Source organism: Coregonus clupeaformis, chromosome 17 (assembly GCF_020615455.1).
Source record: "Coregonus clupeaformis isolate EN_2021a chromosome 17, ASM2061545v1, whole genome shotgun sequence".
Lineage (NCBI taxonomy): Eukaryota > Metazoa > Chordata > Actinopteri > Salmoniformes > Salmonidae > Coregonus > Coregonus clupeaformis.
In genome coordinates, this window is record NC_059208.1 from 72789525 (window position 1) to 73312115 (window position 522591).

At 43.8% G+C, this 522591-nt stretch overlaps 5 protein-coding genes, 1 long non-coding RNA gene and 2 pseudogenes across 29 annotated transcripts in view; 3 read left to right on the plus strand and 5 right to left on the minus strand.

Moving 5' to 3' along the window:
• LOC123492940 overlaps nucleotides 1-10196 on the minus strand; it is an 11257-nt gene extending 1061 nt beyond the window's left edge. Inside the window, exons 1-2 of the long non-coding RNA XR_006661938.1 lie at nucleotides 10184-10196; nucleotides 6608-6691 (exon numbers count right to left, since the gene is read on the minus strand). This is a non-coding gene — a long non-coding RNA (uncharacterized LOC123492940). The remainder of the gene's footprint in view (nucleotides 1-6607; nucleotides 6692-10183) is intronic.
• Nucleotides 10197-80593: 70397 nt separating this feature from the next.
• LOC121532940 (receptor-type tyrosine-protein phosphatase S) lies at nucleotides 80594-306089 on the plus strand. 23 transcript variants are annotated; one of them, XM_045226526.1, is made up of 38 exons: nucleotides 80594-80687; nucleotides 153760-153945; nucleotides 170578-170723; nucleotides 175905-176046; nucleotides 206782-206970; nucleotides 209008-209016; nucleotides 213662-213679; nucleotides 222291-222401; nucleotides 224681-224692; nucleotides 232573-232842; nucleotides 233012-233593; nucleotides 233758-233894; nucleotides 234093-234237; nucleotides 241507-241836; nucleotides 242801-242994; nucleotides 244295-244321; nucleotides 245579-245696; nucleotides 253968-254561; nucleotides 255610-255704; nucleotides 256053-256303; nucleotides 257018-257105; nucleotides 258240-258452; nucleotides 258759-258925; nucleotides 259893-259907; nucleotides 260192-260307; nucleotides 265791-265838; nucleotides 270400-270497; nucleotides 273110-273233; nucleotides 275973-276148; nucleotides 278487-278612; nucleotides 281300-281454; nucleotides 285419-285704; nucleotides 290980-291158; nucleotides 291305-291431; nucleotides 291890-292015; nucleotides 296338-296492; nucleotides 301203-301338; nucleotides 301969-306089. In XM_045226526.1, exons 2-38 carry the CDS (start codon nucleotides 153849-153851, stop codon nucleotides 302035-302037), a joined length of 5871 nt encoding a protein of 1956 aa, XP_045082461.1. In that variant the 5' UTR covers nucleotides 80594-80687; nucleotides 153760-153848; the 3' UTR covers nucleotides 302038-306089. The 23 variants fall into 23 exon arrangements, with proteins under 23 accessions (XP_045082461.1, XP_045082460.1, XP_045082463.1 ...); XM_045226525.1 differs by lacking the exon at nucleotides 80594-80687 and adding an exon at nucleotides 101511-101960; XM_045226528.1 differs by lacking the exon at nucleotides 80594-80687 and adding an exon at nucleotides 101511-101960 and having other exon boundaries at nucleotides 278487-278606.
• A 22244-nt stretch (nucleotides 306090-328333) lies between these two features.
• LOC121532778 (thromboxane A2 receptor-like) lies at nucleotides 328334-364120 on the plus strand. Its single transcript, XM_041838574.1, has 3 exons — nucleotides 328334-328386; nucleotides 349092-349975; nucleotides 363795-364120. Exons 2-3 carry the CDS (start codon nucleotides 349187-349189, stop codon nucleotides 363954-363956), a joined length of 951 nt encoding a protein of 316 aa, XP_041694508.1. The 5' UTR covers nucleotides 328334-328386; nucleotides 349092-349186; the 3' UTR covers nucleotides 363957-364120.
• Nucleotides 364121-370578: 6458 nt separating this feature from the next.
• Nucleotides 370579-420203, minus strand: LOC121532941 (annotated as a pseudogene).
• Nucleotides 420204-447639: 27436 nt separating this feature from the next.
• si:zfos-943e10.1 (GRAM domain-containing protein 2B) lies at nucleotides 447640-465485 on the plus strand. The gene is made up of 12 exons (XM_041839979.2): nucleotides 447640-447830; nucleotides 456664-456810; nucleotides 457100-457160; nucleotides 457298-457370; nucleotides 457675-457778; nucleotides 458429-458527; nucleotides 458797-458937; nucleotides 459115-459211; nucleotides 459769-459849; nucleotides 460085-460184; nucleotides 462607-462714; nucleotides 463243-465485. Exons 1-12 carry the CDS (start codon nucleotides 447760-447762, stop codon nucleotides 463256-463258), a joined length of 1098 nt encoding a protein of 365 aa, XP_041695913.1. The 5' UTR covers nucleotides 447640-447759; the 3' UTR covers nucleotides 463259-465485.
• A 356-nt stretch (nucleotides 465486-465841) lies between these two features.
• Nucleotides 465842-473498, minus strand: LOC121532779 (lens fiber membrane intrinsic protein-like). The gene is made up of 5 exons (XM_041838575.1): nucleotides 473429-473498; nucleotides 471895-472117; nucleotides 469623-469763; nucleotides 469065-469199; nucleotides 465842-466067 (listed from the first exon to the last, which is right to left on the minus strand). The coding sequence occupies exons 2-5, from the start codon at nucleotides 472070-472072 to the stop codon at nucleotides 465997-465999; spliced, it is 525 nt and encodes a 174-aa protein (XP_041694509.1). The 5' UTR covers nucleotides 472073-472117; nucleotides 473429-473498; the 3' UTR covers nucleotides 465842-465996.
• Nucleotides 473499-482171: 8673 nt separating this feature from the next.
• LOC121532943 lies at nucleotides 482172-499447 on the minus strand (annotated as a pseudogene).
• A 568-nt stretch (nucleotides 499448-500015) lies between these two features.
• On the minus strand, nucleotides 500016-507983 carry LOC121532780 (phospholipase A and acyltransferase 1-like). Of its 2 annotated transcripts, none has more exons than XM_041838576.1 (5): nucleotides 507765-507983; nucleotides 506717-506766; nucleotides 501416-501554; nucleotides 500859-501127; nucleotides 500016-500401 (listed from the first exon to the last, which is right to left on the minus strand). In XM_041838576.1, exons 2-5 carry the CDS (start codon nucleotides 506741-506743, stop codon nucleotides 500309-500311), a joined length of 528 nt encoding a protein of 175 aa, XP_041694510.1. In that variant the 5' UTR covers nucleotides 506744-506766; nucleotides 507765-507983; the 3' UTR covers nucleotides 500016-500308. The 2 variants fall into 2 exon arrangements, with proteins under 2 accessions (XP_041694510.1, XP_041694511.1); XM_041838577.1 differs by lacking the exon at nucleotides 507765-507983 and adding an exon at nucleotides 507092-507169.
• Nucleotides 507984-522591: the final 14608 nt, after the last annotated feature.

Sequence of the window (522591 nt, forward strand, 5' to 3'; positions counted from 1 at the left end):
GATCGTCGGGTGCCAGTCGCGCCTGGATCCAGTATCTCAGAAACGGGTATATCAGCCTCCTGGGCTTTTCACACACGACAGTGTCCAGGAGTTTACAGACAATGGTGCAACAAACAAAATAAAACATCCAGTCAGCAGCAGTCCTGTGGGCGAACACAGCTGGTTGATGACAGGTTGAAGGAAATGGTGCAAGCTGAGAGGTGGACCACAAACAGGCAGGTAGCTTAGTGGCTAAGAGCGTTGTGCCAGAAACCGAAAGGTCGCTGGTTCTAATCCCGAGCCGACTAGGTGAAAAATCTGTCGACGTGCCCTTGAGCAAGGCACTTAACCCTAATTGCTCCTGTAAGTCGCTCTGGATAAGAGCGTCTGCTAAATGACTAAAAAATAAATAAATAAATAAAAAATAATAATAACAGCACAGTACAACAGGGGTGTGGCAGAACGGCATCTCAGACCGCACAACTGGTCGATCCTTGTCACGGACGGGCTATTGCAGCAGACGACCACACCGGGGTTCCACTCCTATCAGCTAAAAACAAGAAGAAGCAGCTCCAGTGGGCACGACATCACCAACACTGGACAACTGAGGAGTGGAAAAACATGTCCTGGTCCGATGAATCCCGGTTCCTGTTGGGTCAGAGTCAGGATCTGGCGTAAGCAGCATGAGTCCATGGCCCCATCCTGCCTGGTGGCTGTGGTGGAATGGGCTGGGGAATCTGGCGTAAGCAGCATGAGTCCATGGGCCCCATCCTGCCTGGTGGCTGTGGTGGAATGGGCTGGGGGATCTGGCGTAAGCAGCATGAGTCCATGGGCCCCATCCTGCCTGGTGGCTGTGGTGGAATGGGCTGGGGAATCTGGCGTAAGCAGCATGAGTCCATGGGCCCCATCCTGCCTGGTGGCTGTGGTGGAATGGGCTGGGGAATCTGGCGTAAGCAGCATGAGTCCATGGGCCCCATCCTGCCTGGTGGCTGTGGTGGAATGGGCTGGGGAATCTGGCGTAAGCAGCATGAGAGTCCATGGGCCCCATCCTGCCTGGTGGCTGTGGTGGAATGGGCTGGGAATCTGGTGTAAGCAGCATGAGTCCATGGGCCCCATCCTGCCTGGTGGCTGTGGTGGAATGGGCTGGGGAATCTGGCGTAAGCAGCATGAGTCCATGGGCCCCATCCTGCCTGGTGGCTGTGGTGGAATGGGCTGGGGAATCTGGCGCGAAGCAGCATGAGTTCATGGCCCCATCCTGCCTGGGTGGCTGTGGTGGAATGGGCTGGGAATCTGGCGAAGCAGCATGAGTCCATGGGCCCCATCCTGCCTGGTGGCTGTGGTGGAATGGGCTGGGGAATCTGGCGTAAGCAGCATGAGTCCATGGGCCCCATCCTGCCTGGTGGCTGTGGTGGAATGGGCTGGGGGATCTGGCGTAAGCAGCATGAGTCCATGGGCCCCATCCTGCCTGGTGGCTGTGGTGGAATGGGCTGGGGAATCTGGCGTAAGCAGCATGAGTCCATGGGCCCATCCTGCCTGGTGGCTGTGGTGGAATGGGCTGGGGAATCTGGCGTAAGCAGCATGAGTCCATGGGCCCCATCCTGCCTGGTGGCTGTGGTGGAATGGGCTGGGGAATCTGGCGTAAGCAGCATGAGTCCATGGGCCCCATCCTGCCTGGTGGCTGTGGTGGAATGGGCTGGGGAATCTGGCGTAAGCAGCATGAGTCCATGGGCCCCATCCTGCCTGGTGGCTGTGGTGGAATGGGCTGGGAATCTGGCGTAAGCAGCATGAGTCCATGGGCCCCATCCTGCCTGGTGGCTGTGGTGGAATGGGCTGGGAATCTGGCGTAAGCAGCATGAGTCCATGGGCCCCATCCTGCCTGGTGGCTGTGGTGGAATGGGCTGGGAATCTGGTGTAAGCAGCATGAGTCCATGGGCCCCATCCTGCCTGGTGGCTGTGGTGGAATGGGCTGGGGAATCTGGCGTAAGCAGCATGAGTCCATGGGCCCCATCCTGCCTGGTGGCTGTGGTGGAATGGGCTGGGGAATCTGGCGTAAGCAGCATGAGTTCATGGCCCCATCCTGCCTGGTGGCTGTGGTGGAATGGGCTGGGGAATCTGGCGTAAGCAGCATGAGTCCATGGGCCCCATCCTGCCTGGTGGCTGTGGTGGAATGGGCTGGGGAATCTGGCGTAAGCAGCATGAGTCCATGGGCCCCATCCTGCCTGGTGGCTGTGGTGGAATGGGCTGGGGAATCTGGCGTAAGCAGCATGAGTCCATGGGCCCCATCCTGCCTGGTGGCTGTGGTGGAATGGGCTGGGGGATCTGGCGTAAGCAGCATGAGTCCATGGGCCCCATCCTGCCTGGTGGCTGTGGTGGAATGGGCTGGGGAATCTGGCGTAAGCAGCATGAGTCCATGGCCCCATCCTGCCTGGTGGCTGTGGTGGGAATGGGCTGGGGAATCTGGCGTTAGGAGCATGAGTCCATGGGCCCATCCTGCCTGGTGGCTGTGGTGGAATGGGCTGGGGAATCTGGCGTAAGCAGCATGAGTCCATGGGCCCATCCTGCCTGGTGGCTGTGGTGGAATGGGCTGGGGAATCTGGCGTAAGCAGCATGAGTCCATGGGCCCCATCCTGCCTGGTGGCTGTGGTGGAATGGGCTGGGGAATCTGGCGTAAGCAGCATGAGTCCATGGGCCCCATCCTGCCTGGTGGCTGTGGTGGAATGGGCTGGGGAATCTGGCGAAGCAGCATGAGTCCATGGGCCCCATCCTGCCTGGTGGCTGTGGTGGAATGGGCTGGGGAATCTGGCGTAAGCAGCATGAGTCCATGGGCCCCATCCTGCCTGGTGGCTGTGGTGGAATGGGCTGGGGAATCTGGCGTAAGCAGCATGAGTCCATGGGCCCCATCCTGCCTGGTGGCTGTGGTGGAATGGGCTGGGGAATCTGGTGTTAGGAGCAGCATGAGTCCATGGGCCCATCCTGCCTGGTGGCTGTGGTGGAATGGGCTGGGGAATCTGGCGAAGCAGCATGAGTCCATGGGCCCCATCCTGCCTGGTGGCTGTGGTGGAATGGGCTGGGGAATCTGGCGTAAGCAGCATGGAGTCCATGGGCCCCATCCTGCCTGGTGGCTGTGGTGGAATGGGCTGGGGAATCTGGCGTAAGCAGCATGAGTCCATGGGCCCCATCCTGCCTGGTGGCTGTGGTGGAATGGGCTGGGGAATCTGGCGTAAGCAGCATGAGTCCATGGGCCCCATCCTGCCTGGTGGCTGTGGTGGAATGGGCTGGGGAATCTGGCGTAAGCAGCATGAGTCCATGGGCCCATCCTGCCTGGTGGCTGTGGTGGAATGGGCTGGGGAATCTGGTGTAAGCAGCATGAGTCCATGGCCCCATCCTGCCTGGTGGCTGTGGTGGAATGGGCTGGGGAATCTGGCGTAAGCAGCATGAGTCCATGGGCCCCATCCTGCCTGGTGGCTGTGGTGGAAATGGGCTGGGGAATCTGGCGTAAGCAGCATGAGTCCATGGGCCCCATCCTGCCTGGTGGCTGTGGTGGAATGGGCTGGGGAATCTGGCGTAGCAGCATGAGTCCATGGGCCCCATCCTGCCTGGTGGCTGTGGTGGAATGGGCTGGGGAATCTGGCGTAAGCAGCATGAGTCCATGGGCCCCATCCTGCCTGGTGGCTGTGGTGGAATGGGCTGGGGAATCTGGCGTAAGCAGCATGAGTCCATGGGCCCCATCCTGCCTGGTGGCTGTGGTGGAATGGGCTGGGAATGGGTCTATTGAGATGCACCCTTTAGACCAGTGTTAAAAAGGAGTGCATGTGTTTTTGACCTAGCACTACATAACCTGATTCCACCAATCAAAGGTTTGATTATAGATGAATAATGGAATCGGGTGTGTCGTGTCAAACAAAACTGTGCACCCCTTGATTAAAGCCCCACCCAAGCCCCGTAGCACCTCACGTATCATCTGATTTACTTAACAACAGGCTGCAGTCCAGGGAGGACATGGCTTCCTCTGTTGTTCTCTACTGTTCCTCAAGCAAGGGGGAGGCCGATGACATCACAGGGAGGCCGATGACATCACAACGCACCCATCAGACCCAATTCCTTCAATCACAAGCTCCTCCAATCTCACAATTGTGTCAACAACAAAACAAAATGTGCTAATAAAAAGGAAATGTTTACCCTTAAGTGTGTACTTTACTGTATTTATACTTGGATATTGTTTTTTTTCAAGGGGAAAACTTCCAAACTAGCCGGAGTACTTCTATAGTTAAGATGTGCGGCAGGTAGCTTAGTGGTTAAGAGCGTTGTGCCAGTAACCGAAAGGTCGCTGGTTCTAATCCCCCGAGCCGACTAGGTGAAAAATCTTTCGATGTGCCCTTGAGCAAGGCACTTAACCCTAATTGCTCCTGTAAGTCGCTCTGGATAAGAGTGTCTGCTAAATGACTAAAAAATTTAAAACATGTAAAAGAGACACAGCTTGAGCCTAAACCATAAGAGATATTGAGATGCTCCATACATATGCAGGCTGGGTTACACACTGTCCAACTAGGTTGAGTACATCATCCAGGTTTACAAGACAATTATGCACTTTACACTAAATCTTCATCAGTGCCAATTGAGAATGCATTGAGCAGAAACGTCCTGTTGGGCAACAGTGATCAGCCCTCAAGATAACCTTTATAACAATATTGTGACGTAACGTGCAACCCGTGACTAAATATCTGCGTTACCTGTACAGTGGAGTTGAGTGTAGAGTTAGATATACAGTGAGGGAAAAAAAGTATTTGATCCCTGCAGATTTTGTACGTTTGCCCACTGACAAAGACATGATCAGTCTATAATTTTTAATGGTAGGTTTATTTGAACAGTGTAACAACAAAAAAAATCCAGAAAAAAGCATGTCAAAAATGTTAGAAATTGATTTGCAGTTTAATGAGGGAAATAAGTATTTGACCCCCCTCTGCAAAACATGACTTAGTACTTGGTGGCAAAACCCTTGTTGGCAATCACAGAGGTCAGACGTTTCTTGTAGTTGGCCACCAGGTTTGCATACATCTCAGGAGGGATTTTGTTCCACTCCTCTTTGCAGATCTTTTCCAAGTCATTAAGGTTTCAAGGCTGACGTTTGGCAACTCAAAACTTCAGCTCCCTCCACAGATTTTCTATGGGATTAAGGTCTGGAGACTGGCTAGGCCACTCCAGGACCTTCATGTGCTTCTTCTTGAGCCACTCCTTTGTTGCCCTTGGCCGTGTGTTTTGGGTCATTGTCATGCTGGAATACCCATCCACAACCCATTTTCAATGCCCTGGCTGAGGGAGGGAGGTTCTCACCCAAGATTTGATGGTACATGGCCCCGTCCATCGTCCCTTTGATGCGGTGAAGTTGTCCTGTCCCCTTAGCAGAAAAACACCCCCAAAACGTGAATGATTCCACCTCCATGTTTGACGGTGGGGCTGGTGTTCTTGGGGTCGTAGGCAGCATTCCTCCTCCTCCAAACACGCGAGTTGAGTTGATGCCAAAGAACTCGATTTTGGTCTCATCTGACCACAACACTTTCACCCAGTTCTCCTCTGAATCATTCAGATGTTCATTGGCAAACTTTCAGACGGGCATGTATATGTGCTTTCTTGAGCAGGGGGACCTTGCGGGCGCTGCAGGATTTCAGTCCTTCACGGCGTAGTGTGTTACCAATTGTTTTCTTGGTGACTATGGTCCCAGCTGCCTTGAGATCATTGACAAGATCCTTCCTGTGTAGTTCTGGGCTGATTCCTCACCGTTCTCATGATCATTGCAACTCCACGAGGTGAGATCTTGCATGGAGCCCCAGGCCGAGGGGAGATTGACAGTTATTTTGTGTTTCTTCCATTTGCAAATAATCGCACCAACTGTTGTCACCTTCTCACCAAGCTGCTTGGCGATGGTCTTGTAGCCCATTCCAGCCTTGTGTAGGTCTACAATCTTGTTCCTGACATCCTTGGAGAGCTCTTTGGTCTTGGCCATGGCGGGGAGTTTGGAATCTGATTGATTGATTGCTTCTGTGGACAGGTGTCTTTTATACAGGTAACAAACTGAGATTAGAGCACTCCCTTTAAGAGTGTGCTCCTAATCTCAGCTATCGCCCTGTATAAAAGACACCTGGGAGCCAGAAATCTTTCTGATTGAGAGGGTCAAATACTGATTTCCCTCATTAAAATGCAAATCAATTTATAACATTTTTGACATGCGTTTTTTCTGGATTTTTTTGTTGTTATTCTGTCTCTCACTGTTCAAATAAACCTCCCATTAAAATTATAGACTGATCATTTCTTTGTCAGTGGGCAAACGTACAAAATCAGCAGGGGATCAAATACTTTTTTCCCTCACTGTAGATACCTGTCCAGTGGAGTTGAGTTAGATATAGATACCTGTCCAGTGGAGTTGAGTTAGATATAGATACCTGTCCAGGGAGTTGAGTTAGATATAGATACCTGTCCAGTGGAGTTGAGGTTAGATATAGATACCTGTCCAGGGGAGTTGAGTTAGATATAGATACCTGTCCAGTGGAGTTGAGTTAGATATAGATACCTGTCCAGGGAGTTGAGTTAGATATAGATACCTGTCCAGTGGAGTTGAGTTAGATATAGATACCTGTCCAGTGGAGTTGAGTGTAGAGTTAGATGAACTGCTGTCTCCTTCACTGTTCTCTCTCTGAGCCCTGGCTTTGCTACTGCCCTGGAGACACACAACACACACAGGTTAACACACACACGTTAAGACACACACAGACACAGGTTAACACACACACAGACACACGTTAAGACACACACAGACACAGGTTAACACACACACAGACACACGTTAAGACACACACAGACACAGGTTAACACACACACAGACACACGTTAAGACACACACAGACACAGGTTAAGACACACACAGACACACGTTAAGACACACACAGACACAGGTTAACACACACACAGACACACGTTAAGACACACACAGACACAGGTTAACACACACACACAGACACACGTTAAGACACACACAGACACAGGTTAACACACACACAGACACAGGTTAAGACACACACAGACACAGGTTAACAGACACACGTTAAGACACACACAGACACAGGTTAACACACACACACACAGACACACGTTAAGACACACACAGACACAGGTTAACACACACACAGACACACGTTAAGCACACACAGACACAGGTTAACACACACACAGACACACGTTAAGACACACACAGACACAGGTTAACACACACACATACACACGTTAAGACACAGGTTAACACACACACAGACACACGTTAAGACACACACAGACACAGGTTAACACACACAAGACACACGTTAGACACACACAGACACAGGTTAAGACACACACAGACACACGTTAAGACACACACAGACACAGGTTAACACACACACAGACACACGTTAAGACACACACAGACACAGGTTAACACACACACAGACACACGTTAAGACAGACACACACACGTTAACAGACACACAGACACACGTTAAGACACACACAGCACACAGGTTAACACACACACAGACACACGTTAAGACAGACAGACACAGGTTAACAGACACAGGTTAACACACACACAGACACACATTAAGACACAGGTTAACAGACACACAGACACACGTTAGACACAGGTTAACACACACACAGACACAGGTTAACACACACACACAGACACACGTTAAGGCACACACAGACACAGGTTAACACACACACAGACACACACAGACACAGGTTAACACACACACACAGACACACGTTAAGACAGACAGACACAGGTTAACAGACACACAGACACACGTTAAGACACCCACAGACACAGGTTAACACACACACAGACACACGTTAAGACACACACAGACACAGATTAACACACACACAGACACACGTTAAGAACACACACACACACAGGTTAACACACACACAGACACACGTTAAGACACAGGTTAACAGACACACAGACACACGTTAAGACACAGGTTAACAGACACAGGTTAACACACACACACAGACACACGTTAAGACAGACACACACAGAGTTAACACACACACACGTTAAGACACACACAGACACAGGTTAACACACACACAGACACACGTTAAGACAGACACACACAGGTTAACACACACACAGACACACGTTAAGACACACACAGACACAGGTTAACACACACACAGACACAGGTTAACACACACACAGACACACGTTAAGACAGACACACACAGGTTAACACACACACACGTTAAGACACACACAGACACAGGTTAACACACACACAGACACACGTTAAGACACACACAGACCCATGTTAAGACACACAGACCCATGTTAAGACACACACAGACACAGGTTAAGACACACACAGACACAGGTTAAGACACACAGACACAGGTTAACACACACACAGACACACGTTAAGACACACACAGACACAGGTTAACACACACAGACACACGTTAAGACACACACAGACACAGGTTACCACACACAGACACACGTTAAGCACACACAGACACACGTCAACACACACAGACACACGTTAAGACACACACAGACACAGGTTAACACACACAGACACACGTTAAGACACACACAGACACACGTTAACACACACAGACACACGTTAAGACACACACAGACACAGGTTAACACACACACACAGACACAGGTTAACACACACACAGACACACGTTAAGACAGACAGACACAGGTTAACAGACACAGGTTAACACACACACAGACACACGTTAAGACACACACAGACACAGGTTAACAGACACACATACACAAGTTAACAGACACCGGTTAACACACACACAGACACGGGTTAACAGACACATACACAAGTTAACAGACACACAGACACAGGTTAACAGACACATACACAAGTTAACAGACACATACACAAGTTAACAGACACACAGACACAAGTTAACAGACACACAGACACAGGTTAACAGACACAGGTTAACACACACACAGACACGGGTTAACAGACACATACACAAGTTAACAGACACACAGACACAGGTTAACAGACACATACACAAGTTAACAGACACACAGACACAGGTTAACAGACACATACACAAGTTAACAGACACACAGACACAAGTTAACAGACACACAGACACAAGTTAACAGACACAGGTTAACAGACACATACACAAGTTAACAGACACACAGACACAAGTTAACAGACACATAGACACAGGTTAACAGACACAGACATAAGCAACAATAGAAGTCGATTAACTGGACAAAACAGTAAATAAATATAGCTTTTTTTAGGGGGACTCAATCAGGGTCTCAACTTACTATTGAGAGTTAGAATAGTAGAATACACAAGTTGCAATTTAGAAATGTGGTTTTGCAACAGCAGTTTTTTTCTCTTGTTATGTCAGTCACTGAATTAGCCATGTCAGCTAGACATGTTTAGATTGGTAGTTAGTCTAGCCAGCTATCATGGCGATACCGACCCGGGCTCCCAGGGCACGTGCCCAGGGGCCCTGACCTCAGGGGCCCTGACCTCCAGGGGGCCCTGACCTCAGGGGCTCTGACCTCCAGGGGCTCTGACCTCAGGGGCCCTGACCTCAGGGGGCTCCTGACCTCCAGGGGCTCTGACCTCCAGGGGCCCTGACCTCCAGGGGCTCCCTGACTCAGGGCCCTGACCTCCAGGGGGCCCCCTGACCTCCAGGGGGCCCCTGACCTCCAGGGGCCCTGACCTCCAGGGGCCCTGACCTCCAGGGGGCTCCTGACCTCCAGGGGGCTCTGACCTCAGGGCCCTGACCTCCAGGGGCTCCTGACCTCCCAGGGCTCTGACCTCCAGGGGCTCCTGACCTCCAGGGGGCTCCCTGACCTCAGGGGCCCTGACCTCCAGGGGGCTCCTGACCTCCAGGGGGCTCTGACCTCCAGGGGGCCCTGACCTCAGGGGCTCTGACCTCCAGGGGGGCCCTGACCTCCAGAGGGCCTGACCTCCAGGGGCTCTGACCTCCGGGGGGAGGGCTATAAATGATTTGCCATGAGGTGGGGAAGCCCACCAAACAAATCTCTCTTAGGACCCTGAAAATACTAGAGCCACGCCCTGCACACACAAACGTTAACACACCTACATTAACACACACACACGTTAAAACAGACGTTAAGACGCACACACTTCCCCCCTACCTTCCAGATGCCCCCAGTGACTCTGTGAGGAGGAGCGTTTAGCTCTGGTTTTAAACTGCTCTAATCTCTGTCTACTACTGGACTGGACCTCTACTGGGGCTGGGGAGGGGGCCTCTGGTACCTAGAGAGAGAGGGGGAGGGGAGAGAGGAGAGGGGGAGGAGGGGAGAGAGAGAGGGGAGGGAAGAGAGAGGTGGGAGGGAGAGAGGCGCGGGGAGAGAGAGGGGGTGAGAGAGAGGTGGGGAGAGAGAGAGAGAAGAAGAGAGGAAGAGAGAGAGGAGAGGGGGAGGGGGAGGGAGAGAGAGAGGTGGGGAGAGAGCGGGGAGGAAGAAAGAGATAGAGAGAGGGGGAGTTCAACGTAAAACACAAAATAATACATGCAGAGCAGAATTAGGGCCCATACCCGCTAATTATCAAAATCCAGAAAATAGCCTTTAAATTCTACAACCACCTAAAAAAGGAAGCGATTCCCAAACCTTCCATAACAAAGCCATCACGTACAGAGAGATGAACCTGGAGAAGAGTCCTCTAAGTAAGCTGGTCCTGGGGCTCTGTTCACAAACACAAACAGACCCCACAGAGCCCCAGGACAGCACACAATTAGGTGACCCAAAGAAAATTTTGGAAAGAATTTACAAAAACAGAGCAAACCAGAATGCTATTTAGCCCTAAACAGAGAGTACACAGTGGCAGAATACCTGACCACTGTGACTGACCGAAACTTAAGGAAAGCTTTGACTATGTACAGACTCAGTGAGCATAGCCTTGCTATTGAGAAAGGCCGCCCAAGGCAGACCTGGCTCTCAAGAGAAGACAGGCTATGTGCACACTGCCCACAAAATGAGGTGGAAACTGAGCTGCACTTCCTAACCTCCTGCCAAATGTATGACCATATTAGAGACACATATTTCCTCAGATTACACAGGACCCACAAAGAATTCGAAAACAAATCCAATTTTGATAAACTCCCTTATCTACTGGGTGAAATACCTGATGTGCAATCACAGCTGCAAGATTTGGTGACCTGTTGCTTACAAGAAAAGGGCACATGAAGAACCAATAGTCACACCACTTGCAACATCCCACAACCCATATATGTTCATTTATTTTCCCATTTGTACTTGCTAACTGAATTGCACATTGTTACAACACTGTATATAGACATAAAATGACATTTTAAATGTCTTTATTCATTTCCGGAAACTTCTAGTGTAATGTTTACTGTTAATATTTTTATAGTTTATTATCTACTTCACTTGCTTTGGTAATGTTAACATATGTTTCCCATGCCAATAAAGCCTATTGAATTGAGAGAGAGAGAGAGAGAGAGAGAGAGAGAGAGAGAGAGAGAGAGAGAGAGGAGAGAGAGAGAGAGAGAGAGAGAGAGAGAGAGAGAGAGAGAGAGGGAGAGAGGAGAGAGAGGAGAGAGAGAGTGTAGAGAGGGGAGAGAGAGAGGAGAGAGAGGGGGGAGAGGTAGAGAGAGAAGAGAGAGAGGAGAATAGAGAGGTAGAGAGAGAGAGAGAGAGAGAGAGGGGCGGAGAGGTAGAGAGAGAGAGGGAGAGAGAGAGAGAGAGAGAGGGGAGAGAGGTAGAGAGAGAGAGGGAGAGAGATGGTAGAGAGGGTAGGAGGTAGAGAGAGAGGGGTAGAGAGAGAGAGAGAGAGAGAGAGAGAGAGAGAGGAGAGAGGTGGAGAGAGAGGAAAGAGCGGTGAGAGAGGGAGAGAGAGAGAGAGAGAGAGAGAGGGAGAGAGAGAGAAGGGGAGAGAGAGGCGGGAGAGAGAGAGGGAGAGGGATGGGTGGATGGGGTGGGTAAAGAGAGTGATGACAGAGTGAAAGGGGTTAGGGGTCCAGATAGTTATAGTTATTGTGTGTGCCGGTCTGTAGTTCTGTGTGTGTTGATGAGTCTTCTGTCTCCTCTTCCTTACAGACTCCTCAAAGACTCCATCACCAGTTCATTCTCCTCCTGATCACTCTTAGGACTGGCCCTAAACACACACACACACACACACACACACACACACACACACACACACACACACACACACACAACACACAACACACAACACACATATAAAACACACAGAAAAAAAGTAGAAGCCCCAATAGATTTTCCCATGTGTCCAGTTCAGCCACATGTCCAGCAGGTGGAGTCTAATTCTGAGTAAGACTGCAACAGGCTTCTAACTGTCGAAATAAAGAGGGAATGTCCACTATCGCTTTGACCACAAATAGTCTTCATTGTGGAGCTAGTGTCACAGCTAAAGCAGTGGAATTCCCCAGACGTGGGATTGAATCAATATTGAAATGTAATTGTCAGGGGACATGATATTGGTTGTATGTCAAAGGAGATAAAAACTGTATGAGGCTATAGGTTGGTTTTGTTCATAGCATACAGTAACTGTCATAAAGCTCACTTTATTCAGTTTGAGATCGATTTTTTGGGGCAATTGTCAATGGTAGATAATAATGGAGAGAAGACTCCTTCTTATTACAATTAATCTTATCAATCGTAGTTTCTTCAATATCTCTTTATGTGTCCCCCCCCCCACCCCCCCTTTAGACAGTTTAATTTATCAAATTAAGAGAGATTATTAACAGCTACGGAGACACAGTGAGACACTAATTGTTATTGTAAGGATTTCCTTCTCAGAGATATCCCGCGGGCCATATCCTAAAAAAATAATTTATAATCCTCCGCAACATGACATTTGTTACAACCTTAATTAAACAGTCCCACGCAGGCATACCTTTACAGCAAATGATTGTCATTCTCTGAGTGTCGTTGGAGCATGGCGCCGGGTTGTGTATCTTCCTGAAACATCTGTTTGACATGGTACAATGCTAAATAAAAGAACAGAGAAGCCAGGAATAGACAGGTTTGACAAAGACGTTGTTTCGAGACAATGCACTATTTGTTCCGCTGTGATGGTGGTTCAGAAACCCCCTCTCACACCTACACTGCATAGCTTGATCTTTTGGTGGTTGTTGTTACTCATCTAGAAGCTTGTTTAAACATCAAAGCTCACTTGAACATGGCTATTGATGTTGAGAAGCATGCTTGAGTAAACCTTAAAAAGCAACAGGAACTCGATGCAGGCGCGTTGAGGGATTTCTTTGGCAAACACCAAATGTTATGGTACCCTTGTGCCTTCCTGATTGATGATGTGCGTCAGTATGACCTTACTTTACCTTACCAAGCAAGCAAAACTGTTTATTTATGGTATTGCAGACTGTATAGATACTGTAAGTTGTACCTTAATCATATGACCTCCACCGTTAAAGCAACCCTATTCACTCAGTCGATAGTGGAAATAAATAGGAGCAAAAACACCTCTCAGCAACCCACCTGGAAGCCTGTTGCACTTAAAAGAAACTTGTGAGTAATTCTTTAGTTTCCTCGCCCAAGGACATTCCATGCAACGAGTAAATTATGAAAGAAATAGACCAGCTAATTAGCATTTTATACATTAAATCAACATATTTGTGTTGTTATTGTTAACAATTATATCCTGCTTCCTCTGTCAATTGTCAGCAGAATCTTTTTCCCCATTCTTTTCATTCCTCATCATCCTCATTTCTCATCCTCAGCATCTAAGAACAGGGTTAGTGCACGGGGGAGGGGGGTTGCAGGTGCCAATCAACCAAGAATTTTAACAATATTCTAGGTATTTATCATAAAGATTGTATTTAACTTCATTCGTCAATGAAAGTGGTATGTCAAACCTTATGATAGCCTTTTGTTGGCGCGACAACCTTCTCGTTGTTGCCTCACATTTTACTGCCTAGAATTTAAAGCTCTTTCATCTTCATACAAGTCTTTATACTCTTTCGTCTTTATACAATTCAATACAATTTCAATACAAATACAAGTGGGTGTACATTGCTAAGTGGTAGGAAATTACTGTAAAGTGGAATAGCAGAAGAAATGGGCCCTTTTATCTTTGGGTCCGTTTCCGACATTGGAAATTAAGACTTCTTTCGTACGCCTTTCCGACACACGTCTCAGTAGTTGGTATTCAGACTTACCTTTTGATTTTCTCGTGGAGTTTTCATTCAACAGGGTTTTCAGTACATTTACCTTAAGCCATCCCTTTAAATACAATGTACCTTTAATTAGAATTTTGTCGACAGACTAGAATACATTGACAGAGAATGGGTTCAGAAAAGTGGGATCAATGAAAGAAAGCCATCTATGCATCTTCATCTCCGTTTTAGCACCAATTAGTAGATTATTTAGGCACATTTTGGGGTTAGGAAAGTATGTAAAAAAAAAACATTTTGGCGAGTCTTTATGCACAATATACAGTATATTGATGAATACAAAAATACAGTGGTTTGATTCATCCTGAAAGTTGTCAAATTCAAGTTCAACCCATTAAATATTGGAAGGTGGAAAAAAGTGTACAATAAGGGTTGAACAATACCCTAATTCTCACTAATCGTGGAACTGTATGACAGCGGTCCAGTCGTTGTGAACCGTGCGCTAGGCTCCAGGTTTAACCTGCTACATGTGGTCTGAGTTTCATAATGATTCAAATAGGCTACGTTATTATTATGAGGGCTCACAATTACAATTCTGAATAACGGCACAGCTATTTATAGCCTATTTCACTGTGTAAAAGGGGCCGCAATACATGTCATGTTGATATGACGTTCAGTTTGCTTCCATATGGCTGGTTTCACATTAGTCTCCAGGCATCATAAGGAAAAATCATCTAAAACAATTGCTATGTGTAGTTACAATCCCCTTCTCCAAACGGATTAATAATTTACCTAGCTCTTATCAATAGCTCTTATCCATTTATAATTACAGTGCATGGAAAATTCTGAATGCAGAAAAAAAGAAAGTAGATGCTTTTTCCACTTGGAACCGGCAGGTTCGCTCGACCTTATTAATGGTTTCCTTGTATGTAAAGGCGGTGGAATTATGAGGAAATTAAGTCAAGGTCAGAATATCGTTTATCTGTAGACACACCTCCACCACACTTTCATTTCGTGGATCTCCACCCTGAACAAATAGTTGGTGAATAGCATGCTAATCTCATGCTTAAATTCAAGATCAGAATACACATAGAGAGAAAAGTGCATAAAAAGGGAATAACATTCCATTTACACGCGCTTAACTCGAGTCGGAATCGGGCCTTTGAAAGTAATGGAGGCGGCGAAAATAAGTCATGAATTTATATACGATTCAGAGGGAAGAATGGGGAGGGTTGGCAATACCAGGTTTACTGCATGGGAAAGACTTGGTGAGGTAATTTTATGAGTTCATCGAAAGCTAGTGAGGTGTAAAATAGAGTACGGTGATGGCCCAAACACACTCACAGCGAACTTGTGTCTCCACCTAAGCCTGAAATGATATTCAGGGATCACAATGGCAAGTGGAAACCCACATACACCCACTGTATAGAGAATGGTGGTGTGCTAAATAGTTGCTTTGCATTACAATTGACAATCTTTTCAAGGGCCAATTTAAAACCACCACCATGCTTTTCTTTCTTCAAAGCCTGATTGGTTGGTTGTGATCACCAAGTCTGAAGACACCAAGTGGAGATTGAAACACTTCTGAAAAATGAAAGTAACACCTTTAAAGGAATTCTACACTCAAAAACTATATTTTGGAAAATGCATCATCTAACAGTTTTTGTTCTGTACTGAAAGTGCTCTATCTTGAAAATAGCTGACAACAATGTGTATGAAAGTTACCATTACTATTAATATTAATTATTTAATTACCTCATGTTACCTCATGGTTTACACAGATAATGACTACACCTCTAATCAGGGGCGTCATTTAGGGGGCACAGAGGACCTGAGGTGCCAAAGGGATGGGAGGTGACCCCTTCGTAATTTGGAGCATTTTGCATATACTTGGGGTATATTTATTAGTGCACACCGTAGCAAAATGTTTTCCGGAGAGTTTCTATTGGACAAATTCAAGGCAGTTCCATGCCTATTTAGTTCTGTTTGGTGCCTGGTGAATGCACCCCTGTAAAAGCAGTTTCCTCCCATCTAGAGCCACAAACCTTATGCCTACTTTGACCCCGTCAACCTCCACCCCAGCCACCATATTGGATCCCATCCCTTACGAGACACACTACCACCCACTGGTTGCCCAACTTCACTTCCAGCTCCCTATCTCCTTTGCACCGCTGAATAAGAGCAGTATGATAATGCACCTTAGCGTCACCCAGGATAAAAGGCTTCATTGCAGGCGTTGACATCAGAGAGAGAGGCAGAGAAAATCTACCGACGTATCAGAAATGTGTAACTCTCAAAGAGAAAAGTCAAGTTGTTCTTTCCAGGATTTCCTTCTGTTGTTCTGAAGGTAATTCCTCGGTGGCGTCTCCTTCCTGGACATCATTTTAACTGCTTCCTGTCTACATGACCTTAACTTCCAGAGGCCATGTCACCTCTGACCCACCCTAGGTTTGGGGTTGGTAGTGCCGAGGAGGTCCAACTGTTGGTGGACCGTTTCAAAGCGAATTTCAATTATACCCTTAGGCTCATACCAACTCACAAAGACAATTCAGAGAAGTCAATGGGTAGAAAAACAAGCAAACAGTCCCACACATCCTCAGTTTTCTCACTTTCCAGAAAGCTACCCATCCTCTGTCTATCTCCACCAAATCCCTGAGGAACAAAACAAGTTGGGACTGCTCCACAATCACTGCAACACCAGCCTATAGCCCTGAAATCTTCGGAGAACACAGTCTTTTGATGTCAAATGTCCTGTGTGTACCTACTATGAGAGCTCGCCCATTTACTCTCTCTCCCACTCTCTGCTACTGAAATTTTAATCCATTTTCTTGTGATCTGAGTCCCAGCTACAACCCCATTTGTGTAGCAATTCTCTCTCTCTGCCATTGATTCCCAGAAGCGTCCCACCACCACCTGACCTATCTCCCAGGCAGGGAAGGAAGCCATCTCTCCTAATCCATTGATTTCCTGTTCATGGCAAATTAACTGTTCATGTTCTATATGAGAGTCCGGGGAACGAGGAACTGTGGGGGGCGGGGTTGAATGTAATGCACAGCACTTTTTAAATACCACACCAGGCAGGAAAAAATGGGCACCATTCACTTTCGTCTCCATGTGAGACGATCGAACTGACCACATCTTGAGGGGCAATAGATTTCTCTTCTCTTTGCAGTCTGGGTAACACGTTTCCCTTCATGCTTTGCGCCTGCTGCATACCCCTCTGGCATCTTGAATAAATGTTATCTTTGGATGAACCTCAGGGTCACGCTCACATGTTTTCATCTCTGCGGAGAGAGAGTATATATTTAGAGAACTTGGCACAGGATAAAGGATGGAGGAGTTGCTCTCTGTCAAACCTTCTAAATGGCGACCAAGCTTTGCATTAAAGGCTTTGGTCTAAAGCATGTTATATCATGATTATGTACTCCAATTATGTTGGACATAGATTATATAGACACTGTTCTCATGATATCAACCGTTTTTGGCATGGATACACTATATTATGACAGATTACATATCCTCTATAATGTTGAATCCACCTCCATCCACTATTTTGTAGTACTTACATAGCATTGAGATTTGATCAAATCTGTTTTCTGCTTATGATGCAAGACAGGCACCATTTGACCACAGCCGTCTGGTCAAGCAGACCTGTTCTCTCCGGACACATGCTGACTGACCTCACCACGGGGTGAGCCAGACATGCTCACACAGCTATCTCTCTCACACACCCAGGCTGAACCAGCCGCCAATTACCTCCTGTGATTAGGATTCTGTGACGAGCTCCGCTGCCACTTTCAATTGGCAGCAACATGGCAGCCGTGTAATAAGGTCTGCTGGATCAGTTTTGGGGACGCAGGCACAGATCCGTGTGTGTCTGTGTGTGTACTCTTCTGTACACCTGTTCTTTACGTCAGTGTGCCTGGTTGCAGTTTGTATGTGGATAATATGGATATATGGATATATGTGAGTGTGAGTGTGTAAATCTGTTGCCAAATGTCCCCAGGCATTTGTTGGTAAACTTGAGGCCTAGAGATACTGATGATGAGGAAACCCCAAGAGACAGAAAGAGATAGTGGAAAATATGTACAGACAGAGAGAGACAGAAAGAGATGGACAGATACAAAAAGAGGACAGAATCTGAAACAAAGCTTACTTCACATAAACATCCAACACTGTGGTTAATGGGCCTCTGAGGTACCTAGAATTTCCCTACAAACAACACGTAGCTCCTCAGGGGTGTGTGTGTTTGCTTGTGTGTGTGTGTGTGTGTGTGTGTGTGTGTGTGTGTGTGTGTGTGTGTGTGCATGCCTACGTACAGTACGTGTCAGTGTCTAACTCTTGTGTGAGTGTGACAGGGAGAGGGTGTGTAAACTAACTTTCCATTCTAAATTCCCTGGGTTTTAGAGCTTATTATGCCCCACCTCATGAGATTCACAAACAGACCAACAGCAAACCCATTACCAATTACGTATTGACATTTAATCAGTATGTTCACTTGTAGGGGACATACAGTAGGAGAGTATTTTCTCCCTGGGAGTAAATACCCAACCGTCTCTAGATATTATCGTCAACCTAGTCCCAGTGAGAGGCTGACATATCAGCATACTCCAGTCTCTCTCTATCACAAGCTGCAAGGCATAACACACAGACACACATACACATACATACCACCAGCAGCAGTCTGTTTTCAGTCCCTAAAAAGAGCATGTCTACCCCCCTCACTTATCATCTAACCTTAGTCCTACGCTGAGTGCACAACACATTAGGAACACCTTCCTAATACTGAGTTGCACGCCCTTTTGCCCTCAGAACAGCCTCAATTCATCGGGGCATGGACTCTACAAGGTGTCGAAAGCATTCCACAGGGATGCTGGCCTATGTTGACTCCAATGCTTTCCACAGTTGTGTCAAGTTGGATGGATGTCCTTTGGGTGGTTGACCATTCTTGATACACACACTGATACACACACTGTTGAGTGTGAAAAACCCAGTAGCGTTGCAGTTCTTGACACACTCAAACCGGTGCGCCTGGCACCTACTACTTTTGTCTTGCCCATTCACCCTCTGAATGGCACACATACACAATCCATGTCTCAGTTGTCTCATGGCTTAAAAATCCTTCTTTAACCTGTCTTCTTCCCTTCATCTACACTGATTGAAGTGTAGTATTATTGTCATCAATAAAGAATCATAGCTTTTACCTGGTCAGTATATGTCATGGAAAGAGCAGGTGTTCCTAATGTTTGTACACTCAGTGTAACCTTTCAGCACAAGACAGTGGTCCTCTCTAGCTCAATTGAGGGCCAGGTTGTCAGGATGGGTAATGTACTGTACACATTGATTACAAGTACTCCTAAAGATGCACTTAATTTTAACTAGCTAAATCCTGTGTAACAACTAGTAATTACATTGTACTTGGCTAACATTACATGTACTATGCTTTGAAATAGTGTCTTATTCTTGAAATAGTGTCTTATGCTTGTAACGCCAGGGTAGTGGGTTCGATCCCCGGGACAACCCATACGTAAAAATGTATGCGCACATGACTGTAAGTCGCTTTGGATAAAAGTGTCTGCTAAATGGCTTATTATTATTAACTGACCTGTCTCATTGTGAAGCTAGAGCTACCGCTGACTGATGCTCCCCACTCTGTAGACACTGTATCTCTTTTTTGTCATGGAATAGGTATGGTTGTTATCGACTGCACACTTTTACCAAATCTCAATCTGTATACTTTATGTTTGTTGTATCTGCTATCAGTGTTTACTTTGGTTGGAATTTGGTTGAACACTACCCGGGTATTCTCTCTCTAAAGTTCTTCTTATGACATGTTGTTTCTGGTTTCTGTATGGGTCTCATTACGTGGCTCATCATTGGGTGCTATATTCGGCTCGCTGCCCTCGGGGTGGGCAAGGTAGCACGGAGATGTCAATCACCAATAAGAACGAAGGAAAGAAATGGGAGGGAAACTGAGAGAGAGGTAGAGAGGGAGGAAAACAAACATCATGAAACATTGAGAAAGTAAAATACCTCAGTGAGAGCAGCTTCGGCCCAACAGTAATAAAATAAACAGGGCAGGGAGCTAGCTAGTAGCTACACGCAAGCAAGGACAGTGCCTTATCCTTTGGTTATTTCTCCCTAGGAGAGGTGATGTTTTGCTGTAGTGACAGGGTGGTGTTATTGTTGGAGGTGCTCTACCTCACCAAGGTTATAGTCAAATTGGATCACACCACTACGGTGAGAGGAGCGTAGCTACAGTACCTGGGTGGTGGTGGTGGGAAAGAGGGCAAGCAAAGGTTGAGGTAAAATGGGTTGATGATGTCATTTATGTTTTTTCTTCTCTCCCTTTAGTGTTCAAACACTGGCATACACTCACATAAGTGTCTAAAGCAGTCGTTCCATAACTCACACATAGAAACAAAACCAGTTGGCTTTGTTTCTTACCTGGTCCCAGTATTAAGTCAGCAACCCACCATTTGGGATTTGTTTCTGTTTGTCCTATTAATTATCTTGCAGTAGAAAATGGATGGTTCCTAAATACGCACCATACAAACTAGTGTCTCCAGTAATCTAGTGTTTGCAATATTAATGAAAAGGCATTGTTCGATCCATTCAGAAATACTAGTTTGCTTATAAGCAGTTACTCTTAGACTGTAGAGACCAAGCAAGTATAAATCATCTTCTATTTCTCTAAGGGGCTTTTTAGCACCTTCGCCCACCTGAAATGTCATGTCAGGCTGTTGCTATAGATATTCTCCTCACAGAACAGGAACGGTAGGTGGAGAGAAGAAATAGAAGGAGAGAAAGAAAGGGAGGAAAGAAAATTGACTCATGGAATGGAATTATATTAAAAGAGAGAGCTTTTGTCTATCAGTGAGAGAGAAGGAGAGATAGAAAAAAATAGGGATTATAATAAAGAGAACTAGCCTCCACCTGTCAGCCTATCAAAAGTGTTGTTGTGTCATAGAGCACTCATCTCTGTGAACTCCTTAACCTAATGAGCCAGATGCTTCTCAATGGCTTCTTCTTACACCAGCAGCATTGTACCACAGCTGCTATGGGCCATTTGTCACCAGTACAGCACAGTACTTCTCCCACACTCAACGCTAGCTAGAGTATAGCTCCCCTTCATCATTTCGAGTTGCTCCAGTGTCTTTGCCCTTGTTGCTTTTCTCTCCTAATCAAGCACACTCAGACTACATCAGTAGCGGTGCATGGGTCAAATCACTGAGGAAGTCAAGCCAAGCCAGTAAAAAAGCCATATTACAACCTATGTTGTGATAATTGCTTTGTTTGCTCTATAACCCATTCGTTCGTACGCCACCGTATATATACAATAAGGCCGTGACAACAAAAAGACAATAGTCACATAGTGGCAGGATAAATTTAACTACACATACATTTGTTTCATCACAAAACTGGAGAGCAACATCTGTCCGGTGAAGTCCACAAAATAAATATTGCATGTAACAAACCATTATATCACCTGCAGCATGTTCAAGCAAGTTAATGTTTTCAACAGTTTACTAAACAACTACTGATTTAGAACCACAGAGTTAGCGCAAGTCAGCACAAATAAAACAGGAGCACTGCCTCCGCTATTCCTGCATCATTTCAACTTAAACATTGAAACATCATCAAATCAACAAGGCTATATATGATTAGTTTAATGCACTGAAAACAAAGATACCAAAAACAATTTAGTCCAATCAATGTTGCTAAATATCATGTGGCTGTCAATGGTACTGATTTCTCTGTGAGTGCGTGGGCAAGTAAAACATTTTATTTTTACTCACCCTACTTATAGACTATTTGAACCCCAATGCCATCCTCCTCTCTTTCATGTTGGCAAAATGGTCTATGGCTCTGTCATACAGTACACTTTTAGTTTTTGTTGTCATAGGCTACCTAGTTAAAACGCTTGCTAGCCTAACTTCCTCGCATTGGTAACAATGAACCACAGAACCAGCTAGCTAGCTAGCTAACGTGAGCCTACTAGGCTACATTTTGAACATAAATGGTCTCAGGCCAGTGGCACAACATATTAATTTATGGTTAGATCATAATCATTGGCCTGTACAGAGAATTAAGTCAAAACCACAAGTCCAAATCCACATCTCCATCCATGACTTAGGAAAGGGCTGATTTAGCAAGCTAGCAACTTGCTAAATCAGGGGCGGCAGGTAGCTTAGTCGGTAAGAGCGTTGTGCCAGTAACCGAAAGGTCGCTGGTTCTAATCCCCAAGCCGACTAGGTGAAAAATCTGTCGATGTGCCCTTAAGCAAGGCACTTAACCCTAATTGCTCCTGTAAGTCGCTCTGGATAAGAGCGTCTGCTAAATGACTAAAATGTAAATGTAATGCATGACATCAACACAAGCAGGAAGTGATTGCTTAGGAAGTTAGTAAGTGATTTGATTGGTCTGATGCCAAATCCAAACTGGCCTACCTTGGAAGGCGTTTTGCTGCACCAGGACAACCTACAGTTGAGCTCAGCTTAATGATGATTGGCTAATTATTTCATATTTTTTTTATCAAGGGAGGACAACTATTTGCTGGCATCAATCAATAAATGCTACGGCAGCAACATGTTTAACTCTTTTGATCCAGACAGCGTCAGATACATGGGCTACACATACTGAGAAAGAGGGGCGCTGTTTCCCTCATTCGGATGATTTCTCCGGTGAGATTCAGCCACTTGCGAGTTGACAGAACATTATGAAAACACAGAGAGAGAAGAGACATTATTTTATAATTATATTTTTTTATTGGTCAGATATTTGGGGAAGCCTGGCTTCCCTTGGCATCCAAGACTGCACTCCACTGGACTACCTGTACCCAAAACAGGCTTGATTTGCTCAGTGATTCAGAATGTGATTCAGACACCATTCTGTGTGTCTTGATGGTGTCGATTTGTTGTGACTGGCTCATTAATTCACATGTAATTGTCTAGCTTTAACTAGCATGATGAAAGACGCGATGCTCGTGGATTTCCTTTGAGAAACTGCGGGTTACGAAAAACAACCGTTATCATCGCAGTGCAATCACCAAATCTAATGCTTTCAATCTGTAATCTCACCCAAAGAGCCAGTCTCTTAATTCTTTAATAGAAAGACTCTATGGTTGTGTCCCAAATGGTACTGTATTCCCTAAATAGTGCACTACTTTTGACCAGAGCCCTATAGGCCCTGGTCAAAAGTAATGCACTATAAAGGGAATAGGGTGCCATTTGGGACAAATATAGATTAGATCATTCAGTTGCTTCTGTTAACCCTTTGAAACAAAGATGATAAAATATTGAAGATTCAGCTGCTTCTGCCCAGTGGGAATCTTGGGAAGACAAATTAAATCTCCAAATATCTCAAATGGATCTAGTATCCCACATTCATTTCTCCCCATCTGAGAATCCTTCATTGTTTACATAATCTGTTTCACATCAAATCCTCAAAGAAAGTGTTTGCACGACAGAGCCATAAGGATGATGGATAATTCTCTTGAAACCGGTTGAAAATATGTTTGGTCTCATTACATCTTCTGTCATTCCCTGGCCAATTATTATTCAGTAATGCATAGATTTCCTGTGTGTGTTTCAATGTATTATTTTGGATGGTGTGAATGATGATAGTATAGTAGCTAATTCCTCTGAAGTTGGGATATTCATTTTGATTCTGAAGTCTAATGAGTTTCATTGTACAGCTTTATTAATGATGTACCTTTGATTGTAACTGTAGTCGATTAAATAGATCAGTGAGTGGTAATGAATGACAGTTTACACATCATTGGATTGACTTCCTTCATCTATCACCAATCTCAGGAACTCATTTGTACATTAGCCATTTTTTTGTTAGGAGTCATTATAAAATGCTTCATTGTTGTAGCCGGGAAGTGAATTGAAATATATGAATTGATTTGAAGCTAACCATGCCCCACTACCATCAAAAATGTCCTTATTATTGTATCTATCATTCATGTGAAAGCCAACCCTTATTGTGTGCTTATGTAACGTGGTAATGTGATTCAGAACCACACTCGTGATGACTGACTTTGTCTGAGACCTAGGCTGAAGCTCAGAGGGCTAACACAGTCTTGTGGTGCACAGGAAAACCCCAGTTGGTTTCACTAACACCCTGTGGAACTACACATAAACATGACAGTCTGGCTAGATAGGACATTTGATGGCTATCTCGTCTGAGCAACTCCATATTAAGGCTGTGCTAACATCCCAATCAAAGCATGTAATCTTGTTAAGGCGAGATTACACTTTGCGATGGCCAATCAGGGCCTGTCCAGGTCTCCCTGCCTTCTGTCAACCCTGATTGACAGCGCTGCACTCCCATTCGCTGAGAGGTGAAACATTCCTTCCCTCCACTAATTAAAGCTCTCATCTGTCCGTGGCCCCCCTGATTGACACTTGCTACTTCCCACACACTAGTGGTGTAAAAGCAAGATGGAGAGAGGGGTCAGGGCAAGGTTAGAAGCCAGGAATAGAAGGGTGCGTCTGGAGGGCAGGAGGGAAAGAAGAGTAGAGGAGAGGGGAGGAGGGTGCTGGTCTTCTAGGCTGAGCCCCAGCCTCATCAGTGGGCAGATGAGATGATCACACCTCTATAGCTCTGATGGTGAGAGAGCATTGCAGTAGGCTTAATGAAGGCTCATACCACTTCAGTCTTAACCTCACACTTCTCACTCTCATAATGGAGAGTAGTGCAATTAAAAAGGGATTGTGGAGAAAGGGGATGCACTGGACTTATATACTCTGACTGGATTGAAGTACTCATCTCTGTCAGTGTCCAACTGGGTTTGAACTCAAGTCTCTAGGGTGCCACGTGATTGTTAGCCCGCTGAACTAAAGCTTACACATTAGCTTGGGGAACTACTGCATGTCTTAAGGTAAGGCAAGGTTTCGCAATGCCTGCAACAAGCTCTCACACTCTCACTGCAGAATTAGACGTTTTTGCACTTTTCTCCAAACGTCAAATTTCTAAGTTGCTACAAGCATCAAATTCAGAAGTTAAGGGTTAAGGATGGAGGTTTTGGATAGGGTTAAAACATTAAGTTTAAGCACTCATTCTGAATGGTGCCGCTAAGGGTTAAGGTTTGGGATAGGCTAAAACACGCATCCGGAGTCAAGGTATTATGGTAATAGCGCTCACTGTTGCCCCTAGTGGCCGGTTTTGAAGGCATTTCCCAACGTCATCAGGACATGGAGAGACATCCAATTTTGAAGTCAATCTTGAGCCTGTTCTCATGATGCAAGCATGATTCACCAAACATCCTTCATTGGCATCACAATATGATTCACAACAATGGCTTTGAGGTCTAGGCCCTGCTACATTGGCCCTTACATAGAATATTTTGTAGCCGACATGACAAATTATGGTTGGCCAGGTGTCAGTTTGAAAGATGGGGGAGATTTCACATGTGAAATGGCTGTTTTCACATGTTGAGCTTAAATTTCATGTGAAACTATCTTTTCACATGTATTAAATGTCCCGCACAGTCATCCTATTTCCCAAGTAAAAACTGCTTTTGAATTACCCCAAAATCACCCATAATATTTGTACGCTATTAAAATGCTCAGAAGTGAAGAAATTTTACTTTTTCTCTCATCTCTAACTATCAGGAAGCCTGAAAGAACAGGACGAGTGGGCGGGGAGCTTATGTTCATGAGCTCGCCTTGACTGACAGCTCTTTGAAACGCTTGTGGTCGTTGCCAGGTAACAAGGTAAACAATGGGCCACATGTCATTCCGAGCCTAAATAGTATGCCTCAACCCATTTTCTCTGCAAAATGCTCTCATGGTCAACAAAGCTGATCATGGACTGTTGAACATCATACGAACAGCAGCAATACACAATTGCATTTCTATTGTTTTGTAACTAATTACAGAATAAACTTCACAAGAATTAGTCAAGCCTGAGTCACCTTAGAAAAGTAATAACACATAATAATAAATACACAATGAGTAATGATAACTTGGCTATATACACAGGGTACCAGGACCGAGTCGATGTGCAGGGGTATGAGGTAGTTGATGTAGATATGTACATATAGCTAGGAATAAAGTGACTTGGCAACAGGATAGATAATAAACGGTAGCAGCAGCATATGTGATCAGTCAAAAAAGTGAGTGCAAAAAGGGTCAATGAAGATGGTCCGGGTAGCTATTTGGTTAACTATTTAACTAACTATTTAGCAGTCTTGGGGGTAGAAGCTTTTCAGGGTCCTGTTAGTTCCAGACTTGGTGAATTGATACCGCTTGCCGTGCGGTAGCAGAGAGAACAGTCTATGACTTGGGTGGCTGAAGTCTTTGACAATTTTTAGGGCCTTTCTTTGACACTGCCTGGTATAGAGGTTCTGGATGGCAGGGAGCTCAGACCCAGGGATGTACTGGGCCATACCCTCTGTAGCGCCTTGAGGTCAGATGCCAAGCAGTTGCCATATCAAGTGGTGATGTAGCCAGTCAAGATGTTAAACTTTTTGATGATCTGAGGGCCCATGCCAAATCTTTTCAGCCTCCTGAGGGGGAATAGGCATTGTCGTGCCCTCTTCACGACTGTGTTGGTGTGTTTGGACCATGATAGATCCTTTGTGATGTGGACACTGAGGAACTTGAAGCTCTCGACCTGCTCCACTACAGCCCTGTCGATGTGAATGGGGGCGTGCTCGACTCCCCGTTTCCTGTAGTCCATGATCAGCTCCTTTGTCTTGCTGATGTTGAGGGAGAGGTTGTTGTCCTGGCACCACACTGCCAGGTCTCTGACCTCCTCCCTATAGGCTGTCTCATCGTCGTCGGTGATCAGGCCTACCACCGTTGTGCCGTCAGCAAACTTAACAATGGTGTTGGAGTCGTGCATGGCCACATAGTCGTGGGTGAACAGGGAGTACAGGAGGGGACTAAGCACACACCCCTGAGGGGCCCCCGTGTTGAGGGTCAGTGTGGCAGATGTGTTGTTGCCTACTCTCACCATCTGGGGGTGGCCCGTTAGGAAGTCCAGGATCCAGTTGCAGAGGGAGGTGTTCAGTCATGGTTAGTACATGAAAACAGCGTATTGATCAGATATTTATTTTTATATTTTACAACAGGCCAGCATAGCCTAAATATTGATCAACATGAACACTCATGAGAAATAAAGGTGAGAAATAATGGTGAGACATCATTTGACATTTAAAAAAATATTAGAGCCATCAGCCCAATATAGACAGTGTGCAGGACCCATTGATTCGTACAATTTGTAACACTCATCTCCTGTCTGAATGCTTGAAAGAAATATTACAAAGTAATGACATGTGATATCAGATCACGTAAACGTGAATTACTTAGGCTTTAAGACATGCAACCAACTACAGAGATTGATGGGGAGGGGAGCGGGAAAGGTGGGGGACGCATGTACCCCGCTTCAAATCAAGCAGGCTTCAGTCACCCCCAAGATTGAAGTGGGAGACAAATCCAGCTATGGCCTCTTCCTTGTCAGGCCTCTCACACTGGGCAGACAGAGGTCATGGGATGGACAGCTCATACAGCTTCCCCACATATGGCGATCAGTCCAGGGTGACCTCGTTGTAGAGGATATCCATATTTTTGAAAAGATAAATGTTATAAATGGGTAGTGAATTGAATTTCCTTTTATTTACTGTTCTGAGTTATGATGCTATCAATTCATTGATCTTTACTAGTGTTTTTGAAGTACTCAATTTGAAATATGCAATATTTGGTTGTGCACTTTTTTGTAGAACTTGTGCCTGTAATGCTCAATTGATGCAGATTTGAAATGAATAACTATGACTTACAGTATGTTGGGTCTGTTTTCACAGGCTTCACAGCATAACTCAGAACACCGCAGCAGGAATGGTGTGATACAAAATCAGCATTCCCAAGGCAAAGAAGGGGGGCTTCTTTGCCTTGGGAAAGCTGATTTTGTATCACACCATTCCCGCTGTGGTGGTTGCCTGGGAAGCTGTGCAGTAGATGTGGAGAGTTTGGAATAATAAACGACACCTGGGAGCCAGAAATCTTTCTGATTGAGAGGGGGTTAAATACTTATTTCCCTCATTAAAATGCAAATGAATTTATAACATTTTTGACATGCGTTTTTCTGGATTATTTTGTTGTTATTCTGTCTCTCACTGTTCAAATAAACCTACCATTAAAATTATAGACTGATCATTTCTTTGTCAGTGGGCAAACGTACAAAATCAGCAGGGGATCAAATACTTTTTTCCCTCACTGTATATCCCCCCCCAATCAACATGATTAGCCCCAATGACACAATCAACTGTAAGACAACAACCCACACAATGGAATGGCAAAATATGATTTTCAGGGGTAAATTACAAGTACTATACACACACCGCAACTCCTTTTGTTGACAACATTCCTTTTTGCCAGCTGTGTGCTAGCAGTTCTAATACTCAATGGCGATGGAAGAACAAAAAACATATAGTGACTATTGGGTGTGTTACAGCTGTGTTCACAAAGCAGCCACAGTGACATTTGCATTATGTAACGTTAGCCCCCGATCCCTCCCAAATTTTGGCTACTGTGTCAGACTCAACAAACTCTGATACATACATTATGGTCAGCGCTTGCAAGATCCACTGTCATTGATGGTACAGCATCCGTCTTCAGGATTAGCTTCCTGGCAAGACCCATCGAATGTTCTCCCCAATTGATAAATCAACTTCATTCGAAATGTGCACTGCACATACGTGACATCATTAACATTTTTGGTGCAGCCTGTCCACCCAAAATCAAATCAAATCACATTTTATTGGTTGCATACACATACAGTGGGGAGAACAAGTATTTGATACAATGCCGATTTTGCAGGTTTTCCTACTTACAAAGCATGTAGAGGTCTGTAATTTTTATCATAGGTACACTTCAACTGTGAGAGACGGAATCTAAAACAAAAATCCAGAAAATCACATTGTATGATTTTTAAGTAATTAATTTGCATTTTATTGCATGACATAAGTATTTGATACATCAGAAAAGCAGAACTTCATATTTGCTACAGAATCCTTTGTTTGCAATTACAGAGATCATACGTTTCCTGTAGGTCTTGACCAGGTTTGCACACACTGCAGCAGGGATTTTGGCCCACTCCTCCATACAGACCTTATCCAGATCCTTCAGGTTTCGGGGCTGTCGCTGGGCAATACGGACTTTCAGCTCCCTCCAAAGATTTTATATTGGGTTCAGGTCTGGAGACTGGCTAGGTCACTCCAGGACCTTGAGATGCTTCTTATGGAGCCACTCCTTAGTTGCCCTGGCTGTGTGTTTCGGGTCGTTGTCATGCTGGAAGACCCAGCCACGACCCATCTTCAATGCTCTTACTGAGGGAAGGAGGTTGTTGGCCAAGATCTCGCGATACATGGCCCCATCCATCCTCCCCTCAATACGGTGCAGTCGTCCTGTCCCCTTTGCAGAAAAGCATCCCCAAAGAATGATGTTTCCACCTCCATGCTTCACGGTTGGGATAGTGTTATTGGGGTTGTACACATCCTTCTTCTTCCTCCAAACACGGCGAGTGGAGCTTAGACCAAAAAGCTCTATTTTTATCTCATCAGACCACATGACCTTCTCCCATTCCTCCTCTGGATCACCCAGATGGTCATTGGCAAACTTCAGACGGGCCTGGACATGCGCTGGCTTGAGCAGGGGGACCTTGCGTGCGCTGCAGGATTTTAATCCATGACGGCGGAATGTGTTACTAATGGTTTTCTTTGAGACTGTGGTCCCAGCTCTCTTCAGGTCATTGACCAGGTCCTGCCGTGTAGTTCTGGGCTGATCCCTCACCATCCTCATGATCATTGATGCCCCACGAGGTGAGATCTTGCATGGAGCCCCAGATCGAGGGTGATTGACCGTCATCTTGAACTTCTTCCATTTTCTAATAATTGCGCCAACAGTTGTTGCCTTCTCACCAAGCTGCTTGCCTATTGTCCTGTAGCCCATCCCAGCCTTGTGCAGGTCTACAATTTTATCCCTTATGTCCTTACACAGCTCTCTGGTCTTGGCCATTGTGGAGAGGTTGGAGTCTGTTTGATTGAGTGTGTGGACAGGTGTCTTTTATACAGGTAACGAGTTCAAACAGGTGCAGTTAATACAGGCAATGAGTGGAGAACAGGAGGGCTTCTTAAAGAAAAACTAACAGGTCTGTGAGAGCCGGAATTCTTACTGGTTGGTAGGTGATCAAATTCTTATGTCATGCAATAAAATGCAAATTAATTACTTAAAAATCATACAATGTGATTTTCTGGATTTTTAAAAAATTACAGACCTCTACATGCTTTGTAAGTAGGAAAACCTGCAAAATCAGCAGTGCATCAAATACTTGTTCTCCCCACTGTATTTAGCAGATGATATTGCGGGTGTAACGAAATGCTTCTGTAGCGAAATGAAAAGCAACCACTGCTGTCGGACGCCTTCATTCTTCAGAAAATGTTACACTATGACATCCAGTCAAAACACATTGTGCTTTTGCTGTCATGCTGGTAAGTAGCTTGCTAGCTAACAGTCACACCACAGATGATAGGTTACCAGTACATTTGGTTGTAAGTTCTGCTTGAGCAAGGCGTACGCACACATGCATTCTAGACTCAGGAGTAGACGTAACATTGTCACACCCTGATCTGTTTCACCTGTCTTTGTGATTGTCTCCACCCCCCTCCAGGTGTCGCCCATCTTCCCCATTATCCCCAGTGCATTTATACCTGTGTTCTCTGTTTGTTTGTTGCCAGTTCGTTTTGTTTCGTCAAGGCTACCAGCGGTTTTCCCCTTGCTCCTGTCTTTCTCAAGATCCTGGTTTTTAGTTTTCCTGGTTTTGACCATTCTGCCTGCCCTGACCCTGAGCCTGCCTGTCGTTCTGTACCTTGTCACACCACCCTAGATTATTGACCTCTGCCTGCCCTGACCCTGAGACTGCCTGCCATTCTGTACCTTTTTGGACTCTGATCTGGATTACTGACCTCTGCCTGCCATTGACTTGTCGTTTGCCTGCCCCCTGTTTTTGTAATAAACTTTTGTTACTTCGACACTGCCTGCATCTGGGTCTTCTACTGAAATGTGATAAACATAGTAAATGGAAATCCGGGACACTGTATTAATTTGTGGATTATGTTTCGTATGATATGTTATGAATTACAGTTAGTATAATATGTTACGAATGCAATTCGTACAATATGTTATGAATTTTTTAATCTCATGATACTGTATGTTACGAATTCCAATTTGTTGTGGTTAGCATTAGCTAGGTGGTTAGGTGGCTAACGCTAACATTAGCTAGGTGGCTAACGTTAGCTAGGTTAGCAGTTAGGGTTAGGGGTTAAGGTTAGGGTTAAGGTTAAGGTTAGGAGTTAGGTTAAAGGGTTAGGGTTAGGGTTAGCTAACATGCTAAGTAGTTACAAAGTAGCTAAAAAGTAGTAAGTAGTTACAAATGTTGTCCATGATGAGATTTGAAAACGCATTTGAACTCCTTTGCTGCTAAAACAGCCTCAACTCTTCTGGGAAGGCTTTCCACTAGATGTTGGAGCATTGCTGCTGGGACTTGCTTCCATTCGGCCACAAGAGCATTAGTGAGGTTGGGCACTGATGTTGGGTGATTAGGCCTGGCTTGCAGTCTGCGTTCCAATACATCCCAAATGTGTTCAATGGGGTTGGGGTCAGGGCTCTGTGCAGGCCAGTCAAGTTCTTCCACACCGATGTCGACAAACCATTTCTGTATGGACCTAGCTTTGAGCACGGGGGCATTGTCATGCTGTAACAGGAAAGGGCCTTCCGCAAACTGTTGCCACAAAGTTGGAAGCACAGAATCGTCTAGAATGTCCTTATATGCTGTAGCATTTAGATTCCCATTCAATGGAACTAAGAGGCCTAGCATGAACCATGAAAAACAGCCCCAGACCATTATTCTTGTGTGGCCTACCACTGTTGTTGCTCCTAGACGTTTCCACTTCACAATAACAGTTTCCACTTCACAATAACAGCACTTACAGTTGACTGGTGAAGCTCTAGCAGGGCAGACATTTTACAAACTGACTTGTTAGAAAGGTCGCATCCTATGACCTTTCCATGTTGTAAGTCACTGAGCTCTTCAGTAAGGCCATTCGACTGCCAACGTTTCTCTATGGAGATTGCATGGCTGTGTGCTCGATTTTATACACCTGTCAGCAATGGGTGTGGCTGAAATAGCCGAATCCACTAATTTGAAGAGGTGTCCACATACTTGTGTATTTATATACAGTACCAGTCAAAGGTTTGGACACACAATAACTCATTCAAGGGTTTTTCTTTTTGGTTCCAACCGCTGTGTCTTTGTGAGATGCAGAGTAGGTGAACGGATGATCTCCGCATGTGTGGTTCCCACAGTGAAGCATGGAGGAGGAGGTGTGATGGTGTGGGGGTGCTTTGCTGGTGACACTGTCAGTGATTTATTTAGAATTCAAGGCACACTTCACCAGCATGGCTACCACAGCATTCTGCAGCGATACGCCATCCCATCTGGTTTGCGCTTAGTGGGACTATCATTTGTTTCAACAGGACAATGACCCAAAACACAACTCCAGGCTGTGTAAGGGCTATTTGACCAAGGAGAGTGATGGAGTGCTGCATCAGATGACCTGGCCTCCACAATCACCCGACCTCAACCCAATTGAGATGGTTTGGGATGAATTGGACCGCAGAGTGAAGGAAAAGCAGCCAACAAGTGCTCAGCATATGTGATAACTCCTTCAAGACTGTTGAAAAAGTATTCCTCATGAACCTGGTGGAGAGAATGCCAAGAGTGTGCAAAGCTGTCATCAAGGCAAAGGGTGGCTACTTTGAAGAATCTCAATTATAAAATATATTTTGATTTGTTTAACACTTTTTTGGTTACTACATGATTCCTTGTGTGTTATTTCATAGTTTTGATGTCTTCACTATTATTGTACAATGTAGAAAATAGTAAAAATAAACAAAACCCTTGAATGAGTACGTGTTCAAACTTTTGACTGGTACTGTATACTCAATCATTCCATAACGACAAAGCGAAAACAGGTTTTGGAAATGTTATAAAAACATATTTTTAAAAATAACTTATTTACATAAGTATTCAGACCCTTTGCTATGAGACTCGAAATTGAGCTGAGGTGCATCCATGGTGGTGGCAGCATCATGCTGTGGGGATGTTTTTCAGCGGCAGATACTGGGAGACTAGTCAGGGTCGAGGGAAAGATGAACGGAGCAAAGTACAGAGAGATCCTTCATGAAAACTTGCTCCAGAGCGCTCAGGACCTCAGACTGGTGCGAAGGTTGACCTTCCAACAGGATAACGACCCTAAGCACACAGTTAAGACGATGCAGGAGTGGCTTCGGGACAAGTCTCTGAATATCCTTGAGAGGCCCAGCCAGAGCCCGGACTTGAGTCCGATCGAACATCTCTGGAGAGACCTGAAAATAGCTGTGCAGCAACGCTCCCCATCCAACCTGACAGAGCTTGAGAGGATCTGCAGAGAAGAATGGGAGAAACTCCCCAAATACAGGTGTGCCAAGCTTGTAGCGTCAAACTCAAGAAGACTCGAGGCTGTAATCACTGCCAAAGGTGCTTCAACAAAGTACTGAGTAAAGGGTCTGAATACTTATGTAAATGTGATGTTTCCGGGGTTATTGTTTTTTACATTTGCAAAACTTTCTAAAAACCTGTTTTGCTTTTTCATTATTCGGTATTGTGTATAGATTGATGAGGGGAAAAAACAATTTTATCAATTTCAGAATAAATGCTGTAAAGTAACAACATGTGGAATAAGTCAAGGGGTCTGAATACTTTCCGAATGCATTATTTATATACATGTTTTTTTTACTCCTAATTCAAATTCATACATACCAACAATTTACAGTCGCCAACAAACAACTACTACATCTCATTTGCCAAGTCTCGCATGCTCCCACCCCCATTCCTAGTGCCAGCATTATTGTTTGTCACTTGGCCTTAAATTGTACCAATTTGTTTTTCTTAGTCGCTCATGCTATTTCAATATCTAAATAATAAATAATTAGTTTTTTCCATTGTGTTAGTAATGTTGGATTGATTGATTTCCACGTTTTTAGTATAAGTTTTTTCAAGATGAGTGATGAGAAGAGACTCGTCCAGCCCATTGGGTATCTCACTACACCACCATTGGCCATGTCTTGAAATATGCAGACAAACTGAATAAAAGTACATTTACATTGTAATACTTCTGACAGCCAACTTTCTAGCTCCATCCATAACTTTTGGACTTATTGCGTAATTATTAGTTTTACACTTAAGTCATAACTCTGCCATTATGCTGTAGAATTTGTGAATTTTGTCTCTTGTATAATACATTCTATATGCCTACATTAGTTTAAACTGGATTAAGGGTACATTTTCGTTAACTGTAATTTCTTTAGTTATGCTCCAACTTTCCCTCCATCTTGTTCAAACATTAGTTATTTTTAAGTCTTCGTTCCAATAGTTTATATTTTGTTTCTAGGAAATGGTCAGTTGGATATGCTCTCTGCAAGGTTTTGTATGTCTTCCTTATCATATGAACATAATTTTCTGACTCAAATAACATTCCCTCAAGGTTGCTCTGATGTCCAAAATATTTGAAAAATCGAAATTTTGTGATATGTAACCTTTAAGTTGCATGTATTTGAAACGATCTACATTGGTCAGTCCAAAGGTACTTTTTTATTCTGTCATGGAAGTAAATGTATTTCCTGTTACCAAGTCATCTACGGTTTCAATGCCTTTAGTTTTCCATGTGGACCAATTTATCTGTGAATTCTGAAAAGCTATCCAAGGATTGTTGCATAAGATTGTGTGTTTAGGGAGTGGTATTGGTTCTTGTAGAATACGTTTCATTTTCGATTACGGTTTTAAGGCGGTACATATTTCAATTAGTTAAGATGATAAGACTCTAACATCTGTGTTTTAAATGTCCTGCTTTATGTGATGTTGTAGAAAGCCAGAAGTAAATCCTTGGTAATGCCTGAATCGAAGTGTTTGACACGGGGGAAGTGGACCAATGACTTTATGATAAAACTTTATCAATGTACCAGCTGTTCATTTTTCATACTTGGGTCACCCTGCTTTGAACTGGTTTCATCCAAATATCATCCAATTTGATGAAAAATGTCATTTTCACTGTGCAGGTCCTTTATATTTAGTGTTCACATGTTAACCTTTTCTCATGTGATGAAAATAGCATGTTTTCACCTCACATGTGAATTGCAGTTTCACATGTGAAATTGCAAGTTCACATTTGAAAAACTTTAATGTGTTCACATGTATTTATTCTGGTGGTGTCCGTTTTTAGTGATGTTACTCATGTGCCATCTTTGCTGTTGATGGTTATGTTTGGTTACGTTTTCTAAATCTAAATGTATTTCAAAGCCCTTTCTACATCCGCAGATGTCACAAAGTGCTATACAGAAACCCAGCCTAAAACCCCAAACAGCAAGCAATGCAAGAAATGTTTAACTAAACTGTGTTGAGTTTTCTGGTCATTTTGATGTATGATTTAATTGTTTTGACCGAATGAAAAACAAGTGAGATTTTTCTATTTACATAACATTTACATTTTACATTTTAGTCATTTAGCGACTTACAGTTAGTCAGTGCATACATTATTTTAATTTTATTTTTCATACTGGCCATGAGTGTAGCCAAGCTAAGAAGCTAACTCACTTTTGTATGAGTGTATTTACATTTGTACATATAAACCACGCACATTTTTTGTTATGTATTTTAGGTTACTTTTTATTTTTACTAGCTAGCTATTTTTAGCTTCTGTTATTGTTAGCTGTCCATTGTTTTTTGTTACATTTAATACACAGGCCTAAAATGGATTTTAATATTTTATTTTTATTTTTATGGAATATGTTTGCTACTGGAATTAATCTAAACATATACTTTTCTAGAAATAGATGATTTTTATATAATCAGTTAACTTACAGTGAGGGAAAAAAGTGTTTGATCCCCTGCTGATTTTGTACGTTTGCCCACTGACAAAGAAATGATCAGTCTATAATTTTAATGGTAGGTTTATTTGAACAGTGAGAGACAGAATAACAACAACAACAAAATCAGAAAAACGCCTGTAAAAATGTTATAAATTGATTTACATTTTAATGAGGGAAATAAGTATTTGACCCCTCTGCAAAACATGACTTGGTGGCAAAACCCTTGTTGGCAATCACAGAGGTCAGACGTTTCTTGTAGTTGGCCACCAGGTTTGCACACATCTCAGGAGGGATTTTGTCCTACTCCTCTTTGCAGATCTTCTCCAAGTCATTAAGGTTTCGATGCTGACGTTTGGCAACTCGAACCTTCAGCTCCCTCCACAGATTTTCTATGGGATTAAGGTCTGGAGACTGGCTAGGCCACTCCAGGACCTTAATGTGCTTCTTCTTGAGCCACTCCTTTGTTGCCTTGGCCGTGTGTTTTGGGTCATTGTCATGCTGGAACACCCATCCACGACCCATCTTCAATGCCCTAGCTGAGGGAAGGAGGTTCTCACCCAAGATTTGACGGTACATGGCCCCGTCCATCGTCCCTTTGATGCGGTGAAGTTGTCCTGTCCCCTTAGCAGAACCCCCCAAAGCGTAATGTTTCCACCTCCATGTTTGACAGTGGGGATGGTGTTCTTGGGGTCATAGGCAGCATTCCTCTTCCTCCAAACACGGCAAGTTGAGTTGATGCCAAAGAGCTCGATTTTGGTCTCATCTGACCACAACACTTTCACCCAGTTCTCCTCTGAATCATTCAAATGTTCATTGGCAAACTTCAGACAGGCCTGTATATGTGCTTTCTTGAGCAGGGGGACCTTGCGGGCGCTGCAGGATTTCAGTCCTTCACGGCGTAGTGTGTTACCAATTGTTTTCTTGGTGACTATGGTCCCAGCTGCCTTGAGATCATTGACAAGATCCTCCCGTGTAGTTCTGGGCTGATTCCTCACCGTTCTCATGATCATTGCAACTCCACGAGGTGAGATCTTGGAGCCCCAGGCCGAGGGAGATTTACAGTTATTTTTTGTTTCTTCCATTTGCGAATAATCGCACCAACTGTTGTCACCTTCTCACCAAGCAGCTTGGCGATGGTCTTGTAGCCCATTCCAGCCTTGTGTAGGTCTACAATCTTGTCCCTGACATCCTTGGAGAGCTCTTTGGTCTTGGCCATGGTGGAGAGTTTGGAATCTGATTGATTGATTGCTTCTGTGGACAGGTGTCTTTTTTACAGTTAACAAGCTGAGATTAGGAGCACTCCCTTTAAGAGTGTGCTCCTAATCTCAGCTCATTACCTGTATAAAAGACACCTGGGAGCCAGAAATCTTTCTGATTGAGAGGGGGTCAAATACTTATTTCCCTCATTAAAATGCAAATCAATTTATACAATTTTTGACATGCGTTTTTCTGGATTTTTGTTGTTGTTATTCTGTCTCTCACTGTTCAAATAAACCTACCATTAAAATTATAGACTGATCATTTCTTTGTCAGTGAGCAAACGTACAAAATCAGCAGGGGATCTTTTTTCCCTCACTGTAAATTAACATTTTGTGATTTTAGTGCACATTTTTCAAAATATTGATTAATCACATGGTCTAAAAGGATTCAAAATAGACTGAAAACATCCTAAATACATAATTTGACATTGAGGTTAAAGAAAGTGTGCTTTATCAATTTACTTGATTTTGCTAACCATTACTTTGGAGAAAATCTAAACTTCAATATTCTTGTAGGCTAATGTTTTTTATATAAAAAGTCTTAAATTACAGCTCAATTTCAGCAAATTCTAAAATGTGTGATTAATCATGATTAATAACAGCAAATCCTGCGATTAAATCGATAAACATTTTAAGCATTTGACAGCCCTTTTTTAAATTGAACAGTCAATATTCGACCAGGGTTCTAATCCCAGCTGGTTACAAAAGTACACATGTGAAATTTAGAATATCACATGTGAAATGTTGTGAATCCACATGTCTGAGTCATGTGAAAAATAAACATGTGAAAAATTTACGTGAAAAATCTGTGAAACTTCACATCTGAAACCATGTCTGACTCATCTGTCTGACTCATTTGACATTTTTCACATGTGATTAGTTCAAATGTGTATGTTCATTGTTTTCAAAAAAAATTGTAAGGGACTGTTCAGGGAAGAAAAAAGGTATGAATACTTTATCCTACCCCTTATAACTCATTTATCCCGTCTATATTTTTCAGGAGTATGCACTTTTCCTTTAAACCACACTAGCTGCATGATCATGAGGGGAGGTAGCCTTCAAATCCTCCCCCACGCATTGGCCTGTTTTATGCCACCTTTTCTTCCATCTAATCCCGGGAAAGGAGGCTGCGGATGCTACTGGACAGCACCGCTAGCAAGGCGTGCGCAACGCCATGACTTCATCACGTTAAGTGGAGGCAAAGGAAGGTGGTGAAAAGAGCGCACGGGATGGGAGGAGAAAGGAGGAGGAGAGCTGCGAGTAGAGGGGTGGGCGAAAAGGGAGGGGGGCGAGAGAGAAGAAGTAGGGGGGCGCTATGACATCACCCTCCAGCCAAACGCATAGAGCTGTGGTTTATCCAATGCGCGGTTGAGGGAACAGTCCTGCGATTCCACATGCGTCCGAGCAACCTACGCTATCGGGGGGATTTTAAACACTACTCACCGCTAGAACCTGAACCGCTTCTCTGGATCTGCCGCAGGACGCTCGCATACGGGATTATTGTTTATTTGTTTATTTGAACAAAATGTGAGTTTTTTTGTGTATGCACAATAAGAAAGAGAGGAACTCCATCACTGATAAAGGTAGGAACAGTTGTCTTTTTTCTAACGGAGTTGTATCCGCATGCTTGGAGGTGCTTGAAAGGAGAAAATATTTAGGCTATTTCAACTGGTTCGCCACTGTGGAATGCGCAACGGGCAGTCTGCGCCCGATAGTGCCTGTCTGTGTGCATACTTGTAAATGCAGCTGATTCAGTAGCCTAGGAGGGGGGTGCAGGCTGGTAGTGGTACCCAAAAAGCAGCTCTCAAGAATACTGCAAGAAGCGTACCACTGCCGCGGAACTCGGCGGGGTAGAGCTGACGCTGATAGGCTACCGCAAAGGTTAGGTGATGCTGTAGCCCTACTCTGTAGCCAAAATGTGCCCGATGCCATCCTCTCCTATTCTTGTACATACTGGTGGCGGAAAACGTTATAGCTGTCTCCAAAAGAGCTGTTATAAAGAATACAGCGTTGGGTATGTCACCCTCGTTTTAACGGGATTTGGTCATTACAAGTTTATTCACTCTATCTTATTTAAACCACACCAGGAAGAATTTACAATAGCCTAACTGGGCATATATTTTACGCAACCATTTGTTACATTATAAAGCCTGTAAACTTCAGACGTAGCTAGTCTTAATAACGCACGTCTTAATCATCTTCAATGGGGGAGTGAGGAAGGCTGCGGCAGGTAGAGGCGGCAGGTAGCCTAGTGGTTAGATTCCTTAGCCGACTAGGTGAAAAATCTGTCGATGTGTCCTTGAGCAAGGAACTTAACCCTAATTGCTCATGCTAAATGACTAACATGTAAATTAATGCTCACTGTAGCAGGTGCATATCTCCACCGGTTAATGAAGCCAACCATGAGATGCGAATGCGTTGCAGTTGAGTTCACTGATATGAATGTAGCCTATCGATATCACTTTATGCAATCGTATTGATCATACATGGCACGCTACCCGTTTCGAGAGTTCAACGGTATCAGACAAGTAACATCAACTTGATCTCTTGTTGGGGTAGCCTAATGCAGATTTTGAACATGCATTGACATTTGTCTGTATCGTCGGAATCTGACTCTGATCCATGTTTGCGCATTCAATAGCGGGGTTATTTTTCTTGCCAATGATTTGGGTTTTTAGTTGTGGTGCGTTTTTTTAAGGTGCGCTCCCAAACCCATTCATTTAAAGGTGGAGTCAGGATCAGTGTGATGGCTGGTGATTGTCTGAGTTTTAGAGTGCAGGTGACACCCTTGTTTAATGTCATTATCCTATTTCAACCGCCTTGACTGCTGGAGAGATTTTGCTTGTAGAGGGACAGTTAAGCTACTCTCTATTTTAGGGTGACTTATTTTTTAGCCTTTTATGTATACTCTACATAATTACTTCTTTAGCCTTTTGTAATGGCGTTTAGGATTCTATTCGTTAGTTCCCTATATGGAGAATAGCCTAAACATTATTTATCCTGAAGAATATGGTGTTTTACTATTGGCACCATTTACGCACACACTGCAATCGACTTCACAGACGCATTGCCTGTATGTGGACTTGTCCCCAAAGGACGGATATTTTAAGTGCTTTGCTTGGTTACCAATGCATGCACACATCACAAAGAACCTTGCAAAAAGTGTTATTACAAAACATATTTCCATATTGCCCAAATAGGATAATAAAATGTTCAATTGTTATAGCCTCACACAATTTCCCTCAATTAAACACTTTCAGGAAGAGGAAGAGGAAAACACGAAATCTAAAAAAGAACATTTTCAAACTGATCCAATTTAATGTGGTTGTGATTAATAAATCATTATAGGCTAATGCTTTTCTTTTATGAAGTTGCGCATCTTGCCTTGTAGACGACATCTCCTGGCTTGATCGGAATAGGTGTGCGTTATAAGCTTTGCGAGGTACATCATAAAAGCTCGCGAGGAACAGTATATTGCCAGGGCCAAGGCTGTTAAAAGAAAATGGGTTTAGTAGTTTTTTTCCTCTGTCCTAACCGGGTAACGTAGTTATAGCTTTTTTTATGATCCGTAGGAAATGGCTTACGGGTTTGCAATGTAATGTAATCAAATGTGTATGATGTTGCTGTGTATTAAAATTCTCCATTACGCGTCATCACGTGAGACATTTGGAACGACTCCTCTCTCCTGGATGCCTGTAAGCATCTGAGACGTGCAGGTGGCATCTCACCTAAGATTTCCACAGAAAGCACGACCACGCCCCTTACTCAAACTCAAACACTGAAAATAACCCACTCTGTTTGAGTCGCAGTAGTCTGAATGAGGGCTACTCAAACATTTTAACCTGTATTGGTTTGGAACTATTTTAAATTAACTGAACGAAAATGTTTCATTCGAATATGTGTGGGTATAATTGGGAGCTTGCCCATTGGGAAAAGGCTATATAATTCTCAGCATCTCATGTTTCAGAATCGTCCCTCCATCCCTTTCCTCTTCTCCCTCTCCTCCTGCCCCCTCCTTCCCTATTCCCCTTCTTTCCTCCTTCCTCATCTTCTTCAAATAACAGTTAAGACATCCGGTTGTAATATAATATTAGCCAAACGTTTTGTTCTATATTCTGTTGTGTAAATGCCAGTCAAACACTGAAAACCAACACACCATCAATTATGTAATCTCTAATATAGGTCTAGACCGCACCCCATTCTTTATTATGTAATATTACATGGAGCTACATGGAAATAATGCATGACTTCCTATGTTTCTCCTTCCAGGTCTAATGATGGCCCCAATATATATTATATCTCCCTCCCTCCACCAGTGCCACCAGGCATTTCTGAGAGGTGAATGTCTATTAGTTTATTTTAGCTCAAAGATTTGAGAAATTCTTGCTCCTTATTCTTATTCAGTGTTTCATCTCTTCTATACAGACGTTGTCTTACCATGTGAGGACTAAACAGGAGTCTCCTCCACATTGTTTTTGTCAGGCCTGTCACAGGACAGCCCTATTAAGGGGGACTTCCCCCGGAGTTAATGGCCTATACATGGTTTATGAAGCGTCCACTCATAAAACATGTGTTGTTCACACACAATCAAATATCTGTGTTGCCGGATACGTGCTGTAACACACCTAGAGCGGATCAGCACTCTACTGTTCCACTGGAGATGTACCATGTTTGGTTAGGGGCCTATGGTCAGACCAAAGGCTTTAGGGTGGCAGGTAGCCTAGTGGTTAAGAGCTTTGGGCCAGCAACCGAACTGTCACTGGTTCGAATATCTGTACCAACTAGGTGAAAAATCTGTCATTGTGCCCTTGAGCAAGGCACAACCCTAATTGCTCTGGATAAGAGCATCTGTTAATGACTAAAAGGTAACACCTCTCATCAAGCAGACCTGTATGTAGGAGAGGGTTCATGGTGGTTGGGCAGCTTTCATTTACTGTGTGAGACCTTCACTTCAATCATGTTCCCTGTCGTAAGAGGGCTGTTGCCAGATGGGAGGTATACTGCTGCTGGTTGGTTTATACACGTGTGTGCACACACACGCATTAATGTGCATCAACATGCATGTGATCACATACACACACACACCGGTTCCAATCCACAGTTACTGAGATGAGTCACATTCTGCAGTCTCATTACTTCACCACCATACAGTACATGAGCGTGGCCGCTGCGTCGTTAATGCAGTCCAAATGGAAATGGATGCAGCTGGCAAGGCTTTTAAAGCACCATAAAGGTGTGGCGCATAGCAAGAAATATATAGTAATGTCAAGCGTTATCAACAGCTTTGTCGCACACACATACACTCGGCGGCGGCCATCTAATTATCCGGCGAGAGCTTGTTAGTTGTCACCTCAAGATAAACAGTTAGGTAATTTTTTGGTGGGTCATGTTTTCCTGCTGCCAGCGGAATTAGAAATTCTAAGTAGGAAAATGTAAATGTCGAAATATCTCTCCTACATCCACAGACTCTACACCCCGAGCCCCCTCGTAACTCGCCGTGAATGAATAATTAAGACGGGTCAGAAGTCAGAGAATGCGAGAGAAACCCACGACTGGTGCCGCTAGTTCTCTGCTGCTGCAAAATGGTGGTACATACAGTAATCCTTATCAGGAAGCATATGGTCCTCAAATGTATATGCAAATGCATTCCTAGAATACTCAGGGAAGGTGACAAAAATCCCTCGCTTTTAACTGCACAGATCTAGTGGTCCACAATCATCACTGAAGACTTGCTAGACCCTTTATGATATACATTGCCGCTAGAACGAAAGCGAGTGTAGAAAATAATTATTCACCACTAAGTTTCCATCCATGAACATTCTGGCCTCATTTTGCTCTGCTATGAAGCTTGACACTTTAATGGGTTTGATGTGTATGCACTTCCTGAACAAGTGGGGATTTCGGGAAAAAGCAAGATGAGAACAGGGGTGCACTGCATGCAGAAAGCCAGGGACGTCTCCTCGGATCTGGGAAGAGAGATCAAGCTCACTCTCCTCTCCTCTTCTCTGAGGCTTCTGGGAGAAACACCTGGGGGCTTCTCCCGTGTCAACCAAATGGAAGGGGAATACGCAGAGTGATCCGTTGTCAACGTTGTCTCAACTTTGTCTCTCGGTTAAAGCAATAGGGTCTTGCTCCAGCAGATACTTTCTAACACCATAGACGCTGTGAGACATACGAGATGAGACAGGATGGCGAATGGTGCCAGAGAGGCTGGTGCGTTATCGCCACCAACAGCACGGGTGGTGAAATTACATTTAGAATTAGAAGCTAGGTAGCTAGTGTGTACTAGCTAGCTGCAGAAGCAACAGTGGTTAACATAACGCTCTGCACCAGAGCTAGTGCGACAACTGATATGTGCGTAGCACACTGACTCCCTGGAACAAAGCTACTGACTCACGCGATACACAAGACCAATAAACGTCTACAGGTTGCGCTCGCACATACCATTTGAGACGCAAAAATATCATCTGATACTCACACGCATGTGCTTTGAGGTTCTACTGTGAATGCTGAAGAAATCATCAAGAGCTGATTTCCTTTGTATTTTCTGAGCTACAGGCTCAGGCTCTGATTGGAGGTTAGGGTGTGCCGCTTCCACATATCCACCAAGTAATAGATAGATATAGCCTAAGTTACAGGTGTTGTGTACTATACTTTTTCTCTCTTACTGTGTTACCCATTAGTGTACATCCTACTGTTGAATTCAAATCTACTCACATGTATTCAGTTTGCTAAAGTATAATTAAGTATATTTACCGAAGTGTATACTAAATTTAGGTAATTTCTCACCATGTTACCATCTTAGTAATGCTTTGTTGCTTAAACACAACAGTGTAATACTGTAACTACTCATAGACACAGATATACAGTAATTATAGATTTAGGAATTTTGCTAATAGAGGGAAATCAAATTACATGGCATAGAAGACACACTTGTAAATATTTGTTTGGAAACATATAATAGAAGTAATCAAGGCCTAACTTCAGTGGTGGTGAGACAGCATCACGTGTGCACCAAATACTGGCTATCCACTGCTTTTCCCTGGAAATAGGCCTTTTACACACAAGCATTAGTGATGTGTGATTTTGAAGTCAAAGAGTATGATGGACAAGCTGAAAACAAGTGAATGGATTTCTATTTTTATCATGTTTTATCCTTTCGTGTCGGTGTGCACTCAACAAACCTGTTTGAGCCAACATGATTGATGGCATGCTTATAGACATTCAAATGAGAGTAGAATTCTTAATTGTCCTTTAGGGACTTTCTCTTGGATGTTTAGTCTTTGAAGCACTGTCAGTTTGCAACACAAGGTACAGATGACTGTATATGAATGGACAAAGCCATCGATCATGTGACAACATTCATTCCTATGTGAAGATTTAACAGCATTTGAAGCCAAGGAAGTCGGAACATGCACAGTTTGAGCTAGTCCAAGAAGTGACATTGCAGGCTAGCTCAGTGCTGCCCCCTTTCATTGAGTATCCCCAGAAAACCAAAAGTGGTTCTGTGAAAGTTCCCAGAACATTCGTTAGTTCGCGGCAAATGTTCTCATAACACAAAAGCTGTCCAGTCGTGCTGATGATTATACAATGTTTGTATAAAACATTTGCCTGATGTTGCAAGAATGTTCCTAGAACACATTTAGTCTGTTCTTTAAAGGATCCCAGAATGTTTCATTAGGTTGTGGGAACACCCTGGTGAGAACATTGTGGGGACATCACAGATGATATGTTCCTAAAACACTAAAACTATCCAGTTGTGCGGATGATTCTACAATGATTATTTTAGGGTGCAAAAAACATTAATCTGATGTTACAAGAACGTTCCCAGAACACAGAATGCTTCTTTAGGTAGTGTGAACAATGTGGGTATATGACAAGAGACACACTAAAACTGTCCAGTTGTGCTGACATTCAGATTATGTTTGTATCAGGGTGCACAAAACATTTATTTGATGTTGCAAGAATGTTGACAGAACAGCCTTTCTGAGTTCCTTAAAGGTTCCCAGAACATTTCGTTAAGTTATGAGAGTTGTCTGGGATGTTGCAAGAATATTCTTGTGATATTCACATAGGTTGCGCAGAACATTCCCACAATGTTGCACAATGTTGCACAATTTCCAAATAAGTCAGTTTTTATATGATGTTCATTGCATATTTGTTTTAGGTTTAACATAATATTCCATTGATGATCACGCAATATACATTTTACCTTGTCTTGGAGTTCCTCGGAACCTTTCAAGAACATTTAGAAAATGTTATATTTAAGTTTTACCATAACATTCCCAGCAGGCAAATTTGTAGCTCTTTAAAGCATAAGAAATCTGTTGGAATACATCCCTATTATCATAAAATACAGTGTTACAAGTACAGAAATTGTCCCGATTGACCATTATTTGACTGAAAAACCCCTGCAAGGCCACAGCTATCCCCTGGTGGTGCAGAGGGTTAATGATCTAGTTGCAGATCTGAAGATTGCAGGGTTCTTGAACCATGTTTCTTTTGAAGGGAAAAAAATGGTGAAAGTGAGGCTCAGATACACTCTACTTACAGAGAAGTCTTTATTTCATCCAGATGTATATATCCAGTCAGAAATGCAGAATTTAGTAACTGTAAAAGATCAGCACTCATAGTCTTGTATACCTTGTAAATATGGTGGCAGAAATATGCAGCATATAAAGAGGATGGGTGAAGTGATGGTGAATAACCCAGTTACCAGTATTTATCTGTGTTAGTTAGCAGAGGTTAAAAGATCTGTCTTGGAAACCAACCATTGTAGGGTCAAACCCCACATGTGCAGATTGTCAACGTGTAAAAAATATGGTTGTGTTTGTATGATTAAACGCTGTTCAAATGTCCTATTAATAAAATGTTGTGTGTCTATATCACCTTTTAGTGGGCCTACAATACAGTTCTGAAATGCGAATTGCCACTAAATCTGGAGTGAAACATAATGGGGATGTGTTCCAATCTTGTTTAAGGAGCTACAAATGTAGGTAAAACTTAAATATTACATTTTCTAAATGTTCTTGAAATGTTCTGAGGACATCCAAGACAATATAAAATGTATAGTGCGTGAACATCAAAGGAGTATTATGTTAAACCTAAAACAAATATGCTATGAACGTCACAACTTATTTGGAAATTGTGGAACATTATGCTACATTTTGGGAATGTTCTGTGCAACCTTCGTGAATATAACAAGAATATTCTTGCAACATTAAGGGAATGTCCTGTGCAACCTGACTTAAACATTGTATGAATGTCATCACAACTGAGCATATTTTGTGTTTTGGGAACCTATCTCTTGTAATGTATCCACACTGTTCCTACAACCAAATTAAATGTTCTGGGAACCTTTACAGAATTCAGAAAGGCTGTTCGGTCAACATTCTTACAACATCAAAGGAAACATTTTTGCACCCTGACACAACATTATCTGAATGTCAGAACAACTGGACAGTTTTAGTGTTTTTGGAAAATATATTTTGTGATGTCGCCACAATGTTCCCCCCAGACTGTTCCCACAACCTAATGAAACATTGTGGGAACCTTTAAAGAACAGATTAAATGTGTTCTGGGAATGTTCTTGTAACATCAGATAAATGTTTTTTACACCCTAAAAGAAACATTGTATAATCATCCGCACAACTGGACAGTTTTTTTGTGTTTTGGGAACATATCTTTTGTGATATCTTTTGTAAAGAACAGACAAAATGTGTTCTGGAATGTTCTTGCAATGTCAGGCGAATGCTTTATACAAACATTGTATAATTATTAGCACGACTGGACAGTTTTTGTGTTATGAGAACATTTGCCGCAACCTAACGAATGTTATCGGAACTTTCACAGAACCAATTTTGGTTTGCTGGGAAAACATTACTGGTACATTGTATTATAACATTACCTGGAAACCTAATGAGAACTTATTGGGAATGTCCTGCTATGGCTGTTACAGATGTTGTGCAAAACATTTTAGTGTATGTTAGGAGAGCATTCCAAGGATATTTCATATCATATGTATATCATATGTATTATCTTTCTTTGAATGATTTTGGGATGTTATCATCCTAATGTTAGATTAAACCCTAAATAGAAGTTAATGGGAATCTTAGCTGATATTTTGGGAATGTTCCCGGTTTGCTGGGTCAAGTTGAAGGCTGCGGTGTACTGCAGACTGCCATTAGCAATTGTGTGCAATTTGAAAATAAACGGTTCAATGGCATATATCTGGTGTAATAGAAGCAATTATTTGTACCATGATTGTCTTAGTTTTTTTTTTTTTTTACAGGAAGATTGCAATTTTCCCATTCACTATAATGGGGGACCTGTTTTCTGCAAACAATGCCGGCAGTACCGTGGTCAGTCTTGAACTTTGTGGCTTCAATGAGAGGGGGAAGTCGTTCTTCCCTGACATATACACAGAACATGCGACACAATGTAGTACACAAAACATTTAATTGGATAAACATGAAACAACAGTCAGAAAGTGAAAGTCAAGACCCTATATGACGCCCTATACATAGATTAAGAATGGTGGTGGATGAGAAACCATGCTGTGATTGATCCCCCATCCTCCCACCACGGGCAAGTTCCCTCATCTCCAATCATCTCCATACAGATTGGATAACAAACTCCCCCTGGCAGGACACCTTTCTTCAGGAGCATAGACAATTGAGAGCTCTATCATTGGCCGAGGCATCGAGGAAGAAGTCTCTCTCGGGGTTATGCTGTTAACGAGGCTAGCGCCACATGGCCCCTCCAGTCGTTACCTCTTGAAAAGTCACCTTGACATTTCACCTGCTCCTCGACGCTTCTTTGCCATGACAACCCAGTCGCTGGTCGCTGCGGACGACGTCTGTGTGGTGTATGTGTTGTGGTTCAAGGGAGGACCAAGGCTAGGGCAGCAGAATTAAGACTGGGGGGATCTGTGGCCCTGTACATTTCACCTGCAGGTACAATAAAATCCTCATAGCCCCCGCATTGATCTCTCCAAGAATAAACCACTTACTCTGCTGTGGGCCTCGTAAATTATTTAGCTGAGAGTGCTGTGCAAGCTTCCGTTTGAATGCAACAATGGGCCCGGGAAACTGAGAGTGAGGGACAGAGAAAGGGAGAGATAGATAAAAAGAGAGAGAGAGAGAGAGAGAGCGAGACAGAGAGAGAGAGAGAGAGAGAGAGAGAGAGAGAGAGAGAGAGAGAGAGAGAGAGAGAGGAGAGAGGGGGGACCGGGCCTTTGTAAGAGGCATCAACGATTATTGATCAATGTGGAAATATGTCTGCCATTGTACCTGGTTGAAACATGTCCAGCCTACCTTGCTGGATTTCTATATCTTCCGTCCCTGGTGAAGAACTACCTACAACAGCATACACATTATATTATTCAATGCTAGTGCCATTGACTCCCCTCTGTTGTCTCAGTCTATATATTCTCCTATTACCGGCTCAAACAAAGCCTCATGAATCCAAATGGATTTGTCTACCTGATTCCCATGCCATTTATTAGACTCACCCTCCTGGAGATGTAATTCCAAGTGTCCTATTAGGCTTCGTTCCATGCATGCGGGTGAATCCAAATTCTGGATCCAACCGTGGAGGAATTGGAATTTCAGCTCTCTGGGTTGCATCTAAGAGAATGAACAGACTAGCCTATTTGTGTGTGTCACAAACTACAAACACCAGTGCAAAGGATAGGCTTAGGCGACACACCTAACTGTTGCTTCAGTAGGCATGTTCGTTTTTGTCAGCCATTTTGTGTGTGAATTTGGGCCTATATCTCCGCCCGGCCTTGTAGGGTCTCACAAACCCAATCTGATTGGCTAAATAAAAATTTGGTCATTTAGCAGACGCTCTTATCCAGAGCGACTTACAGGAGCAATTAGGATTAAGTGCCTTGCTCAAGGGCACATCGACAGGTTTTTCACCTAGTCGGCCCGGGGATTAGAACCAGCAACCTTTCGGTTACTGGCACAACGCTCTTAACCACTAAGCTACCTGCCGCCATAGCCAAATGGCAAGGTGGTGTAGTTATTAGTACATGATAGCCTATCAGGAGTATTGCGTTTAATTAGAGTTGAACAATTTCCCCCTCGCCACACTTTGCCGAAGCCACGCAGGATTTATTGTTTGTCCAGTGCCATTGATTAAAGGATTCTCGTAATTGTTTTGCCTGCGCTTTCTCCAGCCAACAAGTTCAATAGCCGCTTTGACTGCTAGTGTTGGCTTCTCCATAGATAGTAATATTGAGTAAAACAGAGTGGAGAAGAGGCTCAGTTGGTAGAGCATGGTACTTGCAATGCCAGGGTTGTGGGTTAGATTCCCACGGGGGACAAATATACTGTAAGTCGCTCTGGATAAGAGTGTCTGCTAAATTACATAACTGTAAGAAGAAGCTGCCTTTTGCTTGTTTACTAATTTCCAAAGCGAGGATAGAGTTTCATGAGGAGATGGGTGCCAAGGTTCACTAGCTTAGCTAACAGTGTTTAGTGAATGGTTCAAAATGGCCGCCTCTTATCTATGTATATATGGGTGGGCTACTGGGCCTCAGATACAAGAGCAAGAAGCTATGAATGTGCAGTGTGCTTGTCCTCTGCTGTGGATGGATGAGTCTGTACAATTTATGGAATGTGCCTTGTTGTTTTTTACTTCCATAATCTTGGAGAAAGAAGGGGAGAAGGGAGGGAGGATTCCCAGGTGCAGTTTGCGGAGAAGGAACAGGAGGAGAGATGATTGAGCAGCCAGAGGTCCCGACATGTTTTCAGACGCAGGGAGCTTAGCATTTTTGAGCCCAATGATAACTCCAAGAGAGTTTCGGGCCCTCTTTCCCACACATAAGCTGCACTCATCAAACCTCTCTCTCCATATCTAGCATCTTACTTCTGCCTCTTGCCTATGTGTTCAAGCTTTATGATTAGCTGTGCCATCTTACTTCTGCTTCCTGCCTCCATGTTCAAAATGTTCATAGTTATTTTAGCTGCGGTTTGTTTGCTTGTTTGCTTGTTTTCGGTCAGTTGCTTGTCGGTTAGCCACCTCCAACCAGCGGTAGGATATAGACGGAAGGCAGGAAGGATGCTCGGTAGAGGGATGAAGTCTACTTAAAGGTAATTTATTTCTGCTGTCGCTTTGTTGGGGCGAGGGAGAAAGTGACAAAGCGCTGGTTGTTTATGACCCCCATCTAAGTGCTGTCGGGCGGCTTTCCAGCAGGAAGTTGCTGTTGCTTCTCTGTTTAATTCATGTCATTGGAGGTGCATGTTACTGTGGCAGTGAGGTAGTCGAGTTAACCAGGGGGGAGTTTCACAGAGCTTAAAAATAGAGAAGAAATGCACAAACACTCCCAATTCCCCCTCTATCGCCAATGCTTTGGTATGTAACAGATCTCCCCCTTCAAATTAATCACGAAGACCTTTGACAAACCAAATCGGACTGTCAATTTCTCAACGGCACACTGTTCATCATTTTCACAGAGATGGGCTGGGGAGATATGGGGTATGGTTTGACTTTTTGCTAGCTCGCTTATTACTGTACAGTCCTGGAGCTCTGAGAGAACTCGGCTTGGCTGCTTTTTCAGAATGTTTCAATGTTTTAAGAGGGGGCGATGAGAGGAGGAGAACACCTCATGTCTTGGTCCAGCTGCATCCTCTTGATGACTCAGCAGTGCCACCACTGCAGGGAGGGAGAGCGAGTGAGAGCAGGGAGTTCACCCCCCTCCCCTACCCCCAACCTCTGTATACCTCTGTGAAGTCAGCAAGTGACTTTTTAATTGACAGGAGAAGAAAGGCCTCATTATCCACTCGAGAGCCGCCATTGCTGGGCCTGTTTCATGTCATTTCAAGTGAATTCTCTCCTCTGTTTCTCATTTTCCTCTCTCTCACATTCTCTCTCTCTCTCTCTCTCTCTCTCTCTCTCTCTCTCTCTCTCTCTCTCTCTCTCTCTCTCTCTCTCTCTCTCTCTCTCTCTCTCTCTCTCTCTCATTCTCTCTCTCTCTCTCTCGCTCTCTGTCTCTCATTCTCTCTCATTCTCTCCTCAGCTGCTCAACTCCCTTCCATTCCCCACTGATTCCTCCGCTCTCTCCCTTTCTTCTCTCTAAGTCTCTCTCTTTCCCTTCATCTATTTGCATTTCCCTCTTGAATTCTCTCCTGGCTCGCCTCTCCGCTTGTCATCTCTTCCGCTCGACTTCTAAAGCATTCTGGAGTTTCTTTTTAAACAGGGAAATGCAGACAGATAGGGACTGAGGTCAGGTGTTGTTTAGAGACTTTCCTAGGCAGTTGGCTCTGGAATATATATAGGTAAATCTGCAGAAATTAGCCAGTACCGTTATACGTTTTGAAATTAAACTGATGTTGAAATCCTTATTGTCTCATAATTGGAGATTTGTTACCCATAGTCTAACTTAATGAAACCAAAGCGAAGGTTAGTAGTTCTTACTTATAGTGAAATTTACTTCAGCCCACAGGATGGTTTTTAAATTAGTCATGATACCCTTTTGATGGAAAACAATGTATGCCATGTCATAGATGTATCCTAGCCGCCGGTTTGAGAAACTCTCTCAATTGTGCTTCCCACTGCATGTTCACTTTGGGAGTTTCAGAGTTAGACTAGAAGTGTGCGTATATCATATGACTATATAAAATGCCAACCCCAGCTAATGTGGATTGTCACCTGCTATGTATTTTTCATGTCCCTCGTGTCCTACTCTGAGTGGCCCTCGTCTCCACTAGTTCCTACTAAGTCTTGGGATTTTAACCTCTCGGTATAGTGCTTTAATGGCCATCTTTGTTTTTATCTTTTGTTATTCAAAGCAATTATCAACATCAGACAGCCTGTTTAATATTTATCAGGACCGACTCTGCTTTCATTGCCTTCACAGGAATGACATAGATGTGCAAAGTGTATTCTCTGGTATCACACAAGTATGTGTGTGGAGGGAGTATTGGGGTGCGCGTGTGTGTGTGTGTGTGTGTCAGTTACTTTTTGACAATCGTTAGAACAGACTCGTCACTAGAAACCCACTGCGATTTCGTACGTTTGAAAAGGTCCCGAGAACGTCGATATATGCCTTTCTCGGCACTCAACAAAACAATTGCCCAGCACTGAGAGCAATGCTCGGAGCCAGAGAGCGCTGCTTAGACCACTGCGCTATGGCAGTTCACAGCAGGCTATAGCAAGCCACGAGAATACTGAAGATACCTGATGGTAATAGTGTGTCGTTTTTAATTATTTTGTTATAAGCCTTCCCCAAACCATAGCACCAACCTTAATCACTCAGAATGAATACCTAAACTTAACCCTTTGAGTTGTTTCTGTTTTAACCCTGTAACCACGCAGAATGAATGCATCAAAAATAGACGTTCATCCAAAATACATTGAATTTCGAAGGGAAACTATGAGATCTTGTTGGTTAGATAGCTATATAGCCTAAAATGTATTCTTGCACTATGTGCACTGTATTCACTGACATGATGACATAATCTTTTTCTCTTCACTCTCTACACCACACTCAGGATTAGCATAAAGTATAACCTCCATTCCCATCAGTAAAATGATTGAAATGATGTCTCGCTGGGGAGTGTGATGAAAGGTCCTTTTTTATGTATAAGGTCTTGTGCCTATTAGTCGAGACACTAGGCTATTAGACAAACTGTCTCTCTCAAAGTCCTGAACATCAATAAAATAAATTGATATCTACCATAATGAATTGTTATCCTCTTTTCAAAAGGCTGACTTATCTTGTTTTGGTCCTATTGTTATTTCTGAATACTTTCATATTTATATTGTATTTTTGTCGAGCTCTCTGTCTTTTTTTGCCAGGAAATATATACCAGTAGATGATGGTCTGGGTAAAAGAGAACCTTTTCATTTCACATGTATACTAGGCCTACTTCAATTCAAGTGTACACTACACGTACGTAGGACTATGAACTAGTGAGTCAAGTAGCTACTCCTCTCCTCTCTCCTCTCATGAATGTATATAGCCTACTATCTGCATATTGTCAGGAACATATTCACCCCCAGCCCCAGCTGTATCCTGACAGTGTAATGGGTTTGATATTGTGATACAGTTTTATTTGTCGCCTACCGAAGCCCTGACTTCACACTTACTCTGTCTCTTCTTTCTTTCCCTTTTGACAAATTTGCTCTAATTTATGGCTGTGTATAAAAGGCTGGAAGGCAATCCATTCTCTTCTCCTCCTCCTGATCAGATGCAAACACCATAAATCAGCCATGCTTGTGTGGGCCTTAACTATTTATAGCGGGATAATACTCGGCATAAGGAGATAGCCTACTGTATAATAGAAGTTGTTAATCATTCTGTAGCTACTGAATGTTATTGGTGACCAACTTGTAGCGCCTATTCATTGATTTTCTTCTCTTCTTGTACAGTGTCCTTGAAATGCAATGTAAGCCTGTATTCTCAAATGTTTTTTTACATTCAGTCATTTAGCAGACGCTCTTATCCAGAGCGACTTACAGTTAGTGAGTGCATACATTTTTCATACTGGCCCCACGTGGGAATCGAACCCACAACCCTGGCATTGCAAGCACCATGCTCTACCAACTGAGCTACAGGAGGGCTCAATCATTGTAATGTGCAATGACAGTGTCCTTCTAAAATTATTTCTTCATAAAAGTGTGGAGAGTGTGTAGCTACTGTACAGTACATACTGTATGAGGACTACTTCTTCAAGAATACTATAGAGTGTTGTAGAGTGATGCTCATTGTTGGACGTGGCTGCTTTAATGACCTCTTGGTTCTGGCTAAGACAGGGAAATGTGTAATGTGTCTTTACAGCCTAACCCATCCTCCTGCACTATGGCTGTTTCAGAGTTGGACTCTCTCTCTCTTTCTATCCTCTTGTCCTCCCTCTATCTTTGCCTAATGGCTGTTAATGAAGAGGGCATTTGAGAAGAGCTGACACATGCATGTCCTCCTTCTCTCTCCCCCACACACACACACATACACACACACACTTGGCATATGCAGATTGTCCTTCAGAATATCAGGGATGACTTTCTTTAAATTACTGTTGGTTCTTCCCAAGACTTTCAATCCATTAGAGAAATACCTATTTCTTGAGATGTGAGAGAGAGAGAGAGAGAGAGAGAGAGAGAGAGGTTGTTAGAGAGAAAAACAGAGTGTCAAGGAGAAAAAGGAAGGGATGATGTGAGTGATAATGGGGGTGAGCCTGTACAATAACAACATAGGCCTACACGCAGAGAGAAGGGAGAAAAGGATCGCTTCCCCTTTTAAGTACCCCTTTGTGGACAACGTTTCAGGTTACCTCACCAACCACCCCTCACCCACCCCCTGTCCCTCCTCCCACCCCCACCGCAAGGTCAGCAGGGACCTGGCGTTGCCGAGCGACACTCCAGCTCTGGCCCATCCTCTACAGTGAGATATAGTGCGTCTGACATCATTACCCTTGTTGTGACAGGTTTCATTTGTGCCCCCTGGAACCATGCATCAGGCTGACTGATGGGCAGGCCGGGCCAATAACGTCCACTGAGACTACAGCCAAGTGTCCTAACACAGTACTCACTGCTGTAGCCCAGTTTGGAGAAAGAATTGTACTTGTAATGATTTGGTCATTCATTCATTCATTTGTTTGTTCGTTCCTTCGGTCTTTCTTTCATTCTTTCTTCCTCACCTACTGTACTTGTGGCTATCAATGATTTTCCCAGCCTCTGTTTTGGACTTAGGGACTGTGAAGAGACCCCTGGTGGGATGTCTTGTGGGGTATGTATGCTCACAGTGGGTTTCCTACTAGGGCAAACAGTCTCAGTGCTAACAGTGCAATTCAGGTCCATAGGCAAAGGATTACTGCTGTATAGTTATATGTGTTGGTAGGGTGGGATATAGGAGTGGAACCCTTGTTTCAACCTATCCTATCATGTCAGATCTGGGATGAATTAGGTTAGACGGAAGGAATATGTTTTGAAATATATTTCAACAGGGTTCTGTAAAGGAACTCCATACTCCAACCATGCACATTTTCTGTGGGGGACTTTGGCAAGCTTGTGCCCCAGGTGAACATTTTTTGGGGAATAGAGTGAACTAGAGTCCCATCACCTTTTGATGAGAAGGTGGACAAAACCCTATCACACTGTGGACAAAAGTCATACATTTTTCGGTGACAGTCCCTCCACTCAAAATTCCCAATTGACCAGCTGTGATTACACCACATCAGTGATAATCATTAATCAATCATGTCTGATGCTACTGTTTTATATATTGGCTCCCTATTCAGAAAAACTCACAGGTCATAATCCCCCCTATGCACTTGTCAATTATCTTCTATTGTAGAGTCTTTTCAATGGATGACTGCCCTTCACTCCAACCTCTACACCCAAACCCCATCAACCCTGCCTCCACACTATTAATGCTTCTTAGCCACTCACTATACACTGCATTGATCTGTGGTCGTATAAGAGTGTGGGTTCTAAGAAAGGCCCCATTAACATCCTTTGTGGTGGTACCGACATTAATCCGCTTAAAGAGGATTCTTAAGACCCAACTGTTATACAGCCAATAATATGCAATACTGTTTGACTTTATCCATTATCAACTATCCAATGCCCCATCCTGCTAATCAGATAGACTGATAGACTGAGTGCATGACCATTAGGGCTTCATTCATTGAATGTGTGTTTGTGTGTGCGTGCGTGTGCGTGTGTGTGTGCGTGTTGCATTCATTGAAAGAGTTTGTATCGGATCATGGCCAGATGTCTGCTGAACTTGAATGATCAGCCTGGATCTCTGTCAAACATTCATGTAAACATTAGTAAGTAAGTAATGACTCAATACATTAAGAGACGGACCATATGCTGTAGTAGATAGTAGTGCTCCTGCAGATGCACAGCTGGATTGTTGGAATGTTGTTGGTTCTGTGGCTTGATGGTGAAATGATGATCTTTATGGAATTAGGCTGCAGGACAGCGTTTTGTATTCGAATATAGAATGTGTTGTCGTGTGTTTAATATGTGGTTTCCTAGTTTTGGACTATATTTTTGATTGCATAAAATGGGGTTCGTCTTTCATAAAATAATTTCAATTCTGTTATGAAGACTTTTATGGGCTTTTATATTAATACAATTGGATTATCAGATGGCATAGGCAATCATTGCAGTTTTTTGATAATTCAGAAGTTCCCTAAGCCAGATATATATGTTAGCAAAAATGCATGGGACAACTAAGTTTTTACAGTTACAACCTTGTCTAACATGTGTAATGGCAGGCTTATGGAGTTGTACAGGTGGCTCCATGGCTGAGCTTTAAAATGAAGTGTTGCTGTTCTTACTACAGTATAATACCCTCCATGTGTAGAGGTTAGCAGGGAAGACGTTGAGCCGGGCTATTTGTCTTTGCCACATTATAAGCTTACACAGTTCATAGCTTGTGGTGTGTGTGTGTGCGTGTGCGTGTGTGTGTCTGTGTGTGTGTGTGTGTGTGAGAGAGAGAGAGAGAGAGAGAGAGAGAGAGAGAGAGAGAGAGAGAGAGAGAGAGAGAGAGAGAGAGAGAGAGAGAGAGAGAGAGAGAGAGAGAGAGAGAGAGAGAGACTGACCAGGCTACAGAGGGACATAAATCATTCTGTTTTTCCCTCCGCCTCATGTTATGTGAGTTGAAGCCTGATGGATGGCTGCTCTCTGGCTACCCCTGGAATCCAGGAGACCAGGCCTGAGTATTGTCAAGCAAGGCCTCTGGGGAATCCCTCCCTATCACTCTCTACCTCTCTCCCTCTCCTGTTCACAACCATTCATCCATACATTTATCCAATGTAAAGTTCAGGCTTAGGCCTATAGGCCTGTATGTCTAGTTTGGTAGATGGTCCGTCATGTTTGAAAGGTTGCTTCATGAGACCGGTGCGTGTCCAACCATTGAGTGGGGTCGAGACCATTCCCACCCCATCCACCACCCTTCACACGTCTGTGTGATAGATGTGGGCCGTCTCATTTCGAGTGATGGAGGGGTAAAGGGTTAGATGGAACTTTCCAGCCCGACAGCCCAGTGTTGGTATTTAATCACTGACTGAACAAATAGAGATTGAAGTCGCGTTGGTGACTACGGTGTGTTTAAGTTCCACCCACCCTCTTTTTCTTTTTAGGATGACCCATGGCTGTTAGCTTTCCTCCTGTAGCAGTATATCATTAAAATCCAGGAGCTTATGTCAATTGATGCTATGTGAGACACCTACACGCCTCCAGACTTGTCCATACTTCTGACACATACAGTATTTACCGCTCGACTCTAATAGAACATCACGATTTCCTTCCCTTACAGAGAGTGCGGCTGCATCCCATATGGCAGCTCTGTATATTGCACTACTTGTGACCAGGGCCCATAGGGGGCTATTGCCGTTTGGGACTCAGCCTGCCTCGTAAAATATTTACCCCTGATTGACAGAACATCTCTGACAAACATGTCTTTCTAATACTCTGTATTCAACTCCCACACAGATACAATGTGACCGTGATGCAGCATCACACACTGCATTTTCTCTGCTATTAACGATTCAACTACACTACAGGATGTATATGTATTTTCCCAGTTTTCCCGATCAGTGCGTTTTGCTGCAGTTAGATGCCTGAGGTGCCTCCTCTCTCTCTCTCTCTCTCTCTCTCTCTCTCTCTCTCTCTCTCTCTCTCTCTCTCTCTCTCTCTCTCTCTCTCTCTCTGTCTCTCGCTCTCTCTGCTAGGCAGCCAAGGAAAAGGAGAGTGGAAGGATGGAAGGAAGGATGCAAGGAGCCAGGGTTTGGTTTCTGGCTACCCTGAGCTCCTGGTTTGACCTTCCGTCAGATCATTCCCAGAGATTCTGACTCCTTGTTGTCTGACGATTAATAATTCAGAGACAGCATTAGCTCTCCCCCTGTTCTTAGGAGAGAGATAGAGAGAGAAGTGTGTGTGTGTGTGTGTGTGTGTGTGTGTGTGTGTGTGTGTGTGTGTGTGTGTGTGTGTGTGTGTGTGTGTGTGTGTGTGTGTGTGTGTGTGTGTGTGTGTGTGTGTGTGTGTGTGTGTGTGTGTGTGAGAGAGAGAGAGACAGGGTCACAGAGTGGCAGAGAGAGGGAAAGAGAGAGACACTTCTGGAGTAAAGTCAACTCCTCCTCTTTTCTTCCCCTCTCCACCTCTCTCCGTCTAGCTACCAAGTAGCTGTCAGAGTTGTCATTCAAGTAACCTTGGTGGTAGATTGTAGGTTGTTCTTGGCATGGGAATGAAAATACCAAGTACATCCAGTCCTTTGATGATGATGCTGGGTAGGGTGATACAGCAGATATCTGTTGAAGGGGTATACTCATAACTTGGATCTTCCCAAGGACATGGTGGTATTGTGTGTGTGTGTGTGTGTGTTTGTGCGTGCGTGCGTGCGTGCAACTGTGACTGTGTGTGTGTGGGTGGTGTGTGTTTAGTTTAGTTTATGAAGATACACACATTGGCAGGTGTGTGTGTGTGTTCACGTGCATGTGCATGTTAAAGAAGTAAAAATAAAAGAGAGAACACACCTAGAGGGGGCTCTAGAGACATAATCTCCTTATTGAGAGTCAGGGCCACATTAGAGGAAGGCGTCATGGACCTTAGGCTAGTCATTATGCCACCATATTGACCCAACCTTTCATTTAATGTATTTACTACACTCCCACATTGTGGAGGTAAAGGGGACAGTGACAGATGGCTACTCATTACCGATGCATCACTCCATGATGAAACAGACTGACATGCTGATGTCCGATGCCTTGGGCCAGTGTGTCCTGAGACTAAAGACTAACTGTTCAATGTCCAGTCAGCAGACAGAGTATGGATCCAGCCATAGTATTCTCAGTGGAATAACAGCCCTGTCTTTCCACAGTCATCTGAACTGCTCAAATGCAAAGTCAGAGAAGTTTGCTATGCTAACGTATTGCGACAGATCAAGCATTTCGCTAACACTAACAATACGCTACAAAGAAAAGCTAGGTCCCCTTCATGTGTGGTCTGGCATTTTGCGATGCAGAGCAAGACCAAGGAGACCAACAAGACCATTTCGTATGCTTGATCAAAAGAAGGTACCGTGCTGCTGTAGCCCTCCATCCAAGGAGGTGTGCGCTGTTACCCACTTAGAGACCAGGTCTTTGAAGTGTTTTTTTTTCTTCAGTATTTGCAAGACTCTCCAGGGGTGAAATTGCTTGTCCTTTTCATTGATCTTTCTGTGTGTTTTTGTGGCTTTAACCAGATTGTCGGCCTAATTTGATTGAAATGCCGGAATGCGGGTTGGAAGTGGGGGCCAACGCAATCTGTGATTTATCTCTGGTATCCCACAGCAGGCATCGCCATAAGATCACAGAGCATATCCTATCTGATGTTAAAGAGCGAGCCCAATGCAAATGGTCAATGCTCGGCAGGACTACTTGTTCCTGCGGTGACTGGGAATCTAAATGGCCAGGTTCCCCAGAATTGGGACACGTGGTATGCTATTAACGCTAGTTACGCTATTAACACTAGAAAGGCCAGTAACACTACACCTGGCTCAAGGTCACTCCATCTTGCAATGGTCTGATAAAAACCCACCGCCGATGGCCATTGAGCGTGGTCTAATGCCGGGCGAGCACATTCAGCAGCCTGGCACTACACATCGTTATCTCGGGTTATTTACATTTGCTTTTTAAAGAAAGACGGGTTGTGCGGAATTTGCCTTATTTATAATATTGAGACTAATGGTTGAGTTCCCATGAATGGCACTCCACTGATTAATTCACTCTGAATGGCCATTTTATCTGTTGCTCCGTTTGATGTACGACATCTTTTTAAGGCACGGTCGAATGCAATCACAGGCTCTTTCATTGTGCAGGGCCTCAGACCACTCCAGATTGCCTGCATACATCCCCAGGGAGGCCATCCTTCAGAAAATATTGACATTGGACAGTGAGCGCTTGTGCGTGTGGGCGGGGGGGGGGGGGTTGTATGTGCATGAGCGAGCGAGAGATTGCCTGTGTGGATTGGTGTGTGATTGTATGTGTGGATTGGTGTGTGTGTGTCTTACTGTCTGAGCATATGTGTGTATTACTGCATAAGAGAGCATGAGATTGCCGGTGTGGATGCGCACAACCATATTCCGTGTGCGTGGCTGATAGAGAGAGAGAGCGAGGGAAACAGAGCCAAAGAGCCACCCAGAGGGCAGAGGTCACTGCCATGTAAAAAAGGCAGACAGGAAATTATATTTTCCCTTGGTACATTTCTTGGGCTGTATTTCCACTCGGCCTTATCTGTGTTTCTTTCTCTGTAGATCAGCAGCACTTACTCCCAGACACGAGTGGCCTGTCGAGGCTGCAAGGGTTACATCTCACCTACCATATGCTCGTTTTCAACATGGCTCCTTTCATCAGCCTTGGCTTTAACTTTTAGCATGCTTTATCACAAGCCACTAAATCTAATTTTTACACTTGTCAGGGCCAGGCCAGGACTCCTATTCACTATTCACCGTTGCCCAGTTATCCTGAGATGTGGGAGAGGAAAAAGCTATTTATTTTATGGGAAGTTTGCAGGAGAAGAAAAGGGGGGGGGGGGGCTCGGAGAACTGTTCCCAGACTTGAATGCTTTGGCAGTAAGTGCTGCGAGTTATGAAGGTCCTGAAAGCGTCCCCTCTGCCGTTGAATGGAGTGGAACGGCCCAGGCAGGTTAGCCCTGGGTGGCTGGTATTTTGCTCTATGGAGTGGCCCCTGTGGCAGCCCTCTTCACCGGCTGTTGTTACAGTGCCAGCGGGGGAATTTCCTGACTCCCCATGAAAGAGCTTTCTTCTACCCTGCTGCCAGGGCACAGCTGTGGAGACCTGTAGGGGTGTGTGTGTGCAGCTTGACACACACACACACATAAACACACACAAACACACACACACACACACACACTGTTCTGTGAGCTTACGGCTTGATTGACAGTCATTTTCTACATAAGAGCTCCTTATTGGTTGGTAACAAAGCAAGTGCTCCGCCCCAACTCTCCTGCACTTGGCAACTGAGTTAGGTGTATGGCATGTTTCATCATCATAATGAGTTGGCCAATGACATTGCTTCTTGAAAGTCCAATATCTTGAAAACTTAACTGCTGACATGCAAAACATTTTGGGAATGTATCAACAGTGGACTAATTAAAAAAATACCAAAAGGTAGTTTTTGAGTGAATTTTCAGTTTAAGGCACCTGGTTGGATATGAAATGCTGTTTACATGTTGCTTGTACTGCCACAATTAAAGAAACCAAAAAAAACACTTTCACTGGAATCTTTTTCAAGTTTTAATGTGTTTTTTTGTTGCAGCAGAGGTCAGAGGAAACTGACACGTTTTGGCCACAGGCTTTGTCAGCGTTTGGAGAACAAATGGCATTCACCCATATTTATAGATAATGTCACCTTGTAGAACTGCTTCTATCTTTTTTCACAATCATTATTTACAATCATTATTTACATTGATTGTTTACAATCATTATTTACATTCATTATTTACATTAATTATTTACATTCATTATGTACATTCATTATTTACATCCATTATTTACATTCATTATTTACATAAATTTTCTACTGTTTTCGACAAGAGCTTAATTATTATAATTTTTTTATAAAGAATAGTGCACCTGTTGCACACATGAAGCAACCTAACAGAAGTTATTCCTTTATGCCTCTAGGGCTCTCGATTTGTAAGGCATCGATATAATATGCCTCTCTTTGTCTATCAATTCTTTGGTGACTGTACAATTTCTATGCCCTGAAATCTGAGTTGGCACACATCATGTCCCGCCGTGTTAAAGTGTCTGACTACAGGGGACTTCTCGTCACCAGTTCGGATGTTGCTCTTGTGGTCTTTAATGCGTACTTTCAATTCTCTCTTAGACTTCCCAACAAAATAATAACCACATGGACACTTCAGTAAATAGACCACAAATTTTGTTTTACAAGATATTTTAACCTAGACATACATTTTCTTTCCCGTATGGGGGTAAGAAAGAAATCTCCCTTTATCATTGCATTACAGTTTACACAATTATGGCAGGGGCAGGTTTAGGGGTGAATAAGGTGTCTTGTGTAACATTACGTACTCTCAAAACACAATTATCCAACTATTTCTTATCATAACCCTTGGAGGAAAAGTGATCACACAAGGTGGTCGCTTGTTTTTCAAATTCATCGTCAGTATTACATATTCTTCTGACCCTCTTTATCTGGCTATAAGGTAGACTGTATCTAAGAGTAGATCGTTGGTAACTTGAATAATCCAGGAAATTGTCTCTGTCTGTCTTCTTGTGGTACACAGTGGTCTGAAGTCCATTGTCTCTGTGAACCACTATATTTCCTCACTGGATTCGAGAGTGAACTTAATAGTGGGGAACCTGGAATTAATGTACAGTCTGAACCCTTCCAATTGCTCATAGGTCCCACTCCAAATGGAAAAAAACATAATCAATATAACGGAACCAACATTTCAAGATGGGGCTAAACTAAAAAATCTTCTTCAAACATCTCCATGACACATTTGCATAATTCGGTGCGAACAGGGATCCCATTGCAGTGCCCTGTGACTGGATATAGTTTTGGGTTACTGGCACAATTAGCCTAAATGTCGTACACTTATGTTGCAAAAGAACCGTCGCTCATTTTCAGACATTGTAACAGAAATATCACCTCTTGGCAGCCGCCCACTGCTAAATCTATACATTATGGGGTATTGTGTGTAAATCAGTGACACAAAATCTCAATTTAATTAATTTTAAATTCAGACTGTAACACAACAAAATGTGGACTAAGTCAAGGGGTATGAATACTTTCTGAAGGCACTGTATATGAATAAAAGCACATCTTAAGGCCCATAGCACGAATCCTCTCCGCCATCTCAGCCAGATCCATTTCACACGAGAAAGACACACGAGAAGCCCTCCACGTGATGCACTCCCCTTACAGAGCCGTGTTAAAACACAGTCCGGGGGCTTGTGGATGTGAGGAGCAGCAAACTCAGAGTGTGAAGCAAGTTGGCCACGACCCTGATGCCTCCCCTGCCTTCCTCATGCCGTGTCACCAGCTTCCATTGCCGTCTATTACACTGTCACTGGTAGAGGCCGTGGAGGCTGAGGTCCTGCCCTTATAAACACTGTTTCTCTGCCCTGGCTAATACCCCCCTGGGGTACATAATAGTGGTATAATCCTCTTATCTGGGCCCTGTTGTGGCGCCTGTTCTGGGAGAGGAGGCGTCATGCCACCCCATTGGTCGGTGACGCAAGACTATTTCGGGCCGCTCCTCGGGGAGAGACAGGCACGATGTGCGAGAGAAAGATGGCCTCTCTTCACTAACACCTGACAGCAGCACAACACACAGGTGCTCAGGTCACATCAAGCTACCATAGCTAAAATACTTCATCAACACAGGATTTCTATGTATGCCTCTTCACACACTGTATACTACTGTATTCATCTTTGTAGATGGCCTTTCTTAGCCACAGCAAACCAAAATACATCTACACAAATGCAACAAAGGACATCAAACCAGGACAAACATACGTTACAGCCACAACAGCAACACACATGCGTAGCTCTAGAGGAGATTCTGGAAACTTTATTTTTCCTGCAGACACTGCTCTCTCTCTGCCTGTGAACTAACTGTGAGACAGAATTTATCTCTCCTTGCTCAAGCGTGTACGCCATGCATTCTTCCTCTCGTACAACGTGTGTTTATATTACCCCACTGTGATGATGTGATGATGGGTTGCAAGGCAAACTAACCCCAGTGTTTGACGGGTTGCAGGGAGAGCTAGCTAGCTCGGTGCCTCTGTGCGTACGTGGCTCTCTCCCTCTCTGAGCCTCAGAAGGACTCATTCTGTGTGCATATTACCTGTCCCAGTGCACCAACCACTGACAGGTGATAACTAGTTCTGTGGGGGCTGGGGAATGCAGCCCCTGCCCTGGATTCCTCTTCCCCATTGAGGACCATGCAGCTTTTCATTTTTTTCAAACAACTTTAAAATGCACCCTTCCTTCCTTACTTTCCTTAAGGAAATCACTGATCTAACACAGTAAGATTGGTGAGAACAATGGGGTAGAAAGAAACCATGTGATTATCTCAAGGAAGGGAGGAAGGAAGGATGCATTTGAAAGGTATTTGAACAGTGCCCTGTTCCTCACACAAAACTCTTTCCCACCGATGCCTCCTCCATATCTATTCACAGAACCAGTCTGGTTAATGTGCTCAGCTGTGTCGTGATATAATATCACATAGTACCATCTAATATTGGAGCCAGACAGCCAGAGAGAGATTTATTGGTTATTGGAGGAGGGGGAGGGAAGCCATTTGTCAAGGTGTTATCGGGTGACATCCCTGAATTTGTCACAAATGAGACGACGGCTGCACTGTAACGGACAAGCCGGTAACATATAGTGAAACTATATTTTTTCTTAAGGTGTCAATGATGAGCGGGGCCATATATTATAGCTTTTGACAGGGAGCGAATTTGAAGAGAGAAGTAGAATACAGAATAAGTGGGCTTGACTCGACGACAAAGCAGCATCGTTCAGTTAACAAATGATCCGAATTTCCCTTTTTTGGAAAGTTGTCGACTTCATTATGAATTTGCCGAGAAACGCTATAAGCTGCCTCCCCGCTCACTCCATAAAGTGTTTATTCCCTTTTTCTCTTCAGTTCTGTTTAAGTGCATTCAGATTGAACGCTGAGAGATACACGTCTTTCAATAGCACTGTGACATGACCATGGAGAAAAGCGAAGCTTGATGAGATTCCAGGATCGATAAACCGCAAGGGACTTCAGGCGATCAAAATGAGCCGCTCGCTCCATTTCTCTCCGGGGTTGCTTCCTTCTGTTTTCGCTCCGTCGTGCGCCATACCCCTGGAGTGTGCCTCTGTTTGTGCCTCGGTTTGTTGGTCCTAGTTGCATTTTCAATGTGCCTAGCGGCTCGTTCTAAACAACATAATGATTACTCTTAAAGAAAAGCACCTCTTGGGGATGGGAAGAGTTGGGCTGCGGTTGAAAAATGATGTTCCCCACACAATTAAGTGACCGTGGCGAGGCAGTATAGGGTTCCCCCTCGCTGCATCATCAAATCAATTTAGGGATAGGAAGAAAAGAGAGAGAAAAGAATGCTTGGAGTTTGGCCTCAAGCTGAGTGCTGTGATGTAGAAGTCATCAGGTGAGCCAAAGATCACTATATCCTATCAATGACCCTGTTACTGCAACACCAGCCTTTGACTATGCTCCATGTTCAACTGTATCACAACAGAACAGTCAGGGAGGCCTCTGTTCTCTCTCAACCCTCAGTATTTTTTCTCATGGATGGACACTTGTTTTTTCCTTCTTTTTCTCTTTCACCAAGCTTAGATATTGACGATTAGATGCATCAGCGTTTAAGGCAGACAGATGGAGAAGTAATTCCTTGCCATGTTTTATTTATGTGTTTATTCCACCACAGATTAAGGCTGTATATCTCATTTTCTCCCACCCGAAAAAAAATCCCTCGCTCTTGTCCCCTATCCCCTTCGACCATGTGGCACGGGGTAGCTTAAAAAGAAAGTACAGCGCTCCTTACTAACCAGGCGAACAGGGCATGGGAAAAGCTAATTTCCGCTAGTTTTGGGGCAATCGGCTCATCGCTCCTTTAAATCCCTGGTGAGAGGCTGGGATTGCCCTTAATGGTGTCTCATGCCCTGATGGTCAGTAATGTGAGGACACAACAAGCAAATCGAAATGCCCAGAGAGTTAGTGTGAGTAGGCTGGTGTAGGCCGGAGCTGGCAGAGTGTCATGTACTGTAAGCTGGGGTGGGCTGCAATGTACGACGGGATGAGTTTGCTGGATGTAAGTTTGGGGCTTCTACTGTATAGGGCTTGTGGCTGTCTGGCTGGTGCAGGCTATAATGGAGTGAGCAAGGCGGAAGTAGACTAGGCCAGGAGAAGTGTAGTATAGGCTGGGGCTGTATGGGTATATTTTGGGCCTGTCCACTTAGATTGGGGTTGAGACATCGACTGTCCTCCCTCAAGGCCCCTAACTATCATGACTGTTCTAGTTAGGACTGTCTAACTAGAACTGTCATTCTAGTTCAAGATCTTTGACAAAGAGTGGTGGTTATCGAGGCATTTCATCATGCTCCTACTCAGTTCCCTTCACTTCGAAAGCAAATTTCTCAGATAATAGTGGTTACGTCACATTGGTAGTAGCATTGCATTTATTCACACTTTATTTTAATCCTTCAATCTCACAAACTCACTTGTCTATTGTTTGTCAGTCACAGTAAACTATTCCTCGCTCGTCTGCATGGTAATTCATATTTGGGGTAGAAATCCCACTCCATCTCGGGCACTGACTTGGGGTAAACTGGGAACAGCTAATTCCCCTAGCCTCCCAGCCTTTTGGCAGTCGAGGAAATCCTAAAGGGTGTGGGAACCGTGTCTACCCATTGTCTCCCTGCTCTCCATCTCAATCCTCTTGCCCGGTGGAGTCGGTTTAAGAGGCCACCATCGCTGCCTTTGGTGTTTCAAGTCTGATTTATCTTTTGATTAGGTTAATCCAGCCAATGTTTCAGTAGAGAATAAAACGGAAGCCTCCCTCTAGAAACTCACCAGAGGACTTCTATCACAATCTCTCCGAGACTAAGGCAAGGGTTGTCTCCCTTCACTCTCATCCCCAGCCCCCCTCCCGCCCACACCTAGAGAGGTTCATTCTGGGAGTTGTAATCAGACACAGACACATGGTTATGTAACTATTCATCAGGGTTGGGATGAATCTCATTTCAATTCAGTCATTGAAGTGAATTGACTGAAAAAAAATGGAATTGACACTAACACTTTTATTTACTGCAATAGTTTTTCAGACCACTCTCCTATCTACAGTGGGGGGAAAAAATATTTAGTCAGTCACCAATTGTGCAAGTTCTCCCACTTAAAAAGATGAGAGAGGCCTGTAATTTTCATCATAGGTACACATCAACTATGACAGACAAAATGAGAATTTCTTTTCCAGAAAATCACATTGTAGGATTTTTAATGAATTTATTTGCAAATTATGGTAGAAAATAAGTATTTGGTCACCTACAAACAAGCAAGATTTCTGGCTCTCACAGACCTGTAACTTCTTCTTTAAGAGGCTCCTCTGTCCTCCACTCGTTACCTGTATTAATGGCACCTGTTTGAACTTGTTATCAGTATAAAAGACACCTGTCCACAACCTCAAACAGTCACACTCCAAACTCCACTATGGCCAAGACCAAAGAGCTGTCAAAGGACACCAGAAACAAAATTGTAGACCTGCACCAGGCTGGGAAGACTGAATCTGCAATAGGTAAGCAGCTTGGTTTGAAGAAATCAACTGTGGGAGCAATTATTAGGAAATGGAAGACATACAAGACCACTGATAATCTCCCTCGATCTGGGGCTCCACGCAAGATCTCACCCCGTGGGGTCAAAATGATCACAAGAACGGTGAGCAAAAATCCCAGAACCACACGGGGGGACCTAATGAATGACCTGCAGAGAGTTGGGACCAAAGTAACAAAGCCTACCATCAGTAACACACTACGCCGCCAGGGACTCAAATCCTGCAGTGCCAGACGTGTCCCCCTGCTTAAGCCAGTACATGTCCAGGCCCTTCTGAAGTTTGCTAGAGTGCATTTGGATGATCCAGAAGAGGATTGGGAGAATGTCATATGGTCAGATGAAACCAAAATAGAACTTTTTGGTAAAAACTCAACTCGTCGTGTTTGGAGGACAAAGAATGCTGAGTTGCATCCAAAGAACACCATACCTACTGTGAAGCATGGGGGTGGAAACATCATGCTTTGGGGCTGTTTTTCTGCAAAGGGACCAGGACGACTGATCTGTGTAAAGGAAAGAATGAATGGGGCCATGTATCGTAAGATTTTGAGTGAAAACCTCATTCCATCAGCAAGGGCATTGAAGATGAAACGTGGCTGGGTCTTTCAGCATGACAATGATCCCAAACACACCGCCCGGGCAACGAAGGAGTGGCTTCGTAAGAAGCATTTCAGATCTCAACCCCATAGAAAATCTTTGGAGGGAGTTGAAAGTCCGTGTTGCCCAGCGACAGCCCCAAAACATCACTGCTCTAGAGGAGATCTGCATGGAGGAATGGGCCAAAATACCAGCAACAGTGTGTGAAAACCTTGTGAAGACTTACAGAAAACGTTTGACCTGTGTCATTGCCAACAAAGGGTATATAACAAAGTATTGAGAAACTTTTGTTATTGACCAAATACTTATTTTCCACCATAATTTGCAAATAAATTGATTAAAAATCCTACAATGTGATTTTCTGGATTTTTTTTTCTCATTTTGTCTGTCATAGTTGACGTTTACCTATGATGAAAATTACAGGCCTCTCTCATGTTTTTAAGTGGGAGAACTTGCACAATTGGTGGCTGACTAAATCATTTTTTCCCCACTGTACATATTATTTTTGGGGGGGCCTCCACTACTATTGGATTCTAAAAGCACATTAACTGTACATTTTACTCTTCTGGGATAGACAAAAGCTAATAAAATGCAGGTCTATGGAGATGTTCCAACATGGCTGGGACAAAGCAACAATAGAAGGCATTCTTATTTATCGGTAGAGTAGAGAGGACAAATTGAACTTGTAATGAAAGTCAAGCTACAAAACACTTTCTCTGGGTTCATTGTCAGGTTGGCTCTATTAAACTCTTGCAACCCTCCCCATCTCATTTATTTAGAACACTGAGGTAATGAACGGAATAATTTTTTGTAATGAGTTCCAGATTAATTAGCTGTTTCTTTCTTCATCTGGGAACCATTACCAAAAATGAATTTGTTGCTGCAAACTTCCCGCAAGTTTGTGGTAAAGTTGCTGAAAACTAAATAGTGTGCCACAAAATGTTGCCAGAAGTTTGCAAATGTTTGCCAGTGGTGGTGAATTTGCGGCAAACCTTTGGAACAATAATATTTATTGCCATTGGTGGCAAACAGTTCACTAGAGTTTTTTTCTGGCAAATTATTATCTTGAGATTCTATTTGAATCGTATGTGGCAGGGTCTATAGACAATCACAGACTACAAAAGGAAAACCAGCCATGTCGCCGAAACCGACGTTTCGCTTCCAGACAAGCTAAACACCTTCTTCGCCCACATTGAGGATAACACAGTGCCACTGACGAGGCCCACTAGCAAGAACTGTGGCCTCTCCTTCTCCGTGGCCGACGTGATTAAGACATTTAAGCATGTTAACCCCCACAAGGCTGCCGGCCCAGACGGTATCCCTAGCCGCGTCCTCAGAGCATGCGCAGACCAGCTGGCTGGTGTGTTTATGGACATATTCAATCTCTCCCTTTCCCAGTCTGCTGTTCCCACATGCTTCAAGATGGCCACCATTGTTCCTGTACCCAAGAAAGCAAAGGTAACTGAACTAAATGACTATTGCCCTGTAGCACTCATCTCTGTCATCATGAAGTGCTTTGAGAGACTAGTCAAGGATCATAACACCTCTACCTTACCTTACCTGTCACTTCAATTTGCTTACCGCCCCAATAGATCCACAGAAGATGCAATCGCCATCACACTGCACACTGCCCTATCCTATCTGGACAAGAGGAATACCTATGTAAGAATGCTGTTCATTGACTATAGCTCAGCATTCAACACCATAGTACCCTCCAAGCTCATCATTAAGCTCGAGGCCCTGGGTCTGAACCCCACCCTGTGCAACTGGGTCCTGGACTTCCTGACGGGCCGCCCCCCAGGTGGTGAAGGTAGGAAACAACATCTCCACTTCGCTGATCCTCAACACTGGGGCCCCACAAGGATGCGTGCTCAGCCCCCTCCTGTACTCCCTGTTCACCCATGACTGCGTGGCCAAGCACGCCTCCAACTCAATCATCAAGTTTGCAGACGACACAACAGTAGTAGGCTTGATTACCAATAATGACGAGACCGCCTACAGGGAGGAGGTGAGGGCTCTGGGAGTGTGGTGCCAGGAAAATAACCTCTCACTCAACGTCAACAAAACAAAAGAGATGATCGTGGACTTCAGGAAACATCAGAGGGTGCACCCCCCTACCCACATCGACGGGATCGCAGTGGAGAAGGTGGAAAGCTTCAAGTTCCTTGGCGTACACATCACCGACAAACTGAAATGGTCCACCCCACTCAGACAGTGTGGTGAAGAAGGCGCAACAGAGCCTCTTCAATCTCAGGAGGCTGAAGAAATATGGCTTGGCACCTAAAACCTTCACAAACTTTTACAGATGCACAATTGAGAGCATCCTGTTGGGCTGTATCACCGCCTGGTATGGCAACTGCACCGCCCGCAACCACAGGGCTCTCCAGAGGGTGGTGCGGTCTGCCGAATGCATTACCGGGGGCAAACTACTCGCCCTCCAAGACACATACAGCACCCGATGTCACAGGAAGGCCAAAAAGATCATCAAGGACATCAACCACCCGAGCCACTGCCTGTTCACCCCGCTATCATCCAGAAGGCGAGGTCAGTACAGGTGCATCAAAGCTGGGACCGAGAGAATGAAAAACAGCTTCTATCTCAAGGCCATCAGACTGTTAAATAGCCATCACTAGCACATTAGATGCTGCTGCTGCCTATTGAAATCACTGGCCACTTTAAGAAATGGAACACTAGTCACTTTAATAATGTTTACATATCTTGCACTACTCATCTCATATGTATATACTGTATTCTATTCTATAATATTATACTGTATCTTAGTCCATGCCGCTCTGTCATTGCTTGTCCATATATGTATATATTCTTAAATTCCATTCCTTACTAGTTTTGTGTGTATTGGGTATATGTTGTGAAATTGTTAGATATTACTTGTTAGATATTACTGCACTGTCGGAACTAGAAGCACAAGCATTTCGCTACACCCGCTATAACATCTGGGTACAGAGCTGGGGTAGTCATTCAAATATCATGTTAACCACTATTATTGAACACAGAATGAGTCCATGCAACTTATTATGTAATTTGTTACGCACATTTTCACTCCTGAACTTATTTAGGCTTGCCATAACAAAGGGGTTGAATACTCAGTGGCTCAATACATTTCAACTATAAATGTTTTAGTAATTTTGAAAATGTTCTACAACAGAATTCCACATTGACATTATGCAGTATTGTGTGTGTATAGATCAGTGACACAAAATCTCAATTTAATACATTTTAAGTTCAGGCTGTAACACAACCAAATGTGGAAAAAAGTAAAGGGGTGTGAATACTTTCTGAATGCACTGTAACACACTTCAATGTTATGCACAAAGTAACCAAAAACTGGATCTAATTTGCATATTCATAATGAATTTGCAGCAAATTTACAGCAAACAGTAGAATGTTCGCCACAAGTTTCCCAGAATTGTTTGCCAGCAGATCACAAGTCGCAGCAAATTTGCCACAACAGTTTACCAGAAAACGAATTTGCATGTGAAAATATGAGCTTGCCGCAAATTTGCAGCAAATTGGCCAAAGATTTGCCTGTTTCTTCAGTAAGGGAAAGTGGTACATAGGCTGTGTGTTGCACCCATGCGTCAATCTAAGTAACATCATTTCAAAAATCCCCATCAAAATCTGTCAGTTTAAGCTAGTGATATCTGTCTTTTTGCATTGGCTCAATCCAACGCATCCGCTAATGTCGACCTTCCACATCTGCGGTGGAAGGTGGCCGAGCTACAGTGGTGTTTGTCAGAGCATGAGACATCGCGAAAATCGGTCTTCTCACGAAAAAGTCTGTAGCGTCCGACCGGTTTGGCAAACTAATATGACCACTATATTGAAAGATGAGACTCTCCGTTTTGCTCTATGACCCCATCAAGCCTCACGGGACTCATCTGAAAGTAACCGGTACTGGTAGAAAAAAATGAATGGAAGTATGGATGTAGTTTTGTGGCAACAAAAAAGTTCCTGCTCAGGAACTGAGATCACATCTTTGGAGGATAGCGTAGCTGTAATTTATCAAAACTCCCCGCTGTTGTTCACCCCAGGGCTTCACGTGTAGATTTGGCGGAGAGGAGAGGGCCCTTGGAAAGTCCAATATCTCTAATATAACATCCCAAAAAATGTTTTCTGTTACATGTTTTGGCCAATATAATACCTGCTCCTCTTATGGACCTTCCTACAGTTTTTATAGAAGGAAGCACATTTTAAGTGGGTAAAAATGAGAGTCAGATTGGCCTACTGCATACTTACCGCAAGCTCTCAACCCAATGGACCTAGATCTCTAAATCTCAACTTCTCTCCCCTTCCCATCTCTTAAAACAACTAATTTCCTGTGAGTACAGTGCAGTGCACTACTCACAGTAAACTTCCCTTGATCGACCAAACGTCCCTCCTCTTCCCCTTACAGAGTATTGTCACTCCAATCACTATAGTCCCTATTAATGCTGATGTGTGTGGGTGCTTTACTTACTGAGCCAGCAGTTGCACACATGCAATGGCCTGCAGTAAATTATAACATTTGCCATCAAAGCCGCCACTTATCCACAGTGGGGAGGCCGGTTGGAGGGTGGTGGTGCGCTATCATGCAGCTCATCCTTAATGAGTGCGGATTAAAGGGGATGATCCAGGCTTTGCAAACCCCTGGTCCAGGGCTGGGGAGGTCAAAGCTCTCAGAAGCTTCGGAATTCCATGGCACACAAATACGGCACCAGTAGATAATAGTAATAATAAACTAAATTACTTCACCGCGATTTGTTTATTCATTTAATTATTTGCCGATTCGTTGCATGTGAGAAGATGACAAATTATGTTTGGAAACCAGATTTTCCACTGGTTTTGCGTTAGAATTTGGTCTTAGAAAGAGCTTTTCTGGAATGTTCAACTAACTGTCAATATCTGCAAGCATCTATTAAATACGAGTGACTTATGTCGCAATTTAAACCACAGGGCAAGTTTACAGGCTTGTTTCTTGGTCCCCTCGATCCCATTTGATGGGTGCCATTGCTTTCACCAAACAGCTAATCTTGAGATTTATGGGCAGATGTAAAGATGTAATAGTGATATCTTGGCTTTCCTCAGAGAAATATGGGATACCTTTAACATAGGCTACAGTACAGCCATACAAAACGCCTTCCACAATATGAGAGAAGAGAGGAATGGAGAGAGAGAGATGACGTAAATGGAGAGAGATAGATGGAGATGGATAGATGGATAGAGAGAAAGCCGCAAGCTGGACTCAACAGTCTGAGCAGTCATAAACATGTGTGAGTAAGTACGTGCCTGTATGTGTGTGTGTGTGTGTGTGTGTGTGTGTGTGTGTGTGTGTGTGTGTGTGTGTGTGTGTGTGTGAGAGAGAGAGAAGAGAGAGAGAGGAGCGAGAGAGATGATTTATAGTAATTAATCCTCTGCTGTGTCCAGTCCCCCTGGCCGAGGGACACATCTGTGACCAAATAATGCTTCCAATCCAATGTCACCAGCCTCCCACTGAAGGGCATCAGCAGATTTACTAGACAGATCATTCCATATGATTTCAATCACTTTCTGACTGCACCACTTTTGATTTGAAAGAAACCTTCCATACATGTTTGCCCATGGTAGAAGTGGTCAGAAAGTTACTTTTTTGATAGAGGTGCTCAAAGTTGACCCATTTTGCATACCCCACCATGAGACATCCATGTCTTCATCACTGAAAAAGATAAACGGTTGAGTTTGATTACTTTTGAAAGCTTACAAACAGGGTTGTTAAACTGTTTATGATTTATACAACCCTAACCCCAGTTAACACAGTCATTCAGGGGAGCAGAGTCGGCCTAGGTAAGAGGCTACTTCGGGGATATTTTATCATTGTGAATACATCACCACCAATCGCCATAACCACGAACAGTTTCAATAACATTATTTTTTGTGATATTAGGAATATCTAACTCCAGTCTGTCTAGCATTGTGATTTAGTGAACAGGGGGAAAAGACTGGCGAGACTTTAGACGGGCAGGTGTTCTAATTGAAATGTCCCACCTCCCACCCCAATCCTACCCCCCAGAAGCTCCTACAGGAGAAGGGGAAATGCTGATGACAGCTATGGCAGACAGACAGAGACAGCAGTAATTATTATTTTGGGATTCGCTGAGAGCCAGCTAATATAATGGGCACTGTTGCACTTATCAGCGCAAAACAGGCCCCCTAATGAAACTTGAATCAGAGTGGCTGCCGTAGAGTTGCTCGTCAGTCTGTGGGAGATTTTCGACACAAACAAAAATACAGGGCTGTGTGATTGTTCAGGCCTTTTGATCTGTTGGTTAGAATGTGAGTCACTAGAAGGGCGATCTGTATATGAGGATATGTGTATGGAGTGGAGGCGGTGGGGTGGGGTGGAGGATTGTGTGTGTGTGTGTGTGTGTGTGTGTGTGTGTGTGTGTGTGTGTGTGTGGGGGGTGCTAGAGTGCTAGAGTATCATTTTGGACGTAGCCCCACATTTAAAGGATAAAAACAGACTTTTCCTTCTTTGTCAGCTGTAATATACAGTGCCCTCATACAAAATGTGTGTCAAAATTATTATTTTTTCCAATTCCCACTGGTCAGGAGAGTTATCAGGAGAGTTCAAGGCAACGCTGTTTTGGCTGCTGTTTGTGTTGCGTCACATACAAAAAAAAAAGTATTGTTGAAATGACATTGAACTGAACTGGACCCCAACAGATGGCCCAGCTATTTGTTTTAGTGCATGGATGCTGAATGGATCCTGAATCAGAGCTGCCCATTTGTTAAACAGGGGGAAAAAAACACAACTTTGAACAACAGGTGTCATTTCAGACGAAGCCATTGCATTATTGAAATAAGTCATGATGTAATTCAACATGTTCCTTCCTAACAGCCTTCCTAACTGTTTGCAAAACACCCATGAGTGTCTGAAAAATAATTTATGATAAACCTGTAAATGATAGTATGGTAATACTTTACAATAAGGGGACATCAACTAATGTTAATTAGTATAGCCTTATTGTAAAGTGTAACATAATACATGTTAATCACTTTTCGGACCTGTGTGACGGACGTGCTAGAGTGTCATTTTGGACATATCCTCATATTTAACAGACTTTTCATTCTTTGTCAGCTGTAGTATACAGTGCCTTCAGAAAGTATTCATACCCCTTGACTTATTCCACATTTTGTTGTGTTACAGCCTGAATTCAAAATGGATTACATTGATTTTTGTTCTCACACCCATCTACACACAATACCCCATAATGACAAAGTGGAAACAAATGAATACAGAAATATCTCATTTAAATAAGTATTCCCACCCCTGAGTCAATACATGTTAGAATCACCTTTGGCAGCGATTACTTTTTGGGTAACTCTCTAAAAGCTTTGCACACCTGGATTGCACAATATTTGCACATTATTATTTTAATTCTTTTTTATTATTCAAACTCTGTCAAATTGGTTGTTGATAATTGCTCAAAAGCAATTTTCACGTCTTGCCATAGATTTTCAAGCCGGTTTAAGTCAAAACTGTTACTAGGCCACTCACTAACATTCAATGACGTCTTGGTAAGCAACTCCAGTGTATATTTGGCCCTGTGTTTTAGGTTATTGTCCTGCTGAAAGGTGAATTTGTCTCCCAGTGTCTGTTGGAAAACAGACTGAACCAGGTTTTCCTCTAGGATTTTGCCTGTGCTTAGCTCTATTCCATTTATTTTTATCCCCCTAACAAACAACCTAGTCCTTTCTGATGACAAGCATACCCATAACATGATGCAGCCACCACCATGCTTGAAAATATGAAGAGTGGTACTCAGTGATGTGTTGTATTGGATTTATATTCAGGACATTAAGTTAATTTCTTAGCCATTTTTTTTTTTGCAGTTTTACTTAAGTGCCTTATTGCAAACAGGATGCATGTTTTGGAATATTTGTATTCTGTACAGATTCCTTCTTTTCACTCTGTCATTTAGGTTAGTATTGTGGAGTAACTACAATGTTGTTGATCCATCCTCAGTTTTCTCCTATCACAGCCATTAAACTCTGTAACTGTTTTAAAGTAACCATTGGCCTCATGGTGAAATCCCTGAGTGGTTTCCTTCCTCTCTGTCAACTGAGTAAGGAAGGACACCTGTATCTTTGTAGTGACTGGGTGTATTGATACACCAACCAAAGTGTAATTAATAACTTCACATGCTCAAAGGGATATTCATTGTCTGTTTTCTTTACCCATCTACCAATAGGTGTCCTTCTTTGCGAGGCATTGGAAAACCTGGTTTTTCTGGTTGAATCTGCATTTGAAATTCACTGCTCGACTGAGAGACCTTACAGATAATTGTGTGGGGTACAAAGATGAGGTAGTCATTCAAAAATCACGTTAAACATTATTATTGCACACAGAGTTAGTCCATGCAACTTATTATGTGACTTGTACATTTTGACTCAAGACATTTTTTGGTTTACTCAATACTTATTGACTCAATACATTTCAGCTGTTCATTTTTTATTAATTTGTACAAATTTCTAAAAACATAATTCCACTTTGACATTATGGGGTATTGTGTGTAGGCCAGTGACAGAAAATCTCAATGTAATCCATTTAACATTCAGGCTGTAACACAACAAAAGTTGGAAAAAGTAAAGTGGTGTGAATACTTTCTGAATGCACTGTAGTTCATCATCTCATGCCCAAGGGCCTTGGCGGACTCCTCAGCGCTTCATTCTTCCAATGTCATTGAATTATAATCTACAATCTGCATGAAATTGTGTTATTTTCATCTTGTTTTACTAAACATGATTATACCGCTCATGTCTCTCTTAAGCCATGTAACATTTACTGTTTGTATTCATAGGGTGTTATTTCTATTTATTTTCAATAATGTAATTTCACCTATGAGGGAAAAAAGGATTTGATCCCCTGCTGATTTTGTACGTTTGCCAACTGACAAAGAAATGATCAGTCTATAATTTTAATGGTAGGTTTATTTAAACAGCGAGAGACAGAATAACAACAACAAAATCCAGAAAAACATGTCAAAAATGTTATAAATTGATTTGCATTTTAATGAGGGAAATAAGTATTTGACCCCTCTGCAAAACATGACTTAGTACTTGTTGGCAAAACCTCCCTGGTTCTGTCTCTCACTGTTCAAATAAACCTATCATTAAAATTATAGACTGATAATGTCTTTGTCAGTGGACAAATGTACAAAATCAGCAGGGGATCAAATACTTTTTTCCCTCACTGTAGAAATAAAGACAGAAATGGGATGAGTGAGTGACTGACCTTCCGACCGCCCATAGACAGTGAACGACTGCCAAGAGCACAGATCCTCTATCTGTCCGATATATTAGAGGAGCTTAGGTGAGCTTCCCCCCCTCCTACCCCCTCCCCTAACCCCCGGCTCCGTGGCAGAGGCCCAGGTTTAATTGCTTTGGGTCACAACAATCACTTTATGCCCTCAGAACATTGAGGAAGGGAGCGGGGCGGAGAGGGGAGAAGAGGGGGAGGGGTGGGGGGACGACAAGGTCACACAAGGTGACAGGTGTGGTGAGACAGGGGGGTGGGGCCGAAGACTTTCGGTGTGTGTGTGTGTGTGTGTGTGTGTGTGTGTGTGTGTGTGTGTGTGTGTGTGTGTGTGTGTGTGTGTGTGTGTGTGTGTGTGTGTGTGTGTGTGTGTGTGTGTGTGTGTGTGCGTGTATGTTTGTGTGGAGGAATCTCATTTGGAGAGACAGGGGGCATACACTCACCCAAACACCAAATATAGTGCAGAATGCAGACACCGAGACTTAAGCAGGCGGTGGTATTTCTTTCGTCCAACATATTCAACCCTCTAGTAAAGATGGGATTTATTCTTTACAACACTTGTTGACAGAGACACGTTTCTTGAATAGGTCAGACATTTGTGGTGTTTGTATTTAAGCCTATGTGCTAAATATGATAATATACACTTAGTGTACATAACATTAAGGACACCTGCTCTTTCCATGACATAGACTGACCAGGTGAATCCAGGTGAAAGCTATGATCCCTTATTGATGTCACTTGTTAAATCCACTTAAATCAGTGTAGATGATTGTGAGGAGACAGGTAAAGAAGGATATTTAAGCCTTGAGACAATTGAGACATGGATTGTGTATGTGTGCCATTCAGAGGGTGAATGAGCAAGACAAAAGTGCCTTTGTGTCAAGAACTGCAACGCTGCTGGGGTTTTCACTCTCAACAGTTTCTCGTGTGTATCAAGAATGGTCCACCACCCAAAGGACATCCAGCCAACTTGACACAACTGTGGGAAGCATTGGAGTCAACATGGGCCAGCATCCCTGTGGAACGCTTTCGACACCTTGTAGAGTCCATGGCGCGACGAATTGAGGCTGTTCTGAGGGAAACTGAATATTAGGACCTTGTTCTTAATGTTTTGTACACTCATTGTATATAATAATATAATTATAATATATATGCCATTCAGCAGACACATTTTAGGTATGGGTGGTCCCGGGAATCGAACCCACTACACTGGCATTACAAGAGCCATGCTCTACCAACTGAGTTACAAAACAACTCAAAAGCATTTGCCTCATTACACCAATGCTGTCACAGTACTGGAGAAAGAACAATAAAAAACAGAGAGAGAAAAACAGGCTCTACCGAGATGTCTTTTCATCCGCGTTCCACCATCTCCCAATTTACTATGCACCATGATGCTCGGCCATCTGTCTCAGCGGTGACTTAACTTCATGCCAATATGTTGCAGGGTCATGAGAAAACAAACCGGAGAGCTCTTTCCTCATGAGTGGAGATACGGCCTCGCCCTTGATTCATACCAAAACATGTTTACTGCTCTCAATGCTAGCTTTCTCTGCAGTGACAGCTTGGCACACTTCTATGCTGTTATGATGTGAGGATACGGCACTGCTTTAGCCGTAACATTAGCCGTAGCGTTAGCCTAGCATTAGCCTCTGTGCATTGTTAGCCTGTAATGTAAGAGAGGGGGGAGCAGTAGTGCAACAGCGTGTGCAGAGAATAAATGCCATACATTAACCAAATTCCCTTTGCGCTCCTGTTGGCAGCAGAGTGGCTGCGAAGGGGAGGACACACTGCAGCCCAGATTGCCTTACCCCCTCCATGCACACATGTGTACACACACATATACATACATACATATATAGACACACAAACACTCATAAACAGATACTCTCTCATTCTCTCTCTCTCTGTCTGTCTCTCTCTCTCTTTATCTCACACACACATACATACACACACACAAACACACACACACACACACACACACACACACACACACACACACACACACACATACTGTACATCCCCCTCATCTCCTCCTCCTGCTCTCTGTGCCCCAGCCCAGCTCCACTGGGGACTAGGCACAACCCCTTTTAGCTGTTATGATTGGCCGAGCTGGAATTCAAGCGGCCCGTCAGGATGAGGAATCATGTCTCCCTGCTGGCTGGTTGTCGTGGTAACGATGGGGTTGCTGAGGGGCCTGTTTATGAACTGAGCTGAGAGAACAAGGAATGGAGAGAGAAAGGGAGGGAGAGAATGCGGGAGGGAGGGGGATAAAGGGAGGTTTAAGAGAAATAGAGGGAGGAGAAAGTCCTTTCCGCTCACTGTTGCTCAGTCATAATGCAACCGCGGCTGCCCTGGAACACACAAGGTGTCAGGATGGCATGTATAATACACACCTTTCATAATCATATTATTACAGTATTCATTGTAATGTCTTATAAAAGTTATCCTGTGGCCTCTTTTAATGATGAGATACTCTGACCTTTGGTAAAGATAACCCCTCTCCCCCCGGTGAGTGAAGCATCCACAACACACACAGACTGTGGTGCCTATCGCTCCAGACTTACTGAGAGTATTGACAGAATATTGAGTGTGTGTGTGTGTGTGACGTAGGAGAGAGAGAGACAAACTGGCCAAGCACACATGTGTAGACAAATGTACACACATGCTTGCACACATACAGGCTTACACACACACGCGTGCATTGGTGCACACACACAATGACACTTACACACACACGTATACACATACTCTGGCCAGGCCCTCATTATGGATGAGAAAAATATTTTTTTAAAGGCAAGTGGGATTTAATGCAGATTCATGCTCCAGCAATGTTCTCCAGCAATCAGCCTTGCCTCATTCGAGCCCCGCGATTCGCCACGCGGTCACCGAAGGGCAGAAAATAAGAGTGAAAATCATCTAGGCGCTAAGTTTCTCGAGGAGGCCGTTCATTTGGCAGTCCCTTTCATTAACATTTCTCTTTCATTTCTCCCTCTCTGGTTAAAGGTACACTTGAGCAAAAAGGAGAAGACAAAGCCACTGAAACAACTGAAGATATGAAGCTAAAGGGCTTTTGAAGACAAACGAGCGGTAAGTGGCTCTAAACTTTGCATGGCCCCGGCCTCCTCCATCTTGGAGGAAGGGGGAAGAAACGACAGATAGTGACCTAATTCTGTTCCAGCTCGAAGTGCTCTCGGCCCCATAAGAATCAATTGCATTTTCTTCCTCAAAAATATTGTGTAACACTCTCCAACTCTACAGCTGACATTCCTATTAGGCCTATGTCTACCACTATTACTGTACTTTTAAATGGTGCTGTTACTATAGTACTATATAATTAAAAATGCCAAAACCCCAACAATCATTACTTGTCAACCTACTATTAGCACTACTACATTTTAAAAGTATTTTAGTATTTGTAGTGATATTATTAGTAGATTAGTAGTAGTAGTAGTAGTAGTAGTAGTAGTAGTAGTAGTAGTAGTAGTAGTCGTAGTAGTAGTAGTACTAGCAGCAGTACTTGCAGTGGCACTAGTAGTAGTAACAACCTCTACTAGTCAACCATCAGTCTAATGATCTCCACACTATCAGATGTGTGTCTGTAGTAAGAGGTCAGAGTGCCACCACTCAGGTTGATTTATCCCCCATCTGCTCAGGCCATCCATCTGTATTGACAGCTGTGGCCAACAGAGAGAAAACCATCATCCAACTGTCAGAGCAGGTTAATGTTGAGGAGCGTTGTTTACCCTCTGTGGTCCAGTCTACCTGCTTGCACATTCCTCTCAGTGCTCAGTGTTTCATTTTCCTAGGTTGGAGGGCACTAACTCTTTAGTATAACTATTTTTCCCCGCTTCCTTTTGGGTATTATCTTAGCTACCTGTGTTTTTAAATACTGACAAATCTCATTGACATCAACTTTAACATATATCATATTTTATACACTGTATATTGATTGAAATTACATTTACGCACTAATCTTCCATTTAACATAGTTTTGGTGGATTTATTTGCATGTTACGCTTGCAAAACACAAATAAAAGGCTACTCTCTATGGGACACAGAAGAAAATGGACGTCCACACTCTGTAATGGATGTCAGCACTACTGTACAGTTAGCAGCTATGCAGACAGATGGTTTCTTGGCGTAACACTAGCAGGTCATTCTCCGACACTGTCTTAAGGCACACAAGCAGCATTATTAATAGCTTTATTCAGCATATTGAGGGAGATGATACTTAGGCCCTCAATGACCTGCTTCATTTAACTGTGAAAGTGGAGAACAGAGGAGTGCCACATCTGGATCCTCTGGAGCAGCAGCAGCACTCAATGTGGGAGAGACTGGGAGCAGAGGGAGGGAGGCAGTGGGTGAGGCCAGGGGGGAAGGGTGTGTGGTGGGGGGAAGAGAGGAGGAGTGTGTGTGTGGGGGGGTGAGATATCTGTGTGTGTGGGGGCTGGGTGAGTAAGCATGTGTGTGCGTGCGTGTGTGCGTGCATACAATAATGGGAATTATTTCAATACATTTTTGCAATGAAGGCAGTAGAAGACATTCAAAATAAAGATTAAGAATAACAACCATCCAAAAATGTCCTAACGTGTTGACTGTTCAAAGAATGTACAAGGACGCTTTACTTTTGCCTAAATTATTTTGGTATAATTTGTTTGTCTTCTTAACAAGATGTTGGGGCCTTCACAAGCTGTAGCATTGGCTAACTAGGTGTCATATTAGTGTGAATTTAATATTAGGGTTTAACTGCTTACTGCTTAGATTAGGCTCGAGTGGGCAATTCCTTAAGGGCTATGCACCTGAATGAACAAGGAGTACTACCTACCATTGGGTGGGCTTTAGTATGGATAGAAGTGAAAGAGCAATACTTGTGAGGGCTCTAGCGTGTTAGGTGCGCAATTAAACAAAGCCCTATTAATCTTTACTGCTAGCATTGGGTCTGTCGGCGGCGCTGTGTTTTAGCAGCAGCTAGCATGGCGGCCTTGTTTGATAGTCTGTTTAATGTGCCCGCCAGCTGCCCTGTGCGCTCTGGGCTTTGCACTCTGCTGCCGTGCACACTCTGCTCCCCTCACATGCACATCCCCCTGTCCCTGTAATACACATCATAAAGAAAAACCCTGGCAATAAACTACCATTATTCAATTATGAACGCTCCAATTATTTACAGCTGTATTTAAAGAAATGTAAATTAACCTCAAGTCTTGAGGTAATGAATTTGATTACGCCAGCGTATATAATTTCATGGTATTTGGGAATCAAAAGGCGTATTTTCTTTTTAGATGTTCCCCCCACCGGTAATGGAGACCCGGCCTAAGCAGTGTGTCGCATTTTAAAAGAGGATCATTTATATTGTTTGGGGAATATTTGTAATCATTCGAAGGCATTACATTAGTTTGTTTGTTTGTCTGTTCGTTAATGACTTTGTGTTGTGTGTATCCCATTTTGGAAACCAGCCAGGATTCATAACGGTTATTCAATTTAACCCAACCGTTAATTTCACCGATGACAACCATTTTGTACGGCTCCTAACCTCACATTGCATGAGTCATTGGATTTCACACCACCTCAAACTTTACCACTGCACAAAAAACTAACTACTTTCTCAGGCCACCGCAGTATAGTTTCATGCGTCTTTTCCTGAGTTGACAGACAAAACAAAGAGAACTGGTTAGCGATGGCGGGTATAGCCTATACCAGGGGTGTCAAACGTCCGGCCCGCGGGCCGGATCAGGCCCACAAACGGGTTTAATCCGGCCCGCGAGATGATTTTGAAAAAAAAATAAGAATTATTTTTTTTTTTTGTAAAGTATAAAAATGCGCTGCAATTTTTCTATAAAATAAACTGCTGTTCCAATTGCGTCCACTGGATGGCACAATAGCAATTGTGTTAAGCAAGCAAACTGTTTATACCTGGGCAGAGCAAGTAGGTCAAGCACGTGCAGCCAATGAGCTACTTTGTTTTGCCCGCGATATTTATTACGGCTTCTACTTTTAACATTATGTGCTTTGGCACCCTCATTGCCCCAATATGTCTCTGTCAAAAAAGAGAAAAGTGGACGCAGAGTGCAGAGTGTTCCAAGAAAAATGGTCATCCTATTTATTCACGGAATTGAATGGGAAAGCTGTATGTTTGGTGTGTTCAGAGCATGTTGCAGTGCTGAAAGAATATAACCTTCGTCGCCACTATGTGAGTCTTCATGCCGACAAATATGACAACTTTCAAGGACAGCGGAGATGAGAGAAGGTGAATGAACTGTTGGCGGGTCTGAAGAAACAGCAGTCTGTGTTTACTCACAGCCGAGACATCAGTGACGCTGCAGTGAAAGCTAGCTACCTCATTGCTAATGAAATCGCAGTGGCTTCAAAACCATTTAGTGAGGGGGGAATTTGTAAAAACATGCATGATGAAGGCAGCGGAGATTGTGTGCCCTGAAAAGCGGCAGGATTTTGCAAATATCAGCCTGACAAGAAACACAGTTGCAGACAGGATTTCCGATCTTTCAGTGGATTTGGACAGCCAGTTGAAGCAAAAAGTAAAGTCATTTATTGCGTTTTCGGTTGCAATTGATGAAAGCACGGACATTACAGATGTTGCACAACTGGCCATTTTCTTCCGCGGAGTTGATGACACATTGACCGTCACCGAGGAGTTCGTGGAGTTGGTGCCGATGACAGATACAACGACAGCAGCTGATATTTTTACCGCACTCGTCGGCGCGCTGGACAGGGTCGGAGTGGACTGGTCCCGCGCTGTCAGCCTGGCTACAGATGGTGCGCCCTCAATGATCGGGAAAAAAGCAGGCGTTGTGACAAAGTTCAGAGAGAAAGTGCAATCTGCAAATGGAGGACGTGATTTTTTGACTTTTCACTGTATTTTGCACCAGAAGGCTTTGTGTTGCAAGTCATTAAAGATGGATAACATCATGAAGGTGGTCATCCAAACTGTTAATTTCATCCGATCCAGAAGCCTGAATCACCGTCAGTTTGACAGCCTTCTCAGAGAGAAAGACCACATCTATGGCCTGCCATACCACACTGAGGTAAGATGGTTAAGCCGAGGTGCTGTGCTGAGGCGTTTCTTTGATTTACGAGAAGAAATTGAACAGTTCATGGAAGAAAAGGGCAAACCAGTGTTAGAATTTCATTCCGCAGAATGGATGCAGGACCTTGCATTTATGGTGGATGTTACAGAGCACCTGAATAACTTGAACAAACAGCTGCAAGGGCGCAACAAAGTTGTCACGCAGTATTATGACAGCATACGTTCTTTCAAGTTGAAGCTGTCATTGTGGGAGACGCAACTTGCCGGTGGTGATGCAGCTCACTTCCCCTGTCTGAATAATGTGTGCGCGACCCAACATGTGGCAGACATGAAGCGGTTCAAAGATAAAATAACGGGACTGTTACGGGAGTTTGAGCAACGCTTTCAGATTTATGTTTATATGTTTTTATGTTGATGTGCTATTGTTTTTAATTGATTTTATTTTATTTGTATATTTAACCTATTCTTGACTCTGTGGTTCTTGCACTTGTTTGGGGAACAGGATTTCATTATTTTTATCTACATTTCTGCCTGAGAAATGACACCCTGATATAGTTCTGTGATCTGTGAAACAGTTATGTTAATCACTGAGGCATTGTGTGTTTGTGTGTTCTTTTTCTTTAGAATTTTCAAATAAACTTGACGTGTTTTATGATTAATAGTGATGTTGTGCTTGTACTATTTTGGACACACTGTCCTCAGGCTCCAGCTTTATGTTGTATGTTGATCGTATTAAAACAAAGAAAACAATCTGAAGTTGTTGTTTTTAAGTTATATATACCATGATTTTTCCGGTCCGGCCCACTTGGGAATAGATTTTCCTCCATGTGGCCCCTGAGCTAAAATGAGTTTGACACCCCTGGCCTATACAGTAAAAGCTAGTTTGGAGATGCTATCATTTAGCGTTTTATTAACAAAACCAGACCAGTTGTGTGGTGCCCGAGGGCCCGGCCTACTAATCCTGAGACAGGCAGAGTGAATGGTCTGTGGCTCAGACTTGCCAGCCTCAATTAGCCCTGGTTGAGAGCACAGTGCTGTGTGGGCTGAATCCATTCTCTCCCTGGGTCAGGCCACAGTGTAAACACTGCACGGTAGAGGCAGCCATGTTGTTTTCATTGAGCCCCTTCCGTTGGTGTTGACTCCAGGCTCTAGCTACGTGCTTGTGTTGGTGTCGTACTTGTCTTGGTGTTTCGGGGCTCTCAGTGTGTCATTGTCAGAATGCATGTGCACGCTTAAACAGTGTATATTTACATTCAAACCTGTCTCATTCTCACATACCCACATTAAAAAAATACTATAGTATACTATGGTTAAATACTATAGTATTTACTGTTGTGTTTTTGCAGACTTTACTGTAGTATTTACTGTTGATTTGCGGACATGACTGTACTATACTGTAGTATTTACAGTTTACTACAGTATAAATACTGTAGTAAAAAAACGGTAATATATACTATAGTAATTACTGTAGCGTTTTTGCGGACTGTAGTATACTGTAGTATTTACTGTAGTGTTATTGCAGACATTACTGTAGTATTTACTATAGTGTTTTGTTCTATTAAGTACTGTAGTATTCTATAGTAAACTGTAGTATTTTTTCATGTGGGTACACAGTGCAAGCACCCGAACGGGCAGGTCTAGTCATGCACAGGCTGACCCCACTCTAGTCTGTCAGTGTGAGAGTAGAATCCCCCAGAATTCCTCAGTCAGTGTCAGTGGTGAGCAGGCTGTATTTGCTCTGCAGCAGCAGCGTTGTGCTGACCTCGTGAACCCGTGTGTAAACAGAGTGCCGCGGCTCCCTCAGTCCAATATTCCCCCTGCACCAAATAAGAAAGACGCAGCCAGTCAGTCAGCCAGCCAGCCAGCCAGCCAATTAGCCAAAGGTCTGGAGGGAAACAGCCCCTGGCTTCACTCATCACTCACAAAACAGTTCTCCTCTCCTCTACTCTCACAGAGGTGTGGAAAAGCTGACTGTTCACTCTCTCTCTCTCTCTCTCTCTCTCTCTCTCTCTCTCTCTCTCTCTCTCTCTCTCTCTCTCTCTCTCTCTCTCTCTCTCTCTCTTTCTCTGCCTCTCCCTCACTTACTCAAATTCCTCTTTCTCTCTCTCTCTTTCTCTCTTTCTTTCTCTAGCTCTTTCTCTCCACATTCGGATTTCTCAATGGTATTCACTCACTGGCAAATGGCAGTTGAGTTCAACAAAAGCTGAGGTGAAGAAAGGACTGAGAGAGACAGTGAGAAAGAGGATGAGTCATTGAGAGAGAAAAATTGAGAGACAGAGAGGGAGAGTGACAGAACAAAAAAGATAGATAGAGGGAAATGTGTTTGCTTACATTTTACATTTATGTCATTTAGCAGACGCTCTTATCCAGAGCGACTTACAGTTAGTGAGTGCATACATTTTTCATACTGGCCCCCCGTGGGAATCGAACCCAAAACCCTGGCGTTGCAAGCACCATGCTCTACCAACTGAGCTACAGGAGGCCTTACAGAAATGCACACAGTTAATAGCTCCTCTGTGCTGTCTAGTAATGTGTCTGTCGATTATTATCAATTACTCCTGGTGGGAGGGTCCCATTTCCTCTACATAGACCACACACCTTGTTCCACTGAGAAGTGTTAAAGAGTGTTAAAGTAGTGAGATGGGGGCTTTAAAGGACCAAGCCATGTACTATAGCGCACCCATGTATGTACTCTCAATTCACTGCTACCAGTGCAGAACACTGATAATATGTGGGGTCTCTCACACTAACACAGGGTTCTCCAACCCTGTTCCTGGAAAGCCACTCTCCTGTAGGTTTTTGCTCCAGTCCGAGTTGTAACTAAACTGATGCAGCTGATCAACCAGCTAATTATTAGAATCAGGTGCGCTAGATTAGGGTTGGAGTGAAAGACTACAGGACGGTAGCTCTCCAGGAACAGGGTTGGACAGCTCTGCACTAACACAAAGAGGTCAGAACTGATCTTGACTCACAATACACCCCTATCTCCAAATCATAAAGTGCCCGGTCACAGGCCCACAGTCAATATTAATAGCAAAGCTAGCACAAAGGACCCCCCTCCCTTCATCGCTCCACACCCCCACCCATTCCACTGCTTGTGTATCAAGGTAATGAATTCATAATCTCTAGCTAAGGCCTTTGTAGATCTCTATCGCCGTGGCGATAAGAGAAGCATCATTCTGCTCTAATAGCTGTCAGTCTGCCTCTCTTCCTGCTCCTGGCTCGGCCTCTCTCTCTCTCTCTCTCTCTCTCTCTCTCTCTCTCCCCTCTCTCTCTCTTTCTTTCTCTCTGTCAACCAAATGGGTGTTTGTGTTTGTGTGTATTGTGTGTGTGTGTGTGTGTGTGTGTGTGTGTGTGTGTGTGTGTGTGTGTGTGTGTGTGTGTGTGTGTGTGTGTGTGTGTGTGTGTATGTGTGTGCATCAGTGGAGGCTCCTCAGAGGAGGAAGGGGAGGGCCATCCTTCTCAGCGAATTTCTGAAAAATATAAATAGTAAACAATAAAAAACATATCCTTTTTAGATACAACTATGCTAAATATATTCACATCACCAAATAACTGATTAAATGAAGGTCTACAGTAGCCTTAACAGCACCCTCTAGGGTAGCACCATGGTGTAGCTGGAGGACAGCTATTTTCCGTCCTCCTCTGGGTACATTGACTTCAGTACAAAGCCTAGGAGGCTCATTGTTATCACCCCCTTCCATAGACTTACATCGTAATTATGACGACTTTCGGAGAACATCCTCCAACCTATCAGAGCTCTTGCAGTACGAACTAACATCATGTCCATCCAATCAAAGGATTAGAGAATGAATCTAATACTGAAAGCATAAGATACAGCTAGCTAGCACTGCAGTGCATAAAGTGTGGTGAATAGTTCACTCAAAAAGAGAGAAAGACAATTGTTGAACAGTTTTTAACAAATTAATTTCTTAAGAACTTAAGGAGAAGCAGCAGAGAGAAAGAGAGAGAGAGATAGCTATATTTATTTCGTTGTATATTTTTCTTCTTAGATTACCTTTCACTTACTTAGCAAATGCAGCTAATTTAGCCTACTCAACAACCTGACTCAAACAGAGAGGAATGCTATTTATGTTAGCTAGCTGGCTTAGGCTATCCAACACTGCAACTCTTCCAACTCAGGGTAAGCTTTCGGTTTTATTAATTTATTGCTACCGGGGCCCGCCGGTGTAATTGCTAAACTTCTTACTGTACACTGTACTGAGTGATTGTACACATGGATTGGATTGTGGGTTTACTAACGTGTTAGTTCCAGTTTGTTGACTATAATGTTAACATGGTGACAACGATGTAGGCTGTGTAGCGTTTCCCAAACTCGGTCCTTGGGACCCCAAGGTTTTTTTCCCCTAACACTACACAGCTGATTCAAATGATCAAAGCTTGATGATTAGTTTATTATTTGAATAACTGTGTAGTGCTAGGGCAAAAAACAAAACGTGTACCCCTTGGGGTCCTGAGGACCGGGTTTGGGAAACCCTGGGTTAGTGGTTATGGTATGAAGGTTTGGCTTGGAGAGGTTTTAGCACCTGGTCACAGACAGCTGTTATGTTGTGCACTAAAGTCCACAAGCGAAGGGAACAGGTAAGAGGAGGAGAGCGTGTAGATGCGAGAAGGAATTATACAATGAGCAAAGTGATGATGCTCTATGTAGCTGCTATGAAAATGAACTGTGTGTGGGTGATCAGGGGTGTATTCATTCTGCTGATTCGGTTGCAAAAGGTTTCTTAAATGGAAGCAAACAGAACGAAATGGGGAGGGACCTACCTGAATTTGTCCTTTCACGTTTTGCAACTGTTTGGACAAATGATTACACCCCAGATCAGCTTGATGCAGGCAAGAGTGTTCAAGGCAGTATTGAATGTGTCACTGTCTATCACCTTTGATTACTCCAATTTGTCTCTCGACCTGTGCACCTATGTTACAAACTTTCATTTGTAAGGTAAATTCATGCTCATTAAAAAAAATGTGCACCCTCCCTATTCTTGAATTGCACCGACCGCCAGTAGCATACATGTGTGTGTGTGCATGTGAAAACCATCAAGCCATCAGCAGCGGCCCCAGTACTGCTCCCCCACAAAGCTACTGTATAACAGAGAGCCAGACAGTTCTCAGCTCTCTGTGTGTCCATCCGCCAAGATGAAAGTTGTGCGAATTCCTCTAAAAAATATGATAATATATTTGAGTGTTAAGTGTCGAGGAGAGGGAGCCCCTAGGGGACGTCTAGCTGGAAATAAATGTGTTTTGTACCTGGGGCCTTCTTCTTCTTCTTCTCCTAGACCTACCTGACAAACAGTCCATCACAGGGGGAATAAACATGAGGAACTCTAAGTAACTAAAGTTGCCAGCCGCTGCTGCCACCCCTCTGGGTGACACAGAGAAACAGAGGTGGAGGGGGACTGTAGAGCATCTTTCATTTTCCTGCACATCTGTCGCCACCTGAAAACAGAACAGGAGAGAATCTGAGCTGCGTTCCCCATTGCAACAGATCTTCTCAGCCTTGGACCTTGAGTAACAAGTGGTGACTATTTTGGATTGGAATGTTACCCTGACCCCTTAAGCTTGAAAGCATATAGGGACTACATATTTATAGTATAATCCATATAGTGCCAATTTCCCAGACAGATTCCCAGAGAATCTCCTTGCATTTTAGTCCAAGACTAGGCTCAATCTGTGTCCGGGAAACTGACTCATGCTGTATGAAGTAACTTGTTAAAATATGATCGTTTTGGGATTATATCGTCTTCACAGGCTCTGTAGAAAAACTAAACAGAAAAACAATACTTAGTAACAAGAATAATATGGCAACTAATGTCTAATACTAAAAACAATGAAATAATAATAATAATAGTAAACTAAAACGTATATTAACAGCATAAAAAAGTTGGCGTACAACTACTAATAGGCCTACAACAAAAAAAACTGCTGCTACAACTACTAATACAACTAATAAAACAAAGTACCCATAATATATACATACATACAGTGCATTCGGAAAGTATTCAGACCCCTTGACTTTTTCCACATTTTGTTACGTTACAGCCTTATTCTAAAATGGATTAAAGAAATAAAAATCCCCATCAATCTACACATAATACCCCATAATGACAAAGTGAAAACAGGTTTTTAGAAATTTTTGCAAAGGTATTACATATAAAAAAACAGAAATACCTTATTTACATAAGTATACAGACCCTTTGCTATGAGATTCGAAATTGAGCTCATGTGCATCCTGTTTCCATTGAACATCCTTGAGCTGTTTCTGCAACTTGATTGGAGTCCACCTGTGGTAAATTCAATTCTTTGGACCTGATTTGGAAAGAAACACACCTGTCTATATAAGGTCCCACAGTTGACAGCGCATGTCAGTGAAAAAACCAAGCCATGAGGTTGAAGGAATTGTCTGTAGAGCTCCGAGACAGGATTGTGTCGAGGCACAGATCTGGGGAAGGGTACCAAAAAATGTCTGCAGCATTGAAGGTCCCCAAGAACACAGTGGCCTCCATCATTCTTAAATGGAAGAAGTTTGGAACCACCAAGACTTTTCCTAGAGCTGGCCGCCCGGCCAAGCTGAGCAATCAGGGGAGAAGGGCCTTGGTCAGGGAGGCGACCAAGAACCCGATGGTTACTCTGACAGAGCTGCAGGACAACCATCTCTGCAGCACTCCACCAATCAGTCCTTTATGGTAGAGTGGCCAGACGGAAGCCACTCCTCAGTAAAAGGCACATGTCAGCCCGCTTGGAGTTTGCCAAAAGGCACCTAAAGGACTCTCAGACCATGAGAAACAAGATTCTCTGATCTGATGAAACCAAGATTGAACTCTATGGCCTGAATGCCAAGCGTCACGTTTGGAGGAAACCTGGTGGGGATGTTTTTCAGCGGCAGGGAGTGGGAGACTAGTCAGGATCGAGGGAAAGATGAACGGAGCAAAGTACAGAGATATCCTTGATGAAAACCTTCTCCAGAGCGCTCAGAACCTCAGACTGGGGCGAAGGTTCACATTCCAACAGGACAGCAACCCTAAGCACACAGCCAAGACAACGGAGAAGTGGCTTCGGGACAAGTCTCTGAATGTCCTTGAGTGGCCCAGCCAGAGCCCGGACTTGAACCCGATCGAACATATCTGGAGAGACTTCAAAATAGCCGTGCAGCGACGCTCCCCAACCAACCTGACAGAGCTTGAGATGATCTACAGAGAAGAATGGGAGAATCTCCCCAAATACAGGTGTGCCAAGCTTGTAGCGTCATACCCAAGAAGACTCGAGGCTGTAATCACTGCCAATGGTGCTTCAACAAAGTACTGAGTAAAGGGTCTGAATACTTATGTAAATGTGATATTCCAGTTTTTATTTTTTATACATTTGGAAAAATGTCTAACAACCTGTTTTTGCTTCGTCATTATGGGGTATTGTGTGTAGATTGATGAGGGGGAAAAAACTATTTAACCTCTACGGGATCGGTGTCCCGTATATGGGACGGTTGAGCTAACTTGCGCTAATGTGATTAGCATGACTGTTGTAAGCAAACTTTCCAGGACATATACATGTCTTATATGGGCAGAAAGCTTAAATTATTGTTAATCTAACGGCACTGTCCAATTTACAGTAGCTATTACAGTGAATAATATCATGCCATTGTTTGAGGAGAGTGCACAACAACAAAAAATGTATCACGGCAACTGGTTTGATACATTCACCTCTGATGGTAAATAATGTACTTACATTCAGTAATCTTGCTCTGATTTGTCATCCTAAGGGTCCCAGAGATAAAATTTAGCATAGTTTTGTTTGATAAAATCAATTTTAATATTCAAATGTAGGAACTGGGTTATACAGTTTGAACCCCTGCTGTCTCTGGCTCCACACATACCCCGCCCGGCCATCTAGATGTGTGAAAGTTAGTGTATAAGCTAATGATCCATCATGTATGACATTCCTGGGAGTGTGTAAATTTACATTTTGTATTACCATATCATTTTTGTATGTTCTCTATAGTTATGTACTTGAAAATGTATAAATTGACCAATTCGGCACATTTGGGCAGACTTCATACAAATGACTTCATACAGTATTGCAATGCTTCACTGGATCAATTTAAAACTTTGCACACACACGGCTGCCATCTAGCGCATAAACTGCAATATTATATTGTGGCCTTTCTCTTGCATTTCAAAGATGATTGAAAAAAAATTAATAGAAAACACGTTTTTTTGTTTGTATTATCTTTTACCAGATCTAATGTGTTATATTCTCCTACATTAATTTCACATTTCCACAAACTTCAAAGTGTTTCCTTTCAAATGGTATCAAGAATATGCATATCCTTGCTTCAGGTCCTGAGCTACAGGCAGTTAGATTTGGGTATGTCATTTTAGGTGAAAATTGAAAAAAAGGGTCCAATCCTTAAGAGATTAATCCATTTTAGAATAAGGCTCTAACGTAACAAAATGTGGAAAAAGTCAAGGGGTGTGAATACTTTCTGAATGCACTGTATTTACAAATATCTTCACATGGTGATGTTTCTTTTAGTTAAAAATAGTTTGTTCTTAACATTTGAAAAAGGGCTGTTTGACGAACCATCAAACAGGCAAAGAGTCAATACAGGACTAAGATTGAATCGTACTACACTGGCTCTGACGCTCGTCGGATGTGGCAGGGCTTGAAAACTATTACAGACTACAAAGGGAAGCACAGCCGCGAGCTGCCCAGTGACACAAGCCTACCAGACGAGCTAAACCACTTCTATGCTCGCTTCGAGGCAAGCAACACTGAAGCATGCATGAGAGCACCAGCTGTTCCGGATGACTATGTGATCACGCTCTCCGTAGCCGATGTGAGTAAGACTTTTAAGCAGGTCAACATTCACAAGGCCGCAGGGCCAGACGGATTACCAGGACGTGTACTCCGAGCATGTGCTGACCAACTGGCAAGTGTCTTCACTGACATTTTCAACATGTCCCTGACTGAGTCTGTAATACCAACATGTTTCAAGCAGACCACCATAGTCCCCGTGCCCAAGGACTCTAAGATAACCTGCCTAAATGACTACCGACCCGTATCACTGACGTCTGTAGCCATGAAGTGCTTTGAAAGGCTGGTCAGGGCTCACATCAACAGCATTATCCCAGAAACCCTAGACCCACTCCAATTTGCATACCGCCCCAACAGATCCACAGATGATGCAATCTCTATTGCACTCCACACTGCCCTTTCCCACCTGGACAAGAGGAACACCTACGTGAGAATGCTATTCATTGACTACAGCTCAGCATTCAACACCATAGTGCCCTCTAAGCTCATCACTAAGCTAAGGATCCTGGGACTAAACACCTCCCTCTGCAACTGGATCCTGGACTTCCTGACGGGCCGCCCCCAGGTGGTAAGGGTAGGTAACAACACATCTGCCACACTGATCCTCAACACGGGGGGCCCCTCAGGGGTGCGTGCTCAGTCCCCCTCCTGTACTCTCTGTTCACCCATGACTGCATGGCCAGGCACGACTCCAACACCATCATTAAGTTTGCCGACGACACAACAGTGGTAGGCCTGATCACCGACAACGATGAGACAGCCTATAGGGAGGAGGTCAGAGACCTGGCCGTGTGGTGCCAGGACAACAACCTCTCCCTCAACGTGACCAAGACAAAGGAGATGATTGTGGACTACAGGAAAAAAAAGAGGACTGAGCACGCCCCCATTCTCATCGACGGGGCTGTAGTGGAACAGGTTGAGAGCTTCAAGTTCCTTGGTGTCCACATCACCAACAAACTATCATGGTCCAAACACACCAAGACAGTCGTGAAGAGGGCACGACAAAGCCTATTCCCCCTCAGGAGACTGAAAAGATTTGGCATGGGTCCTCAGATCCTCAAAAAATTCTACAGCTGCTCCATCGAGAGCATCTTGACTGGTTGCATCACCGCCTGGTATGGCAACTGCTTGGCCTCCGACCGCAAGGCACTACAGAGGGTAGTGCGTACGGCCCAGTACATCACTGGGGCCAAGCTTCCTGCCATCCAGGACCTCTATACCAGGCGGTGTCAGAGGAAGGCCCTCAAAATTGTCAAAGACTCCAGCCACCCTAGTCATAGACTGTTCTCTCTGCTACCGCACGGCAAGCGGTACCAGAGTGCCAAGTCTAGGTCCAAAAGACTTCTCAACAGCTTCTACCCCCAAGCCATAAGACTCCTGAACAGCTAATCATGGCTACCCGGACTATTTGCACTGCCCCCCACCCCATCCTTTTTACGCTGCTGCTACTCTGTTAATTATTTATGCATAGTCACTTTAACTCTACCCACATGTACATATTACCCCAACTACCTCAACTAGCCGGTGCCCCCGCACATTGACTCTGCAACGGTACCCCCCTGTATATATAGCCTCCCTACTGTTATTTTATTTTACTTCTGCTCTTTTTTTTTCTCAACACTTTTTTTGTTGTTGTTTTATTTTTACTTTTTTTGTTAAAAATAAATGCACTGTTGGTTAAGGGCTGTAAGTAAGCATTTCACTGTAATGTCTGCACCTGTTGTATTCGGCGCATGTGACCAATAAAATTTGATTTGATTTGATTTGATTTCTTAAATTCACTGTGTGGTTTTATTTCCCTGATTTCTATAGGTAAATTATTCCAGTCATGATGTACCCTTTGAATTTGTAATTGCTGCCGTTGTCGAAAGGAGTAGTGTGAGTCTTTTAAAGTTAGGTGTTCCTTAATATATACAGGGAAATGTAAGTAAAAATAAATTGCTACCAATGCAGTTGTCTTCTGTTTGGGAGTGACAGCCCATTTAGTGATTCATACAGTTTGCAATGATGTGTCTTATAATGACATCCAGGAATGGATTTTTTTTATAGATGATGTCACCATAGTCTAGGATAGGAAGCAGCTAATGGGTTACTAAGGTCTTTCTAATGGATACAGTAAAACAATTCTTAGATCGGTATAGTAACCCAAGCTTATAGTTAATTGTTTTTCTAATATAATCAATATGCTTTCCTAAAGATAATTCAGAATCTATGCTCAAACCCAGATATTTCAAACAATCAACACTTTAAAGCATTGTTCTATCACTTTCATGTGCATGACTTAGTAATGAGACACATCACATCCAAATTATATCTCTTCCACTTTCTCCAGTGCAGTTACACAGCTTTTGTGAACGCTCAACAAAAACAATAGGAGGGAGAGAGAGAGAGAGAGAGAGAGAGAGAGAGAGAGAGAGAGAGAGAGAGAGAGAGAGAGAGAGAGAGAGAGAGAGAGAGAGAGAGAGAGAGAGAGAGAGAGAGAGAGAGAGAGAGAGAGAGAGAGAGAGAGAGAGAGAGAGAGCGAGAGAGAGCACAGAAGATAAGAACTCCCAGTGTAGTCGACTCATTACTCTGTTATGGATTGCACATGTCAAGCAGTAAGTGCTCCTTTATCCTTCCACGCACTAACCCGTATTTCCCTAGCCTCAGTGAAATGTACCATGTTAAGCCCCACGCCACCAGGGGAAAAGTGGTGTGCAGTGCTCCAAGATTTATCGGAATGATTAAATTAGGCAACGGCTAATAAAGAGGATGGGGAGGGGAAAAAATCTACATAAAATCACTCCAAACTTTTTATTCAGTGTTCAAATTGATTATCCCCATTATACCTTGTATGGTGTTACATATCAAACTGGGTTTTAAACAAAGAGTAGTAGGGAGGGGAGGCTGCTCACATGGGTAGTTTGTCACAGAATGTTTGTCACTAGAGATGGACTAGAGATGGATCTTTTAAAGACTTTATCCATTATGATCTGAGCCACTTGAAAAGTTCACTGCACAAATACACCCTCAAATTGGAGAACTGTCCTTTTTAGTGCCTTGTCTCCCAAACTGGCATGCCAAGCCTACCCTGATTCTATTTTCTTGTGCAATCCATTGAGGATGGTAACATCCTCAAGACTAATAAACAGAAGTGTTGACATAGTTAGATTTGAAGGTGTTCATATCAAATATAATAGATTTGAACAGAGCCTAGGGCCAAACAATGGAGACCAACTTGTACTTGTACAGGATGAACCAGTCATGCATGCTAACTGAAATTCAGGCAGGGGATCTGTAACAGCTGATTTGAAAAGTGCAACTACAGCACTATTACATTACTATTGCGTTTTGGTCTTTAAACAACTTTGTTGTTAAAAACTCTCCCATTAAAGAGCCTTTAGGAAGCTGTCATTTATTGACAAACTCTCATTAAGATTAAACTTGTTTGATCTTTGGTTTTGAATTAGGCTAATGGTACTTATTTATGACTTTTGCACCTACAGTGAGTGAAAAAGTATTTGATCCCCTGCTGATTTTGTACATTTGCCCACTGACAAATAAATGATCAGTCTATAAATTTAATGGTAGGTTTATTTGAACAGTGAGAGACAGAATAACAACAAAAAAACCTAGAAAAACGCATGTCAAAAATGTTAGAAATTGATTTGTATTTTAATGAGGGAAATAAGTATTTGACCCCTCTGCAAAACATGACTTAGTACTTGGTGGCAAAACCCTTGTTGGCAATCAGAGGTCAGACGTTTCTTGTAGTTGGCCACCAGGTTTGCACACATCTCAGGAGGGATTTTGTCCCACTCCTCTTTGCAGATCTTCTCCAAGTCATTAAGGTTTCGAGGCTGACGTTTGGAAACTAGAACCTTCAGCTCCCTCCAGAGATTTTCTATGGGATTAAGGTCTGGAGACTGGTTAGGTGTCACGCTCTGGCTCCGGGACTTGGTATTTTGGGCCAGAGTGTGTTAATTTTTGTTGTGTTTGGGTATTGGTTGGGTGGTTATTGGTTGTTTCTGTGTTTGGTCGAGTGACTCCCAATCAGTGGTAACGAGTGTCAGCTGTCGGCTCGTTATCTCTGATTGGGAGCCATATTTAAACTGTCATTGTTCACTTTGGGGTTGTGGGTTTTTGTTCTATGGTTCAGTCAGTGTAACTGAGGACTTCACGGATCGTGTTTTGGTTTTGTAGTCTCGTGTGTTTCAACATTAAAGTCATCATGTTCACTCCCAACGCTGCGCTTTGGTCCTATTTCATAGGCGATCGTGACAGAAAAACCCACCACAACGAGACCAAGCAGCATTTCCAGGAGTTGGATGACGAGTGGTGGAGACCGAAGAGCGAAGGTTGGGCAAGGACTATAGAGGCCTGGTCCACGGGGAGGAGAGACCCCCAGAAATTTTTTAGGGGGGGGCTCACGACGTCGGGGCAGCAGGAGTACGGGATTGAGGAGTGCAGAAGGTTGGCAGAGGAGGCCGCCAGGTTAAGGGGGCCACTGGTCACGAAGGGGAAGGAAGGTGTGGAGGCAGGGCGAAAGGTACTGGGGTGTGTTACCAGTCCGGTCCGGCCCGTTCCTGATCCCCGTGGAGGGCCAGGGGTGTGTGTCCCCAGTGCGGTCCTGTCTGTTCCTGTTCCTCGCATGGAGCCTGTGGTGCGCGTCGCCAGCCCGACTCGGCCTGTTCCTGCTCCCCGCACCAAGTCTGTGGTGCGTTTCGTCAGCCCTGTCCGGCCCGTGCCTGCTCCCCGCACCAAGCCAGCGGTGCGCGTCGCCAGCCCAGCCCGGCCTGTTCCTGCTCCCCGCACCAAGTCTGTGGTGCGTTTCGTCAGCCCTGTCCGGCCCGTGCCTGCTCCCCGCACCAAGCCTACGGGGTGCGTCGCCGGCCCAACCCGGCCTGTTCCTGCTACTCGCACCAGGCTAAGGGTGCGAGTCGTCAACCTGGGTCAGCTCGTTCCGGCTACTCGCACCAAACCAAGGGGGCGAGTCGTCAACCGGGTTCAGCCTATTCCTGCTACGCGCACCAAGCCAGGGAGGCGAGTCGTCAGCCTGAGGAGGTCCGTTCCGGCTCCACGCACCAAGCCGAGGAGGCGAGTCGTCAGCCAGGTCCGGTCCGTTCCTGCCTCACGCGCCAAGCTAGGGGTGCGCGTCATCAGTACTGATCCAGCCAGCTGGTATGGATCGGACCGGGGCCATTACGGGGGGATTGATGTAGGGTGGTGGTCAAGCCCGGAGCCAGAGCCGGAGCCGCCTCCGAGGAGCAACACCCACCCAGCCCTCCCCTATTTGGGTTTTTTGAGGCGCGGTCGCAGTCCGCGCCTTTAGGGGGGGGTACTGTCACGCTCTGGCTCCGGGACTTGGTATTTTGGGCCAGAGTGTGTTAATTTTTGTTGTGTTTGGGTATTGGTTGGGTGGTTATTGGTTGTTTCTGTGTTTGGTCGAGTGACTCCCAATCAGTGGTAACGAGTGTCAGCTGTCGGCTCGTTATCTCTGATTGGGAGCCATATTTAAACTGTCATTGTTCACTTTGGGGTTGTGGGTTTTTGTTCTATGGTTCAGTCAGTGTAACTGAGGACTTCACGGATCGTGTTTTGGTTTTGTAGTCTCGTGTGTTTCAACATTAAAGTCATCATGTTCACTCCCAACGCTGCGCTTTGGTCCTATTTCATAGGCGATCGTGACATTAGGCCACTCCAGGACCTTAATGTGCTTCTTCTTAAGCCACTCATTTGTTGCCTTGGCCGTGTGTTTTGGGTCATTGTCATGCTGGAATACCCATCCACGACCCATTTTCAATGCCCTGGCTGAGGGAAGGAGGTTCTCACCCAAGATTTGACGGTACATGGCCCCATCCATCGTCCCTTTAATGCGGTGAAGTTGTCCTGTCCCCTTAGCAGAAAAACACCCCCAAAGCATAATGTTTCCACCTCCATGTTTGACGGTGGGGATGGTGTTCTTGGGGTCATAGGCAGCATTCCTCCTCCTCCAAACACGGCGAGTTGAGTTGATGCCAAAGAGCTCCATTTTGGTCTCATCTGACCACAACACTTTCACCCAGTTCTCCTCTGAATCATTCAGATGTTCATTGGCAAACTTCAGATGGGCCTGTATATGTGCTTTCTTGAGCAGGGGGACCTTGCGGGCGCTGCAGGATTTCAGTATTTCACGGTGTAGTGTGTTACCAATTGTTTTCTTGGTGACTATGGTCCCAGCTGCCTTGAGATCATTGACAAGATCCTCCCGTGTAGTTCTGGGCTGATTCCTCACCGTTCTCATGATCATTGCAACTCCACGAGGTGAGATCTTGCATGGAGCCCCAGGCCAAGGGAGATTGACAGTTATTTCGTGTTTCTTCCATTTGCAAATAATCGCACCAACTGTTGTCACCTTCTCACCAAGTTGCTTGGCGATGGACTTGTAGCCCATTCCAGCCTTGTGTAGGTCTACAATCTTGTCCCTGACATCATTGGAGAGCTCTTTGGTCTTGGCCATGGTGGAGAGTTTGGAATCTAATTGATTGATTGCTTCTGTAGACAGGTGTCTTTTATACAGGGAGACAGAAATCTTTCTGATTGAGAGGGGGTCAAATACTTATTTCCCTCATTAAAATGCAAATCAATTTATAACATTTTTGACATGCGTTTTTCTGGATTTTTTTGTTGTTATTCTGTCTCTCACTGTTCAAATAAACCTACCATTAAAATTATAGACTGATCATTTCTTTGTCAGTGGGCAAATGTACAAAATCAGCAGGGGATCAGATACTTTTTTCCCTCACTGTATATAGTGCCAATTATGTGTTATTTGGCTTGTAACCATAGCAGATCCCTTTTTGGTGCTATATATAACCTTTATTGGAAGGTTCTATAAAGAACCATGCTTATAATATTCCAAATTGAACCTTTAATGTGCTATGAAAAAACATGTTATAAGGTTCTATAAAGAACCATTAATAAAAGGTTCTATATAGCACCAGAATAGAACACTTTTTTCCTTGTTCTTCATAGAACCTTAATGGAGAATGGTTCTATAAAGAACCGTCTTCAATCTCGAGGGTTCTTTGTAGATCCTTTTGAAGAACCATACAGGTTTTTTTTCTTTTTTTTTCTGGTATGCCATATTATATAGTTTAATTTCCATAGATGTTATTATTGTGCTAATTGCCAAGTTGAATCAGATTTGCTAGCCCTGAAAGGGCTGGGGCTGCCTGAGGAGAAAATTGAGAACTGACTTAGACAACAGCTCTCAATTGACAGAAGGCCAAACGTGAGTCTTTTACAAGACACCATTAATGGCCATAGTCATATTCACAATGCAATGTCATAACACAAGATTATGTCAACTGGAATGACACTTTTACTCACTGTTGAAGAAAAAGAGCTTATGGGCAAACCACGCCCCAAAATATTCGAATGAGCCACCTACATTTTAATTATCACTAAAAGAGGGAAGAACCCTTTTCTAACCTGCAAAGAACACTTGACGAACCCTCTTTTCTTAATGTGTATCATATTAATTTCATGAACCTATGAATTATTAAGTCAGATTTCAATTGTGTAGGCCTATTGTCTAACAACAATATTGCCAACATTTACATTTAATTTATAACATTCAGTTATTTAACCACAAGCATGGTAGTTTGATAAATAAATGTTTGATCAAATGAATGTGTAAATAATTAATGTTTATTCTTTGCGGAACTCTGCTGTTCAGAATGAACGGAATGGACAGACGCACGCGCGCAAATTGCGCAAATCAGGTCCAAATGCAGCCTACTATCCTTGCTTATCTATCGTAGTGTAAAATACCATATCTGACTGTTTGAGAACAAATGTAAGAAAACTGGCTAATTTAAGATCACTATTTCTACGTTATACACATAAACCGCTACCACCCCTCCCTCTCTCCTGGCCCAGTTTTTCTCCAAGGGGTCGACCGTGGTTTCAAATAACGTTCGACCCCAAATCCTCATCTGTTTCCACTCTGTAATGTCATTCACAAGCGAGCGGTCACGTGAGTGTAGAGAGGAGGCAGTACGTTATTTTTTGCAGTTGTGGGGGTGGGGGGGTAAATCGACTATGGGGCACTCGACACCCGTCTTCCCACCCTCAGTCGAATGAGGTGGATTTAGGAATAATCCTAAACCTGGGACGTGGAGATAAACCACAGCAGCAAACAGATACGCATGGAAATCATCGCACGGCTCGCATTTGGGAACATATACTTTTGTTCTATTGTGGCGATCTATTTACTGTAAGCGAATGATATGAAAACGGAATACAGACTTGGAAGAAAGAGCATGATTGTTGCGGTGGTTTCCCCCGTATAAAAGTGACTCAACACTTTTACCCAATTGAAATGTATGATTATTATTCACTTCTTTATTTCATGGATGCAACATAAGCGTTTTTGCAGGGGAAAAGGAATTTTCAAGTGTCCCTCATCTGCCCCCCATAAACTAACTTCTCGGAGGGGGGCGGTTTAAAAAAAAGACTCTTCTAAAGTAAGTTCTTACTATTTACTTTCTGTCTTTCTGGCGTTTTTTAGAGAAATGAGAACGAAAAAATTGTTGTTTGATACAAAGTTACTATACATAGGCTGTGAACATTTTCCCACGTAGTCTTCAACGTACCATTACTCGCATCCCGCAGATGCCTTTGTTCAACTTTACAAAACGAAAACAATTTAAAAACACTTATTTCACACCAGTATGAAAAAGTTATATTATAACTGCATTATTACATCAAAACGTTATTTTTTGCTTAAGTAATTCATCTTTTCAACCATAACTAACAAAGTCATTAGTGTTTTCTTGTATTTTACTTACAGTCAGCAACACATTGGATAAATAAAGCTTCAATGTTGCAGTATATAGCCAAGCCTTTTAAATGTATTGATACAATGAAGTTGAATTCATTTATTACTAGTTTTTGTATAGAACCTAGTCTGTAATCTACAGTAACCTAGTTAAATGTGGTAACTTCACTATGTTTTCGTATTGCAAACGGCGCGGCAATTGGTGAAGGCTTGTGCCCCGGGGAAATGCGCTTTTCACTTCGTTCCCAAGGACGGCCTATCTCAAGACTGTAATTATGTTGATGATGTGTTCCTTTTGAGATGAGCTAAATTGTAGGAGTCTCTATTGAAGCGTGATTTGAGGGTGATTGTCATGAAATCATTGGGCATAAAATATCTAGGCCTATTCCAAATTATAGCTCAGAAAAATATTGAAGTTGAGCCATAGCTTCTGTTTTACTATTCTATAACATCAGTTCAATAAATCAGTGAAGAGGCGGTGAACTTCTGATGATGCATGCTGTGCTGGAAAGTTTTGGACACGGTTCAGTTGCCCACAGGCACTGCTGAATTATCCTATTTTATGTAGGACGAATCGAATTTGATTCACAATTGGTCTTGATTTAGCATCTAAGCACCTTTAAAATCTTTCCAGAGGGAACAGTTTGTTCCTTTTGAACAAACTCTCAGTTAATTTAAACCCAAATAAGGAAAGACAATGAATCAGTGTGATGGATACATAGAAATATAACAAAATAGAATAGCCTAGCCTATATTGAACAGCGGCCCCCCATGAAATGCTGTATGTTCGGACTATATTGTTGTCATAGAGATACACTCTATGACATTTAAACCACCACCCTCTAATGCAGCATGCATATATATATTTATATATATATATGTAATAGGTTCACAAAATACATATATTGAGGTCTATGTCAAATGAAAACATTGGAATTGGCCATTATTGTTTTCTTCCAGGCAATTTATATTGTGAAATCTACTATCATTATTGTAGTAAATATTACATCTTGTTGTTTGATAGAATAAATAAACTACTTTGTAATGATGAGATCCACATGTTGATTGTCAGAAGTGAGAAAAAGTGTAATCCTTCAGAGTAATTGGACAACACCTTGCATTCCAAGAGGCACATGACAACTGTGTCCAGTATCCTTAATGTCACTTTAATTGAACAATTTATCACCACTGATCACTGTCAGATGCTAGGAAATATAGAAGAGGAAAAGGCAGAGGAATGCTGCCAGGCAGGCAGAAGCAGTTAACTGTGACCAAAGGATGTCACAGACTCTGTATCTGCCACAAATCCACAAATCAATGCATTTATGACTGACAAGCCTGTAAGGAGCTGTAATGAATAGAAGTTCCTCAATGATGAAAACATTTAATCTGAAAACTCTGTTTATTGAGCAAACTTTTTATTTCCCCGAAGCATTGGGGGATTTTTTTTCTTACTTGGAAGAGAAAAAGTTAATTGAATTGTGCCCCGGATATGATTTTTGTAAAAAGGTCTTTGTAGGTGTCCTCCCTAGGGTTGTGAAATTCATTTCCTTGCAATTATTCATTTCCGAGCTGTTTTCTTATTTCCCCTCACTTATCAGTATGATGCTCTTTCCCCATTTTGAAAGGATCAAAGGAGGTGATTCCAGACTGTGGTCTTCAGGCCCACTGTCAGAGTAAATAGTAATTACACTGAGGGGCACAAAATTAAGTTTTCAGTTGTTTGACTTTCTGCCTCTCACTTTGAGGCCTGTTTAGGAGCTCACCCAAGGCAATGGTTCTTTATACTGTAGATTGCAGGACCTTCATGTCACTTGGCTTTGTCAAACCAAGTTCAAAATCATTGTATTGACCGTTTCATGTAGTACTAGGCCTAATTTTTTTTCTATTGGGTGAGTCTTACCACCCAGTGCCATGTTTATTGCATTTGAAATGAAATAAGAACAATTTTGGTAACATCAAGGGTTTTCCAATTAGCCGTGTTTCTTTTCAGCTATCGACGCCATGGCGACAGGCAGCATTAATAGCGGCTGCACCAGCGGACTCTATCGTGTTATCAGAGAGAGAGAGAGGGATAGAGAGATGTGTGTGCAGCACCTGGTGTCTTTACTCTGCCTACTAATTGTGTTTATTCCTCTTAATTTGTCCTGAGTGCTAAATCGGTGCACTTCAACTGGCGTTGGGTGCAATTTGTCTGGCGGTGAATGGAGGAGGTATTGTGTCTTTGAACAGTAGCCTTTTTCCTTTGATACCCGGACTAGTTCCAATCGTCACTAAGGGAGGAGACCTTTTACGTCAGTTAATGGAAAGGGTGGATCGTGACTTACGCTGTAGATGAGGGCTATGACTGGTTTGTGACTTAACCCTTCGTGAAGATCTTAGTGGTGAATCATAGACGCAGTTGCCTCCATTCAAACTGCCCAAAAGTAGGGTCGAAAAAAACAGACCATCTTCCGTCCAGGCTCCACTTACTGCTTGTATCTTTCCACCTCACACCTGCACTGTGGCCACAGGGGATAAGCGATTAGGGCTGTGGAATTATTGGCCGCTTTTCTCAGATGTGTTCACTGGAGTCCGAATCTGTAGATTGGCCTCAGCAACAAGCCCTTTTTGGAGGTGAGAAATTGCCCTAACCCTGAGAGTCCCCCCTGAGCGCGGTTGGCCCAAAACAAGCAGTGCTCGCTTTAGGGGTGCCGCGGGGTCGGAGCCCGGGACCAGATAAGACAGACAGTAATAGTGGCGGTGGACTCGACAGGATTGATCCATCTCACACTTGGTTGCACGCCTGAGCTAGGCCGGGAGGCTCAAGTCTCTTCTCTATCTCTTGCTGGCTTTTCCTAAACCTGCCAACAGACAGATAAAGCTAAAGCTCTGTCCCTGCTTTGCGCCAGAACTTCCTCTTGTCTATCAGGGGGCTCTAAAGGGACTTCATAGACACACTGCCAGGGCATACGCATCCCTTGTCCCCAGATACCGGGGTTTACACCAACGATTTGCTCCAGTTCCTTTGATGATGATGTGTTGATAATGCATTATTCACTTTTGGGAGGGGGCAAGGGTACCCCCTTGTTTGACTCCTATGCCGGCTATTCCCCACACATCCCTCCTGTTCCAATCCTCCGTCTTTATGGTTATGGAGTTAATGTGAACTGGTGTTTCATGCAGAGGTTGTAATTAACACCCTGTCTGGGATAAGCCAGGCGGTTGGGCTTTTTCTGTCTCTCATGCCTCCTCTGATTCCGCCACTGGGCCGCTCTCCAGCTTGTTAAGTATGATTACCAGCTGGCATTCCCAGATTGATGGAGCCTTCCCCTTGGGGCGTGCTCACAAACCAGGTTCTGTCAGGTAAAAGGCACCCCACCCAGAGTTATGACCCCTAGGAGGTTGTGGAGAGCCCGAGGGGGTCATGATGGCAGGTTGGGATTGGCACATTTATTCTCCACTTAGGGCCCACACTGGATGGCTGTCCCATTGAGCCATTGGCAGGGGGATTTGTGAAGTCTTAGTTCGTCTTATAAGGAATTGTCATAAATGTAGGCCTACATGAAATACATACTGATGTATAATAAGTCTTCCTCAGACCCACCAACACACTGTTAGAGTTGTGTGCTAGTGGGGTGTAGTATCGAAGGTGATCCCCATCCCCCAGTGCATTCTCAATCAATGCTGTTGATCACCCCAACATGTTGATGTAAAGGAATTCGAGGTAAATTGAGATAATTTTCTGAAACAGCAAAGGACACATGCAGGAGCAAGGACACACATATACATAGGCACACCTTTGTTTTCTGTCTTTCACGTTTCTCGCAGAGCAAAATAAATGTTGCTAAGACAACAGTTCTTTCTCCTCAGTCACAAACAAAAAGCACACACACTGTTAGCGCACAATGTGGCACTTGAATTATACGTTACACTTAACATTTTTATTAGCAATGTATGAGGTTTGCTAGAATGCCAACATGTGACATATGAAATTCATACCAAACAGAGTAAATCTTTGTTTTTCCTCGGCTTTAGCATTTCAGTGCTATAGAAAGTGGTAATGTTGCTGTGTTTACATACCCTGGAGAGCCACATTCTAGCATTCTTCTGGAGAGTGTGATGCTAATAGGGCTTCAGACTTGGGAGTGGGGCTACTACTATACGTAGACAGAAACTGACAACAGTAGTGGAAGCTTGGGTCAGGTAGTAGTAGCAGCCTGCCCAAGCTGGGGGAGGGGTGGTAAAGAAAGGGGCTAAAGGGGGGCATGTACGGGGGGGACATTTGAGCGTTGAGTCTTTAGAAGCTAAAAAAGCCTAGAGGGGAGAAGTGGTAGGGGAGAGAGATAGAGAGAAAGGGGAAGAAAAAGAGCGAGAGAGAGAGGGAGATGGGGGTTTTCATGTGCGAAAAGCTGTTAATCCTCTGGCTTTTGTGTCCGAACAGAAAGCCCAGGGCAAGATGGGTAGGTCCGGGATCATTCAAAAGCCCCTCTTTTGTTGTCGTTCTCCCCCAAACCGGCGGACATCTGGTAGGGGAAACGGAACGGCAATGGGGGAACTCTCAGCTGGTTGGAGCTTGGGGAGAAATGGGGGAAGGGGGATTGAGCGAGTGAGGGAAGGGGGTGTTGTTATAGTGAAAAGGAGGGAACAACCAATGGGAGTTGGCAGATAATTGATGGATGCAAGTAATTGTGTGTAGTGCAAGCATGAAAACACGGGCCTCTGGGAGAGCGGGGGCTAGGGAGCGGTGGAGGGGGGGATGGGGTGAGGACAGTCGTCCCGGCTGTTACGTCACATCACTAGTCTGGCTAGGGTTAAACAGGAGTAAGTACCTTTCTGTCAAGTAATTTGTTCATCTCAGTGCATTGGGGATATGGGGGATATTCGTCTGGTTATGACGAATAGCACAGCAGTCAGGGAGCCCCCTATGTCGGCCACAAATAAGTCCAAATGGGAGTACCCTGAAGGCGTACAGTCCTTCTGGTATCCTATCGAGCTTGACTCGATTTGTATGCAGATGCTGTTTTTTTGCAAATATAGTGGCTGTTGTTGTGTGCCTAAAACGCCTCCTCACGGTTCCTCGTAATTCTAATTTCCGTCTCTTTTCAGACTGACACACTGAAACCATTTATTTTGTATTAATAATTCCCCTTTCCCATCAAAGCTCCAATCACAAGACTCTGTAATTACAACTGGGAGATCGAGCTCCTTCTAATAGTGTGGCAGCGTGCGCCTGGTTTTCAAAAGGCTTGCACTCTAGTCTGGATGCACAAATTACACTGCACCAGTGGTGCGTATAAAAGAGTCGAGATGCATTTTGTTTCCCTCGCCTTTGTCGCGAATCACAAGCTTGTCTCTTGCCAACTAGAAGAAAGGAAAGTATTTGTCATGCGCATTGCTCTGGAAGCAAGTACACCTTTCGGAGGAGAACCGCCCACGCAGGCAGCTCGGGGATGACATTTCTATGTAAATACCGGGCGGCCCCTCTGTATTCAGGTGGACAGCTAACATACTGTTTTTCCCAGACATTTGTTGTGGTAAATGCTTGGCTGTTTGGATGCAACCTTTACCCTGTCAGGTGGGATGATGGCAAAGTTGAAGCTCTTATTTTCTTATTTAGAGCACTGCTGCTATCTGTGTGTGTGCCTTGGATTGTCCACAACCTCTGGCTACACACACATACACACACACACACGAAAGGTAGCAACATGTCCCCCTGATACACAGTGACACCAAGGCCCCTCACACACACCAACCTTTCCTCTTTCTATCTTTTGTCTCTCCTCCCTGTAACACAACACATTTCATTGCACCTATCTGGTGAATATAACAATAAAACAGTTTATTTTTTCTGACGCCACCCCCACATTTTGAACAGTAGCCAATCTCTGCAGCGGTAGCTAAACGTAATTGCAAAGGGAAGAATGATGGGGAAAATACATAAATTAACTCTTGTGTCTCAGTGTCAGTGGAGATAATCCTGATTAAAAGTTATAGAACCTCCGGAGAATGACAACCTAGCAATCAGAGAGATACGGCGCTTTGGAGATTATTGGGACCAGAGGGAGGGGTATCTATATAGCCTTCTTATTTATTTATTTTTATGCACGCTGGAATACATTTAGGGGGAAAAAATCGTTTTTTTTTTTGTTACAAAAGTGGGGATTTGTGGCAGCTAGTGTAGCTGATTGAGGACAACTGTCGCGCTCCCTCTTTTTTCCAGTGTCAAGATTAGAGAATAAGACGACTGATACCTCGCCGTATACCTGTAATTTGTGGGCTTCCGACGTTGCTAGAGTGTTACCTGAGCATTGTCTCAGCGTTCTGCGTTGACCTTGCCGTTTGCCATTGAGCAGCGGTGCTCTATGAAAGAAAGACTGCTGATTTAACTGCAGGGATGGGAATTGGATGAACAGGGGAGGGAGAACAGGAAGGGAAAGCTTACAAGGAAATAAATTGGGCTGTTATCTCACGCTGTCTATTTGCCGGTTGATGCGAGGCGATAGTGTCAACAAATAAAGGCCGTTCGGAGCAGTCATTGGTGGATTAAGGCCTGCGGTGTACCTTGGCGAGGCAGGGAGCTCTCACACTGAGCGCTGCATGGGGAGATGTAGAGGCCTTCTCATATACTGTACACTAGGAAAGAATATGGAGGCTAGATATGAGAGGTGTGTTAGGCAGGAAGAGGGAGTTTTGCAAGTGCTGTTACATGCATGCACGCACACACACACACACACACACACACACACACACACACACACACACACACACACACACACACACACACACACACACACACACACACCAGGCAGTTGGAACTTTATCGATAACCCGGTCTGAGAAATTGGCCGTTTCGGCAGGACGCCCTTCGTTACCGAACCCTCTTTGACTGAGCACATGGACTGGCACTCCCTCTCCATCCATGGTGGGGTACGGGGGGGGAGCGTATCCCCCCATGACATGTGTCGTCGCGCAGCCCCCAATATGTAGTCGCGATGGGGCGGAGGTGTAGAAGAAGAGGGAGAACAGGAGGGGAAACAAAAGCAGGTCTGAGGGGGGCAACAGGCGGAGCATGGGAGCTGCCCTGGGGTGAAGAGATGGATGGAGAGGGGGACAAAGATGGAGAAAGAGAGCGAGAGAGTGACAGCCAGCCAGAAAGACAGACAGAGAGCCTGGCGGTGAAGCAGAAGGGAGATGGAGAGACAGGCGAGGGGCTAGCTGTCATTAGCAATGAGATAAGGGTGGGCTAATGAATTTGAAAGCTGTCCATTCTTTCTAGGCGGTTCCATAAGGGCAAAGAGAGAGGTAAATAGAGAGAGAACAGGTTGGCTTCAGCTCCACCAACCAGAGCCAAACTCTGTCTCCACACGTCAGGATACTCTTAACCCCATTCTGCCCAAGATGGCCGCCCGCCGCTTCACTTGCCAACTGCTGTGGCAGAGCCCCTGCCAGGGCCATATTAGAGTGGCAATGCCAGAGGGGGAGTGCCTGAATACAACGGTACCCTCTGCCAAGCAGATTATTCATCTATCTGTCAATGTATCTCTGTGTGGTGAGTTATAGCTAGCATGCTAAGGGGTGTAGTTTGTAAAGTAAAGAGGGTATACAGTGGTAGACTTGAATTCATTTTCTTGTGTTTGTTTGTGTTTTCTCACCGCTGCCAACCTCTATCAGTGTTTCCCTTTGCTGCACGATGGAACTCTACAGTTGCCTGAAGCTTTGTTTTGACTAGCTACACTTGAGCTACACAACCATATATATCATTAGCATGTTGTTAGCTAGCATACACACACAGAGCCAGTGTATCTGCCTACCCTCCAGCCATAGCTGGAGATGATTGTGGACTACAGGAAAAAAAAGAGTACTGAGCACGCCCCCATTCTCATCGACGGGGCTGTAGTGGAACAGGTTGAGAGCTTCAAGTTCCTTGGTGTCCACATCACCAACAAACTATCATGGTCCAAACACACCAAGACAGTCGGGAAGAGGGCACGACAAAGCCTATTCCCCCTCAGGAGACTGAAAAGATTTGGCATGGGTCCTCAGGTCCTCAGATCCTCAGAAAGTTATACAGTTGCACCATCGAAAGCATCCTGACTGGTTGCATCACTGCCTGGTATGGCAACTGCTCGGCCTCCGACCGCAAGGTACTACAGAGGGTAGTGCGTACGGCCCAGTACCTCACTGGGACCAAGCTTTCTGCCATCCAGGACCTCTATACCAGGCAGTGTCAGAGGAAGGCCCTAAAAATTGTAAAAGACTCCAGCCACCCTAGTCATAGACTGTTCTCTCTGCTACCACACGGCAAGCGGTACCGGAGCGCCAAGTCTAAGTCCAAAAGACTTCTTAACAGCTTATACCCCCAAGCCATAAGACTCCTGAACAGCTAATCATGGCTACCCGGACTATTTGCATTGCCCCCCAAACCCCACCCCACCACAACCCCCTCTTTTATGCTGCTGCTACTCTGTTTGTTATTTATGCATAGTCACTTTAACTCTACCCACATGTACATATTACCTCAATTACCTCAACTAACCGGTGCCCCCGCACATTGACTCTGTTCCGGTACCCCCTACCTACTGTTATTTTATTTTACTGTTGCTCTTCAGCTATTTACTTTAATTTTTTAATTTTTACTTATCTATTTTTTCTTTAAAACTGCATTGTTGGTTAAGGGCTTGTAAGTAAGCATTTCACTGTAAGGTCTACACCTGTTGTATTCGGCGCATGTGGCAAATACAATTTGATTTGATTTGATTTGTGGTGGGAATAATCAGTCCTCAGGCACTTCTACCCGGAAACGAATAAAGAAGTGGGCCCCTCCATTGTAAATCACAGTAGGGTCTTGTTGGGCCGGCGGTTTAAAGTGAATGGCATAAAAACACGTTTGCTGCAGAGGAGCACCTGGTATTTTGCAGGCTGAGAGCTAATGGCTGTAAAAGTGATCAATCGCTGGCCTTTACTTTTGTTCATCACTAATGAATGCTAACTGAATATTAAAGAGAACAGAGGAGAGACGTGAGGTAGGATGGCCATTTAGGAATTCAGTTGACGGGGAGAATTAGAGAGTTTTATCTGTCTTCTGACATTGGCATTTTGGCCAAAATGAGACTTGAGGGAACGGTCAAACAGTTTTGCACCGGTTTGGTTTTAGCTACAGTCTGCGAGATAATGAGATTTGTTTGACCTATTTAAGCTCTCATGACAAATATTTTGGATGAATCATGGGCCTTCAATATGGTTTGCACTTTCAAATAATTAGTAGCAATAGGTCATTATAGCTGTCACATCTGTATTTATTCATCAAATCCCCTATATTGAGCTAAAAACCTCTCCTTGCACACACACCCTACAAAATATTTAAACAGATAGAAGATAGAAGGAACCTTGAGGAAACCTATGGCCTCTTTTGACGTCAGCTATTTTATCCCATTCAAGTGCGTCACTGACTTCAAAGAGGGAATTTCATGCAAACCCTATTGATTTTCTTTTTTTCCTATGTCCACAATCTGCAACACATAACCAATATATATAGCAGGCTGTACTGTATCTGTATTGGGAGCAGGGCTGTAACTCAAGGTGAAGTGTGTTTGTGTGTGTTTGATACTAGCTTTATTCGGATGAGAAATGTAATTGTAGATGCGTGTGCGTGGTGTACTGTTATGTAGGGATGTGACAAATGTACAAATGTTCTTAACATTTAAACTGCCATTTTTTCTTGTATAAACGACAAGAAGAAATCATACAATGAAGTGAATTCACAATTCAGATATGGTCCTGCGTATGACCGCTAGGGGGAAATGTAGTTTGATTCTACCGCAGTCCTGGCCACTCAGCAACAATGGTAGGTAATGCCCTTTTAGGTTCTCTGCTGTGTGCCTCTCCTCCATGTTCTCAGTTGTCAGTACATGGGACTTCATGTCCCGCTTTTCTTCAATGTGATGGCTCGTTTCAGTGATGTATGACAGCGTGTTCATAGACGGCCAACAATCTGTTGTTAACGCCACGTTTGAGATCGTGTTCTTTGTACTTGCAGAGCAATCATTGTAGAATTTCTCTATCCGGGCGGTCACCGTTTGTCGACATGGCATCTTGTAGTCTTGTTCTAGATATGCCATTAGGGCATTGAAGCCGACATTGTCTACCATGGCTGCATATCAATTGCAATCATTTCTGTAATCAGCGCTGTGATTTTCTCACGCACTGCTGCCAGCAACGGGTTGGGTCTTACGGTGCCTCCCTTTCAGCATTGCATCTGTACTGCCACTGAACGGTTTGCATTTCACCACCTTCTCATTTAACTTCTCAAAGTATTGCTATACTTCGCTGCTGTCTCTTTCCTGTCTCACTTTCTGCCTTTTTTCCAACTCTTAACGATGATGACGTGCAGAGCGCTTTATATCCGTGGCATTTGAAAGATGCATATCTCCTCCTATTAACGTTACAGCTAGCCCAAAGGGCGGCAGATGGCGATATTGAGTCTTTTCATCTTACCGCCCAAAGGCATTGTATGCAGCCGGCTATACACTCGTATCTCGGGAGGATGTCACGATCGTCGTATGAGTGAGTAGACCAAGGCGCAGCGTGAGAAACAAACATGACTTTAATTAGTTAAAGTTTCTAAATACAAACAAAACACGACTCGTGAAGTCCACGGTGACACTGACCGAACACGGAACAAAAACCCACAAACACAAGGTGAAACACAGACAGTTAAATATGGCTCCCAATCAGAGACAACCAGCCGACAGCTGACACTCGTTGCCTCTGATTGGGAGTCACACAGGCAAACATAGAAATAACCAACCTAGAACACCCAAACAAAGAAACAGAACACATAGAATAAACACACCCTGGCTCAACATATAGAGTCCCAGAGCCAGGGTGTGACAGAGGAGCTACATAAAACATTCTCCATTCAGACTGCAAAGGCGTCAATTTCCTCCTTAACTCGATTTAATGGCAAGAAGGTAGAAAAAAAACTGAAACACCATTTTCTACCATCATGCTAGAGTGGGTAATGCAACTTCCTGATGTTGCGCCCTGCGTTCAGCCAGGGGTAAACAACGGACTGCTGCAACTTGATTGTCTGAACACAATATGCAACATCTGGCACTAGCATTCCTAGGTATTAGTCACTCTAGCATGGTGGTGGAAATTTTGTTTCATAAAGAAAGTACCCATATTTTCCCAGTTTTCTTTTGCTTTCTCACCATTAAATCAAGTTAAGGAGGAATCAATGCCTTTGCAGCCTGAATGGAGAATGTTTTATATACGAACCGGTCCACGGGAGATACGAGTGTATAGCCGGCTGCATACAATGCCTTTGGGCGGTAAGATGAAACAACTCAATATCGCCTTTGGGCGACATTACAGCATTGTTACATTAGTTATTCGTAAAAATAATACAATAAAAATCCTTTATAATGATGATCGGGACCTGTTAGGAGTAGTTTTGTGTTAACTGCACTGTGATTTTAATTTTGTACAAAAATTATAATAAAAAAGGGTTTCGTTTAGGGATTTTTTGTAAACGTTACCGATCTCAAATCGAATCAGATTTTATTTGTCACATGCTTCGTAAACAACTGGTGTGGACTAACAATTAAATGCTTACTTATGGGCCCTTCCCAACAATGCAGAGAGAAAGAAAATAGATAAATAATAGAAAAATAAAACACGTAATAATAGATACACAATGAGTAACGATAACTTGGTTATATACAAGGGGTACCAGTACCGAGTCGATGTGCAGGGGTACAAGGTAATTGAGGTAGATATGTACATATAATCAGTAATAAAGTGACAGAAAGTAAACAGTAGCAGCAGCGTATGTGATGAGTCAGAAAAAGTAAAAAGGGTCAATGCTATGATAGAGCTTGGCTAGGGCTGCCTCCGCCAACAAGCTGGAATTCTGGAGGTACATTGCAGTGTGTGGAGTCATAGTTAAGTGGATTTGACCCCTGCGGTTTATGAGTAAAGTGGGGATTTGAGTGTGGTTGGTGTGTAGGGCCTCAGTTGTGGTTTGTGCCCATTGGCTTCTATGACTATGACTAGACTGCATGGGATTGGAGAAAGCTGGCGAACACAAGCCCTGTGGCCGCACCAGATCTGCCATCATCAAAGCCACATTCTCAGGCCATATTTATAAGAAGAAATATGTTGTAATTAACTTCAAAAGCACTAATGACTTCGATGTCAACGGGATTAAGAATTAAGAACAACTCTTTAAGTAAAATCTTTAATTCTGAGGAGAAACAAGTTATAAAACCCTTGCTTACTCCTGACCTTTGTGTAGTAGTGTAAGATTAGCCTGTTGATTGAAGCGCCAAGATGCTTGTCCAATCTAGTTCTAAAGATGCCATGATTGTGTGTGAGCTTGCATAACTATGTATCTGCCTGGACAGTGTGTCCTTTCATCTCAATACCAATACCACTGTGTGTGTGTTGGTGTGTGTGTGTTTCTCTGTGTGCATATGCTCCTGTGCATGCGGTGTGTGTATTCGCACAGAGTTACCCCCTTCTTTCCTGCTCTCCTCTACCCCACAGAACAGTGGAGCTGTGAACAATGGAGAATTGTGTCCTATTCATCTCTAGGGGTCAGGGAGTCAAGCCAGTGTTTGGGCTAGCTATCCATCAGCCCCCTCCAGCTTATAGCATGTGACAAGGCTGTCCGCACTGGTGGTCTACTCCGAAGGTGACATTGGCCCCCAGTAATGTCACCCTTACTTATTGATAATAGAAGTTGAAATTAGATCCGTAGTGTTAAATAATTTAGCCCCAAGAGACAGAAAAAGACCCATAGCACTGGGCCTTTGTAATATTCTCACTGTTTTATGCACAGTGAATCATATGTATCCTACATGTGTACATCAAGACACCCTGAATGATTGTTTCACAAGCTCACCACAAAGACCCAACCAGGACCCTTTGTTAAAACCAGTTTGTACTTCTTTTCCTTTGAATCGAGGCCAAAACCATGAGATATTTTTGCTCGGAGAGTGTGATCTCACTTGATCTCAGTTGGTGCAGGTCGTTAGCTGAAGCGATTGCGTGCACTTGACCTGTTCTGCCTGAGCTGTGTGGGCTCTACACACTGGGGGGTGCAGGAGGGAGGGAAGGATGGAGGAGGAGGGAGAGAAGGAACCAGGGATGTGCTGTGCAGTGTGCAGGCGGGTTCTTTTTCCACTTGCTCTGCGTGGAGCGAGGGATGGAGAGAAAGGAGGAGGAAGAGGAGGAGGAGGAGGGGGTGGAAGCACAGAATCCTCAGAGACTGAAGCTGCCAGCTCTGTCAAGGAGAAGTGGAGAGAGGGCATGAGAGAGGGGGAGTGAGAGAGGAGGAAGGAAACAGAGAGCGGCCATTAGAAAGAGAGAGACCGGTCGAGTGATTGAAGTAGAGAGAGAAGAGGTGGAGACAAAAGGAGCGTTAGAAGGAAGAGAGAGAGAAGGGGGAGAGCTAGACAGACTGTAGGGGTTGACCTCACCTTTGATGTGGTCCAATCAGATTTTAATGATGCTCCGCTTTGCCGGTGGGCACGGCACATATGGCTATTAGTAGCGAGCTTACTGAACAGGTAAATTGGAAGGACAATGGAGGATCCTCCACATAGCAGAAGGAGGGAGCCATTCCCTCAGCTTAACCATAGGCATTGAGGAAGGAAACAATGCAATGTAAAAAGGGAGCCTGTAATTGCTTCCATTGCATCGTTTAATGACAAAGTCTATCTCGCAACTCTCTGACCTAATTCATTCCAACTGCCTGCTGTGTGTGTGTTTTTCTCCTACGCTGCTTATTGCACGTTGATTGTGACTGCTGCCTTCTTATGTCTTGGCATGATCTCTGCTGAGGTTGTAGCCTATTCCTAGACGCTACCGGTGGGAATTACTGTGAGCGTTCTGATAAGAATGACAGGTGCTCCACAGTGTATTTTCAATGCAAGGTATTATTTGCTTCGGGGTTCAGGAGGGAATCCACCCGGTGTATTTCTGTTGTTGTCAATTCCTTAGTGCATACAAATGAATAACATCAGAAGCAATTGATGTTTAATGGGCATTACAGATAATGATGAAAGTCCAGAACCATTTTCATGTTTTAATGTTTTTCTATTTTCACATACGCAGTTACATTTTTCAAAGGACATAGACACAGCTCCTTATTGTGATATGTTTGATGCTTAAAAAACGCTGGTTGTTGCAATTGCATAGTTGGTGGTAGGCTACCAGGTTAACCCCACCATCCTCTTTCTCTCTTCAGCTGCTGTGCTTTTGTCTGAAGCAGAACCACCAACTCATCCACTCATCACTCTGTGAAACTCTCAACTTGGAGAAGTTGGATGATGCTTCCTGACATTAGCCTGACTTCCCCGCCAGTGATTTTGTCAGCCAAGCAATTTACTGCCACAGAGCCCCCCTCTTGAGCTGTCAAATCACTCCCAGCATTCATGGAAAAGCAAAGCATGTTGGGTAACGTAGTTTACTCATCCCTGTCATCCATATCAATACGGACTAGACATCCTGTTATATGGTACGGGCAGCAACTGTCACCAAACTCTGTCAGTTTTGTCCTTCATACGTCAACTCGCATTTCACGGAAGACGAATGTTCTGACCAACAGGAAACTTTGCTGTAAGCTGTCGAAGAAGCTAGGTCCTTCGGGGGAAAGTGATTTCAATTAGATCAGTTTGGTAACATCGGTATATAGGTTGCACGTGTCTTAGGCAAGATACTCCATTTTATAAGACATTGGGACAAACAGTCCTCAGTGGCAAGCCAAAGATTAAGCTAGGAATATTGAAAGCTTGACGGCATGCTAGCAATTTTCCGGAGTTAACCTCATTAGACTGTTAGTCTATCCAGTCAACACCCTTCCCCTTTCAGTTGGCCTCGAGCGGCAGCTTCTCAAAGTCTTGTGGAGCTCCACAGCATTCCACAAATGTTCCGGCATGCCATTCGCGAAACATTCCCCCCCTTCACCCCTCCACACCCCTTCATGTGGCTGTGTTGTTGTTTGTTCCCGTCGTCCAGCTGCTGTGTCAAGGTCTTACACCATTGTCCAATGTCGTGGTTTCTGATGGCCGTTGAGAAACAGGGACATTTGTGGTTACAAGTCTCTGTGATTCAGAGCTGGAGTATGTGACCGTAGACAGTACTTTTTCAATACTTGAAGATGGAAAACGGTTCGGTACTAGATCAAAAAAAAAAAAAAAATACTTCTGTCAAATGTGTCTCACGTCATCTACTGATTGAGTGACGATCTGTCTATCTGCGCGGCCGATGTCCCCTTATAGCGCGAGAGCACCGTGCCTGCTCTACTTACTCATTGCTAGCTCTAGCCTGCCATAAGGAACCACTGCACTCACTGGGAGTCTGGGCTGCATTGCCACTTATGCTGCACAGAAGTTAACACACAGAAGTTGATTAATGTAGAAATGTTGAAACTGCTACTTACTGTTCCCAAAACAATGTCCAGTACAGGCTAGAAAACTAAAATGCAAGAAGATACAGGTAGCTTCCAGGTTTGTAGGCTAACTTTCCTTGCTAGTTTACAGCTGAAGTCAACATCAATTTACTACCCTAGTACCTTGTTTGTGATAATATGCAAACCATAACGCAAACCAAAATATTGCTGATTACAAAGCTGATTGTCACCAAAAACTTTATTAATTCACTTCATCTCCCCACCTCACGTTGCTCCAGGTCAAGATCATATTTGCGGACTTTGTGTGTGAATTATGTCATGGGTTTTAAAGAGACAGCACCCAATTTGATAAAATAAGAGATTGCTTCTTCTATGCACATGTTGTTGATCAGTAAAATAAATGAAGTCCCAAAATGAAAGGTAAACAGAACGTTTTTCATCTGTAGCCTCATGAAATTAGCCAAAACAAGCTCAATAACTCAATGCATGCACACACTCCTATTGAATATGTATTCACCTGTATTGTGAATAGGCCTAGGCTACATCTTGATTTACCCAGTTTATCAATAGAGAGTTACCATTTAAATAAATTATTACGATTATGTTGTTATGTGGTTAGATTGGTAAAAAACTACGTCAAATTGATTGTATGATTTTGTAATTGATTCATTAATACATACATTCAAAATCAAGCATTTAAAATGTAATGATATTGAACTCAAAAGATCTGTCTGGATCAAGTGCCATTCTGTGACTTTGGCTAATACTCCTTCTTTTTTTTTGCTGTGGTATCATTTTGGTATCGTTTTGGTATCAAATATCGCAATGGTATCGAGTATCGTGATACTAAACCTGGTATCAGTGTCAAAGTCAAAATTCTGTTATCGTGACAACACTAGTAGACAGGCAGTGTAAATCAAGGAATCAGTGAGATGGCTTCAACAACTTTCTGAGTCTAGCCCTAGAGGGAAGTTTGAATGCAACAGAAGTTACTTGTTGTTGGATAGCCTCGGCGTACACAAACAGATACGTTTGTACAAGTGGTTTTGGTGCGCGTGTTAAAGTTATATTTTTTACTTCAAAGGTAAGAAATTGACAGTAGCATATTTCTGTGCATAACTGCGTCTGTGTAAATTATTATACGAACGACCAGTGGAATGTAAAATCTGACTAAAGCTGCCAACGATATAGGAAATGTGTTATTTGGCTTTGGTAGCTAAGGGTTAGAAGGGGGTATAAAGCTGTTTGTTGTGGTTCTTTTGTCACTGCTCATGCTGTCTTGTGCGTCCATAAACACAGGTGAAGGGTGTGACGACGGTGAATTCCAGATGGATTGTTTGGAGTTTTTGTCCCCCAGAGTAATTATCTTTTAATTTTCCTCGGCCCTGGAGTGGGAGGTAGCAAGAGCGAGCTGCGAATTTCCGTGGCTGCTGCTGCGTAAACAAAATACATTTAGCATAATTGCACCTTTCGTATAGACTTCTCTTCAAGGGAAGGTATTGATTTCCTCTCTCCCTTCTCTCCCTTCTTGTTTTTCTTCTTTTCAGCTCTTTATTTTCCTTCTGCATTCCTCCGCTGAGCTTTGCTCTTGCTCAATCCCTTTTCTGGCTCTCCTACTCCCCGGTTTCTTGGATGGCACTCAAGTAGAAAATAGTAACATGAGTGAAATTCAATTACAGTAACCAAAATAATGTTCATCTTAACGACAAGAAACCTGCCGCCATCAATGGATTTCCTTGTTCCCCTGAAAGTTAGAGCGTTTAAGGAGAAGTGCTTTTGCCTCTCGCAGGCTGGAAAAGCATACAGACATCAAGAAGCTGGGAAGTGTATGTTGATTTGCTAGCTAAGGCCTATGACCATCAATGGTCGGCAGGTAGCCTAGCGGTTAAGAGTGTTGGGCCAGTAACCGAAAAGTCGCTGGTTTGAATCCCTGAGCCGGCAAGGTGGAAAAATCTGCCATTCTGCCCTTGAGCTAGGCAGTTAACCCCCAACAACTGTGCTAGCGCCAAGCGAGCCTCTGTCTTTAGCGCAAGTGAAGTGAGTTCGGAACTGAATGTATGCATCTTAGAAGTAGTTTTCACATACAAACTTTATATGTCCGAACTCAGAATCAAATATGCTTCCCAAAAAATAACATGGTCATGTGGTAGAATTTATTTTGATTGCAGATTTTCTGCATTTATCAGAGTGCCATTAGGTAGCCTGATTTCAGATGTGTCCATGTAAACAGGATTATTAGAGAAATTGTTCTTCTTGTAAAGCATGTAAACATTTTAATCCAACTATTATATTAATCTGACTATCCACAATAATCTCATTATTGTGTGCCTGTAACTGTACTCAATGTGGACACAACCCCCTATCTGGTTCTTTCTAAAATCTGAGTACAGGTAAATCCTAATCTTCACACACGCACACACAAACACAAAAAGACACATCCAAAGCATTTTACAAATTCAATGTCCACAGTGCCCTGTGAAACTTTGTGATTCATTGCACGGCTCCCCGCGCCTCACTCACTCCGTATCTTATCATTCATCCTGAATAATCCAACACCTAGCCTGCTTAATTAACAGCAGTCGAAGAGTCTAGAACGTCATCTGTGTTTTTGTACTGATCAAAGGCAAGAGGCTCAGTAGCCATTACAATCGAGATCTCATCATCCGCTCTCTTTTTCTCTCTCGTTTGATACTCCTGGCTCTCTCTGCCTTGACTTTTTTGTCCTTGTTAGTGCTGTCGATTAATAACGGCGATGCTGCCATTTTGTCCTCTCTAAACTGATTAACGACAACTAAAAGGACGAGGAAGCCGGCAAGGACAAATTAAATCACTCTCCAGTCCAAGGACATTTGGAAATTTGAATATCGAAGGTCGTGGACTCTTAAGATTCCTAGTTAGTTTGGATGTGGTCCTTATTCAAATTCCGCACCGACAAGGTTAGGCCAAAGCAAACGAGGGCAGATTCCTAAGGTCGAACGGTCAATTTAAGGCACAGGGAGAAATGTTAATGACTGAAAGATGATGGACTGCAATCATCTTCTCCCCTGCAGGCCTGGTTTGGTTCTGAGTGGAGAATCTCTCTGCTCGTCTGCTTTTCATGCGGCCGCTTCCTCTTCACCTCAGATGTAAAGTGAGGTGGAATAGCTAGTGGCTTCATGTAAATAGCCAGCGAGCCCTTATGCATTTTTCATCCACACAGAAAGAGACAGAGAGAGGAGCCCTTACCAACTCTCTGTGTTTAGTTTGTGTGCCGAGGTGTCCTCTACTTGGTCTCTTGGCTGGCGCTCAGTCAAATCCTCCTGCTAGGATTAACCTTCAGACAATGTGGGGAAGAGGAGGCACCAGAGGAGGCAACACACACACACACATAAATAAGCACACACGCTAGACACACAAATAAACACATGCAAGACACACACACACATGCTAGACACACACACACTCAGCCAATTATTCACAACATATTACAATTAAGCACATCACTCCTCTGTGTCTGAGCAGTGACAGGCCGTGGCACGGAAACAAGGAGGGACGCACACATACATGTGCAGGCATACAGACACATGGGCTGGCAGGCAATATAGTAGTGCACACACAAACGCACGTGCGCAGCCATGCACACTCAGATAAATTGATACGCAAAGCACACTATGTGCTCATACACTGTATATGTACACACACTTCATACACTCACAGGATACACACAGACACTTATACACATGGACACACACACATACCTTACATAGGCTACAGCACATGCAGTGAAGTCTCTGTTCAGAGCCATCTCAGAGCAACCCCCTCCCCATACCGCAGAGTTGGTAGTACTGTACCTTAGCCAACTACACCCCTCCCCCACTCTATCAATACAACTCAACTAATAATAAACACACACACACACACACCTCTCTTCCAGGAAACCTGATGTTGGCCTGGTGCTCGTTTTCCACTCTTGTGTGTGTGTGTGTGTATGTGTGTATGTCAGTCAGCGAGTGTTAGACAGGAAGTCATTCAGGCCCCCTCGTCGTGTGGAGGAATGTGAGGGGGGATGAGGTAGTGGAGCGAGGGGTTAGTCTGGGGTGTTCTTACTACTGGCATGTATGGAAAGGTTTGATGGGGTATAGGGCTTCTGCAGGGAGTGGTGTCTACCATCTTAATATAATATATGCCATTAAGCAGACTATTTTATCCAAAATGCTTAAATATACTTTTTTGAATTCTCCTCTGTTTGTCTTTTTTGCTCTTGCTGTACACAAACAAATGCACTTACACTCTCACGCTATAGGACCCTCTTTCTTTCTCTCTTCTTCACTACCTCAGGTCTTTTGCTTTAACCTATGAGACCTCAGTTTACCACATGAACTGTCAAGACACAGTTTCCATCGATTTCCTATCTCTTAGGCATAGACCTGTAACAACTGTCGAAAAATTCCTAACATTTCAGGGGGGTTCTAAGGCTATCCAGACCTCTGTTTAATGTATCCAACAGGTCAAATGACTTTCTCTTTCATTGAGAAAACTCCTGAGAAAATAGTAACCAGGCCCAGGTCTTTATATTGATTCTGTTAATTTGTTTGTGCCGCCTCACTCATATTGACTCAGGGCTTTCTTAGTAACAACCCTGGCTTTTATCCCCAGTGATGGGACTGGGAGTGTGTTTTCCTAGGTGCTCGTTGCTTCTCTAGCTATTTTTAGGCTCGGGGGACAAGAGAAAGGGAAAACACAAGCAGCATCAGGAGGAACTGTCATTTGCTTTTTCCTCTCTTTTTCTTCACGCTCTTTCATCTGGCACCCCTCTGTCTGCCTATTGTCTTCATTATACCCCTCTAAACTGCTATGTTATGGGATTCCCAAAATAAGATTCCCCCCTCAGGACAAGTGAAGAAAGAGAGGTTTCCGCAACAACAACAAAATCACAGCACTATCCTCTGAACAACAACTTCCCTTTTCCAAGATGGTCGCCACTTCTGTTCGGGGATTTGCTGCCAATAGTTCTCTGTTCACCGTTGTTGTCTCTCGTCGTTGCCAGTGGCAATATGAGCCACCCACATCAAGAGCTGGGCATCAGTCGTGTTTTAAGATGCAGAGGATAATAACGTAAAGCGAATATTAGACAAACGTTGAACTGCCAACGTTAAGGTCTTCGTGGTTCGTTCAAGTCTCTCATGACACCCCCTCTTGTGCCCACCTATGCCCTATACCCATGTCTGCCTAGCCCAGCAACTTGTAACAGGCTGTAAGCCGCCCCCAGTTTGTGCCTATTCATTTAGCTTTTTATCAATCAGCTCAGACGTTATCTGCTCTGGGCTGTCTTCACTGAATGTGAAGTGGGGTACTTGACTTGCAAATGCAGGTTGGTGGTGGTGGTGGGGGGTGCGTGACTGTGGGTGGGTGTTTATGATTGTGTGTGTGTTTAGCAAATATTTCTGTGAGTGTGTGTGCGTGTTTTGCACATATCTCAGCGTGTGTGCTGCATGAGTTCATGTACTCTACACACGGGTGAGTGAATGCCAATGCGTTTGTCTACGCATGTGTTCCCCTACATGCGTTCAAAGCAAGATCTGTTCCTGCCCTCAGATGTATCACCGCACAGTTACACTCACACCACCAGCAGCTAGCTCACTCACCCCTATGACCCAAGTTAATAGTATACTGAACAAAAATATAAATGCAACATCCAACAAGTTACAGTTCATATAAGGAAATCAGTCAATTGAAATAAATTAATTAGGCCCTAATCGATGGATTTCACATGACTGGGCAGGGGCGCAGCCATGGGTGGGCCTGGGTAACCAGGCCCAGACAATCAGGCTTTATTACAGACATAAATACTGGTCTCAGACGATCCCACAGGTGAAGAAGCCAAATGTGGAGGTCCTGGGCTGGTGTGGTTACACGTGGTCTGCGGTTGTGAGACCGGTTGGACGTACTGCCAAATTATCTAAAATAACGTTGGAGGCGGCTTATGGTAGAGAAAAGAACAATCAATTTTCTGGCAACAACTCTAGTGGACATTCCTGGAGTCAGCATGCCAATTGCACTCTCCCTCAAAACTTGAGAAATCTGTTGCATTGTGTTGTGTGACAAAACTACACATTTTAAAGTGGCCTTTTATTGTCCCCAGCACAAGGTGCACCTGTGTAATGATCATGCTGTTTAATCAACTTCTTCTGTCAGGTGGATGGATTATCTTGGCAAAGGAGAAATGCTTACTAACAGGGATGTAAACAAATTTGTGTAGACAATTTGAGAGAAATAAGCTTTTTGTGTGTATGGAAAAATTGAGATATTTTATTTCAGCTCATGAAACATGGGACCAACACTTTACATGTTACGTTTATATTTTTGTCATCCTTTCAAGCATTGCATTCCAGTGCCTTCCAAGGGAGCCTTGAATAGCTTCCAATAGCACACTTCTTCCGGCTCACATCCCAATAAATCGCCACCAATGCAGCGTCATGCGTCCGGAGCCCAACGCCACCCAGAGTCAGCCACACTCACGAGTCTCTAATGGCGTCACAAATCTCCCCACTTTGTCACCCGCTATCTGCCCGCAATGAAGGGAAGAACCAGCTAGCATGGTCATAATAGATATTAGATGTTAGCAGTGTTGGGGGTAACACGTTACAAAATAAATGTGTTGTAAAGTAACGCGTTACTTTTGTTAAATGTAATGAGTAATATGTAATATATCACTTTTCCACATAACTAATCCCTACACTAGTTGATAGATGTTAGATGGCAGATAGCCTAGCGGTTAGAGCGTTGGGCCAGTAACTGAAAGGTTGCTGGTTCGCATACCCGAGCCGACTATGTGAAAATCGACAAAAGCATTTAAACCTAATTTGCTCTAGGAGTGCTGTACTTCTATGGCTGACCCTGTAAAACAACCCATTTCACTGCACCTATCTGGTGTATGTGACTATACAGTGCATTCGGAAAGTATTCAGACCCCTTGACTTTTTCCACATTTTGTTACATTACAGCCTTATTCTAAAATTGATTAAAAAAAATTTTCCCCTCATCAATCTACACATAATACCCCATAATCACAAAGCAAAAACTGGTTTTTAGAACATTTTTTGCACATTTATTACAAATACAAAACTGATGTAGCACATTTACATAAGTATTCAGACCCTTTACTCAGTACTTTGTTGAAGCACCTTTGGCAGCGATTACAGCCTCGAGTCTTCTTTTGGGTAGGATGCTATAAGCTTGGCACACCTGTATTTGGGGAGTTTCTCCCATTCTTCTCTGCAGATCCTCTCAAGTTCTGTCAGGTTGGATGGGGAGCGTCGCTTCACAGCTATTTTCAGGTCTCTCCAGAGATGTTCGATCGGGTTCAAGTCCGGGCTCTGGCTGGGCCACTCAAGGACATTCAGAGACTTGTCCCGAAGCCACTCCTACGTTGTCTTGGCTTTGTGCTTAGGGTCGTTGTCCTGTTGGAAGGTGAACGTTCGCCCCAGTCTGAGGTCCTGAGTGCTCTGGAGCAGGTATTCATCAAGGATCTCGCTGTACTTTGCTCCGTTCATCTTTCCCTCGATCCTGACTAGTCTCCCAGTCCCTGCCGCTGAAAAACATCCCACAGCATGATGCTGCCACCACCATGCTTCACCGTAGGGATGGTGCCAGGTTTCATCCAGATGTGACGCTTGGCATTCAGGCCAAAGAGTTCAATCTTGGTTCTCATTGTCTGAGAGTCCTTTAGGTGCCTTTTGGCAAACTCCAAGTGGACTGTCATGTGCCTTTTACTGAGGAGGTCTTCCGTCTGGCCACTCTACCATAAAGGCCAGATTGGTTGAGTGCTGCAGAGATGGTTGTCCTTCTGGAAGATTCTCCCATCTCCACAGAGGAACTCTGGAGCTCTGTCAGAGTGCCATCAGGCCCTTCTCCCCCGATTGCTCAGTTTAGCCGGGCTGCCAGCTCTAGGAAGAGTCTTGGTGGTTCCAAACTTCTTCCATTTATGCCACTGTGTTCTTGGGGATTTTCAATGCTGCAGACATTTTTTGGTACCCTTCCTCAGATCTGTGCCTCGACACTGTCAACTGTGGGACCTTATATAGACAGGTGTGGGCCTTTCCAAATCATGTACAATCAATTGAATTTACCACAAGTGGACTCCAATCATGTTGTAGAAACATCTCAAGGATGATCAATGGAAAGAAGATGCACCTGAGCTCAATTTCTAGTCTCATAGCAAAGGGTCTGAGTACTAATGTAAATAAGGTTTTTCTGTTTTTTATTTTTAATCCTTTTGCACAAATTCCTAAAAACCTGTTTTTGCTTTGTCATTAAGGAGTATTGTGTGTAAATTGATGAGGAAAACATTTAATTTCTATGTAAATAATGAATTTCTTTGCTGGTTATCTCTTTGTTAAGTTATTAAGATAAAACACAAATGATTCCTGTCGATTTTAAATATCCTATAAAGCCCTTGCGAAAATGTAAGAATTAAAACTTGTTTAGTTTGACCATGTTCTTTAAAGTAGTTATTTATTTAGATTGAACAAGCCTTGGTTTATATTCAATATCCGTGTCCTGGGGGAAATATGTGGTGAATTTGAATAGGGCTTTGCTACAAGTGATTGAAGGGGTTTAGGAACATTGATTTTGGTGCTCAACACATGCATACGCACACATAACGGACACATTTCGGCACACACCCATAAGCTGCCACACAAACACACTCACTTAAGCAGGGACACACACGTGCACACGTAAGCAGGCACACACACATTACACACAAACACACGTCTCTCTCTCTAGGAGGGAGGTTAATTGAAGGTTATAAATGGGCTTGTGGAGAACAAGAGCTTTAACAGTGTGTGGGTCTCTCTGTGTGTGTGTGCGTGCCTCCTCTCAGTGTTTCTCCTTGTCTGTGTGTCCTCCTCCGTGCTCCTCTTCCCCATTTCTAGGTACAGAGGAGAAATGGGGAGAGTCAAATGTGCAACCATGCAGATATATACGCTGTGTAATGAATTCACCCGTGGCTACAGTAAACGGCTCTCTCTCCTTACGTTTAAAAGGTTAATGTAAACACCTTCGCCAAGGTTAAGTAGCCGCCGCTAACTATGACAATCAATGACACCACTCCGTCTAGTCAGAGAAACTCTGCAGTGTGTGTATGCGTGTGTCAAATTTTTTAAAAATAAAAATCTGAATGTAAATGCGCCAAATACAACTTTACCGGGAAATGCTTACTTTTGAGCTATTTCCCAACAATGCAGATTTAAAAAGTCTGAAAAATTTGCTAAATAAAAAAAGGAAATAGTAATACAATAAAATAATGAGGCTATATACAAGAAGTACCGAGTCAATGCGCAGGGGTACGAGGTAGTTGAGGTAATTGAGGTAATATGTAGGTAGGTAGGGGTTAAAGTAACTAGGCAATCAGGATAGATAATAAACAGAATAGCAGCAGCGTAAGTGAAGAGTGTGAAAGACTGTGCATGTGTTTCTATGTATGAGTGTGTGGGTAGAGTCCAGTGAATGTGCATAGAGCCAGCGCAAGAGAGTCAGTGCCCCCCAAAAAAGGTGGTCAATGCAAATAGTCCGGGTAGCCAGTAGATTATTTTATGGCTTGGGAGTAGAAGCTGTTCACGAGCCTTTTGGTCCCAGACTTGGCGCTTTGGTACCGCTTGCCGTGCGGAAGCAGAGAGAACAGTTTATGACTTTGAGGGTTGTAGTCTTTGACCATTTTTAGGGCCTTCGTCTGACAACGCCTGGTATAGAGGTCCTGGATTGCAGGATGCTCAGCCCCAGTGATGTACTGGGCTGTACACACTACCCTCTGTAGCACCTTACGGCGGATGCCAAGCAGTTGCCATACGAAGCGGTGATGCAGCCAGTCAAGATGCTCTCAATGGTGCAGCTATATAACTTTTTGAGGTTCTGCGGGCACAGAATAACATCAAAAAAATCCAGAAAAAGTCATGTCAAAAATTTTATAAATTGATTTGCATTTTAATGAGGGAAATAAGTATTTGACCCCTTTGCAAAACAAGACTTAGTACTTGGTGGAAAAACCCTTGTTGGCAATCACAGAGATCAGACGTTTCTTGTAGTTGGCCACCAGGTTTGCACACATCTCAGGAGGGATTTTGTCCCACTCCTCTTTGCAGATCTTCTCCAAGTCATTAAGGTTTTGAGCCTGACTTTTGTCAACTCGAACCTTCAGCTCCCTCCACAGATTTTTTATGGGATTAAGGTCTGGAGACTGGCTAGGCCACTCCAGGACCTTAATGTGCTTCTTCTTGAGCCACTCCTTTGTTGCCTTGGCCGTGTGTTTTGGGTCATTGTCATGCTGGAATACCCATCCACGACCCATTGGCTGAGGGAAGGAGGTTCTCACCCAAGATTTGACAGTACATGGCGCCGTCCATCATCCCATTGATGCGGTGAAGTTGTCCTGTCCCCTTAGCAGAAAAACACCCCCAAAGCATAATGTTTCCACCTCCATGTTTGACGGTGAGGATGGTGTTCTTGGGGTCATAGGCAGCATTCCTCCTACTCCAAACAGGGCGAGATGAGTTGATGCCAAAGAGCTCGATTGTGGTCTCATCTCACCACAACACTTTCACCCAGTTCTCCTCTGAATCATTCAGATGTTCATTGGCAAAATTCAGACGGGCCTATATATATGCTTTCTTGAGCAGGGGGACCTTGCGGGCGCTGCAGGATTTCAGTCCTTCACGGCATAGTGTGTTACCAATTGTTTTATTGGTGACTATGGTCCCAGCTGCCTTGAGATCATTGACAAGATCCTCCCGTGTAGTTCTGGACTGATTCTTCACCGTTCTCATGATCATTGCAACTCCACGAGGTGAGATCTTGCATGGAGCCCCAGGCCGAGGGAGTTTGACAGTTCTTTTTTGTTTCTTCCATTTGCGAATAATCGCACCAACTGTTGTCACCTTCTCACCAAGCTGCTTGGCGATGGTCTTGTAGCCCATTCCAGCCTTGTGTAGGTCTACAATCTTTTCCCTGACATCCTTGGAGAGCTCTTTGGTCTTGGCCACGGTGGAGAGTTTGGAATCTGATTGATTGATTGCTTCTGTGGACAGGTGTCTTTTATACAGGTAACAAGCTGATATTAGGAGCACTCCCTTTAAGAGTGTGCTCCTAATCTCAGCTCGTTACCTGTATAAAAAACACCTGGGAGCCAGAAATCTTTCTGATTGAGAGGGGGTCAAATACTTATTTCCCTCATTAAAATGCAAATCAATTTATAACATTTTTGACATGCGTTTTTCTGGATTTTGTTGTTGTTATTCTGTCTCTCACTGTTCAAATAAACCTACCATTAAAATTATAGACTGATCATTTCTTTGTCAGTGGGCAAACGTACAAAATCAGCAGGGGATCAAATACTTTTTTCCCTCACTGTATGTTAGCAGTGTTATTGGTATAGCTTAGGTAGCTTAGCGTCGCCTTTAAATGTTGAATTGTCCCTGGGTAAAAAACTAGCCTGGCTTAACCAGTAAGTACAGTGGCGATGATGAGTAATTATGGGTAATGTAGTTATGTGGTACTTTGTCGTCGGCTGTCTTTTGTCAATGGCACGTCTGTAATATCCCTCTCCCACACACTGGCTTAACAGGGGTTTGTTGTTCCACCGTGGAGACTGTGTGTGTGTGTGTGTGTGGTGTGTGTGTGTGTGTGTGTGTGTGTGTGTGTGTGTGTGTGGACATTATATCCTCACCCTTTTAGTCCCACTGCCACACACACATGCATTAAAATGGCATCCTAAGCAGGGTCATTTATTCTGGCTATGGAATGCGGAGGGAGGGAGGGAGGGAGGGAGGGAGGGAAGGAGGGAGGGAGGGAGGGAGGGAGAGAGGGCTAGGGTAGGCAAGATGGAGGCCATATTGAGTTTTGGGACAACTGACAGGGCTGATGGAAAGAGTGAGGGTGGTATGTTTTCACTCACTGCGTGTGTGTATGTGCACGCGCCCGTATGTGTGCATGTGTGTGTGTGTGTGTGTGTGTGGCGACACGGTGTAGTGTAGCAATTATACACCTCAGAGATAAGATGTGAATTCCTGAGAAACAAAGCTATCCTCTGGTGTCATGTGCCTCAGTAGGGACTGTTACTTGTTCTCTCTCTCTCTCTCTCTCTCTCTCTCTCTCTCTCTCTCTCTCTCTCTCTCTCTCTCTCTCTCTCTCTCTCTCTATGAATAATTTAATTGGGATTAATTCATTAATTAATAATACACGTAAATGTCATGCTGGCATTTGGTCTTTACATACTCCCAATACGACCAAGGAAAACAATGACTACACTGTCATTTTCTCATTTGCGACAGGCGATTACCCGAAACACTATCACCTCGGTGCAATTGTGGAGTGCCACAAGGTTCTGTTGGCAGTCCTGTTTATTTTTCATGTGTGTGTGTCCATTTCAAGTTTGTTTGGGTGTGCGTCTGTGTGTGTGTTCGCCTGCCCAATACCGTTTGTGTGTGAGGGTGTGAGAGTTAGTCCTCTCACTGAGCTGCCCTTGTCTACTGCGCCTGATTGACAGGGGAGGGAGAGAGGGAGGAGGGGAATGAGAGTGAGAGATGGAGGGAGGGAGGGAGGTAGAGTGGAGGAGATAAGGGGAGAGAGAAAGAGAGAGAAAGCAAGGCATGAGAGAGAAAAAAACAGAGAGAGAAAGAAAGAAAGCAGGGTATGAGAGAGAGAGAGAGAGAGAGAGAGAGAGAGAGAGAGAGAGAGAGAGAGAGAGAGAGAGAGAGAGAGAGAGAGAGAGAGAGAGAGAGAGAGAGAGAGAGAGAAAGCAGGGTATGAGAGAGAGAGGGAGAGTGAGAGGGAGAGAGAAAGCAGGGTATGAGGAATGGGGCAGAGAGGGAGAATGTCAGAGGGGATGGAGCAGGGGTACAAAAGGCTCTGTGTTATCTCCTGGAGCAGATCGAGCCCCAGAATGGCACAGCTGGTTCACATTTCCACGGGAGAGAGACAGCAGCCAGCTGCACTCCAGCCTCCCTCCCTACCCCCGTCTGACACACACACGCAAATGCACACGCACGCACACACACACACACACACTCATATATGCACACACACACAAACACACACACACAACTCCCTCATTGACCCACCCCCGCCTTGGTGAACACACACTTCTACACTCACTCTGTATTCACTAGGGCTGACCCCATTTAGTCGACTGGTCGATTGTTTGGTCGATAGGCTGTTGCTCGACCGAGATGTCTTTAGTCGAGCAGTAGCAAAAAAAATAAATAATACAAATCATGGTGTACAAGACACCTGTCTGATTCGTGCCTGTCTGAGTGGACTAAGTGGGCATTGTGGAGACCTGAGTGGACATTGTGGAGGCCGTGAGGATGGCACAGTCCATCAGTCTAAGACATGTGCTACTGAAATTGTATATGAAATTGTAAATAGCCAACAAGTGCTCAGCATATGTGGGAACTCCTTCAAGACTGTTGGAAAAGCATTCCTCATGAAGCTGGTTGAGAGAATGCCAAGAGTGTGCAAAGCTGTCATCAAGGCAAAGGGTGGCTACTTTGAAGAATCTCAAATATAACATATATTTTGATTTGTTTAACACTTTTTTGGTTACTACATGATTCCATATGTGTTATTTCATAGTTTTGATGTCTTCACAATTATTCTACAATGTAGAAAATAGTAAAAATAAAGAAAAACCCTTGAATGAGTAGGTGTGTCCAAACTTTTGACTGATACTGTATGTTCTTTACACTGTTCCAAATTGTCAGAAAAATTATATTTATAATTATAATAAAACCCTAATTTTTCCTTGATCTCCTTCTTATTGTTAATATTAGTATTATTATTATTTTGATCATCATTATAATAATACAGTGGGGGAAAAAATAATTTAGTCAGCCACCATTGTGCAAGTTCTCCCACTTAAAAAGATGAGAGAGGCCTGTAATTTTCATCATAGGTACACGTCAACTATGACAGACAAAATGAGAAAAGAAAATCAAGAAAATCACATTGTAGGATTTTTAATGAATTTATTTGCAAATTATAGTGGAAAATAAGTATTTGGTCAATAACAAAAGTTTCTCAATACTTTGTTGTATACCCTTTGTTGGCAATGACACAGGTCAAACGTTTTCTGTAAGTCTTCACAAGGTTTTCACACACTGTTGCTGGTATTTTGGCCCATTCCTCCATGCAGATCTCCTCTAGAGCAGTGATGTTTTGGGGCTGTCGCTGTGCAACACGGACTTTCAACTCCCTCCAAAGATTTTCTATGGGGTTGAGATCTGGAGACTGGCTAGGCCACTCCAGGACCTTGAAATACTTCTTACGAAGCCACTCCTTCGTTGCCCGGGCGGTGTGTTTGGGATCATTGTCATGCTGAAAGACCCAGCCACGTTTCATCTTCGGCCTAAACTGTTCCATTTCGGAAATTGCATTCTCAAATGAATGTGACAGTTTTAGTCTTTGCTGTAATAAAGGCTTTAAAATTAAAAATTAAAAATAAACGTTTCAACAGACTCTCTGGTACGCTTATAATATATTTAGTGTTGTTTACGTTGTTCCAAATGGTCAGAAAAATTATATTGTAATCGACCAGCACCTGTTTGGCATACATAATATGCACGCAGCGCTTGCTCCATACCTTATTTTTCTTTATCTCCAGTATTTTCCACAACTAATCAAATTTATTCCAGACAGCTCACTTCCCCTTTACCCCCTACGCAAGCAGTAAAGATTCCCCCATTTCAAGTTTATTTGGCACGTCCTCTGCATCCATGTTATAACCAATTTATTGATGTGATTATAATATGCTATGCATGTGTCACGTAAAGAGAGCAAGGGTTGTGGGAATAGGGAATGTTTTTCCTAAACAAATGATGAATTTTGGTAACAGAACTTTTCAGTCAGAAATGGCTGTAATTATGTTGTAGCTTCAGCGACAGCATGATAAACACTGTTGATGTTCTGTGGTGGTCGCTGCAGCAGGGAGGAGAGAGAGACAACGGGTGCTAGGTACACAGTCCGTCACTTTCTTCTTTTTTTTTACACAGCGCAGAAAGTCTGAGCCAGGCCCGGCACAATGAAATCAATAGCGGTCGGACTCCCTCTAGTCGTTTGTTTGTCTTAATTATTTCATCAAACAGTTTGCTTAAAGCATCAGAAAAGATCAGTGCATATAGTTGATTTTTTTTTGTCGGGGACAGCCCTAATACTCACACACACAGGAATTATTCGGTAGCAGAGCAATTCATTAATAAAGGTTTGTGGTAGCTTTGTTAGCTCCTAGCACTTATTTCACTCTATCACTCTTTGGTTTTCCCTCTCTCTTTATAGTCGATGCACAGGCAAACACACACATACACTTGTTATCCTGCTGAATGTCAGGTGGGTATCGTTGTTAGTGTTAGTGTTTTCCATTCATCCATGAGAGATGGGAACGACCCATACTGAAATACCCAGTTGGTTTGGTTAGCCTCCCAGGACATTGTTATCGTACCCACACACTTCTGCTCTACTCATGCTCACTCATTACCCTTGCATACAGTTTTAATTAATGCACAGTGCTTGTAAAATGTAATTTGTGCTGCTTTTAGCCGAAATTTTAGCCGAAATTGTCAAATAATGCCAGAAGACAAAAGAGCTACATTAACCAAAATAGCTAGCTAGCCACATTAGCCCCCTAGTAATGGATTTAAGCTAGCTGTTAGCATGGAGGGCTCAAGTTTGTTGTTGCTGCCTCTCTCTTTCCGTCCCTCTCTCTTTCTCTCGCTCTGTTGTCTCTCTCTCTCTCTCTCTCTCTCTCTCTCTCTCTCTCTCTCACACACACACACACGCACACACACACACACACACACACACACACACACACACACACACACACACACACACACACACACACACACACACACACACACACACACACACACACACACACACACACACACACACACACACACACAAACATACACACATACAACTCCTCCCATCACACACACAGCTCCCAGCCCCTTGGGAGTAGAGAGGGTTTCTGGGAGGTGGTAGACACAGCCTGAGGGAAGAAAAACACAAGATTAGCTTCAGGAAGCTAACCTCTGTGTCACTAGGTGAAGGCCAACCCAGTTTTCTATGAAAGCCTGCTTGTTTACATCTTGTTTATTTGTCATCCTTCACCTTTGATGACATTTTAAGCTTGCCTTGATATTATGTATTTTCTCTGCCATATAGGCCTATAAGCAAGTAGGTCGGTTGAAGGCCTGTTCTCATAAAAATACATAAAGGGATATTTGGGGATTTTGGCAATGAGGCTCTTTATCTTCTTCCTCAGAGTCAAATGAACTTGTGGATACCATTTTTGTCTCTGCTTACAGTTTAAAGGAAGTTGCTTTCTAGCATTAGCATGCTAGCTGTTCCTGTAGACTTCTAGTCATTGCGCTAACACTAGTTAGCATTGGCTCACGAAAGTTCATCTGACTCTGGAGAAGTAGAGAAAGGCCTCATTGACAAAATAGTATAAGATTGTGAGGAGAGTCGAAATTAGGTAGGAGTGTACTGGACAAGGAATATGGCTGCATCCTCAACAATATGGAGGATTCAAAGACAACAGGACAGGAATACCCAGAGTGTGTATGAAATGGCACCCTATTCCCTATATAGTGCTCTACTTTTAATCAGAGCCTTATGGATCCTTGTCAAAAGGAGTGCACTATATACTGAATAGAGTGCCATTGCAGATGTAGCCCTAGTCTTCGTTCAGAATAATACATGATAATCATCCACAGCCATATCTCTCACACACATACCTAAATAGCTCTCTCTGGCTGGCTGGCAGGCTGTGTACTTGGTGGCTCGGCCCTCTGCTCTAGAAATAGGCAGGCCTGTAAAATTCCAGAGAGCCCGTTTTGCTTTTGGCAACGGCCACTTTCATTCTCATCTCCCCTTCTGTCGCCGCAGTGGTCACAGGCTGACACAAGCTAACACGGGGTAAGGAAATACCCCTTAAAGCTGCAATATGTAACTTATTTGGGCGACCTGACCAAATTCACAAAGAAATGTGAGTTATAGATCTGTCATTCGAAAGGAAGTCTAAGAAGCGGTAGATCTGTTCTATGTGCGCTATTTTTATGATTTATTATTTTACAGCGGTTGCAATGATTCTCTACATTATACTAGCTTGTTTTGTCACATAAACTGAAATTACACAAACTATTAGAATTTAAGCGCCCAGAAAATGGCAAAGCAATTTATGCATAGTGCATCTTTAATGCGTCCACATGCTTCCCATCAGAAACAGTTCGAAACAGTTTGTGCATGTATTATGACGACATTTTGTGACGTTTTTGTTAGTTTTGGTCTTTGACAAGGGTGTTTTCGGCTGTTCGTGCACACAATTTTGTTGTTGAGGCAAGTCGAAGTTTAGTAGCCGAAGTCTAAGTCCCTTTGTCGGTGATTGGTCAACAGTAGGGATTCTTCAATTAAGTGTTTGTTGTCATTCAACGAGACTCGTTTTCACGCAAATTTTTTCACTTGAGAATACTGCACCAAACATCGTCGAAATGAGTTACAGATTTCTTGAGTTATTTTAGATTAATTCAGACTATTTTGAAGAGGTGTATACTGGCTACATCATCTCAAGAGGGACAAGCAATACTATTGCCACTTTTTTCTAGTTTTTTTAGAGAAGGTATTTTAAGGGAGTTTACAAGGCACAGACGTTCACTTCGCCTAGCAGAGTTCTGCTAGGAGCAAACCTAATCTAGTATACCTTTAGCCCAACCAGGCCTCAGATATACTGGGCCCCAGGTCACGGCTGTCTTTTCAGACTACCTGTGCATGAATGCACACAATGTAACAAACACACAGAATAACACATACATACTCATACACACACACGCACGCACGCACACACACACACACATACACACACACACACACACACACACACACACACACACACACACACACACACACACACACACACACACACACACACACACACACACACACAGACTGTGTGTGTCTCTATAGATGGCAGGGCTGTGTGTGCCATATGGAGCTGCCTGCATCTTGCTGAGCTCGCTTGACGACAGCTGAACAGCTTGAGGCACACTGGAGGGGCAGGCCACACTCATTTAACCACACACACATGCCATTTATTTTTGCAAATGTACTTCCTCAAACAAAGAGGATGGGAAAGAATCGACACCATAGGACAGGGATCATCACCTACATTCAGATGCGGGACAATTTTTTTCTTGGTCGTGGGGCCGGAACATAATTACAAATAATTTGTAGACCGCAAATTGACCACAAGAAGGCCAAACAGTTATTATATTTTACTAAAACAATCATTTAAAACCTTACATTTGTATACGATCACGTATCTCTCTATCATACGTGGGAATACTTGGGAACAGAACCCCCCCTCTCTCTCTCTCTCTCTCTCTCTCTCTCTCTCTCTCTCTCTCTCTCGCTCTCTCACATGCACACACACACACAAACACTCCCACACACACTAGAAGAGAATCGTGACTGTAGTGCAGTGCAGGCCAAGTGTGATTAGGACTTGGAGTCTGACCTGCATGTATTTCAGACCCGGAGGTTTGGAAAGCGTTTTCTCTTTTTCCTTTAGTAAAACTGACAATGGGTAGCACCGGCTCTGCCTGAAAACAAGCATTCACCTCGAGCGCAACCTACCCTCCCTTTATGTCCCTTTGAAAGCAAGCTAACCGGCTGTCTCCCTCGTGCAGAAAACAAGAACGGCTGAATTCGTTAAACCCCCTTTCAAACATTGGAGCCCCCACTTTGTTTTTCAGCCCGGTGAATACCTTGTGTCAAACCTTCTACCTCCTGTACTCCAGGTGGTCCTACCTAACAACAGGCAACAGGTAAGACACCCCACTGAGTGCTTTTTAATTTAAGGGATTTAAATCCCCCTCCGAGTGATTGTCATTAAAGGCAGTCCACTCGTTTTGGTTCAAACTGGCTGGGTACTAACTAGTCAGAGGCAGGACTGAGGCAGTGGCAGCGCTGGCACAATTCGCTTTAGTGGAACAGACTTCACCAGATGAGGCGAGGTGCTTTCTTCTTTCTACCGCGTGGCCGGGCAAAGTCGTTTCTACCTCCGTGACCACAAACAGATACTGTACTCTGTACTTTGTCCACATCAAGTATTGGATCGTGGAGTATTGGACCATGCTTCTGAGCTATGTTCACAACAAGCTGTGTTTGCTTCTTGTTTATCAGCTGTGTAACCACTTCTTTACTACTAAAGTGTACCCATAAAACGAACGCCTTGAAATACTAGATCTTGAGCTAGTTCTTCATTATGCTTACTTAAAAGAATCCTGTTCTGATATTGCAGATAAATACAGATGCATTGCTAAATCATGGTCGCGGTGAGGCACTTTTGCCTCCATTATTAACTGTAGCCGATAGCAACTGGCATTCAGACCTTGGTCGGCAGGGCCAATGGTCACAATAATGAAAAATTGATCTGTCTGTAATAAGTCTAGCTTGTGCCCCCCAGCAAGACTGTGTGTGTGTTTGTGTGTGTGTGTGGCATCGATCCATCTGATTGACCTGGATGTGGTTACGCTGAGTGGCAGAGGGCAGAGGACAGATGTGGGCTACACCCCTCTCTCTTTTTCTCTCTTCTAATCTCTGTCTTTATCTCACCCCTCTTTCTTTCTCATCCGCTGCACTTTCTTTCTCTCTATTTTTCTCTCTTTTCTGCCTTTTTTCTCCCCCCTCTCTCTCTGTCTCTCTCGGTGTGAGTTCTGTGGGTTATTCCAGGAATATGAGGGAGGCAGGGTCAATTGAGCATGGCTGATAGAGAGGGATTAGAGTAATGCTCCTCCGGCACTTCCCTGTCTCTCTTACCTGGACACCTGCAGGGACGCACCTCATTTGTTTCACTACTACGGCCCCAAGGGCGCGTTTGGGCCTGGAGAGCTTTATGGCAATGGTTGTGTGTGAGAGGGAGAGAGTGTGTGTGTGTGCATGTGTGTCTGTGTGTGTGTGTGCGCACACACCCTGGCTAGGAAGACATGTCAGGTTGCCCTAGTGATGAGGAAGGGAGCTCTCTCTCTCTCTCTCTCTCTCTTTTATGTCCTTATTTTCCATCTCTCTATCTGTGTGTATTCTTTGTAATGTGCTTTAAGCCGGGTGTACACTACACAGCTTTCAAAATCCTAACATCGCTGATCATCTCACATTAAAACTGTATTTTCGGTCGTTTTTTTTCTCCTATTTGTCTTCTGTAGGCCTTGTCTGGGACACACTACAAGATTCTTCACCTGGTTGTGAGGATTCTTGATACCATGCTGTCTCACGAAAACAATGATGTGATGACATGATTACATTTAAAGTAACTACAACGAGCTGTGGCTCAAAGCAGCCTCAAACATTTTCAGTCAGACATTCACGCTTGCCATACAGAGTTGAAATATCTAGCCAACATTTTGATTTGAATAACATTGCTTGTGAACTTCAGAGCTGTAACGATTTGACACTTTGGCTTTGGTTAAAGGCAAGTACAAACGCATACTAGTAGTAGTCATCGCTCCTGCTCGAGAGTCTACACATTCTGGGTGATGCAAAACAACGTCGTCATCTCACTGGCTTCTTCTCTGGCGAGTGCTCATTGGCTATTGCTGATCACCGTCCTCAAAGCTTTTGTTGCACATCTCACACTACAAGAGCATTGCAGATTTTGTGCCGATAAAATCAAACAAGTTTGAAAATATCAGGACGTCTGGGTAGCCCTCACATTGCGTCTGACCCGCTCACATTAAATGAGCGTCAGTGGCGGCCGTTTCACCACATCATTGGATTAGGTTAAATGTTGGGTGAAAGAAAGACAACATTCCCATACGTTGATAACTTTTTAAAATCCAATACGTTTTCCACGTTGATTCAACGTTTGATGCAACCAGTTTTTGCCCAGTGGGTTGTGCTCTCTCCCTCTCTCTTTTTCTCTGCCCCTCTTTCTCTCCCTCTCTCTTTTTCTGTCCGTCTCTAACTATAGTCCTGTGCATTACAGCTCTCACCATGGCGCAGCGACAATCTCACTTTCCCAGCAGAAAGGCTGGCTATCGCAGCATGGGCAAAGTGGCAACGCCAGAGAGCTTGTTTACGAGCAAGGCATGGGGTTCCGAAATCTTTTTTCTAAAAGCAACATGCATATGCAAACCAAACACAAACAAACAAAGTGCTACACCGCACCTCACCTGTGTCTTCCGATATTGTCAACTAAATATTTTCCTACCCCCCAAAATAAGAATTTCCAAATCCAAACATCCTTGCAATATTTCCTTTCCAAGTGCTGTCCTTTAGGCCTAAACAAGGCTGGAATGGATTGTGTTGGCCCATGCTGTGAAGGAATGCTGTGTAGTATAAAAAATTACAATTTAAGAGCTTTACCAGCTGCTTGACCCCTCAACTCTGACCCCTCTCAGAAACCTCTCAGTTGGCGACAGAGAAACCAGGGAGTTTTGAGGCTGGGGGGAGGTTTGGGAAGGTGGAGGGGGGTCTCAGGGGAGAGGAGAATGAACTGTGACTTTGAGAGTCACAACGAGGGGTGATTGTGTGTGTGTGTGTGTGTGTGTGTGTGTGTGTGTGTGTGTGCCTACACTACTTGGTGTGTATGTGCGCGTATGCACGTGGGGTGTGTATGTATGTGTGTGTGTGCATGTTCATGCGTGCATGCTTTTATGACTTCACTACTGTGTGTGTGTATGTGTCCATGCGCATATGTGAGTATGCCCGTGTGTGTGTGCGCGTGTATTTGTGACAGCATTTGGTTTTTCGACCCTGGGCGGCTTTGTGGGGAACACTGGCGGTCTTCATGGCTCCTTACCCATGAGGCCCTGGGCTCCTACAATAACCTTGTGTCTGACTCTCCAGCCAGCCTCGGCACCACCGCCCTTTATGACAGAGGAGGAGGAACACTGGACAACATAGCCTGTGTTTCCCCACATCTCTTCCTCCCATGTTATGTAGGAATATATTAACCCGGGCCATGCCATGGCCACCCACCCCCTGAACCCCTCCCCGACCTCCCTGGCATTGCCACAAGCCAAGTCTCACTTGCTCTACCCTCTACCCACGCTAGTTAAGAATCAGAACTTTCCAGAAATCTCCCTACTTGTCTATTCAGATTTGTCTGCAGATGAGGGAGGCCCAGGCCAGTTGTTTTCCCGGGATGGGGGAAGGAAATAGAGGAGAAGAAGGTGACAGGCAGCCACCAGCCCAACCTGACCATCTGTCTCTGCTCTTTTATAGAGCCTCGCTGGAGGCAGGAGACACAAGGACTACCCCCCTCTAACTACCCTTCAGCTGACACCTCAAATTAGGCTGTGGGTGAGTCCCAAATGGCACCACATTCCTTATATAGTGCACTATTTTTAACCAGAGCCCTATGGGCCCTGGTCGAAAGGATTGCACTATATAGGGAACATTTTACCATTCCATTTGGGACGCAGTCTGTGTCGTCTGTCTGTATACAACTCTAAGCACTATTCATTGCCATAACAGTTGCTGCTGTTAATAGCCAATGCCTATTATCACGCTGTCTCCCCATCATGCTATTATCAAGCTATCTCAAGCCATTGCGTGCTAGCGCTAGAGAGATTTGAAACCAAGAGAATCAACAAACGATTCCTTCCTGGGAATAGCCTAACTAGTACTGAATAATATGTCACGCTCCTATTGACATTGGTTCAAGTCTTCCTCATGAGTGTTAAAGACATCCTCCAGTACATTGGCAAATAGTACGTGTTTTTTAAACCTTCTGCTTTTTGGCTGGATGTGTCAATGTGTAGTTCATAATGCATAGTCTATTACCAAAATGACTGTCTTACCTCAATTAGCCACGAAATCCCTAGTTTGAAAGTGACTGTTTTCTGGAAGCTGTGCGGTGCCATTTTCCCTACATTTACCCCCACTTGGGCCAGTCCCTTAGCAATTCGAGTTTCAGCCAATGAACTTCAGCCCCTTGCCATTTGAGTGACAGCTAGCAAGACACACACACAGTAGAGCGTGAGAGAGAGCAATGACATATCTGCACATTTGTGACGTACTACACCATTTTTGGGAACCACTTTTGGCTTGTGGGCGCAACTTTCAGAACTACCCTCTAAAAAGTATACAAACGTACCGGAGAATATCTTTAAGGGAAGTAATTGCATGTTTTGAGTCTCTCAGTTTCAAATCTCTCTGCCGCTAGCACGCACAGGCATTGAATGGATATGGGCAAGCGGCTTTTGTGCAATCCTATCATATTGATGCTGTAGAGTAGAGTATAATAGAATACAATAAAGTAATACAGTGTAGAGTAGGAACACTTTATTGTCCACACACAGATAGGAAATTGACCTTGGCCTTACCTCATAAGACATGAATGTAATTGTATTTTTATCCTAACACATATTTACTGTGTTACTCTAACATGGTCCTCTGTAGCTCAGCTGGTAGAGCACGGCGCTTGTAACGCCAAGGTAGTGGGTTCGATCCCCTGGACCACCCATACACAAAAATTTATGCATGCATGACTGTAAGTTGCTATGGATAAAAGCGTCTGCTGTGTAAAGGACCTCCTTGATAATCTCCCCTTAGCTGGGTTACTAAGTGGTGCTCAGGCAAATCGCTGATGATTTGACCCAAATTGATGGCAAATTAGCAGGATTTACTTCTTTCAATTAATTTCTCTGAAAAAGGGAGATTGAACTTCGAAGAGATGGATGTCCTTGATGAACTAGTATTTATCAAGAGAGCTGATCTGTGTGGTGTCACCCCCCACCCTCTCTCTCATATAACCCTGGCTCCATTCAGAAAAATAGAAAAAGGAAGGAGAAGATATAAAGGGTTTTTTGGATGTCAGAAATCTGCTGGGTAAAAGGTAACAATCTCAATTCAAGCCTTTAGTCGATTCAGTGGTGTACAAAGACAGACCTGGACTCAAATACTATTTTAACTCATTCCATCTGTGTTTGATTGAGCTTGCCTGACTTAATGGACCAATAGAATAGTCCCGTCACTGTAAATGCCCGCCCATCTGGCACTCCTGGCAGCCTGGAGAAAAAAAAGTACTTGAAAGATTTCAAATAGTATTTGAACCCACGTCTGTAAAAAGGGGAGGGGGAAATTGAAATCTTGAATTCTTCCTTTGAACAAATTCACGATGACTGTAGTAGTAATGACACATGCATCTGTATTCACTGATAGTCCGGACAATTCGCTATGTTATTGTCTTTCATCGGTTCTGCCTGTAAATAGATGGGGACGCCTGGACCAGACACATAATTCGATACGTCCTCACTCGGGTCAGGCCCGGCTGACACACTGCCATCCCAGGACCCAGTTACACCTAGCGGTGAATAAAGAGGGACAAAGCTGGGCCGGAATACTAATGAACCAGGAAAGCATGGATGCTGCTGTAACTGTCAGTTATAGTGACTGGCACTGTAATTGTGTCTCTGTGATAGGAGCAATCTCACACAAACACACACACACACGATCACATTCATAAACATGTATGCACACACACACACACACACACACAAACACACACATACCGACACATACTGTACATACACACGCACACGCACACCACACACACACACACACACACACACACACACACACACACACACACACACACATACAGACACATACGTACAGTGGCTTGCGAAAGTATTCACCCCCCTTGGCATTTTTCCTATTTTGTTGCCTTACAACCTGGAATTAAAATAGATGTTTTGGGTGTTTGTATCATTTGATTTACACAACATTTTTTACACAACCACTTTGAAGATGCAAAATATTTTTTATTGTGAAACAAACAAGAAATAAGACAAAAAAAATGAAAACATGAGCGTGCATAACTATTCACCCCCCCAAAGTCGATACTTTGTAGAGCCACCTTTTGCAGCAATTACAGCTGCACCATCGAGAGCATCCTGACTGGTTGCATCACCGCCTGGTATGGCAACTGCTCGGCCTCCGACCGCAAGGCACTACAGAGGGTAGTGCGTACGGCCCAGTACCTCACTGGGGCCAAGCTTCCTGCCATCCAGGACCTCTATACCAGGCGGTGTCAGAGGAAGGCCCTCAAAATTGTCAAAGACTCCAGCTAACACTAGTCATAGACTGTTCTCTCTGCTACCGCACGGCAAGCGGTACCGGAGCACCAAGTCTAGGTCCAAAAGGCTTCTCAACAGCTTCTACCCCCAAGCCATAAGAAAATGTATGCACTCACTAACTGTAAGTCGCTCTGGATAAGAGCGTCTGCTAAATGACTAAAATGTAAAAAATAAAACTCCTGAACAGCTAATCATTGCTACCCGGACTATTTGCACTGCCCCCCTCCCCCCCACCCCCACCCCCCTCTTTTACGCTGCTGTTACTCTGTCTATTATTTATGCATAGTCACTTTAACTCTACCCACAGGTACATATTACCTCAATTACCTCGACTAGCCGGTGCCCCCGCACATTGACTCTGCACTGGTACCTCCCTGTATATAGCCTCCCTACTGTTATTTTATTTTACTGCTGCTCTATAGTTATTTGCTTTTATTTTTTTTTACTTAACAAAAAAAAAAAAAAAACTTTAAAAAATGCATTGTTGGTTAAGGGCTTGTAAGTAAGCATTTCACTGTAATGTCTACACCTGTTGTATTCGGCGCATGTGGCAAATAACATTTGATTTGATTTGATTTGAAGTCTCTTGGGGTATGTCTCTATAAGCTTGGCACATCTAGCCACTGGGATTTTTGCCCATTCTTCAAGGCAAAACTGCTCCAGCTCCTTCAAGTTGGATGGGTTCCACTGGTGTACAGCAATCTTTAAGTCATACCACAGATTCTTAATTGGATTGAGGTCTGGGCTTTGACTAGGCCATTCCAAGACATTTAAACCACTTGAATGTTGCTTTAGCAGTATGCTTAGGGTCATTGTCCTGCTGGAAGGTGAACCTCCGTCCCAGTCTCAAATCTCTGGAAGACTGAAACAGGTTTCCCTCAAGAATTTCTCTGTATTTAGTGCCATCCATCATTCCTTCAATTCTGACCAGTGTCCCAGTCCCTGCCGATGAAAAACATCCCCACAGCATGATGCTGCCACCACCATGCTTCACTGTGGGGATGGTGTTCTCAGGGTGATGAGAGGTGTTGGCTTTGCGCCAGACATAGAGTCTCCCACATGCCTTTTGGCGAACACCAAACGTGTTTGCTTATTTTTTTCTTTAAGCAATGGCTTTTTTCTGGCCACTCTTCCGTAAAGCCCAGCTCTGTGGAGAGTATGGCTTAAAGTGGTCCTATTGAAAGATACTCCAATCTCCGCTGTGGAGCTTTGCAGCTCCTTCAGGGTTATCTTTGGTGTCATATTCTTTCAATTTTTTTTATAATGGATATAATGGTGCTCCGTGGGAATTTCAAAGTTTCAGATATTTTTTTATAACCCAAACCTGATCTGTACTTCTCCACAACTTTGTCCCTGACCTGTTTGGAAAGCTCCTTGGTCTTCATGGTGCCGCTTGCTTGGTGGTGCTCCTTGCTTAGTGGTGTTGCAGACTCTGGGGCCTTTCAGAACAGGTGTATATATACTGAGATCATGTGACAGATCATGTGACACTTAGATTGCACACAGGTGGACTTTATTTAACTAATAATTATGTGACTTCTGAAGGTAATTGGTTGCACCAGATCTTATTTAGGGGCTTCATAACAAAGGGGGTGAATACATATGCAAGCACCACTTTTTCGTTATTTATTTTGTAGATTTTTTTTTCACTTCACCAATTTGGACTATTTTGTGTATGTCCATTACATGAAATCCAAATAAAAATCTATTTAAATTACAGGTTGTAATGCAACAAAATAGGAAAAATTCCAAGGGGGATGAGTACTTTTGCAAGGCACTGTACACACACACACACACACACACACACACCATCCGTCCTGTAATGGTCCTGTCTTTCAGTATTTATTTATACATATCAACCAACCCCTATCCCCATACCATTATTTGGAGTATTCTAATTCAGGGGTTCCCAAAATGTTTCCTCAGGGCCCCCTTTTTTCACATTTGAAACCTGCTTGATTTTGTTTAACATGAGGGACCTAGGAAAATGTAGTTGTTTCGAAGCTAATTTCCTGCAATTCATCATTATTTAACAAAACTCATGACATCTTTTAGGTAGGCTATTTAATGATAATAATAATAATAATAATAATTATAAGGACCCGATTTCCCTCTACAAAAAGTGAATAGATCAATTGATAGCGACAGAGTCACACATTGTAAAAGATTACTTCCCAAGCAAAGTCCAATTTCTTTGACCTGTCGACTTTAGAAGGTCGTAGCTCAGCTTCTGAATGTCATAGAGACAAAGATATCCCCAAGTGCATCAGAGTAGTGTCTTCCTCAGACATTTTATTTTTACCCCTCAAATCAAGGAAGGTCCCGTGACCCAACCCCCACCCCCCTCCCCGGAAACTTTGGAGCACACCGATGGGGGGCGCAACCCCTGTGTGAGACTCTTTCTAATTTCTCTCTCAGGCCAATTTCCCCTCCGTCTCACCTGCTTATCATATTATCGTTCTGTCTTCCTTCTCTCCTTCCATCTCGTTCCCTCCATCTCCACCTCCATCCCTAACAGTCCCGTTGCCCTCTAAGTCCCACTGTCTCTCTGGGCGGCTATCACTTTGAGAGTCATTCTGATGCCTGTCTGTCTGTCTGTCAGGTTGCCAGTGCTGGACGTTTCCCCTTTTGTCAAGGACTAATGTGTCTCTGTACCCCCTTGCCTCCTGCCATGACCACTGCAGTGTGTTGTAATTAAATGCTACCCATCTATAATGTGTCCTTCCTCGTTCCGCTGCCCGCCCAGGTGATGCTTGTAAGAGCTGGCTGGCGACCTCTGCCCTTTGTGATGCTTGTAGGGTAGGGCGACTGGCGAGGAGAAAGCAGAACAGGCGAAGTAAGGATTTTCTCTTGGTGTCAGTGTCTCACCCGCTCTCTCTCTCTCTCTCTATTTTCTCTCCTCCCTCTCTCTGCTACCAAACCAGCCTGTCATAGCAGGGTCAGTCAGAGAGACAGATAGTGTGCCCTCTGCCATAGTCAAAGTGGGCTGTAATAATGCCTACATTTAGGGGTCAGCTCTGCCCAACTCCACGCTGTCACTCTCACAGACCTTGTGTGCTCAACCTCACTGAGGTTAAGTTAAGAGGGCAGCGAAAGCAGTTCTACCACTTTACTCAGGAATATAACAACTCTGTGTCATAAATACCTGCGTTTTTAGTCCTTTAAGCAAGCCTGTATGAAAGAAATGAGACTTATATCTACCTTTTGGCATATCAAAATGAAGGTTTAACCATTTGGAACTCCAGTTTCTTGCGAGACTCTGTATTTACGAGCAACTGTCAGCCATTTTGTGTCCTCCTTCACTCTGAGGGAAGTGTTTTTATAGTCTCAACAACAGTGAACCTCTTTCATCTGGCAGTGCCAACAGGCAAAATCAAAGCAGAAAAGCCCTAATTCCCGATGAAAGCCCAAGGCCCCAGGAGCTGCTTGGAGGTTTGCTCGGCGGTGGCGCTGAGGTGTCAACTAGCGCTCCCCGCCGTCTGAATGCCATCTCTTCGGAGAGACCTGACATAAGAGCAAAGGCTCATGGGAAAGCTCCTCTGAGAAAGAGGGTTGTTGTCAGGCCAGGTTATGAACACTGCACAGTGCACAGTACGAGGAAATAGTCAGTCAAAGATTATGGATGGATTATTCTTTGCTACAGAGAGCAGATGAGTTACGACAGGGTGAGAAAAAGAGAGGAGCAAGAGAGAGAGAAGAGCATTGACACCTGGAAGCAATAACCCACTGGGCACACACTGGTTGAATCTACGTTATTTCCACATAATTTCAATGAAATTATGTTGAACCAACGTGAAATAGACATTGAATTGACGTCTGTTATCAGTGGGAATGGTAGCATTTCTAGTCTTCAAAACAGATTTAGTCTGCGGCAGCCTCTAGCTTTACTACAGCTAAAGATGATCTATGCTATGGTCTCACACACACACACACTCTTGTACAGCTAACCTTGTGGGGACACACAATTCAGTCCCATTCAAAATCCTATTTTCCCTAACCCTAACCCATACTCTTACCCTAACCCTAACCTTAACCCTAACCTTAATCTTAACCTGAAAACCTTAACCCTAACCCTAAACCTAACCCTAGCTCTTAACCCTAACCTTAAAACTAACCCTAGCTCCTAATCCTAAACCTAATTCTAACCCTAACACTAATTCTAACCTTAACCCTAAACCCCCTAGAAATAGCATTTGACCTTGTGGGGACCAACAAAATGTCCCCAGTTGGTCAAATGTTTGTTTGTTTACTATTCTTGTGGGGACGTCTGGTCCCTACAAGTATAGTTAAACACTTCCACATACATACACACACACAAACACATTGAAAATATGTGAAATAACATTAATGAGAAAAAACAACATCTTTCTGCCCGAGGGGACATAAAAACATGCCTCTCCAAGATGAGCGGATCTTGCATCAGGTTACCGTGCACAGCACACACACACACACACACACACACACATACACACACACTCACACACACAGCCTTAACCACCGATAACCAACTCACGGTGAGATCAAACAGCTGCTTTTGAAGTGCACGGCTTTAAATAACACATTTCTTAGGCCTTTTGGCCTGAATAAAGTTCAATGTTGGTGCTAGTTTAGCTCCCCTGTGTATAATTTTGTTCCAGCGCAGCATCCATATCTATATATGATCCCCCCATGCGCAACAGGATGCTAGCTTAGCTGAGCTGGTTCAAAGCGTTTGTTCCGACGCCACCGCGTGATTATGAAACAGCACAGGGGCTGTTGATCCTCCAGGGACTACTGCAGACAAATTGGAGACAGGGGAACAGGGTGGGGTGTGGGTGTGTGTGGGTCTGCAGGACAACCACCCTTCTTAGACTTGCTGGGACACTGCAGGCAAAGATAAGGGTAGCAGAAAGAGGGAGAGAGAGAGAGAGAGAGAGAGAGAGAGAGAGAGAGAGAGAGAGAGAGAGAGAGAGAGAGAGAGAGAGAGAGAGAGAGAGAGAGAGAGAGAGAGAGAGAGAGAGAGAGAGAGAGAGAGAGAGAGAGAGAGAGAGAGAGAGAGAGAGAGAGAGAGAGAGAGAGAGAGAGAGAGAGAGAGAATTGGGTAAAAAAGAGTGTAGTGTGTGTATGTTGTTCACTTGAGCAGAAGATGGACCTGCCATGATGGGGACTCTGAGAGGCTCTGAGATGTGTCTACATCAGCAACTCACTCTGTGGAGGCCAAGATAATGCTAGTGTGTGTGTGTGTATGTTTGGTTGAGTGGTGGTGGTGGTGGTGGTGTTTTGGGTGAGTTTACTGTATGGTCAGGATGGGGGTAGTAGGAGACGCTGAGCAGTGTGTGTGGTCTGAGAAAAATACTTGACTGTGTGTGCAGACCCTTGAATGGGACAGAAAAAAGAGCTAGTAGGTCACTTGGAAAAAAGTAGGAAGTGGGCCTTAAGTGTTCAACCAATTGGGTCAAACAACATAGGAAATGGTGGCCAGTGCTACCACTTAGCTACAGGCTTTAATGCAGTGGATTTGACAGTGGTCTTTAATTAATGGCTCCACTGAGTGATAAATATCCGCCGTGCTTGAGTGCCACAGGTCTAAAGACACAATCCATTGTGTTTCAACTCATCCCGTTAATAAATCACTCCCATCTAAAGTGCTACCAGTTTGTCCCCTCTCTCTCTTTCTCTGTCTCTTCTCGGAAGAAGTCAGAGTCAAGACTAGACTACCTTATGAACGCCACTCTATCAAGGCAAACACAAGCATCCCGGATAGACAGCAACAGCTAATTTCCATCGTCTGCTAGAGAAAAGGACTATATAACCATTAAGTGAAGTGATGCAAATAAATGCAATGAGGCACGGAGGAAGACCTTGTTGATTGCACCAAAGGGGACGTAATGTGTGACCGGCCACTTAACAACAAAGTACCAAGAGCTGTATAGGCTAATCTAATCAGTGCATTCAATCCTGAACTTGGAACCTGGGAATGAATGAATAGCACAAACTGATGTCTGATTTTGTCTGATTAAAAGACAAAGAAGGTCTATTTAATGATTACAAAAACAGTTCCTAGACGCCTCGCAATAGTCTGGAGACAAAATAAACCAATTGAAACTGGATCTATGTTTTTTAAACTTCTCTGACCATATGGATAATTCTCAGCAAGTGTAACACTTCACTCTTTTTTTACAGCCTTCCCTAAAATCTAGTGTCCGCTTTGTTCTATTTATTTTAACAATGAAAAGGTGCCGTAAAGAGTGCCTACGACCTCTCACTCTAAATATTGCCTTTTGAGTGTGTGAGCTTCATGCTCCACTGCTTTTTCGCTAGCATTTACCTCAAGCAGTCTTTATTTGATTCATGCAGTGCCTATAACCAAGGACACACTGGCCTATTCATCGTAACACAAATATGAGTTTGTGTGTGTGTGCGTGTGTGTGTGTGTGTGTGTGTGTGTGCGTGCGTGTGTGTGTGTGCATCCCCATTTGTGTATGTGTGAGTAAACATGCTTCAGTGTATTTCCACGCTGTGCTTTGGCTCCTGCTCTCTTCCTGCCGGCTTTGCCTTGGTCCTCCCCTTCTTGTCTTTACCCATAATTCTCGGCTCCAGGCCGAGTCCAACATGTTAGCATCAATAATGCATGGTAAAGTGCTGGATTAAGAGGCTTTGCGTGTCAGAGAGAGCAGCCCTGATTGCTACTGACTGCTGCAGAAACCCCAGAAACACAGCGACCATCTTGGCTGTCCAAGGTGGTGTAAGGGAATGGGAGGCATTGAGAGACAGAGGAGGGAGAGTGAAACTTGGTCCAGTGGAGAAAGATACATATCTGATATATGTGGGGAGTAGTGGTCTGTATTGGTCACCTGTTGAGTGTGTGTGTTTCTGGATCTTACTATTACTGTATGTGATAGATTCCAGTCCATCAGTGTGAAAAACAGGGACAAGAGCCTTCTGCAGCAGGTTACAAAGCTCAATAATTCTTACAGGGATGAAGGACACTGGATCTCTTGCATTTTGCATTGCAACAGTTCTCAGACACCTGGCCATTTTGACTCTTTCTAAGTCAGAGTTAGGCTATTGTGTAGCCAGAGAAAACATATATATGACAATTGAAGTCAGTGTAATGTTAGTTAGCGATTAGCGCTCATCTTGTTATAGCCACAAGTGTGAGTCTGGCTAGTAGCCCAAATATGTCAAATAAGCTAGCAATTTGTGCTCCAATCCCAATAAAACATAATACAAGCATATATGTGACCGACCGGCTCGATTCAGTCTTATGTAGCAAAATTTGAAATTGTGTTTTTTTACATTGGATAAAAGTATAGACTCAGAGCTAGACAATTGTATATCATATACTACAGTTGTGGAACAATGGGAAAGTAATTATGCTTTGAAAGTTGATAAACTTATTCATATTCAACGGGTGTTCGTCAGTTATTCTGTGCTCAGAGCGAATTGACCAGCTACATCTATCGACAGTTGTTGCAGAGACATCATAAACATTCTATTGAAATAGTTACTTGCATAGTGGAGTCTTTTGTTTAGACATGTAGCTAGCTAGCTATCTAAACAATGAACCATAATCCCAACTCGTAACATTACTACCCTGCATGAATCTGCAGGTAGCTAACCAACCAGGTTCAATGTTAGCTAGCTAACATTAGGCTATAACTAGCAATGCAAATGGCTCTGAGATACGAAAAATAGATCATACATGTAACATTAGCTAGCTAGGTAACAGTACACTTTAACTTGAAATGAAAACGACTTTCTGACTAAATACAAAACGTGTAATATCTTAAAATCTAGCTAGCTAGACTCTCTTACCTATATACATGGATGGACGCTTCTCCCTCTCTGTCACAGATGCCATGGTTGCCCTTAGTTTGAAGATGTAATCCGGATACAGGTGTTTTACAACAGCCTTCTGTGTGTTCCCTTTTCGAATATTTGCAATCAAACGCCAGAATTTTCTCCATCTCCTTAGCTATCATACTCTAATTCCACTGATTTCAAAACTCAGTCCTCCAGAAAGTGGAGAGCAACACTTGACATCTTTCAAAAAAGCAGCATTAGAGAGGATTACCTACACATGCTGACCAGCTCATGACCAGCTCATATTATAGATTGAAGTGTGCTACATGGCAGACCAATCCGAACTCATCTCTCGGCATGTCCAGCCGAGAGATGTCATTATCTCAGCCAATCATGGCTACCAGGAAGGTTGCTGTCTTTTTCTGTGGCTAAACCAACTAGGCTCGTAATTTAACAATTTTATTCCTATTTACAGATGGCATACAAGTTTGTTATTAAAGGCAATGTTCCAGAAGGCATTTCTGCCAAAAAACATAAAAAATAAGTTACGTTCAAATGGCGACATACGCTTAGTTTCCTGAAACTAGTTACATATTGTGAAACGAGTTGCCAATACACAGTCCTAATACAAGAAAAACCTTCCTAGAGCTACTCAAGGACAAATCTGAAACAAAGTGAAATGTGAGCGTTAGCCGTTAGCTAGCAATTAACGGTTTCCCCTCCACCTGCGCTCGATGAAGCAGTTTGCGGAACGGTTTTATCAATTGATGGGTGTGAGCATCATTTGACTGTGAAGCACTGTTCATCTCTCCTCCATCTCCATGGGGAAACCGTGGCTACTTTTAGCAGAGCTCCTCTTCTCCTGACGAGTTGCTAATAGCCAGAGAAGTGCTGCGCTGCTGTGCTTCAACCACCCGACCGTGAGTGTGATTCTCGTGTCTCTATGGACGGCTACAAGTCTACACACATAGCTAGTCATTGTGGAATTGTGGAGTCTTGATTTCAAGGTATTGTCTGGGTAGAGTTTTTGAAATATTTTCGTTCTATCATCAGTCTTAGGTCATCAGTCTTAGGTCTTAGGATTTTATTTGAAGTGTGTGTGTGTCTGTTTGTGTGTGTGTGCGCACGTGTGTTGTCATGTGTGCACATGCGTTCTCGTGTGTGCACATGCGTTCTCGTGTGTGTGATCAGGTCGCTCAGGTGATAGTACTTCTCCACAACAATAGGTCGTTTTGCATTGTAACCTGAGCCTGGAGGCAGAGAGCCAGCTCAGGGGGGAGCGCGATAAATCACTACCCCACACAATGTCTACTTCCTATGGGCTTCAGACAGGCGAGGCCTCCTGCTGGAGAGATCCAGAAACACGGTGTGATTCCTCCACTTCCCCCCACCGTTTACATCCATAACAATAAGGCTGACACAGCAAACCATCCCCTCGACACTTCCATACCCCCCCCCCCCCCACATTATCTCTCCCCATCCCTTTCTCTAAATGACATCACCTGCCCTGAAGAAAAAAACAACAACACAAGACTGTTTCTCAACACAAATAAGAAAGAGAAGAGGGAGGGAGAGTGCTACAAGCGTGTACTGAGATTGTCTGTGTGTGTGTTGAGCGATGAGCGATGAGCTCAGGTTCTGATGGCCCCCAGTCTTTGGCGCGGAGAGCCACAAAAGGCCCATTGTTGGAGTTAAGGTGCTCTGCCCGCTCGACTCCTCCCCAGAGTGTGTGTGTGCTTACGTCGGTGTACGCGTGTGTATGAGTGCTCGTCTCGAAGTGTGTGTGTGTATGTGTGGGTATCTCTATATATGTGTGTGTATGTGTGGGTATCTCTATGTGTGTCTGTCTGTGTGTATGTGTGGGTATCTCTATGTGTGTGTGTATGTGTGTGTGTGTGTGTGTGTGTGTGTGTGTGTGTGTGTGTGTGGGTATCTCTATGTGTGTTTGTGTGTGTGTGTGTGTGTGGGTATCTATGTGTGTGTGTGTGTGGGTATCTCTATGTGTGTATGTGTGTGTGTGTGCGCGCACGTGTGTATGTGTGGAGGGATGGGCCCTGCGGCTAGGCGGGTGGAGACTTTGCAGGCGATGTGGCGTGGCGTGGCGTCTGGGGTGCCGGGTTACACTGCAAGTATAGCTGCGGCCTGCCTGACTGGAGGTGTGTGTTGCAAAACAATCCCCATTCTGTCTACCCAGCACAGCATCTCAGTGTATATACACACACGCACACACGCACACACATACACACACGCACACACACAAACACATACACACCAGGTATTCAGCCTCCTCTTCATTCATGTCATGGATCCTGAAAATCACTCATCTATCTCTCTCTCTCTCTCTCTCTCTCTCTCTCTCTCTCTCTCTCTCTTCCCCTCCGTGTTCTCTTTATTCCTCCTCTTTTAATTAAAGTGTGTAACTGCGCTCGGGCATTAAACGTGGCAGACATATCAACGAGGGCACACTCGCTGGGCGCCACCGCGGCGCACACACAGGGGATGCGTGCCAAATGGCATCCTATTACCTTTATAGTGCACTACTTTTGACAAGGGCCCATAAGGCTCCGGTTAAAAGTAGTGCACCACAAAGGGTTTAGGGTGCCCTTCGGGACACATGCAGGGATTAATGGCAATTTGACTAAAACAAAGACACGCTGTCTGAAATATCGGCGGGTACCCCCATAATTACACAATGTGGTGATAAGCAAATAATGACAAGATCGAGAGATAAAAGCCCCAACTAATTATGAGATGTGAAAAGCAGTTTATTAGGATAGGGGGAGAACAGCGGCGGAGAGAGTCCCAGCATGCCGCAGCACTGGAGATGGCTTCATGCTTCCTCGCCTCTCTCGGTCTATGTGACGGGGGTGTATGATTTGTTATAATTGATGTTCATGCATATGAGCCTTGTGTGGGCTAGCTATCACACAGCTAATAGGAAAATGTATGGTAATGTATGCTCAACAGTGTGCATTTACTGACACAATGGTGATCTTCAGTGAGGCAGTAGAGATTTTGAATTTATCCATTGTTGAACAAAGTCAAGATGAATGTGTTGTATGTGACCATGATGTGTGTGTTTGACTTCACCTCAGCCTTTGAAGCCGACTCACTTTTATAACGTTAGAATGCTCAATTGGCAATATCCTATCTCATCATCTCCTCTCTTCCTCTCCTCCTCCCTGCAGAGTGCCAAGAAGTCCTGTGTGAAGACCCCAGCCTCCTTCTTGTGGGGCCTCGGCTCTCCAGCCAGGTCAAAAGTCGCCCCCGGAACAAGATGGCCGCCGGCGGTCCACCCTGCCTCTCTCTGCCGGTCCTGCTGCCCCTCTGCGCTCTGTTGCTCTGTTTGCTGCTCACTGGCTCACATGCCCTATGTGAGTACAACTATAATATGTGTGTGTGTGTGTGTGTGTGTGGGAAAGGTATAGTTTGTGTGGGTGTGAGAGAACGTGTGTGTGTGTGTGTGTGTGTGTGTGTGTGTGTGTGTGTGTGTGTGTGTGTGTGTGTGTGTGTGTGTGTGTACTTGAGGGCTATTCACACTGCTGAGCCGAACCGAGCCATTCTAAACCATGCTGTACTGAGCCGGCCTGATTATGCATCCACCATAGTTGCTGGAACCGGGCTGAAAAGGACCATGTGAAAAGAAAATATGCGAAACAGCACAGTTTGGTTTTGGTCGGCACGATAGTATAAAAATCGTATGAATGTCACATTGTTTTTCAAATCAAATGCACTTTCAAGGTTTTACTGGGTATCACCTATGTTCTGAGTTTGAGTTTACTTTTTGACCTATTTAATATGTTATTCACTTTCATTAATTACATGTTGTATGTCAGATGACATGACATACACAGAGTTGTTGTATGTCTGTTTGCCTCTACACTTATCTATCTTGTTGGTCTATCTGTATGTCATCCCATCTATCACCATACAATGGCTTTGTTCCAAATGGCACCCTATTCACTATATTGTGCACAACTATTGACCAGAGCACCATGGGCCCTGGTCAAAAGTACTGGACTACATAGGGAATAAGGTGCCATTTGTGACATACCCCATCTCTCCTCCGATTTCGAACAACGTCAGCTCTCTTATCCCGAAACTCCCAGTTCGGATTTGTTCTGCACCATTTCTCCACTAAGATAGATTTAGAGACGCATTAGGAAAACAAAACAAAGGGAGTGCAGAGAGAAATAAAAGAGGGAGAGATGGAGGGAGAGAACGAGGGAGAAGAGAGAAGCTTCCTCGCTGTTCACAGTGTTTAAATCCAGTCGAGTCAGTGTACGGCTGAGGGGGTCTGTGGTGTGTGTGTGACTGCATGACAACGTGTCACATTCTGGTCCTCTTCCTCCCTCTCCTCTTCTTCCCTCCCTCCCTCTCCTCTTCTTCCCTCCCTCCCTCTCCTCTTCTTCCTTCCCTCCCTCTCCTCTTCTTCCCTCCCTCCCTCTCCTCTTCCTCCCTCCCTCCCACCCTCCCTCCCTCTCCTCTTCTTCCCTCCCTCCCTTCCCTCTCCTCCTCCTCCCTCCCTCTCCTCTTCTTCTCTCCTTCCCTCTCCTCCTCCTCCCTCCCTCCCTCCCTCTCCTTTTCTTCCCCCAATATTCTCCTCATCTCCTCTCTGTCTTTTTTTTTGGTTCATTTTGTGTGTGATTGCTTGTTTTGTGTGTATATGTTTGCGCATGCATGGTAACACGGTACATGATAGAATGCATACTGTCTCTACAGAGTAGAGAGAGTTGTCTGACTATCTGTTTACGATTGGTCCTTCGCTCTTGTGTCTGTTTTTGTTCTGTGACCAGTGTCTGGAGTGGAGACTGATGACACTCACTCACACCATAGGCTGATGTATATCTATCACTCATCTTGTCCGGAATCAGTCCCCATCTATCTACCTGTCTGTCCACACCTTTATCTCCTATTGCCTGTTTTCTTCTCCTTACTTCTTTCCCCCTCTCATTCACTCATTCACTTTGTTTAGTCTGTGCAGTTTAAATAACTGGGAGAGAGGCTCACACGCACACACAAACACACACACACACACACACACACACACACACACAAACGTCCCTCCATCTCTTTCTTTTCTCTATCTCTCTCCTCTTTGCAATTTGTCAGGATCGAGATTCTGCCCCCATTTCATCAGGTTCCGGCAGTAGATATGATAGCTCTTTTTGTCAATCTCTCTGTCTCTCTCAGCCTCCTCCTCCTCCATCACTCCATCACTTATGGAGCAGAGCTTTTGTATTCAACCCTCCTAATAATGCATGGCAGTCGCTTAGCAGGCAGCGCACGCACACACACACACACACACACACACACACACACACACACACACACACACACACACACACCACCTCCCTCAACCCCCAAGCTCTAATCATTCTCCCCACAAAGCCCGCAGCCAATGGGCTCACTGCCCCCCCTCGTGATCCTGTTAGCAGGCACACACGAACACACACACATACATACACACACACGCACATTCACATTCAGGTACACGCTTTCTCATACACATAAATATGCACACTGAGGTGGACAGAAAAAACTTAGACACACACAGTCCATCCATCTCGCTGTCTCTCTCCCTACTCTGAATGCTGGTGGAGATTGGATCCAACCACCACTCCTCTCCCACTGATTGACAGAGCTACCCCCCCTCTTTTTTGTTTTGTCTCATTCCTGTTTTTCTCCCCCCTGCCTTGTTTAAGCAATCGGTCTGTCGCTCCCTCCATCTCTCTCCTCCCAACCCTTTTTAGGTTCGATGCACCTGTGGGCTTTATGTGTGATAAAGCCTGACACATGCACGCACACAATCGCACACGCACGCACACACACACACACACACACACACACACACACACACACACACACACACACATGCATACGCGCTTACAGACACACACACCAGAGTGGCCCAGGGGTGCAGTCATCCAACCTTATTTTGTCCCACCTGCTCATCATGGGGGGACAAAGAGCCTCACATTAGTCTCTCCCCCCCCTCTCTCTATCTCTCTCTCTCTCTCTCTCTCTCCATCAACACCTCCCTTTCTCTCTTGTTCTCGCTCTCTTTCTCCATCAACACCTCCCTCTCCCCTCCCCCCTCTCTCTCTCTTTCTCTCTCTCTCTCTTTTTCCATCAACACCTCCCACTCTCTTGTTCTCTCTCTCTCACACGCGCAGAGCAAGTGGATGTCATCTCGTCGGAGAGGGCCTGTGTTAAAAGTATGATGTCATTCTCCCCCCTCCCTTTCCCTTTCTGTCTCCCTCTATCTTTCTCGCTACTCCTTTCACTCTCATAAATCACATCGAGGAGGAGACGTTTTTAATCAAAAAGGGAAAAAAGGCTGTTGAATAAATCTAGCTACCCCACGGTAATAAAGTGTTGGTTTGTATCACTGTGTGTGTGTGTGTGTGTGTGTAACCCCCTGTTGACAGCCTTGTTGTGAGAAAAGCATAGCGGTCCCTCATCTTCTAAATTGCCTGTGTACTAGAGGAAATTGGTAGGATTGTAGGGTCACCTAGCAAAACAAGGTGTCACTCCTCTCGATTGACCAATCACAAGCTCTGCTCCTTGTTTTCACCCTTCGAATTCAGAGAAATGGATGCATGTAAGTATTGGTCCTGTTTGGTCGATGTTTGTTTTTTGTTTTGTTTGTGTATGTTTGCGCATGTGTGTGCGTGTGTTTGTGTTTCCTCAGATCTGATCCCTGCAGGGTGAAAGAGCTAAGTCCCCATGGGGCTACCCACTTCCTTTCCAAAAGGGGCCAAATTTCGGCATCCTGATTCCCACATTTCTCGATTCCTACACACACACACACACACACACTATTTAAAGGCCCTGTCCTTCCGTCCATTCAGCCAGGGTGTGTCCGTGTGTCTAACCACAGCACCCAGGGCCACCATTATCCTCCCGTCTGTCTCGTCCAAAAACCGCCCGACCGCCAGACACCACGAGCGGCAGTGCCGTCGCCCAGAAATAGCCGACACCAAAACAACTGGCTGCACAGTCCTATTTGTTCTTCTGCGGTCAGTTACTCCGCCTCCCTCCGCCATATCTTGCATTACTCATCTCATATGTATATACTGTATTCTATAATATTCTACTGTATCTTAGTCCATGCCGCTCTGTCATTGCTTGTCCATATATGTATATATTCTTAAATTCCATTCCTTACTTAGATTTGTGTGTATTGGGTATATGTAGTGAAATTGTTCGATATTACTTGTTAGATATTACTGCACTGTCGGAGCTAGAAGCACAAGCATTTCGCTACACCCGCAATAACATCTGCTAAACACGTGTATATGACAAATAAAACTTGATTTGATTTGATAAAAAGCGCCTCTTTCCCTTCTACTCTGGGCGACTCGTCAATTCCCCAACGATATTGAGCAATAAATGAGGCCCTCTACTCCAACCAATGTTTATTGGAATGTATATATACAGTGGTATATGCATAAACATAGGGGTATAAGCACATTGTTACTGCTCCATGACCACCAACTTAACTAATGTGGTGAAAAATAATTTTTTACTCAGCATAACTCATTTTGGGATTGTACAAGTCCTTTTTTGTGTGCAACAAGCGAGGACAATTTAAAAACTGTGATGTTTATTTGCGACGGTTATTTATGCCCCCTGTCCTCTGTGCAATCTACTTAAGAGTGGCTGTCCTAGCCTAGTGTTCTGGCTGTACCGCCTAATTGTAATTGACTAGAGCCCAAAGTGATGAGGGGGATGGGGGAGCAATTTCAATGATTTATTTTCCTTTGAAGTTGCCAAGTGAAACATTTCAGGCCCCTTAGGGAGGAGAGAGTCGTTTTCTGGTTCTCTCACTCTCACTATCTCTCTTTCTATACCCTCCCTTTCTCACTTCTGGACTCTTCTTTTCTAGTTCTTCATTACCTGTTTTCAAGCCCCCCGCCTCCTATTCTCCCCGCTCTATCCTGCGACCACATTCATATGCACCATTGCATTGAACCGCCACTGTCCAATTAATTCCGTTTAATTAAGTATTACATATTCAGTGCTTTGTCACTCGCTCCAGAAAGCTCAGCTTTTTTGCTCTACTTCAATATCAACCCTATTCCTCATATAGTTTTTGAGTTAAATTGTTGTTTAACCATTCACAGGCCAGATACGTATACACTGTTAATAACTATCAGCATTTAGTGATTTTGACTTCTAATGTTATTATGTGGTACATGTATTGCAGAACACACATGTTCTTGTCAACACAGTGGGTGAAATTTCATTCTGTTGCACTGAAGCTTATTCTGCCCTTTTTCCAAGGCCGTGTCTAGACTTGACAGTTCATGCAGCTTTTGAATTCTGATCATGCAGTTCTGATCATAGAATTCAGAACACGTCATGTGTCTACACCTACATTTAAATGTGTCTGGCGTGTCCACATTGTGTCCGATTCCCTTGTCCAGCGCTATATTCTAACTACAACATTTACAGTGCATTCGGAAAGTATTCAGACCCCTTTACTTTTTCAACATTTTGTTACATTACAGCCTTATTCTGGAATGGATTCAATCGTTTTTTTCCCTCATCAATCTATGTAAAATACCCCATAATGACAAAGCAAAATATATAGGAAATATCACATTTACATAAGTATTCAGTCCTTTTACTCAGTACTTTGTTGAAGCACCTTTGGCAGCGATTACTGCCTCGAATCATCTTGGGTATGATGCTACAAGCTTGGCACACCTGTATTTGGGGAGTTTCTCCCATTCCTCTCTGCAGATCCTCTCAAGCTCTGTCAGGTTGGATGGTGACCGTCGCCGCACAGCTATTTTCACGTCTCTCCAGAGATGTTCGATCGGGTTCAAGTCCGGGATCTGGCTGGGCCACTCATGGACATTCAGAGACTTGTCCCGAAACCAAAAAAATTACCATTATTATCTTGCTTGGAACAGCGGTTGCTCAGTCTGGGACTCCTGAGCCTCCGTAGCTCCAACCCCTTGGCCCAGTTGGACTGGAGTGAGAAGAAGAAGATGGCCCGCTCTGATGTTTGGTCTGACAATCCAGTCAGCACACTCAGTTTGTGAATGACTGCATCCAAGATTACTCCATCCACCGCCTTGCCACGAGAGCAAATCCCAATTAACCTCTCTTCCCCTGCCTTAATTGAAAAAGCAATTGTTTAATTAAGTCGTTAGATTTGCCAGGCAAGGCGAGGATTACAGTATATCGGGTGGTGAGAGAGGCCAAATGAGCCCTCAGAAACTCCACTGCGTGGCACAGGATTTGCACGGGATGACAATAGTTTATTGATGGGACGAAAGCTATTTTCTGTTAAGAGCAAAGATCTAACATGAGACCTACACCAGTCAATGAGTGGAGGATCAAGAGCCATACGTCCTCCAGCATCGCTACAGCTAGCATGGGGAGCTGGGATATCCTCATACATCAAACCTCCGTCTTAGTGGTTCCCATGACAGTTTACACCACCGATGTAACTCCGCAGTGGGGTACCGGAGCAAGCGGTGAGTCTCATTAAAAAAACTATCCCCGGGAGGCCCAACCGACCACCTCTTTTTCCCATACATGCTCCTGCTTCTTTCGTTCTTCCACTTCCTGATTCAACCTCTTCTTCACAGCAGTCGATTAGCCCTAGCCAGGAGCAAGAGTTTGCTAAAGACAGCAAACCCAAGACAAAAGAGCAAGAGAGGAAGGGGTATAGAAACAGAGGCCAGTTTCCATAGCGATGGATCTTGCCTGGGCAGCCGGTGAAAATTGGTTCCTGATTGATGGGGGCTTGATGTGTTGAGGCCTGGAGGGTGTTGGGGGTTTGAGGGTGGAGGGGTGTTAAGCCAGGCCCTAGCCAGTCAGGGTTCTGTAACAAGTGGCTAGCATGCTGAGATCTGTGGATGTGGGCCTACCCCACACTGCTGAACCGCAAATGTTTAAGTAGGTTAGGAACGAGGTGCTGGTTCCTTGAAAACTCATATTTTTTCCCTACGACATTTCTTCTCCATTACTGACTAAATGTATTACCGTCCAGCAATGAAAAAGGATTGTGTCCTGTCAGAAAATGCTAACAGGGCTAATCCAATTTGTACACATCAGTAATTATGATGTGCATGTTTGGTTGTGTGCGTTGTAACGATAAAGCTTATGTGGCCCTCAAATATGGCAGTTTCTATTGTTCTCTAAGCCAGCAGCATTTACAAAAAATGTAACACAGAAATCCCTCTAATCTTCCTCCACTGTTATTGGCTTCTGGAGTATTAGATAGGCAGGTCAAATTAGGTTGTGAATAGCATCTCTAATATGTCCAAATGTTCCTTTCACCACCAAATATGCCTGTAAAAGGTGTTATCGTCTGTGAAAGGTGCCTATTTTGATCAAGATGAAAGACAAGTGGCTTCCACCCCTTTTCGCAAATCATTCAATGGTTAGATGAGGTACAATTTTGTCCTCTTCTTTCCTAAGCCACATCATAATGGGTCCTATTTATTCTCCAAAAGCTTCTCATCGATTACAGTATTAGTCATAAAACCAAACCCTACTATCGCCCGATTTACCTACTAAATGGCGACGTGAAAGTACTGCAAATGGTACACTCACATGGCGCGAAAGGCTATTTGAAAGGAGGCGGTGTCATTTCTCTTATCTGGGTGAGCAGAGCCTACCAGTCAGTAGGGGGATGCTACATTAGCAAAACAAGTGTCTGCTTTACACAGTATGGGTTAGCCTTCCCCGCTAGCAGCGGCAGTTGGCTCAGTAAAGATTCCATTCTATGTCCCTGTGAAGATAGCTCACTCCCCCCATTTCAGGTTATTTCTGCCCCGATGTCATCTCCTGCTTGGCAGATAAACTGGGTCCTGTTTGCTTTATCAGTGTAAAGCTGTACATTTCTCCATTTGAAAGAGGCCTGGGATAGAGGGAGATACTGAGGGACAGCTCGGCTACCGAGGACTATGTCCTCTAGATGCCGTCTCAGCTGAGGTAGAATGAGAAATAGGAGTAATGAAAGTCCCAATAGGATTAATCTAATGATACATCTTATTGAAACCAATAACCCACTTGTCAGTGATACACCAGTGTGTTATTGTGGACTTTTATGGACTTTTTCCAGGCATTGCAGTAAAATTGCCTAGATAACATCCAGGCTATACCTAGATGATAATGTGTTTGTATTTTGGTAGAATTTTCGATATCATATTGTTTAGTTTGCAGTGATTTTGCTTATCGTGGTGGAATGAGAAGGCAATTTATTTTCAATAGCCAATTTCTATCATGCAATTACTGCCTGCATGACAGTGGTGTTCAGATGCTAAATAAAGGGTCGAATTCAACAATAACCACCAGCGGTATGCCTGAGGCAGGAGGCAATTGAAAATGTTTAAAGGTTAATTATGCTGTTCTTGGTTGTCATGCATACACACACACATACACGCCATACACACACACGTATTGCGTTCCATTCAGAGACGTACAGACATGGGCATGCACCCATGGGCATGCATTTTCTCACACACGCACACACACACATGCACACACACACACACACACACACAGTCTTGCGCAGCTAACCTTGTGGGGACATACAATTCAGTCCCATTCAAAAAAAAAATTTCCCTAACCCCAAACCTAAACCGTACCCTTACCCTAACCTTAACCCTAACCCTAACCCAAAAACCTAACTTTAACCCTAAACCTAACGCTAGCTCCTAACCCTAACCCTAAAACTAACCCTATCTCCTAACCCTAAACCTAATTCTAACAATAATTCTAACCTTAAAACTAAACCCCCTAGAAATAGCATTTGACCTTGTGGGGACCAACAAGAAGTCCCCAGTTGGTCAACATTTTCTTGGTTTACTATTCTTGTGGGGACTTTTGGTGTGCATGTTTGGTTGTGTGCGTTAAACACGTCCACACACACATACACACACACACTACCTGCTCTCAACTTCTCATAACGGCCAGATCCTCTGTTCTCAGCTGGGTATAAAACAGTGCCTGAGGCCAGGAGTGACGGGTGTTAGAGCTTCACGTCTGCTCTGGTTGCTCACTGGACTCTGAAGGCTTCGCTGCCTTTTCCTGCTTTCCATTTCTACCTTTCCCATCCCTCTCTTCAATTTCTCTTCTCTCTCCATTGTTCTTCTTTTTTTCTCCTCCCTCTTCACCATCTCTTTTCAACTGTCACGATCGTTGAACGGAGTAGACCAAGGTGCAGCGTTGAAGGCAAACATACTTTATTATCCAAAGTGATAACACGAACAAAACAATAAACGAATAATGTGACGTCCTAGGTTAAACAACCAACACAGAACAAACCAAAAGGAACAAGATCCCACAACATCTGTGGGAAAACAGCCTGTTTAAATGTGGTTCCCAATCAGAGACAACCAGCAACAGCTGACACTCGTTGCCTCTGATTGAGAACCACACTGGCCAACATAGAAATGACACAACTAGAACTACCACACAGAACATAAACACATAGAATCTACACACCCTGGCTCAACATATAGAGTCCCCAGAGCCAGGGTGTGACAGTACCCCCCCCCAAAGGCGCGGACTGCGACCGCACCTCAACATAAACCAAACAGGGGAGGGCTGGGTGGGCATTCCTCCTCGGAGGCGGTTCTGGCTCCGGGCTTGCCCACCACCCTCCAATAATCCCCCCGTAGCGCCCCTGGTCCGGTCTGGCCCCGCTGGCTGGAGCTGGACTGGACATCGTAGGAGCGGATTGCTTAAGCTCCGGTGTGGAGCACCTGACCAGGCACCGGTGACCCAGGCACGGGTTGTGCCGGCTTGGTGCGTGGAGCAGGAACGGGCCGGACCGGGCTGACGATGCGCACCCCTGGCTTGGTGCGTGGAGCAGCAACGGGCCGGACCGGGCTGACGATGCGCACCCCTGGCTTGTTGCGTGGAGCAGCAACGGGCCGGACCGGGCTGACGATGCGCACCCTGGCTTGGTGCGTGGAGCAGGAACGGGCGGACCGGGCTGACGATGCGCACCCCTGGCTTGGTGCGTGGGCAGCAACGGGCGGACCGGGCTGACGATCGCACCCCTGGCTTGATCGTGGAGCAGCAACGGGCCGGACCGGGCTGACGATGCGCACCCCTGGCTTGGTGCGTGGAGCAGCAACGGGCCGGACCGGGCTGACGATGCGCACCCCTGGCTTGGTGCGTGGAGCAGGAACGGGCCTTACCGGGCTGACGACTCGCATCCCTGGCTTGGTGCGTGGAGCAGGAACGGGCCTTACCAGGCTGACGACTCGCACCCCTGGCTTGGTGCGAGTGGCAGGAACAGGCCGGGCCGGGCTGGCGACGCGCACCGTAGGCTTGGTGCGAGGGGCAGGAACAGGCCGGGCCGGGCTGGCGACGCACACCGTAGATTTGGTGCGAGTGGCAGGAACAGGCCGGGCCGGGCTGGCGACGCGCACCGTAGGCTTGGTGCGAGTGGCAGGCACAGGCCGGGCCGGGCTGGCGACGCGCACCGTAGGCTTGGTGCGAGTGGCAGGAACAGGCTGGGCCGGGCTGGCGACGCGCACCGTAGGCTTGGTGCGAGTGGCAGGAACAGGCCGGGCTGGGCTGGCGACGCGCACCGTAGGCTTGGTGCGAGGGGCAGGAACAGGCCGGGCTGGGCTGGCGACGCGCACCGTAGGCTTGGTGCGAGGAGCAGGCACAGGCCGGGCCGGGCTGTGGAGACGGATAGGAGGCCTGGAGTGAAGAGCTGCCACAACCCGTCCTGGCTGAATGCCTACCTTCACACACTCTGTGTGAGGCATCAGCACAGGACGTGCAGGGCTGTGTACCCGTACTGGCATAACAGCACGTGACACTGGCGCAGGATATCCGGGACCGAGGAGAGGCACTGGAGGCCACGAGCGCTGAGCCGGCACACTCCGTCCTGGCTGCATGCCCACCTTCGCACGACACGTGCGGGGTGCTCGCACAGGACGTACCGGACTATGCCGGACCACTCGTGGCACAGTACGCAGCTCCGCATACCCCGGAACCTGCCCAGTCTCATGCTGCCATGCCTGAGTACGGGGAGCCTCCCGGTGGCCTCCTCTCCTAAACTCCCAATACGCCCTGTGGCAGCCTCCTGCTGCCCCGTCGCCCATGCCGTGTGCCCCCCCCTAAAAAATTATTGGGGGTGCCTCTCGTCCGTCCGACGACGACACTGTTGACGCCGTTGCTCCTCTCTCGCTAGGGCGTTAACCTTAGCCCATGGCCCTTTTCCCCCGAGCATGTCCTCCCAGGACCACAATTGGCCCACCTGGGCCATCGCCAACCTTTCCAGCTTCTTACCCGGCGCTTCCTCCCATGTCCAGGCTGCCTGCTCCTGGACACGCTGCTTGGTCCTGGTATGGTGGGATCTTCTGTCACGATCGTTGAACGGAGTAGACCAAGGCGCAGTGTTGAAGGCAAACATACTTTATTATCCAAAGTGATAACACGAACAAAACAATAAACGAATAACGTGACGTCCTAGGTTAAACAACCAACACGGAACAAACCAAAAGGAACAAGATCCCACAACATCTGTGGGAAAACAGCCTGTTTAAATGTGGTTCCCAATCAGAGACAACCAGCAACAGCTGACACTCGTTGCCTCTGATTGAGAACCACACTGGCCAACATAGAAATGACACAACTAGAACTACCACACAGAACATAAACACATAGAATCTACACACCCTGGCTCAACATAAAGAGTCCCCAGAGCCAGGGTGTGACATCAACAGCTTTATTATTTCACTCTCTGAAAGCTTCTGCTATGGGTTTAACCTAGGAGAGAGTACCTTATGAGTACTTTGGCATTGTTAGATTCTGAACAAACAGAGTACGGACGACTAGTAAAAACTCAAACTACGTTTATTCAACCCACTGGGTGCCTCAGCTGCAAGCACATATTTATACCTTCCGACTAGGCGGAGTCACCCACTTGCATGTCTAAGAGAAACAATCCTTCTTTGTTGCTAGGCAGGAACTCAGTCTGTTCCTAAGTCCTCTGCCCCCCCACCCCCCCTCCTAGAGATTTTATTCTTCTTCTCTCTTCAACTGTTGACCTTATCTCGAGTTGAGTTCCACATCCCTCCTTGTCCTAGTTCTACAGCAACTGGCCTGCCTTATCAGGAACTGAGACTAGACTGTTACTCTTCGCCTCCTTCCTTAGAAATATTAATATTCTGCAATAACATGTTTGAACAGCTATGAACATTCCATACTTCCCCTTGTCCCACACAGTAACTTTCCATACACAAGGTTCCTATTTACCCTTCATTGACCCCTAACATATAAATTTCTTATACATGTAAAGTAATCAATGCGTTCTAATATGGTGACATGAATAAGTATATTTCAAGCCAGAATCCTACAGTATTATTTCATTGAGGAGATCAGGGGAATGCTCCTGATCGACCGGCTGGTCTAATGGGCACTGGGCCTGGGGACCCAACCGGAGCCGGCCAGTACAGAGGCTACTAACAGCTTGCCCATGTAAATATCTCAGTTACCCCCGTCTATATAATCTTATTTATTATGATTTAAAAGGCTAAAAAGCTGATCCTAGATCCTACTATTTTTTCATACGGGCCCAGGAGTCATAGTGGAGGAATGCTACACAAAATGCAGCTGCAAGCCACGCACCCGTCACTTTTGCTAACGGAAGATACAATCACTGAGAGCCAGTAAGATTCTGCAGTCAAAATATTTGTGTCTACTCATTCGACAGTTGAATTGCCAGAGCACAGGGATCAATTCGTCAACACGCCGACAAGATAGCCGTAAAAGGTGAATCCCCTCTGCTTCTTTTCGAAGGAAGAAATGTCACAATCTTATCTCTTGTTGCTTTCATCAGTGGACAGTATTACTGTACCATAGAAGAAGACTATGTGGCGTCGATGGCTGACTGCCACGGGTCATCAGCCTGCGCCGAGTCTCTCTTCATCTCTCTTCATCGCATCATTTGTCTTGTTTGTTGTTGAGCCGTAACGTACATCACGTAGAGAAGACACCTTGGCTGGCCTCCCATCGCTGGAGCTGCATCTTGAATGGTACCCTATTACATATTTAGTGCACTACTTTTGACCAGGGCCCATAGGGTTCTGGTCAAAAGTAGTGCACTATTTCAGGAACAGGGGGCCATTTGGGATGCGGCCTGGGAATACTGTAGGTAACCTTAAGAGGGACTGGTCGCCCCAAATCAAAGACCGATGTGGTCACGTTTTGCTTGGTGTCGATTGGACTCTTTCTGACTCATGTATAGGCCTGTGTGTAATGGCGCTGGAGGGGATGGCTGCTGTTTTACGGGCTCCTAACCAACTGTGCTATTTTGTAGTAAGTTATGGAGGTAAGGCAATAAATAGGCCATAGTGCAAAATAGTTACAATTTCGTATTAACACTGGAATGATAGATGTGCAAAAGATGATGTGCAAATAGAGATACTGGGGTGCAAATTAGGAAAATAAATAACAATATGGGGATGAGGTAGTTGGGTGGGCTAATTTCAGAAAGGCTGTGTACAGGTGCAGTGATCGGTAAGCTGCTCTGACAGTCTCCAGCTTAGGTGGTGTTGGCTTTGGGGATGACTTTGGGGATGACCAGTGAGATATACCTGCTGGAGCGCAGACTACGGGTGGGTGTTGCTATGGTGACCAGTGAGCTAAGATAAGACAGGGATTTGCCTAGCAGTGATTTATAGATGACCTGGAGCCAGTGGGTTTGGCGACGAATATGTAGTGAGGGCCAGCCAACAAGAGCGTACAGGTCACAATGGTGGGTAGTATATGGGGCTTTGGTGACAAAACGGATGGCACTGTGATAGACTACATCCAATTTGCTGAGTAGAGTGTTGGAGGCTATTTTGTAAATTACATCGCCGAAGTCAAAGATTGGTAGGATAGTCAGTTTTACGAGGGCATGTTTGGCAGCATTAGTGAAGGAGGGTTTGTTGCGAAATAGGAAGCCGATTATAGATCTAACTTTTGATTGGAGATGCTTAATGTGAGTCTGGAAGGAGATTTTACAGTCTAACCCGCCTCTACCATCCGTTCTATTGGCCAACGTGCAATCACTGGAGAATAAACTGGATGATCTCCATTTGAGACTATCCTACCAACGGGACAAAAACTGTAGTGGCTGAATGACGACACGGATAATATACAGTTGGCTGGGTTTTCCGTGCATCGGCAGGACAGAACAGCTACGTCTGGTAAGACGAGCGGTGGGGGTGTGTGCCTATTTGTCAATAACAGCTGGTGCACAATGTCTAATATTAAGGAAGTCTCAAGGTATTGCTCGCCTGAGGTAGAGTACCTCAGAGAAGCTGTAGACCACACTATCTACCAAGAGATGTTTCATCTATATTTTTCGTAGCCGTCTATTTACCACCACAAACCGATGCTGGCACTAAGAGCGCACTCATTAAGCTGTATAAGGCCATAAGCAAACAAGAAAATGCTCATCCAGAAGCAGCGCTCCTAGTGGCCTGGGACTTTAATGCAGCAAACTTAAATCCATTATACCTAATTTCTACCAGCATGTTACATGTTTAACCAGAGGAAAAAAACTCTAGACCACCTTTACACACACACAGAGTTGCATACAAAGCTCTCCCTCACCCTCCATTTGGCAAATCTGACCATAATTATATCCTCCTGGTTTTTACACTGCTGCTACTCTCTGTTTATTATCTATGCATAGTCACTTTACCACTACCTACATGTACAAATTACCTTGACTAACCTGTACCCCCGCACATTGACTCATTACCGGTACCCCCTGTATATAGCCTTGTTATTGTTATTTTATTGTGTTACATCTTACATCTTAACTCTATTTTTTGAACTGTATTGTTGGATAAGGGCTTGTAAGTAAGCATTTCACGGTAAGGTCTACACCTGTTGTATTCGGCGCGTGTGACAAATAACATTTGATTTGATTTGATTTGATGGGAGTGTGGGTGTGTGTATGGATGGATGTGCGTGTGTGGATGTGTGTGTGTGTGTGGATGTGTGTTGCAGGTGTGTAGATGTCTTGTGTGTGTGATAGAGATTGTTTTTGGAGTATGTTGAACTTTCTGTGCTACGCTTCTGCTATCCTCAGGCACTGTCTCGCTCTCTCTCTCACTCTCTCTCTCTCTCTCTCTCTCTCTCTCTCTCTCTCTCTCTCTCTCTCTCTCTGTTTCAATCTCTACATCTCTTTCAGTCCCTCCCTCAACCACCCTCTCTCGCTTTCTCCCTGTCCCTTTCTCTCTACACCCCATATTCCCTTTCTCTTTCTATCTCTCTGCCTCTACTTTCATTTTCTACCCCACCAACTCATCCACCTTTTATCTCTCCTTCTCCCTCCCAGCCATCCCCCACCCACTCCCTCCCTCCCCCTCTCTCCCTCCTCCCTGTCTCTCCAGCTCTCTCTCCTGTCCCTAATCAAATGCAGCAGAGCTCTCCTTTGTGTGTGTGTTTATAGGGGCCCAGGGAGAGGAGAGAGAGTAAAGAGAGAGGGGGCCTGCCTGCCCACGGCCCGTTAATTATTAATCCACATGTACGCGCTCCGCACGTTTGATCATCCCCACATATCCCTATGCCCCGGAGTTAACAAGTTCCCCCAGAGAGTTCCCTCTACCCAGCTTGTTGTTGTGAGAGCTGACCCCCAATCCACCAGAAAACGAGCTAAGACACTCAAACGTAGCACCGTCCTCCTAAGCAAGTCTGGTAATATCAGAGAATATTAGGAAGAAAGCGAACTTGTTATTATTGATTTTAGTTTTTCAGTCAAGATGAGGGATGTTAGGTAAAAAAAGCTTCAAAAACCTTGGAAGCAAGGTGTTAAGTTTAGTTGGAATGCAGAACAAATGAGTTCTCTGACTTCTTGTATCTTGCCTTAAACTCCCGTCAGCCCCCACACCCGATTGGAATGCCCAACAAGGAACGCACGGTTGGCAGGTTCATCATCCTATTATCCCCCGATCCCATTCTTCGGTTGGCGTTTGCGTATGTACGTCTGGCTCAACCAGTGAGGGACGTGTGTGGGTTTTGGATGGGCTCTCTATGAGTAGGGGGGGACGTGTGAACGTGTGTGTGGGTGCATTTATGTATGGGGTGGGGCATAAAATCAAGACAGAAGCTGCTCTGTGGGTGCTTTATTATTCATTGCTCCATTAAATTATTCATGTCGGCGTCAGTGTGTCAGGGTGTGCATTGTCTGTAGTGTAATTACCTCTGTGTTGATACACGGCCGCTCGCTTCCCTTCCTTCCACCCGCTCTCCATACATCCAAGCCCCATGATTCCCCTCACCTCTCCAGTTCTCCATAGGCTATCTCTCTCTGCAGCACAGGGAGTGGATGTGTCTAGCCATGACATACAGCGGATGAATGAGGAATTCCAAAAGGCCACTCAAGCCTTCATTACCTTCTCATACAATTAAAGTATATGGGGGGGGGGGGGTGCACACAAACTTTTCGAAGTGTAATTACCTTCATTTGCAGCTACAACTGTCCCCGTAATGAATTGGTTTAGCTGGAGCTTGCTGTTGAACATTTGAATACCTTAGCCTAAAAGCAAACCTTAGCCCATGGTTACCTTTTCTTAAGACTTTGCCACTGGACTAGCATAGTGATGTCCTGGCTCATATTTAGAAGATTTGCAGCAAAAAATATATACAGTACCAGTCAAAAGTTTGTACACACCTACTCCTTCAAGGGTTTTTCTTTATTTTTACTATTTTCTACATTGTAGAATAATAGTGAAGACATCGAAACTATGAAATAACACATATGGAATCATGTAGTATCCAAAAAAGGGTTAAACAAATCAAAATATATTTTATAATTGAGATTCTTCAAAGTAGCCACCCCTTTGCCTTGATGACAGCTTTGCACACTCTTGGCATTCTCTCAACCAGCTTCATCTGGAATGCTTTTCCAACAGTCTTGAAGGAGTTCCCACATATGCTGAGCACTTGTTGGCTGCTTTTCCTTCACTCTGCGGTCCAACTCATCCCAAACCATCTCAATCTGTCTCTGTCTCCAGCGCCACCAAGGTTCACTAAAGTTCCCGTCGACCAGATCGGTGTATCCGGTGGCGTGGTCTCGTTCGTGTGCCAGGCGACGGGAGACCCCAAGCCTCGGGTGAGCTGGAACAAGAAGGGGAAGAAGGTCAACTCCCAGCGCATTGAGGTGAGACATTAAAGCCTTGTAACCCTACACTGCCCCATACTGCTGTGGAGGTAGTATGGAATTATGAATACCCAACACCCCCTATTTTAACACACATAATATAAACCATTTAGCTGAAGTTTTTATCCAAAGCAACTTACAGTACAGTGAGTGCATACATTTTGGTATATGTGGCCCCAGCGGGAATTAAACCTTTAACCCTGGCATTGCGAGTGCTCTTACCAACTGAGTAACACATCTATTGATTAATTTGACACGGATGTATCACTTTTCTGTTTCACTAAGGTTAGCTCGGTAGATAATTTACTTCATATTTCCTTGAATTAGCACACAAAATACACCACAATTAGTTGTCATGACAGACAATGGTTTGCATTTAACCAGGCATCAATTATAAGACACCACCGCATGTTGAGTGACATGACTTTGCACAGTGCCAATACACTCTACTTGTCCTCTTGCACTTGAATGACTAGCTGAATGAAACGTTCGGTGCTAGTAGTGGCAGTTGCAGGTCTACTTTCCCCTATGCACGCTTTGCGTTATTCATGATGTTTGTTTGTTGTGTGTCTCTGCGTGAGCCCAGATGCCGGCTCTAAAGTTGTGATTGATGCTCAGTGTTTCCTTAATTAAAACTCGCTCCTCGCGCCGGCAATGTACACACACACATAAACATACACATACACACACTCTCTCAGCTAACACAACACACATACTCACATTAACAACGCTGCCAGCTCACTGGGAACGAGAGAAAAAGGTGAGAAGATGGAACCCTGGCATGAAGAGGAGCACGAAAAAATAGATAAATAAGCCAGTGAAATATCATGACGGAGGACAAAAACAGTCCAACCTGAGCAGTTTTGCATTTTGCGTTCTCCTTCCGCCGCATACTAAAGACAAACACAAACCCAAGGGTATTTAGCCAGCGATTGAACTCTGGGTCAAATTATTGCTATTTCCCCTCTTTTAAACAGTAATTTTACGAAGGAGGTTAGAAATCGTTACATTCCCCCTCAAGCAGCTTTTTGCTTTGATATTGATTGGGATGTGCACTCAGTCACAGTTACTGTTCCTCATTAGTGTTGTAGCCTTGAGATTTATCATGACTCGACGCTGAACCTTTCCTTTGGCTGACAAAAAGCACAGCAGCACGTCACTGCACACGGTCACCCATATTGATCCACGTGTTTGTTCTCTTCCTTATATAATGATGAAATCACATGTATAGTGCAACATATGAGTACAATATAGTGCAACATATGAGTACAATATAGTGCAATATATGAGTACGATATAGTGCAACATGAGAGTAATATATGAGCACACTGACGGTTATGTTCTGATTATTAGTAGAGATGGCTGAGAATGAGAGTTTATGTTTTAAAAAAGTACTTATACCTTATCATAATTGTCCTAATGTACGGCTTTGAACATTTGAATACCTTAGCCTAAAAGCAAACCTTAGCCCATTGTTACCTTTTCTTAAAACTTTACCACTGGACTAGCATAGTGATGTCCTGGCTCATATTTTGAAGCTTTGCAGCAAAAATAATATATACAGTACCAGTCAAACGTTTGTACACACCTACTCATTCAAGGGTTTTTCTTTATTTTTACTATTTTCTACATTGTAGAATAATAGTGAAGACATCAAAACTATGAAATAACACATATGGAATCATGTAGTAGCCAAAAAAGGGTTAAACAAATCAAAATATATTTTATAATTGAGATTCTTCAAAGGAGCCACCCTTTGCCTTGATGACAGCTTTGCACACTCTTGGCATTCTCTCAACCAGCTTCACCTGGAATGCTTTTCCAACAGTCTTGAAGGAGTTCCCACATATGCTGAGCACTTGTTGGCTGCTTTTCCTTCACTCTGCGGTCCAACTCATCCCAAACCATCTCAATTGGGTTGTGGTTGGGTGATTGTGGAGGCCAGGTCATCTGATGCAGCACTCCATCACTATCGTTCTTGGTAAAATAGCCCTTACACAGCCTGGAGGTGTGTTGGGTCATTGTCCTGTTGAAAAACCAATGATAGTCCCACTAAGCGCAAACTAGATGGGATGGCGTATCGCTGCAGAATGCTGTGGTAGCCATGCTGGTTAAGTGTGCCTTGAATTCTAAATAAATCACAGACAGTGTCACCAGCAAAGCACCCCCACACCATCACACCTCCTCCTCCATGCTTCACAGTGGGAATTACACATGCTGAGATCATCCGTTCACCTTCTCTGCGTCTCACAAAGACACGGCGGTTGGAACCAAAAATCTCACATTTGGACTCATCAGACCAAAGGACATATTTCCACCAGTCTAATGTCCATTGCTAGTGTTTCTTGGTCCAATCAAGTCTCTTCTTCTTATTGGTGTCCTTTAGTAGTGGTTTCTTTGCAGCAATTCGACCATGAAGGCCTGATTCATGATGTCTCCTCTAAACAGTTGATGTTGAGATGTGTCTATTACTTGAACTCTGTGAAGCATTTATTTGGGCTGCAATTTCTGAGGCTGGTAACTCTAATGAACTTATCCTCTGCAGCAGAGGTAACTCCGGGTCTTCCTTTCCTGTGGAGGTCCTCATGAGTGGCAGTTTCATCATAACACTTGACATTTTCTGGATTGACTGACCTTCATGTCTTAAAGTAAGGATGGACTGTCATTTCTCTTTGCTTATTGGAGCTGTTCTTGCCATAATATGGACTTGGTCTTTTACCAAATAGAGCTATTTTCTGTATACCACCCCTACCTTGTCACAAAACAACTGATTGGCTCAAACACAAAGAAATCACACAAATTAACTTTTAACAAGACACTCCTGTTAATTGAAATGCTTTCCAGGTGACTACCTCATGAAGCTGGTTGAGAGAATGCCAAGAGTGTGCAAAGCTGTCATCAAGACTGTCACATTGTATAATGATTACTCCACCCAACACAAACACGTACAGTGGGGGAAAAAAGTATTTAGTCAGCCACCAATTGTGCAAGTTCTCCCACTTAAAAAGATGAGAGAGGCCTGTAATTTTCATCATAGGTACACGTCAACTATGACAGACAAATTGAGGAAAAAAAATCCAGAAAATCACATTGTAGGATTTTTTATGAATTTATTTGCAAATTATGGTGGAAAATAAGTATTTGGTCACCTACAAACAAGCAAGATTTCTGGCTCTCACAGACCTGTAACTTCTTCTTTAAGAGGCTCCTCTGTCCTCCACTCGTTACCTGTATTAATGGCACCTGTTTGAACTTGTTATCAGTATAAAAGACACCTGTCCACAACCTCAAACAGTCACACTCCAAACTCCACTATGGCCAAGACCAAAGAGCTGTCAAATGACACCAGAAACAAAATTGTAGACCTGCACCAGGCTGGGAAGACTGAATCTGCAATAGGTAAGCAGCTTGGTTTGAAGAAATCAACTGTGGGAGCAATTATTAGGAAATGGAAGACATACAAGACCACTGATAATCTCCCTCGATCTGGGGCTCCACGCAAGATCTCACCCCGTGGGGTCAAAATGATCACAAAAACGGTGAGCAAAAATCCCAGAACCACACGGGGACCTAGTGAATGACCTGCAGAGAGCTAGGACCAAAGTAACAAAGCCTACCATCAGTAACACACTACGCCGCCAGGGACTCAAATCCTGCAGTGCCAGACGTGTCCCCCTGCTTAAGCCAGTACATGTCCAGGTCCGTCTGAAGTTTGCTAGAGTGCATTTGGATGATCCAGAAGAGGATTGGGAGAATGTCATATGGTCAGATGAAACCAAAATATAACTTTTTGGTAAAAACTCAACTCGTCGTGTTTGGAGGACAAAGAATGCTGAGTTGCATCCAAAGAACACCATACCTACTGTGAAGCATGGGGGGTGGAAACATCATGCTTTGGGGCTGTTTTTTCTGCAAAGGGACCAGGACGACTGATCCGTGTAAAGGAAAGAATGAATGGGGCCATGTATCGTGAGATTTTGAGTGAAAACCTCCTTCCATCAGCAAGGGCATTGAAGATGAAACGTGGCTGGGTCTTTCAGCATGACAATGATCCCAAACACACCGCCCGGGCAACGAAGGAGTGGCTTCGTAAGAAGCATTTCAAGGTCCTGGAGTGGCCTAGCCAGTCTCCAGATCTCAACCCCATAGAAAATCTTTGGAGGGAGTTGAAAGTCCGTGTTGCCCAGCGACAGCCCCAAAACATCACTGCTCTAGAGGAGATCTGCATGGAGGAATGGGCCAAAATACCAGCAACAGTGTGTGAAAACCTTGTGAAGACTTACAGAAAACGTTTGACCTGTGTCATTGCCAACAAAGGGTATATAACAAAGTATTGAGAAACTTTTGTTATTGACCAAATACTTATTTTCCACCATAATTTGCAAATAAATTCATAAAAAATCCTACAATGTGATTTTCTGGATATTTTTTTCTCATTTTGTCTGTCATAGTTGACGTGTACTTATGATGAAAATTACAGGCCTCTCTCATCTTTTTAAGTGGGAGAACTTGCACAATTGGTGGCTGACTAAATACTTTTTTTCCCCACTGTATATATATACAAAAGTGATGTAACCCAAACAAAGAGCGAGGTGTAACCTCTTCACAATACACGGGACGAGACCCGTAAACAACAAGAGCACTATACACTGTACTCACGAGACCAACGGACATGGGACAATAATCGACAAGGACAATGTGGAACAGAGGGCACATATATACACATACTAATCAGGGGGAATGAGAACCAGGTGTGCGTAATGAGACAAGACAGTCCGGGGTTGGTGGTAATGATCCATGTCAGTGACACCTAGAAAGCCGGTGACATAGACCTCCGGAACTGGTGAACGGAATGAGCAGCAGTAATGGGGGGATCCGAGACAAAGGCAAAGGGTGGCTACTTTGTTTAACACTTTTTTGGTTACTACATGATTCCATATGTGTTATTTCATAGTTTTGATGTCTTCACTATTATTCAACAATGTAGAAAATAGTAAAAATAAAGAAAAACCTTGGAATGAGTAGGTGTGTCCAAACTTTTGACTGGTACTGTATATGTGAAATGAAGGGGTCCTTAGGAGCTAGACCTGGAGTTGTTGAGCCTTATTCTAGAAGAATAGTTAGGTTGTCTTTAGAAACAGAAACAGATAGTTCTAACGTTACCATTTCTCTCTGACAAAGACTATAGAGTTCGATGAGGGCGCCGGAGCTGTGCTTCGGATCCAGCCTCTACGAGCGCCGCGGGATGAGAATATCTACGAGTGCGTGGCAGAAAACAGCGAGGGCGAGGTCAACGTCAATGCCAAGCTGTCCATCATCAGAGGTGAGTCACTCGGCGGCGACGAATGATGAGGTCATTGACCATGAACCAATGGGACCCATGGTCCAATAGTCTTATAATATTATCTTCCTGTTGCAATCGTGTTTGATAGCTCACTGCACCAATATTCTCAGATATCTTCCTGCATAGATAGTGTTAGCTTATTCCTTGTATCAATTATTTTGTAGCTCTTTAACCCTATATTGGACCCATAGCCTACATCCCTCACAGTCAGGAAGTGTTCATGTGTATGCTAACTGCTGGTCTGGGGTAAGGTTAAATGTTTTACCCATGTATGGCTAAAACCTACTAGGACATGAGGAAAGCTGATCCTACGTCAGTCATTAGGTGCACTTCCTGGTCTATTGTGGGTGATATCTATCAAGCGTCATTCCACATTGCAACTAATCAACTCTCCATTCAGAGAGGAATGTATAGCTTCTGTATCCCAATAGCAGCAGACGGGGCGCTAACAGGGATCATTGCCTGGAGAGAGGGTCTGAAGAAAGCCGTCTGATTGGTCTAGAGAGACGGCCTGAAGAAAGGCTTGTGATTGGTCACACGCAGGGACACACAGGGTCTTAGAGGGAAGTAGCAGACAGATGTGTGAGACTTGGGTTGTATCCCAAATGGCACCCAATTCCCTTTATAGTGCACTTATTTTGATGAGAGCCCTATGGGCCCTGGTCAAAAGTAGTACACTATAGAGAATAGATTGGTGTAAATAGCACACTCATGCTGCAGGAAGACCCTGAGACAAGTGTGTCAACTGACTAGCACAGTATTCTGTCCTTTTTCTCTCTCTCTCTGCTGTATACACTGATGAGAAGGGAGGGGAGTAAGAGGGGGAGGGATTGGTGATTGGTAAAGAAAACAGGGTCACATTTTATATAGGGGCGGCAGGTAGCTTAGTGGGTAAGAGCGTTGTGCCAGTAACCGAAAGGTCGCTGGTTCTAATCCCCGAGCCGACTAGGTGAAAAATCTGTCGATGTGCCCTTGAGCAAGTCACTTAACCCTAATTGCTCCTGTAAGTCGCTCTGGATAAGAGCGTCTGCTAAATGACTTTAAAAAAAAAAAAAAAAAAAGACAAAATAAAAAAAAAAAAGTGGTTGATAGTTCAAATTTTCCATCTGTAGATGTTCTACAGATGGTCATACTATCAACAAACTGTCTGTTGATAAGCAACTGCTTGCTAAGGTTATGGTTAGGGTTAGGTTTAGAATAAGGGTTAGAGTTAAGGGCTAGGGTTAGGGTTAGTAGATAGTTAATTGAATTGTTACTTATAATCTGTAGATGGTCTGTAGAGCATCTACAGATGGACTATCCAAATAAAGTCTTACCGAAAACAGGAACCGTGGTCCTTATATTGGCCCCAATCTGTGCCAAAAAACTGCTTATCAACCATATCTTCTTTCAAATGGAACTTGCACTTACGATTGGTGCAAAACAGTATGTAGTACAGCAGCGGTATGGATTTCTTTCAAGTCCCCTCCTCATTATAATTGAGTAGGTTGATGAATGTTGTAATGTAAGGTAATGTTGTTGGAGTAATACTCAGGCAGATATTAATGTCCCACACTCTTGTTGTCCCATCATGCTTTGCGGCCTCCCTGCCTCCCATGTTGTGGCTCATCCTGTTTGTCCTTTCTGGCACTACTGTATTGGCTTTACGTCACACTTGGACAGGGACAAGAGCTTTACTCTCTGCTCTCTCTCCATTCTCTCACTATTTCTCTCTCTCTCTTCTTCTCTCTCTCTCACATACACATGCACACAAGCATACACGCAGGCGAGCACAGACACACACACACACACACACACACACACACACACACACACATACACACTCCCTCACTCTCAATCACTCTCTCTCTCTTTCTCTCGCTGTCTCTCTCTTGTTCTCCCTCCGTCTCCCCCTCTCTCTCTCTCCTCCACTGCTGCCATCTGCCCCGGTTGTGGCTGTGACTGGGGCTTGGACTGAGCCGTAGAGCTGGCAGTACCTTGTGGTGGTGCAGTCGTGAAGCTCCTGTCCTGTGCTGACTGGACCAGGGCCCAGGATCCGGGGTTATTGTCGGCAGCCACAGTCTTACATGGAAATCCAGGCTTTGGGGCAGGGCCCAGGTGGCTGTGCACCGTCACACACCCACACAACACAGGCCCCTCAGGCAGGCAGAGACTCATGCAGGCAGGGCTCTCTCTCTCCAGGCCCAGGGCTGGAGGGGGGTGGGTGGGGTTGGAGGATGGAGACTGGGGTGGGTGGAGGAGAGTGTATAAGCCCCCCCTCTCTCCATCTGTGTCGAGGCATTGCCTCGTATAGGTTTATCAGCCTAGCAGGCTGGGACTGGGTGAGAGAGAGTGTACGGGGGGCGAGGGGCGAGGGAAGTGGAGGGTGGGAGACAAATGATAGAGGACAATAGTGGGACAAGGGGATTTTGGACAAAGGCTTAGGGGAGAGAGAGAATGGACAAGGTATAAGGGACAGGGGATAGAGTACACTGTATACTGTATAAGAGAAAAGGGGTAACAGTGAATAGGAGAGAGAGGACAGAAGATATAGGGGATAGTGTGTTATAGAGGTCAGGGGTCAGGGGATGTTGAAGAAAGACTTGAAGATGTAGGACATGAGGCAAGGGACATGGTGCTAGTAAACAAACACACACAAACACACCCTCCCTCCTCACATACACACACACATATCTACACTCCTCTTGTGCTCTTCTATTTCAACAAGATCTGATAGTTTCCCTTCGAAATTCGACATTGAACATCTATTTTTGACGTCCTTACAGGGTTAAACAATTTGAAGGTTAACAGTTTAGGCATTAATTCCGAGTGATTAAGGTTAGGGCTATGGTTTGGGGAAGGCTTAAAACAAAATAATAAAAAATGGCGTGCCATTACCATCAGGTATCATCAGTATTCTTACTATTCTCACGGCTTGCTAGAGCATTGTGAACTGCTATAGCACAGTGGTCTGACTAGCGTGCTTCGGCTCCGAGCATCACGAGTTCGCAGCCAGTGCTGGGCAGTCATATTTTTTTGTTGTTGGTGTGTCCGCAGAGGAAGGCATATATCTACGTTTTCAGGACCTTTTCAAACCAGGACCTTTTCAAAAATCGAAGTCTATTTCTAGTGATCAGGCTGCTCTATTTAGCATTAGTATTGAGAAGCGGTGCCCTGTCTCTAGCTGTGTTCCTGTGCTGTCCTGAGTCTGGTAGTGGTGCGTTTAGGCTTGTGACACCTCTTGGCCGCTGCCCTACAGTAGAACAGTCTACAGTAGAACAGTGAGCTGAATGCCTAAGATACAGGGCCATCTGCCATTTACACCCAGTCCTCTGGGAGTCCTTGGGAAGACTATAGACACCTGCAATTTCTTTCCTTTCTGTATCCCTCTCTCTGTTTCCTTTTTATTTATCTCTCTCTCTTCTTCTCCGTCTCCCCATCTGTGTTCTGTATTCCCCTCCTCCGTGGTTTGCTCACTGTTTCTCACCCTCTGTTGTGCCTCTGTATTTCTTTCTTTCTCTCTTTCTTATTTTCTTTTCTTTCTTGTCTCTCCTGTTTTTACTTACTGTGGACCTCTCTCTCTGCTCCCTCTCTCTCTCTCTGCTCCCTCTCTCTCTGCTCCCTCTCTCTCTCTCTCTCTCTCTCTCTCTCTCTCTCTGCTCCCTCTCTCTCTCTCTGCTCCCTCTCTCTCTCTATCTGCTCCCTCTCTCTCTCTGCTCCCTCCCTCTCTCTCTCTGCTCCCTCTCTCTCTCTGCTCCCTCTCTCTCTCTGCTCTCTCTCTGCTCCCTCTCTCTCTCTGCTCCCTCTCTCTCTCTGCTCCCTCTCTCTCTCTCTGCTCCCTCTCTCCCTCTCTCTCTCTCTCTCTCTCTCTCTCTCTCTCTCTCTCTCTCTCTCTCTCTCTCTCTCTCTCTCTCTCTCTCTCTCTCTCTCTCTCTCTATCTATCTATCTGCTCCCTCTCGTTCTATTATTCTTTCACGTTCCTTCTTTCTCTGAATGTTAACCCTCTGATACACACACACGAAGGAAGCATATGCACACACACACACACACACACACACGCACACACACACACACACACAAACACACACACACACAGACAGACACACACACAGAGGGAGAGACACACACACACTCTCTCTTTCTTTCTCTTTCTCTCTCTCTCTCTCTCTCTCCTCCTTCTCTTTCCTCTTTCCCATCTTTTTGATCCTCTTTGCCTCCCCAGGTGGAACTAATCCCAACCTCTCCTCCTGTAGTGTGCCTGGATAAACTCCACTGTAGCCCCGACCAAGGCCTCTCTTCTCTGCCATGCTCACTTTCTCCCTCTCTTTTCTGTCTCTCTCTCTTACTCTCTCCTGGCATAGGACAACTCAAACACAGGTGCTGGAATTTTGAAGCTATATAGAGTTGCCTATTTCCCAGGCTCCCAGTTTTTTTTTCGCTCTTCTGGATCCACTCTTCACTCTACCTCTCTCTTTCTGTCGTATTTCTCTCTCTGTTTCTTTCTCCCATCTGTCATTCATTTTAATTCCTCCTGTCCCCCCTCTCGCTCTCTCTCTCTCTCTCTGACCCTACTAGCTGAGAGAGCTCATTAGTGAGGAGAGCGGTGTAGTGCGGGCAGGGCGGGGCCACCAGGCTCGTTTGATCAGGCAGCCTGCTAATTGGCTACTTTCCTGGAGGAACAGGAAGTGGTGTTTGTTCTATAACTCACTAACGGGCTTCCTTTGCCTCCCTTCATAGTTTGAAACAAAAAAGCCTGAAATCCTAGCTACGTCCCAAACGGCACCCTATTCCCAATGTAATACACTATTTTTGATCAGGGCCCTAGTGCAGTACCTTTGACCAGAGCCCTACGGGGCACTACATAGGGAATAGGGTGCCATTTGGAATGCAGAGCCCTGCATCAGGCATAACCCCGCTCCCTCACTGCTGCCTTGGCCCGGTGTGCCATCCTATGAATCATCCCATGCTCTAAATCTTATCGCCACCACTCCATCCTCGCCTCTGATTTGGCCAAGAGTGGAGAGAGGAGTGGTGGAGAGAAGAATGTGGTTTCCAGACAAACCTCCAACCTCACCAATGGCAAGCCACTGTGGGCCACAAACAGGACCATATCAACCTCCCAGCTAGCTTCAGCCCCAAACGCTGCTGGGCACCAATTTCTCAGATAAAAAATCCCTGAAATAAAAGAGAGAGCGGAGAGGGAGGGAGGCTTTTGGCTCCAGGCCAAGCCTTAGGTCATCCTTCCGCATCTCGCCCTTCCTCTCTCTCCTTCTTCTCTTCTCTCCTTCTCTCCCCTCTATTTTTCTCCTTGTCTCTATATCTCTTTAGAGAGATCTCTCTCTCCACACCGGTCGAGGCAGTGCAGTAGCTGCAGTGGTTGACGGCCAGCCCCAGGGGTGGCAGGGTATTAGCGAGCGATGTGTTCTTAAAGCCGTGCCGTGAATGATTTGGAGTAACGGAGCGTGGCTGATGATCATTCCCGCTGTATTCCTCCGGAAAGCTAGAGTGCAGCTGGAAAGAAAAAGTGCATTATCATGCATTAGGAAGCCGGAGGGGCGCTTCACAACAAAGGCCTGAGAAATAGTGTGTGTGTATGGGGGGAGTGTGTGTGTGTTTTTGGTTTTCCTATCCTTTTGGGGATCAGAAGTCCACACAAGGATAGTAAAACAAGTACAATTTGGACAAGTGGGGACATTTCGCCGGTCCCCACCAGGATCAATGCTATTTTAGGCTCAGGTTTAGAGTTAAAACTAGGGTTAGGGTCAGAATTAGGGTTAGGGTTAGGAGTTAGGGTTAGGGGTTTAGGTTAGGGTTATATTTTAGGGGTTTAGGTTAGGGTTAGGTGTCACGCCCTGGCTCTGGGGACTATGTTATGTTGAGCCAGGGTGTGTAAGTCTATGTTTTGTATATCTATGTTGGCCTGAGTGACTCCCAATCAGAGGCAACGAGTGTCAGCTGGTTGTCTCTGATTGGGAGCCATATTTAACTATCGGTCTTTTCACTTTGTGTTGTGGTTTCTTGTTCCTTTTGGTTTGTGTGTATCGAAGGACTTCACGTTTCGTTCGTTGTTTTGATCGGGTGATCTGTTTAATAAATAATATGTACGCATTCAACGCTGCGCATTGGTCCTCCTCCTTAAGCGAACGTGACAGAAGAAACCACCAAGACAGGACCAAGCAGCGTGAAGAGGAGAGTGGATGGACCTGGGATCAGTGGAGTAGGAGTCTCAACTGGGCCCAGCCAAGCGAAGAGCAGAAAGGTTGGACTTTGAAGCAGTGGAGTGAGAGTCTGGCGAGAACTAGGGAGGCCTGGTCCACGGGGAGGAGAGAACCCCAGAAAAAATTTTTAGGGGGGCTCACGACGTGGACGACGGGGCAGCCGGAGGCCGCGATGGAGGCGGTCCAGCGGGTGTGCAGAGGAGGCCGCCAGGTTAAGGGGGCCACTGGTCACAGAGGAGAGGGAAAGTGTGGAGGCACGGCGAGAGGTACTGGGGTGTATTACCAGTCCGGTCCGGCCCGTTCCTGATCCCTGCATAGGGCCAGTGGCGTGTGTCCCCAGTACGTTTCGGCCTGTTCCTGCCTCTCGCACCGAGCCTGTGGTGCACGTCATCAGCCCTGTCCGGCCCGTTCCTGCTCTCCGTACCAAGTCGGTGGTGCGCGTCGCCAGCCCGGTCCGGCCCATTCCTGCTCTCCGCACCAAGTCTGTGGTGCGCGTCGCCAGCCCAGTCCGGCCCATCCAAGCTTCCCGCACCAAGCCAGTGGTGTGCGTGCGTCAGTCGGCACGGCCCGTTCCTGCTCTCCGCACCAAGTCTGTGGTGCGCGTCGCCAGCCCAGTCCGGCCCATCCAAGCTTCCCGCACAAAGCCAGTGGTGTGCGTCGTCAGTCCGGCACGCGTCCGTGCCTGCTCTCCGCACCAAGTCTATGGTGCGTTTCGTCAACCCTGTCCGGCCCGTTCCTGCTCTCTGCACCAAGTCTGTGGTGCGCGTCGCCAGCCCAGTCCGGCCCATCCAAGCTCCCGCACCAGGTCAGTGGTGCGCGTCGTCAGCCGGTCCGGCTCATTCCTGCTCCCCGCACCAAGTCAGGGTGCGCTTCCGTCAGCCGGTCCGGCCCGTTCCTCCTCCACGCATCAAGCCAGGGGTGTGCGTCGTCAGTCCAGCACAACCCGTGCCTGGGTCATGTCCGGGCCGGATCCGCCGCCGAGGCGGAGTGCCCACCCGGTCCCTCCCCTGTTGTGGTTGTTTGGCGCGGCCGAGTCCGCGCCTTTGGGGGTACTGTCACGCCCTGGCTCTGGGGACTATGTTATGTTGAGCCAGGGTGTGTAAGTCTATGTTTTGTATATCTATGTTGGCCTGAGTGACTCCCAATCAGAGGCAACGAGTGTCAGCTGGTTGTCTCTGATTGGGAGCCATATTTAACTATCGGTCTTTTCACTTTGTGTTGTGGTTTCTTGTTCCTTTTGGTTTGTGTGTATCGAAGGACTTCACGTTTCGTTCGTTGTTTTGATCGGGTGATCTGTTTAATAAATAATATGTACGCATTCAACGCTGCGCATTGGTCCTCCTCCTTAAGCGAACGTGACAGTTAGGTTAAGGGTTAGTTTTAGGTTTAGGGTTAGGGAAAATAGGATGTGAAAACCTTGTGAAGACTTACAGAAAACGTTTGACCTGTGTCATTGCCAACAAAGGGTATATAACAAAGTATTGAGAAACTTTTGTTATTGACCAAATACTTATTTTCCACCATAATTTGCAAATAAATTCATAAAAAATCCTACAATGTGATTTTCTGGGAAAAAAAATCTCAATTTGTCTGTCATAGTTGACGTGTACCTATGATGAAAATTACAGGCCTCTCTCATCTTTTTAAGTGGGAGAACTTGCACAATTGGTGGCTGACTAAATACTTTTTTCCCCCACTGTATATATATATATATATATATATATAGAGAGAGAGAGATAGAGATAGAGAGAGAGAGAGAGAGTGTGCATGTGATTGTATATAGCTGTGTGTGGGAAGGTGTCAGGGAGATGATAATGATGTGGCCAGGAAGGTGATAATGGGTGGGTTTAGGACAGGCAGGGAGGACACTAAGTGCTAGGGATACATATGAATGGATGAGTATTGACCTCCAGACCCCAACCACCCACCTTCCCACAGCATATTGGATACGTCCCAAATGACACCCAATTCCCAATATAGTGCACTACTTACATTTTACATTTACATTTTAGTCATTTAGCAGACTCTCTTATCCAGAGCGACTTACAGTTAGTGAATACATATTTTTTTATACTGGCCCCCCGTGGGAATCGAACCCACAACCCTGGTGTTGCAAACGCCATGCTCTATCAACAGAGCTACATCCCTGCCGGCCATTCCCTCCCCTACCCTGGACGACGCTGGGCCTATTGTGCGCCGCCCATGCTTGTGCACTATATAGGGAATAGGGTGCCATTTGGGAAGCAGTTTCACTATCTTTTTCCTGCTGTTCTCTTTTAGGTGTTACCTTGGAGTAGCCATAGAGACATAGAGAAGCAGGGTTAAATGGTGCTTTAAGTACAATCTGGTCTTTTCCTCAACCTCAAGTCCTTCTCTATTGGCCGGCTGAACACATGATCAATACCCTGGACACCCTCTTAATAGAGATCGCCGACAGGGACAGGGGATAGAAGTGAGAAATGGGGGATTGTGTGTGTGTGCGCGTGCGTGTGCATGCATGTGACCTTTCTCCTCTGCTAAATTCTCCTGCTCCTTCTCCCTGTCCATTGATCCCCTGTTCCTGTTCTCCTTCAGTAAACCCTCCATCTATAACTCTGAATGTACTAGTGTGTGTGTGTGTGTGTGTGTGTGTGTGTGTGTGTGTGTGTGTGTGTGTGTGTGTGTGTGTGTGTGTGTGTGTGTGTGTGTGTGTGTGTGTGTGTGTGTGTGTGTGTGTCTTGTGTGTGTGTGTGTGTGTGCATGTGTGTGCAGTATATTTGTGTGTGGCGCATGTGAGTTCATCCCTGTGTGTTACAACACGCGTGTGTGCAGTATATCTGTGTGGTGCATTTGAGTGCGTCCATGCGTGTCACAGTGTGTGTGTGTGTGTGTATGTGTATACAGTATGTGTGTTCATGCATGATGCATCTCTCCATTATCTTGGCTTTGCCGGCTCCTTGGCTGCTCTCCGACTCTGTCGTGCTTCTATGGCTCATGGGTAATTGTGTCGTGCTGGGCGGGGCAGAGGTCACCACACCCCAACAACAGACTGAATCAGGAGCCTAATTGGTCAGTTAAAGAAGGCCACAGTGAAAAGGAAACCCCCGATTGGCTGGGACAGATTTAACAATGAGACGAGTTTACAATTGGCCTCTCCTGAGAGGGGAGAGAGAGGAACTGAAGTTAGTGGAGTGGGGGAGTGAGGGAGGGAGGGATGGTGGGAGGGAAAGAGAGAGTGATCATATTTTTTATTAAATGTACAGGTCCCACTTTAATGATCTACACTTGTGTAGTTGTTATGAAGTTACTTGCGTGAAAAGCTCATTGTTTCAGTGATAGTCTTCATTTCATATCACTCTCATGCTTGTTAACACCTGTGAATCAAATGTGATGGAAAGCATTTCGTAAGAGTAGAGAGGTAGAGAAAGGAGGAGAAAGTGACATTCATTTTTTTTGTACGATTTTATTTGATATTTTATAAACAATACAAAACATACACATACAAACGACAACATCATATAAACATCAACTACATCACACCTGCTAACACACGCCCCCATCTCTAGCTCCTGCATCACTTTCCACCACATGGCCTGAAACTGCATTATTTTGTTTCTCTCCATAGATGGCGGATTGATTGATTTCCACATTTTTAGTATACATTTTTTGATGAGTGATGAGAAGAGAATCGTCCAACCCATTGGCATCTCACTACACCCACATATGCCGTGTCTTGAAATATGCAGACAGACGGATTAAAAGTATGTTTACATTGTAATGCTTCTGACAGCCAACTTTCTAGCTCCCCCCACAACTTCCGGACTTTATAGCATTCCCAGAAGGCATGGATTATTGAGTGATTATTAGTTTTACACTTAAGAAATGACTCTGCCGTTGTGGTGTAGAATTTGTGAATTATGTCTCTTGTATAATACATTCTATACATTAGTTTATACTGGATTAAGCGTACACTTTTGTTAACTGTAATTTCGTTAGTTATGATCCAACTTTCCCGCCATCTTGTGCCAACATCAGTTATTTTTAAGTCTTGGTTACAATAGTTTATATTTGTTTCTAAGAGATAGTCAGTTGGATATGCTCTCTGCAAGGTTTTATAGATCTTCAGTATCATATGAACATCCTTTTCTAACTCAAATAAGATTCCCTCAAGATTGCTCTGATTTCCAAAATATTTCAAATCGACATTTCGTGATATGTAACTTTTCAGTTGCATGTATTTGAAACTATCTACATTGGTCAGTCCAAAATTACTTTTTAATTCTATCATGGAAATAAATGTGTTTCCTGTTAACAAGTGACATATTCAGAAGGTATAGAAAGAGATAAAGGAGAGATGAAGATGAGTTGCAGAGATAAGAAAGATAAAGGGGGAGGTAAAGGAATAGAAATACAGAGGGTTCTAAAAGGAGAGGTGTGTGTGTATGCGTGTGTGCATGCAGGTCTTCGTGTGTGTGTGCGTGTGTGTGTGTGTGTGTGTGTGTGTGTGTGTGTGTGTGTGTGAGCACGTGTGCAGGTCTGTGTGTGTGCATGTGTTTGTGTGCGTGGAGCAGGTGGGCATTGAGTCCTAATAAGACATTGTCAAATATGGAGCAGATCTACCCCCTCCTCCTCCCCTCCTCCTCTTCTCCCTCTTCCTCTGATCCACCTGCTGATCTCACCTTAAGCTCTCCCCTAAGCCCACATACACTGAGCAGGGAGAGAGAGAGAGATGTAGAGGCGAGAGAGAGAAAATGAGGAGGAACAGACCATCAATAAATGGGCAGAGAGAGAGAGAATGAACAGAACAGAGATAATGCACAGAGAGTGATAAAGCATTCAAGATGAAAGAAAGATAGGGGAGAAAGATGTAGAGAAATCGACTAACAGAGAGATAAACAAGGCAAGAGGAGAGGGGGAAAAAAACAAAAAAATAACTGGAGAAAAGAGAGCGAAAAAATAAATAAAGAGACATAAGAAAGACGGAGAGAGAGAGGGGCCTCCATCTCAATGGACGCATCCCTAGCAGACCTCATTTGATTAAGTCTGCAGTGAGCCGGCATTAACACCCGCCCAACTGTATTTGCCCACTGTATTATCTCCAAGCCAATTCCCATTCCCACTGCCTCACCTCCCTCTCTCTCTCAGCTGCATAATAACATTTGTCTAGCACACTCTGCTGTGGGGCTTTGCCACGCGTGGCTATATTTGCACACACACCCCTAACAGCCAAGAGTGTTATCCAAACAGGAAATGGTATTTCCTTATGTTTACATCCCATTTGTGTTGTGAGAGAGCTATGTAATTTTGTTGTGCGTTTGGAGTGATAATGATAGGGTGAAAGTGGTTGTTTAGCAGGTGCTTGGTCATTTACATTTTAGTCATTTAGCAGACGCTCTTATCCAGAGCAACTTACAGTTAGTGAATACATATTTTTTTTATACTGGCCCCCTGTGGGAATTGAACCCACAACCCTGGCATTGCAAACGCCATGCTCTATCAACTGAGCTACATCCCTGCTGGCCATTCCCTCCCCTACCCTGGACAACGCTGGGCCAATTGTGCGCCGGCCATGAGTCTCCCGGTCGCGGCCGGCTGCGACAGAGCCTGGATTCGAACCAGGATCTCTAGTAGCATAGTTAGCACTGCGATGCAGTGCCTTAGACCACTGCGCCACTCAGGAGTACTGGTCATATTATACCTATCTATACTTTTAATGTTGTGTTGGTTTTATGAGGTTATTGGTAGTATTTTAAGTTTTAGTCTGCACCTTTTTACTGACGTCATATCTCACTGCTCAGCAGAGAAAACATCCCTCTGTCCATCCCTCTGTCCATCTCTCACCCACCCCATCCTCCCCCTCTCATCCTCCCTGTGTGCCTGGGCTGAATTTGTACGCCAAGCCCGACTCCCTCCAGCTCCAACTCTCTCCAGCCCCCATCAGAAAATGCCTGGGAGACTGGAATGTACCTTTATTTAACCAGGCAAGTCAATTAAGAATAAATTGTTATTTACAATTACAGCCTGGCAAGAGGCAAAAGGCCTCTCGTGGAGACGGGGGATAAAAAAACAAGGGGGATATGTGTATAAAACTCTGCTCAAGTAGGGCGACCTTGCCTCGGCCTCTTTTGGGCAGGGGAAGAGTAAAATACAGAGGGAGAGTAAAAGAGGAAGAGAGAGAGAAAAATATAGAGAAGGGTTTGGCCAACTAAGTGGACCTGATTGGTTTATTACTTGGTGGAAAGTTTGGCTAAATGGATCCTGTGTCGGCTGCAACTCGACGGTCCCGGCTAAATTGAAAGATCAGTGTCTCCGGGATTGGTATTACAAGGGGATAAGTGCTCAATTGTTTGATTGCCCCTGTGACTTTCTGAGTCGAGATCAGACCTTCTGTTGTTCTCTCTTCAGTTCAGTGCTCCCTTTTTTTACCCTTCTCAAGCTGAGTATCTCCATCTTTGCCCGTCATCTCACTTTTTCCAACCAAATCTGGAGGTGACCAAGCAAATAGACCGTACTGTTACACTAAACCTGCTCTGAAATGAAAAGGAAAAGGGTGGTTCCCGTGGAAACGGGGCTCAGTGACGGCCCCTCGGAGGACCCAGCTCTTTCATTTTTATTTTTATTTATTAGGATCCCCATTAGCTGCTGCCAAGACAGCCGCTACTCTTCCTGGGGTCCAAGCAGAAGCAAAACAACACATCACAACAAAACAATAGTCTACATCATAAATAAACAATACATCATACAAGACATTGTGCACTATACACATCTTCACTGCTTTTCATTGCAAATTTACAATATATAATATAACATTTTACAACAATACAATATTACAATATTCCAATGTGTGGGTGTGTGTAGAGTGTGTGTGTGTGTGTGTGTGTGTGTGTGTGTTAGTGTGTGTGTATGTGTGTGTGTGTGTGTGTGGTTAAAAGCATTGAGCTAGTAACCGAAAGGTTGCTGGTTCGAATCCCCAAGCCGACTAGGTGAAAAATCTGCCGTTGTGAACTTGAGCAAGGCACTTAACCTTATTGCTCCTGTACGTTTTTAATGCTATCTTGAGTTACCTGATGTGGAAGAGAGTTCTATGTGGTCATGGCTCTATGTAATACTGTGCGTTTCCCAGCCTCTGTTTTGGACTTAGGGACTGTAAAGAGACCCCTGGTGGCATGTCTTGTGGGGTATCTATGTTGTGTCTGAGCTGTGTGTTAGCTGTTTGAACAGACATTTCGGTGCTTTCAACACGTCAATACCTCTCACAAAGACAAGTAGACCCCTGTAGCTCAGTTGGTAGAGCATGGCGCTTGCAATGGCAGGGTTGTGAGTTTGTTTCCCTCGGGGGGCCAGTATGAAAAATGTATACACTAACTTTAAGTAGCTCTGGATAAGAACGTCTACTAAAATGTAAAATGATGGAGTCAATCTCTCCTCTACTTTGAGCCAGGAGAGATTAGCATGTGTCTTCTTGATATTAGCCCTCCGTGTACATTTAAGCAGCTGTGCTGCTCTGTTGTGGGACAACTGTAATTTGTCAATGTCCTTCTTTACACCACTTGACCATATAACTGGGCAGTAGTCCAGGTGTGATAAAACTAGGGCCTGTAGGACTTGTTTGGTTGATTTTGACATCAAGAAAGCAGAGCAGCGCTTTTTCACGGACAGACCTCTCCCCATCTTAATAACCAGTTTACAGTCTAGGGTTACACCATGAAGGTTAGTTTCCTCAATTTGCTCAATTGCCACAATATTCATTACTAGATTTAGATGAGGTTTAGGGTTTAGGAAATGATTTCTCCCAAATATAATGCTTTTAGTTTTTTATATATTTAGGAGTAGCTTATTACTAGCCACCCATTCTAAAACTGACCTCTTTCTTAAGGGTTGCAGTGATTCTTACTTGCTGTGGTTGCTGACGTGTATAATGTTGAGTCATCATCATACATAGACACACAGGCTTTACTCAAGGCTAGTGGTAGGTCATTAGTAAAAATAGAAAACAGTAAAGGACCAAGACAGTTGCCTTGAGGTATACCACACTCGACCAGGTTTATGTTAGAGAGGCTTCCATTAAATAAAACCCTCTGTGTTCTGTTAGATAGGTAGCTTTCAATCCACGATATGGCAAAGGATCAAAAGCCATAACGCGTACATTATTTTAGCAGCAGATTATGATCGATAATGTCAAAAACTGCACTGAAGTTTAACAAAACATCTCCCACAATCGTCTTATTATCAATTTCTTTCAGCCAATCATCAGTCATTTGTGTCAGTGCTGTACATGTTGAATGCCCTTCCCTACAAGCGTGCTGAAAGTCTGTTGTTAATTTGTTTACTGTGAAATATCATTATATCTGTTGGAATAATGGCGCCAGAGGGGATGGCTGCTGTTTTATGGACTCTTAACCAACCGTGCTATTTTGTGTGTTTTTTCGCATTGTTTGTAACTTATTTTGTACATAATGTTGCTGCTACCGTCTCTTATGACCGAAAAGAGCTTCTGGACATCAGAACAGCGATTACTCACCTTGAACTGGACAAATAATCTTTCTTTAATGAGTTGGACGAGAGGGATTTGCTCCAGACACCCGACAGGGCACTCATCCCCGTCATTCGCAGTAGAAAGAAAAGGAGATATCGCAGAAGGAGATCGGGGTGCTTGGTAAGGAGCCGGCGACGAGTGGCTAATCTGCCTTTGCCATCGATACTATTGGCCAACTTACAATCGCTTGATAATAAAGTGGATGAACTACAGGCACGTATATCCTACCAACGGGACATTAAAAACTGTAATATCTTATGTTTCACCAAGTTGTGGCTGAGCGAAGACATGAATAACATACAGCTGGCGGGTTATACACTGTATCGGCAGGATAGAACAGCAGCCTCTGGTAAAACATGGGGTGGCAGTCTATGTATATTTGTAAACAACAGCTGGTGCATGATATCTAAGGAAGTCTCGATGTTTTGCTCGCCTGAGGTAGATCCTCAAAAGGTTCTACAGCTGCACCATCGAGAACATCCTGACTGGTTGCATCACTGCCTGGTATGGCAACTGCTCGGCCTCCGACCGCAAGGCACTACAGAGGGTAGCGCGTACGGCCAAGCTTCCTGCCATCCAGGACCTCTATACCAGGTGGTGTCAGAGGAAGGCCCTAAAAATTGTCAAAGACTCCAGCCACCCTAGTCGCAGACTGTTCTCTCTGCTACCGCACGGCAAGCGGTACCGGAGCGCCAAGTCTAGGTCCAAGAGGCTTCTAAACAGCTTCTACTCCCAAGCCATAAGACTCCTGAACATCTAATCAAATAGCTACCCAGACTATTTGCATTGCCCCCCCCCCCCTATTTTACGCTGCTGCTACTCTCTGTTTATTATCTATGCATAGTCACTTTAATAACTCTACCTGCATGCACATATTACCTCGACTACCGGTACCCCCAGAATTTCATTTAAGGTACTCCAAAGCTTTTTACTATCTTCCTAGTACAGTTAATTTAATTTTTCTTTAGTCACATGATTTCACATGATATCAAGCATTTCAAACATATAATCCAGATACTGACTGTTAGAACTTGGTGGTCTATGGCAACTTCCCACAAGAATAGGCTTTAGGTGAGGCAGGTGAACATGTTGCCATATTATACTTCAACAGCATTTGAGATGAGATCCTCTCTAAACTTACAGGAATATGATTCTGAATATATATACAGCAACAGCTCCCCCATTGGCATTCCTGTCTCTTCTATAGATGTTATAACCATGTGGGCTCCCGAGTGGCGCAGTGGTCTAAGGCTGGTTCGATTCCAGACTGTATCACAACTGGCCGTGATTGGGAGTCCCATAGGGCGGCGCACAATTGGCCCAGCGTCGTCCGGGTTTGGCTGGTGTAGGCAGTCATTGTAAATAAGAATTTGTTCTTAACTGACTTGCCTAGTTAAATAAAGATAAAATAAAAATGTGTTGCTACCACTGTATCATCAAATGAATTATCTAAGTGAGTTTCGGATATAACCAGTATATTGATGTTAGCAAGTTATTGATTTCATGAACCTTGTTTCTCAGGCTACATACAGTGCCTTCGGAAAGTATTCAGACCCCTTGACTTTTTCCACATTTTGTAAGGTTACAGTCTTATTCTAAAATTGATTAAGTAGTTTTTTCCCCTCATCAATCTACACACAACACCCAATAATAACAAAGCAAAAATGATTTTTTTGACATTGTTGCTCATTTATAAAACATTTTTTTTGTGGAAATATCACATTTACATAAGTATTCAGACCCTTTACTCAGTACTTTGCACCTTTGGCAGCGATTACAACCTCGAGTCGTCTTGGGTATGACGCTACAAGCTTGGCACACCTGTATTTGGGGAGTTTCTCCCATTCTTCTCTGCAGATCCTCTCAAGCTCTGTCAGGTTGGATGGGGAGCATTGCTTCACAGCTATTTTCAGGTCTCTCCAAAGATGTTAGATCAGGTTCTGGCTGGGCCACTCAAGGACATTCAGAGACTTGTCCCGAAGCCACTCCTGCGTTGTCTTGGCTGTGTGTTTACGGTCGTTGTCCTGTTGAAGGTGAAACTTCGCCCCAGTCTGAGGTCCTGAGCGCTCTGGAGCAGGTTTTCATGAAGGATCTCTCTGTACTTTGCTCCGTGTTTCCTTGTCTTGAACCTGACTAGACTCCCAGTCCCTGCCGCTGAAAAACATCCCCACAACATGATGCTGCCACCATGCTTCACCGTAGGGATGGTGCCAGGTTTCCTCCAAAGGTGACGCTTGGCATTCAGGCCAAAGAGTTAAATCTTGGTTTCAACAGACCAGAGAATCTTGTTTCTCATGGTCTTAGAGTCTGTAGGTGCCTTTTGGCAAACTCGAAGCGGGCTGTTATGTGCCTTTTACTGAGGAGTGGCTTCCGTCTGGTCACTCTACTATAAAGGTCTGATTTGTGGAGTTCTGCAGAGATGGTATGAAAAAAGTATGCAAATGTATGCACTCACTAACTGTAAGTTGCTCTGGATAAGAGCGTCTGCTAAATGACTAAAATGTAAAATGTAAATGTATTGGTTGTCCTTCAGGAAGGTTCTCCCATCTCCACAGAGGAAGTCTAGAGCTCTGTCAGAGTGACCATTGGGTTCTTGGTCACCTCCCTGACCAAGGCTCTTCTCCCCCTATTGCTCAGTTTGGCCGGGCAGCCAGCTCTAGGAAGAGTCTTGGTGCTTCCAAACTTCTTCCATTTAAGAATGATGGAGGCCACTGTGTTCTTGGGAACCTTCAATGCTGCAGACATTTTTTGGTACCCTTCCGCAGATCTGTGCCTCGACACAGTCCTGTCTCGGAGCTCTACGGACAATTCCTTCGACCTCATGGCTTGGTTTTTGCTCTGACATGTCAACTGTCAACCGTGGGACCTTATATAGACAGGTGTGTGCCTTTCCAAATCATGTCCAATTAATTGAATTTACCACATGTGGACTCCAATGAAGTTGTAGAAACATCTCAAGGATGATCAATGGAAACAGGATTCACCTGAGATCAATTTCAAGTCTCATAGCAAATGGTCTGAATACTTATGTAAATAAGGTATTTCTGTTGTTTTTTTATTTATATATTTGCAAGAATTTCAACAAATCTGTTTTCACTTTGTCATTATGGGGTATTGTGTGTAGATTGCTGAGGATTTTTATTTATTTAATCCATTTTAGAAAAAGGCTGTAACGTAACAAAATATGGAAAAAGTCAAGGGGTCTGAGTACTTTCCGAAGGCACTGTATGTCATTGTAGGCTATTTTGAGCCCTTTTCTGGGTTGCTTGTTTGTTTTTGCTGCTTTCCTGGGTAGGCATGACAGTGATATTTACATTTGAGCTAATAGTACAGGGTGATCTGCCCACAGTGGGCTTCCTACTAGGGCAAACAGTCTCAGTGCTAACAGTGCAATTCAGGTCAAAAGGCAAAGGATTACTGCTGACAATAGCTGTCAGATTAACAGATGTATTCAGGTTAGTTAGAGGCACATAAATTAGGTTACTTACATTGACCGCACTACCATGTTTATGAGAGGTTATATGCTTTCCATGTCCTCTGTTGCTGATTATGACAAGGAGGACTGGAGCACTAATAGACCCAGGCCGTCAGGCTTTAAAACAGTTTGCAATGTTGCTAGAGATAATCCTGGAACCCCTGTGGTTAGGGTGAATCCCGTCTCTTTTAAAGAGTGCTGGTTGCACCCACAGCAAGTCAAAATTGTCACCAAAGGAAACATTATTGTTGTTGCAAAGTTCTTTTAGGTACTCGTTTAGGGCAACGAGGCGACTGAAACGTTCCGAACCCATTGTCCATAGTGCTCCAGTCCTTTAATGCAGGGAAACTTAAATCCGTTCTACCAATTTCTACCAGCATGTTAAATGTGCAACCAGAGGAGAAAAAAAAACTCTAGACCACCTTTACTCCACACACAGAGACGCATACAAAGCTCTCCCTCGCCCTCCATTTGGCAAATCTGACCATAACTCTATCCTCCTGATTCCTGCTTATAAGCAAAAACTAAAGCAGGAAGCACCAGTGACTCGGTTAATAAAAAAGTGGTCAGATGACGCAGATGCTAAGCTACAGGACTGTTTTGCTAGCACAGACTGGAACATGTTCCGGGATTCTTCAGATAGCATTGAGGAGTACACCACATCAGTCACTGGCTTCATCAATAAGTGCATCGATGATGTCGTCCCCACAGAGACCGTACATACATACCCCAACCAGAAGCCATGGATTACAGGAAACATCCGCACTGAGCTAAAGGGTAGAGCTGCCGATTTCAAGGAGCGGGACTCTAACCCGGACGCTTATAAGAAATCCCGCTATGCCCTCCGACGAATCATCAAACAGGCAAAGAGTCAATACAGGACTAAGATTGAATCGTACTACACTGGCTCTGACACTCGTCGGATGTGGCAGGGCTTGAAACCTATTACAGACTACAAAGGGAAGCACAACCGCGAGCTGCCCAGTGACACAAGACTTCCAGACGAGCTAAACCACTTCTATGCTCGCTTCGAGGCAAGCAACACTGAAGCATGCATGAGAGCACCAGCTGTTCCGGATGACTATGTGATCACGCTCTCAGTAGCCGATGTGAGTAAGACTTTTAAGCAGGTCAACATTCACAAGGCCGCAGGGCCAGACGGATTTTACGCTGCTGCTACTCTGTTAATTATTTATGCATAGTCACTTTAACTCTACCCACATGTACATATTACTTCAACTACCTCAACTAGCCGGTGCCCCCGCACATTGACTCTGCACCGGTACCCCCCTGTAGATATAGCCTCCCTACTGTTATTTTATTTTACTTCTGCTCTTTTTTTCTCAACACTTTTTTTGTTGTTGTTTTATTTTTACTTTTTTGTTAAAAATAAATGCAATGTTGGTGTAAGGGCTGTAAGTAAGCATTTCACTGTAATGTCTGCACCTGTTGTATTCGGCGCATGTGGCCAATAAAATTTGATTTGATTTGATTTGATTCAATAGCACGGGAGCGGGCCAGAGATAATTATTTTCTTCCCTGTGCTAACAGGGTATGTAAAATAATTTTGTAGTCTTCCCTCAGTTCCTCAGATCGCCTAAAGCGAAGGTTGTTAAAACCAACATGCATGACGATGGTGCCAATATTAGAGTAGTTGGCCAGAACCGTGGGTAGGAGAGAGTTGATTCGGGCACGGGCTCCTGGGTGACAGTGGACCTTAGTCGGTCCACAGACCGTAGGCAGGCCAAAATCTCTCACCATTGAGCTGCCCACAATGACAGTGGTCATGATGGTCGTGAATGAATAAAGAGGAGCTGGGGAAGGCGGCATGGACCACCGTCCTCAAGAATAAACATCAGCCACTACCCAGGTGACTGAACCTGTACAACACAGTGGTCACACCAACTGCCCACATTCTGGCAGAACTGATAGGCCTTCAGTTCCCACGCAGACGCTGGTTTGCTACACGTGATGTGTGGAGGGGAGTGGGGGAAGGGACGGGTTTTGATATCTCCTTGATAATCTCAGTATTTCAACCTCATTCACCCCGCTCTGAGAATTCCCATAAAGGCTTACATAACAACTGCATTATTGCACAATACAACAAGCCACAGGTAGCGCTTATTCCTACCTGCTCTGCCATGAAATATACTATATCCGCCCTTCCAGACACTATATCTCTGCAAGGAACATGGCGTGAGAGAACGGGAGAAAGAAATACAAAAGAGAAAGAGAGCGAGAAAGAGAAAGCGAGTAAAGGAGAAAGGAATGGAGATGCTATCCGGACAGCTTTTCCTTGATTACAGAGCTTCTGTTCTGGAGCGCTGGCTCGGCCTGACTGGCTTCATAGTAGCAGCTGTTAATATTTAAAGAAGCCTCTGCGTCCTCTGCCTTAAAGGGCATGCCGCACGCAACTCACTGTTGCTCTAGCCCTGCCCGCTGCCTCTTCCTCCTCCTCGGCTGGCACCCGCTCCCTCTGCCAGGCACTGCCGTTGGCACTGGACCATGCAAAATGAACATCTGTTCCCTGAGTGCGCTGTTTGCCTTTTCTCCCTGCTCCCTCTGCTCCCTCTTCATCAACTTCGCACTGAGATACTTGTCCAACACTAACCAACGCTCATCCGCATCAGGAGATGAGCGGACTGAACGGAACAGAAGTGTCTTTTTCACAGAGCCGCTGGATGCTAAATTAGCACTGTGTGGATGGTGGTAATTAGAAGCAATGTTGACTTCTGTTGAGTTTTTGGTGGGTTCTGAACTGAACGCCCCCGAACAAGTTATATTGGGTCATTTACTGTAAGTGTGGGAGTTAAGGGGAGAGTTTGTTTTCATGACCTTGTCCAATTTTTTTTTCATTTACTTCATTGTTATTTCTGGCATGTGCACTGTTGACTGAGTGAAAGTTAAACCACTGTAGCCAATTCTTCCGTCGAGGACCGGTCTTCCCAGGAAATGATGTTGAAATTGAAGCCTGGCTTCTTTGCTTTTAAAAGGAAGGGGCAGCCACATAAATATCCCCTCCTGTGTCCTGTCACTCTCGCAAAGGGAATGTCTTCTCTTTCTCTCTGGCTTCTTGTCATTATGGGCGCATCCTCTCATGCTTGTTGTGTTTCTAAACAATGTATTTATTCAACCACTCCGACCGTCCTCCCTAGCAAGGGTCCACTCTCCATGACACCCCTATTGCCCGCTTGTTGCCTCCATGGCTATTAGCAGCAATAAGCCATTACCAAATCATCAGCCATTTGTCCCTTTCCCATTTATCGCAAAACATATTTTCATAATTGTTGGTCCCCTCGCAAAAGGTGCCTCCCACCCTGTTATTAGAGGCTTAATTGCACAAAGCCAATGGCCCTAGATGGAAATGTGGCCAATGTCACCCCCAATCATTCACAATTATCATTTTGGGTTTCAAAACCATTCAGATGATTGCACTGTATACGTTTGGGTTGATCGGGGATACAGGCCTCTGCAAGGCGGTGGCCCCTGCTGGCTTTGCTTTCCTTGGAGAGTTTCAGCGGGGAGCTCAGAGCTCTAAGCTCAAATCATGGTTGTTTTGGCTCCGGCTGCAGAATGGGCTTAGAGAGGGCTCTCTGGAAAGGCCTCTCTCTTTCAGGTGAATGAAGTCTTCTCACGCAGCCTCGCTGGCCGTGTGCCTCCAAGTTTATATTGTTGTAGAGAGAATGAACAGGGATTATTTGGAATTCCTTTTGTGTGTTTTATACTGTTTAAAGCATTTGTTATTGACTGGGGGGTGTCAACAGTTGAACTGAAATTCTACCCCTTGAAACACAGATATAGGTAACAAGGCCAATGTTGCAGTAAATAGTTATGTGTATTTGGCCTACTAATCGAAAGAAAGTTGTTTAATTGGCAAAACTGCAGCATTGCGGTGTGTAAGGCAAATGAAAGCCCATGCCGTGTGGTGCCCCCTGCCGAATGCAACTTGACTGGCCGATGTCGTCTCTCAGAGGAGAGGCATTTCCTCTAATGGCCCGGCCTCATCTCCTGTCTCCCCTGGAGTTCGCCTGTCTACCCCGGAGTTCACCTGTCTACCCCTGGGCCACTCAGGAACCCGGGCGAGCTTGCGCACTGGGCGAAACTTCACTACTTCTCAAATGTTTTACTGCCACCTCGCAGGCAGAAGATGGTTCGGAGCTGTCCCAGGCAATTACTTCTCTCTTGTCTTTTGCTGTTTCTATGGCGGCAGACCGCTGGAGACAGTGTTCTGTTCTTGCCTGCGTGGTAGTTCCAGTTCTCAGGCAACAAGCACTTAAAGAAGTAGGGAAAGGGGCGGCCTTTGTTAGCCTGTGTTGGACTCAGCTCTGAAGTGCGGAAGCTTTGGAAAGAGCATCTGACCAGCTGCTGAACATAGCCTCTGGCCCTCAGAGCCTTTGATATAAATGCTGTCGGCTGTCAGTGCTGGTGATCAGGATGTAGTGCTGTATCTCAAAGTGCTGTATGGGGTATAACGTTCAGTTGAATTGAGGTTGTTGGGAGAAAGAGAGGGGGATTGTGGAAATGCGATGAGAGTTCAAAGTAGGGAAATGTGAAGTCCTTCACTGAAACAAGTCCACATTTAGGCTTCAGACGTGACAAATGTGTAACCCCAGAGACTATAGCTGTGGTTGTTATTGGACGTGGCTACTGGGCTGCCGTTACAGTGCTTGGAACACACTGCTTGTGGCAAAGTCTACTTACAGTTTGGCCAGTTGCGATGATAGCTTTACAAGTGCGGCCTAATAAGGTTGTATTCTGGGTTTACAGGGATCTGGACAGTGTCTGTGGAACACTCACAGCACCACTTCATATGCCAGAGGAAAGTTATTTTCACAGTGAGGGAACTGTTTAATTGACGAGCACAAGAGTTGAAAAGCTGCTGAAGCCACAGACAGTCAATCAGAATGGAAGCGTAAACCGCTCTCCTAAAACAGATACACTGTGGCACCCCTGCAGCCGTTATGTTCAAAAAGCTGACCCGACAAACTCCTTCGACTGCAATCTGGAGCGGCTCCAAACTTTTTTCTCCATTTTGAGATTTAGATGTAAATTCCGCCCTTGGTCCCACGGTAAGCGTGAAAAATACCAATAGGCGCCGGTCGCCTCTCGGAGCATGCAGACTGTGAAAATGCAGTGCACTGGGAAGGAGAGGTTGAGCATGCTGCATAATACCCATTATCTATCTGAGATTGGAGTCCAAAGGGGAGCACGACGAAGAGGCCGTGATTAGTTTTCCTGCTGTCCCTGCCCTCTCCCCGTGTGGCTGTCCATGCTGACACAGGCGCAGCCAAAAATGACGCTACCCAGGACCCCCTGAAAGACCTGGCTTCCCACTGTGCCCGCTTCTGCCATCCCCCTACCTTTCCCCCACAAACGATCTTCACCCTCACCAGCCTCTCTTGCTCTCGCTCTTTCTCTCTCTTTTTTAATTACATTACATTAAATTCAAATTGCTTTATTGGCATGATGTAACAATGTACATATTGCCAAAGCGTACTTTGGAAATTAAGTTATCAATTTACAATATAAGTAAAATAATAATAATAATCAAGATTGTCAACAGGACAACCAGTAACAACAATAATCAAGGGTTAAAATAACCATACAATGGACAATAACAATGGCATAGAAGATATGTGCAGGTTGGTTGGTCTGTCAGACACTGTCCCTCATCTTATGGCAGGCAGCAATGTTGTGCGCTGCCAACCCACAGCTCTCTGCGTCCTCCCACAACAGGACGGGTAGCCTATTCTCACCAGAGAGGTCTTTGAAACCTTGAATAAGTGTTTCAATTTGGGGAAATTACGCTCTCTAATTGTTTTATATTTTTGTCATTTTGTCAGGAAATGCAGCTCTGTCTAAGGTTCTGCTGTGGTGCAGTGGTTGCACAGCCCTTCCACTACAGGGAGCCAGGTTTCCAGTGTCTACACGTCTCAATGGCAAGGCTGTGCTCACTGAGCCTGTATTTTGTCAAGGTTTTTCGAAGGTTTTGATCAGTAACCATGGTCAAATAGTTTGCCATGGTGTCCTGTCGATTTAGGACCAGATAGCACTGCATTTTGCTTTGTGCTTGTGTTTCCCAATAGGTAATGTAGTTTTCATTTGACTGTGTTGTAATTGGGTTTATTCTGATTGATTGGATGTTCTGGTCCTGAGGCATCAGTGTGTTAGTAGAACAGGTTTGTGAACTCAGCCCCAGGACCAGCTGTACGAGGGTACTCTTTTTTTTGCTCAGACACCGGTACACAGTGTCCTTCACCCTCGCCTGCCGAGCACTGCTTTCTCGCAGTTCTGTTGATGTTACGGCAAAGGAAGTAGCTAGCTTGTGTAGACAACCCAACTCTCGCGTGGCACTACTGGGTAGTGATTACCCTCACTGTAACGTTAAAATAACTGCGGGAAAGCAGTGCTTGGCAGGCGGGGGTGAAGGACACTGTGTCCTAGCTAGCGAGCAGCCTCAATGGCAGTGGGCACGGCATGTAGTAAGTGACGCATAGTGGTCACAGCATGTAGTGGGCGTGGCATGTAGTAAATGCGGTCTGCAGATGGACCCTTCCCGCTAGCGCTGCTTCAGTGGCCTTGTTGCTATGGTTACCACCAGTAAACAGTTGGAGCTAGCTAGTAAGCTAACTGACAAATTTCAAGTTAGCTAGCTAGCATGATTAAGATCGCTCTTTTAACTCACACTCTGTCAATCTTTTCCTCTTGTGTTGATCTTCAGTTGTCCATCTCTGGAGTCCAAACAGCTGGGGCTGCAGAATAGTTAAACGTCTATTTATTCAATGGAGCCCCAACACTCATCCCTCCCTCTCCCTCTCTACCCTCTCTCCCTCCACAGTCCCTCTGTGATATTAATGTACAGCCTTTTCTAAAGCCCCATTGCTGGCTGTGGCGAGGGGTAATCAGTTAACCTGATTATGCCACTGATGAAATTAAATCATTTCGATAAGTGAAAATAATAATATGAGTAATAAGTGCGGGGGATGGAGGTTCACCGATGGCATTTGCTGCAGTCCCTGGTTGTGACGGGGAAGTGTTTTTTTTTTCCAACCCCTTTCAGGATGGTAATAGATTACTCAGTCACAGGAGCTTTGATGCCAGCCTATCAGAAAGGGTGACATAATTTGCTCCAATAGCTACTCTATCAAGTTGCATTTTACACCTGCTCGCTCTGATTCACAAGTCCAGGTCAGGAGAAGTGGAATGATTTAATGTTAGGAACAGGATTCATTTGGGTGTAAAAACTCCATCTCAAGATGACTATCTCAAGTGGGCCATAGCTCGCAGAAACAAGAAAGGGGACATGACAGCAGGCATGAGTCCACAGATGTAGTGTCATCATGCAGTTGCTAAGCTTACCTATCAGATTAAAGGCTTTGCACCTGTCTCTTGCGTAATAACATTAAAGAGCTCAGCACAATTAAAGACAATTACAGATAATGTGCGCCACCCGTGCTTTACGCCAACACTTTGTGGGTCCTCAGCCAGCTGTTGGATGGCGTAGATAACGTACAGTGGGGGAAAAAAGTATTTAGTCAGCCACCAATTGTGCAAGTTCTCCCACTTAAAAAGATGAGATAGGCCTGTAATTTTCAGAAAAATCCAGAAAAAATCCAGAAAATCACATTGTAGGATTTTTTATGAATTTATTTGCAAATTATGGTGGAAAATAAGTATTTGGTCAATAACAAAAGTTTCTCAATACTTTGTTATATACCCTTTGTTGGCAATGACACAGGTCAAACGTTTTCTGTAAGTCTTCACAAGGTTTTCACACACTGTTGCTGGTATTTTGGCCCATTCCTCCATGCAGATCTCCTCTAGAGCAGTGATGTTTTGGGGCTGTTGCTGGGCAACACAGACTTTCAACTCCTCCAAAAGATTTTCTATGGGGTTGAGATCTGGAGACTGGCTGAGCCACTCCAGGACCTTGAAATGCTTCTTACGAAGCCACTCCTTCATTGCCCGGGCGGTGTGTTTGGGATCATTGTCATGCTGAAAGACCCAGCCACGTTTCATCTTCAATGCCCTTGCTGATGGAAGGAGGTTTTCACTCAAAATCTCCACGATACATGGCCCCATTCATTCTTTCCTTTACACGGATCAGTCGTCCTGGTCCCTTTGCAGAAAAACAGCCACAAAGCATGATGTTTCCACCCCCATGCTTCACAGTAGGTATGGTGTTCTTTGGATAAAACTCAGCATTCTTTGTCCTCCAAACACGACGAGTTGAGTTTTTACCAAAAAGTTATATTTTGGTTTCATCTGACCATATGACATTCTCCCAATCCTCTTCTGGATCATCCAAATGCACTCTAGCAAACTTCAGATGGGCCTGGACATGTAGTGGCTTAAGCACGGGGACACGTCTGGCACTGCAGGATTTGAGTCCCTGGCGGCGTAGTGTGTTACTGATGGTAGGCTTTGTTACTTTGGTCCCAGCTCTCTGCAGGTCATTCACTAGGTCCCCCTGTGTGGTTCTGGGATTTTGCTCACCGTTCTTGTGATCATTTTGACCCCACGGGGTGAGATCTTGCGTGGAGCCCCCAGATCGAGGGAGATTATCAGTGGTCTTGTATGTCTTCCATTTCCTAATAATTGCTCCCACAGTTGATTTCTTCAAACCAAGCTGCTTACCTATTGCAGATTCAGTCTTCCCAGCCTGGTGCAGGTCTACAATTTTGATTCTGGTGTCCTTTGACAGCTCTTTGGTCTTGGCCATAGTGGAGTTTGGAGTGTGACTGTTTGAGGTTGTGGACAGGTGTCTTTTATACTGATAACAAATTCAAACAGGTGCCATTAATACAGGTAACAAGTGGAGGACAGAGGAGCCTCTTAAAGAAGAAGTTACAGGTCTGTCAGAGCCAGAAATCTTGCTTGTTTGTAGGTGACCAAATACTTATTTTCCACCATAATTTGCAAATAAATTCATAAAAAATCCTACAATGTGATTTTCTGGAGAAAAAAAATCTCAATTTGTCTGTCATAGTTGACGTGTACCTATGATGAAAGTTACAGGCCTCTCTCATCTTTTTGAGTGGGAGACCTTGCACAATTGGTGGCTGACTAAATACTTTTTTCCCCCACTGTATGTAATCCAACATTGTGATCGTTATAATGACACAATTTTCAGACGCACAGCCTCTGAGGATGGCCAGGGTCAGACTAAGCTGCCCAGATGCCAATTCCTCTGCAAGAGCACCAACACTTAATTGCACGGCACTGCCAATTTCAAGCATCGATGGGACACGTGTTTTCTAAAAGCGACAGGAAACAAAAGCCATCGACAAATATAGGGGCAACAACTGGTTTGCATGCTGGGTAAAGTATGCTTTCAACGTCCCCCCTCCCCTGCGAAAGCCAATGTAACCGCTGAGCGATCTGAGGTATTTTTTGTCTCACTGTTCCATGTCACAATTCTAATTTGCATGAATTATGTTACGGGTCTCTTGTCCATCCCCCCTAGACATTTAAAGCCACGGGGTTCGTAACAGATAAGGTTTGTTTGAAATCTCTCCAATTAAGGATGTGTGTGGGGGTTAGTGCATTAGCCGTAGCCCTAAAACATAAACGGGCATGGCAGGACTGTGGAACTGACCCAGGCGGGGGTGTACTTGCTACCTGTGTAAAAATCTAATCGCAGCGTGACTGACGAACGCACGTGATGATGAGCGGTGAGCGTTCGGACACCCTTCTGACGAATAAAACAATGGCTTTGTAACTGACCGATCGGGTCGCAGCAGGGCTGATTTGATTTGTGCCGGAGAGTTGTCATTGCGGAGAACACCAGTCATATACAAATATAATCGATGCCAGTCCTAGGACGCCCTCAGGGATACTCTGGGTACAATCAACTCTCGTCATTGGCTGCTCTCCCTCTCTCTCTCTGTCTTTCTGTATTTTCTTCCCCCTCTCTCAGGCTGGCTGACCCTGAACTAACATTCTTTTTTTTTTAAACAGAGTTTTATTTATTCTTGCATGGCATGGCAGGTTCTTGCATGGCAGGACAGCGCTCCCTAAGCTGCAGGGGAGATTGTATCCAACACCATTCCTGGGGAAGCTAATAGCTTCCGCATGGTATTTACCAATTAGGGGGATTTTTAGGCTGCTGTCTCCGATCTGGGAGCAGTGGTTAATGATAGTGTAATTGCTCCGTGATTCCTCCACCCCAGCACTTTTTGTTGTCCGACTGCTCGTTCGTTCCTTCACCCATCCTCCGCCACTCCGAGCTCTTCTAGGCATCTCTTCACTGATCCCTGCATCACTCGCCCAATTTAATTAAACTCAAACCAATTTACTCATCATATGTTCTTGCGGCTTCATTTACTACTAGATGTGGTTAGAGGAGTTGCTCTCCCACTTCCAGGCCGTTGAGGCAAACTTAATATGATGTAAAGTGTGGATGGATGCTCAACGTCACACATCTCCGAGGGCCTCCTGGAGAAGTGGGACAGGTCTGTCCTGCCAGTATAACTGGAGGGGGTAGCGGAGTCCCACAACTCTTAACGCGTCTAACACATAGTACATTGATGTCACAGAGGGACTAGTAGAGAGAGAGTAAGGGATACTCACACAGCTCTGTCCCATCTTCAAGTGTGGGCTGAGATACAAGCTCGCTGCAGCGTTCTGCCCTCAGGGGAACCGCAGTACAAAGAGATTATACATCAGCATTCGTTAATAATCGATGGAGAGGATTCGGCATGGAGCCTAAAACAGCACAAATGCCTCTCATTCTTTTGAACCAAATACTGAAATATTTAGTCTTCTCTGCTGGTGTCAGTCCCCATGCTTGGAAGTCTGTGAGGGGGCCTACTTTAGAGGCCTCTCGCTCATGCGTTCTCTCTCTTCGGTTTCTCTCTTATCTTTGCTCTCTTTCTCTCTCACCTCACTTTTTCTCTCATTCTCTCTCTTACTTTCAGATTCTCTCTCTCTCTCTCTCTCTCTCTCTCTCTTATTCTCCCTGGATAGCTGATTACCCCTGCTTGTACCACTCTTCTCCGTGACTCAAACTGACTGGCCTTATTTCCTCAATCGAGCGGTCTCCAGGAGTCGACATGCCCGTCATGATGTCTGGCACAGTTCATGTGAGGTCATTGTCCGTACCCTGAAGATAAGAGATGACCTCTGCTGTAAGGTTGGCCCTGTCTTTCCTTCACAGCTAGCTCAGTAGCCTGAGGCCTCTGATGCATATTAAGCCGCAGGGGGTAGTCACAGGTTCTCAACACCCAACCGTGAGTTACAACTCAGCTCTTCTGACTAGAGGTCAGGCTAGAAGAAGCTCCAGAGCCCATGTCCAGAAGACTAGCAACAATGGGAGATTCCCCATTCTAATAACACTTAGCATTAAATGCACTGCTAGTTATGAAGCTCTAACTAGCCCCTCGTTGCTTGATAGCGCTAAATAGGTTCAGCGTGCATGACCAAGTACTAAAGTAATTGCTAAATTGCCACAGTGTACAACAACTGAATGGCTAATTAGTCTGCTAGTGCTGTATGTGTTCCCTCCCTGTTCGAAAGTGCACTTTGACTAGCATTACTAGTGTTTGTTTATGGAAAGACCAGTGGTGATAGACAAGGCACTTCTCTAATCATAGCCTTGAGTGTTGTTGTGTCCTGGAGTGTGGTTGGGGTGGGCTTGGTGGTACACAACGGGTACAAGCTGTGGTTTATATTTGTTTGAATACTTACTCACAGGTACTTGGAATTCAGGCTGGGTATTCTAATTGGTCAGCTGTGTTTGTGTGGGCTACCGCATCTCCTCAGATTGGCTCAGCCCAATATACCCATTTAGAATGAGGAAGTAGGAGGCAGATGTCTCTGGGATTACAAAACATTAGCCTGTCAGGTTTGCTTTTTCCCTCCTCGGGAGTTTGGTTCCAGTGTCTCCCATCCCCTGGTTCATAAGGCCGGGACTTCTTGGGACTCTGGGACTCAGAGGAGTGCAGTTTTGTGGGCTTATCAAATATGATCCTAATCTGCTCTATTGGTTTATCAGAGTTGATCTGTCTCTGCGCCAAGCGTAATCCCAAACTTTAGAGGTGTAGCTGTCTGCCGTTGTCTAAACCCAGTTCAGATTAGGATATTCGTGAATAAAGCGTGAATAGCCACTGTCCTTTAGGCCTGTGATAAAGCGTATTAGAGGTTACAGTTAGGTGCTGATCTGTCATTAGGTTATACAATCATGATATTTAAGGAAGTATTGGTTTTTATTTTGAAATATCCTTCATGCTATTTTCTTCCCTATGTGTAAATTGAGGTATTTGGATTAAGCTGTGTTAGAATGGGTACAGTGATCCCTCTTGTGACTCTCATGGAACACAGCCTCCATTTGAATTAGTCACATTAAAGCAGGACATTCATTCTTGTTTTACCAACTACCTAAGAGTGTTCCGGTTGATAAACGATAGCCATTTGGTACTCTTACTTAGACTGACTATGGAGTAGTAATTTTGCAGTAGCGATGTAGCTAGTCAGTTAATTTAACCAATATACATAACCATGTCTCTTTCCTTTGTCCCCTCTACAGAGGACTTGCTCCCAACAGGATTCCCCAACATAGACATGGGTCCCCAGCTGAAAGTGGTGGAGCGCACCCGGACAGCCACAATGCTTTGTGCTGCCAGCGGCAACCCTGACCCAGAAATCACCTGGTTCAAGGACTTCCTGCCCATAGACCCCAACGCAAGTAATGGGCGAATCAAACAGCTGCGCTCAGGTAAGGAAGTGATGCACTTTTCGCTGCCCTCTTACTCTACTTGACTTTCTATGTCCTGTTGCTTAGCTACACCTTCAGCTGCCCCGATTAATTTTGAAGGGTTTTGAAATGGTTAAAAAAAAGTGAGCGGACACGATTCAGTTTGTGAGCGCTATAGCTTAGCCCTGAAACGTTATGATTGATACGCGATGACTGGCAGGATGATTTTGGCTTGATAGTGTTCAATACCTCTGATCGAGGGCAGGACCCATTCAAAAATGATTCACTAGGACTCAGAAATGTGTCATAGAGAGAGAAAGAGAGGCTTGGTCTAGATTTCACCCCCACAATACTGTAAGAGGTGCTGCCATTGATTAAACCTGATTGAGAGACCCAGTAAATAAAAAGTATAATTATATACCTAATTAAATGACAGCCCAAGATTGGACCCAGGCAACAGGGGGTAGATATTGTGGGTCGATGATTTGTCACCATTAGAAAAATCCAATGCATCCCATTTGATTTGCAGCTGCTAATGTAAAAGGGTGGAAAACACTAAATAAAGAGTCTGTCGCAATCGAGTTTTTGCGCCATTTATGGTCCCTGCGAACTGCACACAAAAACACTTGATTTGTATCCACTTTTAAGCCTTGTTAGATATGACCGAAATAGAAAATTGCTTTTAGGGACCTTTGACTCTTAGAAATGTAGCAAACGACAAATACCTGTTTTCTATGACCTTTGGCCCGTAAGAAGTTGCAGCTGAAAATATACACTTCAATTTCACCACAAGAAATCCCATGGTGTCAAAAGAAAGTGTTAGCTCACTTAGATGATGTTGTACAACATTCCGAGTGCTCCATGTCTTGGTGTTAGCAGACAGGGTTTTCCCTGTGGGGGTATCAGGAGCTCGCAGAGCGCTTTGGAGTGCCGAGGTTGTGTGCAAAATGCTCTTGACTTCCCTATCTGAAGACAGCAGTCCACCGTAGGCGATTCCTATGAAGCAAGTTTTTCCTTAACTTATGTTAATGTCTAGGGTCTAGAGCTCATTTTAACACACAGTCATAGCTCTTCCTGGGCTCTAACTGTGGGAGGCATATTCATTAAGCCTCATTTTTTGATTGTACGGACAAACATGCATACATGATTAGGCTTGACATCCTCAGATGTTTGTGTGTTTGCACCTTTTTGCTCGTAAGTGAGGCTCAAAGAGTTTCAGAGAAAGGTGGGTGGGTTGGTATAAGAGTTTCTTCTGCTGAGCTGTCTGATATTGTACATATCTACCCCCTGTTTGCGTCTCTCACTTGTCTCTCTGTTTCACAATGTCTTTCCTTTTGCGCGTCTGCTTTTTGCACTCAGAGCGGATTGCCTCGCTGTATCTCTGTGTGTGTTATGTCTGTCTGTCTGTTGAAACGATGATGTGTCACTGAATATACATCATGCAGACTTCAACAACCTCCATTTGACCTTCAGCTGACCCACAACAGTTCTCACCACTAAACAATAACAATAACAAAACGGGACTTCAACCTAATAACTAATTCTCTAACCTGAAGTTGAACACTATTTAATAATTAAAGTGTCTAAAATGTAAAAATGTATTACAATTTTATAAGCACTTTTAAATACATTGGTTAATACTTTGTCCCTGATATGCATTACAGATGTTTTACCTCCTGGCATTTTACAATGAATAAGGAAGGCATTTGGCAAACTACATTTTGTCAAGTAACAACCCTAAGTAATAAAGCCAGAATAATTAAATACGATTTAATTAAATAAGAGTTTAACAGTTTAGATTTTAAATACGGCACAGTTTTACACGGAAGTAAAGAAGTGGTACATTTACTCAATGCTAACATCTTACTGCCTGAATGCCTGTGTCAATATGACGTTTTTTGTGAAAAATGTCATGTAATATTCGCCTTCTGGGGTAATAAAAACCTAAACAGTGTCATTCCAGGACTCTACGTGGTACTACTCGCGGAGTAAACCAAACCGTAAAATAATAAATAAAATTATTTCTGTTTGTTTTTCTGTTCCCCTTATAATTTCCAGAAGCCTTTGGTAAGTGTCTAAGTCCACAAGCCCCCCCCCACATTGTCCCCGAAGCAGATGGTATTTCAACTACTTTTAAAATGCATGCCCCACGTCCTCTCCTCCACCTTCTTCCTCCCCCACTTCTTCTCTTTGTCCCTTTCCTACCATCCCTTTTTTCCTTTTTCTCTTTTCCCTCCCACTAATGTGAACCGTCTTCGGCTCCCAGATTCAAGTAGAAAGGTGAAACAAGGACAGGAACCTGGGTGGGGTGTGTGTATGTGTGTTCCACACACCTCTCACCCTCTACTTAAAAACAGTACTATGTTGGCCAAGCTACTCTCACCACCTCTGTCATATGGTTCTATGTAGACAGTTCCACATGCTGTGGTGTAGAAGTTTGACTCTATTACTGAGGTGTAGGACAATGAGATGAGTGTACTAGTATAAAAATATTATGGTTACCTAAAAATCCAATGTTTTAGGGACAGACAAATATTTGTCCCACCACACACACACACACACACACACACACACACACACACACACTGAACATCTCATGGCCACACATAAGAAAGCACACAGTTGAGGGCTTCAGTGACCCTGTCCAAAAAGGCTTGGAAAGTGTAGTGGTGACCGGGGGTGAATTGGAGTTCTTTCCAGGTTTTGGAGGTGTTGCAGGAGCGTTTTGAGGCTGAACCTTCCAGCCCCCACACTGTGGCCAGCTCGACCTTCCCTCCTTAGCCAAATATTTTTTTTCAAGAAATACTTTTCCTGCTGCCCAGTACTCCCCCACTGTCTCTTAAAACTCTAACTAAAGCTTTGTAGCCCTTTTTTGTGTGTTGATTTTCTACCACATTTCTACACCTCTGTTATATTTTGGGGCAAATGAAAGGGCTTTTCAAATTCATGCCTAGTTGCCTGTGAAAGAAAAATATAAAGGCATATTCTAGCGATGTTAGCTGTGGGGCCCGACTCTGTAGAAGACGGCTTGCTGTTGTTACTGCAGACTCCAGTCCACCAGCAAGCTGAATTTATGCTGATGAGAAAAGGCCTGCACGCCCAAACCCCCTCAGCTGCGATCATTTCCAGTCGAGCAGCTAACCTCTCATCTTTAATTCCCCTTTTCAAAAGCAACGGAGCAGACATGCTTCAAACGCGCAAGGTAGAAGAAATACTTCAATATTGTTTCTCTCTTGAGGTGTGAGAGATGCGATTTGGATTCCATCTTTGTTCAGTGCAGTTCTGAGGTTGGTGCTTTTTTCTCTGCCGAGTACGCCATGCCTCTCTCTGTTTGTTTGAAGCTGAGGCATTCATTAACTTTTCGTTTTGGTGCCAGGCATCTCTGCGTCAGTGATATATGGGAACGTATCCAGGTGTGTGTACAGCACTCCTGACACTGCCGGCAGTGCCCTTGGAGACATGCATTTTTAAAAGACGAGGAAGAAAGCTGGAAAAGTTCCAGTGGTGGTTAAACTTCCTGAATAGGGGCTGTCTTTTTTTTGCCTGTGCATGATCTGGTTGCTGGTTGGCTGTTGCTGTAGCCACTTGATTTAGCTGCAGGCAGACTTGACCCAGGGGCTGGGCGTTCAGCAGCTTACTCTTACCCCCGTCCCTCACCAACATACACTACCATCCCAGTATCAGACGCTACTGTGTTTACCATGTACACCCCACATCTTAACAAGATGGCGTTATAGCCAGATAAAAAAACAGACAGTGCTGACTGCTGTGCTGGCAGAGCTGTGATATTTGCGTGCGGAGTCCCCAAGGTGAGTTCCTCCGGAGGTGTGAAGGAGGCCTGACATTTCTCTCCTGTCCCCATGGCTCCCGACCCCAGGCCCTCGCTGGCCTTGTCAGGCTGAGCAGATTAACGAGAGAGGAGTGAGGGAGAGAAAGAGGGAGAGAGAGTAATGTGGGCGGCGTAAATATTCCTAAAGAATTAGGTCTTTATTCAGTTTCTTTGATGCAACGGTTTGGCATATGACAGGTTTGGCATATGACCTGAATCTCGCCCCAAGATACTGGATGGTTCGGAGCTACAAGCGCGCTGAGGGCTTTTTTCTACACACACGCTGAAAAACGCATGTGCATACACACATCATAGATACAAATGGTGGGCAAGCACAGATGCACTAAACATCACAGCACATCATCCATGGGCAGGGATAGAACAGTAGGAGCTGGCATGATTCAGCCAGACAGATGTATAGATGTAGTGGCGACCAGGTGTTGTAACATCCAGGGTGCCAGGAGCCCAGAGGGGTCTCCATGGACACCAAAAGGTCATCCAGACATCATCCAGGGGGGGTCAAACTGTGGCACTTGGCCCAACCACCCCACCCCACCGCAGCCCACACCTCCCTCCACCTCCAACCCAGATGGGCTAGGTGTCCAGATTGGCATTGCCTCTGGACACCTAGCCATATCCACAACAATCCTTTTTTGCTCCACATGTAGGATTTTACACACACGGTTAGGGGCATTATGCAGAGTCAATGATGCCACAGCTGGCTATTGCGCAGAAGGTCATTGGCCGTTGAGGTACATTTAAGTCACTCTCGCCGATCTAGCCACTATTCACCGGAGCTTATGAGTTTATGACTTGCGTGTGTATTCTGTAATAATACAGGTGGATCTGGATCAGTGCCACGCACACAGAGGGATTTTCATCATCCGTAGTGGTCAAGCTCAACCCGAGCCCTTCGGTGTTCAATTTACATAGAGTAGCATTGGCATTGTAAATGCATAGTTAGTCTCTTGAGCACTTTTAGATTTTCCCTAATTTTCAGAGATTCACTTAGGCTCTGAGAGAAGGATAAATCCTATAGTTAGTCATTGTATTTCCCTGTTTCCTTTCTGCTCCCTTTTCTTTACTTTCAGATATGTTTACTGAAAATGATAATGACATTGTAGGTTTTAAAGTTTATTTCAGACCAAATCGCTTTGAATTCCACAACTCCTCATTTTCTACACACCCATTTATTAAATCTTCTTCCCTATCCCCTATTTTTTACTCAGGATCCACAGTTGACAACCCTTGCTTTACAAACATGCTTTATTAACCTTAACCTTACCAAACCTAACCTTAACCAAACCTAACCCTCACCTAACCAAACCTTAACTAGTAACTTCTTACTCCTAACAAAAATTCTGACTTCACCGGAGAACAAATAAACCCACAAGCTTCCTGCTACCCTTAAACTCTAACTCTAACAACTTAACATACCCAAACCCTGTTCCCCTTTCTGTGTTGTTGGATATCTCTTATATGAGCATTTTAAAAGGATGAAATGTTTTGCCTGATTTTCGAGGAACCTGTAAGTGATATATTTCTGAGTCTGTAACATCCATGGAGAATCGAAAACCAGGCAAAACATCCAACACTCTAACCTCCCCACTGCTGGAAGAACAAAGGAGCACTCTGTACCCAGAGCAGGAACAGTAGCCCTAAAACAGAAGCCATTATAAATCACGTCTGCGGTTCCAACATTGCGGTGGCTTCGTTACAGTATAGCCTCGCCTCACACTTAGCTTCTCTGTAGTGACCAGCTATGAAAGACAGAGGGTAGTTTTTGTGTCTGTGATTCTAGCTCCCCGTAGTCACACTGGCACACTGGCCATGGCTGTAGTGTCAGCCACAACAGGCTGCATTAACCTTTGACCCCTGCGCTGTGTGCCGCGGGCCTGTGCGCTAAATAGGGCACCCCCACTGGGCTGGTGCCGCCCTGGTGGCACTCTCAGGGGGTAGCCCAGGTCAGAGCACTGTCAGTCTGCTGTTCTGACTCATCCAGAGAGGGAGGGAGAAGTGTGAGAGAGAAATACAGGAGAACGAGGGAGCAAGAGTGGCACAAAAAAGAGGAAGAACATTGAAGAGAAAGGGAAGGCGAAAGTGCGAGAGGAAAAGGAGTGAGGCTGAGCGAAAACGAGAGCAAGATTGTACGAGTAAAAAGAGAAATGACGGCAGAGACTAAAAATAATAGTAAGAGAGTAAGAAAGAAAGACTGGAGGAGTTAGGTTGGCTCTCTCCTCCCACTAAAGTCCCTGTTCCAGGGGGACCTACTGTACGTTAGGTAGCAGTTCAGAACCCCAGGAGAGCCACACAACCCTCCCAATTAGGTGCCATCCGCATGCCCATTACAGTTCCTATCCTCTGCCCAGCCTCTCTTCTACAGTCCAGTTAGTCTGGTAGTAGTACCAGAGCTGTCAACCGTTTGGCTTCCCACCCCAAGGTCACTTGACTGGGAAAAGGCTTTACGTGATCTTAACAGGCATGTCGACTTAGGACCAATCCTATTTCAACTCGCCTTATCAGTGGGCATAGTGGCAATGATAAAACACACACGCCAAGACCCCAAGCCTCTCTCTGAAGTCAGGCACTGTATTGTGTTCCCCCCTTAGTATGGCTGAGAAGAAGAGAGGGAGAGGAGGAGATAAGGGACGAGAGTGTGCCCGCCCTACTAACTTCCTGTTCCTTTGTGAGACCAGCAGTGGGAGGTCTTTCCAGTCCTAATGAATTTGAAAGTTCCCTTGATAAGAAACTCTTAAACACTTTGATAATTACGGCCAATTAGTAAGGAACTGGTCGATTCACCAAACAAATAACTCATGGCTCCTACTAATGTTAATCTTGAACTAAACTGTTGTCTTCTTCGTTTTGTATCTCTTCTTCCAGAGGGTACCCCCATCCGAGGTAAGACTTTAACTAACAACAAAACTGAACCTTAACCTCTAATCTAACCAGACTTAACCACCCCTATTCAAATGAAGTGACTAAACTGAGTGAACTCCTTCTCCAAAGAAATCAAGCCTTTTTCTATTTCCAGCTAACATTCATATTTTGTCCACTGTGTCTTTGTCTATGTGTGTATGTGTCTGTGTTTTCCCCTTTTTGTGTTTAATTCCATCCTTGTCATGTTTAATGTGTGTGTGTGTGTGTGTGTGTGTGTGTGTGTGTGTGTGTGTGTGTGTGTGTGTGTGTGTGTCTGTGTGTGTTCTGTGTTTGTTAACCCCTTCAATGTGAGAATTAACGAGCAATTTCAATCTGAAATAGGAATGGGTGTTTGGAGGAGGAAGATTGGGGTTGGGGTGTTATTAGGGGTGGTTTGTTTGCTTTTGCCGCTGATATTTCAAATGTTTGGAGATGGCAGGGTGGGCTTCAGGAAGTATTTGTTGATCTCACCAGGCTAATGAATGCTGGGTAAACGGTACACCCTCCGTCAGCCCTGATATCCTCTCCCTTTGCAGTGGCGGCAGGGGCAATGACCACATTACGTATGTTAATGTTCCGCCCCGCTGCCGCCTCCTTATGTGTCCTGGCAGGAGACGCTCCCGTAATGTCGGAGTAACTCACATAAATTATGTTTGATTTCCATCCCCTGCTGCTGCAGTGTGGCGCGGCTTAGGAACATGAAGTGGAGTACGGGAATAGGCGATGGGAGTCTCTAAAATGGCTGTGGCCACTGAATGAAACAGCAGACGAGACGCATCGCCCAAACCAAATTATAGGCTATAAGGGAGAGAATTTGACGGTTGAATGGAACACAGGAAATTATATAAAAATGATTGCTACCATGGCTGTGTTGACTGATATGGAAGGTCAAAGTTCACATTATTCCTATACCCTCTCCCCATTCTTGATCATCCAGCTGGGCCACACTTGACACAATTTCTCCCAAAGGTTGATCTTTGTACTGTGTTATTATAAAGGAGTCTTAACTGTGTTTGAAATAAAATGGCTTCCTTTACAGGAGTAAGCAGGTAGGTAAACATCAAATTTCTCTGTCAGTGTTTCACCTCATATTTTGGGGGATTGGTCCAATAGTGGCAGGCAGGGATGGGTGGTTAGGATGTTATTATGACCAACAAGTTCATATTTTTGTTTGAGGAGTGATATTAGTATTCATCAGTTAAAGATCTTCACCTATCTTTTTATTACCATCCATGAGAGAGCCCATAGACAATAACTACACCACGATCCCCAGTACATGAAGGAGAAATCCTCGAACCAAGCAAGCAGAGCCTTGCCCGTAAACCAGCGAACAACCATATTTATAATGTCTGGCATAAAAAGGTCCCCATAAAAAGCGAGCGTGGTGAACAAAAGCAAGCGTGACTTATGAACTTTTCATTTGCATAATGTGATTAGCGATCCACAACAAACATTTCCCTCACTACTGGAGCTCCACCGCAACCAGTCCCAGAGAGCTGAACTGGGTTGGAGATGGCAGAGGGATAGAGGGGGTGGGTGTCTGTCCCCCTATGCCAGGTGATTTATAGGGATACAGGTGGTTTGTGGATGCATCAAAGCAAAAGGGGTGGTGGGAACTAGGCAGAACCAAAGGGAGTGGCAAGGGGGGGAAGGGAGGTTGACTGTACCACCGGTTTTGAGGTATATGAAGTGGGTATCTCTGGATGTTAGCTCTACAGACACTAGTGTCCCTGTAAGCCACAACAGATGCTGTGATACATAGCGGTCATTTGTTTCATGTTATGTACCTCCATGTGCGTTGAAAGGGTTAGCAAGTGAACAACGCCTTGAAACTGTGACAAAACTACTGTTAGCACTACTGCCATGCAATAGTGCCCTAGCTGGCCTGAAAGAAAGCAGTGGACTCCCTACCTGCGGTTCATTACAGGTTTTATGAGCGTGTTACAAGCCGCCAGATGGATGGTGACAACAATGGCATCAGGTCTCGGGGCCCTCTGCTGGTGCGCTCACATCTAATGACCTTGGGGTGGCGATTGAGCGTGGTTCGCGTGACAGTGAGAGAGGGGATAACAGACTTGGACAGGGCTGTCACATTTCCCCGCTCCTGTTTTCTCAAACAAACTGCTCTGTCTCTCTCTCTCTCCAGCACCCTTTGATTTGGGAAAGTACAGTTGTCACTGTACTTAGGACAGTTGTGAACATGTTTTTTCCTTAAAGTGTTAATTGCTTGTTTAGTATTGAAAGGTGTGGCTTTAAACAAATGCAGTGAGGATTATGTGAGAAAAGTAGATGAGAGAGAAAGGAGTTGAAAAGAGGAAAAGGAAGAGGTGGAGAGTACCAGTGCGGAGTGAGAAGGAGAGATGAAAAATACAGATTCTCTCTCCTGCTCCATCACCAGGCCTGGACAAGTTCTGGGTGTTAAACCACAGCCAGCCATCTTGTTGATCTCCTAAACAAATCAATCATGGCCTGCCAGCTTCCACTAATTGAATTACACAAATGGGACTGGGGTGTACACATGGCCAAGCCTGCGCATGGCGGCAATGGGGTGGGCAGTCTGTGGCCGCGGAATTAATAATCTGTCAGTGCCAGCCCCCTCCCATCCCTTACCCTGCCCCTCTCTTTCTCTTCCCCCTCTCTCTCTCTCCTTCGTCATCGCCACCCACTCCTAATAGCTTGGCGTGTATTTGTGTGGAGCACGCCTTGGCAGGCCTCTCATTACCACACCTGCCTTCCTATACACTCTCTGCATCAGAACAATCTACATATGCTGTTAACCAGGGGAGCTAGAGCCATCATGGCTGACTTTGGCTGCCTAAGACACAGCCATCGTGGGGTGAGGTGGTTGTCTGAAGGGAGTTGAGAGAGGGGAATTGAGAGAGGACTGTCTTGAAAGGGATGTCCTTGTGGATGAGCCTGGCTATTTGGGGTTATTTGGGAATAGGAGCCTCCCTCTTTTCTCTCTAGCCCCAAGGGCACTGTATTAGTATCGATACCACATAGTTGTGGATAGGCCTGGAGCATCTCATTACCTCTAGTTTTGACTAGCTGGCTCGTTGTGAACTAGCTGGATCATTTATAATTAGTCCAGCAGTGACAGACTATTCACTATTCACTGACTAATCAGCCATAAACATGGCCCATTAGATGTGTGGTATGGCAAGCACGTCCTTTTCCCTAATGAGATCAAACAAAATAGACGTGCACCCGGAAGTCTTTATTATTGTCGTTATTGCTGTGCTTGTGATACGACTTCACAGCTGGAGAGGGTTCGTGGCGTGCCGCAAGTCCTGCGGAGAGAGAACTTTATTGACATGTTTCGTGGGGCATTGTGCTAGCGTCGCTGTAAATTGCTGTTTATCTTAAAGACATACGTCAGGTCTCTATCTGTAAGCCCCCATTGTGTGGCCGTGTGGAGCTTTGTGCACATTGCCACTTGCTGGTGCAAGATAATTTTTAGCTTTTATTATTTTCTTTCTTATTTTTTTTGTGTCTTAAAAAACAGCAAGTAACGCCAATGGCCATGCACGCTCTGGCAAGCTACAGGCTGCCAGGGTGCTGCCAGGGTACTAGGAGTGCAATTATGCAAAATACATGGGAAATAGTCATACAAAAATGAAAGAAAAGGGGGAAGGAGAGAGGGGGAGAGTTGGTGGAGAGGATTTCGAGAAGGCGGTGGGGTGGTAGCAAGAGAAGGAACATCAAAGACATTTTGTTTGGATTCCAGCATGTTAAAAGAGCTTTAGGGCCTGTTGTCTTTAAAGACGGTACCCTCAGTTGGCCAGGGACTGCTTGGTCAAAAATACAGAATTAGCTATGTATTAGATGAAGGAAGGGGGGAGGCATAGAGAGAGAGAGCCTTGAGCACAGTGAATTAATTAATGCAAATTGTTTGAACAGAAATTATAGCCATTGTATACAACAATGACATTCTTTGACACAGGCAGACACAATTCGAGCAGACATACACAACAGAAAGGAATAATAAATAAAGGATATGAAATATCTAGTAACAATGCAATGGGAAACCATTAATTACTTTTCCAGCTCTGTTCCAGGAAGCGATTTGACGATAAAAAGACTGACAGATTCAGGGAGAAAGCGACTTGAAATAGAATAAAGTAGTGATTTTGCCTGCTCTTCCCAGCTTAAGAACTCTCTGTACTCCTCAGATCTATTTTGAAATAATGGCTGAAATTAATAATGGCGCTTAGAAAGGAGTCTTACCTAAAATAGTGAAGCACAGATAAAACACAAACACTCACTCAATGTCGCGCCTTGTTTGAAAAGCTCAATCCACGGGAGCCTCTCGTTGGTTTTAATTAGTGTATAATTAATTTGGCTCGGCTGTTTGTGTAGTCATCTTGAGATTCTCTCACTTTGAATCAGTGAGGTTTTACACAAACAATCAATAATCAGGTTTTCATCCAACCTTTTTATGCGAGTAAAGTACATGTCAGATAAAAATTGTCACGACATGCCTGATGGAAAGAGCAAATTTGTCGGTAAACATTCCAAATGTCGACAAAATAAAATACGTTACACAAGGTGGGATCTTTTTGTGTCTGTAAAATTAATTATGGGAAAAATGGCATTGTAAACGCTTTTATGCGCAAATATTTATATAAACTTGGGAGTCACGCGATGCCATGTTTTGTAATCCTCCCACTACAACTTGAGAAGCATGCAGTTTATTAGGCTACAGATGAAATAAGTTATGATGAACTTCACAGGGTGGGGAAAGTGCAAGGTGATGAGCTTGATGCTCCTTTCCAATAAATATTGAGGGTCTTGTTCTGGTGACATGATGATCGAAGTTTGGCTGCAGTTTGACAAATAAGATTAATGTAGCTCTTTTGTCCATAATAATCTCATAATGTAGGCTATACCTGCACTGTATATGCAAGCTGTTAGCTAGAGCGCACTTGCCAATACCAGAGTGAGCACATTCGCTATATAATGCAACATTTTTGTGACAAAACCATCAGTAGAGTTGAAAATGGGATGGAGACCCATGTAACTTTTTTTTTATTCGGTACATTGCAATTTAACTGCAAAAGTTATTTGTATGTGCACTATGTCATCACGCACAAGTAAATTTGATGGAAACACATCTCTGGTGGGAAAATTAGCATATTTATTATTTGAGAATATTCACATGAAAATCTGTCGCCTATTGGATGGAAACCTAGGTGCCGACATCAATGTTATTGATTGTTTGTGTCTGCTAGGAAAAGGTTAAGAATAAATGTTTCAGTTGGCATCTGTAGGTATTAGGTAGAAACTGCTTTTAGTTCTATTCATTTTGGTACAGGAACTCAAATAAATATAGAAACAGATAAATAATAGCCAGTGTCAAGGTGTTAAAGCACTCCCATGGCCAGAGGGGCCAACCAAAGATCAATGGTCACAGGAAGGGAGAGAAGGGCTTGCTCTCTTTGTAAACACCCCGGCTCTTTGGTTTATTTATTCCCAGTACTTTATGGAAGCATTAAAATTTCTGTCCCTGGCCTTCAATCAGCTTAAAGATTTCGGAATGCAGAGCCACTACTGACAGACGTTTCTGGAACTGTCTCTGCCCAGAGTCAGACTTCACATGGTTCTTATTCACCGGCCTCCCTGCCGTCCAACTGAGGAGGCCTCTGAGTATGCTCCAGCCCACCTGCCGCGACACTGGCACTCGCTGTGCCAACCGCACATCAAACAGATCCAAATCAGGTCCCCCACACACACCAAAAACCTTAGTTCTTGCAGGTAGACGGTTTCAGTTTGCCGTACGTGTACAACATGCCAGATAGGACTCCCCATTGGGGACGGGATGATCTGATCTGAGGTATTCAAGGGAAAGAGAGAAAATAAGATAAATAAAAAAGCGACAAAATAAGATAATTCAAAATGGGTCGAGTTTCATAGTCTATTTTTGTAAACTCTTAGCTAGAGATCATACATGGACATTTAGGCAGGCTGTCAGAGTAGAGGTAGGAACATAATACAGTGCATTTGGAAAGTATTCAGACCCCTTGACTTTTTCCACATTTTGTTACATTACAGCCTAATTCTAAAATGGATTAAATAGTTGTTTTCCCTCATCAATCTACACACAATACCCCATAATGACAAAGCAAAAACAGGTTTTTAGAAATGTTGGCTAATTTATAAAAAATGAAAAACTGAGATATCACATTTACATAAGTATTCAGACCCTTTACTTAGTACTTTGTTGAAGCACCTTTGGCAGCGATTACAGCCTCGAATCTTCTTGGGTATGACGCTAGTTTGGCACACCTGTATTTGGGGAGTTTATCCCATACTTCTCTGCAGATCCTCACAAGCTCTATCAGGTTGGATGGGGAGCATCGCTGCACAGCTATTTTCAGGTCTCTCCAGAGATGTTCGATCGGGTTCAAGTCCGGGCTCTGGCTGGGCCACTCAAGGACATTCAGAGACAGGTTTTCATCAAGGAAATCTCTGTACTTTGCTCCGTTTATCTTTCCCTTGATCCTGACTAGTCTCCCAGTCCCTGCCGCTGAAAAACATCCCCACAGCATGATGCTGCCACCACTATGCTTCACCGTAGGGATTGTGCCAGGTTTCCTCCAGACGTGACGCTTTGCATTCAGGCCAAAGAATCTTGTTTCTCATGGTCTGAGAGTCGTTCAGGTGCCTTTTGGCAAACTCCAAGCGGGCTGTCATGTGCCTTTTACTGAGGAGTGGCTTCCGTCTGGCCACTATACCATAAAGGCCTGATTGGTGGGGTGCTACAGAGATGGTTGTCCTTCTGGAAGGTTCTCCCGTCTCCACAGAGGAACTCTGGAGCTCTGTCAGAGTGACCATCGGGTTCATGGTCACCTCCCGGATCAAGGCCCTTCTCCCCAGATTGCTCAGTTTGGCCGGGCGGCCAGCTCTAGGAAGAGTCTTGGTGGTTCCAAACTTCGTCCATTTAAGAATGATGGAGGCCACTGTGTTCTTGGGGACCTTCAATGCTGCATAAATGTTTTGGTACCCTTCCCCAGATCTGTACCTTCCTTAGACCTCATGGCTTGGTTTTTGCTCTGACATGCACTGTCAACTGTGGGACCTTATATTGACAGGTGTGTGCCTTTCCAAATCATGTCCAATTAATTGAATTTACCACAGGTGGACTCCAATCAAGTTGTAGAAACATCTCAAGGTTGATTAATGGAAACAGGATGCACCTGAGCTCAATTTCGAGTCTCATAGCAAAGTGTCTGAGTATTTATGTAAATAAGGTATTGTTTTCGCTTTGTCATTATGTGGTATGTGTAGATTGATGAGGAAAACATTTTTTTCAATCCATTTTAGAATAAGGCTGTAACGTAACAAATTAGGAAAAAGTGAAGGGGTCTGAATACTTTCCGAATGCACTGTATATGGTTCATTATAAACTTGGTGGTTCGAGCCCTGAATGCTGATTGGCTGACAGCCATGGTATATCAGACAGTATACCACGGGTATGACAAAACATGTATTTTTCTGCTCTAATTACTTTGGTAACCAGTTTATAATAGCAATAAGGCACCTCAGGGGTTTTTGGTATATGGCCAATATACCAGGGCTAAGCTCTGTATCCAGGCACTCCGCATTGCCTAAGAACAGCCCTTAGCCGTGGTATATTGTCGAGATACCACACCGCCTCGGGACTTATTGCTTAATTATAGGGACCTATTTAGACCTGAGTGTTAGGGGGACCTTAACATGTTAGCTTTCTGCAGTGGTATATCTGAATTACGTATTTTTCGAAGTGGTGGTGAATCTGACAAAGGAGCACAGGCACAGTGGCGTATTGATGTGCCTTGGTTAAACGCTAACGAGTGGCGGTGCTGTTTGTCAGGGAGGCAGGGACGGCAATCTGTCAGCAGGCCGAGCCAGACCGAAGTCCTAATGATATCATCAGGAGCAGCCATCATCGAGCGTTAACGAGGAATGATCTGACACCCATTGTTTCACCTCCCGTCTTCGATCTACTTCATTCTCCACACTGTTTACTTTGTTAGCTAGTGCTGGTATTACTCGTCTGAAACCCATATTGAGACTTGCATATGGAGTCGTCCCCCCCCCCCCCCCACCCCCCACACACACTCACACACTCACAAACTCACTCACTCACTCACACACACACACACACACACACACACACACACACACACACACACACACACACACACACACTCCCTCAGTGAGTGCTATGTGAAGGGTGATCTGTCCATCCCCATTCAATCGTAACCTCTCAGCGCCTACATCTTGTCTATCATGCCACTGGCACTCATGGGTGTTTGAGTAGAAAAACATGTACAAGAATCCTTTCCATACACATTTAACAGCTAATTTAGTTTGACTTATTCAGTTCACCAATTTAATTATTTCATTTTTCGTGGGTTAGCGAGGCTAGTGGAAGGCAGTATGCATTAGTGTTAAGGAGAGAACCATTTTCAACGAAACGGTCTTGAGAAATTTATGGGGGATACTTTTCATTAAAAAGGTTTTTGACTCTCCATTATGGAATTAGTAATAATTTTCTCTCTCTCTTTCTCTCTATCTCTCTCTTTGTCTTTGTCGGGTGTTGTCTTCCCAGGTGCCCTGCAGATTGAGAACAGCGAGGAGACGGACCAGGGGAAGTACGAGTGCGTGGCGTCTAACGTGGAAGGCGTGCGCTACTCATCCCCTGCTAACCTATATGTGCGAGGTAGGGTGCAACAAGGCGCCGGAGGCCAGAACACCTTCTACTCCTTTGACGGAAATGACTGCCAGAGGGCAGCTCAGTCTAAATGCACTAGGAAGTAAAATTTTAAGTAATCGTGACCAAGGGGAACAATACAATTCCTTAACTTCGAATAGGGCACTATTGTGTATCATACAGTATTTGCAAGAAAAATCATATTTATTTAGATAATCCTTGTGGCATTGATACCAGTATTGTTCCTCATAAATGTTAATTTAACTTGCAGTGCTGGTGGAGAGTGTTGAACTGTATTCCACCAACTAACCTTCCTCCCTGTTATAATGCTACATTCAAATTGGTGTCTTTTAGTCTTAATATGCTCCCTTTCTAAAAGCCCCACCTACCCTAAAGAAGTAGATATACAAAATGTATGCTTTTATGATGACAAAGTATGTGGTCAGTAATTATTCAAGTAAGTGAGAGATAGTTGTAGTAGGCTTTTAAATCTGTTTACTGTAAAATGCCCATGTCATTCTCTAAGTTAATGGTCTTAAAGTGAGTGTCCAAGGAATGTTTCTGATTCGATTTTAAGGCACAGGAATATGACGGTAAGTCTGATTTTGATTGGGTGGCAAAGCCTAGTGCAAACCAATCAAAATTTTGAACCCCAGTCTTCCTTTCAGATTGGGAAAAAAGGTTTGAACTGCTGTACAATGAACAAAGGCAATGCCTACAGCATCACTATAGTAGAAACAAGTAGAAACAATGTACTTGTTCTGTACTTGTTCTTCTTTCATCCATTGCTAGTATTCCAACATTACTATTTTGGGGTTTTGTCTTAAAATATGTAATATGGTGCTATATTCTGAAATCGTGAAGATATGAAGAACAATCAGTCTGAGTAAACATTACTCTTATTTTCTTACAAAACAGGCAATGAAGACACAAGTTACTCCCTACCACTAATGCTAAACGTTAATGAATCCCTTGTGAGACAGCTTTAATAAATTGAGGCAGATGCATTTTTAGGCATGTATTATTTAGTTTGTGCATATTAAAAAAGATGCCTCACATATCTGCTCAGTTTGTACCCGCTGTGTACCAAATAACTTTGTTCCCACTAAATAATTCACTGCTCTTACATTATAAAATGGGTCAGGGAGCTGCCTTTTCATTATTGTTGTTATTATAATGCCCTCGGAAGGAGCCGCTTACCAGGGAGTTAAAAATGCTAATGCAATAATACCTTTCCTATAGTAGAGGTCCGTCTCAAGTTCTCATACAGTCTCTGTGATGCTGTGGCACTCTGAGTCAAGCAGTTAACCACCATGCTTATGTCCTGTGTGGCAGAATAAAATACCCACAGCAAGAGCTCCACTGATGTAATAAACAAAAAACTATTGGCAACATTTTGTAATCTTAGAATCTGAATGCAAAGAGTTCTATAGTCAAAATATATACAATGTCCTCAGACCAAGCTTAGTTCCAGTAATTGGTGCAATCCCCAGAAGCAACAACACCTTTAAGGATGGTCTCTACAGAAGATCTGTATCACGTGGCACACGTTATGCCTAGATTGTGTAAATTGTCTCTTTTTGGTTTTAATTTGTCAATCAATTCTAATATTTGATGTTGACTAGTATGTTTTGTTCACAAATCAAATTGCACTTAAAATTAGCAGCTCCAGTAGGGATCAAACCTCAAATCAACATTACCCTACAGTAGTATACTGTACTTGATTATAACACTGTAGCCACAGACTATCCAAAAATCAAGCCATTGTCAAAATGTCACCTTTTGGCTTGCTCATAACCACCTGGTTGAAGTAAATATCTTAATACTGTAGCTGCTAATTTGAGCACAAACTGTGTCCTTCTATTGGTTATTTTCTTTTTTACTTCGGGTTGTTTCTTTATTTTCTCTTTATTTTGTTTCGTTCTCTAATGAAAGCAAATTCGGCCACCATGGGAGCTCTCTAGGTGGCTAAGGAGCTTGTGAATTTTGATAATGATGATACGCTTGATTTGACTCCAGTGGCGGCCCATTTTTCCTAACAGACGACAGTGTGGCCACTGGGGTGAATCTGATTGTTTTGGGTTAAAGCTTATTTAAGGGCCAGGCAAGTTTCTTAAAGACAGATGTCACTGATAGCAGAGACAGAGAGCCGAGGAAAAACAAAAAAATAGAAATGTAGCTGCAGCTAAACGCCTTGAGGTGGCCTTTTTTACTCTCTCTGTGTTTCCCCTATTTTTCTCTTCTCCTCATGTCATTGTGTTCTGCATCAACCCCTTTACATCCCTCAGAGCTTCGAGAAGGTTGGTGTGTTTTTTCTTTTTTACTTTTTTTACCCACATAAAAAAACATGTTGAACATTTTTACTATATTTATCTATTACAAAGCTCGATTCATTACTAATTTGATGAAATCCTAAACAATTTGTATCAAAACTGCTAAATACTTATGAAGGACAATTTTCTTTATTCTTTATTCAAAAGAAGAAATGATTAAAGGAAACCCGCTTAGTTCGGGTTTTGTTTCCTTAATTTTAAGTTTGCATTGTGGGGCCTTTTCTCGTTTGCATCCTTTGGTATTGCTTCTGCTCTGAAAGCTTTCTTGCACTTGTTGTCATGGAAACCCAGCACTTGGAAATAACAGGGCCTGATGCATGATGGGAGAATGTAACTACGCTTGCATGCCTGAACAGAATTCCTTTGGGCGTTTTCTTTTCTTTCTGCATTATTTCCTGTGTTTTTTGTCAATTTGTTTCTCTCTACTTCTTCTGTTACCCACCCACTGTTTACCTAATTGAGACCTTAGTTGGCTTCTTCTTTTAGTTAGTCCTTTTGTGTTGTGGTGTTTGTGTCGTGTTTGTTCCTTTGTTTTGTTCTGTTTTTGAACTTTCCTTTCCTTAAAAAGTATGTGTTATTTGTGGTTCTTTTGTTTGTGGTCGTTAGTTTTTTCTTCAGTAAAGCTGCTGCTTCTTGAGTCCCTACATGAATGTTAATGTTAGATAAAATAATATGTGTGTATACAGCCAGTGTTCCTGTCATCGTGTTTATAGCAATCCATTACAAAACATCTAACCTGATTGGGCTAGATTGGGTTAAGTGGAGATTTTGCATTTTATAGTATCATGAAGATCAATATCAATATAATGACACCTGCACGGGTGCAGAGGTGTTTTTTATTTTCCAATGGCGGCAATCAGACACGATTGGTTAGTTGCCTGACTGTCATTGTCCTTCAGCAGTCGGCAGACTCAATCAAACTCAGCTTTATTATTAATTCAGTCGCCTTTTCGACATTGCATGTCTGAATTAATTTTCAGTTTGATGCAAGGTGGGTAATGAAGGTTCTCAAATTGGACAAAAACAAATACGGAGCGGTTTGTTTCTTGATGCGTTTGCTTTATAATCCTGGTCTAATGGTGAGGAGAGGGCGCCAAATTAATTGCAGACCAATGCGAGCGCCGTTCGTTCACTGCTTCTAAATTGAGTGTCTTGAATCTAGCTTCCCATCAGCTTTCGAAGGAGTTTTCAGCATAATGTGTTACTGTTGGTGTGTGCTAGTTTTGGAGCAGCAGATATTAAGCTGAATTGGAGCCAGATCTGTATTAAATCTCATGTCACCCACTGCAGTAAACTTGCACAGCTCCAGATCGCTTATGAATACATTACATAGATTTTGGGCCAAAGCCTGGTTGTTGGGCGACGGAATTACATGAGGTTCTACAAGTTTGTTCTATCAGGCATATCACTCATTCAGGCAGAAGAGATTGCATACTTGCTCACGACTTCCCGTATCTAACTCCTCTGAGAGCTATGATATTTTATCTCTATCTATGGATCGCCTGAGGATTAGGTCCAAGAATACGAGCTCGGTATATCTGTAAAGTGGCCCTGCTGGGTCTGCGAAAGCATGTCCAGAGCCGTGTTGCATTCCAACTGCGACAAAATAGTCCCTTTAATAATTGACGCAGAGTGGAGAGCTGCACTCTCCCCTGGGCATGTGTGCCCATGCGGGCCGAGCACGTAGGCTGCCTAAGAGAGACACAGGTTCACCCCTCTGCCTGTATCCTCGCCAATGCAAAAGGGGAAGATTAAATAATGGAATACATCGCCCCTGCCATGTCTCCCAGGACTTGGTTATTGGAGTTAGTTCTTAGTTTTGTAGTTGTATTTGCCCATGTATTCACCCATGGACCTGGTCCCTAATGACATACTGTAACATAACCCTCCCCTCAACCTAACACCAATATGGGCAGTGGAACCACCAAGTTGCAGTTGAGGGTTAATGACATTTCACAATAGTCGACCCACACACTGCTGTGCTGCTGCTAGGCTCTCAACATGTGTGGTCTCTTTTGTGTCTCCTTTCTCCTTGCCCGTCTCTCTTTAGACTCAACTAAGCCAATACTCCCTTTGAAATCCTCCGTCTTAACGCCGTTCAGCGAGACAGTTCATTAGGCAAATGTACCTAATCATCTCTTTCGAGCCCTCACTCGTCGCCGACACAAATGAGGGGTTTGTCGACTCCCACTGTACCTTGCACCAATTAATGATAAAAAGACACTCTATTAGCAATTGTACCAATATTCCCCCATTGTTGTCCTCTCACAATAGGGTCCTCAAAACATGACATGATCCCACCAAAGGAAACCTAACAAGTGAGCCCAGAAGGCGTAGGCAACGATTACATTTCGTTATCTATTTTTGCAGACCTATATTGATATCTATATATATATTAATGTAGTAGGTCTGTAATTAGTGTCTGGAGAAATATAATAAAAACTTAATCCACATTGTCAATGATGCAGGAAGACTGTGCTGTAATGGCTGCATGTGAATGTTTCCACCTTTACTATGATGCCTGCCTTGTTTTGAATGTGCTTGCATGTCCTGCTGTGCATTTGTGTGTAACTGTTGGGAAAGAAAGCTAGATTACACCTTATTTTCTCACTGGCCAAAGTGGAAGCCAGCCATTTCTAAGTAGATGTTTGTTTGAAGGAGTCCTGGAGATGACCGCCCCTCAAAACCACACATATCTGTATCCTTGGAGCCCTGTATGAATTAAGAAATGCATATTTTTTGACACAAAACAGGGATCAATTTACTCTCAATCTGGACCAAATGTATATAATTTTTCCAATCTGACTAATTCACCACCAAGCTGAGACATATTTGCAGTATAATTTGGCTGCTTGTCTTCTACCTGTAAGACGATGGAAAAGTGTTTGCTATTATCAGATATCCATCCAGGATTTCTATCAGTATACCTTTTGATGAGCCACCCATAGAGACTATTTAGCATTGCCACAGCCAAGCTGTGTTAATATGGGCGGCCCCTGTGGTTTCTATGTAAATGTGCTCGGCCTCACTCCACGAGTGTAACTAAAGGATCTCCATATCATGCCTGTGTCCTCAGGCACCAAGAGGGTGTAATCTCAGCTTCAAGGTGACACTAAAGGCTGCACATTATTTTGGCTTACCCCTTCATTTTGGGGCAGGACAGACTGCCTCACCAAAATGGCCGATAATGTCCGCCTTCTTCTGACCTCCGTTTTGGCACTGAACTCCTTCCACGTACTGCCCACTTAGAGTTAGCGCAGTACTCTGGCGTTCTCTCTTGACTGCTACTTCACCTTCGTCCACTGTAAAACCTTGTCTTTCTCTCCACATTGGGGCTTGAAATAGGATTATATATGTGTTACAGAGTCAAAATGAGTGTTCTATTATTCTCTCTATTCTATATGGTCCGGTTGGGCTCCTGGTCTTTGTGAATGAGGAGATGTGTCAATGCAATTGGGATTCTTTTTTCGCTGGATTTGCATTTCTAAAGGGTAGCATCGCAGAGAAAGAGCAGCAGTCACCACATCAAACACTCTTGTCTGCTCGGGAGAGCTTACAGAGCCAGGTGCATGAAAAAGACATGCACTCCACTCTATCCCTTACTCATTTCGAATACAGTACTATATCAAGGTAATGGTAGCGGGGTGAGGCATTGGCTAGAGATACGAATGTCGACCTGTAACAGCATTCTGAGGGGCCCAGCTCCCAATTCCTCTGCCACTATCAGCCTACCAATCTCAAGATGAATAGGATATAACGAAGCTGTGTTTATTGTCTGACCATCAACTAATGATGCTCTGTTTAAACAGATATTCTGGAGACATTCTGAAGGTAGAATATATCAAACGCTACATAAACGCATAGGGTTAGAAGTTAGATGATCGTTCCTGACGCATGCTTTAAAGACTTTAATGGTTGGTTTACATTTTTCCAGGGGGGAGACTTATATTAAAGAAAATGTAACAGTAGGGCCTTAGAAGTGCATGTAGCCAAAGGTGAAAGGTTAGATCATCTTCCTCTGTTAAAACCTCATTCACTCAACCACCAATGCTCCCGGTCCATTGGCTGACCCTCGCCCCAAGGGAGAGAACAGCACCATCAAAACCAAAACTGGTATTCTCTTATTTGATTGTCCATGTCAACCTGATTGGACAACCTGATTGGACTTCCCTTAAGAATAGACATATTTGATATTCAAGTGTTTGGAATTTGATCGATGTATGTCTAATACAAAAGTGGCCGTAAGTCCTCTATTTGCCTTGAAGCCCCCCCAAAACACAAGTTCCAAAACATCCAATGGTCTTGATACAGAGCCTTGAGGAACACACGTGCATACTGTGATATTGTATATGCTATTAAGACTGAGTGGTTTTGTGGATTTTAAATTGGATTTCCTTTCTTTTATTTTGTGTGTATGTGTCCCCACACCATGCTAGATTGGGAATGGCATGCTTGGATGGGCTTGGGTGACATGGTTGGACTGTACTGGTTCTCTTGTGTTGGACCTGGTGGATGGAAGGATGCCTGACTGTTATCTGTCACTCATGCCATAGTCACACCCATGCATGTCCGTGTGAGGAATGGGCTGCCCTTTCACCTTTGTTCTTCAATAAGCACTTTGTGGGGAGGGATTAGAATAGGGCTATGGCCTTTTTGGTTGAATACTTTACTCGAAGTACACTACAAAATGGCTGTCATAAGAGTGACATCATACCTACCATAACAGGACAGGATAGGGATCATGACAAAAATCCATAACAGTTATGACAATAGATATGACATTGTTCAGACAGGTCTGATTGTTCTAACATCTGAAAGATGTTGAAACTACATTCTCCTGCCTATTAACAAAGTTATATCCGTTGATATAAATGGAGGGTTGGATGTGATTCAGTCATGACCTGTTATGAAATAAATGATGTCATGCCACCGTTTTACTAGCATTGTGATTGTCACTTCTTGTGAATATGGTGCCTACTTTCTTTTAATTTTTTGGAAATAGGAGGCCATTTTGGAAATAGTTATTTTTGTCTAAAATGTGCCTAAAATGTGCAAAGGTGTTACGCTTTATTTGGTGTCTTTTTGACATAATGCAATTGAGTTACCATTTTACTATAAGTAAACACAAAGTATTTTACAAAATGTTATCTTAAAGGGACATTTGTAGTAACCGCAAGTTAACTTACTGCTACTTCATCTGAATAGAGCCTCAAGGTCGGATTGTTACATTCTGAGCTAGTAAGTGGAACAATTGACATTGTCAGTGAATTCAAGGTATTTTCTAAGGTACTCCGGGAGAGCTGTGGTGTGAGTGTATAGGATAATATGATTATCGGCCAATGGAGACCATAGAAGGTCACCATTCATCTTCAACTCAGTCAGAACAAGTCATGTGAATAATTGCATTATTAGTCATTTTACACATAAAGTAAAAGGCGATACGCCTCCACGATTATGTGACCAATCAATTGTGGTTGATTCTATAGTTCAGATTCTAGTAGAGAGTAGTAGAGATTAATATTTCTTGGATGTCTCTTTGTGCACAAGCTTGGTTTAGGTATTATAGATCCCAGCCCAGAGTTACTTTATTGATATGCACACTCGGTAGTGTACACAAACAGGTAAATCATTTTAGAAGGAGTGTGCTGTAAGCTGAATGGTGCTCTCCCTCGTGGAAAATCAACCAAGGTTATCCGATACTACTATCGAATGAATCCCATTTGGATCGACACGGTGTATTTGGAATGCCATTTTTCCTCTATGCCCCTTCTTCCCCCCCTAATCTTTGTGCACCCCTGGTTTTGTTGGCAACAAGCCGGGGAATGGGGGGGGGCAGTTGAATCTCTGATTTGAAGCCCCAGTGTGCGAGACCTCGATCCCACTTTGAGCCATGTTTTTGTTTACTTTGGCCAAAATCACAGTCTCCTTACTCTATCCAACTTCCGCCCCTCTCCCCTCCTACCTTCCCCTACCCTCTCCCCTCCCTCTGCGTACAGTACGTCCTCGTGCCCATCAGTGTCTTGTCTGACTGTCTGTCCCTTCAGTCTGCTGTCTTGCTGCTTGGGTCTGTTCCGTTCTGCCTCGTGTCCCGTCTTCTTGTCCTCCCCGTCTGTCTGTCTGTCTCTAAGTCTGAGTCTCAGCCCTTACGTATTCACATCTCCCTCTCTCTCTCCCTCTCGACCTGAGTCCCATAGCCTCATACACAGTGTGTCTGTCACACACACAAATAGGCATACACATACACATAGCATTACATCACACATATCACGAACATCACACACATGTAGATATACTATGCATACTCACATAAACCCAAACTATTACCCAACCCAACCCTCTCCCCTCTCTCAATCCCATGATCAACTTCCTCTGACCATTCAACCTACACCCAATTCTCTCCCATCCTACATGTCCATTGTACTCTACCTTTCTCCAGCTCTTCCTCTACCTCCTGTCGGTTTGTTTCTTGACTTCTTTTACTATCTGTGATAGTTCCTCTCTAGCTACAACTACTACAGCTATCTCTTTATGTCCTCTTATAAACACACTACCTGTTCCTCTCTATACTTATTTTGTGTTACTTCTGCCAGGACTGCGATGTGACAATGTGCCAACTGTCACATTAGGTCACATTGGCAAAAAAAAGAGCTTACATAGCATTGAAGTGGGTTTCCCCCCTCCCTCCTCCCACCCCTCCCTTCTCTCTTTTTGTCTCTCTCTCTTTCTCTATTCCTTGCGCGCGCTTTATCCTATATCTGATATTTCTCTTTTCCTCTCCAATCGTCTTTGTCTGGGCATGCTAGCGACCCTTAAGTTATATTCCTCAATGCATTTTATCTAAATTTTATATCTGTTTTTTTTACTTATAATTTACTCCTTGATTTACCTCAATCTATTATGCATGCTGTCTGTGGGACTGATAGTTGCATCTATCAATGGAACCGTGTCAGATCTTAAAAAGGCTTTGTCCAGTGGATCTACCATAAAACACAAAAATCTGATTAAAGTTTCTCATCATTAGCCATAGCTAGCAGGTGCCATTAGGGCATGAGCCTGTTCATCAATCAGGTGCATGAGGCCCCAACTCGAACTATAACCACTCTATCCATAGAATAAATACTATGGGAGAAATGTCAGGGAAGATCTCAATTGCATACTCCTCGCATCCTCTCTCCTCTCTCCTTGTCTCCTTCTCAAAACCCAATGGAGAAGGTCAGAGGGGAGAGAGCTCTGGCTTTCTCATGCAATGGGTTTTGAGAAGGAGACAAGGAGAGAGGACGAGAGGAGTATGCAATTGAGATCTTCCCTTATTCTTCCTTTGCTGTGGGAGGGCCTATAATGGCCAACTTGCTGGTTTGCTGTGAGTGGCTGAGAGGACAGGAAGTTCCTGTTTACTGTATGGCATCGATCATACAGTACTCCCTCAAATATTATACTCTGTCTTCATGGGTGTTAACTCCACGATGTAGATGCATATTCTGTCAGTAGTTCAGTTTTCAAAGATGAGAAACTCGTAATAGATTTTTGTGTCTTTAATTGTGCTGTGATGGGTCAAATTTTGGTCAATGGAACCTTGTTGCTATGAATCGTTGCTTTAATGTCAATCTATATTGTTGTTGAAGCAGTTGTTGTTAGTTTAGTATTTTTTTGTTTCTTTGGAAAGTATGTACTAGAAAAACGTACTAGATTTTGTTGATTCAGTTGTCATGTACCGTGTGGACCTCTGTAGATGTAACGGATGCCGTTGAAAGGTTCATTTTCATTGGCCGGTCTTATTACCTCTTTTTCTCTCTCTTTTTGACTCCCTCCCTCCCTCCACCTCTTCCCTCCCTCCTTCCCACTCCCAGTCCGGCGCGTGCCCCCTCGCTTTTCCATCCCGCCGACCAGTCACGAGATCATGCCAGGTGGCAGTGTGAACATCACCTGCGTGGCGGTAGGGTCGCCCATGCCCTACGTCAAATGGATGCTCAACTCGGAGGACCTGACACCGGAGGACGAGATGCCGGTGGGCCGGAACGTTCTAGAGCTCAACAGCGTGCGAGAGTCTGCCAACTACACATGTGTGGCCATGAGCAGTCTGGGCATCATCGAGGCGGTCGCGCAGATCACAGTCAAGTGTAAGAGGGGGCACAGGGATTCTTCTAGGCTACTGCTACTACTGCTATGGTCGAGCAAAACCAGCATTGAGATGTGTTATGAGGTGCCATCTTTATGATAATTCTGTGTCTGCATCTGAGTAATCTAAAAGTCCCTCTTCACCCCTCCCTCCCCACCTGACCCCCACAGCCCTGCCCAAGCCCCCAGGCATCCCCATGGTGACTGAGACCACGGCCACCAGCGTCACCATCACCTGGGACTCAGGCAACCCGGACCCCGTGTCTTATTACATCATCCAGTACCGCGCCAAGTCTCCCGACAGCAAGTTTGAGACCATGGACGGCATCACCACCACGAGATACAGCATCGGGGGCCTCTACCCCAACACAGAGTATGAGATCCGCGTTTCGGCCTTCAACACGATCGGCCAGGGTCCCCCCAGTGAGCCGGTGGAGACCCGGACCGGGGAACAAGCCCCGGCTAGTCCTCCCCGCAACATCCAGGCCCGGATCATCTCCCAGAACACCATGATGGTCCGCTGGGACGAGCCTGAGGAGCCCAACGGGCAGATCAAAGGGTACCGGGTGTACTACACCATGGACCCGTCCCAGCTCATGAGCCTATGGCAGATCCATAATGTCCAGGATAGCATCATTACCACTATCCAGAGCCTGGTGGCGTCTGAGACCTACACCATCCGTGTCCTGGCCTTTACCTCGGTGGGCGATGGGCCCTTCTCCGACCCCATCCATGTCAAAGTGCTGCAAGGAGGTTAGGGTTCTGGGTTCAACCTTTCCTATCAACATGTCTGTGTGCTCTTACTAGGGATGAATGCATACCACAAGTGATCCATTACGATCCTGTACTGTAGAAAGGAAAGAGGGTTCACTGCAATGATCACTGTCACTAATGCAATTTATCTTTGACTATCGTAGTCCCCGGACAGCCAACAAAGTTCCAGGTTGGCGCTGTGTCCGACACAAGCATCGAGTTGACCTGGGAACCTGCCTTTGAGAAGGAGGGAATCATCAACTTTGAGCTCCGGTACAAAGAGGGCAGTTTTGGCAGCCAGGTAAGATATTGTTGTCCATTGTTTAAGGCTATGGGAATATTCTTGACCAAGCCTTTGCCTTTAAGTACTCTTAGAACACCCTATCTGAGGAAAGGTGGTCAGCAAACAAGGTTAAAAAAGGAACAAACATAAGGTACAGTAAACTGAAGTGATATTTATTTTCCATCAAAAACATGCCTTACTCCCTCTGTTCAACAGGTGACCAAAACTTTCGGCCCCACTGCCTCATACGTCGTTGAGGGTCTGCGAGCAAACACAGAGTACTACTTCTCTCTGGCCGCCATTTCCAACAAAGGCATCGGAGCCTTCACCAATGAAATATCCCAGAAAACCTTGCAAGCCAGTATGTAGCCCTTTTGCTCTCTTCTCCATGTCCTCTGTGTAGGGTGTGGGCGGGCTGGTGGGATTCTGTGGTGCAGGGGTTAACAATGTGTTTGTGTCTTCTGGGGGACCTTTAATCATGCAGATGTTTTGTGAGGACATGAACTCTCTTCCTGGCTCCAGGCTAGAACCATGGAATTATAGGAAGCGTCTCCGTTATTGCCTTGATGTCAAAGTTCTCATCACCTTTGAACTGTGAATGTGTTTTATGAGGCCATACTCAGGGTTCAAAGATGATTCTGTTTTGTAATGTCTTTCTTGATTCAATACTATGCAGGTCATCTTTTGAAAATGTGATTTAATGCTTTGTGACTGACCAATGATGATTTCTCCCAAAGACTTCAACCTGACAACAATAACTTTACGTTTGCCTCATGAACATGACATACACTCTGTACAATTTGCTGTTTTTCTGGAGGATAGGGATTATGTTCGTAAATGCAAAAGGTTGTGAGTACTGTATTCACAGTCGTTTATGGCTTTTAACAGCTTTTTACCTTTTGATTTGATTATTCTCCAACCTGGGTTTATAATCTATGTCATGGTGCTAACTATGACGCAGTTTATCCTACATTGTCAAACAAACCGGTCAATGTGGACAGACAACGTTTTGCAGTTTCTTTCTCTTCCTTTTACTTCTGTTTTTATTTGGTTTTCTTTTGTCAACAGCAAGTGCACTTTAACCCATGTGACTGAGACACAAAAAATGTCTAACTCCCCAGTGACTGCCATGGCTTTCTGCTGAACCGTCTGTAGACAGGGGTGAGGGAGGGTGTAGACGGGTGGGTGTAGGAATCAGAAGACAGGCAGCAAAACTATCCAATCACAAGCCTTAACTGCTCCTCAGCGGCCCCACCTTGCAAATTAATTCCAGCCGATCAATTCAGGAGTGACCTGTACATTTTTTCCCCAGATGCCAGGAACACATCTAAATAATTTAAACACTGCTTGCTAAAAATAGTCCCACACAAGTGACATCATGGTACCCAGTAGGTGCAGAATAATCAAATATTCAATGCTGGTTGAGGAATGTGGAGCTGTTAGGATATTACATGTACAATCTCCTGTAAGTCTCCAGACTTCCTTAGGGGTTACATACTGTATTCAAATACTTAGATTTTAGTTATGTGTTGAGGTTTAAGGCTTTATCTCCGAAGAACTCAGACAATGTATCTGGATTTGCTTACATTATGGATGGATCAGGGCAGCCTCTGTGCAATTTGGACATTTATGCAGGGTAATAAGTTCATATAGATAAATTGTACAGATCAATGAGCATTGCTCAAATATGTATATTCCCTAGCCTAGATCAAATGAGTGTATTAATCATACAGCATCCATGTAATCATAGCCCACACAATTCCATTATACTTTCATTAATGTACATGGATGTTTAATTGGAGAATAGATTGGAGCTGTTTTGTCCTCTGTCAGATTCCTAAGGGGTTTACAATGAAGAACTTTGACTGGGGTTGGCCATCGGAAAGCCATGGTAGTGGGAGGAGACCTCTTTTAAAATGTAACACATTTTCTGTTTCTACCAGTGCAACTTGTTAGCCGTGCCCCTTGTTGGGGGTGTAGGGCTTTGGGATAACCACTTCACATTTATGTTGGTTGTGGTGGGGATAGCTATGCAGACAATGCTGCTGAATCACTTATGGGGCACCAGTTGCATGCAACACTCCCTCCTATCCCCCAAGGAGGGGGGGGTTGAGATTCTGTCACTGCATCCTTGATCAACGGCTACACCAGGCATGACCCTACCTGTATATGCACAGTCAACTCCATCTCTGTCTCTGTGTCTTCAAGTATGTGTGTGGGTATTTTCGCCTGTATATGTATGTATGTATGTCACAGGTGGCTGGTGGCACCTTAATTGTGGAGGACAGGCTCATAGTAATGGCTGGAATAGAATAAATGGTTTCCATGTGTTTGATGCCATTCCATTCACTCCATTCCAGCCATTCCATTATCTCTCTCTCTCTCTCTCTCTCTCTCTCTCTCTCTCTCTCTCTCTCTCTCTCTGTCTCGGTGTCGGTCTCTGTCTCTCTGTCTGTCCTTCCATTGCTGTCTCTGTCACATGTTCCCCTTGTCTGAAATGGAACAAAAGCTCTCCTTGGAATGGCTTGACATCACCTTGCTTACTTTGTTTCTTTCCTCCTGTTTTGTTGAGTCAATTTAATAACTTTTGAGTTAGATATTTTTTTTTTTAAAGCATACAGCTCACATTACATCAGGAAGCAGCTTGCCACATTTTTGCTGGGTTCTAATGTGAAGTCAACTGCAGCCACCACAACAGCTACAACATACACCACTTAGCGATAACATTTCCAAACCTTATCCATTTAACTAGAGTAAGTATCTCCTGGGGTCTATTTCAGCACTCTGCTTGTGCTGAGGGTCTCCGTTTATCAACCCCTTGAGCTCTGTCGTTAGAGTCCAGGGACATCAGTCACTTTTCTTAGTCCAATGGCTGCTCGTGTACAGCCAGCCATCCCTTCTGAAGTAGGTGTCAGAAAAAGCCAATGGCTACACATCAAAGAGGTCAGAAAGGTTACGGACTCAGACAGTCAAATCAAAACTGTGTTTCACACCACAACACAAAAACATCAAAACAAAACATGATCTTGTGGATGCCTTTGAGGTAAGTGTTTGCTTGGCACAGGTGGTCCAGTCTGCCGTAACCCATAGCAATGACCCCCCCATTACCCCCGTGACCTGCCACTTAGCCCACTCAACCTTCATTAACTTAGATGTCTACTTCCATTATAATCATCCCAAAAGAAGAGACAAGAATAGGTTAGTAGACTCCATATGTGAAATTGTTAAATATTAATACAACATGTCTGTGTTTTGGCTACATATACATTTCGGCAATAGAGAGTATATGTCTCTTCCAGACAGCTCAGAGAGTTAATAAAGCTCCTTGTGACATGTTTAGCTCAGGGCAAGTATCTTCAGTGCAGTGAAGAGTGGAGTTAGTTGAAACTCCCTGCCTCGTGGCAAAAACCTCATCAAAACTGAGTGTACTATTAGAGTCTGACGTGTAGCACACACACACACACACACACACACACGCACACACCCTAAAGTGCCGGCTTTTTAGAAGACAAAGGTATTCTACTTTGGCAGTAATAGAGCGGAGAGGTACATAAAGTAAAGTAAAGAGTGTACTGTGTCCATCGCAAAAGGCAAAGCCAATCATCACATAGTTTCATCCTTAAAACAAACCAAGGGATTCTGGGAGACTGCTTTGAGACACATGACCGCCGCCCTAGACTGCTGTCCCTCATACATATCTCCATCCTCCTCCCCCTTCTAAGAATCCAATTACCTTAGTGCGGCACTGCCAGACACTGTCATTATAAACACAAACCTCATTGGAGCAGCATGAGATTGCTCGCTATACATAAGCCACACACACACACACTATTGCAGGCTACAGTATAATGAGGGAAAGAGGAAACCTTGTTTACCAGCGGCTTGACTTGGCCCGCTGCTCACACACTCAGATGTGTTTAAACACTAATGACATGTTAGGGAAAGACCATTAGGACGGGAGAAAAAAAAAAATTTATACAGAGAACAGTTAAGCCTGGATTTGAGCTTGCAAATTACCCTTGTGTTACTCGGCAGATTGGACCTCTTTTCCAACCAAGTGAAGTGAAAGACAAAAGGCAATCTTCTCCTTGTTTCCTTTCTGTCTATTCTCTCTGGTACAGTACAAATGTCCTCAGAGTGTGGAGTATGTCTTCAGTCAGTGTGGCGTGACCAGGGGCCATTGTCATGGGGACCGCTCTGCCACTAAGGACCAGTGAAAACCCACAGCCAAGGAGTTCTCTCCCGACTCCTCACCTACACCTTAGCTTCAAGAAATCACTTATTTGATCTCTGATCTGTAATATCTGACTCCAAGAAGATCAATTAAAGTGTATCTGAGTCAAATTATTTTGGGCAAGGAAACAAAGAAATGTATGTGGCACCAGTGAGTTAAATGTTCCTACACTGGTCCTGTGGGCAGCAATGGCCCCCATTCAGACGCAAGGCCCCCTGGGATACGCTGTCCCAATCAGACGAGGTTGAGACACCTATGAGACAACCGTTCAGACGCGGCCATGGAGGGTCCACACACCAAGGACCGGGAGCTCCCCTTATCTCCCTCAACGTTACCCAGCCGAGAGGCACCGTAATGGGGGCAGGCCAGACCCCGGGGTGGATGTTACGTGAGGTTTGCAGTGGGGAGAGTGAAGGGCCCTAGGATGTCAGATAAGAATCCCATTTCATAGCGTCTGAATTAATTTCACGCTTTGCCGATGAGCTATAGGGAGACCTCTGGATTGTCAGGCTTTGTTACACATTTAGATTATACCTTGAAGCTGCCAGCACCCAGAGGAGTGTTATCGCTCAAATTAAAGTGGCAGATTCTAAATCCCTGTATTTAGCCAAACAAGCAGTTTAGCCCCCCACTTACTGTAATTGCTGAATGTTTTTAGATATATTGGAATATTTGTAGGAAAGCGGCCATTTGGCATGGAGTCGGATTAATTCCGTAATAATGACAAATACCGCTCTGACATTTGACATTGAGGGTGAAAATAAAACAACGCACGCATCTTGTACTTACACTCCCTGACTGAATGCGAATTTGATTCGTGACTAGCCGCAGACTAATGACTTGTGGACCAGCTTGTGTTGCGAGCAGGGCTATTGAAGGAGGTACATGTACATGTTTGCAGTAATTTATAAAGCCTCTACCAGCATTAGAAAACATCCCAAACCACATCTCCCTCTAAGCTTCCGTTCACATCATAACAGACTTAGAATCTGGTGGCGATATCTCCACAGACATGACTAATGATACTGTATGTCATATCATATAGCATTCATACAGGCTTTCAAAATATGCTTCAAAAGACCTACTGAAAGTGAAGCATTACCAGAGTTCCATCTTTTGTTGCTGTCATAGTTCTAGTGTCCATAATCTCCACCACTGGGCTTTGTGAGAACCGAGGCTTACCCCATGGCTGTGCCCCTTGCCTGTCTTAAGTGTATCTGGTGTGAGGGGTCTGCGTGGCACCATAGATCAAACCCTGTCAGATTCCACAGCTTCTCTCTTCACATAGATTGAGCACTGAGCAATCGTTCTTGACACTGAGAGTTTGCAAAATACAATCTATTGCGGGGAAGAATGGAGAGAGACTGAAAGGCTGAAATCCGGTAAAACCGTAAGTAAATAAGCACATTGGACTCAGAAAAGGTTCCAAACTGTATCTGTTCCAGAACAGTCAGTTCTTATATCTGTTGACTGAGACCATCCACTGATCGTAAAGACCTCCTATCTTCTCCGGCTGCACTGTTAGCAAGAATGGCAGTACGGTTGGTACCGCAGCAGTAACCTTAATGAATGCAGCAGCACAAGTCGTCCGTCTCGGTGCTGGTGCTGTCTGTGTTCTTTTTTATTGTTTAAGAGTTAGCGGCAGGCTACTCCCCACCGGTACACAAGTGGGAAAGCTATGAAATGGGATTCTCTGAGCAAACGTTTATGGTAAAAAAGAAACAGTGTCCTTTTCCCAAGGTCAAATGCAGAAACACAGAACCCAGTGGGTGTAGGTTTTCCCCAACTGCTCCCATTCCTCAGTCTTGTGGACCCTCCCTCCGGCCCAAGTTATACAAGAGTATAATGCAGACCTGGCTACAGCACAGAGCCAACTCTCTCACTCTTAGCAACCCAAAAGAGCTCAAAACTACCTATCTCAACAGGCCAATTTGACCAACTACAAAGCACAGTTTTCTGGCTTTGAATTTGATAAGACGTGCCTCTATTTGGACACACTATGTGGAAGGAGAGGGTTGTAGCTCACTGGCTCAGGGTGAGCGCAATCTGTAGTCAGGTGCTGGTGGTAAGAAAGTCTTCAAAAGTTAGTATTTGAAGGAAGCCAGGTACGTATAATGCAGAATGTACTTGTGTTTTGAAGTTTTAATGTTCTTATTTTCCGTTTTCTGCTCAATAGTCTGTTTTTTCATGTTTGTTATGATTTGACATTTTGGACCCTAACGTTTTTCTTTCTTTTGAGTCACCTCGGTTACAGATCCAATTCATTTTCCAGTACCTTGTATCAATTTGTGTTTTGCTTTCTCCAGCTCTTGTTTTGGAATGAAAACATACTGTATTTTGTTTTTCCTGTGGATTCAATTTCCATTTTTGTCTTTGAGCAAATCAATGTGGAATGCCTTTTTCTATGAATTCATGTTTTTCATTTCGCTTATTCCAGCACTATTACAGATGAATTAGATAGTAATAATGAACTGGGCTTGTCACAAATTCAGTGAATAATAATATATTATATTCACATGGACGAGTGTTGGTAGAAAAAGGGGGATCTTGACTTGAATAGAAAGGGTCTCATCTATGTCCTCTTATCCGTCTAATGCCTGGTGCGGGGTGAGAAGTGAAACATTTTATCACTCCTTGCACACTCACTCGGTGAGCACAAGCTCTAAGAGCTCTGTGCAGATTAGAACGTACAGGCTTTCATTTTGATTTAGAAGTTGTGTAGCTTTTGATATGTTTTAGAAGAGCGCTCCACACAAAAAACCCAGCCACTGTGTTGAATGGCTTTTATATAATGATAATAAAAATACCCACTCTGCTACTTCTCCCCCTTCCTCTAACTCCCATACTGGAAGTACAACACCTTTCAGTTTAAGGAGGAGTGTAAGGCTGCCAGAAAGAGAGAGGCTGTGGTTTTTTATCCTTTAATCAATAGTGTGAGTGTGCAGGCCTGGACAGGCTAACATCAGATATCTCCCGTGGTATCACACACAGGCTGATAACTGACAGACCCTGACAGACTCCTAGGTGTTACAGACCACTGTGCACATGTCTGGAAATATAACTCTGTGAGTCCGTGACATAGTCCCAGCTATCAAAAGAACTGGCCCAGTATCTCACAAGAGGCATCCATTTTGCTTCATTATTATGCACGCTGTGTCGTCCAGTCCTCCTTACACCTTTTACGTTTACATTTGCCTGACGAGTCAGTGTTTCTGTTTTGTTAACATTTCTGTCAGTTCAAGTCTCCTTTTGAGTTGGGTTTTTCCTTTTATCATTTTCTTTATCTCTCCCATCTTTTTGTTTTTTGTTTTTCACCCCTTTCCCCCTTCCTCCCCTCCTCCTCCTCCGTCTCCTCCACCTCCTCCCCCCTTCCTCCCTATCCTCCCACCTGACCAGAGCCCTCAGCCCCCCCTCAAGACATTAAATGCAGCAGCTCCAGCTCCACCACCCTGCTGGTAAGTTGGCGCCCCCCGCCTGTGGAGAGCCAGAATGGCGCCCTGGCGGGGTACCTAGTGCGCTACCAGGTGGTGGGAGCCTCCATAGAGGGTGGCGGCGGCGGCGGTGCCGGGGAACCCATGGAGGAGCCGGCCGTGCCGCCCAGCGACGGGCAGGTGCTGCTCCAGAAGCTGGAGAAATGGACCCAGTACCGTGTCACCTTGGCCGCCTTCACCGAAATCGGGCCGGGCCCAGAGAGCGAGCCCCTGCTCTGCCGCACTGACGAGGATGGTAATTGAGCTTATTTCACCTGCAATACTGATATTCTGTACACTTGTTGTGAGAAAATACAATACCTGGGCTGTCGACATAGCTACACAACGATCTGCTTCTCAGACAATGGGCAATACCTCTACTACCGTATGATAACAGGGTTGTAGCAGTAGCAACCCATAAAATTATCTCACCTATAGTATAGCTTCAGTTATGATGCCCATACAATAGCTTTTCCAAACCCCTAAACATAGAATAAATTCACACTGTCAATAGCTTAGCTCAGTGGTTCAAATCAAGGACCCCCAGACATAAGTGTCTTAATAAAAACCAGACCACCCAAGCGACATCACAATATCCTTGGGAAATCTAAAAGTCGTTGTTAAACCATTTCCCCTCCCCTCCTACATTGAATTTATGATATAGCCGCCCCATCTCATCTCCTTCTTCCTCTATGGTGTCTAACAGCTTAGTGTTCAGCCTCTAACGATTATGAGCAGGCCACACCTCAGGCCCTCGCATGTCTGGCCATGTCACAGCACAGCCAATTCCACTGATGGAGGCTGACAGCAACTCAGCCAACTGATGGCTCGCCATCCCCCACAATACACCGGTGCAAATGGGCCACCATTTTATTAACTGTGTGTAGGAGCCAATATGTCTCTGGAGGCCAGTGTGGTGCACAGTAAAAGGCAGGACGCCAAGGCCTCACATAAAGGCTTTCCGTTATGTCTGCGAGATAGGGGTTTAACCGGAGACCGGCGACACAGAGTAGACACGTATTGGGAGGTCAGGTGAGGGAGACAGTTGTGTAGTACAGTTTTGTGTGCTTGAAAGGTTTGCCCCTACAGTCTGTGGTGGGGGTGGGGGGTATGTGAGCGGACTGCAGAGTTTAAGTTTCTGGCTGTCAGGGGAATAGCTCTTGTAGTACTATGCTGTCGCAGTGTTTTAACATGGGCCCTATCTTTTTTTTTACCCACAGTTCCAGGGGCTCCTCCTCGGCGGGTCGAGGTGGAGGTGCTCAACTCCACGGCGCTCAAGGTCATGTGGCGCTCCCTGTTGCCGGGGCGACAGCACGGCCAGATCCGTGGTTACCAGGTGCACTATGTGCGCGTGGAGAACGGGGAGTCGCGCGGTCTGCCCCTCATCAAGGATGTCATGCTAGCTGACGCCCAGGTATGATCCAGCCCCTATTGGTCCACCAATTAACCAATTCATTGTATCAAGCTGTCCTATTGGAATGACACACTCTTATGGAGTGACATGAGAGCCCATGTAAAGATTAGTTAAAAGCTGTTTTATAGTGTAATATGAAAGAAAAATTGTCACAGATACAACAAACTGAAGAAGAACCTGAAAACCTTGTTTGAAGTTTTGTGAAAGTGTAAATGCACACATTACTTTTACAATGTGTGCTACAATATGTACGATACCTATGCTCTCCCCTTTTAGTTTATAATTTCATGTTTCTACAATATTCCTCTCCTCTGCCCTCAACAAATAATCACACCTTCCTTCTTTCACTTCCCCTCCTTTTATTAGGACTGTATAGACCCCCCTTTAAGAGAACCTCAGTGGTCCACTTCTTGAAAAGTGTGATTGCACGGCTCGTATCGAGCACAGCAACTAGGCACAAAATGGCTGATTATAGTATTCTGAGGCTGGAAAACCAAAATTGGCATGAAAGCATTTCAGAGAAAAATGGTCCTCCCTGAAAGCTAGAATTATAATGGGAGCCGGCACAATGGTCAGTTTTTACAAAGCCTCTGTCAACAAAACAGTGGAGGAAATACACAAAGTATTTTCGGTGTGCTGTGTCATCATACAGTAAATTACAGCTTTGCACCAGTAGGACAAACAAAGCGAAAGTACACAAACAAACTGAATATTTATCCCCAGAAGTCTATTAACATATCTATTCCACAACGCTTTCAAGCAGCATTCATGATGTGTGGTCTCTTTTTTCACAGGTCTTTCTTGTAAAATAGATTTTATCTCAATGAGCATAACCTGTATAACTAAATGTTTCGTAAAAATGACCTTATTATGACAGGCTGTTGACAAATTGTTAATGGTTCAGCCAATGTTTGGATGTTTTAGTAATCTTTTATACATTTTATTTTAGTCATCCAACTTGGAGGTAATGCACAATTATTACAGTAGATACAGTAACATCCTAAAAAAGCCACTGTAAACAGCCCCCATAGACTTCAGTTCACACCTCTTCCCCTAGCCTCAGCTGCTCTCCATAAAACAGACTAACTCCCCTCTATCCCTCTCTCTGGTCTGACCTGTATACAACAACCTTCTTCTGACATGTCTGTGCTCTCACCCTCTTCTCAACACGCTCCCTTCTCACATTCCCCTTCTCTTGAGTTCCTCTCACCCTCTCACACTCCTCTTTCTTCCCTCTTTCTCTCTCTTTTAAAAATCGCTCTCTTTCCTGCACTCTCCTCTATATGGGGGGGGGGGTTAGTGGGAAACGGACGATACAGCCGAATACGTGAGTATATATGGAGTCGCCAGAGTGCTACGGTGTAGTTGGGGGGATAAAAAGCACTGGGTATTGCATCACCCCAGCTATGTTCACATGTATAAGAAAGACAGGACTTACATCATCCTATTCAATAGAGCTTTGATATTAGGGTGCTTTATCAGTAATGCCCTAACACTATATATTATGAACAGGCTCTCTCAAGTTAGCATAGCCTATCCGGTGCGACCCATCTCAAGTATTGATGTCCTAGAGAGAGTAAAGGCAGAATTGCTAATGCTAATTAGCTGAGCGGAAGATGAGACGGTGGCTGATGCAATATCTGGGTGCTGCTTCTCCCTGTGCCTGGACTGCTTAATGCTACTTCGTGCTACTGTTTGTTGTCGTGGTGTGCGTCGTGTCGTGTTGTGTTATGATGTGATAGTGTGTTTTGTGTTGCGATTTTGCTGTTTTTTCTTTTACTTTGCCGGTTCCCCGCCTAGATTGAGTGTGAAATCTCATTCTTTCATCCGTTAATCAATGGTCTCATTGTTTAGACAGTTATTTTTAAGTCAATCTTAACATGAATGATACAATGTATCATCAGAGTCTTGAAATCTAAAATGGCTGCCTCATCATCATACCTCCTCAAACTCACCCGATTGGCCCTTGTGTTTATCAACAATTAATTTCTGACATAATTTGAGTCTTAACGTTTGGCCCCATTCCCCAGTTTCATAAACACTTGCATGATATATATGATATGGCCGCCGCCGTCTTTGGTGTGAAAACAGTACATATGTCCTCTCTTTACCGCCGCTGACCTCTCCATCTCCCAGCTGACCAGTCTAAAAACATCCTGCATTCATTTATCTAGCCAAGCCCCTCTACTGAAAGATTCATCAGCATTGATCGAAGATTCCGCTCTCAAGAGAACCAGAGACAATAATGGCTGAAGGAAAACTGCATGCGCCAGCGTGCATATTCTTTTTTATTGTGAGCGTAACTTGGCTAATGCCTCAGATAATGTATATCCATTTTCCCCCTCCTTTTCATATGCATCTTGTAGCTTTAGGGAGTAATATAATGTTTAGGGAGCGGTAGGATTAGCAGGATTCAACCTGCAAACAAAATGGAGGACAGAAAGCATTCTATCCACCTTAGAGGTCAAAAGCAGCAGAACACGATAAAATAGTAAGAGAAGGTGGTTGGCTGCGGAGGTGGTGATGGTCATATGTTTTGACCGGTGTTCTGATATATTGTTTGTCTACTTCCTCTTTCCTACAGGAAATGGTCATCGGAGGGCTCCAGCCGGACACCACCTACTCCATCACAGTAGCTGCGTACACCACTAAGGGAGATGGAGCACGCAGCAAACCCAAACTGGTGGTTACCAAAGGAGCAGGTCAGTCTTTCATACAGTTTATATTATCAGTCTATATAGTACCACAATTGTGCCGTCTGGTTTGCTTAATATAAGGAATGTGAAATGATTTATACTTTTACTTTACCTTTTGATACTTAAGTATATTTTTGCAATTACATTTACTTTTGAAACATAAGTATATTTAAAACCAAATAATTTTAGACTTTTACTCAAGTTGTATTCTACCAGGTGACTTTTACTTTAGTCATTTTCTATTAAGTTATCTTTACTTTTACTCAAGTATGACAATTGGGTACTTTTTCCACCATTGCTCATGACACATATTACAATGCATTAGTACTGCATCATAATTAATTGCACCTGTAGGCTTTAAGTTACCTTGCCTATATAGGAAAGAAAATTACCATTCAAATATTTATCGATGAAACGGTTGTGGGCTTAAATAGACACATTTTGAAAGACAGAGACAATCCTATTTGATTTTGTTGTTGTGTTGCTGCTGGAGAGGCAGTTGGGTCATTTCGAATTGGATAGGGCCCTGAAGATAATCTGTAAATGTTCAGCAAACTATCCACAGACTGAATGGTGGATGATTGGAGATAGGAGTTTTGGCAGATTTGGTTATTCCATTGCCCAGGGCTTGTGGATTCATGCTGGATACCACACTCAGTCTTCAGAGTCTCTCTCTCTCTTTCTTTCTCTTTCTGAGGCTACACTTTTCCTTATTTTCCTCTCTCTTAAACACCAGTGGCAAGGCCAGGTTAACCAGGGCACTTAAGCCTCTTTAGAACCCAGAAGGCTCAGCTACTGTGAACACAGTCTAAACCTGCAAGACTGGAGAGCTGTGAAAGCCCTCTTTGAGCAAATATGGGGCCGTCAGGGCTGAGATATGAGGCTCCTTTGTGTATGCATTCACGCCAGTCCGCTTCGGGGCCTTCAATATACACACACTCGAAAGCAGACACACACCCACACACCCTCTCACACAAACACACATACGCCTCCTATGACAGGTCCTGATCTTGACAGGTGTGCCTATCGCAGGTGTCAGGTAGTGTGACGGGCTGCAAAGGGCGTTGGTACTGTCACTCCTCTCCTCCCTCCCTTGTCATTCTGCGCTGACTGATCACTCACTCCATCCATCCATGCCTCAAAGCCATCCCGCTTTCCCTTTTTATTACTGAAGCGCAGAAAAAGGGCTTACGCGGCCCAAAATAAATAAATAAGCGTGAGGCAGAACAAAAAGAAAAGAAGAGAAGCCTCAGCCCCTTCGGAGGTAGAAGAGGCTTCCTATTCCTCTTTCATGTGACAGTGGAGCTATCAGCTCGGCCATGGGGCTCAGTCAAATCGTGGTCCAGACGGTTTTCATGGTTTTCCCAGTCCCATTTCAGGGAGACATTGTGCTGTCAGACAAGTTAAGCCCCTGCCTTGTACTTTGATAAAGCAAAGGCACAGATGGGAGGGAGGGCCCTTGCAAGTGTTTACACCAGGGTTTCCCTAACTCGGTCCTTGGGACCCCAAGGGGTGCACGTTTTGGTTTTTGCCCTAGCACTACACAGCTGATTCAAATAATCAATTAATCATCAAGCTTTGATAAGTTTAATCAGCTGTGTGGTGTTAGGGCAAAAACCAAAGTGGACAGAGTTTGGGAAACGCTGGTTTACACACATACACACACACTGGTGCATATTAAGTGTGTAACGCAAATGCATGTGAAAAGAGTGAGTGCACACACACACACACACACACACACACACACACAAAGAGACTGTTTTTAATGTTTCAGAAGGGCAACCAGACTCTTAAGACAGCAAAATAAAGAAATGCCAAGTTGTTGAAAGTAGGGCTATGTCAAACTCTTAATTCTTGGTTCAATAGATAATGCCTAAAACTCCATCAATACAAACATTGTGAAAATCGAGGATAGAATAATTTAATCTAACTCAAAGTGGTTAGTCGATCAAGTCAAGATCAATTACTTTTCATGTAACAGCCAGCTACTTTTGTAGGTGTTGAAGTCGAGGTTTGACGCAGTCTTCATGCATTAGTTTAGCCTGACGACTCACTGAATTGTTCCGCTGCTCTCTTTAGTCTGAGACTCCATCATTGAAGTCATTTGTGGTGACGAGGGGCACGAGGGGCATTGCACAAAACAAAGTCATCAGCGATTGGATCGTCTCTAACCAATCAGAGTATCAAAGCCAATGACGAATGTTCAAACCACCGCTTTACCCACGTGTGTTCCGGCTCTGGCCCAACCCATCAGATTCTGGACCAATCAGACTGCCCGAATGTGTTCGCATTCGTTGAAGGGTCGGGGAGGTACTCAGACCCAGACTCATTGTGGAGAAGAAACTAACGTTCGTGGGCGTGGCAGAGCAAGGAGTCTTGGTAGCCAGGTAAACATTAGTTTGCTTCCGTTGTGTTCATTTACCAAGTAATAACAGCTAGATTCATAGAACTTGGTGGTGTGTGACGTCACCTTGCCTATTTGAATCGCCTTCGGGCTCTAAGACCTTCATGGTTGATGTGAGTTGAATTACTTTGAAAGAAAGGGCCAGACATTTACATACAACTGAAAATTAATGGTTATGTGCAATATGCAAAAAAAGCCAGCAATTACATACAACAGAGCTTAGAATACTCCAGTCCCTGGCTATTCAGAACAGTTAAGGGACAGTTTTACTGGTAAGGGGTGCTGGTCCAACTCAAGGTGTCATAAAAAAAATGCTCACTCTCCTTGCCTGTTTCATTAGGGCTACACTATGATCAGAGCCGGCTGCAGACAATGATCAGCTAGGGGAAATCTGATTTTCAACATTTAAATGCCATATTTATAATTATATAAAATATATGCAACACATTTTCCACCAACAGGTTTTAGTGCCAATGCACCACAAAACCAATTTACAAAGCATACCGAATTCGGGCGCTTCAATATCATGGTTTGCGTTTTCAACACCACAATAAATAGACTACAGTACCAGTCAAAAGTTTGGACACACCTATTAATTCAATGGTGTTTCATTATTAATAAAGAAAAACCCTTGAATGAGTAGGTGTGTCCAAACTTTTGACTGGTACTGTATGTCAATCTCAACAAACAGAAAATACAATTCCTCCCTACCCCCTGGCATTCCTCCTCCTCCAAACATGGCGAGTTGAGTTGATGCCAAAGAGCTCGATTTTGGTCTCATCTGACCACAACACATTCACCCAGTTCTCCTCTGAATTATTCAGATGTTCATTGGCAAACTTCAGACGGGCCTGTATATGTGCTTTCTTGAGCAGGGGGACCTTGCGGGCACTGCAGGATTTCAGTCCTTCACGGCGTAGTGTGTTACCAATTGTTTTCTTGGTGACTATGGTCCCAGCTGCCTTGAGATCATTGACAAGATCCTCCCGTGTAGTTCTGGGCTGATTCCTCACCGTTCTCATGATCATTGCAACTCCACGAGGTGAGATCTTGCATGGAGCCCCAGGCCGAGGGAGATTGACAGTTATTTTGTGTTTCTTCCATTTGCGAATAATCGCACCAACTGTTTTCACCTTCTCACCAAGCTGCTTGGTGATGGTCTTGTAGCCCATTCCAGCCTTGTGTAGGTCTACAATCTTGTCCCTGACATCCTTGGAGAGCTCTTTGGTCTTGGCCATGGTGGAGAGTTTGGAATCTGATTGATTGATTGCTTCTGTGGACAGGTGTCTTTTATACAGGTAACAAACTGAGATTAGTAGCACTCCATTTAAGAGTGTGCTCCTAATCTCAGCTCGTTACCTGTATAAAAGACACCTGGGAGCCAGAAATCTTTCTGATTGAGATGGGGTCAAATACTTATTTCCCTCATTCAAATGCAAATCAATTTATAAAATTTTTGACATGCGTTTTTCTGGATTTTTTTGTTGTTATTCTGTCTCTCACTGTTCAAATAAACCTACCATTAAAATTATAGACTGATAATTTCTTTGTCAGTGGGCAAACGTACAAAATCAGCAGGGGATCAAATACTTTTTTCCCTCACTGTATATACACACAGTACAAATATTTTTTTATGTGACCGGGATTGCACAATAAAGTCAGAGACTTATTTCCATTGTGGTCCCCATTTTTTACATACAGGGAAATACATATACAATTACATAGATACACATTACAGAGATACAGGCAAATAAAAGTTTATCCTGCACACATTAGCCAGCTTTTGACATTATTTTAAAAGTGGTTATGGTTGGTATGGCTTTGAGTTGCTGTGGTAGTTTGTTCCAGTCAACAGCACCGGTATATAAAAATGTGTTCTTACCAAGATAGACTCTTATATTTAAAACAGTGAATATTAGAGTCTCTGGCTTTGATATAATGCTGGTGGACATCTCTAACAAATGAAAAATAGTTGGATAGGTACCTGGGGGCTGAGTCCATGATAATTCTCTGGACCAGACCAAGTTGAATTAATACTTCAATTTTTTCTACTGATAGCCAGCCTAGCTGCTTAAAATGCTCAACGTCCAAATGAGTATGAGGGGGGAGTTAAGTACGATTCTTACAAGCTTGTTTTGGCTGGTCTGTAGCTTATTCTTTAGATGTTTGGGGCTGCTGGTGAACCATGATGTGCAGGCATAATCAAAGTGACACTGGACTAGCACACTTGCCAGAGTCTTTAGGGTGTCTACAGTAGAGCACAAGCAAGCAGAACTTTTGCTAGGTTTAAACAAATTATATAGTAAAACCTGCAAAAGAGCGAATGTAAACCAGGGAAAAAACTCACTACCTTCCAATGTACCCAATAACCCTTCCTCAAAACAAAACATCAAGTTAGACAAACCTCCCCTATTTTGGACCCCAGTACATTTTGAACTGTCCCTAACTATTCATAACAGTAAAATAAAGAATACTATAATATATCCATAGTACACTTTTAAATAATATACTGTATACAGAAGGACATTACTCTGTTCTATTAAGTCCATTAACATTCCAGGCCACCAAATGCCATTTCTCCTCCCGCTCTAATAGTCAGAATCTCTCATTAGTCCTCATCCCTCCATCTTCCCCCTCCTCCTCTTCATCCTCCCATCCCATCTCCATTCTCCCGTGAGGTGAGCAGATTGCATGTTGGCGCTATAACGCTGAGCCGAGCGGAGTGTTTATTTTAAACCCGGGATGCCTGGACAGGCCCCGGAATACACTGGGAAGAAACCGTCTGGATGCCACTAGCCCTCACAGACCCCCTGGCTATTCCTTCTCCTAATTGGCTACTTAGCACAACGTGAGTGCTGATTGCACCAAACCGAAGCTTGTAGCACTGCATATGTATGGCTTTCCTTCAACTATCTTGATTTCTTCTGTCTTCTCTGTCTTAAAAATAGATGTTAAGTTAATGTAGTGATTCTCGTCAACTGTCGCTGGTGGGCCACTGACATACCCACTTAGTGGTGCATTCTAGTAGCCTAATGGGTTCTTAAATGAACGTTTGTGAAATTTCAACATTGTTTGAGCAGAACCTTTACATTTTTGGGGTCAGTGTCAAGCATAGTGAAAAACGAAGAGAGGAAAATTAAAATGGGAGGGCTTACGGAAGGGATTATGGAAGACCTTTGCTGTCAAAACAGCTGCATCTCTCAGTATGGCGAGGCAATTTTTCATCACCACAGCTAAATTAGGTATATGTGGGGAGGCATTTTCAATTATGTTTGCCCTCCAACGCTGGTCAGCTCGTGCTACCTTTGACACCTGATATCAATTGGATGTGAAAATGCAGCGGAGCACTTTTGGAGTGCCTTAACCAGTGCCCCGCAGGCCTGTACAGTAGGGTGAGGAGGGCCCACGACCCCTGATATATCTCTCTGGAAGTTGTAGCTGCAGGTTAACCACTAAGATGGCTGAAGGTAATTTTTCTACTCTCACTTGGCACATGCACGCACACACACATACACACACACACACTTACACACACACTTATACACACACACGTATTACTTGTCTTTAGGGGGGATTACAGAGCAATAGAGAGAGTGTGTTGTCTGTGTGTGTGCGCGTGCTCATGTGTGTTTGACTACTGTGTGTGTGTGTGTGTGTGTGTGTGTGTGTGTGTGTGTGTGTGTGTGTGTGTGTGTGTGTGTGCGCGCGCGCGCGCGGTCGTGTGTGTGAGAGGAGAGGAAATGAGTAGGAAACCCAATCCACTACTCAATCAAGACGACTGTGTGTCAACAGCGGCCATTAAAGCCAGCCCTGATGGGAAACGTGCCTCCAGCTCCACTGGGAGGGATTGAGGGAGGCCAAGTGGAGAGGAATGGAGTGATGGAAGGAGAGGGAGAGGTGGAGAGAGGGGGGTAATCAAGGTGTCTGCGACCCCCCATGCCTCCCTCGTTGTACCCTCTTTGCGGCAGATTGCTCCCAGTCCCCTGTCACCCCCCTCCTCCTCTTCCTCCCTCCATCCTCCAGTTTTCCTTTAGCATCATTTACAGTAGTGCCTAGCCTACCCTGTAAACACACACACACCTCAGGCCCATTATCTCAGGTGTTCTCATTGGGTCTTTCTAAGCAGTGAATGTGAGGGGAGGGAGAGTCAAGTTTAAACAAGACAGGCTGGTTGCAGGGCTGAAGTTATAGTTTGTTAGCGGGGAGTAATAGACGCATTCGTCTCGCCACTGTTTGGAGGCTGCTGCGTTTCCATTACTGCTCCAACTCAATTTGCCCCTGCCCAGAACAGGCCCATTAACAAGAAGGAACAAAGTGTATGGGTATATGAGGAAGTGGGGTAGATGTGAGTGTCAATTGGTGCGGGAGCCTGTGTGCTATACAGTGGCTAAGAGTGTGTGTACAAGAGTGCACACATACAGTAAATGAGTCAGAAGAAATCCACACACACAAACAGAAATTGTTCCAGCCAGTGAGAATGAGGGAGGGAGCGATGGCTCCAGACACATTTTTGTCTTCTCCAGATTGGGCCGTGGGCAAGAGGCCAAATTGCCCTGTGTGCAGCAGGGATGAGGTAAGGGCAGGAACTGTCTGCTGAGTTGGGCTAAATCACGAGGCACGGCGCATACACAACACACTCACACACATAAGCATGTACGCATGTAAAGTACTTGCATTGCAGAGTAGCCTAACACACATGTACACAAATTGAACTTTTGCGCAATACGTGTGTGTGTTGGAGCTTGTGTGTGTTTGTTTATGATTGAGCCTGTGTAGTGTGGTAGTATTTCGGGGATAGAATTTTGGTAAGGTTTTTTGGAGTCAGGTGTATAAAGTGAAAGAACACATCTTTTGCCTCATATATTTTCATAGACAACATTAGATGACTAGTCTGGTGTGGGATCGCTGTGCTAAGACGGGACTGGAGTGCAATTTCACAGCACTCATCTCACACTAAGCACGGCTCACTTCTGAGACAAAGCCTCCGTGTCGACACTGGCTCTATCACACTGATGGGACCTCTAACTAACGGAGAGAAACACAGAGAGGAGAGCCATCCACAACCCCGAATCTGGGTCACTGAAGTAGAATGTCTAGACTACTGCATCATCCAGTCTGTAGCTCATCCAGTCTAAAGCCTCATATCTAGAGTTGATTATCAAGTATCTTTTTCACTGAAACTTGCAGAATACTTTTTTGTAAGAGAGTCACATCACAGTTAGCCTGGGTGCCAGTCTGTTTCTGCTTTCTGGCCAACTCCTTATGGAATTGTCATGCCAAGGCTTGACAATGACAATGGAGTTGGCAAAGCACAAACAGGTCTGGGACAAGGCTACATCACAGTCACTTTGTGTGCCAATTCCAATTTGTACATACGTCAATGCTGAATATAAATTTGTGAGTAGGAGAAATGGCTCATTGTTTATGCTGAGAGGACCTTTGAAGCTGGAATTGAATTTCACGTGATTATCGGAATTGACTGAGATAGAGGACTGTAGGTCTACTGGCCCAACATTACGTCATTGAAAGTGTAAAGTAGTCCCAGACAAAATTGGTTTTAGTGGTCTGTTTATACTGACTTCGTTCTTGCATAACCTTTCGTCCAAGTCTACTGAAAGAAAATGTTTTTTGCCCCACTAAAAGCACATTCCACTCGATAATGAAGAAAACTAGTTTATCACATACAAAACATACACCTTTGTCCTCCCGAGCAGCCTTAATGTTGTCCACAATGTTATAGCACAGTCTATTATTAGTTATTGACGTACCTAGATGTACAAACCACACACCATTCTCACTCTTCAAAACACACCTTGTTTGACCTCCTAGAGTAAAATATAAATGGATAAAATTTTGTTTGTTTTCCTCAACAGTGCCTGGGCCGCCCTATCTGTCAGTGGCTCACGATTCGGAGACGTCGGCCGTGGTGCGCTGGGACGCACCTGATGTTATGATACCTGGAATGGAGCTGCAGGGTTACCGGCTTCAGTTTGGCCGTAAGGACGTGTCCCCCCTGGCTACTCTGGAGTTCACCCCCCAGGAGAGGCAGTACACAGTGGCCAGCGTCCACCGCGGTGCCACCTACCTTTTCAAAGTCCAAGCTAAGAGCCGAGGGGGCTTCGGGGAGGAGGCTACGGCCGAACTGCAGGTGCCCGAACACATACCCCAAGGGTACCCTCAAATCAGCGAGAGCTCCAACGTGACCTGCTGCTCTGTAGAATTGGCATGGTCGCCCCCAGTGCTGGCAGAGCGCAACGGGGACATCACGGAGTACACGCTGGCGTACCAGGAGACGGGCGTGGGGGGCGCACCCCGGGAACTCAGCCTGCCCGCCATCCAGTCCAGCTACGTGCTCAACAGCCTCAAACCCAACTCGGCGTACGACGTGAAAATACGCGCGCACACGAGTGTAGGTCCAGGGCCCTACAGCCCGCCGATCCAGTATCGGACTGTGGCGTTTCAGACAGGTATGGCTTGCCTGTTTCTCTCCCAACCCGGGGGGAAAAACAAAAAAAACAAAAGCAACAAGCAACAACACAAAAATGAAAACAACTTCCCCCCCTCCAACCACCTTCACTTCTTCTCCACGACAAAAAAATCCTAGAACCTTAAAAAGTTTGCGGGGGACACTCACTTCACTAACCCAAAGGTAAAACCAGTCAGTAAGTTACAGTCAGTTTGAAAAAGAGGAGGAGCCGCGGCGTTCCAAGGTAAGTGCCGGTTGGTCAGACACCTTGCGGTCTCCTTTCAGCCCTTTGCAGACATGCACACTCACACAGTTAATGCAGCCTCACACACACACCCCCAGTTTGCAAAGAGACTAAACAAAGGTAGGAACTCAGTGTTTCAGTCAAGAGTTCGTTTCCGTCCATTTCGGTTAGCAAGCGCAAGACTTCGGTTCCTTATTTCCTTTGGTTTTCAGTTTGTTTTGAGTCCCCCTCTCCTACTCTGCTCCTCCCCCCCCCTCCCCCCTCCCACTATGGGAAGGTTTGTGGCATGGGATCCCCCCGATGCACTGCTAACGACTGTCGGCATGCTGTGTTTGGGTCTGTCTTTGTGCCCGACAGGCAGCACATCGTGAGCAGTGCCAACCCAGGCTCAGAGCGCCAGAACCACAAGGGTCAACGACTCCTGGTTTTCACTGGGATGGGAGTGGGCAAAGGGGGATAGTGACTAGTAGAAAGATGTGGCGGTCGGAGAGGGGTTGGCACTGCCCGGGTGGCCAGCCAGCGGGCACATCTGTGCTTGTCCATGAGTCTCCCGTGCTGTGTGTCTAACTAATAGCATTGCCCCCTTCACAGCCTATCACAGCACAGCTCACCGCCCGCTCACTACTCCAACCCAGAGGACCCCAGCTGGGAAAATGACAACAAAAATGACCTACTCTTCATTTTTTTCTCTTTGACACTCTCTCACTCTCTCCTTTCCTCCTTCCCCAACTCTCCAAACTAAACACAACCTCTCTGTTTTTGTTTTGTTCGTTTTTCTTTATTTTTCTGTTCTCCCTCACGACAGATGTCCCGAAGAACTTCACAGTGAAGTGGGTCACCAAGACAACGGTGTTGCTAACGTGGAAGTTTGCCGAGAGGCGGTTCCCATTCCGGTGCACGGTGAGAGAACGATAAACAGACAGACAAATCGACACACGCACACATGCACATCTACAGGACTCTATTAATTAATTTGTGACTAATTATGCCACTGACTGCAATTTTGATTTAAGTCAAAGTTCAAACTATGCAATCTTGCAGAGACCAAATTATATTATATCTATAGACAGCCAGGCATACACATGCCATCTTGGAACTATTCCCAAAGAATATCTCCTACAGACTAATTTTACATTGTGCATGCTTTTACCCAGCGGTTTTACCCGGAGCTGAGACAGACCTTTCCTAATGTGTATTTTTTGTTCGTCTCCGTTTGTTTGTCAATCTGTCCATCTGCCCCCTGTCCAGATTGAGTACAACCGTCAGAAGATGGACGTGGACGCCCGGCTGACCAAGGCGCTAGTCACCAGCCTGCGGCCCAACACCACCTATGAGTTCCGGGTCACGTGTCAGGAGAACACAGAGGGTGGACCTCGCCACCGCGTGGTCGCTAGGACCGCACCGCCCATCCTGGTCAAAAAGCCCAAGCTGGACCTCTACTCGGAGCCGGACAACATTCTGACCATGGGCTTCGCCCCTGTGGAAAGCAAGGACATCAAGTGAGAGAAATGGACATATAGGTTTCTGTCTGTGGGTTATGGGTTTGTCTGATGGGGTTAATTCTTTCATCGCTCTTTCTTTCGTTGGTTTATCCTCCTTTCTTTCTATCTTTCTTTCTTTTTTTCTTTCTTTTGTTGGTTCGTCCCTCTTTCTTTCTGTCCTCTCTTTTTCTCTCTCTCTCAAACTCCCACACTCTTCCACATAGCACACATTACACCTTATTTTCTTGCCATCTCTGTTGCCAACCTTCTGTCTTGCTCTCTCATTTCTGCTCTCACTCCGGTGTTCCATTATTCGCTCTCTCTCACATTCCTTTACCTCTGACTTACTATCTCTTTCTTTCTTTCTTTCTTTCTTTCTTTCTTTCTTTCTTTCTTTCTTTCTTTCTTTCTTTCTTTCTTTCTTTCTTTCTTTCTTTCTCTCTCTCTCTCTCTCTCTCTCTCTCTCTCTCTCTCTCTCTCTCTCTCTCTCTCTCTCTCTCTCTCTCTCTCTCTCTCTCTCTCTCTCTCTCTCTCTCTCTCTCTCTCTCTCTCTCTCTCTCTCTCTCTCTCTCTCTCTCTCTCTCTGTCTCTCTCTCACACACACACACACACACACACACACACTTTCAGACTAAACCCAACCTAGCCCATTAGTCCCTGTAGTGTAAGTTAGTGTTTTGTCTCTCTGAGGATGTTGTATGTTGATGGTAGTGATGTCTGTGTGCCTCGCAGGAATTTCTATGTGGTGGTGGTACCGCTAAAGAAGGGCTCAGGGACAGTCCGACATCTCAAGAACCCAGACGAGATGGACTTGGAAGAGGTAAGAACCGAGGACTAACGCACATTCCAGCATTGCTCAAACTCAACAATGGAATTGTGTTTCAACCACAGTGGTCTTCCCAGGTGACTCAACTTCTTTTCATAACTAAAAACTTTAACCATATGTACCATACCTGAATAAAAATGCTGTGAATCTGCACACAAGGTTATTGTCACAAAGGGGATTGTGACATATACAAAGGTCACAACATTTCTATAAAACGTCACATTGCGCCCTCGCATGTGTTTCTGTCTAAGTGTGCCATATGCCATGGAGATGTTAATAGCAACGTCGGATGGGTACTGTAGTTTTCCCCAGGTGTGGTCCCTCTCTCCCGCCATCCATCCATCCTGCCTGGAGAGAAGTGAATTACATCCCTGCTCCCACCCTTCCTCGGTTGCTAGGGGTGACCTTGAGCTGTGATCAGCGCATGGCCGCGGGAAGATGTTTTGGGTTGGGGGTTGGGATCTTCCCGCGGCTTTGGATCAGCGGCAAGCTATTGAATTTGGGATTACCCATATTCCACCTCTTCAGCAGACTCCTTCATTTTCTGTTGTAAATGAATGGAGTGGCCTGGTCCGTCAGGGCACCATGCCAACAAGCACCCTATTGACTTTGGGGCCAGAGTGTACGGAGGGAATCGACCTGCAAAACCCCATTTAGGAAGTTTGCAGCGGACATTTAGATTTTTACACCAACTATCTCCATTGAACAGGTGGTTATACGTTCTCCTCTTCACACACTGACTGATCAGATAGATGGATGGATTGACCAATAGGAATGATAAACTGATGAGTAGACAGGTAGGTGGATGGATAGATACAGACAGACAGACAGATGGACAGAGAGATAGACAGACGGACAAATATAGGTACTTTTGATGGATACAGTGGGTCTGCCAACTCTTTCCCTTTTTAACGTTTTAAGGGAGCATGCGTTAACATTCTCAGTCAACTTTTTCAAATAGAGATGAACTAATTAATATCTAGAGAGATGGATAGACAGATACATTTGACAGACAGACATTCAGACGGACAAACCAACAAACCAAGATAAAACTCCACAAAGAACTCACACCTCCTCAACCCCCTCCATCCCTCATTCACCTCACCACTCTCTCCCTGTCTCCTTCAGCTGCTGAGGGACATCACCCCGAAACATCGCACCAGGCGCCAGCTGAGCCAGGCGGATGGCAAGAAGCCCTACATCACGGCCTGCTTCAAGCAGCTCCCCACCACCTTCACCCTGGGCACAGAGCACCGCCACAGCAGCTGTGAGAACAAACCTCTGGAGCCCGGGCAGGAGTACGTCTTCTTCCTGCTGGCCGAGCTCAACACCACCGCCGGGGTGAGGACTGGAGATGGAGATGAGAGGCGCATGCAGATACACGTGCACATGCACACTCAGACACATGCACGCTTGCATACTCATACATACACACACACACACATTGACAAGATATCCATATACAGTATAGAGATAACTGGTCATATCAGATGTGTGAGTGAGTTAATGAAAGGTGTGTTTATATGTTATGCATAGGTACACTACTTCTCAGTTTAATTCCATTGAGCCCTTGTCTATATTTTATATCTGTCTATTTGTTTGCAGTTAATTGTATTGAGCCCTATGTCTATCTCTCTCTCTCTGTAGAAAATGTTTGCGGCCAGTCCATACACGGACTCAGTGGTGACCCCAGAGATGGAGGTGGATCCTCTGCCCATGGAGACGGGTGGGGATGGCCTCATCTGGGTGGTGGGGCCCGTGCTGGCTGTGGTCTTCATCATCTGCATCGTCATCGCCATCCTCCTCTACAAGAAGTGAGTTACGTAGGGGATTCTGGGGGATGTAGGCTACAGGGGATTCTGAGGGATGGCGTTTGTTCTGTATGTTGGGGGGACGGTTTTATGGGGGGGTGACTTTCTTTCAAAATCTAACAAATGTATGAGAATTGCAGTATGAGAATTGTTAATGAAAGGAAGGTTGGGAAGGAAGGGAGAAAAAAAGGAGGGACTGGGGGAAAATAATACGTAGAAGAGTTAGAGAAAGAGCTAATGCTCTGTGTTAATTGAAACCAGAAAAATATAAATGATGAAATCTTTACTTGAAGGGGAGATATCTAAAGCCTAGTTTTAATTTCAAAGTAACTGAAATCTAAAGTATTTACTTGTGTTTTGGGGCTGGAGCAAGCAAGCAGTTAAAGTACTGGATCTGATTCTGTTTTAACAGTTGTAGGCAACACACTGTCTAAGAGACCACAAGGCCCAGTAGTATACTGTAACTGTGTTCAGTCATGTATGTAGAATAAGCAGGCCAAAGTTGGAGTAGGAGAAACAGGGCCTAACTTTCAGATGCTCCCTGACAGTTAGTCTGACCTTGGCTTATACCTCTGCATGCTGGTGGTTAGGGAGAGTAACGTCTCTCCTTGGATCTCTCTCTCTCCTCTCTCTCCTGCTTTCCCTCTCTCTCCTTGGTGGCTAGTGTTTCTACCTGCCCTTGGTCCTGACATCCCCCCCTCCCTCACCAAGACACACACACAGTCATAAACACACACACACACACACACACACACATACTCACACACACTCACGGTAACACACACACACGAAGCAGACCGGCTCCTCCAAATGCTGATGAGCTTTATCTAGCTAGCACTGCGAGGCGGCAGCCCCTGTGAATTTTAAAATGCTCTCTATTGATTTCTCTCTTCTCCCCCCTCTCTCTCCTTGTGTTGTGTTTTTCCCCTCTTTATATATTTATTTGAAACTCCATTGCTTTCTCTGGAAGCAGCAAACCTGACAGGTAAGGCTTAGCCGTACTTTATTGCTGTGTGTTTTTTCGGCAAGAAAATAACCTGTCTCAGCGTAAAATATGTTTTTAATTAGTCGGGGGCGAAAAACTGTGAGGGAAAGAGAAGCTGGCTCACTAGATATGCCTCTCGAACTTGTTTCATGGAGGGTTATTTCGACATTCAGCGCTAAAGCTGTTGTAGCAGCACAGAGAGCTTCTTGTTTGTGTGGAGGGTGGACATTTTATTTTGTTGGGTCTTGACGGTGTGCGTCTTTGTTTTCCTTCCCCCTCCAAAGCCGCAAACGAAAGGAGTCAGAGCCCAGAACAAAATGTCTGCTGAACAACGCAGAGATCACACCCCACCATCCCACAGACCCCGTGGAAATGAGACGCATCAACTTCCAGACCCCAGGTATGGTGTGGGGACATGCAAACACCCACCACTTACCCCAACACATGTACATACTTTTTTGGGAAAATGCACGCTTATGCCCTCGTACACAAACAATCAAAACACCCCTCACACATTGACATACAGTTTACACATGGAACATAAAGGCATACACACTCTCACCAGTTTATGCGAACATGTTCATGCATACACCCAAGTGATCTCACACAATTATCATGTGAAAAAAACTGTGTATGGCTAAATGTCATTGTGGATTTCAGACTTTTCAGACCCATCAGCTCAATGAAACCATATAGGAAATGTTTTGAACGTAGACCAATGCTGTGTTTTGTGCTGATCCTTCATTTGTGTTTCTCCATCTACCCATACATACTACGACAAACCAACCATTCACAATAACCATAAGTACCTGTATCTCCGGATAATTATAAAGATTCAAGTTTGGTTTTTGTAATATAGCATCTTTCTCAAAACTTCGTCCTGTACTTTTAGTCCACTTTTCTGCCCTTCTGCCGACATCACTGTCCTCAAGTACTCTGTTGTTTATCATCTTGGCTGGTAAAGCCCTCTCTGTTAAAAGACAAGAACACTTGATCCTGCTCTTATTTTCTACAGCTTCTCCGTCTAAAGCCTTGGCTGACATTTCCCTGTGGCTTCTGCCTTGTTGTCTGTCTACACCCTGTGACCTTGTCACACATTCCTCCATCCTTGTCTTTTTTCCTTACTCCCTCGTTTCCTCTATTAATCTATCGCTCCCCCTCTCCTTGTCTATCAGTCTTCCGTCGACCAATCTTCAGTCCATCAAAAGGCTCATATTTCAAAGGACCTAATCTCCTGTGCTGCATGGTGAACCCAAGATTTGGTGCAGGCAGCCTATACTTGGAACCCCCACCCTATTTGTACATTGGAGGACATAGCGAATATCATTGGACTCCCAACACAAACACAAACACAGACACACACACACACACACAGGTTCCAGTAGCCTGAACCCTTCTCCTTTATCACACACTCTGTTGTAGGGCTCATACTCTTAGCACCGGCCCTGTAATGGCAGAGAAAATGAGCATAATGGCCTTTGGTCGTATTTGTCTGTTTTCCTTCCAGTACATTCCCTCCTCCGCGTCCCTCCTCTCCTCCTCCTCCACCACTCCTTGAAGAATAATGAAAAACCTTATTACAGTGTCTCTCTCTATCACACACACACACATTCTAGGTATTATTAAGTGAGTCCTCTTCTCCTTTTGCCCATTACTGTCGTTCCATTGAATTCAATGTCATTATCTCTTTACTCTGAGAAGTTAATTTAAACAGACATTTTAGTGCAATTAAGCTGGGTGGGGAACACTTTCAAACATCCCTATTAGCTAATAGTGGCCATTGTTCAAACGAGCGTATTCTAATACACTTGGAGGGCCCTCCAGTCCAACCCAATGGAGCATATGTCACCAAGCCCATGCCTGCGCAATGGCCCCAGCCTTGGGTTAGCATGAAATATGTTTTAGATTATATTTCAGATGCTAAACTAGACTATAGTCTAGGCATGTGTGTTTGCGTGTGTTCGTGCGGCTCTGGCCTCCCTGGAACGTCCCATGATTCCGCAAGGGCAGCGCTGGCGCCCTCTCGTCATTATCTTTAGGTTTGTGCTCCGGGTCTGTCTCTAGACTCGCCTGGCTAATGAAGCACAACTTAGTTGATATCTGTCATCTCCCCCCTCCAAACCCACTCCAACCCGTCTATAGCTATTAGTTATCTCTCTCTCTCTCTTTTCTTTTCCTCTTTTTGTGCCTCCTACAGCTATTAACCTCTCTCTTGGTCTCTTCCTATCTCTTTCTCCATTCTTTCCCAAATGTTTCCCTCTTTTCATATTTTTGTGTCTCCTATCATCTGTCTGCAGTTTCTGGTTCCTTTCTTTCTGTGCTCTCTCTCTCTCTCTCTCTCTCTCTCTCTCTCTCTCTCTCTCTCTCTCTCTCTCTCTCTCTCGCTCTCTCTTTCTTACTCTCCCACACTCTCCGAGGGCCACTTTCCATTCAAATATGTTTTATTGAACACACACAAGAATGGTGTATAGGTATGAAAGACACGTGTACAGTTCTTATCTAAACATAAGAGAACAGACATGAACAACAAGACCCAGAGTTCTGGGCACAAAACAAATATTACAAAACAAGACATACAGAACAGGGACAGGTAGAAAGAAAAAGGGTAGATGTAACCCCCTCACTTATACCCCCCTTTATCCCCCCCCTTATTCCACCCTATTCCCCTCCCGACTGCTCGGGTGGCGGGGCCAGCACACGCTGCCCAAAGGTAGATTACAATATGACAATTGAGAGTGCGTTAAAAAGTACAAATTCACAGCGCCGACTGGTCCGAGGGCCACTTTCCCACATCTCTAAATCCAACTCCCAGAGGTCTCGGCTCTCATTGTCTTACTTCCTGCCAAGCCCTCTGGTCGGAAGCTGACTTCCTCTACCAGGCCTGCAGGAGAATACCATTCCCTGTTCACTTATGCATCCACACACTTACACAGACAGACACATACAGTGCCTTCAGAAAGTATTCACACCCCTCTACTTTTTACAAAGTGGGATTCAAATGGATTTAATTGAAAAAAAATTGTCAACGATCTACACAAAATACTCTGTAATGTCAAACTGGAAGAAAAATTAAAACATTATTTTAAAAAATATATAAAATAAAACACTAATATATCTTGATTAGATAAGTATTCAACCCCCTAAGTCAATACATGTTAGAATCACCTTTGGCAGCAATTACAGTGAATTACAGCTGTGAGGCTTTCTGGAAGAGTATGAAAAATGTATGCACTCACTAACTGTACGTCGCTCTGGATAAGAGCGTCTGCTAAATGACTAAAATGTCAAATGTAAATGTAAGTGTCTAAGAACTTTACACACCTGGATTGTTTAATATTTGCACATTATTCTTTTAAAAATTCTTCAAGCTCTGTCAAGTTGGTTGTTGATCATTGCTAGACAGCCATTTTCAAGTCTTGCCATAGATTTCCAAGCCGATTTAGGTCAAAACTGTAACTAGGCCACTCAGGAACATTCAACGTTGTCTTGGTAAGCAACTCCAGTGTATATTTGGCCTTGTGTTTTAGGTAATTGTTGAATTACCTGCTGAAAGTGGTGACTAGGTGTATTGATACACCATCCAAAGTGTAATTAATAACTACACTATGCTCAAAGGGAAAGTCAACATTCTACCAATAGGTGCCCTTCTTTGCGAACCATTGGAAAACCTCCCTGGTCTTTGTGGTTGAATCTGTGCTTGAAATCCACTGCTCGACTGAGGAACCTTACAGATAATTGTATGTGTGGGGTACAGAGATGAGGTAGTCATTTAAAAATCACAGTAAACACGATTATTGCACACAGAGTCCATGCAACTTATTGTGTGACTTGTTAAGCACATTTTTACTCCTGAACTTATTTAGGTTTGCCATAACAAAGGGGTTGAATACTTATTGACTCATGACATTTCAGCTTTTAATTTTTTATTAATTTGTAAACATTTCTAAAAACATAATTTCACTTTGACATTATGGGGTATTGTGTGTAGATCAGTGACACAAAATCTAAATTTAATTGGTTTAAAATTCAAGCTGTAACACAACAAAATGTGGTAAAAGTCAAGTGGTGTGAATACTTTCTGAAGGCACACAAATACATGCTCCAACCCCACACTTAATCCGGAACCGCCTCATCTTCATGTTTAACTACACTGTCTTTCCACGAGTCATCGAAATCAGGTGGCACACACACACACGTTACCGACGGAATGATAAATTAAATTTGTAGACCGGAGATTTGTCGGCCCCCCTCTACATTTAATTAGTTATTGTCACAGTGAAATCAGAGGAAGGGGATGTCACATGTCTTCATCCCCCTCTTTCTGCACTTGTCTGCTAATTTCCTGACCTTTCTCATTACGCCCAGTCTCTCTTCATGGAAATTGTCAATTGAGTCAGATTCTCACTTCAGAGAAGCCTGACTGGATGACTTACGGGATGACACAGAAGGATGAATCTTAGTTAGGAGTTAGCCCTTTGGGTACACCCACCCACCCACTCATCTCTGAAGTGTGGTAAGGGTTTGTAAGGTCACACTTTGAGGACAGGAAACCGTGTGCTCTGAGGACTTCCAATGAGATGACCTGTAACCTTTTGGTCGCCACCTTTTGTGCACATCCATTGTTTCGTTTCCTTGCCTTCTCTTGTGCACACGACCAGAAGTACATTTTGTCTCTGTTGGAAGAAAACCTTGTAGCTGTTGGAAATAAAGTTTTGTGATTGTGTCTTCATAAATGGTCAAATATGGCAGTTTCTCCGTTCCCTGAAAGCTTTTTGGGGGCGATACAAGGTTTTCTTATAACAGTGACGATTTACTCAAATGCCAAGTGTTCGTTGTTCTCCGTACAATGGAGTTTGAGGGCTACAGTTGGCAACAATATACAACGCTAAAAATGAGTTCATGTACTCAGGCTTTTCACCACAGAGTGCCCTTGCAGTGTACTGTATTTGTATTTGCTGCAGCATTTGAACTTAATCTAGGATATGCATCTATGCTTCATTGGGTTACTGTGTGCTAGCGGTCCATGAGTGTATTCAATTGAAATGCTTTTGTGGCCCAGAAACTGAATTCGCACTCCTTTTGAGTCCAGAGCAATAGGCAGCTGCAGTGCCGAGCTTCAGTGACCTCACCTTGACCAAACAGACAGGTGTGAGGACCACGGCCTAAGTAGAAAGACAGACAGAGAGAGGGTGTAGCTGTGACGCAGCCTTTACCTTCATGAATCTTCTTGACAGACTTTGAACTGTCACAACTGCTTCCATTCGCACCAGCTCAGACTTCTGAACAAAAGGGCTTTTCAGCATTCATTTTTCAGAAGAAATATAAGCCGTTTCCCTTCCTTTCTTCCTGTATTTCTTTCTCTCGCTCTCTTTTATGACAGTAACTTTCTTACCTCTGTTTATGTACGAGAAACAAAATCAATTTCTGACCCACACTATGGCCAGGCAGCTTGATAGAGGAGTTTCAAACGGGCAGGAGTGATGGACGCCTGTGCCAAACAAACAGCTTGCGCTGCCACCGCGGCACTGATTTTGACAGTGGGTGGGAGGAGGGTCAAGGTATTCTGCTGAAATGTGTGGCCTACTTTCCCCCTGCCTGTCTGACAGGCTGGCTTCAAATCCAACACTCAGGACCCCCTGTGAAGGACCTCAATAATTCAGGACAGGGAAGGATTTGTACAAAAAGAACACAAAGAATAGTGATTAATAACATTGGTAAACATTGGTGAATAAGTGAAGGATTGAGATACTTTGCCTCTCTGTATGTGTGTTTCTTCGCCTTTTATCATTTTGTCCATTTTTAGGATTTTTTAAGTTGCCTTTGCATTTCAGCATTTTTTTAAACAAGTTTTTCTTTCTTTTTTATGTTTGCTATTCTTCACAGATTCTGGTCTGAGCAGTCCTCTAAGTGAAGCCGATTTTGACTATGAAAGTTAGTCCCTACGCATTTAGCTCCTGTGTTTGTCCTCTCGCATTATTTTTGATTTTCTAGCACTGCCCCCATTTACAAAGTTTATTTCCCACACGTTGCAATTTCAGCACTAATTTCCTTGTTTTTCTTTCGTAACCCAGCTGTTTTGACTTTGGTTGGATTTTCAGTTACGTTATTCACACAAAGCTGTTTGGCTGCGCATTAATCCACTATACGTAACCTCTGCGATCACTTCTGCTGATTTAAGCTGGGTTTTTTACAGGAGTTCTGTCTTCTCTCTCACTCCCCTTGCTCCCCTCCCTCCACCCCCACCACTGCTTCAATTCCAATCTGAACTGACTGGGTCTTTCTGCAGTCTACGAGATAACGAGCGGAATTAATTAAAGACCCTGGCAAACGATGGTTCGACATCTGATCGTCTCCCTCTCGCAGAAAAGGAGCAATGAGAAATAGTTTTTTTCCCTCCAACTCCGAGACACGCTGAGAGTGTCTTCCCTTTTATATATAAATAAACATATATAAACAGGCCAGTGGCTGGGGCTATCAAAAGGAATAATTTTTTCCCAGCCGTATTGACTGCGGATCGGAGATTGGAAATGTTTAATTAGATGCTAGTTGTGTTTCTCCGTGCCCATTGATCTCTGCTGTTGATTGCTGTGAAAAAAACAGAGGGACTACTTCGATATTGGAGGGGAAAACTATGGGAGAAGGGGGGGGACTTTACATGTGATTGGCCCGTGCCAAAGTCCAAGTTTAGAAATGGAATATCCTCTGAGTAAATACACATACACACTGAGTGCACACTGCGGCTGTGTATAAATGAGGATATGGATAAGAAAACAATTCCGATGCGATCAACTCGTTTGTCTTTGGCAGGCCCAATAATAATAATAATAATAATAATAATAATAATAATAATGATTTGGGGGGTGCTTAAATTTGTGCTATTTCACCTTTTTCCTATGGGCCCTGGTCAAAAAATTTGCAATAGTGAATAGGGTGCCAATAGGTGCCATTTCAGATGCAGCCCCACTGTGTGTGTTGATACAGAGAATGTTTTGTTGAGTTAGGCAGTATTCAAGATGAAAATGGACTATAAATGCCTTTTCTAGGAGCTTCCAGTAGGCAAAAATCAAAATCTCCGTAAGCACCAACTCGGAGCATGACCCAGTCTGCTCATCTGCAATGCATTGTGGGGTGTATTAATTAAAACCAGTTTAGATTTATTGCTTGTTTTTAACAGACTGAGAGCCCAAATGAATTCCAGTAAACTTATACTAGACAGCTATTATTTACTCGTCCTTGCTTTTGTTAAAGTAATGAAGCAGACATCAGTCCAATTCATATACATTTCCTATAAGTTTAAATAAATACAGTTATTACTAGTTTAACATATGCCAGTGGGCCTACGTTACCTTGTATATCCCGGGTTACAGTTCCTTTTTCCAAACCAAACACTTAAACCGTAGCCTCCGCAGGCAGTAGCACTGTCCTGCACTTACAGTACATCTAAGGCAGTACGATTGGCTGTAGATAGGAACTGAGGTACTAAGTGTGTGAGTGCACACTGTCTGCCACTGGAACACTAAGCACACACTGCTTTTGATCTCGCTGCTAACAAGCTGCTCTCGTTTTTTTCAAATGAGAAAATAAGGGGAGGGAGCGTCCACATTTGCGTCCGTTCAATTTCGCTTATAGCTCCTCATACTTTTTCCCTTTGAGTTTGTGGGATAACAAACTGACAGCCTAAGTTAATATTCCATTTTTAAACCACGTTCGGTGTTAATAAATGCACCATCCGGCAATGATTAATAACACCGCGTTTCCAGCTGATGCCATAGGAAAGTAGCGTGCGATGTTAGCTCAGTCAGAAACTGATGTGTGAGCAAACAAATGTAGGAACTTGTCCAAATACATCTATATCAGCGGGGCTTGCTAATACTGCTCTTCCCATGCAAGGTTGTGTCTATTAATTCAACTTAAGATAATAAATAATTGAACAGAACAATTCTTAAAGGAGTATTAAGAAGGTTGTTTTATTTGGCCTCACAAAGGATCGTCAGATTGGTTCGTTATTGAAAAAATTAAGACATGCTATTGAACTGTGTAATAATCAGTGCTTGAATTTGTCCGGTGCTGGCACCTCAAAATTTCAACTACATAATAATATAATAATAATATGCCATTTAGCAGACGCTTTTATCCAAAGCGACTTACAGTCATGTGTGCATACATTTTTATGTATGGGTGGTCCCGGGGATCGAACCCACTACCCTGGCGTTACAAGCGCCATGCTCTACCAATTGAGCTACAGAGACCACTACATCTCTAATGCTCTAAAATATGAACAAATTAAATTGAGCACCGGCACCTAAAATGAGTACAGGCACTTTTTTCATTCCACTTTAAGCACTGATAATAATACAATAATAACTTCAATCAGTGGGTCTTATTCAATCAGTGGGTCTTTAGAAGATCTACAGTGTGATTCACCTTTGAACCAGTCCTCTAACACAACACAGCATGTCCAGTCATCAACTAGAATGGTGGTGTTCAGTGCCTCAACCTCCATTAGTCCCTGTGTCTCCTATATCCCTGTTATATCCCTATAATCTCTGCTAATCCCCATGTAATTGTCGACGTAACATTATTCCCTTCATTTATAAAAATTACCATCACTAATTGGGAATGATGCCAGGTAGTGTCGAGTGTCCCCTCCCCGACGAAACAAAACATTTGTGATCCCGCCGACATTCGGGAGGACGCTAAACGCCACGCGAATGGGATAAATTTAGGATGCTTAATCTGATTACACCGATTTTGCACGCCCAAGTACGTCATCAAGATTTAGGCAACTTTTGACCTCCATTTGCAGAAAGCAACAAAGTGGGCTTAAGCACCTTTTAAAAATATGACTAGTGTTAAGTTCCGTGCCGGGGCTATGTCCAGGGACAGGCCAACAATATGACTCCACCGTATTCCATTACATACCCAGCATTATGCTCCTAAATGGATTAGCTCCAGTGTACACACACTGCCCCGCAGATAATGTTACATCACATTGCCTGGTGCACTTGGCGAGCTATAGAGAAAAAGTAGCTAAAATGTCCCCACTACTGACTAGGCTGGTTTGAATATTACTATATTTCTAGGGCAGTTTGGAAGGCGGTAGTGGCGGTGGAGTGCTACAGAGACCATGCAAAAATTGCCTTTAACCGACTACACAGGTTCTGACATTTTGGATGGTGTGGAGACTGGGGAGGGGCGTCCATCTTAGGGGCCCAGGTTTTTGGCTGCTTTTTTGGATGGCCCGGCTGAAAGCCATAAAAGGGTGTCTGTGATTGATCCTAGCGTCATGCTTGCTTGGCCTTGGCTGACTGGAGTGGAGCAGCTCACTGCGTCACCGCGTCACTCACACTGTCACTATCACCTTCCCCTTCTTGACCCCTCCCCCTCCTCCATCTCATCCAACTCAAACCCCAGGCCAGGGCTCGTCAACTGTCCCCTAACCCCTGACCATTGACCCCTAACCCCTGAACTTCGTAGACAGTATTTAGTTAGTTTATAGATGCAGTGATGTAGATGTACTTCATTGTGGCAACATTTTGACTGCTTGTTTTAATCTAAATAAATTTTTCAATAAACAAGTCAAAATACTTTAACAGACAGAGGCCTTGGTTTTCCAGGCTGATGGGAAAATAGTGTTGTTATTTTGTGTGAAATGCCACTCTACAATGAGGTGATGTTATTTACGATTTGAGTTAACTCCAGTATTAAATATTTGCGCCTCTGAATGTGAAAAGGTTTTTCACAGGCAGCTTTTATGCTATTGTTAATAGCACTTCCTTGTCACTGTGACATGGTTAAGAGAAAGCTCTAGCTTTTTCCTCTTACCCTAGCATAAAAACTATAATTCCTTTTGTTTTTGTGCACTGAGGAGTGAAGAACTATTTATGTCAACATTGCATCATCTTGGCTCCAAAGGTTTTTTCTCTTTTATTATTGTGCATTCAAAAACCGAGGTTTGTTGCCTTGTCTCTGTTGCCAAGCTATTAAAAGCTGCGTCTCTCTGTAGACTTGAGCGGTAATTGGTCGGGGGGTTCTTTCTCACCATAGCAATCACCCATTGGTTGTCCTTTATTTGCGGCCCTATACCTTGTGCGCCATTATGAAGGGGAATAGTAGTGAGTGTGCAGAATAAAAATGTTGAGCTCCGGCCTGGTCTCGACTGTATTCCCTAACATCACCCATCAACTCCATACGGACCGTGTGTTTGAATTCCAGAATGTTCCCTAGTATTCCCCCCCTCCCTTGTCATTTAAGGCTTTCTCACTTACCCCACCTCCGTCCCCCCGTCCCCCTCCGTCTCCACTGCAGCTAGCAGAACTGCATTATCCACAACCCCCATTCTCCCCAAACCCTTGTCCTGTCATTCTCTTAACATTTGGAGGGTTTTAGCCTCTCACTTCGAATGCCATGGCAGCTGTACTGATGCATTGTCTTTCTATCCCTCCTTCCCCCCTCCCTCGGTTCTCTCTCTCTTCATCTGTGTGGTGAACAGGTATGATGAATCATCCACCCATCCCTATCGCGGAGCTGGCTGAACACACAGAGCATCTCAAAGCCAACGACAACCTGAAGCTCTCCCAGGAGTATGAGGTGAGTGTGCTGGGGTCAGGGGGTAAGGGTTAAAGCTGGGTCTCTGGTGAGGTATAATGGTGTAGGGGGAAGTTGCCTCTAGACGCTGATCTTGGGTCAGTTTTGTATTTTCCCCACTAATGGTTAAGGTTAGGGTTCGGGGAAGGGAAGCTAATTCTTGATCTGTACCTAGGAGAAACTTCACCCCTGAGCGAGGTGGAATGAGATTACTGGGATTCCAAGGTTTTAGTGAATTAACTGTATGTCGAAGGTTTTAGTGAATTAACTGTATGTCCATCAGCCATTAGTTGGCTGGTGGCATTGTAGTGGCATGTTATCTAGTCAAAGTTGGCGATATAATCAAAGTTGGCGTTGTAATATAAATCAAAGTTCCATCACATCCTCTTCAACTGGGCCCAATATAATGAAACAACACATTCTATACTTTAACGTTGGGTTTCCAGGCAACCCTTCCCCCAATGCAATTTCATAATCACACCAAAAATCACTGAGCACTTAATCCGTCACAATGCGCCCAGTCCCACACCAGTCAACGGATGGTCTGTCAGCCACCCTTAAGATTCTAAGCTGCAGCATGGTGGATCCACACACACACACACATACACTGGCATCGGGCGAGCATGAAGCCGAGCTGTCGAAGCCCTGAGTGCAGCCAGGGAGGTTATAAATGAACCTGCCGCTGATTAGAAATCAGGATCGCTGAATCAGCCCTTGTTTGCATACAGAAATATCCTCCCTCAGAGCATCAGAGCTGCACCAGGGACAGTTGTGGGTACTGTAGTACTGGGTGCCAACAGGAGAACTACAGTTAAACCAGTGGTGGATGGTGGTGGATGTTGGGATAATGACTGCTTGCAGCCATACAGTACATCTTCTTTTAATCTATTATTTATAAATCTATGTTGGACCGTGTACCAAATCGACTTCCCTTCACACTGGCGAGGCAGAGAAGGACAAGGGTATCGAGTCGTCGGTGAGGGTTTGGGAAAAGTGACTTGTTGACACTTCGGAACACTTTGGTACAACGCAAAGTTCTTAATTACTTGGCTCCAAAAGGAATGTTACTTACGGTGCACTCCTCTCTCTCTCTCCGTCTCGCTCCCCCTCTACCCTCTCCATTCGCTCCCGCAGAAAAATAAATGACCAAATTAAATGGAGAAGTGTAATTTTCATTTTGTTATTTTCTTGATGAATGGCTGCTCATCTGGGCGCCTTGGCTTGCCAAGCCCGGACTCTTCGGGCTCTGAGTGATTGGTTTTTCTAGCGGGGCGGGATGGAGGGGGGAGGAGAGGAGGAGGGAGGGAAGGAAGCGTAGAGAGGAGAGGGGTAGGAAGGGGAGCTCGGTTAATGATCAGGGCTGCAGTACAGGAGCTGGAGGGAGAGGGGCGGCATATTTTCGGAGAATGAACATAGCAGGGGTAGCTGGTGGAGGTTCGGAAACAGGGAAGGGGAGGAGACTTGTTCAAAGGGTCCATCATCGCCTAAAGCTATGGAATGTACTGAGGAGGTGGAGTAACTAATTATTCAGGTGTCAGCACCAACATGCCCCATCCCAGAAAGGCCCGTCCCCTTTTGATGGGAGCTCTCACTCATACTCATCGCCTTGGCAACACCTTTTTGTCAGGATAGGGGAAGTGGAGGAGGAAGGGGAGTGTTAAAGTAGAAACCACACTCACCCTATTATACAAACACACACACACACACGTCTTCAAGAGAGCGCTACTACAAACAAAATAATCCCAGTCAGCCTCAGGGGAGACCAGACAGAGAAAAAGAGAAAGAGAAGGGCGGGAGCAGAGAGAGAGACAGAGACAGTGACAATGTGAGCAGGTTCTCCTCGTGCCGAGCTGGCTGCCTGTTATTTCACTGTGATGATTGTGGGTAAACTGTTACATCAGGCTCCTATTTGGACTTTATTTAGCCCCAATCTCTGTTCCCTGCGCCAGGCCCTAACCAAAAACATCCTTCAAGCTAGCGCCAGGGCCCGCGAGCGAGCGCCGAATCATAATGGAATACTAAATTACCCTGACAAGGGAATAGAATATTTATCCGGAAATCTCGTATTCCAAGCGCGGGCAGCATTTGTCTTGCCAGCAGTGTCGAGGCCCAGCAACCTGGTTGATTCCCCCTCTTTCTCCCTAAGAGAAGTGCTGCCACCTTCTCAATATTTGTATTGCCATTATGCACTGTCAACATTAAAGATCTTGATAAAGCCACCTGCGCAGGCGTTTATATAATGTAATAATATGCCATTTAGCAGATGCTTTTATCCAAAGCGACTTACAGTCATGCGTGCATACATTTTTTTGTGTATGGGTGGTCCCGGGGATCGAACCAACTACCTTGGCGTTACAAGCGCCGTGCTCTACCAGCTGAGCTACAGAGCTACTTATATTTGAAGTGGGCACCGAGCAGCTGCCAATGAGGCTGTTGTTCCCTTGTTGAGTTTTCTCTCTTTCTCTCTCTCTCTCTGTATTGTTGTGTTCCTTTCTGTGCCTTCCCTCTCTATATCTTTCTTTCGTCTCCTTTCTGAGGGTGTCATATTGTGTGTGTATGTTTGTGTGTGTGTGTGCGTGCGTGTGTGTGCGTATGTGTTCTATCTTTTCCCACAGTCCATCGATCCGGGCCAGCAGTTCACATGGGAACACTCCAACCTGGAGGTGAACAAGCCCAAAAACCGCTATGCCAATGTCATCGCCTATGACCACTCCCGCGTCATCCTTGCACCCATCGAAGGTAAGACTAGACACTTTTTGGGACTTTTTACCCCACCAATTGCAACTTCAATGCTCTGTGTTGGTCTATTATGTCCTGCAGACCAAGGTTTGAGGTAGACTGACGGCCCAATACTCTTTTGTCTCATCTTATTTGATCTTATGAAATGACCATTTGTGCATAGTTGAGAAACAAAGTAGTCTTTAGGACATTGTCAGATGAGCTCACGCTTCAACAGTGAAAGTCATAGCCAGGTGAACTCTTCACCCTTCAATCCTGCTGGGCTCTCAACCTCTCTCGACCTTTTTCTGCGACTTATCCATTTCGACTTGATTTTGACAGTTTGCAATAGGCCCAATTTAAGAGTGCGACAGCACGCATAACAAAATCATCCCTGGCAAAGCGTCCATAAATACATAAATTAATCAAGTCTGAAATTTCCATTTTACAGTGCAGTGATTTTGCCATTAGTCACAGCAGTAGAACAATTCATGTATGCAGCCATTCGCTGTTCACTTAGCTATGACTAACGCCAATGCACCACAATCACATTGTGCGACGTGGAATTCTTTTTAATGACGTTTGCCTTTTCTCTTTCTCTCTCTCTCTCTGTCTCCCCCCCACGGTTGTTGCCGCGCTCTTTGTCGTATCTCCCTACTCTTAAATTAGCCCAGTCGAGTGTTTCATTGTTTGTTGCTTGAGTGCGAAAACGTCAATTAAGGAACATGACTTTTCGAGCGCCATTGCAGTCTGTTGAAGCGTTTTAGAGTTTAAGAGTTATTACTAGTATGTTATAAGTCTGATAAAGGAAGGCGTGTGACATTCAAGCATCTTTTATTAGTTGATAAAAGAGTAGACTCTAGTCTAGATAAAAGTAAATACAATTAGTAGACTCATTGAGGTTACAGATTGCCTGGTTGAAGATAGATACATTGGTCGGAGGATACTACGTTGGAGACTATAAGGATGCTATTCTCAGAGCTCCCATTTATTATATACGCTATATATGGCTATTTTTGACAGAGAGGAAAGATGAGCTACATTTGACTCTCTCACTCTCACACACCCGCACACTTACACACTCCCACACACCCACACACTTACACACTCCCACACACACAAAGATAGACCTACACTACATTACCAAAGGTATGTGGACACCTGCTTGTCGAACATCTCATTCCAAAATCATTAATATGGAGTTGGTCCCCCCTTTGCTGCTATAACAGCCTCCACTCTTCTGGGAAGGCTTTCCACTAGATGTTGGAACATTGCTGCAGGGACTTGCTTCCAATCAGCCACAAGAGCATTAGTGAGGTCGGGCAATGATGTTGGGCGATTAGGCCTGGCTCGCAGTCAGCGTTCCATTTCATCCCAAAGGTGTTCGATGGGGTTGAGGTCAGGGCTCTGTGCAGGCCAGTCAGACAAACCATTTCTGTATGGAGCTCGCATTGTGCATGGGGGCATTGTCATGCTGAAACAGGAAAGGGCCTTCCCCAAACTGTTGCCACAAAGTTGGAAGCACAGAATCGTCTAAAATGTAATTGTATGCTGTAGCGTTAAGATTTCACTTCACTGGAACTAAGGGGCCTAGCCCGAACCATGAAAAACAGCCCCAGACCATTATTCCTCATCCACCAAACTTTACAGTTGGCACTATGCATTCGGGCAGGTAGCATTCTCCTGGCATCCGCCAAACCCAGATTCGTCCGTCGGACTGCCAGATGGTGAAACATGATTCATCACTCCAGAGAACGTGTTTCCACTGCTCTAGAGTCCAATGGCACAGAGCTTTACACCACTCCTGCCGACGCTTGGCATTGCGCATGGTGATCTTAGGTTTGTATGCGGCTGCTCGGCCATGGAAACCCATTTCATGAAGCTCCCGGCAAACAGTTCTTGTGCTGAGGCAGTTTGGAATTCGGTAGTGAGTGTTGCAACCGAGGACAGACGATTTTTACACACTACAGACTTCAGCACTCTGCGGTCCCGTTCTGTGAGCTTGTGTGGCCTACCACTTCGTGGTTGAGCCATTGTTGCTCCTAGACATTTCCACTTCACAATAACAGCACTTACAGTTGACCGGGGCAACTCTAGCAGGGCAAAATTTGTACGAACTGACACGGCGGAAAGGTGGCATCCTATGACTGTGCCACGTTGAAAGTCACTGAGTTCTTCAGTAAGGCCATTCTACAGCCAATGTTTGTCTATGGAGATTGCATGGCTGTGTGCTCGATTTCATACACATGTCATCGACACACAATCAGACACACCGCAGGGCTTATTCTGACTCAAACACTCGCCCAGCCTGCGTGCGGGAGGGCTATTTTAGCTGAGATTTAGTGTGGCCTGTGTGTGTGACAGGCCGTGGTGGCGGTTGTAGAGCGATGGCGGAGAGAGGACCGCTCTGAGCACTGATTTACTCCCCAGGCCCCACGCTCCTTACTGCACACTCAAGCATCAACACTAAATCACAACCACAACACCAGGCTAGAGAAATAAATAAATCAAACGTAAAGAAAGAGAGAAAGAGAGGGAGGGAGAAGACAAGAGGGAAATAAAAAAAATTGAGAGGCAGAAAGAAAGGTGGAAAGCGAGAGCACACAGTGACCTAAGAACACAGTAATAAGAGCAATAAGAACACAGCGAAGTCTGAAAATTGCCTGAGCCATTAAAGTTGGCCACTTGGCCTATTAACAACCAACCATTCTAGAGATTGTCCCTTCTTCAACTCAATTACTCTCTTCTCTCCATTTCCAGGTATCATAGGCAGCGACTATATCAACGCCAACTACATAGACGGTTACAGGAAGCAGAATGCCTACATCGCAACGCAGGGTCCTTTGCCCGAGACGTTTGGAGATTTCTGGAGGATGGTGTGGGAACAGAGGGCAGCCACTGTGGTCATGATGACCAGACTGGAAGAGAAATCACGGGTAAGTAACTATAGAATTGAATCTGGTGTTCCCCCTGGATCAGTGTTAGGCTTGTTTTCTGACCAAAACAGACTTTACAGAAAAACTATTTTGAAATTCTGCAGTGTAACTGAGGAAAGTATAAGAGTCACTTTAAAGTGCACAGGGACAGAATCATTTCTGGTTAGTGCAATGTTGTTGTCTGTATGCAAGCCATAATCAGCCTAGGCATTGTGAATGGCCCTACAACAATACGAAGAATGCCAAGGAATCCACCTTAGAAACCAACCCTACAACCCCTCTACACCCGAAAAGGGGTTTCTTTACCTCAGGTATCTTACCTCATTCTCTGTTATCCCTCTCCATCTCTGCCCTTTTTATTCATTTACCTATCCCTCCGTCATGTGCGTTCTGCCCCTGTCAGATACCATCATGGTTAGCAGGCGGTGAGCGTTGACTGTGAACGTAAGGAGAGCGTTAGAGCGATGCGTTTCCTGCACTAGCTGTCACATCGCATCGGGGGGGAGGGGTTGGCGCGTATTGAATGAATATTCATTAGGTTAGGAAGGAAAGGATGGATAGGGTGACTGAGTGTTGGGGTGGAGGAGGGGGAGTGGTGGGGGAGCTGTCTTGGACACACTGTGTGGATCTCTGCTGAAAGGGAAACATACCCATCCTTGATTGATTGGTGGTTGTTGCTAGGGGGAGGCAGGGGGACGGGTGGATGGAGGGATGGGGAGGGGTTTAATGATTGTAGGTGAAGCCTACAGGGCAGGAGTTGATTTGACACTTCTTCTTTCCTTTCATTCCCCCGTTCTCTCTGTTTATTTACCTGGAGTGTAGAAAATGTGAAGGCAGCCAAGGGCCCGGTTTCCCAAAAGCATCTTAAGGCTAAGTTCATCGTAAGAACGTTCGTAGGAGCATCGTTAAATCTCAGAGCTGTTTCTCAAAACCATCATTACTAAAGTTGCACTTGAAAACGCTTGTTATTTACTGAATGCCTCAGACCATTCTTAGAACAGTAAATGTGTTGTTAGATTATTTTTTTGCCCTTCCGAGTCACTTCACACATAGAAGATCTCTGCTAAACATAGAATCAAGATGTTTATCTGTCTCTCTGTGACCGCCAATAACTTCAGAACGAAGTTGACTACGAATAAAAAGTTGCCAATGTCTTTGCAATTGTTACAAACAAGCGAAAACCAAGATGACTGAATGAAGATGAATACAGTATAGGCTACATAGGCCTATGTATTCCAATCATATTGAAATCAATTTAATGTTCGTTCAATTGAGTTCTATTTTGTTAATTGTAGGCGACTGTCTGTCATTTTTGCCACTGAGTATACAAAACATTAAAAACACCTGCTCTTTTCATGACTGGTGAAGCCAGGTGAAAGCTATGATCCCTTATTGATGTCACTTGTTAAATCCACTTCAATCAGTGTAGATGAAGGTGAGGAGACAGGTTGAAGAAAGATTTTTAAGCCTGGAGACAATTGAGACATGGATTGTGTATGTGTGCCATTCAGAGGGTGAATGGGCAAGATAAAAAATGCCTTTGAACGGGGTATGGTAGTAGGTGCCAGGTGGTTTGTGTCAAGAACTGCAACGCTGCTGGGTTTTTCACACTCAACAGTTTCCCGTGTGTATCAAGAATGGTCCACCACCCAAAGGACATCCAGCCAAATTGACACAACTGTGGGAATTATTGGAGTCAACATGGGCCAGCATCCTTGTGGAATGCTTTCGACAACTTGTAGATTCCTTTCCCCGTCGAATTGACGCTGTTCTCAATATTAGGAAGGTGTTCCTAATGTTTGGTATACTCAGTATATTTTGTGATGTGTAACAACATGTGCGCAATGATGTACCAAATATACAATAGTCTATTATTATAGGGTAAGCATTAGAATAAGACACCTCAATATTTGCAGCCATGTAGGTGATAGCCTATCTCTAGGAGCTGATCTGTCGTCAGTAGTGTGGAATAATTATAATGTTAAGGTAAGATGTGAATGGAGAAAGATGATCCGAGAGCAGTGCTGCCTTTCTTTCGATCCTATTTGTATCGACACAAGCTCCGACTACGAACTTATAGAAAGTTCTCCCTATTTGGTGTTTGGGAAGCGCATGTGAGTTCTTCTGCCTTTATAGGAATGATGCATCGTTAAAACACTCGTAAGCTTAAGTTCCATCGCTATCGGGAAACCGGGCGCTGGTGTGTTCTGTGAGCGTGTGTGCGTGCGTGTTTGCGTTTATTTGTGTGTGTGTATATGTGTGAATGAATGCCGTAGTTTGCCTTTGTTGTGTGTTTAGGTGTGTGTGTGCTCACCCACCTCGTCTCCTCTCTCCTCAGATCAAGTGTGACCAGTACTGGCCCAGTCGAGGAACAGAGACCTATGGGATGACCCAGGTGACTCTACTGGACACCATAGAGCTGGCCACCTTCTGCGTCCGCACCTTCTCCCTGCACAAGGTACGAGTGAGTACACAACTTTACTCCACCCATACTGCATAAACACTCATTTCACACTATGTTGTGCCTTAAGTCACACTGTAGTGTACGAGTGAGTACACAGCTTTACTCCACCCATACTGAAACTAATTTCACACGATGTTGTGCTGCAAGTCACACTGTAGAGTACTGTACACACGGGCAAAACATACTTCACTACACTACACACTTCAAACTGCACTACTGCATTGAATCACACTCCCTACTACTATTCTACACTCCACTCCTAAGTATCCACATTGCACACTATACCACTCCAGTCCAGACTGTCATCTGTTATATTCCTACTACTCCCTAGGCCCCCTATAGAACTGAAAATATCAGGCAGTAGTTTAAAGCAATATAGCCTTCTGGTAGGCTTGGTGGAACACTCCCCATGTTTCTTTCATCCGTGTCATTGTTTCAGTGGAGGCTTTGTTTGTGTGTTTTGTGAGGCCATCTGAGGAGAAGCCAATGTGGAAATAATGTGAGGAGAGGAATAAGAAATGTCAGGAATGCGATATGAGCTGTAATATGCTGCTGTATGCAGAGTCTTGCCTGGTGGGCCCTGGGGAGAGCAAGCCTTTCAGGAGCCTGTCTGTCTGTCTCCTTGTATTGTATTGGCTTTCCTAGTCAAACTCACAAACAGCGTATTTCTCGTAGCCAGCACTCAACACAACATCCTCCTCCTGCATCCAACAAGCAAATAAACAACAGAATGGTGAGGAATAGGTGAAGGATGGAAAGGAGAGGGAAATTGTTTACTTGGGTCGTCTCTCTCTTTATCTCTTTCTCAATCTCTCTCTCTCTCTCGCTCTCTCTACCCCTATCTCATTTAAGCGTCTCTCTCTTTCTCTCTCTCTCTCTTTCCTCTCCCTCTCTGCATCCACTTTTCCCTCTCACTCCCTCTCTCTCCTTCTCCCTTTAAACTATTTACATTCTCTCCTTCTTCCCAGACCTCTCCCTTCTTCCTCTCTTGTTCACTGTCCATCATCTTTTAATGTTGGTCTGCCAAATAGAAGCACTTAGCTAAGTGAGTGGAAGAAAATGCTACATGCATAATTGGCAGACTTTTCATATCCCACCCACCACCGACTCTTGGCGGTCAACATAAAAGTGTATAGCTAAAAAAGGAAATGTCTCTTTAAAAGATACGACTGCATTAAGTGGGCCCTTTAAGACGTCTGTGGCGGTATGTTTTGGTTCTGTTAAATGGAGCACAGTGCTAACGCTAAACTCTAATGCTATGCTAACAGACTGCTGTGTACTGGAGCTAGGGGGAGCTAGCTAGCTAGCTAGCTGGTAATACAGGTGCTTTTGGGCTGGTTAGGTTCAGTGCTACGTGGCTAACACTATGCTAACGGGTTCTGTTGCTTTATACTGGAGCTAAGTAGAGGAGCTAGGCTAGGCTAGCTAGTAGCACTGGTGCTTTTGGGCTGGTTAGAATTTTTGGGCTTGTTGGTGTACACATCTGTTAGTTTACAGCATCCTGTTGACCCGTCCCTCTTGATCCCTCTGTGCTCTCTATACTCCACTCCCCCCTTTCCCCCCCTTTTGCTCCCCCCCCCCTTTTTTTTCTTCCCTCTATTCTTTCCACACGCTGCTATTCCATCTCTCTCTTAACCTCCCTCTATCCCTCACACATCTCTCCATGTTCTCTCTTCTTCCCCAGCTGTCTCGTATCCCCCCACCTCTCTCTGTCTTTCTCTCTCTGTCTCTTGCATGCTCTCTCTCTCTCTCTCGCTCTCTCTCTCTCTCTCTCTCTCTCTCTCTCTCTCTCTCTCTCTCTCTCTCTCTCTCTCTCTCTCTCTCTCTCTCTCTCTCTCTCTCTCCCAGCATTCCCTCTCTTACTCTCTCTTCTTATTTCTGGTATGGTGTCTCATTGTTCTGTTCTCCGGTTGCCGTAGTTGCTTTGTAGAGAGTCTGTAACACACACACACACAGGCATCTATATGTATGCATATTCTGCAGTGACACAGAACCCTCCCGACGAGTGATAAATTCTTAAAAATAATCTGGGCGCCAGCCAGCTAGTTATCCCTCCCTGCAAAGAAAGAAGCACATCCACAGCAGAAAACACAAAACCAGTGGAATGGCCCAGGAAATAAATAGACAAAAAATAGACAAATCCCCGCAAACTAGGTCAGTTTGCTTTTAATTACTGCATTTATTTATTCATTTATTCAGCAGAAAAGTCTGTGAGGAAAGCAGAAAACGCTGCATTGAAATGCAAACGATTGCTTTAAAGAGCTTCCAGGAAAAAAGGAAAAGGGAAAACTAGAGGGCAGGGCAATGCGAGGTGTTTTTTCTCATTTTGTTTTAGTTTTTTTGCCGTCACATTTTTTTTCTCTCCTGTGTTAGACAGCTTTCCAATGCGTAATTATTATCGCTCTCTTTATGTCTCTGTTTATTGTGGTTGGCACACAGACAGGGGAACAGATTTTGCGGTATAAAGATGCATACCCTACAATTGTCTAAGCAAGTAGCTAAGATAGTGACATGCTATGTCATATATATGAATAGGAGGCACGTTGCTCTTGGAATGGGTTTGTATCGAGGCAAAAATGAATGGTCTGATAGACACTAATTTGGAGGCTTGAAATCAGAGCTGTTTCGCACACACACACACACACACATGTTGAATGAACCCCCATCTCTCTCTCCTGCCCCTCCAGAATGGTTCCAGTGAGAAGCGGGAGGTACGTCAGTTCCAGTTCACGGCGTGGCCTGACCACGGGGTCCCCGAGTACCCCACCCCCTTCCTGGCCTTCCTACGCAGAGTCAAGACCTGTAACCCCCCTGACGCAGGCCCCATCATCGCCCACTGCAGGTTGGTACACACACATACACACACATACACACACACAAACACACTACACAGCTACAGATAGTGGACAGATACACCCAGCAGATTTCACAGCAGGGTATATAGTATATGAAAATAATACTTCTGGCTGGCCACACATTGTTTGGTGCAGATTTTTGTTTCACCCCATTCAACTACTGTTCAATAAGTACTCAACTAGGTTGAGATTCAACTAGGTTAATTAGACTCAATAAGGATTCAAATAGGTTAGTTCAATGAGGTGTGGTACTGCAGAGCCAGTGTCAATGTTTCCTCTCTTTCTTCCAATGAACCATGGACCCAGCACCTCAGATTACAGAGGCCAAATCGTAACCGTAAATATTCCATTGACATCCATGCATGATTGATGTGAAGGTTGCCGTTAGGATTCGATCCATACTTACAGTATCTTTGTTCACACAGCATGGTAGTAGATAAATTATGAATCTTTATTGGAAAGATATCCTCACTCACAGTATGTATGCTCTGAATTGAATGTACTAAATCGTTTACTGCCATGGCAACAAACAAGGGTTCAACCAGGTGGGTTGTCGGTGGGAACCTACCAAATCTGATCTAAACCATAGTGTTTCATTCTATTTCTATGGTCTAAACACTGTTGGTTTGTGGCATTCTAGCCTTTAAGTCATGAGCTTATTGCGTTGGATATCTATGTTATTTTGTATCTGTGGTCTTTGTACAGTTGCCCTCCCAAGTCAGGAGGTATGACACAACCACTGTTCAACAGGGTGAACAATACACTTTACAATACACACGATACACATCAGTGCTTCAAAGGGTGTGTGTGTGTGTGTGTGTGTGTGTTTGTGTGTTTGTGTGTGTGTGTGTGTGTGTGTGTGTGTGTGTGTGTGTGTGTGTGTGTGTGTGTGTGTGTGTGTGTGTGTGTGTGTGTGTGTGTGTGCGCGCGCGTGCGTGTGTGCGTGTGTGCGTGCGTGCGTGTGTGTGTGCGTGTGTGTGTGTTTGTACGGTGCAGTGCATAGATCCAGTCATGCAGTGCTGGTAGAACAGTAATAGAGTGGTGAGTAAAGTGAAGGTCATAGCTCTCCAGTGTGTTAACACTAGACTGCAGGGCTCTGAGTCACTCACACACACACACCCACATGCACTCTCACACATACACACTCGCTCCCTATTAACTATGTCTTCACGTTCTCTTTCATGCCCTTCTCTTCCTCTTCTTGTTCTGCATCTTTCTCCTGCTCCGCCCTCTCTCTCCAACGCTCTATGTGTTCTGGTATCATCACTCTTTTCGTCACCATCTCCTCCCTGACCCCTTGCATCCCTCCATCCTTCTCTTTCAAATTCATATCCAAACTCACTTTATTAGTGTCTGCAAAATGACTGAAATGTAAATGTATTAGCATGACTGGATCAAGCCAACATTGTCAAAGCAAGATGGCAAATATAAAGATCCAGTCAATCTTAAAAACTGGAGGCCTCTTACACTTCAATGTTGTGATGCAAAAATACTAGAGAAATGCATAGCACTCAGAATTAAAAAGGTTTTACAAGGTATTGTTCATCCTGATCAGACAGGTTTTTTACATGGACGATACATTGGAGATAATATACGACAACTACTAGAAATAATAGAACATCATGAAACATCTAAGAAGCCAGGCCTGGTATTTATAGTGGAATTTGAAAAGGCCTTTGATAAAGTAAGCCTGGATTTTATTTATAAATGCCTGGATTTTTTCAATTTCAGGCATTATTATATAAAATGGGTATAAGTAATGTATAGCAACCCCAGGTGTAAAATAGTAAATAGCGGCTACTTCTCAGAAAGTTTTGAATTGTCAGGAGGAGTTAAACAAGGGTGTCTGCTGTCACCATATCTATTTGTTATGGCAATCGAAGTGCTAGCTATTAAAATCAGATCAAATAACAACATTAGAGGATTAGAAATCCAAGGCTTAAAAACGAAGGTGTCCATGTATGCCGATGACTCAAGTTTTATATTAAGTCCGCAAGCTAGATCCCTGCAATGTCTCATTGAAGATCTAGAGAACTTTTCTGGACTCTCTGGACTAAAACTTAATTATGATAAGTGTACAATATTACGTATTGGAACTTTTACATTACCCTGCAGTTTACCTATAAAATGGGCTGAAGTAGACATACTTTGTATTCATATCACAAAATATATAAATGAGCTCTCCACAATGAATTTCAATAGAAAACTTGTAAAAATAGACAAGATCCTGCAACCACGGAGCGGTAAATACCTGTCTATTTATGGAAAAATTGCCCTGATTAACTCCTTAGTCATATCTCAGTTTACTCACTCACTTACATATGAGAAAAAATATTTAGCTTTATCTGGGAAACTAAACCAGACAAGATAAAGTGTGCCTATCTATATAATTAATATGAATTGGGTGGGTTGAGATTATTAAATATAAAAGCACTAGACCTCTCTCTTAAAGCATCACCTATTCAAAAATGTTACTTGAACCCTAAATGTTTCTCAAGTAGATTACTAAGAAAAGCTCATCCATTGTTTAAAAATGGCCTTTTTGCCTTTGTGCAGATTGCCATGTCTAATTTTCGATTAATTGAAAATTAAATTTCTTTCAAAGTATCTGTCTTTTTCAAACAAGCATTGCAGAGCTGGCTACAATTTCAATTTCATCCCCTTGAAAAGATATAACAAGTATTACAAAAATATTAAGGCTGAACTCAAATGTGCTGGTTGATTAAAGACCTGTATTTATTGGAAATATGTTTTGTTTTTAAATTATATTGTAAATTTAAATGGTAGAGTTATGTCTTTCATGGAGTTATCAGAATTGTATGGGAAGGTCTGCTCAATCCAAGATTACAACAAATTGATTATAGCATTACCCCAAAAATGGAGGAGGCAGGTGGCAGTGGGAGGAGGTAGGGAACTGGTCTGTCTGCCCAATATAAAGGATCAAAACCTGCGGAGGAATAAAAATAGCATAAATAGGAAAGTATTTGATGACTAGGATGTTGACAGCTGTGCCATACAGATTGCAAAATAGTTGGGAAGAGATTTTTGATGTACCGATTCCATGGTATGAGTTGATATATAAAACAACCAAAGATTCAAGACTTCAGCAAATGATTATATAGAATTCTTACCACCAACAAAATGTTGAATATTTGGGGCATACAATCATCGAAGTTCTGCAGATTTTGTTGTGAGGATATAGAATCAATAGACCATTTGTTTTGGTATTGCCCTCAGGTAGCCTGTTTCTGGTCTCAGGTTCAGGAATGGCTGAAAATGCATAAAATGGATCTAAAATTGACCCTAGAAATAGTACTGTTGGGAGATCTGGAGAGACCGGGTCAGTCAACTACTAATATACTAATACTCTTAGTAAAAGTATTTATCTTCAACTCGCATGGTCTCGGATGGTTGAGGGGCAGCTCTTGGGGGAACTGTGGGGGGGATCTTGGAGGGCTGATGGCCTGGCGGTTGGGAGCTTGGGCCGGTGGCTGACGGATCGCTGGTTTGGGTCCCCGTTTTTGACCTTGTGGGAGATCTGTCAACGTGCCCTTGAGCAGGGCGTTGACCCTGGGTTGCTTCTGTGTGTCGCTCTGGATGGGAGTCTGTTAGATGACTCGTGTGATGTAGTTGCTGAGCGGCTTCACTGCAAGTATATTGTATGTTTTAAATATTCAATAAATATAGTTTTTTAAGTATTAAAAAATAACAAAAATAATAACATTGTCAAAGCAATCCACAATGGAAGATAAATCTCAAATACCTGATCTGTGATGAAATTGTATCTGTCCGTTTTATGTGATTTTAAAGCCCAATCCCTAATGTTCTCTCTCTCTGTCTATCTCTCCCCCTCTCCCCATTCTCTTCTCTCGCTCCCTCTTTTCCCCTCTCCCTCTCCCCCTCCCCCTTATGCCCCCCTTCCCTTCCAATCCTCTCTCCCTCCTCTCCCAGTGCGGGTGTTGGGCGGACGGGCTGCTTCATTGTGATCGACGCCATGCTGGAGCGCATCAAGCATGAGAAGACGGTGGACATCTACGGCCACGTGACGCTAATGCGCTCGCAGCGAAACTACATGGTGCAGACGGAGGACCAGTATAGCTTCATCCACGACGCGCTGCTGGAGGCAGTGGCGTGCGGCAACACGGAGGTGGCGGCCAGGAGCCTGTACTCGTACATCCAGAAGCTGGCCCAGGTGGAGACGGGCGAGCACGTCACCGGCATGGAGCTGGAGTTTAAGGTAGGGGATGTAGATATAGATAGGTACAGGGAAACTGAGTTAGGGAGGATGGGGAAGGTACAAAATGGAGGATGTTTGTTTGGTAGAGTGGAGCAGAGCCTGAGTTTAAGGTAGGCCATAGACATGTAGGTACGTAGGCTGCAGTGAACCTGAGAAAAGAGAGGGTGGGGAAAGGCACAAAATTGAGGTTTATTTAGGTTTAGGCCTACCAATACCAAACCATAAATTATGTTGAGACACAAAATTTAGCTTTTATCTTCAGTTGCTCTCAATGCTCTGTCACATCCATGATATCTTTGAGCCAGAGGTAAAACACTAACGTTTAAATTTAAATGGCCTTGGAATCATTTTAAATATATATTGACTTGTATATATTTTATACCGGTACATTAAATTGGGCATATCCATACCACATTCAATTGATGTAGATTCAAATGTTAATAGACAGTTTATTATACTTTATTCATGTGAGCCTTAATCTCAATCATTCAGTCACTGTTTGCTCACACCACTCAGTACCATTGTCTTTTAAAAAGCTAGAAATTGAATAGTTAAGCTGTCTGCTCTTTATCCTTGGTGTGAATCTATTTCTGAAGGATTTCAAATAATATGCTCCAGATAGAGCAGCTTTGTGATCAGTGTATAGACTCCAAATGAAGGATTATTCTGAAAAAGCATAACAAGATTCATTTCAAACTTAACAAATAACTGCTTAGATGAGAACCCATTATCCAAACCTGGAAGCGCATGGAATCTGGCCGAACACTTAGTGAGAGACCGACGATCCAATCCTATCCAAACTTTGTTGTTCCCCCTTGCACAACAACACACTTGACCTTGAATTACACATGTACATGCCCCTATCTCGCCTCGAAATCATTTGTAATATACCCAATGCCATTTATCATCTCGCAGCGCTAAGAAACAATAATGATGACGGTTTCATCTAAGACATTTGCTACAGTATACCATGATAGAATCTCTAATAGCTACAGCCCCATCTGTAATAGCGATAATGGTACTACGAGGTATAAAGTCACGTCGGATTAATAACGGCGAATGGCGGCGGTCGTGGCGCGAGAACGTTAGTGAGGAGATGTAATTAATAGTTGATGATGACAAATGGCGAGGCGGACGGCGAGGGCAAGCGGGAGGGTCCCCTCACAAATGAACAGAGAGACGTTACTGCGTCTTAGAAAGGAGTTGCTCTGACAGTTAGTCAGTGTTTCCCAAACTCGGTCCTGGGGACCCCAAGGGGTGCACGTAGGGCTGTTACGGTGACCATATTACCGCCACACCAGCGGTCAAATTCCACATGACCGTTTATTCATGGAAACTAGGCTTCTCCTAGCTCTGATGCTGCTGATGGTCATTAGTAGTAGCCTACCAAACTTGCTAACTGCCTGGTACTTATCACTCTGTTGTCCCTCTAATCACTCTGACATCAATGCAATTGTAATCGAAAACCTTCATGAGAGCCCATGAGCACATGTGCAACATTTCTATAGGCTATGCAATTGAGTGAGAAAACAGAGTTTTGATGGCCTCTATTAAAAAGAGGAGGATCCCATCAGCTTTCTATAGGCTAGGCCTACTATATTTATTTCTCAACTTTCCTAATATTAAGCACATTGCTTCTCTTTACAACAGGAGTATAGCCTACCTGGCTGGCATGAAAATGAACCACGGGAAAAGCATCCTCCATTCGCTATTTAAGTGCATAGATGACATGTATTTTTTCCCCCTTCCCCTGTTTCGAGACAGGTGCATGATAATGGTCCATTCTAAATCAAAACAAATTTCACACATAGATTATATTATTTAGTATATGTAAAGATTAAATCAAAAATAGTCTGATGGGTGACAATATTAGCCTATCCCTTCTGAACGATATATTATTACTTGTGAATGATGCCCAGCTTGTGTGCAGTAAAGCAAGAAACAGCACATGCCTTTTCAAATCATAGTCGCACACCTTATGTAGCCTAGCCCATAGGCCTATATGTTTTTATATGTTTTCTATCACTACTTAAGTGGCCAAATATCTTCTTAAAATTAATTACATTAATCTGCTTTACAACAGGTGTAAAGCCTAACTGGCATACATACGCGGCGCGTGAGTTTCAAGTTTGGGGAAGACAATTTTCACCATAGAAATGCACCTTTATAATAATAGCATTACATGCATAATAGCATTTGCGGTAACTTTTGAGAATAGTGTTTTCCCGCTAATTGATTGCATTTTGGAACATTGGCGTTTATAGCCTACTGCTATGTGTGCATTGCTGCGCTTATAATGTGAAGAAATAGCCTAATAGTTTATCAACATTTTAAGGTGAAAGTTCTGATCTGTTGCATCAGCCTCATTGCTTTTAAAAGGTTTTTTGATGCTTGTGGTTGTATTAATCTGGGATCTATCACAATTTACAACTGTCCCAGACTAAGTTGGGAATATTTATTTATCGCACAGAATATAATAGGTCAACTTTTGTACTATGGGGGATAGCTGTTCGTTAGGCCTACTCATCTTATTGACTGGCGAAAGTAAATGTGGACAGTTCTTCCAACATCTTCAATATGCACCTCGGAATTCGATAAGGACTGCCACAGATGTGTCCCCGATGTGTCTTTCTTCACTTGTAGCCTGTGAGAAAAACCTGTTCACGTGACGGGCATTGGCTAATAAGAATTGAGATATCTGAGAGAGCCATGTGAGTGAGAGGTGCTTCAGAGCACGCTGCTGGGAGAAGGGAATTATAATCATTATATTCAGCCCAAGGGCACAATGGCCACTGGCTTCAAAAGGCAAGGATTCTTTTAGGGGGCATTACGGCTACATAAAGGGGATACCGCCGGGAAATTCGATGCATTATCAAGTGCTTGTCAAATTGTGAATGAGAGACTTATGAAGTGTGTACAGCCTGCGCAAAAAACTAAGCAGAGCTCATGCCTTTCATGCGACTTTTTTCAAATCATCATTAGAGTCGCATCATGCAGCCTTAGAATGTATTAAAAACCAAAACATATAGCCCAACATTTGTATCACAACTAAAGTTGCATAAATAACTCTAAATTAAGCACATAGGAGGACCTGTTTCTTTGTTAACTGCTCAACACAGAATAGCAGCATGTGCGCACTCCCTCAAATCGTTTGGAGAAAATATCCTTTCTATTTTATTGAGTTATGTTCAATTGTATTCGTCATCCTATCAAATAATATAAAATAATGCCAAGGAATTCTAAGCAAATCTTGTCTGTTAAATGAACTTGTGTATCCCATAGCCATATGGCATAGCCAGATCAGGGCCTAACATAAGGACAACTCAGAGTAGGCTATTCTGTTCTTCTGAAATAGACTACATTGCATTGCTTGACAATCACCGGCTGACAAAATGTAATGACCGCCACAGCCTTAGGTGCACGTTTAGATTTTTTCCCTAGCACTACACAGCTGATTCAAATAGGACCGAGTTTGGGAAACCCTGCTCTATAGGCTTGAGATCAGTACAGTCGTCCATAGCGATGTTTATGCCTTTGTTTACTTACGACTGCCAGCACGCACACCAGACCTGGGTTCAAATAGTATAGCAACGCTTCAGCTATGCTTGATTAAGCTTGCCTGGCCCAATGGAACCAATGGAATAGTCCCAAAAATGCAAATCCCGCCCATCATGCTTAGCATCATGGTAGTGGTAGGCTACATGACAGAGAACATAAGTACAGTATCATCCAGAACTCCCTGTGGAAAGGAGTACGAGAGTGGAGAAAATATGGCAACTAAGGTTGTTTCTTTGACTAGAGGTTTCCTAGGTGCATCTCTGCCCTTAGGGAGGAAGGAAAAGGAGGACGGGTTGCCAGATTGGTTGGTTTCCAATCCAAACTCTCCCCCCGGAGTTTGGTGTAGTAGCAGCTCTGGGCGTCTTTAGCCTTGCCAGCCCGTCTCATACCCTTCCAGGTGCCTCTGTAAAAGGGGGATCAAAGGGAAGAAAGGAGAGAGGGAAGAGAGGAGGGGATGGGGACAGGAGGGTTGACCCAAATCCAAGTGGCAATGACAGACTGGGCTTTTGGCACTGAAAGAGAGAGGGAGAGAGAAGAGGGGGATGAGGGAGAAAGAGAGAGAGAGAAGGGGAGAGGGAGAGAGAGAAAAAATTACATAGGGGGAATGAGTGAGAGACATTTTAGGGAGGGAGGAAGGAGTAGCGAGAGTTAAGTTGAGAGAAAGATTGAGAGAGAAGGGATAGAGAGAGGCTGTCAGAAAAGGTATAGCTTACACACAGCAGACATCAAGGTCAAAGGAGCGAATGGGGAGAAGAGGGGGATGAGGAGAAGGTGGTGAGGTGGCTGGTGCTGGACACGTGTGTGTGTGTGTGTGTGTGTGTGTGTGTGTGTGTGTGTGTGTGTGTGTGTGTGTGTGTGTGTGTGTGTGTGTGTGTGTGTGTGTGTGTGTGTGTGTGTGTGTGTGTGTGTGTGTGTGTGTGTGTGTGCACGTGCGTTTGAGGGATGATATTGTCAGACAGACTGACCCACAAACTGCCTTGACGGTCCCTTTGATGGTCATTTGTCAGTACAGGTACCAATTTGGATCATGACACTGTGTGTGTGCACGGGCATGCTCGAATGTATTCTGTGTGACTGTGTGCTCGACTGTTTGTAGAGCATATATCAGACCCCCATTATCAAAGACTTGAGTGACCCACTTTTTGCAGATGGGTTTACAGCCTCATAGAAACCCCTCTCTCCAGTTTCTGTTTGATGCTAGCTTGTTACAGTAGTACAGACTAGTGCTTCAAGTCATACTATCTTACTTCATAGCACCTCACACGTGACTTCACATCGCAAGGTACACAGGGATATGAAAAGAAAATGGGCAGTAGAATAAAGACTGTGTTCTTTGATTGCTCCATCCAGCCATACATTATGAAAGCATTCATCAAATAGATGTGTCTTCATTTATAAGGTGCTTTAGCGATCGTTTAAGGCTCGGCTCTGTCTCGCTCAGATAAGATTAGATCTCACAGTTCTTTATTACTCTGCAGTCGTTAATCTCTCGCTCTCCTTCCATCTCGCCTTCTCTCTCTACCACTTTCTGTCCTTTTGACTTTCGTTCCATATGACTCCATCCATCCCTCTCTCTCTCCCTCTATCTCCTTCCTTCCCCCTCTTCTCTCCCCTCTTCTCTTCTCCCATCCCTCCACCTCCCCCTCTCCCCCTCTCTCCTCCTCTCCATCTCTCCCTCATCCCCCCATCCACCCCTCCAACTCCTCCTCTTCTACAGCGCCTGGCCAATTCCAAGGCCCACACGTCCAGGTTCATCAGTGCCAACCTGCCCTGCAACAAGTTCAAGAACCGTCTGGTGAACATCATGCCCTACGAGACCACCCGCGTCTGCCTGCAGCCTATCAGGGGCCTCGAGGGCTCCGACTACATCAACGCCAGCTTCATCGATGGATACAGGTAGGTGGAATGGGTGGGTGGGTGGGGGAGAGAGAGAAAGAGGGGGAGGGGTGTGTGTGTTTGCATGCATGCCTGTCTGTGACTGTCTGTCTGTCTGACTCAGCACGCTACATGTCTGACCTGAATGTGTGTGTGTGTGTTGCCAGGCAACAGAAGGCCTACATCGCCACGCAGGGCCCATTGGCAGAGACCACAGAAGACTTCTGGAGGATGCTGTGGGAGAACAACTCTACCATCGTAGTCATGCTCACCAAACTCAGAGAGATGGGCAGGGTAGGAGACAGTTTATTTGTCTTTCTTTCTTTCTTTTCTCTCTCTCTCTCTCTCTCTCTCTCTCTCTCTCTCTCTCTCTCTCTCTCTCTCTCTCTCTCTCTTCTCTCTCTCTCTCTCTCTCTCTCTCTCTCTCTCTCTCTCTCTCTCTCTCTCTCTCTCTCTCTCTCTCTCTCTCTCTCTCTCTCTCTCTCTCTCTCTCTCTCTCTCTCTCTCTCTCTCTCTCTCTCTCTCTCTCTCTCTCTCTCTCTCTCCCAGACCCACTCACCTCAAGCATTCTTCTCTCTGTCCATCATTCAGCGTTGTTATCCTCTGTAGTGCAGTCATCACTACTACCCCAATGACAAACGGAACACATGCCTAACCTGCGCTAACTGTAGTCTATGTATCCACGTGCATCTCAAAGATCTATTTATCCTATGCCTCCTCACATGTTTGTGTCTCTCTCTCTGTGTTCACAGGAAAAATGTCATCAGTACTGGCCCGCTGAGCGTTCGGCCAGGTACCAGTACTTTGTGGTGGACCCCATGGCTGAGTACAACATGCCCCAGTACATCCTCCGAGAGTTCAAAGTCACCGACGCCAGGGTAAGTGTGTGCTTGTGTGTGTGTGTGTGTGTGTGTGTGTGCGTGTGCGTGTGTGTGTGTGTGTGTGTGTGTGTGTGTCCATGCGTATGTCCTTTCCTTAGAGATGACATATTCTATTTCTATTTATGTCTCTCTCCCATAAATACTATGTCTAGAAATGCTACTGTACTAAACACTGAGTATTCCATAACATAGATTGACCAGGTGAATCCAGGTGAAAGCTATGATCCCTTATTTATGTCACTTGTTAAATCCACTTCAGTCAGTGTAGATGAAGGGGAGGAGACAGGTTAAAGAAGGATATTTAAGCCTTGAGACAATTGAGACATGGATTGTGTATGTGTGCCATTCAGAGGGTGAATGGGCAAGACAAAAGATTTAGGTGCCTTTGAAAGGGGTATTGTAGTAGGTGCCAGGTGCACCGGTTTGTGTCAAGAACTGCAACGCTGCTGTTAATTTTTTCGCTCAATAGTTTCCTGTGTGTATCAAGAATGGTCCACCACCCAAAGGACATCCAGCAAACTTGACACAACTGTGGGAAGCAATGGAGTCAACATGGGCCAGCATCCCTGTGGAATGCTTTCGACACCTTGTAAAGTCCATGCCCCGATGAATTGAGACTGTTCTGAGGGCAAATGTTTTGTATACTTAGTGTACATGCCTAGTGTATGTTCCATTCAACCTTTCATCTGTATCATTAGTGAGACCGGAGAAAGCAAGCTGATTGAGGCCATTTTTCTCCATCACATGATGGGGTATGTGTCATGAGTATGATAGTATGGTTGCTCATTATACCACCTTTAAAGGGGCAATCTGTAGTTCAAACAACAACAAAGTGGCCACTCCGCCACTGTTTTGGTAAACAACTGAGGGATTGGGTTGGAGAAGATCGCAGATTGCCCCTTTTAATGACAATATTTAGATCCAGAGAGAGCTTTGACCTGATGAAGATCCTCTTGATCGAAATGTTGTACAAACGTTGTGTAGGTGTTATAAGGAGCATACAGTGTGAAGCGCTTTTTGTCCTTTTCATATATGTACCATTAGCCCATTTTAGGGAAGTGCATAAGACCACAACCATTTCTATGATAATATGATTGTCAGTGGTCTGTTTAAGCACTAAGGCCCATTGTACAGTATAGGCGGCCATTTTGTGTCCAATGTAACGGTAACTGTATTGCAGCACACTAGCCCACATGTTGGATTGCTGCTTGAGCCAGCATGGCGGCTAGTTAGGAGCACTCATGTTGGTCTGGGAAAAAAACACTTTACACACTGGCCTAGCCCTCAGCCCCCTGCTACTCCCACTGGGCAGATTAGACATACATGCCGCTTAAGCTGGTGCTCTAGGTACCACACACAAACTATACCTTCCCCTACCACACACACACACACACACACACACACACACACACACACAGTAAGGAGTGCCTGGGAAAGGTGGACTGGAGCGGCAGCAGCAGTGGTGGTTCTAGGCTGTCTTAATTGTGATTGAATCATCAAAGCGGCCCACTCCAGTAATCAGGTTGGGCCGTACGCGTAAGCTCTCCCCAAGAAATGAAAGGGACCTCTAATCAGAGGTGACTGGAGGAAGAGAGGGAGACAGACGAGGAGCGGAGAGAGAGAGAGAGAGAGAGAGAGAGAGGTGGGTGGGTGGGTGGGAGAGAGAGGGAACGAATAAGAGGTGGTTGGTATGTCTGTGTGGAAAGAGTAGGGTTGTGTGTGTGTGTGTGTGTGTGTATGTGTGTGTGTGGGTGCGCGTGCGTGTGTGTGTGTGCACATATTCATGTGCATGCAATAGCAGAGACTCCACATTTCAGCTGTATCTGCTAGCGAGGCAATCACGTATTTAATCACACAATTTGACACAGTGTGCAGCCCCTAAGGTTGTGTGTTAAATGTATTTATTTAGATTTGTCTCTACGCGCTTCATTAATTGTGTTGTTGTTGTTTTTTCTTCTCCTTCGCTTTTAATCCGTGCGGGGAGGCAAAATGTTTTCAAATTAGGTTTAAAGGAAAAAACAGAATGGTAAGAGAGAGATAAGAGAAAACAGTTGCTTGTGACAGTCAAATTAAAGACACTTTTACACTGATGAGTCTGAAGACTAGTCATCAAGGACATTTTTTGGGGAGTATTAGGACTTCTTAGCCTTTTGCTTGGGACATTTATACTGAACAAAAACATAAATGCAACATGCAACAATTTCAAAGATTTTACTGTGTTACAGTTCATATAAGGAAATCAGTCAATTGAAATAAATAAATTAGGCCCAAATCTATGGATTTCACATGACTGGCAATACAGATATGCACCTGTTGGTCACAGATACCTTTAAAAAGAAAGATAAGGGCATGGATCAGAAACCAGTCAGTGTCTGGTGTGACCACCATTTGCCTCATGCAGCCCGACACATCTCCTTCGCATAGAGTTGATCAGGCTGTTGATTATGGCCTGTGGAATGTTCTCTTCAATGGCTGTGCGAAGTTGCTGGATATTGGCGGGAACTGGAACATGCTGTCGTACACATCGATCCAGATCATCCCAAACATGCTCAATGCACTCATTGTCTGGTGAGTATGCAGGCCATGGAAGAACTAGGACATTTTCAACTTCCAGGAATTGTGTACAGATCCTTGCAACATGGGGCTGTGCATTATCATGCTGAAACATGAGGTGATGGCGAAGAATGAAAACCCCACCGCCACCATGGGGCAGTCTGTTCACAATGTTGACATCAGGAAACCGTTCGCCCACACGACGCCTTACACTTGGTCTGTGGTTGTGAGGCTGGTTGGACGTACTGTAAATTTATGGTAGATAAATTAACATAAAATTATCTGGCAACAGCTCTGGTGGACATTCCTGCAGTCAGCATGCCAATTGCACACTCCCTCAAAACTTGAGACATCTGTGGCATTGTGTTGTGTGACAAAACTGCACATTTTAGAGTGGCCTTTTATTGTCCCCAGCTCAAGGTGCACCTGTGTAATGATCATGCTGTTTAATCAGCTTTTTGATATGCCACACCTGTCAGGTGGATGGATTATCTTGGCAAAGGTGAAATGCTCACTAACATGGATGTATTCACATTTGTCCTCAAAATTGAGAGAAATAAGCTTTTTGTGCGTATGGAACATTTCTGGGATCTTTTATTTCAGCTCATGAAACATGGGACCAACACTTTACATGTTTATATTTTTGTTCAGTGTATTAAGGCTACGAACCAATTCAACATACAGCCTCCTCTCCTTTTCTCTTTTCCTTGTCTCCTTTCCAGACAATGGACCTGAAATCACTTGATGGGTATAAGCAGTATAGTGGAAGCCAATCTACTCTGTTCAATGATCAGTCATCAAGCAAAGGAGACAAGGCTAAGGACTAGGGAGTGTTTGAGGAGTATAAGGACGTAGCCTTTGGTTCTGTATTGTATCCTCAGCCTCAGTTGCCAAATTCAAATTCAGAGACTGTTTCCTTTCCCTTCCAGTCGACTACTGAGATTAAGACACCACCATAATTGACTACCCTTCGGCAGAGATTCAAATAAAGCAATTTTCTCAATTAGTGTAAGTCCAGTCCGCACCGATGTGGACTGGAGCGGCAGCTCCAGTCCTCCATCCAGGAGGACTGGTTGCATGTCATTTTTTGCATGTCAGGTCCCTCCATCCATCAGTCCTCCATCCAGGATTACCCCGTTTAACACAATGTTTAGAAGAAGACGCTTGTCATGCCAGATGCCCTATTGATTTCCTCTAACCGGGACTTATTCCACTGAAGAAATGACAAGTTAAAATGATAGAGGGAGGGAGAAGGAGAGGGGGAAAGAGAGACAGAGGGAGTGAAATAAAGGAAAGATTGTTAGAGAGCGAGAGAAAGGGAGAAAATAGTTAGAGAGAGAAAAAGCGAACTGATAGACTGTCAGATGAACGTCAGGGGAGACAGGTCATTGTGGTGTTGTATGATGGTGAAGTTGAACTGGCCAGTTGTTGTTGTTATTGTGCGGTCTACTAGACACAGATAGGGACAGCGTTGGGACTTGGCGGTTCGCTGACCCCAGATCAAGTTTCTCTCTGGGGTGTGTAGTGAAACAGTTATTGTTTCTGTTGCTGAATCAGTTTGTTTGCTTGGTATGTGGTCGTCATAGTGGACAATGAAAGAGTCTGTGACACAGAGGACGTAAAGTGAAGGATCTTGGTTTTTACTGACCAACCCCTCTCTTTTTCTCTCCCTTTACATAATTTTGTCTTTCCCTTTTTCTCGATCCTCCTCTTTCTCCTCTCTTACCCTTTCCATCCATTCTTCTTCTTCTCTTTCCCTTTCTCAGGATGGGCAGTCCAGGACAGTGCGGCAGTTCCAGTTCACTGATTGGCCGGAGCAGGGGGTGCCCAAGTCAGGGGAGGGCTTCATAGACTTCATAGGCCAGGTGCACAAAACTAAGGAGCAGTTCGGCCAGGACGGACCCATCTCTGTCCACTGCAGGTAAGGGCCCTGTTTGTGTATGTGTGTGTGTGTGCATGTCTGTGTCTGCGTGTGTCAGAGTGTGTCTGCGTGTGTCTGTGTGTGTCTGTGTGTGTCTGTGTGTATCTGTGTGTTTATGCGTGTGTACATGGGCCTGCGTGTAGGTGTGAGACATGTTAGACATGTGTCAGTGGTGTTCTTTATAATTCAGACTGACACCATTATATGTACCTAACAATGTCAGCATATAACATATCATCCGGAGTCTGTAGGTGTGTAGGTGTCCGACATCCGGATTGATACCTTGTGTTGTTAAGGGGATTACAACCAGCCTCCCGTGGTGCTAGTCTTAATGTCCTCCTCAGACATGATGCATGTTTTTTTCTCTCTCTCTCTCTCTCTCTCTCTCTCTCTCTCTCTCTCTCTCTCTCTCTCTCTCTCTCTCTCTCTCTCTCTCTCTCTCGATCTCTCATTCTTTATCAATCTCTCTCACTCTCTAACAACTCTCTCTCTCTCTCTCTCTCTCTCTCTCTCTCTCTCTCTCTCTCTCTCATTCTCTATCAATCTCTCACTCTCTAACAATCTCTCTCTCTTTCTCTCTCTCTCTCTCTCTCTCTCCTTACTGCCACTGCAATGGGCTGGCATTACAACGCCAAAGGCTCAGCTCATTCATAATTGATCACACGGAGCGGCAGCCTGGCATTTGTAAATGGGAGGCACATGAAATAATTTGTCAATTTTTATTTTATGATTCCCTGTGTGATAAATGTTTATCACATGGTGTTATTTTTCTTCCAAGGTAACCTTAGTAATTTGGCAAGCATATTCAGCAAAAATATTTGTGTGGCTACCACCTCTGGGGTACCACTGAAATGTGTTACTTAGTATGTTTATGCTTCAAAAAAAGAAGTCCCTGCACGCTGCTAACTTGCAAAGTTTCATCATTGTATTGAAACAACATGTTGTTGGTTGAAAATTAAAACGTCCACTTTGCATCCTTTTTCCTTTGCAAAGTCACCAAAAATTAGCCTGGTCCCAGATCTGTTTGTACTGTATAGCCAACTCCTGTGGTTGCATAAACAGATCTGGGACCAGGCTAACATGAGATCTACCTATACACTAGATCTACCTATATGGACATCATTATGATGTCACCAGACTTTCACCACCATACTCCCATGTGGAAAGTACGATATCACCGCCAGACATTGCATATACCCTTTAAGAGAGAGGGCTGTGTCTTAGGACCTGCAATAAAGCTGAGATATCCTCTCTTGATGAAAGGATTTAGCCCAGCAGCCTGCTAGAGGAGGCACAGCTAATGCAGCGGCTCAGGAAGGCGAGGGCTCAGTGGTTATGTCCCAAATGGCAACCTATTCCCTTTATAGTGAACTTCTTTTGACCAGAGCCCTATGGTGCCATTCGGGACGCATACAGTGAGAGCATTGTCTTCACCACACATTGGCATTTTGAGCACAGGCCCTGGAGTGTTATTGCAGTACTACTCTAACACCTCGGAAATCAGCTCAGTTCTGACGCAATGCATGCTGGGAAGTAGGAACGAGTCAGGGATGCCCCCTCCCTCTGTTGCTGTTCTCGGAAAGCTCCGGAAGTCCAATACTGAGAACTGGGCTCAGCTACTGTCTGTCTGTCTGGAGTGTCTGTCTGTCTGGAGTGTCTGTCTGTCTGGAGTGTGTAGGTTCCCTCCTTTGTTATCCTGTTGTCCTCTCGTCGTCCTTCTCTCCCTACCTTCCTGCTCTTTGTGTGTTCCTGTCTCTTTCCACCTACTCACACTGTGTTATATCAAAAGATGGTACATTATTTTATTTTTTCTCTCTCACTTTCTTGCTTTCTATCCCCCTCTTTTGTCCTTTATCTTTCATCCCTCCGTATATTTTCTCAATCCCATGCATTTTCCCCTTCACTCTTCTCAATCGTCCAAATCAATAGAACCCAGAGAGTGTTCTTCAATGGCAGCTTCTCTAACATCAGATATGTACAGTGCAGTGTCCCTCAGGGCAGTTGCCTTAGGCCGTTACTCTTCTCTATTTTTATAAATGATTTGCCCTTACACCAAGCTAGAATGACTATGTATGCGGATGATTTCACACTCTACATGTCAGCACCCAAAGCCTGTGAGCTCACTGAAATTCTAAATAAGGAGTTACAGTCAGTATCAGAATGGGTGATTAATAATAAACTGGTTTTAAATACATCTAAAACTAAAAGCATTGTATTTGGTTCAAACATTCTCTAAAACCTAAACCTCAACTGGAGTTGTGTATAAAGGGTGTGACCATTGAGCAAGTTGAGGAAACTAAACTCCTAGGTATAACATTGGATAGTCAATTATCATGGTGTCATATTGATAAAGTTGTTGTGAAGGAAAGGAAAGGGAAAGGGGGATACCTAGTCAGTTGCACAACTGAATGCATTCAACCGAAATGTGTCCTCCGCATTTAACCCAACCCCTCAGAATAAGAAGATGGGGAGGAGTGTGTCTCATAAAAATATGTTCAGCGTTTTTTACAAAAAAATCAACTGTACTAGTTGTTCAAGATCTGGTCTTGTCCCATCTTGATTACTGTGATTATATGGTCAAGTGCAGCAAAGAAAGACCTAGCAAAGTTGCACCTGGCTCAAAACAGGGCAGCAGGCTTGCCCTTAACTGCACATACAGAACTAACATCAACAACATGCATGTCAGTCGTTCCTGATTGAGGGTTGACGAGAGATTAACTGCATCTCTTCTCGTTTTTATTAGAAGTATTACCGTAATGAAAATTCCAGATTGTCTGCATAATCAAATAACATTCAGCTCAGACACGCATACATACCCCGCAAGACATGCCACCAGGGGTCTCTTCACAGTCCCCAAGTCCTCAGAGCCATGATTGCATGGGATTCCCTTCCTCAAGCAAACAGCAAAATTACCTTAAACAACATCTCATGGAATGGCGGGGACTTTGAGGGGACACACACACAAACACACGCACACATAGACACACTCTAACACACACGTTATGTATTTAGTTGTATTGTTTGTATTGTTATATATATTTTTTTTTATTCTATTGTTTGTATATCGTTGTATTTTAAATTTGTGTGACTGTCCTTGTCCATCAGGGTACCAGTGGTTTCTTTTACTTGTCATGTTCTGTGTTTTTTGTGAACCCTATGAAGAATATCTGCTGCCTCTACAAAAGCTAATGGGGATCCAAATAAACAAACAAACAACTCTCTCTCTCCCTCTCTCTTTCTCTCTATTTTACTGCAGCCCCAATTCCTATCTAATAGAGCCACACGGTTTTTGTCATTAATTGCCTGATTACTTTCTGTGAATGGGAGTGTAAAACCTCTCATTCAATGCTGCCTTCCACGGCTGTTTGATGGAGTTTAAGAGCCATATGACAAGCTGTGACTAGCTCCCAGGGAAGAGCTTTCTCCACACTCCAGGGGAGGATGGGATTGGTGTGCAGGGATGGAGGGGTGGGTTATTTTGTTCGGTCAATCTACTATCAGAAGTTTTCGAGGTAAACAATGGTCAAAGTTATCTTTGGCAAAAAACATTGTAACCTTTCAGAAACTGTCATGGGGTGGGTAGGAGAGAAAAATAAATCTGTTGTCATATCAATTATTGTTCCATTGGTGAAGTGGAAGTCATTTCACACCAAAGTAGCTTACGGAGACAGCCCTCAAGTATTTCAGGATCAGAGTTAAGACTCACCCTATTTTGGGTGACTGTTGCAGGGAAAGGTTTGCAATGGGGGCTTAATGATGCAAAGTGTGTGTATGTGTGTGTGCATGCTCAAATGTGGGTGCGTGTTCGTGTGTGTGTGCACGCATGTGTTTATGATTGTGTACATGCGTGCATCCATGAATGCATTCGCATGTGTTCGAGATTGTGTACGTGCATGCATGTGTGTGTGTGTGTGTTCATTTTGTGTTGTGCCGGCGCGTGAGCGGGCATCAAAGTGGAATGTGTACATTCCTCACATCAAGATTACCTCTCACATTATCATTTTAAAGCCAGGTGTTAAACTGTCTAGCGATGGCAGATGATGACTCGTATCCAGGGACAGAAGAAATAAAATAGAATGACCAAAATGGACACATGATAGCTGTTACTAGAACTTGATTTCCCTAGACCCATATTTAGGGCCAGTTTCCTGGACACAGATGAATAAATCTAGCCCTAGACTAAGAATAATGTTCAATGGAGATTCTCCATTTATTCATACTTTTTAGTCTAGGATTTTAGCTTCATCTTAAAGCCGAAGTTGCTGCATACATTTTTTGACATGTAAATTAATGATATATACCCATTGATTCTTGAAGAATATAACTTATACATGCCTCATGATCTTAGTTAAACTGTCGTACATCATCAGAATCCAAAATATACGCTTGTTTTACTCCAATGTTTATAAATAATGTAAATGTAAACTAGCCTCAAAACATGGTTTCAAACTTCAATTTTAATATCATGGATGGTCAGTCCTTTCATCCATGGCTCTTTTAATGAATTTGAGAGTGGTTACATTTCTCCAGGCCCATCCCTCAGCTTTTTACTAAAACAGAGGCGGGGTGTCTGCTTTGTTATTGTTTCAATTAAGGATTCAAGCTTTAAACCAGCCAATAGACTTTAGACAACTTTAAAAATGGACGCAAGATAGAGCTCTTTGTGTGATAGTTGGATTTCATCTGGTGTGTGTGTTGTTGTTTTTCCAGTGCGGGGGTTGGCCGGACCGGTGTCTTCATTACGCTCAGCATCGTGCTAGAGAGGATGCGCTACGAGGGCGTGGTGGACATCTTCCAAACGGTCAAGATGCTGCGGACACAGAGGCCGGCCATGGTGCAGACAGAGGTGAGAGGTCACTCTAGACCACATGTGTGAAACTCAAGGCCCTAGAGTGAGCCCATTCAATCCGACCTGCGGGTGGTTTGAGTAATTTTTAATTTGGTTTATTTTTTAAAGATTTTTTTTCTCAATCGACATTTAAATGACTAAAACCAAATCGAAACAGTGTAGAAGTGATAATGGACCTACATTTATAGTCTCCTTACTCTGCCCAGCTTGCTAACAGTTATCGAAACGAAAGCTAGACAGTCAGGGAGTATCGTAAATTCCAAAAGTGATGGAAAGATAACAATTTTTTGCTAATTTTGACGGCGAGGAAGTTGAATACATTTTAAGTGCAACCTACAGACCTCGGTGAAGACCAAATGCAGGCCGCAGGGAAAAATAATTTGACGTCCCTGTTCTAGACCCACAGGCCTTTGTGGATGTTGTGGTCCTTGTGTTTTTTTATGTCGTTTGACCATGGTGCTAAGAATACGCATTAGCATTGTGTTAGCATTGGTACTGTCTGTAAGTCTTAGAGCTGCTGGCTTTGTAGTATTACATTGAACATTTGATTATTCTCTTTTTTGCTGCTATCACAATGTGATATTCATGTTTAATATTTTGTCTTTTGTCTTTGTTTTGTCTATGCAGGATGAATATCAGTTTTCCTACCAGGCGGGTCTGGAGTACCTAGGAAGCTTTGATCACTATGCAACGTAAAAAGCCATCTCTTCCCCCAAATCCGGTGTCCCCCTCAACAGTCTCCTGGGCCATAGAAACCTGCTTGAAATTTGAAATGACAACAACAACAAAAACAAACAACAACAACAACCAGAAAACAAAATTCAACCAACAGGAAAGCAAACAAATTGTAGATTTTTTTTGTAAAGAAATCCATTTAAAACACCAACAAGAGTGCAATTCCAATTGGACCTAATGGACTTTGATGCCGGTGAGTAAAGTGTAAACGATTCCATCAGCAAAACTAACTGACGCTCTCACTCGGGAGAAAGGAACCAAAAGTGGTGGCTCAAGCTGTGGGGTGGGAATAATCAAAGTGTCAGACTGCTAACCTTACCTCAAGTGTTCAGATGTGGAGGTGGACATTGTAAACATTTTGTGGACATCTATTAAAAAAATTACTACATACAAACAATACAAAGATAACAGTGAATGAAGGAAAAGTGACTAGATGAACGTGACTGAGGTAAAAAAAAAAAAAAAGCTAAGGGATTGAGAGAAACTGAGAAAAGGGTGGACTGGATGTAGCTTTCCTAGTTGTTTATTAACACTTTTGATGGCAAAACTGTGGTTGCCTGTGTACACAGATGATTGTCCCCAAGACGTCGGACACCTTTGATGAGACTAACACACTGAGTTAACGCTAAGGTACTAGCAAGAGAAGTCAACCCCCATTCGGTACCCCCTACCACTCTCAACTCTCTCTCTCTAGCAAGAGAACTTATACTGCCCATAGTTCTGGTACAACCTTTCAAACTCCAAACTCTGAACTCTTCAAGTGTCCATCATACCCACAAAGGGCATCCCTATATCCCTTCAACTCTTTGGGCTAAGAGGAGCCTCTGCAGTAAAAAATAGTCTGGGGGAAAGTGAGGACCGTCTTAAAGGGACTACCATTGGTAGATTTCGTCAAATGCCAGTTCAATCAATTTACCACGTCAGTTTCTCCAGCATTTGACTTGTGGACCGTTTTTTTGGTGCTGTTGAGGACAAACCCCACATGTTTATACAGTAACCACTGATATAGCTATCTTAGCCTCAGTCACCAAGGAAACTGGGTAAATGACCACTCTTGCAAGACCAGAGAAATGACAACCATGTCCCATGACTTTTTAGGATCACTCTTCGTTCAGGACTAGATGTGCCATGAGTTACTGGTGCAGTGTCCACATTTTGAATGGTGAGCTCGGGCGGCCTTTAGGCTACAGAACGAGTGGAATCACCACATGAGGTCGGGGCATGGTGAATGGTGAATGGCGGCAACTGGGCTCTCCGCAAACGTGTACAGTGACCAACAACCCATTGTAATCATTTGTTACTTTGTCTTACAATTACTTGTATTTCTGTGGTTTTCTGTCGATACCAAACATGCTGCTTATTCTCCTGTATGCTGTAAGTGTGACTCTTTGGGATGGGATGACGATGGAGGTGCCTGGTCTGGCCGTGGTAGTTCGCGCCCAGGTGGCTGCGACTGAAAGCGCATCCACATGTTATTGTCCCCCCCCCCACACCATCTCTCACTAGACATTTTAGTCCCAAGCTTGACTTAGCGAGAAACTAGTCCTCTTGCAGTTATGGTACTAAGAGTGGAAGAAAAGTGGTTAAAAGTAGTGAGGAACTGAGTTGATAACCCAGAGAAAGGTTCCTGTCTTTTCCCTTCCACCTATAGGCCAAAGGCCATTGAAGATGACTGGGAAAGAGGCGGCCATGTTGGATTTGGATGTCGTAATGAGAAAGTTATATCCACTATACAAATGACTTGCACATCACCAAACTTGAAACCTAAACGATAGCAGGGCCGATTCTACGCACTATGTACATGTGTCTGATAAAAACAAGCCCTCAAAGCCCCCAATTTCGTTTTTTCTCAGAGGTCAGTGCTTTGGTATACCCAGGAGTATGCTTTTACATTGGATTCTGTGAAGGGTTTTCGATTGGTATGCACACTAACAGAGTGATGAAAGGAACTGTGTGTAGTCTTTCTTATTTCCAAAAAAGCCTTATTGTTATTGTAACATTACAGAAACATTAATGTTGTATTATGATGACTATTGTTATTTTACTTTACATAGCTGACTTTTATTTTAGTTTTTGTTTAGTTTTTTAACAGAGATATTGTATCGCATTTTTTTTAAATTAGCCGTAAGAAATAAATGCTTATTTGTTCATATTATGTTAAAATACATTCTATTTTTTCACTGTAGAAATGTTAAGTATAACATGTGTTTGTGTGGATGTGTACATATATATTTATATATCGCACATTCACACATACATATATATTTAAATACAGAATATAAAGATATACCCAAACTCTTAGTATGAATTTATATTATTATTATTTTTTTCATCAACTTTCAATTGCTCATGTAAAATGATGATGGATTTTTGAATATTGTTTTTTTTGTAACCATAATCATAACCTTGGGAAATGTTGTTTGTTTCTCTGGAAACAATGAGGGGAGGTGTCTAGCCGAGCGTCGCTCCTACAACCCTTTTTAATTCCTACCACTTGGTAGACCAGTGCCGATAAGGAGATGGCATTTTTAATTGTTGTTGAAATTATTATTATCATTAACAGTAGTTATTAGTATTCGTTTGAGTATTATTTTCATAGGTAGTAGATGAAATAGCATACAAAACATTCAATTAGAGGCAAACTACATTATTACACATTTTATGAATTTGCCAGACTAAAGGTACTGTACTTTTTGACCATGTACAGACTATGATCTCCCTCTTTCTCAGAAGTCCCGTTTTTTCCTCCTTTTTATTTTGTCTTTATTTTCAGACACAACATGATCATCCCTTTGTTAGATATCAACTATGATCCAGAATATAATACCTGTAAATAAACAAATATATAGATTATATGTATTTGTATGATTTGACCCTCAACGCTCTCTTACTTCAAATCAAAGACTGAACTGCAAAGATAAGGTTCTGCTCATTGCGAAGTTCCTGGTGTTTGTAAAGCGTGCTTTCTCCCTTAGTAACATTTGTATTCCACTGCTCCATGTTCTTAAGTCCCCTCTTTCTTTGTCATATCTGCCATGTTAGCAATATCTCCTGCTAGCCACCGACAGCTAACTCTGTTATGAGACAGGTCAGTGAGGACCCATAACATTTGCCTCAGCACAGGCTTCATGCAAAGTGAACTCTGCTTCCTTCTCCAGACATTGGAAATGATGGCAACCAAAGGACTATTCCTTTCCTAAACAAAAGCTCCCAAAAAAGGAGAAGTGCTAGTTTTCCCAACTGTCTAAAAAGCCAAGAAGTAGACAGTCCATTGGCAGTCAAATGGTGAAAGAGGAGATAGTTTTGCTATTTAGCAACTGGCCATAGTGCGATGACACAGCCATTAGGGGCAAAGAACTACCACTGCCCCTGAATCATGAAATGATATAATATGTTTTGCTCACATTATAAGACTCCTATAGAACCATATTGTGTTCCTTTTTTTGCCATGTTTTGTTACGGGATGCAGAATGAATCAGGACTAAATGAGAAGGAGCCGTGTGACGCAAAGACCAGGAGAAAGGAGTACGAAACAACAAAGAATCGCTGTGAATTACTCATTTCCAGCATAACCTTTTGAACAGTGGGAATCTAACCGTTTCATATGAACTAAATCTTGAAATGAGGACTTTTTGTGACTGAATTCAAAGACTGGTTAAGGGCCCATGCCAAAAACCAAGACCGTGGACATCTTTGGAAACTTGTGTGACGTGTTACTCTTTGACTTCATGTAAAGATGCCAGACTTTTGACAACAGCAGCCAAATTACTGGAATATTCCGCAGAGGGGGGAAATTAACAAAATAGAAAAATTACTACAAAAGAATAGAACATATACATACAACAGCCAACAAAAAGATAAAGAACCCAAACTCAAGCAAAATAGTTTTTCTTTGTATGAGGGCCAAGTGCTATCACTTTCAAACTGTTACTTCTAACTGAAATGATTGGTTTAAAACCCACTGTGTATGTAGATATGTTGACTTTGTATTAAAGAAATGTTGTCTGAAAGTATACTCTGTCATTTTATTAATTTTGCACAAATATTGCCCCAAACTTTTTAACCAGGTTGAAGTACAATCAATAAGCATTCTGCGTATGGTAATGGTACACATTTTAATAAATGATTACTAAATACTAATACTTAATTATAGTGCTTGAAAGGAGAGACTCAATCTACAGGTGACACAGCGCATAGTACATAAAGCACACTTTTTTCTACCTGCTACCGTACCAATAATCAGTGTTTCTTTATGCCGTGCTGTGTTTGTAATCATTGTAAATCATTTTTATGATTGCTTAAGACACCCCATGGTTTGTTTCATCCAACACTTTATGCAAGTCATGGCTGTGGGTCCCCAATGGGCACTTATGACGAGACAAAATCAGATGAATTAAGTTGGATGTGTATCTTTTTGTGAACACATCATGCATCTGTACGAATCTGGATATCAACCTATCTCAGTAAAACATCCAATGTCCCAAGTAGCTGAAATAACCGTTCATTTTTACATCTCTTGAAATGTGTTAAAATGTCTGTAGACCTACTCCATTTCACTGAGAACCACTTTGGGCTTGTGCCATGTTTGCACAACATCTGCGAAACCATATACTGTAGATTAACAATGTGAACACCCACTACACTTGAAAGCCCCACTTGTTAAGTGAAAAATTGATCATGAAAACCCATTAGTCTCCATACGGATCCATGAAAACACACTTGTAATTGTCCTGTAAATGGTTTTGTGTTTTCCCATATTTGCTCATGTCCTGATTTATAAACATCTCGAGCCCTGTCAAGAACTTGATAAATGCCACCAAGACGGGTCGATGTGGAGGTGGGGCTTAACCTTCACCTGCTGCTATTTGCTCTGCCACCTGTCCTTCAGCCAGCCTCTCCACACATCTGCTGTGCCCAAAGCCAATATATCAGCACATGTCAGCGAGTTAACAAGTTCTTACAACTTTTATCAAATGATGGCAGACATAAGAGCTATTTATTTTAACATGTTATGATGACAGCATTTACACAAATGTCATAATCTTATAACCACATAACCATATAACCTTATAAAGTATGAAAAAGGAAAATGTTCAGGTCAAGACTGACATTTTTAAAGGGTCAGTGCAGTAAAAAACATGATTTTCCTGTGTTTTATATATATTTACACACTTTGTTGGAATAATACTGTAAAATGCCCTTTTAGTATAAGAGCTGTTTGAAAAGACCGCCTGAGATTTCTGCTTGTTTTGCAAGGGTGGAGTTTTGTACTGCCTGGTGACATCACCAGGCAGTATAGGTTATTAGACCAATAACAAATAGAGTTTGCACTCCTCTGCCAATAACAGCTAGTTTTCAGGTTACATGTCCCTCCCATTAGGCTCCTCCAATTAGGACCCTCACTCAGACCACTCCCAGACAGTCCTAGAAAAATTATTTCTTGAGAAATTGCTTTTTGCTAAGAAGCATTTTTTTCTTATTAATTTTGACCATTTGAATTGAAACCAATCAAAGTAAGTTACTTGATCATTACAAGGGCCAAAAATGAACAACCGCCACCTGCGGGTAGATTTTGGCATTTGCGGGTAAAATGTCTATTTCACCAGCCATGTTGGCAGGTGGTCAGGGCTCCACAATGCGAGCATTTCGCTCACATTTGTGAATAAAACTGGTCAAGTATGATCACATTTATAGTGAAATAAATGCTGCAGTAGCTATTTTCAAAGTATTTCCGCTGTTTTGTTTCATAGCTGCTAAATTAATCGCAAAAAGTCAAAGAACTACGAATCCTATATAGCCCATTCCACCTCGCACTGCAACACTGCCTGGCTGGGGGCTGTGCGCACGTGAAGAGCAGAGTGAAGGTTCCTTTTTAAAAGCGCTGTGCACAGGCATAAAAGTTGGTCTAATTTACTGAAACTAAAGTCTATTGAAGTGAGACTTTGTCCTTGTGTTTCTTGGCTATTTACACTACCGGTCAAATGTTTTAGAACACCTATTTATTCAAGGGTTTTTATTTATTTTTACTATTTTCTACATTGTAAAATAATAGTGAAGACATCACAAAAGATAGCCCTATTTGGTAAAAGTCCATATTATGGCAAGAACAGCTCAAATAAGCAAAGAGAAACGACAGTCCATCATTACTTTAAGACATGAAGGTCAGTCAATACGGAACATTTCAAGAACTTTGAAAGTTTCTTCAAGTGCAGTTGCTGGCTCTCATGAGGACCACCACAGGAATGGAAGACCCAGAGTTACCTCTGCTGCAGAGGATAAGTTCATTAGAGTTACCAGCCTCAGAAATTGCTGACTGTATGAATCAGGCCTTCATGGTCGAATTGCTGCAAAGCAACCATTACTAAAGGACACCAATAATAAGAAGAGACTTGATTGGGCCAAGAAACACAAGCAATGGACATTAGACCGGTGGAAATTTGTCCTTTGGTCTGGAGTCCAAATTTGAGATTTTTGGTTCCAACCGCCGTGTCTTTCTGAGACGCGGTGTGGGTGAACGGATGATCACCGCATGTGTAGTTCCCACCGTCAAGCATGGAGGAGGAGGAGGTGTTATGGTGTGAGGGTGCTTTGCTGGTGACAATTATTTAGAATTCAAGGCACTCTTAACCAGCATGGCTGCCGCAGCATTCTGCAGCGATACGCCATCCCATCTGGTTTGGGCTTAGTGGGACTATCATTTGTTTTTCAACAGGACAATGACCCAACACACCTCCAGGCTGTGTAAGGGCTATTTTACCAAGAAGGAGAGTGATGGAGTGCTTCATCAGATGACCTGGCCTCCACAATCCCCCGACCTCAACCAAATTGAGAAGGAAAAGCAGCCAACAAGTGCTCAGCATATGTGGGAACTCCTTCAAGACTGTTGGTAAAGCATTCCAGGTGAAGCTGGTTGAGAGAATGCCAATAGTGTGCAAAGCTGTCATCAAGGCAAAGGGTGGCTATTTGAAGAATCTCAAAAATAATATATATTTTGATTTGTTTAACACTTTTTTGGTTACTACATGATTCCATATGTGTTATTTCATTGTTTTGATGTCTTCACTAATATTTTACAATGTAGAAAATAGTACAAATAAAGAAAAACCCTTGAATGAGTAGGTGTGTCCAAACTTTTGACTGGCACTGTATATTTCCTGAGCTAGATATAGGACAGACTTCAAAACCTTATTCCTTATGATTATATATTTTTTACTGGCTTTTTTGCCATTGATTAATGTGTTATTCAATGTGTTTCTATGGGCTATAGTAGTAAAGGCCAAATTCTATATTTAATCAAATAATTGTTTACACTTTTAGAGGTTTAATAGATCTCTATGTGTGCCCGCGGATCTATATGTATAATCTCTCAGTGTTCGTGAGAACCTGGGCTACCGCTCAATGCAAGCCATTTCAATCTACGGTGTCCACAGATTGATTTATAAGCGAAGGTGTTGTTTGGAACTGGTACAAGAACAACGCAGGTCCCCTAAACAGGGAACTTTACATCTAAGAGGTTTTAATATCCAACATTATTGTTACATTATTAGGTTAAGGATTTATCTCTTAGAAGAGCATAATACAGTTATTATGACACACCACTTCAAGTATTATGTTAGGAATTGTCTTCTTCAACTGAAGTCAATGGCAAGCCCAGAGACTGCAGAGCTAGGGAAGTAGGATGGTAATTATGCAGTGGTTCAAACGGAAGCTTGTTAGGAGCCAGCTAAGAAAGCGATCAAAGAATCAATGTGACACTGGACCCAAAAGCCAGAAAAATTTGTAATAAATGGAAAAGCGATCAATTGGATTAGCCACAGTCCCGTGGCCGAGCTCTCTGTTGCAAATGACAAATCAATCCAATCAGGCATGGGAAAAGTAATAACCGGAAAAGGCCTCGTGTCTTGCCATTTTTTGGAGGTTATCTATTCACAAAGGTTTTTAGAATGCTGCATTATGGGTTTTCTCTGTAGTAGGCCTATGTGGTAGCACAAATTCAGAATTGTAAAAAAATGCATAACTTGCCATTACATATTTATGTATGACTACCTTTATTGACAAAATGTTACTGATTTGATTTAGATTTTGAACAAAGTAAAGGATTTTACAGGACCACTGTCACACCCTGGCTCTGGGACTCTATATGTTGAGCCAGGGTGTGGATAGTCTATATGTTGTATTTCTATGTTGGCCTGAGTGACTCCCAATCAGAGGCAACGAGTGTCAGCTGGTTGTCTCTGATTGGGAGCCATATTTAACTGTCTGTCTTTCACTTTGTGTTTGTGGTTTCTTGTTCGTATTTGGTTGTGTAAACCGTAGACATCACGTTATCGTCTGTTGTTTTGTTCATTCATTAAATAATATGTTCACCTTCAAAGCTGCGCATTGGTCTCTCCCTGACGATCGTGACAGAAGAAACCACCAGAACTGGACCAAGCAGCCTAGTGAGGAGCAGAGTGGGTGGACTTGGCAACAGTGGAGGCAGAGCTTCGACTGGGTCAAGCCGAATGAGGAGCTGAATGGCGGAGATTGGAAGCAGAAGAGCGAGAGTTGGGCGAGAATTATCGAGGCCTGGCCCACGGGGAAGAGAGACTCCCAGAAAATTTTTAGGGGGGGGGCTCACGACGTCGGACCAGCAGGAGGCCGCGATAGAGCGGCCCAGCGGGTTGCCAGAGGAGGCCGCCAGGTTACGGGGCCACTGGTCGAAGAGGGGATGGGGGATGTAGAGGCACGGCGAGAGGTACTGGCGTGTGTTGCCAGTCCGGTCCGGCCCGTTCCAGATCCCGGTGTAGGGCCAGTGGTGTGTGTCCCCAGTACGGTCCGGTCTGTTCCTGCTCCCCGCACCAAGTCAGGGGTGCGCATCGTCAGCCCGGTCCGGCCCGTTCCTACTCCACGCACCAAGCCAGGGGTGCGCGATCGTCAGCCCGGTCGGCCCGTTCCTACTCCACGCACCAAGCCAGGGGTGCGCATCGTCAGCCCGGTCCGGCCCGTTCCTACTCCACGCACCAAGCCAGGGGTGCGCATCGTCAGCCCGGTCCGGCCCGTTCCTACTCCACGCACCAAGCCAGGGGTGCGCGTTGTCAGTCCCGCACAACCCGTGCCTGGGTCACCGGTGCCTGGTAAGGTACCGGTTAGCTGCTCCACACCGGAGCCTAAGCGGTCCGCTTCAACGATGTCCGGTCCAGCTCCAGCCAGCGGGGCCAGACCGGACCAGGGGCGCCACGGGGGGATGGTGGAAGGGTGGTGGTCAAGCCCGGAACCGGAACCGCCTCCGAGGAGGAATGCCCACCCAGCCCTCCCCTGGTTTGTGTACGTTTAGGCGCGGTCGCAGTCCGCGCCTTTAGGGGGGGTACTGTCACACCCTGGCTCTGGGACTCTATATGTTGAGCCAGGGTGTGGATAGTCTATATGTTGTATTTCTATGTTGGCCTGAGTGACTCCCAATCAGAGGCAACGAGTGTCAGCTGGTTGTCTCTGATTGGGAGCCATATTTAACTGTCTGTCTTTCACTTTGTGTTTGTGGTTTCTTGTTCGTATTTGGTTGTGTAAACCGTAGACATCACGTTATCGTCTGTTGTTTTGTTCATTCATTAAATAATATGTTCACCTTCAACGCTGCGCATTGGTCTCTCCCTGACGATCGTGACAACCACACTCTGCCACTAGTGCTCAATACTCATATCATATCCGCAAATTGGTGGTGGCCATGGTGGTAAAGTGAAAAATCTATAGCTCAAGCATATCAAAATATCACCTCTGGTTGCTGTCAGTTTGATGGAGAGTTTGACTGTCCTTAGCATGAGGGATAGGTTGTTAACTTTCATTCCATAGGCTACATGTGATTAATTGTCTCATACTGTGCATGTTGTCTAACAGAGCCACTGAATCATATTACTCTCATAGACTGAGGCTGTGGAGAGACAATCCTAAAGTAAAATATATGGCTATTGGATGATATGCTTAAAATGAGCTCATCTGTTTTGCGGCTTAATGTTAGAGGGCATTTGTTTTATAACCTGATCATTTTTGTGCATAGTGTTATGTGGTTTCCACATGTTTAATACATATGTGAAGCAAGCGATTAGCTATCTCTCAGTAGATTTCTTATGCATCAGGAACATCAGTAAGCCGAGACTCAGCAGTGGTCTTCAACAAGAGAAGAGCTCTCTCTCACATCCACATGGCTATGCTGCCATCTCCTGGATACTATGTAGAATAGAGGTTATTGTTCTGACATGCAGACTTAAGTGTAATTTCCGTTCAATTAAATCAGTGATGAACATTGATGATGTAGAGCAATGGGGTGTGCTCTGTTTCCCAGCGGTACTGTTGTAATCCTTAAGATATTTACTCAATTTCTTACTTGACAGATGGTCAGTTAGATTTGATTATGCTAGTCTGCAAAGACTTAAGGCATGTTTTGTAAGAAATGACACATGTAATGTGCACATTTAAGGACATTGTTTTACAGTGCATTGTGATAGACCACCGCCATTGCATTGTAAGACATTAGTAGTGTGTAGTCAAACTTTCATTGAATGTATGGCTACGTATCTAAATGATCTGCATCCTTCATTAGGGAAACTTTAACTCCTTTTGAGGGGCTTGCTGAGAGCTGAGTGTGTTTGAGTGTCTCCCAGTATCTCCCAGATCAGCATCTTCTCCAAGCTAGTACTGTTTATGCCCCCCTGCTGCTTGCTGCATCAATCTGTCTCTTCCTCCCTCCCTTCCTTCCCTCCCTCTCTTCTTTCCTCCCTCATCCCTCCTTCCTCTGTCTGTGTCCAGGCTCAGCAACGCCACTGATTGATGGCTCGCATTAAAGTTGGATCATGTTAGAGAGAGGGGGCCATCGGTAACTCTCTCTCTATCTATCGTTCCCTCTTTTTCTATTTCTCTACCTCAGTAATTGTTTCTTTCTTGCTACCTCTCTGAGGCTACACTGTCTACTTTCCTATTTCTTCCCCCAACACCTCTCAATAGACTGAGGCTCTCTTTCCCTCTCATAAGGGGGAAATCCGACCCGAGTTAAGCTCGTGTAAATGGAACATTATTCTCTTTTTATGCACTTTTCTCTCTATGTGAATTCTGACCTTGAATTTAAGCAGGAGAATAGCATGCTGTTCGTTTGGGGTGGAGATCAAAGAAATGAAGGTGTGTCTACAGATATGCCTTATTCTGACTTTGATTTAATTCCTTCATAATTACACCACCTTTACGCGCGATTAAACTATGAATAAGGTCGAGCAACCTGTCCGTTGTATTTTTTTCCGAACACCATTCTCAATGCACTGCAATTTACAAATTGATAAGACCCACTGGGCAAAAAGTGGTTGAATCAACGATGTTTCCACATAATTTCAAAAAAAAAATGCAATGTGATGACGATGAATCATTGTGGAAAACTGATTAGATTAGAAAAAGTCATCAACGTAAGGGGATTTTGTCTTTTTTTCACCCAACTTTTAACCTAAATCTGATGACATGGTGACATTTTTTGTTGATTTCACATTGAATTTACGTTAGTTGACAACTCAACCAAATATTAATTAAAACTAGACGTTGAATTTACGTCTATGCCCAGTGGGGAGCTATTGATAAATGAGCAAGCCGTTCGGATAAGGGGATTTTCAATATAAATGACAATTGTTTTAGATCTATTTTACCTTATGATCGCTGGAGACAAATGGGAAACTAGTCATATGGCAGCAAACTGAAGCATACCACCTTTTCCACAGTGAAGTTCATGAAATGCTGGCCTTGTAACAGGGATGAAATTTGGCGACCCAAGCTATACTTCTGTAGCCATGCGCAACACCAAACCTACTGAGTTGATTTATGATTTCTAGAAGGTTTTAATTGTATGCCTGGACTTTTTACTGTATTTTTTTAGTATTTGTATCAAGTTAAATATTAGACAGTATTGGTAGCCACCGTCAGTCATACCCACATACATTTAGAACTGTCACTTTAGTTTTAGTTGCCTTACATTTTTCATCATTCCATTAAATCGTTAGTTTACCTTTCTTCCCACTGGACACAGACGTCAATTCAACATCTATTCCACGTTGGTTCAATGTATTTTCACTGAAATGAAGTGGAAAAAACATTTATTCAACCAGTGTGTGCCCAGTGGGTTTCCTCTGTCAAGGTCATGTGGTTGTTCCTGAGGATTGCTAGCAATAGTGGATGATATTAGTCTACCGTATTACAAGCCTATTTGAATCATTATGGAATGCAGCACAGTTCTCAACAACTGGACCGTTGTCATCATAGTTCCATGATTCGTGAGGATTATTAGGCTAGATTTATAAGACTACTGTACACTTTCTTCACCTTCTAATATTTCATGGCTTGAACAATTGAATATTGCAACTTTCAGGACGAATCAAACCACTGTATTTTTGATCAACCAAGAAATTTAGTGCGTAAAAGCTCTCCAACCTGTTTTTTATTATTATTCATAAATACTTTCTGAACCCTAAATAATATACAAGATCAGAGTACTTTTTTTATCTACCAATTGGTGCTGAAAAGCAGACGAATATGTGTGTATTTGCATGGCTTTCTATCATTGATTCATAGTATTCTGAACTGTTCTCACATATATTCTAGTGAGTCTGTGTAGAAAATTCGAATTAAATGTACACCAAATTTAAAGGGATGGCTTTAGATAAGTGTTAGGAAAACCCTATTGAATGAAAACTCCTCGAGATAATCTGTTGGCCAGCAAGTGGGAGTGTTTTCAGTGGTTTAATATAATTGATTCAGCGCGCGCAAGGGAACCACACCTGCAAAGCCCTTTATGCACCTTCATAAGGTAAGTCTGAAAACCAACCACCGAGAAGTGCGTAGGAAAGGCATGCGTACATTTCCTAAGTCTGAATAGGGCCCTTAGTGTACACTCTCTCCTTTCCGATATCTCCCCCCACTTCCACCTCTCTTTCCCTCCTCTGCTCTTGCTGTGTGAGATTAATAGTAACTGTATTTGATTGTTGAAGTGGTTGAGTCTGACTGCCATACAGTGCACTGTTTGCATTATAAGGCTTACAGGGCAGGGCAGGGCAGAGCTGGATCGCCACATCTGGGGCCCCCCTGGGGAAACATATTTTTTAAGAGCTAACTTCCTGCAATTCTACACATTTTGCCATGGGGCAGAGAGAAACATTTGCAGTTTTATAGCTAATCTCATGCTATTCTACACATTTTGCCATGAGGTTGAGATACATTTTTTAAAGGTTGTTTGAAAATCGGAATGTGTAATCAGATGGAAAGTATTTGGCCAAGTTGTTAAGCAAAGATTGTTGTGTTCTATTTAATCCTGTTGGTTAGGCTTTGATTATGTGTGGAGAGAGGAAGACACTTAGGAGAGGAATTCCTGCTGGGATGATGATGAGTGTTCACTTCATATTTTTTATGAAGTACCTGAATCACCATTGAGCGGGAAAAAACACTACCTCGTTTGCTTGAATGGTTCCACATGATCCAAATATTAAGATGTAGTACTGGTGCATGTAAAACACATACATGTATCATTCCAAGATTATATCCCTGGGACATCTCCATTTGAGGACTTCTTTCTGATTGATTGGACTGTTGATTGGACTGTTTCCCATCAAATTACATTTAATGTGGTTTAAGTACAACACATACTGTACACATTGTGTCATTCCACTATTATCACTGGCCAGCGTTCTCCGTCCTTTTTGCTAGGCTGCATTGTTTCTAACTATGTAAACGGCCATGCAAGTGTCCTTTGGCTGCTTTCTGCTTTCCTTTGTGCTACACTTACACCAAACAAATGTCATCACCGTCCACCACATAAATATGAGCAAGTCCATTTGAACACAATTCAATCTCAACCAGGATAATTCTGGGGTAGAAAGTGAATCTAATTCCTAAAGCAGAAACATCATATCTTAAGTGAAAGTATATAGAAGTAGTCCTATCGAAGGGTATCTTTTATTACTAGTGCAGGATATATATAAACGAGCAGCAGGAAAAGCTGCATTTTGCATTAAAGACTCCATCCACCTGAGTATGCAGATACGAAAATTGCCTATTTGAGAAGCTTCAACTGCTCACGCAATCCTCCTGACTCTCATAAAACATATATGCAGATGTAGTCAATAAAAAAATAGTTTATTTCCAAAACGCTATATCCACCAATGTTTCACATTAGTTTTTTTCATCAGAAATTAATGCTTATGGGTATGTTTATGTGTGTGTAAAATATTAGTTTTCAGATTTTTTATTCATTGATTTTAGATGTGCATGAAATTGTTTAGCTGTAATGTTTGTATCCTGTATATTTGACTGTGATATGTGGTTGTCTCACCTAGCTATCTTAAGATGAATCCACTTACTGTAAATCGGTCCCCTTCCCTTTCCTTTCTGGATAAGAGCATCTGCTAAATAACTAAGATATCAAAAATCATATTACTGTATTTATTTTTTTATTGTTAAATATTTATGTCACAAATGTATCATTTGCACATTTCTTTATTAAAAATGTAGTTATTTGTTACATTTGACTGTGCAGTTGGCCCTACTACTTATTTATCTGAGAGTGAGGCAGATATATAGTCTCTCTGACATGAAACCATCAGGTGATAGATTTTAAACAAATACATGTCTCTCATTGAACAACCCCATGCTTGATTAGATAGTGAAAAAACACAACAATCTCTTTCATAATTTCTTTAAACAATAAAACTAATTTACCAACATTTCTAAAAATGGATATATAGCGATTTGGAATGAAACTTCAAGTATTTTCTCCACGACACTAAGGGGCTAACCACCTCTTCCGTCGAAGCGTTCACACAACCCCTGGGGACATGCTTATCGCTTTAACAGTACAATTTCCTACATTGAAGAGAGGAGTTTGTTTTCCTTTAAAATGCCATTATTAGTACTGCAGAGAGATGACAATGATTTGTAGCTGTACAGCCATTAGAAAACATTTAGTTTCAGTGGTGTCTTTGAAGGGTCTCACACATATGGGTTGTCTTTGTCTGAAAACTATATTGATAAGCTATGTGTTTCTAGTGGGCTCCAATTGAAATGCACACTCGTCACGGTGTGACAGATGATGACTCATGCCTCTCACCTTGAGTAATTGCCCTCTTCGGTTCTATTTGAACATGTCTCCCATAGACGGTAGAAATGTAGTGAGCCTATGCAGATGTTTCGGTAAATCCTCTTTTGTGCATTTTTCAAGAGAGGGATGTTGCACATTCCTGTCTCAAGGATAATTATTTATTTATATATACACTAGATGACTGATAGGGGGCGCTGTGTTGAAGCCACTGTGCCTCTTCCCACTCCCCCACTATTGTAGAAAATATTTTGGAAGAAAATATCTAAAAACATTTTCCTTAAAGTATATTTTTTGGAGATTACTAATGTCACAGTCCCCACTACAACCAAAAAATACTTAAAATGTTGTCCTTGAAACATTTAATTGAAATACTGTAGAATTCCATTAATTCCTATGGAGGACTTCTCTTTCTGGGGAGTGCCAATATGGCCGACCGGTGGCTTCAAAAAGCCTCCCAATGGGAAGGGAAGAGAAAGGAGATACCTAGTCAGTTGCACAACTGAAATGTGCCTTAATCGATGTCCATGTCATCGGCGCCCAGGGAGCAGGTGTTTCACGTCAGAAATAGACCTTCACCCATGTTTCACAAACATCAAATTTCTAAGTTGTTGCAAAAGTCAAATTTCGAAGTACTTAAGGTTCAGTTTAGGCATTAACTCAGAATTTTTAAGATTAGGGTTCAGTTTAGGCATTAACTCCAAAATCTTAAGGTTAGGCATTAATCAAATAGCTATCCGGACTATTTGCGTTGAACCCCCTTTTTAGTTTGCTGCTACTCGCTGTTTATTATCTATGCATGTACAGTACCAGTCAAATGTTTGGACACACCTACTCATTCCAAGGTTTTTCTTTACTGTTCTATTTTCTACAAATAACACATATGGAATCACGTAGTAACCAAAAAAGTGTTAAACAAATCAAAATATATGTAATATTTCAGATTCTTCAAAGTAGCCACCCTTTGCCTTGATGACAGCTTTGCACACTCTTGGCGTTCTTGCGAAAGTATTCACCCCCCTTGGCATTTTTCCTATTTTGTTGCCTTACAACCTGGAATTAAAAAATATTTTTGGGGGGGTTGTATCATTTGATTTACACAACATGCCTACCACTTTGAAGATGCTAAATAAATTTCTGGGTGAAACAAACAAGAAATAAGACAAAAAAACAGAGAACTTGAGCGTGCATAACTATTCACCACCCCAAAGTCAATACTTTGTAGAGCCACCTTTTGCAGCAATTACAGCTGCAAGTCTCTTGGGGTATGTCTCTATAAGCTTGGTACATCTAGCCACTGGGAATTTTGCCCATTCTTCAAGGCAAAACTGCTCCAGCTCCTTCAAGTTGGATGGGTTCCGCTGGTGTTGTCATGAATCCCGCTTCCTGAGTCTGTTTCTGCCTGAGTTGCCTGTTTTCTGTCTTGGAGTCTGTTTCCTGAAGGTTCCTGAACGCACCCTGTCTGGTTGCCGGGCGACGAAGCTAGGCGGGAGATCTCTCGATTACCCGCACCTGCATCTCATCAGCTACAGTGGGGGAAAAAAGTATTTAGTCAGCCACCAATTGTGCAAATTCTCCCACTTAAAAAGATGAGAGAGGCCTGTAATTTTCATCATAGGTACACGTCAACTATGACAGACAAATTGAGATTTTTTTTCTCCAGAAAATCACATTGTAGGATTTTTCATGAATTTATTTGCAAATTATGGTGGAAAATAAGTATTTGGTCACCTACAAACAAGCAAGATTTCTGGCTCTCACAGACCTGTAACTTCTTCTTTAAGAGGCTCCTCTATCCTCCACTCATTACCTGTATTAATGGCACCTGTTTGAACTTGTTATCAGTATAAAAGACACCTGTCCACAACCTCAAACAGTCACACTCCAAACTCCACTATGGCCAAGACCAAAGAGCTGTCAAAGGACACCAGAAACAAAATTGTAGTCCTGCACCAGGCTGGGAAGACTGAATCTGCAATAGGTAAGCAGCTTGGTTTGAAGAAATCAACTGTGGGAGCAATTATTAGGAAATGGAAGACATACAAGACCACTGATAATCTCCCTCGATCTGGGGCTCCACGCAAGATCTCACCCCGTGGGGTCAAAATGATCACAAGAACGGTGAGCAAAAATCCCAGAACCACACGGGGGGACATAGTGAATGACCTGCAGAGAGCTGTGACCAAAGTAACAAAGCCTACCATCAGTAACACACTACGCCGCCAGGGACTCAAATCCTGCAGTGCCAGACGTGTCCCCCTGCTTAAGCCAGTACATGTCCAGGCCCGTCTGAAGTTTGCTAGAGTGCATTTGGATGATCCAGAAGAGGATTGGGAGAATGTCATATGGTCAGATGAAACCAAAATATAACTTTTTGTGTTTGGAGGACAAAGAATGCTGAGTTGCATCCAAAGAACACCATACCTACTGTGAAGCATGGGGGTGGAAACATCATGCTTTGGGGCTGTTTTTCTGCAAAGGGACCAGGACGACTGATCTGTGTAAAGGAAAGAATGAATGGGGCCATGTATGGTGAGATTTTGAGTGAAAACCTCCTTCCATCAGCAGCAAGGGCATTGAAGATGAAACGTGGCTGGGTCTTTCAGCATGACAATGATCCCAAACACACCGCCCGGGCAACGAAGGAGTGGCTTCGTAAGAAGCATTTCAAGGTCCTGGAGTGGCCTAGCCAGTCTCCAGATCTCAACCCCATAGAAAATCTTTGGAGGGAGTTGAAAGTCCGTGTTGCCCAGCGACAGCCCCAAAACATCACTGCTCTAGAGGAGATCTGCATGGAGGAATGGGCCAAAATACCAGCAACAGTGTGTGAAAACCTTGTGAAGACTTACAGAAAACGTTTGACCTGTGTCATTGCCAACAAAGGGTATATAACAAAGTATTGAGAAACTTTTGTTATTGACCAAATACTTATTTTCCACCATAATTTGCAAATAAATTCATTAGAAATCCTACAATGTGATTTTCTGGATTTTTTTTCTTCTAATTTTGTCTGTCACAGTTGACGTGTACCTATGATGAAAATTACAGGCCTCTCTCATCTTTTTAAGTGGGAGAACTTGCACAATTGGCGGCTGACTAAATACTTTTTTTCGCCACTGTATCTGCACACCTGGTCCTGATCATCACCTCTTCACTTCATAAGCTCTGACCTGACATCCATTCCCTGCCGGATCGTTAGCCATGAACAGTATGTTGTGTCAGCGTATCAGCCTCAAGTTTTCTAGAGTTTGTTTTGTTGTTTTGTACTTTTTGCTTGCTGTGTACTTACCTCCGTTTACTCTGTCTACAGTTATCCTCCCGGAACATTCACTCCACCCTTGCCTAGTCGTCGGTGGGTTCTGTAACATCATTGGATCTGCCTATTCACTTCCACCAACTCACCTCCGCTGCCCGCTCCGTCTCCTGAATTATCCTGGTTCCACATTTGAGTCGTTAAATAAATACTCCCCTTCTGTCTACTCACCTTGTCCTGGTCTGCTTCTGGGTTCTGCTTTAGAGAATCGTGACAGGTGTACAGCAATCTTTAAGTCATACCACAGATTCTCAATTGGATTGAGGTCTAGGCTTTGACTAGGCCATTCCAATACATTTAAATGTTTCCCCTTAAACCACTCAAGTGTTGCTTTAGCAGTTTACTTAGGGTCATTGTCCTACTGGAAGGTGAACCTCCGTCCCAGTCTGAAATCTCTGGAAGACTGAAACAGGTTTCCCTCAAGAATTTCCCTGTATTTTGCGCCATCCATCATTCCTTCAATTGTGACCAGTTTCCCATGGATGGTGTTCTCGGGGTGATGAGAGGCGTTGGGTTTGCGCCAGACATAGCGTTTTCTTGTAGGCCAAAAAGCTCAATTTTAGTCTCATCTGACCAGAGTACCTTCTGTTTGGGGAGTCTCCCACATGGCTTTTCGCGAACACCAAAAGTGTTTGCTTATTTTTTTCTTTAAGCAATGGCTTTTTTCTGGCCACTCTTCCGTAAAGCCCAGCTCTGTGGAGTGTACAGCTCAAAGTGGTCCTATGGACAGATACTCCAATCTCCACTGTGGAGCTTTGCAGCTCCTTCAGGGTTATCTTTGGTCTCGTTGTTGCCTCTCTGATTAATGCCCTCCTTGCCTGGTCTGTGAGTTATGGTGGGTGGCCCTCTCTTGGCAGATTTGTTGTGGTGCCATATTCTTTCCATTTTTTAATAATGGATTTAATGGTGCTCCGTGGATGTTCAAATTTTCAGATATTTTTTTATAACCCAACCCTGATCTGTACTTGTACATTGTCCCTGACCTGTTTGGAGAGCTCCTTGGTCTTCATGGTACCGCTTCCTTAGTGGTGTTGCAGACTCTGGGGCCTTTCAGAACAGGTGTATATATACTGATATCATGTGACAGATCATGTGACACTTAGATTGCACACAGGTGGACTTTATTTAACTAATTATGTGACTTCTGAAGGTAACTGGTTGCACCAGATCTTATTTAGGGGCTTCATAGCAAAGGGGGTGAATACATATGCACGCACTACTTTTCCGTTATTTATTTTTTTGAATTTTTTTTAAACAAGTTATTTTTTTCATTCCACTTCACCAATTTGGACTATTTTGTGTATGTCCATTACATGAAATCCAAATAAAAATCCATTTAAATTACAGGTTGTAATGCAACAAAATAGGAAAAACGCCAAGGGGGATGAATACTTTTGCAAGGCACTGTATTTTGTAAAAGACCAAGTGCATATTACGACAAGAACAGCTAAAATAAGCAAAGAGAAACGACAGTCCATCATTACTTTAAGACATGAAGGTCAGTCAATCCAGAACATTTCAAGAACGTTGAAAGTTTCTTCAAGTACAGTCGCAAAAACCATCAAGCGCTATGATGAAACTGGCTCTCATGAGGATCGCCACAGGAAAGGAAGACCCAGAGTTATCTCTGCTGCAGAGGATAAGTTCATTAGAGTTAACTGCACCTCAGATTGCAGCCCAAATAAATGCTTCACAGAGTTCAAGTAACAGACACATCTCAACATCAACTGTTCAGAGGAGACCTTCAGAATCAGGCCTTCATGATCGAATTGCTGCAAAGAAACCACTACTGAAGGAGACCAATAATAAGAAGAGACTTGCTTGGGCCAAGAAACACGAGCAATGGACATTAGACCGGTGGAAATCTATCATTTGGTCTGATGAGTCCAAATTTGAGATTTTTGGTTCCAACCGCTGTGTCTTTGTGAGACGCAGAGTAGGTGAACAGATGATCTCCACATGTGTGGTTCCCACCGTGTAGCATGGAGGAGGTGTGATGTTGTGGGGGTGCTTTGCTGGTGACACTGTCTGTGATTTATTTAGAATTCAAGGCACACTTAAGGAGCATGGCTACCACAGCATTCTGCAGCGATACGCCATCCCATCTGGTTTGAGCTTAGTGGGACTATCATTTGTTTTTCAACAGGACAATGACCCAAAACACACCTCCAGGCTGTGTAAGGGCGATTTGACCAAGGAGAGTGATGGAGTGCTGCATCAGATGACCTGGCCTCCACAATCACCAGACCTCAACCCAATTGAGATGGTTTTGGATGAGTTGGACCGCAGAGTGAAGGAAAAGCAGATTAACTACCTTGCTCAAGGTTAACTACCTTGCTCAAGGGCAGAACAGCAGATTTTTCCACCTTGTCGGCTCAGGGATTCAAACCAGATTCAAACCTTTCGGTTATTGGCCCAATGCTCTTAACTGCTAGCCTACCTGCCAATACATAGCATCAGTGGTCATTGGGAGGTTTTCCCACCAGTTCATCATGTATCGTCATCACATGGTGTTGTGTTCTCCTGACTGGTTCTCCAGAATTGTGTGGTGAGTTCCAGGATACCTTATATGAGGTATCTATCCAGAATCCAAATTTAATGCATGAATGACCCACTGTCCCCACTTACAAATCAAATCAAATGTTATTAGTCACATGCGCCAAATACAACAGGTGTAGACCTTACTATGAAATGCTTACTTACAGAGCCCTTAACCAACAATGCAGAGTTTTAAAAAATGTAGTAAGAAAAATGTGCTAAATGAACTAAAGGATAAATAGTAACACAATAACTATAACAATAACGTGGCTATATACAAGGGATACCGGTACCGAGTCAATGAGCAGAGAGTAGCAGCAGCGTGTGTGTGAAGTGTGTGAAGGAATGTGTGTGTGTGTTTGTGTGGCGTCAATATGCATGTGTGTGTGTGTTTTGTGTGTGTGTCTGTGTGTATGTGTTGGAGTGTCAGTGTAGTATGTGTGTGTGTGTGGTTAGAGTCCAGTGATTGTACATCAAGCCTGTGCAAGAGAGTCAGTGCAAAAAACTATAATAGATACAATTAAAATAAGGGGTTGAATGCAAATAGTCCGGATAGCCATTTGATTAACTGTTCAGCAGTCTTATGGCCTGGGGGTAAAAGCTGTTAAGGAGCCTTTTGGTCCCAGACTTGGTACCCCAGTACTGTTGACCGTGCGGTAGCAGAGAGAACAGTCTATGACTAGGGTGGCAGGAGTCTTTGACCATTTTTAATTTTTTGACTTTTGGATTGGTCCACTGAGATCTTGTGCCTGTCATCATCCACTAAAAGGGAGATTAATCTACAACCACTGGAACCACTCTGAGTAATCTACTGTGAAATTACAATTTACATATCAAAATCAAAATGGCAGTGTATGACGTTGGAACATTCTGTACGTTATACGTACATTCCTGTTGTGGGAACAGGAAATCCTTTAAGTGATAAAAGATGGGTGCTGTGCTCACTCAGCTCAGTGCCACTCTGTACCAGGTAGATTTGACAGTGGTGAGACCAACATGTTAGACCAATATGTGTCCACAGTTTAGTAGTAATATCTTACACCCCATCTACATATTAGTTTACTGCTGTAAGAGACATTTTGGCTGTACTAGTTTTCTTGCCGCAATGTTTACTGCTCTAAAGTATGCAGCAGGTCATTTAGATGTATATAATGTGACCACATTCAACTGCATGTAGTCACGGTCTATTAGTAGCAGGCAGGCAGATCACAATGATGAAGGTTTCTGTTACTCTTTACGAAATAAGACCATAATGCCTTAAATCATAGCATGAGTCTCTCCCTTTGAAGATATTAGGTGTAACGCCTCTTTGGATATTGCCCATTTAAAAGGACATATCTGAACGAAATGTAGTAAAGCCTGACTTTTTGAGTGTGTCGTGCAAACAACATAAAGATGTCAATGAGGTTGACCAAGTTAAGTGTATTTGCCAATTGCCTGCAGCCCCGATCCATTACTCAATGGTAGACTATTGGTATGATGTTTGACCCTGGAGGATGGCTTCACAAAATGGCAGTTCAATGTGATCTTCAAAGGAAGTCTGAGGAAGTACAGTACAGTAGATACATATGGCCTTGGAAATAGCTTCCAGATGTAACTTTTGCAACTTCAACCTAGAAGTTAATCCGGACTGTTAATCATCAAGATTCTGGCTTGAAGTCTCTGGTATCTCAGGCCATCCCTGTCTCGTTCGAAGGCATCACCCTCCTCTTAACATGAGAGAGTGTTTTAATTCACTGACAGTCACTACTAATGGATGGTGTCTAGATTAATTGTGCACATTCTCTTGCTCCCGGACTGGAACAGCAGTGCTGAACACTGTTGCAGCTGAACGCTACTCAAGTTGAGCATTGCTGTAACTGCCAGCATAAAAATGTCTTATATTAGTGACATAATGTTTTCCATATGGTTCTCTGTTGTACAGTCTGGTGTATTTTCTGCAGATTAATGGGTCTCCCTCATTGCCCTTACAAAAATGAATTTGTTGCGCCAAATGTCCCGCATGTTTGTGGCAAATTGTTTGCCACTAGTGGTGAATCTGCGGCAAATCTTTGGCAACAATAATATTTACTGCCACTAGTGGCAAACACTTCGCCAGAGGTTTTTTTCTGGCAAACAATTCTCTCAAGATTCTATTTGAATCTGTGGCAAACCTGTGGCAACAAGGTTTCTGGTGCTGTTTCTGGTGAACACATGACTTCCAAGAAAAGTAACCGTTGATGACCAATCAGGGAGATTATATATATATATATATATTTTTTTGGGGGGATTAATACATTGCTGTGTTTTAATACCAATATGCATGTCAATATGCTAGTGTCGCTGTTCAGTAGCACGTTAGCTAGCACAACAAATAAGGTAGCAACAATATGAGCTGACTTGACATCAAAGCAAAACTTCACTTCTGCAGATGGATACCCTTCCCCTACCCATTGTGTTGGAGGAGGCTGTATTGGGAGGAGGCTGCATCAACACCCTGGAAAGATGTTTGTGGTGCACTCATAAAACTTTTTTTGTCACAGGTTGTCCTTTTCACAGGAAGATATTACCTGAGTGCAGAGCAATGAAGTTGATGGTTTGGGGTTATAACTGATTTCCGGTTTTTAGAAGGGCTTTATCTCAGAGTTTAGGTTTTTGTAGCCAAGTTTTGCAGCTCTAGTGTTTTATGTAAAAGAAATAGGGGGGAAAAAGGAAAAAAGTTCAAATAGATATTGGTGACTGTGACCGTTTTTATTGTATTTTCTTGTTGGGGAGGTGTTATGGGTTATTGGTTTTCGGAACTGTGTGTGTGTGTATGTGTGTGTGTGTGTGTGTGTGTGTGTGTGTGTGTGTGTGTGTGTCTGTTTATAACCTAAATATTGGTCATCAGTGACCAATGTGTGGGGAGTTGTTTTGACTTGGGCCTCTATGGAACAATGGTGTAATGGAGTGTAAAGCAAAAAGCACTTAGGTCTTTTTTCTGAAAATCACATTTTTTTCTGAGTCACATTTCACAGCTATAAACACATGATAATTATATTCACACTTTTTTTTTTTTTTATCTACAAGACGTTTCAATGATTCAATCATCGATTTTGCATCTCTCACTGCCTACTCTAAAACTTTGCTCTGAGAATATTTGGATGTTCGCCACAGCCAATCCCCTTTTCTTCCGGGGATGAAAAAACGAACTAAACGTTTTAACTGCTGCGGATGGGGACTTTAGAGGCTTTTTGCATGGTTCTATCAATTATGTATGTTTTCATATACCGGTGTCTCTCGTGAGGTCCGTTACCTACCGTAGGCCTACAGCGGTTATAACATCATAACCACACACACTCTTGTGGGGACACCTTGGAATTTATACCAGACAGACCACAACTAAAGCACGCGCTTTTACAACTTTTACTTTAACTTCACTGCATTCCTAAAGAAAATAATGTACTTTTTACTGCATACATTTTCCCTGACACCCAAAAGTATTCATTACATTTTGAATGTTTAGCAGCACAGGAAAATGGTCCAATTCACACACTTATCAATAGAACATCCCTGGTCATCCCTACTGCCTCTGATCTGGCGGACTCACTAAACACATGCTTCGTTTGTAAATTATGTCGGAGTGTTGAGTGTGCCCCTAGCTATCCGTCATTTAAAAAAATATTTAAAAAATGATGCAGTCTGGATTGCTTAATATAAGGAATTTGAAACGATTTATACTTTTACTTTTTATACTTAAGTATATTTTAACAATTACATTTACTTTTGATGCTTAAGTATATTTAAAAGCAAATACTTTTAGACTTTCACTCAAGTCGTTTTTACTGGATGACTTTCACTTGAGTCATTTTCTACTAAGGCAGGGTTCTTCAATTCCGGTCCTGGAGGGCCGAAACACTTCTGTTTTTCATTTCTACCTGGTAGTTAATTGCACTCACCTGGTGTCCCAGGTCTGAATTAGCCCCTGATTAGAAGGAGAAGGATGAAAAACAGAGGTGTTTCGGCCCTCCAGGACCAGAATTGAAGAACCCTGTGTAAGGTATCTTTACTTTTATTCAAGTATGACAATTGGGTACTTTTTCCACCACTGGGCACACGCACAGTAGCCAGATGAGGATAGTCGCGCAAGACTCCAGCATTTCTGGAGTCGACTCCGAAGATTGGAGTAGAAAGGACTCGATTCTTGCTCGACTCATTATTGCAGAGCCCAACTATTTACATTTAACATTTTAGTCATTTAGCAGATGCTCTTATCCAGAGTGACTTACAGTTTAGTGAGTGCATAAATTTGTCATACTGGCCCCCCGTGGGAATTGAACCCACAACCCTGGCGTTAGCAAGCGCCATGCTCTACCAACTGAGCTACAGGAGGCCTTGAAGACTACATTTGCGTTCTAGAGGACTGACATTAGCATGATGCTGCCATTTGCCTTTAAACAGCCTTTTTCGTCTGAATATATAAGGTGATGTGTAGGAACTAGAATATTTCAGTGATATTTCTGCTGTGTGCAGCCTTGACGGATCCCATGGGATGATGCGGTGCACTAAGCTGATAAACCTATTATTTGCCATGTTATAGCCGTATTCGGACGGGTATTACTAGAGACGTTGGTTTTGTAATTATTATCATGTGCGTTATTCCAGAGGACGATTCACACAGGATTAGTTAGTTTGTTCAGTGTATTTAAATTGATTAAGTGTGATCATAATCATTCTTTTATCGAACCATCCATGGTAGACCTCCTTCCTAATAACAATGCTCCACATCCTGCTGATTTGAGCTGCTGATCTATTGCATAGGACAGGGCTCTCCAATTCTGTTCGTGGAGAGCTACCATTCTGTAGGTTATCACTCCAACCCTAATCTAGCGCATTTGATGAATGAATTAGCTGGTTGATAAACTGAATCAGGTTAGTTACAACTGGGGTTGGAGCGAAAACCTACAGGAAGGTAGATCTCCAGGAACAGGGTTGGAGAGCCCTGACCTAGGACATAAACAGCAAGCCAGTGTTTAATTAAATAACCTAAACTATAGACAAACATTTTTATTGCACAATTAGGCCTAATTACGGTGATGCGTTTGGCGATGCCTGGCTGTGGCCCTCCATCTCTCTCTCGCTCTCTCTCTCGCTAGCTCGCTCTTTCTTTGTTGTGAAAGATGCGAGAGTTTGTGTTCTCGAAGTAGACTACGGAAAATAGTTTCCTCCGTTGCAAAAATACGGAGTCGAGGAGTCGATTCTGAAGCTTGACACCCAGAAATGGGAGTCGACGGGCAAGGACTCGAGGAATCGATTATTTTGGAGTCTACTCCCCACCACTAGATGAGGTTGCGGTCAACTTCGCCCGTATGACTTGTGTTTGACAGCGACGCTCTACTGTAAAAAGGTAGGCTACATGTTACGTTTTTTAAACCGAAATAAACAGGTCATTGTAGGGTATTCTATTTCTAGAATATTAAAATATTCACTCTTTACAAAGTTGTTATGCCTCTTTAACATGTTCACGGTGCCTATATTCTTTCAGTGTAGACAATAGTTTGTGTTTTGCTTGTGCCTAGGCTACATTAAATGTTATTGTAAGCAATTTCTTAAGCGATTATCATGTCATTTTTATTTGAGTCTACTATAGATGTGTTTTGTTTGCGTATTGCTGTTTTTACAGCCTCATGATGGAATTGTTTTTCAAATTAATTTGATGGTGTGGTAAGCTTAGCCTAAAACAATAAGGGTATAACTGGCCATAGGACCATCCCAGCTAGCACATTTGGTTCCTTGGAAATTGTGGGAATGTACGTTTTTGGTTTTCCATTGGTTCTGGGAACGAAGCCATATGTTTCCTGACCCGTAAAACTGAATGTTTTTTAAACGTTCTGAGAATGGAAGTGAAAATTAGCCTATTCTGGGAGCATACATTTTTAGGTTGCAGGTAGGTCCTGAAAACGTTTTACTATGGGTTCTCTGAAAGTTTTCCTGGGAGGTTTAATTAACTGAGAATGGAAATTATAGGTTATTTGGAGGTTTTTGAATAACTTCCTTAAAACTTTCACTGAATGTTTCAACAATACTTTTAATAACACTGCTAGATTAGTTTGGGTTAACTGTTTTGAAGTCCAAACACAGATAGGACACACAGAAATTCATTTGTTTAGGCATTAATCATGCAAACACATGTCTTTTTTATTGTGGCACTACATCATTGAGATTCAAACCTATAGCTAGGTTTCCAACCAATTGGCGACAGAGTTTCATGCAAATATTCCAGAATCCGCATAAAGAAAATAGCAAAATTTCCCCACAAGCGGTATGTTTCCACCAAATGGACTTGTTGCGGATAAAAATCAGTGTGTGACGAGACAGTACACACAAAATGTACTTACGTTTTCATGAACTGAAAAAAATCTTCAAAAGTTCAATGTGTTTTCAACTCTACCGATAGTTTTGTCACAAAAACTGTTGCGTTAAATAGCAAATGTGCCTACTCTGGTCTTGGCACCTGCGCTCTAGCCAACAGCTCACGGATACAGTGCGGGTAGGCTGTGTGGGTTGTCTAGTCTACATGATGAGATTATTATGGATAAGAGCGAGAATATTTGATTTGTCAAACGACAGTCAAGCATCGATCATCATGTCACCAGAATAAGACCCTCAATGTTTATTGGAAAGCAGCATCAAGCTCATCACCATGCACTTTCACCACCTTGTGAAGTTCATCATAATTTACTTCATCTGTTGCCTAATAAACTGCATGCTTTCCCGAGTCGTAGTGGGATGAACACACCATATCATTGCGTGACTCCAAATTTACTTCGATATGATGGTTATTATGAATATTTGCGCATAAAGGCATTTCCAACGCCATTTCCAGCATGATTAATTTTACAGACACAAAAAGATCCCAACATGTCGAACGAACAAATTATCTGTCTGCATTTATAAAATTACACCGAAACTTTCTGTTTCCGTCACAGCTGTCGTGATATTTTTTTATACGATATGACTTTACTCGCATAAAAACTGTGGATGGAAACGTGGTTTATGATCTTCTGTTCTTTATCCATGGAATTAGTCCACTGCACTACCAGGATGGCGCTAAAGTGCCATGTTTTTAAACTCATACAAAGCTGTTCATTTTTGTCTATTCAAACAGACCCCTTTTACAATGAAAAAAGCACTCATTAAGAGTGCCCAATTAGTGGGCGCGGCGAACACACATGAACACACTTAAGAAGATAGAGGATAGAGAGAATTTTGTTGACGCTGAGAACGGAACGTATATGTTTTAAAAAAAACATTCTTAGAATGTTCCTAATGTTTTCTTGTGTTTATTATGGACATTTTTATTAATGTTCTGTGAACATGACTTTAAATAGAACCATGAGGAAACCTGCAGAAAACGTTATGCTGAAGTACTGAAATTCCACAGAAAAACGTTGTTTCTTAACATTCTCAGAACAATTTGAGAACATTAAATAGAACCATAAGGAAATCTGTAGGAAACTTATGCTGAAGTATTTAAATTCCCACAGAAGAATGTTGTTTCTTAACATTCTCAGAACAATTTGAGAACATTAAATAGGACATCTGTAGGAAACGTTATGCTGAAGTATTTCCACAGAAGAACGTTATTTCTTAACGTTCTCTGAACTATTTGAGAACATTCCCAATGACAAACCAGTTGTAGAACGTTCCTAGGACATGTGTAATAAAAAAATAAAAAATGTAACCATATTTGCACTCTTAGGAAACGTTCTGTTAAAGTAATGAAATACCAAGAAAATAACATTATTTTGTCAAGTTCCTTAAATATGCTGAGAATGTTCCATGGCAAGCAACTATCTTGCACCATTCCCAGAACATTGTGGGAAGGTAGTATACAAAATAACCATAGGACAACCACGCTCTCACCAAGCTCTAAGAAACATATGGATCTCAGAACATTATATGCTAGCTGGCATGTCTATGTTCCCTCAGCCCCATGTTCCCTCAGCTCTATGTTTCCTCAGTTCCCACAGCCCTATATTCCCTCAGCCCTATTTTCCCTCAATATTTCCCCCACCCTATGTTCCCTCAGCCCCATGTTCCCTCAGCCCCATGTTCCCTCAGCCCCATGTTCCCTCAGCCCCATGTTTACTCAGCCCTATGTTCCCTCAGTTCTATTTTCTAAACCAGATGTTGGCAACCCAAATGGAAGGAAAAACAGATTGTACCCCTGTTTAAGAGGGAAAAACTGAAAAGAGGCACATTATAGACAGAAACGTGATGTTATGTGAAAAAACTAATATTTCACATCCTTGAAGTACACAGGTATTTTGGTAACTTGATCCACTGTTGATTGAATCAATAAATAAGGACCATCAATAATAGATCAGATGTATGTTTATTGTAACACATCGTTTTTGTACTTTGCAGAAAACTGCTCAGAGAAAGCATTAAACCATTTTTACTTGCGTAATCTCCGAAATGCAATTCTGCTGTAATATTGACAAAAGGTCATAGTGATTGAACATATTCAGTAGGTCCCATACCATTACATATTTATATTTTAGCAGACGCTCTTATCCAGTTAGTGAGGGCGTACATTGACTGAACTGAACAAGCGCACCTGTTGCCAATTTATTTGTTTTCTTTAAACAGATTAAGTTATCCTGCTGCCCATTCTCTAGAACTGTTGAGCATTTTATGATATTGTGCAGTAGATGATGTAGAGACCGATTGTAAACACAGATGAGAGGGCATCTGGCAGACAACAATATCAGATTTCAGATTCAAAATGTGATTAACAAACCCAATTGTTGTTATTATGGAAAGATGCTGCTTTCCTAACTACTAGAAATTGGAAGGAAATTGGAGACTGGCTACATTAAATCAAATCAAATCAAATTTTATTTGTCACATACACGTGTTTAGCAGATGTTATAGCGGGTGTAGCGAAATGCTTGTGCTTCTAGCTCCGACAGTGCAGTAATATCTAAAAATTTCACAACATATACCCAATACTAGTAAGGAATGGAATTTAATATGCCATTTAGCAGACGCCTCTATCCAAAGCGACTTACAGTCATGCGTGCATACATTTTTTGTGAATGGGTGGTCCCGGGGATCGAACCCACTACCTTGGCGTTACAAGCGATGTGCTCTACCAGCTGAGCTACAGAGGACCACAACAATTTAAGAATATATACATATATGGACAAGCAATGGCAGAGCGGCATGGACTAAGATACAGTAGAATATTATAGAATAGAATGCAGTATATACATATGAGATGAGTAGTGCAAGATATGTAAACATTATTAAAGTGACTAGTGTTCCATTTTTTTAAGTGGCCAGTGATTTCAGTAGGCAGCAGCAGCCTCTAATGTGCTAGTGATGGCTATTTAACAGTCTGATGGCCTTGAGATAGAAGCTGTTTTTCATTCTCTCGGTCCCAGCTTTGATGCACCTGTACTGACCTCGCCTTCTGGATGATAGCGGGGTGAACAGGCAGTGGATTGGGTGGTTGATGTCCTTGATGATCTTTTTGGCCTTCCTGTGACATCGGGTGCTGTAGGTGTCTTGGAGGGCGGGTAGTTTGCCCCCGGTAATGCGTTTGGCTGACCGCACCACCTTCTGGAGAGCCCTGCGGTTGCGGGCGGTGCAGTTGCCGTACCAGGCGGTGATCAAGCCCGGCTGGATGCTCTCAATTGTGCATCTGTAAAGGTTTGTGAGGGTTTTAGGTGCCAAGCCAAATTTCTTCAGCCTCCTGAGCTTGAAGAGGCTCTGTTGCGCCTTCTTCACCACACTGTCTGCGTGGGTGGACCATTTCAGTTTGTCGGTTATGTGTATGCCAAGGAACTTGAAGCTTTCCACCTTCTCCACTGCGGTCCCGTCGATGTGGATAGGGGGGTGCACCCTCTGCTGTTTCCTGAAGTCCACGATCATCTCCTTTGTTTTGTTGACGTTGAGTGAGAGGTTATGTTCCTGGCACCACACTCCCAGAGCCCTCACCTCCTCCCTGTAGGCGGTCTCGTCATTGTTGGTAATCAAGCCTATTACTGTTGTGTCATCTGCAAACTTGATGATTGAGTTGGAGGCGTGATTGGCCACGCAGTCATGGGTGACACAGGAGGGGGCTGAGCATGCACCCTTGTGGGGCCCAGTGTTGAGGATCAGCGAAGTGGAGATGTTGTTTCCTACCTTCACCACCTGGGGGCAGCCCGTCAGGAAGTCCAGGACCCAGTTGCACAGGGCGGGGTTCAGACCCAAGGCCTCGAGCTTAATGATGAGCTTGGAGGGTACTATGGTGTTGAATGCAGAGCTATAGTCAATGAACAGCATTCTTACATAGATATTCCTCTTGTCCAGATGGGATAGGGCAGTGTGCAGTGTGATGGCGATTGCATCGTCTGTGGATCTATTGCAAATTGAAGTGGGTCTAGGGTGACAGGTAAGGTAGAGGTGATATGATCCTTGACTCTCAAAGCACTTCATGATGACAGAGGTGAGTGCTACAGGGCGATAGTCAATTAGTTCAGTTACCTTTGCTTTCTTGGGTACAGAAACAATGGTGGCCATCTTGAAGCATGTGGGAACAGCAGACTGGGAAAGGGAGAGATTGAATATGTCCATAAACACACCAGTCAGCTGGTTTGCGCATGCTCTGAGGACGCGGCTAGGGATGCCCTCTGGGCCGGCAGCCTTGCAGGGGTGAACATGCTTAAATGTCTTAATCAAGTCGGCCACGGAGAAGGAGAGGCCACACTCCTTGGTTGTGGGCTTCGTCAGTGGCACTGTGTTATCCTCAAAGCAGGCGAAGAAGGTGTTTAGCTTGTCTGGAAGCAAGACATCGGTGTCGGTGACGTGGCTGATTTTCCTTTTGTAGTCCGTGATTGTCTGTAGACCCTGCCACATACGTCTTGTGTCTGAGCCGTTGAAATGCGACTCCACTTTGTCTCTATACTGATGTTTTGCCAGTTGAATTGCCTTGAGGAGTGAGTAGCTACATTGTTTGTATTCTGCCATATTCCCAGTCACCTTGCCATGGTTGAATGTGGTGGTTCGCGCTTTCAGATTTGCGCGAATGCTGCCATCTATCCACGGTTTCTGGTTAGGGTAGTTTTTAATAGTCACAGTGGGCACAACATCACCTATACACTTCCTGATAAACTCAGTCACCGTTTCAGTGTATTCATCTAAATTATTTTCGGAAGCTACCTGGAACATATCCCAGTCTGCGTGATCAAAACAATCTTGAAGCGTGGATTCCGATTGGTCAAACCAGCGTTGAATAGTCCTTAGCACAGGTATTTCCTGTTTGAGTTTCTGCCTATAGGAAGGGAGGAGCAAAATGGAGTCGTGGTCAGACTGCCGAAAGGAGGGCGGGGGAGGGCCTTATAACCATCCTGGAAGTTCGAATAGCAATGGTCGAAGATTTTGGCAGCGCGAGTACAACAGTCAATATGTTGAAAGAACTTCGGCAGCCTAGTCCTCAAATTTGCTTTGTTAAAATCCCCGGCTACAATAAATGCAGCCTCAGGATATGTGGTTTCCAGTTTACATAAAGTCCAGTGAAGTTCTTTGAGGGCCGTCGTGGTATCGGCTTGAGGGGGGATATACACGGCCGTGACTATAACCGAAGAAAATTATCTTGGGAGATAATACGGTCTGCATTTGATTGTGAGATATTCTAAGTCGGGTTAACAAAAGGACTCGAGTTCCTGTATGTTACTACTATTACACCATGAGTCGTTAATCATGAAACACACACCTCCGCCCTTCTGCTTCCCGGAGAGATATTTATTCCTGTCTGCGCGATGAACTGAAAACCCATCTGGCTGGACCGATTTCGACAGAATATCCCAAGAGAGCCATGTTTCCGTGAAACAAAGTATGTTACAGGCCTTGATGTCTCTCTGGAAAGAAATCCTTGCCCGGAGTTCGTCGACCTTGTTAACCAGAGACTGAACATTAGCGAGTAGTATACTTGGAAGCGGTGGGTGGTGTGCGCGCCTCCTAAGTCGAACCAGCAGGCCGCTCCGAGTGCCTCTCCTCCACCGGCAATGTTTTGGGTCAGCCGCTGGAATCAGTTCAGTTGCCCTGGGGAGAGCAAACAAAGGATCTGCTTCGGGAAAGTCGTATTCCTGGTCGTAATGCTGGTGAGTTACCGCCGCTCTGATATCCAATAGTTTTCCCCGGCTGTATGTAATGATACAAAACACTTTCTGAGCTAATAATGTAAAAAATAATACATAAAAAAACAAAATACTGCAAAGTTTCCTAAGAGCTAGTCGTGAGGACACCATCTTCGTCGGCGCCAGTAGACACATGATAGAGCCATGATGATTACGTTTTTTCCTGTCCTCGTGATCTTACTAGGAAAAACCTAACATAGTAATTTAGGCCTTTTAGAGGTGGACTGCAACTAAGGCATGCATTAAAAACAGCACAATCCATACTTACACCATTAGTCCTGTTGTAATAATGAATAATTGATGTAGAAGTCCACTTTGCCTTCAGTTCCCAGCATTTGTTGCAAGGTTCAGCCCCCATGTTTAGGTATTGTGTTCAGCAACATGCCAACATCCATTTGATATCATAATAATATGCCATTTATCAGACCCTTTTATCCAAAGTGACTTATAGTAAATTATAGAGGTTTGAGATTGCAGTTGTATTTAAGGAGAAGGCTATGGATCAACACCACCTTGTTTTCTTTGTACCCGTCTGTTTTTCATTTCTCTCTTGTCCTCTCTCTTTTTGGTGCATTTATCCAGTGATAATCCACTCTCATTAGTTGGAAAACAAAATTGAATGAGTATAGAAATTAGGATTATGATATTGGCTGAGTGCTTCAGTGTAATTACTCTTGTGACTGACTGTATAGTCAAATCATGGAGGTAGACAGGGAAGACTGGAGCCTGGTTGCAACATCTCCCTCATAATGCATGCCATTCCTCCAAGGAACACAGGCGAAATTTGACCTGATACCGGTTCGCAGCCTGGTCCCAGAAAGACCGGAGGTCTAGCCAATGCTGGGGATGGAAGGGTCTCATACAGTAAACAAAATCAATAACTACAACTTAGCAACCCCAATTATCTACTAAGCTACTAATATTGAGCTGAACCCCCCCCCCTCTCTCTCTCTCTCTCTCCTTAACTCTCTCACTCTCTCTCTCTCTGTGTTCAATATGTGATTGGTGAACTTCTCTGATACATTTTCTTATTTATTTATATGATCTACTAGAGCGTATGATGTTCTGGCCTCAGTGATTTTGGTTCATACATTCATTGCATTTAGAACAAGTTCCTCAGTGATAGCATCGTAGGATATCATTTGGAGAATCTGTTTCCTGTTTATTCCGTTTGGCATATTTCAGGTCCAATCCAAAATCTGTTTAAAGGGTAGAATTTGATAGTGCATATTTGTGTTTCCTATAACAACCATCCTCAAATTCTGTTAGCACTCACTAATTGCGTCTCCCTTATCATGTCCCCATGATAGTCTCTAATTTTACCGGTAGGCTTTGTGATTTCCATTTAGTTTGATGGCAATATTGAATGACTAGTAAACTGACCTCTGACCTCTGTGAAAAGTCAGTTTTGCTTAAGGACATAATTATGTTAATTTTGACGTAGTTGCAACAGCCTGATCGCTCAGTTTAATAAAACGGTAGACGTAGCAATCAGACTGGTTCCACCAGGCTATTCAAAGACTATGACAGACAATGTTTTCAGTAGTGGGGGGTCGATACAGTTACATATTGCAATTAAATGTTTTCTTAGGTAGTGTTAGCTAGCGCTAGTCGGCTATAGGCCTACCTGCGTCAAAACTTCTGCATTTTTCATCCTATAGCTTGTTCTCCATCTTCTTTTTAAATTGTAAAGTCAGACAATGTGTTTTCAGCACTTTTATTTCCATGACTGAACAAAACTCATGAACTTTTTTTCTTTTTTTGTAAGATTTTATTTGATATTTTATAAACCATACAAAACATACACATACAAGCGACAACATCATACAAACATCAACTACATCACACCTTCCCAGCCCCATTAACACACACCCCTATCTCCAGCGCCCGCATCACTTTCCACCACATGGCCTGAAACTGCACCATTTTGTTTATCTCCGTAGCCCACACACTTTCAATATTTAAATAATAAATCATTTTATTTTTCTATTGTGTTAATGATGGCGGATTGATTGATTTCCACGTTTTTAGTATACATTTTTTCAAGATGAGTGATGAGAAGAGAATCATCCAACCCATCGTCTAGCTCACTACACCCCCATATGCCATGTATTGAAATATGCAGACAGACAGATTAAAAGTATGTTTACGTTGTAATGTTTTTGACAGCCAACTTTCTAGCTCCGTCCACAACTTCCGGACTTTATAGCATTCACAGAAAGCATGGATTATTGAGTCATTATTAGTTTTACACTTAAGACATTTGTGAGTTTTGTCTCTTGTATAATACATTCTATACATGATATTATACTGGATTAAGTGTCATCTTTTTTGAATTTGTTGAAATGTAACATTTAAGTTACATGTACAGTGGGGAAAAAAAGTATTTAGTCAGCCACCAATTGTGCAAGTTCTCCCACTTAAAAAGATGAGAGAGGCCTGTAATTTTCATCATAGGTACATGTCAACTATGACAGACAAAATGAGAAAAAAGAATCCAGAAAATCACATTGTAGGATTTTTAATGAATTTATTTGCAAATTATGGTGGAAAATAAGTATTTGGTCAATAACAAAAGTTTCTCAATACTTTGTTATATACCCTTTGTTGGCAATGACACAGGTCAAACGTTTTCTGTAAGTCTTCACAAGGTTTTCACACACTGTTGCTGGTATTTTGGCCCATTCCTCCATGCAGATCTCCTCTAGAGCAGTGATGTTTTGGGGCTGTCGCTGGGCAACACGGACTTTCAACTCCCTCCAAAGATTTTCTATGGGGTTGAGATCTGGAGACTGGCTAGGCCACTCCAGGACCTTGAAATGCTTCTTACGAAGCCACTCCTTCGTTGCCCGGGGCGGTGTGTTTGGGATCATTGTCATGCTGAAAGACCCAGCCACGTTTCATCTTCAATGCCCTTGCTGATGGAAGGAGGTTTTCACTCAAAATCTCACGATACATGGCCCCATTCATTCTTTCCTTTACACGGATCAGTCGTCCTGGTCCCTTTGCAGAAAAACAGCCCCAAAGCATGATGTTTCCACCCCCATGCTTCACAGTAGGTATGGTGTTCTTTGGATGCAACTCAGCATTCTTTGTCCTCCAAACACGACGAGTTGACCATATGACATTCTCCCAATCCTCTTCTGGATCATCCAAATGCACTCTAGCAAACTTCAGACGGGCCTGGACATGTACTGGCTTAAGCAGGGGGACACGTCTGGCACTGCAGGATTTGAGTCCCTGGCGGCGTAGTGTGTTACTGATGGTAGGCTTTGCTACTTTGGTCCCAGCTCTCTGCTGATCATTCACTATGTCCCCCCGTGTGGTTCTGGGATTTTTGCTCACCGTTCTTGTGATCATTTTGACCCCACGGGGTGAGATCCTGCGTGGAGCCCCAGATCGAGGGAGATTATCAGTGGTCTTGTATGTCTTCCATTTCCTAATAATTGCTCCCACAGTTGATTTCTTCAAACCAAGCTGCTTACCTATTGCAGATTCAGTCTTCCCAGCCTGGTGCAGGTCTACAATTTTGTTTCTGGTGTCCTTTGACAGCTCTTTGGTCTTGGCCATAGTGGAGTTTGAAGTGTGACTGTTTGAGGTTGTGGACAGGTGTCTTTTATACTGATAACAAGTTCAAACAGGTGCCATTAATACAGGTAACGCGTGGAGGTGTAAGGGATCGGGGGTTGGCTGGGTCTAGACAGAGTCTGACACTTCCCCGATCTACAGAGAGGGGGAGTCATCAGACTCGATCTGGTTCACCTGAGTTCTGAGCACACCTGTCCATAATTAGGGTAGGATATAAGGTGTGCTCAGAAGTTCAGTCGGTGCGAGGTATTGTTCCATTGTGACTTGCTAAGCGTTTTGTTCCGAGAGAGAGAGAGAGTTTGTTGTTTTTGATTACCCGTGTATCCGACCTGTGCCTTGTTGTTTGACTCCCCGAATAGCTTAATCCTCTGCTTGTATACCCCAGTGATTACCGTCTTCTGATCCTGTGCCTGTGCCCCGACTACGACTAAGCCCGCTCCCTTGGTACCTCTGCCTGTCTCTGCCTGGCCCGGTTTTGACCACAGCCCGCCCGACCACGATTAAGCTATTCCCTTGTCTGTACTCTAATAAACCATCGCTATTCTGCGATTGGATCTTACCACTCTGTCCGAGTATTCATTACAGGAGGACAGAGGAGCCTCTTAAAGAATAAGTTACAGGTCTGTGAGACCAGAAATCTTGCTTGTTTGTAGGTGACCAAATACTTATTTTCCACCATAATTTGCAAATAAATTCATTAAAAATCCTACAATGTGATTTTCTGGATTTTCTTTTCTCAATTTGTCTGTCATAGTTGACGTGTACCTATGATGAAAATTACAGGCCTCTCTCATCTTTTTAAGTGGGAGAACTTGCACAATTGGTGGCTGACTAAATACTTTTTTTCCCCACTGTTTTTGAAGCTATTGGTCAGTCCAAAATTACTTTTTAATTCTGTCATGGAAATAAATGTATTTCCTCTTACCAAGTCATTTACATTTCTATGCCTTTAGTTTTCTTTTCTTTTTTAAATATGATTTAATTTGTCTTTTTTTTTTTTTTTACATTCCAAAAACAAAAACAAACGTATACATACAAACAATGACTACATCTCATCTGCCCAGACCCGCCTGCTCACACCCCCATCCTTAGTGCCTGATTTATTGTTTGCCACGCCCATGCTATTTCAATATTTCAATAATAAATCATCAGATTTTTCCATTGTATCGATGAAGGATTGATTGACTTCCAAGTTTTTAGGATACTTATTTTTCCAAAATGAGTGATGAGAGAAGAATCGTCCAGCCCATTGTGTATCTCCTTACACACCCATATGTCATGTCTTGAAATATGCAGACAGATGGTATTTATATTGTAATACTTCTAGCTCCGCCCACAACTTCCAAACTTTATAGCATTCCAAAAAAGCATGAGTCATTATTAGTTTTACACTTGAGACATGACTCTGCCGTTGTGCTGTAGAATTTGTGAATTTTGTCTCTTGTATAATACATTCTATACATGATTTTATACTGGATTAAGCGTTATCTTTTTTTTAACTGTAATTTCGTTAGTTATGCTTCAACTTTCCCTCCATCTTATGCCAACATCAGTTCTTTTTCAATCTTGGTTCCAATACTTTATATTTTTTTCTAAGATATTATCAGTTGGATATGCTCTCTGCAAGGTTTTGTTGATCTTTCCTATCATATGAACATCCTGATGTCCAAAAGATTTCAAATCGAAATTTCGTGAAATGTAACTATTAAGTTGCATGTATTTGAATCTATCTACATTGGTCAGTCCAAAATTACTTTTTAATTCTGTAATGGAAATAAATGTATTTCCTGTTACCAAGTAATTTACGATTTCTATGCCTTTAGTTTTCTGTTATGATCAAGTATACTTTTTTAAAGAATGTCTTCGGTGGGGGAATTTTCAATATTGGTCAGGTATATCAGGAGATCATCTGCAAATAAGTTTAGTTTATATTCATGTTTACCAATACTGATACCTGTTACCTTTGGGTCCTGTCTAATTCTTTCTGCAAACAGGATGGGGGAGACAGGATATCCCTATTTTGTGCCCCTTTCTAAAGGAATTTCATCAGATAATGTATTATTTGTGTATATTTTTTTGCTTTAGAAAAGGCCATAAAAGACGGTTGAAAGCCTTTTTGGCATCAACAGCCGTTAATGATAAATCTACAGCGCATTCGGAAAGTATTCAAACCCTTTGACTTTTTCCACATGTTGTTACTTTACAGCCTTATTCTAAAATGGATTAAATAAAACATGGAGTCCACCTGTGGTAAATTTAATTGATTGGACATGATTTGGAAAGGCACACACCTGTCTATATAAGGTCCCACAGTTGACAGGTCCCATATTTAACTCTGTGTTGTTGTTGTTTTTATTACATTTACATTTACTTCCTAGAGCTGGCCGCCCGGACAAACTGAGCAATCGGGGGAGAAGGGCCTTGGACAGAGAGGTGACCAAGAACCCGATGGTTACTCTGACAGATCTCTAGAGTAAGGGCAACCATCTCTGCAGCTTCCACCAATTAGGCCTTTTTGGTAGAGTGGCCAGACGGAAGCAACTTCTCAATAAAAGGCACATGACAGCCCGCTATGAGTTTGCCAAAAGGCAGCTTAAAGACTCTCAGACCATGAGAAACAAGATTCTCTGGTCTGATGAAACCAAGATTGAACTCTTTGGCCTGAATGACAAGTGTCACGTCTGGAGGAAACCTGGCACCATCCCTACGGCGAAGCATGGTGGTGGAAGCATCATGCTTTGGGGATGTTTTTCAGCGGCAGGGACTGGGAGACTAGTCAGGATCGAGGCAAAGATGAACGGAGCAAAGTACAGAGCGATCCTTGATGAAAACCTGCTCCAGAGTGCTCAGGACCTCAGCCTGGGGTGAGGGTTTAACCTTCCAACACGACAACGACCCTAATCACACAGCCAAGACAATGCAGGAGTGGATTCGGGACAAGTCTCTGAATGTCTTTGAGTGGCCCAGCCAGAGTCCGGACTTGAACCCGATCGAACATCTCTGGAGAGACCTGAAAATAGCTTTGCAGCAAGGCTCCCCATCCAACCTGACAGAGCTTGAGAGGATCTGCAGAGAAGAATGGGAGAAACTCCCCAAATACAGGGTGTGGCAAGCTTGTAGCGTCATACCTAAGAAGACTCAAGGCTGTAATCGCTGCCAAAGGTGCTTCAACAAAGTACTGAGTAAAGGGTCTGAATACTTATTTAAATGTGATATTTCCGTTGTATATTTTATTTATAAATTTGCAAACATTTCTAAAAACAAGTTTTAGCTTTGACATGTTGAAACATGTTCTTGTATTTGCTTGTAAATGTCTATTTTTAATAAACCTTCAAGTGTTAAGACTTTTGCCATTCTATAGCTTATAAGCTTTGCTATTATTTGATTGTCACAATTTATGGGAAAGCCATCTATTCCTGGTGTTTTTCTCCATGAGAATGTTTTAAAAGTATCTAATATTTTTTCTTGGGTGATCTCTGTTTTTAGTGATTCATTTTTGTCTGATGATAATTACTTCAGAGTTTTTGAGTCAAAGAAGGCTATAGGATCTGTACAACTGTTGTTTAATTCTGATTCATATACATTTTCATAGAAGCATAAATTGTTATTCATCGCATTGTTGTTGATAAATACCACTTTTGTATCTTCATCTTTAAAAATTATAACTGGTTTAGCATGTATTCGTTTTCTGAGAGCTGCAAGATACAGTGCCTTGCAAAAGTATTCATCCCCCTTGGCGTTTTTTCTATTTTGTTGCATTACAACCTGTAATTTAAATGGTTTCTATTTGAATTTCATGTATTGGACATACACAAAATAGTCCAAATTGGTGAAGTGAAATGAAAAAAATTACTTGTTTCAAAAAATTCAAATAAATAAATAACTGAAAAGTGGTGTGTGCATATGTATTCACCCCCTTTGCTATGAAGCCCCTAAATAAGATCTGGTGCAACCAATTACCTTCAGAAGTCACATAATTAGTTAAATAAAGTCCACCTGTGTGCAATCTAAGTGTCACATGATCTGTCACATGATCTCAGTGTATGTATACACCTGTTCTGAAAGGCCCCAGGGTCTGCAACATCACTAAGGAAGCGGCACCATGAAGACCAAGGAGCTCTCCAAACAGGTCAGGGACAATGTACAAGTACAGATCAGGGTTGGGTTATAAAAAAATATCTGAAACTTTGAACATCCCACGGAGCACCATTAAATCCATTATTAAAAAATTGAAAGAATATGGCACCACAACAAACCTGCCAAGAGAGGGCCGCCCACCAAAACTCACGGACCAGGCAAGGAGGGCATAAATCAGAGGCAACAACGAGACCAAAGATAACCCTGAAGGAGCTGCAAAGCTCCACAGCGGAGATTGGAGTATCTGTCCATAGGACCACTTTAAGCCGTACACTCCACAGAGCTGGGCTTTACGGAAGAGTGGCCAGAAAAAAGCCATTGCTTAAAGAAAGAAATAAGCAAACACTTTAGGTGTTCGCGAAAAGCCATGTGGGAGACACCCCAAACAGAAGGTTCTCTGGTCAGATGAGACTAAAATTGAGCTTTTTGGCCATCAAGGAAAACGCTATGTCTGGCGCAAACCCAGCACCTCTCATCACCCCGAGAACACCATCCCCACAGTGAAGCATGGTGGTGGCAGCATCATGCTGTGGGGATGTTTTTCAACGGCAGGGACTGGGAAACTGGTCAGAATTGAAGGAATGATGGAAGGTGCTAAATACAGGGAAATTCTTGAGGGAAACTTGTTTCAGTCTTCCAGAGATTTGAGACTGGGACGGAGGTTCACCTTCCAGTAGGACAATGACCCTAAGCATACTGCTAAAGCAACACTCAAGTGGTTTAAGGGGAAACATTTAAATGTCTTGGAATGGCGTAGTCAAAGGCCAGACCTCAATCCAATTGAGAATATGTGGTATGACTTAAAGATTGCTGTACACCAGCGGAACCCATCCAACTTGAAGGAGCTGGAGCAGTTTTGCCTTGAAGAATGGGCAAAACTCCCAGTGGCTAGATGTGCCAAGCTTATAGAGACATACCCCAAGAGACATGCAGCTGTAATTGCTGCAAAAGGTGGCTCTACAAAGTATTGACTTTGGGGTGGTGAATAGTTATGCACGCTCAAGGTTTCAGTTTTTTTGTCTTATTTCTTGTTTGTTTTTTACAAAAAATATATATTTTGCATCTTCAACTTGGTAGGCATGTTGTGTAAATCAAAAGATACAAACCCCAAAAATATATATATTTTAATTCCAGGTTGTAAGGCAACAAAATAGGAAAAATGCCAAAGGGGGTGAATACTTTCGCAAGCCACGGTATTTACCAGGTTTATTTGCCATTAAGTAGTATGCTTTATTTGAGTTTAACCTGTAGTTGTTGGCTCTCTTCAAAAGTAAAATATCGTATTCCTGATTTAAGTTCCAAAATTGTATTTTCTTCTTTAAGTTGTAAAGATTTCTTATGGGCTTTTTTTGAGATAGTGATTTATTTTTCTTAAATGTTTCTTTCTAAATCAGATTAAACTTTTCTTGAGAGTGAGATTAGCATCCCCCTAATGTACGCCTTAAAGGCATCCCAAATTACAGTAATGGTCAAAAGTTGGACACACCTACTCATTCCAGAGTTTTTCTTTATTTTTACTATTTTCTACATTGTAGAATAATAGTGAAGACATCAAAACTATGAAATAACCCATATTGAATCATGTAGTAACCAAAAATGTGTTAAACAAATCAAAATATATTTTATATTTGAGATTCTTCAAAGTAGCCACCCTTTGCCTTGATGACAGCTTTAAACACTCTTGGCATTCTCTCAACCAGCTTCATGTGGTAGTCACCTGGAATGCATTTCAATTAACAGGTGTACCTTGTTAAAAGTTAATTTGTGGAATTTCTTTCCTTCTGCGTTTGAGCCAATCAGTTGTGTTGTGACAAGGTATGGGTGGTATACAGAAGATAGCCCTATTTGGTAAAAGACCAAGTCCATATTATGGCAAGAACAGCTCAAAGAAGCAAAGAGAATCGGCAGTCCATCATTACTTTAAGACATGAAGGTCAGTCAATCTTGAAAATTTCAAAAACTTTGAAAGTTTCTTCAAGTGCAATCGCGAAAACCATCAAGCGCTATGATGAGGACCCCCACAGGAAAGGAAGAACCAGAGTTACCTCTGCTGCAGAGGAGAAGTTCATTAGAGTTAACTGCACCTCAGATTGCAGCCCAAATAAATGCGTCACAGAGTTCAAGAAACAGACACATCTCAACATCAACTGTTCAGAGGAGACTGATACAGGCCTTCATGGTCGAATTGCTGCAAAGAAACCACTACTAAAGGACACCAATAAGAAGAAGAGACTTGCTTTGGCCAAGAAACACAAGCAATGGACATTAGACTGGTGGAAATCTGTCCTTTGGTCTGATGAGTCCAAATTGGAGATTTTTGGTTCCAACCCCCGTGTCTTTATGAGACGCAGAGTAGGTAAACGGATGATCTCTGCATGTGTTGTTCCCACCGTGAAGCATGGAGGAGGAGGTGTGATGGTGTGTGGGTGCTTTGCTGGTGACACTGTCTGTGATTTATTTAGAATTCAAGGCACACTTAACCAGCATGGCTATCACAGCATTCTGCAGCAATATGCCATCCCATCTGGTTTGCGCTTAGTGGGACTATCATTTGTTTTTCAACAGGACAATGATCAAAAACACACCTCCAGGCTGTGTAAAGGCTATTTGACCAAGGAGGGTGATGGAGTGCTGCATCAGATGACCTGGCCTCCACAATCACCAGACCTCAACCCTATTGAGATGGTTTGGGATGAGTTGGACCGCAGAGTGAAGGAAAAGCAGCCAACAGGTGCTCAGCATATGTTTGAACTCCTTCAAGACTGTTGGCAAAGCATTCCTCATGAAGCTGGTTGAGAGAATGCCAAGAGTGTGCAAAGCTACTTTGAAGAATCTCAAATATAAAATATATTTTGATTTGTTTAACACTTTTTTGGTTACTACATGATTCCATATGTGTTATTTCATAGTTTTGATGATAGTAAAAATAAAGAAAACCCCTTGAATGTGTAGATGTGTCCAAACTTTTGACTGGTACTGTATATCGAGGGTCTGCTTTTCTCTGTCCTCTATGTCTACATTTGGAATGGTTAGAATTTTGTTGTTTACACATTTAATACATTTAGTGTCCAGAAGATGCTTTCTATTCATTTTGTAGTTGGAAATAATAGTATTTTGTAGTTGGGAATAATATTCTCTAGGTGTCTTGTAAATAATGTTTTGAAATGAAAATGTTCAGCCTCTTTGGAGACTGCCTAAATTAGCCTTTTTTATTACTATGTTTGTCAATCTTATCGAATGTATAATTTAGGTCACCTGCTAAAATAATAGTTCCCGTCTGGATTTGATCTAATTGAATTATATCTATAAACACCAGATTTGCCCCTGGTGGTACAGTTGAAGTCGGAAGTTTACATACACTTAGGTTGGAGTCATTAAAACTAGTTCTTCAACCACTCCACAAATGTCATGTTAACAAACTATAGTTTTGCCAAGTCGGTTAGGACATCTACTTTGTGCATGACACAAGTAATTTTTCCAACAATTGTTTACAGACAGATTATTTCACTTATAATTCACTGTATCACAATTCCAGTGAGTCAGTAGTTTACATACACTAAGTTGACTGTGCCTTTAAACAGCTTGGAAAATTCCAGAAAATGATGTCATGGCTTTAGAAGCTTCTGATGAGCTAATTGACATCATTTGAGTCAATTGGAGGTGTACCATTGGATGTATTTCAAGGCCTACCTTCAAATTCAGTGCCTCTTTGCTTGACATCATGGGAAAATCAAAAGAAATCAGCCAAGACCTCAGAAAAAGAATTGTAGACCTCCACAAGTCTGGTTCATCCTTGGGAGCAATTTCCAAACGCCTGAAGGTACCACATTCATCTGTACAAACAATAGTACGGAAGTATAAACACCATGGGACCACGCAGCCGTCATACCGATCAGGAAGGAGACGCGTTCTGTCTCCTAGAGATGAACGTACTTTGGTGCGAAAAGTGCAAATCAATCCCAGAACGACAGCAAAGGAACTTTTGAAGATGCTGGAGGAAAGAGGTACAAAAGTATCTATATCCACAGTAAAACGAGTCCTATATCGACATAACCTGAAAGGCCGCTCAGCAAGGAAGAAGCCACCACTCCAAAACCGCCATAAAAAAGACAGATTACGGTTTGCATCTGCACATGGGGACAAAGATCATACTTTTTGGAGAAATGTCCTCTGGTCTAATGAAACAAAAATATAACTGTTTGGCCATAATGCCCATCGTTATGTTTGGAGGAAAAAGGGGGTGGCTTGCAAGCCGAAGAACACCATCCCAACTGTGAAGCACAGGGGTGGCTGTGGGGGTGTTTTGCTGCAGGAGGGACTGGTGCACTTCACAAAATAGATGGTATTTTTTATTTTATTTTTACATTTTTAGTCATTTAGCAGACGCCCTTATCCAGAGCGACTTATAGTTAGTGAGTGCATACATTTTCATACTGGTATGATGAGGAAGGCAAATTATGTGGATATATTGAAGCAACATCTCAAGGCATCAGTCAGGAAGTTAAAGCTTGGTCGCAAATGGGTCTTCCAAATGGACAATGACCCCAAGCATACTTCCAAAGTTGTGGCAAAATGGCTTAAGGACAACAAAGTCAAGGTATTGGAGTGGCCATCTCAAAGCACTGTCCTCAATCCTATAGAACATTTGTGGGCAGAACTGAAAAAGCGTGTGCGAGTAAGGAGGCCTACAAACCTGACTCAGTTACACCAGCTCTGTCAGGAGGAATGGGCCAAAATTCACCCAACTTATTGTGGGAAGCTTGTGGAAGGCTACACGAAACGTTTGACCCAAGTTAAACTATTTAACGGGAATGCTACCAAATACTAATTGAGTGTATGTAAACTTCTGACCCACTGGGAATGTGATGAAAGAAATAAAAACTGAAATAAATCATTCTCTCTACTATTATTCTGACATTTCACATTCTTAAAATAAAGTGGTGATCCTAACTGACCTAAGACAGGGAATCTTTACTAGGATTAAATGTCAGGAATTGTGAAAAACTGAGTTTAAATGTATTTGGCTAAGGTGTATGTAAACTTCCGACTTCAACTGTATATACATTGAAATCAATGTGTATTTTTCAGAGCGTAAGGTACAATTCAACATTAGAAAACAGCCTTTTTGGTCCATGTACTGGGATATAAGGGAAAAAGGTGTATTCTTATTGGTTGGTTTGTATTACCTTATTCAAAAGGTCCTTTGCTGTTGTTCTGGGATTGATTTGCACTTTTTGCACCAAAGTAAATTACATTAAAATGTAGTCGATGGTGGGGGTTTACTTGGGGTGAGTGTGTCCTCCGAGAGACTGAAATGGGATGAGTGGAGGCCCCACACACACCTCAGAGAAGTATCTGATGCTCTCCCAGTCACCCCATCAAATTCCCCAGACAAAGCCCCTCTCCATTCTCACCAATAACCACCTTTAAATCTTAGTTGTAATAACAAACAAGGAATACTAATGATTCAACATCCTTTCCTAATCTGTCCAGAACTCTTATTCATTTTACAATGGGTAAACAAGTCATAAATAAATATATAATTGTACATTTAAGTTCTTTCTTCTCTCTCTCTCTCCCGAACCAAATCCATCCCTCTCCACCACCCCCTTTACCCCACCCAAGCCAAGCTTATCCCCACCTCCCACCTTTACTCCCCCTTGCCCCCCCAAGCCAAGCTTTTCCCACCCTCCCATTCTTACCCCCCCTTGCCCCCCCAAAGCCAAAACTAATTTTCTCATGCTCTCTCTTGTCTCTCTGCATTAGACATATAGTAAGCAATTTGCATCAAATTGCAATACAATTGCAGTATCGTATCACAATACATATAGAATCATGAGAATCTTAAGAATCTCAATACATATCGTCTCGGCACCTAAGTATCATGATAATATGTTATCTTGAGGTCTCTGACAATTCCCAGCCCTATTTTTCAATCAGTTTCCATGTTTTTCATCAGAAACTAGATGTTTGAAAGCTGTAAGTAGTTTTTGAGGTCAGTTGAGTGTAATTATTCCAGTTTTGGAATAATTACACTCAGCCACAACAGTTCAGCCACAACATATCATATAGTCTCTGCTGAATGGAAGTGTACACAGTTTATGATTCTGTCCTCTGAGGTAAACCAACATTTCATAAAAAACTTTGTCTACACATTTCTGTCTAAAGCCAAAATTCTGTCTTCTCATTTGTCAAGGTGAAGAAAAAAAGACAACAGAAATCTTCAAAGTGAACTAGTTCCTCCTTCTCTTCTGAAGTGCGTTGGGAATAGCCAAACCTCCTCTAGCCACCATGAACCACTCCAACGAGACGACCCCATTGTGCTTCTCCATCAACAGTCCCCCCTTCAACTACACCCACACCATTGCTTCCGCCTACTTCTCGTCAGTGTTCAGCGCGCTGGGCCTCACCTTCAACCTCATCGCCTTCGTGGTCCTCCTGAAGTCCTTCCAGCGCACGCAAAGCAGCTCACGCTCCTCCTTCCTCATCTTCCTCTGTGGCCTGGTGTTTACCGACTTCATGGGCCTCCTGGTCACCGGCTCCATCGTGGTCTCCTTCCACTTCACCCAGTTCAACTGGCGCCGCCTGGACCCGCACTGCCACTTCTGCAACTTCATGGGCATGTCTATGGTCTTCTACGGCCTGTGCCCGCTGCTGCTGGGGGCCACCATGGCCATGGACCGTTTCGTGGGCATCAATCGGCCGTTCGCCCGCTCGACCAGCATGATGACCAAGTCGCGGGCTGTGTCCATAGTGCTGATGGTGTGGGCAGTGGCGGGAGGCATCTCACTGCTGCCCCTGGTGGGCGTAGGGAGCTACCACATGAAGATACCGGGCTCCTGGTGCTTCTTCAACATTAGCTCGGAGGCAAGCGACAGGGCATTCTGCCTGCTCTTCTCACTGGTGGGGCTGCTGTCCATCGCCGTGTCCTTCCTGCTCAACACAGTGAGCGTGGTGACCCTGGTCAAGGTGTGCTGCAGCCAGGGCGCTACGCAGCGCCGCCGCGACTACGAGGTGGAGATGATGGTGCAGCTCATCTGGATCATGATGATCGCCTCCATCTGCTGGTGCCCCCTGCTGGTAAGAAGTGGCGGCCTATGGCACTCTGTCAACACATGCACACGCACGCACCCACACAATACCAAGTACATACAGTGCCTTCAGAAAATATTAATATACCTTGATTTATTCCACATTTTGTTGTGTTACTGCATGAATTCAAAATTAATAAAATAGACAATTTTTCTCACTCATCTACACACAATACCTCTTAATGACAAATGTTTTTAGAAATGTTTGCAAATTTATTGAAAATGAAATACAGAAATGTACATAAGTATTCACACACTTGAGTCAATACATTTTAGAATCACCTTTGGCAGTGATTACAGCTGTGAGTCCTTCTGGGTAAGTCTCTAAGAGCTTTGCACACCTGGACTGTACAATATTTGCACATTATTCTTTTTTAAATTCTTCAAGCTCTGTTAAGTTGACCAGGTCCTGCCGTGTAGTTCTGGGCTGATCCCTCACCTTCCTCATGATCATTGATGCCCCACGAGGTGAGATCTTGCATGGAGTCCCAGACCGAGGGTGATTGACGTCATCTTGAACTTCTTCCATTTTCTAATAATTGCGCCAACAGCTGTTGCCTTCTCACCAAGCTGCTTGCCTATTGTCCTGTAGCCCATCCCAGCCTTGTGCAGGTCTACAATTTTATCCCTGATGTCCTTACACAGCTCTCTGGTCTTGGCCATTGTGGAGAGGTTGGAGTCTGTTTGATTGAGTGTGTGGACAGGTGTCTTTTATACAGGTAACGAGTTCAAACAGGTGCAGTTAATACAGGTAATGAGTGGAGAACAGGAGGGCTTCTTAAAGAAAAACTAACAGGTCTGTGAGAGCCGGAATTCTTACTGGTTGGTAGGTGATCAAATACTTATGTCATGCAATAAAATGCAAATTAATTACTTAAAAATCATACAATGTGATTTTCTGGATTTTTGTTTTAGATTCCGTCTCTCACAGTTGAAGTGTACCTATGATAAAAATTACAGACCTCTACATGCTTTGTAAGTAGGAAAACCTGCAAAATAGGCGGTGTATCAAATACTTGTTCTCCCCACTGTATATATATATATACAGTGAGGGAAAAAAGTATTTGATCCCCTGCTGATTTTGTACGTTTGCCCACTGACAAAGAAATGATCAGTCTATAATTTTAATGGTAGGTTTATTTGAACAGTGAGAGACAGAACAACAACAACAAAAATCCAGAAAAACGCATGTCAAAAATGTTATAAATTGATTTGCATTTTAATGAGGGAAATAAGTATTTGACCCCCTCTCAATCAGAAAGATTTCTGGCTCCCAGGTGTCTTTTATACAGATAACGAGCTGAGATTAGGAGCACACTCAATCAATCAATCAGATTCCAAACTCTCCACCATGGCCAAGACCAAAGAGCTCACCAAGGATGTCAGGGACAAGATTGTAGACCTACACAAGGCTGGAATGGGCTACAAGACCATCGCCAAGCAGCTTGGTGAGAAGGTGACAACAGTTGGTGCGATTATTCTATAACTGTCAATCTTCCTCGGCCTGGGGCTCCATGCAAGATCTCACCTCGTGGAGTTGCAATGATCATGAGAACGGTGAGGAATCAGCCCAGAACTACACGGGAGGATCTTGTCAATGATCTCAAGGCAGCTGGGACCATAGTCACTACGCCGTGAAGGACTGAAATCCTGCAGAGCCCGCAAGGTCCCCCTGCTCAAGAAAGCACATATACATGCCCGTCTGAAGTTTGCCAATGAACATCTGAATGATTCAGAGGAGAACTGGGTGAAAGTGTTGTGGTCAGACCAAAATGGAGCTCTTTGGCATCAACTCAACTCGCCGTGTTTGGAGGAGGAGGAATGCTGCCTATGACCCCAAGAACACCATCCCCACCGTCAAACATGGAGGTGGAAACATTATGCTTTGGGGTGTTTCTCTGCCAAGGGGACAGGACAACTTCACCGCATCAAAGGGACGATGGACGGGGCCATGTACCGTCAAATCTTGGGTGAGAACCTCCTTCCCTCAGCCAAGGCATTGAAAATGGGTTGTGGATGGGTATTCCAGCATGACAATGACCCAAAACACACGGCCAAGGCAACAAAGGAGTGGCTCAAGAAGAAGCACATTAAGGTCCTGGAGTGGCCTAGCCAGTCTCCAGACCTTAATCCCATAGCAAATCTGTGGAGGGAGCTGAAGGTTCGAGTTGCCAAACGTCAGCCTCGAAACCTTAACGACTTGGAATCTGCAAAGAGGAGTGGGACAAAATCCCTCCTGAGATGTGTGCAAACCTGGTGGCCAACTACAAGAAACATCTGACATTTTTACATTGACATTTTAGCAGATGCTCTTATCCAGAACGACTTACAGGAGCAATTAGGGTTAAGTGCCTTGCTCAAGGGCACATCGACAGATTTTTCACCTAGTCGGCTCAGGGATTAGAACCAGCGACCTTTCAGTTACTGGCACAACACTCTTAACCACTAAGCTACCTGCCGCCCTCTGTGATTGCCAACAAGGGTTTTGCCACCAAGTACTAAGTCATATTTTGCAGAGGGGTCAAATACTTATTTCCCTCATTAAAATGCAAATCAATTTATAACATTTTTGACATGCGTTTTTCTGGATTTTTGTTGTTGTTATTCTGTCTCTCACTGTTCAAATAAACCTACCATTAAAATTATAGACTGATCATTTCTTTGTCAGTGGGCAAACGTACAAAATCAGCAGGGGATCAAATACTTTTTTCCCTCACTGCATATATATGCGAGAAAAAAATATATATGGGGGGATTGGAAGTGATGCAGACAATTACATTGATTGAAGTTACAATCTATCTGCAATATTAAAGCTGATCTATCCCCTATAAAAAAAAATCAAAAAATTAATAATAATAATACTGAGCTCCTATGGGCCGTACTCCTCCCAGTCCACCAGGTACTGGAGCCGACCCCCACGACGTCGGGAGTCCAGGAGGAACCTGATGGCATAGGAGGGAAACATGGAAAGAGGGTGAGATCCGGCAGTTGGTGGGAAGTTGTAAGCGATAAGTTACATCATTGACCCTCCGGAGGACCTTGAAGGGCCCCACAAACCGGGGGCTCAGCTTCCGGCAGGGCAGGCGGAGTGGGAGGTTCCTGGTGGAGAGCCAGATGTGATCACTAGGATGGAACACGGGAGCCTCACTGTGGTGGCGATCCACTTGCTCCTTCTGACAGTGGACGGCATGCTGGAGCCTCAAGTGGGCAGCGTTCCAATCCTCCTTTGCGCGCCGGAACCACTCGTCCACCGCAGGGGCCTCGGTCTGGCTCGGGGTCCACGGAACCAGGGCCGGCTGACACTCCAGGACGCACTGGAAGGGAGTAAGCCCGGTGGAGGAGTGCCTCAGCGACCTGGAGAGCGGTAAGGAGACCAGAGAGAGGGATAAAAAGGCAGGATTTAGAGAATCTGTCCACAACAACCATAATAGTGGTGAAACCATCAGATGGAAGGAGATCAGTAACGAAATCTATGGACAGATTGGACCAAGGCCGCTGAAGCACGGAAAGGGGAAGGAGTTTCCCTGCTGGAGCATGCCGGGGAGATTTTGTTTTGGCACATACGGAGCATGAATTGACATAGCGGGCGACATCCTGTGCCAAGGTGGGCCACCAGTACTTTGCAGAGATGGATTGAATGATGCGGGTGATACCTGGGTGTCCAGCAGTGAGGGATGTGTGTGCCCATGTCAACAGCCAATCCCTCACTCCCGTGGGGACGTAGATGCGCTCAGGAGGGCAAGTACCAGGTTCCCTTGAGGGACTGGCGGATGTCCACATCTACGTCCCAAAACACTGGGCCAACAATACGGGAGGGAGGACTGATGGGCTGGAGGGCACTCACAGTACTCTCAACCGACGTGAAACCACAAGGTAAGAGGAGGCAGGTCTTCCAGCATCCTGGTGCCCTGGTAGTGATTTTCATCCTCGACCTTTTCCGGGCTTGGACCAGAAAAGGAGAGGAGATCGGGTATGAGGTGATGTTCAGGGAGGAGACGAGGGTCTGGTTGATGAAATTCCCTGTGGCACCGGAGTCCACTAGAGCTGTAGAGACAACACCTGAGGGACAGCCAACCAGTGAAATGGAAACCAGGAAGGGTTTGGTGGAAAACGATGAAGAAAGAATACTCACGCCTACCCTGGGAGATGGATGATCACGGGGCCATCCCTCTGCCCTAGTGGACCTTGGGTTGGGATGCACCGGACAATGCTGGAGCTGGTGCCCCTCCTGGCCACAATAGGAATACAGCCCCAGCTGTCTCCGGCAATGCCGCTCTGCCGTGGAGAGGTGTGTGACCCCTATCTCCATGGGTTCAGGCTCTGCCTCAGGACGGCCAAAGGAGGAGGGTGAGGGGCGAAGGAGGTGCCGGCGCTCCTGATGGAGGTTTTCCAGACGGATGGCCATCGCGATGACTGCATCCAAGGAAAGGTTATCGTCCCGGCACACCAACTCCATCTGGACCTCCTCGCGCAGTCCTCTACGGAATAGGGTGCAGAGCGCCGGTTCGTTCCATCCGCTGGAGGCTGCCACGGTCCGGAAGGTGAGGGCGTACTCCACAGCGGTCTGGGCACCCTACCGGAGTTGGAATAGTCGCTCACCTCCCTCTCTGCCCTCCGGTGGATGGTCGAAGATCGCCCTGAACAGAGCCATGAACCACTCGCATGAACCCAACTCTTCCTCTCCTCTCTCCCAGACGGCTGTAGCCCACTCCAACACCCACCCGGTCAGTAGGGAAATGACCGTGGCAACCTTGGACCTCTCGGTGGTGGGGGCTCCCGTCTGATGGACGAAATAGAGGGAGCACTGGAGTCCCATCATACTTGTCGGGGAGGGACAGTCGGGCATCACCTCCCTGGGAGGACTGCTGGGTAGGCTGGGGGGGCTGGCTCGCTGGGACGACTCGAGGTAAAAGGCCCTCCGCTAGTTGTAGGTGAATCCTCTTAGGTGGTGTTGAGGCGGTGGAGGACACGGAGGACCTCATCCATAGCCGCACTCAGTCGCGCCAGCTGATTGTGATGTTGACGGAGTATGTGTCCCTGTTCACCGACCGCCTGGGAGATGTCTTTATCTTCTGCTGCTTCCATAATTTGTGAGGCAGTATTCTGTCACGTATACGCCAGGAGTCAGGAAGCAGGTGAGTTTAATAATGAAGAATGCAGTTAAACAAAACATGAGAAGCATATAGACCGTGAAGGAAAACAAACCAATACTGCCTGATGACTGAAGCTACTGAGGGCTAAATAAAGGGAATGTAATCAAGGTGATGATGAAGTCCAGGTGTGCGTAATGATGGGGAGCAGGTGTGCGTAATGATGGGGAGCAGGTGTGTGTAATGAAGATTGCCAGGGCCGGTGGTTAGTCGCCTGGTGACGTCGAGCGCCGGAGCGGGGGACGGGAGTAGGCGTGACAGCACCACAATGTAAGTTACTTGAATCTGGCTTATTGTGAGGTCAATAACTCTGATAAATACATAATGGACAAGAAACATATTGTTTTAAATAAAATAAATTATAGTAGTAGCGAGTTATCAAAGTTGACCTCCGGTCCTCCTTCTCATATTTGTGCTCTCCTTCTCAAACTGAACAGAACATAGGCTATAGGTGAGATAGTGACTTTTTTGGACTAGGCCTAATCAGAAGAAGCCTTTGACTCTCCTCATGAGCTGACACCGTAGGCCTGCACAGCACAGCCATTGGTTAGGCAGCACACAAAAAAGCTTTTGATCAGCAAGAGCAATATCCATTGCAGTGTTTATTGCAGCCTAGTTGTATTTACACCATCCCAGCAGCTATCTTAGAAATATACATTTGCTCTGTGCTTCTCCGAGCATGCACTTCGTAGCCTATAGCTTATAGGCTATGGATCATTTGGTTGAGACCACACTAAATAGCCTACAGGCGCACTTGATATTGCATGCCCAGCGGATAATCAGAGATGAGGGGCGGCATTGGGCACACATCGATATAAAGCCTAATAAGCAACTAATTCTAAGACACTGAGAAATATTGAAATTTCATCAATTATAAATTACATGACCCTCCCCTGGACTAGATTTGAACAATACTAAACCCAACCCCTTGACTGAGATTAAAAAAGCATGACCCTCCCCCATTTTCCTCCAGGTAACCATTCTGCACATTTCGATCCATCCCGTAGATAACAGGCCTCATTGTCAAAATCCCGAAGTATCCCTTTAAGTAGCTGGGAGGCCAAAAACCACATCCACTCACATCACAGCCTCAATATGTAGTTGTATGAAGATGCTACTATTCCCCCCACCCCTGCTTCTTTGTGTGTTCTGTAACACTTTATTTTGAAACTCGATACACTGTATACATTTGAGCAACTGTACATAAATCTACAGTGTACCTACCATCAAAATAAAGTGTTACTATAATATTGATTTTGTGGCGCCTAGAAAATAATCTAGGGGAAACACTGACAGTCTTTTCAAATAATCTAGGGGAAACACTGACAGTTTTTTCCCTAGATTATTTTCTGTGCCACCAAATCAATCCAATCAATCTGCAATTGAAGCCTAATTATTTTAGGAAGGGAGGAAAAGAGTTAGGTGGGGAAATGGATATAATGGTATGGGAACTCTGTCATATGTTCTTCAGCACAACTGGAGCCCCTTATCCAGTCTAACCTGATGTGCGCTTGACTGGCCTGCACAGATATACATTTTATTAGGTACACCACCCAGTTCACGAAAATGGTTCGCTCCTACAGACAGTGGTCACGTAGCCATGGCTTGCTATATAAAGCAGGCAGACAGGCATTGAAAGGCATTCAGTTACTGTTCAATTGAACGTTAGAATGGGGAAAACTAGTGACCTAAGAGACTTTGAGCGTGCTATGATTGTAGGTGCCAGGCGCGCCAGTTCCAGTATCTCAGAAATGGCCGGCCTCCTGGGCTTTTCACGCACGACAGTGTCTAGGGTTTACAGAGAATGGTGCGACAAACAAAAAACATTCAGTCAGCGGCAGTCCTGTAGGCAAAAACAGCTCGTTAATGAGAGGTCGAAGTAGAATGGCAAGAATCGTGCAACCTAACATGCGGGCCACAAACAGGAAAATAACAGCAAAGTGCAACAGTGGTGTGCAGAACGGCATCTCGGAACTCACAACTCGTCGGTCCACAACACAATGCCACAGATATAAAGTTTTGAGGGAGTGTGCAATTGGCATGCTGACTGCAGGAATGTCCACCAGAGCTGTTGCCAGATAATTTAATGTTAATTTCTCTACCATAAGCCGCCTCCAATATCGTTTTAGAGAAATTGGCAGTACGTCCAACCGGCCTCACATCCGCAGACCACGTGTAACCACGCCAGCCGAGGGCCTCCACATCCATCTTCTTTAACTGCGGGATCGTCTGAGATCAGCCACCCAGACAGCTGATGAAACTGTGGGTTTGCACAACCGAAGAATTTCTGCACAAACTGTCAGAACGTCTCAGGGAAGCTCACTTGTGTGCTCATCGTCCTCACCAGGGTCTTGACCTGACTGCAGTTCGGCGTCTTAACTGACTTCAGGCAAATGCTCACCTTTGATGGCCACTTGGACGCTGGAGAAGTGTGTTCTTCACAGATGAATCCCGGTTTCAACTGTACCAGGCAGATGGTGTCGTGTGGACAAGCGGTTTGCTGATGTCAACGTTGTGAACAGAGTGCCCCATGGTGGCGGTGGGGATATGGTATGGGCAGGTAAAAGCTACGGACAATGAACACAATTGCATTTTATTGATGGCAATTTGAATGCACAGAGATACCATGACGATATTTTTTTGTTTTGTCATTTAGCAGACGCTCTTATCCAGAGCGACTTACAGGAGCAATTAGGGTTAAGTGCTTTGCTCAAGGGCACATCGACAGATTTTTCACCTACTCGGCTCGGGGATTAGAACCAGCAACCTTTCGGTTACTTGCACTACGCTCTTAACCACTAAGCTACCTGCCTCCCCTCCTGAGGCCCATTGTCGTGCCATTAATCTGCCGCCATCACCTCATGTTTCAGCATGGTAATGCATGGCCCCATGTTGGAAGGATCTGTACACAATTCCTTGAAGCTGAAAATGTCCCAGTTCTTCCATGGCCTGCATACTCACCAGACATGTCACCCATTGAGCACGTTTAGGATGCACTGGATCGACGTGTACGTCAGCGTGTTCCAGTTCCCGCCAATATCCAGCAACTTCGTACAGCCATTGAAGAGTGGGACAACATTCTGTGGTGTTGTGGTGCTATATTCTTTCCATTTTTTAATTATGGATTTAATGGTGCTCCGTGGGATGTTCAAAGTTTCAGATATATTTGTATATCCCAACCCTGATCTGTACTGTAATTTTTTTAAACAAGTTATTTTTTTCATTTCACTTCACCAATTTGGACTATTTTGTGTGTGTCCATTACATGAAATCCAAATAAAAATATATTTAAATTACAGGTTGTAATGCAACAAAATAGGAAAAACGCCAAGGGGGATGAATACTTTTGCAAGGCACTGTACTTCAGATGCACCTATGGTTGTCTGAGATGGGATTCTCCTTTCTTCCCACCTTGTGTCTTTAGTCGAAGTTCTAGACTACTTTACATGTCCAGCTGCAGACTGCCAATGCTTTTTGGTCTAGTGAGTTTATCTTCTTCACCTCGTGTAGAGATTCAAAGTTCTAACCATTTTCAGCCGTGTAGCCACAGCTTTCTGGTCTAACCATTTTGTAATGTTTAGCTCACGCTTCACATCTGCTGGTCTTTCTGGTCCAACCATTGTAAACGTGCAGTCACCACTCTCACGTTTTCTGGTCCAATTTACATTTCGTTACCAAGGCTTTTATCCTGGGGTAAAAAGGGGGTGTTCCATCACGCCGAGACAATGTCTGTGCTCACTTGGGCCTGGTTACTGACAGGGCAATAGTTCTAATGAGAAAACAATGATCTCATTAGAAGGCTAAAATCACATTGCTATCGTAACCAAAATACTCTCATACTTAATCATATATTTTATACAACATTTAGAAGTAAACTTGACAAATAGAATGCGTACCCTTTCCGAGTTAGTTATTTCGTTATACCATCCTTAATGACATCACAAAATAATAAATAATATGACATGATTATTCTTTAGATCCCCACTGACCATTCCAAACATTTGGATATCAGAAATAATGTTCCAATGTTCAATCTTTTGATGTTAGAGTTTTTAGGCGGGCCACACTCTCTCTAGACAAAGGCATTCCTTTGGTGGAGACTAAAAGGCAGAGAGAGAAAGTTCTCTCTAAATTTATGACCCAGTGTTAAGGTGTCAAGACCGGCACAGCCCCCCTTTCCCTCTTCTGTGGGAGAGAGGGGGTCTGGCTATCTTCAAACATTTGCCTAGCTGATGGGTCCTTTGATCCACTGTCAAGAGAGTCATGACAGCACTTACCAGGCAATATTGTTTATGTTTCCATGTTTAGACACTTTTCTTGTTTTGTATTATGGTTTAGCCAATGCTCCATCGGGGTTCCAGGCATTCGTGAACGAGGTGTTTCGGGACATGTTTGGGCGCCAGGTGGTCGTGTATATCGACGACATCCTGATCTACACAGCCACCTTGGAGGAGCACATCGCCCACGTCCGGGTAGTCCTGGGACGCCTCCTGAAGAACCATCTGTATGTGAAAGCGGAAAAGTGCCAGTTCCATCAGGTTGCCCTCTCCTTCTTGGGATATCGGATCAGCCCACAGGGAGTGGTTATGGAGGAAAGGAAGATAGATGCGGTCAGGTCATGGCCAGTCCCAACCATCATAAATGGACTACAATGGTTTTTGGAGTTTGCCAACTTTTGCCGCCGCTTCATCAGGAACTTCAGTTCCATCGCCTCTCCTCTCACCTCTCTCCTGAAAGGTGGTCCCCGTAAGTTGGCGTGGAATCCTGCTGCTGATAAGGCCTTCCGCCTGCTGAAGGGGCGTTTCACCTCTGCCCCATTGCTGAAACACCCAGCCCCTACGCTGCCCTTTGTGGTGGAGGTGGATGCCTCAGAAGTGGACGTGGGGGCCGTCCTGTCACAACATCAAGGTAATCCACAAAAACTGTATCCATGTGCATACTACTCTAAAAAACTGTCCCGTGCAGAGAGGAACTATGACGTCGGTGATCGTGAGCTCCTGGCAGTGAAGTTGGCATTAGAGGAGTGGAGACACTGGCTGGACGGCGCCACGGACCCATTTCTCATCCTCACCGACCATCGGAACTTGGAATACATACGGACAGCGAGGTGGCTGAACCCGCGGCAAGCAAGGTGGGCCCTTTTCTTTACTAGATTCAACTTCACGTTGTCATACTGGCCAGGTTCAAAGAACATGAAAGCCGATGCCCTGTCCCAACTCCACGATTTGAGAGAGGTTCCTGTCCTGAGTGGTCCCATCATACCGCCCTCCCGAATCGTTGCCCTCGTGCTCTGGGACGTAGACGTGGACATCCGCAAGGCTCTGGAGAGGGAACCCACACCGGCTACCTGTCCTCCGGAGTGCTCCTACGTTCTCACGGAGGTAAGGGACCAGCGTTTGACCTGGGCACACACATCCCTTGTCACTGGACACCCAGGTATCACCCGCACCACTCAATCCATCTCCATTAAGTACTGGTGGCCCACCTTGACGCAGTTCGTCTCCCGCTACGTCAACTCCTGCTCCGTATGTGCCCAAACCAAGTCTCACGTCCACCCCCGCTCCCCCTCTCCGGCGCTCGACGTCGCCGGTCTACTAACCATGGGTCCTGGCAACCCATCCTTACGCACACCTGGCTGCCTTCATTACGCACACCTGCGCCTCATTAGGCACACCTGGACTCCATCACATCCCTGATTACTTCCACTTTTTATAGCACTCCGTTGTTATCACCCAGCAGGCAATATTGTTTATGTTTCCATGTTTACATGCTTTTCTTGTTTTGTATCATTCAATGTTCTTCGTCATTAAACTCACTATCTGCACTTGCTTCCTGACTCCCTGCGTAGATTGGGGAATAATTAATGTATTTCAATTGACTGATTTCCTTATATGAACTGTAAAATCGTGGAAATTGTTGCATGTTGCGTTTGTATTTTTGTTCAGTGTAATAACTTCAACATGGGATATTCAATGTCTGCTTTTTTTTTACCCACCTACCAATAGGTGCCCTCCTTTGCGATGCATTGGAAAACCTCCATGATCTTTGTGGTTGAATCTGTGTTTGAAATTCACTGCTCGACTGAAGGACCTTAAAGATAATTGTATGTGCGGGGTACTGAGATTAGGTAGTCATTAAAAAATCATGTTAAACACTATTATTGTACACAGAGTGAGTCCATCCTTGCCATAACAAAGGGGTTGAATACTTATTGACTCAAGACATTTCAGCATTTAATTTGTAATTAATTTGTAAAAACATTTTTTTTAAATAACATAATTCCTCTTTGACATTATGGGGTATTGTGTGTAGGCCAGTGAAACAAAAACCTAAATGTAATCAATTTTAAATTCAAGCTGTATCACAACAAAATGTGGAAAAAGTCAAGGGGTGTGAATACCTTCTAAAGGCACTGTATATACTGTAAAAGTATGTGGACACCCCTTCAAATTCAGGTGTGTCTGAAATCGACCACATAGCCATGCAATCTCCATAGACAAACATTGGCAGTAGAATAGCCTGTACTGAAGAGCTCAGTGACTTTCAACGTGGCACTGTCATAGGACACCACCTTTCCAACAAGTCAGTTCATCAAATTTCTGCCCTGCTAGAGCTGCCCCGGTCAACTGTAAGTGCTGTTATTGTGAAGTGGAAACATCTAGGAGCAACAACGGTTCAGCCGCGAAGTAGTAGCCCACACAAGCTCACAGAACGGGACCACCGAGTGCTGAAGCGCTTTGTGTGTAAAAATCCTCTGTCCTCGGTTGCAACACTCACTACCGAGTTCCAATCTCCCTCTGGAAGCAACGTCAGTTTCCATGGCCGAGCAGCCGCACACAAGCCTAAGATCACCATGTGCAATGCCTAGCGTCGGCTGTAGAGGTTTAAAGCTCGCCGCCATTGGACTCTGGAGCAGTGAAAACGGAGTGATGAATCACGCTTCAGCATCTGGCAGTCCGACAGACGAATCTGGGTTTCGCGGATGCCAGGAGAACGCTACCTACCCCAATGCATAGTGCCAACTGTAATGTTTGGTGGAGGAGGAATAATGGTCTTGGGCTGTTTTTCATGGTTCGGGCTAGGCCCCTTAGTTCCAGTCAAGGGAAATCTTAACGATACAGCATACAATTACATTCTAGACGATTCTTTGCTTCCAACTTTGTGGCAACAGTTTGGGGAAGGCCCTTTCCTGTTTAAGCATGACAATGCCCCCATGCACAAAGCGAGGTGCATACATAAATGGTGTTGAGATCGGTGTGGAAGAACTTGACTGGCGTGCACAGAGCCCTGACCTCAACCCCATCGAACGATGGGATGAATTGGAATGCCGACTGCGAGCCAGACCTAATCGCCCATCATCAGGGCCCGACCTCACTAATGCTCTTGTGGCTGAATGGAAGCAAGTCAGCAATGTTCCAACATCTAGTGGAAAGCCTTCCCAGAAGAGTGGGCTGTTATAGCAGCAAAGGGAGGACCAACTCCATATTAATGTCCATGATTTTTTAATGAGATGGTCGACGAGCAAGTGTCCACATTCTTTTGGTCATGTAGTGTACCATGCTCAGATTCCCAATGATGTCTCAGATTTACTTTTGACCATGTGTATATATATTTATTTATTTATTTAAAATTATATATATTTTTTTAAATCTATGGGCATGCTGCTTCTGACCGCATTGACTCACTGGCTGCCAGCTGCAGTTCTGAGACACTAAATCACTGTGGGCCTGTTATTTTTTTGACATTCAGATGTAGGATCTTAATGTGATCACTCTGTAGTTGCTAAGAATGTTCCTGCACAGCAGGAAATGCAAACTTGTAGTGTATTCAAGGTTTAAAAAGGCTTTTAAAGTTTGTAATTTCCACTTTAAAATGTCAGACTTGATTTGCCAGAACGAAAAATGTATCAACCCATTAAAAAAATAATTCTCCATTATTTATAATACACATAATAATTCACATTTCCTGTTGCTGGAGGATTATTTTCCTGCTGTAGCAAACTGGCTCAAATTAAGATGCATCTGGAAAACGCTAATTATTTGCTGAACACAAGTGCATATGTAATTCCTGAGGAGTAGAGCTTGTTAGCATCCCTAGCTGCTCCCAAAAGAGAGTGTTGTTGCCCTGGCGCTAATGGGACCAGTAATAAGGCTAGAGGCATGCCTATATGAGAGAATGATTGCTCTGTGATTCTCAGGACCACAGAGGCCCGGTCCAAATTAGCCCAGCCATGTACTCCCTGGGTGGAACGAGTCCCAGTCTCAGACATCTGTTTGTGTGTGTGTGTGTGTGTGCGCGTGTGAATGTGTGTTTGTGTGAAGGCCCAAGCTGCTGCACTTGTGTGTTCAAACTACTGATGACAACTCTCGCTCTTCCTTTCACTTCCTCTGTTCCTCTATCTGTTGTTCTTATTTTTCCTCCTCTTTCTCATTGTCTGTCTGTCTGTAAATGGTTTGTGTCTTTCCTTCTCTCTCTTTCCTTATTCTGTCCTTTTCTCTCTATGTATCTCCATATCCATCTCGCTCATCCTTTTCCATCTTTCTCTATCTGTCCTTCTATCTCTTTCCCTATTACTTTATTTTCTTTCTGTCTCTCTATCTACCTCTCTCTCCTGCACCCATCCCTCCTCTCCTCCCTCCTTCCCCTTACACTCCACAGGTGTTTATTACAAAGACTGTGTTGTCGGGGAGCTCACTCCAGATCCGCTACCTGCTGCTCTTCATCCGCTTCGCCACCTGGAACCAAATCCTGGACCCCTGGGTGTACATCCTGTTTCGCTGCGCCATCCTCAAGCGCCTCTACCCCCGCTGGGACTGGTAGAGGCTGCCGGCTCACCCGTGCCTCCCTGGGCAGCGACCTGCTGGGGGGCGGCGATGGGGGTGTGACGGTCAAAGAGGAAGGCAAACCCCAGTCGTTTAATTAAGGATTGGACCCTTTTTTTCAATTTTCGCCTAAAATGACATACCCAAATCTAACTGCCTGTAGCTCAGGACCTGAAGCAAGGATATGCATATTCTTGATATCATTTGAAAGGAAACACTTAGAAGTTTGTGGAAATGTGAAATTAATGTAGGAGAATATAACACATTAGATCTGGTAAAAGATAATACAAACAAAAAAACATGCGTTTTCTATTTCTTTGTTGCATCTTCTTGGAAATGCAAGAGAAAGGCCAGACAGTGATGTAGGATTCTAGATGTAATTTGGAAGTTGTCCACCAGATGACAGCAGTGTGTGTGCAATGTTTCAGACTGATCCAGTGAAGAATTACATCACTACACAATATTTTGTATGAAGTCTGCCAGGAGTTTTCCCAAATGTGCCGAATTGGTTTTCAATACATAACTATAGAGAACATACAAAAATGCTATGGTAATACAAAATGTAAGTTTGCACACTCCCAGGAATGTCATAAATTATGGATCATTAGCTTCCCTACAGAAAATACACTAACCTTCACACATCTAGATGGCCGGGCGGGGTGGGTGTGGAGTCAGAGGTCAAACTGTAGAACCCAGTTCCTACATTTGAATATAAAATAGATTTTTCAAACAAAACTACACTACATTTTATCTCTGGGACCCTCAGGATGACAAATCAGAGCAAGACTACTGAATGTAAGTACATTATTTACAGTGAGGGAAAAAAAGTATTTGATCCTCTGCTGATTTTGTACGTTTGCCCACTAACAAAGAAATGATCAGTCTATAATTGTAATGGTACAGTAGGTTTATTTGAACAGTGAGAGAGAATAACAACAAAAAAATCCAGAAAAACGCATGTCAAAAATGTTATGAATTGATTTGCATTTTAATGAGGGAAATACGTATTTGACCCATCTGAAAAACATGACTTAGTACTTGGTGGCAAAACCCTTGTTGGCAATCACAATCATATTTTTGCTAATTTATTAAAAATAAAAAACAGAAATACCTTATTTACATAAGTATTCAGACCCTTTGCTATGAGCTCAGGTGCATCCTGTTTCCATTGATTACCCTTGATGTTTCTTCAACTTCATTGGAGTTCACCTGTGGTAAATTAAATTGATTGGACATGATTTGGAAAGGCACACACCTGTCTATATAAGGTCCCACAGTTGCCAGTCCATGTCAGAACAAAAACCAAGCCATGAGGTCGAAGGAATTGTCCGAAGAGCGCCTAGACAGGACTGTGTCGAGGCACAGATCTGGGGAAGGGTACCAAAAAATGTCTGCGGCATTGAAGATCCCCCAGAACACAGTGGTCTCCATCATTCTTAAATTGAAGAAGTTTAGAACCACCAAGACTCTTCCTAGAGCTGGCCTCCCAGCCAAACTGAGCAATCAGGGGAGATGGTCACTCTGACAGAGCTCTAGAGTTCCTCTGTGGAGATGGGAGAACCTTCCAGAAGGACAACCATCTCTGCAGCACTCCACCAATCAGGCCTTTATGGTAGAGTGGCCAGACGGAAGTCACTCCTCAGTAAAGGCACATGACAACCCGCTATGACTTTGTCAAAAAGGCACCTAAAGACTCTCAGAAACAAGATTCTCTGGTCTGATGAAACCAAGATTGAACTCTTTGGCCTGAATGCCAAGCGTCACATTTACATTTTAGTCATTTAGCAGACGCTCTTATCCAGAGCAACTTACAGGAGCAATTAGGGTTAAGTGCCTTGCTCAAGGGCACATTGACAGATTTTTCAACTAGTCAGCTCAGGGATTAGAACCAGCAACCTTTCGGTTACTGGCACAACGCTCTTTACCACTAAGCTACCTGCCACCCCTCATGTCTGGAGGAAACCTGGCACCATCCCTACGGTGAAGCATGGTGGTGGCAGCATCATGCTGTGGGGATGTTTTTTAGCGGCAGGGACTGGGAGACTAGTCAGGTTCGAGAGAAAGATGAACGGAGCAAAGTACAGAGAGATCCTTGATGAAAACCTGCTCTACCAATTGAGCGCTATGCTCTACCAATTGAGCTACAGAGGACCACAGGGTGCCAAGCTTGTAGCATCATACCCAAGAAGACTTGATGCTGTAATTGCTGCCAAATGTGCTTCAACAAAGTACTGAGTAAAGGGTCTGAATACTTATTTAAATGTGATATCAGTTTTTTTTGTTTGTTGATAAATTAGCAAAAATGTCTAATAACCTGTTTTTGCTTTGTCATTATGGGGTATTGTGTGTAGATTGATAAGGGGGGAAAAAACATTTAATCAATTTTGGAATAAGGCTGTAACGTAACAAAATGTGGAAAAGGTCAAGGGGTCTGAATACTTTATGAATCTTCCTGTTGGTCAGGAAGTCAGTGATCCACTGACAGATGGAGCTGGACACATTCAGCTGGGAGAGTTTGTCTTTTAGCAGTTCTGGGATGATGTATTGAACGCAGAGCTAAAATCCACAAACAATATCTTTGCATATGTCTTTGGGTTATCGAGGTGTTTGAGGATGTAGTGTAGGCCCATGTTGACAGCGTCGTCCACAGACCTGTTATCTCTGTAGGTAAACTGCAGTGGGTCGAGGGAGCTGTCAGTGATGGTTTTGAGATGGGACAGTACGAGGCACTCAAAGGTTTTCATGATGACCGAGGTGAACGCTACAGGTCTGTAGTCATTCAGACAGTACACCTTTTGTTTTTTCAGAACTGGAACAATGATGTAAAATTTGAAACAGGCAGGAACAGTGCATTGCTCTAGTGACTGGTTGAATATGTCCGTGAAAACAGGGGAGAGTTGGTCAGCGCAGTGCTTAAGTGTGGCTGGAGAGACCTTGTCCAGGCCGGGCAGCCTTCCTGCTGTTCTGTTTCCTAAAGAGTCTGTTGACTGTGATTTATATCGTTTTTTAGGTGCTATTTATAGAGTTCTAAAAATAGACTGAACAGGGGCAGGGCTGTTGCATGGCATTGGAGCTCAGAGCTGGTTATTCCTGTGCCCTAAGCACATAGCGTTGCCAGTGGGGTGATATTGGGTGGTAGGGTGGTATTAAGCATTGTTTAGTAGAGAACAAGGAAATGTAAGCAGAGTGTGGATCTTTCTGAAGAATACACAGCCCTGTCAGCTTCCATGCCAAAGACCACAAGGTCGTGGCGTATGTGCGTGCGTGTATGCACGTGAGTATGTGCTTGAATTTATGCCTTCATGTGAAAGTGTGTGTGTGTGTGTGTGTGCGTGCGTGTACTAACTTTCTCCTAATGCTATGCAGCAACTCTATCTAATAGAGCAACCAAGCACAGTATTAATCACCAAAGATAACATAAAGGACAACAGTCATCGGCTCTGGTGAGGTATCTGGCCTCTGCTGGAGCAGTTCCGCCGGTTGGTTGGCTGACTGCCCTTCAGACAATATCCCTCACCTGGGCATATTTTGACTCAACACTCCTTATCTGCTTTATGACTCCTAGAGTTGACCCCCTGTTCTGTCCTCATGTTCAACTCTGGCTGACTTCCATACAGTGAAGCAGGGATGGGCCAAAGAGAAGGTGATATTTTGTGGAATGTCATGGATACACTTCCAGGGAAAGATGAGGAGAGATGTTCCCAATATATGGACATGTATGCATCATTATTTGTTAATCATGAGCATGTACTCCAATATACTCCTCATTCATAGTGTTACAAATCCTTTGAGGGATAAAATACAAAGTTCAATGCGAGGTTAACCCAAAGCTATGAAGTCAAGTGTGAAAACAGTATTATTTATGTTAAATGATCCAAGAAACATTACATATCATGCTGCATGTTAGTTCACTGCGTATGTGGACACTGAGTGTACAAAACATTAAGGACACCTTCCTAATATTGAGTTGCACCCCCCCCCCTTTTGCCCTCAGAACAGCCTCAATTCGTCGGGGCATGGACTCTACAAGGTGTTGAAAGCGTTCCAAAGGGATGCTGGCCCATGTTGACTCCAATGCTTCCCACTGTTGTGTTAAGTTGGCTGGATGTCGTTTGGGTAGTGGACCATTCTTGATACATACGGGATACTGTTGAGTGTGAAAACCCAGCAGCGTTGCAGTTCTTGACACAAACTGGTTCGCCTGGCACCTACTACCAAAGGCACTTTGAAGAGACTTTTGTCTTGCCCATTCACTCTCTGAATGGCACACATACACAATCCATGTCTCAGTTGTCTCAAGGCTTAAAAATCCTTCTTTAACTTTTCTCCTCCCCTTCATCTACACGGATTGAAGTGGATTTAACAAGACACATCAATAAGGGATCAAAGCCTTCACCTGAATTCACCTGGTCAGTCAATGTCATGGAAAGAGCAGGTGTCCTTAATGTTTTGTACACTCAGTGTATATCTTTGCTTTTGCAAGTTTTATTTTTAGAAGGAAAACAGATGGGACTATGTTATGTCTGACTGTGTATATGGTTCAGATATTTTAGAGTAGGATGTGTCATGACACATCATGTGCAATGCAGAATGTAGAGTTTATACAGTGGTTTTGTTTTTACTACCCTTTGAAAAAGAGACTAGTGCACTCATCCAAACACTGAAATAAATATATTTTCAAGAGTCTAGACTTGAAGGTTGAAAGAATTTGACTTTTCTAAGTTGGTGTTGAAATACACTGTAAGTAACATAGCGTGTGTACTTAGGCCATGAATCGAAGGAACTTCCTAGGAATAATAATTTATAATATAGTATTAACTTTTATCGATCTGTAGTTGCTCTATGAAGCACAGAAGAACATAAGAACTTGAATTACTTATAACGTTTGTATTATCAATTGTAAAAACACACATCAAATATGCCTTATATTTTCAGATCTCCATAGAGTGATATAACAATATACATCAGACATTAAAGCAAATGTTACTGTAAGCCTAAAACTATCACACAAAACTTTACTGGTGTTCTGGTCAAGATTATATGATGTCATTTTAACAAATACACACTCAAACTAGTTTATACATTTATGATTTAAAACAGGTATTTCTTTCTGAACTTTCCACACAAATTTGACAATTCAAGTAAGAATATGAAGACCTTAATTTTTCAGGCAAATAAAAAGGTACAGTAAAGGAAAAATACTAGGCAATCAAAGAGGGACTTTTGAACATGTTTTTCATTTACTTTAATTACAGTGAATCATCTTGAAATAATGTTGTGTTTTTCCATTTGAATTGTAAAGTGGTAGAGCATGGCCTTTGCAACGCCAGGGTTGTAGGTTAGATTCCCACGGGGAGCCAGTATGAAAAATGTATGCACTCACTAACTTAAGTCGCTCTGGATAAGAGCGTCTGCTAAATGACTAAAATGTAAAATGTAAATATAAAGTAAACACAATTAATTTCCTGGTTGTGAGTAGCCTCTGTACTCCCCATTATTTTGACTCAAGTTCCATTACTGTGGGAAAATGACTGTTTGACAATTATAGTGATTTAAGGAGACGTTGGAATGCTTGGTATGGCCAAGCAACATGACTTTATGGAATTCTAGCATACAAATATCAGATTTAGAGATCTTTCCGAGGGTCATCTATGAAAAAAAAACATACACTTGACCTATACTCTTTCTCAGATAACATTTTACCTGTTGCTGGAGAGATATTGTGGGTGGGTCTGTAGAAGACACTTTTCCCTTTGGATCAGTTAATGACAACTGTAGTGGTCCCTCTGTATCTGAAATGAATGACAACTGTGGTGGTCCCTCTGTATCTGAAACAAACAAGCTCTTATCACTTCCTGGTTTCAGATATGGATTGAACCTTCAAACTTCCGCTATTGTCTGTATACTTGAATGCTCATTTGCTTGTGTGCATGCACAACAGTGGTTGGGTTCTGTACTGATTAAAGGGTCAATCTGCAGTTCAAACAACAAAGTGGGCACCCCACCACTGATTTGGTCAACAGCTGAGGAATGGGGCTGTAGAAATGTAACCACTCTCAAATTCATAGACAGAGCTATGAATACAAGGATTTACCATCTATAATCCAAAATATAATCCCAAATTATAGTTTTAAGCATGTTTTGAGGTAATACAGTCTTTGTTGACAATTGCATTATTTACAAAAGTTTATATTTTGGGTTCTGTATGACAGTTGGACTAAGTTCATGAGGCATTTATAAATTCCAAAAATGTATGTAGCAATCACAGATTGCCCCTTTAATGACATAACAGCACTATTTCCCATTAACCACAATGTCCGCTGGAAAGATGATGTAACCCACTACCCTTATGCAATGTCATGCTAAACAACTAGTTTCAGAATGTTTCAAACTAAGGTTTACTTCAGTCACTTGCTACAAAACCTAAAATAGTAACATCTAAAAAAAAGTGAAATATTAATACCTAAGGTAGATAACTATATAGCACCTGAAAATATATAGAATAGTTTGGGGGGAAGAATGGCTGAATAGGCCTGTGTTAACCATACAGCCATTGAGATGACAATTGTAAAATGGAAATGTTAAAAAGACATGAAAATAGTAATAACTGACTGATGCCTCTACATTCTGCCATTCTTCACGTCTCTAATGGCGCCCCACACGTCGAACAAGAAGACATCTGGGAAGGCAAAGTCCCCCAGCACTGAATCCAGAGCCTCAGCAAAGTCATCTGGGTTCTTCTTGTCTTTACGAGCCTCCACGATGGTGGTGGCTGCAAGAGAGTTCCCTCATGAGTGGAAAATAGTAATTAATCTCCTTTTGGTTTCTCACAGTTACTAGATATAGGCCTTGCGTTGCTTCACTTCCAAGTCTTATTCACTCAGCTATTGAAACGTGTCTATTTCTGAATGAATGTGAGAAAGCCTTAAATCGAGGTTCTATATAGGTGTGATGAGGTGTGAATGAAGGAGTCAGGCACAGGAGGTAAAACACCGAAGTCCAGAGTTTATTCCGTTTACATCAATAAAACGCACCAAGCATCAAAACGAAACTATCACAAGGGAAATATTTCACCTTGGCAATAACAAATGGAAGAGTATACTCGCTCTCACAATGAAACAATCACTCAAAAAGACAAGGGGAACAGAGGGAACACTTATACACATACTAATTAGGGGAATGAGCACCAGGTTTGTGTGATTGACAAGACAAGACATGACAAGTGGAGTGATGAGAATGGGATTGGCAGTAGCTAGTAAGCCGGTGACGACGAACGCCGAAACCTGCCCGAAAAAGGAGGGGAGGCAGCCTCGGCGGAAATCGTGACAGTACTCCCCCCTTGACGCGCGGCTCCAGCAGTGCGCCGACCCCGGCCTCGGGGACGGCCAGGAGGATGCGGAGCAGGGCGAGTCGGATGGCGACGGTGGAAATCCCTCAACAGGGAGGGATCGAGGATGTCCCTCCTTGGGATCCAGCACCGTTCCTCCGGACCGTACCCCTCCCACTCCACGAGATACTGAAGGCCCCGCACCCGACGCCTCGAATCCAGTATGGAACGGACCGAGTACGCCGGGGCCTGCATCGATGTCCAGAGGAGGTGGAGGAACCTCCCGCACCTCAGACTCCTGGAGCGGACCAGCTACCACTGGCCTGAGGAGAGACACATGAAATGAGGGGTTAATACGGTAATCAGGGGGGAGTAACAACCTGTATGTAACCTCGTTTATCCTCCTCAGGACTTTAAACGGCCCCACAGACCGCGGGCTCAGCTTCCGGCAGGGCAGGCGGAGGGGTAGATTCCGGGTCGAGAGCCAGACCTGATCCCCCGGTACGAAAACCGGGGCCTCCCTGCGGTGGCGGTCAGCGTTCGCCTCCTGACTACGCACGGCGCGCTGGAGGTGAACGTGAGCAGCGTCCCGAATCTCCTCCACGTGCCGAAACCAGTCATCCACCGCAGGAGCCTCGGTCTGGCTCTGGTGCCATGGTGGCAGGACCGGTTGGTAACCCAAAACACATTGGAAGGGTGTTAGGTTAGTGGAGGAGTGGCGGAGAGAGTTCTGAGCGTATTCTGCCCATGGCAGGAACACCGACCACTCCCCCGGCCGGTCCTGACAGTAGGTCCGCAGGAACCTACCCACATCTTGATTCACCCTTTCCACCTGCCCTGGCGAGGATTCAGCCTCCTCGCTGCCCGAATGTACTCCAGGTTACGGTGGTCTGTCCAGACGAGGAAAGGGTGTTTCGCCCCTTCGAGCCAATGCCTCCACACCGTCAAAGCTCGGACAACAGCCAGCAGCTCTTGATCACCAACGCCGTAGTTCTGCTCCGCCAAGCTGAGCTTCTTCGAAAATAATGCACAGGGGCGGAGCTTGGGTGGCATGCCCGAGCGTTGGGATAAGACAGCGCCTATCCCTACCTTGGACGCATCCACCTCCACTACGAACAGTAATGATGGATCGGGGTGAGCCAGTACCGGGGCGGAGGTGAACAGACCCCGCAATCTACTGAAGGCCAAATCAGCCTCAGCAGACCAGCGGAGCCGGGACGGCCCACCCTTCAACAAGGAGGTAATGGGAGCTGCGACCTTGCCAAAGCCCCGAATAAACCTCCGATAGTAGTTGGCAAAGCCAAGGAAGCGCTGCACCTCCTTCACCATGGTTGGAGTCGGCCAATTACGCATGGCTGAAATGTGATCTCCCTCCATCTCCACACCTGTGGTAGTAATGCGGTATCCGAGGAAGGAGATTGACTGCTGGAAAAACTCACACTTCTCTGCATTGGCATAAAGACCATTTTCCAGCAGTCAGACCAGTACCTTGCGAACCAGGGACACATGCTCGGCGTGCGTAACGGAATACACCAGGAGGTCATCGATGTAGACCACCCACCGCGCCCAAGCATGTCCCGAAACACCTCATTCACAAAAGACTGGAAAACGGATGGAGCATTCATCAAACCGTAGGGCATCACCAGGTATTCCCCGATGTGAATGCTGTTTTCCACTCATCCCCTTCCCAAATACGCACCAGGTTGTAGGCACTCCTGAGGTCTAATTTGGTGAAAAAACGGGCCCCATGCATTGACTCAATCACTGAAGGAATGAGGGGAAGAGGATAACTAAATCGTACCGTCACCTTATTCAGTGGTCGATAATCAATGCACGGACGTAAACCGCCATCTTTCTTCTTCACAAAGAAGAAACTCGAGGAAGCAGGTGAAGTGGAGGGACGTATATAACCCTGGCGCAGGGACTTGGTGACGTATGTTTCCATAGCCTCCGTTTCAGCCTGCGACAGGGGATACACATGACTCCTGGGAGGTACAGCGTCTACCCGGAGGTTTATCGCGCAATCCCCCTCCCGATGAGGTGGTAATTTAGTCGCTTGCGTCTTGGAAAACGTGAGCGCCAGATCATGGTATTCGGGGGGAATGTGCATGGTGGGGTTACCGTCTGGACTTTCCACCGTGGTCGCACCAATGGAAACACCTAGACACCTACCCAGACACTCACGCAACCACCCCATTAGAACCCTCTGCGGCCATGAAAAATTGGGGTTGTGAAGGGCTAACCACGGAATACCTAAGACTACAGCGTAAGCAGGAGACTCAATAATAAAAAAAGTGATCTGCTCAACATGCGTCTCCTGTGTAATCATGGTGACTGGTACAGTAACCTCCTTAACCAACCCGGACCCTAATGGTCGACTATCAAGTGCTCTGATGGGGAGTGGAATAGATAGGGGAACCAATGAAATGCCTTGACGGCATGCAAATGCCCTGTCCATAAAGTTCCCAGCTGCGCTTGAATCGACTAGCGCCTTACACTGGGAAACTACCAGGTGATCGGGAAAGGAGCTAGATAAGGTACAGTGCGCCGCAAAGGGCTCTGATCAAGTTTGGGTGTTCGTTACCTGGGGTGATGCGTGAGTACCCTGCCTACCGCCTCCAGACCCAAAGGAACGTTGACTGCAACGTGAGGTGGATTGTCCCTTCGTGCCACCAGTGGCACTGTGGCTGTCCTCCTTGCGATCTCTCTACCGGTGGCTCCCCCCAGCTCCATCTGCTCGGGGTCAGAGTTGTCCGGAGTGGGAACGGGCAGACCCCTACCAGGACATCCTCTGGCTGCTAGCAGATTGTCCAGCCGGATGGCCATGTCCACCAGTTGGGAGAACGATAGCATGGCATCACGGCAGGCTAGCTCCCGTCGGACATCCTCCCTCTGGTGGCACCGGAAATGGTCGATCAGGGCCCGCTCGTTTCACCCGGACCCCGCTGCCAGCGTCCGGAACTCCAGGGCGTAGTGCTGTGTGGTCCTCGTACCCTGCCTCAGATGGACCAGTCGTTCGCCCACCTCTCGACCCTCAGGCGGGTGATCGAAAACGGCCCGAAAGAGACGAGCAAACTCCCCGTAGTCCTCCAACACGGCACCTCCCTCGTTCCACACCGCGTTGGCCCACTCCAGGGCTCTCCCACAAAGGCAGGAAACAAGGACGGATACCTTCTCCCGCTCCAGTGGCGCCGGCCTGATGCTGGAGAAATACAACTCTAGTTGGAGCAGAAATCTCTTACATCGCGCTGCCGTCCCATCAAACGCCGGTGGCCGGGATATCTGGATCCCTCCAGGGGCTGGGGTGTAGGTGGCTGGATCCGGTTGACCAGCTGGTCTCGATAGCTCGGGTCCTCTCTTCTCCAGGCGTTGTACTACTTGAAGAACCCGATCCATCGCTTCCCCCAAGCTGGCCAGCATCTAGGAATGCTCCTGGACCCTTGCCACAACTCCAGGCATGCGGTCTTCTCCTGCTGACTCCATTCAGTGGGTGAGTGATTCTGTGATGAGGTGTGAATGAAGGAGTCAGGTGCAGGAGGTATAACACAGAAGTCCAGAGTTTATTCCGTTTACATAAATAAAACGCAAGGGAAATATTCCACCTTGGCAATAACAAATGGAAGAGTAGCTCACCCGAGCTACTCGCTCTCACAATGAAACAATCACTCACAAAGACAAGGGGAACAGAGGGAACACTTATACACATACTAATTAGGGGAATGAGCACCAGGTGTGTGTGATTGACAAGACAAGACATGACAAGTGGAGTAATGAGAATGGGATCGGCAGTAGCTAGTAAGCCGATGACGACGAACGCCGAAACCTGCCCGAAAAAGGAGGGGAGGCAGCCTCGGCGGAAGTCGTGACAATAGGCCTAACTAGGGCCCAGAGTTTTCTCTTTACAGGTCACTTGTTCAGGAAAAAGTATTGGCCCTAGGGACATTCTTTTCTCAATTTCAAATCATTTCTGGGTAACAATTAAGTACCTTACTGTGATTGTTTTCAATAAAATTGTCAAAAATAAACAAAAATAGCTTCTTAGCTAAGAGTAATTTCTCAAGCAAGAATTTTGCTAGGACTGTCTGGGAGTGGTCTGAGTGGGGAGGGGAAAACTGAAAACTAGCTGTTATTGGCAGAGGTTTGGAACTCTCTTTGTTAGTGGTATATTAACCAATTTACCGCTCGGTGATGTCACCAGGCAGGCCTAAACTCCATCCCATCAAACAGGCTTCAAATTCAGGCGGTCTTTTCAAACAGCTCTTACACGAAACCGGCATTATCTTCATTTTCACAATTTCACAGTATTATTCCAATCTCATGGTGTGGAAATATAGTATATAAAACACAGGAAAATCAAGCCCTCCAATTCTCTCTCATATATCTTACTGCGACAAGAAGATGATGTCCCAAGGAAAAGTACAAAAATACCAAAAAGCACTGCAACATTTATGTAAATTAGGTATTTTTTACTTGGCGCTCATAGAAAAAGCTAACTAATGTCTCTGGTATGTAACCTTTAAGATGTTGAGATGTCGCACTCTCTAACTCATGGTTTAGCATGAAGGCTTTGTTTTAGCCCTCTGCTGATGTTCTGGCTGGCGTCAGCTTAGAGAAAGAAAAGTAATGTCACTTTTTCCTGCTGATAATATATGTACCACAATATCTTGTGGGAGCAGTAAAGAGTGAGCGGACATTATTTTTCTCCAGCATCTGTGCAAAGTTGGATGTGTCTAAAACCGTCTCCTTTCAACTGTAGTGAGCTTTTCCCATTGAAATCCTATACTACATCCTATAGCTCATCAATTAGGATGGAAAAACCAAATCTGACCTGGACCTTTAGTTTGGCCATTTTAATAACCCTGAGGCTTAGTGGCTTATAAGGTAACAGCTAATTCTATTTTCCTAAAATGGAGAGCAGCCATCTTACCTAACTCGAGGTCTCGGATACCCATGTAACTCTCCAGTAGATCATCCACTTTTTTGGTGGCTCTCTCCTCAAACTCATTCGTTACCCAACGCTTAGGTTTACCTCCACTGTACTCATATCCTTCCATATCCTTGTCTGTACATAATGCCCTGAATCTATTCTACAACGCCCGGAAATCTGCCCCTTTTTTTCTCTGTACCCAACACACTAGAAGACCAGTTCTTAAAGCCTTTAGCCGTATCCTTATTCTACTCCTCCTCTGTTCCTCTGGTGATGTAGAGGTTAACCCAGGCCCTGTAGCCCCCAGTATCACTCCTACTCCCCAGGCGTTATCAATTGTTGACTTCTGTAACCGTAAAAGCCTTGGTTTCTTGCACGTTAACATCCGAAGCCTCCTCCCTAAGTTTGAGTTATTCACTGCGTTAGCACACTCCGCCAACCCTGATGTTCTAGCAGTGTCTGAATCCTGGCTTAGGAAGGCCACTAAAAATTCAGAAATGTCCATCCCCAACTACAACATTTTCCGTCTCGATAGAACTGCCAAAGGGGGTGGGGTTGCAATCTACTGTAGAGATAGCCTGCAGAGCTCTATCATACTATCCAGGTCTGTGCCCAAACAGTTTGAGCTTCTACTTCAAAAAATCGACCTTTCCAGAAATAAGTCTCTCACTGTTGCCGCTTGCTACAGAAGCCCCTCAGCCCCGAGCTGTGCCCTGGACACCATATGTGAACTGATTGCCCCCTATCTATCCTCAGAGTTCGTACTGCTTGGGGACCTAAACTGGGATATGCTTAAGACCCCGGCCAACCTACAATCTAAACTAGATGCCCTCAATCTCACACAAATTATTAACGAACATACCAGGTACAACCCAAAATCTGTAAACATGGGCACCCTCATAGATATCATCCTGACAAATTTACCCTCTAAATACACCTCCGCTGTCTTCAACCAGGATCTCAGCGATCACTGCCTTATTGCCTACGTCCGTAATGGGTCCGCGGTCAAATGACCACCCCTCATCACTGTCAAACGCTCCCTAAAACACTTTAGCGAGCAGGCCTTTCTAATTGACCTGGCCCGGGTATCCTGGATGGATATTGACCTCATTCCGTCAGTAGAGGATGCCAGGTTGTTCTTTAAAAGTGCTTTCCTCTCAATCTGTAATAAGCATGCCCCATTCATAAAATTCAGAACTAAGAATAGATATAGCCCCTGGTTCTCCTCAGACTTGACTGCCCTTGACCAGCACAAAAACATCCTGTGGCGTACTGCATTAGCATCAAACAGCCCCCGCGATATGCAACTTTTCAGGGAAGTCAGGAACCAATATACACAATCAGTTAGGAAAGCAAAGGCTAGCTTTTTCAAACAGAAATGTGCATCCTGTAGTACTAACTCCAAAAGTTTTGGGACACTATAAAGTCCATGGAGAATAAGAGCACCTCTTCCCAACTGCCCACTGCACTGAGGCTAGGAAACACTGTCACCACCAATAAATCTACAATAATCAAGAATTTCAACAAGTATTTTGCTACGGCTGACCATGCTTTCCACCTGGCTAAGACTACCCCTTCCAGACTCACATTAAGAATCTCCAATCCAAAGATAGATCTAGAATCGGCTTCCTATTTTGCAATAAAGCCTCCTTCACTCATGCTGCCAAACATGCCCTCGTAAAACTGACTATCCTACTGATCCTTGACTTCGGCGATGTCATTTACAAAATAGCCTCCAACACTCTACTCAGCAAATTGGATGTAGTCTATCACAGTGCCATCCGTTTTGTCACCAAAGCCCCATATACTACCCACCATTGTGACCTGTACGCTCTTGTTGGCTGGCCCTCACTACATATTCGTCGCCAAACCCACTGGCTCCAGGTCATCTATAAATCACTGCTAGGCAAATCCCTGTCTTATCTTAGCTCACTGGTCACCATAGCAACACCTACCCGTAGTCTGCGCTCCAGCAGGTATATCTCACTGGTCATCCCCAAAGCCAACACCTCCTTTGGCTGCCATTCCTTCCAGTTCTCTGCTGCCAATGACTGGAACGAACTGCAAAAATCTCTGAAGCTGGAGACTCTTATCGCCCTCACTAACTTTAGGCGTCAGTTGTCAGAGCAGCTTACCGATCACTGCACCTGTACACAGCCCATCTGTAATTAGCCCATCCAACTACCTCATCCCCATATTGTTATTTATTTTGCTAATTTGCACCCCAGTATCTCTATTTGCACATCATCTTTTGCACATCTATCATTCCAGTGTTAATACGAAATTGTAACTATTTTGCACTATGGCCTATTTATTGCCTTACCTCCATAATTTACTACATTCGCACACACTGTATATATATTTTCTATTGTATTGACTTTATGTTTTGTTTACCCCATATGTACCATGAGGGAAAAAAGTATTTGATCCCCTGCTGATTTTGTAAGTTTGCCCACTAACAAAGAAATGATCAGTTTATAATTTTAATGGTAGGTTTATTTGAACAGTGAGAGACAGAATAACAACAAAAAAATCCAGAAAAACGCATGTCAAAAATGTTATAAATTGATTTGCATTTTAATGAGGGAAATAAGTATTTGACCCCATCTCAATCAGAAAGATTTCTGGCTCCCAGGTGTCTTTTATACATGTAACGAGCTGAGATTAGGAGCAGACTCTTAAAGGGAGTGCTCCTAATCTCAGTTTGTTACCTGTATAAAAGACACCTGTCCATAGAAGCAATCAATCAATCAGATTCCAAACTCTCCACCATGGCCAAGATCTCCAAGGATGTCAGGGACAAGATTGTAGACCTACACAAGGCTGGAATGGGCTACAAGACCATCGCCAAGCACCTTGGTGAGAAGGTGACAACAGTTGGTGCGATTATTCGCAAATGGAAGAAACACAAAAGAACTGTCAATCTCCCTTGGCCTGGGGCTCCATGCAAGATCTCACCTCGTGGAGTTGCAATGATCATGAGAACGATGAGGAATCAGCCCAGAACTACACGGGAGGATCTTGTCAATGATCTCAAGGCAGCTGAGACCATAGTCACCAAGAAAACAATTGGTAACACACTACGCCGTGAAGGACTGAAATCCTGCAGCGCCCGCAAGGTCCCCCTGCTCAAGAAAGCACATATACAGGCCCGTCTGAAGTTTGCCAATGAACATCTGAATGATTCAGAGGAGAACTGGGTGAAAGTGTTGTGGTCAGATGAGACGAAAATTGAGCTCTTTGGCTTCAACTCAACTCGCCGTGTTTGGAGGAGCAGGAATGCTGCCTATGACCCCAAGAACACCATCCCCACCGTCAAACATGGAGGTGGAAACATTATGCTTTGGGGGTGTTTTTCTGCTAGGGGGACAGGACAACTTCACAGCATCAAAGGGACGATGGACGGGGCCATGTACCGTCAAATCTTGGGTGAGAACCTCCTTCCCTCAGCCAGGGCATTGGAAAATCTGTGGAGGGAGCTGAAGGTTCGAGTTGCCAAACGTCAGGCTCGAAACCTTAATGACTTGGAGAAGATCTGCCAAGAGGAGTGGGACAAAATCCCTCCTGAGATGTGTGCAAACCTGGTGGCCAACTACAAGAAACGTCCGACCTCTGTGATTGCCAATAAGGGTTTTGCCACCAAGTACTAAGTCATGTTTTGCAGAGGGGTCAAATACTTATTTCCCTCATTAAAATGCAAATCAATTTATATAATTTTTGACATGCGTTTTTCTGGATTTTTTTGTTGTTATTCTGTCTCTCACTGTTCAAATAAACCTACCATTAAAATTATAGACTGATCATGTCTTTGTCAGTGGGCAAACGTACAAAATCAGCAGGGGATCAAATTCTTTTTTCCTCACTGTAACTCTGTGTTGTTGTTTTTATCACACTGCTTTGCTTTATCTTGGCCAGGTCGCAGTTGTAAATGAGAACTTATTCTCAACTGGCTTACCTGGTTAAATAAAGGTTAAATAAAAAAATCAATAAAAAAAAATCACATTTTTAAAATAAAGTGGTGATCCTAACTGACCTAAGACAGGGAATTTTTACTAGGATTAAATGTCAGGAATTGTGAAAAACAGAGTTTACATGTATTTGGCTAAGGTGTATGTAAACTTCCGACTTCAACTGTACTTAGCATGTTAGCTAACCCTAACCCTAACCTAATGTTATCCAGCTAGCTAACGTTAGCGTTAACCACCTAGCTAACGTTAGCCACAACAAATTGGAATTCGTAAGATACTATTCGTTTTGCAAATTCGTAACATATTGTACGTTTGTAAATTTAGTAACAGGCTAAGGTGTATGTAAACTTCCGACTTCAACTGTATGTATGTAGTATCACGAGTGTACTACAAACACATAGCTGGTGAATGAAACATCTAGGTATGCCATCATAACAGGTTGGGTGTATTTAAAGGTTGCTGTAAATGTTGCTTTGTATTTGTGTAAAATACATACATATTTCGTACCCCTATTCTATACTGTATAGTCTGTGATGTCAGTGATTATACTGTATATACATAAAACATAAGAGCATTTTTCATGTCTGCCAATATTATAACTCTGGACAAGGCTCAACTCTTTTGGTTCATCAGTCTCCACTAACCCTGACAGCTTGTTGGCTGTGTTCTGTAGATTAGAGATTGATGAATAATCTAGAACATTAAGAGAGAGTGGGGTCAGCAAAGGGTGTAGGGGTTGACACCCCGTGTGTGTTCAGACTACGAGCACACACTGACGGGTCATTGACAGAATGAGATCAGCACACAGGGCGTGGGTGTTCTGTGTGGTCGGACGGCCAGTCGGCCACAGAGAAGGTAATTGGCCAAGGGAGCGTGTGAATTGAAACGCACCACTTCCTGGGTGGTAGCTGACCCCTTGGAGCGCAGACGCAGGGTCTCCTTCCCATTCACCATCTTACCCTCGCTCGACTTGGGCGCCCTGGTCCTCATGCCGATCATATCTGACAAACACACATACACACATACAATAATATAATATATGCCATTTTAAATAACTTTATTAGACTACATTTTCATTTGATAAAAAAATATAGATCACGATTGACTTAGTTTAGACATTTCAAATATGGACAGTCCAGGGATATTTTACACCCAATGTTGATAAGAAAATACCATACCAGACACTTTTCTTTTAAAGACAATGAATTACATAAATTGGAAACGAATACAATAATAAGAGTAGGCTTATGCACAATCTGTAGCTGGAAATAGACCACTACTATTTCTGCAAGAATAGCTGAGTATCATCTTGCTTGGTCAATTGAAGTTAAGTGCTGTCTCTCTAGTTAATCATTGCTGTCTGAACTGTCAGCAAGGGGAACTGCCCCTCCCTACCTTCAGGTTATGCTCAAACCCTACACCCCAACCTGGTCTCAGAGCATTTTGTATTATTGTGTATGTACATTTGTGACTTCATTAAGTAGGATATGTTACATTTCATATTGTATCTATTCATTTGTGGATGTCCATCAACCATTTCTTATGATAAACACGAATTACAATTCGTATTTTATGTTACTAAATTTGAAAACGTACAATATGTTACGCATTTGCAAAACAAATAGTATCTTACGAATTCCAATTTGTTGTGGCTAACGTTAGCTAGGTGGTTAACGCTAACGTTAGCTAGCTGGATAACATTAGCTAGGCTAGGAGTTTGTGATGGCCACTCCAATACCTTGACTTTCTTGTCCTTAAGCCATTTTGCCACAACTTTGGAAGTATGCTTGGGGTCATTGTCCATTTGGAAGACCCATTTGCGACCAAGCTTTAACTTCCTGACTAATGTCTTGAAATGTTGCTTCAATATATCCACATGATTTACCTTCCACATGATGCCATCTATTTTGTGAAGTGCACCAGTCCCTCCTGCAGCAAAGCAACCCCACAGCATGATGCTGCCACCCCCGTGCTTCACGGTTGGGATGGTGTTCTTCAGCTTGCAAGCTTCTCCCTTTTTCCTCCAAACATAACAAAGGTCATTATGGCCAAACAGTTCTATTTTTGTTTCATCAGACCAGAATACATTTCTCCAAAGAGTACGATTTTTGTCCCCATGTGCATTTGCAAACCGTAGTCAGGCTTTTTTATGGCGGTTTTGGAGCGGTGGCTTCTTCCTTGCTGAGCAGCCTTTTAGGTTATGTCGATATAGGACTCGTTTTATTGTGGATATAGATACTTTTGTATCTGTTTCTTCCAGCATCTTCACAAGGTCCTTTGCTGTTGTTCTGGGATTGATTTGCACTTTTCGCACCAAAGTACGTTCTTCTCTAGGAGACAGAACGCTTCCCCTTCCTGAGCGGTATGATGGCTGCGTGGTCCCATGGTGATTATACTTGCGTACTATTGTTTGTACAGATGAACGTGGTACCTTCAGGCATTTGGAAATTGCTCCCAAGGATGAACCAGACTTGTGGAGGTCTACAAATTTTTTTCTGAGGTCTTGGCTGATATATGTGTTGTCGAGACAACGATGCTGATATGCTGGGTTGATAAGAAATCCGCTGACACTGTACTTTGATTATAAAGGTTTATTATATCAAAAGATTTCAGCGTCAATTTACAGACTTTTGCAGAGTCTGGAGAACAACTAACCCAATCTCAAATATGATTATTCTCTCCGTCCTTTGTTCCAACATGGTATATATCCTATGTAACATAAAATGGCATGTCTTGAATAGACCAATCCCTGGCCTCTCACATATCCAAGTGTTCTCTATTTCAGTGGGGCCCTATAGTAATGCTTTCCAGATGTTTCAGCAAGGCAGAGTAAAGTTCATTTAACCAACAATATGAAAACCTCAGCCAAAGCTATAAATTGTTCAGATACTACAGATATTTTGATTTTCCCATGATGTCAAGCAAAGAGGCACTGAGTTTGAAGGTATTTCCCCCCTTCGAGACTAATTAAGTCTCGAAAACAAAAATAATAGGATTATGACAAATAACAATTTTTATTACATCAGGCTTATTGAGTAACTTTAGCAATAAAACAAAAAGTATGTAGTGTAAACAAATTGCTATGGAGTGTAAGAGCGAAAAACCTGTCTGGCAGCTTTCTTTCCAAATATCCATCAATCAATCAAGACAGTAAAATTCTATCACGGCCCCTCTGCCCCAGCCGACCACCTAAGTACTCCAGATCAATTTATAAATCTTTATCAATGCATTTTAAGCTATGATGCAATCGAATACACATGAAAGCCTCAGAAAACAAAATACCATCAAAAACCCCTCCACATTCAGGCTGGTCAACCCATCGGACCCTCCTGTGGATTCTCTCTGTCCCTGCCTAGACCCAATATCCCTAAGCATCCACGAAAAAAACAAAAACATCTGAGGTCCCCACATGTACCCAACAACAGAAAACATCATTCTTCAAACAATTAATACAGAAAGAATATGACAGAAATTATGTATTACACATGCAAATATGTATATAAATCATTGCAGACACTGGAATGTAGTCCACTACACTGCAGCTCCTCAGCAGTGTCGACTTTCAATGCAACGTTGATGATGGAATCTGAACATTTCCACACCTTCCTTGTTCAACTTTCTCCAGTCCATTCATATTGTCCATGTTTGAGTATTTGAATCCCCTCTACACATTCCCCATATGCTTCTGGAAGAAAAGAAAACACCAACCAGTATCTTTTGCAAAGCAACACATGAAAATTAAAACATTAATATCAAAAATAATATAAAAATAATATATAAAATTAATCACATTCCATTTCCCCACTAAATCTCACAACAACATGCAAAGAAATGTGAAAATTATCACACAATCAGATATTCCAAATTTCCTAGAGTTACTTCAACCCTAGTTTTCGTAACGTTTTGGTCTGACTTTTTTCCTAATTTTTGAAAAATCAATTTCACTGATCTATCCACAAAACCTGTTCCCATTATCTGAGGATATTTGATCGGGAAATCCCCACCTGCTTATGACTTCTTTACACAAAAACTTGGCAACCCACTTAGCTTCTTTTTGCTTGGTTGCACAGGCCTCCTGCCATCGTGAAAATCTATCTACAACCACCAGCATATATCTTTTCCCTTCAACTGGTTTTATCATATCAACAAAGTCGATAACCAACTCACGCATAGGACCTCTCAGTGTTGGAATGTAACCAGGAAGAACAGTCACACCCCTGCGAACATATAATTTTTCAGACAGATTGTGCACCTGCCTATGACATAGTCAACCTTTTCTAGCAAATATGGTGCCCAAAAACCATACTCCTTTGTGATCTTTCTCCTAACCTCCCCTCTTGCAACATTAGCTAACCCATGTGCTTCCTGAATCATCAGACCTAATAGGTCTAGAGGTTGGTTTCTCCAAAAACCAGTAGCATCTTTGACAGCACCTTGGTCTAGCCATAACTGTTTGTCAATCGTAGAAGCAGCTTCCTGCATCAAAATCACATCCTTAAGCGCAATTTTGTCTTCCAAGTCCACTCCATGAGTGACCAGAAAAACCTTGCCCAATTTGTCCGCTCCTGTGACGGCTTTTGCAGCTTCATCAGCAGCTTTGTTCCCTTGTGTGACTTTTGACACATCTGTTTTATGAGCTGCACACTTAGCTATCGCTATCTCTTTAGGCTTCATCATAGCATGCAACAGTTTCATTATTTGCGCATGATGTTGTATCGGAGAACCATCCGTTTTCTTAAACCCTCGACCTTTCCACACTGCTCCAAACAAATGACATACACTATGTGCATATGCAGAATCATTATATATCATCACTCGCTTTCCTTCTGCTAACAAACACGCTTCTGTTAGCCCCACAAGTTCAGCAAGTTGTGCTAATGCAGGCTGTGGTATTACTTCAGCCTTTTCAACAACAAATCCGGTTCCTTGGGCTTTAACTACTGCATAGCCAGCACACAATTTATCTCCCACACGATAACAAGACCCATCAGTCCAATACTCCAGGTCTGCCTCACGTAATGGAAGGGCTTGCAAATCTGATCTAAGCCTCGAGTATTTCTCTGCTTCTTGAACACAATCATGTGACTCACCATCCTCTGAAGTTGGCAAGTTCTCGGCTGGATTCACCGTATCACACCTCACTTGTCATGAACCCTGCGTCCTGAGTCTGATCCTGCCTGTGTTGCCGTTTTTCTGCTCTGAATCTCCTGTTTCCTGAAGGTTCCTGAACGCACCCTGTCCGGTTGCCGGGCGACGTTGCTAGGCGGGTGATCTCTCGATTACCCGCACCTGCTTCTCATCAGCTTCGGCACACCTGGTCCTGATCATCACCCCTTCATAAGCTCTGACCTGACATCCATTCCCTGCCGGATCGTTAGCCATGAACAGTATGTTTTGTCAGCGTATCAGCCTCTGAGTTACTAGCGTTAGTTTTGTTGTTTTGCACCTTGTTGACCTGCCGTGTACTTACCTCCGTTTTTTTCTGTCTACAGTCATTCGCCCGGAACCTTCACCCAACCCCTGCCTGGTTGTCGGCGGCTGCCGTGCCATCATTGGATCTGCCACTTCACCTCCACCAACTCATCTCCGCCGCCCGCTCAGTCTCCTGGGTTATTCTGCATCTTTTCTTTGAATCTGTTAATAAATACTCACCTTCGTTCAATTCACCTTGTCCTGGTCTGCTTCTGGGTTCTGTCGTAGAGAAGCGTGACATCACTAGGGTGACATCTTCCTGCTCTAAGAGCCTATGATAGTCTCTGAGCCTAGGCATAGTCAATGTATATTTTCCATAGTTAAGAAGATTTCTGAGACTATGATGGGTAAGGATTGTTACTGGGTAACCCATCATAACAGATGATGCTTTGTCATACATTGAATATACTCCCACCATTGCTCTGTAGCACACTGGTAGCCCTAGTTCTACTTCTGAATAGGCAGTAGAGTAATAGGAAATAGGTGGAGGATTCGTCCCTGTACCTGTCGGCTGACAAAGAACTGCACATGCATATTTACCTCCAGTAGAAGTAGACACATATAACAAGACATTCTTAGAGTAGTCTGGTAGTGTGAGTGCAGGTGCCTCCTGTAACCTCTGTTTGATCGTTTCAAATGCCACAAGGCCTTCTTGTGTCCAGGAAAGATTGCTATGGAGTTGACCATTCCCAGTATCCTTAACCATAGCTCTCAAAGGTCCCTACTTCATTCACTGCTCTCAAATCATGAACCATACGATAAGTCTCATCGGGTTTCTTCAAAGGCAACAAAGGTGTGTTACTCTGAGGATTTTTTATTGTCTTCAAAACACCTGCTTTCGAAAGTCCTTCAATTTGTGGTTCGATCCCTTGGATTGCTTCATCTTTCAATGGATACTGATTCTTCTAAGGAGGTCTGGCTCCTGGTCGAAGTTCAACTTTCACTGGTTGGGCTGATTTCACAAGTCCAATATTGGCACTGTGTTGAGACCACAAACCTTCTGGAACTTGTTGCAACATCGGGTCTGAATCCATCTTCGCACTGCAAATAGACTCATGTGTCATCCGTACAGCTTGTGGCTGTCCTTGTCCTTGAGCCGAAATCACGATTTTGAGAAATCGCTGATCTTCACTCCTCCAAATCGCCAAATTCTCTTTTATTGGTACGAAAACAGCTTTCTCTGCTTCTGTCATCATTTCTCCTATATGCTTCTGCTCATAGTCTTCAGAAACCAACAAGGTCACATGTGGCACACTCTTCTCAATCTCAAATTCTTTATCCAGATAATCGTCTGTGTTTATCTTCATAGCTGCTCCTTGTGGTCCTAAAATTATGCAACATGAGTTGAGTTGAACTTTCTTTGGTTGATGACTCAACCATTCCTCTGAGTTCGATTAGGCAGCATTCTTGAAATACTTGAGCGTACAATGAAATGGATATTCAGGAAGCCTCGCATCTGGCATGTTTGCCACAATGAATTTCTCCCATATCTTAGCCTGTTTCAAAAAATCTGCACTGAGATTTCCAATCCAAAATACTGAAGAAGAGTCAATCAACAATTGGTAAACCTTTTCTTTTGGCACTTCTACCAGACAGCAATCTGGCGTGCATTTTATTGTACAATTCAATCTACACAATGCATCTCTTCCCAACAATGCAATAGGTGTATGTTCCTATACCAGTATGGGTATTGTAATTTTCTGATTTTTATAGCAGAGCTCAATTGGTTCCGTAAGAGGAATCAGCTGTTTCACTCCCTCAAATCCAATTGTCCTAATTAGTTGATTGGACATAGTGTGATGTGTAGCATCTTCAGGCCTAACACAGTTGAAAGCAGCTCCGCTATCCGCCATCACTTCCAATGGTTGGTCGTTTACTTTCACCTCAATTGTTCTATCTTTTTCCGGTCCTGATGCTACCAGCTGACACCCCCCTTTCGGATCTTCTGGGCACCTCTAGAATCCTTGCTCCGGGCCCCTATAAGGGTTTACCAGTCCTCCAAATGATCTTGACTGGCCCCTGTATCTTCCTCTGAAATTCCCTCTGGTGTTTCCCCCTGGCCCATTACACTCACGGGCAAAGTGACCAACCTGTCCACAATTATAACACACTTCTGAAGATTGCTGGAAGTATGGATTAAATCTTCCTCCTCTTCCTAAACCTTCTCGTCCTCTTCCTCTCCAATTCTGTGTCTGTCCAGAAACTGGCTGGGGATATGAAACAACTGGTCCCACTAGTGGTGGCTGGTACAATTGCAGTTGGAACTGGTTCGGTTGAAGCTGTGGCAGTGATTGTTGATTTGGTGAACACTGATTCTGCATAACCAAAGCCTGTTTCTTCTCCGTCTTTTTATTCTCCACCAGTTGTATTTGATTGAGTTTTCTGAGAGTTTCTTGGTCCTGTTCTTTCTGGTTGTGTTCCTTTTTCCTGTATAGATCCACTTGATGGGCTATATGATCTGTATAGACACCTTTTGCCATGCTTCCAAGTCCAACCACCTCTGCCAGTTTGCTCCTTACTGGTGAGGGCAGCCCCATCTGCAGTTTAGCTCGCAAAATGGACTGCTCTATTTGACTCACATCTGGATCATTTCCGGTAATATTTCTCCACACTTGATGAACTCTTGACACATAGCCTCTCGGATTTTCTTGTTGTCCTAGTGGGTCAATCAGAATGTTGTCAGGATGCACATTTGTTGGAAACATATCTTTCAGTGCTCTCCACAGCCGATGTCTACTTGCAGCTAACAACTCAGGATCATTCACTGCAGTCCCCATATATCATTAAGTCCAGCTCTCTGAAACATTTCTTCCATACCTGGAATCCCAAGGAGATTAGCCAAATGTCTCTTAATGTCTCCTATGGCAGACTGTGTTCCCACCGTAATTTCTTCCAACTTAGAAATCCAAGGATATGCTCCATCTTGAAGAGTAGGCAGCTTCTCAAGTATATCTGACATATCGGTATTCTTCAAAGGCTTATACTCCAGATTCTGTCCTCTAATTATCACTGGCATCATCTTCTTACTTGTGCTCCCTTCATTGTAGGATAAAATCCTCTTGAACATGAAGCACCTTTAATCTCCAAATCTTCATCGCTGTCTCCATCTTCACTTTCATCAGAGATCAAATCTCTTGTATCCTTGTTCTTCCAACTTCCATCACCCCTTATTTCCGCTCTGGCCAACCTCTGTCTGATCACAGGGTCATATCCACCCATGATCTCTTCTGAATCACTCTGATCATCATCATCATCATCTTCAAATTCCATCCTCCTGAACCTCACTCTACCCTTAGTTTCCAGACATGTCGTTTTCTTCTTACTTTTGGAGTTTGGATTCATCTTTATGGTCGTTTCTGCTTGTCCTCTCTCTATTATTTGTTCATCTTCATCTCTGATGCAATAATCACCCTCCTGAATGATCACTGGAAGTTGAGGATAGACATCCTTAAACTCTATTTCTTCCTCGTAAGGTGGGGGCCTTTTTGCTGAATCCGTATGTGAGAAAGGTGTATTGACTTCTGCCATTAGTTTTTCTGTTATCTTCACCTCTTTTGCCATTTTCTCTATACCTCTGTCTCTTTTATCTTTTGTATCTTTTATCCGTTTTTGTCAATGTCAGGCCAACGTTTATTCCATTTTCCAGATAACCTTGCAATACTATTAACTAATGGATTACTATTTTGTACTACATCAACAGGAGTAATTACTTTCATAGTTTTTATGTCCTTTTTCCCCATTGTAACAACTCTTTTATATTCCTTTATTGTGAATTATTGTATTATTATTATTATTTTAAACTAATTAATTTGTAAACCAAAAATGTTTTTCTTCTACCAAATTATTGATTAGTGGCAATCTTACCACATCCGATAAAGAAAGGTAAAGGAAACTAGTCAACTTCAGAGCGATCAAAAAAGAAAGACCTGTAATCTAGCAACACTACAGCACCCACAAACCAATTGCTTAATAAGCACCCAATCATTTTAATTTTACAGAATAATCTCAGTGCTGGATTTCCAACACAACTCTAATCAAAACAACCCATGCACAAAAAAACCCTAATGTGCAATTCTCAATTACATCAATTGATCAGTCTGTTGCCAAGTCCCTGCTAAATGGTCACAACATGAAATATTCTATGCATACACAATGTATCTATTATATCCTGTAGGGGAAAGTAAGTTTGTAGATAGAACAGTACTGGCCTTAATTGGACTGGATCCGGGGCAGCACACGATGTCGCGTGACGCACTGGTCAGCACCTCCTCTCTCTCTGTCTCCTCCTTCTCGTTTCTCACATCACAGGAGAACAAAAGAAATAGACAACATTTAGTCTTTTATGCACTCACTGGGTTATTTCAACCATACAATACCCTTTTAGACATACCTATGTTCACATTCGCGCTAAGAAATAAGCAAACAGCTTAAATCAGGAATATTATAAATAGCGCAATAATATTTTATTTTATTTATTTATTTTTATTTTTTAATCCGTCAACATAGCTCTCATTTATAAATTCAATCAATCTCAATCAAATAGGTTCATAGTTAAGCAACAGCCACTTTAACAAACATAATACTTGATTGTGTGTACTCAAAGTCTCCCCCTTTCTTTTTCAGCTCTAAGTCTGCGTCTCCCAGCAGCTCAGTGCAGGCAGGGGAGTGGCATATTTGCTCTGTGTAACTCTAAACTCATAAAATTCCACACATGCGCAGCTCATTTACTAGTGTGATTTCAAGGTGAGAGGAGCTCTCCCACAGTAACTTTTCTCTAAGTCAAACAGCAGACAGACCAGCTGTCCCTCCGTTCTTTCCAACACAGACAAACAGTAACACTGAACAAAACGCACAAACCAACACAAAACATAGAACACAAATCCTACTTCGAAGTTTCTTAACTTTACTATCTTCACTTATTCTAATCTGCAGATTTATAGTTATTTTCTTATCCATTACAAATCCTCTCTATACAATCAGAACGTCCTCCCGGGGGCTCATAGTTTTTAACAATCATAACGTCCTCCCGGGGGCTCATAGATTTTAACAATCATAACGTTCTCTCAAATGGAGACTCATAAGGTTTTAACCGTAATTAACACACACTCTCCTTTTCTCACACACACATAATCAACAAGAATGCATCCATTCATACTGCATGCTTCCGTCGCTCCTATTTCCTTTATAGTCCTTCCTAAATTTGTGCTACCTTGAGTTGCTGATATTCAATGAGAGGCTACTTCGGACATATACCTCGTCAACTATATACCGAGAGGTAACATACAATTGAATGTATATTCTACAATCTCACAGTTCCTTGAACACCTCAAAATTCACCTAGTGACTCTCCAGGATTTGTGGCCCATCTAATGATCGCCTCGTTTGAGGGCTTCCGTAGATCAGCGACGTCCTAACAGTATACATTTTCCTTAGTTCCTTGTCCTATTCCTTCATTCTATTCCTTTTCCCTTTAATTTTATTCAAGCCAATTTCCCTGGGCCCAGTGATCCTTAGATCTTGTATTATATTCACACTCCCCCCTGTTTGCGTTGTTTTCAACGCAAACAACTTTAGAAATTTAGAATGAATTCTCATCCCACAGCAAATTACAGCAAAGCGCACACACAAGTTCTTAACGGTGCATCCCCCAACGCACACACAGGCACACGAACTGAGCAGTGCCCAAAGTTGTGAGAAAGCTCACCCTTATCTGCCGGACTCTGAAGCGAGAGTCAGCTCGGAGCCCATGATGCAACGCTGAAATAGACGCAACACGTCCCAAAATCCTCGTCGCCAATTACTGTGGTGTCGAGACAACGATGCTGATATGCTGTGTTGATAAGAAATCCGCTGACACTGTACTTTGATTATAAAGGTTTATTATATCAAAAGATTTCAGCGTCAATTTACAGACTTTTGCAGAGTCTGGAGAACAACTAACCCAATCTCAAATATGATTATTCTCTCCGTCCTTTGTTCCAACATGGTATATATCCTATGTAACATAAAATGGCGTGTCTTGAATAGACCAATCCCTGGCCTCTCACATATCCAAGTGTCCTCTATTTCAGGGGGACCCTATAGTAATGATTTCCAGATGTTTCAGCAAGGCAGAGTAAAGTTCATTTAACCAACAATATGAAAACCTCAGCCAAAGCTATAAATTGTTCAGATACTACAGATATTTTGATTTTCCCATGATGTCAAGCAAAGAGGCACTGAGTTTGAAGGTAGGCCTTAAAATACATCCACAGGTACACCTCCAATTGACTGAAATGATGTCAATTAGCCTATCAGAAGCTTCTAAAGCCATGACATCATTTTCTGGAATTTTCCAAGCTGTTTAAAGGCACAGTCAACTTAGTGTATGTAAACTTCTGACCCACTGGAATTGTTATACAGTGAATTATAAGTGAAATAATCTGTCTGTAAACAACTATTGAAAAAATCACTTGTGTCATGCACAAAGTAGATGTCCTAACTGACTCGCCAAAACTATAGTTTGTTAACAAGACATTTGTGGAGTGGTTGAAAAACAAGTTTTAATGACTCCAACCTAAGTGTATGTAAACTTCTGACTTCAACTGTATGAAATAACACATATGGAATGATGTAGTAACCAAAAAAGTTATTCAAATAGTTACCCTTTGCCTTGATGACAGCTTTGCACTCTCTTGGCATTGCCATTGGATGCACCGAGTCACATCAGTAGAAATCCCATGCAGCCTTGTTACATAATGTGCGGGAGCAGTGGTCGGGAGAGGTTGCGTTTTCTCTAGCAGGAGGTAAGCTTGGCTTCTTATATGGTGTTGAGTAAAGCTTAAACCATGTATTTAGATTGTAGGTAGGTAGTTGTAGTTAGGTATTGTAGGTAGCTTATTTAGGTAGTTATTGTAGGTTATTGTAGGTAATTATTGTAGGTAAGTAGGTAAGTATTGTATACGGCGGAGCCCGGCGAAGCACGAGGCTAGCTAACCCACTACCTAGACCAATAAAGCTAGCTAGCTAGCGGGTAGCTACTGGTAACTTTTAGCAACGGTGGATAGTTGTTTCCAATGTTATTTCACGCTTAAGAGTACCTGTAATTAAGCCAGCTAGCTACCTACCATTCAGCTGTTTTTCTAACCTCATTATCTGAGGCATTAACGTTAGGTAGTTAGTAGCTACTGTACTTAATTACAGCTACTGATTGCAGAAGACAAATGTCTTCTTGTCTGCCACCCAGACAGCTGGCGTCGGGTAAGTTTGGCTTTATACATAGCTTGGGCTTTGTCGAGTAAGGCTTAAATTATGTATTTAGATTGTAGTTAGGTATTGTAGGTAGGCATCGTGGGCTGTTGTGGGTAGTTATTGTAGGTTAGCATTGTATTCGGCGGTGCCGGGTGTAGCACGAAGCTAGCTAGCTAGCTAACTCACCTCCTGGAGTAGCTATTAGCAACGGTAGCAACTAGATACAATATCCTTTTAGCCAGCTACATTTGTTCGCAGCGCCGCCGTTTTTCAAACAAAGTCAACACAGCAGCCATTGCTAGCTAGCCAACACGACCAGCTAGCTGTACTGTAGCAGCTAAATACAATATATTTGTGCTAGCTAGCCAACGTTTAATTATTGCTGCGTTATGAAAGGAACTAGACACGGACACGAATTATCTGTTTAGTGTGTTAACACACTATTGGTAGTTTGTTGTAACCAAGTATTGGTGCTAAACTGTGTGTTATTGGATGCTAGCATGCTAGTTAGCTATGGCGTCATAGTTAGCTAGCTGAATAAAGTAAGTTGAGTCTATTCCTTGAAACATTGAACCGCTGTAGTTCACAACAATTCGAATTTCTAAAGTGGAAGTTGGGAGAGTTTTTATTCGGGTGGTTCAGTGATACAATTATAGTTTCTGAGGTGGAAGTTGGGTGAGTTATATTTGGGAGTTTTGGTGAGGGAGGCCCTACTCTCTCCTTTCCCAGATGTTTAGTTCATTTCATTCCGATCTCCTCTGCATTATTGTAGCCATTTGCTACAGCCTGTCAACTATGCCTCTGCCTATCCCTGTTCTCTCCTCTCCGCACAGGCTACACAAACGCCTCACACCGCGTGGCTGCTGCCTCTCTAACCTGGTGGTCCCTGCACGCACCCCACACCTGGAGTTCCAGGTCTCAGGCAGCCTCTGGAACTGCCGTTCTGCTGCCAACAAGGCTGACTTCATCCCAGCCTATGCTAACCTCCAGTCCCTCGACTTCCTGGCGCTGACGGAAACATGGATTACCACTGAAAACATTGCTACTCCTACTGCTCTCTCCTCGTCTGACCATGTGTTCTCGCATACCCCGAGAGCATCTGGTCAGAGGGGTGGTGGCACAGGAATCCTCATCTCTCCCAAGTGGACATTCTCAATTTTTTCCCCTAACCCATCTGTCTATCTCCTCATTTGAATTCCATGCTGTCACAGTCACTAGCCCATTTAAGCTTAATATCCTTGTCATCTATCGCCCTCCAGGTTCCCTTGGAGAGTTCATCAATGAGCTTGACGCCTTGATAAGTTCCTTTCCTGAGGATGGCTCACCCCTCACAGTTTTGGGGGGATTTCAACCTCCCCTACGTCTACATTTGACTCATTTCTCTCTGCCTCCTTCTTTCCACTCCTCTCCTCTTTTGACCTCACCCTCTCACCGTCCCCCTACTCACAAGGCAGGCAATACGCTTGACCTCATCTTTACTAGATGCTGCTCTTCTACTAATCTCACTGCAACTCCCCTCCATGTCTCCGACCACTACTTTGTATCCTTTTCTCTCTCGCTCTCCTCCAACACTACTCACTCTGCCCCTACACAGATGGTAATGCGCCGCCGCAACCTTCGCTCTCTCTCCCACTACTCTCTCCTCTTCCATCCTATCATCTCTTCCCTCTGCTCAATCCTTCTCCCTCCAATCTCCTGATTCTGCCTCCTCAACCCTCCTCTCCTCCCTTTCTGCATCCTTATACTCTCTGTGTCCCCTATCCTCCCGGCCGGCTCGGTCCTCCCCTCCAGCTCCGTGGCTTGATGACTCATTGCGAGCTCACAGAACAGAGCTCCGGGCAGCGGAGCGGAAATGGAAGAAAACTAAACTCCCTGCCGACCTGGCATCTTTTCACTCCCTCCTCTCTACATTTTCTTCATCTGTTTCTGCTGCTAAGGCCACTTTCTACCACTCTAAATTCCAAGCATCTGCCTCTAACCCTAGGAAGCTCTTTGCCACATTCTCCTCCCTGCTGAATCCCCCCCCCCCCTCCTCTCTCTCTGTGGATGACTTTGTCAACCACTTTGAAAAGAAGGTTGACGACATCCGATCCTCGTTTGTTAAGTCTAATGACACTGCTGGTCCTGCTCACACTGCCCTACCCTATGCTTTGACTTCTTTCTCCCCTCTCTCTCCAGATAAAATCCTGCGACTTGTGACTGCAGGCCGCCCAACAACCTGCCCGCTTGACCCCATCGCTTCCTCTCTTCTCCAGACCATCTCCGGTGACCTTCTCCCCTACCTCACCTCGCTTATCAACTCATCCTTGACCGCTGGCTATGTCCCTTCCGTCTTCAAGAGAGCGAGAGTTGCACCCCTTCTCAAAAAAACCAACACTCGATCCCACTGATGTCAACAACTACAGACCAGTATCCCTTCTTTCTTTTCTTTCCAAAACTATTGAGCGTGCCGTCTTTAGCCAACTCTCTTGCTATCTCTCTCAGAATGACCTTCTTGATCCAAACCAGTCAGGTTTCAGGACTGGTCATTCAACTGAGACTGCTCTTCTCTGTGTCACGGAGGCTCTCCGCACTGCTAAAGCTAACTCTCTCTCCTCTGCTCTTGTCCTTCTAGACCTGTCTGCTGCCTTTGATACTGTGAACCATCAGATCCTCCTCTCCACCCTCTCCGAGCTGGGCATCTCCGGCGCGGCTCACTCCTGGATTGCGTCCTACCTGACCGGTCGCTCCTACCAAGTGGCGTGGCGAGAAGCTGTCTCCGCACCACGTGCTCTCACCACTGGTGTCCCCAGGGCTCAGTTCTAGGCCCTCTCCTATTCTCCCTATACACCAAGTCACTTGGCTCTGTCATATCCTCACATGGCCTCTCCTATCATTGCTACGCTGACGATACACAACTAATCTTCTCCTTTCCCCCTTCTGATAACCAGGTGGCGAATCGCATCTCTGCATGTCTGGCAGACATATCAGTATGGATGACGGATCACCACCTCAAGCTGAACCTTGGCAAGACGGAGCTGCTCTTCCTCCCGGGGAAGGACTGCCCGTTCCATGATCTCGCCATCACGGTTGACAACTCCGTTGTGTCCTCCTCCCAGAGTGCGAAGAGCCTTGGCGTGACCCTGGACAACACCCTGTCGTTCTCCGCTAACATCAAGGCGGTGACCCGATCCTGCAGGTTCATGCTCTACAACATTCGGAGAGTACGACCCTGCCTTACACAGGAAGCTGTGAGGGGATCGGCACCTCTGTACCTTCAGGCTCTGATCAGTCCCTACACCCAACCGAGGGCATTGCGTTCATCCACCTCTGGCCTGCTGGCTCCCCTTCCTCTGCGGAAGCATAGTTCCCGCTCAGCCCAGTCAAAACTGTTCGCTGCTCTGGCACCCCAATGGTGGAACAAGCTCCCTCACGACGCCAGGACAGCGGAGTCACTCACCACCTTCCGGAGACATTTGAAACCCCACCTCTTTAAGGAATACCTGGGATAGGATAAAGTAATCCTTCTACCCCCCATCCCCCCTGAAAAAAAATAAAAAAAATAAACATATTGTAAAGTGGTTATCCCACTGGCTATATGGTGAATGCACCAATTTGTAAGTCACTCTGGATAAGAGCGTCTGCTAAATGACGTAAATGTAAATGTAAATGTAAGTTCAAACACTGGAATGTGTGATGTAATCTACACCTCGGTTAGGCTGATATAACTCCTTTCGTTTAAAGATTTTCAATTTTAGTGTCTATATAGCCTACACTTTCTCGTTCAGAACTTCTAACACAGGTGGGATTTAGGGATGGGTGTTTTTTCGTGACAATAACCACCGATTTGACAGCTCCAATGCTATTACACCTCCAACATCGCCTAAACCAAAGCAATGATTATGCTATGCAGTTGTCGGTTATCGCGGGTTAACGCTGAACGGATTTAATCTAGGCCTAAATCAAAGCAACTAAATAACTAGGGCTTTACAATGATGGTGAAAACTTGAAATGTTGGGGATAAAATGAAATGGTGGGTTAAAATCCTCCTAGAAGTCGGACTAACATGACATGCCAAAGCTGGGATTTTCTGGGAAAACAACATTTATTTTTATGAAAAGACACTACTATTCAAATGTTTTACAGGGTTTAGTTTAGTTACAGCGTCGCTGTATGTGTTTTATCCAAATGTACACACATAATGTCACAAGGTTGTCGAAGGCTCTATTTGTGTAACGACCAGGGCCATAGCTACATGCTCTATGAGGACACGGAGGTCCGGACCTCGGTAATATTTTAGATTTTTGTTTTGTTTAGTAACTCAGTCGGGGTCTCAACTTACTGTTGAGAGTTAGAATAGTAGAATACACAAAGTGCAATTTCGAAACTTGGTTGTGCATCAGCAGTTTTCCTCTTGTTATATGTCACTCACTAGCTATGTTTACATCCAATTGGCAACAGATTTTCATGCAAATATTCTAGAATCCATATAAACAAAATATGCACATTTTCCCACCAGTGGTATGTTTCCAGCAAATGGACTAGTTGCGGATAAAAATCAGTGCGTGATGACGTAGCGCACACAAAATGTACTTTTTCGCTTACGTTTTCATATACCGAATAAACATCTAAAATTCAATATGTTGCCATTGCATTTTTAACTCTACCGATAGTTTTGTCACAAAATTGTTGCGTTGAATAGCAAATGTGCCTACTCTGGTCTTGGCACCTGCGCTCTAGCCAACAGCTTGCAGATACAGTGTGGGTAGGCTGTGCGGATTGGCTAGACTACATGAGATTATTATTAAGCGCAATAATATTTCTCAAACGGCAGTCATATCACATTTCAGGAGAAGACCCAGATGCAGACAGTGTTGAAGTAACAAAAGTTTATTACAAAAACAGGGGGCAGGCAAACGACAGGTCAAGGGCAGGCAGAGGTCAGTAATCCAGATCAGAGTCCAAAAGGTACAGAACGGCAGGCAGTCTCAGGGTCAGGGCAGGCAAAATGGTCAAAACCGGGAAAACTAGAAAACAGGAACATGAGAAAGACAGGCGCAAGGGGGAAAACCACTGGTAAGCTTGACGAAACAAAACAAACTGGCAACAGACAAACAGAGAACACAGGTATAAATACACTGGGGATAATGGGGAAGATGGGCGACACCTGGAGGGGGTGAAGACAATCACAAAGACAGGTGAAAAATATCAGGGTGTGACAGGTCAAGCATCGATCATCATGCTATCAGAATAAGACCCTCTGTATTTGTTGGGAAGCAGCATCAAGCTCATCACTGTGCACTTTCACCACCCTGTGTAGTTCATCATAATTTATTTAATCTGTAGCCTAATAAACTGCATGGATTCCTGAGTCGTAGTGGGAGGACCACACACATCATCGCGTGACTCCGTTTCCACCGCCATTTCCCGTATAATTTATTCTACAGACACAAAAAGATCCCACAATTACACCGAAACATCCTGTTTCCATCACAGCTGGGTCTGCGGACAGATTATTTTATGAATATTACTAACAACAACAGATTAAATTAATTTGGGCCAAGGGATCCGTGGAATAATATTAAAGGAGCTAAATTATATGTAATATTTTTGCATTGTAATTTCAGCAAATGTCCTTAATTTATGTAATACATAATCGTGGAATGAAAGTGTTTCACAATATTTTTCCCCCCAAAAAAATTTGGCCACACACAAAATTGCATTTTAATGTTGCAGCCTTATTGGTCAGCAAAATACAAAAAAAGTATCTTGTTGTGAAATTGACTGGGGCCGGCAAATCTCTTGTTGTTAAGTTGGCTGTGGCCAGCAAAGGGCAAACATCAAACATGTAGAAATTGCTCAGCCCCAGTCAATTTGACAACAAGAGACGGTCTTATTGACCAATAAGAAGGCTGCACCATTAGAATACAATTTTGTGTGTGCCCAATATTTTTTTTTTGTAATAGATATTGTGAAACACTATCATTCCACTATTACTGTAGGTATATTAAGGACATTTTCTGAAATTACAATACAAAAATATTACATATAGTTCCTTTAATCTACAATGTATGTTTAACATTTAACATTTAAGTCATTTTAGCAGATGCTCTTATCCAGAGCGACTTACAAATTGGTTCATTCAATTTAGGATAGCCAGTGGGACAACCACCCTTTTTTTTATAATGGGGGGGTAGAAGGATTACTGTTATACTATTCCAGGTATTCCTTAAAGAGGTAGCGTTTCAAGTGTCTCCGGAAGGTGGTCAGTGACTCCACTGTCCTGGCGTCGTGGGGGAGCTTGTTCCACCATTGAGGTGCCAGAGCAGCGAATAGCTTTGACTGGGATTAGCGGGAACTGTGCTTCCGTAGAGGTAGGGGGGCTAGCAGGCCAGAGGTGGATGAACGTAGTGCCCTCGTTTGGGTGTAGGGTCTGATCAGAGCCTGAAGGTAAGGAGGTGCCGTTCCCCTCACAGCTCCGTAGGCAAGCACCATGGTTTTGTAGTAGATGCAAGCTTCAACTGGAAGCCAGTGGAGTGTGCGGAGGAGCGGGGTGACATGAGAGAACTTGGGAAGGTTGAACACCAGACGGGCTGCAGCATTCTGGATAAGTTGTAGGGGTTTAATGGCACAGTCAGGGAGCCCAGCCAACAGCGAGTTGCAGTAATCCAGACGGGAGATGACAAGTGCCTGGATTAGGACCTGTGCCGCTATGTTCATAGCCCTTTCCTGCAGTCAAATTACCAAGTCGCCCTCTAGTGGCCTCATGGGTGGAATGTTATTAATATGTTTCATAATTTCATAATTAGTCAACATTCTTTTATTTTTTTACGCTGAAAATCCGTTGTTTGTCAAACGGTTTTGTTATATTTCCGTCTTCTGTGATGTACTGTATATAAAGTGTAATATTGGGATGCAAACTCAAAATTGAATACATTTCAACTCTATCTTACATGGTTGTCACGCCCTGATCGAGAGAACTCTCGTTGGTTGGGTCAGGGTGTGAGTTTTCTGTTGAGATCTAAGTTAGTGTATTTGTATGTGGTAGATCTAGGTTGTATTTCTATGTTTGGCCGGGTGTGATTGGGGATCATACTTAGGTAGCCGGCCACGACCGGGAGACCTATGGGGCGGCGCACAATTGGCCCAGCGTCGTCCAGGGTATGGGAGGGAATGGCCAGCAGGGATGTAGCTCAGTTGGTAGAGCATGGCGTTTGCAACGCCAGGGTTGTGGGTTCGATTCCCATGGGGGGCCAGTATGAAAAATAATATAAATAAATAAATAAATAAACAAAATAATGTATGCACTCACTAACTGTAAGTCGCTCTGGATAAGAGCGTCTGCTAAATGACTAAAATGTAAAATGTAAATGTAGCCTGGTTGCCTACCTTAGTTGTGGGATCTTGTTCCTTTTAGGCTTGTATGTGTTTAGCCTGAGGACTTCACGTTTCGTTGTTTCTTGTTTTGTTGTATGTTTATTGAGTTAATAAACATGTACGCATACCACGCTGCACCTTGGTCTGACCTGTCTCTTAACGTCCGTGACAGAAGATCCCACCAAACGAGGACCAAGCAGCGTGGCCAGGAGCAGACATCCTGGACATGGGAGGAGATCCTGGATGGTAAGGGGGATCTTGGACATGGGAGGAGATCCAGGCTGGGATGGATCGCCGTCCTTGGGAACGGACAGAGGAGGCCCGGGTAGGAGAGGAGCAACGGCGACACCGACGGCGCCGGCCGAGGAGGAAGCCCGAGAGGCAGCCCCTATAAAAAAAATGTGGGGGGCTAAAGGGGTGGTCGGGAATCGAGAGAGAAGAGCCCCGACCACTGCACCCGGTGGGGTTCCAGTTGGAGTCCCTACGACCATGGGAACAGTTTTACACGGAGGAGTCGGAGGATGACGACGATGATGAGGTTCTGTTCCCTCACTGGAGGAGGATTGGAGGAGGATTGGCGAGAGAGAGAGAAGGACTGGAGCAGTCTGAGAGAGGAGGCCGCCACGTTACGGGGGCTGTTAGCTCAGAGGGAGCAGGAGTTATCTGTTCATTGAGGAACCTAGGTATGCGGAGATACGCACTGTGTCGCCAGTGCGCATTCACAGCCCAGTGCGTCCTGTGCCAGCGCCCCGCACGTGTCGTGCGAAAGTGGGCATCCAGCCAGGACGGGTTGTGCCGGCTCAACGCTCCTGGTCTCCAGTGAGCCTCCACGGTCCAGTATATCCTGTGCCAGTCCTACGCACTGTGTCACCAGTGTGCGTTCACAGCCCAGTGCGTCCTGTGCCAGCGACCCCGCACGTGTCGTGCGAAAGTGGGCATCCAGCCAGGACGGGTTGTGCCAGCTCCCCGCACCAAACCACTGGTCCATGTATCCAGTCCAGTACGGCCCGTACCGGCTCCCCGCACCAAACCAGTGGTGCGTGTCGCCAGCCCGGTAAGCCCCGTACCTGCTCCTCGCACCAGACCTGTGGTGCACGTATCCAGTCCAGTACGGCCCATACCTGCTCCCCGCACCAAACCAGTGGTACATGTCGCCAGCCCGGTACGCCCCGTACCTGCTCCCCGCACCAAGCCAGTGGTGCATGTTCCTAGTCCGGTACCTGCTCCTCGCACCAAACCAGTGGTGCGTGTCGCCAGCCGGGTACACCCCGTACCTGTTCCCAGCACCAAACCAGTGGTGCGTGTCTCCAGTCCGGCACGGCCCGTACCTGCTCCCCGCACTAAGACAGTGGTGCGTGTTCCCAGTCCGGTACGGCCCATACCTGTTCCTCGCACCAAACCAGTGGTGCGTGTTGCCAGCCCGGTACGTCCCCTACCTGCTCCTCACACCAGACCTGTGGTGCGTGTCTCCAGTCCGGCCCGGCCCGTACCTGCTCCTCGCACCAACCCAGTGGTGCGTGTAGCCAGCCCGGTACACCCCGTACCTGTTCCTCGCACCAGACCTGTGGTGCGTGTCTCCAGTCCGGCCCGGCCCTTTCCTGCTCCTCGCATCAGACCAGTGGTGCGTGTCCCCAGTCCGGCCCGATCCGTGCCTGCAACTCGCACCAAGCCAGTGGTGCGTGTTCCCAGTCCGGCACGGCCCGTGCCCGTTCCATCGGTGCCTGGTCCAGCACCGGTCAGCTGCTCCACTCCGGAGCCAGAGCAGTCCGCTCCACCGGTGCCAAGTCCAGCTCCGGTCAGCAGATCCACTCCGGAGCCAGAGCAGTCCGCTCCACCGGTGCCCAGTCCAGCTCCGGTCAGCGGCTCCACTCCAGAGCCAGAGCAGTCCGCTCCACCGGGGTCTAGTTCAGCTCCGGTCAGCGGCTCCACTCCAGAGCCAGAGCAGTCCGCTCCACCGGGGTCTAGTTCAGCTCCGATTAGCGGCTCCACTCCAGACCCAGAAGTCAGCCCCTCTCCAGGGTCGGGGCCTCCCACACCAGGGTCCAGACAGGGCTTGGTGCATCGTGGGAGGAAGGTTGGGTCAGGGTGTGAGTTTTCTGTTGAGATCTATGTTAGTGTATATCTATGTGGTAGATCTAGGTTGTATTTCTATGTTTGGCCGGGTGTGATTCCCAATCAGAGACAGCGGTCGCTCGTTGTCTCTGATTGGGGATCATACGTAGGTAGCCTGGTTGCCTACCTTAGTTGTGGGATTTTGTTCCGTTTAGGCTTGTATGTGTTTAACCTGAGGACTTCACGTTACGTTGTTTCTTGTTTTGTTGTATGTTTATTGAGTTAATAAACATGTACGCTTTTCACGCTGCACCTTGGTCCGACCCGTCTCTCAACGATCGTGACAGAGGTTCAGTTTTTTTTAAGCCCATAACCATGTGTGTGAGGTTTCAAAGTAGATTTGTTTAAGACTACCAAGAAACACTCCGTGTGACCCTGATTTAGCCCCCTGCAGTAAAATGTTAACCCTGGGCAACATGGGCCTGGGAGGCTCACAGGGATATTGGTATTCACAGTACTCCACCAATTATACATTTTTCAACCCAATACTTATTGTATTCTCCTTAAAATGTTTTTGAACATAAATGCACTGTTATGCAATTGTTTCTCTCTGCCTCATGGCACAATTTGCAGAATTGCAGGATTTTAGCTTTAAAGCTGCAACAACAAAAAGTCTCTCTGCCACATGACAAAATGTGTTGAATTGCAGAAAATGACAATCCCAGGGCCCGAGACTTGGTTTGTCCGGCCATGCACTGCCAAAGTCATAGTAAAACTCTGATGCTATTTTTTATCTAATTCAAGTTGTGTTCTGATTATGATGGGGTCCACACTATGATGTCTTCCACACTTTTTGTGTAAGAGCTGTTTGAAACAAAAGCCTGGAATTTCTGCCTGTTCAGGTGGGATGGAACTTTTGCCCCACATCATGATGTCATAATGTGAGCTGATTATAATAGACCAATGATTGTTCATCTGAGTAAGGGGGTGGGCTATAGACAATCCTATCAGCCAATCAGGGCTGTGTATGTAAATATCTGTAAATGTGTTTCCTAACACCCACATGATCAGACTGAGCATCTCAAGGGCAAAATAAGGGAAATTAGTTATCTTCATTCAATAAACACAGTGATTTATTAGACATACAATGATTTAAAAATAAAATTACAAAGACTGCATGGGGGCTTTAACATGGCATAAGTCATGGTAAAATGTGTAGAATTGCAGGAAATTAGCTTTAAAACTGCAAAAGGTGATACACCGCTGGGTGGCAGGTAGCCTAGTGGTTAAGCGTGTTGGGTCAGTAACTGAAAGGTCGCTGGTTTGAATTCCTGAGCCAACTAGGTGAAAAGTCTGTGCCCTTGAGCAAGGCACTTAACCCTAATTGCTTCTGGATAAGAGTGTCTGCTAAATTGTATTAAATTATAGTAAATTAATCCCGGTTGTGAGTTAATGTGTTGTGAGCTAATTGTATAGCTAATAGGCTATGTGTTTGTAGATTGACTGAGGTGAATGAAGCTACAGCAACCAATGTAATAATGGCTGTCCGGACCTCACTAAAACCCAGAGCCTGGCTACGGCCCTGGGAACGACCCAGGAATTGGCAGCCTCATATAATATGCATGCATGTTTTCTTAGTTTATCAGCCATAGTGGGGTCATTTGATCAAGTGTACACTAGGCCTGTAAGAGAAATTGAGATATTCTGCCTCAAATACATGATGGGAACTCATGGTACAGTAATAATTATAAAGGTAGTTGATTATTTTGCTCTGACACCTATTTACAGCATTTTTTTTAACCACACTGCTCACCTCTGTTTAGTCAACAAAACAAAAGCAACTACAAAGGCGCTGGGGGCGAACAGTGGCGCTGTTTCCCCTAATGCTGATTCCATCTTTAACGGGGTACATTGACTCCAGTGGAGGCTGCTGAGGGGAGGACAGCTCATAATAATGGCTGGAAAGGCGCTAATGGAATGGCATTTTACACATAGAAACCATGTGTTTGATACCACTCCAGTAATTCCGCTCCAGCCATTACCATGAGCCCGTCCTCCCCAATTAAGGTGCCACCAACCTCCTGTGATTGACTTACATGGTACAATATTACTACACTTAACAAAAATATAAATGCAACATGTAAAGTGTTGGTCCCATGTTTCATGAGCTGAAATAAAAGATCCCAGAAATGTTCCATATGCACAAAAAGCTTATACTTCTCAAATTTCTTTACATTCCTGTTAGTGAGCATTTCTACTTTGCCTAAATAATCCATCCACCTGACAGGTGTGGCATATCAAGAAGCTGATTAAACAGCATGATCATTACACAGGTGCACCTTGTGCTGGGGACAATAAAAGGCCACTCTAAAATGTGCAGTTTTGTCACACAACACAGTGTCTCAAGTTTTGAGGGAGCTTGCAATTGTTATGCTGACTGCAGGAATGTCCACCAGAGCTGTTGCCAGATAATTTAATGTTCATTTCTCTACCATAAGCCGCCTCCAACGTCATTTTAGAGAATCTGGCATTACGTCCTACCACGCCAGCCTAGGGCCTCCATATCTGGCTTATTCACCTGTGGGATCGTCTGAGATCAGTCACCCGGACAGATTATGAAACTGTGGGTTTGCACAACCGAAGTATTTCTGCACAAACTGTGAGAAACCATCTCAGGGAAGCTCATCTGCGTGCTCGTCATCCTCACCAGGGTCTTGACCTGACTGCAGTTCGGCGTCATAACTGATTTTGTTGGCCACTTGCATGCTGGAGAAGTGTGCTCTTTATGGATTAATCCCGGTTTCAAGTGTACCGTGGAGATGGTGTCGTGTGGGCAAGCGGTTTGCTGATGTCAACGTTATGAACAGAGTGCCCCATGGTGCCGGTGTGGTTATGGTATGGGCAGGCATAAGCACGGACAACGAACACATTTGCATTTTACAAATGGCAATTTGAATGCACAGAGATAACGTGATGAGGTCCTGAGGCCCATTGTTGTGCCATTCTTCTGCCGCCATCACCTCATGTTTCAGCATGACAATACACGGCCCCATTTCGCAAGAATCTGTACACAATTCCTGGAAGCTGAAAATGTCCCAGTTCTTCCATGGCGTGCATACTCACCAGACATGTCACCCATTGAGCACGTTTGGGATGCTTTGGATCGACGTGTACCAGTTCCCACCAATATCCAGCAACTTCGCACAGACATAGAATAAGAGTGGGACAACATTCCACAGGCCACAATCAATAACCTGATCAACTCTATGCGAAGGAGATGTGTCACACTGCATGAGGCAAATAAATGGTGGTCACATCAGATACCGACTGGTTTTCTGTGGATATCTGTGACCAACAGATGCATATGTATTCCCAGTCATGTGAAATATATAGAATAGGGCCTAATTTATTTATTTCAATTGACTGATTTCCTTATATGAACTGTATGTAACTCAGTAAAATCGTTGAAATTGTTGCATGTTGCGTTTATATTTTTTTCAGTGTAATAATAGCATTTGTTGGCAGTGGGTCGTTTACAAAACCAAAAAAGTGTGGATTGCAGTCCCTCCTTGTCCATAGATTGCTTTCAAGATAAGGAAACAAATATTGAAATATGAAATCGCTGAATGATCTCTTTAACCTTTGGATGGAGAGGTGTTTTACTCTTGTAAGTGTGAGCAGCTGAACATCCTTCGATCATATGATCCTGTGGTGCAGACTAACCATATGTACCACAACATGTACCACAACAGGCTGGGCCATGGGTAGAGGTAGTACAACACTCACATACACCAAATGTATCCCAAAACAAACATTTCAGGACTACTTCTCGAGGCGTTTTAGCAAAGGACATAAAAATAAATACAGCTGCCCATTGCAACAAGTTCAAGTTTACTTCACAGTAATTATGTTTCATAACTACAAAGCTTTTTTTTTTTTTCATGGATATGTGATGTTTACTCCTACAGAGTAGTTGAGTGATACTGATCATTCACAGGAAGTCAGTACATCGCTTCAGGGTTTATTTCCTGTCTGAACAGGAAGTTGATAAGGTCATCACTAGTTACCAAAGCCACAGAATAATAAACCCTACCTATTTCTAAAATGTATCTTCTTAAAATGTGATTTTAAATCTAACCCTAACCTTAATCCTAACCTTAACCACGCTGCTAACCTCATGCCTAACCTTTTTTGACTTTGTGGCTGTGGTAATTAGTGGAAACCAGTTGATAAAGAGGAGGCCATTTCATGTAATCAGGTGTTTGCTCCAAATCTCTGCATGTCTCTTGTTCATCTGAAAAGGGAATTTCCCTTGTGAGCCATTTGCTTTTCCTTCCTCTTTCCTTGTGACAGGACGAGATATGGTAAATATGGTCTCATTCCCCGGTAAACCTTGTCAAGAAATTAAATGTGTTTTCAAAAGTCCCAGGGGTACATAGACATTGATATAGGGTATGTGTTTTTGTGTGGGTTTGGGTAGGGGATTTCCATCTGTGCGTGCGATGGTGCGAGAGCACAAAACAATTACCGGATCATTTAAATATACAAATGATAACCCCTTTTTTCTATTTTTTAACCCTAGTGGAGCAGGGGTTTGTTTTCAGGTATTTGGTGTTCTAATGTTCTAATACACATAAATCAACTAATGCTGTTAGCTTCACAGTCACACCCTGTAGCACTCCAGGACCCTTAGCCATATTCATAAAGCATCTCAGAGTTGGAGTGCTGGTCTAGGATCAGGTCACCCCTGTCCATGTAATCATATTCATTATGATCTAAAAGACTAAACCGATCCTAGATCAGCACTCCTACTCTGAGAAGTTTTATGAATACAGGCCCTGATGTAGAGGAGCGCAGAGGGTATATAATTATGTTTTCTGACTAGAGGAGGGTGCTGGCCCACTGGGCACAAACTGGTTGAATCAACGTTGTTTCAATGTAATTTGTCAACGTATCGTGACGTGGAATCTGGATTTGAAAAAAAGTTACTGTTGTTTTGAGGGTGAAATTTCAACCACAGGATTATGCCATCATGGTAACCACATTTCAACATAGACAAACCTTGTAGAAAACATGTTGAATTTGTACAACAGCACCACCTACTGGAGAATTGATCTATCTACAGCTACCCTTTAGTCTCCCATCCAGGGTTTTAACCAAACCCTGCTTAGCCTTGTCATTTGTCACTTACTATTACATTTACATTTTAGTCATTGAGAATGATTGCTGAGAGGGCTCCACTTAAAAACTAAATAAATTGACTGTTGCTATCGAAGTCATTCCAAAGGGTGGGTTTAAGAGAGCAAATGAAATGTGACCATACTTTAAATAACTGGATATCCTCCCATAGCCCCCCACCACCCGGACACGCACGGGAACAGTGCGCCGGGTGATGAAGCCCGACCCCAACGGCCGGCCGTCCAGGTCCATGACCGGAACTGGCTCGGAAAGGGAGAGTCACGGAACGCTCCACCCTTGGGCCAGCCCCGCGTCCATCAGGTTTCCCGCTGCCCCAGAATCCACCAGTGAATGCGGCCAACGCGCAGCGCGGGCCCATTGAACCCTGACAGGGAGAAAAGTCTGGGAGTCTCTGGAGTTGGGGTTTCGGTTCCGGCCTGCTAGCACCCCTCCCGATACTAGCGAGCCCTCCCGTTTCCCAGCTTCTCCGGGCATGAGTCGCAGTGGTTACCTCCCTGGCCGCAGTACAGGCAACGCCCTGGCGCAGACGCCTCTGCCTCTCCATCCTGGACAAGCGTGCCGCACCCAGCTGCATAGCCTCCTTCTGAGGTGTCTCCTCCCTGAATCGGCAGAAAGCCTCCGGGTGATAGGGGGACGCGGAGGCGCACCTTGCGTCATGCCTCTCTCCTGCGCCCTCTCACAACGCCGATTGTCTACCCACACAGAGAGGTCGACAAGGCCGTCCAGTCGCTCAGGCAACTCCCAGAAGGAGAGTTCGCCCTTCATCGCCTCCAATAGTCCCTGCGCGTAAAGGACGACCAGGGCGGCCTCCTCCCATCCTGCCTCTCGAGCCCGGGTCCAGAACTCCACAGAGTAGTCCGCCACCGAACGGTCACCCTGACGACAGGCCCCGACACCACCCGAGAGGTGTCGAACATCTTGCGTAGCTCCCGGGTGGTAGGAGTCGGAGCACACCGGAGTTTGGCTCTCCCACTCCGCGGTAGCCCAGGAAAGGGCCCGACCCGTCAACAGAGTGATAGTGTAGGCCACCCGGCCCTGCTCCGTCGGGAAGGAGGAGGGTTGTAGGCTAAATACTAGTGAACACTGGGTGAGGAATTCCCTGCAGCCCTCGTACCTCTCCGGAGGTGGTAGGCTGGGTTCCCGCGATGTCGCTACCGCGGCGTCCGTTCCTCCGGCTGCCGGGGCTGGTCGGGTGTCCATCCGGCACTGCACAGCGATTGTCAGCTGCCGGAGATTCTCTGTGATCTGCTGCAGGCTTCGGTCATGCTGGTTCAGCATGGCTCCCTGCGTTGCCAATGCACTATGATACTGTGCTGCCTCCGCTGGGTCCATATTGGCTCAGTTTTCTGTAAGGGTTGGTGTGAGGTGTGACCCAGGTGCGGTGAAGGATAGACAGTAGACAGTAGACAAAGATTGTGAAACAAGGATCTTTCCTGGTGGTCCCAAAGCCAGGATACAAAATAACGGACACAGGTGACACCAATAGGATGATGATTAGTCCCGACTGTGAGTGAGGAGGATGACACCTAGTGGGTCGCTCCGGAACTGCGACCACCTCCTGTAACAAGATGAGAAAAAAATACTTGATAAAATAAATTATACAAATACTGAGCGATATTGTATGCTGAAAAAATTTGTGAAATTATATTCTTGTATAGAAAGAGAAGGAGATTTTGTTTAACAACTAATATTTTTTCTTCTAAAAAAGATAGGTGTCAAAATGATTGGCACCCCTAAAGATTCTTATAAATAAAATCAACCAAAATTAAAATCTGCATTAACATTCTACTTTTTAAAATTAATCTCAGTTTAAGGAACTGTATTGTAGCCTTCCATGGCTTCCCTTTTTACTGGGGTATTAAAATGATGTAAAATGCATGTAAAATCCCTTTGTCATCCATCACCATGGGAAAAGGCAAAGAGCTCACAAACGAAAAGAGACAAATCTGTTGACCTTCATATATCAGGCAATGGGTAAAAATGTTTTGCTAAAAACCCAATATACCACTTAAACACTATCGGGGCAACAATTAAGAAGTTTAAAACTACTGGAACAGTGGTGAACTTGCCTGGTATTGGACGCAAGTGTATCTTGTCCCACGCACAGTGAGGAAGATGGTTCTGGAGGAAAAGAAAAATCCAAAGTTGGAGAATTACAAAACTTGGTCACATCTTTGGCTCACTAGGTCTCCAAATCTACAATTAGATGCCACCTCCATGCCAATATGCTCTTTGGAAGGGTTGCCAGAAAAAAGCCTTTATTGAGAGTAACCAACAAATGTAAACTCGTGGAGTTTGCTAAACGACATCAGTATTGGAACCAGTGCAATGTTCACGACATAGAGCTCTTTGGCCACGCACACCAGTGGTGGGCTTGGCATCGAAAGAAGGATGGCCTTGTTAAGGTTAACGGCATCATGAACTCTACCAAGTACCAGGACATTTTAGCCAAAAACCTGGTTGCCTATGCCTATGCCAGGAGGCTGAAACTTGGCCTCAAGTGGATCTTCCAGCAAGACAATAACCCCAAGCATACATCAAAATCCACAAAGAAAATGTTAATTGACCACAAAATATTTTTTTTGCAATGACCATCTCAGTCTCCGTACTTGAACCCCATTGAAAACCTGTGGCTTGAATTGAAGAGGGTAGTCCATAAGCGCAGACCGAAGGATATAAAGGATATGGGAAGATTTTGTATGGAGGAATGCCCTAAGATCCCTCCCAATGTGTTCTCCAATGTCATTAAACATTTAAGAAAAAGGCTCAGTGCCGTTACTTCGCAAGGGGAGGGTGCCGGAGTATTGAAAACGGGTGCCAATAATTTTGACACTTTTTTCAAAAAAAACATGTATTACTACCCTGAAACTAAAAAGTAAAGTAAATTAATTATTCTTCTAAACTCTGTTTATTTAATTTTTTTTACAATCAATGAATGTGTATTACCTAGAATTAAATGGTTATCTCAACAACACCCTGTGAATTAGTGTTACTCACCAAAGGCTTTCTTGGGCCCCACCAGTCGTAGTGTGAATGATGTTCCCCTTGGTTTCTCCTTTAGCATCTTAGCCACTTCATAGTGCTGACACCCGACAATGTTCTGGTCATTGATGGCCTCAATGTGATCGCCCACGCATACAGTCTTGAGCCGGTCAATGGTGCTATCTTCCTTTATCCTCTGCAGAAAAAGAAGATAGGGTTTGGGTAGAAGGTAGTTCATCTACTTAATCCTATTCCGTTAAATGCTGGCATCTTGATAAGTATCTAGGCTCTAATATTACATATTCACACATATAAGTAAAGAAAATATTACAGGGAATGGTCAGTAATTAAGGATATGCAAGGCTTCAATAGCACAATTGGTGGGGAGTTACAGACAGCTGGGAAGGAAAACAATCATTTTTTGTTCGTTTTTTAGCAAATAATGTTGTGGTTAAAATACATTGTTTTGCTCCAAATACAGTATGTATGGTGTAGCACAGATAGGCCTTTATCATGTATGCTAAAATACATATCACCTCAAATTTAACCTTGAGCCTGCTTTGTGACAAACTTTACCATCATTTGGAGGGAGTGAGGGAGGGGAAATAGAACGTCACGGAAGCGCAGCCACGTCCTATTGTATTCCCCTGCTGAGATTTGGCCCAGTCCTTAAATGTGTCAATCCTTTTTCACGGTATGTTTCTCTCTTTATGTAAAACCTGGCCTTTAACTCAGACCTTTACCTCTAACCCAGGGTTTCCCAAACTCAGTCCTCGGGACCCCAAGGGGTGCATGTTTAGTGTTTTGCCCTAGCACTACACAGCTGATTCAAAGAATCAACTAATCATCAAGATAATTTGAATCAGCTGTGTAGTGTTAGGGCAAAAACAAAAACGTGCACCCCTTGAGGTCCCGAGGACCGAGTTTGGGAAACGCTGCTCTAGCCCCTACTTCTGGCTTTTACATCTACAGTGCATTCGGAAAGGATTCAGACCCCTTGACTTTTTCCACATTTTGTTACGTTACAGCCTTATTCTAAAATGGATTAAATTGTTAGTTTTCTCTCATCAATCTACACACAATACCCCATAATGACAAAGCAAAAACAGGTTTTTAGAACTTTTTGCAAATGTGTTAAAAATAAAAAAACATACTATAAGTATTCAGACCCTTTACTCAGTACTTTGTTAAGCACCTTTGTCAGCGATTACAGCTTCGAGTCTTCTTGGGTATGACGCTACAAGCTTGGCACACCTGTATTTGGGGAGTTTCTCCCATTCTTCTCTGCAGATTCACTCAAGCTGTCAGGTTGGATGGGGAGCGTCACTGCACAGCTATTTTCAGGTCTCTCCAGAGATGTTCGATCGGGTTCAAGTCCGGGCTCTGGCTGGGCCACTCAAGGACATTCAGAGACTTGTCCTGATGCCACTCCTGCGTTGTCTTGGCTGTGTGCTTAGGGTCGTTGTCCTGTTGGAAGGTGAACCTTCGCCCCAGTCTAAGGTCCTGAGCGCTCTGGAGCAGGTTTCATGAAGGATCTCTCTGTACTTTGCGCCGTTCATCTTTCCCTCCATCCTGACTAGTCTCTCAGTCCCTGCCGCTGAAAAACATCCCCACAGCATGATGCTGCCACCAGCATGCTTCACCGTAGGGATGGTGCCAGGTTTCCTCCAGACGTGATGCTTTGCTTGGCAAAGAGTTCAATCTTGGTTTCATCAGACCAGAGAATCTTGTTTCTCATTTTACATTTACATTTTAGTCATTTAGCAGACGCTCTTATCCAGAGCGACTTACAGTTAGTGCATACATTCTTATTTTTTATACTGGAATCGAACCCACAACCCTGGCGTTGCAAACACCATGCTCTACCAACTGAGCTACATCCCTGCCGGCCATTCCCTCCCCTACCCTGGACAACGCTGGGCCAATTGTGCGCCGCCCCATGGGTCTCCCGGTCGCGGCCGGCTACGACAGAGCCTGGATTCGAACCAGGATCTCTAGTGGCACAGCTAGCACTGAGATGCAGGGCCTTAGACCACTGCGCCACTCGGGTTTTCAGTTTTTCTCATGGTCTGAGTCATTTAGGTGCCTTTTGGCAAACTCCAAGCGGGCTGTCATGTGCCTTTTACTGAGGAGTGGCTTCCGTCTGGCCACTCTACCATAAAGGCCTAATTGGTGGAGTGCTGCAGAGATGGTTGTCCTTCTGGAAGGTTCTCCCATCTCCACAGAGGAACTCTGAAGCCCAGTCAGCGTGACCATCGGGTTCTTGGTCACCTCCCTGACCAAGGCCCTTCTCCCGTGATTGCTCAGTTTGGCCGGGTGGCCAGCTCTAGGAAGAGTCTTGGTGGTTCCAAGCTTCTTCCATTTACGAATGATGGAGGCCACTGTGTCCTTGGGGACCTTCAATGCTGCAGAAATTTTCTGGTACCCACCCCAGATCTGTGCCTCAACACAATCCTGTCTCGGAGCTCTACAGACAATTCCTTCAACCTCATGGCTTGGTTTTTGCTCAGACATACACTGTCAACCGTGGGACCTTATATAGACAGGTGTGTGTCTTTCTGAATCATGTCCAATCAATTGAATTTACCAGAGGTGGACTCCAATCAAAGTTGTAGAAAATCTCAAGGATGATCAATGGAAAAGGATGCACCTGAGCTCAATTTCGAGTCTCGTAGCAAAGTGTCTGAATACTTATGTATACTTTATTTTCAATAAATTGGCTAAAATTTCTAAAAACCTGTTTTCGCTTTGTCCTTATGGGGTATTGTGTGTAGATATTTGAGGAAAATAATTAATTAAATTAATTTTAGAATAAGGCTGTAACATCACAAAATGTGGAAAAGGTCAAGGGGTCTAAATAGTTTCCGAATGCACTGTATAGGCTGCTCTGGCTCGGACAAGGCTTGCTTACTTACTTTACGTCTTTGCCTTAATGAAAGCGTATCCTGCTCCGTTGTCAGTGATGGTCAGCCCGAGGGCGTCCTCTGTCTTGGTGGCCTCCACCTGACATGGGCAAAGATTAACACCTCCAGGCCGATCTGACCACCCAACAGCTTCTGCATGTCCACCTTGTGGGAGTTCAGAGTACAGAAGAGGATCTATGCCCACAGAGAGAAGAGATAGAGGAGCAATGGTCAGCAGGAAATATATGAAGGTACAAAAATATAAACGCAACATGCAACAATATCAAATATTTTACTGAGTTACAGTTCATGGAAGGAAATCAGTAAATTGAAATAAACTAATTAGGTAATCTATGGATTTCACATGACTGGGCAGGGGCGCAGCCATGGGTGGGCCTTGGAGGGCATAGGCCCACACACTTGGGAGCCAGGTCCACCCACTGGGGAGCCAGGCCCAGCCAATCAGAATGAGGTTTTCCCCACAAAAGAGCGTTATTACAGACATAAATACTCCTCAGCACCCTCCTCAGACGATCATGCAAGTGAAGAAGCTGGATGTGGAGGTCTTGGGCTGGCATGGTTACACGTGGTCTGCGGTTTTGAAGCCGGTTGGATGTATTGCCAGATTCTCTAAAACGACGTTGGAGGCGGTTTATGGTCGAGAAATTAACATTATTGGCAACAGCTCTGTTGGACATTCCTGCAGTCAGCATGCCAATTGCACGTTCAATCAAAACTTGAGATCTGTGGCATTGTGTAGTGTGTCAAAACTGCACATTTTAGAGTGGCCTTTTATTGTCCCCAACACAAGGTGCACTTGTGTAATGATCATGCTGTTTAATCATCTTCTTGATATGCCACATCTGTCAGGTGGATGGATTATCTTGGCAAAGGAGAAATGCCCACTAACAGGGAGGTAAACAAATTTGTGCCCAAAATTTGAGATAAATAATGTTTTGTCCGTATGGAAAATTTCTGGAATCTTTTATTTCAGGTCATGAAAAATGGGACCAACACTTTACATGTTGCGTTTATATTTTTGTTCAGTATAGTTCAGAACATGTAATCTCATTCAACAACAAAAAAACAGCTACCACTCTATGGAACACCATGAAGTGGTGAGAATGAATGGATATGGCTTGTACAAATAGTAAATAGGCCTATTCCTCTAAATCAAATAGATTTGAAGAATAGACCCCCAAAATGTAATAAAGTCTAAAGATTCATCTGTATGGAATTTCAGTAGGGTCATCAACATCAAAGGATATGACAGGATCGTGTTCAGTAGGGAGGAAAAAAATTAAACAGAGTGAAACGTTACTAACTGAACTTGCCCAATAAGAACACTGATTTCAGTTTTCCGATCAAACAATCAATCAATCGAATGTATTTATAAAGACCCTTTTACATCAGCAGTTGTCACTAAGTACTTTTACAGTAACCTGGGCTAGACACCAAATAGAAAACAGAAGCAGAGGCAGATTGGCTAGGAAAAACTCCCTAGAAGGAAGAATCCATCCATTCTCTTCTGGCTGTAACTGAATATTTCACAACATATTGCCCACACACACAACCTTTCCTAATTCCAATATCATACCATTCAATCTCAACAGCAGAGGGCAGTGTTGCAACAGAGTCACCGAAGCGACTGCCCTTCATAAGGTCATTTTGTGATCTTATCTGGACAGGACAATCCTTTTCTCTAGCCCAGCACTAAAACACTGGATTCAGCTAGTGGTCAATGAATCATAGTTTTATATTTTTACCTCTTAAAACACTGTTAGTTTAATGCTATTTCTGGGAAAAGAAATAACCTCTGCTCTGATGTAATCTCTCTCGATGCTGAATTTGCTACCTGTAGGTCATTTGTTACCTATAAACTCTTGTCTCAGCCTAGCCTGGTGTCTTTGACACTAGTTAAAGGACAGGTATAAGCCTGTCTAGCAAGTGACACTAGAGCTTTATTGCAGGTTGTAATGTGAAATGCTGCCAGCTTGCTATGCAAAGGCCTAGAATTAGAAATAGAATCAGAATATGCTTGCTATTTCCTCATAGATGAAGAAGTCATCCTCCTGAAGAGGATGAGCTGGCCAATCAGCGGTCTACTCGCATTCATATCTTTTATGACCGGTATACGCCCACACCATTCTATTGTTGGGGTATGCCCACACCATTCCAACACATAAAAGCTGCTTTTTAATGTACTTTTAATGTATTTTTTAAGGAAAACTATTTCACTCATATTGTAAATAATTATAGGTCATATTTCATAGAAATCTGGAAACACCGGACAGTTACTTACATATTCCACATTTACAGACAAATTACATAAATGCCAAGAACCACATACAGTAAAACAGATTGAGCAGATGGACTTAAATAGTGTGATACTAGTTAGACAGACGTGACCTAATCTTCACTAGCCTCTGAAGCTTTGCCCTGGATACCACCAGTACCACATGAAACCGTGTGAAAACCCATGTGAAACCGTGACTCCATATTGATAGTTCTGCTCTATTCATGGCTGGCTGCATCACATTTCAGGGTACTCCCACTCATAAGCCTTGAAAAAAAAAAAAAAAAAACTATAATAGCACATACACAAACTACAGCATTATTAGGAACATTTACAAGACAAAACCTGTACCCCACAAGAAAGGAAGATTCTGTATTATTGTATCAAATGTGTTCTTAAAACTATATTATATAATTCTACTGACCTACCTTAGATAATCCCTATCTTTCTGTCATCTGTGATAGCATTGAGACAGCAACAGGTTGCAGTGTGGACAGCCGTGAACCACTAAAAGGTTGTTCATCAGGCCAGATCAGTACATTTCTCTCAAGAACAATGTGTGTTCTTCCAGCTGCTTTTACGACATTACTAGAAGGCCATCCACACATTGTAGTTGTTCATTGTTAAAAGCATTCATTCATAGTTACTGTAAAGACAAGTCAGTAAACTCTGGATCTCAGAAATCGCCTCTGGAATGTTCTGGAATGTTTCATAAATTATTTTCAAACTGACTATTTTATACGTAACATTCGATCAAAAGTCAAAATGATCAAAGTCCTTCCAACTCTGAAAATGATCCTGAGTAAATTTTTGTGTAATACATCAGTCTAATTTGAGACTTTATACCAACTTTACACCTCCTACCTACAATTCTCAAAATAGTAAATCAGATAAACATTAAGATATTACATTTTCATAACATCACTCAACCTGCCAGCATGACTTAAAATCAGAACATCCTCATGATCAGATCTTATACTGTATTGGCCTAACCAACCAGCAGAAATTAACAAAGAACACCCCAGCCTACGGTACCTCAGAGGGAGAGATATGAAACACCTCGACGATCTTGGAATACAGCTCCTTGACATTGGTGAAGCCATGGATGAGGACTGTGGGGCTGCCATGGGCCAACTGGGTGTGGAAGACGAGCCTGGGCCTTGTGCACTCGGGAGGCCCAGGCGGAGGTAGGTCTGAGGGGTCTGGCTCTTCTCCTCCTCCTTCGCGGCCGCCCCTCCAGCCTTGTTGCTGTCTTGTGCTTGAGGGCTCATCTCCTCTCCGTTCTGCATCGGCCCCAGCTCTGGCTTGGTGGTCCTCCGTGAGTCCTGGTGCTTGCTGCCCTGACCATATCCATCGAATGACTCCCAAACTGTGTCACCTGGTGTTGGTAGACAGACAATGACCCAGTGCTGGTTGTAAGGAGATACAGTGCCTTGTAAAAGTATTCATCCCCCTTGGCGTTTTTCCTATTTTGTTGCATTACAACCTGTCATTTAAATTGATTTTTATTTGGATTTCATGTAATGGACATACACAAAATTGTCCAAATTGGTGAAGTGAAATGAAAAAAAATCACTTGTTTCAAGAAATTCAAAAAAATAAATAACTGAAAAGTGGTGCGTGCATATGTATTCACCCCCTTTGCTATGAAGCCCCTAAATAAGATCTGGTGCAACCAATTACCTTCAGAAGTCACATAATTAGTTAAATAAAGTCCACCTGTGTGCAATCTAAGTGTCACATGATCTCAGTACATATACACCTGTTCTGAAAGGCCCCAGAGTCTGCAACACCACTAAGCAAGGGGCACCATCAAGCAAGCGGCACCATGAAGACCAAGGAGCTCTTCAAACAGGTCAGGGACAAAGTTGTGGAGAAGTACAGATCAGGGTTGGGTTATAAAAAAAATATCTGAAACTTTGAACATCCCACGGAGCACCATTAAATCCATTATTAAAAAATGGAAAGAATATGGCACCCCAACAAACCTGCCAAGAGAGGGCCGCCCACCAAAACTCATGGACCAGGCAAGGAGGGCATTAATCAGAGAGGCAACAAAGAGACCAAAGATAACCCTGAAGGAGCTGCAAAGCTCCACAGTGGAGATTGGAGTATCTGTCCATAGGACCACTTTAAGCCATACACTCCACAGAGCTGGGCTTTACGGAAGAGTGGCCAGAAAAAAGCCATTGCTTAAAGAAAAAAATAAGCAACCACGTTTGGTGTTCGCCAAAAGGCATATAGGAGACTCCCCAAACATATGGAAGAAGGTACTCTGGTCAGATGAGACTAAACTTGAGCTTTTTGGCCATCAAGGAAAACGCTATGTCTGGTGCAAACCCAACACCTCTCATCACCCCGAGAACACCATCCTCACAGTGAAGCATGGTGGTGGCAGCATCATGCTGTGGGGATGTTTTTCATCGGCAGGGACTGGGAAACTGGTCAGAATTTAAGGAATGATGGATGGCGCTAAATACAGGGAAATTCTTGAGGGAAACCTGTTTCAGTCTTCCAGATATTTCAGACTGGGACGAAGGTTCACCTTCCAGCAGGACAATGACCCTAAGCATACTGCTAAAGCAACACTCGAGTGGTTTAAGGGGAAACATTTAAATGTCTTGGAATGGCCTAGTCAAAGCCCAGACCTCAATCCAATTGAGAATCTGTGGTATGACTTAAAGATTGCTGGATACCAGCGGAACCTATCCAACTTGAAGGAGCTGGAGCAGTTTTGCCTTGAAGAATGGGAAAAAATCCCAGTGGCTAGATGTGCCAAGCTTATAGAGACATACCCCAAGAGATCTGCAGCTGTAATTGCTGCAAAAGGTGGCTCTACAAAGTATTGACTTTGGGGGGGTGAATAGTTATTACTGTTTTTTTGTCTTATGTCTTGTCTGTTTCACAATAAAAATATGTTGCATCTTCAAAGTGGTAGGCATGTTGTGTAAATCAAATGATATAAACTCCTCAAAAATCAAGGGGGGTGAATACTTTCGCAAGCCACTGTATACTCTGGGCTCGGAGTGAAGTTCCCCAGTCCTCATTAATGACAAAGAATTCAAGTCAAGGTGAATCCTCCTCAACGTGTTGACCTTATTGACCGCACAGACAGCCCACAGATACACAAGAAGCCTACTTAGCCTGATAAATGGTTGTGTAATTTTACCCCATGCTGAAATGCTTGTGTGCCAAGAACTATAAAGAAGTGTACAACTCTATTATGGTGTAAAAATCGATCATAGAAAGACCTAGTTTTTATATTTATGTCTGTAGTTCTACCATTTTATTCACAAAACCCTGGACCAATCCTGCAAAATTATGTAGGCTACCTAAAGCACAGGATATTCCCTAAATTTAGGAAACTAGTAGTCTACGTTTTTAGGATACATTTTGACTGGATAGTTGTGAAGTACAGAGGGAGACGGATATCAAGAGGGACACAGAAAGGAAGGGCACAGACAGTGGCCAAGCGTGGCTCGAACCCCCCTTGTCGGGAGGCATGTGTGTTGGTTAGTGTTTCCACTACACCCGACTGGTACGAAAATAGCACTTTTTGGGGCATTAGTGGTGTATCCAATTGATTAATTGAATTGCTTTCTTTTAAAGATTAGTAAAATATAATATGAATAGGATTAAGAGTGTGACTATGCCGCAGCATGTCCAGTGGTCCCTAACATGTCTGGGCTTTTCCCAAGACCCCCAGGGATGAAAACACAAAGGTCTTCTATCTCCCTCTTGAATCTGGAAATACCAGCAAATGACTCTAGCTTTTGTTGATTATACTGTATCAGGGTTTCCCCCATAAAAATTTATATCTGAAAATTCTCGCGACCCCAACCATGTGAAATAAAATCTGTAATTAACAGCAAATGTTAACTTTTTTATTTGGGGCTATGGCAGTCAATTGAAAAACATTCTAACAGTATTTCTGATTGTCTTCTCAACTCACCATCACATACTTTTAATGTGGGGCTATGACAGTCAATTGCAAATTAGTCTGACATAATGTATCTTATCTCACCACCACTAATGAGATGGGTGTGCTTGATGCATGTCGCCTCTGAGCTTCTCAAAGTCAGGGGGCAAGGTCGACAGTGCGCACGTCATCTCTGCTGTCACATCCAACCTGGATCGATATTTGGTTTTAATGCAGACGAGAGCACTGATGGTGCTTTCAAGACAACTGGGAACATGGAAAAATACGAGGTCAAATCATGACGTCAGTGATCTTCAGGTCGGAAAGTCGGAGCTCTAGAAAGAGGCCTGAGTTCCCGAGTTGGAATTCCGAGTTGGATGACCGTCCAAAACTATTTTTCCCAGTCGGAGCTCCCAGTTGTCTTGAACACACTGAAGTCGGAAGTCGGAGATTTCCGAGTTCCCAGTTGTTTTGAACACGGCATTAATGCTTAGAGGGAGACGGCAGGGTATTTATTCCCTTTGAGTCAGGAACCAAAACTCCTCTGTTGTGACCCGTGAATGCATTCGGTCACATGACAGCTCGATCAGCTGTTCAATTTCACTTACCGGCATGTCAACTGGGCCAGGATCACAATCAAATAGATTGGGAAGTAGGTCCCAAAGTGCTCTTCCAAGCGTTGGAGGAGAGCGATCATCACCTGTGTGCAGTGGCGACCCGTCATTCAAGGCATGTGGTGCAGAGCCCCACCTGTGTTGAGCCCCACCTGTTTAGCAAAAAATAAATATATATATATATATAATTGTTTTGCCTGTTTTGCATGTTATTTTGGCATTAATACGTGTCACATATCTGTTTGCAAACAATGTATAAAAAAAAATCATCTTTGAGTTAATAAAGCCACATATAAAAATGGTCTCCTCTTTGCGTTCTTTATTAAGGCAGCTCCAAAATGCAGGTGTTTCAGCCTAGCTCAGTGCTATCTGTGGTGGTGGGGCAGCCAGAGGAAAATACAGAGCGTAGGGGTTGGTAATGTTCTCTAGTTGCGCCGTGATTGGCTCAGTGTTCTGTCATTCATGCGGACACTACGTCACCGCAAAATCTACGGGGAGAGCTAGAAAGTTCAAGCCCTTTGGGTGCTGCCATAGATTTACATTAGAAGTGCCCATCCAAGAAGTCTCAAGGTCATTGACCACAGATAAAATGACGTCAAATCATGGTATATCTACCGTAGCTTTGATTGGACTGATCATGTCAACATCATACTTTCAAAATCTTAGCTAGCAAGCTAGAGAAGCAGTCATCATCATGAATCAAGTCAACAATCTACTGGCAAATCCTTTTCAATCCTTGTCATATGAAGAGAAATTATAGATAAAATGTATCGGTGCTCATCGGCCATTGGACATAACCATTACACAACAAGTTGTAAATCGCAAATCAGTGGCTAACTGCAAGCGTTGCAAAGCAATCACTAGCCTGCTATTCAGTGGAGAGGGTGTGTGGTCCAAGTCTGGGTTTAAGAGTCTCTTTTCCAAGCTTAAAAGGATAAATATTCACATGCAACACCATGGGCCAGAAAAGGTTGAATACATTGGCCATGCTGTCAATCCAGCATGACTTCTACCGCGTTCAAAACAACTGGAAACTCAAAACTGGGAAATCTCAGACTTCAGTCAGTTCAAGACAACTGGGAACTTGGAAAGAAACAAGCTCTGACTGGGAAAATACGTTCTGAACAGTCATCCAACTCGGAAATCCAAGTCAGGAACTCAGGCGTCTTTCTAGAGCTCCGACCTGAAGATCACTGACGTCATCATGTGGTCCTCTGTAGCTCAGCTGGTAGAGCACGGCGCTTGTAACGCCAAGGTAGTGGGTTCGATCCCCGGGACCACCCATACACAAAAATGTATGCACGCATGACTGTAAGTCGCTTTGGATAAAAGCGTCTGCTAAATGGCATATTATTATATCATGATTCATCCTTGTTTTTTTCAGAGTTCCCAGTTGTCTTGAAAGCACCATAAATCCAGAGAATGCCAGACTTTGATGACAAAGTTTGATGACAAAATCTGCCCACAATAAGGACAGCCACGCCACCTTCCTGTTCAAGTGAGCACAGCACAACAAGGTGAGTCCAAAAATGTATTGTATGCTACTGCATAAATGATGTAATATGCCAGAGAGATATGTATACTGTAGCTAAGAAAGTAATACTAAGTGTATGTTGTGTAGTAAGCTGTTATTAGCCCATGTGCCTCACCCTAATAATGTGGTACCTTTCCCCCTCATAACTTAGCCTGCTGTTCTGACTTGGTGGTGCACATGTAGCCTATAGCCTATTTTAGAGAAATGTCATCATCGAATATTGTAAGAGCTTTCATTGTCTGCTTAAATGCCCCCTTTATTTATCCTATGGTTCTGGCTTGGTGTACAGGGAGAATACTGTAAGAACGGCCCATGTTCTGGATTCTGTCGCTGTACATTTCAAAAGTGCTAAACAAATAGTTATACTGACTACGTCGGTCTTAACTCGCTCATTAATGTCTTAATCGAAATTACAGATTGCCTCTTATCTGCTCATCATTCTCTTACACCATAGAATTCTATCTTTTAGATTTTTATAATTTCATGTTGATTTTTAAGGTACATTACATTACAATGATTTTGAGATACAAATATGATATTATAGGCTAATATATATTTGTTTTGTATTTAAAACAAATCTTCCGGATTTTGGAAATTCTCCCGTGACCCTATTTTCATTTCAGGCAACCCCACATGGGGTCACGACCCCTAGTTTGGGAAACGCTGCTGTATCCATTTAAATGCTATTGTATTGCATCTGTATGCTCTTGAATTGTGAGACCCACATTGATAATGAAAGCATTGATATGGAAAGCAATTGTGTGTCAAGAATGCATTGTTTAACCATGATATATAGTATACTACTATACGTATGTGTGTTGCTAGTCTTGTAACAATGTCCTATCTAAGTCATCCAGTCAGTTTCTCTAATGCATGTTAACAAGGGTGCTGCAGCCTTAATTACTCCTGTATGAGTGGAGAAAAATACTCCTCAGGTTCCCCCTTGCCAATTTCAACTGCACCCTTAGTCACTTTATCCTGGCGCCGGGTCTGAGATGGTAGCGGGGTGAACAGGCTCAGGTTCTACACTTGTATGTTTATTTTCAGGCAAAGGTCTACCCAAGCCCCCACCAAAATATGCTCAGAAGCACTCGAACCTGTGCCACTGCTATCAAGAAGCAAAAGGCTCAAACGCAGCACAAGCCACCAAGTAACCTAATGATGGTGAGGACGACCCTTCACATCGTGAGCCAACTCCTTATTCTTGATCATTGTCTTTGAGAAATGTATTCTAATTGTAAAAACAATTGGCATGATGTTGTCCAATCTTTTATTGCAGAGAATCATCTTGGTCTCTCACATGGCTTAACCCTGGAGCATAAGGGCTCAAGGTCTCCTTCTGACATCTTAATTGAGGGATCCCCTCACCAAATCATTGCAAAGGATCAGACCCTTTTGCTGTGACAGACACAAGTATGAAACTTTCCATTTAGAATTTTGGTTTAAAGTTTGGTAGAAATTAGATTGTGTTTAGGTTGCCTTACAAATGTGTGTAGAAAAATAATGGATGTTATTTTACACTTGCATGTGTTTTTGTATTTTTAGGCCTACCCAAGCCTAGACTAAAATCTGTTCCAAAGTGCCCTGCAATCCATTAAGTATTGGTGGTGAGGGGAAATGGCAAACTAAAACACCACGCAAGCCGTGATTATAGTGATGTCACGCCCTGGCTCTGGGACTCTGTTATGTTGAGCCAGGGTGTGTTGTTTCTATGTGTTTTGTGTTCTAGGTTGATTATCTAGCTCATGTGTTTCTGTGTTGGCCGGGGTGGTTCTCAATCAGAGGCAACGAGTAGCAGCTGTTGCTTGTTGTCTCTGATTGGGGACCATACTTAGGCAGCCGGTTTTCCACAGTGTTTTGTGGGATCTTGTTCCGTGTTGGTTTTGTATTGTAACCAAGGACGTCACGTTATCGTTTTGTTGTTTTGTTCGTGTGGTGAATCTAAATAAAAGTATGTTCACTTATCACGCTGCGCATTGGTCCACTGTGTTCGACGAGCGTGACAAGTGAGGAGGACCCTTCACAACGTGAGCCAACCCCTTATTCTCATTATTGATCAATGTATGTGGGAAAGGTATTCTAATTGTACTAAGAATTGCCATTATGCTGTCCAATATCTTGAGCCTTCATGCTCCAGGGATAGCGGAGACGAGAGATGAGAAATGAGAGATCCCCCTCAAGAATGCGCTGCAAAGGCTCAGACCCTTTTACTATGCCGGAAGCAAGTATGACACATTTCTTTTTTAACCATTTGTAATTATATTTAAATTATGCTGTTATTTTTGGAAGGGAACTAATGTCAAACTACGTTGTTTCAGAATTTCAAAAAATAGTTATAAATTGATTTGCATTTTAATGATGGAAATAAGAAAGATTTCTGGCTCCCAGGTTTCTTTTATACAGGTAACGAGCTGAGATTAGGAGCACACTCTTAAAGGGAGTAACCTATATAAAAGACACCTGTCCACAGAAGCAATCAATCAATCAGATTCCAAACTCTCCACCATGCCAAGACCAAAGAGCTCTCCAAGGATGTCAGGGACAGGATTGTAGACCTACACAAGGCTGGAATGGGCTACAAGACTATCGCCAAGCAGCTTGGTGAGAAGGTGACAACAGTTGGTGCGATTAATCGCAAATGGAAGAAACACAAAAAACTGTCAATCTCCCTCGGCCTGGGGCTCCATGCAAGATCTCACCTCGTGGAGTTGCAATGATCATGAGAATGGTGAGGAATCAGCCCAGAACTACACGGGAGGATCTTGTCAATGATCTCAAGGCAGCTGGGACCATAGTCACCAAGAAAACAATTGGTAACACACTACGCCTTGAAGGACTGAAATCCTGCAGCGCCCGCAAGGTCCCCCTGCTCAAGAAAGCACATATACAGTCCCGTCTGAAGTTTGCCAATGAACATCTGAATGATTTAGAGGAGAACTGGGTAAAAGTGTTGTGGTCAGATGAGACTAAAATTGAGCTCTTTGGCATCAACTCAACTCGCAGTGTTTGAAGGAGTAGGAATGCTGCCTATGACCCCAAGAACACCATCCCCACCGTCAAACATGGAGGTGGAAACATTATGCTTTGGGGGTGTTTTTCTGCTAAGGGGACAGGACAACTTCACCGCATCAAAGGGACGATGGACGGGGCCATGTACCGTCAAATCTTGGGTGAGAACCTCCTTCCCTCAGCCAGGACATTGAAAATGGGTCGTGGATGGGTATTCCAGCATGACAATGACCCAAAATACACGGCCAAGGCAACAAAGGAGTGGCTCAAGAAGAAGCACATTAGCCAGCCTAGCCAGTCTCCAGACCTTAATCCCATAGAAAATCTGTGGAGGGAGCTGAAGGTTCGAGTTGCCAAACGTCAGCCTCGAAACCTTAATGACTTGGAGAAGATCTGCAAAGAGGAGTGGGACAAAATCCCTCCTGAGATGTTTGCAAACCTGGTGGCCAACTACAAGAAACGTCTGACCTCTGTGATTGCCAACAAGGGTTTTGCCACCAAGTACTAAGTCATGTTTTGCAGAGGGGTCAAATACTTATTTCCCTCATTAAAATGCAAATTAATTTATAACATTTTTGACATGCGTTTTATTGGATTTTTTTGTTCTTATTCTGTCTCTCACTGTTCAAATAAACCTACCATTAAAATTATAGACTGATCATTTCTTTGTCAGTGGGCAAACGTACAAAATCAGCAGGGGATCAAATACTTTTTTCCCTCACTGTAGGTCATGGTTTGTTGCTTGTAAAGTACATATTTGATGTTCTATAACAGAACCCTGACAAACAGCCAACATGTCAACAATGAATATGGAAGGAAACAAAGGGAAGAGGGACTCCAAACTTTGCAGCGTCATTATAGGTACAGTGGAGTTCAAATCATGACATTTACATGATACTTTACAGCAGGTGAAGTCCAAAACGAACAAAAACTTCACAAAATGTCGGCACAATATATGCACAAACTGTTCCGAACTGTTTCGGCTGGGAATCATGCGGATGCCTTTATTTAGTAAAGGCGTCCACATGCTTCCTAGCCAAAATAGTTTTCTAAAGGCAAGTCGAAGTCAGTAGCCGAAGTCTACGACCGTTCATTGGTGATTGGTCAACAGTAGGGATTCTTCAATAAAGTATTTGTTGTCATTCAACGAGAGACAACTTGTTTTCATGGAATTTTTTCATTGAGGAATACTGCACCAAACATCTTCATTATATGTAAAATTGCACGACTATGATCTTCTTGGCAAAAACGTCAAACTTAATGACAGATTTCTTGAATTATCTTAGATTAATTCGGACTATTTTGAGGAAGTGTGTACAGTGCCTTACAAAGGTATTCATCCCCCTTGGCGTTTTTCCTATTTTTATTTGGATGTCATGTAATGGACATACACAAAATAGTCCAAATTGGTGAAGTGAAATGAAAAAAATAACTTGTTTCAAAAAATTCAAAAAAATAAATAACGGAAAAGTGGTGCGTGCATATGTATTCACCCCCTTTGCTATGAAGCCCCTAAATAAGATCTGGTGCAACCAATTACCTTCAGAAGTCACATAATTAGTTAAATAATGTCTACCTGTGTGCAATCTAAGTGTCACATGATCTGTCACATACACCTGTTCTGAAAGGTCCCAGAGTCTGCAACACCACTAAGCAAGGTGCACCACCAAGCAAGTGGCACCATGAAGACCAAGGAGCTCTCCAAACAGGTCAGGAACAAAGTTGTGGAGAAGTACAGATCAGGGTTGGGTTATAAAAAAATATCGGAAACTTTGAACATCCCATGGAGCACCATTAAATCCATTATAAGAAAATTGAAAGAATATGGCACCACAACAAACCTGCCAAGAGAGGGCTGCCCACCAAAACTCACGGATCAGGCAAGGAGGGCATTAATCAGAAAGGCAACAAATAGACCAAAGATAACCCTGAAGGACCTGCAAAGCTCCATAGTGGAGATTGGAGTATATATCCATAGGACCACTTTAAGCCGTACACTCCACAGAGCTGGGCTTTACGGAAGAGTGGCCAGAAAAAAGCCATGGCTTAAAGAAAAAAATAAGCAACCACGTATGGTGTTTGCCAAAAGGCATGTGGGAGACTCCCCAAACATATGGAAGAAGGTTCTCTGGTCAGATGAGACTAAACTTGAGCTTTTTGGCCATCAAGGAAAACGTTATGTCTGGCGCAAACCCAACACCTCTCATCACCCCGAGAACACCATCCCCACAGTGAAGCATGGTGGTGGCAGCATCATGCTGTGGAGATGTTTTTCATCGGCAGGGACTGGGAAACTGGTCAGAATTTATGGATGGTGCTAAACCCCCCAAAAATCAATTTTAATTCAAGGTTGTAAGGCAACAAAATAAGAAAAATGCCAAGGGGGTGAATACTTTCGCAAGCCACTGTATTACAAAATGTTCCACGTTGAAATGACATGGTGTGCCCAGTGGGAAGCTCTTTTTTTTTTGTTAAAACATTTCTAGCCTGTCTATCTCTGGGTATCAGGGTTTATGCATTATGCTCGACCTGCTCAGTTTTCCACCAGAAAATGGCCAAAAAGAGTAGAACCAGGTCACCTGCTTTTACACTAGGGTTCAACTATAAGATGTTTCTTTAAAAAAAAGCATATTTTAAAAAGGATTAGTTTCATCATATTAAAACGAGAGTTCAGTTCACATAACAGGGTTGACCTTAAAATGAGGGACAGGTTTTTTGTTACTTTAAAAGGAACCACTAATCACATTAAATAAATAATAATCTTCAGAAATGCCTTTGTCAAAGCAACATAATAACTAGGGCTTTACAATGATGGTGAAAACTTTGAGAAATGTTGGGGTAACTTGAATTAAAATCTTCCTAGAAGTCAGAGGGTGCACAGAGGGACATGACAAAATGCAGAATTTTGGCACTTTAGCAAGTCTTTAAAGATTTATTGATGGTCTTTATTAAAGGCAGTGTTGAGGAAGCTACTCTGAACATAGTTTACTAAGCTACCAATTACTTCACACTGGAAGAAGTAAAGCTACACTAAAGCTACCCATAAGAAAAAATATAGTTTACTTAACTAAATTTACTTTGAAAAACAAACTACTTTGTGAAAGATTATCATATGTAAATCTGAAATGTCATAGACTACAATTTGCCAGACAGATCCCTTTGGGGTCAAATTGTAACAAGTTTTGGTTTTTCTATTTATATTTCGAGGTGGCACATTGGCACGTGGGGCGCACCGATTGGTTTCACTTCACTTTCATAAGGATATTTCATGCTGAAACCCTCATATTAAACACAAATGGTATTCACTAAGTTAATGGTTTATATTTAAGAATGTTTTCCAGATTTGTCATTCTATATATATTTTTTAATCATCTTATTTAATTACTTCGTATATTTTACATGTGATAAGGCCACACAGAGGGCCAGAGATCAGCTGTAGTACCCAAAAGGGCCACTAGATGTGTTGTGATAGATTACATAAAATCCTTGAAAGATACGAAAATTCTGGTAGTTTACTGGTAAACTTCGAAAGGGACTGCCGTGTGCTGAAGCGCATAGCGTCTGTCCTCGGTTGCAACATTCATTACGGCGTTCCAAACTGCCTCTGGAAGCAACGTCAGCACAATAACTGTTCATCGGGAGCGTCATGAAATGGGTTTCCATGGCCAAGAAGCCTCACACAAGCCTAAAATCACCATGCGCAATCCCTAGCATCTGCTGGAGTGGTGTAAAGCTCGCCGCCATTGGACTCTGGAGCAGTGGAAACGCGTTCTCTGGAGTGATGAATCACGCTTCACCATCTTGAAGTCCGACTGACAAATCTGGGTTTGGCGGATGCCAGGAGAACGCTACCTGCCCGAATGCATAGTGCCAACTGTAAAGTTTGGTGGAGGTGGAATAATGGTCTGGTGTTTTTCATGGTTCGGGCTAGGCCCCTTAGTTCCATAAAATACAGTACAGCATACAATGACATTCTAGACGATTATGTGCTTCCAACTTTGTGGCAACAGTTTTGGGAAGGCCCTTTCCTGTTTAAGCATGACAATGCCCCCGTGCACAAAGCGAGGTGCATACAGTAATTGTTTGCCGAGATCGGTGTGGAAGAACTTCACTGGCCTGCACAGAGCTCTGACCTTTGGGATGAATTGGAACGCTGCACCTAATCGCCCAAAATCAGTGCCCGACCTCCCTAATGCTCTTGTGGCTGAATGGAAGTCCCCGCAGCAATGTTCCAACTTCTAGTGGAAAGTCTTCCCAGAAGAGTGGAGGCTGTTATAGCAGCAAAGGGGGGACCAAGTCCATATTAATGCCCAAGATGTTGGAATGAGATGTTCAACGAGCAGGTGTCCACATACTTTTGGTCATGTAGTGTACATGTTTTAAATATTTTCAATAAACTATTGGCGTTCTCTGAGTCCACATGATATTTCCTCCTTCTTGAAATCGTGAATAATATTTGCATAGGCCAATGTTTTCCATAGGCTATGTCAAAATCATACGAGCATGTTATAATTTTTATGACTCACATGGTCAATATTGAAAGATTATACAGTTTATTGTATTCTAACGATATGTCATATAGAGCTATTACCATGATATTTTGTTTTCTATCATGTTGGTGCAACTTAGTTCCTCAATCAAATGCCTGGGATGAACTGTGCTCTGACCGTTACTAGAATATGACTGGTTCTGTAGGAAAAATAGATATCAAATTATCTTTCAGTGTAAGCCCAAAACACTGAACACGAATATATATGTAATGAAAATGACAATATATCCCCATGTTTCATAAGAACCCACTCCACTGAGCAATCATGAAGAATCCCCACCACGCCCATATGAAAACAGATCTGTATTTTCATTTTCATAATATCCCCTTTCACAATATCCTCAACATATCTCCATCAACCTCTCCCAGCTCTATTATAAGCCTTGTTTCCTAATCCTCTACTGTAAGCACCCTCTTTGTTTGGGGATGTATTGGAGGCTGGACATCCAGATTGCTAGAGGGTGGCGTGTTTGCTGTGTCATGTGGCATTACAGTGCCTCCTCTGTTCCTTATGTGAAGACACAGCTAGCACATTTGATTCCTTGGAAGTTGTGGGAACGTATGTTTTTGGTTTCACATTGGTTGTGGGAACAAAGCCATAAGTTTCCTGACTGGTAAAACTGATTTATTATTTTTTTTTACATTCTGAGAACAGAAGTGAACATTTAGCCTCTTCTGGGAACTTTATTTTTAGGTTGCAGGGAGTTTCTGAGAATGTTTTACTCTGGTTCCTTGAAAGTTTTCCTGGGAGGTTTTATTAAAGGTCCAATGCAGGCACTTTTATCTAAATCATATCATTTCTGGGTAACAATTAAAGGTGCAATATGCAGAAATCGCTCCGCCATTTCCTGGTTACTAAAATTCTAAAAGTTCACCTAATTTCAGTTTATGTAACAAAACAAGCAGTAATTGTGTATAGAGAATCATAGTACCATTTAAACCGTGAAATATATTTTCCATTACCAAAAATAAAGTATTTACAGCTGTTTGGAGCTGGTGTACAAAACTGAAAGTAAAAAAAACGCAAAACCTAAACTTAAGAACGGGAAGCATAGAAATAACGCACATAGAACAGATCTACCGCTTCATAGACTTGCTTTCAATGCGAATGGCAGATCTGTAATTCACATTTCTATGTGAATTTGGTCAGGTCGCCCAAAAAGTTGTATATTGTATCTTTAAGTACCTTATTGTGATTGTTTTTAATAAACATTGTCAAAAAGAAACAAATAGTTCTTTAGCAAATAGCAATTTCTCAAGCAACAATTTAGTTAGAACTGTCTAGGAGTGGTCTGAGCGGGGAGGGAAAAACTGAAAGATGATCTGTTATTGGCAGAGAGGTTTGGACCTCTCTTTCTTTTTATTCGAACTAATTTACTGCCTGGTCATATCACCAGACAGGCCAAAACGCCATCCCATCAAAACAGGCTAAAATTTCAGGTCGTCCTTTCAAACCGCTCTTACACTAAAAGGGCATTGTCATAATCTTTCACAATTTTACAGTATTATTCCAACCTCAGTGTGGAAATATATTTTATTAGGTACACCCATCTAGTACAGGGTCGAACCCCACTTTGCCTTCAGAACAGCCTGAATTCTTTGGGGCATTCTACAAGGTGTCGGAAACATTCACAGGGATGGTGGTCCATGATGAAACAACGGCATCACGCAGTTGCTGCAGATTGGACGGCAGCACATTCATGCTGCGAACAGCCCGTTCCATCTCAGCCCAAAGATGCTCTATTGGCTTGAGGCCTGGGGACTGTGCAGGCTACTCATGTAAACTGAACTCGCTGTCATGTCCAGGGGATGTTTTTCCACTCCTCAATTGTCCAGTGTTGGTAATCGCTTGTCCACTGGAGTCGCTTCTTCTTATTTTTAGCTGATAGGAGTGGAACCCGGTGTGGTCGTCTGCTGCAATAGCCCATCCGTGACAAGGATCAACGAGTTGTGTGTTCCGAGATGCCGTTATTCACACCATTGTTGTACTGCGCTGTTATTTGTCTGTTTGTAGCCCGCCTGTTAGCTTGCACAATTCTTGCCATTCTCCTTTGACCTCTTTCATCAATGAGCTGTTTTCACCGACAGGACTGCCGCTGACTGGATGTTTTTCGCACAAACCTTAGATGATGTCGTGCGTGAAAAGCTCAGGAGGGTGGCCGTTTCTGAGATACTGCATTCGGCGTGCCTGGCATCGACGATTATACCACTCTCAAAGTCACTTAGTTTACTCGTTTCGCCCATTCTAACATTCAATCGAACAGTAACTGAATGCCTTGATGCCTGCCTGCTTACTTTACAGTGGCTTGCGAAAGTATTCACCCCCTTGGCATTTTTTCCTATTTTGTTGCCTTACAACCTGGAATTAAAATGGATTTTTTGGGGGTTTGTATCATTTGATTTACACAACATGCCTACCACCTTGAAGATTAAACATATTTTTTATTGTGAAACAAACAAGAAATAAGACAAAAAAACTGAAAACTGCATAACTATTCACCCCCCCCCCCCAAAGTCAATACTTTGTAGAGCCACCTTTTGCAGCAATTACAGCTGCAAGTCTCTTGGGGTATGTCTCTATAAGCTTGGCACATCTAGCCACTATGAGTTTTGCCCATTCTTCAAGGCAAAACTGCTCCAGCTCCTTCAAGTTGAATGGGTTCCGCTGGTGTACAGCAATCTTTAAGTCATACCACAGATTCTCAATTGGATTGAGGTCTGGACTTTGACTAGGCCATTCCAAGACATTTAAATGTTTCCCCTTAAACCACTCAAGTGTTGCTTTAGCAGTATGCTTAGGGTCATTGTCCTGCTGGAATGTGAACCTCCGTCCCAGTCTGAAATCTCTGGAAGACTGAAACAAGTTTCCCTCAAGAATTTCCCTGTATTTAGCGCCATCCATCATTCCTTCAATTCTGACCAGTTGCCACCACCATGCTTCACTGTGGGGATGGTGTTCTCGGGGTGATGAGAGGTGTTGGGTTTGTGCCAGACATAGCGTTTTCCTTGATGGCCAAAAAGCTCAAGTTTCATCTGACCAGAGTACCTTCTTCCATATGTTTGTGGAGTCTCCCACATGCCTTTTGGCGAACACCAAACGTGTTTGCTTATTTTTTTCTTTAAGCAATGGCTTTTTTCTGGCCACTCTTCCGTAAAGCTCAGCACTGTGGAGTGTACGGCTTAAAGTGGCCCTGTGGACAGATACTCCAATCTCCGCTGTGGAGCTTTGCAGCTCCTTCAAGGTTATCTTTGGTCTCTTTGTTGCCTCTCTGATTAATGCCCTCCTTACCTGGTCCGTGAGTTGTGGTGGGCGGCCCTCTCTTCGCAGGTTTGTTGTGGTGCCATATTCTTTCAATTTTTTAATAATGGATTTAATGGTGCTCCGTTGGATGTTCAAAGTTTCAGATATTTTTTTAGAACCCGAACCTGATCTGTACTTCTCCACAACTTTGTCCCTGACCTGTTTGGAGAGCTCCTTGATCTTCATGGTGCAGCTTATACTTTTTTGAAACAAGTTAATTTTTTCATTTCACTTCACCAATTTGTACTATTTTGTGTATGTCCATTACATGAAATCCAAATAAAAATCAATTTACATTACAGGTTGTAATGCAACAAAATAGGGAAAACGGCAAGGGGGATGAATACTTTTGCAAGGCACTGTATATAACAAGCCACAGTCACGTGACTCACTGTCTGTAGGAGCGATCGATTTTGGTGAACGGGGTGGTGTACTTAATAAACTGGCTGGTGAGTGTTTTTGAATGCACTTGTCCTTTAACGCTCTGAGAATGGATACTATAGGTTATTTGAAGATAATTAAATAACATTCTGAGAACATTCATTAAATGTTGTGAAAGTTTTATGGTTATTATTGAAAGTTTTCTTAACTCTAAGAACTAAATGTACAGTTAAAGTTGGAAGTTTACATACACCTTAGCCAAATACATTTAAACTCAGTTTTTCACAATTCCTGACATTTAATCCTAGTAAAAATTAGGATCACCACTTTAAAATGTGAAATGTCAGAATAATAGTAGAGAGTTTTTATTTATTTCATCACATTCCCAGTGGGTCAGAAGTTTACATACACTCAATTAGTATTTACATTTTACATTTTACATTTTAGTCATTTAGCAGACGCTCTTATCCAGAGCGACTTACAGTTAGTGAATACATTTTTTTTTTTTTTCTGGCCCCCCGTGGGAATCGAACCCACAACCCTGGCATTGCAAACGCCATGCTCTATCAACTGAGCTACATCCCTGCCGGCCATTCCCTCCCCTACCCTGGACGACGCTGGGCCAATTGTGCGCCGCCCATGAGTCTCCCGGTCGCGGCCGGCTGCGACAGAGCCTGGATTCGAACCAGGATCTCTAGTGGCACAGTTAGAGATCGGTTAGAGCTTGGTAGCATTGCCTTTAAATTGTTTAACTTGGGTCAAATGTGTCGGCATTGCCTTTAAATTGTTTAACTTGGGTCAAATGTGTCGGGTAGCCTTCCACAAGCTTCCCACAATAAGTTGGGTGAATTTTGGCCCATTCCTCCTGACAGAGCTGGTGTAACTGAGTCAGGTTTGTAGGCCTCCTTGCTCGTACACACTTTTTCAGTTCTGCCCACACCTTTTCTATAAGATTGAGGTCAGGGCTTTGTGATGGCCACTCCAATACCTTGACTTTGTTGTCCTTTGGAAGTATGTTTGGGGTCATTGTCCATTTGGAAGACCCATTTGTGACCAAGCTTTAACTTCCTGACTGATGTCTTGAGATGTTGCTCAATATATCCACATAATTTTCCTTCCTCATGATGCCACCTATTTTGTGAAGTGCACCAGTCCCTCCTGCAGCAATGCACCCCCACAGCATGATGCTGCCAGCCCCCGTGCTTCACGGTTGGGATGGTGTTCTTCGGCTTGCAAGCATCCCCCTTTTTCCTCCAAACATAATGATGGTCATTATGGCCAAACAGTTCTATTTTTGTTTAATCAGACCAGAGGACATTTCTCCAAAAAGTACGATCTTTGTCCCTGTGTGCAGTTGCAAACCGTAGTGTGGCTTTTTTATGGCGGTTTTGGAGCAGTGGCTTCTTCCTTGCTGAACGGCCTTTCAGGTTATGTTGATATAGGACTCGTTTTACTGTGGATATAGATACTTTTGTACCTGTTTTGTCCAGCATCTTCACAAGGTCCTTTTTAGGAAACGTTCTGTTCAAGTAATGAAATACCAAGATTTTGTATTAATTTTTGTTAAGTTCCTTAAATATGCTGAGAATGATCCAAAGCCAAGCAACTATCCTGCACCAATTGTTGGGAAGGTTGTATGTAAAATAACCATAGGACAACCACACTCTCACCAAGCTATAAGAAACATATGGTTCTCAGAACGTTATGTGCTAACTGGGGAGATGGTTCCTAAATACAGTCATATGAGCTTGCCTGGCAACAAAACCTTCTCACTCTATGTTTGAGTCATAGCTAGTTTTTGTGAAACATCTCAGCATTTTATAAGGAGACGGAAGGACTTCCTGCATTAGGCTATAGGGAAACTCTCAAGGGATATCAAAGTTGTTGAGAAATTAGGGTGAAATAGCAAGTACTGGGAATTTCCAGGGAACAGTAAAACCTAATTCTATGGGTCAGCAAAAAAAGTGTATCATGACCATTTGGTGCTGCAGTTGCTGTCTCACAAGAAGTGGGGGAAGGGAGAAAGACAGTGGTCACTGGCCACAGCCCAGTGTGGCCGGAAATGTCCTGTTGTCGAAATAAAAAAGTCACCAACTGACTTTTTGACTGCCTCTGCAGTCTTGTGAATCACTCATCTTTGATCCATTCATAACCATTGTAGTTAATGATTTGAATTCATTAGCTATTCAGACTCGATGCAGCTGACTCTCTCTGCCTTTAGCCACACTCTTTTTTTGGACATCATGTAAGCCACTGTTTTTGGAGCCACTGTTTTAGAGGTTGTCATGTTGAAACACAATACCATAAGTGAATATTTTAAAAGCTAGTGAACTTCTCACATACAGGTTGAACATACTAGATAGCTGGGGTGCCACTTGGTTTTAGAGGTGGGGGGGGGGACATAACCTAGCATCTAAAGCTAATTTACTTTATTTGTACACAATCCAATATGCTGTCTCCATTTAGAACAAAAAGTAAGCAAAAATGCCCACATTTATAAAGTTAGGTAAGAGATCATTATTAAATATGTTTAAGTGATTAATAAGACTGAATTAGATCAAATGTAATTCAATAATAAATATTGTGTTGCACCTTTAACCAATAGCCTAACAAATGAACAACTCTTGAAAAAATACAAAGACTTTTGATTTCAGCCAGCCCGACCCCCACCAGTCTAGTCAATATCTAAATTCTCTCCCAATACAATTTCCTTTCCAGTTCACACCTTAAATATTTTTCATTCCCAGGGGAAAGGTTTGGAAACAAAAAACTAAACACAAAAAACCACATACATCTCAAATATACGTTAACACACAGAAACAGCAAATCCTCCATATAATTAATCTCATAGGACTAACAGTACTGTAGAGCTCTTTTTACTTGCACACAATATAGCTGGGTCGCCCAGTCCTGTCCCTAGGGGTCCACCACCCTGCAGCTCCCCAACTCAACACACCCCACTCAGCTTTAGGATCTTAGTGAAACTTTAATTATTGGTTTCAGGTGTGTTAGGCCAAGGCCAGAGTGACAACCCATAGGCTGGCAGACCCCCAGGGCCAGGACTGAGCAGCCCAACCACTAGGGATTACCAAAATAGGTATCTCCCCTGACGTGGGCATGTTTTCAATACAGACCCCTTTAGTCATACGGTATTCCATATAAGGCATCCAGACCTTATGAAAGTTCCCAGTATACCCTTACTCTTGTAATAAATCAAATCTAGTGATACATAACTTGATATTGTGGGAGGATAACCAACCTTCCAATTAACAGCAATGCATTTCTTAGCAGCTATAAGTTTCTTCAGATAACAGTCTCCAGTATCAACATTTCCAAGCAAACAAAAACAGAGAGAAGGGAGAATCTGTAAACATGCTGAGATAAAATAACATACTCTTTGCCAGAATTCAGACCATTACATATGCAAATATGTCCCTTTTGGTGTTTTACACCTCCAGCAGAGGAATTACATTTCTGAGTGCATGTCATTTAGTTTAACTGGCATATAGTATGTTATATGGATGGCCTTAAACTGCAGTAATTTATGTCTGAAATGTTATTAACATGACTGGGCATTCAAACATATCTGTATCTATTAATCATCATCAATAGCTTCTACCAGGTCTTCCTCACATTTTTGTTTTACATGTTTTGTGTCATTGGAAAAAGACTCTATCAACCCTTGATACAGTTTGGAGATTTGTCAGACTGCCTTAAAATAGCATCTGGCTTGTCAAATGTGTTTGCTGCACAGAGAGAATAAAGTGTTGTATCTGCAAAATTTCACCTCACCTCCATCACAGACTGGTCTTCCATGGCTGCCTGACCCTGCTGAGACCCTTGTCACCATCTGATCCTCCTAAAATAAGGCATGACAAAGAATTACATTGGTGTACATTTATACATTATATTATCCAAGAATAGAATCAATGGTTCAATAATTGAAATTACCATTATTCCCAGATCCCAGACTGTAGCTTTAAACTTAAGCTGCTGTCATGTAGCTACTGTAGGTCTACCCATCAATTCAAGATGGAACTTTGTATCACTCACTGATATTGTTACTATAGGCCTACTGCAAAATTCACCTGAGCTCCGTAGACTGGTCTTCCCTGGCTGTCTGACCCTGCTGGGACCCCTGTCACCATCTGATCCTGCTAAGACATGATGAGCATAGTGTTGTATATTGACTGCACTAGAGGGCTGCATTCCTGCGGGACCTGCGGGTCCTGACAGAAATCATTGCAGGGTGGTTGGCCGGGAGCGGGCGGTCAGACAGACGACTTTAGGATACTATTTTTTTTTTTTTTTTTACTGATTATTTGGAAACGGTCCTCTTTCTGCTTTGTATGCGTTAGCCTACCTATTTTATTTAAAGCACATATTTTTCGCATTATTCACACACTCAGAATTCACTGCTTCAACTACAGTAGCATACCTCTCCTAGTTGGACGTGAGAGTTCAAGTGCACCTAGGATGTGTGGTCTCATTGAAATAGAGTAGGCTGCCTACAAGTGGCAGTTAACTTGAATATGAAATTAACTTCAATATGATTAGACTGTGGTTTACTACAGTGTCTGTAAACAAATATTGATAATGGAAAGAAGTGTAGGGCGCTCAACCAACTTGAGTCGAAGTGCAATCAAAAAATGTAATCATCATTGAAAAGGAAAAGGCATAACGCGCACATAGGTTAGGCTACTATGGTGAGCGAGCGTTGCAACTTTTAATTTTCAATAAATACTGATTACCCATTTATGTGTCACTGCCTGCAAATCGTCCTCCTAAATTGTAGGCTATATCCTATAGGCCTATGCAAAATGTAGCAAGTGTCGCTGTCATCATTCTTGCTGCGCTGCTTCCAGTTCAGTAGCCATACCTGCGAGATCAGGTGCACGTGTGGTCTCAATTAAATAGAGTAGGCTATAGCCTATGCATGGGCGGAGAAGCACGAGGCAGTTATCTTTCCAAGGAAATGTACTTCCTAAATAAGCCTATGATTAGGCTAAAGTTTACTACATTGCCTAGAAATAGGCCTAAATATTGATCACCCATATTTCTCCATCTGAAAATCTTCCCACTCCTAAAAGGTAGGCTATAAAAATAGCTCAAGAGAAAGTACAAGTCTCTCCAACTCTGCTCTCTTCAAACTACATCTAGCATATTGGCTGATATAGCTCAGTAATACCATATAAGGGCCATGTGAGAATCTCTGGTAATTTAACCTATTTCTTAAGTTATTTTTGCGCATTTGATATTGCCTATAGGGTGCAAAATTGCTGGGACCATGGCTGACAAGTGAGCTGCGTCACATCTGCCTAAAATAACATTGCATGACGGCGGTTGGGTTTAGGACCAGTTCTTGCGGTAGCGGGAGGGAGTCGGACAGCTGTTTATTACTGTGTGAGTGTGAAAAGTAGGGAATTAGCTAGGGAAACTGACAGATCAATAACGTTATATTGCCATACTGACTAATAAAACGTCAGAATATCTATCTTCAATCGTTTGGCTGATGGATTCATTGTTTGATTCAGATCTAGTGTGATTGAGGCAAAAATAATAGCTAACGTTAGCCAACTTTTGGCCAGCTCTCTCTCTAACGGTACATCAACTGGTGAAAGCTAGCCAAGTTAATTTACGGGACAAAACAAAGGCTACAAAACATTTCTGTACAAACAACAGCTGTTAGATAGTAATAATAACCACCTCATATCGATATCTGACAGATAACTAGAGGCTAGAACTGACCTGGCTGTGGTAGCTACTAGCTAGCGTAACTTATTCCTTCACCTCAGTCGAGAGGAGATGAAACATTAGCTAACATTACATGTCAGTTACAATACTAGCTCAGCACTGCGAATAAACACTATTAAATTATTTATTTTTTAAAGTTAAACAGCAGTTACCTTGCCAGCTTCATCAGTCAACTAAAGAGTAGCCAGTTTCTGCTTTGCTTGCTTTTACAACTCGGTGAAAGAGCGCAACACATATACACTGAGCTATGCTCAACTCTCCCGTGCTGGTCCAGCCAGCCTTCCAGAAGCTTTGCCTTCACACAGCCTGTCAGCCCGCTCTGTGGTGTCCACGCAGTCCTAAATCCAGCCTGCTGAACACTCCAAACAGCCTACCCCGACCGCTCGGAGGAGTCTGAATGGTCCTAAAGCACAAAAATGCAATTTCAGAATGTGGGGGTGACATGATTCCCCCGTCCCCAGTGAAAATTGCGCCCCTGCTAGATACAGTACATTCAGAAAGTATTCAGACCCCTTGACTTTTTTTCACATTTTGTTACATTACAGCCTTATTCTAAAATGGATTAAATTGGGTTTTTTCCCTCATTAATCTACACACAATACCTCATAATGACAAATCAAAAAGAGGTTGTTAGCAATTTTAGCAAATGTATAATAAAATAAAAACGGAAATATCACATTTACATAAGTATTCAGACCCTTTACTCAGTACTTTGTTGAAGCACCTATGGCAAAGATTACAGCCTCGAGTCTTCTTGGGTATGACGCTACAAACCTGGCACACCTGTATTTGGGGAGTTTCTCCTATTCTTCTCTGCAGATCCTCTCATGCTCTGTCAGGTTGGATGGGGAGCGTCGCTGCACAGCTATTGTCAGGTCGCTCCAGAGATGTTAGATCGGGTTCAAGTCCGGGCTCTGGCTGGGCCACTCAAGGACATTCAGAGACTTGTCCCGAAGCCACTCCTGCGTTGTCTTGGCTGTGTGTTTAGGGTATTTGTCCTGTTGTAAGGTGAACCTTCATCCCAGTCTGAGGTCCTGAGCGCTCTGGAGCAGTATATCTCTGTACTTTGCGCCATTCATCTTTCCCTTGATCCTGACTAGTCTCCCAGTCCCTGCCGCTGAAAAACATCCCCACAACATGATGCTGCCACCACCATGCTTCACCGTAGGGATGGTGACAGGTTTCCTCCAGGTTTCCAAATCATGTCCAATCAATTGAATTTACCACAGGTGGACTCCAATCAACTTGTAGAAACATCTCAAGGATGATCAATGGAAACAGGATGAACCTGAGCTCAAATTCGAGTCTCATAGAAAAGGGTCTGAATACTTATGTAAATAAGGTATTTCTGTTTTTATTTGTAATATGGGGGTATTGTGTGTAGAATGATGAGGAAACATATTTAATACATTTTAGAATAAGGCTGTAACTTAAGAAATTGAGGAAAAAACGGAAGTGGTCGGAATAATTTCAGAATACACTGTAGTACCCATAATTAAAATCCACACCAATGTATAAACAGAAGCCAGTCTACATAGGATGTGCATAATATACTATAGGGCAGGCATGTTCTTGAATGTATTTGAATGTTTTGGTAATTTGCACATTAAAAAACGACCGGCAGCAGCGCTGGTTAACCCAGGTTCATAGCCCTTAGTAACTATAATAAGTCATAATTAGTCATACAATAGGCTACTTACTACCCGTAATACAGTCCTCTTCACAGGAGATATTTTCACAAACAATATTTCTTTCAAATTGCATGAAATGTCATGTAACACGTGCACCACGATATTGCTGATAAGCGAACGTGTGTTTTTCTAGGCTATATACTGTATGTTGTCAAATGTAGGCTACATCTGACTGTAAAAATCATTAATTGAAGCGACCTCGCCGGTACAATCTCTGGATGCAGGGTTGGTGTCCCATAAAAGGCAATGGGCGGAGACGAGGAGTCAAGTATCGCGATTTGATTGGAGAATTGGTCTGACATGACTGTTTTTTTAAGAAGTTGCCTTCCTCTCCCATTGGTCGATAGGCTTCGTCCGATTTTAGCTCATTTCCCTTATCATCATAACTAGATTGAGTAGGAGAAAAAAAAGGAGAAGCTAAAGAAATCCAAAGAACTCAGCGTGGAAGATCTCTGGCGGAGCGGCGTTTCGAGTCTTATACCCGAACACCGGTTGGAAGAAGAATGCTCGAAAACAAGAGAGAGAGGTTGAAAACCTTCCTAAGGAAGATAGATGAAAAGGCAATCTTCAGAATCAAACACTTCATGAAAGAAAGGTAAAGATAACTGTTCTGTCTAAACCACTATCACGGCGCGAGCCCTATGTAGCGATGGGTGGATGTTAATAGAGATGCTAACTTGGCTATTCGCTTCTTATAAGAAACAACGTGTTGAATTCAATACAACATATAATTAGTTATGTTATATCATTGCATTAAGCATTTGCCCTGAATTACTTTCTATAGTTATTACTTTTGTTGCAAGAGACGTTTAGGTTCTTCGAGTGGTGGCTACTGTAATGGTTAGCTCTGTGCACTCTTGCGGAACTACGTTAATACGATTTAATTTAACTAGCTAAGCCTAGCATGGCTAGGGAACTATACTGAACAAAAATATAAACGAACAATTTCAAAGACTCTCCTGAGTTACAGTTCATAGATGGAAATCAGTCAATTGAAATAAATTCATTAGGCCCTAATCTATGGAGATCACATGACTGGGCAGGGGTACAGCCATGGGCCTGGGAGGGCATAGGCCCACCCACTTGGGAGCCAGGTCCAGCCAATCAGAATGAGTTTTCCCTACAAAAGTGCTTTATTACAGAGAGAAATACTATCTAATGTCTCAAATGCTTGTCAGCTGGTAAAAGTGTCTCAAATAGGAACATAATTGTGCAAACTGCTGGACCCGAGGCAATGTAAACATATATTTCATTGCATAGAACTTCCTCATAAAATTGGATAAATATAGCTAGCTAGCTTTGGATGTTACGCTTTAATTAGGTCGCAATTTATTCCTGTACTACAGCTGAGAGGATGCTTTGATGTCATGATACAGAGTACAACAGATCAGGAATTTGTTTCAGGGAAGAGTGGAAATATGAACGGCTCTTTTTTTTGTTTTTATGTATGTGTCAATTATGAGCAAGGGAAACAGCTAGGTAAACACCCAGGTATTGTTTGTGTATAGGCTGTGTTGAGTGTGCAAGCTCTGTGTTGAGTGTGCACTCGGGGCGTGTCAAGTCCTTGATGACACAAAACACAGGCCTACAGTCAAGGAAAGGCATTTTCTTTACATTCAAAACGGGTCCAGAATATTGGCTTTACACCACCATGTTAGCTGAAGGGGTGTGTGGTGAGCTGTATGGAAACTGACATTTTACATTGCTCTGTTATTGCATGTTCCAATGCTTGGGTTCTTCTGGACAGTTCTTAATCTCATCATTGCCTCTCGCAGAGGAAAACAAACATATTACCTCATTGTCCTCCTGCTCCTCTATGTGGATCAGAATGAGACTACTATTTATTTATCCTCCTGATGGCAGGGATGATCCTGTTCTGAGAATAACCACAGACAGCAGGGACTGGTGTTACAGCAGAGGAGACATGTCGGGGACACGCATGGGAGACATACCGGGGACACGTTCTTTATTTTTAGTCTCTGTGGGTCACCCACAGGTGGTCTCTTATCGTTATATAAAGGCCATAACATATCACTGTTTAATCCCCATCCAATAGGAACCATGCTATACTTTCCCCCCTCAGTCCCCTGGAAAAAGAGCCCCTATTAGCCCTGGGCAGCTATCTCTTTCGCTGTTAACGAGCTATGGTATGTGAAAGAGACATTGATGAGGGTCATCTCTCAGGTTGTTAATGTACATTGATAACATGTACTGACTTGTCTACAAGATAAGTTTGTTTAAGGAAACCTAGTTTTGAAAGTCTAGTAGTACTACATTGAAGCTGGGAATAGACAGGGAGGGGCTGCAGTGGCGGTGTCCTTTTGGCTCCTTGATGTTTTCAGGAAGGAGTGCACAACCAGTGGCCAGGAAAGGCCTAAATTACCAGTTGAATTGCAAGCTAAGGGGAGTAGGCCTAACTTAAATGAAAGGGAGAACCACATCTGCAGGCTTGAGTGAGGTTTATAGTTAAACCTGCAGTTATGGTCAAGCCAGGGTTCTGGTTAACGGGGCATGTGTGTCGCCTCCCAGCACGGTGCTAATGAGCACTCTCTCAGGCTTCGTTCACAAAGTCAAGAAAGTTCAAGTTATTTTATTTTTCACCCGGGAACCTTTTCACTTCACAGAGGACTGGTGAATTCCTCATAGTTCTATCTGTCTCTCCAAACTACCCACACAAGTCTTTAAACACTGTCGTTCACATGACCATTCTTTACAGTACTATCTGAACGTTAAGATAACTTTATGGGTAAGCCAGTGTCTGTCTATTCACATGAAACCATGAATTCAAATCAGCTTGCACTCTTTTTGCTTTGAGAAATCATATCTAGATTTAAGCCTAACTCTTCTTTTTTTTTTTTTTATGTACACATTTTGTACTTGGTGACTTAATTCAACATGTGAGAGCCAGGTGGGAATTTCCTGCTTGGTGGTGGGACTACTGTTGAACTATCATGAGGCTACGGTGGAAGAAAGGCCTTCTGTCTCAGTCGGCTGAACATGGAGGAAGTGGCGAGAGCCCCGCATGCATGGGCCACATGACTCACAAACGCACACTGTTCTGCCAGCCCTGGGCCTGGCGGCACGCCACAAGCCGCACGTTGTTGTTTGCCTTGTCCTGTTTGACCACTCTGCTGCAGAGCAAAGCGACACCCTCCTTGAGCCCTCGCTAGACTTACAGTCCAAATCACTTGGAGTGTCTGACTTTGCTTCGTTCATGCCCATTGCTGGGATTGATAGATTTGGCATATTTGCTTGAATTGTTACTGGGATGTTCACTTTAGTGTTGCTATATTTGATTCCCATTTAGATTCTGATTTGAACTTTGCTGTTTGCCCTTCTGGCACTCAGATTAAGTTTAGCAAAAATGACTGGATTCTACTGTTAGCCTTGGAGTTTCTTTGTACAACAGGGTTTTTTCTGGATCAAAAAGGGACTTAGGTGGTGGGCGCGGTCAGCCCCAATCTTGGCGGTGAAGAGACATTTTTAGCATTTTTAAGCCACTTTCCTGCAATTCTACACATTTTCCATGGAGCTGAGAACTTTTTGCAGTTTTAAAGCAAATTTTGTGCAATTCTACAAATGTTGACATTGCTAATGCTGTTCTTTTGCTCAAACATAATAAAATCAATACTGCAAAAAAAAAAATACATGTTCAGTTCTCCCTGACACTAACAGTTATTTAGGTGATTGTTAGTTCTGAAAGATTATATTATTAAGATATGTCCATTTATGTTTCTACATACTTTTATATCTGGTTTTAGTGGTTTTAAGTTTACACTGAAAGTGTTTTTCATTTTTACATTTTAGTCATTTAGCAGACGCTCTTATCCAGAGCGATTTACAGTTAGTGAGTGCATATATTTTTCATACTGGCCCCCCATGGGAAACGAACCCACAACCCTGGCGTTGCAAGCGCCATGCTCTACCAACTGAGCTACAGGGGACTACATCCCTAAAATGTATTTAAAAAAATATATATATATACAGTACCAGTCAAAAGTTTAGACACACCTACTCATTCAAGGATTTTTCTTTATTTGTACTATTTTTTTACATTGTAGAATAATAGTGAAGACATCAAAACTATGAAATGACACATGGAATCATGTAGTAACCAAAAGAGTGTTAAACAATTCAAAATATATTTTATATTTGAGATTCTTCAAATAGCCACCCTTTGCCTTGAAGACATCTGATGCAGCATTCCATCACTCTCCTTCTTGGTAAAATAGCCCTTACACAGCCTGGAGGTGTGTTGGATTATTGTCCTGTTGAAAAACAAATGATCATCCCATTAAGCCCAAACCAGATGGGATGGCGTATCGCTGCAGAATGCTATGGTAGCCATGCTGGTTAAGTGTGCCTTGAATTCTAAATGAATCACAGACAGTGTCACCAGCAAAGCACCATCCCACCACCTCCTCCATGCTTCACGGTGGGAACTACACATGCGGAGATCATCCATTCACCCACACCGCGTCTCACAAAGACACGGCAGTTTGAACCAAAAATCTCAAGTTGGACTCCAAAGGACACATTTCCACCGGTCTAATGTCCATTGCTCGTGTTTCTTGGCCCAAGCAGGTCTCTTCTTCTTATTGGTGTCCTTTAGTATTGGTTTCTTTGTAGCAATTTGACCATGAAGGCCTGACTCACACAGTCCCCTCTGAACAGTTGATGTTGAGATGTCTGTTACTTGAACTCTGTGAAGCATTTATTTGGACTGTAATTTCTGAGGCTGGTAACTCGAATGAACTTATCCTCTGCAGCAGAGGTAACTCCGGGTCTTCCATTCCAATGGCGGTCCTCATGAGAGCCAGTTCCATCATAGCGTTTGATGGTTTTTGCGACTGTTCTTGACATTTTCAGTAATGATGGACTGTCGTTTCTCTTTGCTTATTTGAGCTGTTCTTGCCATAATATGGACTTGGTCTTTTACCAAATAGGGCTATCTTCTGTTTACCCCCCCCCCCCCACAACTGATTGGCTCAAACACATTAAGAAGGAAAGAAATTCCACAGGCACACCTGTTAATTGAAATGCATTCCAGGTGACTACCTCATGAAGCTGGTTGAGAGGATGCCAAGAGTGTGCAAAGCTGTCATCAAGGCAAAGAGTGGCTACTTTGAAGAGTCTGAAATATATTTTGATTTTTAAAAATGTTGGTTACTACATGATTCCATATTCATAACCGGAAAATATATTCCTCATTGAACTGTTGTATTTGTCATGGCCCATGACAATTAGGCCAGTCTTTGCATGTGAATCTAATGAATTTAAAAGGTAGAACATTTTGAGGTTCAAGTTATAGGGCAGAGCCAAGTGCCTATAATAATATGCTTTAACAGAAAAACATGCATGACAGACACGACTCAAGCATGTCATGTCCAGGAGCAATAACTGATTTTTACTGCCTTGATCTGTAAGATCCATTTCTCAGCCGGGGGCTCTGAAATGCCATGTTGGGAACACAAGAACTGACCATTGGGTCAACCCTTTCCCCACCACTGCTCTCTGTTTACCATAGAGGGGGGGGGGGGGGGTGTAGTCTACTCATATTAATGCCCTTTAGCTTATGCAATGCAGCTGCTTTCGCAGACTTGAGATGATATCGTACACCTGCTCAATACGGGTACAGTGTACTACCAGTTCCATAACTCAGTGCCCATCCGCGCATCGTCTGTACAAACTGATATACTCATCTCAACGGCAGCCTCTTATCAGAAGGCTGGGTGTTTCGTTTGCTACTAGGAAGTGTATTTTAGGTGTCAGGATTCTTTCAGGAATGGCAACGGTAAAAGCTTTCTGCGATAAACCCTCGCACCCCTGTGTGACCATAGCAGTCGATTATAAATGTTATCCGGTGATTTTTAAGTGGACAAACAAAGGTAGAAATCAAGTGGATAGGGAGCTACTGTTGGTCCAAGCTCATACAATGTGTGCACAGGTAGAATAGTGTGTGCAGACATGACGTAATGGACTGTGGTTTTTCACCTCTTGCCTAGTTGGCGGCATTACAGTACAGAGTTGACTAGATGTTTAAACTGTATTTTAGTCGTTATCTAGTTGCCAAAGCAAACAATTTGCCTTTTGCTATGCAAATTAAGTGATCTCAATTTCAAATGTAATTGAATTGATGTGATCAGCAAAAGGGCCTGATAATGCAGAAGACCTCATCAGCTGATAGGCAAATCTGTTTTTGTTGCACACTAACACCAAGTCTTGACGACTCGCTTGATCATGCCAATAATGTTATTTAGCGTATGTAATTACCCTGAAGATATGTAAACCACACACACGCAAAAAAAGTGACCTATTGCATTTGACACTTTTACAGCCCTTTTGGTAACCTCCTGTGTTATAGGAGTCTGTTATGTGGATTTACTGAAAGGAGTTAATTTAAGACTGCTGGCCATTGCATAAGGGTTTATGCTGTGGAATCTGACTGGTCAGGAGGTGTTAAGCATGCTGACCCTTGGATCAGACTGACTGTTAAGCATCTGAGTGGGAGGATGAGATGGCTATGAGTCACCACGGCCCACAGCGCCACTCATCTCTCAATAGTCCAAAGTAGCTACCTCTCCTTGTATCCTCTTGGAAATGTAGATGCCATTGCCATATGGGCAATGACAATGTTTTTTTATTTCATTCACTTACATTAGGACCCTAATTGTGTCAAATAAAACACAGTGCATTTAACCTATTGGCCTTACACTGAAATTGGATGAACCTATGGGGTTAATTTGACCTCGTGCCCCTTAAAGGAGGTGTAATTTTTAACAGACACCATTTTGTTTCTGTATACGACCTCCACAAAGAGGACAAGCCAACCATTAACATGCTCATTGTACTGGTTGCTTTATAGCCATTTCCCTTCAGGCATTCTGAAGTCGACTGCCATTCAGCAAAACAGTGTCATTTGAAGCCATTTCATGCTGTGTTGAGAATAGAGGTTGGCGTTATTCCTGTGGTGAGAATAGAGGCTGGTATTATTCCCCCACCTCCCACTGTTGGCTGTTTCCAAGGTAACGCCAGTTGACACAATCTTGGAGGATGACGAAGTGTTAGGGACAGTGCCGCTTTGAACCCAGCCATCTTATTTTAATTTTTTTAAGCCCACTGTCTGTGTGCTGCTGCTCTTCCAACCCTTCCACGTTTTGAAATGCAGCCATAAATGCTAGAAAGACCTTTACACCCTTTTGACTGCCTGCCATTGCCCCCGGGTCCAGAGCAGAGGGCAAAAAGCACACTCTTTATTTTTCACAAACGCTGCTTGTGTTCGGACCGGCACTCTCTGTAGTAACTGAAGAAGCAGGTTAGGACAAGCTTGGCTGGTCATGGAGAGGGGAAAGAGCCAGTGGTACAACCAGGATGCTGCAGACCCTCCTCGGGCAAGGGATGGGGCGAGGTAGGTCAAGTGTGGCTCTCTACTGCCTATTCAGTGCATTGTAGCCTATTTTGTAGTGATTAGGGTATAAGCCTAAGTGTGATTGAATGTTGTCAATACTGATCCATTTATGTGAGTATGACTTCAACAGATGTCCTCAATGTATCGACTGCTGATTTAGCCTGCTATTGACTCCAACCAGGATTAGTCATCAAGGTCTCCATGTCTAACCCCATTACCAGAGGGAGTCAGTGGGACCATCTATAGATCACGGCCTCAATGTCTCATGACCATGTTTGTCTGCGAGGCTTATCAAACAGACAATCTATTATCCTACGTTTGTCAGGCTCACCACCACCACCATCGTTTTACTGTCTCCTAAGAGATTGTATAGGCTTATATTACGGATGTGCTGGTATTGTTTTCTTTGTGAAAATAATTGGGGCACTGACTTCCTTGTTTGTGAAGGTGGGGAGACTGCTACAAAGGGGCCGGACCTTGGTCCAATACTACGAGTTTGTACAAAGGATGGGACAAGTGCAAACTTGGTCTCTTTCAATGGAGAGAAACATTCCCATAGTATAGAATGTTGTAGGCCTATTGCTTAGTTGCCATGATTGTCAGATATTCACATGTCTATACAATACATTCCAGCTGAGTATTATCGGCTGACAGTGTTAGCAATAAGGTGACAATGCTGGATGTAATCTGTACTGGCACAGACCTCAATGGCAATTGGCCTTGAACAGTGTTATATGATAATGTAAATTACTTCAGCAGACTACAATTGCCCTTAACCCTCCCGTTGTCCTAGGGTCAAAATGACCCGCCACTGTGTTGAACCAACTTTATTACATTTTTATATTTTTGGGATCATTTGTGAGAAGGAGGCAGTGATACTTTCTCTAAAGTCTCACTGCCTCCTTCTCACAAATGATCCCAAAAATATAAAAATTAAATAAAGTTGGTTCAACACAGTGGCGGGTCATTTTGACCCTAGGACAACGGGACTCTAGCATGCAACAAATTGGTTGCATGCAGGTTGCTTGAATTTGAGTTATTCCAATGCGTTTCATTGGCAGTTGCATTTAAAAAATGTGATTCTGTGATTTGGGCCTCATTGGCCCCATGTCACATGTACAGTTGGCTACAGTACAGTGGACTCGGTGAGATGCCAAGCGATGCTCAAAGCACACACTAATAAATGTGTGCATATCCGTGTGCTACGTGGCAGGGCCTGCGACTTCTACCGTCAGTCTAAGCATACACATTCCGTCCCCATGTTTGCTTTGAGACACGGCCCATGCGTCCTCTCTTCTGTAACACACAGACTGGGCCTGTTCTCAGATTCTCATTCTCCGACTTTTCATTAAAGAAAAGGACAATTGTATGATCTATCTGTCAAAAACATGAGGTGGAACCCAATGCCAGGCGTATTATGAAAGGAATGTAAATTCAATGTAGAGTAAAATCTGGTCAGATGCAGACGACTGTTAACATTTACAGACTTGGTCAGGCTATAGGTCTGTCTATAAAGACACACAGTAGGTCAGTTTTCCACAAAGTAGTCCCAGGCCTAATGGTCTGCAGACTAACATGTAAAGGAAGGGATGAAATTTCACAGGGCTTTGAATAGAGCTCCGGCTACCCTGCTTCCATTGTTGTACACTCCTATATCAGCCCCACCCCAGGCTTAGTCATGTGAGTATGACTGGGACCTGTGCAAAGCTGTCAAGGCAAAGGGTGGCTATTTTAAAGAATCTCAAATATAAAATATATTCTGATTTTTGTTTAACACTTTTTTTTTGGTTACTACAAGATTCCATATGTGTTATTTCATACTTTTGATGTCTTCACTATTATTCGACAATGTAGAAAATAGTCAAAATAAACCAAAACCCTTGAATGAGTAGGTGTTCTAAAACTTTGGACGGGTAGTGTATGTTCTCACTTTTAATGCCTGTATGTAACATGCTCTATACCCAGACACTCGGTAGCCTAAAGAGAAACCATAAACCGTTTTAACCTGGCCTCCTGAAACTGTAAAGTGTTTTATTATTGGAACATTTTGCCAACCGAAGTGAGAGAATGGCAGCCGGTCAACTTCACTTAAATTTCTCAATCGTCATTGACTGATGTTTTAGACAACGCCTTATTTCTGGAGAGACTTGGCCTATCTGTAGTCTGGCTTTTTACATTTACATTTTAGTCATTTAGCAGACGCTCTTATCCAGAGCGACTTACAGTTAGTTAGTGCATACATTATAAATTTTTTTCATACCCCCTGTGGGAATCGAACCCACAACCCTGGCGTTGCAAACGCCATGCTCTATCAACTGAGCTACATCTCTGCCGGCCATTCCCTCCCCTACCCTGGACGACGCTGGGCCAATTGCGCGCCGCCCCATGGGTCTCCTGGTCGCGGCCGGCTACGACAGAGCCTGCATTCGAACCAGGATCTCTAGTGGCACAGCTAGCACTGCGATGCAGTGCCTTAGACCACTGCGCCACTCGGGATACTTTTTATGGCGGTTTTGGAGCAGTGGCTTCTTCCTTGCTTCTTCCTTCCTAACCTTTCAGGTTATGTCGATATAGGACTCGTTTTACTGTGGATATAGATACTTTTGTACCTGTTTCCTCCAGCATCTTCACAAGGTCCTTTGCTGTTGTTCTGGGATTGATTTGCACTTTTTGCACCAAAGTACGTTCATCTCTAGGAGACAGAACGCATCTCCTTTCTGAGCGGTATGACAGCTGCGTGGTCCCATGGTGTTTATACTCGCGTACTATTGTTTGTACAGATGAACGTGGTACCTTCAGGCGTTTGGAAATTGCTCCCAAGGATGAACCATACTTGTGGAGGTCTACCATTTTCTTTCTGAGGTCTTGGTTGATTTCTTTTGATTTTCTCATGATGTCAAGCAAAGAGGCACTGAGTTTGAAGGTAGGCCTTGAAATACATCCACAGGTACACCTCCAATTGACTCAAATTATGCCAATTAGCCTATCAGAAGCTTCTAAAGCCATGACATTTTCTGGAATTTTCCAAGCTGTTTAAAGGCACAGTGAACTTCGTGTATGTAAACTTCTAACCCACTGGAATTGTGATACAGTGAAATAATCTGTCTGTAAACAATTGTTGGAAAAATTACTTGTGTCATGCACAAAGTAGATGTCCTAACCGACGTGCCAAAACTAGTTTGTTAACAAGAAATTTGTGGAGTGGTTGAAAAACAAGTTTTAATGACTCCAACCTAAGTATATGTAAACTTCGGACTTCAACTGTATATCATGTAAAGGTTACTACAAGCTCTACTCCATTGAGCTATGTGTATGCGTGCACGTGGGTGGAGTGGGGGTTTTGGAGTAGCAGACCCCATTTGATATCCTTGCCAGTCTCACTCCCATTCACAAGTCTTTTCTTGTCTTAATTTTGTGAAAACAAGGAAGAGTCTCCTTCCCTTGCTAGTAGTGGCTAGCTGGCTTTAGCCTAACTAAAAACATAGCAAGCTAGCTAGCCTTTTTAGCTTCCTACATCTCCATGTGTAATAATCAGATAAAATATTTTTAAAATATCTCTGGCAAATATTCTTATACTTGCCGGCATAACGTATAACATTATCCCAGTTTGATATGCTGCTTGCGTATTAATTCCCATATCAGCTAAAAATAGAAAGTCATGTTTTGGACACAGAGAAAAAGGCACATGGCTAGCTAGTTGGCTACATAAGGTTCTACCATTTCACAATAGCCTGTAATAACTAGTTATGACTTTTAAACAATACCTTTTTGGGTGGATTCTTGGGTTTTCTTGTCTTCTCATTTGTTGTGAACGGAAAATAACGGTCTTGTTTTCCCTTGCTAGCAAGTTGGCTAAACACTGCAAGCTAGCTAGCCTTTTAGCTTCCCACAGCTCCATGTGAAAAAATCAGATTTATAATTGAATAATATTCCCTGGCAATGTTATCCCAGTTTGATATGCTGCTTGAATGTTTTCACTCCCATATCAGCTGGAGAAAAAGCACATCCCGCAGCTGTTTTTACCAGTCTGGAATCATTATTACAACTAAACAAAGTAAACTTTTGGGCGACTCTAAGGCTACAATATTTGGTTTATTGGTTGAACAGTCGCTGAGATTCTATTTGCTTATCAATGCAAAATAGGCTACATTGACGCATAGCCTATATATCAGATCAAGGAACCAAGCAAGATTCCTTGCCTACACAACACTGCCCCCACGGCTACGGAAGAGATGATACGGCACGTTACAATTTTCATGTGACACGGGAGTACGTCAAATGTCGGAGCGCACGTGAGCCTTTCCTATTTTGTTCTATATTGTTCCTCAATCAAGTGGAGAGGCTGACATCACTGATTCCCATCAGCCCAACTCCTTGAATGCCCTACTACTTTAAGTTTTCAGTTGTCTAAAAAAAAACAATATTTTGCAAAAAAATATATATTGTACCCTTTGCGTGTACTTTACTGTATTTATACTTAGGATATCGCTTTTCAACAGTAAAATGGGGGTCTAGTCTAGAGTAGACTGGCATATACAGTGAGGGAGAAAAGTATTTGATCCCCTGCTTATTTTGTACGTTTGCCCACTGACAAAGACATGATCAGTCTATAATTTTAATGGTAGGTTTATTTGAACAGTGAGCGAGAATAACAACAACAAAAATCAAGAAAAACGCATGTCAAAAATGTTATAAATTGATTTGCATTTTAATGAGGGAAATAAGTATTTGACCCCTCTGCGAAACATGACTTCGTATTTGGTGGCAAAACCCTTGTTGGCAATCACAGAGGTCAGACGTTTCTTGTAGTTGGCCACCAGGTTTGCACACATCTCAGGAGGGATTTTGTTCCACTCCTCTTTGCAGATCTTCTCCAAGTCATTAAGGTTTCGAGGCTGACGTTTGGCAACTCGAACCTTCAGCTCCCTCCACAGATTTTCTATGGGATTAAGGTCTGGAGACTGGCTAGGCCACTCCAGGACTTTAATGTGCTTCTTCTTGAGCCACTCCTTTGTTGCCTTGGCCGTGTGTTTCGGGTCATTGTCATGCTGGAATACCCATCCACAACACATTTTCAATGCCCTGGCTGAGGGAAGGAGGTTCTCACCCAAGATTTGATGGTACATGGCCCCGTCCATCGTCCCTTTGATGCAGTGAAGTTGTCCTGTCCCCTTAGCAGAAAAACACCCCCAAAGCATAATGTTTCCACCTCCATGTTTGACGGTGGGGATGGTGTTCTTGGGGTCATAGGCAGCATTCCTCCTCCTCCAAACATGGCGAGTTGAGTTGATGCCAAATAGCTCGATTTTGGTCTCATCTGACCACAACACTTTCACCCAGTTATCCTCTGAATCATTCAGATGTTCATTGGCAATTTCAGTGCTTTCTTGAGCAGGGGGACCTTGCGGGCGCTGCAGGATTTCAGTCCTTCACGGCGTAGTGTGTTACCAATTGTTTTCTTGGTGACTATGGTCCCAGCTGCCTTGAGATCATTGACAAGATCCTCCCGTGTAGTTCTGGGCTGATTCCTCACCGTTCTCATGATCATTGCAACTCCACGAGGTGAGATCTTGCATGGAGCCCCAGGCCGAGGGAGATTGACAGTTATTTTGTGTTTCTTCCATTTGCGAATAATCGCACCAACTGTCACCTTCTCACCAAGCTGCTTGCCGACGGTCTTGTAGCCCATTCCAGCCTTGTGTAGGTCTACAATCTTGTCCCTGACATCCTTGGAGAGCTCTTTGGTCTTGGCCATGGTGGAGAGTTTGGAATCTGATTGATTGCTTCTGTGGACATGTGTCTTTTTATACAGGTAACAAACTGAGATTAGGAGCACTCCCTTTAAGAGTGTGCTCCTAATCTCAGCTCGTTACCTGTATAAAAGACACCTGGGAGCCAGAAATCTTTCTGATTGAGAGGGGGTCAAATACTTATTTCCCTCATTAAAATGCAAATCAATTTATAACATTTTTGACATGTGTTTTTCTGGATTTTTTTGTTATTCTGTCTCTCACTGTTAAAATAAACCTACCATTACAATTATAGACTGATCATTTCTTTGTCAGTGGGCAAATGTACAAAATCAGCAGGGGATCAAATACTTTTTTCCCTCACTGTAGACAATGTTGGTATGCCATGTCTGTCACAAACGGTTCTATTGATACCGGTTTTCTATACAGGACCCACTTGGCAGGGTTAAGAGTTGGCTGTGTATCAAGTGTGGGCAACCATCGTAGAAATTGGGGGAAATGTTACTTAAAAGCCTTTTGTGGAAATGACATCTAGCATCCCCCCCCCCCCCTCTTGTTTTCGAGTGTCCCTCGGTTGGGGAGTGTTGCTTAAACGGAACAACTAGTGGTAGGGAGAGCAAAATTAGGCTTAGGGAATGGGACATCACTAGCGCACATCAGAAACTGCAAACTGATACCACAATTCAATGATGATGAGCCTTGTGTTTTTCACAATGCCTGTAGTGGCTGCAATAATAGCTTTCCTTATATTTCTCATGCAACAAATATGTACTTACTATATAAGCAACAAATGAGAACAGCAGAACAACAATGTGCCTGTACTATTGTACCCATCTTCTGGCTGTGGCTCAGTGTGGAGTAGTAATGAAGCAGGACTTTCATTCCATAGCTGTTTGACATAACAGTCTCATTTCCTTCACTCAGTCATAACTAGTGGAATCATTGTAGTTAGAACAATTAAAACCACTGTTCTGAATTAGGCTAATATGGCTACACATCCATAGCATACACGTATTACTATCCTCCACTGCACAATAAGCAATAAAATAGTTAGCTACTGCTACGTTACTTGCATTGGCAAGTATCTTCATTCTCTAACATTACTACAAATAAAGAACAATTACAAGTTATTGACTTTGAAATATTTTTTCATGAACAGCAAGGCAAGCTTACAAAATTGGACATTCAATTCGCATTAAATCCTTTAGCTAGCAAGTTAGATTATTTACATCCACTGGGTTTCACAAGATGACTTGCTGGTTTTCTCAGGAGTCCCTAAAACACTAATTACAATTCATACAAATGTAAAACGCCCATATAGCAAGCTAGTTGGCTAATGTTAGCTAGTCGGCTAACTTGTTAAATAGCGATTTTCGGAAATTTGACAAATATGCATAATCGTTTTTCTCTACATTTAGTAACATATTCCTCTGAACTGTACATTTTTTACATGATTCGTTATGAAGCTATAATTACTTACATTTTTGTCAGCCATCTTCCTGAATCAACTTTAGAGCCTTGGGTCGCAGAGCTTTATGGGAGTTTTGATAACCACTCGATAGGAAGTCTGCATTTCACTTTTTTTGGGGGGGGGTGTATTGGGATTGAGCCCAAGTACATCTTTAGCAAACGATGATGCATTGATTTAGTATATTAATGTGCTGCACATCAAGTGGCATACCATGTGTTCCGTACTGTTGTGGATCCATAGCCAGGGGTGGAATAGGGAGTTTGAACCTCTACTCCCTGTCAGAAAAGGCTTGACGGGACGGTTTGAGCAGCTCGCTGGCATCACCACACACTCAAACCCACCTGAGCTTCTCAGACTTTCTCTGCACTGTAATGATGAAATCTACTGTAATTATGTCTTCAAGCTAAGATCATATGTAAAGGATATATATTTCTTTCATCTCAGTCTAGCCTAGCTACTCTGAGCTTGTGGAATTTTTTAAAGTACAGGAAAGGCTTATTGCTCCACTGACTGTCAGTGCAGAAGGCGTGTGTCCTTATGTCATCCACTACGAAGTGTCACACCATTTCAACACAAAGCCACTTCCTTTCGGTAATAGAACAATCAGCTTTCGCTGGAAGGATGTGGCCATACTGAGCTGAACTAGTTCAGAAGTCACTCAGAACCAATCATTATGCAGTAGCAGATTTTTAAGACTTGAAGGCCTTTGATTCATTCTGCACTTTTATATATGTTTATGTTGCATGTTTTTGTCCTGTGAAAAGAATATCAACTCAGGAAACCAATGTTTCTTAGGTCTAATGATGTCTTACACTTTGTAGGCTATACATTGCCATTATTGGATTCTACTTGGGCTAGTCTGTTTTGAAATGGGCTTGAATGGGGATGTTTCGTGCATTCATCTATGCCATAGCTTATATACAGTGATGAGCCTTAAAGGAAGCTAGTCGCCAAGAAAGCATGTGGTTTACTAGCTGTTTACAGCCTTGTCACAAGATGTGTTGACACAGTTTTTTACAGTTACGATAAGGCAGGTTACTCAGAAAAAATGGTCACCTTTTCCATGCATCATAAAGATAAGCCTTTGGCCTCCAACTGTCCATTTTTCATGGATCCTTTATTGCAGTTAACCTAGTCAGAGATGAGGAAATGCACTCCGTTTACAGCGAGTCCACAAACTACCATTTACATACTACTCTATTCCACTTATTAGACCAGACCTCTATCCATTATACACAGTGACAATTGTCAGCAAGACAAAATAATGGGTTTTCACTCCTTTCGCAATTTGCTTGTTGTATCCCAGGGGCTGAAATGTGATTGTGGTTTGTCTTTGAGCCAGTGGTGATATTCATATCCATCTTAATGGTGTGTGTACTTAAGGCAGACCTCTGAAGGCATTAGGCTAGACGGCGTGTTTGGAAAAAGCAGTGCTTCATTATTTACGTAGTATTCATATTCGATACTACGTGGTTCGACATTGGTCGAGTCTATAAATACAAACAACCATTTTATTTATATTGTCTGTATATTTATCTCCTCAAACCTCAATGGCTTAAGATTGATGGGTGTTTTGGTTGATCCATTTTGCCCTTCTCGTCCTCTCTTCCAGCTACCCGGTGGAGAGTGGAGGACTGTCGGTGAAGAAGGGGAGTAAGAGCAAGAATTTGGAGAAGACTAGGAGAGCCCTCAGTCTGGAGGAGGCCCAACTGGAGCTCCAGCAGCAGAGCAGGAACCTCACCAGACAAGCCCCTGTCAGGTAACCACACAGACACACTGTGCAACCATAGGCTGTTTTTGCACAGGCAGCCCAATTCTTATCTTTTGCCCAATCATTGGGAAAAAAATATCAGAAATGGGCTGCCTGTGTAAACGCAGCCATATGGACTTCAAGATTTTACCATAGATGCTTAAACACACTTGTTGTTTTCTCTTTGTGAATGTGTGAATTAAACTAAGGCCTCTGTGTTTGACTGTCAATGTCTGTCGATAATTCGCTAAACCCACAGACTTCACGTAACGTCATGCTGATGCTTTGTCTTCCAAAGGTCTCAGACATTCGATGTGGATAGAAGTTTTGAGAGGACTGAAGGCAGCGGTTCACAAAGTGTACGTTCACTCGTTTTGACTTTTTGACACAGTTTATGGTTGGGATAGCTTGAATCAGCTGCTTTATAAAGTTTTCAAGGCTTCTCAGTACTCTAACATGGTCAATTTAGTCATGCTTTTTTTCTTCTGTTCAACAGAGTTTTATAAAGCACAACAAAACATTCCACAAGCTGTTTCCTGACATTCCGGAGAGTGAAGACTTACTACATGGTAAGTGACGTTTGGAATATTATTGGTGGCCAAAGGTGGCTCTCCAAACAAAATACTGTGTGTCAAATACTCGTGTCATGGAAACAGCTATTCATGACATTTTTAAACTAATTGTTAAAACAATAGCATGGTTTGGCGATGCTGCGGCATGAGTTGCCACAAAACCATAATAACTGACAATGGTGCACAGTTATCTGGCAGCCTTTTCGGCCATCACCGTCTGACCGACAGACGGTGCTTGCTGTGTCATCACGCTGCCAGGCCTTATGTAACTAACATTCCCATGTCCTCTCTTTCTCCCCAGCCTACATCTGTGCCCTGCAGAAGGAAGTGCCCTACCATGGCAGGCTCTACGTCACCGAGCACCACGCATGCTTCCACTCTTCCGTGCTGCTCAAGGACACCAAGGTAAGCAAACCTGACCCTTGATAGGTGACTAGGCTTTTTAGTTGAAAACAACATGGTTTGAACTTTGTCCTACTTGTGAATAAATGGTTTGGATGTCCTATTCGTAGCTAATGGAGAAATATATACATATACAGTGAATTCGGAAGGTATTCGACCCCTTGACTTTTTCCACATTTTGTTACGTGACTTTTTCCACATTTTGTTACGTTACAGCCTTATTCTAAAATTGATTAAATTGTTTTTTTCCCTATTCAGTCTACACACAATACCCCATAATGACAATGCAAAAACAGGTTTTTAGAAATGTTGCTAATTTATAAAAAACTGAAATATCACATTTACGTAAGTACTCAGTACTTTGTTGAAGCACCTTTGGCAGCGATTACAGCCTCAAGTCTTCTTGGGTATGACGCTACAAGCTTGGCACTCCTGTATTTTGGGAGTTTCTCCCATTCTTCTCTGCAGATCCTCTCAAGCTCTGTCAGGTTGGATGGGGAGTGTTGCTGCACAGCCAACCCTACAGTTTATTAATATGAATTTTACTTGGTACATCTAAAGTAATGATTATTGTTTGAAAAGCCTTTTTCTTAGGGATGTGACGGTACTGTTGCAAGTGAAGGTCTGTTGCTCCTCTCTGTGTGTTTCTGCAGTTGGTGATCCCGGTGACCAGCGTGCACATTATGAAGAAGCAGAACACCGCCCTGCTGGTGCCCAATGCCCTGTCTATCCGCACCATCGAGGGAGAAAAGGTCAGGGTTCACTTCCTTAGCTATCACATTGACACTGCATAGTCCATCCCTTAATCAAATTATATGATCTATACTGGTGGTTGTATTGTCAATCTTTAATAGAGGGCAACCGATGAGTTACATAACACTCATTGACCTCTGATATCAAAGATTTTAATCTGGTCAATGACTTAGCTCATTTGAAGGCAAAGGTTTGCAACCTTGTACGTTACAGTTTGACTAAAGGGCATCCAAGCTAAAATGTCTCTCTCTCCTGTGTGTGTTTTTAGTACCTGTTTGTGTCTTTGCGGAACCGAGAGGCATGCTACAAACTCCTGCGGTCCGTTTGTCCTCAACTGGAGGATGGAAGTGCCAACAGCAGCACCTTATTCTCTTCTGCGGACAATAGCTTTGATAAGGGCAAGCTGGTGGTGAGTTAGAATCACTACCTTTTATTGTCTTCCTAAAGTTTTTATTTTTTTATTCCTGAGTGAAAATACTACAACAGCCCTTCGTAACCTAACGTTACTGCCTCATATTCTACTGTAGATGTTTTGGCCTCTATTTTGAAGCTGGTTTTAACCCACTGCCTTTTTCCATCTCCCCAGAACTCCAGTCAGTCCAGTGTAGAGGACAGTTTTGACCAGCTGGACGGGTCAGAACCCAAGCTCTTCCTTGACTCGCCCCCACCCAGCCCACACATAGGTGAGTGCGCCTAACTGGAATAGTAGTCTGGAAGAAGATCAGCCTTTAGTCTGGAGGGTCTACTCTGGACTAGTACTTTTTAACTCTGCGTTGTTGGGAAAGGGCTCGTAAGTACGCATTTCATGGTAAAGTCTACACTCGTTGTATTCGCTGCATGTCACAAATTGTATTTTATTGTGGTCCTGTTTCCTGGACACAGAGTAAGCCTAGTCCTGGACAAAAAAATCCCTTTCAAGGGAGAATTTCCTTTGAGCGTGCTTAGTCTTAAGCACAATGTTCAACCTCTCCTGTAGTCCCTAATGTGTAGACTGATAAAGTTTTACAGTTGGCTACATGCGAGTGTTCTCTTTTCTTATGAATGGTGTATTTTGTAGGTTAAATGAATAGGGTGCTTTGTTCAACCTCCCCAGAAAGTACCCCCATGTGTAGACTAATAAAGTTTTACAGTCGGCTACAAGTGACGTTATCTGTTGTGTACGTACCTGACCTCCACATGCAAAGTCCAAGGTAATGTTTTTAGAGATGGACTAACGTGTATGTTTTTTCATCCTCCTCAGATCTAGTGCCTCAAGGGAGCAGCTGCAGCCCTAGGAGCACGCACACGCAGCAGAGTGACAGCTCCTTAGAGGACCTTTCAGGTAAACACACACACACAACGTAGGCCTATGTGTCTGGTTGTCTCCTTTTCTCACATAAACAGAAAAAAAGCTTTATCACAGCGAGCCACTGACAAGCAAGTTGTTTTACAGTGAGTCATGTGTGTGCCATAGTGGGATTGCTTGATTTTATTTGGCAATGGAAAATGCATATAAAGCTGCCAGAGACATTACATGCCTGCGCTAACCACATGTCGTTCTGTCTCTCCTCGGTCAGGTGGCTCGTGGGTGTGGAGTGTGACGGAGAAAGCCCGCTCCATCCTCATCCAGAGAGAGGCCAGCAGCCTCAACACTCTCCTCTTCATCTACCTAATACTGTAAGTGACCTCTAACCTCTCCACACTCATCTACCGAATCCTGCTTCCCTAACTTCCTATCTTTACACTTGCTCTGTATTTGCTCAGTTTAACCCCCTAAGGTCGATGTCCGTGCCCCCGCTGAAATCTAATTAGCATAATAAAAAATCCCCATCGCAATCTGTCAGTTTAAGCTAGAGATGTCAGTTTTTTTTGCATTGGATGCATCTCAATCTACCGCATCCGCTTATGTCGCACTTCTGCATCTGCAGTGAAAGGTGACAGCGCTAGAACGGTGTTTGTCAGACCATGAGACATCCCGAAAATCGGTGTTCTCACAAAATTGGCTGTAGTGTCCGAAAGGTGTTCGATGGGGTTGAGGTCAGGGCTCTGTGCAGGCCAGTCAAGTTCTTCCACGCCGATCTCTACAAATCATTTTGGTATGGACCTCGCTTTGTGCACGGGGGCATTGTCATGCTGAAACAGGAAAGGGCCTTCCCCAAACTGTTGCCACAAAGTTGGAAGCACAGAATCGTCTAGAATGTCATTGTATGCTGTAGCGTTAAGATTTCCCTTCAATGGAACTAAGAGCCTAGCCCGAACCATGAAAAACAGCCCCAGACCATTATTCCTCCACCAAACTTTACAGTTGGCACTATGCATTCGGGCAGGTAGCGTTCTCCTGGCATCCGCCAAACCCAGATTCGTCCGTCGGACTGCCAAATGGTGACACGTGATTCATCACTCCAGAGAACGCGTTTCCACTGCTCCAGAGGTCAATGGCGGCGAGCTTTACACCACTCCAGCCGACGCTTGGCATTGCGCATGGTGATCTTAGGCTTGTGTGCAGCTGCTCGGCCATATAAACCTGCTTCATTAAATTCCAGACTAACAGTTCTTGTGCTGACGTTGCTTCCAGAGGCAGATTGGAACTCTGTAGTGAGTGTTGCAACCGAGGACAGACGATTTTTACACACTTCAGCACTCTCGGTCCCATTCTGTGAGCTGAGCCGTTGTTGCTCCTAGACGTTTCCACTTCACAATAACATCATTTACAGTTGACCGGCGCAGCTCTAGCAGGGCAGAAATTTGACTAACTGACTTGTTGGAAAGGTGACATCCTATGACTGTGCCACGTTGAAAGTCACGTCTGTAAGGCCATTCTACTGCCAAAGTTTGTCAATGGAGATTGCATGGCTGTGTGCTTGATTTTATACACCTATCAGAAACGGGTGTGGCTGAAATAGCCGAATCCACTCATTTGAAGAGGTGGCCACATACTTTTGTATATATATAGTGTATATAAGGAGACTGTTTAGTGACAAAAAAAGGGGTTAATATGTATGTGTGTGTGTGTGTGTGTTATTTATATATATATATATATCTACACACACACACACACACACACACACACACACACACACACACACACACACACACACACACACACACACACACACACACACACAGTACCAGTCAAAAGTTTGGACACACCTACTCATTCAAGGGTTTTTCTTAATTTTTACTATTTTTTACATTGTAGAATAAAAGTGAAGATATCAAAACTATGAATTAACATATGGAATCATGTAGTAACCAAAAAAGTGTTAAACAAATCAAAATATGTTTTATATTTGAGATTCTTCAAATAGCCACCCTTTGCCTTGATGACAGCTTTGCACACTCTTGGCATTGTAAAAATAAAGAGAAACCCTTGAATGTGTAGGTGTGTCCAAACTTTTGACTGGTAGTGTAGATAGATGGATGGCACAGACACTACAGAACAAACTTCCTTTAGATTATGTTTGTGGGACTATCTGTTCCATGTAGTGATTATGTTATTCAATGTGTTTGTATGGTGCTAATAGCAAAGGTCCTTTTTTTTTTTTTTTTTTTTTTTTTTTTACAGCATTTTTGTATATATTTTTTGGATACTTCAAGGGGTCTTAAAATTCGAACTCAAATTATCCTTGGTATGACCTTAAAACAATTCCATATAGCTTAGTAGAACCCCCTCTCCCCTGGCTTAGACTGTTATGGGTGAATGGGATTCGGTGTGTCTAGACTTGAGGGCCTCATTTCACAAAACACGTTTCTAGGCTTATGCTCTGCAGGCATGGTAACCAATGTGTTCCTAAAAGCATTTGCATACATGTGCCTAGTTACACGTGATTAAATGATGAGATAAGAAAAAGCTATACGACTGGTTAAATAAGTTATGTACTCCACAAACACGTCAAAATGTCCAGCTGCTCTAGATCTAGTTCTACTTGCTCTGGAAGACTAAGTTTAAAACCATCACGTCAAAGTTGCCGCATTGGAATGTGCTCTTTGAAGACTGACAATAGATTGAGGAAATTAATTTTGGATGGCCTATGACCAATTTGAATGAGGTGAATTGAAGCCGCATATGCGGGTGTGACTAAACATTGTTTGTGTTTAGGGTGGTACTACTGCTGCTATCATCGGGGTACATCGGCCTCCGTATTGTGGCTCTGGAGGAGCAGTTGACCTCTCTGGGCGCCCTCCCAGAATTCTCCCTACAGAGCAGGTAAGACAACCACACAGCAACCATAATACAACCTCCACATAACAGGTCACAACCACAGCACAACCACTGTACAACTAGCAACCATGTCACGTCTCAAGCAAGCATTGCCTACAATTGCTTAATTTAAACGCATCCTTTATGTATGAACGTAAGCATGTTCATACCTGGCGCCAGATCCTGATGGGCTTTAGCCCTCCTGAATATCTATAGTCAGGAGTTGGCTAAACCATATACAGATCTTGGACCAGGCTTCTGCACATTGGAAGACATGCGTAATCTGTGTGTGCAACTGTTCTACACAGGCGTAACTGAGACTTCGGATTATTTTAAGATATTTTAACTGACATTTTGTGGTTATGCAAAATGCCTCTCTCCCTCCCTTTCGGAGCTCTGACTTTCAAATTCCCATAAGAGGTGCAGCTCAGCTGGCGCGAAGCCAAATCCTTTTGTATCGCATGGGGTGTATTGTGTGTTCAAGCCTTTCTCTTTTTTGGAAGTATACTCAACGGCCTCCTTTCTCTTTCTTAGGTACAAAGACACATAACCATGATTGACCAGAGGAGAGCTTGACGACGTTTGGAGGACGTGACAATATGGCGCCAGTGAAAAATTACAACTGGAGCTCTCGTGTTGAAGATATTTTGTCTTCGTCCTAGAAGAACTAGGAGCAATTTTGAAAGTGTTCCAGAGATGGCCCGTCGTCCCCTTGCCTATAGGACTTGTAGGAGCACCTCCCCAAAGACAGACGGGTAAACTCAAAGAGCTATATTTAAGAGGGCTAGACCCAGGCCAGCCACATCTCGCAGCAAGCGGAGCCAAGCCAACACATACGCACACAAATGAGCTGCTGTGTGTCTGACTTGGACCCAAAGCCAACTCCCGAACTAAGAATAAACTGAAGAGGGGAGGCAATAGTCATCTCTATCTGCTCTCAGATCGGATTGACAAGAAGCGATTTCTCTGATTTTCCAGAGAACTCTGGAACATGCGTGCGCTTCCATTCTATGTATTCTCTTCATGGGCATGTGGTCTGTGCAGACTACCCGTATCAACTGTAGTACTACGTTTTGCTTTTTTTAACACTTCCCGTAAGGTACAAGTGCTATGCAGAACCAAAGATGCACAAAGTGCACGTCTTTCGCATGAGTGCACAGAGATTACTTTGATCATTTAGCTCCTATCTCAGCATTTCATCAGGGTGTTAAAAGTCAATCTGTATTTAATCTTTCACTACTAAGCCATCTGCGGGTACTCTTGAATGATTATCCTGGTAATCAGCCATAATGATAACAATTAATGATCTTCTCTTACACGGATCAGCCAGCCGAGCAGCCATTTTGAGCTCCTGACGGTCTCTTCCTCTCCTCTCTTTAAAGATCAGCTGTGTTAAGCCTGGCATTCGCATGATTTAAACCAGTTTAATGACCAATGCTTTGGAGGCCACTCCCTCCAGTCTCACTGGATGTATGCATCTTCAATGCACAAAACCAGTACGATCAGGTTAAGGAGTGTTGTCACTTTTGTAGCCGTAGAAATTTTCAACTATTTATTTTCATATTACTTTGATCATCAAAGTAGTTTTTGATATAGTAATCTGAACAAGACAACAGTATTGGTATATCTGAGGACTTCTGTACTGTATAGAATGAACTGATGCTGTGTAAAAGCAAAGAATCAAACCTCTGTTCTCAACAGGCCTGTCAATGACTAAACGCTTGTTCCCACTGGTTCAGGTGTTTCAGGACTGTTCAATGGATATTTAGATTAAGATGAGAGTAAGCTGCGCCATACTGTATTGTATATTATTGCATGTGTCTGGAACATCAGATACTTGACTGATATATTATGCACATTCTAATCAAGCGACGTTGTTACGGAGGTCCTATTTCCAACAAAGGAAATAAATGTGGTCCAGAAAATGAATTTCAATATGCAAAAAATATGCAGGCTAAAAATAAATTGGCAAACCTGTAGTTTTTTTTTTTTTTTAATGGAGTGTGTGGTTGGGGTGAGGAAATTATTTGTAAAAAATAAATAAAGCTCGTGAGCGAGCAAGCGCACTTTAAAAGTTGTGAACCTGTCAATCCAAAGACATCACATTTGACAGATGGTGGGGAAGCAGATGTTTTGTTCTATAGTATGTGATGGTGCTAAGATCTTTGTTCTTCTCAGGGGTGGGTGTAACCTGCCACAGTTTCAGGTTCACTGCTTTTCCTTCGCCATTTCACGTCCTTGTCCACCGACGAGATAATGCTCTCTACTTTTAATTGAGAATCACTTTGTAACTTTGCAATATGTCAGTCTCTGTGATTTGTTTTAACTTATCTAGTGACATGGAATGATTGCTTTTTCTTTCTCATGTTTTTCAACTTTTTTTTTATTTTTATTGAAACATTTCTCTATTGACGAGACATGAAATGCATTGAAGTGACGTCTTATGTCCTATGTTATTATGATTGGGTATTTGTAGGCAGGTGTTGGCCTCAAAGATGTATGCCTACATGCCATAAAGCAGTACTGTCAGTTACTGTACTTCCCCCACCAGGGGACAGCACACGTCTTCTTCAAATGGACGCAATGCAAGAATCGCAATGAGTGCAGTATTTTGTGTGATTTTGCACTATTGAAGTGTTGTACTTTTTTGTATCAATTGTAATGTCCTTAATTCTACTATGGTCATGTATTTATTTGCATTCTGTGTAATTCAAGGTAGTTGTCTCTGTGAGATTTTACTTTGGTATTGTTAAATAAATCAAATGTTGCAAGAAGTACTTTTTATGTGAAGAAGTTACATGCATATCATATATTCATGGTGGCAACCTTTTCTGGCCTGGAAATATAGCATATGGTATTTGAAGGCTCCTGTGTTCCCTTTCTGTTCATAAAGTCGCTCCACTCAATATTGCCTTTACACAATACAAAAGCACCACCGAGGTGAGTGGAGGAGATGCAAATTATCTTATTTGTTTCGTCATTTATACAATGTTTATGTAATACATTGCTTTAAACCATGCCCCAGGCTTAAGGATGTCACTCTGTGACCTGGAAGGTGGCTTCATTGTCAATTTACCTGGAAAACAGATCAAAAGGTGTGTGTGTGTGTGTGTAAGCAATGAAGTAAAGAGTCCAGGCAGGAGTCAAATATTCCCATTTATTCTGTTCAGCAGATTTTGCCAAAGGACACGGGTAGTTTCCCTTGTTGCGGTCACATTGCTATCAATGGTAATGGTAAAGGCTATATATTTGTTAATTTTTTGTGTGCAAGTAAAAGATGTGCTCCATTTAGCTTTCTTGAATGTTGGGAGGAGGTGGTTCTGAAATGTTCTTCTGATAGGCACAGAGTTGGAACACACCTGAAAGATCAAGCAACAATGAAATGGATGAGTCACAACATTGAAAATATGCCAAGACCCTGTGCTGAGACTTCTGGACAGCCCGAAAAGCTAGTTGCAACCCAGCTAACCCATGGGACCTTGACACAATATCTACAGCACTGTCCGTTGGTGGCAGAAGTAGGATGCATCCTAACCACAGAAGATACAGTATGTACGTTGAAGGATTGTGAGTGTTGCTAATCGAATATGGATTGCAGCTGATCCTAACCCCACTACAACAGTAACACCAGACTGTACATATTGTAATATAGCTGATATACAAGACATCCTATCTTAAACACGAAGGGATAGTTTGAGTCAAGTCTGATGAACTCATGGATAACATTTTTCTGTCTGCATGCAGTTTGAAGGTAGTTTCTGGAGCCATTGCTAACTAGCATTAGCGCAATGACGAAGTCTATAGGAGCAGCTACCAGAAACTACTGTCAACATCCTTCAAGCTGCATGCAATGGTATCCATTTGTTAATCTGACTCTGGGTAAGTAGAAAAAAAGAGCTTAACCCCCTAAAGTCGACGTCTGCGGTCCTGCGAAATCAAATTCGCATAATAACAAAACTATCCCCATCAAAATCCATCAGTTTAAGCTAGAGATCCACTGCATCCACCGATGTCGCCCTCCACATCTGCGGTGAAAGGTGGCAGAGCTAGAGCTGTGTTTGTCAGACCATGAGACATCCCGAAAATCGGTCTTCTCACAAATGTCTGAATGGTTTAGCCCACAAACTATTATGACCCCTCTATGGAAAGATGAGACTCTCACGAACATCCAAACTGCCAACTTCTGTCTGTAGCGTCTGAACCATTTGGGATACACACTACACGTACATATTGGTTGTTTTGCTCTAGGACGCTCACAAGACTAGTCTGAAGGTAGCCAAGTACCAGTTTAAAAACTAAATGGACGTATATATGAAGATAGTTTAGTACCTAAAATAAGGGGTTAAATGCATGTAAAAAAAAAAAAGTTTACAAAAATATACAGTACCAGTCAAAAGTTTGGACACACCTACTCATTCCAGGGTTTTTCTTTATCAAGCGCTATGATGAAACTGTCTCTAATGAGGACCGCCACAGGGAAGGAAGACCCAGAGTTACCTCTGCAGCAGAGGATAAGTTCATTAGAGTTACCAGCCTCAGAAATCGGCAATTAACTGCACCTCAGATTGCACCTCACAGAGTTCAAGTAACAGATACATCAACTGTTCAGAGGAGACTGCGTTGATCAGGCCTTCATTGTCGAATTGCTGCAAAGAAACCACTACTAAAGGACAATAAGAAGAAGAGACTTGCTTGGGCCAAGAAACATGAGCAATGGACATTAGACTGGTGGAAATCTGTCCTTTGGTCTGATGAGTCCAAATTTGAGATTGTTGGATCCAACCACCGTGTCTTTGAGAGGCAGAGTAGGTGAACGGATGATCTCTGCATGTGTGGTTTCCACCGTGAAGCATGGAGGAGGAGGTGTGATGGTGACACTGTCTGTGATTTATTTAGAATTCAAGGCACACTTAACCAGCATGGCTACCACAGCATTCTGCAGCGATACGCCATCCCATCTAGTTTGCACTTAGTGGGACTATCATTTGTTTTTCAACAGGACAATGACCCAAAACACACCTCCAGGCTGTGTAAGGGCTATTTTACCAAGAAGGAGAGTGATGGAGTGCTGCATCAGATGACCTGGCCTCCACAATCACCAGACCTCAACACAATTGAGATGGTTTGGGATGAGTTGGACCGCAGAGTGAAGGAAAAGCAGTCAACAAGTGCTCAGCATACGTGGGAACTCCTTCAAGACTGTTGGAAAAGCATTACAGGTGAAGCTGGTTGAGAGAATGCCAAGAGTGTGCAAAGCTGTCATCAAGGCAAAGGGTGGCTACTTTGAAGAATCTCAAATATAAAATATATTTTGATTTGTTTAACACTTTTTGGGTTACTACACTATTCCATATGTGTTATTTAATTTTTTTTAATGCCATTTAGCAGACGCTTTTATCCAAAGCGACTTACAGTCATGTGCGCATACATTTTTACATATGGGTGGTCCCGGGGATCGAACCCACTACCCTGGCGTTACAAGCGCCATGCTCTACCAATTGAGCTACAGAGGACCACAATGTAGAACATAGTAAAAATAAAGAAACCCTTGAATGAGTAGGTGTGTCCAAACTTTTGACTGGTACTGTGTATATAGTTTCCTGATCTTTCTTATCTTTCAGATATAGAACAAACTTCCTTTCAAATGTTTTTGGGGACTATCTGTTTATGCATGTATGAAGCTGTTATTCAATGTATTTCTCAGTGGTGTAAAGTACTTAAGTAGTACTTTAAAGTATTTTTACTTAAGTCATTTTTTGGGGGGTATTTGTACTTTACCATTTATATTTTTCACAACTTTTACTTTAACTCCCAAAAGTACTTTTCGAATGCTTAGCAGGACAGGAAAATTGTCCAATTCATGCACTTATCAAGAGAACGTCCATCCATTTTTTTTTTTTATTACAAGAAATTTGTGCTGTTTGGTTACTATAAAGAATGTGGTGATTTTTACTTTTGATACTTAAGTATATTTTAGCAATTACATTTACTTTTGATAGTTAACTATATTTTAAACTAATTACTTTTAGAGTTTTACTCAAGTAGTATTTTACTGGGTGACTTTTACATTTACTTGAGTCATTTTCTGTTAAGGAATCTTTACCTTTCCTCAAGTATGACAATTGGGTACTTTTTCCACCACTGGCGTTTCTATGGGCTAATAGCAGTAAGGCCAAATAAAATAAAAAACAATTTGATACCTTAAGGGGTCCTAAAACTCTAGATCAAATAGCTAAATAATTTTTGGTATGACCAACTTAAAACAATTCCCCCGCTTAGACTCTAAAGGGTTTTAATTGACAAAATCTCAAACTATCCCTTTCAAGACAAAAGGGTTTATTAGAGAAGGAGTTTACCAGCAACGAAAGATAAGATGATGGCCACCCAACCTAAGATGTAGGACCAGGAGAAGCGCCAATCAAGGAAGCGCTTGCCAAAAAAGTTGACAGTCACGCCAGTGTAGATGGCCAGAGCTAACAGAGCAAGAAAACCTGAGGGATAAAAGAAAATGTGGTGGGGGAAAAGAGAGAAACATGTTGATGTGGCCAATACACAAGTTTTTTATTTAAGAATGGTGATGTCTATACAAATCTACAAAATGTAATTCCTGATAATTTTTTTCCTGACTGGTCCACTATACTATACTTTCTACTTGCATAGTCTAAACTGGTGTCCTCTCCTTGAAGGAACTGGACAGGTCAAAGCAAACCCCCTGTTGGCCTTACATGCTTTCACCTTTTCTGTCTTTTCACATAAGGGTCGGTATCCATAAAGCATCTCAGAGTAGATGCTGATCTAGGATCAGGTCCCCCATGTCCATGTAATGTTATTCATTGTGATCTAAAATCCTAAACAGATGCTATATCAGCACTCCTACTCTGCGACGCTTTATGAATACGGCCCCTGGTGTTTACCTGACAGGAGCAGAGCGATGCCCCCCATCCGGACCCTCCTGCTCTTGGTGCCATTGGCGAAGGCGCTCAGGCCCAGCACCACGCCAGCGAAGCAGCTCAGCACGGACAGCAGCATGAAGGCCCTCGTCGCATCCCAGAAGGCTGTGCAGAGAGGACAACATCATATACAGTGCATTCGGAAAGTATTCAGACCCCTTGACTTTTTCCACATTTTGTTACATTACAGCCTTATTCTAAAATGGATTAAATTAATTTTTTCCCTCATCAATCTATACACAATACCCCATAATGACAAAGCGAAAACAGGTTTAGATTTTTTAGCAAATGTATATTGAAAAATACAATGATATACCTTATTTACATAAGTATTCAAACCCTTTGCTATGAGACTCGAAAATGAGCTCAGGTGCATCCTGTTTCCATTGATCATCCTTGAGATGTATCTACAACTTGATTGGAGTTCACCTGTGGTAAATTCAATTGATTGGACATTATTTGGAAAGGCACACACCTGTTTATATAAGGTCCCACAGTTGACAGTACATGTCAGAACAAAAACCAAGCCATGAGGTCGAAAGAATTGTCCGTAGGGTTAGGTCAGTGACAGGATTGTGTCGAGGCACAGATCAGGGGTAGGGTACGAAAACATTTCTGCAGCATTGAAGGTCCCCAAGAACATAGTGGCCTCCATCATTCTTAAATGGAAGAAGTTTGGAACCACCAAGACTCTTCCTAGAGCTGGCTGCCTGGCCGAACTGAGCAATCGGGGGAGAATTCTTGGTCAGGGAGGTGACCAAGAACCCAATGGTTACTCTGACAGAGCCCTCCTCTGTGGAGATGGGAGACCTTCCAGAAGGACAACCATCTCTGCAGCACTCCACCAATCAGGCCTTTATAGTAGAGTGGCCAGACAGAAGCCACTCCTCAGTAAAAGGCACATGACTGCCCGCTTGGAGTTTGCCAAACGGCACCTAAAGGACTCTCAGACAATGAGAAACAAGATTATCTGGTCTGATGAAACCAAGATTGAACTCTTTGGCCTGAATGCCAAGCGTCATGTCTGGAGGAAACCTGGCACCATCCATACGGTGAAGCATGGTGGTGGCAGCATCATGCTGTGGGGATGTTTTTCAGTGGCAGGGACTGGGAGACTAGTCAGGATCAAGGGAAAGATGAACGGAGCAAAGTACAGAGAGATCCTTGATGAAAACCTGCTCCAGAGCACTCAGAACCTCAGACTGGGGCGAAGGTTCACCTTCCAACAGGACAATGACCCTAAGCACACAGCCAAGACAATGCAGGAGTGGCTTCGGGACAAGTCTCTGAATGTCCTTAAGTGGCCCAGCCAGAGCCCAGACTTGAACCTGGTCGAACATCTCTGGAGAGACCAGAAAATAGCTGTTCAGCGACACTCCCCATCCAACCTGACAGAGCTTGAGAGGACATGCAGAGAAGAATGGGAGAAACTCCTCAAATACAGGTGTGCCAAGCTTGTAGCATCATACCCAAGAAGACTCTAGGCTGCAATCGCTGCCAAAGGTGCTTCAACAAAGTAAAGGGTCTGATTACTTATGTAAATGTGATATTTCAGTTTCTAAAAACCTGTTTTTGCTTTGTCAATATGGGTATTGTGTGTTGATTGATGAAGGGGAAAAAACAATGTAATCAATTTTAGAATAAGGCTGTAACGTAACAAAAGTCTGAATACTTTCTGAATACACTGTAAGTGTATTAACATCGGTACGTAATCTCCTTCTGTGTAGCTATCAAAAGTGTTTTATTTATATGTTAGTATGTAGGCCTACATGTGTATTGTAGTTATGTTTGATTAATAAAATCCAAATAGTTAGCAGTTTTGAGTAACTAGAACTTACTCACCTTATAGTTTCTCTATAGGCTATTCGTAGTCGTTATCATTCAGGGTCAGTTTTAGTGGTTAGGCCAAAAACAGAGCCATATATTCTAAATATATGGCTCTTGATCACAGGAGTTGAGGTTAAAGGGGTAGTTCACCCAAAATACAAAATGACTTGTAGGTTCTTTACCTTGAAAGTAGTTTATGGGCCAAGAAAAATGGTGTTATGTATACATAACCATAGCCACTATCTGCATTAGCCACATTAGCATTGACAACGAAAAACCACTGAGAATCAATGGACCCCAGGTAGCATGCTCTTATTTGCATGCCATAATCACCTCAAAGTAAAACAAATTCATATAGAGCGGATCCTAAATTATTAGTTGAAGGTAGATTGTGCACTCTACTACTCACCCACAGTGATGGTGTGGGCATGGCACTTGTGATTGATGCAAAACCTCCAGAGGCCCTGGTTGGCCGAGGCGCCCGAGTAGCGGTACTGCATCCAGAAGTCGGTCGCCGTGGAGACTATGAGGAGCACGAGGGCGGCCACACCACAGAGTGTGCCCCCTCCTGCTAAAGTGTACAGCATCAAGGAGATGCCTGGTATAGCACAGTCCTCCTAAATGCACCGCAACTGTTTGAGGTAAAAAAAAATAAGGAGAGAAGATTAGAAAGAGTTCATCACTATGGATCACTCTAACCATATACTAGCTTGAACAAAACCATCTCTAAGTGGAGGATAACATTTCAGTTACTTTTAAAAAGTGTACTATGTGTTGAATTTTTACCACCTGTTTGTAGAATAGATCAGAAGGAAGGAACCATGCTTCGTACTTATGGCATACATTGGATAGAAGACTTGCTGAGGAAGTTTAAAAAAACATACTGGGGGGGATACGGGTGTACATGTGTTGGGGTGAACATTGCAACAGTGTGTGGCATTGCAAACAGCCTTGAGCTCAATTTTATAAAATGCATCCTTCCTTGAGTCTAATCTGACATACTTTCATAGGCAAAAGCAGTTTAGTCTGATCTGTGATTAGGCTTGAAGGAAGAACTGAAGGAAGGATGCATTTTTGAAGTTCAAGCAGGGCCTTCATTTGGAAGTCAACCCTAACACCTTTAGTCTTTAGAGCAGATACATCAAGTTTTAATGGCATGTGGTGGTGACACCTACCCAAATATAAGCACACCAACAACAACTGCACTTCTAGTCACCATGCAAAGCGTTTTTGCAAAAAAGATTGCTCAAGTTGAAACTCCCTTTCTAATCCATTAAAATGTAATTTCAAAATTGTTGAATGCATATTTCCATCTATCTGATCAAGAGCCACCAATAACAAAAGCAAACACCTGCAAATTTTGCCAAACCAAACAAAGCACTTAACCAAAATGACTGCATGTCAATGAGAGTGCTGAACAGGCTGATTCAAACCATTGTTTCCAACTAATTCCCCCAGTGCATCACAACTAATCTTCTAATGCTGAGCAATAGATCTGTCAGCATGTTGCTCTGTGACCAGCGTGATTGGGTACCAATACCCTTTTCAAACTACTGAGCTGAACCAAGCCATATGTTGTTGGAACCCTGCTGGAAAGGGCAATGTGAAAAGATATGGTGTGAAGAAATATCTAAGCCGTTCGGGGCAGCACGATTGTGAGAAAAGGGTACAATATTCCATAGTTGCCGTTTCAATTTCCGCAGCAGCAACAATTCATCCGAAGACCAAAAGCTAAAACAAATTGAAGGAAGAACTGGCCCATTTATACTCCCAAAAAAGATGTTTCATAAACTTAAATAACAGGAAGGGGCCCCACACCCTAGTTATAAAGTAAGTTGTCTCCAAAGAGCAGTTCCCTCCTCATCTTCTTGTTGCTATAATAATGTGTTTTTGTATGTAGTCCATTTATATCTATGTAAAAAAATAGGAACGTTTGCAGATACCTCTGTTGGTTGCTGTCTCTGTGCTGGGTGGTTCGCTGTCTGCGTGAGTCTATCCTTTTTAAACTCTCTACCCATGGCCCTCATTGTCTGCCTATACAATAGAGGGAATGATCGAGTGCAACATGTGAATGATGGTAATCCCTCTCTCTCTAATTCAGTCCCTCTCCATCCCTCTATCGCACACCATTACCCCTTTGCCTTCCCTCTCTCTCTCTAACCTGTACACTTGCTTGCTCTCTCTAGCCGACAGTCTACATCTGTATTTCTTACACCTTCACTCATGGCCTCCTCCCCTCTTCTTCCTTCCTCTTAGAAAGTGGCTGATCAGCCCTGACAGGCAGCGCTCGGCGTCATGGGACTCTTTTGTGGATAGAGGGCCACAACTATATCATATCGGGGCCCTCCTGTAGCTCAGTTGGTAGAGTATGGCGCTTGCAACGCCAGGGTTGTGGGTTCGATTCCCACGGGGGGGGCAGTATGAAAAATGTATGCACTCAATAACTGTAAGTCGCTCTGGATAAGAGCGTCTGCTAAATGACTTTAAAAAAAGTAAAAATAATGTGGAGTAGAGAGTTGCGTACACCTTGCATTTCTATCTGCAGTGTTCTGAACATCAAGCCAAACTGAATAAGGCCGGGATTAAATCAGATTTCTGGTAACAGGCAATGCAGCCTTTAATAAAGGCAATGTCCAATTGAGCCGACATATGCAGCGTTTACTGTGAATGTGATCTCCGCGAATGCGGGAACATTGCCTTTAACACCGCAGTGCCTGCGGTTGTATTGAATCCCGGACTAATTGTTGAACTGAGTTACACTTTTGTAGAGGGTACTATATTTCTACATGGAGCATGGCTAATAATATAGTTTATTCTAACAGTGAGATCAGATTACTAATAACATAATCAACATGCTGTCCATCCAGGGGTGCTGCACCACTGCTTTTTTGGAAATAATTGTTTATTTATTTATTCAGACGAGACAAAACATTTACAAACAAGATACATACATACATACATACATACACACACAGACATATACAGCCTAACATCAACATTACTTTCCTATCTCTATTCCCACCGACCCCATCCCCTCTAGAGGTAGGCAGGTCTATAGGCCTACTGAATGACATTTCATCTAATAGACAAGAATAATAAGAGAAGACAAGCCTTTTCTATTGTTTTGTGTTAAGCAAGAGCCTTTCAATTGGGTTGGTGGTTGGACTAGTCAGAGGTTGACCAACGTTTTTAGCCAGACAGCTCTGCAATTGTAGTTATTTCCCAAACTGTCTTGGGCAAATCCTATTTTACGGAAAGATGTTCAAAGTTCTATATTGAAAAGACGGGTCTAGATGCACAAAAGTTGCATTGTGGTCTGATCGTGTTCAGATCTGGCCGACCACTTCAAGAGGGGGTCAGGGATGCATTGTGTGCTGATTTTTCCTCCGTCTGGATGCAAATCAGGCTACCGAAAGCGCATGAAGTGGGCGACGTCATATGCACTCTGCCCATAAGTCTCCAGAAAATGTGTGTTTTGGGAGTGAGAGGCGCCTTTTTTCATTAAACGTTGGAGGAAATACAGTGGGGAAAAAAGTATTTAGTCAGCCACCAATTGTGCAAGTTCTCCCACTTAAAAAGATGAGAGGCCTGTAATTTTCATCATAGGTACACGTCAACTATGACAGACAAAATGAGAGAAAAAAAATCCAGAAAATCACATTGTAGGATTTTTAATGAATTTATTTGCAAATTATGGTGGAAAATAAGTATTTGGTCACCTACAAACAAGCAAGATTTCTGGCTCTCACAGACCTGTAACTTCTTCTTTAAGAGGCTCCTCTGTCCTCCACTCGTTACCTGTATTAATGGCACCTGTTTGAACTTGTTATCAGTATAAAAGACACCTGTCCACAACCTCAAACAGTCACACTCCAAACTCCACTATGGCCAAGACCAAAGAGCTGTCAAAGGACACCAGAAACGAAATTGTAGACCTGCACCAGGCTGGGAAGACTGAATCTGCAATAGGTAAGCAGCTTGGTTTGAAGAAATCAACTGTGGGAGCAATTATTAGGAAATGGAAGACATACAAGACCACTGATAATCTCCCTCGATCTGGGGCTCCACGCAAGATCTCACCCTGTGGGGTCAAAATGATCACAAGAACGGTGAGCAAAAATCCCAGAACCACACGGGGGGGACCTAGTGAATGACCTGCAGAGAGCTGGGACCAAAGTAACAAAGCCTACCATCAGTAACACACTACGCTGCCAGGGACTCAAATCCTGCAGTACTAGACGTGTCCCCCTGCTTAAGCCAGTACATGTCCAGGCCCGTCTGAAGTTTGCTAGAGTGCATTTGGATGATCCAGAAGAGGATTGGGAGAATGTCAGATGAAACCAAAATAGATTTTTTTGGTAAAAACTCAACTCGTCGTGTTTGGAGGACAAAGAATGGTGAGTTGCATCCAAAGAACACCATACCTACTGTGAAGCATGGGGGTGGAAACATCATGCTTTGGGGCTGTTTTTCTGCAAAGGGACCAGGACGACTGATCCGTGTAAAGGAATGAATGAATGGGGCCATGTATCGTGAGATTTTGAGTGAAAACCTCCTTCCTTCAGCAAGGGCTTTGAAGATGAAACGTGGCTGGGTCTTTCAGCATGACAATGATCCCAAACACACCGCCCGGGCAACGAAGGAGTGGCTTCGTAAGAAGCATTTCAAGGTCCTGGAGTGGCCTAGCCAGTCTCCAGATCTCAACCCCATAGAAAATCTTTGGCGGGAGTTGAAAGTCCGTATTGCCCAGCGACAGCCCCAAAACATCACTGCTCTAGAGGAGATCTGCATGGAGGAATGGGCCAAAATACCAGCAACAGTGTGTGAAAACCTTGTGAAGACTTACAGAAAACGTTTGACCTGTGTCATTGCCAACAAAGGGTATATAACAAAGTATTGAGAAACTTTTGTTATTGACCAAATACTTATTTTCCACCATAATTTGCAAATAAATTCATAAAAAATCCTACAATGTGATTTTCTGGATTTTTTTTCCTCATTTTCTCTGTCATAGTTGACGTGTACCTATGATGAAAATTACAGGCCTCTCTCATATTTTTAAGTGGGAGAACTTGCACAATTGGTGGCTGACTAAATACTTTTTTCCCCCACTGTACATTCCTAGCGTATGAGGAACGTGTTTGCTGGCTTCATAAATGCTAGCAAGCCTGTTTGCAATCCCTTTAGCTTTGCTAACTAGTTAGCTACAGTAGTTGGCTACTGCCATCAAGTTGTTGTGTTATCAGATTTAGCCTGTTCCACCGTTTGCAGAATGCATACCGGCATTTGAATATAGCGCGGGAAAAGGGAATCCGGACACAATGTGGACACTGTAGACAAATTTCAATGTAGGTGTAGATGCATGATGTGTTTGGAATTCCATCATCAGAACTCCATGAACAGAATACAAAAGCTGCATGAACTGTCAAGTCTAGACACGGCCCTAGAAGCTCAATGCCAGCCTTCCTTCAGACTCCCCAGTCAGCTGTTTTTCCCCCTATTACCCTTGGTGCAGAAACAGCGTTCTTTAGATCCAATTTTCCTATTTTAAATAAATGTATCAGAGCCTCTCGGGACAAGGATATGGTTGGATGACCCTAATCTAGGGGTTAGGGAATGGAATACCCCTCCCCCATCTCCACGCAATACCAATCAGGTCATAGAGCTCCATTCCATCCTGGCCTACATACAATGGCCAAGTAGAACCATTTAAAGTTAGGGAGGCCAAACCCCTCTCTAGAGGGGTGGGCTTGAAGTTTTGTCAAGCCCAAACGGTGGCCTCCTTTCCCCCATTAAGAATCCGGCACTACTCTCTCTATTTCTTAAAAATAGGAGTGATAAATTAACATTTGTCAATCTGATCGGCAAAGGTCTCATGTTAGTCTCTATCTTGTCTTTATATAAGGGTGTGAATAGAATACCCAGGTATTTAATGCCCTTAGAGGACCACTTAAACCTCCATTTAGAGATGGAGGAAGATGGGCACAAGCTAGATAGTGGGAGGGCTTCTGACTTATCCCAGTTTATTCTATACCCTGAGTACCCAGAAAACTCTTTCTGGTGGATTTCAAGCACAGCAGGAATAGATATCTCTTCATCAGAAATAAATAGGATCATGTCATACACATATAACATACATTTGTGTTCCTTGTCACCCACTATAATACCGTGAACATTAGCATCCTTTCTGATCCTTTGAGCAAGCGATTCCAGTGCCAGAATGAACAATAGTTGACTCAATGCGCAATCTTGTCTGGTCCCACGTTGAAGCACAAGGGCTCTGAGAGGAGGCTGTTAGTTAACACAGAGGCAGAAGGGGAATCATATAAAGTCTTAATCCATTAAATAAAATGATTACAAAAACCAAATATGTTTACCTGCATCAAATATCCCCATTCAACATCATCAAAAGTGTTTTTGGCATTGAGAGACAGAGCAATACTTGGAGAAGTTGAGTCCTGGGTAGGCCACTGTACAGTCGTGGTCAAACGTTTTGAGAATGACACAAATACAAATTTTCACAAAGTATGCTGCCTCAGTTTTGATGATGGCAATTTGCATATACTCCAGAATGTCATGAAGAGTGATCAGATGGATTGCAATTAATTGCAAAGTCCCTCTTTGCCATGAAAATGAACTTAATCCCCAAAAAACATTTCCACTGCATTTCAGCCCTGCCACAAAAGGACCAGCTGACATCATGTCAGTGATTCTCTCGTTAACACAGGTGAGAGTGTTGACGAGGACAAGGCTGGAGATCACTCTGTCATGCTGATTGAGTTAGAATAACAGACTGGAAGCTTTAAAAGGAGGGTGGTGCTTGAAATCATTGTTCTTCCTCTGATAACCATGGTTACCTACAAGCAAACACGTGCCGTCATCATTGCTTTGCACAAAAAGGGCTTCACAGGCAAGGATATTGCTGCTAGTAAGATTGCACCTAAATCAACCATTTATCGGATCATCAAGAACTTCAAGCAGAGAGGTTAAATTGTTCTGAAGAAGGCAGAGTGCCCAAGAAAGTCCAGCAAGCGCCAGGACCGTCTCCTAAAGTTGATTCAGCTGCGGGATCGGGGCACCATCAGTGCAGAGCTTACTCAGGAATGACAGCAGGCAGGTGAGTGAGGCAAAGACTTTTGGAGGATGGCCTGTTGTCAAGAAGGGCAGCAAAGAAGCCACTTCTCTCCAGGAAAAACATCAGGGACAGACTGATATTCTGCAAAAGGTACAGGGATTGGACTGCTGAGGACTGGGGTAAAGTCATTTTATCTGATGAATCCCCTTTCCAATTGTTTGGGGCATCCAGAAAACACCTTGTCCGGAGAAGACAAGGTGAGCGCTACCATCAGTCCTGTGTCATGCCAACAGTAAAGCATCCTGAGAGCATTCATGTGTGGGGTTGCTTCTCAGCCAGTAAGTAGAGCCTGGGTTCGATTCCCATGGGGGGCCAGTATGAAATATAAAATAATGTATGCACTCACTAACTGTAAGTCGCTCTGGATAAGAGCGTCTGCTAAATTACGTTCACCTACTCTGCGTCTCACAAAGACACGGCGGTTAGAACCAAAAATCTCAAATTTGGACTCATCAGACCAAATGGCAGATTTCCGCCTGTCTAATGTCCATTGCTCGTGTTTCTTGGCCCAAGCAAGTCTCTTCTTCTTATTGGTGTCCTTTAGTAGTGTTTTCTTTGCAGCAATTCGACCATGAAGGCCTGATTCACGCAGTCTCCTCTGAACAATTGATGTTGTTACTTGAAGTCTGTGACGCATTTATTTGGGCTGCAATTTCTGAGGCTGGCAACTAATGAACTTATCCTCTGCAGCAGAGGTAACTCTGGGTCTTCCTTTCCTGTGGCGGTCCTCATGAGACTGTTTCATCATAACGCTTGATGGTTTTTGCGACTGCACTTGAAGAAACTTTCAAAGTTCTTAACATTTTCCAGATTGACTGACCTTCATCTCTTAAAGTAATGATGGAGTGTCGTTTCGCTTTGCTTATTTGAGCTGTTCTTGCTATAATATGGACTTGGTCTTTTACCAAATAGGGCTATCTTCTGTATACCACCCCTACCTTGTCACAACACAACTGATTGGCTCAAACGCATTAAGAAGGAAAGAAATTCCACAAATTAACTTTTAAGAAGGCACACCTGTTAATTGAAATGCATTCCAGGTGTCTACCTCATGAAGCTGGTTGAGAGAATGCCAAGAGTGTGCAAAGCTGTCAAGGCAAAGGGTGCCTACTTTGAACAATCTCAAATTAAAATATATTTTGATTTCTTTAACTCTTTTTTGGTTACTACATGATTCCATATGTGTTATTTCATAGTTTCGATGTCTTCACTATTATTCTACAATGTAGAAAATATTAAAAAATAAAGAAAAACCCTGGAATCAGTAGCTGTCCAAACTTTTGACTGGTACTGTAAATATTTTATTTGAATATTAAGTTGAAATATAATTGAATGCAATATTCATTCAATACAAGTTCAATTTATTAATTCTATGATTCAATTTGTGCATTACAAATTCAAAAATGTTTTATTCAAATTCAATATCGTAATACTAATTCAAAATTACGGAATTCAAATAATTTCTGTTGGCACTGAAATCACTCCATAGTTACATTATAAAGAACAACTTTTATAAACAATGGCAACACTGCCATGTTGCACTGAGCCTTGCTGTCGGACTTTCGGCTGTCCCAGATGCACCTCCCCCGACTTCACTCCTGGACTTTCGTCTACAGTCGGTTGTTTCGACTTACCACTCAAATGAGTCAAGTATCTTCGGCTGTGAGTGATGGAAACAATAAATGGACTCAGCGTCAATTAATTTAATAATTCAATGGATGTTTTGTGCACAAAGGTAATGACTAAAGTGTCTTATTAGGAATTTTCAAAGCTGACTATGTGGCCATCTATGGAAATTGTCTTTCTTGGCCGGGCGTCAGTTAAACTGCAGTACCGAAGCAAGAATGTAGGAGCAGTCGAAACCGTGCTTCTAGACCGGTGTTATGATACTGATGATCTGTCCACCAGATGGTTTGTTTACGTTTCTACAGTTGTGGCTAGATGTTCACAACTGTAGCTAAACCTAACCCTAATCCAGGGTTGTCAAACTCATTCCATTGAGAGTGTCTGGGGGTTTTAGTTTTTTCCTTTCAATGAAGACCTTGACAACAAGGTGAGGGGCGTTCTTTACTAATTAGCACTCTTAATTCATCAACCAAGTACAAGGGAGGAGCGAAAACCCGCAGTCACTCTGCCCTCCGTGGAATGAGTTTGACATGTGCCCTAATCCTTTTCCTAACCTTATTCTCCTAACCGGCTACATTAATTCACCTAACCTGACGCATTAGTTCTCCTAACCTGCTATGTAAACAAACCATCTGTGGCAACAAATAATCAGTATCACCACACCAAGACCCTGGTCCCTTGATTTATGTCCTACCATTGATCTAAAAGTGAAAACTCCGATGGTGCTATCTTGGATCCTTTGGACGTCCCCCATGATGCGTGCGCAACCGTTGAGCGAAACAAACGGGATTGGTTTAGAATCAAAGGATTGTTGACATGTAAACTACCAACATTTCTCTCCGAATCTTTATTGAAACATAAATACATTTCACAATGAGCACTTGTCTCAAATGCATCGTAACAGTTGTTGGTTAGCTAGCTAGCAAATATTTGCCATATTAGCATAGAGGTGACAAGTCAAAACAAGACATGGTATCAATAACAAGATATAACCTGAAATAAGCCACCTAAAATTCCCCACATAGCAGCTTCTTGACATTTTTGCTTGCTATCTGACCGTCCAGAATCATAACACAGACTTCTGCCCCATTGACACGCTCGCATCGATTTCGTGACGTTGTCAGCTAACCCCTAAGGACCATAGCCATATATGGCCATATTTTATATTTTTACATTTTAGTTTAGAAGTTATTTCAGAGATGCAAGGGCTGACAGGCGATGGAATTGACATCAGTCAAAGTTTGTAGCAGGCATAAAAATATGGAAAACAATGTTACATTTCATATTTTTCTGAGGTAGGGGTCACCACCACATTGGGTGATGAAACTGAAACTGTTAGTAAAGAGAAGCAGGGTGGTACTGGAGATGTGCTGACGGTACACATCCATTGACTTGTTTTATGAAAAATGTTATTTACAATTATTTACAAGATTTGTCAGAACATTTGTGGAATGCACATGTATGTATTTTATTACTCTTGATACACTCTATAAAGTAGGGGTGAGCAAGAATTTGGGCCCGAGGGCCACATTGGGATTTTTAAAAAATGAATGGAGGGCCACACAGATTTTTTGGGGGACCGATTTGTTTGTCAAAATCTATTTTAGGCCCAGAAAATGGGCTGTTATTAGAAAATATATAGGTCCATTATCATTTCTACATACTTTCTATCTAGTTTTAGAAGTTCAGGTGTGGCCTGGAGTGTTGTTTTTTTTTCAAAACCCAAAATAATAATCCCCCCAAATAATTGTTTTTGTCAACTCAAACCTCTTGCGGGCCAGATCCGGCTCACAGGCCGTAGTCTGCCCACCCCTGCTCTAAAGACACATTTGACATGACTACTGATGTGAAATCTTGATCAAACCCATTTATTACAGGGTGGTTCACTGAATCAGCTCCAGTCAACACTGGAAGTAAGGCAAGTAGGTCATCCTCCCCATAGCACTTCTTTAATTTATCCCAAAAATTGGAGGATCCCTCAGGCTTAAGCATGTATCGTTTTATCATGCTTTTCTGTACGGTGGTCACTGGTTCGGTAGAGGGCCTCAAAGTAGACCAGGGAAGTTCTGTCTGTTACCCACAATTCCACTGTAGCAGAACAAGCAGTGTGGCAGCCATCTTAGCTTGTCTATATGATAACGCTCAGATACAAACTCACAACAACTGAGCAACAAAATGGTGGGAGCACGTACATCTTCACGCGGCCTTCCACCACTTTGAACTGGCCCTTGACGCCGGCCGGCCGACGCACCCGCTTGGTTTCGGAGCCCTTCTTGGCCATGATGTACATGACCTCTCTCTTATCTTTACCCACGCCCGCCTTCTTATAGATACTGAAAGAGAGAGCGAGGATGGACTTCACTTACTGAAGTAAAATGGTGGTGGTACATGTCACTGCCAGAGTAGATGTAGCTGGCTGCCACGGGTGTAGTAAAGTAAAACTTGGTGATGGTACATGACGTTGCCACAGGTGTAGGAGTGTAAAATGTTTATGGTACATGTAGTTGCAGTGGTTTTTATGGTGTAAAATGGCGGTCGTACCTCTTGAGCTGAGCCATCTTCTCCCTTTCACCGATGTCCACTGTGTTGACCACCGCCTCCGCCTTCTTCTTGGCTGATTCCATCTTCTTCAGCATCTGTCACATCACACAAACAGGTCATATATTGCTGCCTATCCTCTATCTTTGTCTTGAATAAACAACTGAAGTATATATACAGCTATCAACCCCGTCTTCCACTTTCCTTCTCTCCTTTACCTTTTTCTTCCCACATTACTCTTTTCACCCCTTCTCCCTCTGCTCCCACCTTTTACATTTAAATGTTAAGTAATTTAGCAGATGCTCTTATCCAGAGCGACTTACCTTTCTCAAGGGCACAGACAGGTTTTTCACCTAGTCTACTCGGGGATTCGAACCAGCGGCCTTTAGGTTAATGGCCCAATGCTCTTAACCGCTAGGCTCCCTACATCCCCCTTCTCTTCCCTTAATACATTCTTCTCCCCCTTTTTCTCTTTACCCCTCTCCCTTCCTTTCATTCACTTCCCCTTCTTTCTCACCTTTCCTCTCTCCTTTCACCATACATCCCATCATTTTCCCCTCTCCTCCATCCCCATCGCTCTCTCGCTTACCCTCCTCTTCTTCCTGGCCTTAGCCTCGGCCACTCGTTTAATGGGCCTGGCGTTGATCTCCTTCCATTTTGCCTTGTACTCCTCCACCATCTTCTTGGTGACGGGGATGGGCTTATTCCTGTGTTTTTTCTCATCATCCACGAACCACTCGGGCACCTCGCACTGGTCCTCCGAGCTCACAAACCTGAACACACACACATCGTCACACTTGAAAGCTGAAATAATACAAGGCATGGTTAAATAAAATAAGTATTGTTCATTCATATGGTGTGCCTGCACGAGTCATTAGTGAACACACACGCACAGTAATCAGCTAAACTTGCCTGTGGAAGGAGCCTTCTACCAGGTCCCTCTCTCGCTTCTTGGACGTGGCGATCTGACAGCCCAGGGCCAAACCCTCTGCATTCATGATGCGAACACGCTTGCCAGGGGTAACACACGCACACCAGTTAAAGCTTCAGAACAGATTAAATCTTGCCGTTTGAAACTGTCAAATAAGACAGTCCCATCTAATATCAATCTAAAATCAAATCGAAGATACACTACATAACCAAAAGTATGTGGACACCTGCTCGTCCAACATCTCATTCCAAAATCATGGGAGTTAATATGGAGTGGGTCCCCCCTTTGCTCCTATAACAGCTTCCACTTTTCTGGGAAGGCTTTCCACTAGATGTTGGAACAGTGCTGCAGGCACTTCCTTCCATTCAGCCACAAGCATTAGTGAGGTAGGGCACTGATGTTGGGCGATTAGGCCTGGCTCGCAGTCTGCGTTCCAATTCATCCCAAAGGTGTTCATTGGGGTTGAGGTCAGGGCTCTGTGCAGGCCAGTCAAGTTCTTCCACACTGATCGACAAAACATTTCTGTATGGACCTTGCTTTGTGCACGGGGGCATTGTCATGCTGAAAGTTGGAAGCAGAGAATCGTCTAGAATGTCATTGTGTGCTGTATCGTTAAGATTTCCCTTCACTGGAACTAAGGGGTCTAGCCCGAACCATGAAACACAGCCCCAGACCATTATTCCTCCTCTACCAAACTTTACAGTTGGCACTATGCATTCGGGCAGGTAGCGTTGTCCTGGCATCCGCCAAACCCAGATTCATCAGTCGGACTGCCAGATGGTGAAGCGTGATTCATCACTCCAGATGAACACGTTTCCACTGCTCCAGTGTCCAATGGCGGCGAGCTTTACACCAATCCAGCCGACGCTGGAAACCCACTTCATGAAGCTCCCAACAAACAGTTATTGTGCTGTCGTTGCTTCCAGAGGCAGTTTGGAACTCTGTAGTGAGTGTTGCAACCGAGGACAGACGATTTTTCCGCGCTACAGCACTCGGCGGTCCCGTTCTGTGAGCTTGTGTGGCCTACCACTTCGCGGCTGAGCCGTTGTTGCTCCTAGATGTTTCCACTTACAGTTGACTGGGGCAGCTATAGCAGGGCAGAAATTTGACAAACTTACTTGTCGGAAAGGTGGCATCCTATGATGGTGCCACGTTGAAAGTCACTGAGCTCGTCAGTAAGGCCATTCTACTGCCAATGTTATACACCTGTCAGCAACGGGTATGGCTGAAATAGCCAAATCCACTAATTTGAAGGGGTGGCCACATACTTTTGTATATATAGTGTAATTTTTTCATCTAAACTAGCTGTTTGCTATCAGAATCCTGCAAAGTCGTTGAAAATGTATTTAGTTAATCTGACAAATGGGACAATAAACTAAGTCTATTTATTAATAAGTAATGTGACATGAGCCCTGACCTCTCGTGATCCTCATTGCTGCTGTTGTCAAGATCTGAGTCGCTGTCCCCCTCTGCCCCAGCTTCCTGTGAAGGCCCTGCCTCTTCCTCCTCTGGCTGGGACGTCACAGGCTCCTCTTGGGCCTTTCCCTTCTTCCCCTTGGCTGGAGACACAACAAAGGTGTTACGAAAGGTTCATCCAACACTCTTCTCTCACTTTCCTTCACTTTCTCTCCATGGATGAATCGCAATAGTCTAAAGTGGAGTCCTCTCCTTCAAACGCACTGGTCTGAAAACACAAGCTCAGTGAAAGCAATATGGTGGACGCCTACTGGGAGTGTACTTACACCCATCAAATATTTTCACGCAAGTGATGGAAAGGAGATGAGGAAGCCACTTGAGTCTATTGAGATACAGCCATGTTCTGTAGTACCTGTCTGCCGCAGCTCGCTCTCTGCATCTCCGTCCAGATCCAATTCAGAGATGATGTCCTGTGGGGGTCAAACAGGGACAGGAAGTCACATCAGGTCAGAGGTCACGGAGATAAGAGACCCAATGGCTTTAGAATTACACCAGTCCATTTAAAGCACTATATAATCAACAAAACAAAGGAGATGATCGTGGACTTCAGGAAACAGCAGAGGGTGCACCCCCTATCCACATCGACAGGACCGCAGTGGAGAAGGTGGAAAGCTTCAAGTTCCTTGGCGTACACATCACTGACAAACTGAAAATGGTCCACCCATGCAGACAGTGTGGTGAAGAAGGTGCAACAGAGCCTCTTCAACCTCAGGAGGCTGAAGAAATTTGGCTTGGCACCTAAAACACTCAAACTTTTACAGATGCACAATTGAGAGCATCCTATCGGGTTGTATCACCGTCTGGTACGGCAACTGCACCGCCCGCAACCGCAGGGCTCTCCAGAGGGTAGTGCGGTCTACCGAACGCATTACCGGGGGCAAACTACCCGCCCTCCAAGACACCTACAGCACCCGATGTCACAGAAAGGCCAAAAAGATCATCAAGGACATCAACCACCCGAGCCACTGCCTGTTCACCCCGCTATCATCCAGAAGGCGAGGTCAGTACAGGTGCATCAAAGCTGGGACCGAGAGAATGAAAAACAGCTTATTTCTCAAGGCCATCAGACTGTTAAATAGCCATCACTAGTACATTAGAGGCTGCTGCTGCCTATTGAAATCACTTGTCACTTTAATAATGTTTACATATCTTGCACTACTCATCTCATATGTATATACTGTATTCTATAATATTCTACTGTATCTTAGTCCATGCCGCTCTGTCATTGTCTGTCATTGCTTGTCCATATATGTACAGTTGAAGTCGGAAGTTTACATACACTTAGGTTGGAGTCATTAAAACTCGTTTTTCAACCACTCCACAAATTTCTTGTTAACAAACTATAGTTTTGGCAAGTCAGTTAGGACATCTACTTTGTGCATTTACATTTGCAAGACACCAACAATTGTTTACAGACAGATTATTTCACTTATAATTCACTGTATTACAATTCCAGTGGGTCAAAAGTTTACATACACTAAGTTGACTGTGCCTTTTAAACAGCTTGGAAAATTCCAGAAAATTATGTCATGGCTTTAGAAGCTTCTGATGAGCTAATTGACATCATTTGAGTCAATTGTAGGTGTACCTGTGAATGTATTTCAAGGCCTACCTTCAAACTCAGTGCCTCTTTGCTTGACATCATGGGAAAATCAAAAGAAATCAGCCAAGACCTCAGAAAACAAATTGTAGACCTCCACAAGTCTGGTTCATTCTTGGGAGCAATTTCCAAATGCCTGAAGGTACCACGTTCATCTGTACAAACAATAGTACGCAAGTATAAACACCATGGGACCACGCAGCCGTCTTACCGCTCAGGAAGGGGAAGCGTTCTGTCTCCTAGAGATGAACGTACTTTGGTGCGAAAAGTGCAAATTAATCCCAGAACAACAGCAAAGGACCTTGTGAAGATGCTGGAGGAAACAGGTACAAAAGTATCTATAGCCACAGTAAAACAAGTCCTATATTGACATAACCTGAAAGGCCGCTCTGCAAGGAAGAAGGCACTGCTCCAAAACCGCCATAAAAAAGCCAGACTACGGTTTGCAACTGCACATGAGGACAAAGATTGTACTTTTTGGAGAAATGTCCTCTGGTCTGATGAAACAAAAATAGAACTGTTTGGCCATAATGACCATCGTTATGTTTGGAGGAAAAAGGTGAACGCTTGCAAGCCGAAGAACACCATCCCAACCGTGAAGAACAGGGGTGGCAGCATCATGCTGTGGGGGTGCTTTGCTGCAGGAGGGACTGGTGCACTTCACAAAATAGATGGCATCATGAGGAAGGAAAATTATGTGATTATATTGAAGCAACATCTCAAGACATCAGTCAGGAAGTTAAAGCTTGGTCGCGAATGGGTCTTCCAAATGGACAATGACCCCAAGCATACATTCAAAGTTGTGGCAAAATGGCTTAAGGACAACAAAGTCAAGGTATTGGAGTGGCCATCACAAAGCCCTGACCCCAATCTTATAGAACATTTGTGGGCAGAACTGAAAAAGCGTGTGCAAGCAAGGAGGCTTACAAACCTGACTCAGTTACACCAGCTCTGTCAGGAGGAATGGGCCAAAATTCACCCAACTTATTGTGGGAAGCTTGTGGAAGGCTACCTACTTGGGTTTGACCCAAGTTAAACAATTTAAAGGCAATGCTACCAAATACTAATTGAGTGTATGTAAACTTCTGACCCACTGGAAATGTGATGAAAGAAATAAAAGCTGAAATAAATCATTCTCGCTGCTATTATTCTGACATTTCACATTCTTAAAATAAAGTGGTGATCCTAACTGACCTAAGACAGGGAATTTTTACTAGGATTAAATGTCAGGAATTGTACAAAACTGAGCTAAAATGTATTTGGCTAAGGTGTATGTAAACTTCCGACTTCAACTGTATATATATGTATATATTCTTAAATTCCATTCCTTACTAGATTTGTGTGTATTGGGTATATGTTGTGAAATTGTTAGATATTACTTGTTAGATATTACTGCACTGTAGGAGCTAGAAGCACAAGCATTTCGCTACACCCGCAATAACATCTGCTAAACACGTGTATGTGATTTGATTTATATGGATGAGGACATCTGTGTGTAAGTGTGTTCGCGTGTGTACTCTTATGTTTGGGCTGGGAGATATGGCCAAAATATTGCATCAAAATCCTCTTTTGTAGCTTCAAACTCGGGTACTCGACCAATTTGCATAGTTATTTGTTCAATTCCTGCATATGTACTGGTATTGCAGTCCGTACTTTCACCACTAGAGGGCAGTCGGCCGATTTCCGGGGATCTCTATTTGGCAAGCTTGCCCTCCCGAAGTTGTTGGCCAACTTGTTGTGCTAGCAAGTTAGCAGTTCTCAGTTGTTAGCAGTTTCTTACTGGCGATAAACAGATGAGTAGCTAGGTGTCCATCCAATTGGCGACAGATTTAAGTGAATATTCTAAAATCTGCATAAAGAAAATGTGTGCTAATTTTCCCATCATTGGTCTGTTTCCACTAAACTGACTTGTTCCGAATAAAAATCAGTGAGTGATGACATAGTGCACACAAAATGTACTTTTTCGTTTAAGTTTTCATGTACCGAATAAAAATCTGAAGTTCAGTGTGTTTCCGTTGCATTTTCAACTCTACAGATACAGTGGGGAGAACAAGTATTTGATACACTGCCGATTTTGCAGGTTTTCCTACTTACAAAGCATGTAGAGGTCTGTAATTTTTATCATAGGTACACTTCAACTGTGAGAGACGGAATCTAAAACAAAAATCCAGAAAATCACATTGTATGATTTTTAAGTAATTAATTTGCATTTTATTGCATGACATAAGTATTTGATACATCAGAAAAGCAGAACTTAATATTTGGTACAGAAACCTTTGTTTGCAATTACAGAGATCATATGTTTCCTGTAGGTCTTGACCAGGTTTGCACACACTGCAGCAGGGATTTTGGCCCACTCCTCCATACAGACCTTCTCCAGATCCTTCAGGTTTCAAGGCTGTCGCTGGGCAATACGGACTTTCAGCTCCCTCCAAAGATGTTCTATTGGGTTCAGGTCTGGAGACTGGCTAGGCCACTCCAGGACCTTGAGATGCTTCTTACGGAGCCACTCCTTAGTTGCCCTGGCTGTGTGTTTCGGGTCGTTGTCATGCTGGAAGACCCAGCCACGACCCATCTTCAATGCTCTTACTGAGGGAAGGAGGTTGTTGGCCAAGATCTCGCGATACATGGCCCCATCCATCCTCCACTCAATACGGTGCAGTCGTCCTGTCCCCTTTGCAGAAAAGCATCCCCAAAGAATGATGTTTCCACCTCCATGCTTCACGGTTGGGATGGTGTTCTTGGGGTTGTACTCATCCTTCTTCTTCCTCTAAACACGGCAAGTGGAGTTTAGACCAAAAAGCTATATTTTTGTCTCATCAGACCACATGACCTTCTCCTATTCCTCCTCTGGATCATCCAGATGGTCATTGGCAAACTTCAGACGGGCCTGGACATGCGCTGGCTTGAGCAGGGGGACCTTGCGTGCGCTGCAGGATTTTAATCCATGACGGCGTAGTGTGTTACTAATGGTTTTCTTTGAGACTGTGGTCCCAGCTCTCTTCAGGTCATTGACCAGGTCCTGCCGTGTAGTTCTGGGCTGATCCCTCACCTTCCTCATGATCATTGATGCCCCACGAGGTGAGATCTTGCATGGAGCCCCAGACCGAGGTTCATTGACCGTCATCTTGAACTTCTTCCATTTTCTAATAATTGCGCCAACAGTTGTAGCCTTCTCACCAAGCTGCTTGCCTATTGTCCTGTAGCCCATCCCAACCTTGTGCAAGTCTACAATTTTATCCCTGATGTCCTTACACAGCTCTCTGGTCTTGTCCATTGTGGAGAGGATGGAGTCTGTTTGATTGAGTGTGTGGACAGGTGTCTTTTATACAGGTAACGAGTACAAACAGGTGCAGTTAATACAGGTAATGAGTTGAGAACAGGAGGGCTTCTTAAAGAAAAACTAACAGGTCTGTGAGAGCCAGAATTCTTACTGGTTGGTAGGTGATCAAATACTTATGTCATGCAATAAAATGCAAATTAATTACTTAAAAATCAAACAATGTGATTTTCAGGATTTTTGTTTTAGATTCCGTCTCTCACAGTTGAAGTGTACCTATGATAAAAATTACAGACCTCTACATGCTTTGTAAGTAGGAAAACCTGCAAAATCATCAGTGTATCAAATACTTGTTCTCCCCACTGTAGGTTTGTCACAAACTGTTGCGTTAAATGGCAAATGTGCCTACTTCGGTCATGGCTCTAGCCAACAGCTCGCAGATACAGTGCGGGTAGGCTGCGCAGGTAGGCCTGTCTGCATGAGTTTCCACCGCAATTTCTCGCATTATTAATTTTACCGACACAAAAAGATCCCAACATGTCAAGCGAACAAATTATTTCTCAGCATTTACACAATTGTACAGAAACGTCCTGTTTCCGTCACGGAAAGTATTCAGACCCCTTGACTTTTTCCACATTGTTACGTTTACAGCCTTATTCTAAAATTGATTTAAAAAATAAAATCCTCAGCAATCTACACACAATACCCCATAATGCCAAAGCAAAAACCGGTTGTTAGACATTTTTGCAAATGTACAAATAAATAAATAAAATATCACATTTACATAAATATTCAGACCCTTTGCTATGAGACTCGAAGTTGAGCTCAGGTGCATCCTGTTTCCATTGATCATCCTTGAGATGTTTCTACAACTTGATTGGAGTCCACCTGTGGTAAATTCAATTGATTGGACGTGATTTGGAAAGGCACACACCTGTCTATATAAGGTCCCACAGTTGACAATGCATGTCAGAGCAAAAACCAAGCCATGAGGTCGAAGGAATTGTCCGTAGAGCTCCAAGACAGGATTGTGTCGAGGCACAAATCTAGGGAAGGGTACCAAACATTTCTGCAGCATTGAAGGTCCCCAAGAACACAGTTGCCTCCATCATTCTTAATTGGAAGAAGTTTGGAACCACCAAGACTCTTCCTTGAGCTGGCCGCCCTGCCAAACTGAGCAATCGGGGGAGAAGGGCCTTGGTCAGGGAGGTGACCAAGAACCAGATGGTCATTCTGACAGAGCTCCAGAGTTCCTCTGTGGAGATAGGAGAACCTTCCAGAAGGACAACCATCTCTGCAGCACTCCACCAATCAGGCCTTTATGGTAGTGGCCAGATGAAAGCCACTCCTCAGTAAAAGGCACATGACAGCCTGCTTGAAGTTTGCCAAAAGGCACTTAAAGGACTCAGACCATGAGAAACAAGATTCATAGCTGTGCAGAGATGCTCCCCATCCAACCTGACAGAGCTTGAGAGGATCTGCAGAGAATAATGGGAGAAACTCCCCAAATACAGGTGTCCCAAGCTTGTAGCATCATGCCCAAGAAGAATCAAGGCTGTAATCACTGCCAAAGGTGCTTCGACAAAGTACTAAGTAAAGGGTCTGAATTCTTGTGTGATATTTCACTTTCATTTTAATGAATTAGCAAAACTGTCTAAAAACCTGTTTTTGCTTTGTCATTATGGGGTATTGTCTGTAGATTGATGAGGGGAAAAAAACAATTTAATACACTTTAGAATAAGGCTGTAACAAAAAATTTGGAAAAAGTCAAGGGGTCTGAATACTTTCCGAAGGCACTGTAAATGTTTTGTAAGTGAGCACATAAACTCAGCAAAAAAATAAATGTCCCTTTTTCAGGACCCTGTCTTTCAAAGATAATTAGTAAAATTCCAAATAACTTCACAGATCTTCATTGTAAAGGGTTTAAACACTGTTTCCCATGCTTGCTCAATTAACCATAAACAATTAATGAACATGCACCTGTGGAACGGTCGTTAAGACACTAACAGCTTACAGACGGTAGGCAATTAAGGTCACAATTATGAAAACTTAGGACACTAAAGAGGCCTTTCTAGTGACTCTGAAAAACACCAAAAGAAAGATGCCCAGGGTCCCTGCTCATCTGCGTGAACCTGCCTTAGGCATGCTGCAAGGAGGCATGAGGACTGCAGATGTGGCCAGGGCAATAAATTGCAATGTCCATACTGTGAGACGCCTAAGACAGTGCTACAGGGAGACAGGACAGACAGCTGATCATCCTCGCAGTGGCAGACCATGTGTAACAACACCTGCACAGGATTGGTACATCCAAACATCACACCTGCGGGACAGGTACAGGATGGCAACAACAACTGCCCGAGTTACACCAGGAACGCACAATCCCTCCATCAGTGCTCAGACTGTCCCCAATAGGCTGAGAGAGGCTGGACTGAGGGCTTGTAGGCCTGTTGTAAGACAGGTCCTCACCAGACATCACCGGCAACAACGTCGCCTATGGGCACAAACCCACCGTCGCTGGACCAGACAGGACTGCTCTTCATTGACGAGTCGCGGTTTTGTCTCACCAGGGGTGATGGTCGGATTCGCGTTTATCGTCGAAGGAATGAGCGTTACAGAGGCCTGTACTCTGGAGCGGGATCGATTTGAAGGTGGAGGGTCACAGCATCATCGGACTGAGCTTGTTGTCATTGCAGGCAATCTCCACGCTGTGCGTTACAGGGAAGACATCCTCCTCCCTCATGTGGTACCCTTCCTGCAGGCTCATCCTGACATGACCCTCCAGCATGACAATGCCAGCCATACTGCTCGTTCTGTGCGTGATTTCCTGCAAGACAGGAATGTCAGTGTTCTGCCATGGCCAGAGAAGAGCCCGGATCTCAATCCCATTGAGCACGTCTGGGACCTGTTGGATCGGAGGGTGAGGGCTAGGGCCATTCCCCCCAGAAATGTCCGGGAACTTGCAGGTGCCTTGGTGGAAGAGTGGGAGATGCAAGAACTGGCAAATCCGGTGCAGTCCATGAGGAGGAGATGCACTGCAGTACTTAATGCAGCTGGTGGTCACACCAGATACTGACTGTTAATTTTGATTTCGACCCCCCCCCCCCTTTGTTCAGGGACACATTATTCAATTTCTGTTAGTCACATGTCTGTGGAACTTGTTCAGTTTATGTCTCAGTTGTTGAATCTTGTTATGTTCATACAAATATTTACACGTTAAGTTTGCTGAAAATAAACGCAGATGACAGTGAGAGGACGTTTCTTTTTTTGCTGAGTTTATATTACCAGAAAGATGAGAAATACACTACATTATAATTGTATAGTAAAAATAAAAACTACATTTCAACAATCTATTCAAAACCATGTCCATTCTGTCCATGGTCAATTGGTGTTTGTGTGTGTAGGGCCCCAGACTCACGTTTTCCCCTGGTGGAACTGGTGCCAGAAACTTTTTCAGTTGGTGGCATCAGCCCATGATTTGGTCGCACCCCCCAATTCTTTTTTGCAGCATCACGAAATAGACAAAATAGCAGTAATCATCTTAAAAACTCATAAAATCATTCACAATGATTTATTATGAAGCGTAATAGACTACTGAGATGGTTTTCAATAAATAAGTTGTTACATCTAACATGCATGATTCAAGATATTTTGATTGTCATGAATTTTGGGTTGACAATTAGGCAATTTGTTATTTTACTGTCAAAATAGGGCTCTGGAATATTATACTTTTTTTGCTCAATAGAGATGCATTTTCCTTCATCTTTATGTGCAATAATATTACAAATAGGCCTAAATCAATTGGTGCTAATTCACCAAGTAATGAAGAGGTAACTCAAAACACATTAGCTAGATCCCTAACTCTAAATATAACACCTGCTGCTAGTAGCCATGTATTATTCAAACAATACATTTAATGTCCCAAAATATAAATAATTTGAATCAGTAGTAGGCCTGCTACCCAATGAGACCTAGTGCACGCGCAATGGCCGATGCGCATTTCACATGCTCCGTATTTCAAAGCCATATCAGATATCTCGATTGTAAAACAGTGTGTTTTGAGCTCAATATGGAGAGTTTGAGAAATAAAAAATTATACCAACAGAAAGCGGAGGCCCTCCTCTAGGACAACAGTAGTTCCTTCCAAAGTTGTTTTTTCCTGCAATTGTATTTTTCAGTGCGCATGAGGGGGGAGAGAGGGTGTGAGAGGCTCGCTCATTACAGCAGAGAAACAAGCACAGCGGCAGGGCAGACACTTTCACTACAGTAGTCATGAAGATAATGCACTTTACTGTTTGACCTAATCCTGGTTTTATTTGCCCCAAAAATAGGACGATTTTTATGGTGACCAGGTATAATGTGCAGCTCGCACCGGTGCGACCAATAACAAATTCCATTCGCACAGCAAAGTCAAATGGTCGCAAAATTAGACTAAATGGTCTCAGTCTGGAGGCCTGGTGTGTTACCTTGGCCTTGTTTATGGTTGCGAGGGAGAACATGGAGGAGTCATTGCCGTCAGCGATGGAGACTCAGGCAGGTCCATTTTCAGCGCCACCCTCTCCCTCTGCTTCCTCCTCTCCTTCAGAAGCTTCTTCTTCCTGGTTGGCACAACACAACGGCATGCATATGTCGACACCTCACAATTGGAAATATAACATATCTGTCATATCATAACTTCCTCTTAATGAGGAAGCAACTGCCATCAGGCCAGACTCAGGTCTTACCAGTTTTGTGATGGCATCAGTAAGGCTTTTAATGAACATTGACTCGAGACTTGTGTATTGTATCTGTAATGGGTGAATTGTGAACAGTGCTATTATGTATGTATTGTACTGTCTAGTCCCCAAGTTCCCCTTAGCAAAAATTAAGTTATTTTATATTGAGCCATAAAATACCATTGTTGGTATATACCGGTACATTGGAGACCAAGTAGGTGAGCAATGAGAGTATAAAGACTTAACGTCTTAGCTCTGCCACCTCCTCCACGTTCAGCTCGGCCAGTTTCTGCTCCATCTCTACCTCCTCCAACTCTGCCTCTTCTTCCTTCTTTTCAGCCACTTTCATTTTCGTTTTCTCCTTCTTCTCCTCTTTCTTCTCTGCGTCGCTCGCCTCCTCACCTGAACTTAGTCTGCAGACAACCACAACACTAAAGGCCAATGTTGTTGAAGTCTACTGTTCTTTATAATGGGCTGTGCAGCTTCAAAGGATATTAATTTAGAACCTGACAAATACCTCATACCCTTGTAAAAGAGATTATCTTGTCCACCAAAATCAGCCCCAACCCCTAGATAGGCAATTCATGATACACTCATATATTTTAAGACTGGACAGGTGTAAACAATATGGAGGAAACAGAGGACTAGGTGGAGCCATACATACAATTCCATTCTGTACCCACCTACCTGTATCTGATCTACCAGGGGCTTTAGGGGTTGAATTTGGTCTGGGAGTCTATCTCAATAGAACTTGCTGTAGATGTGAAGATGAAGAAATGTTCAAACGGATTCTTATTTGATGTCCTGGTCCAGTTGCTTGGCCTAGTCCTTCAGCTTCTTGGCCAGGTATCTCCTCCGCTTGGACCTCCAGATCAGCAGCATGCTGGACACACACACACACACACACACACACACAGAGTCAGGGGGCAATGGTCATACGAGAGCCCAAGAGGAGAGGGGGGGCTCCACAACTTGAGTTGCAGTACATATTTGGGTCTATAGAAAACGCTTTATAAAGTTAGTGTATTGTTACTATTATAGTACAGCGTTCTCATTGGCTTACCGGAGCTCCTTGCGGCCCAGAACCTTGATGTCACAGCAACACTCTTTGACCTCGTCAGAGGTGGCTTCGTGAGACTCCAACTCAGTGTTATCAAAGGTGATCTGGAGGGACACCCCAATAAAGACAATATTAGAGTCTGTTCAGAGAGAGATATGCTACAGCAAAATGTTGTTAAGCTAGCTAGAAAACTAACTTACTACTAACTTGCTTTCCATGCTAACTGCCATGGCAAAGCTATGTACAGTATGTTGTGTGTCTCACCTCGTTGGCTTTGCTCATGAAGTCCACAGGGTTGTCAGCCTTGAGGAAGGCAGTCGTAGAGAATGTGTGGTACAGGGTCAGATCACCGTCTGTGTATCCCTCCGCCTGAAACACAGCAACATGAATGAAGCCACTGAAATATACAGTCAGTTCAGTCACAAGCCTTTTACAGACAAGTACACACACACACGCAAACACACACTTTGGGTTTCTTCACATGCACCAGGTCTTTGATAGCCTTGGCTTGGACCTCCACCTCTTTGAAAGCATGTTTGGGGTCGAAAAACTTGTCTATTTTGTCTGGGGCCAGTTAACCTGAAATGGAAAGAAGTCCTGTCCTCAGTTACTCAACAAGACCAGCCCTTACCACAATAAACCCAGTATATATTTCCCAATTTACACTAGATAACTGGTGCTAAGGAGCAGGTTTGGGGCATATTCAGTTAATTCAGGAAGTGAATGGTATTTGAATTTAGAATAAATAGAAAATACTTTTTCAACTCTGCTGAATAGAGTCGAGGCGAACCAACCCACCCTGGCAGATGACGAAGATCTCAGCCGACTCGTTTCTGGAGGCCTGGGGCTTGGTGGCCTGCACCTTCTTGAAGAACTGCTGGAAGATCCACAGCAGCGGCTGGTAGTCTTTGGAGCGGAACACCTTGGTGACAGACGTGCCCCCTTTGGCCAGGAAGTCACACGCCAGCTTCAGAGCCATCAGGGTCAGGTGAGCTGGTAGGGGTAGTAGTGTTGAGGTAAGACTGAAATGGACAATCTGCTGTTTCTTTTATTAAATGTAGATTGTGTTCGGCTACTGTGCACTTTACACTGATCTAATAAACAGTTCTACTGTACATATTTTGTTATGAGTGAACATAAAGATACAGCTGATGGACAGACACATGATTTGGTATGCATTAAGATTATTTTCTCTCAGTTTGCTTATATAGGTGTTATCAGTGCTGTTACATACCCTGAGAGAAGGCATCATGCACACAGTTGGCTCCAACATTTGGAGCTCCGTCGTTTAGGACCACGTCCACCTTCCATGTCTGGAGCGCCTTCCTCAGAGCCTGGCGAAAACAGCAGTTACATACATCAAACATACAAGTTAATTATTGCCAGAATCTCGTAGTATCCATTTAAAACACCATCCTGTATGGCCAAATAACACACTGTCACTAATTTGACCTCTGACCTTAGCATAAGTACCTACCTGTCGGCATTTCTCTGTGGTGATGTCCTCTATCAGAGCGACCACGCTGGGAATAGCCTTGATTGGGACACCTGAGAGAAGAGAGGAACATCCTGACACCATAAAAAAACTATCACAGAACGTTTAACTGCAATAGTAGTAATAACAAATTGATTAGTTGGTATACGGTGCATTCAGAAAGTATTCAGACCCGTTGACTTTATACATTACAGCCTTATTCTAAAATTGATTAAATTGTTTTTTTTTCCCCCTCATCAATCTACACACAATACCCCATAATGACAAAGCAAAAACAGGTTTTTTGAAATTTTAGCAAATGTATTAAAAATAAAACACTGAAATATAAGTATTCAGGCCCTTCACTCAGTACATTCTTGAAGCACCTTTGGCAGTGATTACGGCCTCGAGTCTTCTTGGCACACCTGTATTTGGGGAGTTTCTCCCATTCTTCTCTGCAGATCCTCTCAAGCTCTGTCAGGTTGGATGGGGAGCATCGCTGCACAACTATTTTCAGGTCTCTCCAGAGAAGTCTGGGCTCTGGCTGGGCAACTCAAGGACATTCAGAGACTTGTCCCGAAGCCACTCCTGCATTGTCTTGGCGTTGTCCTGTTGGAAGGTGAACCTTCGCCCCAGTCTGAGGTCCTGAGCGCTCTGGAGCAGGTTGTCATCGAGGATATCTCTGTACTCTGCATAGGTGGCAATTTGCTCCGTTCATCTTTACCTCAATCCTGACTAGTCTCTCAGTCCCTGCCGCTGAAAAACATCCCCACAGCATGATGCTGCCACCACCATGCTTCACCATAGAGATGGTGCCAAGTTTCCTCCAGACGTGACACTTGGCATTCATGCCAAAGAGTTCAATCTTGGTTTCATCAGACCAGAGAATCTTGTTTCTCATGGTCAGAGTCCTTTAGGTGCCTCTTGGCAAACTCCAAGCGGGCTGTCGTGCCTTTTACTGAGGAGTGACTTCCGTCTGGCCACTCCGGCACTGCATCTCAGTGCTAGAGGCGTCACTACAGACCCTGGTTCGATTCCAGGCTGTATCACAATCCGGCTGTGATTGGGAGTCCCATAGGGCGGCGCAACATTGGCCCAGTGTTGTCCAGGTTTGGCCGGGGGAGGCCGTCATTGTAAATAAGAATTTGTTCTTAACTGACTTGCCTAGTTAAAGGTTAAAGAAAAAAAGAAATGACAGGTCTATGATTAAATTTTTTTGCCATTTAGCAGATGCTCCTATCCAGAGCGACTTACAGGAGCAATGTTAAGTGCATTGCTCAAGGGCACATCGACACATTTCTCACCTAGTCGGCTCAGGGATTCGAACCAGTGACCTTTCGGTTACTGGCCCAACACTCTTAACCGCTAGCTACCTGCCGCCCCAAAAGTACAACTTGACTGTCACTCAGTAGGGTTTTATAGTATATTGAAATACTTTACAGGTGATGCTGCTAGCTACTCACCAACCACCTGGAGCTGCACACAAGTCCACCAGAGCCCTGGCCTTTTGTAGGAACTGGAATTTACGGTTCAACTGAATAAGTTTGAAGGAAGAACGTGAACGATATCCTGAAGGAGAGGAGAGCAAGAGTATTAAACACATATAACAAGCCAACGTCTAGCCAATTTCTACAGAGTCCCCTGTAGCTCAGTTGGTAGAGCATGGCCTTGCAACGCCAGGGTTGTGGGTTCGTTTCCCACGGGGGGCCAGTATGAAAATGTATGCACTCACTAACTGTAAGTCGCTCTGGATAAGAGCGTCTGCTAAATGACTAAAATGTAAATGTAAGTTAACTCTTTCAAAACAATCCAGCTAGCTTCAACTATCAGAACCCTGAACAGCCAGTTAGGTAACTACTAGCTAGCTATGTTCTTGAGTCTTGATGGCTATATGGCTCAAGTGCACCCGAATCACTGATTGGCAACATTAGGTACAGTATATATTCTCAAACTCAGAAGAACACAGTACAGCCCGAGTAGCTTACTGTATCAATAGCTTTAGCTAGCTAGGCCATTTAAATGCTAATAGCACGATGTGTCTGGATAAAGATGACAGATCCTACCGGTTTCCTTTGCTAAGTGGTAGAATTTATATTTTCTGGTCTTTCCAACTTTGAGTTTCTTACCCATGTTTGCTGGTGTTGTTGATCACTTATGATGAAAATTGTGCGTTTCCTTCAGAATATTAAGATTAACAAATTACAGACGCATACTGCCAAAACGTCACATATCAGTTTGATGCCTGAACCCAGGACAAGAACAACTAAAAACACTAGGCCGTTATGTTTTATATGTAAAGTACATTCACAGTACATTTTTTAAATTATGATTCAATTAGTTTTGTCAGTTTTCTTTTTACGTCAGAATTTTAGATTATATTCTAAACTGTATGTACTTGACAATATTGTATTATATGAAGAAACAAACCCATCATAATAAAGAATAAAGGTTACATCCCTTACAAAAAATGATTGCATTTTTGAAACAGTAAAGTGTAGTTACTGCAATCGACTGTGGTATTTTGGATGCAGTAATTGCAGAATAACTGCAGTTACACTGCAAAATTACTGCAGGAAAAAAAAACGCTGTTGTTTTGGACGCAGTATTTGCAGCATGCTGTAGTTATACTGCACTCTAACTGAATACTTTTTTCATAATGGATGCGATAAGATTTCAATTTTCTTTATTGATTCGTCTTTTGTTACATTTTATATTTCATTTTAATTTTATTTTCACCCAACCAATCCTTTGAACATCTCCAAATGTGTATTTCCAGCAAGACACTGCATACATTTTAATGTTGGCAACATCTCTACTGTATACAGTACTTTGTCTGCTTGGCCTTCAATACAAATGATGATACAATAGGCCATTGCAGCCATGTTTTATGACAGTTGGTAAAGATGAGTATCCATCTATCCTCTTAACCAAAATAATATTGTTTCCCAGAACAGTAGTAGCACAGGACAATGCTGCTATTGTTGAGGGGCTTCAGAAGGGTCTGTTTCTGGAGCGTGTGTTGATCAGTCCAAGAACAGAGAAGGCACTTGCTGCAGCCGTCACCAAACTGATGGCCCTTGTGGCCTGTGGACACAAGAGAAAAACACAATTGTAACTGTTGAATACAATAACATCTAATGTAGTATCATTAAATTATAAGTGTATGGTGGTGGAAAGAGAGACAACATAGTGGCTTATACCACGATATATAAATTGCAAGTAGTGATGAGGGATAGAATGGCATTTTATACATTAGAAAAAAGGAGAGAGTAATGCCAAATGTCCAAATTGCCACCTAGGCACTTATGCATGTAAATCTGAGAGGATTATATAAGTATATGAAATATCGTGGAAACTCTACCTGCCCTTTAAGAAGGTATAATACCGGTAAGTTATTGTCAAATCATTATTGTACACTATGGGTAGTGGCTGGGTATCGATTTGGGATTGGGCATCAGCGAAGAAATTGAGAGAGAGAATAAAGAGCATACACAGGAAGACAGGAAGAGTACGAGAAAGAGAGAAAGAAGGATTGCGAGACCTGCTCAGATACCCCCTCCCCGTAGCGCAGCAAGGTGACAAAGTGCTCGCAGTTACTGCCCAACAGGTCATAAGACACCTCCTGGCCAATGAGGACTTGAGATCGCTGAATTATGTCATCGACGGGCAATGGAGTGTGGTTGTCGTCGTATTTGTTGTTGACCCGGTACGAGTCATCTCCAACCACTTCCTTTAGAAGCTGCATTCGGACCACTGCCTTCCGACTGAAAACAGACTTCACACTGGAGATGGCCACTGCCTGACTCTCATCTACAGGAGGGAGACAATATTAAAGGAATGGATAAATGTGGATTTGATTGAATCCCACCCTTTCACAATGCTGAAAAAATTCACAAAGGGGTGTTGACATGTTATAAGTGTTTGTTTTATTCAAATGTTTTGAGCAAATTAGGTCATTTGAAGCATTCACATTCTGCAAGATCAAGTACGATACATACAACACCCATACGAAACACATATGACACACATACTACACACATACAACATATCCTAACTCAAGCTAGGATTTGGCCTCATGTCCACACTGCTTTCACTGACCAACAGGTGTCAAGTTGATGATATAACCATCTCCCAGGTACAGAGCCCAGTGCTGATAGGCCGGTCTGAAGATCTCAATGAGGTCACCAGGCTGGGGGGTTCCAAGGGGGTCAAGAAGATTGGGGTCATTAGAGGCCATCTATAGGGAAAGGAAGTGATGTCAGAAGATTTACACACATGATCAACAATATAGGATATTGCCTCCATTTACAGTCGTGGTCAAAAGTTTTGAGAATGACACAAGTATTGGTCTTCACAAAGTTTGCTGCTTCAGTGTTTTTAGATATTTTTCTCAGATGTTACTATGGTATACTGAAGTATAATTACAAGCATTCCATAAGTGTCAAAGGCTTTTATTGACAATTACATGAAGTTTATGCAAAGAGTCAATATTTGCAGTGTTGACCCTTCTTTTTCAAGACCTCTGCAATCCCGCAGTGGCGTGCTGTCAATTAACTTCTGGGCCACATCCTGACTGATGGCAGCCCATTCTTGCATAATCAATGCTTGAAGTCTGTCAGAATTTGTGGGGTTTTGTTTGTCCACCCGCCTCTTGAGGATTGACCACAAGTTCTCAATGGGATTAAGGTCTGGGGAGTTTCCTGGCCATGGACCCAAAATATCAATGTTTTGTTCCCCGAGCCACTTAGTTATCACTTTTGCCTTATGGCAAGGTGCTCCATCATGCTGGAAAAGGCATTGTTCGTCACCAAACTGTTCTTGGATGGTTGGGAGAAGTTGCTCTCGGAGGATGTGTTGGTACCATTCTTTATTCATGGCTGTGTTCTTAGGCAAAATTGTGAGTGAGCCCAATCCCTTGGCTGAGAAGCAACCCCACACATAAATGGTCTCAGGATGCTTTACTGTTGTCATTTACATTTACATAATTTAGCAGACGCTCTTATCCAGAGCGACTTACAAATTGGTGCATTCAACTTATGATAGCCAGTGGGACAAACACTTTTATTTTTTCCATTTTTTATGGGGGGGGGGTAGAAGGATTACTTTTATACTATTCCAGGAATTCCTTAAAGAGGTAGGGTTTCAAGTGTCTCCGGAAGGTGGTCAGTGGGGGAGCTTGTTCCACCATTGGGGTGCCAGAGCAGCGAATAGCTTTGACTGGGCTGAGCGGGATCAGTGCTTCCGTAGAGGTAGGGGGGCTAGCAGGCCAGAGGTGGATGAACGTAGTGCCCTCGTTTGGGTGTAGGGTCTGATCAGAGCCTGAAGATAAGGAGGTGCCGTTACCCTCACAGCTCCGTAGGCAAGCACCATGGTCTCGTAGTAGATGCGAGCCTCAACTGGAAGCCAGTGGAGTGTGCGGAGGAGCGGGGTGACATGAGAGAACTTGGGAAGGTTGAACACCAGACGGGCTGCAGCGTTCTGGATAAGTTGTAGGGGTTTAATGGCACAGGCAGGGAGCCCAGCCAACAGCGAGTTGCAGTAATCCAGACGGGAGATGACAAGTGCCTGGATTAGGACCTGTGCCGCTTTCTGTGTGAGGTAGGGTCGTACTCTGCGAATGTTGTAGAGCATGAACCTGCAGGATCGGGTCACCGCTTTGATGTTAGCGGAGAACGATAGGGTGTTGTCCAGGGTCACACCAAGGTTCTTTGCACTCTGGGAGGAGGACACAATGGAGTTGTCAACCGTGATGGCTAGATCATGGAGCGGACAGTCCTTCCCCGGGAGGAAGAGCAGCTCCGTCTTGCCGAGGTTCAGCTTGAGGTGGTGATCCAACATCCACAATGATATGTCTGCCAGACATGCAGAGATGCGATTCGCTAGCTGGTTATCAGAAGGGGGAAAGGAGAAAATTAATTGTGTGTCGTCTGCGTAGCAATGAAAGGAGAGACCATATGAGGATATGACAGAGCCAAGTGACTTGGTGTATAGAGAGAATAGGAGAGGGCCTAGAACTGAGCCCTGGGGGACACCAGTGGTGAGAGCACGTGGTGCGGAGACAGATTCTCGCCTCGCCACCTGGTAGGAGCGACCTGTCAGGTAGGACGCAATCCAAGAGTGAGCAGCGCCGGAGATGCCCAACTCGGAGAGGGTGGAGAGGAGGATCTGATGGTTCACAGTATCAAAGGCAGCAGATAGGTCTAGAAGGATAAGAGCAGAGGAGAGAGAGATAGCTTTAGCAGTGCGGAGAGCCTCCGTGACACAGAGAAGAGCAGTCTCAGTTGAATGACCAGTCTTGAAACCTGACTGGTTTGGATCAAGAAGGTCATTCTGAGAGAGATAGCAGGAGAGTTGGCTAGAGACGGCACGCTCAAGAGTTTTGGAGAGAAAAGAAAGAAGGGATACTGGTCTGTAGTTGTTGAATTCGGAGGGATCGAGTGTAGGTTTTTTGAGGAGGGGTGCAACTCTCGCTCTCTTGAAGACGGAAGGGACATGGCCAGCGGTCAAGGGTGAGTTGATGAGCGAGGTGAGGTAAGGGAGAAGGTCTCCGGAAATGGTCTGGAGAAGAGAGGGGATAGGGTCAAGCGGGCATGTTGTTGGGCGGCTGGCCGTCACAAGTCGCAACATTTCATCTGGAGAGAGAGGGGAGAAAGAAGTCAAAGCATAGGGTAGGGCAGTGTGAGCAGGACCAGCGGTGTCATTTTACTTAATAAATGAGGATCGGATGTCATCAACCTTCTTTTCAAAATGGTTGATGAAGTCATCCACAGAGAGGGAGGAGGGAGGGGGAGGAGGAGGAGGATTCAGCAGGGAAGAGAAGGTGGCAAAGAGCTTCCTAGGGTTAGAGGCAGAAGCTTGACATTTAGAGTGGTAGAAAGTGGCTTTAGCAGCGGAAACAGAGGAAGAGAATGTAGAGAGGAGGGAGTGAAAAGATGACAGGTCCGCAGGAAGTCTAGTTTCCTCCATTTCCGCTCGGCTGCCCGGAGCCCTCTTCTGTGAGCTCGCAATGAGTCGTCAAGCCACGGAGCAGGAGGGGAGGACCGAGCCGGCCGGGAGGATAGGGGACATAGAGTCAAAAGATGCAGAAAGGGAGGAGAGGAGGGTTGAGGAGGCAGAATCAGGAGATCAGAGGGAGAAGGATTTAGCAGAGGGAAGAGATGATAGGATGGAAGAGGAGAGAGTAGCGGGAGAGAGAGAGCGAAGGTTGCGACGGCACATTACCATCTGAGTAGGGGCAGAGTGAGTAGTGTTGGAGGAGAGCGAGAGGTGATGGTAGCGCTCACCTTGTCTTCTCCGAACAAGATTTTTTCCGGATGCCCCAAACAATCGGATAGGGGATTCATCAGAGAAAATGACTTTACCCCAGTCCTCAGCAGTCCAATCCCTGTACCTTTTGCAGAATATCAGTCTGTCCCTGGCGTTTTTCCTGGAGAGAAGTGGCTTCCTCGCTGCCCTTCTTGACACCAGGCCATCCTCCAAAAGTCTTCGCCTCACGGTGCGTGCAGATGTACTCACACCTGCCTGCTGCCATTCCTGAGCAAGCTCTGCACTGGTGGTTCCCCGATCCCGCAGCTGAATCAACTTTAGGAGACGGTCCTGGCGCTTACTGGACTTTCTTTGGCGCCCTGAAGCCTTCTTCACAACAATTGAACCTCTCTCCTTGAAGTTCTTGATGATCTGATAAATGGTTGATTTAGGTGCAATCTTACTAGCAGCAATATCCTTGCTCGTGAAGCCCTTTTTGTGCAAAACAATGATGATGGCACGTGTTTCCTTGCAGGTAACCATGGTTAACAGAGGAAGAACAATGATTTCAAGCACCACCCTCCTTTTAAAGCTTCCAGTCTGTTATTCTAACTCAATCAGCATGACAGAGTGATCTCCAGCCTTGTCCTCGTCAACACTCTCACCTGTGTTAACGAGAGAATCACTGATATTATGTCAGCTGGTCCTTTTGTGGCAGGGCTGAAATGCAGTGGAAATGTTTTTGGGGGGATTAAGTTCATTTTCATTGCAAAGAGGGACTTTGCAATTAATTGCAATTCATCTGATCACTCTTCATAACATTCTGGAGTATATGCAAATTGCCATCATAAAAACTGAGGCAGCAGACTTTGTGAAAATTAATATTTGTGTTATTCTCAAAACTTTTGACCACGACTGTACTTTTATTTAGTATCGAAAACCACTAAAATGGTTTCCAAACCACAACCTCTCTCCACATGTTGTTAGGCCTACTGCTGCTAGGTAGCTCTCTCTCTGCTCTCCCCCTCCCCTCTGTCTGTTCTTAATTGCAGGAGTGAAGTCTGGTGTGCGGGAGTCAGGGTTCCAGTTGCAGCTCATTCACCATAATCACCTCAGCCTTAAAGACCCGGTCAAACTTGCCACTCATCGTCAGATCATAGTCAAGACGACCATGTTAGTCTCGCTGCTGACTCAACCTGCTTGTTTTCGCTCTTTGTGTTTTTGGCCGGTTCTATTTATATTTCTCCTGTGCCACAGATTATTGGAACCTGACTCCTGCCTCCGCTTCACTCCTGCCACCACCATCCTGCTTTCCACTACTGGACCTCACATTTGGACTCACCACGGACACTAGGACGTTACGGTACCACTCCTGCTCAGAACCCTGGATCTGTTACCCTCCCTGTAGACCTGGACTTGCTCTTCCCCTATTTTTGGAAACCTGGACAATTTAACTTTGAAATAAACCTGTTAAACCTTCTCTGGCTCGGTGTAGTTGTCTGCATTTGGGTTCATATTCAGTTTAAATCGTGACACATGTGAAAGGGGCTAAGGTCACTGCTGCTAATTTAACCATCAAACTCTCTCCTATCACTATGGGGTCAATGAAGTTCAATGAAGAGAGTAACCCCTTCCTCACTGAATACAATATTAATGTACTCTTAGGTCACAAAGGCGTACATGTACACTGACAAAAGTGATACCATAAAACACATCAGTGTCTGTGACTACTGCTACTGGTTTAAATGATAGATAAAAACTGTATGCAGTGAGTGCACTTTTTTTTTTTTTTTTTCAATGTATCACAAATAGTTCTTATTTCTAGACATTGTGTAGAGAATGGCAGTTGCACACTCTACAGGGAATTAATTTAAACTGAGTCAGTCCTCAAGGGAATTAGTTGGACATTTAATAATAATAATAATAAAATAATAATAACAGGAATTAAAGAAAATTAAATCCTAATGGCAAAATGTTCCCATCCATATATGGTTCCATCTCCCAACCTGCTCCATCTTGGTAAAGCATCTCAGCTACTGTAGAAGGTGAACAGGGTCATAGACATACAGTAGATATAGGCCTATACATATTAATCATGCCAAAGACAATTGTGAGGTGAAAATAAGAAACTTTCGCACACAAAACGTTACTCACAGTAGAGGTTGCACTTTTTCTGTCCATCCCACATCATGCTTCCACAAATTCTGAAAGAAGAAACATGGATGAAACCATGTCACCCCCCATCACCATCTGTTTGAGAGTAGACCCTAGATCATTGTTTCCCAACCCTGGTCCTCGAGTACCCCCAACAGTACACATTTTTATTGTAACCTTGGACAAGCACACCTGATTCAACTTGTAAACTAATCATCAAGCCCTCAATGAGTTGAATTAGGTGTGTTTGTCCAGGGCTACAAAAAAATGTGTACTGTTGGAGGTACCATACCCAAATGGCATTTTAGTAACAACCATTCTCTGAAGAATATGTTCAATCAATAAAAAGGAAAAGAGAGAGGCTATAAAATGTACTTGAATTATGGCGTTTTTTGTGGTAATATTCTTCGATCAGGGTAGGTGATCTAATTTCACAGAGAGAGAAAGTGCTGGAGAACAGGGTACAATGTAGTGGGTAAGGTCACACACATACACACAGACAATACACACAAGCTCTTGTGCCACATACAGTCACAATAGCACCTACATAATAGAGAAACTGACAGAAAAATAGTTTGTCACCACTGAAAATAATCTGACTTTGACATTGGAAAAAAACATATATAAATGTTTAGGAAGCATTAATAATCAGTGTCATAGTTCAAGAACATAATTGTGACGGCATTGTAAAACTAGAGACAATATAATACATGTAAAGGAAGATAAAATGTCCATTCATTTGTATTCTGCCACAGAGGATATCTCTGAGTACACCTGGCATGTGATGAAATCTATATAATCCTGGGAGAGCTATGTGTGTGTATCCATGTTATCATTAATTCATAAGTCTGAAGCTATGTGTTGGAACATTAAACCATGTTTAGTAATGTTATTTACAAAATGATCAAACATAAATATTTGTGTACTTCAAATTAAATTATACTTGATATAATTTAATGTAGGTCCTATAGCCTAAATGTGTGTTACTTTATTATAACTTAAAATAATACTATTCAACTGCATACAAAGACAAAAAAGTAATACTTACTTGAACACCAACACCTTTTTCTTCCTCACCATTTTAGTGCTCCATGATTTATATCCGCACCTTTTAAAAGTCAGATGAGCAAAATAATTAAATCCAAGTCCTTATTTATTCGGATTGGAGTCCCTCTGATTGCTTGGCGAAAATTGAAGCGGTGCTTGAGGTCCTGCAGGTAGGTAGTGTTTCATGTGCATACATCGTGGTATGGTATCGACTTTGACAGATGATGACAGTCGCCGGGTTACTGCCACAGTTCACTGATGCTAGAAGGCTGTCCCTTCCATAGCAGCACTGACAGCGTTTATTCATGGTGTGTCAATAAAGAATGCTTTGATATTATGTAGTAAGATAGATGACTGACCATTCCTGCAACAAATTATCATCACTGGCATGGAAATTATGCACATAAGTCAAGTTTGTGGCTGAGCCTTGAATATTTTTTCATGTTATGAATTATAATAAGGTCTGTTTTGAATAGGCTGTAATGTAATTCCAATATACAATTTTCTTGAGTTATACATTCTTCCACCAGAAGATATAGTCTGGACAAAAATCTGGTTGTTAGGTTTTTTGGTCATGTTGCTACAGACACCCAGTCCTTCATTCTTTTTGCGTAGTTGCTATGCAAAAGCCCTGGTCGTCCATTCTAAACAAAATGGTTGCTATGCAGGCTGGATAACTTTGTCACTTGTTAGCTAGCTAGCCAACTTTAGCTAACTCAGTCACGTCAAACATTGAACCGTGAAGGACAGTACATTAGCTGCATGTTCGTTTGAGCTTTTTTTCTATTGGCATTTACATATATAGATATGTCCATGATAATGACCTTGGTGGGTGATTTCGCCTGGCTCAGTGTTACGAACCCCGTGGCTTTAAAAGTCTAGCTGGATGGAACAGAGACCCGTAACATAATTCATGCAAATTAGAATCATGACATGGAAACAGTGAGAACAAAAACTACACCGACAACCATAAACTACCGTCAAACACAAGATGTTTATTTTGACCACACGGTAAAGGTTTGGGAAAAAGGGCTAAGCAGGACCCAAGAAATGAAACAATAATGTAAAAAAAAAAAAAAACTGATCTTGCCTGCCTCAAGAACCACTAAACTACTGCTAATCATACAAAAATTACAGTAGGTGGTCCGCTCAGGTCTAACTAGTGTTTTTAGACAATTTTCTTCCTACGGGTAATGTATGCCCAAGGGCAACTTGCTTAAATCCCCCTTTTCCCAGAAACACACAACAAAGTTACCAGCAAATGAGTGAGTACACAAAACACAGGACACCACAGTATCCATACTCACATACGGAAATAGTCTCTCTCTACAAACACAACTGACTGGCTTTTAAAACAATGGAAGGTGTAAATGAAAAACCAGAAACAGGTGGTGCAATACAGAGGAATGTCCACTGATTGGTCCACCTCAGCAATCAGCAGCCAAACGACCACCAATCAGGAACATAAAGGACACCTGTGATTAGGGCAGAAGGAGAGGAAAAACACAAAAACACACACAGGATACCTGTATCCGTAACACTCAGAAAAAGTTGTCTAATCTCGTCTGGGCATCGTTCACTCTTCATGTATGGTACAGAGATCTAAATTCAAAAGTGAAACATTTTGTTTCAGTGGTTGGACAGGCAGACTGCGAGGGGAAATAATGTGCGAGTTGAGATAAATACAAGAGATGATTTGGACAGCATCATGAACATGAAATTCTTTTGAGGCACACTGATCATTTTCAGATGGAACTGTTAGTAGGCATAGCATGCCTGGTTGTGACTGCCAATATAGCACGGCTTGGAACGCTGCTTGTCCAATCAGCATCCAGGATCCAAACAACCAGTTTTATAAAAGTACATTTTACTCTACACTCTTAGAAAAAAGGGTTCGAAAAGTGTTCTTCGGCTGTCCCCATAGCAGAACCCTTTTGGTTCCAGGTACACCCTTTTTGGTTCCAGGTAGAACTATTATGTGGAAAGGGTTCAACGTGGAACTCAAAAGGGTTTTCAAATGGGGACAGCTGAAAAACCACTTTTAGGTTCTAGATAGCACCTTTTTTCTAAGCATGTAGGGTGTGTTCGTAAATTCAATCTGGAGTGCCAGAGGGCGCTCAGAGTGCGCTCTGGGCGTTTGTAAATTCAGAGCGTTGTCAGATTGTCAATTTGTAACTTCAGAGTGTTTCGCTCTGGGAGCGTTCAGAGCGCACACTGGACGCTCTGGCCGAGGAGTAGGGTTGATCCGAGCGTTCTGACCTCACAACGGCAGTCAAGCACCCAAGCTAACTGGCTAACATTGGCTAGCTTGCTAGCTAATTTTCCCCCAAGATCGGACACCCCCTAACTTCGGACACACTCTAGCGGTTGGAGGACTAAATCACCTCAAGCTCAACATTTAAATGGACTGGAAAATAACGGTAAGTTTTGCGACTAACGACACCCTTCTAGCTAGCTGACCAGCGATTTTCAGTGCAATTTATGTAAGTTAAGTTAGGTTTTGAGCGTTTTCAAAAAAGCTATATATGTACATATTTTGTGGAACACGCTGCATATTGTAAAATTCGACAATATGCAGCGACAGACCACACAATTTAATATTCAACTTTTTGCCTCTGAAATATAGCTAACGGATTTTCTAATGTTGCTAGCTTAGTTGCTAAATGTTGATAGAACTGCAAAGACAGCAAAAAGGAAAGAAATTGTAAGCGTTAGATAATACATATCACAAACAGCTGAATGTTGTCATGCTTTATCGTATCAAAATTGGAGTCCTCTGACAGAGGCGTTTTGCACAATCTGCAAAAATGTATTTGGAACTTTGAACCATGAACTTTTTGACACCTATTACTGTTGGCTATGTTTCATCTTACAACAGCTACATAGAGGCAGTATTTAGTCAAATTGTACAATGAATGCATCAATATTAAACTAATTGGGACACTAATTTTCATTACAGATAACATCAAACAAAAAACTTGGGTACACTTTCAGTTATTGTGAAAACTTTCATCACCTTTCAATGCCTTTGCTTTGAAATGTAAATGTTTATACATATTCAGATTGAGTTATCTTTCTAAAATGTGTATAGTATGCCAAGTTATTTAGCTACATGTATTAACACAACAGCATGGAGAAAGTCAAGAGGAAGCAGTGGAGTGAGGTGGACATGTTCCATGCCATGGAGGACTGCGGGGCAGGGATGGCTATCCGCCAGGCAGCCAAGGTTAGGCATCTTTTGTTTTTAGGAGATTACCATGTGTATGTGAATTTTATCTGCTAGTAACAGTTTTATTTTCTTATCTACCAAGGTGCATGGTGTACCTCGGCAGACCCTGGCGGACAGGATGAGCAGCCGGGTGACCCATGGTTGTTGCAGTGGACCACCCACATTGCTTGCACTAGAGGATGAAAATTATCTGGTGCAGTATTGTATCTACTGCGCCAGCCATGGGTTCCCCTTCACCAGACAGAGGCTGATGAAATACGCCGACAAAATACGCAGGTATTTGGTGTTCTATGTATTTATGTATGTAGATTGGTGGATTGACTGTTCTCAATGTGTGTGATGTAAATGTGGATGTGTATGGTGATGCCAAAACAAACATTTACATCCTGGATGGACAATTATATATTCTATTCTATTGTAAGTTTCGGCACCCAGGGGAAACAATCCCACCACTGGGGAAGAGGTGGTGGGAAATGTTCAGGAGGAGGCACAAGAACCTGAGCATGAGGAGGCCTGACACCCTGGACAGGGGGAGAGCTGAGTGTGCCACACGTCCGACGATGGACACCTTCTTCACTTCTTATGAGAAGCACTTGGAGGAGAGTGGGTTGAGGGAGAAACCCAGACAAATCTATAACTGCGATGAGTCTGGGTTTCGTAGCGACCAGAGCAGGCACAACGTGTACCAGCAGGCTCCTGGGACCAAGGAGCACATCACAGTGCTGGCCTGCTTCAACGCAGCTGGGGAGGACGTCCCCCCGTTTATCATCTACCCCAAGTGTTTCCCCGGTGGCCACAAGCCTTGGCTAGCAGTGGCTACATTGACGGGGACCTGTTCAGGAAGTGGTTTCAGCACTTCATTAAGCATGCAGTGAAAGAGCGCCCTCTCCTTCTCCTCTTCGATGGGCACGAGAGCCACATGGACCCGGAGGTGCTCGCGGCGGCACTAAGGGAAGGTTTTATACTACTTACATACTGCTTGCATTACTTGCTAGCTACTTCCAGACAAATGAGAGAACACCTGACTCTGACCATTTTACTCGCCCTAGCAGAGCTGGTTAGGCTGTTTTCATATTATCCAGAGCGTTGGTGACTAACTGTGCTGCTGGCAACAATTTAATTACGTTTTTGGCCACGTTTACTGACACCGGCCATATTCAACTGGTGTTTAGCGTTCGTAAATGCATCAGTTATTCTGCGCTACGAACGCACCCGTAATACTGCTGTCCTGTTCAAAATTAGCCTAGGCAGCCAATAGTGGGCGCTAGATCTGCACTATCATCTAGGGTTGATGTGCCCAGGCCGTAATACACTCGTGTTTTCACCTAGTCGGCTCGGGGATTGGAACCAGCGACCTTTCGGTTACTGGCACAACGCTCTTAACCACTAAACTACCTGCCGCCCTATCAATGTAAGACATTATTATGGTGAGCACTACTTTATTTAGTCTTCTGGGGCAACACGTTATGACAGAAGATAAGTTGCATGTATCTAACTATGGTTGCCTACCAAATGTCGGAAGTTATAAGCAGAAAGTTGTCTAAATAAGGGGTGAAAGTAGCCAGTAGGCTATATTATGGTCCAGTACTGAGTATCAGGAAAATGATTTATTACGGAATTATGGTGGATCGAACTGCGGCAGGTAGCCTACTTTTTAAGTGATTTGTTTGACAATCAGATGAAAACATAATCACGCAACACCCATGATATGCAAAACTGAGCCTGCGCCGACTGCTAAAAACAATAGTAACCGGGATAAGATTTTTACATGCCACAATATCCCGTCTAAGATCAGCATATCCAAGGCATCTTATCCGGGTTTCTCATAACCGGGATACAAGTTATTGGGGTTATTGTAAACAGGATATTATGTTTATATGTGTCAACTCAAAAACAGAATACTTGAGTATCCCGAATAACGGGATACTGGTGTGCATGTAAACATGGTCATTGCTAGACATAATGCAGATCTAGCGCTCACTTTCGGCTGCCTAGGCTAGTTCAAAATTAAGGTGAAAATATAAAAGGTGCTACACAACGGATATATTTATATTTATACATTCTAATTTCCAGTGGTGTAAAGTACTTAAGTAAAAATACTTTAATGTACTACTTAAGTAGTTCTTTGGGGTATCGGTACTTTACTATTTATATTTTTGACAACTTTTACTTTTACTCCACTACATTCCTTGAGAAAATAATGTACTTTTTACTCCTTACATTTTCCCTGACACCCAAAAGTACTAGTTACATTTTGAATGCTTAGCAGTGTCACACCCTGATCTGTTTCACCCGTCTTTGTGATTGTCTCCACCCCCCTCCAGGTTGCCCATCTTCCCCATTATCCCCAGTGTATTTATACTTGTGTCTCTCTGTGTGTTCGTGCCGTGAAGGGAGGGGTTTCTTCTTTGTCTGAAAGCAATGGCTAGCTAGTATGCTAACTATTCTAGCTAACTAATGTTGATAATCACAAGTTTACTGGAGAACTGAGACCAAGTAGAGACTTTGGACAGGGTGGATATGGTATAATAAAGGCAGTTTATTCAGAGGTAAAGATATCTGGAATCGCGTGCACGGACTCGTTCGTCAAACTCTTAGGGAGCTATCTGAAGAGAGCCCCGAAACATTGTGTGCAGACATTTTATGCAATAAATGAAGTAGGTTGAATCTAGTAGTTCTGATCTTCTGATTGGTCCTGATGAGTTGGGCGAGGTCCTCTCCAGGCTAGTGTCACTGTTGCATTGGCTCTGAGTCGGGTTCTCTGTCTTCAAATGTTCAGCCTAAAAGAGGGGATTTTGTGTGTGTGTGTGTTAACAGTAATGATGTGTGTGTGTGTGTGTGTGTTTGTGTGTGTGTCAAGGCAGAACTCGTGAGTTGGAAGAACTGAGAGGCCTATGGCGTGGGTGTTGTCCTTGGCCACCTGCTGACAAGGCTGACAAGATAGGACCCTTTTGTCCATTGTTATTGGATAGGAACAGAACTTATAACCAGCTCCTGACCTAAATAGATCTTAGCACAACATTTTACTCAACATATCATATTCCATATTCACTATAACAAATATATTTACTACGACACTAACTGGCTGAATAAGTTGACGACGGACTCGCTCAAGCTGTCGGGACTAACCCACAACGTTAGACACGGACACGAACGATCTGCTTGGCGTGTTGACACACTGGTGGTTTGTTGTGGCCGAGTATTGGTGCTAAACCGTGCTGTTGGAGTCCGGCATGCTAGCTGGCTGTGGCGTCTTATGACTAGGTGCCCTGGACGATTTTCACGGAAGAATACTGTACCTAGTTAGCTAGCTGAATAAACTAAGTTAGTCTATTCCTAGAAAACATTGAACCGCTGTAGTTTACAACAATTATAGTTTCTGAGGTGGAAGTTGGGAGAGTTATATTTGGGTGTTGTGGTGAGGGAGGCCCCGCTCTCTCCTTTCCCAGATGTTTAGTTCATTTCATTCCGATCTCCTTTGCATTATTGTAGCCATTTTCTGCAGCCTGTCAACTCTGCCTCTGTCTATCCCTGTTCTCTCCTCTCCGCACAGGCTATACAAATGCCTCACACCGCGTGGCTGCTGCCTCTCTAACCTGGTGGTCCCTGCACGCACCACCCACGTGGAGTTCCAGGTCTCAGGCAGTCTCTGGAACTGCCGTTCTGCTGCCAACAAGGCAGAGTTCATCTCAGCCTATGCTACCCTCCAGTCCCTCGACTTCTTGGCGCTGATGGAAACATGGATTACCACTGAAAACACTGCTACTCCTACTGCTCTCTCCTCGTCTGACCATGTGTTCTCGCATACTCCGAGAGCATCTGGTCAGCGGGGTGGTGGCACAGGAATCCTCATCTCTCTCAAATGGACATTCTCTATTTTTGCCCTGACCCATCTGTCTATCTCCTCATTTGAATTCCATGCTGTCACAGTCACTAGCCCATTTAAGCTTAATATCCTTGTCATCTATCGCCCTCCAGGTTCCCTTGGAGAGTTCATCAATGAGCTTGATGCCTTGATAAGTTCCTTTCCTGAGGATGGCTCACCCCTCACAGTTCTGGGGGACCTCCCTACGTCTACCTTTGACTCATTTCTCTCTGCCTCCTTCTTTCCACTCCTCTCCTCTTTTGACCTCACCCTCTCACCATCCCCCCTACTCACAAGGCAGGCAATACGCTTGACCTCATCTTTACTAGATGCTGTTCTTCTACTAATCTCACTGCAACTCCCCTCCATGTCTCCGACCACTACTTTGTATCCTTTTCTCTCTCGCTCTCTTCCAACACTACTCACTCTGCCCCTACTCAGATGGTAATGCGCCGTCGCAACCTTCGCTCTCTCTCTCCAACTACTCTCTCTTTCATCCTATCATCTCTTCCCTCTGCTCAAACCTTCTCCCTCCAATCTCCCTTTCTGCATCCTTTGACTCTCTATGTCCCCTATCCTTCCGGCCGGCTCGGTCCTCCCCTCCAGCTCCGTGGCTTGATGACTCATTGCGAGCTCACAGAACAGCGCTCCGGGCAGCTTCTAACCCTAGGAAGCTCTTTGCCACCTTCTCCTCCCTGCTGAATCCTCCCCCCCCCCCCTCCTCCCTCTCTGTGGATGACTTCGTCAACCATTTTGAAAAGAAGGTTGACAACATCCGATCCTCGTTTGTTAAGTCAAATGACACTGCTGGTCCTGCTCACACTGCCCTACCCTATGCTTTGACTTCTTTCTCCCCTCTCTCTCCAGATAAAATCTTGCGACTTGTGATGGCCGGCCGCCCAACAACCTGCCCGCTTGACCCTATCCCCTCCTCTCTTCTCCAGACCATCTCCGGTGACCTTCTCCCTTACCTCACCTCGCTGATCAACTCATCCTTGACCGCTGGCTATGTCCCTTCCATCTTCAAGAGAGCGAGAGTTGCACCCCTTCTCAAAAAACCAACACTCGATCCCTCTGATGTCAACAACTACAGACCAGTATCCATTCTTTCTTTTCTCTCCAAAACTATTGAGCGTGCCGTCTTTAGCCAAATCTCTTGCTATCTCTCTCAGAATTACCTTCTTGATCCAAACCAGTCAGGTTTCAAGACTGGTCATTCAACTGAGACTGCTCTTCTCTGTGTCACGGAGGCTCTCCGCACTGCTAAAGCTAACTATCTCTCCTCTGCTCTGCTCTTGTCCTTCTAGAGCTGTCTGCTGCCTTTGACACTGTGAACCATCAGATCCTCCTCTCCACCCTCTCCGAGCTGGGCATCTCCGGCGCGGCTCACTCTTGGATTGCGTCCTACCTGACCGGTCGCTCCTACCAAGTGGCGTGGCGAGAAGCTGTCTCCGCACCACGTGCTCTCACCACTGGTGTCCCCCAGGGCTCAGTTCTAGGCCCTCTCCTATTCTCGCTATACACCAAGTCACTTGGCTCTGTCATATCCTCACATGGCCTCTCCTATCATTGCTACGCAGACGACACACAACTAATCTTCTCCTTTCCCCCTTCTGATAACCAGGTGGCGAATCGCATCTCTGCATGTCTGGCAGACATATCAGTATGGATGACGGATCACCACCTCAAGCTGAACCTTGGCAAGACGGAGCTGCTCTTCCTCCTGGGGAAGGACTGCCCGTTCCATGATCTCGCCATCACGGTTGACAACTCCGTTGTGTCCTCCTCCCAGAGTGTGAAGAGCCTTGGCGTGACCCTGGACAACACCCTGTCGTTCTCCGCTAACATCAAGGCGGTGACCCGATCCTGTAGGTTCATGCTCTACAACATTCGGAGAGTACGACCCTGCCTTACACAGGAAGCGGCACAGGTCCTAATCCAGGCACTTGTCATCTCCCGTCTGGATTACTGCAACTCGCTGTTGGCTGGGCTCCCTGCCTGTGCCATTAAACCCCTACATCTCATCCAGAATGCCAGAGCCCGTCTGGTGTTCAACCTTCCCAAGTTCTCTCACGTCACCCCGCTCCTCCGCACGCTACACTGGCTTCCAGTTGAAGCGCGCATCTACTACAAGACCATGGTGCTTGCCTACGGAGCTGTGAGGGGAACGGCACCTCCGTACCTTCAGGCTCTGATCAGTCCCTACACCCAAACGAGGGCATTGCGTTCATCCACCTCTGGCCTGATGGCTCCCCTACCTCTGCTGAAGCACAGTCCCACTCAGCCCAGTCAAAACTGTTCGCTGCTCTGGCACCCCAATGATGGAACAAGCTCCCTCACGACGCCAGGACAGCGGAGTCACTCACCACCTTCCGGAGACATTTGAAACCACACCTCTTTAAGGAACACCTGGGATAGAATAAAGTAATCCTTCTAACCCCCCCCTTACCCCCCCCCCAAATTTTTTTTTTTTAATAATAATAATAATAAAAATAATTGTAAAGTGGTTATCCCACTGGCTATAAGGTGAATGCACCAATTTGTAAGTCGCTCTGGATAAGAGCGTCTGCTAAATGACGTAAATGTAATGTAAATGTGTTCTCTGTTTGTCTGTTGCCAGTTCGTTTTGTTTCGTCAAGCCTACCAGCGGTTTTCCCCTTGCTCCTGTCTTTCTCAAGTTACTGTTTTCCCGGTTTTGACCATTCTGCCTGCCCTGACCGTGAGCCTGCCTGCCGTTCTGTACCTTGTCACACCACCCTGGATTATTGACCTCTGCCTGCCCTGAACCTGAGACTGCCTGCCGTTCTGTGCCTTTTGGACTCTGATCTGGATTACTGACCTCTGCCTGAAGTTGACCTGTCATTTGCTTGCCCCCTATTTTTGTAATAAACTTTTGTTACTTCGACACTGTCTGCATCTGGGTCTTCTCCTGAAACGTGATAGTACGAACTGGCCATGACTGACCCAGCAGACTCAGACCAGCTCTGCAATGCCGTATCCTCCCAAGGAGCCACCATTGGAAGGCACAAGGAGTTGCTTCGTGGTCTCATGGAAGGGTTCCAGACCATGGCCGAACGCCATGACCCAGCGTTTAACACATTGATGGAGCAATTCCGCGGGTTGTCTGTTAGGCAGCAAACCACGATGGTAACCTCCCAGCCCCTCAGTAACCCGGCTGTTAGCAGCACGGCCTCCCCCGCCACCCCGGTTTCCCGAGAACCCCGCTTACCTCCCCCGGAACACTTCGCTGGAGAGTCGGGCATTTCTCGCTCAGTGTTCGCTCATCATCGAGCTGCAGCCCTCCTCCTTGCCCTCTGACTGCTCTAAGATAGCGTACCTCATCACGCTGATGTCCGGGAGGGCTCTCATCTGGGCTACGACAGTGTGGGAACAACAGTCGGCCATATGCTTCAGTCTGGAGGAGTTCATGCAGGAGGTAAAGAAGGTTTTTCGATGCTCCAATGCCTGGAACCCGGAAGCGCTGTTGAGAGCTTTATGGACGCTACCCTGGCGTCCGAGCTGGGCATGCCCACTCAGCCCCTCTCCATTCCCATGGACGTTAGAGCGCTGGACGGGTGCTCTATAGGCCGGGTCAACCACAATACCACCCCCATCAACCTACGAGTATATGGGAACCACAGCGAGACGATCCAAATCTTGCTAATTAAGTGTCCTCAGGTTCCCGTGGTATTGGGTTTCTCTTGGCTCCAGCGACACAACCCCTTTATTGACTGTTCTACTGGTGCCATCATGGGCTGGAGCCCGTTCTGCCACGCTCATTGCCTGAAGTCAGCGCACCCTGCCCCGGGATGTCTTCCTGGGGGCTCGGAAGTTGCCTCGGACCTCTCCGCCATTCCTGCGGAGTACCAGGACCTCCAGGAGGTGTTCAGTAAGGCCTGGGCCACTTTGCTTCCACCGCACCGACCCTACGGCTGCGGAATCGACCTTCTCCCAGTCACCACTCCGCCCCGGGGTCGACTGTACTCGCTGTCAGGTCCGGAGACCAAGGCTATGGAGACCTATATTGAAGACTCCCTAGCTGCCGAGTTCATCCGTACTTCTGCCTCTCCCGCCGGCGCATGGTTCTTCTTTGTGGAGAAGAAGGACAAAACCCTGTGCCCGTGCATCGACTACTGGGGCCTCAACGACATCACGGTGAAGAACCGCTACCCGCTACCACTCATCTCCTCTGCCTTCGAGCCGCTCCAGGGGGTCAACGTGTTCTCCAAGCTGGACCTAAGGAACACCTACCATCTGGTGCGGATACGGTAGGGGGACGAGTGGAAGACTGCCTTCAACACAGCCAGCGGTCACTACGAGTATCTGGTCATGCCATTTGGCCTTATCAATGCTCCAGCTGTGTTCCAGGCTCTGGTTAATGATGTTCTCCGCGACATGTTGAACCGGTTCATCTTCGTCTACCTCGACGACATCCTCGTCTTCTCCTGCTCCGCCCAAGAACACGTGCTCCACGTCCGACAGGCCCTCCAATGCCTTCTGGACTACCAGCTTTTTGTGAAAGCGGAGAAATGCAAATTCCATCGGTCCATCATCCCCTTCCTGGGCTACATCATCGCTGCAGGGAATGTACAGATGGATCCCGGGAAGGTGAGATTGGCCCCAGCATAGTGCAGCTGCAACGTTTCCTGGGATTCACCAACTTTAATCGCCACTTTATCCAGGGTTACAGCACCCTGGCTTCCCCCCTGTCTGCACTCACCTCTCCCAAGTTTCCGTTCACACGGTCCCCAGCTGGACATCCTGGATCCAGGCCTCATTGCTGAGTTTCAACGCCGGCACCCCGGTCAACCAGGTATGCGCCCAGGTAGGACGCCAGGTGGCACCCCTAAAGGGGGAGTGGGGGGGGTACTGTCACACCCTGATCTGTTTCACCTGTCTCTGTGATTGTCTCCACCCCCCTCCAGGTGTCGCCCGATTCTGCCTGCCTGCCGTTCTGTACATTTTTACATTTTAGTCATTTAGCAGACGCTCTTATCCAGAGCGACTTACAGTTAGTGAGTGCATACATTTTCATACTGGCCCCCCTTGGGAAACGAACCCACAACCCTGGCATTGCCAGTGCCATGCTCTACCAACTGAGTTACCCTGGATTATTGACCTCTGCTTGCCCTGAGACTGCCTGCTGTTCTGTACCTTTTGGACTCTGATCTGGATTACTGACCTCTGCCTGTCCTTGACCTGTCGTTTGCCTGCTCCCTGTTTTTGTAATAAGCTTTTGTATCTGGGTCTTCTCCTGAAACGTGATAAGCAGGACAGGTAAATTGTCTAATTCACACACTTATCAAGAGAACATCCCCAGTCATCCCTACTGCCTCTGATCTGGAAGATTCAATAAACACAAATGCTTCAGTTGTAAATGATGTCTGAGTGTTGAAGTGTACCCCTGGGTGTCCGTAAATTTTGATACTTAAGTATATTTTAGCGATTACATTTACTTTTGATACTTAAGTACATTTAAAACCAACTACTTTTAGACTTTTACTCAAGTAGTATTTCACTGGGTGACTTTCACTTTTACTTGAGTCATTTTCTTTTAAGGTATCTTTAATTTTACTCAAGTATGACAATTGGGTACTTTTTCCACCACTGAGTGTTTCACAGTATTACTTATCCACCAGTGTTGTGATTGGCTGTGATATTGGCCTATTCATTTCTGCCGCAGGACTGGCATCTGTTTTGACTTTGTGGCTGTGTTATTTAGTGGAAATAGCTCTGTCATTTCCAGGTTGCATAACATTTCAGTTTATGTGAGATAACAAGCACTGAATATAGTAGGGAATCATTGTACCTTCTAAATCGCTGTGAAATATTTTTTTGTATTACAAAAAATATCGCTTTTACAGATGTTTAAAGCTGGTGAACCAAAAGTAAAAGGCTCAAGCTTGAGTCTCCCCCATGTTATGGGAAATGGGATGCGGGGGAATGGGGAGATTTGCTGTTGCAATTCACCTAGTGTAGCACCTTTAATATGGGTACATTCACGCCTTTAGTAGTCTTGAAACATACTTCTATAAGCATTGTCAAAAGTCAAGGTGCAGACTTTTGTTTGTGTGTTGAGAGAGCGCTACAGCTATTGGCTGAGTCACGTGAGCGAGAGGAGCGAGAGCAGCACGCGCGCACGTCGAGACAACTTTTTTTTTACCAGTTGTAGGTTGCCTATTTAGATATCCATTATGGAGGCACCTATTTCCAAACCTTTTTTCGTAGAACATATTAATACGCTAGAACTGATGCACATCAAGAAATAATGGAGGCAAAGCACTGGACAACGACTTTGGGCGCACTAGAGCGCAGTACATACATTCGCTTGTAGGTGGTTTAAACTGCATTCTAATGTTGACTTTGCTTAAAGAAAAGGGTATCAAGCGAAGTGTTTTATGCATGATCAGTTCTTGGGTCTCGGGTATGTAGCTCGGGGGCTGCTCGAATGAACATTTGAAATGGAAGTTATGGAATTCCCTCGAGTGGTTCTTTTTATGGGGAAAAGTCTTCAATGAAACTGACATTAAATGTGGAGAGTGATACATTTGCTTCTGTTGGCCATCAAGTAGCCTATTAATTTATATGCCATTGTAGGCTACCATTTAATACAATAAATATGTTGAAATGACGATATCACTGTAGCCTACCTGGAGCTGGCAAACCAATTTAATAAATAGCCTATAACTTCAATATATTGTTGTTGTAGCCTTATATTATTATGCAATTATTAATGGACATGTTTAGTTAAATAAATTGGAAGTTATCAAACCTCTTTCGCAATTGCCGATCAGTTGTTAGAACGCATAAGATTGACGGTAACAGTAGTCAGATTAGGCTACAGGTCAATTTGATTTAAAAAAACAAAGAAACACTGGCTGTTGTTGACAAGCATATTCAGTTCATATACATATTATTAATAATGACCAAATCCTCAGTAGCCTATTGGGAAACACAAGCACTTCTTACACCTAAATCGCCTCGCTATTTAATAAATTCGTCTGTTAATTTGAACTAAGCAAACTGCTAAATCGTTCAGTTCACATATTAATAAGCCATTTAGCAGACGCTTTTATCCAAAGCGATTTACAGTCATGCGTGCAAAATGTTTTGTGTATGGCTGGTCCCGGGGATCGAACCCACTACCTTGGCGTTACAAGCGCCGTGCTCTACCAGCTGAGCTACAGAGGATCACATCTTGTCTAGACTACTGTAGACTATCTGAAATGCGATGTAGACCTATCAGGGGCTATAGACTACCTGCTTTTATCTAAGCAAACCATGGCAAAATTGAATTACAATCATAAACCCAGATTTTAGTCTGTAGCCTATGCCTATTGAAATGAAAAATTAATCTCTCAAATGGGCCATTTATAACGGTTTGTAGTCTTAACATCTGACACATAACAGCACAATTGCCAGAAAATTGCCTAACATTAGTTTTTTTTTATGTTCGTCCAAGTGTTTCTTCCTCAGAGATTTGGAGATCCTCTGTCCAACTTTCATCACTCAAACTCTCCTGACGGATTTATCTATAGTTATGCACGTGTGCAAATGGGATGTATTTACAATTATAAACCTGGTTGGAGCCCTGCATGCTGATTGGCTGAAAGCCATAGTATATCAGATCATGTACCACGGGTATGACCCCAAAATTGTTTTGACTCTTCTAATTACGTTGGTAACCAGTTTATAATAGCAATAAGGTACCCCGGGGGTTTGAGGTATATGGCC

Coding starts and splice junctions, on each gene's coding strand:
- LOC121532940 (XM_045226526.1), top strand. CDS start 153,849: ATGGCCGCCGGCGGTCCACCCTGCCTCTCTCTGCCGGTCCTGCTGCCC. Junction 153,946..170,577: donor CACTGGCTCACATGCCCTAT/GTGAGTACAACT, acceptor CTCTGTCTCCAG/CGCCACCAAGGTTCACTAAA. Junction 234,238..241,506: donor CCAGAAAACCTTGCAAGCCA/GTATGTAGCCCT, acceptor CCACCTGACCAG/AGCCCTCAGCCCCCCCTCAA.
- LOC121532778 (XM_041838574.1), top strand. CDS start 349,187: ATGAACCACTCCAACGAGACGACCCCATTGTGCTTCTCCATCAACAGT. Junction 349,976..363,794: donor TCTGCTGGTGCCCCCTGCTG/GTAAGAAGTGGC, acceptor TACACTCCACAG/GTGTTTATTACAAAGACTGT.
- si:zfos-943e10.1 (XM_041839979.2), top strand. CDS start 447,760: ATGGAGAGGGGAAAGAGCCAGTGGTACAACCAGGATGCTGCAGACCCT. Junction 456,811..457,099: donor ACCAGACAAGCCCCTGTCAG/GTAACCACACAG, acceptor TGTCTTCCAAAG/GTCTCAGACATTCGATGTGG. Junction 459,850..460,084: donor CTCCTTAGAGGACCTTTCAG/GTAAACACACAC, acceptor CTCCTCGGTCAG/GTGGCTCGTGGGTGTGGAGT.
- LOC121532779 (XM_041838575.1), bottom strand. CDS start 472,072: ATGCTGTACACTTTAGCAGGAGGGGGCACACTCTGTGGTGTGGCCGCC. Junction 469,764..471,894: donor TGCCCACACCATCACTGTGG/GTGAGTAGTAGA, acceptor CTCTCTGCACAG/CCTTCTGGGATGCGACGAGG. Junction 466,068..469,064: donor CATCTTATCTTTCGTTGCTG/GTAAACTCCTTC, acceptor TTGATCTTTCAG/GTGTGTTCCAACTCTGTGCC.
- LOC121532780 (XM_041838576.1), bottom strand. CDS start 506,743: ATGGACAGAAAAAGTGCAACCTCTACT. Junction 501,555..506,716: donor GAAAAAGTGCAACCTCTACT/GTGAGTAACGTT, acceptor CTTTCCCTATAG/ATGGCCTCTAATGACCCCAA. Junction 501,128..501,415: donor CATCAACTTGACACCTGTTG/GTCAGTGAAAGC, acceptor TCCCTCCTGTAG/ATGAGAGTCAGGCAGTGGCC.